This window comes from Rhinolophus sinicus, chromosome 5, assembly GCF_057876585.1.
Source record: "Rhinolophus sinicus isolate RSI-liver-muscle chromosome 5, RSI-T2T, whole genome shotgun sequence".
Classification (NCBI taxonomy): Eukaryota; Metazoa; Chordata; class Mammalia; order Chiroptera; family Rhinolophidae; genus Rhinolophus; species Rhinolophus sinicus.
The window spans coordinates 68,958,973-69,535,688 of NC_142505.1; the positions used below are offsets into that span (position 1 = coordinate 68,958,973).

Genomic DNA, 576,716 nt, shown 5'->3' on the forward strand with positions numbered 1-576,716 from the left:
GGCCAGAGAAACAGAAGGGCAATAGCCGTTTGTTTAATAACTTCTGCCAAGTGTTGTATACAGTGGTTATATATATATATATATATATATATATATATATATATATATACACACACACACACATATATAGTTACTGCTTTCATGAACTTTAAATTGGGAAGATGGGCGTTATAAAAGGGAACAAACAATTAGCAAGTAATTGTAATATGTGGAATGAATAAATAGAATGGAATAGTATGAAAAAGTGTCAGGTCCAGTTTGAAATTATGTGGTTGGAGCAGGCCTCACTGAGGAATGAATTGATGACAAGAAACACAGGATAGAAGAGTGAGACAGGCAGAGGTCTGGGTGTTCCGGACAGAGTGGATAGCATGGGGAACGCTCAGGCAGGAACTAGCTTGCGCTGGTTTAGAGCCTTTGCAGTGGTGTGGGTGGCACCCAGAGGGCCGGGCCCACAGGAGCAGGATGAGATGCTGTAGGAAGATGTCGTATCCAGCGCAACACGGGCAGTGAGGGTGCGAGAGGGGGCGGTTTGGGTTAAGTTTTTTGGAAAGAAACAAACAGAGACTTAATGCAGTTAAATCTCTCCGAAGGCCAGGGGTCTCTCAGTCTCAGAGGACTGGAGCCCAGAATATGGCCGACTGGGGTTTTTATTGAAGAGGTATACAAAAACAAGAGAAAGCAACATTGTTTCATACACGGTTTCTGAAACTCACACATCATAACAGAAAAATATTTATCTCAATCACCCTTTGTCAGTCAACAACTGAAGCACAAGGTCCCACAATGTCCTAATTAAGGTATGTACCTTCTCAGGGTCAGAAGGGTCAAGTCTCATTTTGTAAGTTCCGTTGAGCTAAATGGAGAGAACTGATCTTTGTTGTTTTTGTAACTTCTCTCACAAACAGGTGCCAGGGAAAAGGCAGAGCCGGCAGCAGCTTTTCCCAGGCAGGGGGAAGGGGAGGCAAGGCCTCTTCCCATATTTTTCTAAGGCAGCTCATTGGGGGTCCCCACTTGGTTCCACCTGGCTTAGGTTGTATCTCCCGTGAGATATCTTACCTGTCTTTGGCTGCAAACCATCTTTTGGGGACCAGACAGAGAGACATAAGGTGTAAACATAAGGATGGAACAAAGACCCAGAAAGGCACAGTCTTACAGACTCTTCTTTCCTTAAAGAAAGACATGGGGGGTGTCATGCAGGGAGGCCTGCGGGGTCTCTGGTCCCGCTCCCCATACAAGAACGCAGGATATGGTGAGGCCAAAAAGGAACACCCACGGAGCCATAGATGGGGGAGTCATACCACTATATTCTCTCTCTGGCGGCACTATACTCTCACTGGAGGCTGGATCCACACTGTCCGCAAACCGCCATCCACACTTGCCAGCCCAGCCACCATCTTCTTGCTAGCCCCCATTCTTTCTCTCTCTCCTCTCTGCTAGCGTAGCCACAGCAGTTATATTGTGGCCAATGGCTCACTGGTTACAGCTGACGGCCAACTAGCCACAGCTGATGGCCATCCCATCACAGTTGATGGCCATTTACTACCTGAGCCAGCACCTGTCTATGTGAGGCCGAGAGCCTGGAAACTACTTTCTGAGGCTCTGCCCCCACACTCCACCCCTACAGGCTCTCGCCTCACAATCTACGCGACAAGCGTCTTCCGCGAGGGGCCCTGTGCGAGGAGCCTGGGGGTGAATGCAATATCCTGGACACAACTAGGCTTTCTGGGCACAGCCAGGGTTTCTCAGGGCACCACCAGTACTTCTGGGCACGGCCAGACTTCCTGGACTTCTTAGGGTACCACCTGTCTTCCCGGACACAGCCAGGGTTTCTCAGGGCACCACCAGTACTTCTGGGCATGGCCAGACTTCCTGGACTTCTTAGGGTACCACCTGTCTTCCCGGACACAGCCAGGGTTTCTCAGGGCACCACCAGTACTTCTGGGCATGGCCAGACTTCCTGGACTTCTTAGGGTACCACCTGTCTTCCCGGACACAGCCAGGGTTTCTCAGGGCACCACCAGTACTTCTGGGCATGGCCAGACTTCCTGGACTTCTTAGGGTACCACCTGTCTTCCCGGACACAGCCAGGGTTTCTCAGGGCACCACCAGTACTTCTGGGCATGGCCAGACTTCCTGGACTTCTTAGGGTACCACCTGTCTTCCCGGACACAGCCAGGGTTTCTCAGGGCACCACCAATACTTCTGGGCACGGCCAGACTTCCTGGACTTCTTAGGGTACCACTAGTTTCCCCGGGCACAGCTAGGATTTCTCAGGGCACTGCCACTCTCTGTGGGCACAGCCACACTTCCTGGACTCAGCCAGGGCTTTCAGGGCACTGCCACTCTCTGTGGGCACAGCCACACTTCCTGGACACAGCCAGGGCTCTCAGGGCACTGCCACTCTCTGTGGGCACAGCCACACTTCCTGGACACAGCCAGGGCTCTCAGGGCACTGCCACTCTCTGTGGGCACAGCCACACTTCCTGGACTCAGCCAGGGCTCTCAGGGCACTGCCACTCTCTGTGGGCACAGCCACACTTCCTGGACACAGCCAGGGCTCTCAGGGCACTGCCACTCTCTGTGGGCACAGCCACACTTCCTGGACACAGCCAGGGCTCTCAGGGCACTGCCACTCTCTCTGGGAACAGCCCGACTTCCTGGGCACAGCCAGGGTATCTTCAGGGCTCAGCCAGACTTCCTGGACTCAGCCAGGGCTCTCAGGGCACTGCCACTCTCTCTGTGCCTCTCAGGGTACCCTGCTGGAACAACAGCGACTCACAATCAAGGTGCTTACATATTCTCAATGGTGGCCAGTCAAGAGACAAAAGCAAATATCCCCCAGTTCCACTAACACCAGTTCCCAAACAAACAGTCAAGCGGTCCATTAAATTAGGGATGGAAGGCAATTCCCCATAGTCCATAGTCATTCACCAGGGCTGTCCTGGGGGTGAGGGATGACCTTGACCTCACCCTCATCTCCCACGGAGGACTCAGCAAGCGTTACCTCCTGGGACTACAAGTCCTGCATCCGGGCTGCCTGAGCAGGAACTTCCCCGGCCCACAGGGCTGCAACGACCTTCGCTTTCTCAGGCCTGTGCTGGTTGGGGAACCGTCCACATCTTTCCACCTCTCCACGGGGCTCCATCTCTCCAGCAGCTGCATGGCTCTTCCTGTGCTGGTGGGAGAACCGTCGTCCACATCTTTCCACCTCTCCACGGGGCTCCATCTCTCCAGCAGCTGCATGGCTCTTCCTGTGCTGGTGGGAGAACCGTCCACGTCCTCCCACCCCTCCACGGGGGTCCAGCTCTCCGGCAGCTGCTCCTCCTGGTCTTCCTCAGACTGGGTGTTCATACACACAAACTGCTCCACCGTCTTTTGGAGAGCTTTGGCTGGCACCATACCCTGCTCACTGCGCCATTTGTCATGCAGGGAGGCCTGCGGGGTCTCTGGTCCCGCTCCCCATACAAGAACGCAGGATATGGTGAGGCCAAAAAGGAACACCCACGGAGCCATAGATGGGGGAGTCATACCACTATATTCTCTCTCTGGCGGCACTATACTCTCACTGGAGGCTGGATCCACACTGTCCGCAAACCGCCATCCACACTTGCCAGCCCAGCCACCATCTTCTTGCTAGCCCCCATTCTTTCTCTCTCTCCTCTCTGCTAGCGTAGCCACAGCAGTTATATTGTGGCCAATGGCTCACTGGTTACAGCTGACGGCCAACTAGCCACAGCTGATGGCCATCCCATCACAGTTGATGGCCATTTACTACCTGAGCCAGCACCTGTCTATGTGAGGCCGAGAGCCTGGAAACTACTTTCTGGGGCTCTGCCCCCACAGGGGGACAGTTGGCTAGGCTGTTGTGTGACTACATCTCCCCCTTTTTTGTTTTTGAAGTATGAGAGACAGAGACCATGCAGTTTCTTCATTTATAGCCCGTCGGAGGGCTATTTGTCCACAACTGAGGACTACACAACATGAACAAAGAATAATAAGCAGAATAGCAATAGTCCCAGCAAACCCTCCACGCAGAGTCTTTATCTATTTAACAGGGTTTAAATTGGAAAGTCCTTCTGCAGCCGCAGAAAGTTTCTCTTCTCCAGGGAAGAGACGAAGCTTGGTGCTGGACATCTGATCTACTTCTGGTTGTAATTGTATAATGTCCACAGTGAGGTTAGGCATATGTCCCAGGAGATGGGCTCGCACCTTAGACCAAGGGGTACGAGTTTGATTACAAGAAAATGGGGTTACACAGTAAGTGGATACATTCCAATCACATTTTAGGGTAATCATAGTGCAAAGATTTGTTACTTGATCACCAAGAAATACAACAGTGGTTTCTAGATCTGTTAATCTAACATTAATTTCTTGATCTATTTTGATTTGTTGATTCCAAGATTTACTAGCATTTTCATGCCATTTTTGTACAAATTCTGTAGTTTGAACAGTTTGATGTAAAGCAACACCAGAAACAGCAGCGACAGTGGTTATAGTAATTATACCCATAATAGCAGTAATCGGCAATCCTACAAATCTTTTAGTTCTATGTAATATCTTATGAAGCAATTGAAGAACAATATGAACAGTGGGAGAGCCCTCCCATACTCGAGGGGTTTGGACAGGAATCCATAGATGTCTTCTCTTCTGTGTGCTGTCGCTCATGGTATGGTTTGACACACTGACCAGGAATCTACAAAGGTTTTCCTTCAGGACCTGGAGAAATACAAGCAAAGCCTCTTTCCCATGTTAATAAAGTTTTTAGATGTCATTGATTAGTTTGAATGTCCTTCCACCAAATGGGCACATCCTCCAAAGCCTTAGAACTATGGAGATTGTTAAAATGTCTTTCTGCAGCTGTGTGCCCAAGGTGTGGCTCTGTATTACTGCTAGAGCCAGAAGAATTCAAAAAATTTAAAGTAAACATGGCTTTGGCCAATTGTACTTGTGGAGGATTGTCTCCCCCCTTTTGTTTTTGAAGTTGTTTTTTGAGAGTACAATTAGTATGTTCTACAATAGCTTGTCCTTGGGGATTATAAGGAATCCCCGTGGTATGATTAATTTTCCACTGTTCACAAAATTCTGTGAACTTACTAGTGTAAGTTGGGCCATTGTCTGTTTTAATGGCTTGAGGGAGGCCCATAATGGAGAAGCAGATAAGTAAATGTCTGCAAGAGTGGCTAGCTTTTTCTCCGCTTTGAGCGGTGGCTGAGATGAAACCAGAGACGGTATCGACAGTGACATGAACAAAAGATAAACGTCCAAAGGAAGGGACACGAGTTACATCCATTTGCCAAATAGCATTAGGAACTAGTCCTCGGGGATTAACCCCTTCAGGGCACTCTTGAGAAGCCTTAAGAATTTGGCAGGTTGGGCAAGTTTGAACTATGTGTCTGGCCTGTTTGTAAGTAATAGGAAAACGAGCCCGAAGGCCAGCAGCATTTGTATGGGTTAAAGAATGAAACTCAGTTGCCTCAGTAACTAGAACATTAGCAATTAAAGAATCAGCAACAGCATTGCCACGCGTCAGTGGTCCCGGTAGGGAGGTGTGGGTGCGTATATGAGTAATGAAAAATGGATGTTGTCGGTTTCTAACAACCTGTTGAAGCTGATTAAAAAGAAATTGGAGAGACGGGTTTGAGTTATTAGACAGTAACGCCGTCTCAATATTTTTTACTGTGTGAACTACATAAGCTGAATCAGAGACAATATCTAAAAGTTCAGTATAATCTTGTAAGGCAGTTAGCACAGCAACTAACTTTGCTTTCTGTGCAGAGGTACAGTTAGTTTGAATGACTTGTTGATTTATTTCACTTACAATTGCTGCCCTGCCGTTACTAGACCCATCAGTAAAAACTGTCACAGCTTTTGAAATTGGATCTGGACTTAATCTTTTAGGGAGAATCCAACTGGTCTTTAGAAGGAATTGAAACCATTTATTTTTTGGATAGTGATTATCAGTAATTCCAAAATATCCACAAATAGCTATTTGCCAGATTTCAGAATGGGTATTTAAGTGTGTAATTTGTTGTTTTTTAAACGGGACTACTATCTTGTTAGCTTCGATTCCGTTTAAATGAAGAACTCTGGTGCGAGCTCGTGAAACAAGCTCTGAAATTAACTCTAAATAAGTTGGGAGTGATTTGACAAAATTATTAGGCAGAAACAGCCACTCTACCAAGTCATTTTGTTGAACAATGACTGCTGTAGGCGAATGAGGAGTGGGAAAAATTAAAATCTGCAAAGGCTGTAACGGATCTATGCGCTGAATCTGGGCTTCCTGAATTTTCTTTTCTACTAATTCTAACTCCTGACAGGCTTGAGGAGTCAGGGTATGGGGATTGTCTAATTGAGAAGGACCCCGCAAGAGACCAAACAAATTACTGAGCATATAGGTTGGGATTCCCAGAGTGGGACGCAGCCAATTAACATCTCCAATTAACATCTAACAATTTTTGTAAATCATTTAATGTAGAGATTTGGCCTCTTCTGATTTGTACCTTTTGAGGCCTAATTGTCTGTCAACAACAGCTCCAAGATATTTTACAGGAGTCGTGGTTTGAATCTTATCAGGAGCAATACAGAGACCTGCCAATTCAAGTTGTTTCTGAAGCAACTTAAAACAATCTGCTAAAATCTCTGCAGTTCTTTTTAGTATGTCCTGGCTTGCCACAATTATGGCAGGTGCCAGAAAACTTTTCTCTGAATTGCCCCTGTAATGGCACTAGCTAACATAGCAGCTTTATGGTCTGTACTTGTTTTCTGCATTACCCATGTTAGTAATTAAGCAGGAAAGAAAAGAGAAGGACTTTCACTCCAATTCCACTCTGATGCTCGGCAGCCGTGCCTCTCTCGAGACCTTAGAACACGTCTTAGCTAAGGCGTGGTCGTATAACCCCCAACCCTGGTTGGCGAGATGCCAAATCGCCGTTATGCTGTATGATGCGTTTGGGAACCGCGGTTACGAGCCCAAGCAAACTCCGTAGTCCTAAAGGACCGTGGAGCTATAAGCATTCACTCACACAATCATACTCTTTCACACGAAAGTGTTCGTTGTTTCTTTTGAACTTCTTCGTTACCCTGGTTAAATGCTCCAAGTCCATAAACTACCTCCTTACCCCAGGCAGCTGCAGCGGATTCTCGGAGTCCCTTCACCGTGTCTGCAGATCCTTATGACTCATAGTCGTTCTTCCCTTCTCGGGCCCCATGTTGGGCGCCAGATGTCGTGTCCAGCGCAACACGGTAGTGAGGGTGTGAGAAGGGGCGGTTTGGGTTAAGTTTTTTAGAATGAAACAAACAGAGACTTAATGCAGTTAAATCTCTCCGAAGGCCAGGGGTCTCTCAGTCTCGGAGGACTGGAGCCCAGAATATGGCCGACTGGGGTTTTTATTGAAGAGGTATACAAAAACAAGAGAAAGCAACATTGTTTCATACACGGTCTCTGAAACTCACACATCATAACAGAAAAATATTTATCTCAATCACCCTTTGTCAGTCAACAGCTGAAGCACAAGGTCCCACAATGTCCTAATTAAGGTATGTACCTTCTCAGGGTCAGAAGGGCCAAGTCTCTTATTTTGTAAGTTCCATTGAGCTAAGTGGAGAGAACTGACCTTTACTGTTTTTGTAACTTCTCTCATAAACAGGTGCCAGGGAAAAGGCAGAGCCGGCAGCAGCTTTTCCCAGGCAGGGGGAAGGGGAGGAAAGGCTCCTTTTTGGATCTTCTAAGGCAGCCTGGCTTAGGTTGTATCTCCCGTGAGGTATCTTACCCGTCTTTGGCTGCAAACCATCTTTTGGGGACCAGACAGAGAGATATAAGGTGTAAACATAAGGATGGAACAAAGACCCAGAAAGGCACAGTCTCACAGACTCTTCTTTCCTTAAGGAAAGACATGGGGGGACAGTTGGCTAGGCTGTTGTGTGACTACAGAAGGCCTGATCCGCCTGCACAGTGAGCTTTGGTTTGGGTTTAAGCACAAAGGGAGCGATTACTAGGTGTCAGGTTTTGTATTTCAAGCTTCCAAGCTATAGTAGTTCTTATTAACATGTAACTTTTACCAGAGCATAAAAGATGGAAAAATTCCCCATTAGTTGTTTGTTTCCCAGTTAATTTTCCTTGCAATGAATAAGAAATTCCAAAGTTGGAAAAACTGTTTAACCACCGAAAATTCAATTGCTCATTTATTTCAGTAATATACCTCAACCAAAGTATAGTCTTTCTGACACAAATGTTACTTAATGTTTTATAAAGTATATTGCTTTCTGACACAAATGTTACTTAATGTTTTATAAAGTATATTGCTTTCTGACACAAACGTTACTTAATGTTTTATAATTTCTAGCCATATGGTAAGAAAAATAAAGCAGTTACAAATATTTAAGGTCAGGAATGTGCCAGATTCCCCCTGGTGAATTGCCCCATGCTCCTCACCACTCTTTCTGGTCCCCTCCCGTCTCCCACCCTGCCACCAGCCATCTGTCCACCCCCACAGATCCAGGCATGGCATTCACCTGCTTAAACCCTCCAGTGGCTCTTGGCCAAGGGTGGAAAGCAAGGCCTTCTCGACCATTCACAACTGGACTTGTGTAGACTTTCCAGCCTCATCTCCCCACCTTAACTGCAGACCCGGGTGTCAGGAACGGCCAGTAGCTCCTGACACCCCAAACTGGTTTGTCATTGTCTCTCTGTCTAGTTCCCCAACTAGGCTGTGAGGTCAATGTCAAGAATTTAGTTCATTGTCTAGCTGAAGTTGAGCACATAGTGGTGTCAACAAATGTCTGTTAAATTAATAAACAAGTGAAGCTCACTACTTCCAACAAATGTGTGCTGAAGTCTGTAGAGGATATGACACATCTCTTCAGAGGAAAATGCCTTCAACTGGCTCATGGGTTATAAAGGGCTCTTCTATTCCCAGGGCCAGTAACCCTGAATGGAAATCTTGGGGGGGGGGGGGGAGGTGGGAGCAGTTGTGGTTGCTTTATCCCCTTAGGGTTATTTACAGATAGATAACTTTTTAAAAATGATTTACATGTTGTTTTTCTCTTTGGTAGCACACAGTACAAACTCAAAAGCATGTGCTGTGAAAAGTAGCTGCCTCCTCCCATTCCTTCCTCGAAGGCAACAACAGTTACCAGACTCTGTGTCCTGCCAGAGAGTCTACACATATGCCACTGTCTGCCTTTCTAAAAACACAGATGGTAGAGTTCCAGATACATTGTTCTGCATTTTGCTACTTTTATTTAACCATGAATTTCAAAGATCTCTTCATTACAGTAATGTAGAACTGCCTCATTTTGTGTAATGGCTGCAAAGTATTCCATTGCATGGGTGCACCCTGATACAGTTAAATCAGTGGTCCCAAATTGTTGTGCAGTGAGGCTGCTTCATTATTGCAAAAATGCTGCAATTAATGTCCTTGGATATATGCTATTTCATACTTTGGCAAGTATGTCTGCAGGAAAAACTCCCTGAAGTGGGTTGTTGGGCTGAAAGGGTGTGTGCAATTTTTAATTTAGAAAAACAGTGTCATGTCGCCCTTTGTAGAGGTAGGTGGTACTAGTGTGTACCTGCCATGGGAGGTGGGGCCATGCCCCACACCTTGCCAGCACAGAATGGTCATTAGCTCTCTGATCTTTGCCAATCTGATGAAACTGTGTCTCAGAATGGGTTTCCTCCCACCTTATTGAGATATAATTGACACAACACTGTGTAACTTTAAGATACACAATGTGATGATTTGATACAGGTAGAGTGTGAAATGTTTATCACAATAAGGTTAGTTAACACATTCTTCACCTCACATAATCACTGTTTTGCTGCTGTTGTGATGAGAACAGTAAAACTACTCTCATAGAAACTTTCAAGTGTACGATAGATACAGTGTTAACTATAGTCACCACGCTGTACAGTAGCTCCCAGAATTTATTCATCTCATGCCGAGAGTGCAGTTATCTTGCTATGAATTAGTTTGGGCATCTTTTCATATTCTTACATGCCACTGTATCTCTATAGGGTTGTTGGTTTTTAGAAATCAATTTATAGGTTCTCTTCCCATAACAAGGCAGTTAGCCTTGGTAGCTTTTATAAATATATTTTATTAGTTGGTCCTTTGTTGTTTGGACTGTACATAATGGGATGTTTGTTACAAAAGCTTTTGATTGTTATACAAAACTTTATTAGTCTTTTCTTTCATGCTTCCGAGTTTTAAACCATAGGTAAAAAGTGCTTACCCATATCAAGATTACTTTTTAAATTGTTCACTCTTTTCCAGTTTGTTTGTTTGTTTTGTTTCTTAGTTTAAAAAGTTTAATCCCTTGGAATCATTGTGGTGGAAGATATGAGATTATAGGATCAATTTAATTTTTTTCCAGATGGCTGTCTAGATGTCACAATGTTACTGAATGCAGAGGGTTCATCTCTTGGTGAGTGTAAGCCAATGAATCTCAACCAAGGTAGAATATAAGCAAAGTTTATTGCTTGCAGCAAGTAAGGGGAACCCTGGGGATAATTCCCAAAAGCCATATCTCTCTGAATTCACAGGGGAAATTGCCTTTATTGGAACTAGTTATGCATAGTCATCAAAAAGGGACAGGTCATTATATGAAGAGGCTGGGTCATGCTAGCACAGGTGAAGAAGGGATCATGCTTTATCATACATCACATGAGTAGAAAATGGTGTATAAGCTCTCTCTGGAGAGGAGAAATCAGTATTATAACTGAGCAGGGTCAGTCTTTGTTTCTTTTAGGCATCCTTACCTGCTTTCAGCAGGAACAGGGTCTTGTGGCCAGCCTTTCAGGGAATGTCCTTGTTATGCAAGACAGCTCAGCAAGGATTGTTGGTTTCACAGCTCAGCAACCCTTTTCATCTTATTCTGTTAACGACACCATCAATTAACTATGCCATCTCCCCCCTCCTCCCTCTGCTGATTGAAGATGCCATCTTTGTCTTTTACCACATTTCACACACATTTTGATCTTTCTCCTGGACCACTAGCTCCCATTGGTCTGTCTGTGACATATAAACAGTACTTTACATTATTATAGCTTGATAATAATCTGACTTTTAAAACTATAGATTCACCCTAAAATATTGACAATAAAATTAATTTAGGTGTTTTTCTAAAATAATATCTTATCTCAAAATCTCCTTCAAGAATAATTAGATAGGGCCGGCCCGGTGGCTCAGGCGGTTAGAGCTCCCTGCTCCTAACGCCGAAGGCTGCCGGTTCGATTCCCATATGGGCCAGTGGGCTCTCAACCACAAGGTTGCCAGTTAAATTCCTCGAGTCCCGCAAGGGATGGTGGGCAGCGCCCCCTGCAACTAACAATGGCAACTGGACCTGGAGCTGAGCTGCGCGCTCCACAACTAAGACTAAAAGGACAACAACTTGACTTGGAAAAAAGTCCTGGAAGTACACACTGTTCCCCAATAAAGTCCTGTTCCCCTTCCCCAATAAAATCTTAAAAAAAAAAAAATAATTAGATACGTTTGATGCTGTGCTGCTCGTTGTCTTTGAATGACGACATCAGAGAATTCTTAAGCCCAGATAAGGTGTATGCTTCCAGGCAAGACTTGCATTTGCTTTTGTGCAGCACCCCATGGATTACCCTGGGAACACGTACATTTATGACTGGGACAGTTTGGAACACCCAGGCGATGTGAATCTGGCTACATGTACCCACGAGGGCTGGCATGTGGCTATAACGTTGTAGGACTTGATTCGGTTTTCTCTTGCTCTGAACTGCACAGGCATCCTCTGGGTGCTGGAGATGGGGGACAAGTTTATTTCTGATTTCTTCCTAGTCCTGAAGTGTGTAGCCCTTTGAGGTTCCAGCTCTAAAAAGGGAGAGTCTCCCATTAGATGCTCCCCAAGGAGCTGATCTTGACTTTTGAACTCTGTATACATTGCCCCAGCAGGATGTCAAAAAACAACTTTCAAATCTGCCTGCATCTTCAAATGCCATCAGGCAGAAAGCAGCTATGTCCGTCTCTTACCTCTGTAGGATTATATTTACACTGAGATTTCAACCTATGATATTTTCAGGCTTTCAATGAAAATTTTTAAAATATTTTTATTGTGTCTTTTAGTTGCTTTAACCAGGAGATTTTGGTTTCAGTAAACTTGCCCTCCCCTTCCTATAAATAAAACCCTCCGGTGTCAAACCCTTCCAGCCAGGTGCCCCCATTTCTCCACTGAAACTGCTGTTCATAAGGTTATTCAGTGCCCTACCTATTTGCTAAACAGGATGGTCGCTTCTCCATCCTCTTCTTACATTACTTACAAGGAACATTTAACACAGTCTCTGACTCTACTTGCCTGGCTTTCAGAACAACACCTTTTCTTGGATTTCCTCCTCCTTTACCAGGCGCCATTTCTTACTTTCTTCCTACCATCCTTGGTAATAATGTCTTCTGCTAGTTCTCTCTCATTTTCCAGAACACTTAGTGTTGCAGTAGCCTACCACTCTACCTTTTGACCTCTTCTCTTTTCTCTTTACAGTCACTCCCATAGCGATGTCATGCAAATGATTGACTTTGAAATACCATCTATGGACTGAGGACTCCCAACTTTACCTGCTTAGCATGGGCATTTACAGTGTAACCAAGACTCACAACCCTACTCAAAATTTCCATCTGGGCGTCGAATCAAGATTTCAGTCTTAACATGTCCAAATGGAGCACCTATTTTTCCTCCCCAAATCTGCCTGGGACTGAACAAAGAAAACAATAAGGGGGGTGTCCCTTTTGTCTGAGCTTTAGGAATCCCCTTTCCTGATCTTGATCCAGAACTAGGAGGTTTCTTGTGACGCTGTCTCTGATTGTACCCTGGTGCCCACGTCTGGGTCTCAGAACAGGGGAAATAAGGGCAGAAGAACTTGCTGCCAATTTTGTACTCCTTCAAATTTTAGTCTTTTCCCCAAATCTGCCTGCTATCATGTATTCTCCAGAGTCTTCAGATAGATATTTTATGCTTCCTGTTCAGGTTTAAAGCAACATTCAGTGGGAGAGACAGGATGGACTCTACTTACTCCATATTACCCAGCACCGGAACCCAGAATAAGATTTTTATTTTTACACAGCACTGCATTTTTCCTAAGTTAACGGCCTTAAAGGTTTTCTTACATTAACTCCCACCAGCCTTTAATTCTTTTCAGATGTTTCATCATATGAATCTACCATCTTTTCTACTGACTTCACTTTTATACTGTGTTTCTCCATTTGGAGACTTTGCTCCTCCTCCAGCTTGCACTGCTTGATCTCTAAAATTGCCTATGTCTTTCCAACTGGATCTTTTCTTCAATTTACTGGATTGAATCCATTGTTTATTGGATCCCATGTATTCTTTCTTGATTTAATCCATACTTTTGTGGAGCACATCCTTCTAAAGTTTACTCAGAAAGGAAGCATAAGAGATGAGAGTCATGTCTTTGCATGTCTGAATAGGTCTTCATTCTGCCTGTACATCTGACTGGTAGTTGACTGATTACAGAATTCTAAGGGTGTGGGAGGGGGCAAGTTAATCTTACTGTCAGCAGGTTTTCTTGTTTCTAGCCCCATGCCTCACCCTGCCCCCTGCCTATGACCTCAGACTTTCCCAGTCAATGTCACTAAGAAAAAACAAAAACTAACCTCTTTCCTCATGATTGGTGAGCAGGTATCTGTTGGCAGTTTTCGGTATCTGGGGTGGGTGTGAGGATTCATTGTTTATAGCTGGACTTCCAAAATAACTTCCTGTTTTCTCTTCTCCCTCTTTGCACACACTCCCTCCTCCTTATACCTACTACTGCCAAGTGCTCAGTTCTTTTGGAAGACTCTGGTTCAAAATAGTCTTCTCTGCTTTCTGTTTAACAAAGTACTACTGCTGTGTTCTTGCCAAAGTACTCTTGGCTACCCTGTCCCTTTTCGTATTCTCTTTGTTCATGTGAGTTTATATAATTTTAATGCTGGTACTATCATTGTAATGGGGTCTTATATCGGTAAAAAGAAAGCACAAGCATTTAATCGACCACTTAAAATAAAAGGTGTATTAATTTATTTAGGTGAAGGTGAAAGAAGAGTAGGACTTGGACATAGTCTTGTTTTATGCTATTTAGCATTGAAATTTGTTCTCATGTCCTTTTCTCTTCGTCGTGCAGCACGGCCTGCAGGGTCTCTGGTCCCGCTCCCCACACAAGAACGCAGGATATGGTGAAGCCAAAAAGGAACACCCACAGAGCCATAGATAGGGGAGTCATACCACTATGGTCTCACTGGAGGCTGGATTCACACGACGTGCGACCTGCTGTCCACTTTCCTGCCAACCGACTGACTCTCCTCAACTCCCCTCGACTCTCCTTGACTCCCCAACGTAGCCATGGCAGTTATATTAGTGGCCAATGTCTCAATGGTTACAGCTGACGGCCAACTAGCCACAGCTGATGACCATCTACTACCCGAGCCAGCACCCCTCCACATGAGGCCGAGAGCCTGGAAACTGCTCTCTGGGGCTCTGTCCCCACACTCTTTCTAGTCACTCTTGTTCTCTTCTTTTGTTCTCTTGTTCTTTTCATGACATTATGATAAAAGTTGAAATAGACATTAATAGTCAGGCACCAACATTGAAATTAACAGTCTAGTAAATAACAAGTATTCCATAGGAAACATTACATGGAAATTATTGTTTAGATAAAGGATATCCATAGTTGAAATAGAATTATAAGTAGAGTCAAGTTTTCATGTAAACTACAAGATCCAGTATACTTTTTCTGGAAAGTGTGCATATCCAGATGCATTACAGTGTGCATTACAAACTAAGGTTTGTAATTTGAGAGAAATATTCATAGTCTACTTTTTGAACATAATGTGGAGTTAAAGTTGGTTGATCAATTCTAAAAGGGCTAACCTTGATTAGTTCATTATATTGCCTCTGATGGTATTGTGTTATTATGAAGCTTTCATGTGAGAAGAATTCTGAGATGAATAAATAATGAAAGTTACTATGCCTTAGTGTCAGGAGAACTCCTCCTTCTTAATGTCACTGTTTACACAGTTCCATTATTAGTTTTGTGCTGGTCTCAGCCTATCAATAACCAATGTTGTGGCTGGAACAGCCTTTGTGGTTCTTACTATGATGCCCTTCAGCAATAACCATTAGGAAATGTTAGGAAAAACATAGGTTTATTACTCACAGGACCTGGTAATTACACAGCACACCTGGGCCCACACAGTAAGGTTGCAGATAGAGAGAGAGTGCATGAGCCTGGGGTTCTGCTTTTATTGGGGTCGAGGCTGGGCCTAGTGTGTCATGGGCTCACTCTTCATTGGTGAATTTAAAACATAAGAGTGGAAATTTAAAGCACAGGAAGAGAAAATAAAACAAATAGCCCAAATGGCCAGTGATTGAAATCAACCAAGACCTCTAAAACAAAGGAGCCTCAGCGTGGGGAGCTGCCTGGCTCTTTATCTAGTCCTGTGGCTACAATGTGCTTATTCAAGATAGTCCTCTGTGAAATGGATGCCTCCCAATCAAGGCCTAAGTCAGGCACTTGTCTTACAAAACAGAAAAAAATAAAAATAAAAAAACAGCTGTCAGGGCTCGCACTACAGTCCTGATGTTAAGTTTTACCCACTTTGCTTATTTGGAGATGAGAGTTGTTGAGAATTGAGGATTTATATCTAATATATTTCTAAGTATTTTTCTCCTGAGATTTGATTATGAATTTGCAGAGTCCTGGGGTTACAAAAAGATGAATGAGCCATGAACTACTAGAGCTCATGTGGTTAGATAGTAATAAGTAGCTATGGTACATGAAAGAACTACAACGGGTGCCACGAGGAGAAAGGAACAAATTGTTGGAATTCACAGAAATGACAGAGGTATTGCAAAGGCTTTGTGAAATGGCTACATACAGTGAGTGATCTTTAAAACTGGAATCAAGTGGTAAGGAATGTGGAAGAAGCAATGTGTGGGTATTTTTGGCAGAGTCATGGTGTTTTGTAGGGATGATGCACTCGGAAACAGGCTTGCCTGTTGTTTCTGCCACTTCATAGCTGTGTAACTTGGGACAAATCTTTTACTATCCAGTTTTTAGTTTCTTTATCGATATATATATATATATATTTAAAGAGTGGACTGGAGAATTTTAAAGATCCTATCCAATTATATTACTTCTGCCCTCCTTTGTTAATGAGTGTGTAGGCTGAGAACGAATCTTGAAGGGCTTTTGTTACCAGTGTTATGTGTTTGAACTTACTAAGTAGGTAGTGGGGTTGGACTGGGAAGATTAGATGAAGAGAATGTCATGATTACACATATTCATTACAAAAGTTGTTTGTTATCAGAATTACTATTGGAGCTGTTAAAAAATGCAGTTATTTATGACTTTGGCTCTACTCCTACAAATTCTGTGGTAAGAAAATACTATGGATACTTGAAGTTAGGGAGAGACTGCATCTTGAGCGTCCAGTTATGCAGCAGCTGTTACAATAATTCATCTGAGTAATGATACTATAGGGAAAGGAGATGTCAATGTTTATTCCTTGGGAAGTAAGTCGTGATCCTCATATTTCTCATCTTTTAGGTTTTCTTTTCTTTTTCTTTTTTTAAATTTTATTGGGGAATATTGGGGAACAGTGTGTTTTCCCAGGGCCCATCAGCTCCAAGTTGTTGTTCTTTCAATTTAGTTATGGAGGACACAACTCACTGGCCCATGTGGGAATCGAACCGGCAAACCTGTTGTTCAGAGTTCACGCTCTAACAAACTGAGCCATCCGGCCAACCTTAGGTTTTCTTTAATCATCATCTTTTCTTACCCATTTTAGTGTTTTTTATCCCTACCATCATAGCATGCTAGATATGTTCACATCATAGGTAATATTCACTGAGCACTTACTGTGTTTCCCCCAAAATAAGACCTAGCCAGACAATCAGTTCTAATGCATCTTTTGGAGCAAAAATTAATATAAGACCCGATATATATTATATTATATATTATATTATATTATATTATATTATATTATATTATATTATATTATATTATATTATATTAGATGGGGTCTTATAGTAAAATAAGACCAGGTCTCATATTAATTTTTGCTCCAAAAGGCACATTAGAGTTGATTGTCTGGCTAGATCTTATTTTTGGGGAAACACGGTACTATCTGTCAAGTACTGTGTGTGTACTTTACTAGCTTTATGCCACGAAATTTATACAAAACCCCAGTTTTGTGGGGTGGATGATTACCTATCAGCTAGATGCAGTTATCATACTCACTTTATGGGTGAGTATGGAAGTCTGTGACTTGCCCAAGCTCACAGTGTTAGAGTGTTAGGTATTAAACATGAAGTCTTTCTGATTCTAGAAACCAAACCCATAACCACTAAGCTGTAATGTTGTAGGTCTTGAAGAACTTGTTGCTCTGGCTGCCAAAGTCCTCACTCACTTCTTTTCTCTCTTCCTTTTTATCCCCTTCCCAAAATATGAGGCAACATCACAAGGTGTCTCTAATAATGCTCATACATAAGTGATTGAGAATAGCGTTATTCCAATTAATGTGTCCACCACACTATTCTGCATATAAAACACTCTGGAAAAAAACACACGTGCAAAAGATGTTTTGAAGATATTGTTGACCTTAAAAAAAAAAGCCAGTTATTTTACCAGCAAGGTGGATTTATTTAGAAATAGCAGAGGAATTGCCATTTGTAACAAGCAAATTGTGGTGAACCATAGGCAAGTCCAAAGAACAGAGGAGATGGATTTGCTTTTATAGAGTGAAGGGGGATGTTGGGAGAGGCCATTTTGAAGAGTTCAGTGCGGTAACAGCTTCTCGTTGGCTTGGCTGTTGCTGGGCAAGGAGAAGTTCTTCCTTCCTTCTGCTGGGGCATGTAAATTAAGCTTCCTCCTGTTTGGAGCCTGAGTGGTAATATGTGAAAGCTCCCCCTTCAGGGTTTCCCTGCTTCATTTTAAATGAGGTTTCCTTTATTTATTTTCACAATATTCTCAACACAGTAGCCAGAGTGTTCCTTTTAAACTTGTCAGACCATCTCACTCTTTTCTTAAAGCCCTCCATTGTAACCTTCCAATGTCTCCTTAACTCACTAGAGTAAAAGCAAGTCTATAATTATAATGACTTGTGGGGCTTCACATGATATGTCCTTATTACTTCATGGCATAGTTTTTCGTGTCTACCTGGCTAGGATATAGTACACAGTTATTCAATCAAACACTAATCAAATACCTGTAAAGGTATTTTGTAGATATTGTTAACACTCCAATCAGTAGACTTCAAATAAAGGAGAGAAGTACTCGTAATTATCCTCAATAATGTGTGTAGGCCACATCCAATTAGTTGAAGACCTTAGTAGCAAAAATCCAAGTTTCCCAGAAGAGAAGTAATTCTGCCTCAAGACTACCACACCAACCTTTGCTTGAGCTTCCAGCCTGCCACCTGTCCTACAGTTTTCAGACTTGCCAACCTCAACAATCATGGGAGCCAACTTCTTAATTCTCTTGAATAGATATACTTGAATATATATATATATATATATATATATATATATATATATATATTCTCTTGAATATATATACTGGGGGTGCCAAAAAATGTATACAAGTGGACATATTGGTCAACATTGCTCAAGCAGTAATTTGCCATAATCAGAAATGTCTGGACGCTGATGGTAACCACTTTGAGCACCTCTTATAATTGCAGAAGTCACACGTGACTTGTATTCATCTTTTGTCATCGGTATATATTGAGTATTACAATTTTATTACAGTGTTTTCCTTTCTTAAAATATGTATACATTTTTTTGGCACCCTCTGTGTGTGTGTGTGTGTGTGTGTGTGTGTGTGTGTGTGTATATATATAAAACCTATTGCCCTATTGGGTATAGTATAGATAGATACTGTATAAATTATTTATCTATCATTTTTTATCTATCTGTCTGCCTTTGTTTATATATATATATATATATATACATATAAATTGTTTATATATATATATATATATATATATACATATAAATTGTTTATATATATATATATACATATAAATTGTTTATATATATATAAATTGTTTATATATATAAATTGTTTATATATATAAATTGTTTATATATATATATATATATATATATATATATATATATATATATTCTCTCTCTCCTATCTTATATCTATATATACTCATATTGGGTATAGCCAATAGGAGTATATATATAGATACCTTTCTATGTATATAGCTATAGATCTATATCTCCATTTATCTATCCATATATCATGATTCTCCAGAGAAACCAATATGTCCTATTGGTTCAGCTTCTGTGGAGAATACTGACTGATACACCTTGCCTGCCTTTCTCACATTGCTTCCTTCCCTCACCCTGCTCCAACCACACCAGCCTCCTCAGTGGGTCCTCAAACATACCGGGCATGTCCCAGCCCTAGGGCCTCTCTACCGGCTGTTCCATCTGCTGGCTCTTCTCTCAGATAACCCCATGGCTCGCTGCCCACTTCCTTCAAATGCTGCCTTTTCAATGATGCCTATTGAATCACTATTTAAAATTGCAGCCCATCCCCTCTGGCCTTCCCCATTCTCCTTACCCTGCTCTACTCTTTTCTTTTTTCCATAGCACTTGCCATCTTCTGACATACTACATAATGTGTTTATTTGTCTTAAATATTTAGTGTTTGTATCCACCACTTGGATATGAGTCCCATGAAGGAAACAATCCTTGTCTATTTTGTAGACAGGTGTATCCCAGGTGCTTGGCACAGAGTAAACACCCAATGGCACTTGTTGGAACAACAATGAATGAGGAGTCTGTGGGGATTGATAAATAGGGGCCCATGGATCTGAGATGGGGTCCTGGGATTGTTCAGCTGAGGACTTTGCTTAGTGGGTGGGGTCTGCATGGCAATGACTGACAGGACTGGAGGGTCAATGGTAGGTAAATGGTGTCAGTGATTTGGCCATCTCTGCGGGGATCATTAAGGAGACTCTGCCTGTCCATAACTGTAGGAAAGGATAATTATCTTGCCCAAGGTCACCCATCTGGTAAGTGGCAGAGCTGGAAATGATCTCAAGAAGTCTTACCCTCAACGTTGTACAATTTCAAGATGTGAAAGCTGACTGAGAGAAATGTATCATGGCTAGAGCAAGACAAGGTTTGTGGATCTTGGAAAATTTCCCTGTCTGGCAAATCAGAATGGGAAAAACAACTCAGAACTTGATACTATGGGTCAGTTCAACATTCAAGTGCTCTGGTAGAATAACCTCATGATACTTAATCTGCCAGATTGTATCAGGCAACAGCATGTGGGGCCATGATACCCTAGACTATTGTACCCTTCCTGCTGTTTTCTGTTTCTGAGTCTGCAGGTAAATATGGGAATGAATCGCAGCCAGATGCGGGTGTTAGGAGAAGGCACTGTCCACAGCAACAAGTGGGGAGCTGGTGCCCTGCAGCGATGATTTTGATATTGGTGTGTAGGAGGAGAGGAGAAAGATACAGGAAGCAGAAAGACCAGTTAGTTAGAATCCTGCCATAGTGATACATGAATGAAGTGATGAGACTTCAAATGTCAAAATCCAGTTCCTCCACAAATTTGCTTCTCTATAGCCCTGTCTGCCTTTTCCGTCCAGTCCGCCCACTCAGTCTCTCCCCTTTCAGAGCCTTATCCCACCTTGGTTCCTACCTTTTGCTCCACAGGTTGAAAGGTCATCTCTGAAACGCCCAACCTATTTGTCATGGCTATCAGTACACCGCTCTGCTTGTCTACACACAAGCAAGTTTTCCTCTCAAAGCCCAAGTGATGGAAAATATTGACACTTGGAAATTTTTCATTTTTAGAAATAAAGATGTCACTATAACAGAGTATTCCTGATTGATAAGGTTTTACCCTATTAAATGACGGCAGAAAGATTCACTGGAAGTGTGTGTTTATTCCATTTTGGAAGGAGTCTTGCAAATTGATGTAAAAAAACAACAGAAAACCCAAGTCAAACTTTTTGGGAAAGTTACATTTATTTAACAAGGGTCACTGAATAAAATGAGAAGCAATGAGTGTAATGAATTTGGGGAAATTTTCCAAAGAACATAGAACGTAATAAATGTGACAAAGCTATAATAAATATGTCAAAAAAAATTCACACCAGTGAAAAAGCATAAGAATATAATTAATATAAAAAAGGCCTTTCTATACAAATCTTAACACATTGAACACAGGTGATAACCTTACAAATAGGTGAGTAAAAGCTCATGTCAAAATGTAATCTTACTATGCTCTAAAGACCTCATCCTGGAGAGCATCCTGTAATTGTAATGTGGAAAAGCCTCCAATCCAGAATCCCATTTCCACTGGAACATATAGTTCATACTGGGGAGAAGTCATTTGAGGGCAATGAATGTGAGCAAACCAACCATATAGCTCAGCTCTTATTCAACATTAAAGAAACCATGAGGGCAGAATGCCTTATAAATTCCACAGATGTGAAAAAGACTTTATTCAAGGGTTCAAATTGATTGATTGGACATCAGATAATGCAAAACTATGCCTGCAAATAGCAGGGGAAATCCTCAAGGAGTTGTGAACCCCACTGAGCATCACAGTAATGATCAAGGGGAGCGACCTTATGTACACATTGAACGTGGAAAATCTTCTAGAACTCAAACCTTTGACTACATTTGAGAATTCAGAAAGGAGACCACCCGAGTGAATTAAGTATGATAACACCTTTGGGAATAGAGCCCACTGCACACAGAATGGCTCATGCTGTGGCTCATGGACAAGTGGACCGATGCGAGAAGGCCGTAAAGAGAAGACAGAGTTCACCGTGCATCAGAGAACTCACACCAGAGACGCAGGTAGAAATGAGTGTGTGGAAGTCTTCAGCAGGAAGCCAGGACTCTAAGTCAGAAGTCTCACATCACAGGGAGAAATCCTCTAAATATGGAAATCATCCAAACTCTGAGTCATAAGAGTTCAGAATGGGGAAAACCACAAAAATGTAACAAATGTGGAAAAGTTTTTAACTAGAAGCCAAGATTCACTGCATATCAGAGAACTTGTCCTGGGAGAAAAACCAAAAAAATGGTACCGTGTTTCCCCAAAATAAGTCCTAACCAGAAAATAAGCCCTAGCATGATTTTTCAGGATGACATCCCCTGAACATAAGCCCTAATGCGTCTTTTGAAGCAAAAATAATATAAGACCCGGTCTTATTTTCAGGGAAACATGGTAAATGCAGGAAAACCTTCATTTGGAGATCAGAGCTCACTGAATCTACAAGTTAGTATAGGAGAAAAAGCACTGATAAGGAAAAGCCTCCAGCAAGAAAACACACTTCATTATACATCAGAAAACCCACACAGGAGAGAAGCCCTGTGAAATAATGAATTTGGGAAAGGATTCAGCCTTACATGAAACCTCATGACTAACACTGCAGAGAAACAAACCCTAGGAATGCAACATATGTGAGGAAGGAGACCCTGGACACCAAAAATGTTACTCTAAGGAGAAGACCTACTCATTTAAAGAATGTAGAAACACCTAGTCCCAAGGTCAAAACTTTTATGCGCCAGAGACTGTATAGGGAAGGGTCTCTATGTTGTATGTATGTAAAAAAAAAAAAAAAAAGAAAAGAAAAAGAAAGAGAGAGAGAGAAAGAAAGAAAGAGAAATGAACATCTACTCACTGCTAGGGCAGGCACCTTCCTCCCCATAACTCACACTCGCCTTCCAAAGAGGACTTCCCAGGGGGCACTGGGAGAGAAGTGTTTTTATATCCATCCTACGTGGAATTAACCTTCACCATGAACACCATTCTCTCTGTCACTGGTCCCAACCTGGAACTCCTGAACACAATCCCTCAACTGGCATCTCACGTCACTGAACTGCACAAGTGCATCTGATTTTCCTAAGGGTTCAGGGTCATTTAAGGGAGCACAGATGGGAAAGGAAAAAAGCTGTAGTCTGAGTGTGACATCCCCCAGATCCCAGGACAGATCCCAAGGGAAAGGCCCTTACACGAGTAACTTCATGGGGTGCACCCAGGACCACTGCTCACTCCCCTGCCCCTGCAGGCCCACCCTCTCTCACAGGGGTCGCACCCAAGGCCCCGTCCCTCTGTGCCAAGCCCATTCTGCTCAGTCCAGAATACAGACCTGTACATCTCCTATTGTGGAGACGGCTCCTCCCCCATACCAGCCCTCTAGTTCATTCTGGGATCTATACATTCTCACACACTCTCTTATCCCTAGGTTCTGGTGGTTGGTCAAGATGGAAATGTCACTCACCCTGGGCCAAGCCCAGGGACTCACTTCAACGTCTCAACTTCAGACCAGAAAGTGTGAGGGTAGTCCCTTTTTAAAAGTAGACACCTCTGGGTGGCCATTTCCCACCATGAGTAGAAAGTCTAGTCTGCAGTGAGGAAGTATGATGCTGACATGAACAGACCCCCCTCATGTGCCTGCCTGGACTCTTCACAGCTTCTACTGTGAAGCAAGGGAAAGAAAAGAAGAGAGGAGAGGGCACAACCATCCCATTCACACCCCCTCTCTATTTGGAGGCCTCTGTGTCCTCGCCCTTGGGTGAGGCTGTCATGGTGGAGGTCGCCTTGAGGCTCCGCTTCCGCTTCTGCACGTTCTGCTCCGGGTGGAACAGGATGACGTAGGCTTTGGGTACATAGAGCATGCCGAGGGACACCGACGCACTCAGGCTCAAGGACACGGTCAGTGTGGTGGTTTGGATGTAGATCTGAGCCATGGAGGAAGGAACCAGGTGGGACTCAGCCCTGTTCTCTCCCCTCCACCCCCACATAGCCTGGGAATGAGCCCTTAGGAAAAGACAACTGCATAAGCAAAGGCCTGTGGCATGAAGAAGTGGTAGTCACGGTGGCCCTGGTGTGGGCAGTAAGGAGGGTGAGTGGCATGGCACCAAGTGAACCAGTGACTGAGGGAAGAGGCTTCATTCACAAAGATTGACACTTGAGGAAATGGTCCATGTGACTAAAAGGGGCTAGAGCCTATTAATGAATGAATGAACATGTTTTCAAATGTACAAATGAATGAATGAACCGAGATTGAATAAAGGAGCAAGTAGGCAAATGAATGGATGGCAAGGATGAATATACAAATGTTCTACTATATACGTGAACAGGTGAGTGAATAATGATCAAACAAATGAACAAATCAATTAATGGATTGCCTGATATAAAGCATGTGAAGAAGTAAGTGAATAAAAAGTTAATCAATGGTAAGAAGCATGGATAAACAAATGAATGATAAACAAGGGAAGAGGGGAATGATTAAGTGCACAAGCAGAGGGACACTGGAAAGACAAATGAGTAAACAAGTATTTAAGTGCATGAATGGATCAACCAAGCAGCCATTCATACGTGTGGCTCAGCTCTTGGGACAACTGAGCCCTTCCCTTTTGTGGACAGGCAGTGGTGAAACCAACGGGAGACCCTACTTACCTTTTCAGCTGACTGGGCAGTGCCAAAGAAGATGGGCACAAAGGCCAGCCAGACGATGCAGGTGGTGTACATGGTGAAGCCGATGGGCTTGGCCTCGTTGAAGGTCTCGGGCACACCACGGGCCTTGATGGCGTACACCGTGCACGTGGCCATGAGCAGGAGGCTATAGCCCAGGCAGCCGATGAGGGACAGATCCGACATGTCACACTTGAGCACCCCTCTGGCCTGCTCTGGGTCCACCGTCCGCTGCTCCTCATAGTCAATCACACTGTGGGGGGGCTGGGCCCCCAGCCATGCCATCACTCCCACCACCTGCAGGAGCCAACACCACATCAGGGACACACTTAGCCTAGCTACCAAGTAAGGTCTCTGGCAGGTGAGGGTCCTCTTGAAGCTGCTTGGGTCTGAGAGAGCCACCGTGCAGAGGAGAGGGCCATCCAAGGGCAGACTTCCCAGGCAAAGGCCTGTGACATGGTCCAGTGGAGGTATGTGCTGGTTGGGTAAGGGGCCCCTGGATGTTCTCTTCCTGTATTCCAACCATTACTAATGCCATTTACTGAGTCCTGCAGGTGCAGTGACTACAGGCATTGTGACCCTGAATCCGTCTTCTCCATCCACAGAATGGGAACCCTCCTAATCTGCTGTGAGAACCCAGTGCCAGCTTGGAGGTGGGGCTGATGCCTGTATACTGGTTAAGGGCCAGGCCCAGCACAGATGTCTTCTCCTTACTGTCCCCTAGGCAGGCAGGCAGAATCCTCTCCATTCTGTAGATGTGAAGTGTTAGGCTGTCTCCATGAAGCAACATGGCAAACCTAGTGCCTGAGGACCCCCTTCCTTCTCCAGATCCAGAGAACTGCTGAAGGAGAGGTAATGGACTCACATGTGAGCGCACAGTGCAGCTCAGCGTGCAGGCCCCTGGGGGAGAGTAGTGAGAACATGAGCTGATGCAGGGTGGTCTGGGAGGTTATCTGAGTCGGACAGGTCCTAACAGGGAGGAGACGGAGTTTCAATTTTCTCACAGTCAGGAGACATGACCTTGAGCCAAGGGAAGCTGGAGAGAGGGAAATAAGACACCTGCATAAGACAGGTCTCTGGAAGGGCTGCCCCATACGTTCATGCAGGTCATTCCTTGCACAAGAGCACCTGATTGGGGGTGGGGGCACTAGGGGGGGCTGAAATCTAGCCACCGCTCTGGTGTTGTGCACTGGAGCAGGCTGTGTGATCCTCGAGGAAGGAACTTGTTTTAATAATTTGTGCACCTAGAAGGAGCACCTTTCTGTGCTTCTCCCAAAGGCAGGAGCTCTATGAACAAGGGACTGGTAAAATAACACCCACCCACTGTCCGGCACAGAGGCTTCTCTTAGAACAAGGCTCCAGGTAGTGGGGGAAAGTTTCCCATGAGAAACTAAAACTCAAGGCCTGAGATATGAAGGAGTAGCAACCAAAATATAAAATGTACCCCACTGATTTTGTAACCCATGTAACTGATAAAGAACTAGGACCCATGTAATGAACTCCTACAAAGTACTAACGGGACACGATCAAAGTTTAGGAACAGGCACATCACAAAGAGCACAGCTGGCAAAGGTCAGGTGGACTAGAAATTAAGTAAAGGCAAACTGAAACAACAGTGAGATACCATTTCACACCCACCGTTTTGGTAAATAACCTAGTACAGTTTAACGTGTGCCTGCCTCTTTGAAAGGGCCCAGGGTTTCCAGAAATGAGGGCATAATATGGGGAGTCCTTAGGTGAGCTGGGGTCACTGAATATAGCCTAAGCATATGTCCTGGGATGAGGTGCACCATGGGGGTTCCAGGCAGTGAGGCCGTGAGGTGCCATTTCTGGATGAGCTGGGCTGAGATTCTGTCCCTGACTGGAAGCTCACATTACACCTGCAGGAGGACAACAGCACTCCCAGCCATGGAGAACCCTGTGCACGGAGCCTGTGGGTGGGAACAGACATGGTGTACGCATCGCTGGGTGGGGAGAACGGCTCACCTGGAGTGGAGAGCATGCTGTGTCAAAATGAGCTGAGCCAGAGCCCTCCAACTGGCGCTGAGAACCTGGCTGGCTCTGCAGTGTCACACAATGTCACACACACCTTTCTCTTAGCATAGAAAACACCCAGACCATGGAGTCATTTCCAAAGCTGTGGTATTACTGTCTTAGAGAAAGACCCATAGCAAGTCTGCTTTTGCTGCATATACATCATGAAATCTGGCCATTCATGGAGCGCGGTGCTGCCCTCCAGGGACATCATTGGAGCCCGTGCCTCTAGTCAGGAGGCAGCAGTAACTCCCTTATGGAAACAGATTCTTTGCTCGAGGAAAATTAATCAGGTATTTCTTTGCTCTATTTTTATATGGGAGGCAAATTATGGCAGAGCAAATTCAGTTTATGATACTAATTTCGTTGTTTTACAGAAAAAAAGCTAGAAGCTAGTGCCCTGGCCTTACTGACCCACTTTCCTTCCAAGAGGATGCAGGGGAAAGGCTGCTCTTACCTAGTTCTCCTCACGGGAGAACAGCAGGGCCCTGTCTCTCGAGGCTTTCTATTTTTTAAACATGGAAACCAAAACTGAAGAATAACTCTCTGATTTTTTAAGTGGAGGTCGGTGCCCCGCCCATAACTGCAGGAGCCTGAGGACCCACCTGCACGGAGGTGAGGCTGAAGGTGATGACAAGCTGCGAGGTGGGGCTGATGAAGGGCGGGGGCGTGACGGAGCGCGTTCCCTGCTCGAAGATGCGGTAGATGCGGTTGGTCTTGGTGAACAGGGCGGAGTAGCTGAGAGTGGTGCCCAGGCCGAGGAAGAGCCTCCGGGCCGCGCAGACGGCCGCCCCAGGCTCGGCCACCATGAGGAAGGTGGTGGCATAGACCAGGAAGGTGCCGCTGAGCAGCACGTAGCTGAGCTCACGGCCCGAGGCCCTGACGATTGGCGTGTTGTTGTGCCGCACGAAGGTGACCACCACTACAGTGGTGGCCGTGATGCCCAGCACGGCCAGGAGGAGCGGCGGCGCGGCCCAGGGCGAGGCCCAGGTGAGGCGGACCACGGGTGTGGGGCGGCAGCCCGTGCGGTTGTGCGTGGGCCGCATGTCGCCCGGGCAGGCCTCGCACGTGAACTCATCTGCCTGGAAGCGGTACCCGTCGCAGGCCTCGCAGTGCCAGCAGCAGGGCACACCTTTCACCATCTTCTTTCGCTCACCCGGCCCACAGGGGAGGCTGCACTGAGATGGCGGCACCTCCCGGGGGTCCCCCGACCACTGCAGGGCGTCTACCTACGACACAGGACACAGGGCCTGTGATTGCTGCCCCAGGAGTGGGGGGGCCACCCCCCCCTCTCCAGGAACTCAGCCTGTGCCACTCACATCCAGCCTGAGGGTCTCCGCCCACTGGCCCACCGCCTGGTAGCCGCCGCTGCCCGCACTGCCGTTGGCCGCCTGGTACTGGAAGATGTCGTATCTCCCCGGCGCATCCCCGTTCTCGTTGAACATCACCGGGGTTCCCGCGCTGCCTGGAGGGAAAGCCTGGCATCCTCAGCTGGTTCTCCAGCCCATGGAAGCCAGCCTCCTGGAGAGCCCCGAGTATCAGCCAGGATAAAGGAAGAGCTCAACAAGCATGCAAAGATGCTCACTGGCATCAGGGAAAGGCCCATCAAGCCACTGTGAGGTACCACCTCATGCCCATTAGGACAGTGGTGGCCCAAGCAACAGAAAATAACAAGGATCAGCAAGGACTTGGAGAAATTGGCACTCTTGTGCACTGCTGGTGGGAATGTAAAAGGGTGCAGTCACTGTGGAAAACAGTAGGGCGGTTCCACAAAAAAATAAACACAGAATTACCACCTGATCCAGCAATTCCACTTCCAGGTATCTATCCAAAAGAATTGACGCAGGAACTCGAAGAGATACTGGCACACGTGTTCATAGCAGCATATTCACAATAGCCAAAAGGTGGAAGTAATTTAAATGTTTGTTGGGAGTTGGATGGATAAATGAAATGTGGCATATCCACACAATGGAACACTATTCATTCTTAAAAAGGAAATTCAGACACATGTACAATGTGGATGAACCTGGGAGATGAACCTTGTGCTAAGTGAAATAAGCCAGTCACTAAAAGGCAAATACTGCATGATTCCACCCATCCGAGGTATTTAGAGGAGTCAAGTTCATAGAAACAGAAAGTAGGGTGGTGGGTGCCAGGGGCTGGGTGGGGGGGAATGGGAAATTGTTGTTTAATGGGAAGAGAGTTTCAGTTTTGCAAGATGAAAAGAGTTCTGGAGATGGGTTGCACAACAATGTATACGACTAAACTACACTTCAAAGTAGTTAGGACGGTAAGTATATATTATGCTATGTGTATGTTACCACAATTACAAAATAAAAAAGAAAGCTTAAGTGTCCAGGTGAAAGGATGAGTTCAGACTTGCACAAAGGTCTGTGTGTTGGCATGAAATTTGTACCAATTTGAACAATCAACTTGACTTCTTTTAGAAGCTTGTTCTATGAGCTTGTAGAGCTGGTCTGGAGTGAAATTGAGTTGCACTGTTTAGCGGAGAGCTTGGAAAATAGAAAGCACTCCATATTTGGTGGAATATAGAGCTTTACTTTTGTAAAGGATAGCAATTGTACAAGTGCACCTCTCCCCACAAGCCAAGTCTGTCTGGGCCCTTTCAGAAGTGTAGCCAGGCCCCTGGGGGTCCAAGGGATGCATCGCACTCCTGCCTTGTGCTCAGGACCTTGCTGGGACAGCGTCTGGAGGCCCGAGACTCAGAGTGGGCAGCACGTGCACAGTCCCTCCTCACACATGCATGGTGTCCCATGTGTGCCCGAGAGACCAGATGCTTCCAAACTCTGTGCAGTGGAGGCGAGAGTTGTGTGTGACCTGCTGAGGGTTCCAGGCAGAAGGGGTAGCAGAGAAGTTCCCCAGCACCTGAATTGTGCAAGTTGGGGGAGGGAGTACTGAAGCCAAGGAAAAGAGGAGTGTTAAGAAGTGCCCAGAACTTGGCTCAAGTCCCCAGCTCTCAGGCCCAGGCGCTCCCTACACCATGCTGCCTCTCCCATCCCTTGATCCTGACTCATCCCAGGTCACACGGAGAAATCTATCCCAGTGGGCTTCCCTTTACTCTCGCAGGGACCCTGGCACCCACTCACCATTGAAGCGGACAGCTCGAATATACTGCAGCAGCATCTGCCCATCGGTGGGCTCCATTGCGGGGCACAGGCCTGTGTGCCCAGGACAGAGAGCCTGGTGCATGCTGTGCAGGGCGTGGGCAATGGCGTACACGGCGTCGATCACAAACTGCACCTTCCCTTCCTGCTCATACGCAGAGTCCCGGCCAATGCGTTCCTCACCTGCCCTAGGGATGCCCAGAGGAAGTGTGCCTGGCCCCCAAGTGCCTAGCTTGGCCTCCCACCATCTTCCTCGTCTCCCTCGCCACCTCACCACCCTGTGCAGCTCTCACCTGTGCATATGCGGGTGGAGTCATCTGACTGGGCACCTGAGCTGGTCAGTTTGCAGTTAAAATTATCTTCCCAGAACTCTGCGAACCAGATGTTCCGGCGGTTGTTCTCCAGGGAGCGGGTCATGAAGTACTGGTCAAATCCTGAGAGGGATGACGGAGAAGGGTGGCAACCATGAGCCAGCCATGGTTCTCCTGTGTGCCTTCACCACTTCCTCACTTTGCAGCTAGGAGTGGCCATGCAACCATCTGGGGACCCCAGGGTAGAACTTGCAAACTCAGAGCCTCACCACATGAAAGATTTTTATGCTGCCCCTTCTTTCCTGGTTAGGGTGCTGCTGTGCAGATGTAATGGGTGGAGCTTCAGCAGCCACTTTGTAAATATGATGCCACAAGCATGAAGACAGAGCAACCCCAGACGATGGTGAAACAGAAGCAAGGAGAGAGCTCAGGGCTTTGAGGACATAACTGACTCACTGCCCCGAGCCTAAAGTTCCTTACTTTCAAACCTCTTGTCTTGTGAAGAAATACCTCTATTGCTAAAACTACACTGTCTAGTTTGCCACCTGCAACTGAATGCATTCTAATGGAAAAGAGTGTGAGGGTAGGTGTACACCCCCAAGAGGTATCAGTGTGGGTGTCAGGGCTCAGCCTTATAAGGGTCCGTGCTTCATAAACAGCCTTGAAACCCTCATCAAAGTGTCTTCAGTTCAGACTTTGGGAAAGAAAAAGAGCAATACTGTTGTAAAGTGAACACCCCTACTGGATTCCTCCAGATGTTCACAGGTGGGGAGGGAAAGGCCTCATCACTTTGATCAGCAGGACAGTATGTCCCACATCCTTGTTTTTTCTCTCTCCCATCCACACCCTCCAATCACAGTGCTCTTGGCAGAACCAGAAATATAGGCACTGAATTAAAAACCAAAACAAAAAACACAAACTAAAAATTCTTCACGCTGTGGGGTGGGTGTGCTTTTCCTCATCTGCCAGCTCATTCAAACACTGTTTGGAGGGAGGGATGTATTGTCAGAATCTGAGTCATAGAGCCTGGGAATCCTAGAAGGGGCCTGGATCACAGTACAATTTTACAAATGGGGGAATGAGTGCCCTAAGAGGAGCTAATTGGGAAGGACAGCAGGGGTGGAGACAGCAGGGGTGGGGAAGGGCGTTTCTGAGCTCACCGTCGATGGAGGACCTTTTGGGCAGGATGGTGACAGCACCCACCACCACATCCTCCAGGTTCAGGATGGGTGAGGTCTTGGCTCCCCAGCTGTCTGAGCCGACCCACAGGAAGTGGCCAGTCAGGTTGGCCAGGCGTGTAGCCTCTAGGACCCTCCTGGTAGGAACAGGGCTGGTGGTGAGTAAGGGCCTGAGCTCTTCCTCCAGCTTAGCCCTACTCACTTCCCATTCCCCTCTCAACACCTATCCCATTCCACATCACTCCTCAGACCCTCACTTATCAGGAACATGGGGTATCAGGTATTTACACTTGTGCTGGGCCTCTTGGGTAGTCAGGGCCCCGGGCCTGCCCTCTGGCTCCACGCACTGCACCCACTTCACGCTGCCTGGAAGGGCTCCTGCTGGCTCTGCCCCTGGGGTCCTTCCTGATGCTCAGATTCTGCACTTCGATGTGCCCACAGGCCCCCCACTGCGAATTCTACCGATGGACACGTGTTCTTGTGTGCTTCCCTGGCTAGATTTGGAGCATCTCCACCCAGACTGGGCTTGGTTCATTTCTGGGAGCACCAGACAGTGAGGGCAGCAGCAGAAGTGTGCAGGGGGAGGGAGGGTGAGAAAGAGGCAAAGGGAGAAAGGAAGGATATGCATGTGCGGATGTGTGAGGAGGCAAGGCCTTCAAGGAGAGTATCTGAAGAACTCAGTGACCTCCGGCACCATCCGTCCCACCTGATGTCATCCTCGTTGGCAAAGATGATGATGCCACGGGCATTGGGCGTCTCCATGAGTCGCCTGATCACCTTGTTGAATTCTCCTGGCTTTGGTTCTCTGGGAATCTTGATGGACTGGGCAATACAGACTCCCCCTGGGTGTCCGGGTGCCAAAGTTAGCTTTCGTCCATCCCACCCAACCCCAGGGGCTGCTGCTGCACATGACTGTGTAGTATGATTGCTCTGCGGCCTGGCTAGGGGTCTGCAGGGGTGAGGCCAGCCTGGGCCCCATCAAGCCGTGAGGCAGGGGCTGAGTCCTCTGAAGGAAAGGGGTATCCGCCCACAGAGGACACCATCCACACTCCCGACCATGGACCCCGTGCTCCCAACTCATGGCTTCTGCCCCGTTTGATGGTCCCTGCCTCACCCTTCTGTAGGCTCCTTGGTGCCTCTGACCCTTCTGCCCCCCGCTCACCAGCCTCGCGGGAGATCTGTACAAAGGCCTCGACCCCGCTCTCGCCATAGTTGCCCTCGGAGGCCAGTGTGGACACATAGTTCCATCCCAGTGCCTGCACAATATCCACCATGGCCTGGGCCTGGTAGGAGTCGGGCGGCACCACTCGGGAGAAGAAGTCGTAGCGTGTGGAGTCGCTGAGCTCAGGAGCCGTGGAGGCGTAGCTGATCTGAGGGATCTGGAGGGGGGAGGATACCTGAGCTGTGGCTCAAGGGTCAGTAACCTCAGGAAGGGAGGGCAACGGGGACTCAGAACACAGGTGGGGGCACGGAAGCTTCAGGGTAGGGAGCTGAGAACCAGCTGGAGTGGCCAGTAGGTGTGGGAAAGACCTGCATCTTGTAAGTCGGTCTGATGGAATAGGGGAGGTCTGAGGGGAGAGGGCATGGCCACAACATACAGTTGTGCAGGTGTGTCTGAGCAAAGGCAAGGTGGGAGCTCAATTGCAGCCTGCAGCCCATCCAACTGCTAAGCACAGGCTGTCTGCCCTGGAAAGGGACATCCTTGTCAGCCCCACAGGTGACAAATTTTCCTAATTCACACCAAGAGGTGAACTGTGTGGACAAGGACAGGCCCAGGAGGGGTCAGAGCAGCCAGGTGAGCTGGGGAGGGGCGTGTATTCAGGGGCCTAGTGCAAGGGCCTGTCTGGTACTGGGTTTACCTGTGTGCATTAGAGTGACTGATGGCAGGAATGAAGAGGGGGAGCTAATGCAGGAGAGGCCTGCAGGGCAGCCATGTGCAAGGTGAGGGGAGAAGGCTGAGCCATCTGGAAGAGGGAGGCCAGCAGTGAGAGGGGCAAATCAGAACCATATTAAAGACAGTCACTATGGAAACAGCAAGTGGGAGCTGGTGGAGGTCATGGGGCGGTTCTGGAAGGAGGGAGTGGGCTGGGCTGGGGAGACAGGGTTGTTTGCAGTGGGACAGAAGCAAAGTGTGGAGTGCAAAGGTCTATGGAAAGGGGAGTGTACAGCAAAAGGGTCAGGGAAGGAAAGAGGGAGGAAGGATGGATGAGAGGGAGAAAAACAAGAAGAAAGACAAAGAAAGAGGGGAAGTCAGAGAAAAGGAGGCAGAGAAAGGCATGCTGGCTGCAGTATATTAGTAAGTGCCATAGACACTTTAGTTTCCTCTTCAGAAAAGCCTTCCCATACGTTGACCCTCCTGAGAGCACAGGATGTGGTTGAGAAGTGAACTCAGAAGCTCTCGTCTTTGCTTCTGGACCAAGAATTGCAAAGCAGCCCCGGACGGAGCAAAATCTGGCCCATGGTTGCTCTTTGTGCACTGTGTCTTCATTTAAAATTTTTTGAATTAGTAACCAGTGTCCAAAGTCTGGGGGTGCGGCACCACCTCAGTCTTGGACTGAGCTGGCAGCAGTGGGCCCTGGGCTCACAGGGTTGTGGGGACAGAGCCCCAGGAAGCAGTTTCCAGGCTCTCGGCCTCACATAGACAGGTGCTGGCTCAGGTAGTAAATGGCCATCAATGTGATTGGATGGCCATCAGCTGTGGCTAGTTGGCCGTCAGCTGTAACCAGTGAGCCATTGGCCACTAATATAACTGCCGTGTCTACGCTAGCAAAAAAAAAGAGAGAGAAAGAATGGGGGCTAGCAAGAAGGTGGCGGCTGGGCTGGCAAGCGTGGATGGCGGTTTGCAGACAGTGTGGATCCAGCCTCCAGTGAGAGTATAGTGCCGCCAGAGAGAATATAGTGGTATGACTCCCCTACCTATGGCTCCGTGGGTGTTCCTTTTTGGCCTCACCATATCCTGCGTTCTTATGGGGGGAGCGAGACCAGAGACCCCACCGGACTCCCCGCACGACAGGGTCCTGCTCACTCAGCTACAGTCCCCACCTGGACCCCAAAGTTCCCTGAATTTGAGATCTCTGCCTAGAGGGAGAGAGACAGAAACCAGAACTCCAGGCAGGAAAGAGGCTACAGCCCACAAATGTCAACAGACATGAGCTGGTGAGACAAAGATACCCCCCCCACACACACACACACACTGAGCAGTCACACAACCTCTTTCAGTGCCAACTAGAAGGTGCAGCTGTGTGCTCTGCACAAATGCTGCGGCCCAGCAGAAACGGGTGAGAGGAGTAAAGTGGATGCAGGTGATGGAAGGGGGCCCAGAGCAAACCCCACCTAGTGCCTCGGGGCAGGAGCAGAGGCCACTCCTGGGAGAATCAGTAAAACTCAGTAAAGAGAAGTCCTCTACCCTAGCCAGATGGAAGCAAAGACTTCTACTCTTCTCAGAAAGATGAAAGGACAGAGACACCCCATCACGAACCCCAATAAAACTGTCCCAGAAGACTGCTCCCCAGAATGTACAGAAAATTCCCCACATTCTAATGCCAAAGGCCCCCTAATCCATGATTCCTATGCCCCCCAAATTACTGCCCCCCCCAGATTGCAAGGAAGGTGCTGCTTCCCACAGAAGACAGACCCCCAGAGATGAGGGCATGGCAGGGACTGTCTAAGCATTCCCCACAGGGCAGGGTGCTGGAGATAAGCACTCTAGAAAGCAGACCCCACTGTTGCCCCTTAAGTGACCGTTAGAGACAGACATTTTGAAATTGAATTTAAACTATGATCAAAAAGGAGGAGCGAGGTCCAGGACTTTACAGGCCCAACCACCCCCCAGAGCAGCCAGGAGCTCGTCCCAATTGCCAGTCGCCCCACAGGAAGGAGGGCCCTGATTCCAGGGACAACTGGTTCCTCATCACTCAGAGCTCTCCAGAGCCCACGGTCAGGACCTCCTTGCACCGCTGCGCAGGGTGTGCCCAAAACGAAGACACCGGAACAAGAGGTCCAGTGGGGGCTAAAGTCCAGGTCGCCGTGCTCTAGCTGTATCCTGCGGGAAGGGGCCGCCTATCAGAGGATGGGGGTACGCTTCTTTAATTCACACAAAGGACTGTGTGTGCGGGCGGCAGCCATGGGAGGGCGCCAGAGCAGTCAAGGGAGGCCTGAGTGGTGGAGTGAACCTGATTCCGGCTCGTGTCTGGCCGGACCCACAGGGTTTCTCGGAAGCAGCTGTTTGTGAATTGGAGTGATTTCTCCAAGGCGACTAGACCTCCGCCACCCCAAGGGCGAGGACGGGAGAGAGGGGCTGGACACCGAACACGGCCCGCGGGCCTCACCGCAAACAGGCGCAGCACGTTGGCGACCATGATGGAGACGGAGCTGGCCGAGGCGCCCACCACAGCCACTACGCGCTCGGGGGGCGCGGCGCGCAGCGGGGTAACGCCGCCCGGGCAGCGCACGGCCGCCTCGTCGCGGTCGCCGCGGCCGCGGATCAGCGCTTGCACGAAGCTCAGCGCCTGCTCCAGCGCGTAAGTGTCGCGCGAACAGGTGTCGAGCAACCGCGCTCCCAGGCGCACTCCGGGGAGCAGCTCCGGGTCGGCGTTAACGCGGTCCAGCGCGTACAGCATGGCTTCCAGCCGATGCACGCCCTGCTCCTTCTTCAGCGGTCCGCACGCCCTGCCCGCCGCGCCCCGCGCGTGCACCGGGAACAGGCCGCCCAGCGTGAGGCCTCCCGCCAGGCGCACCGAGCCCGCCGCGCCCGCCGCGCCCGCCTGCGCCAGCAGCAGCATCAGCAGAGACGGCAGCAGCGCCAGCAGCGGCGGTTCCAGGGCGCTCCGGGACCGGGCCATTGACTCGCTCGCTGGCTGCGGGAGAAGAGCGGGCGGGGAGGAGAACAGAACCGGAGAACGCTCTGAGCGCCTGGCCGGGGAGTACTGGGGCAACGGGAGCCCCGGGGCCTGGGGAGGCGCGCAGTAAATGTGAGCTGAATCAATCAGAGAAGAGGTGTGATATGAACTCAGCTCCCTTCCCCTGCCTCCCCCTCGCTCTCAACACGCTCTGAACCTTATCACAAGGGTCTCCTGCCTGACCACTGTCTCCAACGCGCCAGTCCTGGGTAGCTCTTCCTGGGACCGACTCCCGGCGCACACCCAGGTCCCAGTCCGTAGCCACACTCACCTGCGCCAGCCGCTGGCTTTCGGGTCAGGACGCGGCTGTGACAGATGCAGAGGGCCCCGAGTAAGCGAGAGAGGATTTAAGGATTGTGGGGAAGGGATGAGAGGCTGCCCTGAGGGGGGTGTGCAAAACTGGTTCTGGCCACATATTTCCCTTCCTCTCCTATCCCTGGGTCTGTTTCCTCCCTGTGTTTGGATGTGTGTCTAACCTGCTTCTTTCTGGCTGTTTGTCTCCCCGGCTGTCTGTGACACACATACTCTGCCCTTCTCTCTCTCTTGGTTTCTTTGTCTGTTTCTCTCTCTAGCTCTATCTCTACCTTTCTTTCTCTCTCTCCCTTTCTGTCTCTCTTCTCTTTCTGTCTCTCTGTGTCAAGTTTTCTTTCTTTCTTTGCCTCTCAGTGTCAGCCTTTCTCTGTCTGTTTCTCCCTCTCTTTCCTGGCTACCAGTCTCTTAACTCCAGCTGTCTAATGTACTTCCCAACTTTCTCCTTGCAAAACCCTGCAGTAAACCTGTGAGTGGAGGGAAAAAGGAATACAGGCCGAGTGAGCTGAGTGGACCTAAACAGGAAGAGGGAGAACAGGCCTGAGCAGGAAGCAACCATAACAAGCAGACCTTTAACATTGGCAAGGACTCTGCTTAACACACACAACAACCCTGCAAAGGAGAGACTTTAACCATCAGCCCGATTTTGTTGATAGGGAAATAGAGACCTCAACGAGTTAAGGGACTTGCCCAAGGTCACACAATTGGCATGTGTCAGCATCAGGATCGCACCCAGGTTGGTGTAAAACCACCAGCCTGCATGGCCTCTGATGGAAGTGATATGGGAGCGCCCCCCCATAAAAGTTTTAAGTCCTCTCACTATAGGAATTTCAAGTCTCCTTTTCCCTAGTTTCTTAGCTCCCTAGCCCCATGTCTTAATCACTTTTCAAACTAGTTTCTTAACACGTTGTGTACAGATCACGAGAATCTTCGTTTTTTTCTGAGCCATGCGTTAAGGACGGATAACGAGACTTCTCGTTTTTACTGTTGACTCTTTTTACTTTGCACATTTTATTGAATTATATGTGTTTCGTTAATAACCAAGGAAGCTGCTTTCTGCAATATCACACCAGGAGGGATTACTAACATCATAGGTGAGTAAATCCTAAAAAATTCCATAGAAAAATAATAAATGACATAGAAGCATTTACGCTTTAAAGAGAAGAGTGCATTTTAAAGTAGTTTCTTTTAAAAACCTGCCGGAACAGAGGGGTATGAGGGATTTAAACCCCGCCGTAGGCAAAGTGTTAATCCTCAACTAAAAATCGCTCCTAGCCTAAATCACAGAATGTCTCTCATCCCTACTTCAAATAACCACTTAAAAGCCTGTGACTTAAGCTTGTTAACTATAATCATTGTAGCCCAATACCGCTCTAGGCCATTCCAGACCTAACCCTTGGGTGAAGTTAAGATAACTGGGCTTCGAGTCCTATTCCTGGAGCCAGCGCTTTTATTAACTAACATCTGTCTTTCCTCATCTAGGGGCCGTTGGGATACAAATTACATCCCAGCGAGGCTTCCGGTGCACCCTGACTAAGGAAGATATGAGACCCCCTCTTTTTTATTTAAGATCAGATAGGGTGAGAGTTTCGTGAATCCCCATTAGGTAGGGACAGCTGTACCCCCTTTTCAGCTTGAAGCAGATACAGAAGAAAGAGACCTCCCATCCCTCAACTCCCCACAGAGATATATGAGGATCATGTCTCTCAGGAGAAATGAGGCAGACAGTTAGAAACAGGTAATTCGGTCTCTGCATTCCTGCACGTCCACCTGCCGAATTCTTCCCTTATCTACCCTAAGCGTTAACCACTGTGAGGACCTAACTAAATTGGTCCGGTCCCTCACAGCTGCATGGTAGAGGCCACCACGACCTCCATCTCACCCTAGCCTCATGATACCATCATTATAATATCATACATATGCCTGGTAGTTCATTAATATCATTATAACAGACTGAACTCTGGGAAGGGACATGCACAGTCTAAGAGGATGAGGTGATAATCCCTTATCAATCGCAGGTGTCAATCAAGTGGTCCCACGCCTGGAGAAGAACAGCCCAACCTACAGAAAAGAAAAGAAAAACCCCAAGTCCTCACCAGCTGTTGCCTTTTGAGTAATTTCTGTTGCTCGGGCCCATTCCAAACTCTTTGGAGTGTACTTTTTCTTCTAATAATAGCCCTTGAGCTGCTTTTCTTTTTGCTTGGGCCCGCTCCTAATTCTTTGGAGCGTACTAGCTCTTCTAACAAACTTCTCCTTCATTGCTTTACCTCTGTGTCTTGTTCAATTCCTTGCTCAAGACGCCAAGAACCTGGACATCGTGCTGAGGAGGGCAACGTAGCAGCCAGGATTCCCAGTGCTCCTCCCCGAGGCCAGGGTTCAACCCCCAGTGTGGGAACCAAGCCTGGGCACCATGCCGAGAAGGGCCCCCTCTCTGGTAACAGAAGGGAGGGGAGTTTGCCCTGCAGCTCACAACCCCACCTTCTGCAGCTGATAAGGGAGCCCTAAGGAGTTGCTCTTATGGTCGTTTATAAAGGCTTCCTGGGCTCGGGGGTCTGAAGCAGTGACTTACACCATGTGAGGCTCTCTGTACCTGAATTTCCCCATCTCATCGTTGCGGGCCAAACGTGAGGGGATTTGTCCAAAATATACTTTTAGCATCACCCCTGTCTGAGGCCCTGGGTTTGGCTCTCTGAGGCTGAGAGAGCAAAGGGCATCCTGGAGACAGGTGGTGCGCTCTCAGCTCCAGGGATTAGCAGGCTTGTGCAGAGCCTGAGCTGGCTTGGGCTCCATTAGATAGGGTGGGTTAGAGCGGCTGCAGGGTGGATTAGAGCTGGCGGCAGGAGCAAGCAAAAGCCATGTGACCCTTCTCTCTTCCCCTACCACATCCAAGGGCCCCAATAGTCTCTGTTTCCAGAGCTGGCTAGACATCACTCCCTGGCAAAGGCCGGGAATCAGGAGGCCTGGGTCAAGCATGGTCTGTACCCATTTTACAAGTGGGGGAGGATGGAACATTTAGCTGGCACTTGACATTGCAAAGGTCTGTACAAACCTGGTGTTTGAGATTGATGGGCTGGTAGCTGGGCTCACACAGCCCCTTAACAGCCCTTCCTCGCCTGGGACTGGTCAGATAGGGCTACAGCTGACATCACAAAGCAAGTTCCCTACTCACAAGGTCAGAACATCCCTCTGGCTCCTAAGTGCAGGGTGGCCCATCAGTGAGCTGGGGCAGAAGCCCTCACAATGGTGCAAGAACGAGGTGAGAGGGTCTGAGTAGTGTGCTGGAGGTGGAAGGGATAGAAGTGGGTGGGTTCCAGGAATAGGAAGAACTGGCTATGAGGTGAGGGTGAAGAAGGCATCGTAAGTGGGGTACCTGGGAGGAGGAGGCAGCATCCCTGAGAAGGTGAGGACCAGGACCTGGGCAGAGCAGGACCGTGGAGAGCAGAAAACAAGATTTTGATTTTGGACACAGGAAAGCCAAGACTCTCATCTGAGATTTGGAGGAGTAGGTCAAGCCTATGGTTGGATTCATGAGTATGGAATTGAGGGAAGAAGCCAGGGCAGGAGACAAAGCTGAGGCAGGATCAGCGAGGGTGTGGTATTTAAAGTCTTGGGTCGAATGAGCTCACCTGGCAGAGGGTGTAAACAGAGGGTGCAGACCAGGCATCCCTACATCTCAACCAAGAAGTTGAGCAAAGAGAGGATGCTGGGAGGGAGAAGCCAAGGAAGTGGAGGAGGGTGGGAGAGTAGGTGGCAAGAGGCCAAGTAATAAGGATAGAGGAAGGAAAATCCATCACAGTTAATTCAGCCCCATGCTGTGGCAGTCATTGACTCACGCAGATGAGACAACTGAGGCAGAGGGGTATGGTGACTCGCCCAAGGCCACACGGCACAGGGGACATGGGGCTGCTCAGACAACCTGAGGTAAAAAAACTCAACAACCTTTATGTCTGAGTCCACGATTTCAGCTCCAGCTATTTCAGTTGACAAGAGTCAATGAAATTAAAAGCCCAGGGCTGCTCATTTCTATCCCTGAGCTAGGTGTCAAATACGTTTTCAGGCTGGGACCCAATTTAACGACCACGTGACTTTTATTACACAGTTCACTGAAAACCATATGTTCTTGGGTTCATTTAATGGTCAGCTTCAAAGCTTCTGATTCCTGGATTGGGTTGTTACACATATTCCATCTTCTCTTGTTTAAAGAGAGACTCTGGGACATGTTTTGTGAGAGAAATAATGCATATGGCATGGTTTTTGGCACCGCGATGTTCACAAGCATAGTGTTTGTATCTGAGAACGTCCCTCTGACTCCTCCCTGAATGCCCTGCATGGTCGATACACATGAGGCACGTGTGCCTTAAGAAGCCTGCCACCCCATTGCTGCCCTGCTGTGCCTGACCCTCACCAGCACCTCACCTAACCATCCCTATCTCCAACCCCACAGCCTCCAGGAATGCAAGACTCTGCTGATCCCAAGGCAACCAGGCAACACTCCACAGCAACAGGGTGTACCGTAGGGACTGGACTGTCACCAAGCCCCAGTGTCACCTCCCTCCAGGCTTCTTGTTGGCTCTTGGCCCCCACCAGTCACTGGAAGCTTGTGGTACCCAAGCATTGTGCTCTCTAGAGCTCAACCGCCACGTGACTGGCCTACGGAAAGACTTGCGTTTTGAGCCACAACCACTGGGGAATGCTGCCACCACCGGATAGCCAGGTGGTGGTTGCGGAAACAGCCCAACCAAGAATGAAGCAGCTCAGGGATGGAAGTGCAAGGATAAACAAGGCGCAGAGTCTGGGTGCAAAGACGCTTCCAGACCCCAGTCTTCAGTCCTCAGAACTGTACCCAGAGAACCAGCAACCTCTCCAGCCTGACTCCAGAGGGGAAGAAGGCCTGACAGGAACACAATTTCACCCTTACACCAACCATGGACCACACACAGCACCCCTACTGAGCACCCACCACGTATGCATTCTAGAGATGCTTGGAATCAGTGAAATAGTACAGACATTTTATAAGGTGTTTAGGATTGAGGCTGGAAAAGGGGCCACAGGTTAAACCTGACAAGATCAGGAGACTGAAAATAACCACATAAGATGGCATGAACATAAAAAAATCACAACTAAGGTGGGCCATGGTGGGAAGTCACATCTTTAGCCTGAAGCTTCCTTCATAAAGTCAATCTTTACCTTAAGTGAGCCTGTCTATTATCTTTTTGCACCTAAAATGATATCCTTGGAATGTAATCCCTTTTCCCAGATTGGAGCAGGAAAGTACAGAATCCCTCATTATTGTTCTTGTCCCTCGATGAACATCTCTATGTGAGCTATGAACTACCCTGTACCCACCTATGTAAAAGAAGTACCTGACTCTCCAATTTACTTTTATCCAATCCCAGAGATTACCCACCCCCCACTGCTTTGCTTTCTCCCACCCCTTTAATCTACCACCAATAGATTTCATGTAACCCTCCTCCTTTGATTCTATGTATAAAATAAACTGCAAACAGCCGTTTTGCGGAGCATTTTCTCAACCTGTTGAGATTTTGCTTCCCGGCAATTGTTGTCAGTTTTTTCCTTAGGCTTTTTTCATCGACATCCCTTTCAGGATAGAAACCAAGAGAGTGGGTGAAACAGTTTGCAGAGAGAAAGGTTTATTAAAGTGAAAGCTTGATGTACCAAGGGAGGACACTCTAAAATAGAATGGATGTGGTCCCCTGAGGTCTTTGGGGAAAGTGTTTCTATGGGCCCTTGTGGTTAGGGGCTGGGTTAGTTTCCCTGGAAGGGGGCGGGGAGTTCTGGGAATTAGGTTGTCACCCTCTTGTTGGTCTTATATGGTCACTCCAGATCTGTCATTGTGCTGGCCGGTGTGTTTAGTATGGCAATGAGGACAGGTCACTCAGAGGACAACTCCTCTAACCGGTGCTCAGGTTTGGGGACACCTTCCTAAATCTGATTACATATCTTTTGCAGTTACCTCTCCAACTGTTCTTGTTTCTTATTGGTGGGGAAGTATGATTCAAGGTTGTTTGCCCCAGGTAGGTTTTAGCTATGCGACTACCGACCATATTCTGGCTAAGTGACTATCGACCACAACTGCACCTTTATTTTACCTCAGTGTCCTGTAAACCAACATTAATTTTAGACTATAATAAAGAATAAGGAGTAGTTATTTGAGCAAAAGGAGCTGCAGCCTGGGAGACACAGGTTCCGGTAGCAACCTAAAGTGTGGTCCACTGAGACAAAGGGAGGCCACCTTTTATAGGGAAAGCTCCTGCCCAGGTTCCCAATTAGGTCTGTTTTATGTAAATGAGGCATCCAAATTATGCAGTTCTGATTGGACGGGGCTGATTGGAAAGAGGAAACCAGGTTTCACTGCAGTGGTTGACTCAGACAGTGTGAACTAGCCGGGCAGCAAGCATGAGGGAAGCCCAGAGTTCAGTCTGAGGTTCTTCCTGTGTACAGGGTACGTGAGAAGCCTGTCAGCAAACAGCCACTAGGCTTTCATTATTCATGAAATGTGGGCTCTCAGTTGACCATGGGGAGACCATCTCAGAAGATAAATTCCTTCTTGGGGTTCACATCAAATGAATCCTTCTTAGGTCCACAATCCAAGGATCAAGGAGTAAAGGGAGAAATTTAATATGGCAAACTCTATTGTTTTTAAATTTCAATCCAGTGTTTCTAATCCATGTGTAGACTCCTGTATATTTCTCTTCTGGGGTTTGCAGGAACTGTCCGAGTAATCATTAAATAATTACAATACACAATGAGACCTCATACTAACTGTGTGACATGTATCTCCTTAATTCTTGCAATACTCCCTGTGAAGTAGGTGTCATCATCCACATATTACAGATGAAAAACTGCAGCGCAGAGGAGCACAGAGAGGTAAGGAACTAATTTGCCCAGGGCGACACAAACATTACTTAACTGAGTTAGGATAGTGGCACCAAGCCCGCTTACTCCAGCACTGGGCTGATTCCCTGGGCTATGCAGATGACACCAGTGGGTGTAGCTCTTTGTAACTTTATACTTTTTACCTGTTGTTGTAGATATAACCTTGATAGAAAATGAAGAGATAGTTACAGAAATTGCAACTTGTTTATTCTGAACATACAGTGTTTGGGTCCTAAGGATACCACCTCTGAATTCCTTTGGAAGCAGGTGTCTCTCACCACATGTATTAGTCAGCTCAGGGTGCCATAACCACAGACTGGGGGCTGAAACAACAGACATTTATTGTCTCACAGTTCTGGAGCCTAGATGTCAGAAATCAAAGTGTCAACAGGGTTGGCTGCTTCTGGAGGTTGTGAGGGAAGAGTTGTTTGTTCCAGGCCTCTCTCCTTAGCAAATAAACGGCATCTTCTCTCTGTGTCTCCATATCATCTTCCCTCTGTGCATGTCTGAATCCAGATCTCCTCTCCTTATAGGGACATGTTGGGCGGGGCAGCCTGCGGGGTCTCTGCTCCCACTCCCCACACAAGAACGCAGGTTATGGTGAGGCCAAAAAGGAACACCCACGGAGCCATAGGTAGGGGAGTCATACCACTATATTCTCTCTGGCGGCACTATACTCTCACTGGAGGCTGGATCCACACTGTCCGCAAACCGCCATCCACGCTTGCCAGCCCAGCCGCCATCTTCTTGCTAGCCCCATTCTTTCTCTCTTTCCTCTCTCCTCTAGCATAGCCACAGCAGTTATATTAGCGGCTAATTGGCTAACTGGCTACAGCTGACAGCCAATCAGCCACAGCTGACGGCCATCTACTATCCGAGCCAGCACTCCTCCACGTGAGGCCGAGAGCCTGTAAACTACTTTCTGGGGCTCTGCCCCCACACTCCACCCCTACAGGTTCTCGCCTCACAATCTAGGTGACAAGCGTCTTCCGCGAGGGGACCTGTGCGAGGAGCCTGGGGGTGAATGCAATATCCTGGACATAGCCAGGCTCTCTGGGCACAGCCAGGGTTTCTCAGGGCACCACCAGTACTTCTGGGCACGGCCAGACTTCCTGGACTTCTTAGGGTACCACCTGTCTTCCCGGACACAGCCAGGGTTTCTCAGGGCACCACCAGTACTTCTGGGCACGGCCAGACTTCCTGGACTTCTTAGGGTACCACCTGTCTTCCCGGACACAGCCAGGGTTTCTCAGGGCACCACCAGTACTTCTGGGCACGGCCAGACTTCCTGGACTTCTTAGGGTACCACTAGTTTCCCCGGGCACAGCTAGGATTTCTCAGGGCACTGCCACTCTCTGTGGGCACAGCCACACTTCCTGGACACAGCCAGGGCTCTCAGGGCACTGCCACTCTCTGTGGGCACAGCCACACTTCCTGGACTCAGCCAGGGCTTCTCAGGGCACTGCCACTCTCTGTGGGCACAGCCACACTTCCTGGACTCAGCCAGGGCTTTCAGGGCACTGCCACTCTCTGTGGGCACAGCCACACTTCCTGGACACAGCCAGGGCTCTCAGGGCACTGCCACTCTCTGTGGGCACAGCCACACTTCCTGGACACAGCCAGGGCTCTCAGGGCACTGCCACTCTCTGTGGGCACAGCCACACTTCCTGGACTCAGCCAGGGCTTTCAGGGCACTGCCACTCTCTGTGGGCACAGCCACACTTCCTGGACACAGCCAGGGCTCTCAGGGCACTGCCACTCTGTCGTGCGGGGTGTCATGCAGAGTCTCTGGTCCCACTCCCCATACAAGAACGCAGGATATGGTGAGGTCAAAAAGGAACACCCACGGAGCCATAGGCAGGGGAGTCATACCACTACGGTCTCACTGGAGGCTGGGTTCACTGGACGTGCGACCTGCTGTCCCTTTTGTCTGCAACCCACCGGCGGCTCTCTTTCACTCTCCTCCACTCTCCTCCGCTCTCCTTCGTAGCCGCAGCAGTTATATTAGTGGCTAATGGCTCAATGGCTACAGCTGACGGCCAATCAGCCACAGCTGACGGCCATCTACTACCCGAAACAGCACCCCTCCACGTGAGGCCGAGAGCCTGTAAACTACTTTCTGGGGCTCTGCCCCCACACTCCACCCCTACAGGTTCTCGCCTCACAATCTACACAACAAGCGTCTTCCGCGAGGGTCCCTGTGTCATATTAGCCTACTGACACCTATGGACGAAAAGAAACGGTAGTCTTACGAACCAATAATGGCAAATCCCTCCCATCTGGGAGGATACATGCTAGCTTTTTGTCCTGGGAAAGGAGGGTTGCTGCCACTGGCACCTTTCCCGGTTTGTGGTACCAAACCTTTATGGCAGTGCTTGGGGTCCCTTGCATAGTTTCAACATGTAACAGAACAGGGGACCCCATAATAGGCCATAGTGAGAGCACATAGTTTCCTCGCAAAATCATCCCGGTATCGGGAACTCTGTATACTACAGTCACTTGAGGTGGCCACTCAGCCACCACCCCTGGCGTCACTTGCAAATCATGAGTCAAACCGGCCCCCCATGGGGCTATCAGACCCAACCACCGACAGTGGGGGCTTTTGACCTGCCAGGGCCAAGTCCATTGCTGCCGTTCCCCTGCTTTCAAGCATGTGGGTGCTGGCAGCAAAATGTTCCCATTTCTGCCGTAGCCTGGCTTTAACAGAGTGTCCCTGGTGGTAACTTGTAATTGAATGGGAGCGGCCGTTCGATGTAGCAGAGCTTCTACTGGCGCGAGCCCTCCCTTCCGTGGTCTCTCATTCAGGACTCTCAGGACGTCCCATAGACGCGAGGCCCAGTCACGCATCGTGGGAGGGTGTTTTGACACCCGGAGACCTTGCTTCAAAAGACCATTATAACGTTCAATCATGCCAGCTGCTTGTGGATTGTACGGGGTGTGAAACAACCATTGCACGTCCATCCTGGCAGCCCAGCGCTGCACTTCTTGCCCGGTAAAATGGGTACCCCTGTCACTTTCAATGACTTGGGGGCGCCCATAGAGGGCGCACAGCCGTGTAAGGGCAACCACTGTATGCCGCTGATCCGCAGCCGGACAGGGCCAAGCAAACATCAACCCCGTAGCAGTATCCACTGCTGTAAATGCATATATCGCATTGCGGGCCTTAGGCAGGGGTCCAATGTAATCCACTTGCCAGCGAGTGAGGGGCACCCTCCCTCGCGTAATCTGCTGTGTTTCCCAGGGGAGCCTCCGCCTTTGGGGGCTGTCCTGGGCACAGACGGCACAGTCATAGCAGGCATCTGCTATCTCCTGCCATTTCAAAGGCAGGCCCCAGCGTCTGCTCACCTGCCACATGGTTCGGCTTCCAGCGTGCTGTAATTTCCTATGCAGCCAATGGGCCACATCAGTGGCAGGAGCCCGCTCTAACCATCGTACCCGTGCTAGGGCGTCTGCTTCATCATTGCCTGGGGACACTAAGGGAGAGTGACCTGTGACATGCATTAGGGTCACCTCCTTTTTCTGCCCTAGGTCCCAGAGGTCCTGCCACATAGCTTGACCCCACAGTGGACGGTGTCCCACCAACCAGTTTTGGTGTTTCCATGTAGGCAGCCACAACGTTAGGCCCTAGAACACCGCCCAGCTGTCAGTGCAAATAACTAGGGGCCCAGGCTCGTGGCTGATCACCATCCACACAGCCCGTAATTCAGCCCACTGGCTACTCTGGCCCGTCCCAGTATCAAACCAAATGGTGTCTGTTTTGGGCTGCACACCAATAGCCATCCAAACAGCTGCAGCCCCTCGGCTAGAACCATCGGTAAACCAGGCATCCTCAGGTACTGGGGACTGTCCTTCCCTGTAGGGCGAGGGCTCCAAGTCCTCCCCTCTAGGCAGAGCACTTGGCTCAGCCTGCGCTACAAGCTCCACAGGCCCCAGGACCTGTTGTAGCTCTGTGCTCAAAGGGCTTGAACTAAGGCTGCTACGTTGCTCCAAGTAGGCACCCCACTTGGCGAGGGTGGTGGTCTGTGCCACCCCCGTTTTGGGTCCCTGGGTCCACGTACGGACCCACCCCTGGACAGGATACGTTGTTCTAACCAACACGCGTGCCGTTCCTGTGATGGTTTCTGTGGCCACTAGGGCTGCATACACAGCAGCCAGCTGTTTCTCTATTAGAGAGTAGCGGACCTCCGCTCCTTTCCATAATTGGGACCAAAATCCCACTGGCAACCGGAGACGCTCCTGCTGTTGCCAGAGGCCCCATCCATACCCCTCTTGGGTTACATGAACATCAAGTTCAAATGGGCGGCCGGGGTCCACTACTTGCAGAGCCTGTGCCTGCTGCACTGCCCGTTTTGTGGCAATGAAGGCTTGCTCTATAGCCTCTGTCCAATCCCATGAGGCCCCCTTTTTTATCATATTGTACAAGGGCCTTGCCATTTGTGCTAAATGGGGTACAAATGCCCGCCAATATCCTAGCAGACCCAAATACGTCTGCAGTTGGGAGACCTTGGTCGGCCGCGGAAAGGCTTGTATTTTGTCAATGATTGCCTCAGGTATAACCTTTGTCTTACCCGACCACACAACACCCAAAAACTTGACGGATAAGCCAGGGCCTTGGACCTTTTCCTCATTCACCGCCCAGCCGCGTGACTTCAGGTGGCGGAGAAGAGAGGGAGCTGCTTGCTCTAAATCAGAAAGAGAATCTGAGGTTAACAGAATGTCATCAACATAATGGAACAAGGCCACAGAGGATGGGTGATCCCACTGTGCCAAATCCTGGGCCACAACCCCGTGGCAGATAGTGGGGCTGTGCAAGTATCCTTGCGGAAGGACTTGAAAAGTCCACTGACGCCCATCCCACGTAAAAGCAAACTGCTCTTCACACTCGGGTGCAATGTCAATGGAGAAAAAAGCATTGGCCAAGTCCACTACATAGTGATATGTCCCCAGGCGGATAGTCAGACGATCCATTAAATCATGAATTGAAGGCACTGCAGCGTGCAAGGGTGGCGTCACCTTATTTAACTCCCTATAGTCCACAGTCATTCGCCAGGTCCCATCTGGCTTCTTGACAGGCCATACTGGGGAGTTAAAGGGACTGTGCATTGGCCTCACAATATGTGCCTTCTCCAATTCCAATATTGTACGACCAATCTCCTCCTGCCCTCCTGGCAGGCGGTACTGTCGCACTGTAACCACGCGCCAGGGCTGTGGCAATGCTTGAGGAGTGTGGTGAGCATGCCCACGTGTCACCGCTTTCACCACCCGGATCCGGAGACGGAACTCTCCTACCGACGTCTGTAAGCTGAGGCCATGTAGCACGTCCACCCCTAGAATATACTCCGGAATGGGGGAGACATAAACCTTGTAGGTACGAGGAGGGAGCCTTCCTATACCCAGTGGTAAGGAAACGGCTTTCACAGTCACAGTTTTCCCCCCGTAGCCATCAATACACACTGCTGGTCCGGGGAACAGTTCTGGGTTCCCATAAACGAGACTGCAGTCAGCACCAGTGTCAACTAGAGCCAAAACCCTCTGTACATTCGAAGGGGACCAATGTATGGACAGTTCCACGTGGGGCCTCCGGTCCCTGCTCGTCCCCTCTGACCGGGTACCTTGGCCCCACCCCTAATCAAGCTGCAAGGAGTCGGCCTCAAGCGGCTGCATGAAGTCCTGGAGGGACACCGGTCGCGCTTTGCCAGACTCCTCCCTTATGTTTCTCCGGAATTGTTGTTCCGGACGCAACTGTTTCCAAAGTTCAAGCAGGAGTGCGTTGGGTTGCTGGTCTATTTTTTCCTGATCAACCCCTGCTGCCACGAGATCACGCCACATCTGTGCGCGTGTTACTCTCTGAGGCCCGCGACCTCGCCCCTTTACCTTTGGTGTGGGCTTCCAGGTCTCAACTGTGCGGACCTCCTGTCTTAACTTCCTTCGCCTCCGGCTTTCAACATCCCCTAGGGTGGCCATGGCAGTTGTAACTTCATGGATCCGTCGCCCTACATACGGTGTAAGAATAGCAACCAAGGATCCAAAAGCACTCGCAGGTGCAGTGTCCAAAACCAGATCTCTCATGCTGGCAGTAAAAAGCTCGTCATCTGGGCCCTGCATGTTGAGGTTAAAAATAGCATGTCTCATACCCATTTCACGGATTATTTGCGTAAGTTCCGTATATGACTGCCATTGACTCACAGTGTCTGGCAGCTCGCCAGCCTGTTCCCATATGGTGCGTACCGCAGCCGTGAGCCACGCCATTAGAGAATGGTTGCCTTGGTTGTTGACCAATCTATGGCAGTTTTGTAACCTTTGTCGCAGGGACGGATGCACTGTCATGAAGGCTAGCTTTTCCATCTCGCCTGGGGAGCAGAGAATGTTGTCTGCTCCCTCATCCCATAAACGTAACAGCCAAGCCGAGACTGGCTCTCCAGGGCGCTGTCTGTACTGCCTCCCCAGCTCCTGCAACTCAGTGGGAGTGTATGGGGTGTAGGTAGTGAACTCAGTCACAGCTGGGTTGCCGGCAGCAACGCCCCCGGGGCCCAAAGGTTGCTCACGTTTTACCCTTTGCTTCAAGATTGGCCGGGCTTGGGGGTTGGGAGCTACATTGTCTCCACTTGCTTCCTCCGCCTCTGCCTCAGAGTCTCCACCTTGGGGCCCCTGTTCTAACAGGCAGACCCGGGCTTCCAGCGCGTCCAACCGGGACACCTGGTCAGGCACCTGGGCCACTTCATTAAGCACATTTTCCGTGTTGAGACTCAAAGCCGTGAGGAACATCCAGCCCACGCGGCCGGCTGTAGCCTTCTCCTCCTCCGGCAACTGATCAGCCAGAGCCTGTAGGGCCCTCTCCACGCTCGCCGGAGAGCCGTCCATGTCCTCCCAGCCCTCCTTGGGGGTCCAACTCCTGAGAACAGTGGCCACTGGACACCATACACTGTGTGGGGGCCACACATCCTCCTGCCCAGAGTCAGACGCCATTCCTACCTGGTCAGAATCTTGCTCACCATGCCAGGTGTCTGAGTGGGTGGAGGCCTCGGTGTAAGATGTCCACAACTCTAGGAGCCCACGGCAGCAGCAGATCAACAAAAGGAAGACGACACTTGCTCTGGCCAACAGGGCAGAATGCCATCTGGAGGTTTGAGTCTCCCAGGTAGACCGTGCCTCCCATTCCCGGTGTCGCTCTTCACGGGCCTCCCGAAGCTGAGCTTTTACATGCAAAAACTGCTTCACCATCCTTCGGTAGGCCTTGGCCAGCACCACACCCTACTCGCTGCGCCATTTGTCATGCGGGGTGTCATGCAGAGTCTCTGGTCCCGCTCCCCATACAAGAACGCAGGATATGGTGAGGCCAAAAAGGAACACCCACGGAGCCATAGGCAGGGGAGTCATACCACTACGGTCTCACTGGAGGCTGGGTTCACTGGACGTGCGACCTGCTGTCCCTTTTGTCTGCAACCCACCGGCGGCTCTCTTTCACTCTCCTCCACTCTCCTCCGCTCTCCTTCGTAGCCGCAGCAGTTATATTAGTGGCTAATGGCTCAATGGCTACAGCTGACGGCCAATCAGCCACAGCTGACGGCCATCTACTACCCGAAACAGCACCCCTCCCCGTGAGGCCGAGAGCCTGTAAACTACTTTCTGGGGCTCTGCCCCCACACACTCTCTCTGGGAACAGCCCGACTTCCTGGGCACAGCCAGGGTATCTTCAGGGCTCAGCCAGACTTCCTGGACTCAGCCAGGGCTCTCAGGGCACTGCCACTCTCTCTGGGAACAGCCCGACTTCCTGGGCACAGCCAGGGTATCTTCAGGGCTCAGCCAGACTTCCTGGACTCAGCCAGGGCTCTCAGGGCACTGCCACTCTCTCTGTGCCTCTCAGGGTACCCTGCTGGAACAACAGCGACTCACAATCAAGGTGCTTACATATTCTCAATGGCGGCCAGTCAAGAGACAAAAGCAAATATCCCCCAGTTCCACTAAAAACATTTCCCAAACAAACAGTCAAGCAGTCCATTAAATTAGGGATGGAAGGCAATTCCCCATAGTCCATAGTTATTCGCCATGGCTGTCCTGGGGGTGAGGGACGACCTTGACCTCACCCTCATCTCCCACGGAGGACTCAGCAAGCGTTACCTCCTGGGACTACAAGTCCTGCATCCGGGCTGCCTGAGCAGGAACTTCCCCGGCCCACAGGACTGCAACGACCTTCGCTTTCTCAGGCCTGTGCTGGTTGGGGAACCGTCCACATCTTTCCACCTCTCCACGGGGCTCCATCTCTTCAGCAGCTGCATGGCTTTTCCTGTGCTGGTGGGAGAACCGTCCACGTCCTCCCACCCCTCCACGGCGGTCCAGCTCTCCGGCAGCTGCTCCTCCTGGTCTTCCTGAGACTGAGTGTTCATACACACAAACTGTTCCACCGTCCTTCGGAGAGCTTTGGCCGGCACCATACCCTGCTCGCTGTGCCATTTGTCGGGCGGGGCGGCCTGCAGGGTCTCTGCTCCCGCTCCCCACACAAGAACGCAGGATATGGTGAGGCCAAAAAGGAACACCCACGGAGCCATAGGTAGGGGAGTCATACCACTATATTCTCTCTGGCGGCACTATACTCTCACTGGAGGCTGGATCCACACTGTCCGCAAACCGCCATCCACGCTTGCCAGCCCAGCCGCCATCTTCTTGCTAGCCCCATTCTTTCTCTCTTTCCTCTCTCCTCCGTAGCCACAGCAATTATATTAGCGGCTAATTGGCTAACTGGCTACAGCTAACGGCCAATCAGCCACAGCTGACGGCCATCTACTACCCGAGCCAGCACCCCTCCATGTGAGGCCGAGAGCCTGTAAACTACTTTCTGGGGCTCTGTCCCCACAGGACACCAGTCAGATTGGATTTGGGCCCACCCTAACGACCTAATTTTACCTTGATATCCTCTGTAAAGACCTTACCTCCAAATAAGATCACATTCTGAGGTACCATGGGTTAGGACTTCAACACACAAATCACCCTGTAACACCGCGTAAAGATTTTGCAAGTGAGCTTTTTATTAAGGCTGCCAGGCCTTTGCTTTGAGACAATAATAACTAACAGCAGGGGTTATGAGGAGAGTGGAGGTCAGAGCAGGCACTGAGTGAATTCAGTCTGCTCCAGTCCCCTGTGAGCCAACAGTTTGACACGGAGGACACTTGTACCACCGGAAAAACCTGACCAGGTAGGGCCTATTCCACTGATTGTCAAATGCAAAGCACTGCAGCTATTGAAATGTGAAGTTCAATTGAAAATAACTGTTGCAAAATCCTGATGGTTCACATTGGGTCAAATAAGCTTATAGGAGTGTGACACATGGACATCTTTGGAACCTGTATTAAAATATGTCTCTATTCCTAAATAGCACAGGGAGAAGTTTTGCCTCTTTGTGACATTATTTCTAAAGGAAAACCTTAAAGTAATTTGATCAAATCTGAATCTTGCCCTAAGTAAAATGCAGACGACTTGACAAATGAACCAAATGCATCATACTGAGGCTTAAAAATGGTCAGTTTTTACTATATCAGTCTGTATGATCTTTACTGATTTGAAGGTCAATATGAACATAAACATTTGGGCTCACAGTTTTTTGTTGTTTTTTAATTTTTTTTTTTTTTAATTGGGGAATATTGGGGAACGGTGTGTTTCTCCAGGGCCCACCAGCTCCAAGTCATTTTCCTTCAATCTAGTTGTGGAGGGTGCAGCTCAGCTCCACGTTCAGTTGCTGTTTTCAATCTTACGTAGTTGCAGGGGGCGCAGCCCACCATCCCATGCAGGAATTGAACCAGTAACCTTGTTATTGAGAGCTCATGCTCTAACCAATTGAGCCATCTGGCTGCCCCCAAGCCTCACAGTTTTGATAATGGAGGGATTTTGAAACAAATGTCTAAATGCACCAAAGATTCATTTGTAAAGGCTGTGTTTTAATCTGCCTTGCCTTGCCATAAGGCAATGAGGAATTTTAGGTGTCAAATATACTTGAAAAACTTTTCATTGTAAATTTTTATTTACTAATAATCAGAGAATTCTTAGTTGGGAGATACTGCTTAATTGTTTGTTTTTTTAATGGCAAAACCTTTGACCAGAATACACATTTTCTTCAAAATTAGAGAAATCAAAGTGGAGAAGACCATAGAATGAATTTTAGAGAAGTGCCAGATATAGTGTAGAACAGGGATCAGAAAACTTACATTTCATGGAATTGTCTCCATAACACACACAGTGTCAAGGTATGATCGTAGCAGAAAACATTTTCTTAAAAGACCGTGTGGTAGGCTGAATAATGCCCCCCCACATCTGTTCAAGTCCTAACCCCCAGGACCTGCGGGACTATCATATATGGCAAGTAGGACATTGCAGATGTGATTAAATGAAGGATTCTGAGATGGAGAGATGATCCTCGGTTATCTTGGTGGGTCCCCTGTAATCGTAAGGATCTTTATAAGACAGAAGGTGATATGAAGATGGAACCAGGAGAGCTTTGAAGATGCTAAGTGTTGGCTTTGAAAATGCAGAAAGGAGCCACCAGTCAAGGAATGCGGCTCTAAAACCTGAACCAGATGGGGAATGGATTCTCCCCTAGAGCCTCCAAAGGGAGCACAGTCCTGCTGGCACCTTGATTTCAACCCAGTGAAGCTGATTTCAGAACTTTGTAAGCGAATAAATTTGTGTTGTTTTAAATAACTAAGTTTGTGGCAATTTGTTACAGCAACAATAGAAAATTAATACAAGCCAGACAGTAAATATTTTAGGCTTTGCAGGCCATATTGTCTCTGTCGTAACTATTCAGCTCTGCTGATGTGGCATGAAAATACTCACAGACAACCATGGAGCCAGGCTCAGGGTCATAGCAGGAATAGAAACAAGCCACAGGTGGCTTGTGTGAGTGGGATTCCCATTCTCAGTGTTAACTTAGGTCAGGAACCCAAACTACTAGGCCCAAATTCGGGTCTGGAGGACCTGCTGGAGGCCACTGCAAAACTGAGGTGGAGAGAGGAACAGTGACACTGGGGTGGATAAAAGACAATCTTTTCAATAAAAGATGTGGGAAAATCAGTCATCCATATAAAAATGAACAGAATCTGAACCCCACCTCATTCCAAAAGTCAAAATCCAATCCAGATGCATTATTGACCTGAATGGGGAATGCAAAGCAATAAAGCAGGTTAAAGATTGTATATGTGAGTATATAATGATCTGAGGGAAAGGTATGTTCAAACAAACCCCAAAACACTAACAATAAAAGAAAAGAACTATAATTTGACAACTTGAAAATTAAAAATTCTATCACAAGACAACATAAGGATAAAGTGTTTATGATTATCAAAGCTAGATGATAGGTTAAGGGGTTCATTACGTTATTTACTCTAGAAAACTAAACAAGAGAGAAAGACAATAGATAATAAATGAAAAGACAAGATATTTGTGGGAGAAGATATTTGCGAGGTGTGACAAGTAAATTCATGAACTTGTTGCAACGATGTTTGCTAACTTTTTTGATATCAGAGGGATTATTCATTATGAATTTATACCAACTGGACAAACAGTTAATGAAGTTTACTATTTGGAAGTGCTGAAAAGGCTGCGTGAAAAATTTAGACGACCTGAACTTTTCGCCAACAATTCATGGCTCTTGCATCACGACAATGCACCAGCTCACACGACACTGTGAGGGAGTTTTTAGCCAGGAAACAAATAATTGTATTGGAACACCCTCCCTACTCTCCTGACCTGGTCCACAATAACTTCTTTCTTTACCCAAAGATAAAGGAAATATTGAAAGGAAGACATTTTGATGACATTCAGGACATCAAGGGTAATACGACAACAGCCCTGAAGGCTACTCCAGAAAGAGTTCCAAAATTGCTTTGAAGGCTGGACTAGGCACTGGTGTCAGTGCGCAGCTTCCCAAGGGGAGTACTTCGAAGGTGACTGTAGTGATACTCAACAATGAGGTATGTAGCACTTTTTCTAGGATGAGTTCATGAACTAATTGTCCGATCCCGTATAATTCATATACATAGAATCCACATCTTCTATGAATCAATAATTAAAAGAAAAATTACACATTAAAAATATGGATAAAAAATTTGATCAGTCATTTCACAAAAGAGGATATCAAAATATCAATAATCATATGAAAAGTTATACAACCTCTTTAAAAATTAGGGAAATGTAAATTAAAACCATAATAAGCAGGGAAGATCCACTAGTGACTGAAAATTTCATGTGTTACTGTAGATGGAGAATAATAGGTGTTTCTGCTGGAGCACAGTATATGTATCCTGGAAAATTTTGTGTTGAGTAAAAATGCTGACAAAAAATAACTGGATTTATGGGAAGAATAGTTTGAACAAACCTCTCAAACGATAGCAGGTTTGGAACCAGAACACTAACAAAAACTACATCCTAATGAAAAATAACAGCATAGTTAAAAAGACACAGTAAGTTATTAGATACACAAATATACACACACTAGACAGAAAGAAAGAGAGAGAGAACTTCACCTCTTAAGAAAAGTGCAAGTACCTTGAAGATGGTGTATGGTGAAGGGTTGATGCCACTGAGTGAAGAAGACCATACAGAAGTGTTTTTGAGTAAGAGAAGATAGCCACAATGAGCTAAGAGAGAGATTGTGAGAGTTGAAGGGTATCAGGAACAGTCCTATTTTCTCCAGTTGTACTGCTCTCAGCTGTGGGTTTATGTGCATTAAGAGTCTTTTATTTGGAGTGCAAAATGTTGCTGTGCTGGGAGAAAATCTTATACCAAAAAACCTCCCACATAAAACTGAATACAGAAGTACGTGTTGCAGCAGAATATATTTTTTCACAAAAAAATTCAGAATAGAAAAAAGAATTTAGCAATGCAAATACACAGCTAGGACAAGAAATAAAATTTATAGCCAAATGAAGAAGCATAGATCCAAATATCACAATAAAACATTTGCAAACTGAAATACATAAAAACATCATAATCAAGTCTGGTTTGTCCCAGAAATACACTTTAGCAGATTAATGATTTAGAAAATTTATTAATGTAATTCACTGCATTAAAAGATTTATGGACAAAACATGATTATCTAAATGGATGGAGAAAAAAACATTGGCTAATATCCAATATCCGTTCATGATTTTAGAAACATAGCAATCTAGGGATCTTCTTCAACTTGATAAAGTTATCTACCAAAAGCCTACAGAAAATATTACATTCAGTGATGAGTCATTTCAAGTATGTATTTCCTATAAAATCAGAGCAAGACAATAATTCCAATTATCATTCCCTCTAGGAGGCACTAGTCAGCACACAAAAAAATAAGCATGATAACGGAATTAAAAAATACACAACTCTCATCATTTACAGGTATTATTGCTTACTGTATTGTTCAGGGTTCTCCAGCGAGATGGAATATATATATATATATATATATATATATATATATATATATATATATATACACATATATACCAGGGTTGCCAAAAAAATGTATACACATTTTAAGAGATGTTAACACTTTGGTCAGTGTTGCTCAAGCAGTAGTTCGCCATAACCAGGAGTATCTGGACACTGATGGTAACCACTTTGAGCACCTCTTGCAAGTGCAGAAGTCAAATGTGACTTGTACGCATCTTTTGTTATCAGTATGTATTAGTATAGATTTTTCCTTTCTTAAAATGCATATACATTTTTTTTGGCACCCTCTGTGTGCACGTGTGTGAAATATAGAATTGGCTCATGTGGTTATGGAGGCTGAGAAGTCCCAAGATCTGAAATTGATAAGCTGGGGACAAAAGAGAGCTGATGGTGTGGTTCCAGTCTGAGTCCAAAGGCCTGAGAACAAGGAGAGCCCATGGTGCAAGTAGCAGAACTACAGCCAGAGGCTCAAGATCCAAAAAGAGCCAATGTTCCAATTCTAGGCAGTCAGGCAGAAGTTCCCTGTTACTCTTGGGAGGGTCAGCCTTTTTGTTCTCTTCAGGGCTTCAACTGACTGGATGAGGCCCACCTACATCATAGAGGACGATTTGCTTTACTCAATCTCACAATTCAAAGGTTAATCTCACCCAGAAGTGACCTCACAGACACACCCAGAATAATGTTTGGCCAAATATCTGGGCACCCCATAGCTAGCTGAGTAGACACAATAAATTAACTATCACGGGTTCACATCCTATCAACTTGGCACCCATATGCATCTCCTTAAACCATACTTAATCTCTAAATAAAGACAATAACAAGTCATATTTCCACCTAACATGACACAACTATCCTGCATAAAACTGAAAATGTGTTAACCTCTTCCCCACAGGAGAAGTTAAAGTCCCTAAGTGATGTTTAACTCTTCTTACTCTCCTTGATATTCCATAACTTAAATACAATTGACCCTAGAACAACACAGGTTTGAAATGCACGGGTCCACTTATAGGCAGGTGTTTTTCAATTGACCCGAGTTCAATTGACCTATGCAGTTGAAACCTGAATTATTCAAGGGTTAACTCCGTGGTTGCAGAGGGTAGAGGAAATCCGTATTTGCAGAGGGCTGACTGTAGTTATATACAGATATTTGATTGTGTGGGAGGTTGGTACAACTAACCCCCACATTGTTCAAGAGTCAACTGTACTATGATGTAGTTAACAACACTTAAATACGTCTTATGTTATAAGATAATAAAAGGAGGAAAAAACAAAGATATATAAATAAGCATAATCGTGACAAAACTGATCATTACAGTCCTCATTTCTGTAACTGGTCATAGCTGGTATTTATAAGTACCTTCTTCCACTATGCATTCTGTGTTCCCTTTGTCTTCAGCAAACACCTTAGCTGGTCACGATTCTTAACCTGGGGGTGACCCTAACCTTCATTTCTAAAGGCTCTGGGCCATGAGTTTGGTTGTTGTAGTTTTACACTGACTTTAATCACGGGGCATGGTAATACTAAACGGTATCTGAAGGGATTTGCTGTATTCCAGACACACTCTTCCTCCGCTCCATTGTGGAGTAACAGCCCAGTGTCCCCTTGGTAGTTAGGATCAATCACCCAGCCAGCACAGTGACTCCCTCTGTGGGGACAAAGCCCCAGAAAGTAGTTTACAGGCTCTCGGCCTCACGTGGAAGGGTGCTGGCTCGGGTGGTGGATGGCCGTGGGCTGTGGCTGATTGGCCGTGGGCTGTGGCCGGTTAGCCGATTGGCCGCTGGTATAACTGCTGCGGCTACGGAGGAGAGCCGAGGACTGCTGAGGATTGCCGAGGAGCCGAGCAGAGCCGAGGAGAGCGGAAGAGAGGAGAGGAACAGAGTCGAGGAGAGTGGAGGAGAGTCGTCGGTCGGTCATTGGCGGAAAGGCAGACGGCAGGTCGCGCGTCCAGTGGGCCCAGCCTCCAGTGAGACCGTGGTGGTATGACACCCCTACCTATGGCTCCGTGGGTGTTCCTTTTCGGCCTCACCATATCCTGCGTTCTTGTATGGGGAGTGGGAGCAGAGACCCTGCAGGCCGTCCTGCACGACAAATGGCGCAGCGAGCAGGGTCTCTCGCATGACACCCTCCTTTGCCTGTTGATTCAGATGCAGGAGGAATCCAAAATGGCCATATGGCATACTTAACACGTTGCGTAAAGGCAGGGTTTAAATCCCTCATACCCCTCTGTTCCCGCAGGTTTTTAAAAGAAACTACTTTAAAATGCACTCTTCTCTTTAAAGCATAAATGCTTCTATGTCATTTATTATTTTTCTATAAATAATAGATTCTACAAATAAATTATTCTATAAATAATTATTCTACAAATAATTTAATAAAATATGCAAAGTAAAAAGAGTCAACAGTAAAAACGAGAATTCTCATTATCCGTCCTTAACGCATGGCTCAGAAAAAACGAACATTCTCGTGATCCGTACGCAACGTGTTAACTTCAAGTTCAATACAATCATTGTTGTATCTCCTGGGGGAAATGTTCCTCCTCTGGAACTAAGACCTCTAAGCCAGCAGAACATTCAGTTATAGGAACAGTAAGCAAATAAATTGCCAGTGGGTCACTAGGGGAAATAGTGAATGGTGCCACCTTCATTTCCACCCCCTTGATTCTTAGACCCATGAATCCTGACTATGTGGGAAATAGCACTACACGTTGGACACTGATTTGGAGAATACAACCTGGTGGAGAAACTAGCCCCAGCCCTGCAAGGTATGGCCACCTAGTTGGCGATGTAACTGAGTCTTCAAAAGGTCACTTCACCATCCAGCAATCCAGCTGCTTCAGGATGGTGGGGAACATGGTAAGACCAGTGAATTACACGAGGATGGACCCATTGTCCCACTTCATTTGCTATAAAGTGAGTTCTTTCATCACAAGAAATGCTGTATAGAACACCATGGTGATGGATAAGGCATTGACCTGCCACCACATAGCTGGCTGATGACCATGGGAATGGTGCCACATGGAGGACTCAGTGTTGGTCTCTGTGGCTGGCAGATTGGGCACTCCAGGTTGGCCTGGAGAGTGCAAGTCCATGCTGGGGAACCCTTACCCCTGCCACCATGGCCATTTTGTTCATGAGCCCAGTTGGTGACAACAGGGGTGGTTGGGGAGAAGCTGAGTGGTGTCCACAAAATGGGCCATCCTCTGCACTTTATTAAAATTCTCCTCTGCTGAGGTCACCCTTTGGCAAACATTCACATGAGACATAAATATCTTTATGTTTTCTGCCCATCCCGAGGGGGTCTATACACATACCTGTGCTCCAGTTTTCCTTCCACGTCCCTGATCATCCAGCCACACCCTGAATCAGCATATAATCACACATCTGGCTGTTTCTCCTTCCAAGCAAAGTGAACAACCAGGAGCACTGCTTGAACTTCTGCCCAACTGGGGCCTTAACTCTTAGTTATTATGATTCAGGTTAGACTTTTGTTCACCTGACCTAGAACTTTTCTGCTTATACAGATCAAGTAAGAATTTAGTTGGTTTCCTATGTATTTCACTTCTAGGAATACTGTGATTAAATAGCCAAAGCCATAGCTCTGCATGAGTCAGACTAGTCTGATTGCTAATTGGACTCTGCTGTCCATTATATTAACCACGCCCACCTTGCCTTTGGTGGTTGGTGCCACCATTTGCCCCCTGCGAACCCAGGACACAATTACTCCCACTGTATTTAGGTTTCCCAGTTTAGTGACCACAGTTCCCAACGTAAGGTCTGGCCTACAGAGAAGAGCAGTCACAGAGTTCATCAAGGATGCTGGGGTTCCCCTCACAGATTTATTTCTCACAGTCTTGGTAAAAAAAAAAAGTGTCTTCTGACCCGCCCAGGGTGAATGAGTAGGTCTTAAATGACAAGTCCACTCTAACACTCTAATCTCCCTAAGCAGTTGAGTCTCTTCCTCTACATCAAACTAAGGCAGGTGGAGTATTTCCAGGTTGCTCACTGTGGACTGCCTTTTGATTCATGTTTTAGCCAAACAACCAAACAAACAATTAGAGCCCTTTCTAACTCTCTGAGCTGTAACATTAAATGCAGAATCTCTGCTTAGTGAATCCATATCACTAAATCAGCCTGACCCAACTTTGCATTCCTTCTGCCATTATCCCACCTCCTTACTATCCATCCCACACATGTTCCCCAGATCTCTGTGTAAATTAGGAAACACCAGTACTTCTTCTGGAATGTAGCCTCCTCATGGGTCACATTTTGTACCTTACCTTTAGGGGCCTGCTGGGATTTGAATCTAGTTATAGGTCTAGAGGCAGAGATGGGTGGTCTGTGGGTCCTGACGAGATTCAGTATTGTCTTGCACAGAAACTGCCCTATGGGAGGCCGGTATAGTTTCCTCAGGCAGTGCAGGGTTAATCCCCTCAGACTGGGGTGGAGAAGCTAGTACCAATGGCAAAGAAGACCCACCTGAATTTAGGGGCTTGATGTCCCCATTCCAGCTTTCAGGATCCCATTCCTTCCCGATCAATGGCCTCACTTTGACAGGAAACAAACTATGAAACCAGGGCTTCAACTTGCATTGTAATTCAGCCAGCTGCAGGATGAGGCTCTGGGTCTGACTTTTAGCTGTCTCAGCCCTGTAGCTGCAGGAGATCTGTGTCTCCTTCAGGACACACAGGGACACACAGAGTCTCTCTGATCATTTATGTGGCACTTGAGCTGGGGTGTCTAATCCCTGAGTTCATCCTTTGCTTTCACTGCTTTGTCTAGTGACATTTAGAGCCACCAGCCAATCTCACTATATTCATTAGTTTGCCAAAATTGTTCAAAAGTGTCATGCACAGTCACGCAGGTCCTTGCTGTTTATAATGGCTAAGGAAGAGGAGTAACCAACGTTGATATTTTGTGTGCTTCTGTTGCCAGGTCACCCCATGCATTATCAACACTCCCTCTGCTACTGAAAATAGAGTCATTTAGCATCTCTACATCTGTGTTTTATTTTCTGCCATCATGTGTATGTGTGGGAACCTGTACTTCCATGATGTGGGGAAGTGAGGTTGCCATGTCTCTTCAAAGCTATATGTAGGACTGTGAAAAATTGCTGGATAAAGTCTGCTGAAAATCTAATACAAGATTAGATTTTGCAGAAGTCTAATACAACCTTTATGTGTTAATTGTAAATCTAAATTCCCTCTTGCGGGGGTGACATATCATAGACCACTTTGCTTTTTCTTCAAGGAGCTGAGGTTGCACATGAACATCCCAACCCTTAAAGATCAAACAGTACAAGTAATTTTCACTTTAAAAACTCATGACGTAATTGCATGGCAAAATGCTATGGAACCAACAAAATCTTGCATTTTAAGATAAATATTCTTTTATTTCTGTTAAACTGAATATACAATTATGTACCCTAGGCAACCAACTTTTGTTTATAATTACCATTACATTAACAAAACATAGATGGTGAAAATACAACTTTGTGAAGATCTAATTACAATAATAAATCAAATAATTTGCATTAAAAAAGAATGTTGAATGTAATTTAAGATTACTCTGTGGCAGATTAGAAAGTCATACATCAAATTTCTATTTGTGTAGTGGTTTCTATTAAATATTTAACATACATATTTAAACATTTTAAAAAATTTACATCTCAAGTCAATTTGTATCTATGTCATCCCCTTGAATAAAAAAGAACCCTAGCTTGCCCTCATATCCTCCTTGCCACTGTTTCCCAATCATCTGCTTTAATCCTATTATTAAATTACCCTCACAGTATGCTTCAAGAATCATTTGAACTCAGATGTTTTACTGATTCATTTACTTACTACATTTTCCTATAATCTGTATAAGTTTTACTTTCTTTGATTTTTTTTTTTTTTTAAAGATTTTATTGGGGAAGGGGAACAGGACTTTATTGGGGGAACAGTGTGTACTTCCAGGACTTTTTTCCAAGTCAAGTTGTTGTCCTTTCAGTCTTAGTTGTGGAGGGCACAGCTCAGCTCCAGGTCCAGTTGCCATTGCTAGTTGCAGGGGGCGCAACCCACTATCCCTTGCGGGAGTCAAACCGGCAACCTTGTGGTTGAGAGGACGCGCTCCAACTGAGCCATCCAGGAGCTCAGCAGCAGCTCAGCTCAAGGTGCCGTGTTCAATCTTAGTTGCAGGGGGCGCTGCCCACCATCCCTTGCAGGACTCGAGGAATTGAACTGGCAAACCTTGTGGTTGAGAGCCCACTGGCCCATGTGGGAATCCAACCGGCAGCCTTCGGAGTTAGGAGCACGGAGCTCTAACCGCCTGAGCAACCGGGCCAGCCCCACTTTCTTTGATTTTTAAAAATGAATTACATTCATAACTAATTCTATCAGAGATATTCTAGCGATTATAATCTATGTATATACTCTCATCTTCCAAATGCCCTTGCTTCGCTCACAGTTGAATACTAGATTAAAGGGTTATAGCATTCCAAGTTCTAAATCATTTTACTTAGAAATCTGAAGATGTGCTCCACACTGTCTTCTAGGACGCCCCGCTGCTGATCAGTCTCATATCAACCTCACCCTCTTTGCTGTACCTGGGAGAGTGGACCTTCTTGGATACCCAACATTATTCCCTCTCCTCTTTTTATTTCGCAACAGAAACTTGATTTTGTGTCCACAGCAACATCCCACTCCACTTCTGGGGAGCACAGTGGAGACAAGGAAGAATCCTGTTTTTTTGATGACTTCACCGAACAACTCATTCCGCTGTAGCTGGAGTCCATCCCAAAGATTTTTTGTTACACTTTTAACTTTTAAACCAATTTGAGCAGTCCCATATCTATTACATGAAGCAAGTAATACATAGCTAATCTTTTATTTTATTTCTTTCTTATATCCTGATAGCTTTCAGGATTTTCTGTTTCTCCTTAGAGTTCTGAAATTTCATCCATGCTGTATTTTTTGTAGCCCCCTGTCCCAGTTATTATGCTCAACACCTTATATTCTATTTAATATGAAGACCCAGGGCTTCTATAGCTCGAATTGTTTTCTGCTATATCTTTATCCATTTCTCTATATAATTTATTTGTAATTATTGCCTCCTCTTCATTTTCTCTGTTTTCTTCTTCTGAACCTTTATATTAGATGCATTTTGGATCTCAGGGCACATTGCTGTATGCCTTTCAAAATTTTCTCTCAATTTCTGGTGTTCTGATGATAGTTTTCCAGATATTTTCAATTTATTCCTTTGAAAATTATATATGCATGTGTTATTGTTATTTTAAGGAATATTAAGAGAAAAAGGGAGGTAATCATGTGTATTCAGTCTGCCACCTGATTTTTACTTTACAAATATCAATGCTGTGTTGTTTTGCCAATAATGGTTCATAGTTTTTATATCTTTCTTTTATACTGTTATTTTTATTGTGCAAAATTCACATAACATAAAATTTACCATCTTAACCATTTTAAGTGTACAGTTTGGTAGCATTAAGTAGGTTCACATTGTACAACCATCACCACCATCCATCTCCAGAACTTTTTCATTATTTCAAACTGAAACTCTGTACCAACTAAACAATAAATCCTCATTTCCCTCTTTCCTGAGCACCTGGTAACCATTATTCTACTTTCTGCCTATAAATCTGACTATTCTAGATACCTCATATAAGTGGAATTATACAATATTTGTCTTTTTTGAGTCTGCCTTGTTTTACTTAGCATATCTTCAAGATTTATCCATATTGTAGCATGTATCAGCATTTCCTTCTTTATATGGCTGAATAATAACCCAGTGCATATACATACACCATGTTTTGTTTATCCACTCATCTCTTCATCGACATTTGGGCTGTTTCCACCTTTTGGCTGTTGTGACAAATGCCACTATGTACGTTGATGTACAAAAACCTGTTTAAGTCCCCACTTTCAATTCTTTTGGGAATATACCCAGAAGTGGAATTGCTGGATCATATAGTAATTCTATTTTTAATGTTTTTAGAAACTGCTATAGTATTTTCCACAGGAGCGACACCATTTTACATCTCCACCTGCAGTGAACAAGGATTCCAATTTCTGCACATCCTCACCAATACTTGTTTTCTGTATTGTATAGTTTTGTTTGCATAGCAGCCATACTAATAGGTGTGAACTGATATCCTATTGCATTTTTGATTTGCATTTCCCTAATGGTTATAACATTTATCTTTTTTCAATACGAAACAACTCATTGTGTCCAACTTATTTTTACTTCAAAATGATCTGTCTTAGGCAAGACAAAGAGGCCCAATACCGAAGTCACCTATAGGTGGGCGAATCGCGCGAGCGGGGGTAGGAGGAAAGGGAGAAGTGCGGAGACGGAGCCACGCGGGCACAGGACGCAGACCTAGCTCAGGGCTCCAAGCTCGCTGCTTCCCAGAACTACTGCAGCTGCGGGAGAGGGAAGAACTCAGACTGCTAGGGCTCCGCTTATGGCCCAAAGGGCTGAGGGGGCAGCATATAACACGGCTGAACCCAACGCTCACGGCAGAGACCTCGGAGAAAGACTGAGGGAAGAAGGCTGAAAATGGTGGTTTAAGCCCTCACTGCCGAGCAGAGAACGGAGCCTTAGGCACTGAGACTAGCCGCCCTCTCCCTGCCCTCCCAGTTCACAAGGCCCCCACCCGCCCGATACTAGAACCAGAACAGTAGCAGTGTCAGATCAAAAGAACAGAATATTTGCTGTTCTGAGAACTGTGGACCGCAGACACAAATTCGCAGCCCAACTAGTTCTGGCAAAGGGGAGGGAGCTGTGGAAGCAGGACCGGCTGTGGTGGTGGTCGCCGCCATTGCTCTGGGCCACCTGTCACAACTCACCCCGCCCCTGACCCCACCTATCTGGGCAGATCCCTGCAGGAGTAAACAGAGCTGCTGAAACATACAGGCTATGAATCTAGAGCTGGAAGAGCTTTGGAACTTCAAAAGCTCTCCACATACCCACCAGGACACTGCACCCTGTGACCTAGACGAACTATTAACAGAGGAGAAGCCCGTCTCCCCAGGGAATCCCCCCATTGTGTGAGAAGCTGCAATAGTGCAGAGAAAACATAGCACTACCGTGTGCGAGAGAAAAAAAAGGCTGCAGTCAGAGAGAAAATAAAGCATTCTACCAACAAGTACTGGAAAACAAAAGAAAGACCTCTTCATATCAACCTGTTGCAGAAGACACCCCTGTAGATGTCTAGGAAGAGAAATAGTAAACCAGTAATCGCCATGAATAACCAAGGCAACAAGATAGCTCAGAAAGAAAGTGAAAAATCTCCAGAAAAGGCACTTAAAGATACAGAAATATGTCACTTACATGACAGAGAATTCAAGATTGCAGTACTGAAAAAACTCAACGAGATGCAAGATGTCGTGTGCGGAGGCCTTCTCGCTGCGCCATCTTTCAGGCGGAGCGGCCTGCGGGGTCTCTGCTCCCGCTCCCCACACAAAAACGCAGGATATGGTGAGGCCGAAAAGGAACACCCACGGAGCCATAGGTAGGGGAGTCATACCACTATGGTCTCACTGGAGGCTGGGCCCACCGGACGCATGACCTGCCGTCCGCCTTTCTGCCAACCAACCGACCTGTGGGGAGCCATGGTTACAGGAAACTCGGAGCTTTGCAGAATGGCTCGGTTTATGCTACCTGTTTCCTCCCCCTGAGGCAATTGTCTCTGCCTGCACCTGAGGGGAGCTTGAGCTTGTAAGCTGCTGAGGAATTTGGTGGGAGCGGCCAGTTCCCAGACACAGAAGGCTGATGCCTATCAGGGCAATTGATAAGATAATTACTTGTGAGTTTCGGTGAATTTTGTATCCTCTATGTGAAAGCTAAAGAATTTACATTTGTTATGTTAATACATACTTGCACGTGCTCAAACTGCTTATATGGGAGCAGTAAAATAAACTTAGTGTCTTCAGGATCACTGAAGTTCCGCGATCGCCATCATATGTGAGAGTGTCTTTTATTCATTCCCACTCCCCCATTCGGGAACCCATCGACTCGTGGCGGCTGGCCCGTCACACTTGGCGCCCGAACAGGGACTCGAATACGGGGGTAACAGTGAGGAACACCGCGTGGAAAGGGCCCCGGCTCATTAGAGCTGAATCAGTGGATGCACGGTGAGTGAGACACGATCCCCTCGGTTGAATGAATGTGTGAATGATTGATAGTTCCACGACTTTTTGTCACGGAGCTTGATTGGGCCCCAATCCAGAAGGGCACCTGATTGTTTCTTTGTTTGAAAGAAGGACCGAGTTAGGGAAAAGAATGGGTCACGCTAGCAGCAAGGACCTGTATGTTAGAGGACTTAAGAAATTGCTTGCCGCCCATGGCAGTCGGGTGAGCAGAAAACAGTTAGATAAGTTTTTAGAATTTATAAAAGAAGTTTGTCCGTGGTTTCCTGAAGAAGGAACGGTCAGTCTGGGAACCTGGCAGAAAGTGGGAAAACAGTTAAAGGATTTTTACACTGACCACGGGCCTCAGCAGGTTCCGATTGAAACATTTGGATTGTGGACTTTGATCCGAGACTGTTTGAACCTTAAACATGAGGAATGCAAATTAGAGAAAGTGAAACAAGCCGGTGATGAGGAGGGAGAGAGCGCAAAGTTGTTAGAGGGAGTTCTTAAGGTTAATAAAGAGCCTGTTTATCAGGAAACTCCGGTCGAGCACCGGGAAGATTTAAAACCTCAGGATCAGGAAAAATTAGAAGATGAGGGAGCCAAATATGATAGGGACAAAAACCCTCCTTTAGTGGCTGTGGCTCGGGAGGACGAGCAACTTGCAGATACTGCACTTTCTCTTGCAGATCAAATAAAAAAGATTCAGGGACAGTTGATAGAACTTAAAGTTGCTGTAGACGGAGGAAATTGTCCTCGGGGTAAAGATCCCCCCATAGTTGATCCCTCTGCACCACCTCCTGAGGAGTCCTGTAGGTGGAGACCTCCGCCGCAGTCCCCGGTTTGGGACATGCCTGCAGAGCCTTCGCCAAGTTATGTTAAGCCAGGATCGGACTCTGTTGTACTATCCCCTCTTCAAATAGCTTGTGAAGAGGCTCACAAGCAAGGGGAATCTACAGAGCAGTTTGGCGTATATCCTATTTTTGAAAGATATGATCAGGCAGGACGTAGGGTTAGGGATTGGAGGCCTTTCCAGTGGAAGCAGATAAAAGAATTGAAAGAGGCTTGTGTGCAGTATGGACCTATTGCCCCTTTTACCATGGCAATTTTGGATATTCTGGCTACTGAAGCCACCCCTCCAAAGGATTGGAAGCTTATTGCTCATGCTTGCCTTTCCCCAAGGCATGGCAAACAGCCCCACTTTATGTCAAAAGTTTGTTAGTGAAGCAATTGATAACACCAGAAAACAGTTTCCTTCTGTGTATATCATTCATTATATGGATGACATCTTATTGGCTTGTAAGAAAGAAAAAATGTTGTTAGCTTGCTTTGCAGATATGAAAAAAAAACCTTCTAGCCTCAGGTCTTATTATTGCACCTGAGAAAGTACAGAAAAGTGAGCCTTATTCTTACTTGGGATTTCAGTTGTTTGCTCAGTATTTCACTCCACAAAAAATAGAGCTTAGAAAAGATCATCTTAAATCTCTTAATGATTTTCAAAAACTGTTGGGAGATATTAATTGGCTGCGCCCTTCTTTGGGACTAACTACTGGAGATCTTAAACCACTGTTTGAAATTTTAAAAGGAGATTCTGATCCGACCTCGCCCAGGTCTCTTACTGAGCCTGCACGGAAGGCTCTTTCTAAGATTGAGGAAGCCATTCAGCAACAGCATGTTTCTTTTTTAGATTATTCTAAACCTCTATATGTGTATGTTTTAGACACCAAGCATACACCCACAGCAGTGTTGTGGCAAGAAGGGCCACTTAGATGGATACACCTCCATGTGGCTGCACAAAAAAATCTTACACCTTATTATGAATTTGTGGCCAGTTTAATTCAGGAGAGCCGCTTGGAAGCTCGAAAATATTATGAAAAGGAGCCAGATTCTATTGTTATTCCTTTTACAAAAGCACAGATTCAAGGCCTGATGCAGTTTATTAGACATTGTCTTGCTGCATTTGCCATGATTGGAACTCCTAAAAAACTTAAAACAGATAATGGCTCAGGTTATACCAGCAAAAAATTTGCTCTATTTTGCCAGCAATTTTCGATCAATCATGTTACTGGCATTCCTTACAATCCCCAAGGACAAGGGATTGTTGAATGTACTCATGGTACATTAAAAGTTAATTTGCAAAAAATAAAAAAGGGGGAGTTATATCCCCTGACACCTCATAATTATTTGTCTCATTCTCTCTTTATTCAAAATTTTTTGACCTTGGATGCCCATGGCAAGAGTGCTGCAGAGCGCTTTTGGCATCCTTCTACTGCTCCTCAGGCTTTGGTCAAATGAAAAGACCCACTTACGGGCTCTTGGCAAGGCCCAGATCCAGTCCTCATATGGGGACGAGGACATGTATGTGTTTTTCCACAGGATGCAGAAGGCCCTCGGTGGCTGCCAGAAAGATTGGTGCGACATGTGGACCCTCAGCCCATTGATGATGCTACTGATGCTTTGCCAAGCGGAACCTGACCAGACGTATTGGGCCTATGTACCTGATCCACCAATCCTCCACCTCGCTGTGTGGGACGGTCCTGAGATTCCAGTCTATGTTAATGAGATTGCCCTCTGATGGACACATAAAACAACAACTAGAGAAGAATTTTACTTATAATGGTATAGGAACAGGTTTGCCTATTTGTATTGCAAATAATAGGTCAACATCTTGGTGCTTGCGTAGTTCTCCTGTCACTATGCACATTAATGACTCTTTAGTTGGAAGGACTGTTCGTCTTAACATACTAGGTGATTGGTCAGGAGGACGCAGAATAAATCTGCCCATCCCTCCATCACATCCATCTTGCAATAAAAGATTGAAATTAAATATTGAGACTGTCCCATGGAGAGACTGTCCTGGCAATGATCCTGTTCGTTATGACATTCCTGGAACAGGCAGATACATCATTAACTGGTCAAGAAGTAACCAGTCAGGATGGGCCCGAGAACTGATTTCTGGACTTTGGACTTCTGATACACAATATCAGCAAAATTCATTATGGAGACTTATGGGAGTAATAGGTGAAGTTGTTCAAATAGTTGAGTTCTGTAAATCAGGCACTCCCTGCAGTCATGTGAGTGTCTTGAAAGATGGGACGAGAGATTGGACTACTGTTGCTAAGACTGTTAATATATCTGCTTGTGTTCCTTCTCCTTTTGCACTGTTGTTTGAAAATGTTAATGTACACTTTATAGGAAATCAATGTAGTGTATCCTGTAGTAATTGTTCTTTAGCAAATTGTATTTCTTGGGTACCATTAGGAACTCATGTTATGATACTTAAACAACCATCTTTTGTTATGCTTCCTGTTAATATTTCTGGACCTTGGTATGCTGAAAGAAGTTTGCAGGTTTTTAAAGAAATTGAGTATGCTTTGAGTAGGCCAAAGCGGTTTATTGGGCTTCTGTGTCTGTTTGGTTCTGTGCCTATTCCCCATCCTCATTAGACATCCATCAGCTTGAGCTTAAGGCAAGTCTTAAGACTCTCACCCCTGTGCATTTATGAGGGACGGGTTAGTCAAGGACGGGCAAATACTTGGGAGCCGCTTCAACACCTAAGACAGGGCTTGTATGATAAAATATAAGTACCAATGACGGGTAAGTTGAGGCAGGCGTCCTGGGATGCCTAAGACAGGCGCCGTCACCTCACCATCCTGACTGGATGGATTTTGTTCATATAAAATAAAAAAGGGGGAGATGTGGGGAGCCATGGTTACAGGAAACTCGGAGCTTTGCAGAATGGCTCGGTTTATGCTACCTGTTTCCTCCCCCTGAGGCAATTGTCTCTGCCTGCACCTGAGGGGAGCTTGAGCTTGTAAGCTGCTGAGGAATTTGGTGGGAGCGGCCAGTTCCCAGACACAGAAGGCTGATGCCTATCAGGGCAATTGATAAGATAATTACTTGTGAGTTTCGGTGAATTTTGTATCCTCTATGTGAAAGCTAAAGAATTTACATTTGTTATGTTAATACATACTTGCACGTGCTCAAACTGCTTATATGGGAGCAGTAAAATAAACTTAGTGTCTTCAGGATCACTGAAGTTCCGCGATCGCCATCATATGTGAGAGTGTCTTTTATTCATTCCCACTCCCCCATTCGGGAACCCATCGACTCGTGGCGGCTGGCCCGTCACACCGACCGACGACTCTCCTCCAATCTCTCGACTCTGTTCCTCTCTCTCGGCTCTCCTCTTCCGCTCTCCTCGGCCCTCCTCGTCCGCTCTCCTCGGCCCTCCTCCGTAGCTGCAGCTATTATACCAGCGGCCAATCGGCTAACTGGCCACAGCCGACAGCCAATCAGTCACAGCCGATGGCCATCCACTACCCGAGCCAGCACCCTTCCACGTGAGGCCGAGAGCCTGTAAACTACTCTCTGGGGCTCTGTCCCCACACTCCACCCCTACAGGGTCTCGCCTCACAATCTACGCAACAAGCGTCTTCCACGAGGGTCCCTCTGCCATATTAGCCTACTGACACCTACGGACGAAAAGAAACGGTAGTCTTAGGAACCAACAATGGCAAATCCCTCCCATCTGGGAGGATACATGCTAGCTTTTTGTCCTGGGAAAGGAGGGTCGCTGCCACTGGCACCTTTCCCGGTTTGTGGTACCAGACCTTTATGGCAGTACTTGGGGTCCCTTGCATAGTTTCAACATGTAACAGAACAGGGGACCCCATAATAGGCCATAGTGAGAGCACATAGTTTCCTCGCAAAATCATCCCGGTATCGGGACCTCTGTATACTACAGTCACTTGCGGTGGCCACTCAGCCACCACCCCTGGCGTCACTTGCAAATCATGAGTCAAACCGGCCCCCCATGGGGCTATCAGACCCAACCACCGACAGTGGGGGCTTTTGACCTGCCAGGGCTAAGTCCATTGCTGCCGTTCCCCTGCTTTCAAGCATGTGGGTGCAATGTCAATGGAGAAAAAAGCATTGGCCAAGTCCACTACATAGTGATATGTCCCCAGGCGGACAGTCAGACGATCCATTAAATCATGAATTGAAGGCACTGCAGCGTGCAAGGGTGGTGTCACCTTATTTAACTCCCTATAGTCCACAGTCATTCGCCAGGTCCCATCTTGCTTCTTGACAGGCCATACTGGGGAGTTAAAGGGACTGTGCATTGACCTCACTATATGTGTCTTTTCCAATTCCAATATTATACGACCAATCTCCTCCTGTCCTCCTGGCAGGCGGTACTGTCGCACTGTAACCACGCACCAGGGCTGTGGCAACACTTGAGGAGGGTGGTGAGCATGCCCACGTGTCACTGCTTTCACCACCCGGATCCGGAGACGGAACTCTCCTACTGACGTCTGTAAGCTGAGGCCATGTAGCACGTCCACCCCTAGAATATATTCCGGAACGGGGGAGACATAAACCTTGTAGGTACGAGGAGGAAGCCTTCCTATACCCAGTGGTAAGGAAACGGCTTTCACAGTCACAGTTTTTCCCCAGTAGCCATCAATGCAGACTGCTGGTCCAGGGAACAGTTCTGGGTTCCCATAAACGAGACTGCAGTCGGCGCCAGTGTCAACTAGAGCCAAAACCCTCTGTACATTCGAAGGGGACCAATGTATGGACAGTTCCACGTGGGGCCTCCGGTCCCTGCTCATCCCCTCTGACTGGGTACCTTGGCCCCACCCCTAATCAAGCTGCAAGGGGTCAGCCTCAAGCGGCTGCATGAAGTCCTGGAGGGACACCGGTCGTGCTTTCCCAGACTCCTCCTTTATGCTTCTCCAGAATTGTTGTTCCGGACGCAACTGTTTCCAAAGTTCCAGCAGGAGTGCATTGGGTTGTCGGTATATTTTTTCCTGATCAACCCCTGCTGCCACGAGATCACGCCACATCTGTGCGCGTGTTACTCTCTGAGGCCCGCGACCTCGCCCCTTTACCTTTGGTTTGGGCTTCCAGGTCTCAACTGTGCGGACCTCCTGTCTTAACTTCCTTTGCCTCCGGCTTTCAACATCCCCTAGGGTGGCCATGGCAGTTGTAACTTCATGGATCCGTCGCCCTACATACGGTGTAAGAATAGCAACCAAGGATCCAAAAGCACTCGCAGGTGCAGTGTCCAAAACCAGATCTCTCATGCTGGCAGTAAAAAGCTCGTCATCTGGGCCCTGCATGTTGAGGTTAAAAATAGCATGTCTCATACCCATTTCACGGATTATTTGCGTAAGTTCTGTATATGACTGCCATTGACTCACAGTGTCTGGCAGCTCGTCAACCTGTTCCCATACTGTGCGTACCGCAGCAGTGAGCCACGCCATTAGAGAATGGTTGCCCTGGTTGTTGGCCAACCTATGGCAGTTTTGTAACCTTTGTCGCAGGGACGGATGCACTGTCACGAAGGCTAGCTTTTCCATCTCGCCTGGGGAGCAGAGAATGCTGTCTGCTCCCTCATCCCATAAACGTAATAGCCAAGCCTAGACTGGCTCTCCAGGGCGCTGTCTCTACTGCCTCCCCAGCTCCTGCAACTCAGTGGGAGTGTATGGGGTGTAGGTTGTGAACTCAGTCACAGCTGGGTTGCCAGCAGCAATGCCCCCAGGGTCCAAAGGTTGCTCACGCTTTACCCTTTGCTTAAAGATTGGCCGGGCTTGGGGGTTGGGAGCTACATTGTCTCCACTTGCTTCCTCCGCCTCTGCCTCAGAGTCTCCACCTTGGGGCCCCTGTTCTAACAGGCGGACCCGGGCTTCTAGCGCTTCCAACCGGGACACCTGGTTCGGCACCCGGGCCACTTCATTAAGCCCATTTTCCGTGTTGAGACTCAAGGCCGTGAGGAACATCCAGCCCATGCAGCCGGCTGTAGCCTTCTCCTCCTCTGGCAACTGCTCAGCCAGAGCCTGCAGGGCCCTCTCTACACTGGCTGGAGAGCCGTCCATGTCCTCCCACCTTTCCTTGGGGGTCCAACTCTTGAGAACAGTGGCCACTGGACACCATACACTGTGTGGGGGCTACACGTCCTCCTGCCCAGAGTCAGACGCCATTCCTACCTGGTCGGAATCTTGCTCACCGTGCCAGGTGTCTGAGTGGGTGGTGGCCTCCGTGTATAATATCCACAATCCTTGGAGCCAACAGCCGAAGCAGATCAAGAAAAGGAGGACAACGCCCTCCATGGCCAAGAAGAAGCTGTGCCATCTGGAGGCTCGAGTCTCCCAGGCAGACCGTGCCTCCCGCTCCCAGCGTAGCTCCTTGCAGGCCTCCCGAAGCTCGACTTTTGTATGCATAAACTGCTCAACCATCCTTCGGTAAGTTTCGGCCAGTACCGTACCCTGCTCGCTGCGCCATTTGTCGTGCGTGGAGGCCTTCTCGCCACACCATCTTTCAGGTGGGGCGGCCTGCGGGGTCTCTGCTCCCGCTCCCCACACAAGAACGCAGGATATGGTGAGGCCGAAAAGGAACACCCACGGAGCCATAGGTAGGGGAGTCATACCACTATGGTCTCACTGGAGGCTGGGCCCACCGGACGCGTGACCTGCCGTCCACCTTTCAGCCAACCGACAGACCGACGACTCTCCTCCACTCTCTCGACTCTGTTCCTCTCTCTCGGCTCTCCTCTTCCGCTCTCCTCGGCCCTCCTCTTCCGCTCTCCTCGGCCCTCCTCCGTAGCCGCAGCTGTTATACCGGCGGCCAATCGGCTAACTGGCCACAGCCGACAGCCAATCACTCACAGCCGATGGCCATCCACTACCCGAGCCAGCACCCTTCCACGTGAGGCCGAGAGCCTGTAAACTACTCTCTGGGGCTCTGTCCCCACACAAGATAACACAGAAAGGCAGTTAAATGAACTCATAAACACAATCAAAGAACAGCATGAGCATTTTACGAAAGAGATTGAAATTAAAAAAATAATAATCTGTTATGGTAACATTATGATTCCTGATTTCTTTTTCATATTATTTTCCTAGCACATTTAATTCCTTTATTTTCTACCATCAAGTGCCCTTTAATTTTAGGTTTGTCTTTGTAAATTGTAATGTTGAACATTTAAAAATATATTTATTCAAAACTTATGGAGCACATATTATTTGGTATGGACTGTGCCAGTCATGGAGGCTGCAGTTTTAAGAAGGGCATTATAGTCAATGCTGGAAGACAAGCTTGATGATTTAAATGAACCATTTTAGAAGAATAAGTGTCATAAAAAGGGAAATACTGGGTTTATGTTTTTGCTTTTACCGAATGAGTGAATGTCAGTTAACAATATATGTTTTGTAGGTTACAAAATTTAGACATATTTTAAATTCAAAAATTTGTAACATAGATTTTTTAAGATTTCTCTGACAAACGAAAAATAAACACCAGCGAAAGCCTAGTCTTCCACATATTTAAATACATTATCACTTTTCCCTCTTACTATCATTGTCATTATAATTACGAATAAAAAGCGTGAACAAGAGGATAAGTGGTTGGAGCTGCTGCTGAAAGATGAGGTTCAGCCTGATCCGGCTCCGAGCAAGACCGCGTTCTCCACCCTCCCTGCTATTGGCCCACCTCGGTCACCGTAGAGATAAGTGCCACGGCAACTCTGGGAAATATAGTTCGAAAGGAAAAGTGCTGTGGTTCAGCCGGCGGAGCATAGGCTCTCCGGTGCGCAGACGCACTTGCACCCGGCGGCCTGGCGGCGGCGGAGAAAAGTGCTCCTGCGATAGGTGTTCCGCTTGCTTACAGTGAGGTCCGCCGCTTGGCCTCCCCTTCGCGGCGGGGCCAGGTACAGATTGCGGGTGAGAGCGGGCCCGGGGTGTTGCTGCTGCGGCGGGGCCAGGACGGCGAGTCCCAGCTCGGCGCGTCCGAGCCGCGGGGGCCTCGGCAGGTGAACGCGGCCCGGGGAGGGGGCGTTGCCCTGAGGAGGCCGGAAGTCGACTTTCCTTACCCCCAGAGTTTAAACTTTTAGATTGATCCGTTTTTGCTAACCTTGCTTATTTGCCATCTTTTTCCTAGAGTGATGTAAATAATTTTTGTTGTTGTTGAGAGTAGTTTTGTCCTTTTGCTAAGTTAGTTCTCTTTTCTCAAATTTTTAAATTCATTTCTAGCCAGTGACGCTGTTCCTTCTGACTCTTGTATTTTTTAGGAGGTGGGGAAGGGAAGGTGGGTAGGTGATGGTTCCTTTTACATTTAAGGAGCGATGATAACTCTTCATAAAGGAAGCACAGCTTCCAAGAAGAAGGGAAGAGAGGGATTTTTGGTTAGCTGTTCCTTAAAAGGACACCAAGTTCTTCAAATGATATTTGAAAAATTATAATTGTCAACGAAGGAGACGTTCAAAGCCTTAATAAGAATTTATTTGAGTCCAGATTTTGAGGACACGCCCAAAGCAAGATCTCAATGGATTGAGAAAAGGCTCTGGAGAATGGCAGTTTTACAGTTCTTTTTATATTTTAGAATCAAAGAAGAAGGAAGGTTACATGAAAGCTGTTGATGGTAGATTAAGGAGGTGGGAGAAAGCAAAGCGGGGATGTCTTTAGGATTTGTTAAAAAAAATGGAGACAGCCTTCTTTTACATCCGTGGTTGCAGGACAGTTAACATTTAACAATTACAGCAAATAGAGATGGTATGTGGGCAGCAAGATAATGACGGAGTTTCAGTGTTGTACTCTGCTGCTAGTGGGGGTGTTTTTGAGTGGTCTGGAAGTGAGAATAACTCTTGACATTCCAAAGACACATTATCCTAGCTGCACAAGAACAACAGACAGGGCTTGCTTAAAGATTAACCTTTAATGAAGGAAGCTCTATAGGCCTGGGACCTGACTACCCACCATGCCCCGCCCAATTAGGAGTTAAATGTTCAGACCATCCCGTGTGGTTACTTTTGGTCACTGGGCTTGTCAGGCCTGTGTAGCCCCCTTTCCATTCTCTTAATTATTATTATTATTATTATTTTTTTTAAGCGGTGAAAGAGAAGTTTATTAGAAGAGATAGTACGCTCCAAAGAATTAGGAGCGGGCCCAAGCAAAAAGAAAAGCAGCTCAAGGGCCATTATTAGAAGAAAAAGTACAGTCCAAAGGGTCAGAAGTGAGCTGCGGCTCAAAGGCTCAAAGGCGGCATTATTCGGAGAAAAAGCACACTCCAAAGAGTTTGGAATGGGCCCGAACAACAGAAGTTACTCAAAAGGCCCCATTCTCTTAATTATTATAGCTCGAAATATTTAAGTGCAGATGTGTGGAATATTTGTCATCTCATTAACATCTCTAAGCTGGGTGTGACTGCCCTTTACTCTGTTAATGCACATCAGATCATTCTAACCCTTAGTTTGGTTCATCTTTATTCATGAACCACTGACTGAGAGGTAGCAGGCCCAGTGACTGGAAATGTGTTTGCTGCCCACTCCTGGTTTGGTGACCATGCCCAGGCCCCTTTAATTTGGGATTGCCTGAGCTGGGCTCTGGCTTCCCTCTGCTGGGAGCTCAGTGCATGGAGATTTGTAACCTGGTCTGGCGTAATGAGGGTGGGAATGTTGCCAGGATGGAGACCTCACAGTTTCTTTCTTCATTTCAGGTGCCTTCTCCAAGAAGGGCAGTGGGCAGAGAGAAATGGCCACAAAGTTGCTACCAGCCCAGGTTCAGGTGAGTGAAAGCTTCTTTCTTGAACAGAGGTTTATGAACATGCTTCATCCGTTGTTGAGCTTTTCTGGCATGGAAGCCCACAGAGGGGCCAGGTGACCTGGTGGGTGAGAGACTCTGGAAAGAAGGTGTCTCCCTCACCCTGGGCCAGTCTCATTGTGAATTCTGCACTTAACAGTTGTAAGTAGTTGTTGACTAGGAATTGAATGGGCCCCCAACCCATATCACTGCCATATCCAGAGTTTTGTGAGAGATCCAGATTTGGTTTTGCCCTAAGGAGGACAGATGTTAACCGGAAAAGGCAGTTTTTCTTGGTTTTTGTCTTCTTGAAGGAAAGAATTCAGTCAAGAGATGGAGTTAGGTGGGTAAAAGTGGCAAAAAGGTTTATTTGTGAGGCAAGTACGCTCTGAGATGTGGAGCAGGCTGACCCGAGGGTAGGTACCAGCCTTTCCTTACATTAGGTGACAGCTTTTATTCTTGTGGGTAGGATATTTCTCTTCTCTCTCCGGCATCTCCTCTTTTTCTAACCAACACGTCTCCTGTGTCTAGGGCACAAGCACGAACCTGCCAATTTCTAACTGATATGTCCCCTGTTTTTAGGGTGCTTGCGCGAGCCCACCAATTTCCCACCATCCATTTGAAACTCCACTAAAGGGGGCCAAACCACAATACAGATGTATTTGTGGGCATGGCCCCTCTGTGTGCATGCTCTGGGGTCTGGAGATGGGGCGTGTCTAACGGTAGGTTTGGGCCAGCTAGTTCCTCTTCCTGCTGTTCATCTCTACTTCCTGCCTAGTGTATCACGGAGTCATGGAAGAGTCATATCCTTCCTTCACAACACCTGGGATTCACAGAGCAAAGGCACAGTTTTCACCTTTCCAGTCACCTGCAGTAGTACCTGGTAGGGGGCTAGGTGATGCGGGAAGAAGACCTCTGAGTCTGCAGTACTGGGCGATCTTGGACTTAGAAGCAGTCCCAGGCTCATAGAGACGGTCAAAGGAAAAGAAGTCACAGCCCTGGCCTGGCACTTCCCGGGAAGTGAGCCTTCCCTGGGGAGATAAGCATCAAGTCTGCAGGGATTCCTTCCCTTCTTTGCCCTAACATGGCACTTGGGGAAATATAATTAAAAACACCATTTCTTCCTAGCCCAGAAAACCTCTCCAGGAAGGTAGAAGAGAAAGAAAACACTCTTACTATTGAGTAAGCATGAAGCCAGAATGTGATGTACATCACAGGCCATCCCCTAGCGAGACTGCAAAGATAGGAAGTTCATGCTTCTGTAGCTAAGTGGATTCAACCCAGTTTTGCAATTTGGAAATTTGTTAGGGGTCAAGTTATGCCTGTTTCCTCCCAGGAAACTGGGAGATGGGCACATTCAAAGATATGGCTACCAGGTCCCTGGGGAACCTTTCCTTAATTGTGAGGCTTGTTCAGTTATTAAAAAGATTTACATATATTTGGAAAGGACTGAAAAAGAAATTCAGGAAGGAAACAGGGAGGGAGAGCCGGAAGCGCCCCTCTCAGCCTCTTACTTTTTAGTTTGTGTTTGCCCTTACAGGTCAGGTTTTCCTGGTCTTGTGACTGCCTTTTGGGGGATGGTGAGGAGAAAGCAAGCTGTGACATGTTACATACCTATGGAAATATGTCTGAAGGAAATAATCTTAGCACACTATTCCAGTGATGAGCAGGGATCCTCAATCCAGCATTTTTAGTTACTAAAGTGGAAGTAACCTAAATGCCCACCAGTGGATTGGTTAAGTGAACTGATTGATCTGTACCATGGAGTGCTGGACAGCAAATAAAAACATCTCACTTGGGATACAGTTAATCTGTATAATATTTCATTTTTGTTTAAAGCCATATTGGCATGTAAAAAGTCTGAAAGGACATACTTGATGAACTTAACAAAACTTGTTTCTGGTGGTAAAAAGTTAGATTAACGTTTCTTTTTCATTTGCTTATTGATCTTTTTTAATTTGCTTTTTTTGAATAAAAAGAAAATGATTCTTAACAAGAAAAGAAAGAGCCACTAGTTTGAAAGAGGTTACTGGTCCACTGAAATGGGAGAGGGGTAGAAAAATAAGGCTTCTGGGTCAGAAGGGGGGTCCCAACTACAGCCTTCTCACCGGCTCTTGTTGAAGGTTGATGGAGCCCACCACCCTGGGCCATCTCCGGGCAAAGCCGTCCTGGAGGCATTCTCAGAGCCTTCCCTCACCCAGGACACAGAGATGGCCCAAGGTGGTGACAGTCCAGCCACACCTCTTGCTTCCTGAGTGAGTGTGTGGGAGCCTCCTCCTAAAACCTGATTCTCGTGTCTCACCTGTATGGTGAGAGTTTGGTCTAGATGATTGTCCATGTCCATGTCTGAGGTTCTGTGTTTCCATCATTGTGGTTGTGTTGAATGATTTCAAGTGCTTATCTTGTTTGGCTGCTGTGCTTCAGCTTTCTGCATGCGCAGTGCTTTACTCACAGTGGGTATGTGGTAAATATGTGCTCCGTAACTGACGGCTGTCAAGAAGTACTTGGCCTGAAATGCTCAGAACCCTGAATGGTAATAGTGTTGCTGCTCAGTCACCCCCTCATGGGTTTGCCGTTACAGGAGTCTGTGACGTTCGGGGATGTGGCCGTGCTCTTCAGCCAGGACGAGTGGCTGTGCCTGGACCCTGCGCAGAGAGCCTTGTACCGGGAGGTGATGCTGGAGAACTACAGCTCCCTGGTGTCTCTGGGTGAGGACCTTTCCTTGCGATGCAGAAGCTCCTGGGGCGAGCATCTTGGTGCTGTCTCCAAGGAGGACATTGGTCGGCTTGGCCAGGTTCAGCCTACCACCTACCACCTGGTAGGCGGGCTTGGAGATTGGCAGCTGCTCTTCTCCTCGGCTGCCGCAGAGATCTCAGCCTGACAGCTGATGATGGACGTCCTGTGTGTGTATTTCCTGTCTCCTGTTCCCCTGCATCTCACAAGAGGTTCCAGCTTAGAGGAGTGCACAGCCAGAGCCCTCACTTTTGCCCAAGACCATCTCCTGGCTAGCCTCTGGATGCCCAGATTTAAGCCTCTCTCAGAACAAACCTCTCCTTCCTTGGACTGTCCCTCTGGCCCAGAGACCCTGGGGCGGGATCTGCGTGCTCGGATGGCTGCTCATGTCTGTGCACGGACTCATTCTCTTTTTCTTGCTCACGAACAGGGATTCTGTTTTCCAAACCAAAGGTTATCTTCCAGTTACAGCGAGGGGAAGACCCCTGGATGGTGGAAAATGGAGCTTCTCGTGGCACATGTCTAGGTGAGTGACAGTCACTGGGGAATGGGCACAGCATGGCCTGACTGCCCGGGCGTCACTGATTAGCGGGGAGGCTGCTGTCGCCGGCACTGACCAGGGCCTTTCCTGGTGTGCTGGGCAGGGTGTATCCTCACCCTGCCTTTCTGAGTACTTGATACAGCAGGTTCGGAGGGAAAGTTGGATTCTCCCAGTATGGGTTGCAGTTTTGTAATATGTCCCTTATAATTTGAATGCAGAATATGTAATGCGATAGGTAGTGTGTAAGGGTTTGTGATTCATATATTCCCCTTTTTTCTTGCTTTTACTGGATTATTTTCTTAAATTATTTTTCTTTTGTAGTTTGCACATACCATTTAACACCAACTGCACCCCTCATTGTTCCATATTGGATTTTTGCTTGGACTTTTTTTGTCTGCAATTTACTACACATGGTCAAGCTAAAAAGAAAAAGCAGATACATATATTTATATACAACTTGTGGTGTATTTATATACTACACAGGAGAGAGAAAGCAGGGGTAGCAAAATGGTAATGGTTAGCTCATGTAGGAAGAAGGTTTGCAGATACTCATAATGCCATTTTTCTAAATCTTTTGTGTGAAAATTTTGAAGATAATGCTGGTTGCCAGGACACCGCTCTTAAGCTCTAAAACCCCTGTGGTTGCTGAATCATAAGCTCTTGTTCTCTGTTCTGCTTTGAATTTTGTCTTTGTTTCTGGCACCAGAGAATGGATCTCTCTTTTGAGTTTTGCTGCTTATCCAGCATTTATTCCTCTCAATGGCAGGTGACAGGCTTTCTGTGTCTGCTCAGTCTTGTATTTCCTTTCATGAACTCTGTCTTCAGATTTTCCCCTTCGGTTTGACTAGAATATTTTCTTCAGTAATGTTATCAGAAAGATTCATGTGTGCTGTATTTGTGCTTGACCAAAATTAGTTCTTTTAACTCTCCTGTGGGAATTATGTTTTGGATCTAGAATTCTGGCATCAGACTTTTTCCCTCAGAATTGTCCAAATTTTGCTCCACTGTCTTTGGGCTCTGAGTGTTGTTGATAAAAAGTCCTCTATTAGCATGATTCTGTTTCCTCTATTTCCCGTATAGAAAACTTTTTTTTTTTTTGTCTTGTCTTCTGTGTGGAATCTTACAGGATAGCCTCTTTATTTTTAATATTGTTGTTTGGTACTCACTGGGCCCTTTGCTTTAAAGAACCAAGTCTTTTTCATTCCAGGGATCTTTTTTCCTACTACATGCTTACATATGTTCTGCCACATTCTACCAATAATTCAACGAAGCTGACTGCAAGAATAATGATTTAATAAAATAGAAATTCATTCAGAACCCTAGAAAATAAATGTATCTGTTGTAACAACAATGTGTAGCCATGGGTGAGTTTCAGATTTGGCTCTGAGCTTTCTGGTTGGCAAAGAAATCGTTGGTATCAAATTGACTCTAATTCTTTTATAATCATTTAAAAATTAATTGTTTTGATTTGTATAAGGTATAGGTAGTATTGTTGGAAAAAAAAAAAGGAGCTATAAAAAGAGATTCACTTTAAATTTTACCAACTGTGATAAACTTTTGCTGATATTTCATTGTTTATCCTTTCAGACTGTGGATATTGTTTGAGTGTGTTTGTGCATGAGAGAGACAGACATGCACAAAAAAGGAGAGAAACAGAGAGATTGATTATACATATTGTTCTCGAGCCTGTTTTTAATTGTGAATATCTTTCAATTATTCAACCCTCATTACATAGAGGCCTACTTCTTTGAAAGAACTCTATTGTATTGGTAAGCCATATTTTATTAAACAGTCTTGGAAATTTTAGTTTCTAGGTATTCCTTGTTAATATTGCTGCTATGGCTAAAGAATACAAATGTATAACATAAAGATAAAACGAGAAAAGGTCCAGAGAGTAATTACACCACAAAGACAGGAGTGTTGTGATTAAAAAAGGCAAGGAATATGAATTGAAAATTCACACAGGACTCTTTGAAAAACTGTTCAACCTCATTATAATCAATGGAATTCAAAACTAAAAAATGAGATGCTGTTTTTTTCATTATTAAATTACCAGAAATTAAGAAATGCATGTCCAGTGTTTTGCTACTGCTCTGAGTGATAAGCAGGATCTTTAGTGGGATTTTGATTGTTACAGTCTTTCTAGGGGACTATCTGCCTTTATTAAAATCAGTTGTAGGTTTGGAAATTTATCTTAAGGCAAAGTTGCAAAGATGGTGTAAAAGACTGTTTGTTACAATATGAGGGGTTACTGGAGGGAAAGAAAGCTAAATGACTCTCAAAAGGATTTAGTAAATTATGATATGTTTGTACATTGGAATATTACAGTTACTAAAATGATAATGTCAACCTACATTTATTGACATGGAGAGAAGCCCATAATTTTTTTAAGTGAGGAGGGTGAAGGGAGAAGCTTAGTTCCCTGTTTTTATTTTTTAAGCAAGAGTGTTTTTTAATATACAGAAAAATTCTGGTGAGCTAAATTCGACCTATAACAGTGATTATACTTGTATGATGTGTTTACGGGTGAACTATATTTTCACTGTTACAGTGTTCTGAAATTTTATTACAATTGTATATTTCCGTTTTGGCTAAGAAAATAAAAGCCTTTTCATAAAATGCATTCATATCCTTTGAATCAGTGATTCATTTCTTGCACTGTATCCTAAGTGATCAGAAAAGTGGACAGAAAATTAGTCTCAAGAATGTACTCTTCTCCTAGTATTTCCCGTGTCATTACATGGCACCAGTCTCCATCAAGTTGTCCAAGCCAGAAGCTAGGTGTCATCCTGAGTCCTCTCTTTCACGTACTCTGTACACCCTGTTCATAGGTGAAGATTCTTGTCATCTCTACCTGTAAAATAATCCAACTGTACCGGCGTCCACTACCTTGCCTCTAAAAACCGCCATCACCTCCATTCAGGAAGATTTTGGCAGCCTCCAAAATCTTGGAGTATTTGGCTGCTCTGCATCTGCCCTTGTTCTCCAGCCCCCTCCAAATTACAGTCCATTTGTCCCAAAACCATAGCAGTCCTTTTTAAACAACCATCATGTCCCTCCTAACCCCCAGTGATCCTTCAAAGAAATTCTAAATGCCTTCCTGTATCTTAGAAGACCCCACATGATAGGCCCCTGCCACCTCTTCCTCTTGTAGCACTCTTCCCGTGTTCCCTCTTGCTTAAGCCATGCTGGACTTCTTGGTGTTCTTCAAACATGCAGAACTTACTCCTCCTCAGGGCTTCGGTGTTAGCTGGGTTTTTTTTTTTTTACCTGAATCATCTTTACACCTACATTTTTGCATGGCCAGCTTTGTTATTTAAATCTCGTGTTTAATTTTATTTTCTCATCATCCAGTTAAAAATATCAGCTTGCTTAATCTTACTGCTACCGTGTTTCCCCAAAAATAAGACCAGGTCTTATATTAATTGTTGCTCCAAAAGATGCATTAGGGCTTATGTTCAGGGGATGTCATCCTGAGAAATCATGCTAGGGCTTATTTTCCGGTTATTTTAGGTCTGATTTTTGGAGAAATGCAGTATCACCTTGTTTTGGTTTGTTTTTTTACAGTTCTCATCACTTCCTGGTACTTCTTTATTTGTTTACTTGGTCATTGTCAGTATCCTACTAGGTTGTAAACCTTGTGAAAATTGGACTCTTGTCCAGCATGTTCCCTGTAACCCTGAGTCTTGACCTTTGCATGGTGCATAGTGGGGGGGCACTCAGTAAATGTTTTTGGAGTGAGTGAGTCTATCCCAGCATTATTTGAATGAACTCCACAGACTGTTGATGCCCTGTGTTTCAGACAGCTTTTTAGGGGTAATAGCTCTTCCACTTTTTATTCATAGCTCCTCTTTAGTTACGTCTCGGGTTTACCTTCAGTGCATTGGTGGCTAACATGGAAGAGGGAGCTGAGGAACAACATAGCCCTCTGTGCTCAGAAATGCCATGCACCCTGCTGATCTGAGCGCCACTGCTCTGTCAAGCCTGGCTTCCCTCTGAGCTCCTCAGCCCACCTATGGATAGGCTGCTTCAGACCCTTCCCACCCAGGCATATCTTCATCCTGCTTTCTCTTGCCCTTTCCCATCCTTTCCTAAGAGTCCATGGGTATATTTGTTAGTAAGCCTTATGTATTTTAATGTTACTTTTATTTACTCCCAGTGCAAGGGCAGCTTACATGTTTTGTTTCTTTTAGGATGGGAGAGCTTCTTTGAAACCACAGTTTCCGAAGAAGAGTATCAGGAAATAATAAATAAACTCAGAGGTGATGGTACTTTTGACTTCAAGTTGGGGAAAACCTACATAAGTGGGGACAAGCTAGAGAAGCAACAGGACAGAAAGAACATACCTTTCAAGAAAGTTTCAGTTACCATAAAAAAAACCTACAAGAAGGAGAGGAACTTAGCAGGTGTGGAGAAAAATCTCAGTTTAAAATCATCACTTATTAGAAAACCCAGAATTGTTTCCAGAGGAAGGAAACCCCATTCCCAGCAGTATTCAATTCTATTTAAACAACTGGAAGTCAATACAGTGCGAAAATGTTACAAATGTAACATCTGTGGGAAAATCTTCCTCCACAGTTCTTCCTTGAGTAAACATCAGCGAATCCACACTGGAGAGAAGCTCTATAAATGTAAGGAATGTAGGAAAGCTTTCAGCCAAAGCTCATCCCTAACTCAGCACCTGAGAGTTCATACTGGAGAGAAACCTTATATATGTAGTGAATGTGGAAAAGCCTTCAGTTTCACGACATCTCTCATTGGACATCAGAGAATGCATACTGGAGAGAGACCCTATAAATGTAACGATTGTGGAAAAACATTTAAAGGTAGTTCATCCCTTAACAATCACCAGCGAATTCACACTGGAGAAAAGCCCTATAAGTGTAATGAATGTGGAAGAGCCTTTAGCCAGTGCTCATCTCTTATTCAGCATCATAGAATCCATACTGGAGAGAAACCGTATGAATGTAGTCAGTGTGGGAAAGCCTTTACTTCAATGTCACGGCTGAGTAGACACTATAGAATACATACTGGAGAGAAACCGTTTAATTGTAATGAGTGTGGGAAAGTATTCAGTTACCACTCAGCCCTTATTATACATCAGAGAATTCACACAGGTGAGAAACCTTATGCATGTAAAGAATGTGGGAAAGCCTTTAGCCAAAGCTCAGCTCTTATACAACATCAAAGAATTCATACTGGAGAAAAACCCTACAAATGTAATGAATGTGGGAAAGCTTTCTCCTGGATTTCACGGCTTAACATACACAACAGAATCCATACTGGAGAGAAACCGTATAATTGCAAAGAATGTGGAAAAGCCTTCAGTTCCCACTCAGCAGTTAATACTCATCGAAAAATTCACACAGGAGAGAAAGCTTATAAATGTAATGACTGTGAAAAGGCCTTCAACCAAAGCTCAGCTCTGATTCAGCACCAGAGGATTCATACTGGGGAGAAACCTTTTAACTGTAAAGTATGTGGGAAAGCCTTCAGACAGAGTTCGTCCCTTATGACACATATAAGAATTCATACAGGAGAAAAGCCTTATAAATGTAAAGAATGTGGGAAAGCTTTCAGTCAAAGCTCATCCCTTACTAATCATCAGAGGACTCATACTGGAGAAAAACTGTAAGTGAAAGGCATGAGGAAAATCTTCCAACCAAAGTCCGTGCTGAATATCAATTCATCCTGGGGAGAAAGTGATAAAAAGTGAGTGATTTGTGGGTTAAACTTCAGAATTTAGATCTCATCAAACATCAGAGACTTCATGGTGCAGGGTAACCTTAGGAATATTAGGAAAGCTATAAATCTTTCCCTATATGTTCTTAAGTTAAATAGAGAATTTGACTAAATTAGAGAATTTGTAAGATCAAAAAGTGTTTTTTTTTTTTTTTTTCTTACTGGTGATGTGATAACATCCACCAGCCTATATAAGCACCACTGGGAAGCATGTTGACATATGTTAAAGTGCAGCCATAAAATCTAGACTTCAGATTAATCTGGGAATCTATTTTTTGAAATTACATTTAAGTGTTATTTATGCAAGCCAGTTGTACTAAGAAGAATGTTTTGGAGAAGAAATGTAAGCAAGTGACCTGTAACTACCTCACTGTCACTAAAACTTGTTTTTTAATAGTTTAAATGCAAATTCTATACTTTGTGGTTGTTAAAACTTGGTGGTGGTTTAGCCTCTGCTTTCTAAGCCATTCACTTGAAAATCACTCAGTAAACTATGCAGGTATACAGTCCTGTGAGTTTTCTCCCTGACTACTTGTTTCAACCGCTGAGTCAGATCTAAAGTCACTGTAAGTCACAAAATGCATGGTATTTCACTTGTCTTTCTCATAAAGTGGTTACCTTTGCTGTATTAAGTTGTAAAAGATTACTCAGACAACTGCTGCCTTTACAAGTTAACTTATTGATAAAGGCTGTTAAAAATTATCTTACAATGTAGCCTTAGGCAGCACAGCTCTTAGCCTCCCAGGCTGTGCCTGTTTCCTGAACATGTGGGCAGCCATCCTCCCTGCGGTAATGTGAGCAAGGTGACTTTACCCTACATCTGCTCTCACCCCCTTCACATGGTACTCACTCTGCCCACATTCTGAAGGCAACTAAAACAACTAAAACAATTCAGGCTATAAGTTCAGATGCTTCTTCCTTCAAAAAATGGACTATTATTCAACAAGTTATTTAGTCTATTTTAGTATTTCTGAAATGTAAATAATTTGAGCAAGCGAAAACAGTTATCTTACAAGTCAAGACTAAAGTTAAAACTGTACAACATCATCTCATTTTGTGTAGTTTATAAACAGGATTGAAATTCCCATTAAAAAAAAAAAAAATTCAGAGAAGGCGCTGTTGGGGTGAAGGCTAAGCAAAGCAAGCATTGAGTTCAGCTTTTGCCTCCTGGGACTATTAAGTCTCATTGTTTCAAACTTGTGAAGAACACAGTCCATCTGCAATGCCCCCTTTCCCACAACCGTTCTTTTAAATTCTCTAATTCTGGGGGAAATCTCTAGGAAAATACAACTCTCCTGTCTTGGTCTGTTTGGGCTGCTATAACAAAATACCACAGACTGGGTGGCTTATAAACTGAAGTTTATTTCACACCGTTGAAGGTTGTGAAGTCCAAGATCAAGGCCCCAGCCTGGTTGTGTTCTGGTTTGGGCCCTCTACCAGGTTCATAGCCAGTGCCCTCTTGCTGTGTCCTCAAATGGTGAAAGGGGTTAGGGATGTCTCGTGGGCCTCTTTTAGGGACACTACTCACATTCATGAGGGCTCCACCCTCATGACAGTCACCTCCCAAAGGCTCCATCTCCTGATGCCATTGCCTTGGGGGTTAGGATTTCAGCATATAAATTACAAGGGGACACAAACATTCAGACCCTAGCTTTCCCCAAGTATAGATAGTCCTAAAATCACCAAAAAAAATAAAAATCACAAAATATTAGGCCCAGTTAATTTTAAGATGAAGTCTATCAAACTTGCAGTAACAAGTAAGTGAAGTCTTATGCAAAATCTTCAGAGGGAATGATGTATAAGCACAGTGATTCTAATATAACCCAGTACCAAAATCAGAAGGAAGCACAAGAAAATTGCAGGCCAGTATTCATAAACGGAAATGTAAAAATCCCAAATAAAGCATTAGCAAATGTAACCTAAAAGTACCTAAGCATAGTTTAATACATCATGATTAGGGTTTTTTTTTTTTAATGGGGATGCATGATTTACTTGACATTAGAAAATCTACAGATGCTGTGCACCACTTTAACAGATTAAAGGACAGAAATCCATATGCTCATGTCATTAAATGCAGAAAAAGCAACCAAAATAGTGCCCATTCATGTTAAAGCCTCTCTTCTTTTTAAAATTAGTTTCAGGTGTACAAAACAATGTAATAGTTAGATATTTACACAACTCACAAAGTGATAACCCCCCCCACCCCCAGTCTACCCCTGACATGGTACATAGCTGTTACATTTCCACTAACTCTATATTCCTTATGCTGTACTCCATATCCCGTGACTATACACACACACACACACACACACACACACACACAATAGTTGACATTCAATATTATTCAGTTTCAACTTTAGGTGTACAGTGCAGTGATCAGGCATCTACACCATCAATGAAGTGGTCTCCCTAGTAAGACAAGTGCCCATCTGACACCCTACAAAATCTTTACAACATTACTGATTATATTCCCCAAACTGTTTTTCATATCTCCGTGGCAATATTGTGACTACCAATTTGTAAGGACCTTCTCCTCCATCCCCACCCCCCTCCCAACTAGCAACCATCAGTTTTTCCTCTAGAGCCTCTTAACCAAGCACCAGTAGAAAGGACCTTCATTAACCTGGTAAAAGGGTATTTACCAAAAACCTGCTGGGGAAAAAAATGGTAAAATAAAAGGTTAGTATTCATGACAGAACAAGTATGAGGAAAGAATAAATTATTCAATAATAGCTCCAAAAAACAGAAATGGTTCATTCACAGAAAACAATTGGATGCCTATTCTCACCATAAGAATATATGAAAGGCAAATCTGACTTTTGGAAGAATATATAACTTTATGACCTCAACATAGGAAATGGCTTTTTAAAAAGGATACAGTTAAGCTATGTAAATCTTTAATATATTTGCTCACATTAAAGAACTTAGGAAAATATACCAAAAGGAAGTGAGAAGTCAAGACAAAAGGACATCTTTCCACAATATGCCCAACAAATTAATCATCTAAAACATTTAAGTAATTTGTACAAATATATTTTTTAAAGGCAACCTAGTAGAAAGAAGTGGTCTGAATACATGGCTACTTATTTCACAGGAGAAATACATATTTCCAAAAATAGGAAAAGATGCTTCATTAGTCATTATAAAATGCAAATTAGAACTAACAGGTATGATTTTACAAGTACAGATGATCAAAATTTAAGATGGATGACAATAGTTCTGCAGTAGTTGTGGAATAACTCGCATTCAGATGCTGCTCGTGGGGATAGAAATTGATACAGATCATTGACATCTTGTATGGCTGTGCTTGTGCATGTTGTAGAGAAGTGCCCCTTCTACGCATACGTGCTAGATAAATGTTTACATGTGAGCACCAAGAGACATGTATACAGATAGTCTTAGCAGCACTGTTCATGAAAGCAAATATTTGAAAGTACTCCATTAATAGGACAATGTTTTTTTGCAAAATTAAGTATATACTGTATATACAGAGGGTGTCAAAAATGTATACACATTTTTAAGAAAGGAAAAAACTTAAAATTATGCTGATGGTAAAACATTTTCTTTGCCTAATTTTATTCTCAAAGAGACTTATTAAAGAGAAAAATGTAGATTGTCATAGTAACTACAAGAGGTGCTCAAAGTGGGTACCATCAGCATTGTCATAGTTTCTTAATTAGGCCATTTTCAGAGCAACCTGTAAAAGGAAAATTTAACTTTTCTAATATAGTTGATGTGCCTGACATTGTGTTTACAATATTCAAAGAAATTAAGTGTCCATTTATATTTTCAGGTGGTTGGGGCTATTATCTCATTGGTATATTATCAAACATGTTTTCTCATGAAGAGACTCATTAACAAAATTGTCAACTCCTAGTGTACGCTTTCCCTTCCCATTCATCTCCCTAGATCACCAAAGAAGAGAATATGGAGGTGAGTTTTACACAGCAACAGGTAACTAGAAAACCTTCTCAATCACTTGTTTTTAATTTCACGCACACACACACAAACACACATAATTGATGAAGAGACTCATTTAAAGAAGACTCATTTAAATTCAACAGTGGCCTGCAGGATGCTGACCTTGGGATGGCCCTTGGCCACAATCGCAGAGGTCATTCCATCTTATGTTCACTTCATCCAGGGTTATGAGACATTAAGATCTCTGCACATGAAATTAAATTTTATTCTTCCTCAAATTGCCTAGTATAGAGTTGGGCCAAAAAAAATCGATTTAATTACTTTTACTGATATACACATTGGCCTTCACAAGGATCACTCAGGCTGGCCTGGGCAGACTCCTGACAGGGGAGCCTCCTTCAGGCACCAAGTAAGCTGAGGAACGCTCTGCTCCTCCCCAAGTCATATCCTCGCTCTCACCCAGAGGTAATCGCCATCCTGACTTTGTGTTTATGTGGTAACTAATCTCCAGATGGTTCCCCAATGAACCATGCCCTGTTAGTCACACCCCTGTATTTTCTTCCCTTGAATCTGGGCCAAATCTGTGAATCATTTTTGACCAATAAAACAGAATTAATGCTGTATGACTTCCAAAGCTGAGTTATAAGATTTGCAACTTGTATGTAGGTTTCTTAGAATGTTCGCTCGCGAGTCACTCCCTCTCAGAAATCAGATACCCTTCTGTAAGAATCCTAAGCCACATGGAGACGCCCAACTGAGCTCTCAACCAGCTGGCATGGACAGCCAGAGATCATGGACATCAAAGATAAAGATGAAATACTGAAAGGAAGACATTTTGATGACATTCAGGACATCAAGGGTAATACGATGGCAATGTACATTCTCTCTTTAATAAGTCTCTTTGAGAATAAAATTAGTCAAAGAAAATCTGTTGACGACTTAATGATCATTACAAAAAAATGTATACACATTTTAAGAAAGGAAAAAAACTATTAAAATTGTAATAGTCAATATATGTTGATAACGAGATTTTTTTCATAACGAGATGAATACAAGTCACGATTGACTTCTGTACCTACAAGAGTCCATTGTTTTGGAATGTTAACAGAATATTTTTCTCTTTGTAATCCTTAGTATCTTGACAGGAAATCCTCTGAGTGTACACATACACAGTTTTGCTAGTGTGGAGAAAGGGAATATTTCCCCCTTTCCTCCTCTGATTGTTTTGGCTGGTTGAATAATCAAATCGACATGAGACAGACTGACAAGAGAAAATCAAATTTAATTTTATGTGCATGGAACCCCACATACATGTGACAGTCAGACCTGGTATACATGAGAGATTCAGAGCAAAAAGGAGGTACGTGTGGCACTTTGCACTAAGGCTGAGGTCAGGCGCCTGGGGTTTCAGGGGGAGGAGGGTCATGGCAGGACAATAAACAAAGCAAGTTGTTCAGTAATTAGTAGTTTGCCCTGCCATATAAATATGTCAAAAAGGGTTATATCTGATAATCTTATAGGCAAGGCCCATAATTTAAATTCTGCTGTGTAGTTAAATGGGGGCAGAAGTTTCTCTTGTGCCCACAGGGTCCCACTTGCTTTTATCTCAAAATAATCCACATTCACAGATGTGGGGTGACTCGTGAACAACCACACTAGTTGAACTCTCCTCCACTAGTTATAATATCTATTGATGACACTTCCTTTAATCAATTATCATTATAATGGTTTCCAAATGGAGATTTTATAATTCTGTCATTTCCTTTACACTTATTAATTGGCTTTCTACTTCAAGGGAGAGTTTTGTCTTCTCCCTGTTTCTTTCTATGATTCTGGAAGCATGGTTTCTTATTTTCAGTGCACTGTGATCTAATATCATGATTTATTTTGATGCTGAAATTGCCCCAGACTTGGCCTCTGAGAACCCCTGCAAACTGGTTTGTGTCACAACAGGCTTGGAATTGTATCCAAGGTTTGTAATTCAAGTACAGCTACTTCTGCCTGTGTAGCAAAGTATCAGTTCTTGACTAGATGACTTGGAGGTTGTGAGGAAGAATTGTGGGGTCAGAAACATTTGGGGGGCTTTTTCTTTTCTCTTTTTCTCCTGCAGGATCTTGTATTTCCTCATCCTGCTGCTTTCCCCCTTGACACATGGTTTCCACCCCTCTATCTTTCTGTTAACAATCTTCTCCCCTGAAGCATTACCTTCCCACTGATGCCTTCTCTTATCTGTATGTACTTAAGAAAAAGTGGTAAAATATAATTTAAAATTTACCATTTTGACCATTTAAATGTACAATTTAGTGGCATTGAGTATATTCACAATGTTGTTTATCACCACAATCTATGTCTCAAACTGAAACTACTCATTACATACTAACTCCCCATTCCTGCTCCCCCCCTCCCCCCACAGCACCTGGGAACCTCTGTTCTACTTTCTGTCTCCATGAATTTGACTACTTTGGGTAGTTCTTACAAGTGGAATCATATAGTAATTGTCCTTTTGTGTATGGCTTATTTAGCATAATGTTCTCAAGTTTCATCCACTGTTGTAGCATGTATCAGGATTTCCTTCCTTTTTAATATTCCATTGTGTGTGTAGACCACATTTTTTAATCCATTCATCCACCAATGGACATATGGGATGCTTCCACCTTTAGCTATTGTAAATAATGCTGCTATGAACTGGCTACAAGTATTTGTTCGGCTCCCTGCTTTCAATTACTGTTCCTATAGTTTTGTCTTTTACAGAATGTCATATAAATGCAAGCACACAGTACGTAGTATGGTTTGTGCTTTTGAGTCTGGTTTTTTATCTTAGCATAGTGCATTTGGATTCACCCATGTTGTGTGTAAATATTTTGTACCTCTTTTTATTTCCGAATGGTGTTCCATTATATAAATATACCACAGTTTGTTTATCCATTCTCCATTTGATGAAAATTTGGGTTATTTCCAGGTTTGGGTGGTTATGAATAAAGCTGCTACAAACATTTGCATACATGTTTTTGTGTGAACCTTAGCTTTCATTTCTCTTGGGTAACTACCTAAGAGTGGGATTGCGTAGTCATATGAGAAGTGAATATTTGACTTTATAACACACTGCCAAACTTTTCCACAGCACCTGCACAACGGTTCTAGTTCCAATGTGGCGTCCTCCATACCCTTGCCAACACTTGTTATCTTCCATTTTTTTCATAATAGCCATCCTAACAGGTGTGAAGTGGTATCTCATTGAGGTTATGATTTTCATTTCCCAGTGACTAATGAATGACATTGAGCATTTTTTTATGTGCTTATTGGATATATATATAATCTCCCAGTGGTGCCAAAAAAGTATACACATGACTTGTATTCATTTGGTATTAGTATATATTGAGTATTACAATTTTAATAGTTTTTTTCCTTTCTTAAAATGTGTATACATTTTTTTGGCACCCTGTGTGTGTCTGTATGTGTGTGTATGTGTGCATATTTAACTATCCTGTACCCTCCAATGTAAAAGAAGTATATATCACTACATTTTGCTTTTTATCCAATTCTAAAGATTTCCTGCTTTGCTTTCCTCAACCTTAATCTACCAGCAATGGATTTTATGTAACCTTCCTTACATTTTCTCCTTTGATTCTAAATGTGTAAAATGAACTGCAAAATTGCCATTCTCTGGAGCATTTTCTCAATTTGTTGAGATTTTTCTTCCAGGTACGTCCTCAGTTTTTTGGCTCACATAAACTCATAAGTTTTTTCTATAGGTTAGGACATCCTTTCTTCAACAGAATAAATAATGGAATCTTGTACAGCTGTGAAAATGAATGAACTTTGCATGTGTCAAGCTGGATGAATCTAGGTTCATGTTGAGCACATTAATCACAGAACATACAGCAGATTCTGTTTGTATAGAGATAAAAAACCTTGCAAAGGTAAACACCTAGTGTTTAGGGACACATACATATAGAGTATACCCATCAAGCTAAGCAAGGGAACACTGACCTCAATTTAGAAAAATGAATGGGAGCATTGTGGACAAGGCTTCTATAATTCTGGGCAAGTTCTCTTTTGTAAGCAGCGTGTTGGGTATATGGGTATTCGTTTTATTTTTAAACTGTACCTATATGCATACATTATATTATTTGGCACACATTAAAATATTTAAAAATAATCACAAGCTGGTGGGAGCTAGTTTCGCACTGAGCCTCTTAAAGGTGTCTAAATTCAGGTTTTGTTTCTTTCAAATCATATGGCCTGTCCAACAAAACAAGTCTGCCAGCTGATTTGGGCAGCCAGCACTCGGAGACCAGCTGCCTTAATCCTCACATGCACCCTCCCTCGCAAGGCCGCCGCCGCTCGCACAGTAGGCGCTCTAGTTCGCGAAGCGAGAGTACTGACCTCCCGGAAGTTGCCAAGCCGCGGCGCCCTCTGGTAAGTGCAGTTAGGACAGGCCCTGGGCATGCCGGGAGTCGTAGTTCTCGTGGGGTTGCAGGGACCGCTGGCTGCGTTTGGGGGGCTAGTGGTGAGGGTGATGATCCTGGGTCCACTAGGGCGGCCTGTCTAGGGCTGAAAAGCTCCCTTGCCTCTTCGGAGCGGTGGGCGGTGCCAGCGCCCACCTCGGTGTAAGTGGGGAGTGTGTAGGGTGGGATGGGGCCGGGCGTGGGCACCCGGGAGGCGCTGCGCACCGCTGTGTCAGGAGGCCTGTCCGCCCGGCCTGAGCGGCCGTGCTTCGCGGGGGAGGGAGCTGGGCATGCCCGGGACTGCTGTGGGTGGAGGTCTTTTGTGGCTATTTTTTATGAGACTTACGTGAAAGAAATGGTAAAACACAATAGCTAATACCTAGGGAGAACTTACATGTGCCAGACACTAGTCTAGCACCCTTTGATGTATTAACTCATTTCATCCTCCAATAACACGTAGGCTGGCTTTACACTGTCCCCATTTTACAGATAAACTGAGGCACAGAGTGGCCAAGCAGTTTGCCACATTTAACTGGGGCCTTGGACTCAGACCTGTTCCCTTCCTGCATCTGATACATAACCATTCTTATTTCTTTAGGCAGGTCACCACGTTTCCTAGTTCTCAGTCTCACATCTGTAAAATGAGGTAGCAATACTGTGGGGGCAGAGCCCCAGAAAGAAGTTTCCAGGCTCTCAGCCTCACATAGACAGGTGCCTGGCTCAGGTAGTAAATGGCCATCAACTGTGATTGTATGGCTATCAGCTGTGGCTAGTTGGCCGTCAGCTGTAACCAGTGAGCCGTTGGCCACTAATATAACTGCTGTGGCTACGCTAGCAGAAAGAAGAGAAAATGGGGGCTGGCAAGAAGATGGTGGCTGGGCTGGCAAGCGCGGATTGCAGTTAGGATGGCTGGTTGCGGACAGTGTGGATCCAGCCTCCAGTGAGAGTATAGTGCCGCCAGAGAGAATATAGTGGTATGACTCCCCTACCTATGGCTCCGTGGGTGTTCCTTTTTGGCCTCACCATATCCTGCGTTCTTGTGTGGGGAGTGGGAGCAGAGACCCCGCAGGCTTCCCCGCACGACAAATGGCGCAGCGAGCAGGGTATGGTGCCGGCCAAGGCTCTCCCAAGAGTGGTGGAGCAGTTTGTGTGTATGAACATTCAGTCTCTGGAAGACCCAGAGGAGCAGCTGCTGGAGAGCTGGACCCCCGTGGAGGGGTGGGAGGATGTGGACGGTTCTCCCACCAGCACAGGAAAAGGCATGCAGCTGCTGGAGAGATGGAACCCCGTGGAGAGGTGGGAAGATGTGGATGGTTCCCCAACCAGCACAGGCCGGAGAAAGCAAAGGTTGTTGCGGCCCTGCGGGCCGGGAAGTTCCTGCTCAGGCAGCCCGGATGTGGGACTTGTCCCAGGAGGAAACACTTGCTGAGTCCTCCTTGGGAGATGAGGGTGAGGTCAAGGTCGTCCCTCACCCCCAGGACAGCCCTGGCGAATGACTATGGACTATGGGGAATTGCCTTCCATCCCTAATTTAATGGACCGCTTGACTGTTTGCTTGGGAACATACCACCATGTAGTGGAACTGGGGGATATTTGCTTTTGTGTCTTGACTGGCCACCATTGAGAATATGTAAGCACCTTGATTGTGAGTCGCTATTGTTCCAGCAGGGCACCCCGAGAGGCCCAGAGAGAGTGGCAGTGCCCTGAGAGACCCTGGCTGTGTCCAGAAAGTGTGGCTGTGCCCACAGAGAGTGGCAGTGCCCTGAGAGCCCTGGCTGAGTCCAGGAAGTCGGGCTGTGCCCTGAAGATGCCCTGGCTGTGCCCAGAAAATCGGGCTGTTCCCAGAGAGAGTGGCAGTGCCCTGAGAAACCCTAGCTGTGCCCGGGGAAACTAGTGGTACCCTAAGAAGTCCAGGAAGTCTGGCCGTGCCCAGAAGTACTGGTGGTGCCCTGAGAAACCCTGGCTGTGTCCGGGAAGACAGGTGGTACCCTAAGAAGCCCAGGAAGTCTGGCCGTGCCCAGAAGTACTGGTGGTGCCCAGAGAGCCTGGCTATGTCCAGGATATTGCATTCACCTCCAGGCTCCTCGCAAAGGTCCCCTCACGGAAGACGCTTGTCGCGTAGATTGTGAGGCGAGAGCCTGTAGGGGTGGAGTGTGGGGGCAGAGCCCCAGAAAGAAGTTTCCAGGCTCTCGGCCTCACATAGATAGGTGCCTGGCTCAGGTAGTAAATGGCCATCAACTGTGATTGTATGGCCATCAGCTGTGGCTAGTTGGCCGTCAGCTGTAACCAGTGAGCCATTGGCCACTAAAATAACTGCTGTAGCTACGCTAGCAGAAAGAAGAGAAAATGGGGGCTGGCAAGCGCGGATTGCAGTTAGGATGGCTGGTTGCGGACAGTGTGGATCCAGCCTCCAGTGAGAGTATAGTGCCGCCAGAGAGAATATAGTGGTATGACTCCCCTACCTATGGCTCTGTGGGTGTTCCTTTTTGGCCTCACCATATCCTGCATTCTTGTGTGGGGAGTGGGAGCAGAGACCCCGCAGGCTTCCCCGCACGACAAATACTTATTTTTAAGAGTCATTGTGAGGATTAAAAATGATCCATGAGAAGCACTCAAGAATCCTGGTGTGGAGAAGATGTGCATTGTGGAGTATCTGATTACTTATACAGCCCCTGCCTCATGCTGGCTGAGGTGCGCCAGCCTGCGCTTACAAGCCTAACGCCGCCTGCTGAGTTCTCATGCCAGGTGCTGGACCCCCAAAGCTCCTGCAAACTCAGGCAGCTGGGGCCAAAGCCCTTCTCTGACACTTGTCTGGCTGCCCCAGGCACCCCCTTACCTTGCTCTTCCAGTGGGGTTTGTGTATGAGAGGCTGAGGGCTATTTCAAGCTGTTGATGTTGTAAGAGGAGGCAGCTGTGGGTTTGTGTTTAGGAGGGGCAGCGGGGCGACAATCTTGCGTGCATCTTGTGTGAGACGGAGTGTTTTAACCGTACAACCTTGGGTGAGGTGTGCTAAGTCAGACGCAGACAGACAGGCAGACAGACACAGGGTAAGTTGGCAGGTATTTTACTCACAGTTCGTTGGGGAGAATACAGCACTCCAAGCATACCACTCAGGGCAACCACGTGGGTCTGTCATGAGGCAGAGAGAGAGGGCAAACGTGGGCAAGCACCTTTATTGTGGTTTCTTCGGGAAGAAAAGGGCCAGGCAGGGCAAGCAGGCTTAAGATTGACTGGCAGCCTGGGAAGTTCACGTTCTCTGGAACTGCTATAGTGTGTAGCTTAAAGCTATCTAAGGACTCGAGATATCTGTGGGTGAGTCACAATTTGCTAATAGCCCCTCGGTGGATGATAAAGCATCAATTTACAGAAATCAGAAGTGTGGATGATACAGAGAAGAGAAGGAGACTGACAAATTGTCTTAGGGCGTCACTGACTTGGTGAGCACACCTTTTTACTTGGTTTGCGTCATTTATGTGGAGTGGCCTTGTTGGGGCCTGATGGACATTATGGGTGGTTGTAACTTCCTCTGTGTAAGCCATCCTGTGACACCACAGCTCCTCAGGACGCCTTTTTCCTCTACAGATCCACCTTGACAACACTCTGCTCTCCCTTGGCAGGAAAACCAAGAAGGACAGAATGGCTGTGGATTTGCTGCCTGCTCAAGTGACAGTAAGTGAAGTTTGTCTTTTTCACGACTTGCCTTCCGGGTTCAGAGGTGGTGGACATGTTTCCGTTCTTTGTCCAGGTACTTTTCTTTCCAATTAAAACTATGGAGTATCCAGAGACTTGTAACTTCCCCAGCATCCTTGGACTTATTGAGGGGCTGCTGAGGAAGGTACCCCCTCTGTCCCGAGGTCACTTTTAATTCACCCCAGCTCACTTCTTGACCAACGATTGAGTCAGCGCTGAACATATGCTTCTGTCTACAATAAGTGCTTGGAGAGGAGTGTGGAGAATTAGCAGTCTTTGTCTTCACAGAGGATGTAGTCTCACTGGGGCAGAGACATGGAAGGGCCAGAGGCACATTCAACAAACATTTGTTGTACAGGACACTATGCAGGCTACTGAGGACACCAAGAGGAAAGATGTTATTAGGTTGGTGCAAAAGTGATTGTGGTTTTTGCAATTATTTTTAACCTTTAAAATCGCAATTAATTTTGTACCAACCTAATATTTCTGTTTTCGAGGACTGCATGGTAATGACCTTAGGAAATGACTAACTGTCCAAGAAGAGGATCCTAGGGCTGGTCTTGAAGGTCAGGAGTGACATTGGTGGACACCAGGAGGGGTTCAGCCTGGCTCGGACTCTGAGGCTGGCACTGGGGAGGGCAAGGCTGGGCATTTCCCAGAGATGTGATGCTGAACGTCCTCTTACCTCTCTGACTGATTATGCCTCTGTCTCCTTCTCTGGTGCTTTTTCCTCTGCTACTTCATACTACTCTCCTGGGCCCTGTTTTTCTTTCTCTTGCCCCTTTGAGATCTATTTTCATTACTTTAACCCTCACTTTTCTCAAGATCTTTCCCAAAAAAGTGGTGGTGGCCCATAGGTTAAAATGTGGACTCTGGGACTTTTTTCATGAGTTCACATCCAAGCTAGGGATGTGGCATTGGGCAAGTTATTTTATCTCTTTGTGCCTCAGTTCCTCACTTGTAAGTGGGGTTAATAATGTACGTACTTCACTGAATCCTTAAAAAGGGACTGTTAATATCTGCATGTTACAGATGAGGAGACTGAGGCACAGAGAAGCAAATAACTTGTTCAGGTTGCACAGCTGGCGTTTGAACCCAGACAAGGCAATCTGTAGTTAACATTAAGCATTTAAGTAAAGTGCTTAGAATAGTGCGTGATATGTAGTAGATCTTAATAAATGTCACTATTATAGTACGTCGTGCGGGAGACCCTGCTCGCTGCGCCATTTGTCGTGCGCGGAGGCCTTCTCGCCACGCCATCTTTCAGGCGGGGCGGCCTGCGGGGTCTCTGCTCCCGCTCCCCACACAAGAACACAGGATATGGTGAGGCTGAAAAGGAACACCCATGGAGCCATAGGTAGGGGAGCCATACCACTATGGTCTCACTGGAGGCTGGGCCCACCGGACGCGTGACCTGCCGTCTGCCTTTCTGCCGACCGACCGACGACTCTCCTCCACTCTCTCCTCTGTTCCTCTCTCTCGGCTCTCCTCTTCCACTCTCTTCGGCTCTGCTCGGCTCCTCCTTCGTGGCCGCAGCAGTTATACCAGCGGCCAATTGGCTAACCGGCCACAGCCGACGGCCAATCAGCCACAGCCGACGGCCATCCACCACCGAGCCAGTACCCCTTCACGTAAGGCCGAGAGCCTGTAAACTACTTTCTGGGGCTCTGTCCCCACATAGTATCAGCAGCAACATTATGTTAGGACCTGCCAAGTTGAGTATTTCTCTCCTCAGTAGGCTAGACTTGACTTGGACACTTTAATTACAAGAAGATGTGTGTATTCAGGAAACCAAATGCAGTACAAAGGAGTACCCGGCTTTCACCTGGGCCCTCTGCTCAGAAGTAGGAGTCATCACTGTCTGAGCTTCCCACACCCACAAGCTGCAGAGCCTGACTTGGCGTTAGCTAAGAGAAGCTGTAGATGAGTGTGTTTGCAGCTCAGAGCCAGTTTTTGTGGACTGCTAATTCAGTATCTATTTTGATTATTGAGTCTCTTGGGGACCTGAGGTCACCCAGGCGCGGGTCTTATTACCCCATTTGAGCAAGTTGAATGGTAATGTCTAATCTTAACTATTTTCCTCCTTCAGGGTACTGAGAGGCAATTTTCTTTCTGCTGTCTGTTAGAAAAATCAAACAGCAAACAATCATAATTTTTGGAAAAAGTAGGATCTTTGCAGATTTTACAAATATTCCTTATTCTATTTTGTTTCCATGGACGAATATATATAATTTATCTTGTGGGATAGACACATAGAACTTGGTGTTGATTGCCTAATAATCAATGTGTTTATCACGTCTTTTTTTTTTTTTTTGCAGTAGGTCAGTACTTGTTTTTAGTATTGTCACTATTTTTAAAAATAAATAGTTGTGTTTTTTTAGAACAGTTTTAGATATAGAGAAAAATTGCAAAGATAATATCATAGTTACCATATACCCCACATCCAGTTTCTCCTATTATTTACATCTTACATTAGTCTGGTATGTTTGTCATAATTAATGAACCAAATTGAGACATTATTATTAACTGAAGTCCATACTTTATTCGGTTTCCTTAGTTTTTATCCAAAGTCCTTTTCTGTGTTGGTTTCTCGTCCAGCATCCACATTACGTGTCGTCCTGTGTCTCCTTCGGCTGCCCTTGGCTGTGACGGTTTCTCAGACTTGCCTTGTTTTTGATGACCTTGACCATGTTGAGGTCTGCTGTTCAGTTGTTTTGTAGAGTGTCCCTCAGTTGGGACTAGTTTGATGTTTTTCTCATGATTAGACTGAGCATATGGGTTTAGGGGAGAAAGACCACAGAGGTGGGGTGCCGTTCTCATCACAGTGTATCCAGGACACGTACTGATGGCCCACATGAACGGTCACCTGGCTGAGATGGTGTTTGTCAGGCTTCTCTGCTCTGTCCACCCAGTATCTTTGGGAGAAGGTCCGTAGGCACAGGGAGTTAGGCTCCGTCCTGAGGGTGGAGTAGTACGGACTCACTTGGAATTACTCTGCATCGGTGATTTGTCTCTTCTTCATTTATTAATGTAGTCAGTCACTTACTTCTATCAGTATGGACTCGTGGATATTTATTTTATGCTCTGTGTTACAATACAATACACTTTGTTTATTTTGTTTCTCAAATTGTTCCAGCTTTGGCCAGTGGGAGCTCTCTCAGCTGGCTACTGTGTCCTTTGACACTCCCCCAATACCGTGGGGGTTGGTTTTTGGTTTGTTGTGCCTTTTGAGCACTTCCTTACTTTCTGGTGCCATAAGATGCTCCAGGCTGTTGTCCGTATTTCCTGTCCCAGTCCTGGAATCAGCCATCTCTCCAAGGAACCCTGGTTTGTATTTATTGGAGAATGATATTAGAAATCTGGGCATTGGGTATACTGGTTATTATTGAGGTTTTGTTGCTTCCTGGCCCTCTCAGCTGAAAGAACAAGGAAATATATGCGTGTATGCTGACCCCTGTGTATACACATATCTATAAATATTTCTATATGTAACCATCTGTATCTATTAGGTTGGTGCAAAAGTAATTGTGATTTTTGCAATTATTTTTAACCTTTTAACCTGTAATTACTTTTTTTAAAAAAATTTTTATTGGGGAACAGTGTATTTTCCCAGGACCCATCAGCTCCAAGTTAAGTCATTGTTTTTTGCAATCTAGTTGTGGAGGGCGCAGCTCACTGCACTGGCCCATATGGGAATCGAACCCATGACCTGGGTGTTATGAGCACTGCGCTCTAACCAACTGAGCCAACTGGCCGCCCTAAACCACAATTACTTTTGCACCAACCTATATATTAAGCTAAGAATGAGTTCATACTGATACCTCCAACTCTAATCCATTACCACAGGATCATTCTAGCCTCCTCCTCTTGCTTATCTGTAACCTCCCACTCCCACAGTGAGACACCTGGCCCCACCATCAGCTATCCACTGACTTTAACCATTCGATTCCTGTACACATGTACAGTAGTAACTGCATTGCTAACTCACGTCTGCACGGGGAGACTGCTTTGTCCTCCGGAATGCATGCTGATGTTGCAGTTGCTTGTCTTACAGACTGTACCGATTTCCAGGTTCTTACATCAGCACCTTTTCCACCACCTCTTTCATCAGGTGTGTCTTACATTTATATTGTATTTAGATTGTTTTATCACATTCTGCATTCTATTTGGGATCCTCAAACATCCTAAATGGTTTTTCTAAAAGCTTGCTTACATAAGTTTCACTCTTTATATTATAAATTTTCATGGGTCTTGAAAGATGCACAGTGTCATGTATCCACCATTGCATTGTCATACAGAATAATTTCGCCAACCTAAAAATTCCCTTTTGCTTCACCTATTCAAACATCTTCCCCTACCCCACTCCCAGCCCCTGACAACCACAGATCTTTCTACTGTCTCAACATATCAATTATGCTTCTATAATGGTTGCCCTGCAGTTTGCAATACCGTGTTTCCCTGAAAATAAGACCTACCTGGACAATCAACTCTAATGCGTCTTTTGGAGCAAAAATTAATATAAGACCCAATCTTATTTTACTATTAGACTGGGTCTTATATACTATAATATAAGACCGGGTCTTACTAATTTTGGGTCCAAAAGATGCATTAGAGCTGATTGTCTGGCTAGGTCTTATTTTCAAGGAAACACGGTATAAATGTACAACTAATCTAAGTCCACTTTTAAATAAAACTATAAATACTACTTCCTGGGTACTGCAGATACCTTAGAGAGAGTTCTCCCAGTTCCTCCCTGCCCTCCCTTATGACATTGCTGTCAGTCATTTCACTCATCACATGCTATAATCACCCAAGTCATTGGTATTATTAAGCAAACAGCTATCTTTTAGATCAATTAAGAGTAAGGAAAGTAATAGACTTTATTTTATCCTCATTTATTACTTCTCTTCTTTGTATAGATTCAAGTTTTTGACCTATATCATTTTCCTTCTCCCTAAAGAACTTCTTTCACCATTTCCTTGCAGGGTAGATCTGCTGGTAATAACTTTTTTGTTTGTCTGAGAAAATCTTTATTTCTCAACCCCTTTGAAGGATAATTTCACTGTATATGAAATTCTAGATTGGTGATTTTTTTCTGTAAACACTTTAAATATTTCACTCTACTCTTACTTATTGGCATGGTTTCTAATGAGAAAATCCACTGTAATTCTTATCGTCATTTCTTTGTAGGTAACGTTTTGTTCTCTGTCTTCATTTAAGATTCTCTCCTTGTCTTTGTTATTTTGAATATGATATGCCTAGGTATACATTTTTCAGTAGTTATCCTGCTTGCTATTCTCTGAGCTTCCTGGTTTATGATTTGGGGTCTGTCATTAATTCTGGAAAATTCTCAGCCACTATTATTTCAAATGTTCCTTTTGCTCCATTCGCTCTCTTCTTCTGATATTCCAATTATAGTACAATTTTAAATGATTAATTAGTGTATTTTTAACATGGAAGGATATGCATGAAACTTAGGAGTGTGAAACAATAATCATTTATTATTTCTCACAGTTTCGCTGTGTTAGGAATGCAGACAGGCAGCAGAAACAACTTATCTCCTCCATAGGAAGTCTGGAGTCTCAGATGAAAGACTGAAAAGTGAGGATCTAGAATCATCTGAAGTCTCATCCACTTACATGTCTGATAGTTGATGCCAGCTCTTGGCTGAGACCTTCGCTTGGGCTGTTGGAGGAAACATTGACCCATGATCTCTCTGTGTATCTTGGACTTACAACGTGGTGGCCAGGTTCCAAAGGTGAACATCAAGGGAGCGAGGTGGAAGGTGTATTGTTTTATGACTCTCCTCAGAAGTCACAAAGCATCACTTCCACTGAATTCCACTGATCATAGCACCTATAATACCCTGCCCAACTCAAGGGAAGGAAACATAGACCTCACTCCTTGGTGGGAGAATTGTCAATGTCACATTTAGAAGAGCGTGTAAGGTGGGGGATACACATCTTGAGAGAGTACAATCTGCCACATCTGTCAGAATTAAAAATGCATGCAGACTTTGATCCAATAGTTCCCATCTCCACCAGTTTAGCTTATAAATATAAGTGTATGTGTACCCAGAGATATCTGAGAATGGTCATCATATATGACAGCAAAATACAGATATCATCTAAATACCTGTCGGTAAGGGAAATGGTTAAATAAGTTATGACATCTCTACAGTGGCATATATCATGCGGTTATTAAAAAGATAAGGTTTGTATATACAGATGTGGCAAAATCTGTAAGACACAAGCAAAACAGGGTTCAGAATGTTTCCATTACAAAAAATACATGAATTTATATGTGTATTTTCACAAAATGTTTCTGGAAAGAAAGAAGAGACACTTGATACCAGAGATTTATGGGATAGGGCTGCTGATCTGGGATGGGAGTCAGTGCCTCACGTGTCCCACATGCTCTTTGCCCTCTTCATATTCTTTAGCATGTGCCTATTTTCCTTTTGTTTAAACAATGGTCAAAATAACACATGGATGTGCAATTGGGGATGAATTCTGGAGTATGGTCTTAAAACACGAACAAAACTCATCTGTAATAGGATTTAGTGTGATTTTTTTCCCCTTGTTTTCATTTTTTCCTGATTTTTCTGAAGTGATTTGTTAATTTGTATATTTTTAAAAAGCTAATGAGGGCCGGCCCGGTGGCTCAGGCGGTTAGAGCTCCGTGCTCCTAACTCCGAAGGCTGCCGGTTCGATTCCCACATGGGCCAGTGGGCTCTCAACCACAAGGTTGCCAGTTCAATTCCTCGAGTCCCGCAAGGGATGGTGGGCTCTGCCCCCTGCAACTAAGATTGAACACGGCACCTTGAGCTGAGCTGCCTCCCGGATGGCTCAGTTGTTGGTTGGAGCACGGGCTCTCAACCACAAGGTTGCCAGTTCAATTCCTCGAGTCCCGCAAGGGATGGTGGGCATTGCCCCCTGCAACTAAAATTGAACACGGCACCTTGAGCTGAGCTGCCGCTGAGCTCCCGGATGGCTCAGTTGGTTGGAGCCTGTCCTCTCAACCACAAGGTTGCCGGTTCGACCCCCGCAAGGGATGGTGGGCTGTGCCCCCTGCAACTAGCAACAGCAACTGGACCTGGAGCTGAGCTGCGCCCTCCACAACTAAGACTGAAAGAACAACAACTTGAAGCTGAACAGAACCCCGCACAACTAAGATTGAAAGGACAACAATTTGACCATTGTTCCCCAATAAAGTCCTGTTCCCCTTCCCCAATAAAATCTTTAAAAAAAAAAAAAAAAAAAGCTAATGAAATTTTAAAAGAAAAAGAATGTCATTTTGCTGGGAGTGTTTTAAGGTGCAGGGAGATGGGACTGAAAGAGAAGACAGAATATGGGATTGCCATGCGTGTCCTGCTTACAGCAGCAGGAAGCCTGTTTTAGTTTGTTCAAGGTGCTGTAACAAAACACCACATACTGGGAGCTTAAACAACAGACATTTGTTTTCTCACAGTTCTAGAGGCTGGAAGTTCAAGGTCAAGGTGTCAGCAGGGTTGGTTTCTTCTGAAGTGTCTCTCCTTGGCTTGTAGATGGCCACCTTCCCATTGTGTCCTCACATGGTCTTCCCTCTGCATGTGTGTGTCTGTGTCCTGATCTCCTCTTTTTATAAGGACACCAGTCATATTGGTTTAGGGCCCAATCTAAAGTCCTCATTTTAACCTAATTACCTTTTTAAAGACCTTATCTCCAAGTAATGGTTACATTCTCTAAGTACTAGGGATTAGGACTTCCACATATGAATTTGGTGCAGGGGACATAACTAAGCCCTTTCAGCTGGTTCCTACTGAAAGGTTGCTCTTCCTACCATCCCCTCCATTCTTTCAATACAGACATATTGGACACAGTTCCAAGGCTTCTCCCTATAAGGCTGTCTTTCCTGTGGTCTCTGGATTATAGAAGAGGGATGGTCCCTATGCCTGATTAGGGCTTGGCTGAGGCAGGATCTCTGAACCCATGGCTGGGCTCAGCTCCAAACACCCAGGTCACCTCTTTCAGTCCCAGCAGAACTAAGCAGCTCTTCTCAAGGAGGCCGTGGCCCACAGCTAGAAATTAAGCAAATATGGTGTGAGAAAACAGCATTTTTTTTTAATTTATTGGGGTGACAATTGTTAGTAAAATTACATAGATTTCAGGTGTACAATTCTGTATTGCATTATCTATAAATCCCATTGTGTGTTCACCACCCAGAGTAAATTCTCCTTCCATCACCATATATTTGATCCCCCTTACCCTCATCTCCCACCCCCCACCCCCATTACCCTCTGGGAACCACTAAACTATTGTCTGTGTCTATGAGTTTCTGTTTCTCATTTGTCTTGTTCTTTTGTTGTTTTTGGTTTATATACCACATATCAGTGAAATCACATGGTTCTCTGCTTTTTCTGTCTGACTTATTACGCTCAGCATTACACTCTCAAGATCCATCCATGTTGTCACAAATGTTCCTATATCATCTTTTCTTACCACCGAATAGTATTCCATTGTGTATATATACCACGACTTCTTTATCCATTCATCTATCAAAGGACATTTTGGCTGTTTCCATGTCTTGGCCACCGTAAACAAAGCTGCAATGAACATTGGAGCACACGTGTCTTTATCTATAAATGTTTTCAGATTTTTTTGGTAGATACCCAGGAGAGGGATTGCTGGGTCATATGGTCATTCTATTCGTAATTTTTTGAGGAACCTCCACACTGCCTTCCATAACGGCTGCACCAGTCTGCATTCCCACCAACAGTGTATGAGGGTTCCTTTTTCTCCACAGCCTCTCCAACACTTGTTACTATTTGTCTTGTTGATGATAGCCATTCTGACTGGGGTGAGGTGATATCTCATTGTGGTTTTGATTTGCATTTCTCTGATGATTAGTGATGTTGAGCATTTTTTCATGTCTATTTGCCATTTGTATGTCCTCTTTGGAGAAATGTCTCTTCAAGTCCTCTGCCCATTTTTCAATTGGGTTGTGTGTTTTTTTGTTGTTGAGTTGCATGAGTTCCTTGTATATTCTGGATATTAGCCTCTTATCGGAGGCACTGTTTGCAAAAATCTTCTCCCATTCAGTTGGTGGCCTCTTTATTTTGTCGATGGTTTCTTTTGCTGTGCAGAAGCTTTTAAGTTTCATATAGTCCCATTTGTTTATTTTAGCTTTTACTCCCATTGCCTTTGGAGTCAAATTCATAAAATGCTCTTTGAACCCAAGGTCCATAAGTTTAGTACCTATGTTTTCTTCTATGCAGTTTATTGTGTCAGGTCTTATGCTTAAGTCTTTGATCCATTTTGAATTAACTTTGGCACATGGTGACAGATAGCAGTCCAGTTTCATTCTTTTGCACGTGGCTATCCAATTCTCCCAGCACCATTTATTGAAGAGGCTGTCTTTCCTCCATTGTATGTTTTTAGCTTCTTTGTCAAAAATTATCTGTCCATATTTATGTGGTTTTATTTCTGGGTTCTCAGTTCTATTCCATTGGTCTATGTGTCTGTGTTTCTGCCAATACAATGCTGTTTTGATTATTGTAGCCCTGTAGTACAAGCCAAAGTCAGGAAGTGTGATATCTCCATTATTGTTCTTTTTTCTTAAGATTGCTTTGGCTATTCGGGGTCTTTGGTGGTTCCAAACAAATCTGATGATTTTTTGTTCTATTTCTTTAAAAAATGCCATTGGGATTTTGATGGGAATTGCATTGAATCTGTATATTGCTTTGAGTAATATGGCCATTTTAACTATGTTGATTCTTCCAATCCATGAGCACGGAATGTCTTTTCATTTCTTTGTGTCTTCTTCAATTTCTTTCAAAAATGTCTTATAGTTTTCAGCATATAGGTCTTTCACATCCTTGGTTAAGTTTATTCCTAGGTATTTTATTCTTTTTGCTGCAATTGCAAAAAGAATTGTTTTTTGTATTTCTTTTTCTGATATTTCATTGTTAGTATATAGGAAAGCAATGGACTTCTGTACAATGATTTTGTAGCCAGCCACTTTACTGTATTCGTTGATTGTTTCTAATAGCTTTTTGGTGGAGTCTTTAGGGTTTTCTATATATAGCATCATGTCATCTGCAAAGAGTGATAATTTAACTTCTTCATTCCCAATTTGAATGCCTTTTATTTCTTTCTCTTGCCTGATTGCTCTGGCGAGGACTTCCAACACTATGTTGAAAAGCAGAGGTGATAGGGGACAGCCCTGTCGTGTTCCTGAACGTAGAGCAAAGGGCTTCAGTTTTTGACCATTAATTATGAGATTAGCAGAGGGCTTGTCATATATGGCCCTTATTATGTTGAGGTATTTTCCTTCTATACCTATTTTATTAAGTGTTTTAATCATAAATGGATGTTGAATCTTGTCAAATGCTTTTTCTGCATCAATTGATATAATCATATGATTTTTGTCCTTTATTTTGTTTATGTGATGTATCACATTGATGGATTTGCGGATGTTGAACCATCCTTGTGCCCCAGGGATGAACCCCACTTGGTCGTGATGAATAATCTTTTTAATGCATTGTTGTATTCGATTTGCTAGAATTTTATTTAGGATTTTTGCATCTGTATTCATCAGAGATATTGGTCTGTAGTTTTCTTTTTTTGTGTTGTCCTTACCAGGTTTTGGTATCAGGGTAATGTTGGCCTCATAAAATGAGTTAGGGAGTACTGTCTCTTCTTCAATTTTTTGAAAGAGTTTGAGCAGGATTGGTATCAGCTCCTCTTTGAAGGTTTGGTAGAATTCACTAGTGAAGCCATGTGGTCCCGGACTTTTGCTTTTGGGAAGGTTTTGGATGACTGATTCAATTTCGTTACTGGTGATCGGTTTGTTTAGATTTTCCATTTCTTCATGGTTCAGCCTTGGAAGGCCATATGTTTCTAAGAACTTGTCCATTTCTTCTAGGTTATTGAATTTGGTGGCATGTAGTCCTTCATAGTATTCTTGGATGACCCTTTGTATTTCTGTGGTGTCTGTGATAACTTCCCCTTTTTCATTTCTGATTTTGTTAATTAGTGTCTTCTCTTTTTTTATCTTAGTGAGTCTAGCCAAGGGTTTGTCAATTTTGTTAATCTTTTCAAAGAACCAGCTCTTTGTCACATTAATTTTTTCTATTGTCTTTTTGTTTTCTATTTCATTTAGTTTTGCTCTAATTTTTGTTATTTCCTTTCTTCTGCTAACCTTGGGTTTTACTTGTTCTTTTTCTAGTTCTTTAAGGTGTAACATAAGGTTATTTGGGAGTTTTCTTGTTTCTTGAGCTAGGCCTGTAATGAGATAAATTTCCCTCTTAAAACTGCTTTCGCTGCATCCCAAAAATTCTGGTAGGATGTATTTTCATTTTCATTTGTTTTTGTCTCTTTTGATCGCTCCTCTAAATTCTACTTTCACCCAGTCGTTCTTTAAAAGTATGTTGTTTAATCTCCATGTGTTTGTGTTTTTTCCTGCTTCCTTTTTGCAGTTGATATCCAATTTCAAAGCCTTGTGATCAGAGAATATGCTTGGTATGATTTCAATCTTCTTAAATTTGCTGAGGCTGATTTTATGTCCCAAAATATGGTCTGTCCTTGAGAATGTTCCGTGTATACTAGAAAAGAATGTATAGTCTGATGTTTTAGGATGAAGTGCTCTGTAAATGTCAATTATGTCCATTTCATCTAATGTGTCATTTAGGGCTACTATTTCGTTATTTATTTTCTGTTTGGATGATCTATCCATAGCTGTCAATGATGTATTTAAGTCCCCTAGTATAATTGTGTTTTGATCAATTTCTCCCTTTAGTTCTGTTAGTAGTTGCTTGGTATATTTCGATGCTCCCTGATTGGGGGCATAAATATTGATGACTGTTATGTCTTCTTGTTGTATAGTCCCCTTCACCATTATGAAATGTCCATCTTTGTCTCTTGTTATCTTTTTCACCTTGAAGTCTGTTTCATCTGATATCATTTTGGGTACACCTGATTTTCCCTGGGTACCATTTGCTTGGAATGTCAATTTCCACCCTTTCACTTTGAGTCTATGCTTGTCCTTGTAGCTGAGATGTGTCTCTTGGAGACAGCATATGGTTGGGTTTAGTTTTTTGATCCAATCTGCTACTCTGTGCCTTTTTATTGGTGAGTTCAGTCCATTTACATTTAGGGTGATTATTGATATGTGAAGATTTCCTGTCATTCTATCTTTAGTTTTCTGGTAAGGCTGTGTCTCCATTGTTTCTTTGCCTTTTTGTTGTTGTCTATTATTCCTGTGTGGTGGTATTCTATGATGTTTCCCTCGTTTCTTCTTTTATTACATTATATATTTCAGTTCTGGATTTTTTTTTTTTTTTTTTGAGTGGTTACCCTTAAGTTTATGTAAAAGAAAGTTTGGTATTCAGAGTATTCCATTTTCTTCAGCACGCTTACTTTTTCCATTCCCGTATTCTGATTCAGGCCTTTACTCTTCCCCTTTTTATGTTTTGGTTGCCACAAATTGTCCCTGTTGATGGTGGTTGAATAGCCTCCTTTAGTATTTCTTGTAGTGCAGGTCTTGTATTAGAAAATTCCCTCAGCTTCTGTATGTCTGGAAAGGTCTTTATTCCTCCTTCATATCTAAAGGATATCTTTGCTGGATATACTATTCTTGGCTCATAATTTCTCTCTTTCAATAGTTGAATATTTGGTTCCACTCCCTCCTGGCTTGTAGAGTTTCTGCTGAAAAATCTGATGATAATCTAATGGGCTTTCCTTTGTAAGTTACCGTCTTCTTTTCCCTGGCTGCCTTGAGGATTCTTTCTTTGTCATTGATTTTTGACAGCTTCAATACAATGTGCCTTGGAGAGGGCCTGTTGGGATTGAGGAGAAAACAGCATTTTTTGACTGCCTAATGTCTAAACCACATTCTTTTGTTTGGGGACATTCCCCCTTTTTTGAGTCCTGGTAGGAAACAGAGCCTGCCTCACATTTGAGAAGCTAGCGTTATCAAATACTTGTCTTTTCAGCTTCCTATGTGTCAGGTACAGGTGTGCGACCGGAGCTTGGTCATTCAGTTGTACTTGCCCCAGACTTTGAATCAGGAGTTAGGGATGTGAAGGAACAATGTAGAGTGCCCTGTGATGGTTATGGAGGCAGCAGTAGCATCAAGTTTGTGGAGGAAGGAGGAAGAGTACACAGCAAAAGCATTGTGTAGTGGGCATGGACATGGTAGTAAGCATATACCATACACTTTTTCATGATAACAATAGTGTTCTCTCAAGTCTGGTTTTCTAGTGTGATCCTGGCTGTAGTCCAGAATTACCCTGGCCTCCCTGGTTTCTGCTCATTTTCCAAGCCTAGTTCTGTGACTCTTAGTGATCTTGCAGCTACCCTGTCCTTTTTATGTGTAAATAAGCCAAAATCCATTCTGTTGCTTGAAACCTAAGGAAGTTGACAGATACACTTCGTATAAAACCACCTGCTAAAACCCAGATTCTCACGTTGCATCTTTAAAATGCAGGTTAGACTACCAATGTTTCTAAATGGGGTCTATTTAGTATTTTGGATGGAACAATCTTGCATTGTACAAGACTGTATTGTGCATTGCTGGATGATTAGAAACCTTGATCCCTTCTTTTAAATGCCAGTGACACCTCCCTTAGTCATAGAAACGAAAACGCCCTCTCATGTTTCCAAACAGCCTGGGGAGGGAGGAGGATACCATACCCTCAGGAGGACAGCAAGTCCAGAGGATTGATGTCTTTCAGGTCCACAGTTCTAGGGTCCTGTCATGTTGTTATTTCTTAATATTTCATGAGCTTGCCTAGACTCACTGAGTGTTATGTTTTATATTTAAAAAGTAACACATTTATTGCTTTTGGCATTAGAAGAATAGCTCCTATGAGAGCAATTCATCTGTGGATAACAAGTAAACCTGGGCAAAATGTAACAGAAAGTTACCTGAAGGCATTGGACAGAAACCAAAAGCAGATATACTGGACAACTGTCTGCATTTGGAAAAAGGGACTATCACAGGGTAAGTTTTCTAGTTTTTATGGCTTTTTGCCTGCAGGCAGGCCACAGTCAGCATCAACAGAGTGGTTAAAACTGTAGTCTTACCAGCATGATGAGTCACAAGACAGAGTTAGGCACAACCTTAGCATCTGGAGAGTGGGGAAGCTTGGAAAGGAGAGCGCCAGAGAGGGAGCCCCAAATTCTGTGCATAGACTCCCCCCAAATCTCTTGTTGACCCCTGAACCACAGACGCACAGGATGGACTTAAATTGGCCCAATTAACTGAACAGAGATTTTTGCTGCTTTCTAAGACAAAAATGACAGAGTTTGAAATTTGAGCACAGCCAAATTAACTACCTGCTTAAAACAATCAGTACTCTTTAAAGAAACAACAAAATCCAGAGTCTAAATTGTGTATTATATAACATCTAGGAGAAGATAGACATATGAAGAAACAAGGAAATGTAACCAGTATTCAAGAAGAAGGCAATCAATCCCCAGATGACCCGGATGCTAGAATTAGCAGACATATTTTTAAAGCTACTTTAAAAGCTACTTTAAAGCTATTTTAACTTTGTGCAAGGACTTAAGGGAAATATGCTTGTAATGACTAAACCAATAGGAAATCCAAGCAGAGAAATAGAGACTGTGAAAAAATCATGCAAATTCTAGAACTGAAGAATATAATACCTGAAACTTTTTAAAAAAATCACTGAATAAGCTTAACTTTTGCAAATGAACATAAAGAAATGTCAGTAAAACTTGTAGGTAGGTCAATGGAAATTGTCCTATCTGAAGAACAGGGATTAAAGAAGAGCTTCAGTTATAAGTAAAATAATGTTAAAGGTCTAGTATACATGTAATTGGAGTTCAAGGAGAGGAGAGACAGAATGTGACAAAATATATTGAAGAAACAATGGCCAAAATTTTCTCAAATTTGGTTAAAAAAACAAATATTTATAGATTTACAGTACTCACTGAAACTCAAGCAGAATAAATACAAAGGAAACCACAGCTAGGCACATCATTGACCAGTGCTGTGCCATAGAAATATAGTATGAGCCATGAATGCAATTACATGTGTAATTTAAAACTTTCTAGTAGCCACATTAAAAAAGAACAGAAGCAGATAAATTAACTTTAATAATACATTTTTAAACCCAGTATATCCAAAATATTATTTCAACATGTAATTAATATAAAATTATTATTGAGATATCGTGTGTGTGTGTGTGTGTGTATATATATATATATATATATATATATATATATATTTTTTTTTTTTCCCTAGTAAATCCTGGTGTGTATTAGGTTGGTGCAAAAGTAATTGCGGTTTAAAAGGTTAAAAGTAATTGCAAAAACCACAATTACTTTTCACCAACCTAATATTTTATATACAAGAGCACATCATAATTCAGACTAGCCATATTTCAAGTACTCAGTAACCATTTGTGGCTAGTGCCTACCATATTGGCAGAAAAATCATAGACAAATCACTGAAAACTAAAGACTTGAAAGCAGACAGAAAAGAGAAAATCACATTACATACAGAGAATAACTATTTGATTGTCCGTTGGCTCCTCAACAGAAAAACAGTGGCCAGAAAACAATAGAATGACATATGCTGCAAGAAATAAAAAACTGTCAACCCAGAATTCTGTAGTCAAGGAAAATATTCTTCAAGCATGAAGGTGAGAAAAAGACATTTTCAGATAAAAGAAAATGAAGCCAATTCACTGTCAGTGTGCCTCTGCCACAAGATGTGCTAAAGGAAGTTCTTCCCGCTCACAGGAAATAATGCCGGATGGGACTCTAATCTTAGGAAGGAAATGAAGAACTATTGAAACGGTGGTTATCTGGATAAATACAAAATGCTTTTTCCTCTCAGTTTCTTAAAATGCATATGATTATTTAAAGTAAACATGTAATATTGCATTGTGGGGTTTGTAATGTAGGTAGATGTAATGTATATGATGGTTGTGGATATAGAATTCATTTATATCTGGACTGGAAAAGCTCTCTCTTTGTCTCTGGGGGTGCCTAAATGACTATTTTTGGACTTCTGGCCAAGGTAAGGGCAGTGGATGTACTACTTAAGATCTAAATACCACTGGCCACCCCCAGGGTCATCTTCTTCATTGATGGTTTGCAGCTGACCTACATGGTTTGACAAGCCTTGCTTGATACACAAAAGACCCCTGCTGAGAATTTCTCCTTTGAGCTCTTTCAAACCAAGATTCCTTACATAGATCCAGACACAGCAGAGTCTGTCTGCATGTGCAGTTAAAGGGATTGTGCACGAATGTCTCTGGGACGTCAGGTGCTTCCCTGCACTCTCTTTATCTTGCTGCACTGTAGTTTTCTGTCCATGCACATACTCGTTGCAGTCTGGTGAGTCCTGTTAACCATCTGAACTGGGAAAGTAGAACAGCTATAGCCTGAGGAGGGGTGGTGGTGGTCCCATATACTTGTCTAGGTTCTTGCATTCTATGTGAAATCATATATTAGCGCTAAATAAACTATAAAGAACTAAGAATGTACATTATAATTCTCAGAGAAACCACTAAAGATGCAGAGTATAGCTAAAAAGTCAGCATATAAATTAAAATGGAATTTAAAAAAATCAAAACACACACACGCACACACACATATACACAGTAAAAAATGTAAGCCTAATGGAAGGATATAAAATAGTAAGTGAGGCCGGCCCGGTGGCTCAGGCGGTTAGAGCTCCATGCTCCTAATGCCGAAGGCTGTGTGTTTGATTCCCACATGGGCCAGTGGACCCTCAACCACAAGGTTGCCGGTTCCACGCCTCGACTCCTGCAAGGGATGGTGGTCTCTGCCCCCTGCAACTAAGATTGAACACGGCACCTTGAGCTGAGCTGCCACTGAGCTCTCGGATGGCTCAGTTGGTTGGAGCGTGTCCTCTCAACCACAAGGTTGCCAGTTTTACTTCCGCAAGGGATGGTGGGCTGCGCCCCCTGCAACTAGCAATGGCAACTGGACCTGGAAGCTGAGCTGCTCCCTCTACAACTAAGATTGAAAGAACAACAACTTGACTTGGAAAAAGTCGTGGAAGTACACACTATTCCCCAATAAAGTCCTGTTCCCCTTCCCCAATAAAAAAATCTTTAAAAAAAAAAAGTAAGTGAAAGATAGCTTTTCTGTCCCTCTTCACAAGTATCAAAGAATCATATAGATTGTCTTCAGTTTTTTATCTTGTATTAGTGTCCTATGGCTGCTGTAACAAATTATCACAAACTCATAGCTTAAAACAACATAAATGTATTCTGTTACCCTTCTGGAGGTCAGAAGTCTGAAATCAGTTTCACTAGCTTAAGGTCAAGCTCACAGCAAGGCTGGTTCTGGATGCATGCTCTGAGGGGAAAATCTGTTTAATGGCCTTGTTTTCACCTTCTAGTGGCTGCCTGTGTTCTTTGGCTGAGGCCCTTTCAACAGTCTACAGAGAGCTTTTCAGTTTCTGCTTCTGTCATCACATTGCCCTCCCCTCTTCTAACTCCAACTCCTTTTGGGTGGGTCCTTCTTGTAAGGACCATTGTGATTACATGGGATCTACCTGGATAATAATCCAGGATAATCTCCCGATTTCAAAGTCCTTAATTTAAACAGAGCTTCTAAGGCCCTTTTGTCATATATGTAACATTCCCAGGTTCATTACTCAGCCTATCACAACCATGAACTTGTAAGTAATGTTTTGGTGAACATCCTTGAACAGATATCTCTACCCAGTTGTGTGATTATTTCTCGTAGTAGAATCCTAGAAATAGAATTGCAAGGTCAAAATGATGTACCTGTTACATTTTGATGATTCTCAACAAAATGTACCCCAGACACATTGTACTGTTTTTCACTCCCTTCAGCTTTTTCCTATAAGAGTTGCTATCTGCACAACCTCTGCTTTCTCACATTTTGGGGTTTAACTGGAGTTCTCTTGGAAGAACTTATTTTTTCAACAGTTCCCTCTTGCACCTGTAGTGTCTGGCACAGTCCTTTGTTTTCATTTTATTATTTTCTTAAAATTTTCATAGTCAATGGAAACCCATCGAACAACATGTCTCAGAGATCTTTTGCCCTGAATTCAGACCCGCGGTCCACCACTTTGTAACAGTACCTTGGGACAATTACTTAACCTTTCTGAATGATGTCTTCATCTGGAAAATGATTTAATCATAGTATCTTTCTCATAGGATTTCTATGAAACTTAGATACTGTATGCAAAGTTCCTGTCATAGTCCTTAACATGCAAGTATTCAATAAATATTAACTGGTATTCTTTTTATTATGTCTCAGAGTCCTTTGTTTCTGTCCTGCTGATGGTACTTTCCCCAGTTTTCCGGCATTGCTCTAGATGCATTCTGAAATTTTTCTTTATTTGAATTTGGATTTTTAGTGGGAGGGAGGAGTATGTTTTGTGTTTCGTTACTTTGACTTACCCTGGACTGAACTTCCCTTTTGCCAGGGACTTTGCCATTTCCCCAGCAGGTGGCGTGTGTCTTTGCTCCCACTCACTAAATATTTGTTTAATAAATGGTGGGTGGTTCAAAATATAACACAGTTGACTTGAAAACTTAGAGTCCTGAGACATTTTCAGAACTGGTTGCTACCCATCCCAGTGTCACCTTTTTACCAAGTCTTTCAGTGGAGAAGATGGCCCTGGATGAACAGGGATGGGTTTGCCATTACAGGAGTCTGTGACGTTTGGGGATGTGGCCGTGCTCTTCAGCCAGGACGAGTGGCTGTGCCTGGACCCTGCGCAGAGAGCCTTGTACCGGGAGGTGATGCTGGAGAACTACAGCTCCCTGGTGTCTCTGGGTGAGGAGGTTTGCCTCTAATGAAGAATCTGTGAAAACCTTAGACTTCCCTCTTTGGGTTTCAACATCTGCAGGTTTCCACCCCATTGAGCCCTTGGGAAAGGACTAATCTGTAGAGTTGACAGTGTACATTTTTATTGTAATGCCCTTCATGCTATTGTAATGCCCTCCCACCCCACCTCCCGATCAAAGTTTCCTCCCTCTCCAGTGAGTAGATCGCAGGTTAGATTCTGGGAAACATAGAGGACTCCCATCTGAGAGGTCGTGTTGCAGGGCCCTATGTTGTTCTGGAACCGAGATCCAGCTTCTGATGCATCCCCTGAGAGCCCAGACCCCAAAAGTGGCTGTGCTGCCTTCTCTGCCCCATGGCTTCTGGTGTGTGAGTTCAGGGATTACTCTTCAGGCCGTTTGTTCAAACTTCGTTTCCTTCCTCATGAGCAGGGATTCCATTTGCAATGCCAAAGGTGATCTGTCAGTTGCAAGAAGGAAAAGATCCCTGCATGGTGGAAAGAGAACGTCCTCAAGACACCTGTCTGGGTGAGTGAGTGACTGCGAAATGGCACAGGGTATCCTTAGCTGTGGGCAGGTCATAAGGGACCTGTGCCTTGGAAACACCTGGAAACACTGAGCCCCCCTGACGTGCTGAGGGCCGCCTGACTGAAGCCTTGGTTGTAAGGGTTTTCTCTGGACCAAAAGGTCCTGGTCGTGACATCCTTCTCACACACTCCCTGCATCCTCTGTCCCTTTCCTTTTCTTGTGGTCCCACTCACTTTACTATGCTCTTCATGGTGGTATTTTTATTTTATTTTTTTTGGCCTCTTGCTCTTTATGTGTGTTTTTTTTCTGTCTGCATTTACACAGGTTCATGTCTGACAGATTTTAAATGCTTCACACCTCTGCCATATTTTGAGTTCTTTATTTTTTTTCCATTTCTGTCACCAACCACATATGTCAAAATATGATCATTGGCTCTGATTTCTTAGCTCAGTGTTTCCCTTTTGTCTCCCTGGAGACTGGGGGATCATCGCTCAGTGTTACATTTAACCTGCTCATTAAAGTAACCACTGCAGCCTTTCTAGCTCAAGGGTCAGCAGACTTTTTCTGTAGAAGACCAGATAGCAGATATTTTGGCTTTGGGGCCCCATGGTCTCTGTTCCAACCATTTAAATTGAACTCTGCTATGGTGGAGTCAAAGCAGCCAGAGACACTACTAAGGGAACAGGTGTGCTGTGTGCTACTAGAACTTTCCAGCAACAGCTGGCAGCTGCATTTGGCCCAGAGAACTGCTGACTGCTCTTCTAGCCCAGTCTAATCTGGTTGGCCTTTATCATAAAACTGTGGGTTGTTAGAGTTGAAGGATCATTTAAAAGTGATCACATTTAGATACCACTTTTTATATCTGAAGAAACAGAGCATCTGAGATTTTAAAATACTTTGATCACAGAGCTAGAAAGCTGAAATGCAGTGAGATAAACCTATATCTCCAGTGTCATTTCTGTTCACCAAAAATAACACTGCTTCTATCTTTGTGGTTTGACCTTAAATCTGACTCTTGCCTTCATTGACATTTTTTTTTTTGCTCATTCCCTGCAAATACTTTTTATCTTAATTAAAATGCAAGTTTCTCCAAAAGGTTAGTACGCAGTGCAGTATAGTACTTAAGATTGTGGTTTTAATTTAGACATTCCTAATTTCAGTTTACCAATACCACTATTAACCACTAATACCACTACTAACAAGTCTTGAGAGCTGTGGGAACGTTACCTTCTCTCTCTGAGCCTTGGTTTTTTCAACATTACCTTCCTTGTCACCAGCAGAGTTATTTTTTTGAAACTCGTTGTTAATCGTAGATCTTAAAAGGCTTTACTCTTTTCCCATTATCCATGGAATAAAGTAAAATTCCTTATGTGACATTAAACCTACTTCACAGCCTGTCTCCACATTCCTATTTAGTCTCATCAGTGTCCTCTGCCACTTCAACTCCATGTTCTGGGCAAACCTGCATGCTCATTAGCATCTGTGTGTGATTCTTTCAGCTTGAATTTCCTCTTCCATCTTGTCCACTGGGAAACTACTTATCCTTCTAAACTGAAATCCATCAGTCTGTCTAAAATGCCACCCTTTATATATAGGTTTTCCTTGTCTTTCCTTCTTCCCAATCAGCATTAATTTTCAATAATTTGCATTGTTATAGCACTTTCTACGTACCTTGAACATATCCATTACAGTACGTATCATAATGAATTACAGTTATTGTGTTATTACTTATTTTCCTATTTGCATATATTTAAGGGAGAGACCAGGTCTTTGAATTCTGGATTCTGTGCCTCTGGCATCTAATGTATTGCATTTAGTTAATATTTTTTTTTAATTTAATTGAATTGCCTCTGTGATTAGCTCAGTGCCAGTGAGGCTCAAACTCAGGTGCTGAGTCCATCGTTGCAGCCATATCATCATTCAGATTCCATTCCGTCCTTCTTCCAATCCAAACTGCCTGCTAAAAGTGGCCATTATTTTCTTACCATTATCTGCCTAAAATCTTACACTGCATTCTGTTATCTCTATTATTATTCTAAATACCTCTGCCAGTGGTCCTCTGGGTTTGCCCTTACCCTGCTTAACAACATTTTAAACTAATTCCAAGCTGGATTTCCTTCTTAATCAATAAGTCTCCCCTAAATAGGTGTATCTCCTCAAAGATAACTTTGATTGGGCCTTCTTTGTGACTCACAGAATTCTCTTCTTCTATTGAAATTCATCCTGTCTTTATTGTCCAACTTCTTTCATAAAACCATTCTTTACTGATAGAATTGATATTGGTATCTTCATTCTCTGAACTTCACATGTGTGTTTATACAGTCGAGTCTTCTTACATCATGGGGAAATGAACTATTACGGTTTGGTGATTTATTTATTTCATATTCTCATTGCTGATTATTCAGTGTTCAATAAATGATTGATTGAGTCTCAGGAGTCCAGTATGAAAGGAGAGAATCTCCCTTCATAATAATTTTTCCAACTTACTCAGCTATTCATCATTATTTTTTTTACTTAAGACATTTTGATTGTATATTGGTCTTGTGCGCAATAGGAATTAACAAAAATTCATAAGATATATCCACTGTTCTCCTTGAAAAAATACTTGAATTATTTTTACAAACTTTATGTATGTAAGTTAAGTGATAGAATGTGTAAGTAAAATATGTTTTGAAATTCTAAGAAAGAATGAAAGTCTTCAATAATTGTTTCTGTAGAAAAATGGGATCAGAATAGTAGGGTGAGTTCATGGATGGTCAGGGAAGGCCACACTGGCACAGGATTAAAAGAGAGAAGGGACCCTGGTCAATCCTTGAAAATCCAAATGCTAGATTTCCTAAAGACATCATTGACTAAAACAAATCTGTATTTTTATACAGATTTATAGCCTGTATTTCATGTTCCTCTTATGATTTAATTTCAATAAATTGGATGCATTTTTAAGCATAAATAATTGAATTATATTTCATATAATTTGTATAGTTTATTTAAGTATGTACAATTACTTTATTACAGTATCTGCTTTTAATCTATTGTCAATCATAGATTGATTAAAGAAAGCCAGGTTTTAATGGAGAGCTCCTTAGAATCAACTGAAGCTGAATCTTTTCTCTTAGAGTCAGATCTGAGCTTACGGCTTGGGTGTATTTCAGAACTTCAGGACATATTGATTTCTCATCTCTTGCAGACTTTCATTAGTCTCAAAAGATTCCACGAAGAGAGTTCAGTCTTCTGGTTGCCGCTTATCAGGAGAAATGAGTATGTCTATTTCTCTTCATGATCAAATAGAAAGGGGAAAAGTGGTGGTAGGATAGCATGAAAAATTGTTAGTCCTCCAGTCATAAAAGATAGACATGTCCATGGCTGATTTACTTCATATTTGTTTCTTCTTTATAATTAGTATCTTGAACTTAGATCAGATATCATCAACACAGTCATACTTCAGGGCTGTTGTAAGTTTTAAAACTTGAACTTCCTCTTTTTAATAGACTACTCTTCCTTTTACAGACTACGGTATGAAATCATATTCATGTACAAAATCACAAAACTTAAGAAAAACATTGCAAATATTTTATATATTTGCATATAAAGTATATATAAACTTGAGTATAAAGTTTCAGTGAGAGCATGGAGAAAAAAATGTAATAAAAGGAATGTGTGAGTAGACAGAAGAAAGTAAACATAAGTTACTTGCCTCATTGCCTAGCATTCTCAGAGTAGGAAATAAAGATAAACTGGAGTAACCCATAGTATTCAATTTGAGCTTGTCAGCTGACATTTTTCTGTATCCTTGTACCTCCTGCTTAACCAGTTCTTCTGTGTTTATCTTTATTTCTCTCAAGTCACGGTCTCTTCATTTTCAGTGTTAATTTGGCTAATGGATCCTCTCATATCACTCCTTAACCTATTTACCTCTCTTTCCATTCCATCCTGTTTTTCTCCAGATTCAGGTCTATATTTGAGGTCAGATGGTATCAAACCTCTTTTATATGTATTATTGCCAATTTTAGTGACCCACTTGATGCATGTTTGCCTTTTCCAGCAGAGGAGGCCTTAATTCTTCTGATTCATTCCAGATTTCAAGACTTGGCCTGAAATAGAAGCATTGCCTCCCAGACAGGACATTTTTATAGAAGAAACATCTCAGGGAATAAGAAAGAAAAAATGCACCAAGTTTGGTCATTGGGGCATCAAGTTTGGAGAAGCTTTGGAATTTGAGAGGAGAACAGAACAAGAACAACAAAAGAAACCTTTTAGGCAAACAGTCGCCTCACATAGGAAAACCATCTGTGGTGATGGAAACCACGTAAGTCTTGAATTAGGGAAAGGCTTATTTATAAATACAATTCTTGTTACACAGAGTATTCCTATAGAAAGGATACCCAATATATTTTATACTTTTGGCAATGATTTTAAACAGGATTTTGATCTAGTGAAATGCTTCCAAATTTATCCAGGAGAAAAAGCTCATGTTTGTAATGAATGTGGGAAAAGCTTCAGTCAGAATCTTCATCTTATTGAACACCAGAGAGTCCATACTGGTGAAAAACCCTACAAATGTAATGAGTGTGGAAAATCCTTCACCCATAGATCATCTCTTCTTGCCCACCAGAGAATTCATACTGGAGAGAAACCTTACAAATGTAATGAATGTGAGAAAGCATTTAGCAGCAGTTCAACTCTTACGAAACATCTGAGAGTGCATACCGGAGAAAAACCCTATCAATGTAAGGAATGTGGTAAAGCCTTTAGCCAGTGTTCAACCCTCACTGTACATCAGAGAATTCATACTGGAGAGAAACTCTATAAATGTGGTGAGTGTGAGAAGGCCTTCAATTGTAGAGCAAAACTTCATAGACATCAAAGAATCCATACAGGTGAGAAACCCTATAAATGTAGTGACTGTGGGAAAGGTTACAGCCAGCTTACATCCCTGGCTGAACATCAGAGGCTTCATACTGGAGAACAACTGTGTAAATGCTTGGAATGTGGGAGAACTTTCACACGCATCTCAACTCTTATTGAACATCAGCGAATTCACACTGGACAGAAACCCTATCAATGTAATGAATGTGGGAAAACCTTCAACCAGTATTCGTCCTTTAATGAACATCGGAAAATTCATACTGGGGAAAAACTTTATACGTGTGGAGAATGTGGGAAAGCCTTTGGGTGCAAATCCAACCTTTATAGACATCAAAGAATTCATACTGGGGAGAAACCCTATCAGTGTAATCAGTGTGGAAAATCTTTCAGTCAATGTTCATTCCTAACTGAACACGAGAGAATCCATACTGGAGAGAAACTCTACAAGTGTATGGAATGTGGAAAGGCTTACAGTTACAGATCAAACCTTTGTAGACACAAAAAAGTTCACAATAGAGAAAAACTCTATAAATGGAAGGAATATGGGATCAGAGATTTCTTAGAGGAGATAAGCCCTGTGAGGTTTAATTTGTCTCTCAAATAATTCAAGATTTCTCTTTGGAGAATAATCCGGAGACTAATAAATAAGGCACAGACTCCATACAGCTTCTTTTTCACTTCTCCTGGACAAAATATGCTAGTTACCACTAAGTTGTAATAAGATTTGTCAATGAAAATATGAAGAGTGCTGACTTGTCAAATTTTATAAGAACCATTAAATTCTAAGGTTTATAAAAAAATTTAATTCATAGAAAAATGTAAAAGTCTAACTTTTTAAAAAAAACATGAAAATAATGGAATGTAATTTTCTTTCTTTCCTTAGACTTTATTCACTTTCTAGAGTAAGTTTCAATATGAATTTTTTGTTAAAAACAGTCATTGAGTTATTAATGTGGGACCTCATTTTCTAAAATGGCAGGGAGACATAGGACATGCTTTTTTTTTTTTTTTTTCCAAAAAGAAGCTAAAGATAAAAAGAATTCTTTGAATTCAAATTTTCACTTGGAAATAAGCTCACTTTTTATGAACTGTCTCACCAGCAAGCTATATATGTGTAAATATACATATATACACATGCCCATGTACATGTGTGCATATGTATATATACACACAGTTTTAGAATATAAATATATTTTTTCCAAAAGTCTTTGCTGATTAAAAAATGTGGTTTTATTAATTCAGAATTTGGTTTTGAAAATTAAAATTTTGCCTAAATGGAGTCTCTTCCATTTTCTGTTCTACATTATTTCTTAATTTTATATGATTCTACATTACTGAATAGAGTCTTATTACAGTACTGTAGAAGTTGGAATAAACTGGTGCAAGTGCGGAGACTGTCATGCAAATACTCTCATTAGTTGCAAAGGTATGTATTTGCAGTATTTCACTGTACATCTGGTAACTCGTTAGAGCCAGGAGAGCTTTTAATTGTTTATACCCTTTCATTTTACTAAGGAAAAAAGTAAGCTTATTGAGCAGAGTCAAGACTAGACTCTAGGTCTTCAGGTCTGGTTTTCTGTGACAACCTCAATTTCCAAGAGTACTTTTTGTTTTGTAAACTGCTGAGGCACAATTGCAGTAATTTACTCAGTTTTATTTTTATGTTTGACAGATTCCACCTCACTTTAATCTTAGTAATTGACTTACGATCATGTTCTTCTATTTTCTTCTAATTATACCTGCTTTTATAATAAATCCGCAAACCCAGCTGAGGTACAGATGGTGAAATTGTTTTGGGGGGTTTCACATACAAGATTGTCTTTTTGTTTTTGTGCACATGTTTCAGGAATTCTTTTGTGTAAAATGATATATGATCATTTTATTAAACATCCTAGTCATCAGTTTAAGTTAGTTATCCAAACATTTTCCATGTTTTTAAGAAAGTTTTCACTTTCCCCTGGGCCTACTTCCTCTAATTTTATATTTCATTTTTCACAATTGGTATCATTTAAAAACTTGTTTTACTAAAATTAGCTAGAACCTTCTATCTGAGAAAGATTTTAGAATTAAACTGAAGCATTTAGCATTGTATATCGCTTGACTTGTCTTAGCTCATTAGAAAATATCTTTATATATATTTAACTATATTCACAAGGAAAATGAGGCTTTTAAACAGACCTCAATATTTAACATTGTACAGAGTCCTTTGCAAGATGCTGTAGATAAAAACATGTTTGGTTACCTAATAGCAGTGACCACGCTTAGTACCCAGATTTTGGTTTCTAAATGCCATTCTCCACCTGGAGTAATGGCTGATTCCATATTTGGAGCAGGGAAAGTATAAGGAATGCCTGTAATGCCTTTTTATGAAACGAAAAAAGAACACTCAAAACTAACAGGATAATATCAGAAGAACACAGGAGCTAACTTGGTGAGCATCCCATAGATGAAATTTAGGGCAATTTCAACACCAAAAAGAATAATCACTGTAATTAGTTATAATACATATAAACAAGCCCATAATGAAAAAAAATAGAGATAGGAAAGCTCTTTATAAACTTATTTGAAGAATGCCATATTTTAACTATACATGTAGTGACAGATTTAGAAAAATCACCATTTGCCAGCTCTTATTGTAATTAAATCAGGCACATTCAACTATTAAAAAAAAATTAAGAAACATTATTTACATGGTGTCAAAAGATCACAGATGCCAATTGCAAAGGAAAGATGTGCCTTTATAACAGATAACTGCCTGGCAAACTGAGTTTCACAGCTGGTGGGACAACCTGACATTATGTGACTCCTGATGCACACATGATCTTCTGTGATGTATTCTTGCCAAAAGTGTTTAACGAAAATCTAATTAAATCTTTTATCTAAACTTGTTTTCAAGAAATACAAGGAATAAAGGAACAAGTTGAATCACACAGTAAGGAAATAGACTAGCCCAGAGTTTGAAACACTGTACAAGAACAACTGGTCTGGACTTTTCAAAAAGCCAATGTAATAAAACAAAAAGCAGACTCTTCTGGATTAAGACACTCAAGAGACATAACCAAATTCAAAGTTTGACCTTTAATTGGCTTCTGATTCTGAAAAATTAAAACAACTATAAAGGACATTTGGGGGGACACTTGAGGGAAATATGAGGATGGAATGGGTGTTATGGTATGGATAATATGGTATGTTCAATTTTCCTAGAAGTGATAGTTATTTAGGTATATAGTACAATGCCCTTATTCTTAGGAGATGCATGCAAAGTTTTCAGTTTTAGAAGTCATGATGTTTGCAGCATATTTTCATATAAATATGTAAAAAATTTGTCAACTGTCATTGAATCTTTTTTGAGGATGTAGAGATGTTCATTGATCATCCTTTACACTTTTTCTGTATGTTTAAAATTTTAATAAAATATTGAGGCAAAATATGGTTAGATAAAGTGGTGAATATGAGTCTTCCCATCAGAATTCTTCCTCTATACTCATAAGTTTCTTGTCTAAAAGTTTATCCTCTAGGGATGTTGGGTTGGTTCTGGTTCCACTTTAAATGGAATGAGCACACAACATCTTATCTCTCCCACTCAATATAATTAAAAACCCTGGAGAGGAAGCATAGAGCATCTGTTTGAGGACCCTGAAAAGTAATGGTAGCAGGCCGATTTGGGAAGAAAACCAGAATTTGAAATAAGACTAACCTGACACTCTTAGGCGTTCCTGTGGTGAGGACAGTGGTGGTTGAGCAGGCATCAAAACCTCTGAGAAGCGACCCTTATCTCTAGCCAGAGGAACTGTGGGACAAAACTTTGGGAACATCCCCATTTCTTTTATCACTATCTTCCTACTACTTGGACCTAGAGGTAGAAATATCCATGAAGTGTGTAAACAGAGAGAAGTTAAAGTCTTCTATTTTTAACCAGAAGACCAGGAAAAGGAAGTGGCTCTCGGAAGGTGGAATATGTCAGGGTGGTGACAGAGGAAAGAAAGCCATCTCATAGTTATGTATATAATCCTGACTCACCCCTGATGTGGACCCAGAGTCTCATAATATCCAAAATGGTCAGGTTATAGTGCAGAATTACACAAAGTATAAAAATCAGAAAAATGTCAACAATAAGGAAAAAGACAACAGACACTATTCCAAGATGACACATGTTGGAATTATGAGGGCGGTGTTACAACAGTGTTTCAAAAGTGTGATCATTCTTGAATGGAAACTTCAAAATTCTCAGCAGGAAAATAATAATACATAGAAAGGAACCAAATGGACATTTTGGAACTGAAAAATACAATAACAAAATTTACCAAAAAATCATTGGAAGGACTCAGTAGCAGAATAGAGATGGCAGAGGAAGAGTAAACTTGCAGATTAATACAAATCCAAATTGAATAACAAAGAGAAAAAATGCATAATCATGTCAATTCATTTAGAAAAACATTTGACAAAATTAAATATTCATCATAAAAACTCAGAAAACTAGAAATAAAAGAAATTAGCCTAATAAAGGGCATCTACCAAAAGCTCACAATGAACATAATGCTTGGTGATGATCAACTCAATGATGTTAAGATCAGGAACAGGTCATGATGTTCACTCTCAACACTCCAATTCAGCCTCGTGCTGGGAGTCCTTGCTAATGCAGTCAGGCAAGAAAAAGAAACAAAAGGCATTCAGTTTATAAAGGAAGAAATAAAATGTTTTGTATTTAAAAAAATGACATGATTGTTCTCTTGGAAAATCCCAAAGAATCAACAAAAAAAGCTCTTAGAATTAATGAGTTTTGTAAGGTCACAAGGCATTTGGTTAACATGCAAAAATTAACTTATGTACTAGCAATGAACAATTAGAAAATGAACTTGAACAAAATATTCTATTTGCAATAACTCCAAAAGGAAAAAAAAAAGAGGAAAGAAATATATAGATCTAAATCTAACAAACGTGTAAGATCTCTGTGCTGAAAATGGCAAATTGATCAATGACATCAAAGAAGACCTAAATAAATTGAGAAACATACCATGTTTATGGATTGGAAGATAATATATTTAAGATGTCAATTCTCATCCATGTAATCTACTGATTTAACAGAATTCCAATAAAAATTTCAGTAGGATTTTTTTGTAGATATAGATAAGCTGATTCTAAAATTTATATGGAAAGGCTAAGGAAGTAGAATGGCCAAAACAATTTTGAAAAAGTGCATAATAAAGTTGAAGAACTCAAACTACTCATCTTTAAGTCTTACTAAAAAGCTACAGTTAATAAAGACACTGATATTGGTGAAGGAATAGACATAGATTAATGGAACATAAAGAGTCTAGAAATAGCCTGGTGGTATTAAAATTATTTCCTAAAATTATTTGATAGGCTTCTCTCCAAGCAATGGAACTTAATATCCTGTAATGATGAGTGGGGGAAAGAAGGAGGAGGGACACACCTAGAATGGAGCTAATGAATTTATTTAGCAATATCTAATCAATTTATTTAGCAATATGCAATAGCCAAAAAAAAACCCAAAAACAGGCAATTAATACAATGTGCTAATGACAGAAAGTAAAGGTGGTTAAGACTAAACTATATACATTGATACCAATGTCATGTCAAAGGAGTACACATACATATAAGTTTAAGAGATCCCAACATATGTTTACTATTGATCAAAAATCAGTTGGCTAAATACATAACATCAGTAAGGAGTATCCAAAAGCAGTAATAAGCTCTATAGGATAGTAACTATTATAGTAGATGTCAAAAGCTCACCAAACTGGGGGAGAACAACACTGGAAAAGTCATAAATCAAAACCTTGCCAGGTCTGTAGCTGAGAGAAACTCAGGCATCTCCCACACCGCTGCGTGCTAGTTCCCAAGAATACTGTTGTTGGCGTTGTTGTTGTTAGAAGTCAAGGCATCTTCTGATGCTATAAGCCGCAAGCTGCATATAAGTTTTCAAGGTATTAACAATCTGAAAAATGTTGTCATTGCTTCTGATGTTGTAAGCTGCAAGCTGCATACAAGTTTTTCAGATGTTAAAAAGTTCTCAAGAAGGCTAACTGTGGGGAACAACACTGGAGAGGTCGGGAACTAACCAGACCTCACCAGGTCTGCGGCTGGAAGTCAGGACCTCCCCTGGTGTTGTAAGCTGTATATTGCTGGAAGTCTTCAAAATGATGAAAAATCTTCAATGTCAAATGACCAAATAATAAAATAATATACTAACTACTATTTTTTCAGATGTACCTTAGAGCCAAGTTTCTTGTTCCTGCCTCCCCCTCTGGGAATGGCCAGTTCCGGGAGGGTCCGGGTGTCAATGAAAAAAAAAGAAAAAGAAAATATGTTACTTATCTGGCTGAAGGGCTAGTTCATCTGGACAAGCAATATCTACTGTTCTTGCTTGGGACCATCAGCTCAAGGTCTTCCAAAGCCTGGCAACATGCCTGTCACATCGTCCTGATATAACAGCTACTTCTTCACTTCATCTGATGATGTGGGGGAAACAGACAGAACAAAGAGGGAATTCTGTCAACCCCTGATCAAGGATTTCTTTAACTTAAGCTGTCACCTCACAGCACAGACAGAACAGCAAACATCATCTCATGTCTCCCCTGCTCGGGAGAATGAGAACAAAGGGGGAATTTACTCAACCCCTGATCTCAGCACAAACAGAAAAGGCAAAAAGGCAACCTCATCTCATGTCTCCCCAGCTCAGGAGAATGAGGCACAGAGAGCAAACATCATCTTATATCTCCCCTGCTTGGGAGAATGAGACCAAAGAGGGATTTTACTCAACCCCTGATCACAGCACAGAAATTACCTCACATACAGGAACAGATAAAAGCTAATAGACAAAAGCTCACATAAACCAATGAAGGCAAATTTTCTTCAACATCTTCCCTACATACCCTATCCTTGAATGTGAACTGGATTTAGTGACTCACTTCTAATAAATAGAATATGGTAGAAGTAATGATATGTCACTTAAACCACTTGGTTGTAAAAAGACTGTGGCTTCTGTATCAGGCACATGCTCTCTCGGATCATTTGTCCTTTGAGAAGCCACTTGCCACATTGTAAGGACACTCAGAGAGTCTATAGAGAGTTCCATGTGGTTAGGAACTGAAGACCTTGGGCAACAGCCAGCAAAGAATTGTGGCCTTCCGGCAGTCATGTGAGTGAGTGTGGACGTGGATCCTCCCTCACTTTGGCCCTCAAATGAGACTGCAGCTACAGCCAACAGCTTGCCTGCAACCTCATGTGAGACATTAAGACAAAAACGCCCAGCTAAACCACTCCTGGATTTCTAACCTTCAAAAACTGGGGGTTAGTAAATGTTTTTTCTTTTGATCCACTAAGGTAATTTGTTGTGCAGTAAAAGATAAATAATGGCGATTTTGGTACTTGGAGGTGAAGTGTGACCATAATGGAAACTTAATATGTGGGTAGGGGTGGTTTTGGAACTGGGCAGTGGGTGTTGAGCTAAGTGGGTGTGTGCTAGTGAAAACCTAAGTGCTTGGAAGAAACTATTAATAGAAACCACGTGGTCTTTGACAAAGCTGCAGGTGAAGATTTGCGGAGAATGAGGTAAATGTTACTAGACACTGGAGGAAGAAGGATCCTTGTTAAATAGTGGTAGACTGTTCAGCAACAGTGTCACCTCCCATCGTGTGGAAAGTAAAACACATGCCTGATGTGATCTAACGAAGATTTCCAAGCAGAGTATTCAAGATGCCACCTGGCTTCTCACTGCTTATAGTAAAATGTGAGAGATATAAACTATAGGAAAGATTGTTAAATGAAAAGAAGCCAAGACTTAATGGTTTTGGAGATTCTCAGCCTCACCAAGACAGCAGGATATGCTAAAATTAAGAAATGGCTTCCAAGAAAGGATCGAATTTAGGGCACTGCCTGGAAAACATTTTTGTTGTTGTTACTCAAATTTTTGCATGTTTGGCCTTTGGGATTTCTTTCAGGCTAGCACCTTTTTGCATGCCTCCATTATTTTTTTCTTTTAGCTCTTCCTTATTTTCTGGCACTATCAGATGCCCCAGGCTCATGTTATGTTTTCCCTGCTCCTGAAAGTTATCCCAACCCCAAAGTTGTCCATTTCTCCAGGGATCCCTGGTTCCTTTTATTGGAGAATGGTATTTACAAAGCAAGATCTGAGTACAGAATGTAGAAATAAGTTCACAAAAATATGGCCAATTGATTTTTTACACAGATGCAAAAACAGCTCAATGGAGAAACAGTAATCTTTTTAAAAGTATTGGAACAATTGATCATATGCAAAAAACAATGAACTTAAACCACATCTTTTGCAAAAATAAACTAAAAATGCCCCATATCTATATATAAAATGTAAAATTATAAAGCTTTTAGAAGAAAACAGGAGAAAGTATGAACTTGGGTTCAGACCCCTTAGGTGACACCAAAAGCACAATCCATCAAAGAAAAAAAAATCAGTAAATTGGCTCTTGTCGAAAGTAAAGTATTTCCTCCTTGAAAAACACTGTTAAGAGAATGAAGAGACAAGCTACAGTCTGGGAGAAAATATTTTTACATCATATATCCAGCATAGAACTTGTATCCAGAATTATAAAGAACACTCAAAACTCAGTAAGAAAAATAACCCAATAAAGAAACGGGCCAAAGGTTTTCACAGACACTTCACTAAAGAAGATATTCAAATGGCAGATAAAGCACAGAAGAATATAATCAACATCATTAGTCTTTAAGGAAATACAGATTAAAACCATGAGATACCACTACAGACCTATTAGAATAGCTAAAATAGAATTTAAAAAAACTGACAGTGTGAAGTGCTGGTGGGGTTCAGAGCAATTGGAACTGTTATACATTGCCGGTGGAAATAAATAATGTTACGTATGCCATTTTGCCAGTTTCTTATAACGTTAAATAAAGAGTGTGACCCAGCAATCCCATTCCTATGTACTCATTCTAAGAAATGAGAACTTACCTTCATACAAAAACCTGTACAGGAATGATTATTCATAATCACCTAAAACTGGAAACAACCCCAATGTCCTTCATTGGATGAATGGATAAACAGGCTGTGGTCCATCCATGCAATAGAATACTACTCAGCAGTAAAAAGATATGTACAGTCTATGACAAGGATGAGTATCAAAGGCATGCTATGTGAAAGAAGCCTGTCACAAAACTTATATGCTATATGATTCCATTTATATGGCACTCTGGAAAAGGCCAAAACCGTCAGCATGGTGACTAGATATGTGGTTGCCAGGGACTAGGGGTGAGTAGAGGGTTTGACTACAGAAGAGGAGCACAAGAGAGTGTTCTGGGTGACAGAACTGTTCTGTATCCTGATTAGTGGTGGTTACACAAATCTACCCAAGTGTTAAAAGTCATCAAACTACATCAAGAAAAGTCAAGTTTATTGTATGTAAAACTTTAAATAATTAATAAAAATACTGTGTCTGTTCAAGACCTGTGTGTGTGTGTGTGTGTGTGTGTGTGTATGTGTGCACGATGTTGCATTATACTGTGTTTCAAGGTCAAAGAGATGAACCTTGTACCTAAGCTATTATGACAGAAGCAACCAAGAAAACAAACATAGGAGTCTGAGTTCATATCAAAATTCACAGCTAATGGAAAAGCAAAATATAATGGTATAGTGTTCACTTGTAAAGCTAGTGAACTTGCTTTCCCTTTCCGTGTCCCAGTTATCACTCTTCTCTCTTATAGGAGGATAAAGAGGGCTGTGGCAGAATAAGTGAGAAGAAACCTTTCCAGAATAAATGCAGAGTGAAAAAACTCTCTCAACCCTATAATTCATACCTAGGAAGTCCTAGTGTAAAAGATGAAAACATTTGTGTGATGTACACCAAAACGGGCTGCTGGTGGCTCTTTCTATTCTGTCTTGTTTGGAAACTAATTTGTATAGAGATTAGTTTGCTTCACACGTTTGCTTGTGACATTGTTTGTTATGATAACTTTTACTGCCCTCTGCTGCTCCACCCACTTCCCTCCGTTGTTTCTTTAACCACAGAAATCACATTTCCCACACCAGAATTAACAGATATTTTAAAGGGCTTTCTTAGTTAAATATGTTTAGCAAAATCCCTAGTGATGAAGGGGCTGAAACTGGAGACAAATTCTGAAAACCTACACTGAGATAAAAGTTGAACTACTTATAGAAGGCACTACATGAAAAAACCATGTCCATCTTGGAAGAGACTGCTCCCTCTAGAAAGGAAATGGGTTTCTTAGAGTCAGCCCAACATTGCTCCTATTGGACAAAGAGGCAATCTGCCCCCACCTACAACCAGTGGAGAAATGAAAGATGGCAAGCATAATGAAACTCAGGAAGAATTTGCTCTCAGAGGAAAAGAAAGGTAATATCACCTGGGCCTGGGATCCCAGCACAGCAAGAAGTATAGGCTGAAAGGCTATCCCAAGCAGGGCAGCTGTGCCTTGGTCCTCAAGCTGGCATCTGTGAGATATCCTCCTCTCACTCTGCAACTGAGGCTCCAAAACAGTAGTGATAATAGCTGTGCTATAATGAACTACATTTCTATCACACTAAGCATTCCTTAGTGTTGATGTAAACTGTTTCTGAAATTGTCAAGTCAATCAATAGTGACTTAAAACTTATGTATTAATTTGAGTACTATAGAATATAAGTGATCCCAAGATTCACTTTTGAAGACATGACGTAATGATCTAAAGTAGGAGTCAGCAAAATTTGCGGCTAGCTAATATTTTAGGCTTTGTGGACCAAGAGGCATAATCAAGGATATTATGCAGGTTCTTGTATAGCAAGAAAGAAAGCGAATTTCCACAATTTTTTAATGACAAAAGGGGAAAAAACATATGAAAAGATACTGAACCTCATTACCATCAGGGAAATGCAAATCAAAACCACAAGGACATACTACTTCACACTCACTAGTATGGCTGTAATAAAAAAGAGATAATAAGTTGATTAGGATGTAGAAAAATTGGAACACTCATACACTGCTAGCGGAAATATAAAATGGTGCAGCCTCTTTGGAATATAATCTGGCATTTCCTAAAACATTTAAGTGTAGAGTTACCATATGATCCAATAATTCCACTCCTAAGTATATACTCAAGAGAAATGAAAGTATACATCCATACAAAAACTTGTGCATGAATGTTCACAGCAGCGTTATCCATAATAGTCAAAAGTGGAAACAATGCACTATTCATGATTTGATGAATAGATAAGTAAAATGTGGTATATTCATACAATGAAATAGTATTTGGCAATAAAAAGAAATGAAACATTGATAAGTGATTCAATATGGACCAACTTTGAAAACATTGCGCTAAGTGAAGGAAGATAGTTGCAAAGGACCACATTTGTATGGTTCCATTTATATGAAACTATATGTTCAGAATAGACAAATCCATAGAAACAGAAAGTAAGATTATTGGTCACCAAGGGCTTCAAGGGTTGGGGAAAATGTGCAGTGACTACAAATGGATATGGAGTTTCTTTTTTGGGTGATGAAAATGTTCTAAAATTGATTGTGCTGATGGTTGCACAACTCTGTAAATATACTAAAAAACATTGGATTGTACACTTTAAATGGGTGGATTGCATGGTATGTGAATTCTATCTAAATAAAGTTGTGAAAATTATTATTGCAACTGTTTATCTGTTAATACTGATCAGTGATGAAATTTTATGTATTTCATCTTTGAAAATGTTCTTTACACAGATATATATTGCCAGTTCATGAGCATATGATTTTTTTTTTTAAAGATTTTATTGGGGAAGGGAGACAGGACTTTTTATTGGGGAACAGTGTGTACTTCCAGGAGTTTTTTTCCAAGTCGAGTTATTGTCCTTTCAATCTTAGTTGTGGAGGGTGTCGTTCAGCTTCAAGTTGTTGTCCTTTCAGTCTTAGTTGTGGAGGGCGCAGCTCAGCTCCAGGTCCAGTTGCCATTGCTAGTTGCAGGGGGCGCAGCCCACCATCCCTTGCGGGAGTCGAACCAGCAACCTTGTGGTTGAGAGGATGCGCTCCAACCAACTGAGCCATCTGGGAGGCAGCTCAGCTCAAGGTGCCATGTTCAATCTTAGTTGCAGGGGGCACTGCCCACCATCCCTTGCGGGACTCGAGGAGTTGAACTGGCAACCTTGTGGTTGAGAGCCCACTGGCCCATGTGGGAATCGAACTGGCAGCCTTCGGAGTTAGGAACACGGAGCTCCAACTGCCTGAGCCACCGGGCCGGCCCCCATGAGCATATGATTTTAACTGAGCATATTCATTGCTTGGAAATCATTTATAGAATTCCATTAGATTATTCTTTTGATATTTTCCTTTTAGCATATCATTACATTACAGATTAATGGTTTCTTTGGAATATAATCTGGCATTTCTTAAAAAGTTTAAATATAGAGTTACCATATGACTCAGCAATTCCACTTCTAAGGTTAGGTGGATGCTTCTCCATTGTATCATTAAATGGATTTTGAAATACAAACAGTCCCCCACTTATGATGGTTTGAGTTACAATTTTTCCACTTTATGATGGTGTGAGAGCAATATGCATTCAGTAGAAACAGTACTTGGAAGTATGAATTTTGATCTTTCCCAGGCTGGCAATATGCAATATAATACTCTCTCATGATCCTGGGCAGCAGCAACAAGCTGCAGCTCCCAGTCAGCCATGCAATCAACTGATCAGTGTAAACAACTGATACTGTACAGTGTACTGTGTTGCCAGTGTTTTTGTTTTGATATTGTGGTTTATGTTTTTGCATCTGATAATGTCTACAAAACACCCATCTGTGTCTCCTGCTTCTGGTGAGAAGAAGAGGAAGGTAATTACTCTTGAGATGAAATTCAAGATAATGGCCCAAGTGTAGGCTAGTGTATGTGTTCTGAGCACATTTAAGCTGGGCTAGGCTAAGCTATGACATTCAGTAGGGTAGTTGTATTAAATACATTTCAATGTTATTTTTATGTTTCCCATCTCTTTTTCTAAGTTCTCACTGAGATCATTGAGCACCTTATTACCAGCATTTTGAACTCTGCATATGATAGATTGCTTATCTCCATTTCACTTAGTTCTATTTCTGGAGCTTTGTTCTGTTCTTCCATTTGGGTCATGTCTCTTTGTCTCCCCATTTTGGCTACCTCCCAGTGTTTGTATGTATTAGGTAGGCCTGCTATGTCTTCTGGACTTAGTAGAGTGGCCTTATGTAATAGGTGCCCTGTGGGGCCCGGTGGCACAGTCTCCCTGGTATCCTGAGCCAGGTTCTCCAGGTGTGTCCCTTGTGTGGGTTGTGTGTGCCTTCCTGTTGTAGTTGAGCCTTGATTGCTGTTGGCACATCAGTGAGAGGGATTGACTTTCAGGCTGATTGGTTGTGAGGACTGGCTGTGACTGGATTGGAGGAGCTGTTGTGCAGGGGCTGACACTATGGAGCATGACTCCCTTTAGTAGGGCTCGGGTGCCTACCAAGTCTGTCCTTTGGATGTGTTGTTTGTGGAGGTTGTTAGGTGGTACTCTGTTATAGTCTGAAGTTGGCCATTGGGTGTGTTGGTTCTGGGGCCTCTTGGGAGCAGCTCTGGTGCAGGCCTACGTCAGCCACTGCTTTTTCCCTGCCCAGGACCACTTGGTATGGGCTACAAGTCATCGGCACATGGTTGTCACTTGTGCTGGGTTTGGAGGTGCCTGGGAGAGGCTAAGCTGTGAATTGAGGCTGGCTGCTGCTGGTGCCAAGCTTGGGGCTGCTTAGGAAGAGGTACGGGGCATGCTGAAGTCAGATGATGCTTGTTTCACATTTGTGAACCTTTGAGAGATTTTAGGAAAGTCTGTACCATGAGCCAAGACAGGCCATTTTGTATGGAAAAACCACTGGAAGCAGCTTGGGCGAGCCCACAAGTTGGGTGGAGCAGCATCTCAGGGAATCACCAGGACAAAATGAATGGTGTTAGGTTGATGGAGACTCAGATATGATGCCACCTGCCTATTCAGGCTAGGTGCAGGGAGGGCTCAAAAAAGGAACAATGGCTTCTGCCAGCACTTCTGTCTGGAAGAAAGCTGCCCCTCCAGCCCTCGACTTGAAGCTGGACAATTCAGTTCCTCCCCATATGTCTATGGCACCTTTTGAGCTGCTGCTCTGCCCCAGCACTGGTGCTCAGGGCAAATGAGTCTGTCAGTGAGTAAGTCTATGCATGGGCCATTTAAGAGGAGCACCTGAGTCTCCAGCAGCCCTTGTCTCATTCAGCTACAATCTCCACTGGTTTTCACAGCCAGAAGTTATGAGAATTTTTCAGCACTAGAACCCTGGGCTGGGGAGCCTGGTGTGGGACCCCTCACTACTCAGGGGGGCCCTCCACAGCTGAGAATTCCCTCCGGATTCTTAACCACCACGTGTGGGTGAGGGACCAGCCTATTCCACATCTCCAACCCTCCTACCAATCTCAAGGTGGCTTCTCTGTATATCCTTAGTTATAGGACTTCTGTTCACCTATACTTCAGGTGATTCTCAATAATGCATTGTCCTGTAGTTATAATTTTGATGTTATCATGCGAGGAGGTGAACACAGCATTTACCTACTCTGCCATCTTGACAGGAAGCAGCAAAGTAAAATCAATTCTTTTTTTTAAAAATTTATTGGCCTGACAATTGTTAACAAAATTACATTGTTTTCAGTTGTACAATTCTGTATTACATCATCTATAAATCCCATTGTGGGTTCACCACCCAGAGTCAGTTCTCCTTCCATCACCATATATTTGATCCCCCTTACCCTCATCTCCCACCCCCCACCGCCTTACCCTACAGAACCACTAAACTATTGTCTGTGTCTATGAGTTTTTGTTTCTCATTAGTTTGTCTTGTTCTTTTGTTGTTTTTGGTTTATATACCACATATCAGTGAAATCATATGGTTCTTTGCTTTTTCTGTCTGACTTATTTCGCTTAGCATTATACTCTCAAGATCCATCCATGTTCTCACAAATATTCCTATATCATCATTTCGTACCACCGAATAGTATTCCATTGTGTATATATACCACAACTTCTTAATCCATTCACCTATCGGAGGACATTTTGGTTGTTTCCATGTCTTGGCCACCATAAACAAAGCTGCAATAAACATTGGAGCACATGTGTCTTTATCTATAAATGTTTTCAGATTTTTTGGGTAGATACCCAGGAGAGGGATTGCTGGGTCATATGGTCATTCTATTCGTAATTTTTTGAGGAACCTCCACACTGCCTTCCATAATGGCTGCACCAGTCTGCATTCCCACCAACAGTGTATGAGGGTTCCTTTTTCTCCACAGCCTCTCCAACACTTGTTACTATTTGTATTGTTGATGATAGCCATTCTGACTGGGGTGAGGTGATATCTCATTGTGGTTTTGATTTGCATTTCTCTGATGATTAGTGATGTTGAGCATTTTTTCATATGTCTATTTGCCATTTGTATGTCCTCTTTGGAGAAATGTCTCTTCAGGTCCTCTGCCCATTTTTCAATTGGGTTGTTTGTTTTTTTGTTGTTGAGTTGCATGAGTTCCTTGTATATTCTGGATATTAGCCTCTTATCGGAGGCACTGTTTGCAAAAATCTTCTCCCATTCAGTTGGTGGCCTCTTTATTTTGTCGATGGTTTCTTTTGCTGTGCAGAAGCTTTTAAGTTTCATATAGTCCCATTTGTTTATTTTAGCTTTTACTCCCATTGCCTTTGGAGTCAAGTTCATAAAATGCTCTTTGAACCCAAGGTCCATAAGTTTAGTACCTATGTTTTCTTCTATGCAGTTTATTGTGTCAGGTCTTATGCTTAAGTCTTTGATCCATTTTGAATTAACTTTGGCACATGGTGACAGATAGCAGTCCAGTTTCATTCTTTTGCACGTGGCTATCCAATTCTCCCAGCACCATTTATTGAAGAGGCTGTCTTTCCTCCATTGTGCATTTTTACTTCTTTGTCAAAAATTATCTGTCCATATTTATGTGGTTTTATTTCTGGGTTCTCAATTCTATTCCATTGGTCTATGTGTCTGTTTTTCTGCCAATACCATGCTGTTTTGATTATTGTAGCCCTGTAGTACAAGCTAAAGTCAGGAAGTGTGATACCTCCAGTATTGTTCTTTTCTCTTAAGATTGCTTTGGCTATTCGGGGTCTTTGGTGGTTCCAAACAAATCTGATGATTTTTTGTTCTATTTCTTTAAAAAATGCCATTGGGATTTTGATGGGGATTGCATTAAATCTGTATATTGCTTTGGGTAATATGGCCATTTTAACTATGTTGATTCTTCCAATCCATGAGCACGGAATGTCTTTTCATTTCTTTGTGTCTTCTTCAATTTCTTTCAAAAATGTCTTATAGTTTTCAGCATATAGGTCTTTCACATCCTTGATTAAGTTTATTCCTAGGTATTTTATTCTTTTTGCTGCAATTGCAAAAGGAATTGTTTTTTGTATTTCTTTTTCTGAGATTTCATTGTTAGTATATAGGAATGCAATGGACTTTTGTACATTGATTTTGTAGCCAGCAACTTTACTGTATTCATTGATTGTTTCTAATAGATTTTTGGTGGAGTCTTTAGGGTTTTCTATATATAGCATCACGTCATCTGCAAAGAGTGATAATTTAACTTCTTCATTCCCAATTTGGATGCCTTTTATTTCTTTCTCTTGCCTGATTGCTCTAGCGAGGACTTCCAACACTATGTTGAAAAGCAGAGGTGATAGGGGACAGCCCTGTCGTGTTCCTGAACGTAGAGCAAAGGGCTTCAGTTTTTGACCATTAATTATGAGATTAGCAGACGGCTTGTCATATATGGCCTTTATTATGTTAAGGTATTTTCCTTCTATACCTATTTTATTAAGTGTTTTAATCATAAATGGATGTTGTATCTTGTCAAATACTTTTTCTGCATCAGTTGATATAATCATATGATTTTTGTCCTTTATTTTGTTTATGTGATGTATCACATTGATGGATTTGCGGATGTTGAACCATCCTTGTGCCCCGGGGATGAACCCCACTTGGTAGTGATGAATAATCTTTTTAATGCATTGTTGTATTCGATTTGCTAGAATTTTATTTAGGATTTTTGCATCTGTATTCATCAGAGATATTGGTCTGTAGTTTTCTTTTTTTGTGTTGTCCTTACCAGGTTTTGGTATCAGGGTAATGTTGGCTTCATAAAATGAGTTAGGGAGTACTGTCTCTTCTCAATTTTTTGGATTGAAGGATTGGTATTAGATCCTCTTTGAAGGTTTGGTAGAATTCACTAGTGAAGCCATGTGGTCCCGGACTTTTGCTTTTGGGAAGGTTTTGGATGACTGATTCAATTTCGTTACTGGTGATCGGTCTGTTTAGATTTTCCATTTCTTCATGGTTCAGCCTTGGAAGGCTATATGTTTCTAAGAACTTGTCCTTTTCTTCTAGGTTATTGAATTTGGTGGCATATAGTCCTTCATAGTATTCTTGGATGATCCTTTGTATTTCTGTGGTGTCTGTGATAACTTCCCCTTTTTCATTTCTGACTTTGTTAATTAGCATCTTCTCTCTTTTTATCTTAGTGAGTCTAGCCAAGGGTTTGTCAATTTTGTTAATTTTTTCAAAGACCCAGCTCTTTGTCACATTAATTTTTTATTGTCTTTTTGTTCTCTATTTCATTTAGTTCTGCTCTGATTTTTGTTATTTCCTTTCTTCTGCTGACCTTGGGTTTTACTTGTTCTTCTTTTTCTAGTTCTTTAAGGTGTAACATGAGGTTATTTATTTGGGATTTTTCTTGTTTCTTGAGATAGGCCTGTAATGAGATAAATTTCCCTCTTAAAACTGCTTTCACTACATCCAAAAAATTTTGGTAGGATGTCATTTTCATTGTCATTTGTTTCGATGTATCTTTTGATCTCTCCTCTAATTTCTTCTTTGACCCAGTCGTCCTTTAAAAGTATGTTGTTTAATCTCCATGTATTTGTGTTTTTTCCTGCTTTCTTTTTGCAGTTGATACCCAATTTCAAAGCCTTGTGATCAGAGAATATGCTTGGTATGATTTCAATCTTCTTAAATTTGCTGAGGCTGATTTTATGTCCCAATAAATGGTCTATCCTTGAGAATGTTCCATGTACACTAGAAAAGAATGTATAGTCTGATGTTTTAGGATGAAGTGCTCTATATATGCCAACTATGCCTATTTAATCTAATGTGTCATTTAGGGCTGCTAGTTCATTATTTACTTTCTATTTGGATGATCTACCCATTGTTGTCAATGATGTATTTAAGTCCCCTAGTATAATTGTGTATCGGTCAGTTTCTCCCTTTAGTTCTGTTAGTAGTTGCTTGGTATATTTCGGTGCTCCCTGATTGGGGGCATTAATATTGATGACTGTTACGTCTTCTTGTTGTATAGTCCCCTTTACCATTATGAAATGTCTATCTTTGTCTCTTGTTACCCTTTCCACCCTGAAGTCTGTTTCATCTGATATCATTGGTATGGCTACACCTGATTTTCTCTGGATGCCATTTGCTTGGAGTGTCAATTTCCACCCTTTCACTTTGAGTCTATGCTGTTCTTGTAGCTGAGATGTGTCTTTTGGAGACAGCATATGGTTGGGTTTAGTTTTTTGATCTAATCTGCTACTCTGTGCCTTTTTATTGGTGAGTTCAGTCCATTTATATTTAGGGTGATTATTGATATGTGAGGATTTTCTGTCATTCTATCTTTAGTTTTCTGGTAAGGCTGTGTCTCCATTGTTTCTTTGCCTTTTTGTTGTTGTCTATTATTCCTGTGTGGTGGTATTCTATGATGTTTCCCTCGTTTCTTCTTTTATTACAGTATATATTTCAGTTCTGGATTTTTTTTTTTTTTTGAGTGGTTACCCTTAAGTTTATGTAAAAGAAAGTTTGATATTTAGAGTATTCCATTTTCTTCAGGACGCTTACTTTCTCCATTCCCATATTCTAGTTCAGCCCTTTACTCTCCCCCTTTTTATGTTTTGGTTGCCACAAATTGTCCCTGTTGATGATGGTCAAATAGCCTCCTTTAGTATTTCTTGTAGTGCAGGTCGTGTATTAGAAAATTCCCTCCGCTTCTGTATGTCTGGAAAGGTCTTTATTCCTCCTTCATATTTAAAGGATATCTTTGCTGGATATATTATTCTTGGCTCATAATTTCTCTCTTTCAATAGTTGAATATTTGGTTCCACTCCCTCTGGCTTGTAGAGTTTCTGCTGAAAAATCTGATGATAACCTAATGGGCTTTCCTTTGTAAGTTACCGTCTTCTTTTTCCTGGCTGCCTTGAGGATTCTTTCTTTGTCATTGATTTTAGACAGCTTCAATACAATGTGCCTTGGAGAAGGCCTGTTGGGATTGAGGTAATTAGGTGTTCTATTTGCTTCTTGGATTCGAGGATCCAGTTCTGTCCACAAGTTTGGGAAGTTCTCATCGACAATTTGTTTGAATGTATTCTCTGTTCCCTTCTCTCTTTCTTCTCTTTCTGGTATGCCCATTATTCTTATATTGCTGTTTCTGATGGCGTCAGAAAGTTCTTGTAGAGTTCTTTAATTTCTTTTAAGTCTCAAGTCTCTTCCAGCTGTGTAATTTCCAGGTTTCTATCTTCGATGGCACCGATTCTTTCCTCCATCTGGTCAACTCTACTACTTAAGCTGGTTATTTCATTCTTAATTTCTTCTATTGAGTTCTTAATCTCCAGAAATTCTATTTGGTTCTATTTTAAAATTTCAATCTCTTTCGTAAGATGCTCATGTTCTTCTTTGATTGTGTTTCTGAGTTCATTAAACTGCCTTTCTGTGTTTTCTTGCATCTCGTTGAGTTTTTCCAGAACTGCAATCTTGAATTCTCTGTCATTTAAGTCACATATTTCTGTATCTTTAAGTTCTTTTTCTGGAGACTTTTCACTTTCTTTCTGAGCTGTCTTGTTGCCTTGGTTATTCATGGCAATTACTGATTTATTATTTCTCTTCCTAGACATCTACAGGAGTGGCTTCTGCAACAGGTTGACAGGAAGAGGTCTTTCTTTTGTTTTCCAGTACTTGTCGGTAGAATGTTTTATTTTCTCTCTGACTGCAGCCTTTTTTCTCTCTCTCACATGGTAGTGCTATGTTTTCTCTGCACTATTCCAGCTTCTCACACAATGGGGGGATTCCCTGGGAGATGGGCTTCTCCTCCGTTAATAGTTCGTCTAGGTCACAGGGTGCAGTGTCCCGGTGGGTATGCGGAGAGCTTTTGATGTTCCAAAGCTCTTCCAGCTCCAGATTCAGAGCCCGTATGTTTCAGCAGCTCTGTTTACTCCTGCAGGGATCCGCCCAGAATGGTGGGGCCAGGGGCGGGGTGAGTTGTGAGAGGTGGCCCAGAGCAATGGCGGCGACCACCACCACAGCCGGTCCTGCTTCCACAGCTCCCTCCCCTTTGCCGGGCAGGTGGGGGTGGGGCGAGCTCTGGGAGGGTAGGGAGGGCGCAGCTAGTCTCAGTGCCTAAGGCTTCCGTTCTCTGCTCGGCAGTGAGGGCTTAAACCACTGTTTTCAGCCTTTTCCCCTCAGTCTTTTCTCCGAGGTCTCTGCTGTGAGCGTTGGGTTCAGCCGTGCTATATGCTGCCCCCTCAGCCCTGTGGGCCATAAGCGGAGCCCTAGCAGTCCGAGGTCTTCCCTCTCCCGCAGCTGCGGTAGTTCCGGGAAGCAGCAAGCTCGGAGCCCTGAGCTAGGTCTGCGTCCTGTGCCCGCGTGGCTCCGTCTCCGCACTTCTGCCTTCCCTCCTCCCCCGCTCGCATGATTCATCCACCTTTCAGTGACTTCAGTAGTGGGCCTCTTCGTCTTGCCTGTCTGTTGTGCAGGGAGTCCTTTGTGGAGTTATTGTTGTTCGATTGGTTGTAAATTCCAGGGGAGCTTTACAGAGGCTCACCTCATGCCGCCATTTTGATGAGCTTCTCCGTAAAATCAATTTTTCACAAACTTTTCCAGAAAATAGAGGAGGAGGAAACACTTCCCAATTTAGTCTATGAGGCCATTAATCCCTGGTACCAAAGCCAAACAAAGACATGATGATAAAGCTATAGAATATAGATACAGAAGCCCTCAACAAACTATTAGAAAACCAAATCCAGGGATAGGAAAAATGAATTGTACACCATGACCAAGTGGGATGCAAGGTTAATGTAACATTAGGAAAACAATTATGTACTAGATAATAGAATAAAGGACAAAAGCTACATGATCATTTCAATAGGTACAGAAAAAAGTATTTTTCAAAATCCGATACATATTCATGATAAAAATTCACTAAAGGGCTGGCCCTGTCGCTCAGGCGGTTGGAGCGCCATGCTCCTAACACCAAGGTTGCCGGTTCAATTCCCACATGGGCCAGTGAGCTATGCCCTCTACAGCTAAGGTTGTGAACAATGGTTCTCCCTGGAGCTGGGCTGCCATGAACAGCCGGATGTTGGTGTGCCATGAGCAGCCGGTGGCCAGCATGAGTTGCCAGCAGCCAGTGTGAGTGGCCAGCAGCCATCATGAGCTGCTGTGTGCTGCCGTGGGCTACCGTGTGCTGCCATGAGTGGCCGGCGCCCGGCAAGAGCTACCGTGAGTGGCCGACCAATGACTGGCGACTGACTGCCTCAGTCAGGAGGAGCGCAAGTCTCATAATCCCAGCGTGGGCCAGGGAGCTGTGTCCTACACAACTAGACTGAGAAACAATGGCTTGAACCCGAGTGAGGCGGTGGGGGGGAAGAAAGGGAAAAAAATTCACTAAACTAGGACTATAAGGTGCCTTTCTTAATCTAATTAATGGCATCTACAAAAAGCCCACAGCTAACATCATACTTACTGGTGAAACCTGTATGCTTTTCCCATAAGATCGGGAACAAGGCAAGCATATCTATTTTGCATTGTATGAAGTTCTAGCCAGTTCAGTAATGAAAACAAAAGAAGGTATAGATTTAAAAAGAAGTAAAACTGTCTTTATTCACAGATGGCCTAATCCTGTTTGTAGAAAACAGTAAGGAATCTATACCAAAAATCCCCCTCAAAAACCAAAAAACTAAACTACTAGAACTAGTAAACACGTTCAGTAAATTTGAGGACTCAAGGTTAAAACACAAAAAAGCAGTTGTACTTCTATATACAGTAGTACCTTAGTTTTCGAACGTCTCCCTTGATGAACATTTCGGTTTACGAACACTGTAAACCCGGAAGTAAATGCTTCGGTTTTCGAACATGCCTTGGAAGTCGAACATGTCATGCAGCTTCTGCTGAGTGCAAGATCCTGAGGCCTAGTTGTCGGCTGTTTTCGAACTTTTCAGAACTCGAGCATCTTTTGGAACGGATTATGTTCGAAAACCGAGGTACCACTGTACAAGCAATGAATAATCTGAAAATTAAATTAAGAATACAATTCCATTTATAACAGCATCAAAAGAATAAAATGCTTAGAAATAAATTTAACAAAAATATTGAAGACTTGAAAATTACAAAACATTGCTGAGAGAAATTAAAGAAAATCTAAGTGGAGAAATCTTTCATGTTCATGGACTGGAAGACATAATACTGTCAAGATGTCAATTCTTCCCAAATTGATATACAGATTCCATGAATCCCCCCCAATTCCAGGAGGCCCATTTGCAAAAATTGATAAGCTGATTTTAAAATTGTAGGGAAATGCAGAGGACCCAGAAGAGCCAAAACAATTTTGAAAAAGAAGAACAAAGTTAAAGAATTTACCTTTCCTGGTTTCAAACTTACTAAAATCTATAGTAAACTATAGTAATAAAAAAATTCAGTATGTGCTCGCTTTGGCAGCACATATACTAAAAAAATTCAATATAAAATCTATAGTAATCAAAGTGTAGTGCTAGTGTAAGGAATGACATATAGATCAATGGTACAGAATTGGTGGAAAAACTGTTACATTTGTGATCTCTTGATTTTTGACAAATATGTCAAGGATATTTATAGGGAAAAGATAGTCTTTTTAACAAATAATGTTTTGTTTTCCCCAAGTGATGCAACAAATGACAGTTGGATATCCACATGTAAAAAAATGAATATATACCCTAATGTCACACCACACACACAAATTAAATCAAAGTGGATCATGGACCTAAATGTAAGAGCCAAACTGTTAAGCTGTTTTTTGGTGGGGGGGAAGGACATCTTCACGGCCTTTGGCAATTTAGTGGCAAAAGCATAGTCTATTCAACAAATGGTGCTGCATTTGGATATGCATATGCATAGGCAAAAAGATGAAATTAGATCCATATGTCACTTCATATACCAAAATTAACTAAAAATATATCATAGACATAATGTAAAACCTAAGAATATAAAACTTACCAAAACCAATAGAAGAAAATCTTTGTGACCTTAGGTTAGGCAAAGTTTTCTTAGAGACAACATGAAAATCACAATCCATAAGGGAACAAATTGATAAATTAAACTTTATTAAAATGAAAAAATGATGCTTCTCAAAAGATGTTGTTAAGAGAAAGAAAAGATAAGCCACCAACTGGTAGAAAATACTTGCAAAGCAAACATTGATAAGTGATTTGTAGTCATAATGCAGAAGTATACAGAACTCTCAAGACAAGGTAAGAAAACTCAATGAAAATTTGGCAAAAATTTAATATACACCTCTCTGATATATTTATATATGGTAAATAAGGACATAAAAAGATGCTCAACATCATTATTAAGTAGGGAAATGCAAATTAAAACTATAATGAGATACCACTGCACATCTGTTAGAATAGCTGAAATGAAAAAGACTGACCATATCACGTGTTGGTGACAATGTGGATGAACTGGAAGTCTCAGATACTGCTGGCGGGAGTGTGAAATGATACAACAAAACAATTTGACAGTTCTTTAAAAAGTTGAACATACACCTACCATATGATTCAGATATTCTACTCCTAGGAATTTGCTCAAGGAAAACATACACCATGCAAAGACCTAGACACAAATGTTCATAAATCTTTATTTGTAAGAGCCACCAGCTGGAAACAACCCAATGTCCATCAACTGATGGAGGGATAAACAAATTGCAGCATATTCATACAAAGGAATACGACTCAGTAATAAAAGAGAAAGCGTTATCAATAAATTCAATAACATGTATGAGTTTCATACAAATCTAGAAAATGAAAAGTAATCTATAGTGATACTCTTTGATATCACTATAGATTACTTTTCATTTTCTAGAGTTTCATACAAATGGAATTAACCAGTATCTACTCCATCTGACTGCTTTCAGTCAGCTTAATTATTTTTAGATTCATACATGTTATTAGGTTGGTGCAAAAGTAATTGTGGTTTAAAAGGTTAAAAATAATTGCAAAAACCGAAATTACTTTTGCACCAACCTAATATTATACCTCAAAACTATTTTTTAAATGGTTTTTGTCTGTTTGTTTGTTTTTCTGTTTTTAATTTTACTGGGTAACTGTTTTTTCCAGGACCCATCAGCTCCAAGTCAAGTCGTTGTCCTTTGATCTAGTTGTGGAGGGCGCAGCTCAGCTCCAAGTCCAGTCACAGTTTTCAATCTTAGTTGCAGGGGGCGCAGCCCACCATCCCATGAGGGAACCAGCAACCTTGTTGTTAAGAGCATGTGCTCTAACAAACTGAGCCATCCAGCCGCCCTACCGGCAGCTCAGCGGCATCTCAGCTCAAGTGGTTGTCTTCAATCTAGTTGTGGAGGGTGCAACTCACTGGCCCATGTGGGAATCGAACCAGCAACCTTGTTGTTAAGAGCATGTGTTCTAACCAACTGAGCTAACCGGCTGTCCCTCAAAATTATTTTAAAAATTGAGTGTGTATTTTGTATGTCTTAGCTTTTCCATTTCATTTTTCTATTAATGCCTTTATATTTTATTAGTCCACAAAGGAATGAAAATGTTAAAAGTTTATTTTTCAGCACAGGTAGTTTGAGAGCACTGTTCTAAGGATTTACATTGTTGGAAAGATGGTCACTTTAAGAGTCAAGACATTTTGATAAATTAAGAATGCATGTTGAAATTTCTTGACTATTCATTGAGATAAGAGAAAAGCAGTATGTAGCTTCCAAACTAACAGAGGGCTAACAGTGGAATGGCAGGGGGGAAGCATCCACTCCAAAAGAAGGCAAGAAGGATAAGAAAAAAACACAGAATAGTCAGGATAAATAGCACAGAAGAAAGTAGATATAAGAGAACTGGAATCAGTGATGGCAGTAAATGTAATGGACAAACTGGTCTAATCAAAATATTTAAAATGTAAGAGCATATTCAAAATTATATTTACAAAGTACAAATAGAACATGTAAGACAGAAAATTTGCAAGCAGAAGAATGAAAGACATATTATGCAACCACTAACCAAAAGAAAGCTGATATAGCTATACTAATGAGGAAATGTTTCAAGACAGAAATTATATCTGGCAATAAAATTGGTCAGTTCATAAAGATAAAAGGATAATGTTACCAAGAAAGGTATAATTAGGAATTTGTGTGCTCCCATTAATGTGGACTCAAAATAGTAAAATAGTGGGGGTTTTTCTTGTCTTTTATTTTTTTTAAGATTGGCAAAATATGATAAAACTGCAAGGAGAAATAGAAAACGCCACAATCAGTGGGAGGTATTAAAACTACTTTCTATCAAATTAATAGAGCAAGAAGACAACAAAATCAGGATATAAAAAGTTTGAATGACAAATTAACAAATTTGAAATAATGAACATATATAAGATACTACATCCAACAATTACCAATTCTTTTCAAGCAATGTGCAATACTTACAATAATTGACCACATCCTGTGCCACAAAGCCAGCTTCAACAAATTTCAACAGGTTGAAATATTTCAGAAAATGTTTTCTGACCATAACAAAAATAAGCTAGAAATCTGTAAAAATCCATAAATAAAAAATCCCATAAGTTTGGAAATTGAACAACATGCTTTAAAATAACATTCAAGTCAAAGAGGAAGTTGCAATGAAAGTAAGAAAATATTTGGAATGGAGAAATAATAAATGTATGAAATACCAAAATTTGGGGGGTATAGCTAAAGCAGTAGTTAGAGGGAAATTTGTAGCCATAAATGCATAAAATTAAAAAAGAAAGCTTGAAAATCAGTGATGTTGGTGTTCACTTAAAGAAACTAGAAGAACCTTAGTTGAACCAAAGCATTGGTAGCTTCCGTGCACAGTGGAGCAGTCACATACCGTTTTGTGTACCTTTTGTGTGCACTTGAGGTTCAACAGTACTCCTCGGGCAGTCGCCACAGGAAACAGTATGGAAGTCTCACTTTGACAGTTAGTTCTTCCTGGTGTCTGCCCATCCAGTCCCCACTTGGTCATGAATGTATGTGAAAGCTCCTACATAGGAGAGTTGAGGGTATAAGAAAAGACCCTCTAGGATATGCATGATTTGGGGTGTGCATACAAATGTTTAGATGTAAAATCATGGGAATATGGCTTATGAGTATTTAATATCACTAGAGTGAAGAAACAACTGTGTGGGACCATGGGGTACAGAGAAGTGGCCATGTGGCCTCTAAGAATAGGAGTGTATTGTGTTCCTCTGGGCTGGGGTATAAGCTGTTGGGTGTGACCATGCATGGCTGCCCTGTGCCTGGGAGTCAGGGACTTCCACAGTGCACAGAGGACAGTGTGGTAGTCAGAACCTCTGCAATTATATCATTCAGCTCCTCATAACCATTTATCCACATTCTTCAGAAGCACCGATCGGGCCTTCCTTACTGCTCCTTCTATAACCCAGGCCTGTTTTCTAAGCTAACCTCTTTGGGCTCTCTGGATATGAACAACTGCAAATATGTAGTCTCAGCCAGTTCTGCTAACCCAACTGTACTTCCTCCTCCATTCTGAATACACACTCACACATACCCATTCCAACTTCCTCTTCTCTCTTATAAAGGACTGACTGGATATAAAAATGGAGTCAAACCAAATTACAATGAAGAACAAGATGAGAAATCCAGTGCATTCTAAAGCTGCCTCCAGCCCCTGTACAAAGGAGTACGATTTTTGATTGTTCTCTTTCTCCAGGAGTGATACCCATCGTCGGCTTCCTCCTTGGCGAGGGTATCAGGAGAAGTCTCCTCCTCCACCCTTCAGTTCTCCCCTCCCCAACACCTGCTGATCAAATGGGGCCAGACTGAATGGACTTCTCTTTAAAAGTGAAATAGTGATTATAGGTAGGGTAACCAAATTCAGCAGATAAAAATACAGGATTCTCAGTTAAATTTGAATTTCAGAGAAACAATGAAAAACTTTTTAGGATAAAAATGGAACATATCTTTATTAAAAAATTATTTGTTGTTTCTCTGAAATTCAAATATAACTCAGCATCTAGTATTATTTCTGGAAGCCCTAACTCTAGCAGAGAAGGAGCTGTAATCTGGGAGAAGGGTGTCTGGAGAGTCTTCATCTCCTTTCTGAACTAAAGATTTCCTTGGGGCTGTGGACTAAGTTGTGTCTCCTAGAAAGCCAACTCCATGGGCAGCTAGGAGAGAGATGGGTCCGTCTGGAGGCCCCTTGTCCTTCACAGCGTCCTGGCTCAGTGTCCAGTGGAGCTCCCCCGCCCACTCCAGCCCCTGGCCTTGCGAGGACAGCATGTCCTTCCATCTGCTCAAGTTCAAGCTGGGGGTGGGGGTGGGGGGGACAAGTGCAGTCGAGGTAAGAAACAAACACAGGCACGATGTGCAAAAACACAGACATTTGACTTTAATAAGTTATAAAATCAAGGAACCCAATTTTACTATACAGGAAACAAATGCATTGATTGCTGTGATCAGTAAGATAAAATGTGCTATGAGTTCAGCACCATGACGGTTCCTGTGGTGGCTGCCTGTCATATAGGAGTACAGAGTCATAATGCTTCATCTGATAAAGATTTTGCTATCAAGCACCATTTATAGACTCCAAACAAAGAAACAAAAAAAATGTAAAATACAAGTGAAAGGCTTATATGTGGAATTCCATGGGTTTTCCAAAAGGAGTAAATCAGAGAGCCAGGTCCCTAAACCCCAGTCTCCCATGCACGTGAAGTGACTCTCGGGCCCCCGCTGGTTTTCCAGAACTGTGGACAGAGGACATCCGAGTCTCATGTGATGCTATGAACTTCAGGGAGAAGACCTGCTCGGCACCCCCAGGAGGCAGGAGCCTGGAGACGCAGACGGATGCTGCCTCTGGAAGCTCCGGACTGCTGCTAGCCTGCTTTCTAGTCGTCCCAAGCTCACTGGAGATTTGCAGCTTCCTGGAGCTGGGTCGACACTGTTCCTTGGACAGAGAGACCTCTGAGGACTGTCTAGTTCTGGAGAGCTCTATGGATATATGGTCCAGGGCACCGAGCATGGCATGTGGGGCCATGGCCATGCTGGGCTACAGCTCCCAGAAGACATCTTTCTCCTCCCTGGCAATGTCCCATGTGGGGCCTCACCCCAAAGACTTCCAGCCCCCACACATGCAGCCTGCTTTGCCAGGATCTGGGAATGGAGTGTTTCTGTCCCAACGCCCTCAGGCTGGGGAAACTGAGTAACACTCTGGCAAGAGTTAGTCACCTGAACTTCCTTTATGTTCTAGGACAGACCCAGCCAAGAGCTGCCCAGTCCTTCAGGCCATGACTAGCACCAGTTGTCAGGGATTCAACTGACGCGAGAAAGCGGAGGGACCCATTTCCTCATAGAGATAGGATTGCAGAAGGGCTTTATACCACATCTTATTAGAGAAGTAGTGGTACTGTGGGAGATGTTAAAAAATGTTTTCTCCAATTTGGTTCTTTAGAGCCAGCAAGCTCTTTAGACACTGGAGCATGTCTGAGTGTGTGTGGGATGTGGGGAGGGGGAAGAAGAGGGAGGCTGTCTGTGCCGGGGGACGGGGAGGCTAGGTATCACCAGGCTAGAAGGTTAAGCATCATCCCAGATATGGTTCTCACTGTGTCCTACACCCTTACTTTGCCCTTAGACCACACACAGAGACACACCCATACACACATGCGCAAATTCAGACAGACAGACTTAGCACCTCAAAACTCAATATAGAGTGGCTGTCACAGTGTTATCCTGAGCCTCAGTATTCTTGTCCATATAATGGGGACTTAAATAAGAAAGAGTTCTCTAAGATCTATGACTGGCAAGAATAAAAAGGCTCTAGAACGTTCCTGGATTTGAAAAGCCTAAGAATTATGTGTCAGGGTAGGCCCCGCCAAGGAGCTAATATGCCCCCAGGTCTTGTAATTTTGGGAAGTTTAAGCTGCATGTTACTATCCATGCAGGGAGAGGTAAAAATTAGCCATTGTTCTCTCACCCTCGCCCCCCGCCCCCATGCACACTCCCTTCCTATTTCTCTCATTCACATCTTGCTCACAAAGCACCATTCTGACAAAAAGAGAAGTCATTAAAGTTTGGAAAGAGCAAAAGACAGGCTGTCCCCACCCCTACCCTTGCCTCCTTCAGAGGACAAACCTTGCAGTTCACTGATGGGACTTCTAAGGGAGGGAAGTGGGGGCAGGACTGGGGGGCAAGGAAAGCCTACCCCCACAAGCGAAGCTGGTTTTCAGGAGCAGACCCACGTCCACAAGACCCCTTCATAGTTCTCTCGGGCACGCCATCTTGGTGACAGCACTCCCACCCCCTGGAAGGGTCAGGGCATTGGCACTTACTGGACTCCCAGCTGAGTGCATGCCTCTCATCCTTCGGATCCAATGCACTGGGGAGAAGAGAGCCTCTCTGGGCCTGGGGAGCCACAGGCTGGGGCCGGCAGAGACAAGCACGGCCAGGGTTAGAGGACAGGAGCGAGGCGTGGAGAGCCTGGAGTGTGCCCTGCTGGCTTCTCCTCCACAGGAAACGTGACCCACTATTTAGATCTATCCTCAAGCCCCAGGTCTAGGATTCTCAGTACTTTCCAGAAAGAAATGTACAGTTTCACAACTGAGACCCAGCTGAGATATTCAAGCATAGCTGGTGAACACCAGATGGGCTTTCCCTGACTTAATTCACAAGGGCTGCGTCAGGACAAGCCTGGAGACCAGAGACTGTATTCTGGCAGCTCTAGACCCTATCAGACTCCCAGACTTCCTTAAAATACTTTGCGCTGACCTTTAAGGACAGAATTTCCCCACAAAATCTAGACTTCTACTGAAAAAGCATGCTATCTAGCAGGACGGCCCAACTCTCACAGAAGCATCAACACTGCAACTGGCAATGAGCAGCATTCAGGCTGGTCCTGGTCCCCAGCTGGCCTCCTGCCTGGTCCTTGAAGTTACTGGAGTTCACAGCCTCCACCTCACTGGGCTCATCTTAGTGACTGGTCAGTTAGTAAACACACCACCGTTTCTCCTAAGAGACCCCATGGGGCCTGTGCCTCGGCCTGGCGACTGGAAGGAAATGTCCTCTGTCCCCAGAAGAGTTGTCACCACTGAAGAAAGTAAGATCCCCAGTCACTGCTCAGAAACTTGAGGCAAATGTTTTATCTCTCCAAGTCAGCCCTCCTGCCCTCTCTCACTGATGGAGGCTGTAGAACCTCCATAATCCTCTCCACCCCACACCCAACCCCAGGACAGGACTTAGAACATTCTGGGGCTGGGAAACCTATGTGCTCACCTGTTGCTGTATGCTCACAATCATATATATATACACACACACACACGTATTTTTTATGTCATTCTCCCTCTGTTTCCTCAAAACCTTTTGGAATCAAGAATTTTGACTTCATCTCCATGACACAGGATTTGCCGTCTCATGAAATATCTCTACAAGCAAGAAAAAAAATGCTAGCGATGCTACCTTTGCATTTTATTAGAACTATCCGAGCATCTCTTTCTTCCTCATCTCATCAATGAGCTCTTGGATTCTTTGGTTCCTGGTCTTCTCATAGGGGCTCGGCCGTCGAGGGATTAGGTTGGGTGGCTGGGCTGAGTCCTCCAGGCCATGGATTCTGTAGGGCACATCGACCGCGTTGGCTTCCGGGTGCTCCTTGGTGGCATTGGTGCTGGAGGCATTGAGAGGCACCTCCATGGGAGTGCCTGCCGGGGGCTGCACCTCCATGACCAGAGTGGGCACTGGGAGGGTAGGCATGAGCTCTTCAATGTCATTATGCTTCTGGGGTGGTGGCTCTGCCCTGTCATCCACGTCCGTGAGGTTGTCGTGCAGGTTACAGGACTTGCAGCACAGCTTGTTGTAGTCTGGGAGGGAGCAATAGCGTGACAAGACTTCCATCCTACAGAACATTGACTTGTCACCTTGGCAGCGGCCCTCTGAAAGAGAAAAGTGGGACACATAACCAAAGGACAAGATAAGAGGGACTTTGCTCGCCCACAGGGAGCGGCTTGCTGCAGGAGGCATTTGAAAGAGCCCAGAGACAGCACAGAGGCAAGCAAGCCCACGCAGAGAGTGTGTATGGTTTCTGGGTCAGAGGCACTTGGACCCCGTCCTGCAGTGCAGTCACACAGCTGGCAGCCAGCCATGCTCCCCTCCTCCAGGCAGGCCCTGCTGAGTCCAGATTTTTCAGGATCTCTCAATATTTGAGACAGAAATGAGGCCTGTCTGTTCTTAGGGAGTGGTTCCAAGCTCATATTAAAGAACAGGACTTGGTCAGATCTTTACATGTGACATCCCCATGGCAACCCCAATGAAAGTGTGTGGTAGAGTTTGACTACAGTGATCTATAATCAGTAACTGTAACAAAATTAAACCTAAAAGAGCCAATTCCTAAAACCCACAGAGCAAATCCCAGAGGCTTCGATGTGGCCTCCCCACACTTGTCCTCGTTTTTTCCCCATCATCACCCAAACTCTTCAGATGACCTGTTTCTGAAAAGTGCCTTAGGGGAAATTAAAGTTACCCAAACTTGTCTGGGCTCTCCTCCACTTGCTTCAACTTACCCAGGAGCGCCATGACTTGTACCCCATGGCCCTGCCTCACTGAGCTTCTGGTCATTTCCCAAGCAAACTGTTCCCTTCTGCCCAGCACATCCTCCGCTTTCCTTCCCACCCAAGAAACTGTCTGCCATGGTCCAGCTTGCATGGAGACCCCCCGATTCGCTCCTCCGAGTCCACTGTTGTCTCTCTCTTCCTGCCCGGCTGTCTTCTCCTGGGCGCAGCTCCAGCCTCTGCAGCTACATTACTTCAACCCAGCCAAGTCCTCTTGTTCTCACTCCTCCTTCGCTCTGTCTCCTTTCTCTTCCCTTCTGCCCCCACCCCACCTCCTTCCATAACGCGATACAAAAATGGAGATGATTTACACTAGGGTTTCCAGGCGGGAATTCCCGCCCATTCTCAGGAATTTTTTTCACTTTCCAGTTCCCAAATCCCGAGATATAAACTGCTTTCTGTTCTCCATGATGAATCATTTCCACAAAGTGATGACCGATACTACCAACCACCTGGGTTCAAGGAGCCAATTTTCCCGATTTCCCGACCAACTTTTCTTGGGATTCTGGAATGGAAAAGCAAAAGAAAATTCTCGAGAACGGGCGGGAATTCCCGCCCAGAAAGCCTAGCGATAAATAGGAAAAATGTCTAAGAGATACATTGTGGTTAGTACAATTATTTCCCATTGTGGGTATTACTGGGTTCAAGGAGCCAATTCTCCCAATTTCTTGACCAACTTTTCTTGGGATTCGGGAAAATAAAAAAAATTCACAAGAACGGGCAGGAATTCCCACCCAGAAACCCTAATTAACACGAATTCAACATGAAATAATGAGTTGTATGACAGAGATATTTGATCCATTATAAATTCCTGATCACTGGCCTCTGTGGGCCCAACTCTGCTTTTTTCTTGGCTCAGACACTCTCCATACTGCGGATCCCAAACCTGTCCCGCACCCTCCTGTTCCCTCTCTCCTCAGTGACCTCATCTCCTAGGGAAAGGAAGGAGAGGGGAGGAGGGAGCGAGGGAAGAGATCAGTCATTGGATGGGAACCGCACCTGCACACCCACATACAGCACTATCTACATCAACATCTGAAGCTCTGCCAGCTCATCAAAACGTCCTGCAATAACACACAGGCAGCTGCTTCCATCCAGGGCCCATGGTTCTGATGTCCGCTCGCTGGGTGGCCACTCCTCCAGCCTGTAATTCTCCCTATAGGCTGGTCACCACATAGATGGACATCAGTGAAAACTCCCGGAGGTTTAGATTCATGGATACAACTTCCTACTAGACACCCCCTAATCCCCACGGTCCGTAAGCTGCCGGAGATGCCACACGTCCAGCCCAAGTCCATGGCCTTTGATGGCAATGCCCGTCTCAGAGAACGGCCTTTCAGGTGCACATGCTAGAGCCTGGTGTCCCCTACCCAGCCATCGCCAAGTCCACCAGCATTTCCTCCTAGACCCTCTCAGATATGTCCATGCACTCCCACCTGCACAGGCTCCAGCTGCCTTGCATCTTGGCTGCATCATGGCAGGAGTCTCCTCTGCTTGCCTTCCTCCATTCTTTCTCCTTGTCTAGCTATCCTGCTTCAGCCAGAATGCTGTTTTTCACCTGGAGATGTGACCATGTCACTGTCCTGATTAAACCCCCCCACATTGCCTCATTGTTTTCAGAGCGAAGACCTGTCCCCAGCCTCCCCAGCCTCACTCAGGCCTCAGACCTACTGCTCTGCACTGTGCTCCCTCTGGACGCGGGGCCTTTGCACATGCGGTGCCTCCCCTCTTCCTTCAGCTGCTCTCCTGTTATTTTCTAGGCTCAGCTGAAACATGTCTTCCTCAGGCAAGTATTGCCTGACCTCCCTTAGGAAGTTAAATCCCACGAGATGTGGTCTCCTGGTGCCACATCTTCCCAGCACTTCATCCCAGCTGGCAAGTTTACGTTTGTCAGATAAGGTGACTAATGCCTGAGTTGTTCATTATTCTGAAAGCTCCAAAGGGCAGAGCCCCGAGCTGTATTTGGATGCCCCTCTATCTCCAGAGTCTAGATCAGTGAATGTGTAAATGTATCAATGTGAAAAACATAAACGTGAATAACTAAGGAAGTGCAAACAGGGAAATTAATGGATTTTAAAATAGCAATGTTACAGGCAAGAACACACAGGCACCTACCATCAGAGGTGGCCAAAATGGGGAGGAGGCGTCTGGCTGCCCGACCCACAATGCGAAGAGGTAAACACAGACCTGCTGTTCAGGCCTGGTCTTCCTAACCCTGAGACTGAGCCACAAGCTCACGATGCGGAAGGAGAAAGCCAGGTGGCGCCTGAGAGCCGAGGGTGAGTTCCAGAAATCAAACGGGAAGAGCCAGACATGTGGCTTTCAGGCTTTTAGAACTGGTAGATAAAATCTTACACAGATGCCCAAAATATGAGACAGATGAAATCAGAGCAGTCCTGTCTAAAGTTGGTGGGGGCCCGGGGTGGGAGAGGTCATGCTCAGAGAGCCCTGCCCCTGTCCCCCCTCCCGGGTAGCCACTGAGGTGAGCTGGGTGAAAACCGCTGGTCACGGACCTCACAGAGACACAATGGTAAGCCTGGGTGCAGTGTCTCCCCACAGGCTTTGGCCATTGGCTCGGGGGGAGCGGCAGAGGCACAGGACAGGATGGGACCTGGCCTGGCTGTGCTGCCAGGAGTGGAGCCGCTCATGCCACACAGCAACGTCCTCTCCTCTCACCAGACCCTTTTCCTTCACACGTTGTAAGACTGATATTAAGCATCTCCTTCACTCATCTCCTACTAGGCTGGGATCCTGAGAAGTGGGCATCATCTCCATCTGGGTAGGGGTCAGCCAATGATGCCCTCAGGCCAAGCCAGTCCCTCCACCTGGTTTAGTAAATAAGGTTTTACTGGAACAGGCACACACCATTCATTTATTATCTACAGCTGCTTTCCTGCTACAAAAGCAGAGTCGGGTAGTTGAGATAAAGACCACATGGCTCCCAGTGCCTAAAATATTTACTATCTGGCCCGTTAGAGAAAAAGTGTACCTTCTTATGGTTGGGTGCTTGGTGGTGTCCCCAGTGCCCAGGTCAGAACTTGACCCAGAAAGCACTCATACATGTTGCTGAGTAAATGGATGAAATGGGAGGAGAAGTCCATCTCCCTGCCAGACAGGCAGAGGACAGCCAGGAGCTGGGCTCCCCTTCTCCAGAGCACCTCCCTTCACCTGACTTACATATTGGACTTCTGGGTCTGATTTCCTGTGAACAGTGGGCAGCATTGCTTTAAATTTTTCAAAATTAAAGTCCATGAATGGATAATAGAGAAAGCTGCTGGCCAAGAGCTTGGCTATGCTAATATCAGCCCAGAAAAATTTCAAACTAATCCTTACCCACCACCCTTAAAAGGATGCCAATGGTTGTGTATTTTTAAGTGGTATCACTGAACAGAGGGCCATCTGCTGCAGTTATACCACCAGAGGTCCTGACGCACTGACTGACCAGCCCACGGTCTCTACCAAGATAATAACTCCCGTTCCGTAATACTTGACCTCCGGAAATTTCCAGCAGCAATTAACTGGCAAGACTTATTGCCTTCGTGTGACCAAGTTACTGACAGCAAACCCATTTTTCTTCATAAATTGAAGTCATCTGTGTGCCTTCCCCACAGTCTTGGCTGTATCTGAACTCCACGTACGTTATTATTGGCTTAGTAGTTTCTCCCTTTAAACTAACTCCTTTTTTTTTTAAAAACTTAAAATTTATTTTAGGAGAAAATTTTATGCTACTACCATTCATGGAAAACTAGTGTGGTAAATACGGTGACCTTAGACATGAATACAAAGAACAGTTATTTAAGGCCTCTTAGGTCAATTTGTAAGTCCAATTTTAATACCTCAAATTCGAGGGAGATACTCCTGCCTGCACAGATCTAAGCTGGAGAGAAATGAACAAGTGTGAGAGAGACACCAGAACTCGCGCCAAGTGAGACTCCCTCCTGAGGTGGTCATGAAGGAGAACAAGAATGAGGGAGGGTCTGCTTGGTGGCACGCAGGCCACGTTTATGTGCCACCTAAATCACCGCCACCATCACCCCCACACACTTTGGAAAGGGCTGGGGTGAAGAAAACCTCATTCTCTTTTCTCATCAGGTGTAATGCAGCATTTCACCTTTCAAACAGTCGTGTGATGAATTAAAGTGGGAGGCATCCCTTGTCTGCCCACGTCCTCCATCACCATGCCTGGCCCCAGGCACACACCACCCTGAGCGGCCTGCAGCTCTAGCGGGGATTTCTTCTGATCCCTCTGGGAGGGAGACTGAGTGGCTGCAGTTCTGTCAGACACAAGTTATCTTGGTCTCCTCGCCTCTATTGAGCTGGAATTCCTTTCAATGACCAGATCCTTGGACAGGCTGGACTCAGCCACAGTTACCATGACCCCCACCCCACAAACAAACACCTGAGGCTTGGCACTGTGTCCTGCAGCCCATATCTATGATGCAGAGTGGCCCCATGTCATCCTTTCTCATGATCTCCCTCCTTCCTGGCATGGGGCCCCTCACAGGAAAGGGAGGAGAGAGAAGCCCACTGTGGACACAACCCAGGCCTCAGGTGAGGAGGTCCCTGTGGGACCCTGACCTTCTGTCTGGTTCTTGTTAGCAAGGTGAGCAAACACACAGGCACCGTGGCTTCTGAGGGCAGGCATGGCTGAGCACACACACCTGCGAATGTCACAGGCTAGGTGCCTAGAGCCACCGCTGCCTTGCCCTTCTCCCAACCCAGACTTTCCTGGGCCAGATGGGCACCTCTCCTGCCCTGAACAGAGAGCGGAGAGCTGCCCCAGGAGCCAGGGCAGTGGCCTGCTGGTGGCTCAGGGCACAGTGACCTGGATCGCGCATTCCCACCCCATGGGGAGAAACCCACCTCGGGCTCCGGGCCCCACCCTGACTGTAAGAGCGCCAACCAGGAGGGGGGGACACAGACATTCCTGTAGCTGTTTGTTTAGCACAAACAATTCAGAACTCCAAATCCTAGTAGAGTGTCTTCAAAGGCTGCTGACACATTTTGAAAAATGCCTGGAGAGGGGTATGTGTCTCAGCGAGGGAGGGACCCTAAACATCTACGTGGGACAGGGGGAAGGGGGACAGTAAAGTCATTTGAATCAAAAACCAAGGAATCAAAGGGCACCCACAGCTCCACAGTGCCATCGGCCATGGAGGCGAAGAGAAGGAGCCAGCCAGCGGCGTGCCAAACCCAAGCACCCAGTTTCACTGAACTTTTATTGAGTTTATTTGTGGGCTGCATGACAGGAAGTCTTTCCAGCGTTAATAAGAATAAAAGGTCATTTTCACAGTCACTTTGGCACACACTAACGTCTCATAAAAAAACCAGAAAAGCAACGATGGAACCTAGATAATACGTCATAAATACATACAAAACACTAATAAAATATCCCTGATAAACCAAAGTGCATATAGACAGAGAGCACAATGCCGAGGAGCGTAGTGCACCTTCCCAGAGTCACTCGTGTCACTCACATGGCCTAGTCAAAGTTGGAAGTTAACAGTCGTGAGAATTAGGCCGCATTACACACCGAGTATTTACATAACAGTAATTAGTGCCGGGAGGGCTGGCATGGTTGGCGGGGATGCTATTCACAGGTGGGCAGGGCTGGGGCGGCAGCGGGAGAGATGGCGGGAGTGCTACACTGGTCACTTGAGGAGCCAGGCGTGTTGCCCTCTGGTGTAAGGCAGTGCCGTGGGAGCGCCCATGGGGGCTCCAGCAACAGTCAGCGCCCACTGGCCAGTGGGTCTCCTTCCCGCAAGGTGGCTTGAGTGCCTGGTTCCCCGCACAGACCAAGGGGCGCAGGGAGCCAGGCCACCTGATTGGGAAACCTCATCCTTGGCCAAAGGTGGATGCCTCGGACCATCTCCACCAGACCTGCCCTGACAGCCTCCTACCTGGGTCACATCCCCCTCTGAAGCCGGACTTAGCAGCCAATCCTGTTACCTTTCAACTTTAAGGCATTTTCTACATAGTTTTGTCTAAGCAAAAAAGCAATAAAAATTGAGGTAATTCTGTAGTTGTTCACACTGGCAGGTGGCCTCACCCGTATCAGTCTCTCCTCTCACTCTCCCCCCTGTGGAAGGGGTCATGTGCGCACGATGAGAAAAGGCCATTGGAGCTAATGGACAGAGAATGGGAGTGACGGTGTGTCCCAATGTCCCACTGAAGGGACACACGCCTGCCTCCTCTGTTTGACCTGAAATCTCCCCCACCCCACGAGGAGACAGGGCATGGGGGCAAGGGCTGTGTAAGTTGGACACAAAGGCCACAGGAAGCAGGCCACAGTCGCACGAGTCAGGAGGACACACTCAGCACAGGGTCAGCAGCAGCAGCAACAGCAGAGGCAGCCGGGAAGCCCTGATGCACCGCCGGCCCCTCGGGGCGGTGCCACCCATCACGGCGGCACAAAACCGCATGCCCCGAGACCCCCTGGCCTCGCCTCGATGGTGGGCGCGTTTGAAAGGGGCTGGGCAGGCTTCCCCTTGACTTCCAACCTGCAGCTCCAGCCTGGAGGGATGTGGCCGTGCGAGGCAGTCACCAAGTGGTCACGTTTGCACTTTGGCCTCTGGCCCCTCCAGCACCATGACAGATCTTTGACCCTTTACAAACCATCACCAACCAGGTGCCGGCCCCCCACAAGAGGCCAATGCCGGGGCCGTGCCTCTGCGAGGTTTGCCCTCCCGGCCAGGCAGCCAGGCGGCTCCGAAGGACATGGTCGAGCACAGAGGCCCCAGGAGAAAACAGATTCAATCAGAGCACTCAGAAGAGTCAAGGGAGTTTTCCATAGAAAGAGAGGAGGGGAGCCCATGGCAAGCTCCACAAGGCGCAGGGCATGCACTGGAGGGCAGAGGCAGAGTTATAAACAGGCCGGTTACTTGACGAGGTCTTCTGGACTGGCGAGTTGGGGTCTGGTCGGGACAGCCACTGAACCACGTAGCTCTTCTTGGAGGGGTCGGACAGGTTTCCTAGGGAGAAGAGAAAGGGGCTGCGGCTGCTGGGGCACCAGGTCAGCCCCACCTCCCCTCCACAGCCTCGGCGTCCTGGGGAGGGGCAATGGAGGGGCCCGACTCTTCAGTGTGGCATTCAAGGCTCTCCCTTGTGACAGATGGGGCCCAGCCTCCCTACCTTCATGCATCCTGGGTCTCAGCTATGGAGTAGCTACAGCACGGGGGCCCTGGCCTGTCTCCTGATCTGTGCACTGATCCTGGACTGAGCAGTGTACTAACTGCCTGCCGCAGGAATACGGGGACCAAGTGAATCCTGGATCTACACGCCCCCAGCTGTGGCAGGCACACCTGACCCCCCTGAGCTCCCTTCTCCGTAGATGGAACTTATAGTGTAGTCTATGTCCTGAGCTGTTCTGGGGACCAAAAGAGGTCACATGTTGTATTAGCTTCAGTAGCACATACACTAAAAGTGGAACGACACAGAGATTAGCATGGCCCTGTGCAAGAGGTCACATGTCTAGCACTTGCCAAGGTGTCTGTGTGTAGCCTGTGTTGTGGCTGGTTTCTGTGCACGGGCGCCTGTCTGGCTGAACCCAGCTGTGCCCTCACTGCAAGTCTGGTTCCATCTCCCAGACCAGCAGAGAGTCCCAGGAAGGCAGGGATAGGCTGAGTCTGCTCCATCCTTTCCCCGGGACTGGCCCGGAGATGAGCAGTTCCTTCCATTCCTTACTAAAGAAAGGGCCTAGCCCTGGCCTGGGAGGTTCAACTTCTACTTCAAGGTCAGGGGTGCTGAGTCTGGCCACTTGTGGGAAGAGCTGCACTTGCCTGGACCAGCCCACCTTGCCCTGGGGCTTGCATGCTGGGGCCCAGGGAACAGGGCCGCTGAGTACTTACGGGGACAGGGGCTGAGCCTGCAGGTCCTTGCAGTCTCAGGTCGCTCCTCCCGGCAGACCCCGAAACTGTCGTCCGCTGTGCGACAGAGCACGGTCCGCTCCTGGGTGCCATTGCCACAGGTTACCGAGCACTGCAGATGGAGAGTCACCAGTCAGGGCCTACCTCCCATGCTGGGCTGGGCGGGGAAGAGCCTCTGACGCATGTGACCCCATAACACATGGCAGAGAGTGAGGATCACAGGGGAGATTGCGCTAGAGGCCTGGCCGCAGCCGGCTGGCTGCCTCAGTCTCCTGGGGCTCTGCGAGGGGACACACGTGCTTATGTCTCAGTTATTGTGACTTAGAGAGACAGAATACACAGGGCCTGGCACTTCTGGGTGCTCTGGCTGCAGATGGCGCAAGGCCCAGGAGAAGCTGCTGTGCACTGGGGGACCCTGGGAAGGCTCTGGGTCCAGGAGGCTTTGGCAGAGGACCGTCCTCACTGATCCCCCGGCCCAGTGGGCTCTACACCAGCACCCTCACTGGCCCCTCCAGCCCCGGCCCCCTCGCCTTACCCATGGGGAAGGGCCCTCAGGGGCCATCACGTCCAGACTTCTGGCTTGGCTCACAGCTGGCCCAGCCCTGCCCAAGGATAATTCTCAACTTCTCACCCTGCACGTGGGGAGGCCGGCTCAGCAGACGTGGCTGCTCAAACCCCACACAATCCCAAGAAAGGCCTGTTTTTGGGACTGGCCCTTGAGCAGCTCCTGGGAACCAAGTTCTTGGAATGTTCTGTCTGGTAGAGTGTTTTTCATGCCTGAGGCCTTGAGTCACAAGTTACGCTGCACCAGTCAGTTTTCACCAACAATGAGATTTCTGCTGAGCTCCTTCTTTCCTGTTGGGGGTCTGGAGCTTCAGTAACTGAGGTCAACACACACGCAGGCACTCACACACTCAGGCACCATATGCCCGCGTGTGTGATGGCAGCCGCGACCGATCCCTAGTGAAAACCCAGACACCCAGGCTCTGGTGGGTTTCCTGGTTGGCAGTACTTCATGTGTGTTGTAGCATGTTATTGCTGGGAGAATTAAGCACATCCCTGGTGACTTCACTGGAGCGGACAACTGGAGGCGTGCGCCTGGTTTCCTCTGGATGTTGCCATGTAGGCTTTCCCTTCCCTGATTCCACTCTATGACCTTTCACTATAATAAACCGTAACCATGAGTGCAACAGCTTCCGAGTCCCGTGATCCTTTAGTGAATCGTGGAGCCCGGGGCTGGTCTTGGCTGCAAGCTGGATGTCAGTGCTCACGTCAGCTTGGCCCTGCCCCCACACGTTCCTCACGTCCCTGAGACTGTCCTCACTACTCTTTCCAGCCCAAGTCCAAGCCTCCCATGCTCGTCTCCCCTCCTGCAAGGCCTTCTTGCCCACACCTCCGCCCTCAGAGATGACAATCCAGGCCTTCCCTCATATCCTGGGGCCCAGGCTGCCCTCAGTCTCCTGGGATTGCAGGCCCTGTAGCACCTGGGAGCCCCAGCACTGAAGAGTAAAGACACACATTCCACTGGGTTTCTCAACAGAGCACTGACCACGTGGCACCACTGGTGCCCTGAGACCTACTAGATATGGCCCAGGGCAGGGTACTGAGTCCAGACAAAGGTGGGATACCCTGGCTACATCAATCCCACCTAAGCTCGGTTTGGGGACCGAGAACATGGGGCCAGGGGCGACTACTTACCTGGGACCAGGGTCCAGGCCGCCACCGACCAGGACAGAGCTCACGGTTGCAGGCTCTGCGGCCCTCGGGCCGGGCGTCGTTGCAGTGCTTAGAGTGCACGGAGCGGGTGGTGTTGTTGTGCAGAGGTTGGACACAGCGCACTGAGCGAGCCTGCGTGCCTGTGCGCCCACAGCTCTGGCTGCATGGCTCCCATTCGCCTGTGACCCACCTGTCAGGGCACAGTGGAACATGTCAGTCCCCTATGGTCTAGGTGCACAGAGAGAAGGCTGCCTATTCCCCCTGATGCCACCTTCCCTTTCCTCATGAAGGTGCCCTGTAGGCTTGTGGCACTCTGCCCAAGGTCCTGCAGATGATGGGCCACGCATGTCCACTAATGGGAGTCCCAGAAGGGCCACAGACAGCCCAGGCCTGAGGGACTTTGCTGGCCTCATTCCCTCCTTTGGCTCTGGCTCTGCCCTCTGACCTCAGCTTCTGCTGGCATCACCAACCTTTCTGGGCAGCAGTGAGAACTCTGTCAGCGCCCGCTCCCAAATGCCTCCATCTATTTATCAGCCATCTTCCCCATTCAGGGACTGGAAATGCAACCCTGCCAAACCCCGGGACTGGGGGTCAAGGATGCAGCTGCTGCAACGGGCTATTTGGGAAACATTTCCCACAGGTCCAGCCCTGCACCTTCTGAGCCTGTTTCTCCGTCTGAGAATTACCACGCGCCGTCTCTAAGGTGCACAGCATGGTTTCCGTTTTGCAGGTCTGAAGCAGGGGTGCAGCACACAGGCTGCTGCATCTTAGACTCCATGAAATGTGTGAGTCAGAAATAACTTGTCAAACATCTCATGGGATGTGAGGCCCGGAGCCACTTGGAGGCCTAGGGCCTGCACCTCCCTCCACTGGAGCCCCAGGGACTGCCCTCTTCTCCCTCTAGTGGGGCCCTGGGCAGCCCCAGGCACTCACACAGGCTGGGAGCACTCCTGTGGGTTGCAAGCCCGGCGGATGGCTTTGGGCTTCACGAGGGCGTCGCAGAAACCTCGGTGCACCATCTTGAGGTCCCTCCTCCGGCGGCAGCCATACTTGGTGAACTGGGACCCTGGAGATGAAAGCTTGAGGGGGCTCAATGGAGTGGTGAGGCCCCTCCAGGGGCCACGGAAGGGGCTTCACCTGCAGCTTCAGCCCTGTTCTCCCCGCCCTTCTGATGGGGTGGTGGGTGGGGCAGGGTGCCTAAGCCAGGCCTGGAGATGTCTAGCCTGGTGTACCCCCAGTACCCCAGGTCAAGTGAGGGTTAGAGGCCAGGGAGAGTGACCGCCTTCTCCCTGGCCCCTTGGCTAGCCTCCTGGGACACGAGGGTAGGTTTCATTTTCTCTCCCATTGCTTACCCATTTACTCAAATTAATATGTACTGAAGACCTGGTATGAGCCAGGAGTTGGCTTGACACAGGAATATGTCCTGCAAGGTTCCCCCCATACAATTCTAGTGCAGCAGTTCTCAACTGAGGATGATTTTGCCCCGAGACGTCTGGCAATGTCTGGGGCACTTAGTTTTCACAACTGGGGGAGGGAGGCGCTACTGGCATTAGCAGGCATTAGTGGGGAATGCTATTCAACATCCTACAATGCATGGGACGGGTACTGGTTTAGAGGGAATCCAATGGAGAGGCTCCCAGGGGACAAGAAAGCCTATGCAAAGGCCCTGAGGCAGGAGCATGACATGTCCAGGAGAATCACCTACCTAAGGCCAGTGTGGCCAGGGCCTGGTGAGCAGTGGGACAGGTCAGCAAGTTACCTGGACCTCGGAGGCCATGGGGAGAATTTTGGTTTTTATCTCAAGAACAGAGGGAGCTGCTGAAGGGACATGGTCTGATCTGCTCCTTTAATAGGTCATTCTGGGGGCGAGTGAACACACAAGCGCCGTGGGGCAGTGGGGGTGGTGCCAGGACTGGGAAGACGGGAGTAGCAGATGCGTCCAAGAGATATGAAGAGTGAAAATAAACAGGATGTGCAGGTGAGAGCCAGGGGGGTGAGAAGGCTCAAGCGGAGGTGGTATCCAGGCAAAGCACTGGAGGAGGAGTCTCCCATCTGCCTGCAGCAGGAAGGGGGTGCCCCAGCCCCTCAGGAACTCCTCTTTGTCCTCCAGGCGTGGGACCTCACATGGCATCTGAGGGAGGTCGGTCCTGGCCTGCAGGCAGAGCTACCTTCTCCTGCCTTTGTTTGCCCTGCCCCCCAGGAGCAGTGACCACGCTGGGTAAACCAGGACTTCCTGTCCGTCTGTAGTTCCCATCCAACCATGCACTCTGTGAGGTCTGGGGAAAGAGGGACCTCTCTGCACCCACCCCTGCCCCAGGACAGTCTGGAAGGCTTTTCTGAATGAATGACCACAGTCAGGGATCACCCCAGAGGGGGCCCCTCCAGCATAACCCTGTGCCCTGCCTCACAATGCCACTGGAACCCGTCCGAGCCACCCTCACAGCAGTCCCCCGCCAGCCACCTCCTGCCTCTCTCACTGATGTGGGTTCACGCTAGTGTCATCCAAGCCCCACAAGTGCCCTTCTTGCTGCCTCTAGCCTGCTGGCCTGAACACCAGCCCCCTGCTCACCTGTCCCTCCCAGGTAGGGCTAGGTCCGTATCACCCAGCAAAGTTCACTGCCTCGGCCACCCTGGCCCCAGGGCCAGTCTGCTCATGCCAGGCACATGCCTTGGGCCAGGCAGTCAGCAGGGCACTGTGAGCTCAGGGTGCCCCTTACCCCAAAGACCCTTCCCGCTCAGCCCTGGTTTTTGCTGGGGTTCCAAGTCCGAGAAGTTCCCTCACCTCCGCCGCAAGGCTTGGAACATGGAGACCACTTCTTCAGGGCCCACTCGTAGCCTGCGGAGTCATCTTCTAGGACCCGGTTGTCATCTACGTCCAGCGAGTCCTTATGGATCATGTACTTGTACGTCAGCGAGATCCGGGCTTGTCCCTGCGGGATGACCTGTGCCCCCACACAGCCGTCAGTGTGCCTACCCAGCTCTCCATCTCTTCAAAGTCAATGTGGAGAGGTCAGCCAAGGCACACTTACCGCCCAGTCTCGTTATTCGTGGTATGTTCTAGAAAGTGCCCAACACTGAACCCGTGAGAGCCTCTGGTCATGACATTTCTGTCAACCATCAATATGTATCCTTATTTTATGCGTCTTTCTGTTTAAAGGTACCTTATTAATATAAGTTAATTCCCTAACCATGAACTCACGGCCAGCACACTGTCACCCGGGCCTGAAGGAAGCTCAGCCAGCACGTACTGATTCCACAGGGACACCACCCAGCGCTGCCGCACTAGCTGGGGCCACTTTAAACAGCAAATTATCCCGTAAGAGCACAGAAATGTGAAAAACGTAGCGCATAATAACTGTGACAGGGACACTTGTTTACAGTGGGAGCTTAAAACGAGAAGCCTGTGGACTTCTCGTGTTCTACCTCAGATGGGACCAGCATGTCAGGCGACAAAGTTTTCACTGCTCAGCACTTGCCCACAAATGACCGTGAAAAGCACTTTGAGTACTGATTTGGGGATTACAAATACCTGTTAGCAAACAGGCAAATTGCCCATTACAGAAACTGCAGGTCCTGTGCCCGCCTGCATGTGCGCTGACACAGACAGTCCCCAACAGCCTGAGGGGCAGGCGGGAGCACAGCACATGCCCTAGGATGGGTGCGGGTCCCATGCCTATTGCCCCCAAGCGTGCTGCCCCTAGCAAAGGGGCTAAAGGCACCTGAGCCTTATCTGTAGGGTTTTCATTATTTTACAGATAAAATATACTACTTATGCAATTAATTTTTAAAAAGTCGTTAGAAAATCAAGCCCCCTCTGTACTCCTATAAGCAGGAGCAGCCTGTGACCCTGAACTCAGAAGACCTGGGGTCCAGTCCTGCTCAGGGACAAAGTCCAGTGTGACCTGGGTCTGGTGGTCTAACATCCGGAGCCCCGTCGGTCACTCCCAGAGGCAGGGTTTGGATTTGAAAGCAGATGTGAAGGAGCATGATGAAGGGGGGCTGTGAATGTCATTCAACAGGGAAACCAAAACCCTCACAGGGGAGGCTTTGCTTGAGGTCACCCAGGCCTCGACTGGCGGCTCCACCTCTGCTCTCACTCTGACACATAGATGGAGAGCCTTGGTCCAAAGGACAGGCCAGAGGGGCCGTTCCAACTGTGGCCTGAAGGATGCAGGGAGGCTGAGGGTGCTCAGGACCCTCTGTCCCTTCCTCAGTGACCACTTGTCCTCTGGCCTGGGCAGCCAGAAGGCGCCGGGCCTGGCCCTTGCCTCGACTTACCAGAACGGCGATGGTGCCATGGAGGGGGCCCATGGTCTGCAGCGTCTCCCGGCCATCCTCATCCTGGTACTCCCATTCCACACCCATGGCGATGAATGATTTGGCACTGGGATCCACGTCGTTCTCTTCATTTAAAATGAACTTGCCTGTCTCCAGGTTCTTGATGGCTGAGAACAGCAGAAGGTAGCGCCACCATGATCCCCACGGGCAGGATCCAGGCCCGCGGAGGGGGGCCAGCGGGGTACCCTCTCTGGTTGGTGTGTGTGGGCCACCCGGACCCTGCTGCTTGCAGACCTTCCTGCCTTCCAGTGGGTAGGGGAGCAAGCAGTGGGCCACCCGGACCCTGCTGCTTGCAGACCTTCCTGCCTTCCAGTGGGTAGGGGAGCAATCAAGGGGGCCTTGGGATGGAGAATCACTGTTCTGTGGGCTGAGGTGTGAGTGGCATGTCTTAGACACATAGCCTCCTACAGCTGTTGCCAGGACCCCCCTGATCCCGATGTGTGGCCTCTCCACAGGGAGGTGACCCCAAGAAAGGTCCACCATGTGGGCTGAGCCAGGGACAGGGAGGCAGGGCCCCCAGCCAGGCCTCTGGCCCCAGGGGCTCTGCCCATCCCCAGAAGGGTCAGACTGTGAATCTGCTGTGTTCCCTGGACTCTGAGACTCACCCAGGTGATGGCTGGTAGTGTCTGCTTCCTGGATGAGCAGGTGTCTGGCTCCTGCCGGGATCTTAAACATCTTGATGTAACCTTTGTTGGGATGTGGGGAGACACAGCCAATGAGAGGAGAGATGCCATTTGGGTAGGGACAAAGCACGGAGGCCGTGCCCCTGAAGGCAACTCCACAGGCCCGTGTTTCACGGCCCTGACCACCCACCCAGAGAGGCAGCAGCCTGAACTGACCAGTGCAGTGAAGTCCTGCCAACAGACAGCTGGGGGCAGGGGCAAAGGGGAAGGAAAAAGGGACCCACGGCTGCCCTGCAGCCCTAGAGGATAGAAGAGGGGTGCCTTCGGCAGGCCCCTGTCCTCAAATAGACATCTACCCACCCTCTGCACCTGTATCCTGTGCCCTGACCCTGTGAGCCAGGCCCCTACTCACCCTGTCCCCCACCTACTCTGGGGCCTGGCTCAAGCTGTTCTGACTTAGGTTCTCCCACCACCTCACCCTCCGAGACATCCCCAGAATAGTCATGAACCCAGGCAGATCCCCAATGTCGAGTTTGTCCCATGTACACCCGCCACGTGAGTTCAGGTCCCAGGGTCGGAGGGAGGGGCTCACTCACCCAGTTTCTTGGGTGAGCGCGTAAATGTGCCCTTGACCACTTTGCAGTGGGCATTGTCCCCTCCACACACGCCACACTTGTCCTCTTGCTTGCTGGAGCCGATCACCCCATCACAGCCCACCTTCTGCGTGGGGAGAGGGTGCAGTGTCACTTGAGATCCCCTCCCCACTCGGGCCCGACCTGTGTCCCAAGGGCACTGGCACCTGTTCCCAGGCATCCCTTCTTAGAAGTTCCCAATGCAGGAGAAGGAAACAGGGCTTTGGAGCACCCTATGTGCCCACTCAAGGACCAGCCATTCCCCTCACTCATTTACTCCTCTGGACAGTGTAACCTCAGAGGGTTCTGCACAGCCTAAACAGCACATCCCGAGACTGTCCTGGCTTGGCAAACAGGCCTCCAAATGAGCACTCCTGTCCCAAGAGCTGTAACTCAGATCTGGCCTCTGCCCCTTCTAACAGGGCCATGCCACACAGCCTCTGCAGCGGCCCCTCCGGACCCCCACCCACAGCGTAGGCCTGGATGCCCTAGCCTTCACTTTGCCCCAGGAACACAATGTCCTCTTCAGTCTGTCTTCAGGTGTCTGGACAGAAGATGACAAGAGTTGGTAGAAACTCTTTTGCCTTCATTCTCTCAACAAATCTTCTCAACACTGCCCACTCCAGTAGCGAAAATTATTCCACACCGAGCAGGGATATTCCTTTGCCCAGGGCCACCTAATAGAAGCAGTAATAAATTCAGGCTGCTTTACTCTCTACAGCCTGGCAGCATGCCATTCCCAGGATCACAGAAGCTCTACAGGAAGAAGCCTTTGCATGTCAATGGCCTGAGACCACTTTCATACCAATATACATACCCACTGCTCTCCTAGCTCAGCAGGGAAAATGACCTCTCCTCTAGCTAGTCTGCTCTCCCTGCCTGTCCTAGAATGTACCATAGCATCACATGTTTCCCTCTTTGCCGTGGCTGCCAGAAAGCTCAGAGCCAATTCTCACCTCAAGATCCTCTACCACCACCTCTGGAGAGACCCTCTTCCCCATCCTTTGCTCTCAGATTTCTAACTTTCATCTTACAAGGACCTTTCAGGGTAGGGGCTCTAAACCATGAAGAGGCTACAGAGCAGCGGTTCATGCATCATTTCTGAATGTGTGCATAGAAGTTAACAACTTTTGGTTTTATTAATCTACATGATCACAAGCCTTTTGAATCATTTTTGGAAGTGAGCAGGGTGAAAAACAATAAAATGAACATTTTTATTTTAATAATTTCTGAGGGAAAAAAATTAGCAAAGGAAGGGAACGTGATAAACTGGGGGGGAAATTGGTCTTTTAAAGCATTGAAGTCTGAGCTGAAAGCACAACCTGCCACTTCGGCCATACAGTCTTTCAGAAATTGAGTTTGTTTCCACGTTTGTAACATGGAGTCAGAGCAGCCCACACTGCCAGGGATATTGTCCAGGTAAGAGGATGTGGTCCTTGTAAATGACCACAGTGAAGGATGGAGGTGAAGCTGAGGAGGAGGACAAGGGGAGAAGAGGAGTAGCAGAGAACCCCCTTTCAGGCCAGGGCAGTTGTGATTTATAATAAATACATAAGAGGGCAGACAATTAAGTTCACGAACTCATCCTAGAAAAAGTGCTACATCCCTCATTGCTGAATATCACTATGGTCACCTTCGAAGTGCTCCCCTTGGGAAGCTATGCACTGACGCCAGGGCCTAGTCCACCCTTCAAAGCAATTTTGGAACTCTTTTTCTGGAATGGCCTTCAGGGCTGTCGTCGTATTACCCTTGATGTCCTGAATGTCATCCAAATATCTTCCTTTCAATATTTCCTTTATCTTTGGGTAAAGAAAGAAGTCACTGGGGGCCAGATCAGGTGAATCGGGAGGGTGTTCCAATTCAGTTATTTGTTTACTGGCTAAAAACTCCCTCACAGACAGTGCCTTGTGAGCTTTTCCGGTGTCCTGATGCAAGAGCCATGAATTGTTGGCGAAAAGTTCAGGTCATCTAGCCTTTTCATGCAGCCTTTTCAGCACTTGCAAATAGTAAACTTGGTTAACTGTTTGTCCAGTTGGTACAAATTCACAATGAATAATCCCTCTGATTAAAAAAAAAAATGTTAGCAACATCATTGCAACAAGTTCGCAAACTTATTTGTCAAAACTCATATGTATTTGGTCTTCATCCATTTCCAGTACAGCTCCTAAAACCCTTGGAATTTTCTGTGCTGAGAGTCATAAAGATGTCTTTTGTTATGTTAATGAGATGGCTTTAGGACACACCTAATGATGGGGGCTGGTTGCCAGGAGACCCAATCTCGTGATTAGGTGGTTGGAAGTTTCAGTCCCTGACTTCCAGGGAGGGGAGAGGGACTGAGGATTGAATTAATCACCAATGACCAATGATTTAATCAATCATACTGTAAAAAATAATAATAAATGGAGCCACTTTATTATTTTAAGAAAACAATTTCTATTCTATTTACTGTCTTACTGCAGGTTTGTCAAAGAAAGAATGAGTGACACAGCTATCCAACAGAATATCTGTCTTATCTATCTGCCTATCTATCATTTATCATATCTCTCTCTCTCTCTCTCTCTCTCTCTCTCTCTCTCTCTCTCTCTCTCTCTCTCTCTCTGTCTCAACTGATCTATTGCTCGATCAATAGCTAGATGGATTTACTATAAGCAATTGCCACATGTAATTATGGAGGCTGAGAAGCCAGGATCCATAAAAGTCAAGACCTGCAACCAGCAAGCCAGAGGCCAGGAGAGCAGACGTATATAGTCCCAGTCTGAGTCAGAGTCCGAAGGCAGAAGACCCATGTTCCAGCTCAAAGACAGTCAGGCAGGCAGAGCTAAATGGAGCCACTTTAAAATGGAGGCAGAGCTGCCATCCCTGCTTGGCTGTCTTATAGCTGGAATTATTGGAATGCTAAAATAGGGCAAAATAACCTTTGGGCTGGGTCTAAAGTAACACTGTGCTCCAAAGAACTGTTTGCAAAGATAACAAGAAAGCAGTTATTATGACAACTGGACTGATGACTCCTGGGCTGAAAATAAAAAATACTGTTGAGAATTAACATCACTATGTCATCTACACCAATAGAAATGCCTCCCCTCTATTGATATAATTGTTCCCTTTCCCTTTCTCATAAATACCCGTTGCCTTTGTCTCCTACTTGGAACATTACTTGGATTTCTGCCTGAATCAGTGATTCCAGAGTAGCTGTTCTTGATCTCAAAGAAATGCTTGGTGCCTCTCACGTTGAAATGCCTTTTTATTCTTAGGTTAACAATACTTAGGTAATGAAGCCTCCATAACAACCCAAAAGGGTGGGGTTTGGAGAGTTTCTGGGTTGGTGAACACATGGAGATGCAGGCAGAGTGGTGGGCTGAGAGAGGGCATGGAAGCCCCTCACCCCTTCCCACACCGCCCTGTGCATCTCTTCCATCTGGCTCTTCCTGAATTATATTCTTTTATAATAAACTGGTGCGCTAGCAAAACATGTTTCTCTGAGTTCTGTAAACCACTCTAGCAAATTAATCAGACCCAACGAGGAGGTCATGGAAATCTCCAATCTATAGGCAGTTTGTCAGACATACAGGTGACAACCTGGACTTGTGACTGGGGTCTTAAGAGTTGGGGGCCAGTCTTGCAGGACTGAGCCCTTAACCTGTGGGATCTGATGCTGTCTCTAGGTACATAGTGTCAGAACTGAGTTGAGTTGTAGGCCTGCTTGGTACGGGAAACCTACACACTGGAATTGGGTGCAGAATGTCACTAGTGCACTTCCCTGGGAGAAGTGTTGCTCCAGCCTCTCAACTGAGGGGTCTGAAAGCTCAGGTTTCCTACAGAATAAGCAGGAGGGCAAAGCCTCAGAGCTGTGGAGGCAGGTGGCTGCCAGCACAGATGTGCACAGGTGCCAGGGAAGGTGCTCTCCCCGACTCTGGAGCCCAACTTGACAGAAGTCGGCCCAGGGATCATGTGCGTTAGTAGAGAACCAGCTCTTAGGACATCTTCATCCACTCATGTGCTCATCTAAAAAAGCTTGCACTAACTGGAAATTCAGCTATGTAGCTGGAAGATAAGAAGGATGCCCGGATAAAGAGAAAATGAAACATATGTTTGAAAACAGTTGCTGTAACTGAGCTTTTGTTCTGTAAGTCACAGAAGGTTAACAAAAGGAAAATAGAGTAAATTAACCAGTTGACCTGTTAAACCTTGAGAAATTAAAATGGCCTGTCACCATTTCTCCTCCATTCCAAGACACATTCATTTTTTTTCATCTTTTGCTATTTCTGAAATCAGGACGTGTCTAATAATCACAGTCAAATAGACCCTGCCTACCACCCAGAGGAGTGTTTGACACAGGGATTTTTTGTCTGGGCAGTTGCTGGCCAGCTCATCTCAGGTGGTGCGACCGTCCAGGCCCAGGCAGGCACCATCCCTGGCTCAGGGAACATCTAATTTTGGCAAGCATCTACAGATAGTCAAGAGACACTGTCTAATATCCAGCGGCCTGTAAATGAACTAGGGGGAAATGATACTAAGACTTTAACCAAATCCAAGAGGCCAGTGAAGCACAGGGTCCTTCTACTGGCCTGAAATCTCACTTTAGATTGTAAAGGGGTTAATGGGCCAATGACAGGTCAGGCTGGGGATGGCCATGTATCCCTGAGTGGCTCTGCATGGCTGCTGTGGGCTGCCCCCAGCAACTACAGGAGGCTGACGGCTTGATTCCATTTCTGCTGAAGCCGAGATGGTAGTGATGGCAGTGCCTGTCTCATGGGGGGCGGGGGCATATAGCTAGTGAGGGGCTGCTTGCCTCCCTTCAGACCTATTTTGAAATCCTATTGGTGAGTTATTAAATCAGGAAATATGCCAGCTTATTTCAATTTCTCCTGTTTTCACAGCCATTTTTAGAGGACACATTTGGTAGCATGTTATTACTTTATCAAGGTAGTAGACCGTGCCTTTGATTAAAACAAAATGACCCTATGAGCCTCATTTAATTCTTGGTGCTCTTTTGATTCCCGGTGGTGTATGTACGTTATGTGTGCACACATCTTTCATTCTCCTGACATGCCTTTCGCTGTCACTTCACTTTAAACCTTCCTGAGTTGTTGTGCTTTCATAGTCTCTAACTGACAGCATCCACTTGGATCCTATTTTTTTTAATCCAGTATTAGATTCTTTTAAAATAAGAGTTTCATATTCACCTGCAGTGTTACTTCTCACATAGTTCATCTTACCACTACCCTTGTCTTTTGTGTGTTTTCAATCTTTCTGTCTACTCTGTTTTCTAACTTTTGCCATATGATCAGATATAAATGCAAATATATGTATTTTCTAATTATGCAAAAATCTATCATCTTGCTGTTACCATTCAAAATCACCATTAATTAACGGCACACTTAACCTGCTCAATCATCAATGTCAAGAGTGAAGCTCTGAGCCGCTCCCACCAAGATGGTGAATTAGGGCTCCAACTTCTCCACTATGTTTGCAACCATATTCATAGCTGCCATTTAAAGCTCCTTCTACTACTAAATGTTTCCCAAGTTTACTTTCTGTATTAGTGATGCTTTTTAAAATTTTATGTGTCTTCTGATGTCCCAAGAGATGGCCGAGGGCTAGGCTGCGACCATGCCTTTCAGGCACAAACCAGCCAATCCTGCTGCCTCCTGCTTTATCTCTCACATATCAGAACTATATTTCCTCTGCCAGAATCGTCCCAGGGCCAGGCAGCAGGCATCTAGAGAGCACCCCTATAGCTGAAGCCTGCTGGAATTAGACTGGCCAGTCCTAAACTGTTTTCCTTGCTCTGCCTTGTTGTTCTCATGGAAACCCCAATGAAAGCTCTGGCCTAGGCTTTCTCTGCTCCTTCCCGCCTCCAGGCCAAACCCAGTGCTTTCCCACATGGCCCTGCATAGTCTGGCATGCCCTTCTCTCGGGAAATGTAAGTAATAAAATCTTTCAATGGCATTGGCCTCTCTGTGGCATCACTCAGTCACTTCCATAATTCAAAGCCCTGTGGGTACAGAAGAAACACTGCTGTCTTTGTTTCTGGGGATTTGGTTTCACTGTCTGAGCAGACTGTGTGGCCCGGCCTCCCTGGGAGGCTCAAGCTGAACCAGTGTCCCCCCACCCCTGCCCCTGCATCTTGGAGGGGCCTCCTTTACCTTAGGCTGCGGTCCCACATGAGTGGACAAAAGCCCAGAGCTGTCTATAGCTTCCCTGCACCCCACCTCCTTGTTCTTGCAGCCTCACTCCCTCCTCCAGGGATGCCCGAGGCATTCTGCCAGGCTCTCTGCAGAGACTTCTAGAGGAGAGCCAGCCTCGGTGACACCTACAATGAGTCTTGCCTCCAAAAACTACAGAGGCTTCCAGTTGTTTCTAGGGAGTCTGGCAGGGGACAAGTCTGTGTTCACATTACTACTGTATCCTGAGGTTACCCCACAGTTGTTCTTGTGTCAGCCTAAGACTGAAACCAAGGACATAACGCCAGAAAACACAGCAGGCATTTCTACAAAGAGCTAAACCAACGAGACCCTTGGTGGCCTGATCAAGAGTAAGCTATCTAGTGCCCAACGGGGTGCAAGGATGTGGCAATGCCTCAAAGGGGTCGCCTGAGGACCATGTGCATCAGAATCGCCTGGGGAGCTTGCAAAACTCATGCTCCTGGGCCCCAGCCTGGTCCGAGGAGTCAGGATCTCCCAGGAGTAGCCCCAAGCTCCCTGGTGGCTCCGAGGTACACTCTAGGCTGCAAGCCCCTGGCACAGGGGAGGAGGGACCAGCCTTTACTGAGAGGCTGCCCTGTTCCAGGGGCTGTTTCTGACATTGCATGCGTAACCTGAATGAGTCCTGGTGACAACCCCAGGAAGCTGCGACCCTGAGACCACCCCCACCCTCATGCTGGCCTCATGGCACTCACCCTGCAGTCCCCGCGCACGCAGAGGCTGAAGGCATCCTTGTAGGAACAGCGCGTCCCGTCATGCACCATGCGCTGCATGGACACCACCTCCCCGGTTTCCTTGGACTGGCAATAGAGGTGGCACCTCTCCTTGGCTGGAAGTGAGGCAGCAGGGTGTTGGCGAAGTGTACTGGCTGCATCGCTCACCTCCCTTCCCAAGTCCACTCAAGAGAAAATCCCAGGAGGGTCTTCTGAGAATTCACCCCCCAACATGCACCTGCCCTGGGGCAGGAAAGGGAAAGGTGCCAGGAGACTGCAACCCCCTTCGTGTCTCTGTCTCAGGCCTTTGACTCTGGGGTACTGGACTTAGGAAGCACTTCTACCAGCTGCGCCAAGCTATTATTGGAGCAGCCTGGGTCTCCAGCCCCGAAGGCCCCACCAAGAGACCCCAAGATGCGGGGAAAGGTAACTAGCTGTTTGCCAGCTCTCCACCTAAAGACCCTCTTCAGTCAGCCTTCTCTGAAACCCCAAATAAAGCCAGACGCCCCTTGATTCATTCTCAGGTTCCTGGCACCTTCTCTTATCTGCATTTCTCTCAGAAGTCACTAAAACACTGAGTCATTATTTGATGGCTATCTACCCTGCCCCCCAGGTTGCAGCCTTCAACCGGGGGGGGACCCTGTCTGCTCTGGCACCCCTTCCTGAGGGGTGTAACACACCTGGATGATGGAGACTGAAGAGAGGCCCAGGCCGGGCCCTCCCTGCCTATGCCTGGGAGGAACAGAAACTGTATGTTTAAAATTCCATCACGGGGGGAAGGAGACCCAAATGGAATACAAACATTATCATGCCTGAAGCTACCATACTTTTCAGTTCCTAGAAGCCAATAAATGCCTTTTAATGCATAAAGCATTCCAAGTCATCTTTTCTGACACTTGAAACTGACTTTTGACTGAAAGAACAGAAGGCTAGAGGTAACCTGGTTCCTTGGCAGGGTCCGCCCAGCTCAATCTCCAGCCCCATTCCTGAGTGGGCCTCATAGCACAACTCCAGCCTCATCTACCAGGTAGCGACAGCAAGAGTAGGGCACTCGCTGCGCCTCCTCCCCCTCCCCCTCCCCCCTGCATCCTTGGCCAGGCCGGTTTCTGACTCCAATGGGACTGCTGTCCTGCCTGGAGCCCCCAGCTTCTGCCCGGGAGTGGCCCTGGCAGCCACACCGCCAGGGTGGTCTCTGCTGGCAGCCCTATGACCGGCTGGCAGCCTTGCTCATGCAGACTTAGCGGCACCAGACAAAGCAAGCCCCAGTCCGCCCTTCCGCCCTGTCCGCTGGGCTCACTGGACCCTCCACTCAGAGGCTCACCATCCCGGTGCTCATGGGGCAGCCAGTGGTGCTGGGCGTCGCCGTGCTCGAAGTACAGGTCCCACTGTCGGCACTGCTCCTCGCGGAAGTCGGCCAGGCTGTCAGGGCAGTTCTGGGAGTTGCAGAGCTGGAAATCATAGCCCAGGCCTGAGCAGGTGCGGCCCCCGTTGGCCGGGCTGCAGGACAGAGAAAATAACTTACAGGAAGAGGCCAGCACTCAGGGCGCTACTTGTGGGATTTGGGGGAGCCCTGAGTCTCACATGTCACGGGCAGCTCTGCTGAGTGAAGGGACTCAGCCCTTCCCGGTCGCAGCCACAGGACCCGGGCAGTCCCCCAGCCTCCTGGCCCCAGAACACTAAGCACAGAGGACTGGTAGCCCTCCCTCAGGGCCCCGAGGTGAGTTTCCTCTACATCCGGGTCTCGGCCTGTACCTGACCCACAGGGAACTCAAAAAGCAATTCTGAAATAGCGGAATCTGGCTGCACAGGATCTTCACCAGCGCAGGCACACAGTGGACGCTCTGTCCACCATCCTCCACCTCAGAGAATTTGGGCTGCGTTTCTGTAATTCCTTCACTTCGCTGAGAACAGCACTGGCCCATAAAGCACTAGCCCCACAGAAAAGGCACCAGCAGTGGGCTGGCAGGTGCATCTGAAGGGGGGCAGGGCAAATGGGGTGTGGCAGGCCAGCACCTGGGAGGGGCCTCAGTGTCGCCATCAGCCAAGAGTGGCAGAGCCGCGCTGTACGCGAGGTCCCCCCTGAGACTTGATCAAAAGCCATGCTCTGCCTGTGATGAAGGGTGGTAACTGCTGTTGCAGCATGGTAGAAAGGACCAGAAAGGAGCTGGCCTCCATGAGGCCCCTCAAGGGACTCAATGGAAATAATGATCGGAGAAATTTGTGGAGGATGAACCAAGGGGCCTCAGTGTTTGATGGGAAACTGAAAGAAAGGGCAATTCTGAGATTGATACCAGGGTCACTGATGGGACCATAGACCAATGACAACACCAACAAGGGTGTCAGCAGAAGGGGGTACAGATGTGCGGAGTCTGGGGCATTGGGGCAGTGACCAGCGGAGACAGCAGGAAGGGCTGGGCTTTCCCTGGAGCTCCTGGCCAGCTCAGGCAGGAAGCATACTGATTGGAACGGAAATCAATGTAACTAACTTCAAAACAGATGTGAGCTGGAGAATTTGGGGTAGGGGAGAGCAAGTGAAGAGCTGGAGACTAGCTTATTTGGAGCTTCTCAATCACAAGAGTGGGGGCAATGAGGAACACAGTGGGAATTCAATCCTGCAGGCAGGGTCCAGCTAGGGACTGCATAGGCATCTTCATGTTTGTCCCAGTGTCATGGGGAAGCTGCGGACTAGCACAGGGTGTAATGACTAAAATGAGATAGCATGAGGTCCAGCGGTCATCTCCTGGAGACTGAGGGGAAGGGGCAGCCCGTGGGGCCACTTGCATTGCTGACCAAAGCTGTGCGAGCCTGTGAGCTCAGACATGCTTGGGCCCTACAGCGGCGTGTCTCCCACTGATGTGGGTGAGGCTGGTGTAAATAAACAATTGTCACAGCTCCATGTTGCTGCATCCACACTGTCTGACAGTCACTGAGGCCGAGAACAGCACTGGGCAGGGGTTGGCTAGTCTCTGCAACTGACAGCTTTTGTGAACAGAAGGGCTCACAGGCTGTCCTAACAGCTTTGCTCCTGTCACTGCTGCCCCTGTCCTCTGCTGCCAGCACAGAGGCTGGGCCAGCTGCAGGGGTAAAATCCTTAGAGTGTGCAGGTGGAAGGGACAGAACGTGGACCTCCCCACTCCGGGACTGCATGAGCTGCCCCAGGGCCAGGCCAGGGGGATGAGTCCCCTGGAACCCAAGAGCCCAGCATCAGGAAGGGTGAGGGCTTGGACGCTTGCAGTGGGCGGGAAAGTCAGGCCAGACCTGCTCTCCCGACTATGGACCCTGGGCCTGAGTTACTCCATCAGCACAGGAACGGGCAGCTGAGACTAATCACACTTACTGAGCACTTACTGCATGCCCATGCACTGCGCCACAGGACGGGAACCCCACAGTCCTTGCCCAGCACCCTGTAGCCTCTGCAGTTCTAACTTCCTGTCTGGGCAATCTCATCCTGAGGCAAGCACAATAGCCCAGGGTTGTTTGAGGGGAGTCAGGTGCAGAGCACTTTGGGCCTGCTTCCTGCCCCTGCTCCTGGCTGGTGCAGTAGCCTGGAGCCTTGGGCAGGAGGCAGACAGAAGTGGGAGGACTGCAGGCGAGTTGAGGTGGCTGGTACCAGGCCTGTGTGCCCCACTGCTGGAGCCCAGGACACTAGTTCCTTCCCAGCCAACATGGACTTGACCCCTCTCCCTAGGCTGAACCCCTCTGGCTCTCTGGTGGCCAGCTCAAGGCCTAGCCAGAGAAGATGCAGCAGGCTAGCTGAGCAGAACATGGATTCCAGGCAGTCTGGACGGGTCCCAGAACCTGCAGGGCTTAAATTTGGGGGCCACAGGCTCCCCTGAGAAGTTGATGTGAAGCTAGAGACCTGCTCTCTCAGAAAAATGCACATGCACAGAAAGTCATGTACAATATCTGTTGGGACCCACAGAAGGGTGATGAGCCTGGGACTGAGGTTTAAGGTTTAGGTCCCCAGCCCTAATATCTAAGGCGTCCAGGTGGGTGGAGGAGGTGAGTGAAGACGGCTGGGTGGGGCTGCCCACGAACAGGGTAGCCTTAGCTGCCCACAAGCCTATATGTAGGTCTGGCATTGCTATGGTGCCCAATTTGGAAGCTGGAAATCTAGTTTGTTTGTTTTTATGTGAAATTCCAGATTTTAAATATTTTCAAGTAAAATAAAATCTTTAAAACACTGGACAGGCCAAAGAAAGAAAGACAAAAGCCACATGTCTCCTGGCAACTGAGGGGCCTCTAAGGGGCAGGTGGAAGTCCAGTGAGCTGGTATCTGTGGGAGCTTATTCCTGCATGCCAGGCTCCCTTCACGTTAGGGTACCTGCACCCACAATAACCCCAAGGACAGGCTGCTGGGCGGGGGGTGCTAACTGACTTGCCCTTAATCACATGGGGCTGCAGGGGCCCACGGCCCAGGCACTCTGGCTCCACACCTTCCCTCTTCGTGGGCACTGCACTGGGCAAGCCCCAGGCCGAGGGTTCAGGCAGGAGCAGTGGCCTGGGCGTGAATAAGGAAGTGGCTGTGGGCTGAGGAGGGGCATGAACCAGAGAGATTTTTATAAGGTGGGGTGGGTGGGGGGAAATGAGAGGGACAGGAAGGGGTAGGGACGACAGCACAGCAGGCCCCATGCATGGGAAACAGGAGGGGGAGCATGGTTAGAGGTAGGAGTCTGGTGGGCACGGGAGCAGCCTCTCCAGGCTGTCTCTCCCCTGGGCAGCTGGGCATAGGTGGCGTGTCACTGACCCTGCCCCTCTGCCTGATTGCAAACAGCTGCTTTCCTGCTCAGGTTCCTGGCATCCTGGGGCCCAAGACAGCCCTCCTCCTCCTTATTCCCAATTCCTGGTGTCTGTTCCATCTTCTATCCTCAATGATTCGACCAAAAAGGGCAGAGTAAGCCAGTGTCTAAAGGAGGGTGCAGGCCTAGTGGGGGAATGGCCAAGGCCAGCAGGTCAAGAGACCAAGTTTCCAGGTCTCCAGGGCCAGTGCTGCCCTGAGCAGGGTGTGTGACCTGGGCCATGAGCCTTCCCTCTCTGAGTCTCAGCTTTGTCCCAGGGAGGGTGAGGCGGGGACAAGGCTGCTGGCCCTTGTGACCTCTCCAGAACCATTGTAGAGCCACAGGGGCCTTGCAGGATAGCAAGGGGCCTCAGGGATGGCAGCTGCCACCCAGGAAGGCTGGGAAACATCAGGGCCAACTCACTGTGGGTTGTCACACTGGCGGGTCCTGAACTTGACCCCTGTGCCACAGGTGCGTGAGCAGGAGCCGAATGGACTCCAGGCACCCCAGTTGCCATCCCGTTTGAGGATGTCAGGTGTCAGCCAGATGCAGTGTCCTTTAAAGCAGTGCTGAAAGACAGAAGGTCACTTCCTTGACCAATCATTCACAAGTCCCCCACCCCTTTCATCCTGCAGTGCTCATGAGGACTGCCTGGCCCTGGAGACACAGGGAGAGGACGTCCTACTCACCCCTGGAAGCTCCACGCCCCTCGGGAGGCCTAGTGAGGTCTTGTTTCCCTCCCGCCCCCCCAGCTATTCCAACCACCACCCTGGCCTCCCACCGTCCTCCACACCTTGTCCAGCCTACTCTGTCCCTCAGCCAGAGCCTGCCCTCACCACGTCTCCAGGATGAAGCCACTGGTGTGCCCATACAGGAAACACTCAAAAAGATGCAAGCGGCACGTCAAGCCAGTGACCCCAGAGACAGCTAAGAGCTACTTGTTTAAGTAAAAAAGCCGATTTAAAGAAAATATGGAAATGAAGGTAAGGAGGTGGTAAAAAATCCATGAATATAGGGAGTAGAACATTGGAGAGCAGGGAACACAATTCTACAACTTGAATCTGATCACATGGCTCCCCTTCCTCCCACAGGGAGGAAGCTTACACAATTTAGTGGCCCATTTTAAGAAGACTACAAAATTAAAAATACTAAATTAGGTATAAAATGGAATCTTGATTTAGAATAAGAAAATGCATCACAAGAAAATAAAAAATTTGAAAACTGACCAATACCACAAACAATCAAAAGCAGAGAACAATGACTTTTCAAATGAATTGACTGACACAAGTTTTCCTTCAATTCTCACTGCATACTCTTTAATCTGCTCTTCATATGACAACAATTTTGTAGTGTTGTTTTCCATAGAGAGAACAGAAAGACAGCACAGTCATTCCTCAGCAAACTTTTCCTGTAAGGGCCAGCGAGTAACTACTACAGACTTTGCAAGCTACGTAGATCTCTGTTGATGCTACTCAACTCTGCCATTGGAGCATGAAAGTGGCTACAGACAACATATGAATTAATGTGGATGACTGTGTTCCAATAAAAATTTGTTTACAAAAACAGACAGTAAATGAAAACTTCTAGAATGGAGTTACAGGGAGCTTGGTGAACTTTTTCCTCAGTAAAACAACCATTTAATTGACGAAAACTACTTTTTAAAAACAACGATATAAAGTACCTGGAAATTGTCCTAAAGTCAATACAATAAATGGAGAAACAGTTGTTCAAGAAAGCCTGCTAAATCTTGGTAAGAACAGTGGAAGTCTATGGCATTTGAGCCACAACCCTCTCCATCCCTTCCTCAGCTCAGTGTGATGGAAGCTTTACTGCCTAGAAGACGGAGCTCCCTCTCTGCTCAGCAACTAGGCTAGGGTACAGTTTCACCCTGGGAAAGACAGGCCACTGGCATCTCTAATACATCCCAACTCTGTATTACAGACCATCTGTCCCAGGTAGGATGGGCCAAGAGGGTTGGGGCACCCTGGTCTACTCAGCCCCTACTCCCACGGTGGAGGTTGTATCCCAGGTATGGCAGGCCAAGAATACTGGACTCCAATTGCCCCTTCCCCCAGCTTTCTTGTACAGCAGATGTTCCATGCTGAAAGGGGCAAGCCAATAAAACTAGGGGTTACCATTCCTATCCAGTGACTGACTTGTAGACCAGGAGTGTCACTGGGAGAAGTGGGCCACCCTACCCCTAGCTCCAGTGTAGTGGTGTAGTGGTCTTCCCAGGGGGAAAAGCAAAACAAAGAGCTACATAATTCTCCCTAAGGGAACTGACTTTTTTTGGAACAGAGCATGAGAAAATTTATGCCTAAGGGCATTTTCAAAAACAATAGAAATTTTGGTAGTGAGCGATTAAGAGGAGGCCAGTAGCTCAATGATACTAGCAGCAGCAAATAAAATAGTAAACCAAACAGAACCGTAACAGAGAGAAGCAGGAAAAAGACAGCTAAGAGCCCTCCTGGGGTCTGAGCAAGCCTCAAAGACTGGCAACAACCTGCCTCTGTGAAGAGTCCAGAATTTAACTGGGTCATAGTGTAGACAAGTCATACCCCAGGGCATTATCAAAAACAATGCAGCAGTCAGAAAGTAGCTAGTGAAAGTTAACAGTTGGGTTGATACCAATAGAGGCAGAACAGCCAGAAGCTTAATGGAAAGATCAGAGAAAGAGACAAGAGAGAGCCTGGCTGTCCCATTTTGGGGGGTGGGGGGAGGGGCACTTGTGTGATCCGAGTGACTATCCACAAGCTCAAGGCTGTGACCTCTGAGGAGCAACATCAGCAGCTGCACACTGCAGGGCTAGTAAAATGTATTCAAATGGTCAAGCCAAGTCACTAAACAAATAAACAAGTAAACAACAGCATGACAAGGTCCAGGTCAATCAACATTCAGAGTTTCTTCGATGTATTACCTAAAATGTCCAGTTTCAACAAAAATATCTGAGACATGAAAAGAAACAGGAAAGGGTGACCCATACACAAGAAAATAAGCAGGTGATAGAATGTATCTTTGAGGAGGCCCAGATGTTGGAACTTAACAGACTTAACAGAGCAAAAAGAAAGATATTACCCATGAACTTGCATACAGATCAACAGAAATTATGCAATCTGAAGAGCAGAAAGAATAGGGAAAAATTACAGAGCCTCTGAGAAACATGGGAGACCATCAAGTCCACTAAGATGTGCATAGTAGAGGTGCCAGAAAGAGAGGACACAGAGAAAGGTACAGAAAATATTCAAAGAAGCAATGGCTGAAAACTTCCAAAACTTGATGAAAAACCTTAACCTACACATCCAAGAAATGTAAAAACCTCCAGGTAGGATAAATGCAAAGAGATGCACACCCAGACACATTATAGTCAAATTGTTGAAAGACAAAAAATGTTGAAAGCAGCAAAAGAAAAATGACTCATTGTGTACAAGGAATAACAGCTGACTTTTAATCAGAAATAATGAAGGTCAGGGGCTGTGGTGTCAACCAAGAACCATAGCCAACAAAACTATCTTTCAATAATGAAGGTGAAATAAAAATATTTCCAATAACAAAAACAGAGAATTCATTGCTGGTTGACTTGCCATATGTGTATAAGAAATACTGACAGAAGTTATTTAGGCTGAAAGCAAGTGACCCCAAAGAATAATTCAAATCCACATGAAAAAAACAGAGTGCTGAAAATGGACAAATTTCTAAAAAAACAGACTATCAAAATTGATTTAATAAGATATAGAAAATCCGAATGGACCTATAACAAGTAAAAAGATTGAATCAGTTATTTCAAAACTTTCCACAGACAATAGCTCAGATCCACAAGGCTTCGCTGGTAATTTTTACCAAACATTTAAAGAAAGTTAATGTCAGTCTTTCACAAACTTGTCCAAAAAATAGAAGATAAAAGAAAAATCCCCCAAATTCATTCTATGACGCTAGTATTACCTGAATACCAAAACCAGACCATGACATCACCAGAAAATAAAAGAAAAACCCTGTAAACCAATATCTCTTATGAAAATAGATGTAAAAATCCTCATCAAAGTTCTAGCAAACTAAATATATCAGCATATTAAAAGATTATACACCATGACTAAGTGGGATTTATCCCATGAATGCAAGGTTTAACCTCTGAAAATCAATCAGTGTAATAAACCATATCAATAAAATAAAGAACAAACAATATTATCAACTCAAGACTCAAAAAATCATTTGGCAAATCTAACATTCTTTCATGGAAAAAAAAAACAAAAACTCAAAGACTAGGAATGAAAGAGAATTACCTCAAGCTGATAAAGCACATCTATGAAACACCTACAGCTAACATCATGCTTAACGGGGAAAGAGTGAATGCTTTCCCCCATGATGAGGAAAAAAAATAAGGATATCTTGCTCATACCACGTCTAGTTAACATTGTACTAAAAGTTCCAGCCAGGATAGAAAAAGGAATAAAAGGCATCCACAATAGAAAGAAAGAAAGAAAGCTATCTCTATTTGCAGATGACATGATCTTCTATATATAAAATCCTAAAGAATCTACAAAAAAAAAACTATTAGAGCTAATGAATTCAGTGATGTTGCAGGTTACAAGGTCAATATACAAAAATCAATTGTATTTCTATAAACTAGTGATGAATAATCTAAAAATTAAATTAAAACAACTCTATTTACAATAACATCAAAAAAGAAGAAAGAAACCTTAGGAATAAGTTAAATAAAAGAAGTGTACAACTGAAAACTACAAAACATTATTGAAAGAAAATAATGATCTAAGTAAATGGAAAGACATCCTATGTTCATGGATCAGATTGCTGACATGGCAATACATCCCACATTGATCTATAGAATCAGTGCAATCCTATCAAAATTCCTGCTGGAATTTTGCAGAAATTGAAAAACTGCTCCTAAAATTCATACAGAAAGTTAAAGGACCAAGAACAGCCAAAACAATCTTGAAGAAGAAAAGTGGGAGTAATCAAGACAGTGTGGCCCTGGCATAAGGATAGACAAATATATCAATGGAATGGAACTGAATGCAGAAAGGAACCATTACATATGGTCAACTGATTTTTTGACAAGGGTGCCAAGACAATTCAATTGCAAAAGATGAGTCTCTTCAATAAATGGTGCTGAGATAAGTGGATATCCATAGGCAAAAGGATGAGATTGGACCCCTTCCTCACACCATACACAATAATCAACTTAAAATGGATCAAAGACCAAAACATGACAGCTAAACTCTTAAAACACAGGAATACATCTTCTTGACCTAATGGCAATGGTTTCTTATGTAGAACACCAAAAGCCTGAGCAACAGAAGAAAAAATATTGAAATTGGACTTTATCAAAATGAAAAAATTTTGTGCATCAAATAATACCATCACGAAAGTGAAAAGACTACCCACAGAATGGGAGAAAATATTTTCAAGCCATATATCTGATAATCCTGATAAGGGGCCTGTATACTTGTTCTTGTATGTAAAGGACTCTTACGTGTATATAAGTAACTCTTACTCAAGGATAAAAAGATAAATAACTCAAAAATAAGGTAATGAATAAACATTTACCCCCAAAAAGATACATACAAATTGCCATTAAGCACATGAAAAGATGCTTAACATCACAGGTCACTAGGGAAATGCAAATCAAAACCCAATGAGATAACACACTTCGAATCCACTGGGATGGTTATAATAAAAACATAGACAATAAAAAGTTTTTTGGGCAATGTGGATAAATTGGAATCCTCGTACATTGCTACTTGTAATGTAAAAGATGCAGCTGTTTTGGGAAAAAGTCTGGCAGTTTCTCAAAATGTTAAACATAGTTACCATAAGATCCAACAATTCCACTCCTAGATATGTAGCCAAGAAAAATGACACATCCACACAAAAACTTGTACATAAGTGTTCATAGCAGCATTTCTCATAATAGCTGAAAAGTGGAAACAACTCAAAAGTCCATCAGCCAATAAATGGATAAATAAAACACAGTATATACGATGGATTATTATTCAGCAATAAAAAGGAATAAAGTACTGACACAGGCTACAACATGGATGAACCTTGAAAACATTGTGCTAAATGAATTAAGCCAGTCACAAAAAGACTCATTGTATGATTCCATTTATATGAAATGTCCAGAAGAGGCAAATCCCTGGAGGTGGAAAGTAGATTAGTGATTGCCTAGGATTGGGGATAGGGGGCTGGATGAATTGGAGTGACTGCTAATGGGTACGGGGCTTCTTCCTGGAGTGACAAAAATGTTCTAAAATTTGATTGTTGTAATGGTTGTACAACTTTATGAAAATACAGAAAACCATTGAATTGTACATTTTAAATGAGTGAATTTAAATGTGAATAACATCTTAATAAAGCTGTTAGGGAAACAGGAAAACAGGAGCAGGTGGGAGCGGTCTGTGTGCTGCAGCTTGGCAGCCCTTGCTCCACCATGCTGGGGGAATTTTTTTTTATTATCGATAATTTAGAGAAGTTACTGGTGATGTCATGTGAGCATTTACAATGAATGATCAAACCTGGAAAAACTACCATCCATTTTGCTTACTGATGTAGATTTTAGGGCATCTCACGTTGTCTTGGTCAGAGCCTGATTTTAATGCTCTTTGACTCCTCAGTGTTCAGTAAGTGTTGTTGTCGACATTCTTATTGTAGGGCGATAATCTGAGCTTCATATCATCTTTGATGTTGTCAACATTTCAGTCAAATCCGAAAGAAATTGAAAGGCTTTTCCAATGTGTTCATTGGATTCACTCCCCTTCATTGATTTGTCAAGCGTTTCAAGAGCCTGTCTGTTACTTCTCTTTGATATTTATCTCTTCCTCTTAGTGAACAACTGCTTTTGGTTTGATCTGAAACTTTGGTTGTAATTACATTTTTGAAGTCAGAGTTATTTCTATTGATTTCTTTACTAATTTTTAAAAACTTTTATTTAGTTTCCACTAATTTTTATCTGAATTTTCTTTAATACGTAAATTCAAAAATGGTAAAAGAAGGTACCTTTATACATATGAGAGCTGATCATTAAGTTTTCGAACTTGTTGCAACGATGTTGCCAACATTTTTTGACATCAAAGGGATTATTTATTATGAATTTGTACCAACTGGACAGTTAACCAAGTTTACTATTTGGAAGTGCTGAAAAGGCTTCGTGAAAAAGTCAGATGACCTGAACTTCTCGCCAACAAGCCATGGCTCTTGCATCCCGACAATGCACCAGCTCACACGGCACTGTCTGTGAGGGAGTTTTTAGCCAGGAAACAAATAACTGTATTGGAACACCCTCCCTACTCACCTGATCTGGCCCCCAATGACTTCTATCTTCACCCAAAGATAAAGGAAATATTGAAAGGAAGACATTTTGATGACATTCAGGACATTAAGAGAAATACGATGACAGCTCTGATGGCCATTCCAGAAAAAGGGTGGACTAGGTGCTGGCATCGGTGCATAGCTTCCCAAGGGGAGTTCTTCGAAAGTGACCATAGTGATATTCAGCAATGAGCTATGTAGCACTTTTTCTAGGATGAGTTCGTGAACTTAATTGTCAGACTTCATATATCCAAATCAGAAGTGCGTAGTCTCTCCCTTATTTTATTGAAGCATTCCAAAATGACTCTCAAGATTGCAGTTAAACTGGTGGATTAAAGAAGCTTAATCAACATTTTGAATAAACTCTTTGTATTCCATTTGCATTCAGGTTTCCCTTATTTTTTGTAATACATATGTTTGAGGGTTCGGACAGCTTTCAGACAAGCTGACCATCTTGATACACTTAGCCTTTGTAAACAAATATCCAGGTTGGATCTGTGTTTAAAATATCCCACCTATAAGATAAACCTCCTCCCCAAAATATAACTATTGCAAATATAGAGGCATCCATGACCCTGGGTATAGCTGTGACACCTTTTCTCCACTGATTTCAGGAGAATGGGTTGCACACAGCACCCATTCTGCAGTGGTCATGGTGACTTGGCAGTGGCGGTAGGAGTTTTTCTGAAAGTTATTCTTACACCTGGACAAATATAGTAATTTAACTATACATGAGAGATACTGAGAACCACGTGAATAAGCCGATAAATATATCCCAAATCCAATTTCTCCTTAGTCAAAGCCACAAGGCACCTGTAGCCACTCTCATGCGAGCCAACACTAGAAGTGTATCAGGGGAAGGCAGAGTGAAAAGAAAAATGATCTTAATTGATTATGTTTAAAATATCTTACTTTTGTAAAATTTATGAAAACGCCTAGGCAAGTGAGGGGCCTCGAAGCTGTCACATCATAAGCTTCATGGTGAATCCTGCTCTGCTCCCCTCTTAGACCTGTGCCACCGCCTTGCTGCAAGATGAAGACGAGCCCCTTGGCCTGGCTCCGCCGCCCACGACACCAGGCACCGAACAGACTGTGATTTCTTCCTGCCCTCCCTCCCTCTGAGAGTGTCTCTGCTCAGGGGGCACCGGGTCTCCACGTCCTTCCCTCCCCACAGTACAGTGGACACGGTGAAGAGACGCCCCCACCCCCACCCCCACCTCGCAGGACCGAGGTTCTCACTCCCTTAGCTGCAAAGTGTGTTGGTTACTGGCGGCTGACACTTGAGTCACTCTCCCAGAAATGCTCTCAGCCAGAGAGCTGCCTAGCCCAGGGTCATGTCCCTTTCCTGGGGACAGCCATAGCCCATTACTGGTCAAGGTTGGGGACAACTCTGAAAGGCCAGCCCAGCCCAGAGCTCCTGGTACAGTCGGCTGAGTCCCATGTTGTGAGCACAGGGCTGTTTAATGCCTCATTCTCCCCAGGAAAGTGCCTGCAATGGGATCTCTGTCTCAGAGCCGGTTTCCAGGAGAGCTGTGTGCCCATCTCCATGCCTGAGGCACTTCCACGCACCCCTCCTGGCTCTCACCTCTCAGGCAGGCCCTTCCTGGCCTCCCTACCTTTGAGCTCATGTCTGCTTGGGAGCCCATCTCGCCTCTTCTTCCTGACATAGGCCTCTCACCCTTCCCTCCGCCGCAGTGCTCCCAGAACTGCCTTGCACCAGGCTGAGCCCACGGGGCCACTGCAGAGGCCGCCACTCTCTGGGTTCTCCTTCTTGGGCTCTGAGCAAGTGGTCAAGGGCTCCACCAGTCAGGCTTGGCACTGGGCACGTGGCCGGCAAATAGTCACAAAGTACCTGGGGTCAGGCAGGCCTGGACGCAGGCCACCAGTGATGCTGGGCATATCCTTCCTGGGCCACGAATATCTCATCTCTCACCCGAAGTGCCCCTCACTCAACCATGGAAGGGAAGGGAAGACCGCACAGAAACTCTGGCTGGTGTCGCTCAGGTGGTAGAGCAAGGTGGGGCTGGCAGGCAAGGAAGAGTGCCCAGGTAAGGGAATGCTGTGGACTGAATGTTTGTGGCATCCCCAAATTCGTATGTTGAAGACTAATCCCCAGTGTGATGGTATTAGAACGTGGGGCCTTTGGGAGGTGATTAGATCGTGAGGATGAAGCCTTCATGAATGGCATTAGTGCCTTTGTAAGAAGACATGAGAGAGATGATTTCCCTTTCCAAAATGTGAGGACACAGAGAGAAGATGCCAGTCTGCTGCCCTCACCAGAACCTGACCATGTCAGCACCCTGATGTTGGGTTTCCAGCCTCCAGAGCTGTGAGGAGAAAATGGGTGCTGTTTCAGCCCCTAGCCTGTGGCATTTTTGTTGTAGAGCCCAAGTTGACTAGGACAGGGAGTAAGCAAGTGCTCCTGGCACTTCTGAAGGCTGTGACTGGGGCCCAGGCCTCTATGTTGCTGGTTGCCATGGGAACCAAGGGCAAGGAGGATGGAGAAGGCCACACAGTGGTCCCCCTAGCCCCACTGGACAAATTGGTCCCCAGTCTAGAAATGGGGAGCTGGGCACCAGACAACTCAGGACACCCTATCTGGTCTGTGGAATACCACCCCCAGACTGGATCCAATGCACAGAGGCAATACAGGTGCATTGAGGAAAACACACATATAATGCAAAACAGAAAGAAAGGAAAATCACTCTAATTCCACCACACAGAAGCTGCCCCTCTAACATTTGGTTTCTTTCCTTCTGGATGACTCTGAGTGTTTAACAGAGTGCAATTACCTTGAATGAACAATTTCATACTTTGGTACCTCAGTGTTACTATAAAAGAAACATATTTAATGTTATTTAAATGCTACATAACATATGTTTAAATGCTTACAAATATGTCATCCAGTAGAGACTTAAACATTTAAAAGCACAAAGTCACGTGTCCTGGATGAATTTGGAGCCCATCACAGAACCATGGGACAAATTTGAGCAGGGCTGCCTCATGGCCTAAGTGCCCTGGAGAGCATTGATGCACCTAGGTAGGGCCGGGAACATGGTCTGGTGGGTCTGAAAGCCTGAGAAGCAGAAGCTTCTCTTTCAGGAAGTACCCATTTAGCATCTGAACTGCTGAGGTCCTGGTTTTCCGTCCTCCACCCACCAGCATGTCTCCAGTAGGTACCTTGTGCCAAGAGCCTGGGATGTGAAGATAAGCAAGTTGGGCACTTAGGTCACTTGCCTAAGGAGGAAAGGACAGCTCAAGGTCACAAGGTAAGGAAGGAGGCACCCAGGACTTGAACTCCTCTACCGAGACCCTGGGCTGTCCCTGTCACTATGCCTGCCTGCCAAATCTCAGTTGTGCAGGAAACATGAGCACAACACAAAGGCATCAAGGGGTCTTTGCATCAGGCATGCATCTCTGAAACAGTCCTTCTGGAAAGTTCATAAAAACTTAGGGTGGCTGTTGCTTCCCCAAGATGCTGCCTGTGAATGCAAGAACACAGGGAGGACTGTTTCCACCAAGACACACTGAGGCAGGAGCCATCCTAGATCCAGCTGGGCTGGCACCCTGCCTGCTGCCCTGACACTGGCTCAGGCAGGGAGGGCACAGCCACCTGGAAGGACCCCCTGTGCTTGGCCTGGCCCTGCCGCCGGAGTATCCACGCACAGGCTGTGTGGCCACAGCGCATGCCCGCCTGAGAGCAGAGCTGAGCCCCTCTCCCGCACCCGGGACAGAGCAGGACACCAAGCAGGCACAGGAAGTGCTACCTTAGTCCAACCAGTCCTCCCCTCTCTCCCACTGTCACCAGCCACCTGGAGCCATGTCTCTCATTGTCTGGATTCTGACGCTGTGACATCTGGGGCCTCGCTGACTCTGGAGGGACTGCCCCTGCCAGGGTCAGCCAATTCCTGGAGATAATAAACAACTAACCTGAGAGCGTGCCTTTCACGCAAACCACCCAATCCAGAGCCCCACCCCAACCACCTCCTTTACAGACTCTCACACTCCGGGCCTCTGCCCCTAATCACCCAGACACAGGTGCTGAGGACTAGGGCAGCCCCTATGCCCCAGAGCCCACTGAAATCATTCTCACCGGCCAGTCCTAAGCCGGCTTACCTGGCCTCACCTGCTTCTTCCTGTGGAAGCCACGGTCCCCTCTCCCTCTGCCTCCTGATTCACCCTCATGCTTCCTGGTAGTCCCCTCCCCCATCCCATGGTGTGTTAGAGGGTGAGGGTAGGACTCTCCTTTTGGGATCTGTGAGGAACAAATTCTCTTTTCAATGGCAGTAGTCTCGTGATCTGTTGGCGTCACTCTACCTGAAGCTTTTTACCAATTTTCAAACACCATGCTCATCTCATCCACCCTTCCTAGCCATCCTGGCCTTGCTCCCACCCAGCGCAGTCCCCCCACGTGGAGTGCTGCTCCCACTTCTCTCCACCCGTCAGCGTCAGCTGGGATCACTGGCCGGAGTCTCCCTGAGACACTCAAGAGGCCTTTCTGCATCCCTGTCCTCACCTCCATGTCACCATGGTCACTTCACATCCACAGGCAACCCCCACAGACAGCAGGTCCGATGGAGGTGGAGTGGGCCTGACACATGGAATGAGTGAGTGAATGAATAAATGGACAGATGGATATGGAACTGACGGACCTGGAGCTTCCCCAACCTAACCCTCAGGTCCATTGCCCACTTCTTTGTCCAAGGACAACAGGTCATCTCTCCGCTCTCAGCCACACCCACCCACCCCAAACTCAATTCCACGAGAAAGCTGCACACGCACTGGCCCTGGTTTCTAAGCATGCTGATTTCACTCACCGCCTCATCCAGCTGAGGCACAGGGTTCTGAACCCCAAAGGTGCTGCCGACACCCCTGCCTCCCAGGCCCCACAGTGAGTGAGCCATGAAGTGACAGGGCTCATGTGTATGTCCTGCTCCTTCTCACTGGGTCATCTCTATGGATAGAAAATAGATACAGGGTGTTCTGTGCCTTGGAAACGCTGGGCACACAGAACTGCATGAACAGGCGTATGATGTGAGCGCAGGGGAGAGGGGAGAATGTATTCGGAATGGCCCGCTGGGGAGTGTGGACAATGACAATCCCAGGCTGTGACCCTGCTGGGGGACCCAGGGACAAAGAGGGACTGAGGGGGACAGCTGAGTTCAGCACAGCCCCACATGATCTGTTATTTCTCCAGCTGGGCCAGACTTGACCCCTACTCCCTCCCCACTCTCCTCTCTCCTTGCCCCTGTGGCTTTTCTTGCAGGAATGACTACCTTCCAAATACAAAATTACACTGCAAGAGTAACTAAGGTATTGAAACTTATAGATGCACACAGGTGGAATTTCTGATAGGCCCCCCCAGGAAGTACACTCCCTCCTCCTCTCTCCCTTTTCCTCTCCCCCACACCCCCCACACACCGAGAATCCCTGGCTTAGCACAGTTTCTAACCTGTGCTCTTGTGAACCAGGGCAGGCTGAACCGAGCCCCAGCGCTGCCCCCTTAATCAACACAGCTCTGGTTTTTAATACGAAACTGGCAATTGTATTTACTGGGCTAAATTAACAAAGGCTCCTGCCACCAAAAAGAGTGAAGGGCCATGGCTGGGTCAGTGGTTTCTGTGAGGAAGGGGCACTTGGGCCACATCTGTCCTCCTTCCTCACCAGACACCCCCCCCACCCACAAGAGAAGGGGTCCAGTTAGCTAGGGGTGCAGGCATTCGACCCATATTCTCCCCGTGGCCAGGATCCTATGGGTGAAGGCCAGCCACACACCCCAGGTGAGCAAGCACACCTGTGCAGGGCCTGCACCCACCCCCATCTGCCTTCTCTCTGCTCAGGGTGGACTGGGAGGGGTGCCTAGGGTAGGAAGCCATGCTGAGTAGTCTCATCCTGCAGGTCAGACTGTACTAAGCCCCCCTTTGGGGTTATGGCAAACGTTTCGAGGTCCTGTACCCTTCATCAAGCTCCTGTGGGAGGAAGGCTTCATGGTCAGTTCTGCCACTACCAGGTACCTGGTGTTTTACTACCAACGTCCCACTTCCAACTTCTAACAGTTCATCAAGTCTGGGGCCACAGCCAATTCATCTAGGCACCTCTTAAAAATATAAATCCCAGGACTTCAAACAACACATGCTGGTGAATGTTCATGGCAGCACATTCACAAAAACCAAAAGGCGGAGACGGTCCAAATGCCCATCGACGGACGAAGGGATCAACACAACGTGATCCACCCAGACAGTGCGATGTTACTGAGCCACAAAGACGAACGAAGCCCTGACACAGGCCACAACACGGACGAGCCTTGAAAACATGCTGAGTGAATGTAGCCAGACACAAAAAGCCACATATTATGTGATTCCAGTTACATGAAATTCCAGAATAGGTGAACCCATAGAGACTGAAAGCTTATTAGTGGTTGCCAGGGGCTGGACAGAGGAAGGGAGTGGGGAGTCACTGCTTAACAGAGTCTCTTTTTGGGTGATGAAAAAGTTCTGGAACTATACTGTGGTGATGAATGCACATCATGAATGTACTAAACTCCACTGAATTGTACACTTTAAAGTGGTCAAAATGGTGAATTTTATGTTATGTGGATTTTACCATAGTGAAAAAAATAAAAAACAAAAACAATTCCTGATCCTTATCCCAAACCAAAATCTTCAAGGGTTGGCCTGGGAATCTGTAGCTTTAAGAAGCTCTGCCAGGGATAAAATAAAATTAAGCAGAATTTGAGACCTACCCAGAGGAACCTCAGGCTGAGCTGATTTGGGGACTTTCTAGGCCTGGTGCTGAGTACCTGTGCTGGAGTCCAAGCCCCTCCTGGACACAGCCCGCAAGGGGGAAGGTGGGGGTCTGGTCTGCACAGCTTCCTTGGGCTGGGTCCCTGGTGGGCTGGGACCCAGGCTGAGGCTCATCTGTATAAACCAGCCCCCAGCAAGTGATTGGCCCAGGAGTGGGTGTGAGACTTCATCTGAGCCAATGAGAATCAGGCATAGAGTTAGGTGTGGACGTACTGGGAGAGAACAACCTTTCTGCAGATTTGCTGGAGAGTGGGAAGTGGGCCTGGGCCCGTGGCATATGCTGGTGGGCAGCCACAAAGTGACCTTCAGGGACAAGTCATCCTGCCAGGGGGCAAACATTGAGGTATGGGGATGAAGAGACTAAGCCTGATGCTGGGGACCCAGTCGCAGTGAGACCCCAATGCTGGTCTCAAGGTGAGGTGACCCATACGGTGCAGGAGTGACAGAAGGCCCCTGGAACCCCAAAGCTGCTCCTCAGAGGAAGGGGTTCTAAAGCACAGTGAGGATCTCTGAGACATCAGGTTTGCTCCAACAGAATAAACAGTGTGTGGGAGGCACAAGGGCAGAAGCTGTCACATGTGGGGGTTATTAGAAAGAAGGCAGGGGAAGGCTGCAGGAGAGGGGGGAGGGAGGCTGAGAAGGCCCCCAGCCCCACCCACAAGCACTCAAGGGACTGACCCTGGAGATCTGAGCGTGTCAGGGACTGGTCCTCTGCCCTCACTCACCTTGCCAGAAGCACACATGGTCCCGTCCAAGGGGGGGCCCTTCTTGGTCTTGCAAAAGTAGGGGTTGTCAGGGTGGCTGCACCACAGCTGCTTGCAGGGGTCGAAGGTCCGGAACTGGAAAAGAGCACCAACAGCTGGCCGGGGTGCCTCCCACGGTGGGGACCTCCTTGGGTGCCACCTGACCCCCAGAGTCCTCTTGGACAGCTGTGGAGCCAGGCATGGCTTGGCTGCCTGTGACAGGCCTATGTGGCTAGCAGGTGCCACAAGCTCCACATGATGCTGGGGCCATAAGAACCTCGAATGTATAGCTGCTACTTTGAGTCCCTGTGGGCTACTGGGCCTCCCCAGCCTCCTGCCCTGGGCAGCTGCACCTCGCTTGGATCCTGAACAGACAACTGGGAGCCAGTCTACCTGGCATGAGGGCTGGGTGGGCATCCCTCTGGCCCAGGTAGGAGTGGCTGGTGGTCAGGAGGGGCTGTCACTACAGGGCCCTAAGGGCATCTGCTGCTCCCTTACTGTAGACTCCACCTCTTGACTCTCTCCTGAAGCCATCCCCTCTGTTCCAACAGTCCCTGCCCTTGCTCCAGCCTAAGGGCCTCTGGAGCTTAGTCACCTCTTTCCTGAGCTTTCTGCTTTCTATTCTGATAGCTCTTCCTCCAGGATGTCCCTGAGAAATACAGCTGAAACTCAGACCTGGCCATGCCACTACCCTTCTTCAAACCATTCCAGAGCTCCCCATTGCCCACCACATTCCTTAAGCTGTCATGCAAGAGGTTAGACAGCCTGCATCAGTACTCGAATCCACCACTTGCTTACTGTGTGGCCTTAGGCAGTTTACCTAACCTCTCTGGGCCTCAATTTCCTCATCTGTAAAATGGGAATATTCTGCTTACTTCCTACAGGCAGATGAGATGGTCATTGAATCAGACACTAACAATCATGAAAGCTCTTGCCACACTGCCTCACACTGGGTGGGCCTGGATCAGCAGATACACTCAATTTTGATAACCAGTGTTCCTGCTGACAGCTCTGGCACTCTACCCTAGGGAACAGCTGGTAGCTCATCTGCTATGTCCCTCCTTCGCACCTGTGATTCATGCCTTCTGAAATGCCTTCTCCTCTGCCCCTGCCTTTACACCTCACTTCCGCCTAGAGAAGCCCTCCTGAAGTCTGCAGGCCATGCAGGGGCCTCACCAGGCCCCCATCACCCCTTGCTGGTCCCCGGGTCACAGCCCTTCCTACCCAGGACCAAGTCTAGACTGTCTGGGTAGGCACTGGCTGTGACTGGGTGAGAAGCAGTGGGTGCGGAGGGCGATGCTGCACCCTGGGGGGCTGTCCCACATGTCCCCGGCGTGCCAGCTCCCACACTCACCGCAGTGCACATCATGTAGCCCAGCCCGAAGTCAAAGCGGCACTGCTCGTTCATGGAGTAGTGCAGCCCGGGCAGCTGGGGCAGCGCTGGCCAGTCATGGGCGAAGGGGTCATCACGTAGGCAGTCGTAGGAGCTGTGAGGACACACGTGGGCACTGCAAGCTGCCTTCAGCGGGACTGGCCATCCAGTCCATGAGGCAGCCTAGGCCCCTTGTGGAGCCATGGTGCTGGGCCTGTCTGCCACTCAGCTCTCAGTTGTGCTGCCTCAGTTTCCCTGCTGCATACCTGGTCCTTGGTGAAAGCTTGCCCAATCCCAGGTGTCCATTACAGGTGTCCCCAATAGTGGGATCCCCCACACCACCCTGCACTGCTCTCCTCCTTCCCCCTCTCCTGTGCCTTGGTCTGGAGGACCCCAGGTCAGGGGGCTCAGGCTGGGCCAGCCCATGGGAACATGCAGGCTGAGCCCAGAGCTGCAAGTAGCCCTGGGGGGACACTGGGTGCTACTCACTGCAGGTAGCGGCTCAGCTCCTGCTGGCTGCAGCGGGACCAGTGGAAGCGGTGGAAGGCTGCCTGCACCAGGGGTGCCATGATGCTGCCCAGCCTCACCTCGTCACCGCAGCGGTTGCCCTGCCCATCGTGCTCCATGCCCAGCCTGTGAAGAGGAGGAGGGGTGGGGGAGGGGGGCAAGGCAGCCTCATTGGCCCACAGCCGGCCTACTGTCAGCTCTCCCCACCCGAAAGCCAGGACAGCCCCGTAAGCTGCCCCTGCCAGGCCGCTGGACCTCTGCTGTACTAACCTGCCTGCACCAGGCAGCACCGATCCCCCACCAGCCAGAGCCTTAGAGCCAGGGGCTGCCTGGGGAGATGGCATAGCAGCAGCCCCTCAGTGTCCTGTCCCCGCGCAAGAGCAGGCGCTGTGGCATGAGCACACAATGGAAGCGCAGGCATCCACAACCCAGCTCTCCGAGCGCCCACCCCACATTCTCCCTGCACAGACCCAGGGCCCTGTGAGGGTTCTCATCAGTGGCTAAAGAGCCCCAAGATTCAGGTGGTGCCTGGGGCACGCCTACTCCACCTCCGCTCTCTGCTCCTGGGCAAGCCTCCCTCAGAGCTGTTATTCATCTGTGAAATGGGATAGGGACCCCTGGGGGGTCTACAATGGCATAATCCATGGAAGGCCTCCAGCACCCACTTGGCCCATTCTTTGATATGTTTCCTTAACAGAAAGTGGACCTTGGGCAGTGCTGGGAAGACAGGACATCATATCCCAGTGCTTTTCATATGGGATGTGTCCCTCTTAGAGCCCTTAAACCCCAGACAACAAGGATGGTGAGGCCACTTACACGTGGCCGGTCTCGTGGGCCACCACAAACGCTGAGGAGAAGCCGTCCTCGTGGTTCAGGGTGCAACTGCGGATGGGGTGGCACATCCCAGTGACAGGAGCATAGCCTGGGAGGAGACAAAGGGTGGCTCCAGCTCCCAGGTCCAGAACTCTGAGTGCAACGGGGTACTGGCCCCAATGTCCCCCACCATCCCCAAAACAAACAAGCAGTGAACTGCCCCTGGCTGGCACAGCTCAGGAGGCTCACACCCTGGGCAGCAGGCCTCAGTCCTGCCCACCAGTGTCCACCCTGCCGCTCAGGTCTCACCTGGGAGGACTCTGTCACTCCAGCAGCCTCCCACTTGCTGTTCTCTTTCCAGCCACTTCCCACCTTCCCACTTGGCTGAGTGACCTTCTGGCCTATAGACAGTATGTTGCTCTCACACTTCCTCCCACTGCTGCAGGCACCTGGCCCCTGGTCTGCCTGGCATCACACGCCGAGCCTACCTCAGGAAGGCCTTCCCTAGATGCCCCGTGGCATCACTGTAAGACCCCAGGAAAACCCACTTCCAGAAGGCACAAGGGGCTGCAGTGAGGGTGGGCCCCAAAGCTGCTCAGGGGCAGAGTGGGCAAGGAGAGCCAGAATGCCACACTGTCCTGTTGTCCACACAGAGGGGGAGGACAAGCCAAGTGGACTGAGGGCACCCAGCTATGGATGGCGAGGCCCCTGGAGCCCTTAGCCAAGCCAGCCAACCCTGGGCTCCGGCTGAGAAGATTCTGAGCCACATGGTGCCTAAGGTTTCCCCTCCTCCAGGGGTATGTGGGGAAGGTGCTCCCAGAGGAGGGGTGAGGTGGGGAGGGGTGCTGGCCGCAGGCACATCTCCCTAACATGGATGCAGAGAGACCCTCCAACTACCCCCATGCCCAATCAAGTGGCTTTGAAGGATACACTGAATTCCCAGGTAACAGGCGCCCCTGCCAGCCTGCACCTGGTCACTGGGTTTCTTCAGATGTCCCAGGGAAGCCTAGAGAACCAACCGCATGCCCACTGACAGGGAGGGGGAGGGCTGGGCAGCCTAAAACTGAGCAAAACTAGAGAATGGGGCCGTCATTTGGCCCTGGACAAGATAAAGAGGTGCATACAGAGCTGCGTGTGCCACAGGAGGCCTCTGCTATGACAGTTGGAGGTCCAAGAGGCCCGCAAAGTGAGGAGCCCCAACTCTCAGAACCCTGACCTCGCCTCACTCCCCTCAGACCCCATGGGCAGATCCCAAGGCAATTTGTTCAAAGAAAAAAGTAGAGAAGAAGGGAAGAATGTGGTGGGTGTGTGCTGGTTTTAGACTTGCCTGTAATCTAACTGTTGTAATCTAATCAATAGTAATCTAACCACTGTCTTTTCCCCCTTTGAATAAACTGGACAATCTGTATCTTCAAGTACTTTTTGTTCTGTGGATGTTGAGATGATCCTTCCTGAATCAATGTGCCAGAGCAAAACTTTGAGCTCTTCCCTTTGTCCTTTGTATGCAAAGCGTGCAGAATGTATCCAGGCAAGTATTTCTCACTCACCCTGCTTAGCACCACCCGGGCCTTTACAATTTGAAGGTTTAAAAGAGTATCTTTGTATTTTTCTCTATACCCTTCCCTCTTATTTTATTTTGCTGTTGTTCTTTTCCTCTTTCTGAAAATCTTATTAGATACATATTGTACCTCCTGAATTGTCTATATCGCCTAACTTTTCTCTCATATTTTAATCTTTTCGGATGCCCTTGACCCTTTACTTCAGCTTTTGAATTTTCTTTTTTATCCTCCATATTTTTAATTTGTCTGTAATATTTTTAAAAAGTCTTTGTTGTTCTCTAATTTTTCCCAGCAATCTGTTTTGGGTTGATGGATGTATTTTCCCAAAAATTCTGGGAATGTTACTTTTTAAAAGATTATTTTCCATTTTCTAAATTATCTGTTTCCTCTGGAGTCAGTTTTCTGATTTTTCTTTTCCAACTTGGTCTATATTTGTGATAATTTTTTTTTTCTAATGTCTGGTAATCTCTTCACATTTTAAGTGAAGGCTGCGGTCACTTAATATAAGAGTTGTCAGTTTCCTCTCGTATGGAACAGTTGTGCAGTTGTGCTCACATTAGAGCTTTCACGGGGACCACACAGCCAACAGTGCTCTACTCGTCATCAGCTGGCCACACCACTGTAGGGCTTGAAGTGACGCTAACAGCCCATCACCATGAAGAAGCACCAACATCAACTAGGACCCTTGCTCTGTGACCAGTGGGACAAGAGTCATATTCTCTGTTCCCACACGTGTCCTGTTGGAGTGCCGATCAGTGTGGCAAAGGGAATGACTCTGGTGCCAGAGATGGTTTATGAACGTAAACTAATCTTCTTCACTAATCTTAACCTGACCAGCATCACTTGAGAAGTCTCCCTAGTTATGCAAATATGGGCAAGTGGTCAGCAGAGAGAATCGGTTAAGGGAGCAGAGCAGTGCATTTTCCAAAGCAGTTGCACCAATTTCTATTCCTACCAGGGAAGTACGAGAATTGCCTATCTTCATCCTCAACAAGATGCAGGATGTTGTCTTGTTTATTTTAGCCATTCTATTAGGTGTGTCTCGGTTTCTGATTGTGGTTTTGATTGCATTTCCCTAATGCCTACTGAGCTTGAGCACCTTTTCAGATATTTACAGATCATCCATGTTTTGTTACGAGCCTGGTAAAGTCTCTTGCCCATGGTTCCACTAGGTTGTTTGATTACTATTATCATTATTATTATCAATTTGTCAGAGTTCATGTATTTCAGATATAAGTTCTTTATTAGATACGGTATATGTATTATGAATATTTTTCCCTAATGGATTAATGATGCCTTTAATGAAGAATAGTTTTTAATGCTAATGTGGGACTATTTATCTTTTCCATTGTGATTAGTGCTTTTTATCTTTGTTTTAAGAAATCTTCTCTTGCTCATAAAATAGGGAGATAGCCTATATTATTTTCTATAAGTATTATTTCACCTTTCATATGTAGATCTAAAATCCACTAAGTTAAGATCTAAAACATCCACAAATATGATGTTTGTAAACAAAGTAGGAGTGTCAGGCTTCATTTTTCCCAGTTTGGATACTCATTTGATCCAACACCATTTGTTAAAAGACCATTGTTGCCCTCTACAGTGCCACCTTTGCAATAAATCAAGAGTTCATGCATAAGTTCAGTTCTGGGCTCTATTCTGTTCCAATGACCCATTAAAATTTAAGGATTAAAATTTAATCCTTGCATCAACCTTATACTTTTTCACTATTGTGTCCTTATAAACATTGAATACTTCGATCATCTTCTTCAATTGTTCTTGGCTATTCTCTCTGCCCATCACATTTCTATATAAACATTAGAATCAACTTGTCAATACCCTCAAAACATTCTGCCAGAGCTGCACTTGAACTGGAGTTTGGAGAAAACTGGTATCTGTACCGTAGTGAGTCTCCTCATCCATAAACATAGCATACCCCGTCAGTGACCATCTTTTATGATTTCTGTAAACATGGCTTACAGTTTTCTGGTCTAGGTCTTGAACATATTTTGTTAGACTTATTCCTAGGTATTTGCTGCTTTTTATTCTATTGTAAGTGGTACTAATTTTTAATTTGCTTGTTAGAATGCAAAAATTTAATTTTATATATTGATGTGCTATCCAGAAAAATTACTTAATAATTCTAATGATTTATTTATAGATTCTTTTGGATTTCCTATCTACACAAGTCTATCATCTTCAAATGACAGTTTGATGTTTTCTTTTCTGATTCTTATATTTTTATTTTTTTTCCTTGTCTTATTTCACTGGCTGGGACCTCCACTACACTGTTGACGAGAAGTAGTGATAACAGGCATTCTGGACCTATTCTCAGCCTAGAGGAAACACTTTCAACATTTCACCATTACATATGATGTTGGTTATAGCTTTTTTTGGGGGAATATCCATTAGCACATTAAGAAATTTCTTCTAGTCCTGATCATAAATACATTTTTGTAAGATACTTTTTCGGGATCAGTTGAGAAGATCCTATAAATTTTTCTTGTTTATTCTGTTAATGTGGTGAATTACAATGATTGATTTTCAAATGTTAACCCAACCTTGTATTTCCAGAATAAATTAAAATTTATTGTGATATAGCACTTTTTTGTTGATATAGCACTGGATTTGATCTGCTAATATTTCGTTTGAGATTTTGTGTCTGTATTCATGAGAGAGATTCGCCTATAATTTTGTTTTTAAAATGTCTTAGATTTTGGTTTCAATATTAGCAGGTCTCATAAAATTAGTTGGAAAATTTTTTCTTCTTTTCTCTGCAGGAATTTGTATATGATCGGTATTATTCTTCCTCAAAAATTAGGAAAAATTCTTGGGCAAAGCTGTCAAGTTCAGGAGTTTACTTTGAAGAAAGGCTTTTAATTAAATTAATTAAATTCAATGTCTTTAATTGATATGAGATTTTCTATTTTTTCTCAGATTTTGTTTCGTCAAGGAATTTGCACATTTCATCTACGCTGACAAATGTATTGACACAAAACTGTTCAAAATACCTTCTCATTATCTTATCTTTTTAAAGTAAAATTTGTAATGATGTCCCTTTTACATTCGTGATTTTAGTTAATTTGTATTTTCTTTCTTTTTTTTTAAAAATTAGTATTGCTAGGCGTTTTTAAGTTTTAATCCATGTTTTTAAAAGAAGCTAATTTTGGTTTATTTATTTTCTCTACTGCACTCTTGTTTTTCATTTAACTCTTACCTTCATAATTTCTTTCCTTCTGTTTTTGTTGAGTTTAGTTTTCTGTTCTTTTTCAAATTTCTTGATATAGATGTTTCTATGATTGATTTTTTAGCCTTTTTTTCTAAAGGATCTTAAGACTATAAACACCGGTCTAGTCATTGTGCTAGCTACATCCACAAGTTTTGATATGTCATATTGTCATTATCATTCAGCTTAAAAATATATTCTAATTTCTACTGTTATTTCTTCTTTGAACCATAGATTATTTATGAGTATATTGTTTAATTTCCAGGTATTCATAATTATTCAAGTTATCTTTCTTTTCCAGTATGGTCAGGGAACATAGTCTGTGTGATTTTGATCTTTCATATTTTATTGACATTTCCCTATGGCCCAGCCTAGTCTGTTTGGGTCTATTTTCATGTGTACTTGTAAAGATTGTGTATTCTCAAGTTGTTTGGTGTATTGTCCTATATATATCAATTAGGTCCTGTTGTTTAATTCAAATCCTTATCCTTACTGATTTTATTATCTGTTGTTCTTTCCATTACTAAGAAAAATACATTAAAATCTTCAACTATGATTTTAGACTTGTCAGTTTCTTCTTCTAGATCTGTCAGTTTTACTTAGTTTGAATTTTTAAGTAAAATCTTTAAACTTTTAATGATTGAAAACTTACTCAAATTCATTTTTTAAAACCTGGGGGCAGCAAACAGCTCTGAAATCCAGCCTCAGGTCCTATTTGGTCTCTGGACTGCCAGCCCCAGACTGCCCATTTCACCACCTGTTCTTCTGATCTCCACTGTTTCCCTGGCGGATGTGGTTTCTTGAGGGAAATGGAAGAGGCCCTGGTGGTTTTGGGGAGCCCAGGGTCACTGGTGCTGACCCCTGCCCTTACCTGGCCAAGGTGGCCACAGCCCCCCTGTCCTGACATTCTTCCTTGGCCTGGGCCAAGGCTTCCAGGACCTGTATAGAGCTGGTGGCTCATGCCCAGCCCCCTCCTCTCCGAGCCCCCACAGGAGTGAGGCTTACCTTGCATGCCTGAGGGCCCAAAGTCCTGCCGTGTGAGGAAGATGGCATGATCGTGGTATTCATCATGGCTTGTGTCCGGCTTCTGTTGGAGGTAGGCCCAGCGACAGACATTCTCCAGGCTCTGAGAGGGGTTCCCAATCTCAATAAGGCTCATGGACTGCAGGAGCAGAAGAGACGGAAGAGGGGTTAGTGTCTAGTGACCAGCTGGGGGTTGAGCAGGCTGCAGTGTTGACAGACCCCATCCTCTGGGAGCTAGTCCAGGTGGCATGAAGGCCCCTGACCAGTCCCTCTCAGGACCTGCCTCTCACTTGGTTCCATTCTTAGCTCCCTGGTCACACACACCTGGGTGAGTTTCTGCGTAAAGTCACTGCCCAGTTTTCAAGTGAGATGTGGAAGCAAAGCTCTGAGGTCATCTAAGGCCTCAAATAGTCCATTCAGCCCACGCCATTTCCAGGGCTCCCTGCTATCTTTCAGGCACCTGTTCTGTAAAGACCCTGGACAGGAGGCAAAGGACATGTGGGCCTCACCCGAAGAGCTCGCAGTTCGGGCAGGGTCCAGGGCAGGGGAGAAAGAAACCCCAACATGGTGTGCAAGCCCAGAGAAGCAGAGAGAACACTATGTTTTCACCGTTTGAAGACATTTACAGAAAACAGCACAACAGAGGGAAAAAACTCCAGCAAAGGAGTCGCATGAACAACAGGACATAGAGCTGATTCCCTCAGGAGCCCTGGGGAGGAGCAGGCATGCACTGTTCTGTATGGTGACACATACCCGACGGCCACGGCTGTGCCATTGGCATTCAGGAGGGAAACTGAGGCTGTGGAAAGTCAAGTAACTTCCCCGAGATCACACAGCTAGAAAGCAGAGTTGAGATCTGAACCCAGGAAGTGTGAAACCAAAGTCTATATTCAATCTCCTGCCCTAAACTGCCTCCCCAAATAAAACATGCACCAAAAGCACCTCAAAAGGAAAGCTCCTTCAAGTGGCACATGCCCCTTTCTCTCTCAAGCCTCGCACGAGGCGTCTGGTTTCTGCTTTCACCATATACGCTCATCACCAAAGAAGTTCTCTCCAAGGAAAGGATCCTGGGCCTGATCTTTCCCCTTAAAGGCACATCTGCCCGTAAAGTAGAGATTTGCACCCCTCGGTAGATGGACGAAGGTGTTCTGTTTCTTTTCTCTCGTAAACATATCCATCAAGCATAGCCACACATCTCTCCTCGTGTGGATAAGCAGCAAGAGTAGATTTAAGGTATTGTTAGTAAGCCAGCGTGTTCCACAAAGCGGAAGAACAATTTGAGGCCAGGGAGGACTGGCCATTGCCAGGAGTCTCATGCATTACCCAAGTCAATGACCGCATGGTGGCAGACCAGTTCCCAAGTCCCAAGCACAGAGCCAACTGCTCCTGGGAGATGAGATTAACTATTATAAAAAGATACAGTGAGTCCTAATGAAATAAGTCATAGTCCAGAGTAAGAGGTCTGGTGACCAGGACCTGTTGGACATTGGCACAGAGGTGGACAACCCAGAGGTAGCTGGAGGGGCAGAGAGGGGCACTTCCTGCCTCCCTGGTGACTGAAGGGGTCATGTGACCAGCTCTGGCCTATAAGCTATGAACCAAAGTGATGTGTGTCTCTTCCTGGTCAGAGCATTTAGTTGCCCCCATGAGACCCTCTAGAAATTTCTCCCTCTGGCATGTAAACCAGCAACGTTGAGGTGGTGGCTGCTCTGTCACCCAGGCCTTGCGTGACAATGAGACTAGAGTCCTCTGTCAGCTCACACTGAACATAGAGCTTGCACAGGAAGTGAATCTTCATTGTGAGCTGCTGAGATTGGGAGCTTGTTTGTTTCTGCAGCATAACTTCACCCACCCTTGCTGATACGGGAGGGGCTGAGGAAGGGAACGGCATCTGTATCACATCCAAACCAGACCCCTGCAGGTCAGCCCCTGTCCCGGCCAGGTGGTAGTTACCTCCAAAAAACATTGAGAGGTCACAGCACTAACGGAGGGATCAAGCGAAAGGATCTGTTTTCTAGGGAGTGGACTTTAGGTGGAATGAGAAGGAAGAGACTCTTATGGGTGGATTAGATTTAGTGCTTGAGTTTGGGGCCTTGTGGTTGCACCCCATCAAACTTAAGATTGCCAGCCCAAGTCCAAATCAGAGGCTCATCACAAAGGCTGCTAATGACCCCTTCATTTGGCTGGCCACAGATCCCCCTGAGGGGCCACTCCGCCTGTTCCACAGGCCTGTTGTACAGCTCAACAGACTTACTAGATCCCTTCCAGAAAAGGGAGCCATGTCCCCCAGCCTAAATGTCAGAATATGCTACATGGTGGCCCCGCCTGCCCTAAGTTCCACGTGTTTGGACAGTTGTAGTCTGGTCACCTCCAGTGCCCTGGTGGGCTACAGTGACTTCTACCTTTGCTCTTTTGACAGCAGTAGCCCAGTCCCCCTTTGTTAAACATCTCCTCTGTTAATCTGGGTCTGACTATAGGCTCAGGGGTGAGAGGGCTCAGGCCTGGCCATCCCAGCTCTGCATCTTCCTGGCACCGTGATGGTTCAGGGAACACCAACCAGAGTGGGCCAAGGAGTTGGAAAGGTGTGAGACAGTGAGCCTGGAGCTGCTGCCCCCTCCTACCATGGGAACAGCCCCAACAGAGGAGAAGCCGGCACAGAACAGAGCAGAGCCCCGAGCTGGAGAGACAGTGACTCTCATGTCCTCACACACCCAGGCCTGAGGCCAGCCTACCAACAGATCTGTCTATTATCCACTGCTACATAACAAGTTGTTCCAAAACTTTACAGTCTAAAAACACCCTAAATGTTTATTATCTTGTGGTTTCTGTGGGCCAAGAATCTGAAAGCCACTGAGATTGGTACCTCTGGCTCTAGGCCTGTCATGAGATTGCAGGCCAGCTGAAGACAGAGGCTGTGGCCTCATCTGCAGGCCCCTAGGGAGGACCAGTGCCCACACACTCAGGTGGCTGCTAGCAGGATTCAGTTCTTCCTGGGCTGCGGGACTGAGGGTTCCCTGTCACACCGCTTGGGCCTTTCCACACAGCAGCTCGCTTCCCCAGGACAAGTGATCTGGGAGACAGAAGAGAGCACACATCCAAGATAGAAGCTACAGTTTGTTTGTAACTGAATCTGGGTCTGTCCCACAATTAAGGGGAGCGAACATGAACACCAGGAGGCAGGGTCACCCGGGACCACCTTAGGAGGCTGAGATGCATCTCATTTATGTGCGTCAGGAAATTCTTCCTTGTGTAAGTTGATTTGAGTTGTGTTATTGTCACTTGCAGCTGAGAGAGTCCTGAACTTCCTGCATTTACTCCTTTGAGGAAGGATCATGGGAAGCCCAGTCAAGGGCACTGGCTGGCAGACAAAAGCTGGTGGCAGGCCTCCAGGGTCCAGCTGGTATATCCCACACCAGTGGGAGAAGAGCTGTGGCCATGTCTTTGAAGAGAAGTCAAGAGTCAAACCAGAAAGACACACCCGTGTTAGGGGCATGGGTGAGGGACGGAGCCAAAGGCGGGAGCCAAGCTGAAACGGGGAGAAGGAGCAGGCTGGAGACAGAGAGAGGCCTGAGCACTCAATGGGTGGGCTTGTGAAAAGTGCTGGGAGGATGTCGCAAACCCAAATGCCTACCGGGCCAAGGCAGGTGGTGTAAATCCGTGAGGCAGGTTGATTGTAAGAAAAATAAGTCTTTCTTTGATTTTGCCTATTTAGAAGGAGTGAGGATCCAGAGCAGTGTGTTCTATTATGATCAGGAAAGTGGGGGCAATCAGGAGTGGCGAGGACCGAAGCAAACCAAAGAGCCCATGCACAGCTGAAGGGACAATGAGAGCGCCCTCTACTGCTGGCACGCAAGAACAGAGGCTGGAGTTGCTAGACTGGATTTCTTAGGCCAATTTTAAAAGCTAGATTTTACAAAGAAGCCTATTTCATAGTAAATGTTGGCTCAAATTAAAGTAAGTTATATGCACAAAACAAAATACATCCCCCAGACTACCAAACTGAGAGCCTTGGAATAAAGGTCTTCGGGAGGACAGCCTCTTCTTGCATACTTCCAGACTAGACCAACACTGGCCAGCACCTCCTCCCTTCCAGACGCTGGGATCCCCAGGTTCAGTCCAGGTTCCCAGCCCCTCTGTGGGGACAGAGCCCCAGAAAGTAGTTTACAGGCTCTCGGCCTCACGTGGAGGAGTGCTGGCTCGGGTAGTAGATGGCCGTCAGCTGTGGCTGATTGGCCGTCAGCTGTAGCCAGTTAGCCAATTAGCCGCTAATATAACTGCTGCGGCTACGGAGGAGAGCCGAGGAGAGTGGAGGAGAGTGAAAGAGAGTTGTCGGTGGGTTGCAGACAAAACGGACAGCAGGTCGCACGTCCAGTGAACCCAGCCTCCAGTGAGACCATAGTGGTATGACTCCCCTACCTATGGCTCCGTGGGTGTTCCTTTTTGGCCTCACCATATCCTACGTTATGTGGGGAGCGGGACCAGAGACCCTGCAGGCCTCCCCGCACGACAAATGGTGCAGCGAGCAGGGTCTCCCGCACGACACCCTCTCAGCAGCCAAAGTGATCTCGCTGCTGAGGCAGGATAATTTATTGCAATATTGATTTGCGTTTTGTTCTGGCCTTGTCTTTCCTTCACCCATTCCAAGAAGGCAGCCTGCCACTTACATTTTCCAGCCCCACAGAGGTTTGTACTGCAGAGTCCAGGGCAGAAGCTGTTTGGGACTCCCTTCTAGTTTTTGGGTTCTGAGGAGACTCCCCAAGGGGAGGGGTAGAGAGAAGGGTGTAGGAGGGGCTGCATTGGGCATGGTGGCCCTGGGGAGGCAGATTTCAGAAATTAATAGCCATGCACTGGGTCCTAGAAGCCTGCGCCCTGTACGGATAGACAGGGAACACTCCAAGAGATTGAGGAGGAGGAAGATGTCAGCATTGGGCATCCAAGATGTGGGAGTTGCTTGTACTTCTTATGTACAACTTCCTGACATTTCTTGCCCGTCTCAGATGAGCACAAGCAAACCTGGACCTCATCCGTGCTAGGTCTGGAGCATTCAGGAGGGTATGGGGGACCTGGGGTCAGTCAGCAACCTGACATCGACCTTGTGCCTCATGGCAGGTGTAGGGCCCATGTGCATTTCAGAAAGAGGCTTCTGGGTCGGTGAGAAGGGGGACAGTGGCCACTGAGATGGATGGGGGTGTGCCTAGTGCAATGTCAGCAGACTCAGGACCCTGGGTAGAAGATGAGAAAAAGAGGTGTTAAGACTGGCAGGTGGGGTTGAAGGGAGGTTTCTAGTGATGGGGCCTGTGCAGGAGGCATGAGGAGATGACTGAAAACTCCAAGGAAACGTGTGGTGTCTGCAGCACCCAGGGACAGTTGAGGGACAGTCGTTTCGAGCCCAGCTTGCTTGCTGAGGAAGAGCTCAGCAGTTTTGTTTTGGGGTGCTCTCCCACTTCTCAGGGTACAGCCCATGGATGGTCAATACAGGTGCTCTGCCCAAGGCTGGCCTGGGACCCAAGTTAAGCCAGTGAAACAGAGGTTCAAAAGGACAGAAAACTGGCTAAAGCAGGTTTGCCTAGCCTGGCCGCAGCCCCCTTCCCCTCAAACACCCATAACCCCCTGCTTCCTGCACCCCAGGCTCAACCCTTTTTTGACCTACTCGTCCTACTTCCTGAAAGCCACCCCCAGCCTTCCTGCATGCCTCGAAGGCTCCTCACAGACAGAGATGTCCAGGCAGAGACATTGGGGTGGCAATGCAGGCCCAGGGCCCAGGAAGGAGGTCTAAGCCACATGGGTCACTCTGTCTCTATCGCGACCTGCCACTGGACCTGCCCACAGCCGACCTCCTCCCTCTCCTTCTTCAGATGGGCCCCCTCTCAGAGGCACCCCAGGCCCTGCCATTCCATGCCCTTGCGATGTAGCACAGAATGTGAGCTGTGGCTCTCCTCCCAGCCATGAGAGGAGATTCAGCTATTTCTCCTTCAGAAGTGACAGAGAGAGGCTGAGAGAGCGGCGTGAGAGAGAATCTAAGAGAGATTCTCACGCCCAGCAACCTGTGGCATCTGCGGTCCTCCCAGCCTGAGGGCTGGTCTCCTGGCTGCCTGCTCATCCCTACATGGCCTTCACTAGGAAAGCTTCTTTGTAAGACTCTTTGCCTGTTTCCACCTATCCTGGGGTGGGGATCACGCATGAACCCAGAAATGGGGTGGCCGCAGAACCACCCCACCTCGGATCTCACAGGCCACTGGCCCTCCCCCAGAGGGAGCTGGGCCCAGCTGTCCAGAAGGAACTGCAGTGAATGGGCATGTCCGCACCCTGGGCTGGGTGGCAGCTGTGCGGTCGAGTCTGAGCTAATCACTGGGCTCCGGGTTTACATATATCGTCTAATTTAAACTGTACAACTGCCCTAAGATATAGATGCTGTCATTATCCCGTTTTCTGGATGAGGAACAGAGTCTCAGACAACTGAAATAACTTGCCCCAAGTTCCACCTCTAGAAAAAGATGGAGGTGACCCACCTCCCCTACGTGGAGTGAAGGGCAAGGCTGAGCGGCCCTGAGACGGCCGCTAGGTGGCGCTGCTTCCCAAGAACGGCGGTGCCGGGGCGGCCTCTCTGAGCCCCGCGGACACTGGGTTGGGGGCGCTTTGGAGGCCAGAGACAGCCTCCGGGTCCTACCCTGAATAAGTCAATTAAGACCTGCCCCATAAGTTCTGTTGCCATCACCTTTCTCTGACATTTCCAGTGTTTACTCTCAAATGAGCTGAATTATTTATGCTCTTCCCTCCTTCTGCCCTGGAGACAGGAGGAAAATGGACCTGCAGCCTGGAGGCTGGTCTCTCCCAACTGCGCCTGGCCATGGCTCCGCCCACGGAGCCCCATGGACCTCTAACCGGCCCAGCAGCTCGCCAGGGCACCGTCTGATAACAGGTGGGGCTCACCTGGGCAGCAGGAGAGCTGTGGGATCAGAAACTTGCTCATCCATCATCCGCTCCATGTTTTTGGACAAGTTAACTCACTGTCCCCAGCTCCCCATCTGCAAAATGGGCACAATTACAGTGCAGAGCCAGGAGCAAGGGGCTTCTGACTATACCAGTCAACGCCTACCTACAAATGTTCCTTGTCATGTTGCTGTCGGCCGGTGCACCCAAAGGGGCTGACCGAAGCTCTGGGGGTCCATGTCCCAGAGGGTTTGTCTTCTCAAAACCACGGAAGCCTTCTCAACTGTGCTGGCCCCTGAGTGGTCCTGCCTCCAACCACCCTCCCAAACATGCAGGAAACAGGATAGCATGCGTGTAGAGTCCAGGCCTGCAAAAAGGCAGGGCACACTTCTCCATCCCCACACTGCTGACGTTTGGGGACATGTACTTCTCTGTTGTGGTGACTGTCCTGTGCACTGTAGGGTGTTCAGCAGCATCCCAGCCTCTACCTGCTAGATGTCACTAACATCCCCCTGGGGGGTAGCAAAATTGCCCTCTGTGGGGACCACTGGCATGGGGGGCCATTTGAGGGGAGCAAGGGGCCTGGGGCTCACACTCCCAGACTTTGGGGTAACAGTGTCAGCCTCTTGTTCCCAGAGCAAAGTGGCTCATGATTGGGTCACTTTGGCAGGCTGCTGGCCTCGGAGCCTGCATCCTCACTGTCAGGTGGGGGTGATGATGTGACTGCCCCATAGAGCTACTGTGATGGGGAAGTGAGTGACGTCATCTATGGGGTGACAGACACGGCCTGACCCCAAGGGGGCACTGCTGACAGATAACTCACATGAACACCCTCGTTACAGCTGTCATTACTAGTATGTGCGAGTCTTACTGGGAACACTAAGGCTCAGTGATGGTAACTAACTCACTGAAGGATTAGCACGGCCAGCATTCACACAGTGTCCCCCGGTGGGGGCAGCGTGGGCTCCCTACAGGCTGAAGGTCTACTCCCTGAAGCTCTAGCCTGTGATGAGCTCCAGTCCCTTTATGACAGGACTCTTGGAACCCCAACACAAGTGAGGCCAGACGGCAAGCTCCTAATTCTCTGCCTGGACTCCATGCCATTAGGGCAGGTCCTAGACATCCTGAGGCTGGGAGCACGTCCCCAGAGAAAGCCAAGTGACCAGCACAGGTGCTGCAGCACGGCCCTAAGTAGGCTCGGCCACAGCAGGTCTCCAGGGCAGGGTCCAGGCCAGCACTTCCTTGTCCTTCTGGGGAGCCCGCAGGTCTGGCTTAACAGGAGCCAGGATGACCAGGGGCTGCTTACCATGCCTGATCCCATCAGGTTGGGGGTTGGGACCCACACTCTGGGGAGACCAGGGGGCTGTCTCTGAAGTGCACAGGGGTTTCCCCTGTGCTGCCCCTCACGCAGGTAGAGAAACTGAGATCCAGAGCTGGCAGGTGATGTCCCAGGATGCAGAGTAAAAGGATGGTAGCATTGAGCTCTTGGACACTGAGCCATGGTTCTTGGTGTGCTGAGTCCTCACTCCCAGCACTCTCTTCTCTTCTTCTCTTGCCTTCCACTAAGAGACTCAGAATTTCTCAGACCTTTCCCCTCCATCGCTGAAAAAACCCTGCGAGTGTGCCACAATTCGCCTTGACCTGGTCTTTCATGACAAGGTACTTGTTGTTCTTCTCAGATTGTCCCCAAGTCTCTGGTTTCCATTTGCTCTGATTTTCATCATCCTAGGAAATATTTAGAGTGAGAACAGTTCAGTAGCTTTGGTGCTTTCTCAAAAAATCAATTGAAAAGCCAGTTGCTATGCAACCCTCAAGTGCTGCGATGTTTCGCTCCCTGGCGGATGGCATATTGTATAAAATAAGATAATCCCTTTTCTTCTGTTTCTTTCTTTCTTTCTTTTTTTTTAAGAGATGGAGAAAAATTTGTTTTAGGAAAAACTTGAGATAACTCGGAGGCATCTCATAAGCTGGAAGACAAACAACATGTCACTCACACAAGTGCTACCAATTTTATTCCCATTGGAGCCTGGTGGGGTGGGGAGGGGTTGGGGGGGCGGGGCCCTGGGCTGGGACAGGCATGGGGGAGCTGGTTTATTTCTGTCATGATTTGGAATGAATAACAGGATCTGAACACCTGGGCCACCTTCTGCCCCAAGTCTGGGTGTCGGCCTCACAGTCCCCCAGAATCCCCTGGAATCTTGGGAGGATGCAATGAAGGCCCCTCCCCTCACAAGGGTCCTGGCTGCAGTCACCTCGGTTTTGCCAAGCTTAAATCCTTCTAGGGATGGGGGCTTCACTTCTTGACAGGAAACATGTACTTCCTTGAAGAGCAGCTCATGAGAAATCATCCTTACCATGAGCCAGACTATCCCCAGACTGCCAGCGCTGTGCCTCTGGCCCCTCAGATCCCAGCTGGGCAGTCACCTGCCTGGCCACTCCATCCAGAGCACCCCGCCCCCACTCTGTGACTTCACAGAGAGCTTATGCTCCAGTCCTGGAGAGCAGGCAGGTCCCAGGATCGATCTGGACACGTCCTCCTGCTTCCCATGACCTCGTATGTCCCTCAGAGGCCTGAAAATAGGGCCTCGCCCGGGTGCTGTGCAGAGTGGAGTCTGTGGCTGGTGGACACAAATTGGTACCATCCACAAGCAGGTAAGTACAGAAATGAGAAATATTTATAGCAATTGGATGGAGTGATTTTAAGCCTATGGAATTTAATAATAAAAAGTTGAGGCTAGTATTTTTGCATATCTTGATTTTTGTCATATTTCCCTTTCCTAATAATTCCTTTTGAGTGTATTTTGCAGAAGCATTTGTCAGTGAGGGATCTTTGGCATTGAGGCGCTCCATGTGTCCGGCCTGGGCCTCGGCTCTCACAGCTGCTCTCCGTGGGTTGTCACTTTCCTGTGTTGTCTGATGGCTCCGTGTCAGTGGGGTGGCCTCTCCTTTCCCACAGACATTGCTTTGGAGCCCTGCTGCCCACAACGTGTCCTTTAAGTCAACGCCAGGCACTTGACACTGTTCTGAGACACTGGCCAATGAGGTGGGGCCTCCTCTTGGACCCTCCTCACCCAGCCACCTCCTAACTCTACTGTCCCCTGCCTGCACTTCTGCAGCCTGCCTTCCTTAAGGAAATCAAGGGGGCTGTCTCTGGAGTGCACAGGGGTTTCCCTGGACTTCACTTGCCCTTCACAATCCAACAACCGTGCAAAAGAGGACAGAGCATCAGTCTGGCCTGTAATGTTCTGGAATCCCCTGGGACAAAGAAGCCCCGATGGGTGCCAGCCTCTTCCAGGGACCCACCACAGTGTCAAGAGGTCTGACGTGGGCCCCGGGATTCCAGGGACAGGCGGGTCAGGAGAAGGTAGGCAGAGTATGGGGTGAGCTTTGCTACAGAAGATGGGTCAGCCCAGCTGTGCCCCCAGGGCCAGCAGAGGGGCGGGCAACATGTTGACCCTCCCCAGCAGGCTGAAGAGACTAGCGATGGCATGGGCTGGCAATCCCCCACATCTTGGTATGTCTTCTATTCTGATTCCTGCGATGCCCTCAGCAGAGGTCTGAGGCCAGTCTGCTGAGCCCCTGGGTAGGGTGCAATGAGCACTGTCTGGATTTAGTTTTGGGAGCATGTATCCAGCCTGGCTCTTCCTTCTACACTCCTTACCATCTTAGATTCCCAAACCCCTTCCCAGTGGGAAGGCAGGGAGGCAAGGGGGGTGGGGCAGAGTCCCCTTGTACTCTTAGTTCTCACTGTACTGGTCCTAGTCCACCTGAAGCTGCCCCATTGCCCATGTGGGCTCCAGTCATCCGCCTTGCTGGCTGTCGGCTCCAAGCAGCCCCATGGCCTGTGCACAACCCTACACTGTTCCAAGGGAGAGCAGGCTGCAACCTGACAAAAGGGTCCATGCCCACTCCCTTTACTCCCCAATCTACCTACGGGTAACTTGGTGGGGTACCAACATGGCCCAGGGAAAGCAGAACTCTTCCCCATGAGGCAGGCACATGAGGGGCAGAGGTCAGACCAGCCATGGCCATGAGGGAGGTGTTTGCACACCTGGGAGGTACAGCCTCACACTGGCCAATTGGCTCACCCAGAGGTTCCTCAGGGATGTAGGTGGCAGAGTCCCGAGGCCAGCCACAGGAAAGGTAAGACAGTGCCCGCAGGGCAGAAGAATACAGACTCTTCCCCAGCTGCCCCAACCCACCACTGAGGTGAGTTGCCAAGAGAAAGCATGAATTCCTTTTACGTCCTCCTTCAAATCAGGAATAGAATGCTGGACATGATGGAGCCCTGTGGCATGCCATTGGAGACCCTTCTTCAAATGCTATCGTTCAGTTAACAGGATTACGTGGACTCTACCATTTTTAAATGATTTTTAAAATGTAAACTATTCTTTCATAATTAAAATGCACTGTTTTGGTTATAAAAGAAACATGCTTATCATGATAAATTAAGAAAAGCCAGTAAAGTACAAAGAAGAAAATAAAAACCCATGGCCTAGTGCCTACTGTTCACATTTGATATATTCCTTCCAGTTCCTTCCATAAATATACCTGTATGCAAAACCACAGTGCAAATTTCTATCCTTTAAAATAAACAAACAAAGCATAGCTGTAACTATTTCTCAATGCCCTTCAACATACTTTGAACTGGGACTTATTGGCTGCCTAATACTCTACCACACAGATGTACTATTATTATTCAACTAGACCCTGCTATTGGACAATTTAGGTTGTTTCCAGTTGTTTACACTTAGAAATGAGGCCATGACTGCTGACTTGCTGCTAAAATGTCATCTGCAGCGCTGATAGCTACTTTGGGATAGAGTCATAGAAATGAATGATGGGAAAACATGAAGGACGGGCAGTGACAGATATTCTACAGATATGTGCACATTTATAATCACTTCAGAGAGTACGGCTTCATTCACCCAAACCAGCAGCAAATCCCCCTTTTTAACACAGTTGATGCTTTAAAAATGGTCAATTGTCTTATTTCTTTGATTATCAGTAAAGTTAAATATTTTTCCCTTTTTTGACCATTTGTATTTTTTCTCCTGTTATCTGTTTATTTACATTGCCAATTCTGTTTTTCCTATTATTTATAAAAGTTCTTCATCTATTAGGATATCTTTGCCACATTGCAAATGTTTTTCCTGCTTATGCTTTGCCTTTTAATTGTGTTTTTGGACAGAAATTGATATTTTAAGAATTCAGATATATCTCTCTTTTATAATTCCTTCTACTTAGGAAGCCCTTGACAACCAATACTTTCTTCTTGATTTCTTTGATTTAAACAGTTGAATGTTTTATTGGCCTATATTTATATGATATATCTAATTTACTATATATGAATTTTATATTTATTATACGTTTATTTATAACACTTAACTGTTCTACTTATATTTATTGCATGTTAAGTTATTTATATGAGGAGTGTTTTCAGAGCTTTATATTTTATGCTATTGATCTGTTAATGCTCATGTAAATCCAGTATTATTTTAATTATTTTCACTTTACAAGATATTTGAAGTAAATCCCTTTTAATTTTCTTGGCCTTCAAGGCTTTCCCAGCCATTCTTTTTCTTTTTTTTTAATTAAAGTTTATTGGGGTGACAATTGCTAGTAAAGTTACATAGGTTTCAGGTGTACAATTCTGTATTACATCATCTATAAATCCCACTGTGTGTTCACCGCCCAGAGTCAGTTCTTTTTCAATCACCATATATTTGATTCCCTTTACCCTCATCTATCATCTATCACCCCCCTCCAGTGGTTACCACTCTCTGGTAACCACTAAACTATTGTCTGTGTCTATGAGTTTTTGTTTCCCATTTGTTTGTCTTGTTCTTTTGTTGTTTTTGGTTTATATACCACATATCAGTGAAATCATATGGTGCTCTGCTTTTTCAGTCTGACTTATTTTGCTTAGCATTATAATCTCAAGATCTACCCATGTTGTCACAAATGCTCCTATTTCATCTTTTCTTACCGCCGAATAGTATTCCATTGTGTATATATACCACAACTTCTATATCTATTCATCTATCGAAGGACATTTTGGTTGTTTCCATGTCTTGGCCACTGTAAATAAAGCTGCAATGAACATTGCAGCACACGTGTCTTTATGGATAAAGATTATTTGGGTAGATACCTAGGAGAGGGATTGCTGGATCATATGGTAATTCTATTTGTAATTTTTTGAGGAACCTCCACACTGCCTTCCATAGTGGCTGCACCAGTCTGCATTCCCATCAACAGTGTATGAGGGTTCCTTTTTCTCCACAGCCTCTCCAACACTTGTTACTATTTGTCTTATTGATGATAGCCATTCTAACTAGGGTGAGGTGATATCTCATTGTGGTTTTTATTTGCATTTCTCTGATGATTAGTGATGTTGAGCATTTTTTCATATGTCTATTTACCCTTTGTATGTCCTCCTTGGAGAAATGTCTCTTCAGGTCCTCTGCCCATTTTTCAATTGGGTTGTTTGTTTTTTTGTTGTTGAGTTGCATGAGTTCCTTGTATATTTTAGATATTAGCCCTTTATTGGAGGCACTGTTTGCAAAAATCTCCCATTCACTTGGTTGCCTCTTTATTTTGTCGATGGTTTCTTTTGCTGTGCAGAAGTTTTTAAGTTTGATATAGTCCCACTCATTTATTTTAGCTTTTACTTCCCTTGCCTTTGGAGTCAAATTCATAAAATGCTCTTCGAACCCAAGGTCCATGAGTTTAGTACCTATGTTTTCTTCTATGCAGTTTATTGTTTCAGGTTCCCAGCCATTCTTGACTGTTTCTAGATGAAGCTTGGAATCATTTCATCAAATTTCCAATGATTAATCTGGGAAAAATCCACATCTCTATTATATCCAGCCTTACAGTGAGGAACAGCATATGTCTCTTCATATACTTTTATTTTTCCCTATCATTAACAATGTGCAATTTTCTTCTTGTGTCTGTCCTGTTAAGATAATTCCAGGTAGTCTATATTTTTTATTATGGTTGTGAAGGGAATTTTTCTCTCCCTATGATCCCTATTACCAGGGAATTGTGGGTACACACAGAAATTATTGATTTTTGTATAATTATCTTACACTTGGCCTTGCCACTCTGAAAGTTTTACAACTGATTCCTTTGGGTTTTCCAGGCACATAATTATCAGAAAACAATTATAATTTTATCTGCAAGCTTCCAACATTGGTTTCATGTCATTTGACATTGTCTAGAATTTCCAGAACCTCAGTAAGAAAATTATGTGTCTCTTTCTTGTTGCCAATTTTACTGTGACTGCCTCAAGGGCTGCATTTTCCAAAGCAAGTTCTGTAGGGAGTTGATTATATAAGGAAAAGGTTCTGTAGAGGAATGGGTTTGAGAAAATGAGCACACAGTTCCATCTCTTGGAAACTTACCGGGCCCTTTTCCATATCAGGCCTTTTTCTTCTGAGAAATTTTGCTGTCAGGAAATACCTGTTTTACTTTGTTTTGCAAGCATTTTTCAGACTTACTTTACCATGGAACCCCTCTATTTTCCTGTGCAAATATCTATGAACATTCTAAGAATTAGCTATGCATAACACTTTTAGAGACATTCGCTTCTTTTTCCACCTTTAAAATAATTTTGGTTGTCATGTTACCATCTGTTACTAGTTTTCAGATTTTTTAAAAACCAAAAGATCCCCTGTAAGCTCCTATGGAGCTGTTCATGCCCCGTGCCTTCGGCATCGAGGGCTCCTTCTCACACCCCCTGACTTGGCATGCTTCCCTATGCACCCCACCCACGGCTTTGTAAACGAGGTTCATCTCTTCTCTCCAGGCTACAGAGCCCCATGCCAGCCTCTCCATGGCCATCCCCACTGAGATGGCACCAGGAACTTCAAACTCAATGCATCTCAACCGAACTCAGCCCCCACACCCTGCTTCGCTTGTGTTCTCCATCTCATGGTCAGCATTACTATCTCTCCAGCTGCCCAAGGCACTGACTCAATGCCTCTCCCACCTTCATCCATTTAGTGCCCATACTCTCCTGATTTGGCCCCTAAAGTTCTCTTTCGTCTGCCCTCTCTCCATCCCCGTGGCCATGGTCCCAGCACAGCCTGCCATTGTCCTCCCTTCAATGGCGCCCACAGCCTCCTAAGCATCACTAAAACCTACCAGCTGTGCACACAGCAGCCCAGGGATCTTCTTGGAAATGAAAATTGGGGTACACATATCTTTTTGAATTAGTGTTTACGTTTTCTTCAGATAAGTGCCCAGAAGTGGGATTGCTGGGTCATATGGTAATTCTATTCTTAATTTTTTGAGGAATCTCCACACTGTTTTCCATAGTGGCTGCACCAATTTGCAATCCCACTAACCGTGCACGAGGCTCCCTTTTCTCCACAGCCTCACCATATTATGCTAAGTGAAATAAGTCAGACAGAGAAAGACAAATGCTGTATGGTTTCACTTATATGTGAAACCTAAAACAAAACAAAAACAGACTCATAGAAACAGAGACCAAAGGGAAGGTTACCAGAAGGGAGGCGGTGGGGGGATGGGTGAAAAGGGGAAGGCGGATATAGTCAATGATAGTGTGACAAGTTTCCACAGTGACAGATGATTATGAGACAGTGCGGTGATCACATTGTAAGGTATAAAATTGTTGAATCACTATATTTACCTGAAACTAATATAACTAATATAGAATTATATACCCACTATACTTAAATTAAAAATAAATAAATACAAATAACATTTAAAAACAATGCAAATCGGATCATGTCATGCTCCTGCTTGAAACTGCCCATGAAAGCAAACCAAACCCTTGGTGGGACATATAGGGCCCTAGAGATCTGCTCCTCTGGCATCTTCAGCATCAGCTTCTGCTGTCCCCATCTTTGCATTCCTCTCTCCAGTCAGACTCCGATGCTGTCTGTCCCTCCAACACAGCCTGCACTCTCTGGCCTCCCAGCCTTTGCATCTGAAACATCCCTGTGCTGGAACGTACCTCTTCCACTCCCTTCCTGTGGCTGATGTCACTTCCCCCGTCACTAGCCCTGACCTCGTAAGGACGGACTGCCTACACCACCTTTCCCCACCGAGTGAGCCCCTGACCCTTCTATTATAATTATTTCCTTGTCCATATGTCCGCTCTAGAAACAGGGACCATGTCAGTGGCCCAGCATAGCACCTGGCACACAGGAATCCTTCAAAGAATATTTATTAGATGACACTTTGTCATTAGGCAAAGAGATGTGATTAATTATTTGAACAGACTTCCTGAGAGTAAACTATCACTATTCCCTGAGGATAAATCCCATTCATCATAGTGGGAATTTCTCCTTATGTGTTATTGAATTAAACTCTTAATGCCTCAAGATTTTTACATCTATTTTTAGAAGAGACACAGGTATGTATCTTATCTTGGACACGCTACCTTTGGCAGCTTTGAGTATAGGAATTGACTATAAAAATAAATTGGGTAGATTTAAAAAAAATATATATATATATATATATATACATATATATATATATATGTATGTATGTATTTGTATATATTCTGAAAGTTTATGTGACATTGTATTATCCTTGCTTAACAATTCCTTGCAAATGAATGAGAATGCACTGGCAAAAACATTATCTGACTCTACTTAGAGGTAATTTTAAGATAACTTTGAAAACAATGAAGAACTTTAGTTTCCTCCATGATTATGGGACATTTCTTACATTTTTTTTGGAGTCAGCTTTGAAGTATTCCCCAGGAAGCCCTTGGCTTTCCAGCACCTCCAGGTCCCTGACCCAGAGGTCCTCATTTTTGCCTCAGGTTTGACTCTCTTCTGCAAATGTTGGACTGTAATCACACAGTCCTGCCTGCCTCAGTTAAGGAAAAAGAACAAGAAGAAGGAATGGCTTTGGGTGGGATGAGTGAGCACAGAGCAGGCCAAGGAACAGTTACAATGAGGAGGCTTTGTTCTGTTGACTGACCAACACTGCAAAGGAGGCAGATGCTTTTTAGGCCAAATAAGCCAAAGTTTTGCCAGCACTACTAAGCAATTAACCATGCACAGTTTCTGGATTTTTCTTTATGGGAGCAACCTGGGGGAAACGCAACCTGCCACCTGGTGCCCAGGCCAATGGGTGGTTCTTCTCCCCTCTCTACCTCCAAGACCAGAAGTTTCCTATTTTCTATCTCCAGTGGTAGAAAGAGATGTGGGAGGGGAATATAACTGGGCCTAACCCTCATTGCAAAGGCCTGAGAATTCCTCAGACACAGGAGGGCTTGGTGGAGGGGCCCCAGGCTGGGATTGGAAGGGCTGGGAAGGATCTGGGGTGGGGGAGAGGGAGCACGTTGACAGATACTCTACTGGGGACAGAGGAGAGTCCCATGGGACATTCCAAAGACCCCTGCCTGTGAATGGAGGCTGGAATTGGACCTGCCCCATCCTTCCCTTCCCTGAGTCTGTGTCTGGAGTGCACCACCACGAACCTGGGTAAGGACTGGGGAGCCTTTCGAAGCTCCCGTAGCTGGTCCACGTGTAGAGAAAGGTGTGCACATCCCCTCCTCCACTGATCACCACTGGGCATTTGAGTGACTGCACGGGGAGAAGGCCCAAGTGGAGATGTCCCAGCAGCGGCCCAGGCCATGTTGCCCTGAGTGCTTTCTCTTTCACTGGGAGAAGCACCCTGGTGTTACATTAGAATATACCCATTTAGTTTGCACTTCCTCTTTTTTTCTAGATTAACTAGGCCAGAGGTTCACCTTTTCCAAGACGCTCTTCTTGGTTGATTCTCTTGTTGATTTCTATTTTCTAATTTATTTATTTTTATTATTATTTATTTATTTATTTTCATTTTTTTTGTTTGTTTCAGGTGTACAAAGCAACATAAGAGTTAGACATTTAAACCCCTCATAAAGTGATAACTCACCCTCCAAGCTACTGCCCTTCTGACATCTTATCTGCTGTTACAATACCATCGATTATCTTCCCTATCTTGTATTCTACATCCTGTGATATATATATATATATATATATATATATATATATATATATATATATATATATATATAGTTGTAGTTGACATTCTATATTATTCTGCTTCAGCTTCAGGTGTATAGCACGTTGGTCAGACGTCTACACCTGGTGTGATCCCCCTGATAAGTGCAGTGCCCATCTGGCACTTTACATGATCTTTTCAACATTGTTGATTATATTCTCCACACTGTATTAACTACCAATTTGTATTTCTAATGCCTTCAGGTTTTTCACCCTGTCCCCAACCCCATTCCCATCTACCACCCTGATAGATCTAGTATCTATCTGGCACCAACCTAGTTATTACAACACTATTGACTATATTCCTTATGCCATACCCTACATCCCCATGACTACTGTATAACAACCAAGTTGTTCTTCTTAATACCGTCCCCTTTCACCCATCATTAACCCCCCTCCCATCTTAAAGAAGTCCCTCTAAGATTCCTTGTAATACTGGTTTGGTGGTGATGAACTCCTTCAGCTTTTTCTTGCCTGGGAAACTCCTTATCTGTCCTTCAATTCTAAATGACAACCTTGCTGGGTAGAGCAATCTTGGTTGTATGTCATTGCTTTTCACCACTTGGAATATTTCCTGCCACTCCCTTCTTGCCTGCAAAGTTTCTGTTGAGAAATCAGCTGACAGTCTTATGGGGGCTCCCTTGTAGGTAACTAACTGCTTTTCTCTTGCTGCTTTTAAGCTTCTCTCTTTGTCTTTAACCTTTAGCATTTTAATTATGATGTGTCTTGATGCTGGCCCCTTTGGATTTATCTTGTTTGGGACCCTCTGTGCTTCCTGGGTTTGTATGTCCATTTCCTTCCCCAGGTTAGGGAAGTTTTCTGTCATTATTTCTTCAAATAGGTTTTCAATTCTTTGCTCTCTCTCCTCCTTCTAGTACCCCTATAATACAAATGTTGATATGCTTGATATTGTCTCAGAGGCCCCTTAAAGTCTCCTCAATTTTTTGGATTCTTTTTTCTTTTTGCTGTTCTGATTGGATGTTTCCTGCTACCTTATCTTCTACATCACTGGTTGGATCCTCTGCTTCATCTAATCTACTATTGATTGCCTGTAATATATTTTTTGTTTCCATTGTTGTATCCTTTATTTCTGACTCATTCTTTTTTATGGTTTCCATCTCCATTTTTATGCTTCCTATCTCTCTGTTGAAATTCTCCCTGAGATCATTGAGCATTCTTATAATCAGTGTTTGGAACTCTGCATCTGGTAGATTGCTTGTCTCCATTTCACTTAGTACTTTTTCTGGAGCTTTGTTCTGTTCTTTTATTTGACACATGCTTTTTGTCTCCTCCTTTTAGCTGCCTCCCTGTGTTTGTTTCTATGTATTACATCTTAGTAGAGTGGCCTTACGTAGTAGGTATGCTGTGGGGTTCAGTGGTGCAGTCTTTCTGGTCATCTGAGCCTTGCACTCCAGGTGTGTCCCTTGTGTGGGTTGTGTGTGCCCTCCTCTTGTAGTTGAACCTTGGTTGATAATTGCACATCAGAGTGAGGGACTGACACTTGGACTCACTGGTTGTGAGGACTGGCCTTGACTTCAGTGGAAGAGTTGTTGTGCAGGGGCTGATCCTACAGAGCAGAATCTGCCTCAGCAGGGCTCTGGTGCCTGCCCAATCCGCCCCTTGGGTGTGTCCTACTTGGAGAGGGCTGGGTGTAGCTCCCCCACATTTTGAAGCTGGCCACTGGAGGTGCCAGCCCCAGGAGCACCTTGGAGGGCATCCGCTGTAGGTCAAGTTCAGCCACAGCCCATGCCCCACCCAGGGCCACCCAGCTAGAACCAGAAAGAAATCCACAGATGGCTGCTGCCCAGGCTGTGCTACAAAGCGCCTTGAGAGGCCAAGTCTCAAACCAAAGTCGGCTGCCACTAGTGCTGGCTTAGGGCTGCTCAGCCAGAGGTAGAGGACATGCACAAGCCAGATGCTGCTTGTCTGGGTTCCGCAAACCTTTGAGAGACCCTCGGAAAGTCTGCAGCTTCAGCCAAGGCAGGCAGTCTCCACAAAAAACTACTGAAAGCAGCCTGGGTTTGCCAGAAAGTTGGGCAGGTCCAGGTCTCAAATCTCCAGGGTGAGGTGAACGAATGTCAGAGACTCAGAAATGGCTGCTGCCTGTGTTCGCACGCTGAGAAGGGGGAAGGGCTCAACAAAGAAACAATGGCCTCTGCCAGCTCCCCTGTCCAGGAGAAAGCCGCCTCTCCAGCCCCCATCCCAAGCCAGACAACTCAATTCCCCACCATTTGTCCCTGCTGCCTTTCCAGCTGCTGCCCGAGTGCTGGAGCTCAGAGACAGTGATTCCATTGGTGGGTTAGTCTGTGCGCAGTCCCTTTAAGAGGAGCGTCTGTGAGTGCAGCCACGCTCAGTCTCACTCAGTCACAATCTCCGCTGTTTTTCATAACCAAAAATTATGGGGATTTCTCTCCCTGGCACTGGAAACCTGGGTTGGGGTGGGGCTGGGACCTCTTGCTCCTTTAGGGGGTGGGGGGAGGCCGCTACAGCCAAAATAACCCTCCCAATTTTTAATGGTCACACGCAGGTGTGGGACCAGCCCGTGCCGCGTCTCTGCCCTTCCTACCAGTCTGGAGGTGGCTTCCCCTGCACGTCCTTAGTTGAAAGGCTCCAGTTCAGCTTGGTTTTAGGTGATTCTCAGTAATGGTTGTTTTGTAGATTAGTTGTAATTTTGATGTGGTTGTGAGAGAAGGTAAACACAGAGTTTACCTACTGTGCCATCTTGGTTGTCCTATTTTCTAATTTATTGACTTCTGCTTTTTCTGAACAATTTCCTCAGTTTTGCTTTGGTTTTGGTTTGGGTTGTTGTTGACAGGTGTTCTGACTTACTGAGTTGAATGAAGGGTTACTTTGTTTCCCTTCTCGCCTGTTCATCTTGGAAAGCACTTGCAGACCTGCCTCAGATCTGTAGTGGGCTGGTGTTTCCATTAGTTTTCCCAACAGTCTGAAATTGCAGCTCTAACATTCTTCTTCCTAAGAGCTGTTTCTGTTTTGATTTTCAAAAGAGTTGGATTTCCAGTTTATACATCCCTTTCTCCCTCACTGGTTTTGGGGCACTGAGTCAGGGAATATAGCCTGGACAGTTTTGCTGTATAAAATTCACTGAAATTTTCTTTATGACTTAAATTACTTTTCATAATTTTCAGGTGTTCTGTGATCCCTCAAAAAGAAAGTACATCCTTTTTGTAGGGCAAGGAAATAATGATATAATGACTAATTTAACTTTATTCAATTACATCATTTGAAACTTTATGACTTTTAAAATATAATCTGTCAAAGTTCTTGAATAAAGGTATTAAAGACTACTGCAGTTAGATTTTTGCCAATATCTCCTTGTTCTGATGGTTTGCTTTGGTAGATTTTGTGATCTCTGTGGGTCTATAACTGGTGCCCTCGCTGTGGCTGCTTCTGTCACTTTAGAGTGATATGTTTCCCAGGGTAAGAATAGGTTTAAGGTCCACAGTTCCTGGAAATCATTGTGTCACACGAGTCTTTCACTGTCATTTTTATACTGTGGGTTTTGTAGATTGTGTGCAGTGGAAGTTTTTTTTAAGACTGAGACGCTCTGTCTTTCAGTTGAGGGGTAACCCTTCAGTAATGCCGGTGCCTGATGTGCTTGTTCTTACTGTGATTTGATATTCGACGCACCGTGTGAGATCAGAGCATGAACTCGAGAATTCAGTTGCCAGGGTTGGAAGCCTGAGTTGCGAGAAGCCAAATGTCTCTGGCCACTCACTTGGCATGGCACTGAACCATGTTAAGCTTCAGTGTCCTTATCTGTGAAAGGGGATGGTCACAGCTCCACTTCCCCATCCGTCCTTGCACTGAGTGAGTGAACATGTGTAAAGTGCTTCTGAACTGCCAGGCACTGGCTCTCACTCTGTCAAGCTGGCTCCTTCCTTGCTCACATCTCTCCTTGCATGGCACCCCATTAATCTGTCTCAGGTCCTCCTGATGCACAGAAGATGCATAGACCCATGCATGGTGCTGGGAAAGGTGGTTCCAAGTTTCACAGTGAGAGGAGGTAGGAAAGGCAAGACAGCCCAGCGGGGGCAGAGGCTACGCAGTATGAGAAGAGGAGGACACAGACTGAAGGTGTGGGCAAGAGTCCAAGTGAGGGGGGGATTAACATGTGTTTCTCATGCTCTGACATCTGGCACCGTGCTGACCCTGGAGGGACTGCCCTCCCAGGGCTGGCCACTTCCTACAGATAGTGAACAAGTCAGTACAGAGCGTGCTTGCCAACCAATGCAGAGTCCAGCCCCAAGCACCTCATTTATCGGACTCTTACACTCTGGGCCACCATCCTCTGTCCTGACTAACCCAGGGCTGGGTCTCAGAGGCCTAAGACAGCCCTTTGCCACACACCTGCTGAAATTATTCAAACTGGCCAATCCTCCTCCTGTTGTCTGTCCTTTGCCCATTCCTTCCTGCGGAAACCACTATAAAGGTGCTCGGTCTTCCCTCCGTCTGCCTACTAACCAAACCTGGTGCTTCCCCAATGGCCCTGCATGGCAGGATCTGTGAGGAATAACCATCTTTTCCATGTCAGTCACCTCCTGATGTGTCAGCCTCACCACACCTGAATAATAACAAAACCTACATGTAAAACAAGGGGCAAGGGTGAAAGGGGAGCTGGAAAGCTGAGTTGACTGACAAGTTTCTTGTGTCTGACAGGAAGCACAAGGCAGGCGGCTGGGAGAGACAGGTGGTTTGGGCGATGCAAACACTTTCAAAGGAGGCCTGTGCCTGGCGGGAGCAGCCCACCGTGAGGGGCACTCGCTCACCTTGCCATAGCTCAGCAGGACGATCCGCACCAGGACCACGTTGATGTGGGCCCCCAAGGACTCGTCATGATAGATTTCGTTGACCTGAAAGACAACCAGGGAGGCGTCGTCAGCAGGGAGCTCAGGCTCAAGGACCAGACCTGGCTTTGCAAATGACACCACCACCCAAACAGCCCCAGGCCAGAATCCTGGGCCCCCCACACCCCTCCCTGTTTCCACAGTGTACATCCAGGCATCACCACCAACCTTGAATCCAGCCTCTCCTTTCCCTCTGTGCTGCCCACCCCCCTTGTAAAGTAATCCAGTCACCACCACCCCTGGATTACTGCCACCCCCTTCCTCAGCGCCCCTCTCTTGCCAGCACAGGCATTTCTACCTGGTGCCTGAACTTGGGCAGGAAATGACCCCTCTGTTTGCTCTAGCCTCTAACTGTATGTGGCCTTTCCTTCAAAGGTGACAGTCGGTGACAAACCCTATGGAGAGTGCTGGCAGTGTCACTAGCAGAAATCACTCCACAGCTGCTTCTGCTGGTTGTGAATGTCTTCCACACTCATCACTACTTGGAAAGGGGGTCGGTGTAGACCCACCCCCACACCTGAGTTTTAATGCATTAATGAAAAACAGATACTACTGTGTCACAGAGGAGCTCCCTGTGCTGCTTTGATAACTGCAGTTCATATAACTGGCTTCCTTTGTATTTTATCATTCATTTATTCTCATGTATTTTATCTTTGCATTTAAAAACATTATTCTGAGCAGGTGCCCATGGGCTTCACCCAATGCCAAAGGGGTCCTTGGCACAAGAAAGGTGAGGAGAGCCTACTCCCCACAGCACACCCAGAATGACCTTCCGGGAATGCTGGTCAGGTTTTCCCCCGGTTCGGGCTGACAGACAGAGCCTTCCTTCCCACTGACCCCACCCCCCACACTCTCAGGATCTGACCTGGACCTGCTCCTTCGCTGCCACCTCTTTCAATGACCCAACCCTCTCCTCCTGGAGGCCCAGCCTCTCGGCCACTTCCTCCTGGAAGGATCTCCCCAGGTTTGCTCTGCTCCTCAGCAGCACTGGTGTCTTTTGCTTGTTGAGTTCTTTGCCCCCATGATTGTGAGCTGCACAGTTCCCTGTATATTCCCTGCATGTTCCCAGCACCCAGGACACAGGAGCACAGGCAAGTGCTCAGGACAAACTCTGAAAGAATCAGTCTACTCGTGCCATCACTGACAGCAGGATCATGAACTGGCTGTGCACCCCTCCTTGTGCGTAGACAGAGCCCAGAGGCTGCTGAACGGCCCTTCGGGAGGGCAGAGCCCACTCTGCTATCTCAGGCCAGCACCGTACTCCCTCTGAACCCCAACTTTTACAGTCTGCATCTGAGCACGGTTATTGCAACCTATGAATACCAGGAAGACCCTTCCAGATATCTGAGCATTAACAAGGAAAATCAACAGTGATGGATGGACAAGCAGGCACACAGGGCACGTGAGACAAGGAGCCTGGCGGCCACTGCGACTGTTGCCATGTATTGAGATGGCACCAGTGAGAAGGCAGAGACGACATGCATGGCGGGCCCCATCTGACTGCACAGCCCCTGCCAGGGGCCTTCTGTCCAGCAAATGTACCCTCTGATTTTGCCTGGGCTCCCCACCCACCCTGGCTCTTGCAGGGAAGGGGCCGCTGACAGACCTACAGGAGCAGGCACATCACTGTGACTCGGTGCACGAGACCGGAGAGGGTGCGTTGGCAACCGGCCACCTGCAGCTGACAAGCTGAAGCCCCAAGAGGCCACACTGTGTCATCCCCTCTGCAAAACAAGGGTGGTAGTCCCTACCTCACAGAGCTTTTGAGGGCTAAACTTCCATATGTGTGAGAAGGAATTATGGTGAAAATGGCAAAATGCTGTATTTGTCACTGTCAGTAGAGTATATTGCCCCAACACCCCCGCCCGAGGTCTTGGGGATAGGGTGCACTCCCCCAAAGCACAAATGTCTTTGACCAGCTTTGAGGGTCAAACTATTTTAGTCTACAGCAAGATAAAAACCCTAAAAACCAGTTTATCTTAATCGAGAAAAGGGTTTCCTTCTTCAGAGTAATTGCTTTATCAGCAGCAAAACTGGCCAATTTGGCTCCCAGAGTTTGAAAGTTATGGTGCAGAAATGAAGGCCGTGGTGACATGGGGAGGTCCTGCTGTAGTTGGAAGGAGCAGGAGAGGGATGGCCAGGCTTTACTTTACTTCTTCCACCCCTGACCCCTGGCCATGCCTGGAGGGTAAAAACAGCCCTGATATTTGAGAAAAAGATAAGAGAGGAGAGGGCTTAAACCCCTGCCCCTGTCAGCTGTCTGACATCTGGGGGATATATTCACATCTTGAGGGGCTTCAGAGAGCAGAAATGGAGGCACAGGAACCTTCAGCAGCAAGAAGCCTACAAGTGCAACCCACCTCCTGGCTACGTGTGAAAACGCAGGCAGAGCAGGCAGGATGGCTGGGGGTTGGCTTTACCTGGGTCTGGGGGTACCGCTGGACCTCAGAGAGAGCCCAGGGGTGCTGGCCTGCAGGAGGGGAGGCAGGATCTCCTACATAGCCTGTAGCTGAGAGAACAAACCCCAAGGGACCTGAATGCTGGAGGGCCACTGCCAGGGCATAGCATGCTGGGACAGATGTATGCAACACAGGGAGGCCACACCAGGCATGTACCCCTATCTCAAGGGAGGAAGGACAAGTGTTTGAAAGCCCTGCTGTGGACTAACCTGTCCCCTCAAAATTCATGTGTTGAAGCCCCAACCCCCAATTTGAGAAGGTGGGGGGGGGGGCTTTGGAAGGTGATAAGGGTTGGCTGAGGCCCTGAGGGTGGGAATTCCGTGATGGGATCAGTGTCCTTATAGGGAGACACACCAGGAAGCACCCTCTCTCCATTCTCTCTCCTTCTGCCATGTGAAGGCGAGAAAGTGGCTGTCTGCAAGTCAGGATGAAAGCCCGCACTAGGAACCGAAGAAGCTGGCACCTTGATCTTGGACCTCCAGCCTCCAAACTGCAAGATATGTATGTGAGTTTTTTAAGCCCCTCAGTCTGTGGTATTTTGTTATAGTGGCCCGAGCTAGTGATGGCAGGCCTGGAGTCAGAGCTTAACCTCTTCCCCTAAAGGCTTTCACATGGGAAGAGCCTGAGCCCCTTCTCACGGTCCAGGCTTTACTTTTCCTTCTGTCCCGTGATGAGGGCAGCATCAGTTATGAGAACTAAAGGAGTTGTGTTTTTCCCCACCTTTGAGCTTTGGTGTGTAAATGTCCCACCCACCACGCACATAACCCCCCCAGCCCAGCGACAAGCCCCCTTAGGTTCCCAATGGGACTTCTCGAACCGAGCCACCACTGGCCTCTCTCTCAGAGCCCACCCACTGGAGTCTGGAATCGCATTGCCTGGCCTCTTCTTCTCCATGAACCCTGGCAGGCAGAGAGCTGTTGGCCCCACTGTGTGCCTGGCATGGTGTTACCACTCAAGATTTAGCAGTGAATCTGCACAGAGCTGGCCCTCTCTCTGGGGAAATGGAAAGGGAATCTCGGCAGTAACAAAACCAGCTCCACAATTGTGATGACACTGGTGAGGGCTGCAAGGAAAAGGTGGAGAACTAGAGGGAGTATTAATGGAGAATCTGCCCTTTTGGGTGGGGATTGGTGGGCCCTCTAAAGACATGGCACTTCATCTCATAGCTGAGAGATGCAGATAAGTTATGGTGTTCCTGCCAGAGGGTGCAAATGTCCTGGGGTCAGAAACAGTGAGGTGTGTTCCTAGCAGAGAGGGTAGGATAGGGGGAGAGTCCCAGGAAAGAAGGTAGGAGAGGGCCCCTGAGGTCAGTTAGGAGAAGGTTTCCAACTGTATTCAAAGAGCAATGGACAATATGATGCCAAATGGGGGCGTAATGATGCTGCATTTTACGAAGATTACTCTGGTTCCTCTATGGAAAGTAGATTGACGTGTCACTGCAGCGGTTGAAATGTGGTAGTTTGGGGCTCAAATTCAGGGAAAAGTGGAAAGAAGAGACAGACATGAGGAGTGACCTGGATTGGAATCGGGGACACCTCCCACACAGCCCTGGAACAACTGGGGCCTACGCAGCCCTGTCCCCTTGCTGGCAAAGGAAGCCAGTCGACCTTTGTTCTGCAGAGTGGGGGAGGGACAAAGGTCCTAGGGTCATCTCTCAGAGCCTCCCCAGAAATCGAGGGGCTCAGGGTTCCCTCAATACTCTGACAGCACCACTCTGAAGCCCGTGCTCTGACTACACTTCTCAGAGCTGTCCTGGGTGGACCTTGAGGAGACCTGACCCTGGTGCACATAGCAAGGCTCTGAGCCCGTGCTCACAATCCCTCTGGAAGATGGGAAACCCGCCTTGTTATTTGGAAAAGACTCAAGGCTAAGTGCCCAGAATTATCTCATGTTATGCTCCCAACAGTCCTTTGAGGCCAGGAGGGGTGGTCAGCCCCACCTTAGCAGCTGGGGAGCTGAGGCTGGTCCCCACAGGGAGGAAGGAGATGCCCAGATACTCCTGTTCTCCCTGCCCTGCCACTGGGGCTGAGGGTGGCCACTCTCATTTCGGGCAGGGAGTCTTGTGTCCTTGGACACTGGGTAGGTCTGACCCTGACTCCTGATTTGGGGCAGGCAGTAACCAGAACCCCAGGAACGCCCTGCTCAGCTTGAAGTTCCTCAAGGCAGAGGCCCACATCCTGCTGGTGGTGCAGACAAGGGCTCCAGAGCCAGGGGTGTCAGGCCGCTGAGCCAGGGTCCAGGCTGGGGGGGCTCCGCCTTCAGGGCTGCCCATCAGCTGCCAGCTTCCAACGGCTGGGCTGGATGCCCTGACCCTACCTTGGAGGTCAACTGGGCTTCCTGGGCTGCTGAGGAGTTAGACAGGGCACATCCGGAGTGCCCAGCAGATAGTCAGCGAGCAGGCCAGGCCACACTGGTCAGGCCGGCAGCCGAGCCTTCTCTCAGATGCTCTCAGCCCTGCCTACCCTGGTAGTCTTGGCCTGTGGTGCCCTTTTCTGGGTTTTCTGCCCTAGGAAGCCTCCACCCCTTCCACAAGGGGACACAGGTCCACACAGGTTACTGCTCTGTGACATTTGCACCTCTGGCGGCTGCTGGGCCTTCAGGGTGGCCCCAACATCCCACTCAGGAGCCTTCCCTCTGGCCCCCCTGAGGCCACTCCCAGCAGCCCCGTCCCAGAGGGCAGGACACCCATGGTGACCACTTGCCTGGGCCAAGTTCTTGCTCATTGGTGTGGTGTGGCAGAGACCCCAAACTGGCAAACGGGTTCCCTTCTGGTGCTGGCTCCCAGTCCCCACAGTGGCCTGAGGAGTGGCCCTGCCCTGCCCCCTGGGGCCATGCCAGCTTTCCAGGGGTCTGTGGAATGGCCCCCGGCCCCTGGCCAGCTGCTTCTTGCTCCTCATGGGATGCAGCTGCGAAGCCAGAAGGCTGTGGTGCCCCCCCCAACCTCAGGTGTGGGAACCACGGGGAAGAATGAGTGAAATTCCCAGTAAAACACTCACATCCTTTATAGGGACACAGCTATAACATTTTTGCTGAGCAGGGAGCTGATAGACGAGGCAAAAAGAGCAAAGACAAAAGGCGGCCTCCAAGCATCTCCCTTACATCTCCCCTCCTCTCCAACCCCCCCCCCCCACCTCATCTCCCCAGCAGGCATGTAGGTGTCAAGGCTCCCGAGCACCTTCTCGCCTCATGTCCTGCCCACAACCCCCTACGCACACCATACTTCACGAGTCAGTCACCACTCAGAGCAAATCTGACCTCCTTCCTCTGCCTGAAACCCTCACTGGATCCCCAGTGCCTTCAGAAACAGGCCCTCGAGGCCACTTGGAAGCTGGGCTGGCTGGCTTCTCTGTGATTCGTTTCAGCTGCTTTCCTCCAAGAGCCCTCAGTCCCGACAGCTCCCCCTTCTCGAAGCCTGGCTGCCTCTCCTGCTGCTTGTGCAATGGCTCATGCCTGGGATTCCCTCTTCTCTTCTCCAGCCCCTGAATTCTTACAATATCTGAAGAGCAATTGAAGAAACAAAGTCATAGTAATAAATGTGTTTCAAAGGAAGGGAGCAGTTACTCTCCTGCTTAGCCTCTATCCCTACCTAAGGCCCTCCCACTGCAACTGGAATAAAATCTAAACCCTGCTGCCTCTTCTCGGGTTGGCCTGGCCCTAGGGCTCCTTGCACAGGGAGGCCATTCCTACCTCAGGGCCTTTGCTCTTGCTGTGCCCTCTGGCTTTTCACGTTCTTGCCCCAGCACAACTGTCCCCTGCTCAAAGCAAGCCCCTAAAGCCCCTGCCAAAGCAGTTGCTCCCAGACTGGATTACCCACTTGATATAGGTGACACCTCTCTTCCTTGCTCACTACTGTATCCCCAGCAGTGTTGCGCACATAGTGGGTGGTCAGTAAAGAGTTTTGAATGAATGAATGAGTGGATATCTTTGGAGAGTGTGGACCAATAGGAAATGGACAGAGTGTGACTACAGCGGGGTCCATGAAGCCCTATAATGACCTAGGCCCCGCGACTTAGTGCCCAGGCACCCTCACCCCGCCCTGTGCTCCCTGAGGCCTCTGTGCTGGGAGAAGCCGCTCTCCTTGGTCCATATCGCAGTGGGTAGAGAAGCTGGGACAATGTCCTTGAGCCCTGTCTGAGAAATTGATCCCAGAATCTTTAAACCTTGGGGGAAAATGTTCAAAGCGGCAGGGAGAGAGGCCAAGGGCTCTCTTGTTTGGGGAAATACATTGTAATGTGCCTTTTGCTTATGCAAAGATGCAGCCAATTTCTATTCTGGAATAGACAATGAGGCAAGACTGGCTCTGCATGATAATGTAAGAGTTTGCCTTCTTCTGGGGCAGCTGTGAGCTCAGCTCCCTGACCACAGAGCCCTGGGGCCCAGCCTGGAGTCTCCTCCAGGAGCAGCGTTTGGGGGAGAGGGGTCTCTCATAGGCAGACCTCAGGCATCCTCCCCTCCCCCACCAGTCTCAGAGCCTGTGGGGCACGACCCCCCACCCCTGAGGTGTGATCTCTGTCACCTAACTGCACCCCCACGATGTCGCTGAAAATAATGATTTTTAATTCCTCCTGTAATTCCTATTCTTCTGCTGCCCGATCACCATTTGGACCCAAGGAAAGAAAGAGGGGCAATGCCACCATGAGGAGGCAGGCCATGGCACATAGGATGTCCTCAGGGACAGGACTGGGGGAGGAAAAAGTGTCTTGTTGATCCAGGAGGTCAGGGGAGGTGGCTGAGCAGAGGCAGGAAGACAGACACAGTGTTATGGCCCCATCCTGCTGCTGCTCCCCACACACCTGCAGGTCCCCAGGGTCAAACAGGTCCCCATGGCCATAGGCAGAGTCCACTTGCGATGCGGCGCTCAGCGAGGTGAGACATGGGAGGGCTCGAGTCAGGGAGCAAGCCCAGGAACAGCCTGGCTCCCCAGCCCGGAGCGGAGTGTAGGAATCAGAATCTCCAAGCTGTGCTGGTTGGGGATAGGGGTAGCTGGCTTGGGACTGGGAGAGGCTGCAGAGTGGACATGTCGCCATGGCACTGGGCTTGAACTGGCCAGGACCCAGTGCACCTGAGCAGCCCAGTTAAACAGCCCAAGGACAGACCTGGCCCCCTAGCAAAAATGGCGAAGACTCAGGCCAGCCTTCCCACTGCCACTAGGGCCCCAGGGGATCCCAAGTGATGCGGAAGAAAGGAGAAACCCTGCCCGGCAGGTGTCCACCCAGAAGAGACTGAGGAAACCATGACACTTCAGACTGTCACCTGTGGGCCCTCCAGGCCTTCAGGGCTCCCAGCAGAATCCAGAAGCTTCTCTGCAGCCCTGCTTGTAGCTCCACAGCTCAGTGCCCGACTCTGCTGTGAGCACACCCCTCCCCAAGGAGGAAGCATGTGTCAGACACTGTGGGAAATGGTTTTGTCCTTCTGTGTGGCTCCCTCATCAGCCACCTGGGTCCAGGCTCAGAACAGGCACCCAGAAGTGGGGCGCAAGGGGACAAAGTGCAGGTGAGAAGGTGGCTAAACGCACTGCTGCACAGGGGACCCAGACCAAAGGGGAAGGGGCTGAGCCTCTGGAGGCACAAGGTCCCCTGCAGATCTTTTCTGTGTCTGAAGGGCCACAGGGGGCCCACAGGTCCATCTCAGTGCCAGGCTCCCGTGGGGCAGGGGCACGAGGACACCGCCCCCCTCCAGGCCATTGCCTCTGCTGCGCCATCATGGTCTCAAATCCCCTTACTTGTTAGATTGTTAGCTGCTCCTTCCTTCCACTGGACCTGTGCTCCCGAGAACCGGGACCCTTCTGCATCCTCAGTGCCTAGCGCCCGGCTGGCTCCCAAGCTTCAGGATCAAGTCCAAGCTCCCCACCCTGTCTGGCCAGCTCAGTCCCTCTGACCCCCAAGCCTCCCGATTCCGCATCTCCCATTCCAGGGACAGCCGAGGGCGTGGCACCCTCTGCATAGAACGGCACCAACTGCACGTAGTCCAAACCAGCTGAGGGTCACCTCTACTCTGACCTTCTCCCCAGCCAGGCAGAGGGCACTGGCTGTGTCGTGGGGTAAGGCCCTTGTCCTCCTTGCTTCCCTGAGGCAGGCGAGCGTCCCAATGAGAGCCAAGCTTCTTGGGGACAAGAGCTAGGATGGTTTGGCAGATGTCACGGACAAAAGAAGGACTGTAGCATCTCATTGGTCAGCTGTGACCTTCCAAGATCTGTGCCAGGTACCTCCTCATGTCATTACCTTTCACCTCCCATACCCTGCAAGGGAGCATTATTGTACCTGTTCCGCCAATGGGGAAACTGAGGCTCAGAGTAACTGAGAAAGTTGCTCACATGAGCATGAGGGGGAACCGGGGCAAGGCTTGGAGAGCCATTTGGAAAATCTGCTGAAATTACAGCGTGCACCCTGTGACCTGGCGATTCAAACGTCCAGCATCTGTGATGGAGAAAAGCTTTGAGCATAAGGAAGAAGGGACAAGGACACTTAGGCTACTGGGACTTCTTTTCCATGGACTATTTTAGTAGAGTTTATTTTTTCATGGGAGTCTGTGGGACCATAGTCACTTTATGGGAACTCATTTACTCACTTATTCATTCATTCATTCAAAAGACATTTACTCAACACCTACTACATGCCGGGCCATTGGCCAATCAGGTAAGTGGACCCTCAGAATCCCACATTAAACTTGTAGTGCCTTGTGTGAACCCCTAACCCTTCTGAGACACGCTGTCAAGGGCCCCCCGGCAGGGGAGCAGGACCCCAGCATCACTGGACTGCCCTTAGCACAGGAAGACAGAGACGTGACCACCCACATCAGTCCAGACTGGAGCCCAGCAGCACCACATTCTCTGCTTTCCCGGCTCAGCTGTCAGCTCCTTGCTGGAGTCTGCATGAGACAAGCAACACAGCTGCCCCACGCTGTCACTGAGGAGTGCTGATGCCTGGCCCTCGTGGTCCTCAGGGACTCTAACTCCTGCTTTGACAACCATCAGCTCCCCCAGGGAGGCCAAAGACAAGCTGCTCAGAGGTTTCCTTGTCAGCTGTCGGGAGGTGTCCCCCAGGGGGCAGGGAGGTGGGGAGGGGGGGAGAGGCAGAGGTGAAGATAGCCACGGTATCCCTGTCAGACGTCCTCGGTCTGCTTCGTCATCAATGGCAGTGTGTGTGTGGGGGGGCTATTCTTGACCCCACCCCCACTGGAATGGGCTCCGTGCAGGCAGGACCCCAGGCTCACTCACCACCACACTGTAGCACCTACACGTCTGGCACATAGTAGGCGCTCTATACAAATGTGCTGAATGAATGAGGGACAGGGTGAGTGAGAGAAACTTAGAGAAAACAGGAAGGTGCACTGGACAGAGAAGCCAAGGGGAAAAACCAGGAGAGTCACAGAAGTAGATGGAAAGGAGAGTCAGGAATGGGCACATATGTCAAATGCCGCTGGGAGTCAGAGGGGCCAAGGTGAGAACATGCTTTGGGGCAGGCGTCCTCAGGGGTTCAGGAGTGCTTGCTCCTCATGTCAGAACAGCGGGAGAGGATGTCACCTGGGCCAGGTCCCCAAGGAGGACTTGTCTTCCCACAGGCACAGGAATCCCGTCTTGCAGGCCCGAGTCGTGCCACCTACCTCTCTGAGCCTCGGTGACCTTACCTCAGAAGGTAAACCTTGCAGGGCTGTGGTCACATAGCAGCCTAGCCGTCTGTCCCCTCCAATCTTTCCTTAGGGAAAGAAGACTCTGCGGGACTGTCCCTCTTTGGGGTTGAGTTCATTTATCCTAAGTCTCCCTATTTGGTCCCTGTAAGCAAGGTCTGCAGTCAAAGACGAGTAAGTTTCCTCATGGGAGGAACGACTTAAGCCAGACAGGACCCCATTGGGACCCCCATGAGTTAACATAATAAAAGTCAGGAGGTAGCCATTCCCCTCCTCCTCACCATTATGGGAAGCTGCTAATGCATGCCCCAGTTGTTGTCCTGCACTCTGCTATGCAAAGGACCTATTAGAGCGATAAGATCTCGCTCTTCCTGCTTAGCTCATGGGATGGTTTTACCTTGTGAGACTTGCTCCCCCAGGGGGTTGAACACACCCACCTTAGTCGCCTGGGGACAATGAGCATCGGTTGCTTTGTGACAGATATCTGGGAATTGGAAGAATTTTTATGGTGTGGTTGTGAAAATTTCGCAGACCCTGCCTCTAATCATATGATGCTTATTGTAAGAAATCAATAAATACCCACGAAGACCTCTGGGGCTCCAGTCCCTTGAGGCTGCGAGTCCCTTGGTCCTCTGTGATTTAACTGTATTTGAGTCTCTGTCTCTTTAAGATAGTTTAACCCTCGCCGCCTCCCTCGCCTTCCCACGGCTTGTGTTGTGCAGGTCGCAACACAGGGCCACTGGGGAATGTAGACACATCACAATAGTGCTTCTATGCACAGGCCCAGCACATGTGAAAAAACCCAGCAGCCTCAGGCCCGGGGCAAAGGCATTACCGGTAATGGAAGGCATGGGCTCCAAATGCCTGAAGATAGATGTTTCTCTTTTAAGACCCCAAACCAACTTCATCACTGCCCTGTAATAGTATGATGGTGGATCCCTTAGCCTGGCACAGAAGGCTTTGCCAACCTCAGGTCCTGCCTCTCCCCCAGCACCTGACACTTCAGTGGGGCCCAACCGTGCACTGTGATGTCGCAATGCTGCTGGGCCTTTGCACATGCTATTCTCCCGCCCGCAGCAGCACCGGCACACCCCGTGCTCCTCCCCGGCTAACCCCTACCTCTACACTAGGGGCAGCTCAAGTGGCCCTCTTCTGAGGCACGCTTCCCTGTCAACACGCAGTGCTCCCTGTTGCTGTGGTCAGTACGCATGTTAACCAGGGTGCAATTCTTCACTCCTTGTCATGCCTCCCACACTTCCCATGTTCTGAGCTCTCTCTGAGTGCAGGGACACGACTGCTCACTTCTGCACACAGAGCCCAGAATGGGGCCAATTTAGACCCAGGGTTCAGAGAGCACCCACTGAAAAACATGTGACCAGAGATGGCTCACATTCGCGGGATGCTCTCCAGGCACCCAGCACTCTGGTAAGTACTCCTCTGGTGTTGAACTCGAGTCATGCTCACAACATCCCTGGGAGGTGGCATAACTGCCCCATCACAGGACACAGTAGGGCAGGCCAAAAGGAACAGTCAACCCACTGGCTGGCCAGACTTGCCTGCAATCGTGTTCTGACTCACTTGTGCAGTGTGAGGTCTTAATTTCAATGCTGCTGACATTGAAAAATAATTAGATTTCCTATAAAAGCTGAATTTCCAGCTTCTCATGGAAAAAAAATGCTGGCAACACTGGGTCCTACATGACCACAAGTGAGTGGGGCCCAGAAGGGGACCTCCAGGGGTGTGGAGTCTCCTGTTGCCCCAATCCCCACCACTCCCTACTGCCCACAGCCACCCTTGTTCCTGACCATGCCTCCTGCCTGGCTCCCATCAGCATCTGAGACTGCTGCCCGCTTGTAAGCGGTATATCCGCTTCACACACACCACTGGCCCTGACAGCCCTACCTCCTGGTGGCATGTGGGGCCATACTCTCAGGCCAGTGGGACAAGCATGAGGAGCAGAAACAGTGCCAAGAAAGCCCTGCTGTGACCCAGGGCACCAGCAGACCCCGAGGGCCTGGGGAGCTTCTGCTCCCCATCCTCCTCCGGTGCTATGGCCCAAACCCAAATCTGTCCCCCTTGCCAGGGAGCTCCACTGGGATTGCCTTCAATTTAAGGGAACCAAAGTTTAGCATCTAGTTTCAGAGACATTTCTCTCTTTTCCTAAGAACCAGAGGACTTTGGGTTGCACCGCCCCCCGGCTGGTTTGCAGCTGAAAGGCCAGTTTGCGAGATTCCCCCCAGGACCAGCAGAAAACATCCCTGCCCCTTCCCCTCACCCCCCACCCCATCACCACACAACCGACATTCCTGGAAGCTGGTAAGGAGTGGAGCCCGTATGCCTCTGATTGTTTGCAAACCCTGGCAAGGCTTTGGTAAGCCCAGGCCAATTTCTGGATTAAATTAGAAAAGAAAAGAAGAAAAAATCTGAATCCTGGCACAGACAGAAACCATTCATTCAACAAAAATTGTTTAAGAACATACTGTACACAGGATTGTTTCCATGCTAAGAGGGATCAGAGGGTATGGCCTCTGAAAGTTCAGAAGCGCTTTGGGTCCCATGTTCTCCGTGGGCCTGAGGAGCACACATACCCTCAAGAGAAGAGGTGCCTGGGGGCTCAGGAATCCTCCCAGGACGTGAGCAGTTAACACAGTGGGGAGAGACAGCTCTGCCTGCCCAGAAGTCAGCTCCTCCTGTTCTGCTGTTTTCACGTGGTTATTAAGACCAGCTCATGTGATTCCTTTCAAAAGAATCCTCGAAGTGGCCTCACAGGTCCATTGAGCTGGCTAGGCTGGGCCCAGGGTGGGGGTGGGCCGGGGTCTGAGCAGGGAGGGCGTGGAGATCAGCTCAAGTGTGGGGTCCTTACGATGACCTTGAGAAAAGGGCTGCTCTGGCTGCAGGGAGGCCTGAGAGGGTGAGGCAGAACTTATCTCCTGAGGCCACCTCCTGCCCGAGACTGTGCCAGCCTCTATGGACATTCAGAGTGTTTGGGAGGTTTGAAGACGAGGAAGCCAAGTTCGAGGCAAGGCAGACCTTGGCCAGGTATGCTAGTGAAAGCCCGGGTGAGGACGCAGCTGCTTCTCCCTTCATTCTAGGCCTAGTGCTCCCTTAACATGGACCCCCGAGGGCCCTGGCACAACGGGACACACGTGCAAAGTCTAGAGGGCTGGGGCCACAGCACAAGGTGCACACTAAGAGTAACAGGTTTCTTCAGAGCCTGAGAGCAAATATTTAGCACTAGACAGTGACCACTTTCAGCTCTGCAGGCCACACAGTCCCTGTCCCAGGGATTCCACTCTGCCATTGTCACACAAAAGTGGCAGAGACAGTTAATAAATGAATGGGTGTGGCTGCGTAAACTTATTTTGTAAAAATGTTTATTTACAAAAACAGATGAGGGGGCCGAATTTAGCAGTCATTTTGACAACCCTGTTTTAGAATCTCCAGCTTATCTTGAAAACTTTATGTGAATTTTGTTTTAACTCCATAATATGTCTAAGTTTAACATAAAATCGATGTTTTAAAATGCTTGCTGTCCAAAAAAAGTGGCATTTCAGGGAAGACACCTCACATTGTCCTGTGGCCTCAGTGGCCTCAGCAAACCTTCTGAGGTTCCAGAAACAAAGAGCAATCATGAGCTGCCTTTGGGGGCGGGCTGCACCCACAATGGTCTGCCTCAGGTTTACAAGGAGTGCACTTGGAGGCAGCTCGTCCAGGCAGCTCTGGGTCTCAGTGGACACTGAGCTCCCAAGCAACACAGCAAGGCCTTTGGTTTCTCAGGGAAAAACAGGATTGAAGTTAGTGCTTCAGTTATATGTTATAAAGCCAGATAGGAAGCACTGATCTTGGACCCAAATTTTATATTCCTTAGTCTTGGCACAAATAGATTTTATTTTTAAAAATGCATATGTAAACATGTTACTTTGATAATGGCTCCAATCTTCCCCTAGGCACTCCCCCCTGGCCTCCCATTTGCCTGGCTGGCAAGGTAACTGAAGGTGCCACGAGCACGGGGGTTGCATCCTAGCACAGCTCCTTGGGGCCAGGCTCCCGCTGCCACAGCGCCGAGTTTGCAAGCAGAGACACGCTCAGAGCCTGGCAGAGTGGGTCTGAGAGCGTGGAATTCCCTAAGCACTAGGTTCAGTAGCAGCAGGTGTGTTCAGGGGTGTGTCCTGCATCCCAGCCTGAGATGACCAGACACAGCAAGAGGCACATTTCCAAAGAGAAAAGGTCAAGCAGGACAGTGGCTCCCAGCACACTGGGAAGCCAGGCAGAGGGGAGTTCCTAGTCCTCAGGGCTGGGCCTGCTGGGGGCAGTGGATGAACTGGGAGGAGGAGCAGGATGATGGCAGGGGGCTGGCTGTGCAGACCCCACATGGGGCTCAGCACTGGTGGAGGATGGGCCTGGAGGAGCCAGCAGGGCTGGATGGGCCACACACCGCTGCCTCAGATTGGTGGGTGAGGCTCCCTGGCGGCCTTCCTTGGGGGTCCCAGCCTCTAAGGGCCCCTGGGCCAATGGGACCAGGCCTTAGCCTGGGTTTGCCAGCAACCTTGAGGCTACAGTGTTTAAGAGCTAAAAATCAGTACAAGGGCCCCAGAAGAAGAGGCTGTGGCCCCCAGCCTGGCCCCAGCTCATTCTCAGACACAGCTTTCTTCATCTGGGCAGGAGCCGCGATAGGGCAGCTTTGAGCAGAACCTCTGGAGAGCAGGGTGGGGAAGAGCCATGGAGAAGGGGCCCTGAGGCGGGCAGTGCAGGGAAGGGGGGCGGGACTGACATTCCTGGGTTTGCAGGCAAGCCGCCAGCCTGTGCTCAGAAGGGCCCCCACACTTGGGGCCTGGACGCAGATGCAGGAAGGGTCAGGGTGGGTGCATGTGCCCCGTGGTACCTGGAGTGGTGCGACGGCCACAGCCATGCCACCCACGGCCAGTGGCCCCACACTGGTCTTAGCAGAGGTGAGCCTGTCATACACCCCGACCTAGGTGCCAAGGTGTAAAGATCCTTGGCCATCTGCCCTGTGCTGGGGCAGTGGGCCTTGTAGGAAGGGGAGATGCCAAGCTCAACGTCTCCAGGCCCCCTGGGCAGAGCACAGCGCCATGTGTTCCCCAGTGGTGGCTGTCAGCAGGGCTGGGGCAGCTGTCAGGTCCCCGTGGGCACACCCTGCATTGCTGGCCAGAGCCACGGCCCCGGTGAGGATGTGTGCCCTATGCAGGACCCCCTCCACTGGCTCTGACCTGGGCTCCTCTTCTCTCCCTTCCAACCTTCCCAAGTTGGGCTTGTGCTTTGTCTGAACTTCCGGCCAGCTTGAGGCACCCTCGGGCATGAGCCACGAAATACAAATCTGTTTAATTTTGGTGATAGTGCATACAAGTTAAACACTCTAATTGGAGTGCTTAAAACAGGCTTTGTACAATATAAAGATAAATGGCAAAATTCATGCTAATAATTTAAAAGTCTAATTTTTCTATATAGCGACAATAGAACATTTAAAAACCTTGACAAGCTGAGACAGAGTGTGGGAGAAAGGAAAAGGTTTGATATGTACCTTCTATGGCACTTTTTCCTGCTCTTTGACTAAGAGAACCACATTTTCATCTTGCTCCAGCCCCAGGAGTTTTATACCAGGAGACATTCTGGGTGCGGGGCTGCTGGGGCTGAATGCGATGTGGCAAGGATGTCAGTGGGCTAGGTTTGGGACATGCTGCTGCTGACAACAGGCCTAGAGTCACTGCCGAGGGGACCACAGCAAAGCCCCACATGACAAACTTGTGGGGAAGCATGAAGCGTCAAACACGGCACCCGAGGGCACACCGAGGAGCAGACGTCTGAGGACACGACTGCACAGAATAATGTGAGCTGCCGAAAACCAGCCCCAAACAAAACAAAAGGCAAACTGCAAAAGTGGGAAGAATATTTCCCACCCATATGATGGACAAAAAGTCAACCTATTTTAATATAAACGTTCTTCAAAGTGACAAGAAAGAAACTCAAATCCCAGAAGAATAAAGGACATGAATATCCCAATCATAAAACTGAGATGATCACCTCATTACTATCAAATAAATTCAACTTGCAACAAAAACTATATCCCAGTTGTAGCCACCCATGTACCACAGCTGAGAAGGGTTCAGTGGAATGAGGAGGTGGGGCCAGGCATTTGCTTGGTGGGGCGTGCGATGGTGAGACCATAACAGAGAACATTCTGCCACAAAAAGCTGTAAAATGCATACTGTTGACCAAGTGTTGAACTTTTAGGAACTCAGCTTAAGGAAACGATAAAGGATGAGTGACAGATTCAGCTGTAAAGATGTTCATTACAGTCAGTGGCTGTTCTCACCTTCAATGGGGAAATAAACGTTGTTAGGTGCTTTGAAGTCTGACAATTAAGTTCGCGAACTCATCCTAGAAGAAGTGCTACACACTTCATTGCTGAATATCACTACGGTCACTTTCAAAGTACTCCCCTTGGAAAGCTATGCACCGACGCCAGCACCTAGTCTACCCTTCAAAGCAGTTTTGGAACTCTTCTTCTGGAATGGCCATCAGAGCTGTCATCGTATTACCCTTGATGTCCTGAATGTCATCAAAATGTCTTCCTTTCAATATTTCCTTTATCCTTGGGTAAAGAAAGAAGTCATTGGGGGCCAGATTAGGTAAGTAGGGAGGGTTTTCCAATACAGTTATTTGTTTCCTGGCTAAAAATTCCCTCACAGACAGTGCCGGGTGAGCTGGTGCATTGTCGTGATGCAAGAGCCATGAATTGTTGGCGAAAAGTTCAGGTCATTTTCTTCTAACTTTTTCATGCAGCCTTTTCAGCACTTCCAAATAATAAACTTGGTTAACTGTTTGTCCAGTTGGTATAAATTCATAATGAATAATCTCTCTGATATGAAAAAAGGTTAGCAATATCATTTTGACTCTTGATTTGGACTGACGCAACTTTTTTGGTCATGGAGAATTGGATGACTTCCATTGTGCATTTTGACACTGTGTTTCAGGGTCGTATTGGTGCACCCGTGTTTCATGACCAGTGATAACACAGCCCAAAACATCGTCTTGCCTCTCCAAAAGGTCTTGCTTGGCAAACTTCGACTCTCCTTTGCTTTTGTTCGTCGGTGAGCTCCTTTGGGACCATTTTTTCACACACCTTTCTCATGCCAAGATTTTCAGTTAAGATTTTCCTAACTGTTTCTCTATCAATGTTTACTTGGTCTGCTGTGCTTCCCACAGACAGCCAATGATTTTGAGGCACAATTTGGATGAATTTTTGCAATGTTTTCATCAGTTCTGCTTGTTACCGGCCTCCCTGACCTCTCTTCATCAGTGACGCATTCTCTCCCCTCAGAAAAACATTTAATCCATTTGTACACTGCCATTTTCTTCATGGCATTATCCCCATAAACTTGGACTAACATGTCCCTGATTTCACTTCCACTCTTGCCAAATTTAACAAGAAATTTAATGTTTGTTTGTTGCTCTAATTCAAGCTCAGATATTCTCGAGACAGCACACAAAAACACGCAACAACAGTAATGAATGCCATTCAGCAAGACACTGCCGCACGTTGACACGAACACAGCTGAGAGACACTGATATACCAAGGTTATGAAACCTTACTGAGCTGCTTGTACAGTGCTGCCAAGGTAAGCACAGGGTGGCAAGTTCATGAACTTAATTGTCAGAACTCCTATGTAAATAATCAGTTATATAAACAGGTACATGATGCAATGATATGCCATCATAAAAGCGAGGCAGTGGGCAGTAACTGGAAGGAGAAAACATTCACAAGCCTATATTCTAATTTCCCATTGCAAATAATGTATCATCTGTGTTAAATCTAGTATATGTTCATAAACAAAGAACGTTACTCTTCTAGATTTAAGGTGACAAAGAAGGGAACTGGACCTGGCAGGAGGTGCTTGAATGGTTTGGGGGTGTCTCTGAACACTGAGACCCTTTGTGTGCCCAGGGAAGTGGAGTGCTCAGCAAACATTTAACCCTCTTACCCTCCAGAGAGCCTAAGACAGAGAAACGAATGGATTGATCCATTTCCTGTGAACACAGGAAAGAAGCTGTCTTGCCCGTTAACGCAGGAAGGAGGCAGCCCCTCTAGCTATTTCCCACTGCTCTTAGAGTCACATCCAAGTCCCTGTCCACTTGCCTCCACCTTCCCCTCCCACATGGGCCCCTTGCTCCCCACATGGGCCCCTTGCTCCCCACACCAGCCCTTTTACCCTTCTTCAAATGTGCCGACCTCACTCTGCCCCAGGGCCTTGGCACTGCCTGTTTCCTCAGCCTGGAACACTCTATCCCTTCTCTTCCCACAGTTACCCATTATCATTCGAATCTCGGCTCCAACGTTACTTCCTGCACCCACTTCCCTTACCTCCTGTATAAAGTGACCCACCTTCCCCACCCTTTCCCCTTTTCCAGCTCACTAGTTATTTTATTTCCTTCATTTCATTTATCATTATCTGAAATTATCTCATTTGTTTTTCCCTTGAGTATTGTCTGTGCCCCCCACCTGGACGCAAGCCCATAACCAGAGGCACAGAGTCACCTTGTTCAGAGCTGTACCCCTTGCCTGACGTGGGTGGGCAGGAGCCAGTGTATTAGGCAAACTAGGATGGGCCATGCTGCAGTAACAAAGGCTCCGCCACATAGCAGTAGCTTCACACAATAAAAGCTGGTATGTGCTTCCTCACGCACCACAGCCTAACGCAGACTGGGTGGCCCTGTCTATTTTTGTAGCTGTGCCAACTAAGATACATGACTTTCAAGGTCACTGTGGCAGGGAAAGGGAGAGAAGGAGGGGATACACTGGTTTTTAACTGCATCAGCCAAGAAGTGACACATGTCACTTCCTTCCACACAGACTGTTACATAAAACTAGCACACAGCCCCAAATTAGGAGCAAAGGAGGCTGGGCCCTGGAGAGGAGGGGGATCACACAAATATTTGATGAACCCGAAATGTCTGTGTCATATCAGGACCCACATCGCAGACCATGCTCTGCCACAGAGAGACCCCAAAGAGAGTCCTGCAGGAAGAACCACCCAGAGCGATGAGAGAAACTGAAGCAGCTCAGAGCTGCCAGGGTCCAGCCACGCCTGTGTCCAGTCCACAGTGACCTCTGCTTGTCCCTGCTCCCTGCATTCTCTGGTCCCCTACCATAGGGAGCCCACCAGAGCCTCCTACTCCTGGGGACTCACAGCTTTTCTCTTGAGCCCACCCAGGCTGGCCCCCAAGTCTCGGCCACTGGCTCTCAAGCACTTCTGCCCTCGCCTGGGCTGTCTCCACAGCTGACCAAATGCCTCACTTGGAACGCAGTCCAGGCCGGCTGCTGTAACATCTGTCCTGTACACTGCTGCTCTAGCTGTAGGACTGGGAAGCCCCGTAACCAGCTGTGCACTCACAGGGAGAGGTAGACGTGCCCTGGCCAGGCTGCCAGGGCCACTCGGGGTGAGCTAGCACCTTCAGTGTCTCAAGACCCCCATCCCAGGGCTGCCTATGCCTGTGTTTAGCACCACATGCCTGGTCAAGTTCAGAGGAAGGGCACAGCAGGCAGTCCCGTTGTGTACGAACCGTCCAGGACATCAGCCACAATTCAAATCCAAATGCCAATTCATTACAAATATGAAATCATCCATTAGATGGGCAACTATCAAAGATAACAAGTGTTGTCATCAATAAATCAACAAACAACAAGTGCTGGCGAGGATGTGGAGAAAAGGGAACCCTCATGCACTGTTGGTGGGATTGCAGATTGGTGCAGCCACTATGGAAAACAGTATGGAGGTTCCTCAAAAATCTGAAAATGGAACTACCTTATGATCCAGCAATTCCACTCCTAGGTATCTATCTGGAGAAATCCAAAACTCTAATTCAAAAAAATTTATACACCCCTATGTTTATTGCAGCACTATACACAATAGCCAAGACATGGAAACAACTGAAATGCCCCTCGGTAGATGACTGGATTAAGAAACTGTGGTACATTTATACAATGGAGTATTACGCAGCCATAACGATGAAAGAAATCTTACCATTTGCAACAACATGGATGGACCTAGAGAACATTAGGTTAAGTGAAATAAGTCAGACAGAGAAAGACAAATACCATATGATCTCACTTATATGTGGAATCTAAAGAAAAGAATAAATGAATGAACTAACCAGAAACAGTTTCAGAGACATAGAGGAAAAACTGAGGGTTGCTAGATGGGGGGTGGGAATAAGGGGGAAAGGAGGGGATTAGAAAGCACAGTCAGTAACTACAAGATTGCCACGGGGATACAAAAGTCAATTTGGGGAATGTAATCAATAATGTTGTAAAGACTTTGTAGGGTATCCGATGGACACTTGTCTCATTAGGGAGACCACCTCAGGGATGATGTAGATGCCTGATCACTGCACTGTACACCTGAAGCTGAAGCTGAACAATAATGAATGTCAACTACAAGTTTATATATATATACATATATATACATATGTGTATATATATGTGTGTGTGTGTGTGTGTGTGTGTGTGTGTGTGTGTGTGTGTGTGTGTATACTTACAAGAAGCAGAGCACAGCATTAGGAATAGAGACAGTGGAAATGTAATAGCTGAGTGCGATGTCAGAGGGATAGTGGATGAGGGGTTGACACTGTGAGGGATATAAATGATAAATGTCTAACTATTACATTGTTTTGTGCACCTGAAACTAATAAAAAAATGAGAAAAAAATAAGATGACAAGTGTTGGAGAAACAAGAATGTGGAGAAGTTGGAACCCTTGTGCCCTATTGGTAGGAACGTAAAATGGTGCAGCCTCTATAGAAAACAGTATGGAGATTTCTCAAAAAATTAGAAACAGAGCTACCACATGATCAGCAACTCCACTTCTAGGTATAGACACAAAAGAACTGAAAGCAGGGACTGGAACAGACACTGTGCACCCAGGTTCATAGCAGCATATTCACAACAGCCAAAAGGTGGACACCACCCAGTGTCCATCGATGGATGAATGGATACACAAAGTGTGGTCCATTCATGCAGTGGAATATCATTCAGCCTTAAAAGGAAGGAGATTCAGACACACGTACAACACAGATGAGTCTTGAGGACATTATGCTAAGTGAAATAAGCCAGTCACAAAAGGACAGATAATGTATGACTCCTCTTATATGAGGTTCTTGGAGCTGTCAATCACAGAGACAGAAAGTAGAATGGAGGTTCCCAGGGGATGGGGGAGGGGAATGGGGAGTTAGTGTTTAATGAGGACAGTTTCAGTTTTGCAAGATGAAAAGAATTCTGGAGATGGATGGTGGTGATGGTTGCACACCAATATACATGTACTTAATACCACTAACCTGTACATTTAAAAATGGAGAAGATAGTAAATTTTATGTTATATGTATTTTACCACAGATAAAATTTTAAAATTAAAATTAAAAAATTCTGTTGGAAAAAAATAAATTAAAAATTTAGTTCTTCCATCACACCAGCCACATTTTAAGTGCTCAAGGGCCAGGGAGGCTGGCGGCTGTTGAATGCACGGGGCAGCCTTAGAGCATCTCCTGCAAGGCAGACAGCGCCGCGAGACAGTGTTGCTCAGGAAGCTCCCCCTTTCTCACAAATTCACACTTCCTCCATCTGCCTCCTCCCCAGGACCTCCAAAGGGCTCCACATGTCTTAACTCAGCCCCCAGCACTCTCTCCCTGGCGTGTGCTGCCCTGAATGGAAGACACAGAGCCTTAGAGGGTATTAGTTGTCAGGGCAATGCACGCTCCAAGGCCCACCCCACATCCTTCCACGACATTGCACTCAAGGTGGGAGGCAGAGCTCAGAGCAGGGGCATAGACTCCCCACTGTGTCGCCCTGAGCCCAGGACTGTCCCCAGGCCCTTGCCCCTATAGGACCAAGCACTGTGCCTGGGACAAACACACATCCAACGAACACTTGCTGGATGCCACAGGGAAGAAGGCAAGGCCCAACTCCTCTTCCTGAGCACCTCAATTTATCTCCTAAAATCCTTTCTTGTTATAAATTGTTCCAATTTAAGAATATTTATATTTCTCATGCTTTTCAAGAAACTAATCCAGCCATCCCATTATCCAAAATTGAGGTACAGTTGGATCATGAGGGTGTAAATGAATAAACTGAAGTTAATCGGCAAGACCAAGAGAAAGTTCTAGACTTCCTCCTACTCATGGGAACGAGGTGTGTGACAGAGGGACCCTGCACACCAGGGAAGAGGCAGATTTGCTCCACCAGCCTCAGGAAGAATTCACCAGGATACTCCAACTTCAGAGTCCTTGGGGGTACTTCTCAAGGATGATTCCAGATGTGCTGTCACTGAATTGGACGTTGCCACCATCACGATAGCAAAACCACATTTTATTTAGAAACTGAAAGACATGTTGACCTCCATTATCTCATTTAATCCTCATGACAACCCCTGAGATGTAAATTATCGACCCGTTTTAAAGATGAGAAAACGAAGGCTCATGAAACTGGGACACACAGTCCTGCTGCTTTCCAAGTCCCCATCTCTGGGGTCCCCTGCCCACCTCCAGCTCTGGTTCTTTTCACAAATCTGTCCTCCCTAACCAACTCTCCCAGATGGGCTCAGCTGAGCTTAATGCTGCCCCCAAAGCCTGCACTTTGGAGGTTAGATGCTTCGCATCCCCACGGTGACCCCACACCACACATGGCAGAGGAGGGACTGCGCTCTCTACCAGCCACTCGGTCAGCATCCTTGTGCCTCCTGCAGGCGTGCCAGCCTGGAATGTGAGGGCAACCCCTTCATCTCTCTACATTGGGTAGACAAGGAGCAGGCACCCCATTGTGCCCCAGAATCCTTAAGTGGCACACAGACATCCCATTAATAGCCCAAGCTCAACGGGTCCCCTCTTTAATCTCCAATTCCTCTGACTACCTCAGGGGGAAGCCTCAGGTGGATCTCTGTCTGTCCCTCTCTAACACACACTGATTTCCCTTTTCAACAGAGTGGTTATGGTTCAGAGTCTGCAGAAGGCAGGACTATCTAGCTGGGGTTGAATACCATCACTTTACGATTTACTTTTAGGTTATCTTTACGTCAAGTGAGGTTTCCTTTGTAAATAATTTTAAGTCTTAAAAAAGTTGGTTGATTTATGAGAAAATGTAGTCCAGGTACCCTGTGGGTGTGGCAAAAATCAAGACAACTGGTGCACAGATGACTGGAGTTTGTGAAAAATTTGTCTCAGTGTGGAAACAGCCTTGCCAAGGCAGAATTCCCCCTGCCCCCAACCATTTGGAGATGCGAAAATGAGGTTCAGAGTGGTCTATGGGAAGGTCACCTTTGTCACCTGTGGACCTGGACACCTTCCCTGTGACCACATCACTCACCCCAGGTCCACCAGGAAACCGCAGACAACACAGGTGCCTGGCCCACCTGCACCCCTCCCCCGCCGCCCCACTTACAATGTTCATGAGTGTGAGCAGGTACTTCTGCACGTGCTCCTTGCCGTGGAACTGGACCACAGAGTCGTCCACACCCAGCAGGACCTCAATGTTGTAGTCGTCGTCAGCTGCGTGCCTGCGTGCCCTGGGCCTCGAGCTGTTGACGCGTTCCTCCAGGGTGCCCAGGCTGTGGCGGAGGCTGTCCAGGCTGCCCAGGGAGGCCCCTGGAAAGACAGAGGACACAGCGTGCTGCAGCAGCCAGGCTCGCCAGGGATATGGCAGGGCTGGACAAAACCCCACAGCGGTGCCACTCCGCACCTGCCCTGCCCCAGCCTGGCCATCCTGCTGAAAACTCACAGCACTCTCAAAACAAGGACATCCTTGTTTCATTTTACAGAAAAACAAACTGAGTTTCAGAGAGGGCACTATTGACGTGCCGAGTTGGCTCAGACCCATCAGCACACAAGCCAACACCTGACCCCTGCGGAACCCAGTCTGGTACCCAGTGACGAACAGAGAGGCTGGAAGCTGGGCTGCCCAGCCAGGTGGGTGTGGGCAGAGCCAGCTCTTTTCACACATTCACACACTTGAACACTAGAAAAGGGCTGCCCAGGTGCCAAGGGGCTGGTCTCCCAAGTGTGGCCACCCCTGTTATAACTGGGGAAATTGAGGCCCAGCCCAGGTTGTGCGTGTCCCACGGCATCTCCTTGGGCAGCTCCCTTTCGGAATTTCCTTCTTCCCTGGAAGCAAGATCCCTCGTCTCTGGGCCAGGCCCACCCACTCCCACTTCACAGTCAAGACCTCCCGGGGTTGCCCTTCCAGGTGAACTGTGCTTGCCCCTGGTCCTGAGATGAGGAGATGGGCGGTTGCCTGACTGAATTATGCAGGGACCAGGGCAAGCCCTTCTCATGACAGCTCCTTCACAGTCTGCCTGGGCAGGGGCTCACCTCCAGACCCATAGGCTCAGCACCTAGCCTGGTGGGGGAGTGGGGACCTCAGGCTTGGTTGACTCCAAGCCCAGGGCCCCAGGATGTTGTCTCACCATCTGAAAAGCTGTAGCTACTGCCTTGGTTCCCTTTTCCTTTCCAACTGGGCCTGGGTCCTGCCCTGGATGGGTCCCTGACCTCAGGGTCCTGCTTTTCGTTGGCAGTCCCTCTGTGTGAGGGGAGGGGTTATCAGAGACTCCTGCCCTCGGAAGGACCTTAGACCTCAGATCATTGTCACATCACCAACCCAAGGGGCAGTGTCCAGGCCCTGTGCCCCTGCAGCTGAAGGTGGGGCTGACAAGCCAGCTCAGCTGTCAGTAACCCCGCAGACCACCTCCCTAAGAGTCTTCCAAAGCAATTCTCACTTGGCTGCAAAGACTCTTGTCTGCTGCCTCCTCCAGACAGGGACAGGAACTCCCTGTACATTGCAGTGTCACACGGCAGGTCCTGGAGGCAGAACAGGGCTACTGAAAGCAGCATGGCCGCCCGCGGACAGGCAGGGCCCACAGCTGCAGAGTCTGGCCCCATCACTAGGCCCTGCGCAGATGTCTCTTCACCCAGTGCTGACAATGGGCCTCACTGGTGTGCATCACTGTCCCCATTTTATTCAGGAGGACTGATGGACCCCCCCAACATGCTTCTCAGCCAGGAGCACAAATTTGCACTGGGCCACAGCACAGAGAGCAAGAAGGAAAAGTTGGGTGCAGGAGGTACAGGAGAAGCAGAGGGGGGTCTTCACAGAGAAGAGGAGTGAGTCGGGCCAGGGCTCAGCAGCTGCTAGCATTCAGTATCTCCTGGGGTCCTTGTGCCCCACCCCACCCTGCAGGCCCCTGTGCACCCCTGACACACAAGCCCATGGCAGACGCTGCCCAGGGCTGCCCCGGGAGGCAGGTGTGCGGCCAATTCCCCCAACTGGGATGCCTGGAGATGATTCAGGGCCATCCTTGCCAGCCCCAGAAGAGAGACCAGCTACTTAAGCCTGACAGGGAGTTTGAGGAATTGCTACTCTATTTTTACACATTTATTTCTTTGCATTTTCAACAAGCAGGGACAGCTCACCTTCAGAACCACCTTGGGAAGCAGAAAAATGGTTATTTCCATAAGAAACTCTTCCCTGGGGAAGAGGCTGGAGGTTACCCTCTGCCAGGGATCACTAACGGGTGGTTCCTGGGCAAAATCAGCCCACAGAGGCACTTATTAGGGAAAGCGCTTGTTAGGGCCATGTGGTATTTAAAAAATAACTTCATTGATAGTATTTTAAAATTGGGAGATTTCTCATTAAACAAAACCTAGACTAGCCAGCTTCTCTGAGGAATTAGGAGATAGAGTCACAATGTAGGCAGGTGGGGGTGGGTGACACTGGGCTGTGGAGTGATGGTCACACCTGCTGACAGGACACAGAGGACCATATCCCCAGGCTACTTGGCTTGTTGCTCTCCTGCTCTCCTGGCCCCTGAAGGCATCAGAGTGCCCCCTGACCCTTTGGGGGGAGTCACCGGTCAATGACCCTTCCTGACATTCCCTGTGGCAGGGCAAGGGGGCTCTCATTGGGCCAGAGCTGGCTGGGCTGTATCTTGAAAGCATGGTTTTTAATTAAATTGCATGTTACAGGTCCATTAGAAACAATGTTTTCTAAAGATGCATTAAAAATGTCAATTTCACTTCAAGTATAATTATTGTTATAATTATTCTAATCATGATTATTTGGGGGGTGCCTTGGACATTACGTTCTAGAATACCCCAGCCCCTGTAGAGTTGCCCCAAAGCTGAGGTTAAAGTCAGATGAAGAAAGGAAGACAGGCTCCTGGCAGGTGACAGCCCACCCTGCCATCCAGCCCCTGGAAGCCCCAGCTCTGCTCAGGCAAGACACAAGGAACAGCCCCAAGGTCAGTGGGTCTGTTAGGCCTGGGGCCACAGTGAGTGCTGATGGGACCCAGCCGCCAAGCTGATGCTCCACCTTGTCCACCTTGGATGTCCCTCAGGGCTTGGCCCTGAAGCCTAGACCATGCAGACCCCAACCACACCTTGGTCCTAGCAGGCCTATCCTTCAAACCAAGTCCTGCTGCAAGGAACTTGGGCCAGTGGCAGGCTCCTGCCCGGTCCTGGGTCAGCAGCCAAGTGATCCCCTGATGCCAACGCCGGCCGTCAGGGCCGTCCACCTGCACTGGGTCACCTACCTGGGCTAACGGCTTCTGCTCCCCTCAGTCCCTCGGAGCCCAGGGAAGGCTCTTTGCCACTCTCCCCCCTCCCCGGGAGCTCTAAGCACGGTGGCATGGCGTTCACCCAGCCCTTTGCTCCAGCCTTCGTTATTGGCCCAGGCCCAGATAACGAGCTATCAGGGCTGCCCATCTCTGTCACCCTCTGTGCATAGCCTCCACCATGAGCAGAAGTCACTCCCCAGGCGGCTGGTCCCTAGAAATGGGGAGCGCGGACCCTGTGGCCAAGTATCCTCCATTCAAGTTCCTGGTATTCCCTGTTTTGGGGGACCTTTCTGGAAGGCAGCTAGGGCTCTTTTTGCTCATGTCTCAGGCAAAGCATGACACAGCAGGAAGCTTCCAAGATTTGTCCCCAGTTTTAGTCTCTGGAAATCAGACAGGATCCTTCGAGTTGATCAGCACCAGGAAGAGAACAGGCTGCACCCAGCGGCCTGAGCGGGCGCAGTGGCCAAGCGCATCCTTAGCCAGTGGGGTCCAGACCTGCACCCCCACCCCCGCATCTGTGGTGGGCAGGGCGTGGGCACAGCCCTGCACAGTGACAAAGCTCTGCCACCCCCAGGAGCCACCCGATCCCACAGTGAGGAAGAGGCTCCTCGTTGTCCTCATTACTGTCCCATTTTAGCATCAAGTAACAGCAGCAGAAAGATGAAGTGAGTAGGACAACCCACACCACAGAGGAGGCAGGACCAGGCCCAGGCCCTGGGATCCAGCATTGCTGACATGGCCAGGCGGGCCCTGTACACCAGCACCAAGGGACGTGCAGGAAACTTGCATTGGTAAGAACAAGCACGTTTAGGCTGGAAAAGAGAAACCCTGAGGGTCTGCGTCTGCCAATGCCTCAGGAGCATGGTGTGTGGCAGGTTCAAGGGCGCCTGGTGTGGCAGGTTCAAGGGCGCCTGGTGTTTGGCCTCCCTGTGCACAGCGCACGCCTAGGCCTTTGCTGCACTGCCCTCTTCACCTGGGGTGCCCCTTCTGCTGCTGTTCTGGCCCAAATGTAACAGCCCCCCAGGCCGAGCAGGAGGTCCCCAAAAGGCCCAGAGGGAAGGGGGCCCACAGCCCTTGGTGTGGAGCCCCACTGCCTCCTGCACTGGACTCAGGGACAAATTTGGTCCCCATGTGCTTCCCCCACAGAGCCAGTGGCAAACTTTTGGGGAAGGGGTGCAAGGGGCCTTGATCAGTGGCGAGCAGACTGTTGTCTCCAGTCCATGGAACCATCTCCCCTCATTTCTCACTGGACCTGCTCCCTCTCATCCTTCAGGTGTCAGCTAAAAAGTCACCTCCTCAGGGATCTTGCCTATTTCATCCTAAATTAAAATCAGCTCTCCCTCCCCAGTGTCTCCCTGACAGCGCCCGTTTTCTTCCTTCATGCGACACATCACAGTTTGCATTTCTCATCTCATTTGTGACTTCGCTTGAGCATTAACTGTCTTTCCCTCTGTTGGATGGTGACCCCTGGGCTTACAGGGCCATAGGGTCTTGTATGCCTCAGTTTCCCCAGTGCCACACAGGTAATTGCAGGGCTGTGAAGGGTAGGAACCAGGCAGGGACACAATGGGAGGAAGTGCAGTGCCCAGCAGGGGGGAGTCAGGGGTTCTGCTGGCAGCTAGGCTGGAAGCAGAGGCGGGGGCAGCAGGGCCCAGAGGCAGTCTGGGTGGGGGCAGCAGGAGCTAAAGTGAGGTGCCTGGCAGAGGAGCAGGAGCTGGCACAAATCCAGCTGTAAATTACCTGCACAGGCGTAACTGAAACAAAGTGAGCCAGGAGGCGTTCACACAAACAGGGTGATGAGAGAGGTACCATGTAATTGCCAACAGAAAGAAACCAGACGTGATAATATTTATGAGACAAAATATAATCCAAGGCATTAAAGGAACAAATTGATAAACAATTCATTGAGAAGATGTAAAAGATATGAAATTTTATGCACCTAACAGAGCTTCAACCTGATACAAGGAGAAAGAGACAAAGCCAGAGTCCTATGTACATTTTAAAACATTGATTTTGGAAAACAACATATGAATTAGACAAAACATTAGGCGGGGCTGCAGAGGATTTGAATTACTCAAACGACTTCATGTGTAAGCCTAACAACCAGAAAAGGTGCTCTGTCCAAGGACACATGGAACAAGTTCCAAACTTGACATTAGGACAAAGAGAAAACTCTAAAGCCATGTCCTCAGTCACTACCACAGAGACAAAATCAGAGAAAACAAGCAGAAGGAAGGCCCTCGAGCCCTCAACAGCAGAAATTAAAAACACAGTTCTAATAAGCCTAGGCTAAAAAGAGAATATACATTCTAATTGTTGGCTGAAGTAGAAAACCTGAATAAACCTTAGAAGAAATTGGAAAAGTAGTCAAAGAAAAGCCTAGGAGTTTTTACAGAAGTTTTACCAAACCTACAAGGAGTAGCTATTTCTCATCTTACACACGTCATGTAGCCTGGGTACAATATCTTTCTTGTACATAGTGATAACCAGCTAGGAAACAGAATGGGAAAAGGAACTTATCAACTATAGCAATAAACCCCACAAAATACCTAGGAATAAACAAAAATAATGAATGTATAAAGACCACACAAAGAGTAGTAATAGAGTATAGGCTAAAACTCTCCAAAAATGCAAATGGAGACACACTCTCCTGGATTGAAAATTAATTCTCCTCCAAATTAGTTTATAAATTTAACACAATCTCCATCAAAGAATTGTTGAAACCTCACAAAATAATTCCAAAATTCAACTGGAAGATTACATATAAGACAATAGCCAGAAGTCTATTGAAAAAGAATAATAATGAGGGAGCTACGTACCTTTCAAACCAACAGAACATATTACAAAACAGTATTAGTTAGAACATAGTGGCACTAATGCCATGAAAGACAGAGCAATGGAACTGAATACAAAGGCCATGGACAAAGTCAAAGTGTGTGAGGGGTTTGGGTAAAAACGGTGGATTGAACACATACATACAATTTTACTCCTTCCAGGAATCTCATTACAACTTTAGTAAACGGATTTTTTATTTATTTATTTTTTAATCACAAGCCTACAAGGACAGGAAGAGCAGGAGAGGAAAAATAACAGAACTGTTGGAGGCTGGAAAGCAGATGGCTACATGCAGACAGACTTGGTATGTCTGAGAAAGCTGAATCCCAAGCTGCCCATGACAAGAGCCCAGACTCTCCAAGGCTGCATCGCAGAACCCTCCAAATACCCAACTACCTCTGCAGGTGGTACTGAAGGGGCAGGTGGACATAAGTAGACGAGTTGATGGCTGACACCAAATCATCCCACACACACACACCCTGTGCCCCATTAACTAACACTGGCATTGTTCTGGAAACTCATTCTCTCTCTAAAGGTGGAAACAAAAGTCTCTGGGCTGCAAGCACCAGGTATAGTTGAGAGCAGAGGGACAATGCCACAAACAAAAGGACTGAAGGAATGCTGAGACACCAGCCTGCTTCCACCATTCACCCCCAGAATGCTGGTGGTCAGGCCTTTACCCCCCAGGCAAGGAGACTGGGGGGCATCTTGTCCAGAGACTCTGACCAACCAAAAACCGAGAGGTAGCATCAGTGTCCCTGGTTCCCCCCACTTACATGCACCAAGCGCCCAATCATTTCCTCTGTTGCCCAACCTTACACATGAGCAACCCATCCCCCAAGGCTTACCAGCTCTCAGAGTGAGCCCCAGGTGTGGCAGATGAAGAGCAAGATAAAGCAAAATAACCAAAAAGAGAAAAATGGAGGAAACAGAGAGTGCACAGGAAGGCGGGGAAACCTATCATTAGGATGAAAACTCAAAGGCTTCTTTGAAATTAAAAAAGTTTCAGCAGAAATAAACTCAGTGTAAGGACTGGGAATGCATAGCTGAGAAATCTCCCAGAAAGTAAAATAATAAGACAAAGACTTGAACAATCCAGAAAAAATATAAGAAAATTAGAGGACCAGACCCAAGGTATATCATCCATTTAACAGAAGCTCCATAAAGGCACAGAGAAAAGAGAGAAGAAAAAAGTAATGAAATAATTTTTTAAAAATTTCCTGCAACTGAAAGGACCCAGCTAGTACCCAGCACACGAGATGAAAATAGACCCACACCGTGGCACATCACCATAACATTTCAGAACACAGAGAAGATTCTACAGACTTTCATAGAGAATAAGAGGGGGTTGAGGGAGGCAGTCACTGAAGGGGTCACAAAGGATTGGAATAAGAACGCTTTAGACTTACCCAAAGCAACATTAGAAGCAGGAAAACAACAAAGCCTTCAAAATTCTGAAGGAAAATTATTTCTCAACTGAAATTCTATACTCAGACAAAAATCTCAATTAAGTATGAAAATAGAATAAAGACATTTTCAGACATGTAAGTTCTCAGGAGTTTTACCTGTCCAGAATTCTTTTTGAAGAAGCTACTGAAGGATGTGCTCCTTCAAAACAAAAGAAGCAACCAAGAAAGGCAAAGAACAGACAGGAAGCAGGAAACCCAACATGAGAGATTACATGGGATCCCTTGGCAGATGGTGAAAGTGATCCCGGATGACAGCCCTGTACCAGAATGGACGGCAACAGAGCCATGCCATACTGCAGCAGTGTCACCCCAGAGACAGATTGTGACCACAAAGACCCCACTTTCATTGGGCCATGTTTCTAACCCAAGGACCGAACGCCCAGAACTTTGCTCAGATTCTCATTAGTACTTGGCTTGTAACCACATGCTGACGAAGGTCTCTCCCCTCATGCTCTGCTGAGGACATACATGCATGTCACTCACAAAAGCTCTCAGTTTTCCCTGAGAGCTGGAGGTGAGCTCACAACTTCCCTAGAAGAGATCTTGTCACCTCCCAGAGAAGCAGAAGTCAGACCCCCAACCCTGAGACTGTCCCGCTTACCTCTTCCTGGGGCCTCCGCCCAGGGGGGCAGTGCTGCCCTGTCTTTGCCTGGCTGGAGTGCCCTTGCACTCCATTTTAATACTAATCACCTTTGATATTAATTTATATGTAAATTTTAAATAGCTGATAAAATAATAAAACTGGTAAATGACAAGGTAGCAATTCAAAACTGGATGATTTGGTAAATAGCGGCAGTGGAGCAGGTGTGGACATCCTGACCATCTGGCACTACTTAGTTCTGTGCAAGAGCACCTGATGGCCCATAAGTTCACACTTGGATCTGTCTTCTAAAGACACAGGATAGCTACAGGATATCCTAGCCCCATCTTCGGACCGACCCTTGCACCGTGGGCCATTTTTCACTCCCCTGGGCTGGGTGTGCAGTCTGACATGCTCACACAGGAGCATGTCCGACTGAGAGTTGGTCATGGTAGCGTGGCGTGGGTAGGTTGGGGGTAGTTGGAGGCAACCTGGGCATCAGCAGCAGGCAAGAGGACAGGCTAGATTTGGGGGGGCGGTTGCCACATAGTGCTACGAAGAAGTCAGAAGTATGACGTCCATGTAGACGTATAGGTCTTAGAAACAGTGCAAAGTACAAAAAGTTAGAAAAAGAATGAGATATACAGTGTCACACAATTTATGTCAATTACAAACACACACTCAGAAAAACAACACACACTCAAGAAACAACACTGATTTTACAAAAATATACACTAACAAAAGGATGCCCTTTGATGACCTCAGAATGGTTGCTCCTTGCAGGGGAAATGGGAGGAGAGAGGGGGTGGTGGAAATTAAGTGGTTTTTCTTTGTAATGGTATGGGGACAACTGGTTCGATGGAGAAGAAAACGATCAAATGCTGCCCTCATGCCATAAGCAAAAATAAATTCCAGGTGCATTGGTAGCCTGGGATGATGGAAATGGAGTCATAGACGTGCCAGAAGAAAATTCAGCTAAATGCTTTTTGATGATCTCGGTGATGGGCAGGCCTTGGACTCCAAGGCCAGCGCACCTCTGGGCCCCCACGACTTCCGACTGCCCCTTGCCCATGTGCCGTTCCCCATGCCCCTGGCCTCTGCGGCTGCCCCAACCATCAGGCATGTGGATGGCAATACATGGCTGCCTGTCCCCACACCCAGTCCCAGAAGCTTAAATCCCTACAAGCACACTGCAGAACACTGTGCAGAAGGCAAGAGTGAGGCTTTGCGAACTAGATCAAGGCCATGATGTTAGTTAGCGGAAGACCAGACCAGAGCACCTGCCCACGCAGCTCTCCTACATCTCCTGCAGGCTTCTGCAGGGCGCAAGGCAGGCCCAGGGGACCAGGGTCCTGGGTGCCAGCAGCCTCGAGGAGCACGCTACCCCTAACCCCAGGCCAAGGGAGGTCATCTGGAGGAGTCAGCTCTCTATTTGTCAATGACCACGAGACAATCCCTCTGAGACTGCAAATTCCCCTAGAGATGATCATGAAGATAAAACATGTTTGTGTCACAGCACAATCAGGCCACGGCAGATGCCCTGTTTGGAAATGGGCGGGCTTTCAGAGGCTCTGGGAAGCAGCAGACAGGTTCAGCCCCGAGGGAGCTGTCAGCACAGAGCCCCTCTGGTGAGCTTTATTAAAAGAAGCTCAGTAGGATTATTTTATCCCAGCCCTTTATAACTTTATTAAGACTCAATTAATTTTGCACTGCAGATCATCCAGTGTGGAGGTGAGCAGAGTGTGGAGGGGCACCAGGGCCGGCCCTGGGTTGTCCCTCCAGGCCACATCTATAACAGCTGCACCGAATCTCACAGACAAGAGCTGGGAAGCTGTAATGATCTCGAGCCCCAGGCCTGTTTATTTTCCCAGCACTTCAGGGAGGGGACTGGGCTCTAGAGAAGGGAAAGCAACCAGCTCCAGTGTGTGCCCTCCCCGAGCCAAAGGACCGATGCCCCTTCATGGTGGACATGGAGCACCCTGGCCTGCCCAGCACCCACCTGCCCTGTGGGAGGTGAATACAGCCACCTGGAGCAGTGCCACGTGCTGACCTGCCCGTCCTCTGGGTGCTGCGCCTTGATTTTCCTTTGGTGAACCCCCTCCCCACTCCTAGTCCACATGGCTCAGGGAAAGCAGACCCCACTGAACCCCCACCCTGGTCCAGGATTGCCACCTGGCCCACCCTATACCCCAATGCCAAACATTTGTTGGAGTATCCTGGAAGACACACTCCCTTTTCTCTGCTGGGGTTGCTAAGCTGGGAAATGTGAGGCAGGGGCTGCTGGGCGCCGCCTCTACCTGTGAGAAGCAGAGCTGAGAGGAGAAGACAACAGGTAACACTGTCTGGGTCCAAAGTTCAGCTGTGGCTGAAGCTCATACACCCTGGACTTTCCAGCCCTTGTAGTCAATTCATTTGGATTTCTGTCCCTTGTAATCACAAAGGTCCTAATATGAATACACACACACACTCACATGCACAGGCACACACTCACACACACACACTCACACATGCAGCCACACTCACATGAACATACACTCATGCTCACATACACCACGCACACATACACTCATGTGCACAGGCACACACACGTGCACAGGCACACACTCACACGCACATACACTCACACGCACATACACTCACACGCACAGGCACACACACGCACATACACTCACGCACACATACACTCACGCACACACACTCACACGCACATACACTCACACGCACACACACTCACACATGCAGGCACACTCACATGCACATACACTCACGCTCACATACACCACGCGCACATACACTCACGTGCACAGGCACACACACGTGCACAGGCACACACTCACACGCACATACACTCACACGCACAGGCACACACTCACACGCACATACACTCACACGCACATACACTCACACACACACACGTGCACAGGCATACACTCATACGCACATACACTCACGCACACACTCACATGTACACACACTCAAGCACATACACTCGCGCATACACTCACACGCATACACACGCACAGGCACACACTCACATGCATATACACTCATGCACACACACTCGCATGCACACACATTCACACGCACAGGCACATACTCACACATATACACTCACGCACAGGCACACACTCACACGCACACACACTCACACACACAGGCACACACTCACGCATATACACTCACACGCACAGGCACACACTCACACGCACACACACACATTCACGTGCACACACACTCACATACACAGGCACACACTCACACGCGCACATACACTCACATGCACAGGCACACACTCACACGCACATACACTCACACGCACATACACTCACACACACACACTCACACGCACAGGCACACATTCACACGCACACACACTCACACGCACAGGCACACACTCACACGCGCACATACACTCACACGCACAGGCACACACTCACACGCACACACTCACACTCATACTCACATGCACACACTCACACGCACACACACTCGCACGCACGGGCATAAGCCATACGCCACCACTTGTTTGGTAGCCAGAGCATCCTGAGACTATTTTCATCAGTTGGTGCCACTCTGTTCTGCTCTGTGCTTCTACCTCCTATCTTTGGAGGGACCGCAGTGTGGACAGAGCAGAGAAAAGGTCCTCTGTGGTTTAAGGTATGTGGCTGAGGTATTTAAGGCTCTGGTTGCGCCCCCCCGCCCCCGACACATGTCCTTAGGAAGTGAGGGGACCTACCTGATGCCACTGTGGCCCAGCAGAAAGAAGTGTTGAGACCACCGAGGTTGGGCCCAAGACAGCCAGGCCATGCTGAAAGAGCAGGAGCTCTCAGAGCCCCTCCCAGGCTCCATGCAGCAGGGCTCAGAGCCCACCATCCACAGCCCTCACACAGAGGCTCCCACGTGCCCTACCCCACTGCTCTGCTCTCCTACAGCAGCCAAACGGCCTAGGCTCTCCCCCACCCTCAAGCCACCCTCCTGCTGGCTTCTGAAGCCCACCTACCCCGAGGGACGCACATGCCTTCCTTCAGGAGCCCCAGGCTCTGGGGAGGGCAGAGCAGAGTACCCAGTGAGTCCTTCCTGGCCAAGCCAATGTGGACGGGTCACTGGGACCAGACTCAGCCTCCAAGCCACCAAAGTCCCTCTCTGTGGCTGGTCAGCAGAGGGAAGGGGTGCTGGCCCCAAGTTACCTTCTCAGGGCCATTCCCCAGTATGCAGTGGCCAGATGGCTGGATACAGTGCTGAGACTGGCAGATCGTTTAATGAAAATATTTACTGTGAACTTCAGAATAAAACATAGACACCCAATGGTCCCAACAGAAGGGAGGATTCCCTAAGGTTTGGTTTTGAAGGTGGGGGAGTGGGGAGCTAGCAAGTGGGTGCCGGTGGCTGACACCCACGCATAGCTTGTACAAGCATGTCAGGCTGGGATCCCAGTCAGCAGCCCTGGACACGCGCTGGAGTCCCACTTGGACATCCAGCAGCGTCCTGGGCAGTGATCCCCGGAAGGCCCTCAGGTACCCCACAGTCAGAATAAAGGACTGAATGTTTCCTCTGCCCAAACCAATGCCAACAGCTGCATTGCCCACCTCAGCACCTGGCCCACAGCAGGAGCAGGGCCTGCTTTGCACCACCCACAAAGGAAGCTCTCCCCTCACCATAAGGTTCTCTGAAGCTGCTCCCCCCAACCCCCTGCTCCCTCTATGTTGCGCTAGCTCAAGCTCCATCCAGAACCATCTCCTCCAAATCCAAGTTCCAAGGTATTTCTCTGCAACTACCAGCCTCAGTTTCCCCTATTGAGCCTTTCATCTTTTTGGATGTTGGGGGTTGTGTCATGCTCAGTGGGCGAGGACACTGCTGGCTGTGGGTTCTGTGCTTTGGGAGGGACCTGGTGCCAACCAATGCAGGAGGTGTGGGGTGCTGCCTGGCCTTGCTCGAGGCCCTGCATATGGGGAGGCCTATGTGGGGACGCACGCATGCTCAGCAGCTGCATATGACCCCGCCCTCAGTTCAGGTGTGGACTGTCCCGTCCCCAGCACCTCCTGAACCCTTCCCAACCCTACCCAGAGCCTGGACGCACAGAGGAGCTAGGGCCAGAGCATTTGGCTCCTCCCGGCTGACGCTGGACTCATGGTGACACTGCGAGATGGGCCACACTGTACCACCAAGCTGCCTTTCCAGGAGGGAGAATTCTTGATGACCTCATCAGCAGCAAGATGAACATGACACTGGCAACATTGGGCGTGGAGCTTCACAGACCCCTCCCTTCTGTATTCTTAGCAGCCCCAGGGGGCAGGAATGGGCTCATTGTTATGCAGATGGTGGGACAAGCCCAGGAGGGTCACCTCTACCCATGGCCTCAGAGCAGCCAGGGGCAGCAGTAAGGGGTCTGCTTCCAGAACCTGGCTGCCCACTGTACCTGAGCCTCCAAAGGGGCCACTGGGAGCCAGCTGCCCTGACAAGGACAGGGAGAGCGAGCGGGAGCATGTTTCTGTGGCCACATTAAGTAGCGTCCGCTGCTCAGCACCGCAGAGGGCCTGGCCAGCCTGCTTGGCTGGTGTTCCGCTATGAACTGGAGCTTGTGGGTGCTCTGAATGGAGTGTGTGCTGCCCCATAGCAGGGGGACACAAGGGTCCGTTTTCAGGGCCACCGTGCGCGCTGGTGCCCTGGACAGCGCCTGGGGTTGGGGTGCCCTTCATGTGGCCTCTGCTAAGAAGTGCACACTCTGGACACATGCATGTGTCCCTTTCACTTTAAACCTTGCGGGAAGATGGGACAGGAAGATCCCAAAGGTCCCACACTGGGCAAATCTGAGGGCAGGGATCTCTGACAGGGGAGACGGCCCATTGCCTGCTGCTCCTCGTGTCCATCCCTGGCCAGGCTGGATCAAGGAGTGGAAGTGAGTGACCAGGACTACCCCTGGCCCTCCCTCCAATGCCTGGGGCTGGGGCCTTTTGACTGATGGTTGGGGACACCCATGCCCCACTGCCTCTGGGGTGGGGGGAACACCTGGAGGGGTGGGCACCTTGGGTCAACCCAGAGAAGAGCTCTACACGGGGTGACTCTTATCCCCTTCCCGTGTCCTCTTCCCACATCCTACCAGGCCCGGGAACCTGGCGAGTGTCAGGGACATGTCGGCTGTCCCTCTTCCTTTCTGTCTTTCTCTGTCAGGCACAGGAGCCTGATGGTGATCGTTTCCTCTCAGACCCACCTCTCCCAGGGGTAAATCCCAAGGTGCAGATGAGGGGGACAGTACTAAGAGGCTACTAAGAGGCCACAGCCACCTCACAAATAGGAGGATGGGGTTTCCCTTATTTGTCTTCCTGTGTGAGCTCAGTGGATTTAAAAACCTGAGGGCTAGAGGGGCAGGAATTAGCCCTGGTGGACTCCACACATCCCTCTCCCATGATGTTTCCTACCTTAGAAAGACCACAGCCTGCAGTCACTGAGGAGGAGGGCAGGGGACCCCCTACTCCCAGGAGACCTATAGCTGCCATGCTTCCAAGGGTGGCCACCAAGGCCCACACACTATCCGTGGGGACACACAGTACCAAGCCTCCCGTCAGACCACGGTGTGGATAGGGTTTAATTTAATCGGCCCCATTTTGAGAAGGGAGGAAATGAGAAATCAGAGCAAATGCTGAACTCTAATAAATGTAATCCATGAGGCCGCTTCACATGGGCTTTTCCTAATAAGCTGGCGGGATGCGCGGGGGATGGGATGGGGGGAGATGCACTCCAAGCCCGGATCCTGTGGCCACTAAGGGCCACCCTTCTTGCAGAGAGGATGGTGCAAAGCCAGCTCACCAGGTCCCTGGCTGCCCTGGACACTGAAAGGGCTCCAGAGGAGGCTGGGCGGCTGGGTGAACAGAGACTTCAAACGTCATCATGCTCTACTTTAAAAGGTTCAGGGTCTCCTTTCCTGATTTAGCACCAGGTGTACCCTCGTCAGGCTCCTGGACCACGGTGCTTCTGCCTAGCCCGGCAAGGGTGCTGGGGCCACCATCACAACTGCGTGTTGTGGACGACACAAGGCACCCGGCCACCCCAGGACTTACTCAGAGATGCCTCAGGGGCTTCTGGGGTCTGCTGCTCCCAGCTCCTGCAGTGCCGAGCGGGGCAAGAATGCCCCTCGTCTATTGCCCACCTTGCCTACTGGTTCTTTCCATCCCTGAAGCTCCCTGAGGCAAGAACACCCTCCATGGGGCACCCGACCCGGCTACTGCTGTCTGCCTGGCAAGTCCTGCTCCTCCAGATCCAGTCAGAATTTCCTCCTGTTTGGGACAGTTCCTGACCACCTGCCTCCCCCCCCCCCCCAGGTCCTCCACCAGGCCAAGTTAGTTGGTCCTTCCCCGGCCCCCAAAACCTATGTTTTCATTCGTTCATTTGTCCAGTTTTCTAGTACCTACGGTTTGCCAGGCCTCATGCAGCATAACCTCCATTACAGCACTCTAGGGCCACATCACCAACACAGACTTACTGCCCAGCTCTCATTTGTTCCCCAACACACACACACACTCACACACACACACACACACACTGTCATTCACATGTTGCTCACACGCAGTTACACATTCACACACTCACATGTGCATGCACAAGCACACATGCTTATACACTCACACACTCACACACACACATGCTCACTCACACACACTCTCTATGGTGAATTCCTAGAAGACTAAGGTCCTCTTTGAGCCTGTCCAGGTGCCCAGACACCCACATGACACTTGGCAAAAATCAGTCAATAAACAGGCCACACCACCTTTGTCATGCATGGTAAACATCTGTTATCTCTGTTCCTATGAGCACACTGTGGCTGGGAGGGCAGGAACAGGCTGCAGGCATGGAGGCAGCCACAGGCACCGTCTCTTAGGTGGCAGTACGTGAAGGGTTGGAGGACGGGGGTGGCCACGAGGGCAGGGAGGTAGGTGCTGCTGCTACTGACCGTCCCTCTGCTGACCTTCCCTCTCATCCTGGGAGAGCTGTTGCCATGGCTCCCAGAACACCCTGACAATCTACAGACACCACCTGCTAACACGCCACCGGCCCAAGCCATGGGTCATGCCAAAGCGACACTCACTGGGGCCTCCCTGGTCCTTGGGGCCCCCATTGCTTCCCCCACATGGATTCGGTGCCTACAGGGCCGATAGGCAGGTGGGCGGGGTGTGTTTCACGATGTCCCCCCTCCTCTTTTTGACCCAGACACACCTTGTTAACTATTGAACAGAGAGAAATGGTCTGCATTTTCAAGAAGAAATATGGTCTCTCATTTTCCCTTGAAACATGGGGCCCTCTTGGATTATATTTTGTTTTTTTCAGTCTTAACTGAAAAATAGTTTGCTCCCATAAAAAAAGAAAAAGAAAAAGAAAAGAAAAGCCATGTGGGCTGGGGAGGAGGGGCCAAATGGGCCCGGGGAGGGCTGGCGAGCCCAAGGTGGCTGCCATGACATGGAGGGTCCAGGTCCAAGTGGCAAGCCTTATCTTTGTAAAGAAGCCCAAAGTCTGGATTTGCATGTGGTCTCTGATCTTTAGATATCAGAAAACAATTCTAAAGTAAAGTAAGCCCCGTGTTTCCCAGTGAAACCAGGCAAAGCAGAGCTCCCATGCACTGCCTGCCCGTTGCCCAGACCCCCTCCTCCTACCTACCTGGGGGGTCTGTGGGATGGTCAGGTTCTCACAGACCAGAGCGAGTTGCCTGGCAGCCTACAGCCCTCAGGGCTTAACCTTCCCTGGCCACAGCTCACACCCCCTGTTGACCGTGTCCCTTTCTCCTTGAAGCCAGCTCCAGGTGGGTGTGATTTTCTGTGAGATCCCCACACGGGAACCCAGTGAATGCCCACTGGTTATCCACACAGCCACACACATTGCTTGTGCCCAGGCTCCTCCTCTGTCTCGGGGGTCTTGGCTCAGCCCCACATGCAGCCAACAGCTCACCCAACATCACGTGCACTTCACACAGAGGATAGACGCCCTCAGTATGTAAAGCACCCTCCAAACCAACAAGAAACAACCAGCAATCTGAAAGGAAAATGGGCAACTGGTATGAGTGGACAGTTTTCAGAAAAGGAAAATCAAGCTACTTCTATATATATATGAAAAGATGCTCAATTTCCCCCTTAATAAAAGAAATGCCTGTGTCAGATTATTGAAATGAAAACATGTTGGTGAGGGGCACGTGTTATCCCAGTGCGGTGAATGAGGAGGCTGAGCGCAAGGAGCGGGGCAGATGGAGAGGACAGTGAGGCCAGGGAGGAGGTCCTGCTGAATTAAGGAGCCAGGTCTAGTCCCGAGGACATGTCAAGAGGCGTGGCCCAGCTTGTTCTCCCAGCAGCCCCAGCTCCTTGATGAGGTGGAGTAGGGTGGGGCGTGGGCAGGACGCAGCAAGTGGACAAACACACAGAGGGCTGAAGAGCAGCGTCACTGCTGTGACGTGGCACAGGGAGTGGGGGGCTGAGCTGGGCAACCCACTACCCAGGAAGTCCCTTGTTGTGTGTGTGTGGGAAGGGGGGAGTTGGGAAGGGTCACGTGGAAGAGGGGAGGCCAGTGGGGCATATTGGGGCAAATTGGACCTGAAGCTCCCATGGGGACCCCAAAGACAGAAGTCCACTAGACATTTAGGTCATAGGGGTCTGGGGCACAGAGAGAGGGCTGAGCTACAGCGTGGTCTGGAGTCCCGGGTGTATGAGGGTAATGTAAGTCATAGGGTTTGTCTTTGCTAATCAAGGACAAGGATGTCACAGTGACTGCAAACAGGTGGACAGTTAGGAGGGTTGTTACTAACTCCTGACCACCAACCAGCTGTATTGTCCTCTACAGCTGTGGGGTCCAGATGGGGACCACCTTGCCATAGCCCAAGGCCTCCAGCAGGACGGGCTGTGGGTCCGTCCACCTGCCACAGCCTGGGGCCAGCTGGGTGAGGGGTGGGAGCTCCTGCTGTAGGACGCACCTGGCTCTCAGGCTTGTGCAACCGCTGCCTTATGTCCATCTGTCTGATGCCTCTTGGAGCAGCAAATGTGCCTGCAGCAGGAGTGCCACCAGACCTGTGTGGGTCTGCTGGCTCTGCCCTGGGCACAAACAGGATCCCAACCCACCACAGCCAGCTGCCATCCACTATCCTGCGGGTCCATTGCCAACATGTCCAGGAGCACCCTGGGTGGTGCCCTCACACCTGTCACCTGGTTCAGCATCTACAACTATCCAACCAGGAACCCTTGCCCCTTCCTCGGTGAGGCGCTGAGACTCAGTCTAGACAGACATCGCAGAAGAGAGTGCCAACCCCAGATAAGCTCAGCCAGTACATGGGACTCTGTGTTCCCTGCCCTGGGTTCTGATCCAGCAAGGCCACCTCCCTGCTGTGAGACATGGCCAAGTCACTCTCCTACTCTGAGCCTTGGTTTCCCCATCTGAAAAATATGCCTAAAGATCTGGCGACAGCCCACACGGTAGCAGAGTGAGTGTTCAAGCACATAAAACATCTGAAGCTCAGGGAGAGTGGGGACCTCAATGCCCCATCAGAGAACCAAGGGAAAAGAGGTGATAGCCAGAGTCAGAGCCTAATGGCTTGAATTGATCAAAATACGGGACTAGCTAGACCCCTGTTTCTTTCCCCTCCGGTCTGTGGCATCCAGCTTTTCTCGGGCCTCCAGCTGCTGCAGCAAAAGCTGAGGGGTCCTGCCTCCCACTTGGGATTTGGGAACATCTGCCAAGGCCCAGCCCTCCAGGAATCCCGCATCCCAGGCAGCTCCTGAAATCACATCCAAGAAAAATCACTTCTGCTTCCACTGACACCCCAGGCAGGGATTGGCTGCTTTCTAATGTAATTTTCTGACCTTTTCTCTGGATAGTCTTATCCCACACCTTCTTGAGTCTTGGCACACAACACCAAGCACCATAATTACTTAACTATAAACCTCTCATGGAAATTTGCTTTTGACTTTTTAGAAAGTACTGTAATCAAATCCCCGAGAGTCCTGATTGATGGGCTGGTCTGTCAGAGAAAATGCAAATCATGGGATTGGGTGGTTTAGCAAGGGAGGTCCCCATGTGCAGACAGGGCTGGGCAGGTGGGCAGGTGGAATGACTGTCTGGACCACTAGGCATCACGGGTGCTCACCTGACCCTGGGCACTTACAGAGTGTTGACCCCACAATGTCTCCCTGGGCTTAGCTGTGACAAGTGTGTGCAGGTCTTCATGTGGTCACTCACGCACGCACTCCGGGGCCTGCCCCTAAGGAGGCCAGAGGGACACCCAGTCCCCAAAATACACTGATGACATTATACCTGGGGAGGTATGCAGGCAGGCGCACAGAGAAGGTGAGGCTTGGAGGGCGGAGACTGAAGAGCTCTGACCTGGGGTCCCATCTCTGCAGCCCCCACCTAGGAGCCCGTCGACTTGGCTGGCACGGCTGCTCTGCACTGTCTACGTCTTCTACAAGACTTCCTTTACTTCACATTCATGCTTAAGGTGTAGCATGATTCATGCACCCTCATGTTTTCATGCAGTGGGGCTCCCAAAAAACGAAAGGAAGCCAGGCCCCTCTTGCACATTTGAGGTCGTGGTCACGTACTGTGTGCATGCACCTACATGCACACACACGCCCATGCACTCACACCCCCACGTGCACACCCAAATGCACACACACGCACACATGCACACATACACACACAGAGATCCCTGGGCGCTGAGCAGGTACTGAGGACCAGGCACCAAGATTTGGGGGACTATCCAGCACCTACTGTCTCCTTTCCTGGAGCAGTACCCCAATTTTGTTCCCAGGAATCACTGGTGCCCCAGGTGCTCACCTGACCCTAGGCACTCACAGGGTGTCGACCCCAAAATGTTTCCCTGGGCTCAGCTGAGACAAGTGTGTGCAGGTCTTGAGGTGGTCATTCACACTACCCTACTCTAGCCAATCAGCCCCTCCCGCACCAAATAAGGGTCTTGAACAAGGCAGGTCAGGAAAGGAAAAAGCTCTGGGGTCACCAACATCTGCTCACAGCTGTGGAGCTCCGCCTGCTGCCGGGACCCCCAGCGACCTGGCTTCCAGGCCCGTCCCCAGCCTGGCCTCTGCCTCCCCACCAACTCTGTGTCCTACTGTCCTCCCAGTGATTCTGTACTACTGGTTTAGGGCATCCAGACTCCACCCAAGCTATTACCACCAGAGAACCTCCCTGCCACAGGGCATCCCCAGCAGGTGCCCAACAACATCACCGTCCCTCAGCCCAGGCACCATAGAGCTTAACCCCTACTCTGCAGGGAATTCTAGATGTGCTGAGTCACATCACCAGGTGGGAAATCCCCAGGTGGGATCTGACAGCTCTTCCAGATAAGCTCAGAGAGCAGGGAAGCTGGTTCCCCCCAGAAAGCAGCCCAGCAGACTCACAACAGAGGGCTGGGTATCCTCAGGGCTTCATGCTCGCCCTCCTCTTAGCCCCTCCACACCTGCCCTTCACCTCCACGACCATGAGCGCTCGTAGGTGCTGCCCATCTGCAGCCTGCACTGCACTCCTGGGTTCCAGACCTACCATCCAGCTGCCAGCTGCCTGAAACTGTCCCTGGGGTGTCCATCGGCACCTCCATGCCAACAAGCCCCAGACCAACTTGTCACCTTTCCCTACCCCAATCCCAGCAGGCATCGCTGACCCACTCATCGCCCTCCCACATGCAAGGAGTCGTCCACTCCTGGCACATTTCACTCCGTTCCTTGAAATCTGTTCCCTCTCCTCTGTTCACAGTGACATTACAACTCATCACTTCCATCTGGCCGGCAGCAGCCTCCTCACAGATCAGGCCCTCAGTGGGTCCCTTGGGTTAACCCAGACCACCCAGGGTGTTAACCTCATGAGCCAGGGCCTCTGGATGTCAGAGCCCCCTGCCCATCACCCCACACTCTCATTTCCTACCTGGGAGACCTGCTGATGTCCCTGAAATGCACGTATAGTCGTGGACTAGAAAACACTGCTTGCTCTGTCCCAGAATCCCAGCCCGGCCTGTTCTGGAAGACTCCTATTCAGTCTTCAAAACCCAGCTCCATGCCCCAGCTTCTCACCCCTGCAAACAGAGCAAGTCTTTCTTTTCTAGACCCTCATAGCACCCTGTATTTTCTTCCATTAAAACATGGATTACACGGAATTGTGACTACATGAACTCCCAAAGAAAAAGCATGCCCTGGACTCCAGACCCAGGAGCCCCTCTCTGATTCATCCCTTGGCCACCAGGCCTGGCTGAGAGGAGGGTCTCAGCGAAGGTTTATCATGATGGTATGAAGGAAAAACCAAACAGTGAGCCAACCCTATGATGGAGGACACCACAAAACACTCAGACGACGTCCTTCACACCTATGGAACCAAGGGCCCATCTATCTATGTGAGTCCAAGTTCTGCCAACTGTGACAGGCTCAGGTTGAGTGGAGATCAGATGTATCCCAAAGAGAATCAGCTGGAGGGTCTTAGGAAACTCACCTGGCCCCTCTCAGGTTCTAGCGGTTGGTGCTGCAGAAGAGATCTAGACAACGGGGAGAGGGCCTTGTTACCATCCTGGCCCCAGGCATCTGTATGGGGCCAGTGACAGGGCTCCTGGGCCAGGCCCTGACTTAGGAGAGGAAGGGAAGTAGAGAGGAGGCTGGGAAGGAAAGAGCCTCTTTCCAGACAAAAGACAGTATCCAGTGCTGACACTCACCAATTTAGTCCTCTCTATTGTGGGTCCCCGACATGAGACCAATGCAGAGCAGCTAGTAGGTCCCAAGGGTCCCCTCTGACCAGGATTGCTCCAACAGCTCTCCCCACCCTCCAGGGCACGGGTCACACCCTCAACTGGCTCAGCCCCTTCTCAGACCTCTTTCAGTCTCAGCCCTGCCTCCTGTCACACTGTGTTCACTGGTCTTAGTCCTGGTCCCAGCTGACCTCTTATTTCTGCTGCACTGAGCAGTGCCTCCCGCCCTGAAACAATGCACAGCTGCACAGCCCCTGCCATGCATGCCCTAGCTTCCTGACATTGCCACACCCTGTGAGACCTGTCAGGTGACGGGTCGTGCCCAGCTCTCTGCTCACTGTTAGTAAGGCTCCGGTAGGGGGAAGGGCTACCCCAGGGAAGAGGACAGGCATCTCCTCTCTGTGTGGGTTCAGGGTCAGTCCTCCCTCCATGCCCTGGACTCCAGACCCAGGAGCCCCTCTCTGGGCACAGGAAGGGCAAACATTATCTCCAGGTACTCAGGGAAGATGGACATCAATCCTAGTGGCTCTGGCCAGCCTCACAAGGACAAAAAAGGGGGTATAACCACCGAAACCATCAGGAAATCCAACCTGTAGGTCCTGGCTGATGTCCTAAGACCCCAACAATGGAGATAAAGCATGAGGTCGTCAGCAGGGACCATGGACGGGCCATCAAGACCTCTGACACAGAGCTTTGCAGAAAGGCGTTCTGCCTTTGAGATCCCTTCAGTGACTCTGCGGAAAGTCTTCCTGCATCTGTGCCCAGTCACATCAGTGAAGTGCTGCTTATCAAGGGTAGGGCAGTGTGGGAGCTGCTGTCCGAGGTCTTGTGCTTGACAACTGCAAGCCACCATGTTGGAGCATCTAGACGCAGTTCCTGCTGATGGAACTGAAGAAGATAGAGCCTGATAAGGAGCTTCTGGCTTCCTCTCTCTGTCCTGTGTGACTGGCTTGATCTGCAAAATGCCAAGGAAAGGAGGTGTCTCGGAGCAGGTGTGTCCCCTCGTTTTGCCTGGATCCCGGAACTCACTGAGATACATAGTTCAGTGCAGCTCATCCTGCAAAGTATTGACAGAGGTGGCCGCTGTCATGAGTGCCAATGTTAAGGGGTGGCTATTTAACCAGAACTTAGAGCTGCCCCCCCATAGAAAGCCTTGAGCACCCTAAAACAAACACAGTAGGCCGTGTTATTAGACAGAACTTGGTGAAGCTGTGGGCCGTGGAAACAGCCAAGTTGCTCAGTGGTTAGGAAGAAATGGAAGCAGTTCCATCCTCTCTAGGGCAAGAGTGCCTCCCAAGCCTGAAGGAAGCCATGGCAGGGCTGTAGCGGTGCCAGTTCCCTGGAACACACAGTAGGTGGACCGCTGACACTTCTGCACGGAGCTGAATCCTGCCTTTCACCTGTTGCTATGATGGATTTGCGCTCCCCACCCCACCCCACCCCCGCCCAGCGACTGGCTGACGGCCTCTCACACATCCAGACTGCTCCAGACACACCAGCCAGCCAATGCACCTCCCTGCCTATGGAGCTGCCATTCTAGCAGAGGGCCAGACAATAGCTCGGTCACTTCTGAGCATGTGGAAGATGATGAATGCTGTAGAGAGAAAGCAAGTGAGTGGGGGTTGGAAGGCCCAAGGCTATGATGAGCTGGGGGGTGGCAGGTTGCAAAATATTCAAGTGGTCAGAGTAGATCTCACTGAAAGGGGACATGTGAGCAAAGACTTGGATGAAGGAGGGAGGGAGTCATGGCAGCATCCAAGGGATGAGCATCAGGCAGAGGGAGGGAGGCCAGGATACCAGAGTGCACGGCTGGGAAGCAACAGGCAATAGGCACAGAGAAGCAAAGGGCCACTCAGTTCTTGCTGACTGTAAGGAGGCTGTAAGGAGGCTGTAAGGAGGCTGTAAGGAGACTGTAAGGAGGCTGTAAGGAGGCTGTAAGGAGGCTGTAAGGAGACTGTAAGGAGCTGTAAGGAGACTGTAAGGAGCCTGTAAGGAGCCTGTAAGGAGGCTGTAAGGAGGCTGTAAGGAGGCTGTAAGGAGACTGTAAGGAGGCTGTAAGGAGACTGTAAGGAGCCTGTAAGGAGACTGTAAGGAGCCTGTAAGGAGCCTGTAAGGAGGCTGTAAGGAGGCTGTAAGGAGGCTGTAAGGAGGCTGTAAGGAGACTGTAAGGAGGCTGTAAGGAGATTGTAAGGAGGCTGCCTCCTAAGCTGGATGCAGTGCATGCCACTGTGGATGGTGGGCAGAGGACAGACGTGACCTTATTCAAGGCATCAAAGAACCATACAGTGCAGGCTTCTGTTTATACAAATTGCCTGGAATAGGCAAATCCATAGAGATGAGAAGGAAATTAACTGTTGCCTATGGGTGGGGGGAGGGAGGGCTGGAGGGTGACACCTAAGGACTGTGGAATCTCCTGCAGGGTGGTAATGAAAATGTTCTCAACTGATTGTGGTAATGGTTGCACAGCTCTGTGAATATATCAAAAGCCACTGTATTGCACACTTTATTTATTTATTTATTTATTTATTTATTTATTTATTTATTTATTTATTATTGTTTATTTTGATATAGACTTTCTTTTAAAGACTTAAATTTTTTAGAGCAGTTTTAGGTTCACTGCAAAATTGAGTGGAAGGTATAGAGATTTCCCATGTACCCTGCCCCACACATGCACAGCCTCCCCCATTACCAACACCCCCCACCGGAGTGGTACAATTGTTACAATCAGTGAACCTACACTTATAGTCACCCAAAGTCCATAGTTTACCTGAGGGTTCACTCTTGCTGTGGGTTTGACAAATGTACAATGACATGTATCTACCACTATTGTATCATGCAGAGTATTTTCATTGCCCTAAAAATCTTTTGTGCTCTACCTAGTAATCCCTCCCTGCTCCGCCAAACCCTGGCAACCACTGATATTTTTACTGTCTTCATAGTTTTGCCTTTTATAGAATGTTGTGTAGTTGGAATCATTACAGTATTTAGCCTTTTAAGATTGGCTTCTCATGCATTTAAGCTTCCTCTATGTCTTTCCATGGCTTGATAGCTCATTAACATTTTTTTTATTAGTTTCAGGTATACAAAACAATGTAATAGTTAAACATTTATCATTTATATCCCTCACACAGTGATAACCCCCCTCCCCCATCTACTACCCTTCTGACATCACACACAGCCATTACATTTCCACTGTCTCTATTCCTAATGATGTACTCCACTTCTTGTGTGTGTATACATATATATATATATATATATATATATATATATATATATATATATATATATATATATAGAGAGAGAGAGAGAGAGAGAGAGAGAGAGAGAGAGAGAGAGAGAATTGTAGTTGACATTCATTATTGTTCAGCTTCAGCTTCAGGTGTACAGTGCAGTGATCAGGCATCTACAACATCCCTGAGGTGGTCTCCCTAATGAGACCAGTGTCCATCGGATACCCTACAAAGTCTTTACATTATTGATTACATTCCCCAAATTGACTTTTGTATCCCCGTGGCAATCTTGTGGTTACTGACTGTGCTTTCTAATCCCCTCACCTTCCCCCTTATCCCCAACCCCCTCCCATCTAGCAACCCTCAGTTTTTCCTCTATGTCTCTGAGACTGTTTCTGATTAGTTCATTCATTTATTCTTTTCTTTAGATTCCACATATATGTGAGATCATATGGTATTTGTCTTTCTCTGTCTGACTTATTTCACTTAACATAATGTTCTCTACGTCCATTCATGTTGTTGCAAATGGTAAAATTTCATTCTTCTTTATGGCTGCATAATATTCCATTGTATAAATGTACCACAGTTTCTTAATCCAGTCGTCTACCGATGAGCATTTTGATTGTTTCCATGTCTTGGCTATTGTATATAGTGCTGCAATAAACATATGAGTGCATAAATTTTTTCAAATTCGAGTTTTGGATTTCTCCGGATAGATACCTAGGAGTGGAATTGCTGAGTCATAAGGTAGTTCCATTTTCAGATTTTTGAGATACTTCCATACTGTTTTCCATAGTGGCTGCACTAATCTGCAATCCCACCGACAGTGCACAAGCGTTCCCTTTTCTCCACATCCACGCCAGCACTTGTTGTTTGTTCATTTGTTGAAGATAGCCATTTTGACTGGGGTGAGGTGGTATCTCATTGTGGTTTTTATTTGCATTTCTCTAATGATTAGTGAGGTTGAGCATATTTTCATATGTCTGTTTGCCATCTGTATGTCCTCTTTAGAAAAATGTCTCTTCATGTCCTCTGCCCTTTTTTAAATGGGGTTGTTTGTTTTTTTGGAGTTGAGTTGACTGACGTTTTTATAAAATTTGAATATTAACCCCTTATTGGATATATCATTGGCAAATATCTTCTCCCATTCAGTAGGGCCCTTTTTGTTTTATTCATGGTTTCCTTTGCTGTGAAAAAAATTTTTTAGTTTGATGTAATCCCACATGTTTATTTTTTCTCTTACTTCCCTCATGCGAGGGGATATATCAATAAAAATCTTACTCCGGGTAATGTCTGTGAAGTTTCTTCTTATATTTTCCTCTAGGAATTTTATGGTTTCAGATCTCACATTTAAGTCTTTAATCTATTTTGAATTTATTCTTGTATATGGTGTAAGGAGGTAGTCCAGCTTCATTTTTTTTGCATGTATCTGTCCAGGTTTGCCAACACCATTTATTGAATTGACTGTCTTTACCTCACCTTAAATTCTTGCTTCCATTGTCATAGATTAAATGGCCATATAGGCATGGATTTATTTCTGGACTCTCTATTCTGCTCCATTGATCTATGTGTCTGTTTTTATTCCAGTACCAGGCTGTTTTTATTACTGTAGCCTTTAGCATAATTTGATGTCAGGTATCATGATATCTCCCACTCTGTTCTTATTTCTCAAGATTGCCATGGCTATCCGGGGTCTTTTATGGTTCCGTATAAATTTTAGGATTATATGTTCTATTTCTGTGAAAAATGCCCTTGGTGGTTTGATAGGAATTGCGTTAAATCTATATATTGCCATAGGCAGTATGGACATTTTAACGATATTAATTCTTCCTATCCATGAGCATGGTATGGGTTTCCATCTATTTGTATCTTTTTTAAATTTCTCTCTTCAGTGTCTTATAATTTTCTGAGTACAGATCTTTTACTTCTTTGGTTAAATTTATTCCCAGGTATTTTACAGTCTTTGAAGCAATTGTAAATGGGATCGTGTTCTTAATTTCTCCTTCTGATCTTTTATTATTAGTATATACAAATGCAACTGATTTCTGAATATTAATTTTGTATCCTGCTACTTTACTAAATTCATTTATCAGTTCTAATAGTTTTTTGTTGTTGTCTTTAGGGTTCTGTCTATATAGTATCATGTCATCTGCATATAATGACAATTTTACTTCCTCCTTACTGATTTGGATGCCTTTTATTTCTTTTTCTTGTCTCATTGCTGTGGCTAGAACTTCTAGCACTATGTTGAATAGAAGTGGAGAAAGTGGGCAACCTTGCTTTGTTCCTGATCTTAAGGGGAATGGGTTTAGTTTTCCCCATTGAGTATGATGTTAGCTGTGGGTTTATCATATATGGCCTTTATTATGTTGAGATGTGGTCCCTCTATTCCCACTCTTTTAAGAGTTTTTATCATAAATGGCTGCTGGATTTTGTCAAATGTTTTTTCTGCATCTATTGATATGATCATATGATTTTTATTTTTCATTTTATTAATGTGGTGTATCACATTAATTGATTTGCAGATGTTGAACCACCCTTGAATACCAGGAATGAATCCCACTTGATCACGGTGTATGCTCTTTTTAGTATATTGCTGAATTCTGTTAGCTAATATTTTTTGAGGATTTTTACATCTATGTTCATTAGAGATATCAGCCTGTAGTTTTCTTTTTTTGTAATGTCTTTGTCTGATTTTGGGATCAGGGTGATGGTGGCCTCATAAAAAGTGGTTGGGAGCCTTTCCTCCTTCTGGCTTTTTTGGAATAATTTGAGGAGAATAGGTGATAATTCTTTTTTGAATGCTTTGTAAAATTCACCTGTAAAGCCATCTGGTCCAGGGCTTTTGGTTGTTGGGAGATTGTTGATTACTGATTCAATTTCACTGCTGGTAATCAGTCTATTCAGGTTTCCCGTTTCTTCTTGAGTTAGCCTTAGAAGAATGTATGCTTCTAGAAAATTGTCCATTTCTTCCAGATTGTCTAATTTGTTGGCATATAGTTGTTCATAGTAATTTCTTAAATTTTTTTGTATTTCTGTGGTGTCTGTTGTCATTTCTTCTCTTTCATTTCTGATTTTATTAATTTGGGTCCTCTCTTTGTTTTGATGAGTCTGGCTAAAGGTTTACCGATTTTGTTTATCTTCTATAAAAACCAGCTCTTGGATTCAGTGATCTTTTGTATTGTTTTTCTGGTTTCTAGTTCATTTATTTCCACTCTGATCTTTATTATCGCCTTCCTTGTACTCCCTTTGGGCTTATGTTGCTGTTCTTTTTCCAGATCCCTTTAGTGTGAAGATAAACTGTTGATTAGTGATTTTTTTTGTTTCTTTAGGTAGGCCTGCATTGCTATGAATTTCCCTCTTAGGACTGCTTTTGCTGCATCCCATAGATGTTGGGTTGTCGTGTTTTCATTTTTGTTTGTCTCAAGATATCTTTTGATTTCTTCCTTGATCTCATGGTTGACCCATTCATTATTTAGTAACATGTTATTCAGCCTCCATGTATTTGTGTGTCTTCCAGTTTTTTTTCCTGTGTTTGATTTCTAATTGCATAGCACTGTGGTCAGAGAAGACAACTGGTATGATTTCAATTTTCTTAAATTTATCAAGACTTGTTTTGTGGCCTAACATATGGTCTACCTTGGAAAATGTTCCATGTGCACTTTAGAAGAATGTGTATTCTGCAACTTTGGGGTGAAATGCTCTGAAAATATTGATTAAATCCAACTGGTCCAACGTGTCATTAAGGCCGTTGTTTCCATATTGATTTTCTGTCTGGAAGACCTGTCCCTTGTTGTCAGAGGTGTATTGAAGTCCCTTACTATGATAGTGTTACTGTTAATCTCTGTCTTTATGTCAGTCAATATCTGTTTTATATATTTAGGTGCTCCTATGTTGGGTACATAGATATACTAGGGTTATGTCCTCTTGTCGGATCGATCCCTTTATTATTATATAGTGCCCATCTTTGTCTTTAACATGTTCTTCATTTTAAAGTCTATTTTGTCAAATATAAGTATTGCAACTCCAGCTTTTTTCTCATTTCCATTTGCATGAAATATCTTACTCCAACCCTTCACTTTCAGCCTGTGTGTGTCCTTTGATCTGAGGTGAGTCTCTTGTACACAGCATATGCAAGGGTCTTGCTTTCTTATCCACTCAGCCACCCTATGTCTTTTGATTGGAACATTTAATCCATTTACATTTAAAGTGATTATTGATAGGTACATAGATATTGCCATTTTATTATTTGTAGTTAGGTTATTTTCATCTTTCTTCTGTTTACAGAAGCCCTTTTAATATTTCCTGCAATACTGGCTTGGTGGTAATAAATTCCTTTAGCTTATTCTTTTCTGGGAAGCTCTTTATCTCTCCTTCAATTTTAAATGAGAACCTTGCTGGATAAAGCCATCTAGGTTGTAGGTCTTTGTTTTTCATCACTTTGAGTACCTCCTGCCACTCCCTCCTGGCCTCCAAAGTTTCTGTAGAAAAGTCATTTGATAGTCTTATAGAAGTTCCCCTTGTATGTAGTACGCTGTCTTTCTCTTGCTGCTTTTAGGATTCTCTCTTTGTCTTTAACCTTTACCATTTTGACTATAATGTGTCTTGGTGTGGACCTGTTTGGGTTTATCCTGGTTGGAACTCTCTGCACTTCCTGGGCTTATATGTTGATTTCCTTCACCATGTTAGGGAAGTTTTTGGTCATTATTACTTCAAATATGTTCTCAATCCCTTGCTCCCTCTCTTCACCTTCTGGTACTCCTATGAAGTGCATGTTGTTGCACTTGATGTTATCCCATAGGTCTCTTAAACCATCTTCATTGTTTTTTATTCTTTTCCCTTTTTGTTCTTCCATTTGGATGATCTCTGCTAACTTGTCTTCTAAGTCACTGATTCGATCCTTTGCCTCATCTAACCTGCTGGTAATTCCTTCAAGTGTGTTCTTTATTTCAGTTATTGTATTCTTTAGTTCTAATTGGTTGTCAGTTATGATTTCTCTATCCTTCTTTATGTCATCACTAAGCTCCTTAAATATTCTTAGCATCAGTGTTCTGAACTCTGCCTCTGATAGATTGGTTACCTCTACTTCATTTGGTTCCAATTCTGGAGATTTCTCCTATTCTTTTATTTGAGACATGATTCTTTGCTTCCCCATTCTGGCTGACTCTCTGTGTTTGCTTTGATATATTAAATAGATCCCCTAGGATTCTTGGTTTTTGCTGGGTTATCTTATGAAGTATGTGTCCTTTATATTTGACTTGCACCACTTCCCTATTCTCCTGTGCGTGTGCTCCAAAGGTGACCCTTGTGTTGTGTATATTGTCCTGTTAAAGTTGAGCTTTAATTGCTTTTTTTGTCAGTAGGTAGAATTGACTCTTAGGTTGACTAGTTGTGAGACTTGACTCTGCCCACAGTGGATGATCTGCTGCATGAGAGTTGACCGCTCAAATGAGGCTTGGCCCCTATGGGCTCTTGTGCCTGTAGAGAATTCCTTCTGGGTGTGTCACTTGTAGGTCAAATCCGGTAATACTCTGGTTTGGTCTGGAGTTGGCCTCTGGGTGTGTTGAATCTTGTGCCTCTTGGGCTGGGCCCTTCAAGTAATCCTTGTATGAGTCTCTTAGCTGTTCTGTGTGATGAGAGAGTCCTTTGATGGGTTATAGATGTTCAATTTGTGGTAAGTTCCAGAGGAGAACTCAAGAAGTCCACCTCACTGCCACCATTCCTATGACGTCACTCCATATTGTACAGTTTAAATGGGTGACTTGTATTGTATGTGAATTACACCTCAATAAAGCTGTTAGAAAAAAAAAAGAATCACTGCTTTACTGAGGATAGATTGAGGAAAGACTTGTTAGGAGACTACTGCAGCCACCCAGAAGAGGAAGGTGGCTTGGCCCAAGGTGGGACCAGAGGTGGTGGTGAAAGGTGGTCAGGTTTTGGTGGATTTTTAAAACGAAGCCAACAAATTTCTGGATCGACTGCAGGTGGGGTGTGAGAGGGAGAGGAGCCAGTGGTAACTGAAGGCCCTCTGTGCACATGGTGAGAGGTTGAACCAGCCATAGAGTGGCTGGAGCAGGGCACTGGCAAGACCCCAGTACAGTTTAGGGCATGTTAAGTTAGATATTTCCATCAGCCCACCAAGAGTCAAGGAGGCAGAAGGGTCTAGGCTGGAGATACAAGTCTGGGAGCTATCCGGATTTAGATGATAGTTAAAGCAACAATATGGATGAGGTCACCAAGGGAGAGGTGTTGAGGGAGACGAGAAGAGCTCCGAGGACTGAGCCCTGGGAGGCGCCACCACTTGAGGTGGGGGCCGGAGGATCAGCAAAGACTAGTGAGGTGATCGGAGCCCAAGAAAGTAAGGTGTCCTGTAAGCCATGCCAAGGGTAGGCTGGACCTGCCCTCTCACATGCTACCAAGGAGAACAGAGGAAATGGAAGTCATCGGTGACCTTGAGGAGGACAGCTCAGGCAGAGTGGTGGGGTTAATAGAGAATAAAGAATGAAAGGATAGAAACTGGAGATGGTGACTCCTCTTGAGGAAGTGTTGCTGTAAAGGGGGCCAAAAGAGGGACAGGAGCCTATAGGGGAGGGCGGGTGTGAGGATGGGGAGGAGATGTTGTAGGTCTGTACAGAGAGAAGATAGGGAAAATCGCGTTGGAAGGGGGCGTGAACGGACCGGGGAGTGCTGTATGGTTGCTGGCAGCCTAAAGATCCACTGGAAACTTGTGACAGTCACTGTAGGTGAGAGAATCTCTGAGGCAAGGCCACCATGAGGCCAGCATCTTCCTACAGCTCTGTTCGGGGCCTTCCCAGGGTCCAAAGTAGGTAGAGAATATCATTCTACCAGGACTCTGGAATTGTTGCAGAGTAACTCAAGCCAGTGTTACAAAGCAAGAGTGACCATAATGAGCAAACATGTATTTTAAGATAAGGAGACTGGGAGCGGGGGGAGGGGAGGTGGAATGTAGAGGATACAGCAGGTGAGGGACAGTGATAGGAGTGGCACCGATGGAGGTCTGTGCTGGGCTGCAGGTTGGGCAGAGTCCGGCTGCTCACAGAAGGGTCCAGGACAATAGCAGGTAGTGCTCAGAGAGCACGATGTTGAAACAGATTCCTCAGAGACCAAGGCCACTGGCAAAATAAGGGCTAGGTCATGAGCATGATGTCATCAAAGAAAAACCCAGTTTGTGAGTCCTGTTGGAGACCTGTGCCATCATTAAACTGGTGAGAAGTTTTGCAGAATTGATCCCATCAAATAGGTTCCCAGATGCGTGTCAAGGCGTGGGCTTTGCTGTGCAGGAGAGGGCCTGGCTGCCCACCACCCTGCAGGTTCCTGCCCCGGGATGGGGTCTTAGATTCTGTGAAAGAGGAGGGAATCGACTCTCAAGAGAATTTGAAGGGAGGCCTTAGCTTGAGTCTTGATTTCACTGACAGATAGGTTTAACCTCATGGGTGAGGTAAACCCAGGCCCTTTGCTGAAGCTGCTGGAGAACAATGGTGTCCTTTGGTCAAGAAGAAACTGCTGTGTAGGATGAAGAGAGGAGCGAATTTCCAGAGCTGAAGGCCAGGCCACTGCAGGCTGGACTGAGCAACATAATCATGTCACTGTGTCACTGTGTCAACCAAGACCACGTATAAACATCTGAAAACCCTGCAGAATAGTGTAGACACTTCCGTCGCCTCAGGCAGCTTTCCTACGCAACCGTGGACCGTCAGCTGGTGCTCGCTGCCCCAGAGAACGTGGGGCGAGGCACACACTGCCAGGGATGACCTCATGCTGTGGAAAAGGAGGCCACAGCAGAGCAGTCCAGGGAAGCTCCCTCTTCCAGCAAAGCCAGGAGAGAAGGGGTCACTGCTTTGCGCTTCCGTGAGTCAGAGTTTTTAGCCTCATTGCCATCAAAACAGAGTCAGAATCAACTTGATGTCCAAAATGACGTGAAAATTGCCATGTCAAAAGCCGTTGAACGACCGCAACCTTCATACAGAACTTTACTTTTGGGCAGGACTCAAATTTGCTCTTTCTTTTCCTTGTGCAATTTGAATTTATTTCAGAGTTTCAGGAAGTGACCATTCACTTTTGCATGAAAAGTGCAGTTAAAAGAGATATAGTTTACAGGAAGTTTGTTTTTAAGTTCTGAGTATGTGAATGAGATTTACAGTGTGTGCAAAGTAATTGTAGGCAAAAGTTGTGTGTGTACCTGTCTGTATGAATTTTTTAAAGGGGGTAAATAGAAGTCATTTGTTAATTTTTCAAACCAGCACCTCTCTTTCTGTTGGGGAGGAGAACACTGCCTCACCCCCAAGTGGCCCTGGTGGTGTGTGACTCGTACCCACCCTGCTCCCAGCTGGCTACAGGGAAGGCACATAACCCACACCTGGTACCCCACAGGCCCCTCGCCACAGTGACTGGTCTGGGGGAGACACGTGACTGCAGTGAAGCTAGTAGTGGCCCTTCATGAGATCTGAACACTGGGAGAAAGCAACATTCCCTTCCTGGGTCAGAGAGCTCACAGCATGAGCCTGGGGCTGTTCATGTAAAGAGTCAATCTGAGGTGGCTATCTGGACAGAGGATAGTTGAGTCAGAGAGATTTTAGAGACAGAGCCTGGGCAAATGTGCCTGTTGTCACACTCACATGTACCAACACATTTCTTTTTTGGCTTGATTAGATTTGTGTCTCCATCACTTACAATTTGAAGGACACTGATAGATATAGGATTCTCTACTTCCTCACTGTTATAGCCCTTTAAAAAAGTTTAAAATGACCTGTCCCAAGAGTTCCACTTCTGGAATGGTGGCATAAGGAACCCCATGGACCCATTCCCAGCAAAAACAAAAACAAAAACAAAATACCATAACTGGTGAAAATAATTAAAAGAAAATTAACAGCAATAATTCAAAGTCTCTGGGAACTGTTCTAAGGGCATACAGCAAATGAAGAAACATCAATTCTCCAAAAAAATCTACTAAATATTCTTGTGTGTTTTTTCTTAATTTGTAAGAACAGCAAGAGTCTGTGACACTTAAATCATAACCTGCTCCCTCCTTTCCCACCCCCATCCTGACCAATTGAGTCTAAGAGAGGCCCTACCTGGGTGAATGTGACCAAGAAGATGGGGCTCTCTCTCTCCTCAGAATCCAATCAAGGGATACACGATCTCATGGGATAGGCTTGCTACCAGCATTTCTCATCCCCTCCAACTCCATGTTGCAGAGGCAAAATTCCTGGTGAGTGTGGCTGAGAAGTCAGTGGCTCCTTTCCTCCACCAAGCCCCCATTTATAGGGCAGAGGCTCTACCCCAGGTGCAGCAAGGTGAGCATACTGGGTTCCCTATCACTCTCACCCCAGCTTGTTTGTAGGGAAAAGGTTCAATGTTGGGAATGGCAAGCCAAAAAGATCAGAGATTTCCTTCCCTGCCAAGTACCTGGAAATGTAGCCCAGAGATTTTTCCTAGGGGGAGAGGAAGTCCTTAAGAACAGAGAATTATGAAAATTTCCCCAAAGGACTGATTTTGTTTGCATCAGTATGTGGACAAGTTCAAGCCTGCGCCTGCTCTCAAAAACAGTAAAGGTTTTGATGGTAAGCATTTACCAGGAGGCTGGTAATTCTCTGAGAGCAACAAGCTAAACTTAAGCCAGCTAGTTTACTAGAGACAGCCAGGAAAATAGACAGTTAAGAAGATCCCTCTTATGGATAGAACAATATATTACCTAAAATGTCCAGTTTTCAAAAACTTGAGAGAGAGAGAGAGAGAGAGAGAGAGAGAGAGAGAGAGAGAGAGAGAGAGAGAGAGAGGAAGAAGAAGAAGGAGGAGGAGGAGGAGGAGGAGGAAGAAGAAGAAGAAGGAGGAGGAGGAGGAGGAGGAGGAGAAGGAGGAGGAGGAGGAGGAGGAAGAAACTGTGACCCACATACAGGAACAAAAACAGGCACCAGAAATTGCCTGTGAGAGGCCTCAGATGTCCAATATAACAAAGATTTCAAAGCAGCCCTTTAAATGTGTTCAAAGAACTAAAAGAAATCATACTTAAAAGAAATATGATGACAATGTTTCATCAAATAAAGAATGTCAGTAAAGAGATAGAAATTATTTTTAAAAATAGGAGTTCTGGAGTTGAAAAGTACCATAACTAAAAGGCACAACAGTAGATTTGAACTGGCAGAAGAAAGAATCTTGAAAAAATACCATTATACATTATATGATTTGAAGGACAGAGAGAAAAAGTATGAAGAAAAATGAACATTCTAAAAGAAAAGAAGACATCATTAAAAGCACGAATATATGCATAATGGAAGTACCAGAAGGAGAAGATAAAGGAGTGGAATAGAAGAATTAGTGGCTGAAAACTTCCTGACTTTGATGAAAAATATTAGTCTATGTATCCAAGAAATCCAACACACTCCAAGGAGGGTAAATGCAAAAATATCCACACCCAGAGAACATCATAGTAAAAATGCAGAAAGACAAAGAAGAAAATTTGAAAGCAGTAAGAAAAATGACTTGTCACATAAAAGGGAGCTCCAATAGGATGAGCAGTTGACTTCTCATCGAAGTAACGAAAGCTAGATGGCAGTGGAATGACATAACCAAGTGCTGGGGGAAAAAGACATTTGTCAATCAAGAATCTTATATCCAGCAAAACTGTCTTTCAAAAACGAAGGTGAAATATAGGCAGTCCCAAATAAATAAGAACTGAATTTGTAGTGAGTATCTTACAAGATATTTTAAAGGAAGTATTTCAGGCCAAAAGTAAGCGACTACAGGTGTTAATTCAAATTCTCACACACTAAAAAACAAAAAGCACCAGTAGAGGTAATTATACAATTATAAGAGGCAGTATAAATGCATATTTCTTTTCCTTTCTTCCCTTAAAAAACAATGTTATAAAATGATATTATATACATATATACATTATAATTTTATATATATATATATATATATATATATATATATATATATATATATATATATATATATATATAATTATATACATTGTATTGTTGGGTCTGTGTCATATAAAAATGTAATGTATGTGACAATAACAGCACAAAGCAGATGAACAGAAGCAAAGCTATGTTTGAGTAAAGAAATGATTCCAGATGGTAACTTGCGTCCACAGAAACAAAATGAAGAGAACCAGAAATGGTAAATAAGATGGGTTAATATAACAAACTATAAATATATACTTGTTCTTTCTTTTCTCAGCTTTTTCAAGCATAAAATTATATAAAGTAATAATTATCACAATGTGTTGTTGGGTTTGTAAAATATGCACAGGTGTGGTAGGCAGAATTGTGGTCCTTGTAAGATGTTTATGTCCTAATTCCCAGAACCTACGAATATGTAAGGTTATATGGTAAAGGAAAATTAAGGTTGCAAATCAGATGACTTTAAGATGGCAAAATCACCCTAGATTAGCCAGGTAAGCCCAATGTAATCACAAGGTCCATAAAGGTAGAAGAGAGAGAACTGCAGAGAGATGATAGATGGAAGTTCTTGGCCCAATGTTACTGGCTTTGAGGTTGGAGGAAGGAGGCCATGAGTGAAGGAATGCAGGTGACCTCCAAAAACTGGAAAGTGAAAGCAAACAGATTCCCCTCTAGAGTCTCCAGAAGGAACAATACCATGCTAATACCTTGATTTTAGCCCAGTAAGACCGATTTCAGACGTGTTATCTCCAGAACTGTAAAATAATAAAACTGTATTATCTAAGCCACTAAATTTGTGGTAATTTGTTGCAGCTGCAATAGAAAAAAATATATATAAGATGTATAGCAATAACAGCTCAAACAGGGAGAGGAAAAATAGAAATAACATTCTCTATAGCTCACTGAAATTAAGTTAATATAAATTTGAAGTAGACTCTGATAAATTAAAATGTACATATAAGGGATAGGACATCGCCAAAATAGCAGAGTAGAGCACTCCAAAACTTTGTCCCTCCACAAATGCAACAAATAAGCCGATAATATCTGTCAAAACCAACTTTTTTTGGAACTCCAGAATTTAATTTAAAAATGTACAACCAAGAGAACACTTAATGAAGAAAGAAGATGCTGAATTTCAGTAAGAGAGTGCTGTGGCATTTTTAACTTACAATTTACCACCCCCACTCCCTAGCTCAGTGGTGGCCATAAAGAAGGCATTCCATATACTTAATTCAGGAGCTGGCACCTGTGGGAACAATATGAACCATTTTTTCAAAGAATTATGTTTTGTGTTTTGATATGACTAGTGGCTCCTTGAGGATTAACTCAAGGGCTTGACTTTGTTTCTCCTGCTTTGGAGCTTCCCAGGGCTGAAGTGGTTTCCTGGGCAGTGTTTGTTGAAAACATTTAAAGGCAAATGTATTAGCCACAGCCACCTGGGGCCTGGGCAATGCAAACAATAGACAAATCAAAAAGCCTGGGAAGGAAGTGGCTTGGGAAGGAGATACTTGGAGAAATAAGGTTTTTGGAAAGCTACCAGATATATCAGGGTCCCTTAGAGTCCACACACATACCCAACGCTGGACACATACTCAGAAAAGATGTGAGGAGACCCAAAGGTTTCACCTCTGATTGACCTTTATGTTCCATGTAAGTAGGAAGTGAAGGCTAAAACAGAGTTGTAAATAGCCTGGTGAAGCATTGAAGAAGTGCCACAACACAGAGCCAATCTGCAAAGACTGGGAGAGCATTTTTTTCCTTATGCCCCAGGCATTTAATCTGTGTTGAATCATTAGCTGACCACTAACCTAACAGAACAGAGAGTTCAATGGCCAGACACAGCAAAGAATACAGACTTCACCAAAATAGTTTAGAAAAATCACTAAACACACAACAACAACCCAGAACGAGCAGTAATAACAAACCCCAAGGAGGGGGAGAAATCTTATTTCCAGAGTTGCCACATTATAATATTTAAGATGTCCAGTTTCCAGCAAAAATTATGAGGCATGCAAAAAACAATTATGAGGCATGCAAAGAAACAAGAAAGTATGGCCCATGCTCAGGAAAAAGAAAAAGAAATTAAGAGAAATTTTTCCTGAGGAAGTCCAGATATTAAACTTGCCAAAGTTTAAAGACAAAGACTTTAAATCAACTGTCTTAAATGTGTTCAGATAGCTAAAGGAAAGCATGGACAAAGACCTAAACAAAACAGGAGAAAAGGTCTCACAAAATGGAGAATGTCAATAAAGAGAAAGACATTGTAAAACAAAACAAAACATCAAAAGAAATTTTGAAGCTGAAACGTATAATAATTGAAGTTAAAAATTAACTAGATGAGTTCAACAGCAGATGTGAATAAAGCAGCACACTTAAAGATAGGTCAATTATCCAGTATGAGGAGCAGAAGGAAAAAAAATGAAGAAAAATTTAAAGAGTCTGGGAGATGTGTGGGAAACCATCAACTGTACCAACATACATAATGGGAATCCCATAAAGAGAGGAGAGAGCAAAAGGGCAGAAAGAATACAGATGCTCCTCAGCTTACAATGAGGTTACATCACAATAAGCCCCTTGTAAGTTGAGAATAAATAAAAAATGCATTTAATACACCTAACCTAACAAACATCATAAGGTAGGCTTAACTTAACCCACCTTAAATATGCCCAGAACACTTACATTTGCCTACAGCTGGGCAAAATCATCTCACACAAAGCCTACTTGATAATAAAATGTTGGCTATCTAATGTAGTTTATTGAACACAGTATACAAAATACTTTGGCAACAAGGTACACCGTAGAATTTCAGTTGTTTACTCTTGTGATCACATTGCTGACTGGGAGCTGCAGCTCACTGCTACTGCCCAGCATCAAGACAGAGTACCATACTGCATATTGCTAAGTCTGGGAAATGACCAAAATTCAAAATTCAAAGTACGGTTTCTACTGAATGAATATCACTTTCACACCATCATAAAAGTAAAACAAACAAACAAAACAACCAAAAAATACCCATAAGTGAAACCATTGCAAGTTGGGGACCATCTGTATTTAAAGGAAATAATGGCCCAAAACATCTGAAATTTGATAAAACATGAATCTACACATCCAAGAATCTCCAAGTTGGATAAACATGAAGAGATACATACTGAGATACATTATAATGAAATTGTCAAAACAAAGACAAAGAGAGAATCTCGAAAGCAGCAAGACAGAAGCAACTCCACACTTACAAGCGATCTTCAATGAGATCAACAGATGATTCCTCATCAGAAATCGTGGAGGTTTTTAGGCAGTGGGATGACATATTTAAAACGATGAAAGAAAAATATTGTCAAGCAAGAATTATTTAACCAGCAAAACTACCCTTCAACTATGAAGGAAAAATTAAGACATTCTCAGATTAAAAACAAAAAACCGGGGAATTTTGCTGCTACTTGATCTGCCATCCAAGAAACACTAAAGGAAGTCTCTCAGGTAGAAATAAAAGGACACTAAACAGGAACTCAAATCCATATGAAGAAATAAAGAATGCTAATAAAGTTAACTACTTATTTTTGATTTGTAACTCTTCTTTATTTTCTAAATGATATAATAAACAAATGCATAAAACAATAATTATTAATCTACATTAATGGGCATGTAGTGTATAAAGATGTTATTTGTAACATAACATCATAATAGGTGGGGCATATTTAACTGTCTAGGAGCATAGTTTTTGTATACTATTAAAACTAAGTTGATATTCAGTCAAACTAGATTGTTACACATTGAAGATAATAATTATAATTCCCTGGATAACCATTAAGAAAATGACTTTAAAATATATAGATAAAGAAATAAGAAAATAATCAAAACAATACACTAGGAAAAAATCAAACACAAAAGAAGGCAGTACTAGAGGAATTGAGAAAAAAAGATATGAAATATATAAAACAAATAGCAAGTGGCAGAAGTAAGTCCTTCATTATGAATAATTGCTTTAAATATAAATGGACTAAAGTCTTCAACTAAAAGGCAGAATGATTTAAAAAAAAAATATGATTCATCTATATGCTGTCTATAGGAGACCTAATTTAGATCCATAAACACAACTAGGTTGAAAGTGAAAGGATGTAAAAACAAATTCTATGCAAAGAGTAAGCAAAAGAGATCAAGAATGGTTATACTAATATAAGACAAAATACAGTTCAAGTCAAAAAAATATATAACAAAGAAGAACATTATATATTAAGAGTGAGCCATCAAGAAGGTATAACAATTATAAACATATACACATCTGGCAAGAGTGTCCCAAAATATATAAAGCAAAAACAGAATTGCAGGAAGAAATAGACAGTTCAACAATAATAGTTGGAGACTTCAATATTCCACTTTCAATAATGGATAGAACTACCAGCCAGAAGATCAATAAGAAAATAGAGAACTGGAACACTACAAATCAAGTAGACCTAACAGACATATATACAACACCGCATCCCAAAACAGCAGAACATACATTCTTCTCATGCAATGGAACATTCTCCAGGGTAGACCATATGTTGGGCCACAAAACAAGTATCAATAGAGTTTGAAAGACTGAAATCAAAAGAAGCATCTTCTCCAGCTACAATGGAATAAAACTAGAAATCAATAACAGAAGAAAAACTGGAAATTTCACAAATTTGTGGAAACTAAACAACACACTCTTAAATAACCAATGGATCAAAGAAGAAATTACAAGGGAAATTAGAAAATGTCTGGAAAGAAATGAAAACTAAAACACAGTATACCCAAAACTTATGGGATGCAGCAAAAGCAGGGATCAAAGGAAAATTTATAGCTGTAAACCCTTACATTAAAAAGGAAGAAACTCTCTAAAAAGAAGAAGAAAGCTCTCAAATCAATAACCTAACTTACACCTTAAGGAACTAGAAGAAGAGTAACAAATGCCAGCAGAAGAAAAGAAATAATACAAATTACAGCAGAGACAAACAAGATAGAGAAAAGAAAAACAATATGGAGAATCTGGGTGGTGAACACACAATGAGATTTATAGATGATGTAATACAGAATTGTACACCTGAAATCTATGTAATTTTACTAACAATCGTCACCCAATAAATTAAAAAATAATTTTAAAAAAATTTAAAAAAATAAAAAGATCAACAAAATTGACAAACATTCAGCTAGACTGACCAAGATTAAAAGAGAGAAGGCTCAAATTACTAAAATCGGAAACAAAAGTGGGGACATTAATACTGAGCTTATAGAAATAAAATAAGGATTTTAAAAGAATACTATGAACAATTGTACGCATTAGATAATCTAGATGAAATGAAAAACCTCCTGAAAACAGACAAAATTCCAAAATTGAGTCAAGGATTAATAGAAAATTTGAACAGACCTATATAACAAGTAGAGACCAAATCATTAATGAAACTTTCCCAAAAAAGAAAAACCAAGGACCAAATGGCTTCACTCATAAATTCTACCAATCACTTTAAAAAAGAATTAAAACCAATCCTTCTCAAACTCTTCCAAAAAGTTGAAGAGTTGAAGAGGAGGGAACATTTCTTAACTCATTCTATGAGTATTACCCTGATACCAATGCTAGACAAAGACATCATAAGAAAACTATAGACCAATATTCCTTATGTGTGTAGATGCAAAAGTTCTCAACAATATACCAGCAAACTGAATTCAGCAGTATATTCAAAGGATTATACATGACCAAGTGAGATTTATTCTAGATGGTTGAACCAATGAAAATCAATCACTATAACACACCACATTAACAGAATGGAGGAAAATAAACCACATGATCATCTCAACTGATACAGAAAAAGCATTTGGCAAAATCCAACACCCTTCATGATAAAAACACTCAATAGTCTAGGAATAGAAAGGAACTTCCTCAACCTGATAAAAGGCTTTTATGAAAAACCCACAGCTAACATCATACTCAACAGTAAAGACTGAAAGCTTTTCCTCTATGATCACGAACAAGACAAGGATAGCCATTCTCATCATTGCCTTTCAACATATCGTATTTTGCTGTGTATAATGAGCACCCTCGTTTTTGGACCAAACTTTCAGGGGAAAAAATCTTTTGTTTTATTTTTTCAATTCAAATTTGTATTTGTTTACATTTAGGTACTTGTTTTTTCTATTATAAAGGAATTTTAGAATTTATTTTTTAATATATTATGGTACAAGAAATTTTATGTAACAAATAATTACGAAACACAAGAACAGATACAAGGTACAAGAAATTTTATGTACTGGTAAAATTTACAATATTTACATATCATAGAAGGCCAAAAACTCTTCATTGCAAGTTTGTTGTAAGTTCAACAAAACTAATTATCATAACCCAGAGTATTATTTTGCATATGGACATTGTTATTGATTTCTAGAATTACATTTTTAACTCATAAGCATAAATAAAAGAATTAAAAACATTTATATAGATACAAAATTAGTACTACCCATGTATAATGCACATCCTTATTTTTCCCTCACAAATTCGGGAAAAATGTGCACATTATACATGACAAACTACAGTAATACTGGAATTTCTAGCCTGAGTAATTAAGCAAGAAAAAGAAATAAAAGGCATCTAAACTGGCAAAGAAGCAGTAAAACTTCCTGAGGAGAAATGAGGAATGAGTGCTAATGGTACGAGGTTTCATTTTGGGCTGATGAAAATGTTCACAAGTTGACTGTGATGATGGTTGTACAACTCTGTGACTATACAATAGAACCAGATAATTGTGCACTTAGAATGAGTACATTAGAGCATATGAACTATATCTTAATAAACTATTACAAAGAAAAAAGAACAACCTGCCCCTTGACCACTGACTTCTCAGAGCCATTCCCAGTCAGGCCCAGGCCCCAGGTTTTGGTGGTGACATTTGGTGGTGACCCTACATTTTAAGCACCAGCTAACAGGGCCTCTTGGTCCTGCTTTGTGGCTTTCCAGTGTTACATAATGCAAGGCCCTGGGAGGCCACTGGGTTAGACATGTCGTCACCAAGAAGGGGAGTGAGTCCCCGGCGAGAGACAAGTGCATACTTCCTCACCACACTAACTCCCTTACATAAGACAGCCACTGCCTGTACTCCAACAGCCACAACAGTCAGCCCATGGGCACCTTGCCTTCTGTCCTCACAGGTGGCTTCTGCCAGGGGGCCCTAGCTGACTGTTTCCCCAGGGAGTAGAGAAAAGACCTTACAGCTTGTCCTTTTGTTCATCCCTCACAGGGGCTTGGGAAGCACCTGAAGCTGGTGTAACAAAAGAGTCCACATCCTGCATCAGACAGGGACGTTTGGGTCCCAGCTCCTCCAGTTTCTAATCGTGCCATCTCTGGGCCTTCCATTTTTGATCCACAAATGGGCTCTTCCCATCTCCTCAGGCCCTTGTTAGAATATGTATATGTGAAAATAACATCTGCATGACACTGGAAATAAAACTGTGAGAAGGCTCAGGCATCCAGGGAGGGTTTGAGCTGGCTACCCCAGAAAAGCTGCAGGAATTGTATTTCTGCCAATGAGGGATCCACTCAAGCACAGACCCAATGTGTAAATTATTCTCCAGCCAAAAGAAGTGGAGCTCAAGTCCCCTGCCACTGCCTTTGCAATTTCTGGATAAAACCAAAAGGCAGGGGCCTGAGGACATGGAGTCCTCAGATGAGAGATAGAAGCCAGTAGGACACCACACACAGCAAGAGGCCAGTCTCTGTTCATGAGGAATGAGTAGCAGGACTCCTCGGGTGTCTGCACAGGTACTTGAGGTTCTCAGACCTGTGAGTCTGAGAACTCACAGCAAGCTGAACACACGACATTCACAGACCTAGGGCTGTTCTGTGAATGGTAACCAACCCGTTGGGGGGTGGGGCGGTGGGGGGAGAAGCAGACACACCATGCTCACTCAGGACACTGTGGACAACAGTCTGGCACTTCCTCAAAAGGTTAAACATAGTTATCATATGACCCAGCAGTTGTCCTAGCTGTATATGCCAGAGTAATGAAAATATACTCGTATGAACACACAAAAGCATGGACAGGAATTCTCCTTGAGAAGACAGCTCTGGGGGAGGTGCCATGCACAGAGGTGGCTCCCAGGTCCAAGGAGCAGGGCCTGGGTTGAGGCGCTGGTCCACCCAGAGGCAGGGTGGCCTTCTCATCCCATCACCCCAGTTATATTGGAGGTGAACCCCCACCAGTGCTGTGTAAGAGAAGGCAGGGCTTGCAAGAGAAGGCGGAGCTCCTTTAAGAGGTGCACAGGCAGGATTCTGCCTACAAGTCTCATCGGACTCACGTCACATTTTTTAATGAAGAAATTTCTTGTGGAATTACAAATTTCTGACTTCTCTTGAAAACCTGAAACATAAGGCAACACTGACCCTGTGTCCTCATAACAGCAACAGTCGTCAAAACTGAGAGGTTTTTTTATTTCATTCTGGTCTTATTTTGTATTATCTTTTATGATGTATGTCCTTTGGGCAATTTTGCTTTTTTATATCTTAAACAGGAAATTGATTTCTTTACTTTGCTGTCTTTTTCTTTTCTAATATAAATTTCCACCCAAGTGTTATTTAGTGCTTCTATTACCGTTCAGTTTTAAGTATTTTTAAAGTTTCACTATTATTTCCTTTTGGACCCATGAATTACTTAAAAGTTTGGCTTGTTTTTTTTTTTAATTTCCACATAATGGAGATTTTTATTTTAGGTATTATTAATTTCTAACTTAAAGGCATGAGAGTGCAAGAACAGGATTTGCATCATAACTGTTCTTTTAATTTTTGCGAGACTTGCATTAAATTGATCAATTTTTTCCATGAGAGTTGCATATGTGCTTGAGAAGAATGAGGGACCTCTACTTGTCAGACACAAAATTTATTTATGTCCATTAAATCAAGCTCGTTATTTGTGTTTTCAGAAATTCCCTTTCTTGGTTTTGTTTGTTTGTTTGTTTTTGTCTACTTAATCCAACACCAACTGGGAAAAAAATGGCTGAAAATAATGATAGATTTGTCCATTTCGAACAAAGTTTACATCAAATACATTCAGGCTGCTTTATTGAGTGGATGACACTTTAGAAATTCTCTGTCATCTGGGGAATGACCTGTTCTCATTAGATGGTGACCCATCTTTCCCTGACAACGCCTTGAGTCTATTGAGTCTGAGACTGACATAAGAACAGTGGCTCGCATTTGGCTGCCTGATATTTCTGTGGCCATACTTTCTTTTTAACCTTCTCTTGCCTTTACATTTTGGTTGTATATCTGGTGATAACACATAGCTAGATTTTAGATTTGGGTTTGATTTGGTTACTCTACTATGACACTGAACTGGTGAGTTTTTACCCCATTTGCAACTATTCTGATTATTGATAAATTTTGACTTATCTCTCCCATCTTACTCTATTATTTCAATTTTTGTTTGCCGGTTCTCTTTCTAACTTTTCTTATAAACAATGGTCTCCCCTGTCCTGTAATGCATCTCCCCCATGGCTCTCCCGGCCGGCTGGGCCCATCTGCTACCGTGGACACGTGCACACACACATATGCACATACACACACACACACACACACACACACACGCATGAGTACACCAGTTCCAGACCTAAACATCAGCACCAGATCAGTCTCTGCAGGGGGTTCTCATGGTTTTGTTTCTTCCTCTTTGGGGAGGGAGTGGTGGAGGTTTGTGTTGCTCTTTTCAGATTCCACATTCTCTAGCTTAGAGCCTCTCCAGACTTGACCAGCACCCTGGCTAGCGTGCCATCTGGGCAGAACCTCAAGTGACACTTCATTGTCAACCCTGAGACCATTTCAGGAGCATGGAAGAGGCGACCCCTTCAGTGGAGGCATGTGCTAGATTTTTTTTTAACCACAGTCCCCACTGTCTTACACCCCTGGGCCTCACAAATCCAAGCTGCTGCCTATTTAAGCATATAAGATGGAGCTGCTGTCAGGAACCCCAAGCCCAGAAGACGTGACCCCAAGCCCATCTCCCTAGCCGGTGATGGGAGCAGGTGTGTGAGATGCAACGACATGCTTAACCCAGCCACACAGGGCCTTCCTTCTGCCACTGAGCGCCACTTTGCAGATTTGTAGTAGTGATAGTATTCCATGTGCATGTCCCTGGGCACCCGCTGCTCCCATGCAGAGCGGCGCTAGGACTGCACACCTCCGTGGTGGCCCTCTGAGCATTGGCCTAGAAAGTGCATGTAACAAGGTCTTAAACTGAAGTTTTTCTGAAGAAACGAATAGAAGCCCTTTTATCCCTGTCTCTGGAGGGGGTTTGGAACCAAGAGAGAAGTGGCCATGGTCACAGACAAGTCAGAAGAAGGAGCCAGAGGCTGGCCCACTGCCCCTGCCAGGTATCTGAAGAGTGGTCAGTGGCACAGGCACGTGGCTCCGGAAGACACATCACGGCCAGTTGCTCCGCAGACCAGGGTACAGGGAGTGGCCTCAGAGACCGTGAGGGGCAAGGTGGAGCCGGCGTGGGCACAGGGAACCACATGGTGAACCATGAGCCTGCACGCTAGCAAGACAGGTTACTTTAAAGCCAGACCCATAAGGCCACATCGTGTGTGATTCCATTTCTATGAAGCGTCCAGAACAGGAAGATCCACAGAGACAGGAAGTAGATTAGTGGTTGCCAGGGGCTGGGGAGGCAGGATGGGGAATGACTGCTGGTGGGTACAAGGTTTCTGTTTGGGAGGATGAAAGTGTTCTGATGGTTGCACAACACTGCGAGTATTATTCTAGAACAACTGGATTACATATTTTTAAATAGTTAAAATGGTAAATTTTGTGTTATATGAATCATATGTTTAAAAAAAAAAAAGGCCAGGGCAGCAATTCAAATGTTTATAGGAGCCAGGGAGAGACAGAAATGAGCGACGCCAGCCGGGGGTTTGCAAATTAAGACTCCTCTCTAAGCCACCAGGTCACACACACATGGCCCCTCTCACAAGCCCTCTCTGCCTGGCTGTTCTACATCAGCTTGTGGTAGGGCCAAGAATGCAGAGAAACATATTTCAGCTAAAAGAAGACAACAGAGTACAATGATGAAGGGTTCCAGGTAGGGGGTCAGTGGAGACGGTGCGACTGGGGAAAGAGCACAGGGCCCCTGCCCAGGGCCCCTCAGTGCATACCCACTGGGGACCCGAGGGAGAGCAGTGCAGGCTTGTGCTGCGAGAGGTCCTGATTTCTCACCAAATTATAAATCCTCTTTAAATATTAGTTCCATTTGTTCTATTTGTTTTGCGACACTGTGAGAAAAACAGCGTATCATGGTGTCCAACCAAGCCTCTGGCTGGCAATTCTGATCTGCTCAGCTCATGAAGGTCCTGGATGCACAGTAGGTGCTGATGAGAAGTTCTGTACCGTCTCCCAGGGCCACCCAGTACCACCTTTTCCAGGACACCTGTCCTGGTACACCAGACCAAGTCGATGACCCCCAGGGCTCGCCCAGGCCCTCACTGTCCCAGCTATGTCAGTACCCATCGCCCTATGCTGTGCCTGCTTCCCTCGCCTGACCTGGCAAGGCAGGAGGGCAAGCTGGCCTGGTCCAAGACTGCCCCACCCTGAGCCCACCTGAGATCGACATGGGCCAGCAGCCTAGAAAATATCTACTGAAGAAATGTGGTGTGGGCAGCAACCCGTGGGCAGGCGCCTGGCTGCTTGGTGACCGTGGCCGCAGGTGGGGCTCTCCAAACTTCTGCCAGGACACCACTGCATCACTTAGCTTCAGGTCCACGCTGGGCTCCTCACAAGTTTGATGGGGTCTAACCCTCCCCACAACCCTACTGGCTGAAAATCCCTTCTCTCCATTTTTTGGATGAGGAAACAGAGGCAGAGAGTGAAGGGAGAAGCCCAGACTTCAGAGTCTGTGCTGGAGCCAGCGTGTCCTGCCCTGGTCCCTGGAGCCCCAGCACAGCCACTCAGCCTCGGTGCTAGGCAGCCGCTCTGACGAGCTTCCTGGAGCTCACCCTGACCAGGGCAAGGTCAGCTGCTCACGCCTCGGGCCTCTCTAGGGTATCAGCAGCACTTGTCATTGTTCGTCCTCGTCTGCATCTGTCCCCAGCCAGGACGTCTCAGGGGTAGAGATCGGGTTGTGCACTCAATGCCTAGCACAGGCCCTGCAAACACTGGGTGGATGGATGGGTGAGCGAGTGAGTGAGTGAGTGAACAAATGAATGACTTAATGATGGACTCTGACACTGGAAATTAAATACTTTATGTCCATGGCAACTAAGCCAGGCAACAAAATCAGGGACAAGGGTGGTGGCAGTGCCATTTCTAGGCATTTTAAGGGTACAATTGGTCAGGCTTGTCCATAGATGAGCCCTAAAGAGTGAGGAAGGAGCTGAATATAAGAGTCCAGGTTTCTGGGCTGGACGCCTTCCTTCATGGACCAGCAATGCCAAGGCCAGTCACTGAAGCAGAACAGAAGCCCGCCATAAGGGAAGAGGAGATTCAAACTTGAATTTAGCTGGCATGCAACCAGTGTGTACCAGGCCTGCAGAGCGACAAGGAAGGCAGACCATCACCAGCGCCTGAGGAGGGAGCAGGGAACTGCTCGAAGGCTCAGAATCAGGGCTTGGATGAAGCCCGAGGGTGTCTGACCCAGGACCAGAGCACCCCGGCCACCTGTGAAAGCTTCTAGGGGGACGTCAGGACATGGGCCTAAAGCTGGGGACAGGGGACAGGGGAGAGGGCAGGGGTGGCCAATGTGGCCTCTGTACCTGAAAATGGACTGGACTTAGATCATTCTTTTCCCACATTTTCCCTTTGTCCCACCAGCGGAGAGGTCAGGCCCTGCCTACGATCCCACGTCTGGGCCCCACACTGTGTCCCTTCTCCTGAGAGCCAGTTGGTGTCTGGCTCAGAGGTGCGCAGCAAAGCCTGGGGGCAGGGCAGGTTCCCAAGACTTTGGGATGGGGGCCCATCCCACCCCCTATTGAGAGGCAGCAGGTGGGAAAAACCGTGTGCCCCCAGAATTGGCCCTCGGCTACTGCTGGAGCCAGGCATGACACAAACGCTGATGACATAAGAGGGCAGGCTCTGTCTCTCCTGTTGTCAGCATCCATGGGGAGCAGGTCGCTCTGCAGGAGCAGGTGTGGGGCCAGGATGCCAGGGCCCGGGAGCAGAGTGCAGCCACCGGCCCCACCGAGACCTCTATACAGATGTGGCAGGTCTGGGAACTGGTTCCTATCCCACCAGACGATCTGGTGTGGCAGGGGGCTGCCCACACCCCACACCTAGGCTTTGGCAAGTTGCCCACCAATTTCCCTTCGCTGTCCCCCAGCCTGTCCCACAGATTGGCCTGTGCCTACCAGGTGAGTGCTCTCTGAGGCTGTCTTTCCCCCAGAAGATGGGAGCACTGCAGCCCCATGGTCCCTGCAAGTGGGAGTGCAGGTGCCTTTCATCCAGGTTGTCTGGTCTTGTGACCTCTCGCTTGGACCACAGGTGCCCAAAGAGAGAAGGGTCCCACTGATAAGGACTGCAGCATCACAGCTGCCCATGGAGGTCTCTGAGCTGAGCCCACCGCCGAGGCCCAGGGGGCAGGACTTATCCAAGGCGTGTCCAGGCCTTCACCCAGCCCAGGGAAACCCCTTGGGTCCCACAGCTCATTCCATGAAGACGTCAGTGTGTCTGCTCTGCACACACAGTGCACACGGACATGCGTGTGCATGGCTGTGCATATGTGCATGTGCACATGTGTGAGAGCGACAGAGAGAAGTGGAGGGGGACAAGAGTACGTGTTGGTAACCACCTACCGGAATTCATCTTTGTCCCGGAGCCTCACTCCATGGCCGCTGGGCAGTGGGGCCAGAGTGAGTGGGTAGTCAGATGAGAAGCAGTGGGGAGAGGGGTTTCAGTGCCCCACCTGGAAGAGGCACCCCACTCTGATCACTGTCTGCAGGGCAGGCCACAACCACCAGGCTTTCTCATCTTCCCAAGAAAACTGAAAAATTGAAATTTTAATGTGTGAAACCTCCCAACTTTTACGTGTATACTCACAGTTTTTGAAGACACTGTGCAAGTCAAATAAAGTATGTGTGGCACTGGTTCTGGGGATACAGCCTGGGAGCTGTGGGTTGAGGCCTGGCTTTGGTCCAACACCCTTGCCTTTACAAATAGGGAATCTGAGGCTGGGCCAGAGCCTGGACCAGCAAGCCAGGGCCATGCACAGCCCCCCGGTTCCCTTACCCCCTCCTGGGCCACCACAGCCCTTGGGCAGCACCCACACATTCCAAGCACCAAGGACACCAAGAGAGGGGGACACGATCCCTGGCCCCTGGAGTGTCCATCACCAAGGGCCCAAACTGAGTTTTCTGAAGTGGTCCAAGGTGGATCCTGCAGGGCTGGCCTCTTCTCGGCATATGAAGACCCTGTGCCCCTCCCAGTTGAAGGGCGCAGGACAAGACATGCCCCATTTTGTCCTTCTGATGATAAAGGCCAAGAATATAAGTAGCTCCTGGGACATCGCCCAGGACAAGGAGCTCAGCCATCTGACCAGATCCTTTTGCACCTACACTTAACTATTTGTTCCCTACGCTGCCTGAGAACAATAGAGCCTCAGGGTCCTGGGGCTCAGTGCTGGACACCACAGCCACAGGGTCTGTCCATGCCAGCCCAGTCCAGCCTGGCCAGTGGGGTGGGGCCACCCAGTGCTCGGTGGGCAGGGGGGCTGTTTCCAGGGGCCTGGGGGCTGATCCCAACCAAACAGCCACCCCGCCCGGGTTCTGTCTGGGGTCTGGACGCAGCTTCCCACCGCACCCCTTCCCGCTAATGCTGTGCAGATGGGCTGCCCCGCTGGCTTCCAAGAACAACACGCCAACCGCAGATTTCATCTCACAGAAACGGAATCGCTGGGAAACTCTCTTGTTCCCGAAATGAAAATAAAAATTCCTCCGAAGTGCATTTCCACTCTGGGGCAGTGCCAGCCACATCAAGAGCCTTGTCTGGCCGCCGCGGGAATGCTGTGGGCTTGGGTTCCCAGGCACTGAAGCCACCTGTGACCCTCTTGTCCCCACTGTCACCAGGGGTCTGCTTGGCCCATACATGGTTTTTGAAAATTTTGATTTAGCTGCCAACATTTGAAAATGAAAAGTTTTATATAAAATCTCAATTTCCGGCTTCTCTTGAGAAATGGGAAGCCCTCTTGCCAAGGAACCCAGGTTGGCCTGCACCGCACAACACTGGCATCAGAGACCCTGCAGAGATGGCCCCTCACTGCCCTCCATGGACTCCTGACCCCCAGGCTCTGGACAAAGTCACAGGAACACAAGCTCCCATCCTTGGGGGCTCTAACCTGTCCTGGGTATTGGGCACAGGTCCCCCTACCCTATGCACATGCTCCAGCCTGCAGCCACACACGACTGTGGCTCTGTGTTGGGTGGGTGGGATCAAGCAGGCCACTATTCCGCTTGTCCCCACCCTAAGCTCCCTGGAGCCCTGGACCTAAACGGCCCCGAGTCCCACTCCCCATAGCCCATGGGGGGCTCGAGCCTGTGGGAGTGGGATCTAGGAAAGCCCTTGGTCCTTCACCCTGTTGGACGTCGCCTGGCCAGACTAGCCTGGTGCCCCAACTCTTCGTTCTGCTAAGGTGATTCCATCACCTGCTAAGCCCACTTGTCCCCACAAGCCTGGCCAGCCTGACCCCAGCCTATGAACTGTCAAACCACTGAGGATAAAGAGGATGATATCAGCCCCTGTGACACACCCCAGAGGCCACCAGGCCACCCTGCTTCTCCACTTACAGCAGGGCACTGGCCCCACTCCTAGACTGAGCCCACAACACCCACCACCATCTGCCCCTTGGGCGCCTCCTGCTCCAGACCCCCAAAACAGGCCAAGTCCACTCCCCTCAGGACCCTCACCCCCGCTTCCCCACATCTCCTCTCAGGACCCTCACCCCTGCTGCCTCACCTTCCTCTTCTCCTGTGAAATGAACTGCAATCCATACTTCAGAGCTCAAGTTCAACCTCCAGTTACTATGGTTGCTTACTGGCGTTTTCCACCATTTCTAACTGTGCAGGCATTTGTGGGCCGACCAGTCACCATGACCTACATGCGGTCAGGGGTGGGGGGTTGTGTCTGTCAGGTTCCTGGGGTTCCAGAGCCTGGCTCCGTGCCAGGCTGTGTGTGGGAAATCAGTGACCATCTGGTGAATAAACTGAACAAGAGTAAGTGAACAAAGGGTATAGTTTCCACGGACACTTTATATTCAAATTCAAAGATCATGCTCGGTGAATGGGAACCAGAGTGAGCTGGGAGCAGCTAGGCTGGATTCCCCGGTCCCAAAGACCACTGCCCCAGCCTGTCTCCCCAGTTCAGCAGTAAAAGCCCCAGGGGGTTCATGGCCCCAGTAACATCCCACCTGCACAAACGCAGGAACTGCAGCCAGCCGTGTAAAAGTTGTTGCAACAATAAAAGTGAGCTTCAGTGGCAAGCTCTCCAACGCTTACCAGGGACACTGCTTCTCCAGGAATGAGGTCCACGTGGCCCTGCTCACCGGGTAAGCGGCATTCACTCTCCCTTGTCATGGATATTTCAGTACCAACTGTGGCGGACACTCTACCTGATGCTGGGGATTACACAGCAAAAGATTTTCTCCATAGCTGAGTGACCTGAGACACTTCCTCACACCCTCTCTGGGCCTCAGTCTTTGCATCGAGTAAGCAGAACCTTGGTGCTTGGAAGGCCCCATGTGTGCCCAAGACAGGCAGCCTTCAGGTAGGGTCAGAGATGGCCAGCCTCGTTAGCCCAGGCTCGGGGGTGGAAGGGGAGCACGTAGCCCTGGGTCCTGACTTGCTCGTCCCTCCCCCAACAGGGGTGCTGGCTTCAGCTGTGGCTGTACAACTTACTAGCTGTGACCTGTCAACACTTGTTTCCTCATTGGTGAAACAGGCACAGTGACAGCACCAGCCAAGCCCACGGGGTCCTCATAAGAACCTATGGATGGTGTGCCTGGGGAACGCCCACAGGGGTGCGCTCCGCTCCCCTTAATTCTCATTACTGCTCCTTTGCTCCTTTGTGGGCGGACGAAGAACATGCGGAGGCAGAGCGCCATCCTCACGCAGGCCCTTGATAAACACGCTGTCCTCAAGCCCCCAATGCAGCTCCAGGGGCACGAGAAGAATCCCCCATAGACTGGGCTACAGAAAGAGTGGCTTTTGTGCAACAAAAATGAACAAAACTGAAAAGAAACGGGGAATGACAGCCTGGGGAAATGCTGGTATCAAACGTGACAGAAAGTCAATGCCGAACGCAGATGAAGGGCTTACCCTGCTACACGGAACCGCAGGGGACGAGCAACCACTGGACATGAATGGAGAGAGGGCACATGCAAAGTGATCAGATCACTCATTCTCACCAGCGACCAAACACGCACAAATTAAAGCAAAACGCAGCACTGCTTCTTTATTGCTACATCAGCCAAATATAAGCCAGAGGGGCCCTTGCTGGTGAGGGTTTGCAGGTTCCCGGAGCTCCGCGGGGAGCCGGTCAGGCTCTGCCCCAGAGCTGAACTGGTCCTGCGCTGGGGTGCCACCACTCTTTCCTTCTCTTAGCAAGTGCTTCCTGACAGCTATGTGGAGCCAGGGCTCGAGGGCATCCGGCCTGCTCAGGCCACAGCCTGCAGGGTCAGCACCAGAAGAAGAACCCGAGGGCCCCTGCCAGGAGGTCCCCAAACCCAAATTCCAAGAGACGTTGCACTAGGGGCAAGGACATTACTGCAGCCCCAGGCAGCAGCTCGGGGGGGGCAGCCCACAGCCCGCACGCTCTCACAAGCTCCCACCCATCCTAGCAGGTCCGGGCTGCTCCCTAAAGGGCAAAGAAGGGAAGGAGGACCTGGCCTGATAGAAAGGTGAGGACACACACGTCTGTAGGGGACCTCACTGTCCCCGTCAATCATATCCCACAGGGAAGGGCCTCTGCCTCCCAGATTGAGAGGAGCTAATAGCGCACCCCAGAGCCTGCCCACCTGTGCGGTCACATCTGGGGTCATTGTACCCCCACCCCAAAAGCCTGGAAGCCAAAGGGGCTTGGCCATGGCCGTCATTGTCTCTCCTGGGAAAGCTCATCCTCTGAGCCAGGGCAGCCAAGAGCAGGGGAAGGGGTACACCTCTGAAAGCAGAAGAAGGGCCCTGATTCTGGCTGCTGCACTTGGCCCAGCCACCTGGCCTGCAACAACACCCCCACCTGTCTTCATCACAGCCACCCCCCATCTTCCCAGCTGCTCAGGCCTTTCAAAACCCAGGAGCTGTCCTTGATTCCTTCCCGCACGCCTATGTCCTATGAGCTCTACCTCCAAACACATCCTGAACTATCCACCTGCCATCTGTCATCAGCCACTAGAACCACCCAGGGCCTTCACAGCCTCCCTGCTCCCACCTGCTCCACTGAGAGCCCCCCCACCCCCGAGGCTTCCCCCTGCTGGGAGAGCCAGTCCCTGTCTCCCACCACGATTCCACGTGAATTAGACCCTCCCTACGTCTCCAGCCCAGCGCCTGTCCTGTCTGTCTGGAGCAGACTTCCCAGGACTGGGCCTTCCCACCAGCTAGGCTCATGTCACCTCCAACCTGGAGTAGCTCCCTCCCTTAGCTGTCCTGTCACTCTACCATTTCCCCAGACTTTGCTTTGCTCATGGATTTACTCCTCTCTGCAGCATCTATTCATGTGTCCCCACCAATGGCCAGGGAGCTCCGGAAGACAGGGACTCCATCTGGCTCATTCCCAGCTGTGTCCCCATCCGGTCCAGCCCCAGATCTGGGGAGGCGGGGGAGAGACGTAGAAAGGATGTGCTGCATGAATGTGTGAGTGATTAAATAAGAGATGAAAGCTGCCTTCTCTGAGCCTGTGTCCCATCTCAACAGAATAGTTGTTCTTATTACTCCCCTGTGACTGGGGAGCGTCACAGGCACCTGGTCTGTTCCAGCCAAGATCAGCACCATCCCACTCCAGGTCCCAGGCTCCCTGGGTCCCGTGCGCTGCCCCTGCAAGCTCTCCCCTGAGCCCTGACCTGGTCCCAAGTGCGCCATCACCCTGCCTGGACATCCCTTAGGAGGCATTGTAGTGGACTCCACTGCCAGGTTCTGCCATCAACTCCAGGCATGTTCTCTGAGGCTTTGCCTTGGGCCACCCCAGGCCAATGCAGCCACGTTGAGAGCTCTGGGGGACGCTCCCCAAGTCAAGAATCCAGCCCATGTTCCAGCCCCTGCATGCATGCTCGTGTGTATGTAAGAGAAAGGTGATACTGAGGAAGAGAAAAGTAAAGCCTGAGAGTGGGAGGGAGAGTGAGCAGATACCAGCATTTCCACCTAATTGTGTGACCTTTTCCCAGTCTAAGTTCTTTCAGGGCCAAGTGCACAGTGCTGCTTGGTATTCATTTCAAAGAGAAATGGGTCAAGGAAGATTGGAAATTTTTATAGAAAACACTTCAGGCTTGGAGCTGGCTGGGGTGTCTGCCAGCCTGCTGAAAATTCTGAGGGGAAACGGGGCCTGTGGTCACAAGCTTCCGCCTGATACAAATTCGTAGAGTTCGAACCTCGGGCCCAAACCCAGTTTCTGCTTCTGAAGAAGGGCCTCTGTCCCCTTCAGGCATCCCTTGAGCTGTCTCTGCAGCCCAATCGCCCTGAGGCTGGTACCCAGCTCCTCTCACCTGCATCGGGACACTGTGCAGCCCCAGGCGGTCTCTGTGCAGGGACAGGGACGGGCTGTGGGACGCCTGTCCATCTGACTCATCATGTCGACGAGCATGCAGGAAGCCCACATCTTTTTCACACTTGTTCCTTGGGGGGGGGCCTGGGTTGTGGAGGGGGGCTTATGGGGTCCCCAGGGATATTCAGGCCCAGCTGCTCTTGCCCCTGGCAGGCCGGCTGGCACATCTGAAGCACAAATGCCAGACGTGTTGAGTTGCCCCTGGACACAGCGCATCTTTCCCAGCAGACAGAAACATCCCAGTCTGCTGTGCTGGGGATCCCCAAAGAGCAGGCACTAGGAGCCCGTGGCAAACGCGACTACTGGGCACTCCGGAGCACAGCATGGCTTCCATCCCAGGCCACGTGTTACCTGGAGCCAGGCATGGGTTGGCATGGGTTGCACGTGCCAACAGAAAGCCCTTTGGGTGACATTCACAACACAAATCCAAGGGAAGGAGGAAAAGAGCTTCAGTTAATTGTGTCTGTGGAAGAGCGAGCCACGGAGGAGGAGCGGCCAGGGTGGGAGGACTCAGGACCCCCAGTACAAGGATGCACGGCAGCAAGAAAGGAGCCAGCACCAAGCCCAGGATGAGAGAATGAGCTCGTCTAATTCTTACAGCCCCCGTGACACTACACCTACTTTACAGAGGAGAAAAGTGAGATACAACAGGGTTGGGTCAGCTGCCAGGCAGGCACACCAGCCTCCTCCACCAAACTGCCCCCCACCCCATGCTGGGAGAGACTGCTGACTGCTGAGGCAGCTCCTTTGAGAGCCACTGGCCAGTTCACAGAACTGTCTCTTGCATGTGAGTTGCGGCCACAGCCAGGCCAGGGCCAGCGCCCCCCCCCCCCCCCAGGGTCACATTCGACATCTGTCCACAGTGCTCCAGCAAAGATCCAGTCCGTCTTACGCTATGTTCACCTGGCCTGCTCCACCCTAAACCAGATCCCACACAAACACAGGAGAGAGAAAGGGGAGGGCAGGCCTGAGCATAGGGACAGCTCGGTTTATGTCTGAGGAGGGCATTGAACACATAGACTGTTAGCACGGTTCAGGTGAAGTGCCCGGCAGAGTGCCAGTCCGGGGCTGCGTCAAGGAGGACATGTCCATGGCATCGCCTCTGCCACCCAAGCCGTAGACCCCAGGCAGAAAGCCCCCAGTTCGGCCAACAGCTCTGCAGCACTCTCCCAAGTCTGGGCCCAGACAACTCCAGGTCTGAGAGAATGTGCAGGGACCCCTCCTGGCTGGCATCTGCAACCACCTCTAGGGGGCCGGTCACAGAGCCGGAGTGCTGAGCCCCTGCCCAGGGTGCACACAGCTCTGACACACACATCCCAAAGCCTGCCAGCTGCCTCGGGTTTCACAATCAGGGCTTCTCCATGGCATTCCTCTGGTCCCTGAGCTGCAGGCACAGCCCCCAGATGGAATGAGGGTGAGGAACTGAGAGGGCCCAGGGAATCGAGTCCAGAGGTACCCAGGCTTTCAGCTGCAACTCTGAGCTGGCAGCTGCCAGCAGGGATGGGCTGCACTGGGCAGGGGGCCAAGTCTGAGTGGGCCAGACCAGGCGCTGGGGCATCAGTGAGCAGATCAGGAATGCCTGGGTTGGGGACACAGAGAGAGGTCCCTATACTCAGACACCGGCCAGGCCTGGGGCTCCAAGTGCAAAGGCAGCCAAAGGCCTTGCTCTCCTTTACCAGGGCCTCAGACTTCAACACTTAGATGAGGTACTGGTGAAGGGGGCTGCATCATGGCCCCCAGCATGTCCACGGCCCAATCCCCAGAATCTGTGTCACCTGATATGGCAAAAGTGACTTTGCAGATACTATTAAGTTAAGGATCTTGAGATGGGATATAATGCTGTTATCCCAGGGGGCAAACATAACCCCAAGGGCCCTTTTAAGTGGGAGATAGAAGGAGGCTTGATTACAGAGGAGGAGGGGCCACTGTGACGATGGAGCAGACATCAGAGTAATGTGGTCATGAGCCAACGGACGCCGGCAGCCACCAGGAGCAGAGAGAGGTGAGGAAGGGCTTCTTCCCTTGAGCCTCCGGAGGGAACTAGCACTGCTGACATCTTAAGTTTAGCCCCCTAAGATCCATTTGGATTTCCCCTGTCCAGAACTGTAAAAGAATAAACCTGAGTTGTTTTAAGCCACTGAGTTTGTGGCAAGTTGTTACAGGGGCCATAGGAAACAGAATGACATCAGCCGCTTCAGAGTCAAGAGACTCCCTGATCTGGCTTCCAGCATATCCATGCCTGCTCTCCACCCCCCACCCCATGAACGACCCTGCACCCTCACCAGGGCTCACCCTCTGCTGGACCCTCGCCCTTACACCTCACAGCACTGCATCACTGAGGCCTAGCTATCTGTCTGCCCCTGGGTGGAGCCTTGCCCCCTTCCCATCAGTGGTCTATCCTCACAGGATGCCACTCTCTCCCCAACCCATTGCTTTGGCCTCCCTGCCTCCAGCCTGGACCAGAGTGGCTGGCTAAAATGCAGAACTGGCTGTCAGGCCCCTTTCCTCCGGGGGCTGCCCACTGCCTGCAGGGTGCCGTCCTGGCTCTGTAACATTCCATGCTGCAGCCCCTGAAAGCTCCCAGCATCTGCTCTGGCTCCTAGCCCTGCTTATTTCTGAGGCAGCCCTTCAGCAGCCTGGAAAATGTGCAGCGGGTCAGCAGGGGGTCAAAGGACTTGGGCCGTTGAGTCAAGACTTTGCAGTGCCCAGGGCCCGATCTGCTCTCTCACAGCATTTCTTTGGCAGCAGTGGGGCACAGCACTCCCCAGGGCAGTGTGCCCCCTCTGCCCGCCAGGGAGGACGCCGCAGCCTGACAGCAGCGGGCAGAGGCTTGGCACCGGCTGCTTACCTGGAGGAGGCGGCCAAGGTCACGAGCACTGAGCTGTCTGACTGTTCTTCCTGCAGCCAGGCCCGATGCAAGGCGGGGCTGAAGGGCATGCTGGCCCAGGGGCAGACCCACGGGATGGGAACCACCAGCCTAGCAGGAGCTCACAGCCCCTCCTCTGTCCCAAGGCCCAGAAGAGCAGCCCCAGAGGGCGCAAAAGACACTTCACCTCTGTGTCTCATAAGCACAGGTGGCCAAGGGGGGCCATGTTTTATTTGGCTTACATGGTGCCTTTCAGAAATTTGAAGCAGCATTTTAAAATCAGCAGAGTTCACATAAAACATCTGATGTCTGCATTCTCTTGACAGTAAGAGGATAGCTGCCCAGGCCCACACTCCCACCAGGTCATGGTCAGAAGCCAAGGAGGGGTCTCCACTCTGTCCTGCGCTCACGTTGAGGCCAGGCTGGATGCCATGTGCTGCTGCATTCACACTGCTGTTTTCCTTTGAGCAAAGGCATATTCTCTGTGTCCAAGTTTTTATCAAAAGCAGGGAAATGAAAGCCAGGCCAAGGGTGGGCGTAATTATTTTTCTTACCCCTGCTGCCATCCTCATTGGCATTGCCTGCTGGGCCTGGCAGGCCTGTGCGTTTGCAGCCCTTCTCTTGGGATGGTAGGACTTTCTGCAAAGGGCACCATGTGCCTGAGAGACCATATGCCTAGCACAGGACCCAGGGACCTTTCCCACCCTGTGGGGACACGTCCCAGAATCCCAAGTTCAGCCCCCCTCAGACAGCCAGGCCCTGGGCGCCAATAGCAAGGCCAGCTTCTCTATGCTCATAGTCTTGGGGCCAGCCCAGCCCCAGCACAGCCCAGCCCCAGCTCAGCCCAGCCCCAGCACAGCCCAGCCCCAGCTCAGCCCAGCCCCAGCTCATCCCAGTCCCAGCTCAGCCCAGCCTCTCCAGGCCCCACAGCCCGGCTGATACGGGACGAGAGTCCAGCAGAGGCAGAAGGTCAAGGGGCTGCCTGGGCTGTACCTGAGCACTATCCCAAGAAGGAACGAGGGAGACCTACAGCATGACTCCTCCACAGATGTGCAGCCCCTTCACTGCACCGCCAGCCTGTAGGCACTTCCTGGATAAGCTGAATGGTGGCCCCAAAAGATACAAGGTCCGAATCCCTGGGACCTGTGAATGTTACCTTATATGACAAAAAAGGCCTTTGCAGATGTGATGAGATCACGGATCCTGAGATGGAGCGATCACCCTAGATGGTCTGGGTGGGTCCTACATGCACTCACATGCATCCTTATGAGAATGATGTGGCCACAAGCCAAGGGATGCCAGCAGCCACCAGCAGCTGGGAATGGCGAGAAATGGATTCCCCCTCGGGGTTCTGGAAGGAGCATGGTCCTATCAACACCTTGATTCAGCCCATTAATACTCATTTCGGATTCTGCCCTCTAGAAGTATGAGAGAATAAACTGCTATTGTTTTAAGCCACTGTAGTGGCTTAAACAGGGTAGTGGTACAATGTCACAGTGGCCTGAGACTAGGAGGGATTGATGGGCCAGGATCACCAAGCTGTGGCTCCTCTTCACACAGCCACCAGCCCTGGCTTCCCCTCAACAACCCCAGACGACAGGGTAGACAGATGGCAGCCAGGACAGGGCTCAGGCAGGAGACTAGGACTCGGAGTGGGGCCCTGTGCGTGTATGTGTGCACATGCAAGTATACATGTACACACACATGCACACAAGTGCACACCTACAAGGCCAGTGAGGAGATAAACGCCCTTCCCCTTCCCTCAGCCTCTTGCCCACCTTGAGGGTAACACTGGCAGAACTAAGCTGCTAAATGCACACACCAGACACTGGCCTGAATCCATGAAGACACGTTAAAGCCTTCACTTTCCATCTGTTTCCGCGGGCAATCTGAAACCCTGCAACTGACCTCAGATGACGGAGACTATTAGTGGTGACGACTCTCTGAGGCTTGGTGAGCCCGAGACACTCCAGGAAGCCTGCTGGCTACTCAGGAGACACAGGACAATGTGTCTCAGCATCACAGAGGACCCAAGTGGGACACCCTCCCAGCCAGACCAAGAGGCCCAGGACAGGTGCTCCCCTTCTCCAGAGGACCCATCATACCCACTGCCCATCAATAAATAGTTGGGGGGTTCAAACCCACTTCCAGAAGTTGCCTGGGGATGGGGGTGGAGTCTCCTGCTGCTTCAGCCTGGGCTACATCAATATGTAACAGTCCCCATCAGAATTCACCAGGAGAAAGTAACCCCTACCGCTCGTGCACACACTGAGATGCTGGGCTGTGTCCTCTTGCAGGAAAGCACAAGGAACAAACGTGCCCAGCCAAGGACACTGCTTTTCCATATCTCCCAACTGCACTGTGGTCCCTAACTGGGCCCAGGCCGATGAAGGGCTGGACCGTCTGAGGTCACCTCGGGCCCTCAGCCCAGCCACAGTATAACATGCGTCTGGACCCCCTCCAGCCAGTGAGTGGGCCTCAGCCCAGGCCAAGTAGGAACAATCAGGCACGTCCAGGGAGAAATGTGCTTTCCATGGACCAAGTCACCCACACAGGGTCATGCTGACACTGAGCAGGGACATCAAGGAAGGGGGACTTGGCCTCAGACCCCAGGCCTGTGGCCTGGAGCCTATACACCCACCGTCCCGGGCTGAGGCCCAGAGCTCAGCCTGGACAGGCTCTCCCTGCCCCCTTCCAGGGCCGCCTCAGCCCCCAAATGGTGCACTTGGCCTAAGCCAATGGTTTTTAGGCTTATTCTGAGTTTGAAATTACTTTCTTAAGTTCTGAGTTCTAAGCTGTCGCCAAATTAGGTGGGAAGAGGGCAGGGTGGGGGAGGATTTAGTAGAAGATGCCAAAGACCAACAGAGGCCCAGCAAATAAGGCCAGGCCAGCCAGAACATGGTGGAGGCTGTCATGTTCAGGAAGGCAGCCACCACGTGGAACTGAGGTCAGAAACTCGCCCCAGGCACCTGGCAGCCCCAGGGACCACCTTGAGTCTTCCAATTGGAGCGAGCCCAGAAGCACCAGGCCCAAAGCACAAAGTGGCAAGCCGTCAACTCTTGAGACACAGGCATTTCAAACCCCACTGGACAGATGAGAAAGCAGAGTCCAGAGGTCCAAACTTGCCCAAGGGCAACCGGTCATCAAGGAGCAAGGCCAGGACACTGGTCCCTGGTCTGGGGCATTTCCCCGGTGAATTTTTACTCCCAGCCACACCGTATGGGAGTGAAATTCACTCTCCAATCTTCCCCCTGGAGAGAGGTCCAAGGGTGGGAAAGAGGCAGGAGGGGCTGATTCTAGGGAAAGCCAGGCAGTTCAGGCCCCACTGTCAGCAGCCCAGGCAGACAGCAATTCATCACCTGGGCTGAAGGGGCCGCCGGAAGTATTGATCAGCTCCAGAGAGCTCTGGGCTTCCTGATGGAACAATTCCTTTGCAAAGATATCTGACACCACTCCTTGAAATTAGAATGGTGTCCTGCCAGGCTGCACCCAATTTATCTGTCAAGCTAGGAAGTCAGAGACCTAAGATAAATGAGCCAGGGCTGCTTGGAGTGATGGGATAGTTTCTGCAAATCCCAGCAGGGCCTCCAGGGCTCACTGTACACATGCAGATGAGTCTGGTCCAGGACCCAGTCCTCCTATCATCTGCCATTAGCCAGGAGTCTAGGACCAGAGGCTGACAGCTGAGCCCGCCCCACAAGAACCAGGCCCAGGCAAGGTGGCCTCATCCTGACCCTGGGACCCTGGGGCCTGTGAGGCCTGCGAGGCACAGTCAGACCCTGACCTGGCCTCACTGTAACCGCTGATAGGGATCCCAAGAACCCTGGAAGGGTTTGGGCTGGCCAGTGAGCCCAGCCTTCTGGAGGGCTCTGAGAGGCTGTAGCCAGGGGCTGTCTGCATGCCTGCCTAGCAGCTCCGTCCATACTCCAGAGCCCAGAGTGCACTTTAATTCTTAGTTGAAAAAGACAAAACCACACAACCTGCCCACCTGCAGTAGCCTTACCTGTGTCCAGGCCCTGTGGCACCCCCAGAGGAGGTAGCCTGGGGGTGGGCGGCCGACGATACAGCACGTGCACACGGCCCTGCTCAGCCTCCCTCGCCGCCAGCCCCTTTTCCAGAGGCTCGATGAAGAACTCTTCGTCCTGCATTCGGATTAGGCCAGCCTGCCGGGCAAAGATGAGATGGTTCAGATTCCCAGAGTACAACAGACCCAGGTTGGGGAGCAGCGAAGAGGGCCCGAGGGCAGAACCTCCCACCTGGCAGAGCTAAGTGCTAGGCTTGAACCCCAGGCCAGGGAGGGCATGGGACAGGCGGCCCTAGGAGCTCCATCTGCCGAGAGCCTCACTGCTCCCACTGTGTGTCCCTTTATGCACATCGTCACCAGCCCAAACTACAGTAACTGAACCACCGCCTCCCCCAAGACCAGCATGCCCCTCCTGCTGCGAAGCCCTTACTGGACCCCCATCTCCATCACATTCAGGCTGCTCTGCAGTCTGGCATTAAAGGCTGTCCGCCTGCCACCGCCCTGCCTCACCCTGCCTGCCCTAGTTCACACGCCTCAAGCCAGTCGCTGGGACAGCCCTCTCCTTCCTACACGCCACGCTGTGCACTGCCGGGTCTCCCTGCCCATGAACTAACCTGGCCCTCAGCTTGGGAGGCCCTGCTCCTGCCCCCGCTTTGACCATCTGGTAAACTCTGATTCTCCCTTCAATGCCTGGCCCAGACTCCCCCCAACTGACACCCCCACCCCAAGGCCCTGCCTTTTCCCTTGGCCATCCTTGGTCACTGCCCCATCCAGCTCCCACATTTTTTATTTTTTGGTCCACTATCCATAAACAAGTGATCTGGCACTGGGCTTCCCATGGTGTTACCCTGAAGATATATTTCCTTTAGATCACACACTTATGACCCACTGAAGGGTGTGTTTTGTTTTTGTTTTGTTTTTTTAAAAAAAAAAACACCACTTTATTGAACTATTACTGACATGTAAAAAATTGCACATATCTAATGTGTACAACTCAGTGATTTGGGAATAAGTTTCAATTTGTGAAATCATGACCACTGTCAAGGCCATAAACATATCCATCACCTTTCAAAGTTTCCTCCTACCCCATCATTATTATCATTTTTTTGGCAAGAACACTTAACATGAAATGGACCCTCTTAGCAAATTTTAAGTATACAATAGAGTATTGTTAGTTATAGACACTATGCTGTGTAATAGATCTCCTGAACTTATTTATCTTGTATAACTGAAATTTTGCATACTTTGACCATCGCTTCCCATTTCACCCTCCCCCAGCCGCTGGCAATCACCACTCTGCTCTCTGCTTCTTTGAGTTTGACTATTTTAGATTCTATATGTAAGTGAGATCATACAGTATTTGATTTTCTGTGTCTAGCGTAATTCACATAGTGTAGTGTCCTCCACGTTCATCCATGCTGTCACAAACCATAGGATTTCCTTCTTTACAAAGTCTGAATAATATTCTACTGTACATATGTACCATATTTCTTTATTAATTTGTTGTCCTTAGATGGACATTCAGGTTGCTTCCATGTCCATTGTGAAAAATGCTACAATGAATTCGGGAGGGCGGGTATGTCTTTGATATCCTGATTTCATTTTATTTAGATATGTACCCAGAAGTGGGATTGCTGGGCCATAAGGTAGTTCTATTTATAATTTTTTGAGGAACCTCCATATTGTTTTCCATAGTGACTTAACCAATTTACATTTCCACCAACATTGCATGAGGGTTCCCTTTTCTCAACATCCTCACCAGCACTTGTTACCTCTTTTCTTTTTTTTCTTTTTATTATTAGTTTCAGGTGTACAAAACAATGTAATAGTTAGACATTTACACCACTCACAAAGTGATAACCCCCCCCCAATCTATTACCACTCTGACATTGTATATAACTGTTACAATTCCATTGACTCTATTCCCTATGCTGTACTCCAGTCACCTCTTGTCTTTTTGATGACAGCCATTCTGACAGGTGTGAGGTGATGATAGCTCATGGTTTTGATTTGCATTTCCCTGATGATTAGTGATATTAAGCACCCTTTCAGGCACTTGGTCATTTGTATCTCTTCTTTGGAAAAAAATGTCTATTTCAGGTCCTTTGCCCATTTTTTAATCAGTTTATTTGGGGTACTTTGCTAGTGAGTTAAATAAGTTCCTTGTATGTTTTGAATATTAACTCTTTATCCAATATATGTCTTGAAACATTTTCCCCCATTCTATAGGTTGCCTTTTCATTTTGTTGATTATTTCTTTTGCTGTGCAGAAGCTTTTTAATTTAATATAGTCCCACTTGTTGATTTTTGCTTTTGTTGCCTGTATTATTGGTGTCACGTCCAAAAAATCATCACCAAGACACATGTCCAGGAGTTTTTTCCTTATATTTTCTTCCAGGAGTTTTATGGTTTCAGGTCTTAACGTTTAAGTCCTTAATCCACTTCAAGTTAACTTTTGTTAGTGGTATGAGATAGAGATCTAATTTCATTCTTTTGCTTGTGAATATCCAGTTTTCCCAACACCAATTATTGAAGAGACCATACTTTCCCCACTGAATATTCTTGGTTCCCTTGTCAAATATACGTTGACCATATATATACATGCATGGGTTCACTGCTGGGCTCTCAATTCTGTTTCACTGGCTGTCTGCACCATACTGTTTTGGTTCCTGTAGCTTGTAATATAGTTTGAAATTGGGAAGTGTGATGCCTCCAGCTTTGTTCTTTCTGAAGATTGGTTAGGCTATTCAGGGTCTTCTGTGGTTTCATATGAATTTTCGGATCATGTCATCAGGAAAGAGAGACCATTTTACTTCTTCCTTTCCAACTCTGATGCCTTTTATTTCTTTTTCTTGCCTGACTTCTCTGGCTAAGATTTCCAGGACTATGTTAAACAGGATTGGTGAGAATGCGCACACTTGTCTTGTTCCTGATCTTAGGAGGAAAGCTTTTAACCTTCCACCATTGAGTCTGGTATTAGCTGTGGGCTTGTCATGTATGGCCTTTATTATGGTGAGGTATGTTCCTTCTATACCCACTTTGTTGAGAGTTATTACCATGAAAGGAGGTTGAATTTCATCAAATGCTTTTTCAGCCTCTATTGAGATTATTGTATGATTTTTATCTTTCATTCTATTAATGTGATGTATCACATTTATTGATTTTCATATGTTGCCCCATCCTTGCATCCCAGGGGTAAATCCCACTTGATCATGGTGTGTGATCCTTTTAATTCTGTTAAATCCTGTTGAAATCTTTAAATCCTGTTGACTTCGGTTTGATAATTTTTGTTGAGAATTTTTGCATCTATGTTTATCAAGGATATTGGCCTGTAGTTTTCATTTCTGATAGCATCCTTACTTGGCTTTAGTATCAGGGGAATGCTGGCCTCATAGAATGAGTTTGGAAGTCTTCCCTTCTCTTCAATTTTTTGGAAGACTTTTTTTTTTTATTCAGTTTTAATGCATTTTCTTGTTATTATAAAAATAATACAAGATTACTTTGAGAAAATAGAAAAATATAATAAAATTTTGAAGGACAAATCATTAATAATCCGTAATCTGTCATGTAGCAATAAATTCTGTCAATATTTAAGCAAACTTTATGCTGTTTATTCTGAGGTAATTATACATACACAGGAAATTGCAAAGATATGGTACATATACCTTTCACCTGGATTCCCCCAATGGTTACATCTTAAATAATTATAGAACAGTATCAAAACCAGGAAATTAACATGGGTATAATGTGTACATATAGTTCTGTGCCATTTTATCACAAGTGTGGAATGTCTAACCACCACAGCAATACAGATACAGAACTATACCATCATCACAAAATTCTCATTCTACCCCTTTATAATCACACTAATTCCTGTTTCTCCAAGATCCCACAATGTTTGGCAAACAGTGATATATTCTCCATTCCTGTAAATTTTTTTCATTTCGAGAGTGCGAGAGTGGAAGACTTTGAGAAGGACTGGCGTTAATTCTTCTTTAAATGTTTGGTAGACTTCACCTGTGAAGCCATCTGGGCCTGCGCTTTGTTTTGTTGGAAGACTGATTACTGATTCAATCTCCTTACTCTTTATTGGTCTGTTCAAATTTTCTATTTTTTCAAGATTCAGTCTTGGTAGGTTGTATGATTCTAGGAATTTATCCATTTCTTCTGGGTTGTACAATTTGTTGGTGTATAATTGCTTATAGTAGTCTCTTATGATCCCTTGTATTTCTGTGGTATCAGTTGTAATATCTCCTCTTTCACTTATAATTTTATTTATTTGAGTGCTCTCTTTTATTTTCTTGCTAAGTCTAGCAAGAGGTTTGTCAATTTTGTTTACCTTTTCAAAAAAACAGCTCTTAATTTCTTCTGATCTTCTGTTTTCTGGTCTCTACTTCATTTATTTCTGCTCTGATCTTTGTCATCTACTTCCATCTTCTAACTTTGGGCATATTCCGTTTGTCTTTTCTAGCTCCTTGAGGTGTAAAGTTAGATTGTTTATTTGAGATCTCTTCTTTTTATTGTAGACATTTATCACTATGAACTTCCCTGTTAGAACTGGTTTTGCTGTATCACATAAGTTTTGGTATGCTGTGTTTCCATTTTAGTTTGTTTTAAGATATTTTTTATTTCCCTTTTGATTTCTTCTTTGACCCATTGGTTGTTCAGGAGTGTGTTGCTTAATTTCTACATATTTGTGAATTTTCCAGTTTTCCTCCTGCTATTGATTTCTCATTTCATACCAATGTATCAGAAAAGACAACTGGTACAATTTTACTCGTTTACATTTGCTAATACTTGTTTTTTGACCTAACATATTATTGATCCTGGAGATTGTTTCATGTACACTTGAGAAGAATGTGTATTCTGTTTCTATTGAATGGGATGTTCTGTATATGTCTGTTAGGTCCATTTAGTCTAAAGCACAGTTCAAATCCAATGTTTTCTTGTTGATTTTCTGTATGGATGATCTATCCACTGTTGAAAGTCCCCTACTATTATTGTACTGTGGCCTTTTCTCCCTTCAGATCTGTTATATTTGATTAATATACTTAGGTGCTGTGATGTTGGGTGCATAGATATTTACAATTGTTATATTGTCTTGATGAATTAACCACTTTATCATTATATAATGACCTTTTTTGTCTCTTGGTACAGCTTTTGACTTAAAGTTAATTTTGTCTGATATAATATGGCTACCCCTATTCTCTTTTGGTTTCCATTTGTGTGGAATACCTTTTCCATCCCTTCACTTTGAGCCCATGTGTATCCTTAAAGCTGAATAGAGTCTCTTACAGGCAACATATAATTGGATCTTGTGTTTTTATTCATTCAGCCATGCTATGTTTTTGATTGGAGAATTTAACCCATTTACACTTAAAGTGGTTGAATAGGTAAGGACTTATTAATTCCATTGTGTTCATTGTTTTCTGACTGTTTGGTGGTTCCTTTGTTCCTTTATTTTTCTCTTGATGTCTTCCTTATGAGTTGATGATTTTCTGTAATGGCATACTATAATTCCTTTCTGTTTGTCTTGTGTGTATCTAGTACAGGTTTTTGGTTTGTGGTGCCCTAAGGCTGACTTGAAATATCTTAAAGATATAACAGTCTATTTTAAATTGATAACAACTTAACTTTGATCATATATAAAAACTCTACCCTTTTATTCTCCCCACACATTTTAAGTTTTTGATGTCACAATCACATCTCTTTATATCATGTATCCATTACCATATTATTATAGCTATAACTATTTTTAATACTTCTGCCTTTACTCTTTATACTAGAGCTAATATTACAATATTAGAGTAGTCCGAATTTGACTGTATACTTACTTTTACCCGTTGTTTTGAATATTTCATATTTTCATGTTACTGATTAGCCTCCTTTTGTTTCAGCTTGAAGAACTAATTTCATCATTTCTTGTAAGGCAGGTCTAACTCTCAGCCTTGTTTGGAAAGTCCTTAATCTATTCTCATTTCTGAAGAACTGCTAGGCCAGGTAAAGAAAGTATTCTTGGCTGACACTTTTTTCCTTTCAGCACTTTGAATATATAATTCCTCTCTCTCCTGGCCTACAAGGTTTCTCCTGAGAAAAACACAGATATTCTTATAGGGGTTCCCTTGTAGAAGACAATGTTTTTCTCTTGCTGCTTTTAAAATTATCTCTTTGTTGTTGTTGTTTTATTTTAGCCAGTTTTATTACAATGCACCTTGGAGAAGATCATTTTGAATTAAAATTTTGGAGTGACCTTTTAGCTTTATAAACCTGGATGTTCAAATCTCTTCCCTATGTTTGTGAAATTCTCAATCATTATCTCTTTAAATATGCTCTCTGTCCCTTTATCCCTCTCTTCTCCTTCTGGGATTCCAATAATGCATAGTGTCTCTTAATGATGTCCTATAAGTCCCACGAGCTTTCTTCACTCCTTTTCATTCTTTTCTTTTTGTTCCTCTAACTGTGTAATTTCAAATAATCTGTCTTTGAGTTCATTTATTTTTTTCTTCTGTTTGGTCCAGTTTGATGTTGAATATCTTTATTGAATTCTTCAGTTCAATCATTGTATTCTTCAACTGGTTTTCTATCTGGTTCTTTGTTATGTTTTCTGTCTTTGTTGAACTTCTCATTTTGTTATTGTATTGTTTTACAGGTTTTCTGAACTTGTTTATCTGTGTTCTCTTGTAACTCTCTGAGTATCTTTGGAACAATTATTTTGAATTTTTTGTCAGGCAATTCATATATTTCCATTTCTTTGGAGTTGTTACTGGAAATTTCCTCTGTTCCTTTGGTGGTGTCATGTTTCCCTGATTCTTCATGGTCCCTGCAACCTCACATAGGTGTCTGCACATTTCCAGACTTCATGGACTGACCTCAATAAGGAAAGACATTGACCAGCAGGTGGAAGCACACTGGAGTATGCTGTGACCCTGGGTCTAGTGGTGCCGGGTACATATGTGGCAGCTCTGGGTCTGGGTTGAGGGAAAGCATGACGGCTCATTGTGTCAGGCTGCTAGGGTCCATGACATTAATAAATGTGTAGTCCTTAGAGAGTGGTTGCAAGGGCTGTTGGGGCCCTTAGTGGTGCCTCCAGGTCCAGCAACTAGGGACCAGGGCAAGCAGTAGTGGTGGCCAGACATGGTGGTGTGCACACACTCAGCTGCAGAGGCCAACTGCAGGGGCCAATTGCAGATACACATGTAGTGATGATGGACAGGGTCAGCAGTAAGAACTGGGGCCAATGGTGGGCACAGAGGCATTCACAGGGGCCTTGGCTGTCAGTGTGCACTGCTATGACTACAGGGTCTCACCACAGGCATCCACACAGCAGTGGAGGCTGGTGACAGGAGTCAGCTTGGTGGCACATATGCACAACAGGAGGGGCTAGCTCTGGGCACATGCACAGTGGTGGGGATCAGCCACAGGGGTCTAAGCTGGCATTTTGTATTCACGCAGCCACAGACGACAGCAGCAGGGACAGGGGATAGAGCGGGAGAGATTCAGGCATCTGGTGTCTGAGAAGGTGAAAACCTGTGGGGAGAAAACCTCAGCAATGAAATCTGTAGCAGCGGTGGTGGCCATTGGTTTCTTTAGCAGTGAAAGCTGCTGGGGTCCCCTGCAGAGCAGACCATGAGGAAGCATGGTCACGCCCTCTGTGTATCTGATACTAGTGACCCCTGCTCTTGTTCCTTATCTCCAGCCATCTCTATATGTCTCAGCTTTGTTTGTCTATGGTGGAGTGAAACTGGGAAAGGTCCTTTGTGTGGTGCCCCAAAGGGCTGGGAAAGCTTGTCACTCACCCTGCTCTCTCTTTCCCAGCGAGGGGAACTCTTTCTGAATGAGGAGCTCCCTCTTGGTGCTGAGCAGTGTCAGCCTGGGGATGGGATGACGCAGGCAAAGTGAAACCGTTCTTCCTTGCCTTTTGGTAAAGTTATTCTCAGGTGTTTTTGTTCCACTGCAACGCTGAAGTTTCTTAAGTGGCCGCCTGAGCTCTCCACAGCCATTTTTGCTCATGGATAGCTGCCTAATTGTCGATCCTTGTTGAGGGACAAGGTCTTCTACTCTGCATCAGGAGATTTTAGATAAATGACCAGATTTCCAGACTCTCTTGAAACATCAGAAAATCTGGCATTTCCTGTTGCCCATTCTACATGCCAGATTTCCCTCTAGGGTTCTGCCCTCGAGCTTCCAAAGGCAGTACAGCCCTGCCAACATCTTCACTTTGGCCTCCAGGCCTGTGAGAACAAGTTTCTGTTGTTTTCAGTAATTTGTTACTGCAGGAAACTAATACAGGGTCTTGGTGGGTGTGGGGTGAAGAAGGCAGCCATTTCCTGAGGGATGAGGAGTAGGAGTGGCAGACCTCCCAAGGACATGGGTTTGCAGCATCTTGAACGTCTGGGGAAGGGGAAAGGGCAAGCACCAGAGCTATGGGGGTGAGGTCACCACCGAGCTGTGGGAGCAGAGAGGAGAGGAGAGGCCCATGGGAACCCTGCAGGCTCCCACACTCTGACTCACCCCTGCATCCCAGGGCTCCACCAGGCCTTGGAGGAAGTGAGCAAATGCTTGCGGAATGAATGAATGAATGACCCCGAAACAGCAGGACCTCTGAGACAGACACAGAGGGGGAGAGTGAGGACACTGTGGGCCATCCCTTTCCACCAGCACATGGGTGAGAGTGTTTACAACAGCAACAGTTACTTCCTCTATGCTGCCATTGACGTTCCGTGTTTGTGGTTTGGGGGCAGGCTGGTGTCTCTAACCCATCTTATTAATAGAACCCATTCAAGGACATGTGGGAATTAACCGCAGGACAGCAGTGGGTGAGTAGTCCCTAAGTCTGCTCTGCTGGGTTCCCAGCACCACTTCTGTCTGGACGGGTGACTTCGGCCAGGTGCCAAGTCTCCCTGGGCCTCTGTTACTCGTCTACCCAGGTGGAAGGAACAGCTGTGGCTTGGGCCCCTGGCTCTATTGTAGCAGGACATTGGGGTATCAGGGCCCAGTGGGGCAACCCCCTTTCTGGAGGGACTCTTGCACACCAGACTGGGAGCCGTCTATGCCGGGGCCCTGGGGTCATTCTGAAAGGACCCAGAGTGACAATGACCAGAATCTGACTTGATGAGAAACAGCCCTCTCTGGCCTGAGAGACTCTAAGAGACAGTTTTGGATCTCCCTACACACGCGAATCAGCTCTCCTCCTTCTCGGCCAGCTTCCTGGTGAAGCTTGCTGAGTGACCCGAGGGCACTGAATCTACTTGATACTGCCCTTGGCTTTTCTGTGGTTAGGAAGCCAGGGCCCAAGTTGGCCATGCTGCCTGGCAGGGACCCTCCCAGGTCCCAACTAAAGGGCACAGGAGCACACTGAGATAAATCAGAAGTATGGCACCAGTTTACTCAGGTTTGCTCATACAACCAGAGACCTAACTGACAGTGCTCTCACATGAAGAAGCTAGACATAGTCTTCAGAGCACCAACCCAACTCCGAAAGACGCTGTGGAACACACATACGGTGCTGCATTGATGGGCATGGTGGCACCTGCCCCAAGGCCGGAGGCTGACCACCTGAGACCAATGGATGATTATTCCCAGACCAGCATTTGGTCACCCTGAGACCAGAGACACAGACTGACCAGAGACTGTCAAGGCGAACTCTGACGGCCCCAAGACCAATACACAAGCACATGAGTGCAGTGACTGATCACCACCCCGGACCAGAATAGTACTTGGTGAAGGGCTCTCCACAAAGAAAGCCTGATTCTCAAGTATTTTAGTATGCACCCCAGGAAAGATCTGTCTAAAAATCTGCAAAAGAAAATTGACAAGAAAACAAGGTACAGAACGTGGGCTGCATTTTGCTAAGATTTTACCAGGACTTTGATTTTTCTACTGTCAGTGGCATGTGTATCTGTTTTTACATGTAATTAATAAGAATCAGCTTTTTCTCCCCACTCTATAAATATTAAAGAAATCCCTGAATCATACTGGTCTGAAGGGACACGATCGCGAGTGAACAGCCTGGTGTCCCACAGAGAGGGATCTTGTGACTGTACTCAACCACAGCAGAAGAGAGGTTTGTGGAAAGGGCTCTGTCCCCAACCCCCAGGTGCCAGCACAGAGACCATCGGATCAAGTCACCAGTTCTCATATGTTGGGGAGTTCTGAGATGCCTGTCTACCTCTTTCTTTGTCTGGGCCCTGTCCCTTTGCTCTTTGGTTTATGATGAAACAGTCACTAGAAGTGGAAACGAAAAGTTAAAAATTTCTACAACATCCAAAGGCTTAACCGCTCTCTTCTGTTGCTTGAATTTTAAAGTTGGAGTCTCACAGGAAAGCAAGAGTCCTCCTGTTCCCATCTGTAGGTGCCCAGTTTGCCGTGTGCACCGGTTCCTTCCATGGAAGCCACAGGCTCCAGCACGAAAGGTCCCTCGGTATGTAATGGGCACCAGGTCTGTCACTCAGCCTTGTCATTTTTGCAACCTCTGGCATGAGGTGTCTGTCCAGGTAGCAGTGGTGACAATCAAAAATAAAAAGAAAATAGGAAGATAATGAAGAAACACAAGGATCCAGACTTTGACAGAGGACACGGCAGCGTGCATCCGCTCTGCTCGCTGTCGTCCAAACTCAGCCTTGCTCTGAAACACGCACGTGCTATGTGCCCCAGGAATCCCCAAGCACACTGGCATCTGGTGGGATTCCAGTTCCCAGAGCTATTTTAGGTCTGAGAGAAACATACGCTTTCATCCCTTCGACCTTTTGGTATGGACCCATGAGATTTTGTTGGGCCATAGAGCAAGGGGCAGCAGCCAGCCCTGCAGAGGAATATGCCACGTGACCAGGCTGGTCTAATGGTGGTCTCGTGGGTACACTGACACAGTGGGGTCTGCCACTTCCAGGGCATCTCCCAATAGATGGAATATTAGATCCATCTAATATTGGACCTAATGCTCTTTCCCCTGTTAGCTCCCTGAGGAAGACCAGAGCAACCCTGCAAGCTTTACAGAGAGGGGGCTGGACTCAACTGCTGAAGTCACAAGCATGAGAACTACTGTCTCATTGGATTGAATAGGGGCATGTGTCCTCTCCTTGTGTCTCCATCAGCTTCTGCTCCACACCTTCCAGAACACCCCCTTCTGGAGAGGTCTGTCTGTGGATGCTCTTGTGCAGAGCCCCTGCCTGCCCTTCTCTCTGCCTCATTTGGTTGGACACGTGTGGTCCTTGTCACATGCCATCCACACCGCCCTTCCCCTTGGGGAGCCGCCTGTCCCCCTGGTGTGTAGGTCTCGTCCTCCCAGGTCGGAGGGGAGGCTGTGGCCGAGCCAAAGGACCACAGACAGGTGTCCCTGAGTGCCGCAGAGCCCCGATGAGTTCACCTCGCAGGCCCTGCTGCCCCTTCTTGGCCTGGTCTCAGGCCATCTAGATCCTTTGCTCCAGAAAGTCCTTCTTTTGCCCTAAGCTTTCCAGAGCTGGTTTCTGAGGCTCAAAACCATGATGTCCCAACTGACACATGCCCCCAGCGCTGAGCCCCATGCCCAGCCAGGTGCTAAAGAAAGCTGGATCCCACTTTGGTGATCAGGGTGGAGGGAGAGACCACAGCAGGGGTGAGTCCGATGGCTTTTGAGCTTTTGAGCCAGGCCTGGCTTCAAAGCCTGGCCTTGGGCCACTACTGTTGTCTCTGAAGCCCCCAGTTCCCTCACCTGCAAAGTGAGGGGTCAGGTGACCTGTGAATTAGGTACCAGCTATCCTTCTATAATTCCAGTAGGAGCGAAGAGCGCTCTAGTATAAAGAACTCAAACGAACTGCAAGCAGGAAGTCCACTCCTCCCTGGACCATCATCTCTGCCTGGAAAACAAAGGCCAAGGCCTCCTTCGGGCCACAGTAGCTCACTCTCTGGGCCCAGTTCCCTTTGCACCTCAATCTACAGCCTCTGGCCTCCATTCCCAAGAGACTTGGTGGCACCTGAGGGAGCCCTGGGCTTGAGTCCCCACCGTTAGCCAGGTGTTATACAGGGCCTTCAAGTATGGTACAAATTCAAACTCCCCTAAAATTCTATATGGCAGAATGCTCCACTTCCAGAGGACTCTGAGGCTCAAACAAGGTAAGCTGCTAGCTCAGATTTCCCAGCTGGACAGGTAGGCTGGGGAACACAGCCCAGCCCAGGAGAGCCAGCGAGAAGCACCAAACTTCAGCACTCTCCACCGCTGTCACAATTTTTGCCTTACCTGATTTTGGTAAATTCTAGCTGGATACTCTTGTCTGCTAAGACTCTGAGCCTGAATCCTAATCTCCCTTATAAAACTCACAAACTTGTAAAAGGTCTGTTGGTATCAAAATGAGACTCTCTTTGATTCAGTCAAAAAGTTTAAAATAGAATTGAAAAGGGAATCGTTTTCTCACTAAGAGATTCATGCTTTTATATATATAACAGCTTTACTGAGCTATAATTCACATATGATAAAATACACCCACTTACAATGTACAATTCACTCATCACCACAACCAACTTTAGAACATTTTCATCACTCCAAAATGTGAGCCCATACACATTAGCAGTCGCGCCTCATTTTCCCCCAACCACCCCACATACATGTCAGCCCCTGCAAAACACTAATCTCCTTTTTGTCTCCATGGATTTGCTTATTCTGGACATTTAGAAATAGAATCATATAGTGTGTGATCTTTTATGATTGACTTTCTGCACTTAGTATAATGTTTTCAAGATGTCTATATTGTAGAATATACCAGTGCTCAAATTCCTTTTTTATTGTCACATAATATTTCATTGTCGGGATACACCACATTTTATTTTTCCATTCACTAGTTGATGGACATTTGGGTTGTTTCCATTTTTTGGCTCTTATGAATAATGCTGCTTAGAACATTCACATACAAGTTTTAGTGTGAACATGTTTTCATTTCTGTTGGGTGGATACCTAGGAGTGAAATTGCTGGTAACTCTATGCCAGACTGTTTTCCACAGCAGCTGCACCATTTTACACTCCCACCAGCAGTGTATGAGGGTTCCAGTTTCTCCACCTCCTTGCTAACACTTGTTATTCTCTGTCCTTTATCTTTTAGCCATCCTCACATGTGTGGAGTGGTATCCCATTGTGGTGTTGATTCTAATTTCCCCGATGACTAAGGATGTTGGGCATCTTTTTATGTGCTTATTGGCCATATGTTTCTCTTCTTTGGAAAAATGATTATCAGACCAATTGCTTATTTTTAAATTGGATTATTTTCAATTTTCTGAGTTGTAAGAGTTCTTTATATATTCTAGATACAAGTCCCTATTAGATATATAAATTGTAAACATTTTCTCTCATTGTGTAGGTTGTCTTTTCACTTTCCTGATGTAGTTCTTTGATGTTATAAAGAACTTTCATGAAGTCCAACTTGTCTATTCTTTCTTTTGCCATTTGTGCTTTTGGTGTCATATCTAAGTCTTTGCTTAACCTAAGATAATGAATATTCACTCCTATATTTTAAAGAATGTTATAGTTTTAACTCTTATATTTAGATCTATGGTCCATTTTGAGTTAATTTTTTATACAGTGTGAGGTAATGGTCCAACTTCATTCTTTTGCGTGTGGATATCCAGTTGTCCCAGCACCATTTATTGAAAAGATTGTTCTTTCCTCCATTGAATTGTCTTCACACTCTTGTCAAAAACCAATATGAGGATTTATTTCCAGATCCTCAGTTCTAGTTCGCTGATCTATGTCTGCACTTCTGCCAGTCCCACACAGTCTTGATTACTGCAGTTTTGTAATAAGTTTTGAGATCAGAAAGTGTGAGTCCTCTAACTTTGTTCTTTTTTCAACATTGCTTTGGCTATTCTGGGTCTCTTGTATTTCCATATGAATTTTAGGATCAGTTTGTCACTTTCAGACAAGAAGCCAGCTGAGGTTTTGATAGGATTCAATGTTTTTTAATGTCATGTTTGGTGCCACATTAATTCACCTCTTACGCCAACCCTGAGGGAACACTGGCCTAGAGAGAACACCACATTAGAAACCAAGAGATTGGGATGGGAGCCCTAACTCTGCAAACTAACCAGGGGTGCGACTTTGAATAAGTTGGAGCCTTGGGGAGCAGGTGCATGGAGGTACTGTGTCCCACTTCTGCTGTTAGAGGATACTCTCAACAGCACCACCTCAGCCCTGCTTTACATCTCTCTTTATCATTCCTCAACTGCCATTTATGCAGCCCAGATCTGAGTCCCCACAAATGGGGAAATCACAGGTTGAGACTACAGAATTGACCTCTGCATCCGTTCCACTGTGATAGTTATGATTACAAACCAGAAGAAAGGCTATGCAATGTAAAAACAATTTGTAATTCAACTTTAATAAAATTGTGGCAAAAATTGTCCAACAAGTCAATAAAAATGAAAGAAAGGATAGAGGAGGGACGAAAGAAGTAGTTTAATTATATTAATTTCTTAATCTTCCATAGAAGGATCAACAGTTACTGAAAAGCTGCTAAAGTTGATAGATGTAAATTTAAGCATACTATTTGAAGTTATAAAAGCTGCAACTAGTAAAAGCAACTGAAGATGTACAAGGACAGATTATATAGTAAATATGGAAAACTAGAAAAATAACAAAAAAAGCATAAAACAAATGTAAATGACTGAAATAACAACAAATATGTCTATTATAACAAAAACTGTAAATGATCAGATTGCTTTCAAAAACTCTCCGTGACTTGCAAAAATAAATAAATAAATAACAAAATTTACAAATTCATGCAAGGCCAGAGAGTTTTACAGGCTAGACTTTTCATCACTTAAGGAACCAACATGGCCATGACATTACTGAACATTACTGACCAAGGAAGGCCGGCCAGCTCCAGTAGGATGCCCTTATGCAGAGTGATGGATACGTCTGTACCCGATGTCAGCAGAGCCTAACCATTCAGGGCATAGCCCCCAAGTCACTGCTTGCATTCAGATGCTGACGGCAGCGCTGGCCTATAGAGTCTCTGAGCTAAGGCATTGCCAGCGAAAAACAAGGATAATACAGAGCATGCACAGTTGGTTCACGTGAAGCTTAAATAAGATGGAGCGCTTAGCGCCGGTTCCTGATAAGCCTCCCTGTTCGCACCATGATTGTATTAGTAACATGAAATGAGGGCTGTCTAGAAACACGTAACAAAAAGTTAACGGAATTAAGGTTCGGGGTGAGTTTTGCTTTGTTATTAGTGTTTTCTGTATTTTTTGAGATTTTTACAAAGGGCATGTATCAAAACAGACAATTTGGAGAAAAGACCAGGGAAGGGGGTGGGGGCAGGGAGAGAAAGATAAGGAAGAAAAATGAAATAAACAAGATGCCTCAGGGGTCAGGTAGGGTCCTGCCAGTCACTCTTCCCATTAAGTCAGGCAGCGCCAGGATGGCTCTGGCAGGAGCTGGCCTGTCCAACCTGAGAGGGTCCAGACTGCCCCACACTCGGTCCCTGAGCACACCAGCACTGGAGAAGACCTCCAGGAGATGAAGCTGGCCTCCCAGCCTGGCCAGGACAGGGGTCAGCAGGCCAGGCCCAGACTCCGGGACTAGGACGGGTCTGCTCATCTATCATCAGAACTGACCCTGGTCTCTGCCAGATGCTCCTGCTGACATTTTCCAGGTCTCGCTCAGTGCAAAGACTGCGTCGGGGAATGTCTCCAGTCACAAATTAGCATTCACATAAGTAATAGGGCCCTCTCCACTGGAGAAGAGAAATGACTCTTGCTGCAGGAATATTCGCCAAAGCATCACAAAGTGGGAGGTTCTTTCTGAGCTCCCGTCTCACCAGCTGGGCCCCAGCAAACTGTGGCCTTGACACGTGAAGTGGAGGAGAGCTCACAGAGTCAAGTCCAAGTCCCTCATTCCAGGTCCTGTCGACAGTGCCTTTCCTGGGTTGGCAGCAGCCCAGGGGCAGCCCAGCCTGTATGACACACACACCAGCTGGAACCCAATAACTGTGAGCCCTGTCCCACAGGCCTCTCTGCCCCACGGAGGCCATGTGCAATGCACCCATCTTCCCATCCTCCGATGTGGCTGGCCCAGCCCGTCTGAGTCCCCCCACCCCAGCCAATCCAGACAGAATCTTCATAGTTTGGTCAGGCAGCTGGGGTGGCAGGGGCACTTGTCCAATAGTGCCAATGTGTACTTTTCCCCTAGATGTGTGTTATTTGGGGTGCTGAGGACTATTATGAGGGGGCTAATATCCCCACTAGCAATGTCACTGGTGGCAGGGAACTTGCGTCAGGATGTCACCAGACACCTGCTCCCACAGAGGCCCAGGCCCCACAGATATTGCCACCCAGCCACCCCAGCTCCTAGGAGACTCACCTTGCTGAGCAAAGCCCCTGATATCCCGCTGCAGGGCCCACAGGCCTGGTGATCCCAGGGCCGTCCCTTGGCATTCGCACAGCCTAGCCCCATATCTGCCAGCCCCAGTGCTCTGAGAGAAAGCCACCCACACAGTCACCCACAAGAGGGTGCTGGCCTGTCTTAGTCAGCTCAGGAGGCCATAACGAAGTGCCACAGACCGGGACTTCAACACCTGGGGACTTCTTCACAGTCCTGAGGGCTGGAAGTCCAAGACCAAGGTGTCAGCAGGGTTGGCTTCTTCTGAGGCCCCTCTCCTTAGCTTGTGGATTGCTCTCCTCCTGTGTCCCCACATGGCCGCCCTCTGTACGTGTCTGTGTCTTAGCCTCTTCTTACAAGGACACCAGTCACATTGGATTAGGGTCCCATCCATATGACCTCATTTTAAATTAATCTCTGGAAAGACCTTTTCTCCAAAGAAAGTCACGTTCTGAGATACTGGGGGTCAGGACATGGACATGAATGGGGGATGGGGACACAGTTCAGCCTAGAACAGCCTCCATGTTCCCACACCACCTGGATTTAGAGCTGGCTGTTGGCGGATTGCCAGGTGTTCCCTGGGCCCAGAATAACAGAGCTGGTGGAGCTGCTGCTCAGGGAGCACCTCTGGACAGCAGGAAGGAGGGGTGCCAACTAAGCAGGTCACCCCCTAAACCACACACTAGTGGGCTGGAATTCAAGCAGGATAAAGGCTGTGACTCCAGTGACATTGTAGCACGAGAGCTGGCACATGAGACTCCCCATGCTCCTTCCTGCTACAGTGGGCATCCCCACTCCCATGACAGCAAAGAGCGCAGGCTGGGGGGACAGGAACCCTGCATAGCCAGCCAACAAGCAGTAGATGTGAGGACCCATTTTCCAATCCACCATCCTCTCTGAGGACCAACTGCAGAGACCCACAGGGGGCAGCTCCAAGCTGGTGTTCATCCTCCATTCCTGGGGAGAGACTGACTGTACCCCAAAGGTCAGCTAGGGCTCCCACCAACTGGCTCCCCACATGCCCACAGCACCCCAGAATTTTCTGGTGACCCCAAGGCTGAGCCTCTACAGCTGCTAGAAGACGGGATGCAATTCTACATGAGCAGCACGTCTTACACAGGACGCCATGCCCTTTCCAGAAAGGAAGCCTCAGTCTGGGTGCCCAGGAGACCGTGTCCTTGCCCCTATGTGGGATGTTCCTCCAGGAGGGTCCACAAGGCCAGAGGGGAGGCACGGGCTCACCCAGGGTCCAGCGGTCTGGCTTGTGGGCAGCGTTGCTACCCAGGGAGTCGTGCAGCAGCTCGACCCAGAACACCCTTAATCCAGGTCGGGGTGGGGAGGGTGGCGGGGGGGGGCAGTGAAGGCCACAGCAGGAAGTGGGGATGCCAGGCCATGCTTCCAGCAGTGAGGAGAAGAGTGCTGCCCAGGGGATTTGCCCCTCAGAGGCAGGGCAGACACAAAAACCCTGACGGAGAAAGTGCAGGCCTCCACACAGCCCACCCACTTTCCTGCATAACACTAGCTTAGCCTTCCTCTCCCTAAGCCTCAGTTTCCCCAGAGGTAGAATGAAATGTTGAGAGGGGAAGACTGCAGTGGGGTGGGGGATGGAGGAGTGTCCTCTGTGCCCACATGTGCTGGGCCCAGCCCTGGAAGTTCCCAGGCAAAGGCGCCTGGTTTTCACCTCTCACCATGGGCTTCACCCGGGTCCCTGGGCCACCATCCCTCTCTGGGCATCTCAAGTCTAAAGCGCCCCGTCTGACTTTGGTTTCCTTCAAATCTGACTTCTTTTCCTGCTCGGATCTCTGAGGCCCTCGTGGTATCCGGGGCAGTCTGACCGCCGACTGTCCTCGACCCAGCGGGCAGCCCTGCCAGGGCCCGAGGCTCTCTGATACACATTCTTGTCCAGATTTCCCCAGACGAAAATCAGGCCACACCATCTGACGAAGGATCTTGTCTGGTTTATTTGGGGGATGAGACAGGGCTGAAAGGGCCAAGTTCTCTGGGCTTTGGCCAGGCTGCTCGGCAGACCTTCAGACACTAGCGCTGCTGTGTCTTCACATGCCGAGCGTTAACCAGGGTGAGGGGCTGGGCCCCATTACCAATGGTGGCCTTGGTGGTTATGAAGTCCAGAGTCAGAGGGCAGACCACATGGCCCTGAGCCACTGTGTGGGCCCCTGGAGCCTAGACAGGGAGCCAGAGCAGCAAGGCCAGCAATGACCGAAGGCATGGTGTCCAGAATAAATGCAGGTGCAACAGCTCCACCATCACTGGATGCTGCCAGACGTTCAGGTACCCCTGGGATCCTGCTCCCTACAGGGAACCGGGCTACCAGGTGTCACCCTGGCTGACAGTGTCAGAGTCCCAGGGTAAGGTGACATCAGGCAAATGTCCAGTACCCCTCTGTACTCCAAATCACACCACGGCATGGCCTCCATGCTTGGCCACACAGCATGCCCACCAACAGTGCCAGCCTGGGCTCACTGGGCCTCCACTGGAAGCCAGGCAGGTGCAGACCCTGCCTCCCCGGGCCATTACCAAGAGAAAGCTGCAGCCATGGCCAGCTCTCACCAGATGGACTGTCCCCCTCCTTCAGGATTTCACTGGCAGCTCGTCTCTCCACAGAGGAGGCCTGCCTCACCCCGCCACGTGACATGGAGCACCTGCTGTGGAAAACAGTATGGCGGCCCCTCAAAAAGTTAAACATAGGATTCCCATATGACCCAGTAATTCCACTTCTGGGTATATACCCAAAAGAATTGAAAGCAGGGTCTCAGAGACATTTGTACAACCATGTTCACAGTAGCATTATTCACAAAATCTAAAACATGGAAGTAACCCAAGTGTCCATCAGTGGATGACCGGATATGCAAAACATGGTATAGAATATTATTCAGCCTTAAAAAGAAAAAATATTCTGCAATATGTCACAACATGGATTAACCTTGAGAACATTAGGCTAAGTGAAATAAGCCAGTGACAGAAGGACAAACGCTGTGTGATTCCACTTAATATGAAGTACCTAGAGCAGTCAAGTTCATAGAGACAGAAAGTAAAACGGAGGTTCCCAGGGGCTGGGGGAGGGGAATGGGGGTTAATCTTTAATGGGGACAAAGTGTCAGTTTTGCAAAGTAAAAAGAATTCTGGGGATGGATGGAGGTGACGGCTGCACAACAGTGTGAATGTACTTAATACCACTGAACTGTGTGCTTCAAAATGGTTCAGATGGATGGTAAATTTTATGTAAAGTATTATTTCACCACAATGAAAAAAAAATTTCTTTTTAATCACATCCAAGCATGACAAAAGCACAGAGGATTCAAATTGAAGATGTTCTCATTTTTGCCAATCTGGGATAATTTGAACAAAATAATAAATAATTATTGAAATGAATTATAATCATTAGTCTGCACTGGTATAAGTGCATAATAGAATAATAAATAAATGGGGCAAAAGGAGCAACTCTTCCTCACAGTGGATGGAATTCAATTAATAAATGTAGAAGAAATGATGGAGAGAAAATATCGCCAAGATAAACAGCACAGTCAGAATTGTAGCAGATAAGAATCATCCCCAGAATGTAAAATCAGTGCGTGAAAGTATGATGAGAAACAGAATGTTTGCATAATCTCAAAGTGTCTCCCCACAAGATACTTACTAAGGAGAAAGGGAAAAACAGGTCTACATGGGAGAGCCCCTGCAGATGAGGGGGTGGTTCTCACCACGAGGAGGGTTATCACCATCAAGAGCAAGACAATTCTACCTCACAGACCCCAAGCGGCATGCTGTGGAGGGCACACCGCTTCTGAGCTTCTCCTGTCTAAAATGCATAGACTCCACCTCTCCTGAGCAGACATCAGACAGACCCATGTGCAGGCCATTCTACAAAGTAACTGACCAGTGCTCTTCCAAAGTGCCAGGTCAGGAAAGACAGATGGAGGAGCTATGTCTGACTGGAGAACACTAAAGAGATCCAACAACTAAATGCCACGTGGGAGCCTGCAGGGATCCTGAACCAGAATAAGGACTGGAGTCGGAAAAGGGGCAAAATTCACATGCAGTCTGGAGTCTAAACAATAGTGTAACAGCCTATAAGGTGACTCCACAGGTCACAGGATGCACCACTACAGGAAGTTGTTGACGGGCACAGTAGAAATCAATATGTTGGTTTTGCAACTTTGTTCTAGGTCTAGTTATTTTAAGATAAAAACGCATAAAATTAAAATTGCACCCCAGGCTGCTCTTGCCGCCCTCTGACCAGTTTATTCTTTACCGTTCGCTGGTGACCCACTGGGCACGTGTTGGCTGCCTCCCCCTGCCATGACACCCTGGGTACGCTGGGTTTCCCAGGGGCAGGCCCTGCATGAGCACGCACTCCAGGGGAAAGCAGCAAGTGCAAAGGTCCTGAGGGGCAAGTGAGTCCCGCATGTTCCAGGAACACCAAGGGGAACAGTACAGCCAAGACAGAGCTCTGGGCAGAAGCCCATGCCTGACAGGTGCCCATGTTACCCTCAGGCACCCTCCAACCCTCTGCCCTGCACTGCGGCCCACCCGATGGCCCATGGCTCCAGGACTCATGCCTGTGAGGTTATCCCACAGTCCTGGACAAGCAAGCCACTCCTGCTCAATGGAGGGGTATTTCCTCTGTGGACTGCGTGGGACTGAGCCACCAGAGCTATGGTGACACCTTGGTTTTGGTGACTCTCTCACATCACAAACAGAATGAGCTCGGGGCACTTGGCTCCGATGGCCACAGCCCAGGCTTGAGCTTGAGTTGAACATGTGGGCTCATGCGTGGCTCTCGTCCATCCATGCGCTCACTTCAGTGCCACCCTGCCTCCTGCGTTCGGGGCGGGAGCAGACAGCAGCACAAGTGCTTTGCCTCGTGTGCCCAGGGCAGTGGCCCCACACCTTCAAGGTTCCAGGGCTCTCAGGGCTGATGCTGTGTCCCCCCTCGCCTCCGAGGGATGCTGGATGTCACTCTCCTCCGGGCTGGTCTGCCAAGGGATGGCACAAATGGGGCTGCTCTTCACACTGCCTGCTGGTGGCAGTGTGCAGAAGGCAGGGCTGTGCTCAGTATGGGAGCCGCAAAGGACCAAAGGAAGACAGGGCTGGCAGATGTGTGGTTCCTCATGCAAAAAAGCTCCAAACCATGTTTAATATAACTGGAAATGAAGTATGGTTCACATTTTCCTGCACACTGCAGGTCAGATCTGCATTTTGTGGTCATTGGCGTGAAGCTCGGTCACAGCCTTCGAGAGAGCTACCGGAGCCAGCATCCCAGGCAGAGAAAAGCAGCGACCAGCACCGAACTCAGAGCGTTAGGGAATGCAGACAAGTGCATTGCTATTCTTTCCCCACTGTGGGAGATGAAATATGAAGTGAACCAGGAACAGCACATAGACAATAAAGAACACGGAAATGGATCTCGTCCCTGAACAGGAAGACGCGGCCCGCACACTCAGAAGGATCTTTGCATGCACTGCTCCCACGGATGGTGAGCAAACAAGTTAGCATCCTTCCCCATTCCTCTAAGCCTGCGTCATGATACCCCACGTGGACTCATGGATCTTGTAATACGTGGCTACTAATCAGACTGTTTATACAGACAGGGACATCCCTGCCTCTGTGAACAGTCTAGAAGGATTGTTAAGAAGGAGCCTGTGTGGGAAAGGATGGGGGTCAGCCTCCCATTGTGATGCTCTCTTCCTGGAATATACATAACAAAGCTTGGCCAGTCTGAGCCCCCTATCCCAACCCTGAGCAGTGACCCCAGCCCACGCAGCTTCCTGAGGCTCTGGCCCTGGGCCTCCAAGGTGCCCCATTTCCAAATCTCTACCTCTGCCCCTGTCTTCCTAGTGTTTGTCAGGAGCTGCCCCTGTGGGTCTCCTGGGCTGTCCTTCCTGCAGTCCCAGGCACCGTGACCTCCCCGGTAAGAAGCCTTCTGGGTTATACACTGGGATGAAGTGCCAACCCACAGCCTCCCTCCTTGTTTACAGGGGCTGGGTGCAGGAGGCAGTCTGGCCCCAAGTCCCTCTGCTCTCCCAAAATCAAAGGCACAGCGTCATGTTGCTCAGCCCAGTAGACTCACATTTCCCCTCAAAGTGCTAATCTTCCCAAAGCGGGCTGGGATGCTATGCACTCCTCTAAGTATATCAGAGTGACGAGCAGACTCTTACTCTTGCAGGCTTTTTACAGGTCACAAATTAGATTTGAAGCAAAAACTGACATCTCAGTACAAAGAATGTTTTCCCCTTTAACTACAGTGACTCAGGATGCTACTGCCTTCTCTTCACCGTGAACCAGAACGTGCCAATGGCCGGCAGACAGCAGCCCAGGGGACATGTGTGGCATCAGTGTGCCATGGCCATGCAGCAGAAGGCAGCGATGGCCAGATAGGACCCCGACCTGGACACACACTGGGATTTGCCTTCCATGGTTGTTCACTGTTTTGCTTTGTTGTTTGCTTTTCCAGGTGTTGGTGTATCCTGAATGCTCAGCTTAATGCCTGGGACCCGGGCATGTGGTGTTGGTGAAAGGTGTGTAGCCTGCAGCCAGAATCACAGCATCCAGCCACTTAGGTTTAACTAATGTTCTTTCCTTAGCAACACGAGCCCACGATCAGCGACAACATGAGCCTGGCTAGAAGCACCGTCTAAGTACTGAGCACTGTCCCAGCAGGCCCACCAGGCGTGGCCTAAGCATGGCCTTGAGCAGGCAGCCTGTGGAGCTCGGGAATGGTGACCCTGAGGACCCCCCCCCCCCCCCCCGCCACCAGCAGAACCACAGGCTCTGGGAAGTGGCAGGCTATCCCAGCCTGGCCTGGTCCACACCCACAGCATCACTGCAGGGCCCAGAAAACCCACAGGGTGGCCTCAGGACACCATCGCAGCTCCAAGGCAGGCTGCCTGCTGGCCATGTGGGAAGGGGCCAGCTTCTAGAGTCTGCCAGAAATGTTGAGATTATGCCTGAAATCCTTCATTTCCCCCATCAGGTCGAGTAGATGTGGGCTTTGTGGACACCCAATACGATAACTTTTCCACACTGAATGTGGACACCCACCAAGGCAGTCCAAAGAAGGAAGAAAAGGGCCACGTGCAAATATCGGGGGCTGAGACCCTCTCTGTCTACCCATCACTACCCACTCCTTCCACCCGTCACTGCAGCCCCCGGGTGAGTGGGGTGGGGACTTTGGAAGGCTCCTGCTGCATGGTCCACTGGTTTCTACTCCACACCCAGGCCCCTAGCACCCTTCTGGAGGTGACTGGTTGGTTTGTTGCCCTCATAATGTGACAGGACGCAGCACATAGCCTGGCATGTACAAGGAATGAATAAATATTTGGAGCTTGGAATGAAAGCTGGCTTTGAAGAGACACAGAGAAGAATGTGGCCTCTGCTTCTCTCCCTTCCGGTTAACACTCGGTGCTGGTTGCTGTCCATCCCACCCTCAATCCCCTTCATCTCTGCCCTGCCCTGCACTGGAGGCTGATCAGGCTGGCTGCCTCTCTCTGCTCTCTCAGCAAAGGGAGGCGCCGACAGGAAGCCAGAGGCTGGACAGGCTTTTCTCTCCCTGCTCGGCCCTGCAGGTACCACCCACCCCTGTGGGTTCTCTTGTCCTGCTGACAGCTCAGTAATGTATGCCTCCATGCCACTCCCTTCCCATGGAGCACCCAAGTGGATCCCAGGGGCCTCCAGGACGCTGACTGATGGGAGCTGCCCACCAAGCAGCGCCCACTCTCACGGTCCAGGTGATGGTCCCATCAGTTAGGTTCAGGACAGGACTTCTGCACTCCCACCTGATTCTCGCTCTGTAGCACACAGGGTCAGCCTGCTCCCTGCAACTATGACTCAAGCAAATGAAATCCAAGACCTGCGTAGAACATTCTGAGCCAGGAACACAGCTCCTCTTCCTGCTGCTGTGGGACGTCCCAGACAGGAAAGGCAGCGCAGGATGGCTGGACGCTCTGGGAGGAATCTAAGAACGGCCCACTGAGGCTGCTCTCCGCACACAGACCCCAAACTTCCCTTCCAACTGAAACAACTAGTGGGTCTATTCTGGGAACGAGGCGGCATGCAGACCTCAGACCTTGGAAAGGGGCTGCCCATGAAGATGGAGGACCCTCCAACCCAGGACACCCCATCTGGGAGCAAAGGCCTCTGGGCCACAGTTTTGGGACCATGCATGCAGTCCACAGGCCTGTCAAGGCACCTCCTGCTGAGGGTACCACATCTGGCAGAAAGGGTTTTCGTCCCTACTATGCGAGTTGATACCTCTGAGAGGGATGGGGCCATTAGAGCGTTTTCAGGGGGAGGGTGTGATCTGGTGGCTGCTGTGGAAAGCCCAGCTTCCAGGCCCCCTCTCAGGAAACATAAGGATACTTGCTGAGGACCAGGAAGAGCAAGGAGGGTGGAGATCAAGACCAAGGTCACGCTCTCCAGAAGACAGCCCTGTACGGGAGTGCCCTTTACCAAGACGGTGAAAGCTCCAGAGTTGAAAGCAGGACTGAGGTGCTGTTTTGTTTTGATTTGGGAGGCTGGATGGGAAGAGCCAAGACTTCCATTTTGGAGCTTCTGGCCTTGCATCAGCCGGGAGTGGGCGGAGCAGGTGGTGGAGAGACAACCCGGTCACAGGGAAAGGTTGCTGAGCCCTCCAGGGCTGGGGGACAATCGTTAAGGCCCCCTGACCCCTGCCACGTCCAGGTGGGTAGGGACGAAAGCCAGGAAAGCAGTGACGTGAAGGCGGAGTGTGGGAGGCCTGAGACGTGGGACAGATGAATGACCATACCCCAAGAGTCAGGGGACCTCGCCAGGACATTCAATGAGAAGAGGGGGCAGTGGAGGGAGTGGAGGATGTAGGCAACACTTCAGAGAAAGCTGGTAACGAGCTCCAGGAACAGGCAGGCCCTGAAGGACAGACTAGGGCCTGACATACAGTGAGGAGGGGAATGGCCTTTGAAGGCACCTACAGGAGCAGCATCTGGGCAGGTGGGCCTGGGCAGGGAGAGGGGACGCTGACAGCTGGAGGAGTTTAAAGGCAGATCCTTCAGCTAGTTTGGGGACTTTCTCCTGCTCAGAGGCAAGAAAATGAGGGGAAGGGATGGGGTTTGGTGAAGCGATTCATCAAAGAAGACAGGCTGGGGAGGCGAGAACGTGAAGATGGGCTGTGGCGTCCTCTTGCATGAGGAAGGACTAACAGGCAGGGCAGGCTGGGTCCTCAGGGGGCAGCCTGCCCCCCAAAGGGCAGGACCGGGGGAGAGAGAGAGAACCGGCTTCAAAGTGAGGAGGGTCAGGGTGAGACCAGCCCCTCCGGGTGTCCCTGAGGGTGGGCAGCAGGGAGTGGGGGGCCAAGTCACACATAGAAATGCAGGCCAAGAAATGATGACAACATCATGACCACTAATAACTACTGTGTTTCCCCGAAAATAAGACCTAGCCGGACAATCAGCTCTAATGCGTCTTTTGGAGCAAAAATTAATATAAGACCCGGTATTATATTATATTGTTGTTATGTTATGTTATGTTATGTTATGTTATGTTATGTTATGTTATGTTATGTTATGTTATGTTACGTTACGTTACGTTACGTTACGTTACATTACGTTCTATTAAAGACTCAGTCTTATAGTAAAATAAGACCGGGTCTTATATTAATTTTTGCTCCAAAAGACGCATTAGAGCTGATTATCTGGCTAGGTCTTATTTTCGGGGAAATACTGTAGCAACGGAGTTAACTGGGTGGTTAAAGACCCATCAGTTCAAGTTTTTTCTGTTTTACTGCGATACGAGTATAACCAACATGCAGCACTGAGTAAGTCTAAGGTGCACAGCATAACGACTCTGACAGACACGTATCTTGCAAAACGATTACCACATGTTAACACCCATCACCTCATAGACACACAAAAAAGCTTTTTCCTTGTAATGAGATTCAATTTCAGTTAAAAAAATACAATAAAATGGCATGCTGTTTTAAAGATAAACAAAATGCAAAAGATAGGCAGAGAAAATGCACTCACAGAAAGCAGGGAGTCTTTAATATCATAAAAAGGAAATTCAGATCAAGAAGCGTGAAACAACTGTAAGAGACCCATTTTATTGACAATTTGTGGTAGAAATATGTAGTCACAGAGTTTGCAAACCGAGTGACGCAGCATCTGCCACTGTTACAGAAGTAAGAGGAGAGAGTGACCGAAAGCAGTGTTGGAGGGAGCCTCCAAGGGCCTCAGCTGATGACAGGTCTCCTGATCGAAGCACGAGGGCATAGGTTGTTTTCATAGCGAAACAAATGGGGCTGAATTATGGGTGGAAGTGACAACTTACAACTGAAAGCACATGGGGACATTTATAGAAATTGATCCTGGCCTCTCCTGCTAGCCCAGACTGAATGCCCTGATCTTTCTTCCTGGCTCCTCAAGCCCCTCACCCTTGGCCTCCTTCCCCCTTCCCAGCAAAACCACAACCTAGATACCTGCCAGAGCTGCCTCTTAAGAGATGGGGGGGGGGGGTTCCCTGCCTGGCCCCTCCCCTATACACACTCTCTGGCCAGAAGCCCCCAGCAGAGCATGCCATGTCTGTCTCTTGACTGTTCCCTCTTCACACTCCTGCCTCCACATTTGGAGTCTAGACCGTCTCCTAGCCGCCTTCCCTGCCCCAAAGCCCCCTGCTTCACTTAGGAGTCAGTATCAAGGGGACATCGTGCCCAGCTCTCCACCCCCAAGTGATGAAGCTACTGGTGGCATTACTCCCTCACCCCCTTTTCTGCAATCTCCGCTCCACCCCACTGCTCCACCACCCCAAACTGCTCAAGAATCTCCCTGTGTCCCTTGTCCCTTCGACTGGTTGCATCTTCAGCCACCTCTTCTCCAGGGTTCCTTTCACTCAGCCCAACATCACGCCTGGGTCTCTCTCCAATTCTAAGCAAGAAGACCCTGCTTCTCCCTCCTGTTACCACCAAAATCTCTGCTCCACATTCACCCCACCTTTCCCTGCACTGGCCCTCCATCTACATCTCCTGTCCCTGGCGCCGAGCATCCATGGCCCCAACCCCATCTCCTTGGGCCACCAAGGACTTTCACACCATCCTCTTTCAGCTTCTCGCTGGCCCCTTCTGGTTTCCATGGCACCAGAGGCTTATAATTCATTGGCCCTATTAACACAGAACACTCATTCCCTTCGAAAGTCCCCCTAACATTTACAAAGCCGAGCAAACACCTGGAGACAAAAGCAATTTCAGAAATTCCCCAACGCTCAGAACACCCAGGTCATTCACTGTGCCCACAACTCAATGTCTGGCCTGGACTGTGCATCCCTGCCAAGTCTCCATGGAGACAGCTCTTCTCCTTCCTCCGGAGTCTGGCAGTTGTGGAAGGTGCCCGGAGCTCCATAGAGCCAGGGGTACTGGCTGGGAGATGATGGCTGCCCAGAAGACACACCTGACAGGAGGGGGCAGACAGGCCCTCTGGAACAAAGATAGAACTCAGAGATGCCTGGCAATGTTTGAGGGGGGTAGGAGTGCAGGAAGGGGAAGCAGGTCTTGCAGGAAACTGAGTCGGGGCTGGTTGGAGGTGGGGTCACTGAATGGGTAAAGGAAAGTTCATTTAACCCCACAGGAGTTCAGGTCTGAAAACATTTCAGTTGGACTAGGATTCAACACCAAAGGAGCAAACTAACAACCAACCACTCAGAAGCATTTCAAACTTTCTCCTAAATAACTCCAGTTATTGGAATCAAAAATACAAATACTTTTTTTAAATGACAATGAGAATTCAATACATCAAGACTTCCGGATGAGACCAAAGCTGCCACCAGGAGCAAATTCTCAGCCTTAAATGCTCCATAATTATAGAACAGAATGAAATTAAATTAAGTGAGCACTCAAGAAAGTAGCAGACACACCAAAAATGAACTTAAATAATGAAAATATCATGTATGATATGATCCTATATATGAATACATACATATGTAAAAAGATGGAATATGGTCCCCAAAGTATCAGGGGTGGCTGATTTATTTCTATGGTTGCTATAACCAATCACTGCAAGCACACTTTATTTTACAGTTCTAGAGGTCAAAAGTCCAATATGGGTCTCACTGGCTGACATCCAGGTGTTAGCAGGACTGAGTTCCTTCCAGACACTTTAGGAAAGTACCTGTTTCCTTGCCTTTTCCAGCTTTCAGAGGCCACCGCATCCCTTGGCTTGTGGTCCCTTCCTCCAGCTTCAAAGCCATGCTCTTCCAGTCTCTCTCTGATCGCTGGTGCCTCCCTCCTCCATGTTGTAAGGCACCGTGTGATTACACTGAGGCACTGGGTAATCCAGGATAATCACCATGTCATCAACTCATCCGACTAGCACCTCACTTCTGCAACCTGAGCCCCACCCCTTGCCACGGAACAGCACACATCCACAGGCCCCAGGGATTTGGACGTGCACCAGGGAGGTCATGATTTTGCCTCTCACAATGGCCGTGTCAGAATGGTAGGATTTCATGTTTTGCATTTTCTTCCTTATACTTTTCTACACTACTGGATATTTTTGAGCATATATTTTATATGCTCAAAAATAATTTTTAATTGTGAACATAACAGAAAGCCATAAGAGGAAATAGAAAAAGAAGGAGGAGGAGGAGAAAAGAAATAATAGGATCCTCTTACAGGTCCCACCGATATTGTGACACCATTTTTTGCCAATCTTTTGTCCTCGTCCTCTGACTGTGGCCCACAGGACAGGACAGGGCCCCTTCCTTCCCGTGTCCCCAGCCCTGAGCAAGGCCTTTAGCACCGCAGGCTTAAAGCAATGTTTCTCCAACGTCCTCGGGCTGAGCGAATGATGTGCACACTCAAAACGCACTTTAAAGTCGAGATCCAAGTAAACACGGCGATATGACTGAAAAGCCCTCAAACATGGAACTCAACTCAGAAACGGTCTGGGAAAAGCCAGACAGCAGACAGATAACAGCCTTATTGCTTGGGCTCTGCAGAAAAGCCTTCCTCTGCACAGAGCCAAGAGAGATGCTAAAAGCCAGGGAGGCCCCGCAGAGCACAGGCCCTGCACTTGGGCCCCTCCAGCCCTCTGGCCAAGACCTCCCACCTCAGCGAACAACCAACTCCTCACCCTATCCAAAAAAGGACAAGCTGGTCCCACTGCAAGAATGCCCCACTGTGACCTGGGCCAAGGCTCTGGGGGCCTCACCTGTCCCTGCTTCCTAGGGAGAAACCCCAGAAAGCAGAGGACACTGCTAAAGGCCCAGCCTGGCTCCACCATCCCTGGGTTCCCTGGACTAAAGGAGAGAGAGAACCGGGCCCAGCTGAGACTTTCATGAGGCTTCTAGATCAGACCCCTGCCCCTTCACTTCTAGGCTAGAAGACTCCATTTGGCCTCAGGTTTTTTTCACCTGTAAAATGGTGCCTACTTTACAGAGTTGTAAAGGGATAAAAATAAGATGATGAAGGCAGAGGTAGTGAGCTCATTATCATTATTCCCATTTTACTGATTGAGAAGCTGAGGCTCAGAGAAGTTACACGACTTTCTCAGGGTCAGACACCTAATGACAGGCCAACCCAGGTCTACAGACCCCAGAGCTGAGCTCTTCCCCAATCCACGTGGCTCACAGACACCACCTGGACTCATGTGCACAGACCTCCCTCCCCAGGGCAGCACTTGGGTATCTAAGGGGGAGAAGTGGATTTGAAGTGACTCCTTCACCAGTGCATTGGGTTTGGGTGTGTGAAATTCTGGATTTGATGCAGAACTTGGAGCCAACCCACTCCCTGGGAAAGGAATTTACATTAAGGCACAACCCCGCCCCATTTGTCCTGCAGCCTGCAGCAGTGTCCTCTCACCCAGCAGAGGCTTTAAGAGGAGGAGGGGCAGCCTGACAGCTGTGAGCAGTGGGGTGCTGGGGAGAGAAGGGAGGGCAGCCCCCCCACAGCCCCGGAGAAGTCAGGCCTAGCTGTGGGGACCCTTCCAGGGTAGTTTGGCTCTGGGCTCAGGACTTCCTACGAGGAACCTGGGAAACCAGGCTCAGCTGAGCATGGCCTTCAGCCAAGCTCCAGGCTTTCAGGAAGGGACATGAAGAGGCAAAGAGGGAGCTGGAAGCCATGCTGCACTGCTGGAGGCAGAGTCCTCGGCAGGGGCTGTGCTGCTGGGTGTCGTACTGCTGTAAATAAGTGGGGTGGTCATGTCAGGGCACCCGAAGCTGAAGTCACCAAGATTCTCCACAGAGCTAGAGCTGCCTCCTACTGGGGTGCTCTAGACCAGGAAGTAGACCTGAGGGACTGGGGTCCAAGGGGTCCAGCTCCCCAAACCCACCTTGCCAGCAATAGCACATACATGTGCCCAAACACATGCATGCACATGGCTAACATCTGTGGTCTGCGGCTGGATGCAGACCATGGGACCAGAGGCACAAATGGGCACGAAATAAGGAAATATAATAGAGTGACAGTCCCATGAAGGCAACAGTGCAAGGCAGTGATGTGGGAATAGGAGGAGGGAGGGCTTCCCAGAGGAGGTGATATTGGAGCTAAGGCCTGAATGACAAGAAGCAGACAGCTATTCAGACGTCCAGGCAGAGGGAATAGCAAATGCAAAGGCCCTGAGGCCAGAATGAATATGATAGGTTTGAGGAAAGGAAAGAAGGCCAATGAGGTTAGAAGAGCAAGGGGTGGGCCAGTGGAGGGACATGAGGTTAGAGGGGTTGCTGGGACAGATTGCATAGAGTTATCAGCTGTAGTTAGGAGTTCATTTTCTCTTCTCTGTGTGGGAAGTCCCTGGAGGGTGTTAGGCAGTGGCTGATGAGATCCGATTCCCACCTCATTTGCTCTGGGCAGGTTGCAAGCATCACAGGGCAGCAAATGTGAAAGCAGGGGGTCAGTGAGGAGGAGGCACAAGGCCTCCCATCCTTCTCTCAAATGCTCTTGTTCAGGTGGCACCTAGCTATGCCTGTGTTTCTGCAGATAAAACTCCCTCCCCAGATTATAAACTGCCCGACACCTAAAACGTCGTATGCATAGTATGGAGCAACAATTTGAGGACTCTGAAAAGTAAACAATGACATGTAGCTTGGGGAAGAATAGCAGAATTTGAAGTACTACCAAAGCAGTAGTGAGCTCACTGTTTTTTCTCTTCCAGTATCCCTTATCCCAGATACAAGGCAGTTCAAACCCCACAAGTAAGCATTGGGGTGCAGACAAAACAGAGAGAAACCCTCTAGTTGTGGCTCAAGGAGGGGGAAAGGATGTCCTAACACCCAGAGAGTAGGGGGAATTCCCCATTTTTCTTTTTAATTTTCTGTTTCTTTTTTCCATCCCCTCACATTCCAGTCCGTGGCAGCACACAGGCACCTAAAACTCTGAGGGAAAGGAGCCTTATGCTCTGATTGGAAGAGCTGTGGTCCCAAGAGGATGGAGCAAGCCACTGTTGCTTTCTTCTCTGTGTGTCCTCTCATGCAGTTGCAGGAAGTGTGCAACAGAGCAAGGTAAACAGAGCCCCAACTTTCTAGCCAGAGAGACTTAGGAAGACTCAGGAAACTGGAAAATACTTGAGAGATGTGGACACAGTGAAGCTTGGGAAACCAGTAGCATACAATTGTTTATAATTTCCTGGTCTCACCCCTGAAATGTGCATGCATGGGTCTGATCATAAACAACACACCATATGCTTTGGGAATGGAATTATGACATAGACCAGTACCTAGGTCCCAGACTGGCCACTGGGGGTGCACACATAGGACTGGTCCCAACAGCACTGTAAAGGCTTTGAAAATGGACCTGACATGGAAACCATTCTGGAGAAGGCAGGCTGGAACTTGCAACCTGAAGTTAACTGGGGCAATTATCTGACAAAACAAAAATATCAACCTTGTCCATAGGTTTAAATAAGACCACAGCATTTAAACAAGACCTAAAGTCTCACAGCATAGTATCAAAATGTCCAGGATAGAGTCCCAAATCACTTGGCATATGAAAAAAAAAAAAAAAAAACAGGAAAATCTCAACTCCTCTGGGAAAAGACAATCAACAAATATGAACACTGAGAAAACACATATGTTGGAATTATCTGACAAGGATATTAAAACAACTGTGATAAAAATGTTCCATAAAGTAAGGGCAAAAACTCGTGCAACTAATGGAAAGATAGTGTCAACAATAAATAGAAAATATAAAAAGGAACCAAATGGAAACTTTAAAACTGGAAAATGTAATAACCAAAATTTAAAAACTCATTGAATAGGCTCAGTATCAGAATGGAGATGACAGAGGAATGAGTCATCAAAGGTGAAAATAGATTCATAGAAATTATCCAATGTGAACAGCAAACAGAAAAAAAATTACAATAAAAAGAGCCTTAGGGACCTGTGGGAAAATACCAAAAGATGTAACATTGATGTCATCACTGTTCCAGAAGGAGAGGAAAAAGAAAAATACAGTGATGAAAAAAATAACTGAAGAAATAATGGCTGAAACCTTCCCAAATTTGGTGAAAGATACAAAACTACAGATTCAAAAGCATAGGAAATCTCAGACAGAATAAATCCAAAGAAATCTACTCCCATACATGTTATAATCAAACTGTTGAAAACTATAAACAAAAGGAAAGTCTTTAAAGTAGCCAGAGAAAAACAGTGCATGACTTCTGGGGGGGAAATGATTCGAATTAATAGATTTCTCCTCAAAACCATGCAGTCGAAAAGAAGTGGAAAAACATTTTTAATATGCTCAAAGAAAAGAACAGCCAACCCAGAATTTTATCTCCAGAAAAATATACTACAAGAATTATGGAGAGAGGTAAACACTGTGCTCACCTCCTCCCATGACCACATCAAAATTACAACTAAATTGTAGAACAATCACCCTGGAGAACCATCTGAAGTCTAGCTAAACAGAAGTCCTATAACTAAAAATATAAAGAGGAAACCACCTCGAGACTGGTAGGAGGGGCAGAGACCCTCAGTGGGCTAATCCCACACTAACATGTGGCAGTTAAGAATTGGGAGGGATATCTCCACTGCAGAGGTCCCACCCTGAGGAGTGAAGGAACCCAGCCCCTCACCAGGCTCCCCAGCCCAGAGCACCAGTGCCAGAAAGAGAAGTTCCCTAACTTCTGGCTGTGAAAACCAGAGGAGATTCCAACCAGGTGAGACAGAGGGCTGCTGGAAACCCAGGCATCCTCTTAAAGGGCCTGCTCACAGAATCACATGCTCACAAACACTCACCCTAAGCTCCAGCAAAGGGACAGCAGCTCAAAAGGTGCCAGGGACATACAGGGAGCAACTGAATTGTGTGGCTTCAAGGCGAGGGCTGGACGGGACTATAGTGTGGGCAGCCACCATTGCTCCTGTGTTGAAGCCTCCTCCCTGATAGCCTGCAGGTGCAGACAGGCACCAAATCTAGATCTGCACTAATCTGGTGAACACCACTCACCCTACCCTGATACCTCTTTAAGACCTTGCTTCATCCAACTCATGCACTGCCCGAGTCTCTTTCAGTGGCTGTTCCTCAAGGACAGCTATCCTCAGCCCATGCTGCAGACTTTCCAAAAAACTCTCAAAGGTCCGCAGGCCACAGGCAGGCAGTGGCTGGCCTCAGCATGCCTTGTGCCTCTTGCTAAGTGGCCCCCAGCCTGGCACTGGTGGCAGCCAGCCTAAATTTGCAGCATGGCCTCTCCCAGGCATCTCTGGTCACAGCACAGGCAGATACCAACCATGAATCATTTTGTAGCTCCTAACAGGTGGTCCTGGGCCAGGCACTGACCACAGCTTGCTACAGAGCCCCGCCCAAGAGGACTGAGTACCAACCCACCCAGTGGCTGATTTCAGACCCTACCAGAGCAACACCAGATTAGCTCCACAAACACACATCAGGGTGGTCTTGGCAGGCACCAGAGCCCCACTGAAGTGAGTCCCACTCTGTGGGGTCAGCCCTGCACAGTAGCTTATCCACTGTCACAGCCAGTCCTCAAAGCCAGTCAACATGAGAGTCAAACCCACCAACAAATGTGCCAACAGCAATCAAGGCTCAACTAGAAAAGCCAGACACATACAATTCACACAAGAGAAACCCTTGGAGTACCTGGCTCAAGTGACCAAGAATACTGTGCCACTGGGCCCCACAAGACACCTACTACATAAGACCACTCGGCCAAGACTGGGAGACATAGCAGCCCTACCTAATACATAGAAGCAAACATGGACAGGCAGTAAAAATGAGGAGAAAAAGAAATATGCCCCAAATGAAAAAACAGAACAAAACTCCAGAAAAAGAAATAAACAGAAGGGAGGAAAGCAATCTAACAGATACAGTGTTCAAAACTGGTTATAAGGATGCTCAATGAACTTAGGGGAAGAATAGATGAATAGCAGAAAACACCCAATCAGAACAGGGGGAAAAAAATTAAAAAATTAGGATAGTTTAAAGGACCTCTGGGACAACAGGTAGTGCACCAATATTTGGATCATCATAGATGTACAAGGAGAAGAGAAAGAAAAAGGAATTTAAAACTTATTTGAAGAAATAATGACTGAAAACTTCCCTAATGACTGAAAACTTCCTTGGTGAAGGAAATAGACATACAAATCCAGGAAGGGCAGAAAGCACCAAACAAGATAAACCCAAAGAGGCATGAAATATTCAAAATGATGAAAAACAAGGACCCACAACCAAGATTATTCTACCCAGAAAAGCTATCATTTCAAATTAAAGGCAAGATAAAGAGCTTCCCAGACAAAAAGAAGCTAAAGGAGTTCATCACCATAAAACCCATATTACAAGAAATGTTAAAGGGATTTCTTTAAGAAGAAGAGGAAGGAAAAAAATGACCAAAACTATGAATAATAAAATACCAATAACTACATACTTTCAATAATCACTTTAAATGTAAATTGATTAAATGCTCCAATCAAAAGACATGGGTGGCTGAATGGATAAGAAAACAAGGCCTCTACATATACTGTCTACAAGAGACCCACTTCAGATCAAAAGACACACACACACACACACACACTGAAAGTAAAGGGATAGAAAAATATATTTCATGCAAATGGAAATTAAAAATAAAGCTGGAGTAGCAATACTTATACCAGACAAAATAGACTTTAAAACAGAAGTACAGCATAGAGAATATAGTTCGACCAATTGTGGATCACTTTGTAGCTCCTACCAAGTACTTCCCAGCCAATCACAGGCAGTAGCTGACCTGGGCCTGCACTGGATCCCCTTCTAAGAGGCCCCAGAGCCAACATACTTGGAGGTTGGCTTCAGACCACAGCAGAGCACTGCCCAATTAGCCCCACAAGCAGCACACACAAAGGACAGTCTCAATAGGTGTCAAACTCACTGGGGTGAATCCCAGTCAGTGGGGTAAGCCCCCCACACAGAGACCATAAGCTGTGGACATGGCCAAACCCAATAGACAGTCAGCCTGAGGGTCAATACCACCCACTGACATGCTAATAGCACTCAAGGCTCAACTATAACAGCAGGTCACAAACAACCCACACAAGGGACACTCCTGGAGCACACAGCTCAGATGACCAGAGAGACTGTGCCAGGGCTCCATAGGGTACCTACTACATAAGGCCACCTTGCAAGACTGGAAGACTTAGCAGTCCTAATGCATAGAAACAAATACAGAGATGTTGCGTCTGTGCAACGAGGGTTGTGGGGAGTGAGGAGGGTGGTGCAGGGTTAAGAAAAGACAGTAGCCATGAATAGAGTGCAAGTGGCGCCAAGGGGCTGCAGCCTCAAGGACTGGGCCCTGAATCGGGCCTACACATAGTTTTTATTAGTTAGGTGGGGAAGTAAAGGAGATAAATCTTGTCAATCTCAAGATCTGTGAATCGTATACATTATAATAGGAAATTGATTCAAGCCAATCACCCTTGCCTGCAGGCAGCTGAACTGTAAGTAAGTCTCAGGAAGTATGTACTTCCCCAAGGGGCAAAACCTTTATGCATATGAATAGATGGAGAGCACACTATTGAATCTCTTCCCTTGCAGGTTGTGGGAAGGAATACAGCCACAGAGGAAGAGGCTCTCCTTAGCCGGGGGAATGTGGGGGGCTGTGCCCACCTCTATGAACCCCGTGGGTTCTCCTGTTGGTCCCCACTCAACTGCACCTGGCTTGAGTTGTCCCCACCATGGGGAATCTTACTCGTCATTGGCTGACCAGCCATCTTTCTGGGGCCAAACAAGGAGACATAAGGTGCAAGCACAAAGGTGAAGCAATGTCCCTGAAAGGATCCATCTCACAGACTCTCCTTTCTTTAGGGATAGGTACGAGGAGACAGATGGGTAGGCTGCTGCATGGCAACACAGAGAGGCAGCCAAAATGAGGAAACAAAGAAATACGTCCCAAATGACAGAACAGAAGAAAACTCCAGAAAAAGAACTAAACAAAATGGAGGCAAGCAAACTACCAAATACAAAGTTCAAAACACTGGTTATAAGGATGCTCAAGGAACTTAGTGAGAACTTCAAAAAAGAAATAGCAAACATAAAGAAAGACATAGAAACCATAAAAAAGAACTAGTCAGAAATGAAGAATACAATACCTGAAATGAAGAATGTACTAGAAGGAATCACCAGCAGACTAGATGAAGCAGAGGATTGAATCAGCGATTTGGAAGACAAGGTACTAAAAAAAATATCCATTCAGAGCAACAAAAAGAAAAAAGAATCCAAAAAACTGGGGATAGTTTAAGAGACCTCTGGGACAACATCAAGCATAATAGCAGTCACATCATAGGAGTACCAGAAAGAGAAGAGAGGAAGCAAGGGATTGAGAACCTATGAGGTATGACAATTACGTTCACGAACTCATCCTAAAAAAAGTGCTACACACCTCATTGCTATTATCACTACGAAGTACACCCCTTAAGAAGTTATGCACCAATGCCAGTGCCTAGTCCACCCTTTAAAGCAATTTTGGAACTCTTTTTCTGGAATGGCCATCAGAGCTGTCATCGTATTACCCTTGATGTCCTGAACGTCATCAAAATGCCTTCCTTTCAATATTTCCTTTATCTTCAGATACAGAAAGAAGTCATTGGAGGCCAAATCAGGTGAGTAGGGAGGGTGTTCCAATACAGTTATTTGTTTCCTGGCTAAAAACTCCCTCACAGACATTGCTGTGTGAGCTGGTACATTGTCATGATGCAAGAGCCATGAATTGTTGGCAAAAAGTTCAGGTCATTTTCATCTAACTTTTACATGCAGCCATTTCAGCACTTCCAAATAGTAAACTTGGTTCACTGTTTGTCCAGTTAGTACAAATTCATAATGAACAATCCCTCTGATATCAAAAAAGGTTAGCAACATTGTTTTGACTCTTGATTTGGACTGATGGAAATTTTTTGGTCGAGGCGAATTGGCTGATTTCCATTGGGCACTTTGACACTTTGTTTCAGGGTCATATTGGTACACTCATGTTTCATCACCAGTGATAACATGGCCCAAAACATCATCTTACCTCTCCAAAAGGTTTTGGCAAACTTCAACTCTCCTTTGCTTTTGTTCATCAGTGAGCTCCTTCGGAACCATTTTTACATATACCTTTCTCATGCCAAGATTTTCAGTTAAGATTTTCCTAACTGTTTCTCTATCAATGTTTACTTGGTCTGCTATGTTTCTCACAGCCAACCAACAATTTTGCACAATTTGACAAATTTTTGCAATGTTTTCATCAGCTCTGCACGTTACTGGCCACCTTGATCTCTCTTCATCAGTGACGCATTCTCCCCCCTCAGGAAAACATTTAATCCATTTGTACACTGCCATTTTCTTCATGTCATTGTCCCTGATTTCATTTCCACTCTTGCCAAGTTTAACAAGAAATTTAATGTTTGTTTGTTGCTCTAATTCAAGCTCAGACATTCTTGTTATGGCACATAAAAACATGCAACAACAATAATAAATGCCACTCAGCAAGACACTGCCACACGTTGATCCAACACAGCTGTGAGACATTGGTATACCAAGGTTATGAAACCTTACCGAGCTGTTTGTGCAGTGCCGCCAATGTAAGCACACTGTGGCAAGTACGTATTTGAAGAAATAATGACTGAAAACTTCCCTAATCTGGTGAAGGAAATAGACAAGTCCAGGAAGCACAGAGAATCCGAAATAAGATGAACCCAAACAGGCCGATACCAAGATACATTATAATTAAAATGGCAAAGGTTAAAGACAAAGAGAGAATTCTAAAAGCAGCAAGAGAACTGCAACTATTAACTTATAAGGGAGACCCCATAAGATTTTCAGCTGATTTCTCAACAGAAACTTTGCAGGCCAGAAGGGATTGGCACAAAATATTCAACGTGATGAAAAGCAAGGACCTACAACCAAAACTACTCTACTCAGCAAGGCTACCATTTAAAATCAAAGGACAGATAAAAAGCTTCCCAGACAAAAAAAAAAAAAAAAAAGCTAAAGGAGTTCATCACCACCAAAGCAATATTACAAGGAATATTAGAGGGACTTACATACGATAGAAAAAAAAAAAAAAAAGATCAAAAATATGAATAATAAACACACAATAGGATTTATAGATGATGTAATATAGAATTGTATACCTGAAATCTATGTAACTTTACCAACAATTGTCACCCCAATAAACTTTAGTAAAAAAAAAAAAAATATATATATATATATATATATATATATATATATATATATGAATAATAAAATGGCAATAGCTACATATCTATCAACAATTACTTTCTATGTAAATGGATTAAGTGCTCCAACCAAAAGACATAGAAGGGCTGAATGGATAAGAAAATGAAACCCTTACATATACTGCCTACAAGAGACTCACTTCAGATTGAAAGACACAGAGATCGAAAGTAAAGGGATGGAAAAAGTGATTTTATGAAAATGGAAACAAACAAAAAAGCTGGGGTAACAATACTTATACCAGACAAAATAGACTTTAAAACAAAGGCTATAACAAGAGACAAAGAAGGACCCAGTAATCTCACTTCCTGGTATTTATCCAAAGAAACCCAAAACGCTATTTCGAGAGCACATGTGCATCCATATGTTCATTGCAACATTGTTTACAACGGCCAAGATGTGGAGGCAGCATGGGTGTCTGTTGATAGAAGAATGGATAAAGAGGAGATGGTACATATATACAATGGAATATTGCTGGGCCAGAGAAGGGAATGGGTTCTTACCATCTGTGGCAGCACGGATGGACCTAGAGGGTGTTGTGCTGAATGGAATATGTTAAACAGTGAAAGACAGATGCAATGTGGTTTTGCTTATATGTGGAAACTAAAGAACAAAATAAGCACACAAAACAGAAACAAACTCATAGATACAGAGAACATTTTGATGGTTGCCAGATGGGAGGGGATTAAGAGGATGGGTGAAAAAAGGGAAAGGATTAAAAATTACAAATTGGTTGTTACAAGTAGTCACAGGGATGTAGGCTATAGCACAATATAGTCAATAATATTGTAATAAGTACATATGGTGTCAGATGGGTACTAGATTTATCGGGATTTTAGATGGGAGGGGAGCTGGGGGATAGGGTGAAAACGGTAAAGGGATTAAGAAGTACAAAATGGTGGTTACAAAATAACCATGCAGATGTAAAGTAAAGCATAGGGAATATAGTCAATAATATGGTAATAACTAAGTATAGTGCCAGGTGGGAACTAGACTAGTCAGGGGGATCACTTCTTAAATTATATAAATGTCTAACCATATGCTGTACACCTGAAATTAATATAAAATAATATTGAATGTCTACTGTAACTGAAAAATTTAAAAGGGGGGTGGGGAGGTGAAGGGCAATAAGAGGTCTATATTTCCTGGTACAAAACAATTAAGTCTTGGGATGTAATGTACAGCATAGGGAATATAGTCAATAATATTGTGACAGCAGGTACAGTGCCAGACAGTTGCTGCTTATCATGGTGATCACTTCTTTAGGTATATAAATGTTGAATAACTATTGTGTTCACCTAAAACTAATATAATATAGTATACTAATTATATATATATATTTTTTTAATAAAAATCTTTAAAAAAAAAGAAAATTGGTAAATAAAAGGAAGAAAGAGAAGGGAACACTACAAACAACTCTATGCATATAAATTCAACTTTGATGAAATCCATGATTTTCTCAAAAACCACAAACTAACAAAACTCACCCCAAGATGAAGTAGATAGACTGAAAAGTCCTATAACTATCAAAGACATTTAATTCACAGTTAAAACACTTCCAAAAAAGAAATCTCTGGGCCCAGACAGTTTTACTGGCAAATTCTACCAAATATTTAAGGAAGAAATGACACCCATTCTACCCAATCTCTTTTAGAAAAGATAAGAGGAGGGAACACTTCTCAAACTCATTTTACGAGCCAACATTACCCTGGTACTAAAACCAGACTAAGATAGTTCTAGAGAAAAACTATAGACCAATACAATATAGATGCAAAAATCTTCAATAAAATATTGGCAAATCTATTCCAGCCATGCACAAAAAGTATAATACACCCCAAACAAGTGGAGTTCATCCCGGAATGCAGGCTGGCACAATATTCAAAAGCCAACCATAATAACCTATCATAATAACAGACTAAATAAGAAAAAACACATGATTATATCAAATGATGCAGGAAAAGCACTCAATAAAATTCAACATGTATTCATGAGTAAAAATAAAAAACACTCAACTATTATAGAAAGGAATTTTCTTACCCTGATAAAGAGCATCTCCTAAAAACCCAAAGCTAATATGATACTCGACTATAAAAGATTGAATATTTCCCTCCTAAGGCAGAGAACATTCTCACTGCTCGTATTCTACATTGAACTGGAAGTCCTAGACAGTGCAATGAGACAAGAAAAATAAATGAAAGACATACGGATTGGAAAGGAAGAAATACAATGTCCCTATTAACAGGTAACATGATTGTCTATGTGAAAACTCCCAAGGAATCTATTAAAGGACTCTAGAAATAACCAATGAGTTTAGTAAAGTCACAGGATACAAGGTCATAACAGAATAAGTCAATTATATTTCTATATTTTGGCAATGAACTCCTAGAAACCAAAAAAAAAAATTTTTTTTAAGTATGCCATTTGCAACACTTAAACAAGAACAAAATACTTAGATATAAATCTAAAAAACATATGCAGGATTTGTATCCTGAAAACTAAAAAATGCTGATAAAAAGAAATTTGTAAAGGCCTAAATAAATGGAGAGATACAAGGTCTGACAATTAAGTTTGCAAACTTGTTGCAACGATGTTGTTAACCTTTTTTTTATATCAGAGGGATTATTCATTATGAATTTGTACCAACTAGACAAACAGTTAACCAAGTTTACTATTTGGAAGTGCTGAAAAGGTTGCGTGAAAAAGATGGACGACTTGAACTTTTCACCAACAATCCATGGCTCTTGCATCACAATACACCAGCTCACAGGGCACTATCTGTGAGGGAGTTTTTAGACAGTAAACAAATAGCTGTATAGAAACACCCTCCCTACTCACCTAACCTGGCCCCCAGTGACTTCTTTCTGCACCGGAAGATAAGGAAATATTGAAAGGAAGACATTTTGATGACATTCAGGACATCAAGGGTAATGCGACAACAGCTCTGATGGCCATTACAGAAGAAGAGTTCCAAAATTGCTTTGAAGGGTGGACTAGGTGCTAGCATTGGTGCATAGCTTCCCAACGGGAGTACTTTGAAGGTGACCATAGTGATATTCAGCAATGAGGTATGTAGTATTTTTTATAGGATGAATTTGCGAACTTAATTGTCTGACCTCATATATTATGTGCATGGACTTTAAAGCTAAACGTAGTAAAGATGTCAATTCTCCAAAAATTGGTGCATAGCTTTAAGGCTATCCCAATCAAAATATGAGCAGGATTTTTTATATAGATAAGGTTATTCTAAAATTTATATGGAAAGACAAAGGAACGAGAATTAGCTATGACAATTTTGTAAAAGAAGAATAAAGTGGGAGCAATCATTCTGCCCGATATCAAAACCTAATATAAGCTACAGTAATCAAGACAGCGAGGTATTGGCAAAATGAGAGCCACAGATCAACATAACTAAGGTTGACGGGGGCTCTGCAGATAGCAAATATGCCCAGGGTCCAGGTTTGTATCCCCAGAGAACTCCAACCATGCACCTCAGCCTGGAGCATGACCCCCAAGACGGTGTGGCCAATAGTGAGAGGCATGGCACCAGGCAGGTGGTGCTGACTCTGATTTGGGACAAGTCAGCGCAGATGTCCCTGGAATGCTACCACACTCGCTGGCTTTCTCAGGAGCTGTCCTAAATGAGGCCAAGGAGGATAAAGTTTGTATCCACAAATGCCCATGAGTGGACCTGGCCTGTGAGCTACCCTAAGGAGGGCAGGAGGTTGAGAACCACTGTGTGGCAGGGCCAAGTCTCCTTCAGCTCACACCCAGGGCCTATGTTCCCAGCCTCTGCTTCTTGAGCCCCATCCCACTCTGAACCCCTCCACACATGGGGTCCAGAAAGTTAAAATTCTGGCTGTCCCTGCACAGATTTTGGAATACCTTGAACCTCTTCCCCACTTGGCAAACATCTATTCAACCTTCAGGGCCCAACTCCAATGTCCCCTTCTCCTTCTACATACGTAATCTTGGGCCTAGTTGGAAGGCAGCAGGGAAGGGAGGGCCAGAGAGGGCAGTAATAAGAAAATTCAGTCAGCAAATAACACACTGTGGGAGAAGCATGAGACAGCCCTGTCATGCCCCCTCTGCCCATGCATAGGGAAGCCAGCCCTGTGGGAACCAGCCCACCACACCAAATCTCTGATCATTAAAAAGCCCACGTGCCCTGTTTCAGCAGTTTTGCTCATGGTATCTACCCTCCAGACACCACCACCTCCTAAGAGCACTGGGAGGTGGGTTCACTGAGCTTTGCAAAGAGCTGGATATGACCCAAGTCCCCACGATAGCAGCCCATTAAATATTCTGTGAGGCGTCCACATGATACAATGCTGGGCGGGGGTTATGAAATGAGCTCAATATCAACATGTCTGGGTCCCCAGGATATATTTTTGAATGAAAAATGCAAATTATAGGATGGCAATTATACAATGTGTTTTAAATATTTATATATGTACTATTTTTTAAAGGAAGAAGAGAAATAAATAAACAATTCTATATATTTTCTGAGAGTACATTTAGGTACATGCAAACGCATAGAAGAAGGTCTAGAAGGATATTTTTCCAAAGCCCCCATCCCCTCAGAGGGGTGAGGGCAAAGCGAGGCTGGGCAGGGCTTTCCTCTGGCCTGTATGGCTGCAGGTTTTTCAAGTATACATTCAAATGACCTGGATGGTTAAAATATAATGAAAGCAGATGAATTCACTGAAGTTAGAATGTTTTCAAAAGAGAAGACCCTGCCGTGAAATCTCCAAGGCTGACCCTGGTGGCCAGAGGCCTGAGTAATGCTGGCGTGACACTCAGGACCGCAGTCCCCGCCCTCAGCTGGGAGCAAGGCGGGCTCAGTGCAGATGCCCCGCCCCAGACCACCGCGCACGCGCGGAGCTGTCTGCGAGTGAGTACGCCAGGAGGCTTCGAACACACACATGCATACACACATGCATACACACACAATCACACTCACATGCACATACATATACACACTCACAAACACACACATCATCATAATCACACTCACTCACAAGTATACACACAATCACACATACAAACACACACACATAAACCTTACTCAAATACATACACTCACATGGACACACACACAAAATACACCCATACCATTCACACACACACCTTCACGGTGCACACTCACAGGCCACTCACATAGACATACACCACAAATATATTCACACGCACGCAGACACGTGAGCACACTCACAAACATACTATACACACGCACACGCACATTCACACCCACTACTCGAACACACATTCACACAGACACACAAGCACACATTTGCGAATGCCACTCAAACACATGCTGCACGCTCTCCCAGGGCACATCACACGTGCACAGCCCTCACAGACCCTCAGGCCAGGGCAGCCTGTGGGCAGGAAGAGGTCCCAGAAAGCACCCCAAAGTCTGTGTTCTTGTGGAAGGGCCCAAGGAGGAGTGTCTGGCCCCAGTGGTTTGCAGGGAGGGCAGGGAGACCTGCTCCATCCATCAGCCTCGCTGGACCTCTAGTCTAGTGCCAGGCCTCACCGGCAGACAGCCAGGCAGTAAGCTGACCTCCGTGCTGACACCCCAAAAGGAAGCAAACCGCGAGATCAGCTCCCACAGTGTCAAATGTTCCACAGGCACTGGGACAGAAGTCTAAGATAGGGGCTCTCAAGAAAGGCCTCTCTGAGGACACAGCATTTAGCCCAGGACGAGGCCCCACAGGAGCAGGGACCCAAGGGGCTGGGGGAGTATGCCTGGGCTAGAGGCTCGGAGGGAGATGTGTCAGCCAGCTGCTGGGTGGGGGATGGGCCAAGGGGTCCACCCGGAAGCCAGTCCTGCCTTTGTCATAGCCCCAGAAGCTTCAACCCTGGGCCTGAGTCTGTAGAGATGAGCCCAGCACCTAGTAGAGGGTGAATACGCACCAGGGACATGCAAGATGAGCCCCTGCCCGGCCAGCCTGAGTCCAGCAGACCCATGCCCACACCACCTCCCTTCCCCCAGGCCCTGTCCCTGACGTGCACTTCCCTCCACCGCCAGCAGATGCTGTGAGGGCCTCGCTACCCTCCACAGAGCCCGTCAGCTGACCCGGGAGGGCATTGCTCCTCATGTGAGGATAAGTCCACGGCACAGCACAAGCTCTGCCCACAAGGGTTCAACAGCATAAGCAGCCGTTCCTGGGAGCCCACCACTCTACAAGGGTTTCCTGGGCCAGGCTTCACCGGTTGCTGACAGTGCCAGGGAGAACTGAGAACCAGGGCAAACTGAGCTCGCGTGACCTCCATTCTCCACACAGTGGCCCAACGTAATCTCTGAAACATGAATCAGACCTGTCACCCACCTGCTCCAAGCCCTCCAGCAGTTTCCCACCACATGACTGCCTGTCACCTGACTTCTCTTTCACTCAAAGTTCCTGCCACAGAGATTTTCTTTCTATCCTTGGCACACTTCAACTTAGTTCCTGCCCCAGGGCCTTTGCACCTGCTGTACCTTCCACCTGGAAGTCCAGGTCTCAACTCAAGTGTCTCCTCCTTGGAAGGATCTTGGCTGAAAGTGCCCTTTCCCCGACATGCCCTACTCTGCCATCCTGCTCTATTTTTTCCATTAAACTATTTACCAATAACTGACGCGTAGGTTCTTTACTGGGTCACTATTTGCCCTCCAACCAGATCTCAGGACAGTGGAGTTTTCCTTGCTGGACCCCCAGACCCCAGAACAGTGCCTGGCACCTCACAGGCACTCAATAAATATGGGTAAGTCACTTCGCTTTCGGAACCTCTGACTGCAGGATGGCATGTGGCTTCCTTCTCAAGGTTACTGTCTCACACAAAGGCCAAGTTCACTGCCTTCTGTTGTAAGCAGGGTACATACAAGAGGAAGTGTAAAAGAAGTGTTTATATGGAGAATTCTGGCACTCTGATTTCTCTCTGGTTTATAAAGTACTTGGGTTGCTAGCTTGGAGATAGGGAGTTGTCTGACACGAGTGTTTTAGCAGCAGGAGAATTTGAAGAGATGTCAGGAGGTTCCGGGGCCATCTGACAAATGACCGCCTCAGGGATCCGCAGAACTCAGTGGCCCAGGAGAGAGCACTTGAAATGCCAGCTGGAAGAGGAGCTGTGTAACCCCAAGGAAGTCGGGAACAGGTGGCCGCCACTGCTCCGGAAGCAAGGGTGCAGGTGGGTAAGGGGCTGCAGGGAACTCCTGTGAAGTGATAACCACCCCTGCAACCCCCCTGTAACATATCATTTCATTTTCTTTTCCTAGACAAATACTTTGGGAGGAATTCTTTTTAAGTGTATTCATGGAATAAATACTCCCAAAATGACATCCATGCGCACAGATGAGAGTGGGTGGGGTACAGGTCATGCCCCAAGCCCTTCCAGAGAAGTGCCTCCTCCTCAGGATGGTGGCCCAACGGGCACATCCAGTTTCCTCTCCAGCTTCTTAAGCAGTCCAGACCACGTGTGTCACCTGGAAGCTTGTTTGTAATGTGGAATCAAGACCTGAGACGCAGAACCTACATTTTTTGCAAGTTCCCAGGTGATCTGATGTTTATTGAAGTCTGGAACGTAGTTACTTCTTTGTGTGTGTGTGTGTGTGTGTGTGTGTGTGTGTGTGTGTGTGTGTGATGAGAGCACCTGAAATTTACTCTCTTAACCAATTTCCAGTACTCAATAGAGTATGATTACTATAATGTGCACATATTCACCCCACATAACTGAAACTTTGTACCTCTGACCAACATCTCCCCATCCCCCCCCCATCCCTAGTCACCACTATTCTCCTCTCTGCTTCTATGTATTCAACTTTTTTACTTCTGTATATCATGGAGCTCGTGCAGTATTGTCTCTGTGTGTCTGGCCCATTTCACGGAGCATCACATCCTCCAGGTTCATCCCTGTTGTCACAAATGGCAGGATCTCTTTCTTTTTTTTTGTATACACATACCACAATTCTTTATCCACCTATCCATCCACAGACACTGTAGGAACCATTTGTATATCAAACCATCATGTTGTATACCTTAAATATATACAATTTTTACTTTACAAACTAAAATATAATCTAAAATAAGTCTGGGAGGTGCTGCTCTAGACCCTCCAGGGCCCCTTGAACGCCATCAGAAGGCCCCTGGAGGAGCCGGGGTGGCTGCCCCAGCCCCACCCCCCACCCCCAGCTGTGTGGCCTGGGTAGTGACATTCTTCCTGCTGCTGAGCCTCACTACCTCCAGCTGTAAAATGGGAGAAATAGCTCAGCCTGGCAAAAGCATAGGAGGACCAAAGAGGAAGCTGGAAAGCCCTTGGCGAGTGGGGGCTCCAGGGCCTTGGTCAGCTCCCCGGTGACAGTGAGAGGGCCACCACATCACACCACGGTCACACTGTGGGATCAGGGAGACCCTGTCCAGACCGGCTGCTCGCCCCACCACAGAGCATCCAGGGCACAGCCTCTCACCTACAGGCTGGTTCCTCCCAGCCTTGGCCCCTCTCTATCACCTCAGGGTGGGCCCAGGACCCCCTGAGGCAGGACCAGGACTTGACATCTACCTTCTCAACCACAACAGAAAACCATTTTCCCAAATCAGATTATATGCATATGAGAGAAAGATGCGTATGTGCGGCAGATTTTTGCCCAGATGCCATCTTCCCAGCCCCTGCAAGCAGGGAAGCTGACCTCTGGCCACACACTCCTCTGGAGGGACCTGGTTCTGTGCTGTCCTGAGCCCTGGAAGCCCAACCCCTCCTGGGTGCCCCCTCACTGCTGGGAGTGGGGAGCTCGGCTCAGAGGCACAGGGATTGGCCACGGTGTGTGAGCAGCACCCAGAGAATCAGAGTAACAGAAACCTGATAGCAATGGCCCAACCATCACTGAGAATGTGAATAGTGGACACCTTGCCATGTGGAAGGAAAGGTAGAGGTGACAGAAGCGGGAAGGCGAGCGGAGGGACACTGGAGCCCCGTCACCCTAAGGGAGATCTCCAGACCCACTGCCCTGGGCTGATGGAAGAAACAGCAAAGGGGCTAACATGATATTTAAAGGTCCACAGGGTGCAGTGGGCTAAAAAGTAGACTCCAAAGATATGTCCTGGTCCTAATCCCAGAACCTGTGAATGCCACCTCCTGTGGCAAAAAAGGATCTTGTCAGCGTGATTAAGTTAAGGCTCCTGAGATGGGCGATAACCCTGAATCATCAGGGTGGGCCCTCAACGCAATCACATGTCCAGTTTCTCATAAGAGGTAAGCAGAGAGAGACTAGACACAGAAAGAAGGCCATGTGAAGACGAAGAGAGCAGACAGACTGAAGATGCCAGCCTGTGAGATGGGAGAGATGTGGCCACAAGCCCAGGTCGCCAGAAGCCACCAGAAGAGGTAAGGAAGTGATTCTCCCCAGAGCCTCTGGAGCGAGCCTGGCCCTGTGACACCTTGATTTCCGCCTCCAGAACTGGGAGAGAATACATTTCTGTTGTTTAAGCCAGTAAATTTATAGTAATTTTTCACATCAGCCAAAGGAAACTGATAAAGCAGGAACCATGATATGCACTGAAGTGGTGACAGAAGTATTCCAGGAGAATGGGTGAGGGGAGGGCAGCAGGGCAGCAGTCAGCTAAATCCTCACCTTCCATGGCAGGAAGTCAAAAGATAATGTCAAAATCTGACACATCAAGAAACAACACTAGGACAATATTTGAAGACAGAAGGGTAATTGCCAGAAACCAATGGCCTAAACCCTGCAAGGGCCCCCCACCCAGGAAAGGTCTATATGGAAGGCACAGGCGCACACACCCAAACACACTCACACACAAGCTCTCACACTCACACATACACTCATCCCTAAACACTCCTGTGTATCTGAATACACACACTCATACCTACATACACTCAGACACATGCATGTGAGCACACACCCTTACACTCATGCACTCAAAATACATCCTCACACTTGCATGTATCCTCACATCCTCACATCCATTCACACACACACACACACACTCATGCACACATACACACTCACAAAGAACCAGAGTGGGGGTTCTGGCCAAATTTAGGGTGTCAACTCTGGGACCAGGGATTCCTGACCAGTACCTGATGGGGGCTCCCCACAACCACACACATGCTGCCCCCCAGTGGCCCAGACCCCAAGCCTTGTGGTCCTGCATCCACTCAGATCTTCTGATGGGCAGGGCTGTGCCAAGCCAGGGACAGGGAGGGCACTTCCTGGGCTCCCGGCCCCTTCCTGTCCCATCCCCACCAGGTCGGCCCCTGTTCTGGTCTTGCTCTCCTCTCGGAAAGCACCTCTCGCAAGCCATCTGGGGCTTGGCTGGGCCTCCGCCTCCTGGCTGCCACGTCTCACTCAGAGCTGGGCGGGCGCCAACTCTGAGCTAAGTGAGCGCAGGAGGAGGGTGGAAGGGAGGCACAGGGAGCTGAGCAGGGACAGCACTCCTCCCCGCCTGCACTGTGGGGAACAGAACTGGTTTCCCCTTTCCTTTTGAAGCAAGAGTAGTACATCCACCAAGCTTTACTCAGAGCCGCCTCCCTGCCCACCACTCCTGCCTGCTCGCCCCTCTGCAGCCCCCAGGTGGTGTCCCTCCTCTCATCGGCGTGTACACTGCCACGTCCCTACTGGATTATATCCCCATTTTACAAATGAGGGAGACAAGGCCTACAGAGCCATCGCACCTGCCAGATCACAGAACCCATTGGTGGGCCCCTGGTCAGCATCTAACCCTCTGGCTCTGGGGGCCAGCCCCTTTCTGACAGGCCCTCATGGCCTCCATGCACTCAGGTGGTATCCTGCCTCAGCCTCCATGCCAGCAAACTCTATACCCATGGGCAGGGGACCCCACTCCTCCCTGTGCCAAGGCCAAGTGCCGCAGGGACACAGGGACGTCCCCTCAGCATGGCCCTGAGAGCCTCAAGCCCAGCCTCTCCAGACATGAACTGCCCTCTTCTCCCCACCCTGCTCCTCCCTCTCTGGGAACTTAATCACAGTCAGCCATGCACCTCCTCCCAGTCATGCAGGCCAGGAGCCTGGAGGTCATCCTGGCTTCCTCCTCCCTCCCACCCACATCCCCAAGCCTCAGCCCTTCCACTTTCCTATTATCTCTTATCACCCCCACCCCGATTCTGCCTATCCCTCCCCTCTCCCTGCCTCAGCACAGGCCTCACATTTATCTCTTCTATTCTTCCTGGGGCCCCTGACTCAGCCCCGTCCCCCCTAGCACAGTGTCTACCCCACCCCTGAGAGCTCTGCCTAAGACACGCACCCCAAGGCGACCAGGGACAAGACTAAATGCTCTGCCTTCCGGAATGCACTGAGACCAGATCACTGTGCGGGGGTCGTGTCAAGGTCCTGGGAACAGCCAACTGCATTCCTGTCGGTGAAGTAGGGGTGTCCCCAACGCACATTCATTTCCCATCATCATTAACCCAGGGAGCTAGGATCTTGGGTCAGGAAATGGGAGCTGGGGTCAGTAGGCGCACACGGGATGGGAGGAAAGCCAGCTCTAGGACTTTCATCCCCACCCCCCTGGTCTTGCTCACTAGGAGGGGCATGAGCCATCTCCCCCCCCCCCCCAAATAACTGGCCACAGCCACCTACATACCCTGGGGAATAAGAGGTTACAGCTGAGCAGCACTTGAGCTATAAAAAAAAGACCACACCCAGAACAGTCTGTCACAGAGGGGGAGAACTGAAATAACAGAATATGTACTCTCAGAGAGGTAAAGAAAGCACTGGGGACACAGAGCAGGAATGAGCAGCTGCAAGAACTGGTCAGGACAAACGTTTGTAATTGGAAAAAGGACCCAGCGCTGAACTGAAGAGCAGAGCAGATGAGCCAAGCAAGCAACTCAGAAACTGAGAGATATGTTCGGAACTCTCACTCTGGAATCTTAGGGATCCAGAGAGAAGGCATGCGAGAAAAGTTAAGCGATATGGATAAACACCAGAAGTAGAAAAGGGGGTGGAGAAGACAAGAAATATTTGAAGAAATAATGGCCAAGAATTTCCCAAAATTAGATAAAAGATTCCAATTTAAATGGATTCATACAGAGCTAATCAAGACATATTTAAAAAAAAAAAAAAAAAAAAATCCCACCCCTAGACATATTATAATGAAATGTAAGAACTTCAAAGACAAAGAGAAAGTTCTGACAGGTCCCAGAGAGAGAGGTCACCACAGAGGAAAGCTCAGAGGGCCACCTAACTCTGGGATCAGGAAATGGCAGCAGGGCAGCAGATGAGACAAGAGCAGCAGGAAGTCGTATTTGCAGAATTCCAGACAAGGATCTCACCTGCAGGGAAGAGACGGCCCATCCTCTGAGGCCAGAGTGACAGCAGCTGACAGCAGAGGACACTGAGTCCCCACAGGAGGGTGGGCAGCGGCTGAGGCGACATCAGAGCAGAAGAAACCCAGCGACCCAGTGGGGCAGCATCTTCTGGTGGGCATGGCAGCCTCCTGCCTAAGACCTTTGGGGCTCCCGACCCACAAGCACCCTCCCTGACTGGAATGGCATTTCAGACACTCTGATGTGTCCCTGCAGGACGCAGTGTGCTCCCAGACAGTGGGGCTGGGCTCAGGCTTCGCGGTGTGTCCACACAGCCTGGGCAGAGGAAGGATGGAGAAACACCACTGAATGAAGGAGTGGGACAAAGGAAGGAAATAGAAAGAAAAAGAAAAAGGGAGGGAAGGAAGGCAAAAGGAAAGATGGAAGGAAGAAACCAAGAAAGGAAGGAAAAGAAATTTCAGCTAATTCTAAGCACCACACAAGTGCAGGCACACTGGGACACAGGCATAGCCCCAGCCCTGTGGCTGCGGGGGCCCCACTGCCTCAACCCTCATGCCAGCTCTGCTGGGGGTACTGGTGGCCCTGGAGACAGTCCACAGCAGGCACGGGGCCAGCCTCTCGGGGTTGCCCTTTGCCCAGCAGCTTGGTGTCTTCCTCTGAGGGGCCTACTAGAAAGTCCTCACATCCGTGCTTGGGCTCCGGCTGGAGTCATCCTTTTCCCTAAAGACTGGCTCAGCTGGCAGAGGAGCAGCTGGTACTATTAGGTTGGTGCAGAAGTAATTGCAGTTTAAAAGGTTAAAAATAATTGCAAAAACTGCAATTACTTTTGCACCAACCTAATACATTGCGCGGCTGGCCTGACCCCAATTTTTGTCACCAACACAAGAGCATAAAGACCCCAGAAGCCCACAGCACAACCTCACACAAGGGATAGAGACACAAACAGGTGGGTGTCCAGGAAGGCAATGACTGGTCAGCAGTGACCCCCGTACACGGGACACGGAGGAGCTGAGCATGCGTTACCCCCATTGTTCTCACGTCACTCTGCTGCTCTCACCCAACTGTCCATGGGAAAACTCCTTCAGCGCAACAGAGGGAAGGGGACAGGATCTCACACCTCTGAGCTGAAAGCTCTGTGGCCCTTGGGGACCACTGGACAAGCTGGCTGGACACCCATGCTGGGCACTCGCCAGGCATGTAGTTGACACTGGACACCATATGGACCCCAAGAATCACAGGGACAGTTCACTTACTTTCTTGTATTAATTACACCAGTACTATATAAATATATTCTCAAGAAATTGAAACAGGACACCATGCCTGGCCCGATCCGCACACTGTGCCACATAAACCCTGCGCTAGGATGGTGTGTGCACAGCAGGGCCTTGCGTGGCTCGTGGCCATGAGCTCGTCCCTTCCACACCTACCTGTCCCCTCGTCCACCGACATGCCCACGGCTCCACCTCGTTCCTCAAAACTACTGTCCACCCCCGGGTGTGTAGTGCATTTACCTTTGTCCCCTGGACAGACGCAGGGCTGGAGCAGCGCAGTTCAAACTTCCATCAGCGCCCACCTGGGGGCGCTCCTCCCCCCACCCATCACAGACCAGTCACTTCACTGCTGCCCACCTACGGGTGACCAGCAGCAGCGCAGTGTGTGGGTGACTGGTGTTGCCCTAATAGTGTGCACAGGGCAACGTCTATTGGAGAGCCACGTCAGTAGCCATCCAGGTGAGGACCCGCTGTGCGGCGGGCACCTATCAGGCACCTTGGCAGGTAAGGAGAGTGGTGCAGGCATGCAGGGTAGAGACAGGGCGGGGCCACAGTGAGTGGGGGAAGCAGGTGTGGGCTGGGCCGGGGGAAGGTTCTGGACTCCAGACTGAGACCCTCTGCGGTCCCTGGGGGCCTCGCCCAGGGCTGGCACAGAGCTGGGATGTGAGGAACGAGTAGCAGCAAGTCCAAGGCCTTGGCCTCAGCAGGATGCCCGCCTGCAAGCCCTCCCCAGGTCAGGGCTGGCCAAGCCTGGGCCACATGGCTGTCCTGGCCACTAGCAAAACAGGCCCTACCCAGAGCAGGCAGGGGCAGGCCCGCCCTTCTCCCCTCCCCGCCCAGCGCCCAGCACAACGCAGAGATCCCGATGGAGATCTTGGGCCAAGAAAAGGCCATTCATCTAGAGCTTAACTAGCCTCTTCCAATTAGTGAAGAATAAAATGGCAGCATTTACTCTGAAGAACTGCAGTGTAAGATTATTAATTAAATGCACTGCTGCTGAGTGGAGCACAGGGGCAGCCGAGCCCTCATTAAAATGGCATGAGAAAGCCAGAGTGGGAGGAGCGGCCGGGTGGGAGCCAGATACGAGATGGAGGGACAAGGAGACAAGCAGATGGGTGAGACCAGGGCGCAGACAGGAAGATCACAGTGGCCCTGCCAGGGCCTCGAGCCCCCCTGCAAACGGTTTTTGGAGATCATGCCTGCTACAGCTGCTTCAAGCCCCTTTGTCAACAAGGTTGGGAAGTGGGAATAAACCAGACGCCTACAGTGAGTGTTCCAGCAGACACTGGGCCTCCTCTTTTTGAAATCTTGATAACAAAAGACAGGGGCACAGCCCAGCAGCTGACATTAGTCCCCGTGAGGCAGAGGACAGCTCCTGCCCTGGATCCAGGTGGTGGTACCACCAAGACCCCCGTGGCTCAGGGTGGGGATGAGCCACCCCAGGCACTTCTGGGAGGGACCATTGATGTTACTCCCTTGGACACTGAGATGGTGAGGCTTCGCCTCTCATGGGGGGAGGCCTGAAGGGCCATCTAAGAAGGGCAGACCCCAACTCAAAGCAGCAGGTCACAGACAGAGCCAGCCACTGGGCAGGAGACCCCTCTTCAACCCACCACTGGAGGAAAGGGATATCACTTGCCATATTGACTTTGCTGTTCCTCTGCATGGTATTTCTCTTCTGTTTTCCTCCAGCCGTGAGTAAGGTCTTGTGAAAGATTACAGTTATGGATATGGGTGCCTGGCACCTATGCCCTTGACACGCAACATGTGCCCATGTTCACCACATACATGCACGTACCCCTGAGTGCACTCCCACATGTGTCATACATGTATGCACATGTACTATGTGTGAATTTATACACATGCATTGTGTGCACGCACATGCATTACACACATGTAAATAAACACATCACTCGTGCATATGCATCGCACACATGCACTTTTACTCATGCACAAATTACACATATGTGCACACATCCATCACAATACACATGCATTATATGTACATGTGCCAGTACACACGTGTGCCGTTCACACACACATTTCACACGCACACACACTCACACATCTGAGAGCTGCTCTTTGCCTCATCTGCTTACTTATTTTCACGGTTCTTACATCTGTCTGAATGATGTTTATTTCCGTCTCCCCCATCCCATCCTGCCCACATTCATCCAGTAGAACAGACTGCGCCACACCCTCTGCCTAGCAGGGTTGTGACCTTCTCTTCACCCAAAGGCTACACGCATTTGTAGGCCACACAAAGCACGTCTGCAGGCTGCATTTAGCCCCTATGCACCTCTGAGTCGTCATCACGCCTGGCTCTCTGCTGGCCAGCACCTTCCTACCCAGTGCACCGCACCTCTGGCGAGCCCAGGCAAGTCCTGGTCCTGGCTCCTAAGGTTGGAGGACAGCTCTGCTTGACCCTGGTGCTTGCTTTTCTGCACTCAGGCTACTCCAGCTGCCTGGCCTATTCCCATGGCAGCCAGTGGTTGGTCAACCTCCCAAGGCTGATGCTGTCCTTCCAGAGTCGGCCAACTCCCAAGAGAGCTCCAGAGCCTGCTCAGCCCCCTCAGGGTCTCTGCCCTGCCCAGTGAGCTGAGGGAGGTCACAGAGGGAGCTCCCTTCTGCCCCATATCTGCCTCTAGATCCTTCTCTTTCCTTCTGTCCTGAGCACAGCAGCTCCCTCCTCCAGCCACCCAGAGCTCCCAATCCTGGCCGGCCTCTTCCTTGGAGACCTGGAGTCCACTGCCCTCCTTCTGATAACACAGTCCCTGTGTTCCTCAGCCACCCCTCCGCCCCCAGGTCACATGGGGCAAAGGGGGCATATGACCCAGGCCAAGCCAACCTGACCGCAATGAACACAGTTGGGGGGTGAAGACTTGCCACAAGTTAGTTCATCAAATTAAATCCAGAAACTATGGCTGGAACCATTAGAAAAGAAACACTGTTTTCCCTGAGCCGGAGGGGATGTGAGGTGGCAGCTGCCTGCTGCCATTTTTCTTTCTCATGGGAAGAGCATGAATGAAATCAACACAGAGGAGAGGAGAGCCAAGAGTTGGAGAAAGTAAAAGAAAGACTGAAATATTATTTGGGTACCTGGATACAACCATACCTGAAGCTAAATAGTCCAGGATTTTTTTTTCAGGTATATTAACCAATGAATTATTTTTGGTGTAAGCCAGGTTCATTTGGGTTTCTGACACAGAATAACTCCTGACTAATACACCTGCCCTTCTCCTTCCCTCTCCCCTAGATCGTTGTATTCAATCAGTGAGCAAACTCGAACCACCTACAATCCTCTGTGCAAAGAGGCAGAGTTCACACACACACACACACAAATACCGCATGCATATGTGTATATTCAAATCTTCCCAAGGTGAAAAATTCTCTTCAACTGGACATCTCCCCCATCACAAGATTTGTCCCTATAACGTGCCTTCTTTCCTCTACTTCCTTGCCTCTCGCTGGCCCCTCACCTCATTCATCCAGCTTCCACCAACTCCCCACAGCCCTGGCTCTGTCAGTGGCCAAGCCACCTGTCAGATGTTGGACCCACACACACTGTCGCTGCTTCTTCCATGAGTCTCCTGAGTCCTCACCCACTGCCTCCTCCACTTGTTCCTGATGTGGTGGGGACCCAGGAGTGCTGTCCTCCTCCTTCCACCTCTGTATTCTTTTGGTGCCACACTCTCCAGGCAGTGGCACCCACAGCCCTCGGCACAGGATGCTCCCCACTTGAGCTACACCCAGACCCTGCCCCTGCACACAGAACCTGCCTCGGGACACCTCCAGGAGACTGCCTAGTGACACACCCTGCCCCAAGCTGCTCCTCCCCCCTGGCCAGCACCCACCCCTCCTGCCCTCCCACCTGCCAACTCAGAGGCCATCACACCCTTGCCCCTGGGCCCATGGACCCCTAGTGCCCAGACAGCCTGGTCTCTCCTGAATAGCCTCTGCTGCCGAATAGTTCCCAAATAGATTCTGCTGCCTCTGGTCAAAAACATTAAAGTAGACCATTAAGTGACCCAGAAATATGTCTGTTACATATACAGTAAAAAAGGCAGGTCAAAGAGAATGTATGGCGCGGCCCTTGTTTGTAAGTATGTTTGTACACAGACGCATAAATGTGAAAGACGCACAAGAGACTGCTGACGGGACTACCGGGGATTGTAGTTCCCTTCTTTTGGTTTATTTATGTGCTCTGTTTTATTCAGTACATAGCACTTTTGGATTTAAGACAGCCAGAACAAAACATCGTCAACCATTGTAAACTGTCCCGTGACTTCTGGTGCCGGGCAGCCCAGGATCTGATGGGACCCAGCACGGGTGGGGAAAGTGCCTGCAGCTGTGCCCTGGCCATTTCTACCTCAGGTTGTCCCCACTCACAACCTCATGGCTGGGGCCCTGGAGGCTCCAAGAAGTGAAGGGACCTGCCCAAGGTCACACAGGAGGAGCGTGGAGTTCAGTTCTTGCCCCACCAGCCAGGTCCCCACTACAGGCTGAGATCCAGTCCCTCGACTCAGGGCAACGCTGGAGCAGTCCCGGGAGCTCCCGCACCCTAAAATGAGCTACGTTGTCACATAAGACACCCAGGAGACAGAAGGAGGCTGGGAGCCAACTCCAGAGGGCTTGGCAGGGCCACCGCCAGCCATGAAGTCAGGGCAGCCTCTGGCTGCCTCTGAAATACAAGAAGCAGGACAGGAGGCCCCTCTGGGAGGGCACCAGACAAGGACCTTGGCGGCTCCATGGGCAGGAGGGGCCCAGGCCAGACAGGGCAATAACCCAAGTGGAGCAGATGAGAGAGCCGGAGAGGCTGCAGCTGCTTCGAGAGGGGCCTGGGAAGGAGCACCAGGGGGACAGTTGGTCTCTCGCACACAGATTGGAGCCCAGCAGTCAAATGCAAGTGTCCCCAAGGAAGGGGACCCAGCAAGGCGTCACCCAGTTGTGGGTGCTTTTCCTCCCAAGTGCCTACATGGGCCCCTAGATAGAGACAGGCAGCAGACAGGACCCAAGCTTCCTTGGGCTGAGACCCAATGGAGCCAGGACCATGGCCTCCACGCAGCCGAGGAGCCCTCACCAGCCCCACAGCTGGCAGGGGCTGCACAGGAAGTAACAGGGGCCTGGAGTCCTCCAGAGGCAAGCACCGACCCAGCTGGTAGCAGGGAGCCCATCTGTGTCTGAGGTAAAATCCATGGCGGCCCCTGCTGACAGGCCTTTGGCTGCCTTCCCTCCTAAGTAGCTGTGAAGGGAAATGGCCTGGCAGGAGGGAAGACCCTGTGAGGACGGGGTCCCCAGCAGTGCAGGAGGACCTGGGCCCCCCACCCTCCAGCTGCAGGACTCCCAAGCTAGGGATGCAGAGAATGCTGGGAGAGGAAGGGGAGCAGGACATCGCCCCTCATGGTGGGCAGCATGGCACAGCAGAGAGCAGAGCAGGCAAGCCACTACCTCTCTCTGGACACCTTATCCCGCCACAGCCGCAGCACTCAGCAGGCTCTTGGGGCACCCACAGCAAGGAACTGCCACTGCCCTCAAGGCACTCGCTGGAGGGCTCTTAACCAGGGCTCCGTGAACTGGGAGAGGAGAGCATGTCACTGTCACTAAGTGCAGCTATCTGGCACTTCTTTCTGCGCTGGACGGAGGCCTCAAGCCCAGCAGATTAGCAGCACCTGTGCCCATCATGACAGGACAGGATTTGCGTCTCTCATGACCACTAGTGCAGATAAGACCCAATGGTGCTTACACTCAGCACAACTCAAATGACAGAGGTTGTGGCACGTGCTGCTAGGTCCTGTTATTTCATGCATGCAATAATTGAAAAGCACATGAAAACTGGTACACAAATGTTCATTGTGGCTTTATTTGTAAGAGCCAAAAGGCGGAAACAACCTAAATGTCCAACAAGTGATGAATGGATTTAAAAATTTTTGGTATATCCATACAATGGAATATTATTTGCCCATTAAAAGGAATGAAGTTCTGACATAGACTACAACATAGAAGAACCTCGAAGCATTATACTAACTGAAAGAAGTCAAATACAAAAGGGCAAATATTGTGTGATTCCATTTAAATGAAATGTCCAGAATAGGCCAGAATAGAGACAGAAGGTGGATTAGTGGTTGCCAAGGGCTGGGGGGATGGGCAACAGTGGTGATAGCCAAAGGATCTGGGGTTTCTTTTTGGGGCAATGAACATATTCTAAAACTGATTAAGTGGTTGTTGCACAACTCTGTAAGCATACTAAAGCCACTGAGTTTTACATTTTAAATAGGTAAAATGTATGGTATGCAAATTATATCTCAATAAAGCTGTTACCGCAAAAAAGGCATGATGATGAAAAATATTACAAACCACATGTACTGCTGGATTATAAATTTTTTTCAGTGTTGATAGCTTCATTTCAATAGAATTGGTGTCCTTTGCATTTTATATTATGCATTAAAAACACTATTCTGATAAGGGGTCCATGGCCTCAGCAGGCTGCTGAGAGGGTTCACTGCACAAAAAGGGCGAGGAGGAGGCAGACCAGTGAGTGCGTGCTGCGATGCAGCGGTGACCTTGTGTTCCTGACAAGGAAGATGAGGAGGGCTTCCTGGAAGGCGGATGGTGACGAGGAGGTAGCCAGGCACATAGGGTTCCCAGCACTTCACACAAAGTTCCGGAGGTCCTCAGGGATCCCCCCCCCACTCTGTCTGCACTGCTAATGCAAGCTACCTCACCAGATTATACCCTTGACTCGTCTTAGGCGCCCAGGTGCTTTTTAGGTTCAACTGCAGCCAAGACAATCGGTCCCCTCCTAGTCCTGCGATAGGGCTGTTCTCAACATGGGCAGAGCTTACATTGGATGGCAACACATGGTCTTTCAGAGGTCCTGTCCCAGGACCACAGGCTAGAAGGGGGGCCGAATAAGGTGGGTAGAAGAAGCCCAAAATGCTGACTGGTTAGGAGGGACCTTGAATGCTAGTCTCAGGGTCTGAGCTTTCCCCAGTGGGTAAAGGAGAGCCATTGGAAACACTGGGGGTGGAGGGTAGAGAGGGTGTAGGGGGAGGGGAGGAGCACGGCAGGGTGAACCAGAAAGGGAGAAAGGGGAGGCAGCAGCTGGGAGGAGACAGAGCAGGCAGGGGCGTCCACTGCTCCCCCCAACAATAGCAGCCTGGCTTTCCCCTGGACCCCCAGTCATCCCCCTCAGGGTCCCAGCACATTAGATGGGGTCCCAGCATTTCAGATGACACATTCTACCCCCTGGAGCTAGTGGTCCTGTGACCAGGCCCAGACCATTGAAGCCCTGCTCCCTGCCCCGGCCACAGTGATTCGCTCAAAGCTTGACACATGACCCAGCCTGAGCCAATGAGAAACAGCCTCAGAACTCCTGCTGAAACCCCAAGAAAAAATGGAGGTCTTCCTGCTGGGCTAGGAGCTCCTGCCAGCTGAGCCTGCAGCCTCCCTCCCTGGTAGGCCTGGCCAGGTGAAGGGAGGCATGGGCATCCCTTTGTGGCCCAAGCCGGTTCGCACTGGGTTTCCTGTCAGTTGCAGTGGCAGGAGTCTGGATATGGGGACAGAATTCCAGGAAGGACAGGGTGTTGGTAAAAGGACAGGAGCAAGGCCCCAGCAGCCTCTTGGTCACACCCTCCATTCACAGCCAAAGACGAAATTAGGGGACAGACTCCCCATCCCAAGATGAGGGGAGGAAGGGCCACATGCTCCCCTTCCCTGCAGCAGCTCCGGACAGCGATCCACCTCAAAAGCTTCTGAGTCCACTGACCATCCACGCCTGCCAACAAGGCTCTCTTCTCTCCTTCCAGGCTGCAAATCTTTTCCACATCCTGGCTAATTGTGTTTAGGTGGGAAGAATTTGATGGAAGAAATGGAGCATGTGTGTGCATAAGAGAGAGGGAGGCAGGAAGGGAAGGACGGAGGGAGAAAACCCCCAACCCTGGAAGCTGCCCCAGGAATGTTGTCTTGGCAGGAAGGGACAGAGGACCCTCGGCCTCAGCCCCCGTGTCCTGACAGGCTCTCCATGATGTCAGCGGCTCTTGGCTTCATCCAGTCAACATCTGTTCTCCTTATTCTGACCCAGGAATTCCATTTCAGAACAGTCACGGCCTCATCTGGCAACATGTCCTCAGCTGGTTATGGCCTAGCCGGGGCCTGCCTGCCCCCAACCCTGACTCCTCACTGCCCACACCCAGCCACAGCCCGGTCCATGGAGAAAAGAAAAGTGATTCATAGCTGTCCTGCACTTCATATGTCTCCAAGACTTTCACACTTTGTTTCCATCTAGCAGGGCCATGAGGGAACAATTACCTCGTAGTAACAAGAGCTATTCTCCATGAAGTGCCAGCCATGGGCCTGCATTTAATCCTCATCAAAGCCCACCAGAGTAGTCACTGCCATCAGCCTTCACCTTTCACAGATAATAGGCGGCTCAGTGAGTGAGCGAAAGAGCCAAATTCAAACACACTCCATGGAGCGGGACCATATGTGACATCAGCGTGCAGGGCCTCACATGGAGACAACAATCCATAAACCAAAATCATAGGTAGAAAGAAGGGGCAGAAGAAATAACTGGCTCCAGAGCCCCTGCAGCATCCACCTGAACATAAGAGGAAGTCTCAGGTGGGGACACAGGGACTATGCAGGAGATGAAAGCCAGTGAGGTGGGCCAGGTGACCACGGGGAGCAGCGAGGACAAAAGACCATGGCGCTGGGAGCTGAGCGAGACCTCTGGAGTGCTCTGTCTGTGCTTGGGGGGTTCAAGTCTCACAGTGCTCCCAGGTTCTCAAGAGAAACTGGAAATCTGGGGCTTTGTGAGAAATGTGTCAAACACTGGGAAGGCCAAACAAAATTTGTATGGGTGGAAGTGGCACCCAGCCCACCAGCCTGCACACTCTGCCCTGCACCATGAGAACACAAATCCAGAAATGATTTCATTGATAAAGGGCCAGGTAGGGACTCAAACGGAGCTTTAAAGCCAAAATTCACTCAAGAGTTCCATGTTATACAAGTGGATCTACCTGCCAGCCTTCTCCTAAAAGTGTCTCACTGACCCACGTCCCAGCTACGACTCGGGACAGTTTTTGGAAGACAGCCACTTACCTGCCTGCCCACCAGTGACCCAGCACATGCCCCAGTGCACTGCTCGCCCACTGTAGGGGACACCTGACAGGCCACAGGGCTGGGAGAGGCTCCCTGATCCAACAGGCCTGCCGGTCACTGCAAGTCATCCCCACTGCACACGCACGCCCTGTGTTAGCTCTGCCTGATGCAACAGAGCAGGGAGAAAAGATGTTGCACTGGGGTGAGTGAAGATGGGGGGCCCACTTAGGGCAACTGGTCTACTGTGGGTCTCCCACCAGTAGCGCTCACAGAAAGGGAAGCAGGATCTGGTTCTCGTTCTGCGGTGGGCCAGATGCTCGGAAGACACGGTGTGGCTCCCACACACAAATACTAAAATTCAACTTTACACTCTCACCAATGTAGTAAGACATAAAATGAATAAATATTGAAAAGAAGACACACAAATATTATGAAATGCAGAAGATAATTGCATACTCCGAAAATCCACCCCTGCCAAAGAAAAGTCCACAATAAATGGGAAATAATAATAAGGAAGTTCATGAAAATGCCTAGATGTAAAAGAAATGTAGAAACTTGAGTATCTGGGAATGCAAACATGGGAAACATCCAAGCAACAGATTTATTTTAGAAGATTTCTTCAGGTCATCCATGGTTTGCATTCAGGCCACAGTGATAATGGAAGACTGATTTTGCTGATGTGAAAGGGAAGATGGGAGTCACTGGGACCAAATGAGAAGAGGCAGGTGGGGCCTGGGTTTGCCAGATCAACGGGGTTGTCAGTGCTTAGCTGCAATTGTGCGAATGCATATGTACGAGGTGTGATCAAACAATAGTCTATGTTTAAATTTTAAAAATTTATTACAGTAAAAGACACATTGCCATTAATTCCCCTCAAAATACTCCCCCTCGCTTCGAACACACCTATCCCATTGTTCTTGCCACTTTTTGAAGCAGTTCTGGAAGTCCTCTTTTGTGAGTGTCTTTAGTTGCGCTGTCGTGGCTGCCTCGATGTCCTGAATTGATTAAAAGCGTTTACGTTTCATGGTCATTTTGACTTTGGGGAAGAGCCAGAAGTTGTACAGTGACAGATCCGGTGAATAAGGTGGATGAGGACACACCGTAATGTTTTTTATTTGACAGAAATTGCCATATCAGAAGCAATTTGTGACATTGTGATCACAAAAAACAGTGAATGCTGTTGCCGAGTGCCATCCAACGGAAAAGCAGGGATTTTCAATACAGGAAGCAGCGTGTCAAACCTTAGTAACAATATGTGACAAGTTTCAACTTGTTTGGTGCAGTCAGTCAGGTATGTGCTACGGTTGACAGAAGGTGTGTTTCACAGTGTGCCGTAAATCATCCTCCCCCATGATAACTCTCCATGTCACACATCGCTTCTGGTACGGCAATTTCTGTCAAATAAAAACATTACAGTGTGTCCTCAGCCACCTTATTCACTGGATCTGACACCATGTGATGTCTGGCTCTTCTCCAAAGTCAAAATGATTCAGGACATGGAGGCAGCCACAACAGCGCAACTAAACACACTCACAAAAGAGGACTTCCAGAACTGCTTCAGAAAGCGGCAATAACGATGGGATAAGTGTGTTCAAAGCAAGGGGGAGTATTTTGAGGGGAATCAATGGCAATGTGTCTTTTATTGTAATTTTTTTTTTTTTTATTTAAAGATTCACCGTCTTGTTTGATCACACCTTGTAACTTGTACTAACATGCTGTTTTTCGCTGTCTGCTCTTTGGAAGTGAAAGCATCTAAACTCTGAGAATATCATTAATCTGGGAAGAAGTAAGTTGCAGGTATCCTGAGTAAACAGTCACCTGCTGTATCTAGAGTAAGTGTTCCTAGATGTCTATAATAACCTGCTGTAAAATATAATGGGAAAGGTCCTATTCACAAAGGCAATAAAATTCTGAAACTATTAATAATAAACTTACTGGGATATATTTTAAAAGATTTAAATCGATGTTCTTATTTCCTTGAGAAGATAAAACATCTGGAAGATGCTCTCCTCTCGTACAGCAAAGGTTTGCTGAGGCTGCTGCGTACTGGACACAGCTGGTCATGCAACACCATCCAAAACAAGGTCCTCATGGTATTGTTTAAGATCCTAAGAAAACAAACCCAAATCCATTTGGAAAATGTACAAAACATTTTTTTTAAGTCATAATGTGATACTTGCCCTCTCGGGTATTAGAACGTATCATTAAGCAACAAAAATTAAAGGGCCTACTGCTGGTGTAAAAAGCACAACAGAGAAGCCAGAAATAAACCACATCACCCCCCATGAACTCACAGATGAGAGGACACACATCCCAAAGTCACAAGGAAAGGGTGACTTAGTAACTGCATGGTGTTGACACAACAGAGTGGCAATTTAGAGAAAATAAATTGAACACACTTCATACAGTAAACACACTTCACTTAAAGGAGTCAAATATTGAAAAATCTAATCCGAAAAAAATTCAAAACATATAACGGAGTACTTCTTTGAAAGGCTGATTATTTTCCAGAGCCTGAGTAAACGGAACCAACAGGAGAGGCCTGGCAGCAAGGTAAACTGCAAAGGAACTTGGAATATAAATCTGCCCAAGCTAACGAAGGGTTAATGTCTAGGCCCAGGGAGAAGGAGTCAGCTGGGGGAGTGGGGGAACCACCAGCTATCACAGAAACGCAATAGGATCGAGTTTCACCAGCAAGAGGATTGCACCCACCCCATATCATTAGCCCAAAGTAAATGCCCAGGACTGAGGGCTCCAGGCCTGCCCAGCTGCAGTGGCCTGCACGCTGGGAGCAGGGTCTACAGGAACCAGGGGGACATCTGCAGGCCAGTAGGAGAGGGTTGTGAGGGCCCTGTGCCCCAGCAGCCAATCAGGACAGGCCAATGCCAAGACAGAGCCCGTCTACTGTCTATCCTCCCCACCACGCCCAGTCCCAGAGTATCCACCTAGGCCACCAGCCTCCCTGTGACTGCCCCTGCTTTCCTTCTTGTGCTCCAAGCCCTGAAGACCCAGGAGGTCCTCAAAGAAAAATGCTGCAACATGACTTTGACAATTGAGCAAATGCCTGGCATACCCTTCCCACCCTCGGGTGTCTACCGTTCTCCACCAGCTTTGGTCACCCTCTGCCTTCCACCCCATCCACTCCCAAACACTGAACAGAGGCTGGCGTAATCCACCCCCTTGCCACCTACTGTGCAGGATGCCACCTGCACAACCTTCCATGGCAGCCTTGGGATACAGCACAGCCTGGCCCAACCAGCCTCCCCAGTAAGGACAGCCAGAGAGGTCCAGGGCACCCTAACAGAAAAGATGGCACCCAAAGGGCAGGTTGCCCTATCAGAGGTGGGGGTTACCCAGGCAGTGGCATATGCCTTGACCTTGTTTTCTGAGAAGTACACCAGGAACTCAACCATCAAGGAGAGGAAGAGACACCTCCCCGCTGAGGACATCACCTCTGAGGACCTCCAAGTTTGGTCTGGAGCTGCAGGGAAGGAGCCCAGGCTCTGGGCTCTGTGTGACCTGCAGTAGGTTACTCCCCCTCTCTGAGCCCTGATTTCTTTCTAGTACAGTGGGATGGTGTCATCTGTTCCCAGAGTGGGCCTATTGGCAGTGCAGGCCAACAGGAGTGTCACAGGAGGTAATGTGTAAATAGGAAGGGATCACCCAAGAGTCCTGGTTGACAGAGGGTGTCCTTCACATGGGGAAAGACGGGAGGACAGAGAGAGGGGGGCAATGGGGGAAGAGCGGGGAAGGGAGGAACAGAGGGGACCAGAAAGAGAAGAGGGGAAGGGAAAAGGAAGTGAGAGGAAGAGAAGGAAAGGGAAGGGGGCTCTGAGACAGCATCCAGTACTACCCCACGCCCTCCTGCCCCTTCCTGGACAGTTATCTCTGGAGCTGCATGTGGGGGCTGCTCGGGAAGCACAGGACTTCCCTGTCAGCTGAGCTGAGCTTTGGCAGGGACCTCTCCTCACTCTGTGTGTCTGTGTGTGCAGGTCTCAGACAAGCCACTCTGGGCTTTGACAGACCCCCGCACCCAGGAGCACAGGCTGCGGCTCGGCACTGGTGCGCCCAGAATGCTGGCTAGTGGTCATCCATAAGTCCAGAGGGCGGAGGGGGGGGATGGGGCCTGAGATCTGGCTGGGAGCACCAAGAGCACCCAGAAAGGAACTGCCCCTGCCCCCACCCTGCCCAACAGGGTCTGTAGAGTCAGTACACAATGCCCACCGAGTTCCGGGCACCCAGTGCATGAACAGCCAGCCTCAGGGATGGCCATGCAAGGGGGTCGCCCTTCCTCTGCCAGGCTCTGAATTTCCAGATGAGGGACCTGAGGGCAGAGAGGGTCGTCAGCAGCTTCCCTGGTTCCAGGCCGCCTTGAGGCCTGGCCAACCCTCTGGGCCGGCATCTAATTCCACCCTCACCCTCCCGTGACATTCTTTTGGACTGAGGCCAGAGAGTCGTTCCCCTCCACTCCCTCAAGCACACACCCTCTGTGGCTGGTGGCATTCCAACTAGGAAAACTGAGGGTCACAGGCTGGCAAGAGGGAAGCCACGCCCTGAACCTGGTTCTGTGTGACCTCACACCTCATGACCTTTCTCAAGGTCAGTGGATGCCCATCTGTTGTGTGTAAGATTCTCCTACATGGCACTTGAAAAACACAGACCCCCAGGTCCCACCCAGGTCTGAAAACCAGAATCTGTCAGGGTGGAGCTTAGGCACAGGCGTTGTTCAAAGCTGCCCCGATGCCATGCCTGTCCATGAGCAGACAGATGGTCTGAATGATGGGCCACAGATTTCCTCTAAGGCGGCAATGGTCTTTGTTTGGGAAAAGACCTTCTAGAAGCTTGTGGAAGTAAAGGTAACAGTAGGACAAAAGGGGCCTGTGTGGGCAGGTCCCGGGCCTCAGTGAGGGGCACAGTCTCTGAGAGACTCAGGAGGGGGACTCAGGAGGTTTGCCCCAGGGGAGAGACACCACTGAGAGGAGAAGGACCTGGCACATGGAGGTGGCAATTCCCCCACGATCAGTCCCTGTCCCATGGAAGCCCTGCTCGGCTGGCAGCTGGCGGGGCAGCCTCCTCCACCTTCCTAAGCAAAGCTCCCACCCCCACAAGTGTTCCCTGTGAGTGTATCTCACAGCCGTCAGTGGGGGGCCAGCAAGTGGGCAACTAAGGGGCTTTGAGGCCCAGGTCAGCAGGAGACACAGCTCCTGGGAATGCAATGGTATTGGCTTTGGGGGCCGGGAGGTGGTGTGGGGTGTTAGACACATTTCATCTAGATTTTACCTCCTCTGCTGAGAAAAATGGGATCTTAGAAACTAGAATTCAGAGGATATTGCCTTCCCACGAAGTCCATCTTAGTCCATGATCAAGCGTTATACACATATTAAGCAGAGAAGTGCCGGGGGCAGTCCCATCAGAGCCAGGCGCAGGCCAGGAGGAGCGAGGCCACTTAACATTACTCTGAAGGCTCCGGACGGTGAAGATTGGAAATGAGGCTCCAAAATGATTGTCATCTCAGGCAGTACAACTGTATACCTAGAAACCCCGAGGGGACCCACAAGATTATATTGGAATTAATGAGTTCAATCAAGCAGCTTGATAAAAGATAATTATATAAAAATCAGTAGCCTTCCTGTGTACCAGCAATAGGTGGAAATGATTCAATTCACAATGTCAAAAAAAAAAAAATCCTTGAAATGACCCTGATTAAAAACAGTGGATGACCTGTATAAAAAAAAATGTATAATATTTCACTGAATAATGTCAAAACAATTAAATCAATTGATAAACGTACTATGTTCCTTTTAAATACTGTAAGTTATGTCAATTCATCCTTTAATTGGTTTCTAAGTTTAATTTAGTGTCAATCAAATTCACAACGGATGTTTTTAACCTGACAAAACAACACTGAAATTCACCTGAAAGAATAAACAGATGTGACCAGCCAACAAAAGAATAACAGTAAAAGGGGCAGTATCCAGCCAGATGTTTCCAAGCAGCATTGCCCCACAGAAATGAGTGTGAACATCATGTGCTGCCACATTAAAAAAAAAAAAAAAAAACCAGGTGAAATTAATTTCTGCAATGTATCTTATTTAACCCAACATATCCAAAATATTATGATTTCAGACTGTAGTCAACATTTTAAAATTATCAATGAGATATTTTGGGGATTTTTGTTTGTTTGTTTTTTGCACTAACTCTGAAATTTACACTCAGAGCACTTCCCAGTTCAGACCAGCCACATTCAGGTACTCAATAGCCTCACGTGGCTCATAGCTACTACCATAGTGGACAGCACAGCTATAAAGTAGCTAATACTTTAGATATTAGAGTTTTAAAGCTCTAATGATGAATACAGTTTAGTACAGGCAGAAGGAGAGACTGACAGAAAAATACCATTTATCTATGATATCTCCTGAGGTTTCATTTGCAACTGACTGAAGCTAGTTTGTGGCATAATACATTTTGTATATACAGTTGACCCTTGAACAACATGGATTTGAACTGTATGGGTCCACTTATACATGGATTTTATTTGAATTGACTCTTTTTTTTTTTTAATTAAAGTTTATTGGGGTGACAATTGTTAGTAAAGTTATATAGGTTTCAGGTGTACAATTCTGTATTACATCATCTATAAATCCCATTGTGTGTTCACCACCCAGAGTCAGTTCTCCTTCAATCACCATATATTTGATCCCCTTTACCCTCATCTCCCACCCCCCTCCCACCTTACCCTCTGGTAACCACTAAACTATTGTCTGTGTCTATGAGTTTTTGTTTCTCATTTGTTTGTCGTTCTTTTGTTGGTTTTGGTTTATATACCACATATCAATGAAATCATATGTTTCTCTTCTTTTTCTGTCTGACTTATTTCACTTAGCATTATATTCTCAAGATCCATCCATGTTGTCAGAAATGGTCCTATTTCATCTTTTCTTACCACCGAATAGTATTGCATTGTGTATATATACCACAACTTCTTTATCCATTCATCTGTTGAAGGACATTTTGGTTGTTTCCATGTCTTGGCCACCATAAACAAAGCTGCAATGAACTTTGGACCACACTTGTCTTTATGGATAAATGTTTTCAGATTTTTTGGGTAGATATCCAGGAGAGGGATTGCTGGGTCATACGGTAATTCTATTTGTAGTTTTTTGAGGAACCTCCACACTGCCTTCCAGAGCGGCTGCACCAGTCTGCATTCCCACCAACAGTGTATGAGGGTTCCTTTTTCTCCACAGCCTCTCCAACACTTGCTACTATTTGTATTGTTGATGATAGCCATTCTAACTGGGGTGAGGTGATATCTCACTGTGCTTTTTATTTGCATTTCTCTGATGATTAGTGATGTTGAGCATTTTTTCATGTCTATTTGTCATTTGTATGTCCTCTTTGGAGAAATGTCTCTTCATGTCCTCTGCCCATTTTTCAATTGGGTTGTTTGGTTTTTTGTCGTTGAGTTGCATGAGTTCTTAAATTGACTCTTGTAGTTCAATTGACCACAGTCCTGTTAATCGGCGCAGTTCAAACCTGCATTGTTCAAGGTCAACTGGTGGTTGGGAGTCTGCATATGCAGAGGGCCCACTTAAGTTACATGCAGCTTTTCAACTGCATGGGTTGTGGGCGCCCCTAATCCCCAAGTGGTTCAAAAGTCAACTGTATATCCCTATTGTTCACAGCTCTTGAGCCACTTTTTATCATACCTTCAGAAGCTCTGTTCCAATCAGACTGGCCACTACTGAGCCTCAGATAAACCTTGTATGAAACAAAAATACACCTTATCTTCCATGTGGTTCCAATCCTGCTTTCAAAGGAAAAATACTCTGGTTCAGAGATGAATCCTTGAATGTCCTGCTTCCACAGCAGGCAAGGGCTCATCTCTCTGGTGTGAAGGGCGGGTTCTATGGCTGCCTGGTTCCCCTGCCTGGGAGTTTCATGTCAGCTCTCAGATAGGGTCCCGAAATCATTTGTAACATTATAATAATAATAACAGAACTGCATGTCTAGGACTCTAAGACACACAGGTGTCACATTTACCTCATTAACTCAGGATGAAATCGGTGGGTATGATCTCTGCTGGCAGCCAGCAGCAGTAGCAGGGTGGCTGGCATTGCCTGGCACACACTAGCTCAGCTGTGGTATTTCATACTGCCATACTTTGCTTGAGTTATGTGTGGAGTGGGCATTTCTTGTGTTGAGACCCTTGCCACTCAAATGTCTTTGAAAAGTCACACTGTGGATGTCAAAAAGTATGTACAGAAAGGCATGGAGACAGTGGCATGTGTGGCTTTGGCACGAGTGAGGAATGTCCTTTGAGGAATGACCGTGACCCCCTGCTTCACCAAAAAGAGGAAGACACCCAGAAGTGGATGAAGCCAGTCACACACTAAAAAAAACAAAGTAAGCGAAGTGGGAGGAATGGCTCCCTGCTCCCAGCACCTAGGGGCAAGGTGGCTGGTCCCCACGCTGCTAAGGCGCCATGGAACAATTTAATAAGAAGTGTCCCCTCTTTCTTGGTGTGCCCTATAATTGATGGCACCTTAGATCCAAAGAAATACAGAAACCACCAACATTTCCCAAACCCCAACCTGGGCTAAGGGCTTGTTATACACCCCTCCTTCCAACACTCAGTGAGGTGGATGTGGCTGAATCCCCCCTTCCCAGTCAGTTCAGCCAGAGATGAGGCGCTTGTCCAGCTTCGTGGCTGCGCAGGGCAGAGCTGACAGTGTGACCCTGCAGCCTCCAGCCCACACCAAGTCTCCTGCTGGCCCTGCCATTCTGAGCACTCAACTGTGCATGGCCTAGGCAGGGCAGCGCTGAGCCTGCCTGGTCTCTCAGCACCGCCCGGGCCCAGATTCTGGATCCACAGGCCCTGGAGTAGACATGCAGTGTAATTGGAATTCATGCATAAGCCCAAGGAGCGGGTTCCAGGCTCGGGAATAACTTCTCCATATTAATGGCAGCACTGCAGACCCGGTGGGCAGCTGACATTTAGTATAAAGCATGTGCAGCAGCAGGAGAGGCTCCTACTTGGGCCCTCCCATTCCAGAGTGCCTACCATAGGCGGTCTAAGGTGGTACCAAGATTCAGAGGGCTGGGGTCTTCCTCTCCCCTCAGTACATCCACCCCACCTCAGTCCTCTCCCCTGCAGGAAACCCTGCCAAAAACACACACATATACACATACTCACACCAGAATGCACACATGTACACCCACATAGTGCGCGCGCACACACACACACATACTTGCTCACTCAAATGCACACTCACATGCACATACTCACGTCCCACATACAGGTATGCATGTACAAACACATGTGTATACACTCACCTACATGCACACATCTTCACACACACACACTCCCATGTATAGGTGCACAAACATGCACACATGTTCACATACACCCCTGCAGCCTGATATGTTCTGGCAGCGGCACAGAAACCCCCTCACCCCTGTTGCCTGAGCAGGGGAGGGCCGTGGGGATAACAAAGGACGTATCTGCCTGCTAGTACAGACCCAGGGTCCAGGAGGGCCCCCACACACACACACCTGCCCCTATAGATCTCAGAGACCAGAGTAGGAGGCCCGGGCCACAGCTCAGGTCACTATGCACCAAAGCCAGCCTCAATGCCGAGCGTCCCCGTAGCTCAGGGCAGACAAGCCCCTTAATGACTCCTCTGCTCATGCTGGCTGTGGCACTTGTGGTCCTCACAAAAGGCCTGGGTGAGAATCCGGCCTTCCCCACCTTCCAGCTGACTGGGCGAGGGTCGTCATTTGCTAAGTGCTAGGGACACTGGGGCACCAGCAGCCAAGGTTGGCCACTGGGCAGGAGGAACCTGAAACCTGCCAATATCTGAATGAGCAGCATCATTACACTCAGCAACAGTGATGGGAGCACACAGCCCCACAGTGGAATCGGGGCATGGGGTGGCAAGGTGCCAGGGGACGGCCCCAGAAGAGCTGCCCTCCCTGGGCTCAGGCTCAGAGAACAGTGACTAACAACGCTGGCCTTCATGAGGGGCCAAGTCGGACTCCACTATGTCCACTCCAGAGGATTCCAAGGATAGAGGTGACCACACACAGCAAAAGCCCTACAGATCCAAATATCTCGGAGGGACCTAGGTTTCCTCATCCGTAAAATGGGAACAACAGGGATTGGCTTACAGAACAACTGCAGGCACAGGGCACATGTGGCAAGCAGAGGTAGAAGGTGCAGACAATGACCTCTGAGCACCTCCTCTGGCGGAACAGTGCTGGATGCTGGGAGTCCTCAGGCGCCTCTAGGCAGGGCAGATCAGCAGAGTGATCAGGAGCCCTACCCCACCTCACCTGGTGGGATGGAGCATGTGACTCAAGTCACAACCAATCAGCACATAGCATCCATGGGCCACAGTGATTGGCTATGGAAAGGTCCTGTGACCTATGCCTGTCCAATCAGAATGAAGCTCACAACCTCCAAAAAATAGATTGCTTTCCATTGCCAGGAGGCTGTCCCTGAGGGTGGTGAGTGATGTGCAGGCCACCTCAGCCACTGGCCCCCCAGAGAATAGAGTCAGGCAGGGAAGAAGGTGGGCCAGCGAAGTTCACCACCCCATCCTTTAATTACCCACCCAATCCCAGGAGTCCTCAGATGCCATTTTTTATTGTGGTAAAACACATATAAAATTTACTATCTTCACTATTTTTAAGTGTACAGTTCAGTGGTATTAAATATATTCATAATATTGTGCAACCTTCACCACCATACATCTTCAGAACTCTTTTCTTCTTGTGAAACTGAAACTCTGTGCCAATTAAACACTAACTCCCTAGTGTCCAGCCTCCAGCTCTTAGCCCTAGCACCCACTACTCTACTGCCTGTCTCTATGATTCTGACTCCTCTAAGTGCCTTCAGATGCCTTATTTGTTGAAGAGGTGGGTCTGGGTTTCAGACCACGAATGTGCTTACACCATTCTGAATAGCCACCACAACACAACTGGCGGGGACCGCAGGCTGCTGCTCTGCCACCTGGAGCACAAACCTCTGACAAGTCAGCCTCCATCATGGCAGCCACTGGTCAGTGCACATCCTTCCCCTGCCCCCGCATGGAAGAGCCCCTGGAAAAGTCCCTTCCCTCCCACCAAATCACCCCCAGTGAGAAGTGGTGGCGAGGTCAGCGAGGAGGTTGTGGGTGCCCCAGAAGAGTGCGGGCATGGCCGTGATAAAGTAAGTATGGGCTCTCAGCAAGTTCCTGTCCACACCAAGAATGAATGTGCCTGTTAAGAAGGACTCCTGTTGGTGAACTAGGCTCAAATTAACACAGAATCTAGCAGTCATTGCCAAACATGGGCTTCTCGTGCTCTGCCTGCTTTAGGGAAAAGCTGCACTGAACACTCTGCCTCCTGGCCTGTGTTCCTGCCATCTGAGTCCACCCTTATAAAGGAGTTTCTAGGCTCACAAACCAATCAATGGGCTGAAGACCTGCCCCAGCAAACCAAGGCTGGGAAGCTATAGCCTCATTTGCATTTTTACCAACCAATCAGAGCAGCTAAATTCCAACCAATCAGGACAGTGCTACTTGAGCCAATCAAACTGTGAGGATTTGGACCAATCGGCACAGAAATGGACCAATCAGGGACTGAGGGTGGGCATTCCCCGCTATATAAGTTAGCTTCACTTCTGTCCCAACAGAAGGCATTTTCAGTTTCCACTGAAGACTGTTTACCTGTAACACTGGAGCCTCAGATGCTTCTCTCCTGCCACTTCAACTGAGCTGTTCTACAGCTGAGCTAGTTCACAATTGAGCTGTTTCAGCCAAGCCATTCCATAACTGAGATGTTTTCATTAAATAAATTCTCCTCCCACCCCCACGTCGCACCCCAAATCGGGGACTCCTGTTGGTGTTGAATTGGTAACAACAAGCTGAGGTTGATATTCCGCAGTAAATTCCCTGCTTACAGGGAGCCCCGGACCATCTAACCATCCTGCTGTCAGCACAGCTCCAGTACTGCCACATCGGCCTCTGGAGGCCCCTTCAGGGGACCTCAGTGCCCACACGGGGTCTTCACACTGGACTTATTTGCCAGCATGATGTCAACAGACACAGAAATGCAGCACTCTGAAGAAACATCGGAGGATCAGAGCAAGGAGCCCACATTCCCCAGGGACAACAATCTATCAAGGAAGGCAGGGCATGAGCTCACCAGGGTGCCTCCCTCTCCTTCTGCCAACCCTGGCCCCTCACTTGTGTCTGGTCCCCATCTGGCCCCTAAGACACTTGTATTGCCCTGAAGAGTTCCAGAAATGGTTGGCTCCAACTCCCACTCTCCACCTGGGCACACTGAGGCTGATGGCAGGAGGCCTTGCCCAGGGTCACATGATGAGTTGCCAGAGCTGAGCCCAATGTCTCCTCACGCCCATCCAATCCTTCCCCATACAGGCCGAGGGGTGCTTCCCTCCCTTACTTAGTTTGATTTAAACCAGGGATTTTGGGTTTCAGATACTCCAAAGGGATGGGGAAAACATGGAAACCATGCAAAAACACGTGTATACAAGTGCTTCCCTGTGGGAAAGGAGACAGAGCTTTCAGCCATTCTCCAAGGGGACGTGCTCCACTGAGTGTAGACATTCTGAAGTTGGCAGCAGAGCAGACAAGGAGAGGCAGGCCAGCCCTGAGCATTGAGGGCACAGATTCCCCCACCCTTCCCTGCACTGACTTCTGCCCCACCTCCTTCCCAGGCACTCACATTGCATGGCTCCCAGCTGAGCTCTGCCCAATCAGAGCTGGGTCCTACAGACTTAGCCAGGCACAAGTTTCCCATGGCACAAGTTACCAAGAAGCACAGAGTGCAACATGGCATGTGAATATCTGGGGCAGCTTCCTAGATGAAGTGCCATTTAGCTGAGGCCTACTGAGTAAGCCAGGTAAAGGTGGAGAGAAAAGAGTGGACATGGTGAGGGCACAGCCTGTGCACAGGCCCTGAGCTGGGAGTATCCAGTGTTGGATGAACTAAAAGCTCAATGTGACAGGAGTGCAAGCATGAGGAGAACACAGTGACAAATGAGGCTGGAGACCACTGGGCCAGGTCATGGGGGACCTTGAATGCCACGCCAGTGGGTTTGGAGTTTTTTTGCCATGTTTGCATTTATTTTTTTAAAGGGCAATAAGAACCACTGAAAGGTCTTAAGCAAAGGAGTAACGTGATTTAATGTGTGGTTTATAAAAATCTGTCTGCTGTGTGGTGAAATGAGTTGCTGGTGAGAGACCGATTAGGAGCAGCTGAGGAGCACAGGAGCAAAAGACAGGGACTGGGATCAGTTGTGCTAGAGAGATGGGAACTGGAGTGAAGGCCAGAGAGGTCTAGGATTCTGGGATTCCGGTCCAAGAAAGGGGTGAGGTCTGGGGAGAGTGGAGAGACCCACATTCCATTTCAGAAGCATGGGGTCACCCAGGGAAGGAGCCAGGGAAGGAAGAGATCTGGGCCAGACATGGGGGCCTGGAGTCTAGATGGAGTGTGACGGCAGCCATTTTAATCTGCCTTGCATACCTGTCCTTTCTCTTGCTTTCATGATAAAAACGCAATCCGTTGCAGAGTTTGGGGATCTGACCCTCACCCTCAACCCCAAAGGTGGGCAAGAGACTCAGACCAGGCCCACGTCACAGGATGGGTTTAAAGATGGGCCTGTACCCTAAGCAGAGCCCATCAGAGCCCTCCCCATGACTCAACCAGGAACCATCCAGAAAGAAGAGCTCTCTATTTCTGAGAGATTGCTACCATGGAAAACAAACTAAGCCAGAGCTGCTGGTACCTCCAACATGGGGAGGGCCATCCTGAGACAAACACAGAGAGTAATAAGCCTGAAAGGCAGAGAGAGCATGTTTTGAAACCAGTCCTGAGCCCCTGGCTCCAGCCATCACTGAAGGACTCCTTAGGACTTCGTGATGTCCCTTCTTTGTTTCATCCATGTAAGCTGGTTTTCTGTCTCTTAAACTGAATGAGTCTTAAACAACGTGTACTAAGCCATGGAGGAGACTGAGACCTCCCTGGACAGCTGTGTAGGTTGTCAAGAGCAGGCGCCAAGCAGGTGCCTCTGCTCCTCAGACTGGGGAGTCCCGACACCTAGGGAACCCGGAAGTCCCCACAGCCCCTCTTCAGCATGCCTGAGACCCTCTCACTGCCCTCTAGGCAATGCTGAGGCAGAGTGTGAGAAGGAAGATCCTACAAAGGGCAGCTGCAAGCCCCAGACACCCATCACCCCAGCCCCACAGCCGGAGCCTGCCGCACCTGCCCGCCCCACTCTAGTACCTGAGCCATGCCACCAGGAATCCAGCATGTGGCCTCAAAGGCAAGGTCTTGTTAGGAAAAATGAAACTCATCTCCATCCCTTAGTCCAGTGAACGACCTCTCTCTGTGGCCCTCAGTGACACTTAATCCCCAGCAAGACTGGACAGAGCAGGTGCCTGGCCAGGATGGCAGCCCAGAAGGGAGCCCCAGCCCACAAGGCAGCAGCCCTTGGGCCTCTCTGAACCTTGGTCATATAATAGGGGCTCTGCTCACAGAGTTATGGGGATGTTCACTGCCCTCCTCAGGCTCCAGGATGGGAAAAGGATTCAGACACCAGACCTTTCCCACCACCTAACCCTTGGAGGTTTCCACTGCTTCCCCTGTTCGGCCAGACACCAGGCTGGAGAGGTGCACTGAGGGGGGACAGAGGTGGGGCAGGATGCTTCCATCCTACTGGTGTCCCCACTGCCATCACCCAACGATGAGGACTCAGGCTGCCTGCAGGGAGCTGCATTCCAGAGCCGGTCAGCGGCTTGTCGGGGGTCACTTGGCCACCAGCTCCCACTCACTCATACTGACAATGGTCAATGTCCTTGACTGAAAAGGCCTCCAGGAGTCAAATAGGAAAGGTTGGAATGTTTTAAAGAAATGTACCCCTTCATTTTTATACTTTTTGTTGGCATGCAAAAAGAGGCAATAAAATGTAATAAGCATGGTTTTGAAGTCAAACAGACACATGTTCCAATACTGGCCGTTAAGCGTGAAGCAAGCTGTCTTGGCTTTGGAGCCTCAGCTTCTTTGTCTGTAGAATGGGCATAATATCAGACACCCACCACAGGGCAGTATGAGGCTTACACAAGGTGATGCAGTTAGGGTGCTCAGCAGGGAGTGTGGCACATGGTGGGGGCACAGTGACCCTGTGACGTGCTATTAGTACTTTTTATGCCAACAGGCTTCTCACTGGGTTTTTAATGAGTATAAAAGAATGATATGAGATTAGCCCACCTATCCTATGACCTGAGAGGTACTAGAAAAATCTTCCATAGCAATGTGATGTGTAAGAACCCTTCACTAAGCATTATTTTCAGATGCATCATGAAAAGGCAAGCTTTAACCTTTCTCTGTGAATATTACGAACAACTTCTGTCAAGTGGCTCTGTGAAAAAAACTGGGAACTCTCTCTGGAAATAAAGGGCACGGCATGTCTTATGAAGCATGTCTTCTGGCATTTCTTGAGTCTGTACCTCTACCTGACTCCAGTAGAATTTGTACTTTGGCTGGCCCTGGGTCGCAATATTATATCATTTGGGGGAGCAGCACCTCGTACACTCTCCATCTATGGGGTTCTGCAAAGCCCAGGTCCCAATTCTCCTGGGAACATCTGACCCCAGCCTGGCCAGAGTGATAGCCAGGACTCAGCTGGAATGTCAGCCTGGCACTGCTGGGACCCCTTGACTCGCCACAGGACTCTACCTGAGAACAAAGCCAAAAACACAGGAAAGCAGAGGTAAGAGACAGCAAGGGTCCTAATGACGTGGCGGGGGCATCTCGATCCAGCCGTGCCTGAAGCCTTGCTGTTATGTGAACTAATGATGTCCCATGTCTAATGGACATTATTTAAACTAATTTGACTTGCTTTTTCTGTCTCTTGTAACTGACGGGATCCTGACCAATATAGTGACTTAAGAACCCCTTCATACTAAACAGATTAGGAGACTGCTATCTATGATAAACAAAGCTATTAACACCTTACTTGAAAGTGCAGAAACAAACTCCCAAGGCCAGGCAAGTAGATGAGCAAATGTATGTCCCAGGCCAGGGGCAGGACGATAGGCCTGAAAGGTTCTATGGCCCTTGGGGGAGAGGCATGTCTCGCCTAAGTATCTAACTTAAGCTAAGACCACCGCTGCCTGCTGCGCCCTTCTCCATGCATCTTCCACAAATCTTCCAGGAAAGCTAGTTCTACATGTTCTGAGAGAGGGATTTCCCTGCTCCCATCTGTGTAGGAAGTGCTGGACTCACAGAGTCTCACGCTTTCTTGACTACAGAATTTCTCAGAATGCCCCATGGGCCCCTCGAATCTACCAGTGGTCCACTGAATCCTATGTGCTCAGAGCCACTTGAGGTGCAATCCGCAGAATTCTCTTGCAGAAATGGGGCTATAGAACCTTGCTTCTCAGAGCGCAGTCTAAGGCCCAGGAGCATCAGCCTGGGAGGTGTTAGAAGTGCAGAAGATCGGGCCCCACCCCAGAGATGCTGGATCAGAATCTGCATTTAACAAGCTCCCTGAGGGTCTGCATACACAGCTGCTCAGTCAGTCACTACCTATGAGGGGAGAGCAGCAGCTGCTCTCCGTGTGGCAGGGTGGTCCAGGGCCTGGGCTGCTGGGAGGATGCAGTGTACATATCTGTGGAAGGCCTACTGAGGGGGACTGCCTGGGAAGTATGGCTCCCGTTATCACATCTCAGGGTCCTCCACCCACCAGACTTGGGAGCACCGTGGCAGAAAGGGCTGCACAGAACCAGGCCAGAATGATGTCATCACAGGCTGTGTGGCCTTGGGCAAGTCACTTAAGTACCCAGAGCCTCAGCTGCCCATCTGTAAACCAGACACAGGGACGCCACCCCTGAAGAGTCGATGTGAGGACCAGAGGCATGCTGCGTGAAGCTCTTAGCACATGGGCCTTTCGCTGATGCACCAAGGGAATTTAAGAGTTAAGAAAGTAATTGGTATAAAATCAGAACAGACGCACACAGCAGGGAGGGAAAGAGGGAGGAAGGGAGGGAGAAGAATAACTAATGATGCCGCCCCACTGTCTCCAGACCATTTTTCACTGACAGCATTCAAGGCCATTCATGGAGGCCCCAGCCCCTCTTCCAACTCCAGTCTTCTTACCAGCCCTGCCAGTGTGTAACATCTCACCATGGTGTCCTATCCAGGCTGATGCCCACCTGGTGCCTCAGCACACACACTGCCCTCTGCCAGGATTGCCAACCTGCACAGGTGCCCGCTGGCAGTGGCTATGTAGCCCCCGGGAGCATGCTGTCCAGACCCTAGCCAGAATGCCCCTCAGCCCATCATCTACTCTGAGCATGTGAGCCCTGGGAGTAGGGTGGGGTGGGGGGGCAGCAGGCCAGCCACATCTCTGACCTGCACAGTGGACAAACGCACTAGAGATGCTGGTTGATCAAATGAATCAGTAAATGAAAAGATGAATGACTGATCCGATGACAAAGTCTCCCTGAAATTCTCTCCATCAGGAGTTAACTAGTACACAGGAGCTGGCCCACCAACAGACTGTGCTCATGTCACCTCTTCCCACAGCCCAGCCCACTCCACTCCACTCCCAGCACCCATTTCCTTTACTTTAGGAAATTCACCTCCAGAATAAAAGGAGACACAACCATGAGGCCTGGGACACCCTCAGAGACAACGGTGCATGAAGGGCTGCACCACATAAACCCAGCTCCTCCAAAGACACCGACAGTTGTTTGCAAGATGCCCAGGTTCTAACTAAATTCAGCCAAAGGCAATGATTTTCTGAAGCAACAAGTGACACTTCCTGTGTCTCCATAAAAAGAACACAGCGGTTGTGAGACTCTGGAGTAATTGCTGGCTCTGCAGCCGGCAGGAGGAGCCTGAGGACAGGGGCTGGGGCAGCAGGGCTGGGAGAGCGCCACCCCCTCGGAGCAGGAGTCCTCTGAGCAGCAATTAGAGCGGAACCCACGGTGGGTGGCTTAGATGTCGGGCCAGCACAGCCAGCCTGACCACCGCACACCCGATCCAAAATAGAAAACTGCAGTGGCTTCTGCCGCGTGCCAGGCCCGGGGCGGCCGGACAGAGCACCGCCAATGTCAGCCTCTTCCCTGAGCACCGATCCAGGCTTCCTCCAAGGCCCCTAATGCCACGCCACGGTCCCTCTGGGCCCCAGAAGTAGAATGTTCACACTGGGTGGCCGAGGCAGTCCCAGGAGGAGACCGCCCACCCAGCCTCTCTTCTGTCCTTCTGGTGCTGCCCATTGGCACCTGAACTTACATTTCCAAACGCTCCCTTTAGCTCAAAATAGAGAGAGAAAACCAACTTTTCAAATAACCAGCTGAAGTTCAACAGGAAACCACAACATAAAAATCAGTGGCTCCGGGTTAGCCAGGAGGCAGAGAAATAACCTGGGCATTTCATCGCCATGGCCTGCCCCTTGGGCTGGCATCATTCACACACACAGAGAAACAGTAAGACCGACTGCCAGCACACGTGCCCCCTACACACATATCACACATACTAAAATGTTCAGGGTCACACACTCAACAGACACTGACGCAAATGAGCAGAAACCTACAGATACACACGTGCACAAGGCTCACAATGTCACATTCACGCGTTCACAGGTGCACAGGTACCCAGACACGAGTACACAGCGACATTCCAAAATACACGTGCACACACTCACGGAGATATACACACACCTGGATGCAAGACCTGTGCCTGCAGGCCTAAAGGAGACACACACCGGAGCTGGTACTTGATCAGCACTTCAGAGACCCTGGCCCTCCCCCTGCATAAATTACTCCCTCTCCAACCAATCAAAATAACTTGCCTTCCAGCCAACCCCTTCAGTCGATACCCCGTGGTCTTTTAGCCGAGAAAGTCGTCAGTGCCTTGCCCTCCCAGGGGACTCCCAGGTAACAGGTTTCAGAAGCCCAGGCAAGGGCCATGGACAGAAAGAAGCGGGAGAGGTTCTTACCAGCCCGTCGCAGTTGCTGAGCGCCACGGAGGAGTCTTCAGTCAGGCCCGCCACGTCTCCGACGTAGAGGCAGGTGCCAAGTAGGGGTTCCACGCGGGTGGCGCCGGACTCGTCCTGCCACTCTACTGTGGCCCCTGGCGCCACGAGGCGGGCATTGGGCCGCAGCCGCAGGTGCAGGTCTCGGCCGAAGACCGTGACATTGTAGAAGAGTCTGCCGCCAGGGTCCTCCTCGCTGCCCCCAGTGAAGCCTGGGGTCTGAACTGGGGCGGCCCTGCGGGCCCGAACCCCCGCCTGGGCTGTAGCCGCCGACACCACGTGGGACACCAAGCGGCCCTGGGCGTCAGTGCGCACCGGCACCGCCAGGATGCGCTCCGCTCCGTGCCCCAGGGGCTCGCCTGCAACGGGAAGGGGCGTTAGAGCCGCTGAGACCTCGGAGCCCACAGCCCATCGCCGATGAGTCCCGCATCCCTCAGCCCCAGCCCCACTGCAAAGGGAAGGGCATTCCGCCAGACAATCCCCAGAAACTAGCCTGCACCTCCCCGGCCTTCTCCCTACCGGGAAGGGGCGTTAACACAGCCGCCACTCCGGAGCCCCGCCGCCCCGGCCGGTCCCGCTCTGGGACCCTGCAAGCCGAGTGCTCTGCCCTTTGCCCCGTTCCGAGTTGGGGCTCCGCGGGCTCCTCACAGTTCCCCCCAGGGGACGGCCGCGTCAGAACGTCCCCCGCCGGGTGAACCTACCGTCCTTGGCAGGACGTGGGGCCGCTCTGAAGCCATTCGCGGTTGGCCCCCTACCCGTGCGCCTCTACCCTTCAGTGGCCCCTGGGACGGCGAGAACTGGGCTCCCCCAGGCATGGGCGGCCTGTCCTCCGTGTCCAGCTCCCGCTGAGCCCGCCGCCGGTCCCCAGTCCCTGGAGGGGTGGAGCAGGGTCCCTCAGATCTTCGGGGATCCCCTCCGGGTCGCCCCAACCAATCCTCAGGGCCCCAGGCGGTGCGCTCGGCACCCGGCTCCTCCCGGGCGTCCCCGGACGCCAGCCCCGGCGCCGCCTCGCCCTGGTTCCCCCGGACCCGCTAGGGCTGGCGAGGCGCGCTCCGCCACAGGGCTTTCCCGGCCCTCAGCCTTCACGCTAGGCGTCCCGGGAGCCGCGAGAGCTCCGAGGCTCCCCCCGGTCCAAGGTGCCCGGGTGCGCCGCAGGGCGCCCCCTGCGCGACCGACCCGGCCCCGAAGTTGGCCAACTTGGCCCCGGGCGGGGCGCGCGGAGTTTACCCAAGTCAGGCTGGACGCCGCCTGGGGAGGGGCGGTGGGGAGCGCGGGGCGGGGCCCAGACGGCGGGGGTCGCGGACGTGGGGTCTGGCCGCACCTACCTGGGGGGGCGGCGGCGAGGCGGGCGTCAGCTGGCGGAGGCGGCAGCAGGAGCGGCGGCAGCACCAGCAGCAGCAGCGCGGGGCAGAGCAGGCGGCGATCGGCGCCAGCCGGCGGATCCATGGCAGCCGGACCGCAGCCGGGGCCCCGCACTCGCAGCCGGCGCGAAAGTTCCCCGCGCGCCGCCCAGCCCACATCTGGGGGCAGCTGGAGCCGCCCGCAGCTGCAGCACCGCAGGGCGCGGGGCGGAGGAGACGAGGCGCGGAGGGGAGGCGGGGAGCGCCGAGGGGAGGCGGGGAGAGGGAAGGAGCGAGCGAGCGAGGGAGGCGGGCGGGAGGGAGAGGCGAGCGCGGGAGGGCGGGGACGGCGGGCGCTTCAGCCTGCAGTGACCCGGCGCTTCTCTGAGCGGGCGCCGCCGCTGTTCCAGGCTCGCAGCGAAGCAGAGACACCCCGAGGTTGAGGCAGAGAAGCGCCGCGGGCCGGGCCGGGGGAGCCCGAGTATCCCCGCCCAGAGAGTCCTCCTGGGGCGCCCAGGTCCCACCAGTCAGCCTTGTGGCGCAAGGGGCCTCCTCACGTTCTCTCTAAGCCCTGGGGCGGGGCAGGGCTCAGGGTTCCGCGGGAGAGGCTGAGATGGAGACCCCAGAGGCCAGAAACGCTTTTATAGATGGTGCTGGCACTGCAGGGGCTACTCCAAAGATCAACTTTTACCCTTCCAGAGAGAGCGGGAAGGTTCCATCAGTCCCCAACTTCTCTCTGCCTGAAGTCTGTCCCCCTCAGTTGCAGCCTGGGAGCACAGCCTCCTCCACCCACACTGCTGCAACCTGCCTAGAGCATAGGCAGGTTGCAGCCCTCATCTGGCCTGGATCCCACGTGGGCATCTAGCCTCCTGGACTTTGCTCTCCCCCAGGCCCTGAAATAGCCTTTCTTCTCCCCATCTTTTCCAATTCAGCACCCAGACATAGCTCTCAGTCCTGGAGCAGGTGTGATGTCAGAGCTCATCCCCAGCTGGAATCCCTCTTCTCCATCAAGGTCCTGAGCCTGGAGTCACTGTCCTGCCAGGCCTGCTGCCCCCAACACAGTGACCTTCCTCCCCAGGTCCTGCCTGGGAACCCCCTCCCTGGCATGTGTCTGCTGCAACATCTCTGCTAGTGTCCCAGATTCTGCCCCACTTCCCCGGAGGGTAGACACCTGTCCCTTTGGATCTTCTCATTCATGTTGCCCCAGGCCTGTGTGCCCAGGGCTTTGGGGTGGCTTTGGTCAGGCAGGGCCTGATGACTCAGGCCCCTTGCTACCCACCAGGAGGGCCAGGTCTCATGGGGAAACATGTGACTAGCACAATCCACTCTAATTGTGATTTTGTCTCCTTGGTTCTGTCATTTTCGGGACCCGAGTGTGAGGGCACTGCAGATTGATGGCCATTTTCACCTAGAAGCTTCCGTCCATGTCACCTGAGGGTGCTGAGACAGGATCCAGTACCCAGGAATGGTGAACATTTGTTGTGAACATTAAAAACGGTGAAATTTCACATAAGAATTTAGATTTCTGACTTTTCTTGAGAAATTGGAATGTGTGCTACATTTCTGCTATTAACCCTTAAATGGGGCACATGCCCTGTAGCTTGCTATAGGTCCCCTCTCCCACCCACAACAGACTTCTATTCTGTGACCTCTGATGACACAGCTGATTCCAGAGAAAGATGGATGGTGATCAGTGTATGGGAAGAGAGATGACTCCAGAGCCAGCCATACTGGCGGACTTCCCATAAGAAGCAGCATGGGTTGAATCCTGAAGGCTGAGGGGGTCAGGCAGACCAGAGTTGGGTCCAGCAAGTTGCTGTCTTGGAACTAATGACATGCTTCCACTCATTCCTCTTGTGGGTGCCGTGCTTTTATCCTCCCAAAAGATGATTGACAACCCAAGTAGCAGCCTCACTGACTCGGAGTGTCACGTTCTACTACCTCACTCACTTCCCTACCAGGCTTATGGTCATTACCTCAGTCCTCCCATCACCATCATTATGTCTTTATATACACTACTACATCCTGTACTTAAGTTTTCAAAGGATACTTTAAATCACTACCATAAATCAGAAGCCAACATCTCCATAAATCAAAGGTAACCTCCAAAAATAAATAAAATGGAGACAAAACATTTTTATCAAATTGTAGATATTATTGCCTGCAGAAGGCACTGAGGCTGACGCTGATTAGCAAGTGTTGGAGCAGTGGTGAGATGCCTCACAGAAGCAGGGTCCTTCCCTTCCAGGCAACAAGAAGGATGAAAGGAGAACTGAGAAGGAATGACTCTTGCTCTGCGAGTCATGACATTTTCTGAGGGGTCCACATAACTAAATCACCTCGCACACTTTGGAATACCAGCTGTCGGATATTTCTGGAAAAAGGGTTTGTCTCCCTGACACTCCTGAGTCACATCTGGCAACTCTTCCTCCTCACATTACCCCCAAACTCCTAGGGCTCCACCCAGGTAGAGATCCCCACCCCCACCACCATGAATGGGAGGCAGACCACCGCCCTTGACCAGCCCACCCTGTAGTCCCCACAAGGACACCCCCAAGGCCGAGTAGATGAGACAGGCTCACATGCATCAAAATTTATGGTCTAATCCTCCACATAGGAGGCCCTTGTGGATGTCTTCCAGCTTCCTGGTCCCCTGTCTTCAGCTCAAGAAAAAAAAGAGACACCTCCTACTTCTTCAAACCTCCATGCTCAGATGTCTCCTCTTCCTCTTCTAGAAAATGCTGCCCCACCCCCCGCCTCTGCCTTTGACATTGCTGCCTACGGCTCCCTCTGACCCCCCTGCCTCCAGATGAAATGTGGGCACAGAAATTCCCAGTGGTTCTTTGCTCAAGTCTTGACCCATTCATTCTTGACCCAAAAGATACAAACCATGGAAAACAGGGCCAACTCCACTCCAATGGTTGTTTAGTGTGTGTCATGTGTGTCTGCTTTTAGTTGAACCTGAATGTTTTGGGTCTGACTGTCACTCTCCTGGCTGATACAGCCTCCATCACTCCCTATTGCCCTACACGTGCCTATTGCTCAGGATCGTTACCAGCTGGTCCCTGAAGGACTGGAGCTGCAGCCTGGATCGAGAACAGCCACTGTTGTGGGGGAGGGATGAGGACAACTCAGGATGAGCTTGGGCTCTCCAACCCCCTTAAAAGCTCCCCAAGGATGTGACGTACCAAAAGAGATGGGGACCTTTACTGGTCATCTTGGGTGGCACAAATCACTGTGCATGCCTCAGAGCAGTGATGTTAAGAAGGAAAATGTCTTCTGTCCCCGCCCCAGATGTTGGCGGGAGCAGTGCCCAACCTTATTCTGAAGAGAAGGGCAGGGCTGTCTGCTCCACCTCTGGCTTACACGGCATATGTGCCAACACAGACTTAATCAGAGCCATTCCTGTCCCCTGGTGGCCACACAAAACCCCGAAGTTCTTCTGCCCTTTGACGAGGTCAGCATCCTTGGCAGGCTCTGCCTGTGCTGCGGGCTACAAGCAGACGGAGGTAGTGAGGTTTCACCGTCCTCCCTCCAGATAAGCAAGCTCTCAGAAGTTGGGGACGCTGGGGAGGGACCTAAACTGTTCCAGCCCCCTAGGGACCTGGATGCAGAGCATAACAAGCCTTAAGGTCTTAGTGACCTTGTCAAAGGGCCTCTGAAGACAGCAGTTCTGTCCCCTCCACTGCTGGCAAACAGCAGGCACAGTGGCCCCATCAGATGTGCTGACAGAGTCCTGGCCCAGAGCGGCCTTGGTAAGCAATATGCCAGGGGAACGCTGATTGAACAGAACATGGCAGCAGGTAGCCTTTAGGAGTGTGGTTCTTGCCGTTTCTTGAGCGTCCCTCCATACATACACACACCCCTGACAGGGAGCTGTGTCAGGAAAAACAGGAAAAATGTGGGTGGTGTCCAGGCAGCAGTTTTTTTTCATTGCTACGTTCCACACAGAGCTGCCCACCACCATTGGGATCAATTCTGCCTGGAAGTGTAAGACAAAATATTTGAAGTTTGGAGGCTTCAACACTCCTACATGGAGACACAACACTCCTACCTGGAGACACTCCTACATGGAGACACAAGCTAGAGGCTCAGACTTAGTATAAATGGTAGTGACCTGGGGAAGGATGAAGATCAGTGCCCACTGGGACTGTCCTTTTGTATGTGTGCTCAACCTAGCAGAGAGGCAGCTGGGTCCATGAATTTTCAAAGGGGTGTCTGGATGTGGCAGGGAGTGACATTCTGGGCCCACTTGTATCCGGGTATAGACCCCTGGATCCATTTGTGGCTGGCCTCCCCCATCTGAGAAAGGTCTCTGAGTCCCTTAAGACTCCCCTGGCTGCAAGTAACACGGCCAGTTTAAACCATAAGGAAATGCATGATCTCTCATACAGGGCTGCATGTATGACAGCTCCAGAGCTCAATCTGGCACTTGGGACTGTGCCTGACCAGGTGGAAGGATGGCCAAACCACACACAGGTGTCCTGCCTTCTCCCAGAAGGGCCAGCTGACTCCCCTCTGGTCTGTGGGCCAAGGCGGGGTCACACACCCATTGCTGAACCAGCTGCCAACAAGGGGCAGGGAGTGTTACCGGAACAAGCCTGGATCAACCATCTGGGGCAGAATGCATGTTAGGGGTCAGCCCCAGGGCCCCCCCAGCACCTCACTTGCCTTTATTTCCAAATGAGAGCAGGACCCAGTCCCAGGTTACCCCTGCCTGGTTCCTCACATGATTTTATGTTTACCTTCCATTCCCAGACAACATCTATAGAGCATGGAGAAGTAATTTCTTTACATATAAACCCTGCATGTAACATGTGAAGGGCACAGTTGTATTACATTGTGGGGTTGTATGTTCCAATCCTTTGTAAGCCTGGCTGGGTATTTCCTCACTTCCACTGCAGGGCATGTGAACCGGTGGCCCTGGGCAATGCCTTGCTAGACCCCAGCATCCCTGACATCTGGGGTTTTACTCTCTGAGGGTCACCAGCCCTTCATGTCAAGTTCTTTCCATCCAGTCCAGCCGGCCCTGCCTGGTTCACAGCATCTAGAATGTGGGCCTTACAATGGCTGGAGCTTCCGGCTGGGGCTGGCGTTGACACTGACCATGGCTGAGGTGCGGTGGGAGGAAACTCTGGGTGCAGAGTTGAAGGGCTTTGGCCAGCACTGTAGCCACTGGGGGCGCCCTGGGAACCCTACTGCTCCTCCACAGGATGCCAAGAGGGCTCTGCCCAATCCCAGGCCTTATCACCAGTATAGTTTCCCCGAAAATACGACCTAGCCAGACAATCAGCTCTAATGCATCTTTTGGAACAAAAATTAATATAAGACCCGGTCTTATGTAATATAATATAATATATATTATATATTATATAATATATAATATATAACATAACATAATATAATACCGCCCCTTATATTAAGTTTTGCTCCAAAAGATGCATTAGAGCTGATGGTCCGGCTAGGTCTTATTTTGGGGGAAACATGGTAGGAGGGGCCTTCTTGACTGGCTCCCTCCCAGCAGCTGCAGAGGGTCCCTCCTCCTGTGCAGAAACCCTCAGATCCCACACAAGAGTCCCAGGGCATTTAAGGTGGAGTTCATGGAGGAACCGGCCACCTCCGCTCTCTACAAAATCATGTCCCCTTTTTCTCATTGTTCCAGAAAAAAAAAAAAAAAAGAAAAGAAAAAAAAAGGAGAAAAAAGAAAGATATACCTGTATCTGTTTTTTTTTTTCTTTAAAGATTTTACTGGGGAAGGGAAACGACTTTATTGGGGAACAGTGTGTACTTCCAGGCCTTTTTTCCAAGTCAAGTTGTTGTCCTTTCAATCTCAGTTGTGGCGGGTGCTGTTCAGCGTCAAGTTGTTGTTCTTTCAGTCTTAGTTGTGGAGGGCACAGCTCAGCTCCAGGTCCAGTTGCCGTTGCTAGGTGCAGGGGGCACCATCCCTTATGGGAGTAAAACCGGCAACTTTGTGGTTGAGAGGATGTGCTCCAACCAACTGAGCCATCCAGGAGCTCAGCGGCAGCTCAGCGGCAGCTCAGCGGCAGCTCAGCGGCAGCTCAGCGGCAGCTCAGCGGCAGCTCAGCGGCAGCTCAGCGGCAGCTCAGCGGCAGCTCAGCGGCAGCTCAGCGGCAGCTCAGCGGCAGCTCAGCGGCAGCTCAGCGGCAGCTCAGCGGCAGCTCAGCTCAAGGTGCGGTGTTCAACCTTAGTTCAACCTTAGTTGCAGGGGGCGGAGCCCACCATCCCTTGCGGAGTTGAACTGGACTCGAGGAGTTGAACTGGCAACCTTGTGGTTGAGAGCCCACTGGCCCATGTGGGAATCGAACTGGCAGCCTTCAGAGTCAGGAGCATGGAGCTCTAACCGCCTGAGCCACCGGGCCGGCCCCCATACCTGTATCTTTTGTACAATGTTTTAAGGTTTGGTTTTAGTGAAATAAATTGTCGCCGTACCAGTGGCTCTTGCAGGCTATCTACAGATCTGGCTCCAGACAGCCCCTCAGGAGAAGACTTTTCTCTTCACACTGTCCCCAAGGCCTCTGGCCACTCCTCAGAGCCATCCTGATGGATGCCATCCTGTCCATACATATGTGGGCCCCTCAGCTATGTCCCCGGCCCCTCTCCTCCTGGACAACCACACCTTTTCCCACAGGTTCAAGAGTCTGTGCACCCACGACCCCAGCCATGTCCACTCCACTCTACAAATGCAGTAACCCTCAGGTGTCCCCATCAAGGTATCTCAGAGCCCCAGCTACTCCCAGGCCCCATCTCCACCACACCCCCAGCCCACTCTAATCCTCCTGGTCTCCCACCAGGGGCCCTGGGGCCTCTCCCTTCCTTACCCCCCACATCAAAGGGGTCACCAGTTCTATCCTCCTTCTCATTAGCTCTGGGATCTGTCCCCTCTCCCCTGCCACTCTCTTTAGTCCAGGCCTTGTCACCTCCTTGCTGGGCTTGGTGGTAGCACCCACGTAACCACCCCAGTTGAGCACTGAAGGCCTGAAATTAAGCCCATTGACTCATTGTCTAAAGTGATGGGGCATCTCCAGCACCCCACACAGTGATTCGCACACAGTGGTCAGCCTGTCCATGCCCTGTCCACAGTGTCCTCATCTGTGGGGCTGTGATCACAGGCCTGACCCCCTTCCCCACCCTGGGCAGCAGGTGCAGGGGAGGTCAAGTCCTCAGAGTGACCCTGAGTGGGCTCAGGGTCTGCTTGGACTGTCCACCACTTTCCAGTCATGTGACCTTGGGAAACTAACTTAACCTCCCTGTGCCTCAGTTTCTTAAACTATATAATGGGCATAAAAATATCACCTACTTCACAGGGTACTTTTGAGAGTTAAATGACTTAACACATATGAAGGCTCAGAAGTGGACACCTTAGCTAGTACTGCTCTCCATCACCACATGTATCCAGCAATTCCATATACAATATTGGGCTGGAGACACAAAACTGTGTTCACTGGAAAATTTCCAGAGTATGTTGACCACATACTTTTTTTCATATTGTCACAGAATTTAGAACCAAACCCAACTGCAATGCAGAGCCTGGGGAGTGCCAATACCAGGGTGGATTTTGGCCTGATAAACAAATTTGCCTAAGGCTTGCAGGAAATACTGTGATTAACAAAACACAGCCTGGCACATAGTAGATGCTCAGTAAATATTTGCCAAATGAGACAACAAAATAACTACCAAAGATAGATGCTATAAAGAAAATAGGAATATTTGTGGTCTTGCTCCCTATCATCAGTTTGGGTCAAATAAATTCCTATAAAAATCAAAAATGAAAAGAAAAGAAAAAGAGAAGTGTGATATAGAATGCATGGGACCAGGAGGGGAGGTGGGGGAAGGTTTAAGCCAAAAGCTGATGGGAAAGGAGTTCCCAGGAATGGGCAGTCTAAGTGGTGAGTATCTCAAGCAGAAAGACCAGCAGTGTGCAAACACCCTGAGGCAGGAAGTGCTTTCTCTGCTGCAGGGAAGAAAGAGTGGCACAGCCAGAGGGTAGTGAGAGAAGGAAGAGATAAAGTGAGAGGTAACCAGGGGTCATAGGTGAGGCAGGGCCTTGCTGGCTTGTCCAGGAGTTTGCATTTTGTTCCAAGTGGAGGATTTAAGCAAGACCATGAAGAAAGGTGGTGTTCATTTCAGAATGCTCTGGGAACTGGGAGCCGTCACTGGGACTTCCTGGGACTTCCTAGGTCAGGGGTTTCCTGGCATCTTCTCAGGAGAAGGATCACACATATCCATGCCCCGGGACCATCCGCATCTGCACAGGTGACCAGCCAGGCTGGGCCCCTGGAGTGGAAAGATGAAGACACTGGGCTCATATGACAGCTCTTAGGTAAACTCTCCCCCTTAACCTTATGACATCCGATATAAGGTGGAAGTACAACATTCCCACTTGCAGATGAGAAGGGGGCTGGAGCCATATGGGCCCCCACCAGCTCCCTGTAGAACCTGAGGGCTCACTGCCCACAAGGTGCTTCTCTGGGACTCTGGCATTCTGGGGTTCGGACCCGAGCATCCTTCTTGTAAATCCCTGCTCTTTGCCTAAAGTCGTGGAGTCATTGCTTATAAACTCAAATATAACCAACACATGAGGGGCTGCCGACTGGTAGCCCACAGGGTTTTGTTTTTTAACTCAAATTATTTGCTAAGACTTTTAAAAATCAAAAGATTTTCCATGAAAAATGCATCTCTGGCTTCTCTTGGGAGAAAAAAGTAAAAGAGCACATCTGGCCATGCTGGGCCCACTGGGCCATGGGGCTGCCACCAACTGGAGCACAGGGGCAGCACACCCTGTAGATGCTGTCCCAACCCTCATTGTCCCCATCCAACTGGATTCACCCCACACTGCAGGGCCCACCTCTGCCTTCTTCAGAGACACAGGCTGGGACTTGGGCTTCTGCCCTCAGGCAGCCCACGCATGGCCCTTGAGGGACCCAGGTGGGGAGTGGGGGCAGCTCTCTCTGTTTACCTTTGCATCCCACACCCAACCGCAGGCTTCTCTGCTATCTCACACAGGACCTGCACCACGGACTCAGGTTGCTGGAACTTTCCAAAATGCTCCTTTTTATGGCCCCCACATGGCACCAGTGGAACCCTGCTGCCCGTCTAGCGACCATCCCAGGGCTGAGCACACAGGGCCCTCCAAACATGGGTCTGAAGGCACAGCCCATGGCAGTGTGGGCAGAGGGGACATGGGGGTGCCGGGAGGGGGTCACAGGAGAATTGCCATGTCAGATTCTGGGGGTTGCCAACAAGATCGCATAAATGGAAAGCAGCAAGGCAATTCAGGGCACCTGACAGAAAACTGTCCTGGAAGATGGATGCACAGTGTTCATTTGTACATGTGTGCTCACACACATACCAGGTCACACGTGTGGTTATACATGTGTACAAATAGGCATTCAGACACAGCTGACCCCAACCCATGAACACCCACAGACCCAGACACACCAACACACGCTCCAGAGTCCATGCAACACCCTGGCCTCCCTAATTGCATTTCTGAAAATGAGAAAGAGGAAATCAAACGACTCTTGGGCCACTGCTGTTCCCCACGGCAATTTCCCATCTCCCATTTCCCAGCGGCCGAGACAACGAGCAGCCTGAGTTCTCAGCTGAGTCCCAGACTCCTTAGCAACCCTCAGCAGGGTCCAAGCTGAGCCTGGCCCAGTCTGGCCAGCCTGCAGGCTCTGCTGTGTCCTCAACTGCCCTGGCCGTGAGGGCTATGGACAGGAGCTGCCATGTCACCCAGGAGTCGCCGTGATGGTGGGAGCTACTGGCCTGCTTGCTGGGGCAGTGGAGATACCCCAGCAGGCTTTCTGCTCTCAGTGCCCTCCAGAGCACAGGACCCCAGCTTTTCACCGTCATTATTGAGCCCAGGGGCCCCGCCCCATGCCTCCAAGCATCCTGGAACCCTGTATCAAGGGCTGGGCAGCAGCTTCACAAAGGATCCCTTCCCCAGGGGTCTGCGCTATGGCGTCCATCCTCCCCTTGACACACTCTGCACACCCTCTGATGTGGAGCCCCTCCTCCAGCACATGTCAGACCCCCTATTCCACACGGCACTTCAGAGCCCAGATGAAGGTCTCCGTTGCCTATAATGTGGTCTTCAATATTTGAGCAGGCAAATCGCCTTATCAGCCACCCTGTTAGACCTGAGGTCAACGGAGACCCTCAGATCTTTTTTATAACAACATAGTAAAGCCTTCCTCCATCCCTGGATGTTGGCATGGAGATTTTGAGTGCACTTGCAGGCTTCTCTGGTTTCCTTTTACTGGTTCTAATCTGTAAGACGATGAGGTAGACAGCTGAGGGAGAGCAGGGTCAAGGCATGACCCAGCTCTGGTCTGAGGGTCCAGGCTCTACTCTCCTGAACTCTCCCGTGGCACAAGAGAGACGTGAGAATCACAGAGCCAGGGTGGTCCTGGACAGACAAAGACCCTGAGCTCTGAGAGAAGCAGGCACTGAAAGACAACATGGCTCAAGGTCCATCAGAGGTTCTCCATCTGCCAGCACTTCCCAACACATGGCAGCTGGGAAATGGATGGCTCCAAAGGCCAAGTTCCACTCCCTAGAAACTGGGTCTTGACCTCTGAGACCTGCTGAACCCCTGGCCTTGACCTCGCCAGACCCCGACTGCTGCTTTTGACCCTTCAGCAGCAGCCTTCCCCCACTGGCTGCAGTCTCTGTGTCGTCACTGCAGCCCAGCCTTGCCCTTCCCCGTCTAGGGGAGGCTGAGGCCCCTGAGGGACAAGGCTTCTGCAAGAGGCGTGCCCTGCCCAGCAAGCTGGAGTCCTGCAGGGAAAAAGCCCTCTAGCCTCACTTATCATAAACTGGGTCTGTTGTGCAACTTTGCAGCCCAGGATGTGCATGTGCCCAGCTTCTCCGCTGTTGCATAATTTTCCAGCTGTTTTCAGGACTGTTTCATTTTTCGTCTGGCATATTTCAGAAGCCATCTATAAAACTTAGACATATGTAAATATAAAGTTGAGCATATGTGTGCAATGAATGACAAGTGAGAAGTGAAAGAAGAGGGAGGGGTGAGACCAGGACTTCGCAAAAAGGCAGATCAAACAAACGTAAACATTTTGAATGCCACCTTCTAGAAATCTGGGAGAGAAAATGAACTTGGACCCAATTGAAACATTATGTTAAAATGAGATGTTTGTCCAGTAAAATCTATTTCAACTTGGTGGTGTTTGATGTCCCTCTTCTCAAATAGTGCTATTTTACCTTTTTAAGAATAATCCCTACAACTTCACCATTTTTTGTAAAAGAAACTGTAGGCATTTTCTTGCCAAATATTTAAACAGCATAACGCAAGATGCCCCTGTAAGGGGCGGAGAGGCATCAAGAAAACAAACCCCCAACACTGCCTCTTGGCCTGTGCAGCTCCATCCCCACTTCCCCCACCTCGCCATTGGAATCCTGGGCTGCTGCTGGACCTGCCTGAGTTCCGTGTCACACAGGAGGACCCATCCTCGTGGAGCCAGGATGTGTCCAGGATGGATGGCATCTGTGAGTGGAAGCAGCTGAGCAGAGGGACTCAAGCCACAGGTGGGAGGCTTGCAGGCAGAATCCTGCCCATAGCCGTGTTTGGTGAGGACAGCACAGTGATTTTCTTTAAAAAACTGAATAAGACACACACACGAGATCCGGCGATTAAGTTTGTGAACTTGTTGCAACGATGCTGATAACCTTTTTTGGTACCAGAGGGATTATTCATTATGAATTTGTACCAACTTGACAAACAATTAACCAGGTTTACTATTTGGAAGTGCTGAAAAGGCTGCATGAAAACAGCCTTAGACAACCTGAACTTTTCGCCAACTCATGGCTCTTGCATCACGACAATGCACCAGCTCACACGGCACTGTCTGTGAGGGAGCTTTTAGCCAGGAAACAAATAACTGTATTGGAACATCCTCCCTACTCACCTGATCTGGCCCCCAGTGACTTCTTTCTTTACCTGAAAAAAGAGGAAATATTAGAAGGAAAACATTTTAATGACATTCAGGACATCAAGGGTAATACGACGACAGCTCTGATGGCCATTCCAGAGAAAGAGTTCCAAAACGGCTTTGAAGGGTGGACTAGGCGCTGGCACCAGTGCATAGCTTCCCAAGGGGAGGACTTCGAAGGTGACCATAGTGATATTCAGCAATGAGGTATGTAGCACTTGTTCTAGGATGAATGCACGAACTTAATTGCCCAAACTCATACTATATATATATATTTAGTACATTATTATATATATGTACTAAATACCAGGGGTGCCAAAAAATGTATGCACATGACTTGTATTCATCTTTTGTTATCGGTATATATTGAAAATACAATTTTAATACAGTTTTTTCCTTTCTTAAAATGTGTATACATTTTTTTGGCATCCTGTGTGGCTGGATGGCTCAGTTGGTTGGAGCGCGATCTCTGAACAACAGGGTTGCTGGTTCAATTCCCATACAGGCCAGTGAGCTGTGCCCCCTACAACTAGATTGAAGACAAAAAGCTGCCGCTGAGCTTCCGTAGGGGCAGTGGGATGGCTCAGTTGGTTAGAGCATGAGCTCTCAACAGCAAGGTTGCTGGTTCAACTCCCTCATGGGATGGTGGGCTGCGCGCCCTGCAACTAAAGATTGGGAACTGTGACTGGACTTGGAGCTGAGCTGCATCCTCCACGGTTAGACTGAAGGACAACGACTTGGAGCTGACGGGCCCTGGAGGAACACACTGTTCCCCAATAAAATCTTTTAAATAAAAAATGTATACAAGTGGACACTTTGGTCAACATTGCTCAAGCAGTAGTTTGCCATAATCAGAAGTGTCTGGATGCTGATGGTAACCACTTTGAACACCTCTTAATTGCAGAAGTGTGTATACATTTTTTGGGCACTCTCTGTATATATATATATATATATGTATATATGTATATATATGTGTATGTATATATATGTGTGTGTATATATATATATATATATATGTGTGTGTGTATATATATATATGTATATATGTATATATATATATATACATATATATATATAACTGTATATGCACATACGTATAAATTAGGAGATTTCAGATTAGAAATCTAGATTCTGGTCTTCTTTAGATAAAATAAAATACCCTGGCAACACTGGGTTCACGTTCCAGCATGACAGCTGGAGCAGAGCTTAGAAGAGGCTGCCCCCGCTGTTTCTGCCTCTTCCTCACCTGTATCAGTTAACTCTTCCTCAAGAACCATGCTAGAAACTAGTGGAGTAAGACAAGAGTTAACCCTAGGCTCATAGCTCGGCAGGTTGGCCAATGCAGCCCTCCTGACAGGGCAGCTCTGCTCCACATTGTCTCACATTGCCCCCAGGTGCAAGGACGGCAGGTCCCAGGGAAGCTCATCTCATTGTGGAAGTCAGAAGCTTGTAGAAGGGTAAGCATGAGAGCACAATGCCTCTGAGACCTGAGCTCCAAACCAACACACCATCCCTTCCAGCCACATTCCCTTGGTCAGGGGAGAAGCATGGCCCAGGCCACATGCATGGAGCAGGTGTACTTACTGCCCATCATGGAGAGAGAAGCTGCAGTCACACAGCAAAGGGTATGGATACAAGGAAACATACTGGATTGAATAGTGTTTCCCCAAAAATGCAGGTTGCCCAGAACCTCAGGAAGGAACCTTATTTGAAAATGGGGTCTTTGCAGGTGTAATTAGTTAAGATGAGGTCATACCGAATTAGACTGGGCCTCTAATCCAATGTGACTGCTGTCCTTATAAGAAGAGAAGTAAAGACACAGAGACAGAGACACGTAGGGAGAACAACAAGTGACAATGGAAGCAGAGATTGGAGGGATGTGTCTACACATCAAGAAATGCCAAATGTGGCCAGCAACCACCAGAAGCCAGGAGAGAGGCATGGACCAGATCCTCCCTCAGAGGGAGAGCTAACCTTGCTAACAACATTTACTTTGTATCTGTGGCCTCCAGAACATAGACAACACATTTCTGTTGTTTTAAGCCATCCAAGTTTGTGGTATCTGATACGACAGCCCTCGGAAACTCACAGGATGGGGAAGGAATTGGGCACAGCAATACACTCTACCACAGACTGCCCCTCCTGGGCACAATTATTCAAGAGCCTCCCACTTGCAAAATGCACTCCCTCCTGTCTGACACCCCATCAGGGCATCAAGCTACAAGTCCAGAATCTCGTGTCCTAATTCAGATCTGGATACAGCTTCTCTTGCTCCGGAGACCTATGGAACAAAAGAGAAGCTATCTGCACCTGGTCCCCCTCCACTCCTCACACTCATCCCTAACGTGTAGAGTTGGAACAGGGTCACCCAGTAAACACTCCCATTCAAACAGGAGAACAGGAGGTCACATAGTCACTGGCCCGTAGCAATTCTAAAGTCCCACTGGAGAAACACTACCAGGAACTAGTACCTTGGGGTAGGGTCTGTGACCAGGCTCTAGTACACTCCCTGGAGCTGGTCCTAATTCCTTTGTTGTTGGTGGCTCTTGGTTTTACTCTCTAGGAGACTCTTCCTTTTCCATTATTCTGCTTGGTCATTTCTCAGAAGGACACTAGAAAATAAGCCCTTTGTAGCAGCTGAAGATTTTCACAGCATGCATCTTGCCCATAAAAAATAAGTGGCCAGAGCTCTTTTTTCATCTAGAGGAGTTTCAGTCTCTTTTAGTCCAGATAGCGAGCTTTTGCTGATACGCTCTCTCAAAAATTGTGTGTTACCTATGTATTTGATTTCATGTGCCAAAGGCCATATTATAATACAATTCATTTCAAGACATGTCTCTCTGTGCACTTAATTACGGGTACTGTGGGAGGTTCAGGCTATTGCAGAACCACACCGCTAATCTTTCTAGTAATTACTAGGCGCATTTAATTCTTCCAGAGGCCTTCATAGGAGTGCGAGACCTATGCCTTTAATTTGCTCTCTGTCCCAAGCTATATCTTAGCAGCCATGCCCTTGATTTGACTTTTCTCCCAGGCTGTCTTAATTTGAGAATCTTTTATTGAATGGAGAAGCTGCAGATTAGAAATTGTTTTATTTTTCAACCCAGCAAGTCCCGGATTTTCTGGACTCTCTTCCTTCCCTCTTAATGCTTTCTGAGTTCTGGCCATGTTGTTCCTGAGCTGTCTTCTCTTTGGAGCTCTATATCAAATGCAGGCATCAGGAGCGCACTTGTGCCTGCAGCGTTCTAGCTGGACAATCCCAGCCCAAGATTATGAGTGCGTTAGATACAATTTCCAACCTCCAAATTATTGCATGTGACAGTTTTAGCAAATGTTCCACCACCACTCCATAACACAGGCTGTCATTTTTCCAGCCTCCAATAACAGTTTCGGTTCCAAAGTCAATATCACATGTTGCAGGTTTCTATTCCAGGTACCAATTTCTGTAGCGGTTACCCACTGCCATACTAAACTGCATACTAAACCACCCTAGCACCTGTGCTCAGGCGCACAGCCCTGCTCCCTGCTCATACATCCTGGGGCTGAGGCTGAGGGGCCACATGCAACTCCCAGGGGAAGCTCATGTCATGGAAGACAGAAACTTTCACAAGGTGAGCGTGAAAGCACAATATCACTGGGCTCCAACAATAGGCCTGGGCTCCAAACCAGCTTGCTGTCACTTCCACCCATGTTCCATTGGCCAGGTGAGCCACGTGAATGGGGCAGGACATCCACTCCATTCTAGAGGGAGAAGCTGCAAAGTCACACAGCACAAGGTCTGGACATAGGGAGGGGGACAAACTGGGAACAGTGATGCGATCCAACACATCTTAGATTCAATTTTCCCGATTTCACACTTTTCACACAGGAAAGTACTAGTTGTAACAAGTGAAATGATTTCAAATTATGTGAAGAAAAAGCAAGTATCTCTTCACTGCGAACCTCCCACTTGCCTCTCCTTGCAGAATGAGAGAAGGGAGCTAATGATGTTCAGGGAAGCAGCTGTGGGGTGGGGGCTGCCAGCTCTCTGCAGCTGTCTGTCCACTCTGGGTGTCATAAATGACCCCCAGCCCCATCCTCAACACAAAGTCCCTAGCTTGCTCATGACAGTTCAGATGGGTTCTCCTTCCGTAATAGTATCCCGTGGCTATGATAACAAATCACCACCAAATGGGGGGACTTAACACAGCAGAAATGTATTCTCTCCCAGTTCTGGAGGCTGACATCAAGATGCCAGAAGGGCCATCCTCCTTCTGGAGTGCCCAAGGAAGAATCTGTTCCTCTCCAATCCCAGCTTTTGGTGGCTGCCAGCTTTCCTTGGCTTGTGGCCACATCACTCCAGTCTGCCTCCATGGTCCCATTGCCCCCTTCTCTTTGGTGTGTGTTTGTGTCTAATCTCCCTCTGCCTCCCTCCTATAAGGATGCCTGTGATTGCATTTAAGGCCAACCCAGATAAACCAGGAAAATCACCTCATCTCAAAGTCTTCAATTTAATCACATCTGCAAAGACCCTTTTGCCAAATAAGGTCGTTTTTACATCTCCCTTGCAAGCAACCATCCCTGGCAAAGATGTGGGAGTTGGCCAAGGCCACACCCAGCACAGGGAGATGAAAGTCAGCAGTGGGGTCTTGCCTGCCGAGAGTAGACGGAGCATCCAGACACATGGCTTGGACACAGGCCAGGGGCATGAGCACGCATTTTGTGTCCAAGAAATTACTTCAGATGTCAGCTCTATTGCCTCCTCAGGGACCAGGAGGATCACCCCAACACACAAACATCTCATCTCTGTTCTCTGAACCCACAATTAAGCCAGGCACCACTTTTCCCTAATGAAAATGTCTTTTATTGGTGGAGCTGACCCTATAAAGGAAAGGCTTGCTTTAATAAAACCAGTCCTTTAAAATGAAACATTTTATCAAAAGCTATAACACAATCCCTGTGAAATTAAAGTAGGAAGCCGGACATCCTAAATGCCCCAGACGCTGGTTTTGATTTTTTTAATTGTCAGTTAAATTAAAGTTGGGCCATGGAGACTCAATGCTTGGCTTGCCTTTCTGGAGGGAATGCTCTGATATGTCCCCCAACCCCACCCCAGGAGTCTTCCTCTTGCAAAGCTCTTGCCTGCAGGCTTGTTTCAGCTCTGGGCCTGGAAGTCAGTAAGACACTTGGGGGACCAGACCTGTTCACTAGATAAGTGGGGTGCCTACTCCATATCATACCCTATCTCAGGACAGGAGAGTGTCCTTGCCCAGCCATGCAAAAGGTCAGAGCGTGACAAGAACTGTGGGTCAATCATGGTTATATGGCAAATGACAGAAACTGACTTGGGCTGAATTGGGCAAAAAGAGAATTTGTTTCACAAAATTAAAAATTAATCTTGGACATCTGAAATGATGTCTCCAGAACCGATTCTTTCCCTCCGACTTTCTTCCCCTCTTCCTTTGGGTTACTCCCTTCCCAGACAAGGAGTCTCCTCGTGGTGCCAAGAGGGGTGCTGCAGCTCCAGTTTCAGTCTTACAACCTCAGGCGCTGAGGGGAAACAGACTGCTTTCCCCAAGAGGTCAGATTGAGTCCCAGATATCTGATGGGCCCAAGTGAGATTCCTAAACCTATCCCATACTCAAGATGATGACATTCACTGAGGGGCCAAGCCTCTGCCTTGTGATCCACCCCTAAAGCCGAAGCTTAGTCAGCTTCACCCCAAATACATGACCCACAGGGAAGGGGTATGAGTGGCCATAAAACAGTAATTGTCCCATACACACCCTAACACTTCTGACTCAGAGTATGCCCACCAAATCACAAAACAAGTTAATTCTCATAGCCTGGCTTGTCCAGTTATTGGCTGCATTAGCTCAGGCTGCCATAACAAAATATCAGAGACTGGGAAGCTTAAACAACAGGAATTTATTTTCTCACAGTTCTAGAGGCTGGAAGTTCAAGATCAAGGTGCCAGCATCGTTGGGTTCTGATGAGGCCACTCTTCCTGGCTTACAGACAGCCTCCTTCTCTGTGCCGTCTCGTAGCCTCATCTCTGTGTGCACAGAGCGAGCCAGCTCTGATGTCTCCTCCTCTTCTTATAAGGCCACAGTTCTATTCAGGTCAGGGCCTACCCTTACGACTTCATTTAACCTCAATTATCTGCTTAAAGGCCCTGTTGCTAAATACAGTCACTTTGGGGGTTAGGACTCCAACACATGAATTTGGGGTTGGGGACACAATTCATCCATGGCCAAACTAACCAGTTAATCATATATCTCCACTGAGTCCTGTACAAGCCTGGTATGAAAGCCCATGAAATACCAATTTAACAAGCAAGTGAGGAGCTGTCCCAGATCAAACAAGAGCTGAAGGTCAAGGTTACCACCTTGACTTTGCCTACCTCACAACTCCTATGCCCTTCCTCCCACATACCACCACTACCAGCTCCAAGACCACCGTCGTCCTGGAGTAATGAGGAGCTCTGGGTGATTTGACCTAGGTCAGCTGTTGCTTGGTCAACCCTTGGACCCCAGCCTCAGTGGCTGCACTCACCTCCTTTTAGAGTCTTGTCTCAGAACCTCAACCTAGGGTTGTCATCGCCCCCCTCAAAGCCATCTACCTCTCTTTCCTGTCTCCATACCTCACCCTCACCACCAGTGACCCCTGGTTCAGGTACAGCCCACACTCATGGACATATGAGCGTTTTTAGGACTTTATTTGTCATAGAATCGTGTCACACATGTCCACACTAACAGTTCTCACTTGCTAACACATCATGGCTGCTCCTCAGAACAGCAGCTAGAAGTACCTCTCACCTTCTCGTCAGAGCTGCTTACAAGTCCGTCCACAGCAGCAATTTTATAACAGCTCCGTGTTTACTGACATCTTTAGGTCGTTTGCATGGGCACGTGTGTTACTGCCAGCAGCCCTGTAACACATCTCCTTACTTCCTTGTATTGGTATTCTTATCTCTATAGGATAAAATCCCCAGGGTGGAATTGCTAGGTTAGAGTTAATGTATATTTTAAGTTTAACAGACATTACCAGACTGTTTTCCAAAAGGACGGAGCAATTCTGCTTCCATCAGCCATGTGCACGCATGTCGCTTCACCCTCATCCAGGCAACTCTGGGTGTCACTGCTGTTTTGGATATTTGCTAATCTGAAATGTGATCCTGGCACTTGGTTGTTTAATTCACACCTGATGGCGGGGAGAGGCTGGGTGGTCCCCTGGGGCCCTGCCTGGAGAGTGAAGGGTCAGAAAAGGCTTTCCTGAGGCCATGGGCTCTGGGCATGCACTAACCCAATGAGGCTGGAGGGTAGGGAGGAGTTGAGGCCCAGAAGACTCAGAAAGGGGGCTCAGGCTGGTGCAAAGAGAACAGTGTGGACAGAGTGGCTGGAGGGCTGGAGGGGGAAGCAGGGCGATGCCCAGTGCTATGACATATGAGCCTGGGTTTATATGAGGACCAGGGACTCCATTCCAACCCAGCTCTGTCCTCAACTAACCATCACCTTATGCAAGCCCATTCCCCACCTCAGTTTTCCTAACAGTAAATTCAGGGAGGTGGCCCAGTTGATCTCCTAAGTCCATTTAGCTCTAAAGTAGTCTGAGTGGTCCAGTTAAAATCTGAACAAGCAGGCTCATCATATAAACATTAATTAGAAAACGTTTGTAAAGGTGGTGGGGCCCCCAAAAGGAATCTGTAGCCGAGCAGAGTGTCAAAGGGAATTCTCAAGAACCAGCTGGGTGACCCTCAGTCTCTTCCAGGGTGTGGGTGTGAGGGAGTGGTGAAAGCATGGCCTCAGAATGAGGCTGAGTTGGGACTCTGGTGGGATGCTTTTACATGGGGTCCTACCCTAGGGAGGGCCTACCAGTCCGACGGAGTCAGAAGCAGCCAGCCAGAGACCCTCTATCTGCAGCAAGGAGCACGGGGGCCCAGGGTCTTGGGGGACAGGCTCCAAAGAGTCTGTGAACTGCAGAGCCATCTGTCATCAGTGGTCTTCACCTGTGAACTAGCTAGTCCTGCCCACCCTTCCCTGGGCACCACAGCCCACTTCTTCCTCCCAGCCAACCCCTGCTATGCTAGTGAGAGGGGAGGAGTGAGCCACAGAGAGAGGAAGACATCCAGCCTCTTCCCCAGGCAGACACGTCCCCCAAGCCCCACCCTGGGGCAGGGAAGAAGGCACCTTATTATTGAACAAAACTGAAATGGTGACTAATATGCTGGTCAGACACCTAAAGGTATTGAAAAGACACAGCATGTGAGATCTAAAGTGACCATGAAACTACTACCTAAGGGCCAGCCTAGGTGAGGACAGGGCTGCTGGGCTAGACCTGGAAGGATGTCTCTCCCCAAGAGGAAAGAACCTGCAAATCCTTCAAACCCCATGCTGCATCCTGCCAGACTCAGCAACTGGGCATTTCTCTGATGAGGTGCTCCGAACGGCCCCAGTGGCTAATTCGGGCTCTGATGGAGATATCCCTGTCCTCCACTTAGATCATTCCTGAAAATGTTAATGTATCCTCCTGGGCCATCAGCCTGGGGCTCTCAGGGCCCCACTCCACACTCAGGAGATGTAGAGCCAGGCCCCTAGCAGAGATACTACCGTGGTCCAGGAGTCTGGCATGTGCAGAGGACAGCACCAGTGACATCACTGCAGTGTTGGGGGGACTGGAACCTACCAGAAGGTCCCAGCTGAGCCTCCTGCCACCTCCAGGGCATGCCTCACCTGCACTTCAGGGCTGGCTTTCTCTTTCGCTTCCCAGTTCTCTCCTGTCTGGCCCAGGGTCCCAGCCCACTCCCCCTTTGCCTCTCAGATGGGGAAGTTCAAGTGGGGCAGGCAGAGAGGCTCTACCTGTCTTACCCTCGAACCCTTCTGAGCCTCACTCTTCCCATCTGATAAATGGGCCTTGTGCTAATCCAAACTGACCGGCAGGGATGATAGGGAAGCAGTCTGTCTAGTGCAGAGCACTCTCAGCAGGGTAGCCCCACCCCAACCACCCAACCAGCTGCCCTGCAGGCTGGCCAGGGGCCAGTATGGGGCGGGGGACATAGGGGAAGAGAGAATGAGCCAAGATGGAGTGTCCAGTCCAGCGGCAGCAGCACCTCAGGCTCAGGACTCTGGGCAGGGGGAGCAGAGCAGAGCCTATATAAGTCCCCATGAGCAGGGAGAGTCTGCAGCGGCCGTCCCCAGGCACTCTCTCTAGGGAAATGGGAGCCCGGACTTATCGTAACCTTACATACACACATGTGCACAAATGCTCATGCACATACACACGCACACACTCACACTCATAGTGCCGTGGCACACACACACCGGGTGAACACTGTAAAACTACTGGGAAGCAGTCCACAACCCTCCTCTAGATGCTTTTCTGCACATCACCACCCCTTGCCAGAATTGGCCTTTCCTGCCAGCAGCCCTCCAAACCCCTGCCGTCCTGCAGGAAAGGGTCTGCTTCTCCAAATTCCAAGCAAGTTATGGCTCTCTTCTGGTAAAGAAAGCACACCTTGTCACCCATTCTCAGAGGCTAGCCAGATGCTGGTTTGTGAATGGACACCTGAGTGGATGGCCCATGTGCCCTGTTGATACTGGAGCCAGTGACCTTTGTGCACTACCTCCCTGCTCTAGTCTGCGCCCGCTCACCAGGCACGGCCTCACGTCTCCGCTGGCTGGAGTCAGGAGCTCCTCCCTGTAGTTCTGCTAGGACGAGCCCTGGACCTGGCCCATGACCCAAGACCAGGTGAAGGGGACTGTGCAGGGAGGACACCACCCACGCTCCGCCTGCTAACGCTCATCCTAGTCGCCACCCTCCACTTCCCAACATCCGCTCCGGCATAGACATAGATGAGGGGAACGCATCCCCTCCAGCCCTTCTCTATGGCAGGTTGGACTGGAACATCAGAAGGCTTTAAGACTGATGCTGGGGCCCACGCTGTCCGAGTCTGATCACGTGATAGGATGGCTGTCCTGCCTCCCACTAGGCAGGACTCCCATTGCCCCACGGTGCTGCCTCTCCCGGAAGCTGCCCTCACCCTGTCTCATCCACTGAGGTTGCCTCACGTGGCCTCTCGGACCACTCCCCTCATTGGTCCCACTGCCTGGTCACACTCTGGACACTGGCAGGCTGCTGCCCCCACCCTCTCACCTCCTGCTCCTGGTACACACTAGCAGCCTGGGAACCTCCCCCTGTTTCTGCCCATCCCTGACTCCCTTTTCCTGAACTTCCAGACCTGTAGGCCACGCCCACCTCCCTCTGTGCCTCACACTGGGCAGACAGGCCACCAGCCAGCACGCATCGCTCCTCAGGTGGGAACAGCACTGGCCGTCCTCTCCCAAGCTGCTGGGGGATATAAAGCAGGGCAATCTGGCCTATTAAATCTACTTGGAGAGATGTGGAGTCTTAAGTTCTTCCTGGGGGCAAGGAGTACCTGATGCTGCCCACTGCAGCCTCCTCAGGAGAGGGAGCAGGTGGAGGGCCAGTCCCCAATGAGGTCAAGTTGGAGGTTCCCTATTTCACCGGCTCAGGGTCCAGGTCTAATATGTGGTGGTCATCAAGGAAAGCAGTTAGTAGGCCCTGCCCTGGGTGGCTCATCACCCAGGGTGACGATTATTAACGTAGTCCTAGCTAGAAGGGAGAAGAGGTGGAGGCTGGAATGTGGAACCTCCCTTCCCCGGGCCCCAGCTGCGGACTTTAGTGGGGCACAGGCCTGACTGAGCAGTTTCTTCCTCCCAGCTCCCAGCACTAGCCTTTCTGACCTCTTCTATTAGTATGCTGGAAGACATGATTGGCTGCCCCCACCCTTGGGCCCTCCCAGAATCCTATGTGAAAAAACAGGGGAAGGGCTTGGAGCCCCCTCTCAGTGCCTCCTTGCAGTGACCTGCCCCAGGAGATGTCACGGCCCTTCCTCCCGCAAGCTGCTGGGCCCAGAGAGCCCGACAGCCCACTGCTCTGAGTCTTAGGATGTCGTTAAATACATGAATCTAAAAGAAAAATCTATTATAATTAACAATCTCATGTGCCACGAGCCTGCAGTCCTTCATATCTACCTCGGGGAGACAAAGTTGGTCTGTGTGCCTAGGGGTGCATGTAAAAGACTGTCCCCTTCAGTGCTGCGTGTAATGGCAAAATGTCAGGAACCATGGAGATGTGCAGTCCTCAGCAGACCAGCTGAATAAGATGCTCCCAGACAGAGAGAGCTCTGCGGACACCAGTACAGACATCCACCCCTGCTGTCCTGTGAGGGGGAAGTAAACATGCGATGCCATTAACAGACAGAAGCCACTCCTCCTCCCCCTCCTCCCCTCCTCCCCTTTCTCCCTCCTCCCCCTCTGCCCCCTCTTCCTCCCTCCCCTCCCTCCTCCTCTTCCTCCTCCCTCTCCCCCCCTCCCCCTCCTCCCCTCCTCCCTTTCGCCCTCCTCCCCCTCTTCCCCTCCCCCTCCTCCCCCTCCTCCCACTCCTCCCCCTCCTCCACTTCCTTCTCTCTCCTCCGTGGCCCAGCTCCATGACCACAGCCCTGGGAGCCCACCACTCCCTCAACACAGAGGCCCTTGGCTCCCCAGCTGGGTGTTATTCACTCTTGCTGAAGAATGCCATTTGTAGGGTCATCTACTCCTGAGGGTTCCATCCATCCACAAATTGCCCAATGCCTGCTGTGCACCCATGGGCTGAGTGCTGGGCAGGAAGGTAACAATAGGTAACACTTGTATTAGGTCACCAGGGCTGCCATAACAAAGTACCAGTCTCGGGCTTAAACAACAGAAATCTCTTTCTTCACAGTTCTGGAGGCTGGAAGACCAAGATCAAGGTGTCAGCAAAGTTGATTCCTTCTGAGGCCGCTCTCCTTGGCTTACAGATGACTGTCTTCTTGCTATGTTCTTATATGGTGCTTTCTCTGTGAGTGTCTGTGTCCTTATCTCCTCTTCTGATAAGCACACCAGTCATCCTGGTTTAGGGTCCATCCTAATGACCTCATTTTAACTTCACTATCTCTTTAAAGGCGGTATCTCCAAATACAGTCATATTCTGAAGTACTGAGGGGTTAGGACTCCAACATATGAAGTTGGGAGATGGGAACACAATTCAGCCCATAACACTGTCACACACTTACTACCTACATATGAGACACTATTCTAAGTGCCACATCTCATCTCATTTAATTCTCTCAACAACCCTCTGAGATGTACAGTTTTTATCATCCTCATGTTACAGATTAGAAAATTAAGGCTCAGAGAGGTTAGGGCAATTGTCCAAGGCCACCGAGCCATAGTGCCATCAGCCTCCCATCACTGCAGCTGCTTCTCCTGTGCCTTCTCAGCCCTTGCACTCTGGGTATGGCTGTCTGTCCCCCTGCTAGAAGGAGGGTTCCATGAGAGTAGAGTGGATTGCTCCCTCCCTGATGCCTGGCACAGAGAAGGTGCTGGATGAGAAAGTGATGAACAGAAGGGTGAGGGGGGGACATTTCTGGCTGATGTGATCCCCATCCTTCAAGACCGGCAGCCCCCCCCCCCCCCAAGGCATTTCTCTTTCAAAGCTCGGCTTGGAGCTGAGCCCCCTGGCAGCCAGCCCCAGCTACCCCGGCCCAATGCCTGCCCAGGCACATAAGCCTGCAGAGTTCTTTGGTAAAAATCAATGCCATGGCCTGTGAGCAGCTGGGCCTTGCTTTCCAGGGCTTCACCGTATCACAGCAACAACACATGCATCCCCTCACGTGCAAGCTCCTGAGAAGATGCTGCTGTCAGACACCAGAGCCCAGCCAGCCCTGGTTCCAGCCACTGAGCCTGCCACTTGCACCCGGGGCTCCGGTGGGCTCACCGCCTGGACTGGAGACCCATGCCTAGCACATAAGGCTGAGAAACATGTCCAGGTCACAGACCCCCTATAGGCGGGGCCCTCCCTGCTGGCAGTTAATCCTCTTAGATCAGGGCAAATGGCAGGGAAGCCTGTCTGAAATGTGAGCTGCTAAGATGTGATATGTCTGTAAACAGACCCATGTGTAGGATGCTTTATGGAGACGCAGCTACTTGAATTAGGAAGGTTTGATCCTCCTGCGCAGAGATCAGCTACCCACTGGGGATGCTGGGCAGCCCCTGACTGACTGGCGCTGCCGCGGTGCATCAGCTTGTGTGGTCAGGTACCCAATTCCAGAGCACAGGGAGGCCTTCCCTGGGCGCTCGGCCAGGTGGGGCTGCCAGCCACTGGCCCCTGGGGGAGGCAGCAGGTGGCCAGAGCCCACCCAGAGCTCATCCGGCCCTTGCCATCCTGCCCATCCCGAGTCACTTATTTTTAATTACCCTGTTTTACTATTTCTTCTGTCTTGTTTATTCCACTAGCTCATGCTATTTACTTTTAACTTTTAAAAATCTTTGTAGTTCTTTCCCTTTTACTATGGAAATTATCAGCTCATTTCATCAGCTCATCTGTTTTCTTTTCTTTATAATTTATTGTTTGATTTCCAAGAATCTTCTTACTAGATTTGGCCTTGTCCAGAGGCAGCAGCATTTGGGGAGGGAAGAATCCCGGCTTATGAGTTCGGCAGACCCTGACTTAGATGTGATTCTGGCTAGGCTGGTGGCCAGGGCTCTCAAAGTCACTTTAGGTTTCTGAGGCTCCGTTTTTTCATATGAAAAGAGGGAACAGTCATACCTATGGGAAGATTCATATCTGTGTAAGGCTGTTATGAGAATGACAAATAACTAATTTAAAGCTCCTGGGTCAGGGGTTTGCCCACCCAGGTACTTGATCACTATCAGTGTGTGTTAATCCTGGTACCAGGAATCGGATTCCACTGTGTCCTCCACAATTATGGGATCTGGGCAGCTCTGAGGACTGTCCCAGACACAAGCAGAGGAACCTGAATGCAAGGGTGGGAGACAGTGGACGTGCAGTCCTGATCTGCCCAGCCCATCCCTTACCTTCTGGGAAACTGCCCAGCTCTGGTTGGGAGGGGAGCTGCCAGTCAAATACAGTGCCCCACCCCCTGCTGCAGGATTGAACATGCGGCCCAAGCTGGACCAATCAGCATCCTTCCCCAGTGCTTTTTAACTGGACCTAAGGTCAAAGGCCGTTTCTCCCTTGTGGAGAGGTGATCAAACGAGACTGCGGGTGTCAAGAGCCTAAAGGTGAAGAAACTAAACTGAGGGAGACCCCAAAGGCAGAGAGGGAAGGGTCCCGGCATGCCAATCCTAGGCCCAGGTTCCCTTAGGCACAGCAAGTTTGGTTTTGAGAACCTTCCAACTGGTTTGATCTGCCTTCTAATACTTGCAGCCAAGAATCCTAACTCAAAAACCTATGTCTCTGCCAGGTCCCCAAAGATGGATTCCCATAACCTGAGCTCCCTGCCCACTTGAGACAGACTCTGGGGGTTTTCCCAGGGAGCACAATGATGAGCCCACCCACCAGGTGCAGCTGGTTTCTTTCTCCAGGAGAACATTAGGTCCCCTATGAACTAGCACATGAGCTGAAACCCATGGGTGGTTTCCACATCCCTCACCAGGCAAACTCCTTTGGGTACACAAGGGGTCACCTGCAGGTGGTCCCCAGGAGGAGGGGCTGCAGGCCTGGGCAGGTAGGGTGTCGGGGTGGCCCATGAGTACACTGCATGGTCTGAGTCTCAGCCCCCACAGGGTGAGCAGGGTGTGCTATGAGAGCCTGGAACAGGGCAGGGCTGTGGACAGGGTTTCCGAGGGCCACGCCCGAGCAGACCGTCGGCCTCATGACACGGATCAAGAGCCCTCCTTCACAGCAAGCCCCAACCAGCAATGGGTCCAGCTTCCCATCAGAGGGGCCAAAGGTAAAGAGTTAGGACATAGAGGGAGAAGTCCACTCAGATGGCTGTGGTCAGCATGGGGCAAGGAGGTGGGAGTCAATGCAGGCCACTTGGGGAACTCTTTGCCCCGCTCAGAAGTGTCATCAACCCATGGAATTCACCAGTCACGGTCCAGCCAGGCAGTCTCATCAGCAGAGCAGAGGGCAGAGGATGGAGGGGTCTTCTTTTCAAATCTCCTCAGGACAGTCATTGCAAGCGAGGCAGACTGCCAGGATAACAGTGGCTGGGACGCTTCTTCAGGGCAGGCTCTCTTCTGACCGGCACCTGTTCCTCTTTGATCTAAATCAAGGGTAGATGGACAGGGCCCTCAGCTGTGGGGAGAGGGAGGCACCCTAGGAAATGGAGTGTGGCAGAGCCAGGCAGCAGCTCCCAGGACCCTATCCTAGCTCAGGGTGCCTGAGCCTGGCCTTCCTCATGCCACCTCGAGAGCCCTATAGGCGAAGCCCGTGGCCAGCTGCCCAGAGGACAGCCGAGGATCACAGCCAGCCCCCACTGCATGTTCTGAGCCCAGCCCAAGGCCTGAGCACTGTTCTGCCCCCTACCCCACAGGCCACCAGGTAGCCACCCCAGCTGGGATTAGTCGGGGAGTCAGTCTGTGTGCATTCTCCAGGATGCAGCCATCTCTTCACGGGGCTTTTCCTCCACACATGGCATCCTCATGAGCCAGACCCTTCCCAGCTGTGACACCATATGGCAGCGAGAAGGCCTGAAGTCATCCTCTCTCTCACACCAGCAAAGCTTATTGGCCCCACCTTGAAAATAGATCCAGAATCTGATCACATCTTCCATGTGCACTGCTCCACCTGGTGCACACCACTGCCATCGCTCGCTGGGTTCAAGCAATACCTCCCGCTCCCACCCCACTGCCTCCATGCAGCCCAGCGGCGTGCTAGGACGTGTAGGCCTGACCTCATCACTCCTCTGCTCAGCACCCTCCACCTCCCTCTGAGTGAAAGCCAAAGTCCTCCCAACAGTGTCCAACCCTACCTTACCTCTTAGGCTCCTGGCCTTCCCCTGCCTCACCTGCTGCCTCTCTGGTTTTTCTGCTCTTCTTTGAACAGGCCTTGGCTATCCCACTTCCTCTGCCTGAAACCTCCTCCCACCAGATATGACCATTTTCTCCTTTTCTCCAGGTATTACTTCAACTGTGACCTTCTCAGTGAGTCCTTGCCTGGCCACCCCACACATAATTGCCACTCTACCCCACCGTAAGTGCAACGTCCCCACTGCCTTCATCTTAACGCATGCACCACCTGACATTCACCATATCTGTTTATCTGTTATCTGTCTGCATCACCAGGATGTACCCTCTGTGGGCAGAGACTTTGCATTTTTCACTGCTGTGTGCTCAGTGTCTGAGACCTAGAAGTGTCACAACATTCATTTGTTGAGTAAACGAGTGAATGGTACATTGAGGAGGGAGCCTCCTGATGAGGCTGAGTACACAGCAAGTGTGGGGAATGGAGCCAGGAGGCGAGGATGGAGTCACAGGATCCCAGCACAGTAGACCATGGTGAGGAGTTTGAGGTTTGTTCTGAAGATTCTGCGAAGACTTTGGAGGGTCTTCAGCGGGACAATGAGCTATCCTGATTCACGTTTTTAAAATGTCATTTCAGCTCCCACATGGATAGCACAGTACACAGTGCCCAGGGCTGAAGTGATAAATCAGTGGAGAGGCCACGGAGAAGGGCCAGGTAAACCAGGTAAGCCTACCCCAGCCTGGGAGGGGGGAGGGGCAACTGGGTGGGCTGGGGCAAAAACCTGGGGAGGGAGGGCAACGGCCCACACCCCACAGGCATGCTCCCAGGAGCGTGGCTGACCCAGCTCGGTATTTTATCCCAGCATCTTCAGAACCTACAGGTGCTGAGGGAAGCTTCTGGCTGCTCTGAAAGATGATTGGAACCCTGGGAGGGCTTCACTGCGCAGGGAGCTTCTATAGCTGTGAAAGGCGCGCGTCTACACAGTATCTGCGGTTTTCCTCCATAGTGTGGCCCTCTACACTGTGGGGGTAAGGAGGTACCGCAGCCGTGTTCCTGGGGCTCCCAGGCAAGGTCCGCGAGTACAGAAGTCCAGGCCCCTCCTCCGAGACTATAAGCTCCTCCCACCATGCTGTGAGCTTCCGGAGGAGAAGAAGCCCAGCTGGGGAGGGTCGGGAAGGTGGCGAGGGGACCCAGTTGGGGCCATGGGAGAAGGGGAAAAACCTCAGTCCAGGGACTGGGCTGGCAGCCAAGCGAACAAGAGGGTGTGGGCAGTCCTCACAGAGGGGCGACCCCCTCCGCCTGCGCTGCACGAGGGTGGCTACCAGCCAGAAGAATCACGTCCACACTGTCAGGTCCCACCCAAAAGCTCGGCAGAAGTGTAGGTGACAGCGGACCTGTGTCCCACTCTCCAGCAAGGCGATGGGAACTCTGCACTCACCACCATGAGGGGTGGCTGGCGTCCTGTGGGTACAGGGATGGAGGCGCTGCTCACTTACAAAGCAAACCCCAGCGCCAGTCCAGAGCTAGCTGTCAGGCAAGCAGGGGCCTCCTCTCAAAGCTGCAGAGGTGCTTCTAGAAGCAGGCTCACTGAAAGGAGAAAGATTCCCATGATTATGCTCATTTAACCCAGCACATCCCCTTCCTCTCGGGACCAACTATAACGACAAAGGACCAGGCAGTTTTGAAAGCCACTCAGAAAAGCTGTCTGCATACCACTGTCCCAGAAACAGGAAAACATCTCCCTGCTATTTACATGAGTGAGAGAGCCCTTCTTCACAGAGCAGGAGACGTGACTGGAGGAGTCTGGTGTTCATAAAACAGTCTGTGACTGCAGAAGAGAACAGACACACACTCAGTCCCTGCAGATCCTTGTCTGGTGGGGTACCTGTGCCAAGGCAGGCAGGTGTCAAAGCACGTGACCTGGTAAGGGAGGGGAGCTGGGTCGTGATGCTTTGGACATGGAGCTGCATGGGGCTGCAGGTGAATGGGGTGGGGGGGAGGATTCAGTCAGTCTAAGGGGAGAATTTTGCAAGGAATTCAGGTGAGGGATTGAATGTCCTGAATTTGACCACAGTTCTCCATTGTTCCAGGAACACACTAGACCCAACATGATTGTTGGGGGGAAAATTCTCATCCACTTAGCAGTGTGCAGAGGAGACTGACAACAAGACACAGGACGCAGGACCCAGAACATAGGAGGTGAGATGGCACAGGATGCCTCCCGATCAGGAACAAGGGACACACATGGCTTCAAGCATGATCGTATATGAAATGTCAGGGACTAGATAGTGAATGTACCCACAGAGCTCAGCGTCAAGTCCAGCTGGGCAAAGGCTCTGCCTCCAAACCGAGTTCTGGCAAATGCGGGTGGAAATAGCAGGGAGCTGCCAGTGGGGGAACCTGCTGTACACTCCCAGGTACCCCCACAGTTCTCCTCTCTGGCACCTTTAGCACCCACCTGCCTCTTATCCATCCACCCAGAACCACCCAGGTGCTCTCTCCAAAACCTGGAACAGATCCCTTCATTTACTTCCTGAAAACCTGCCCCCGCTCCCCATGTCCTCCAAGGTAAAGGGCAAGTGCCTTAGCCTGACCTTCAAGGCCTGCCGTCCAGCTCGGACACCCTTCCTAGGTGCACCACCAACCCCAGCTCCACCACCAACCCCAGCTCCACCTGCCCCATTCTCCAAGCTTAGAAGATGCATGCCCTCGTCTGAAGACCTCCATGTCCCGGACCATGCTGATGGGTTTCGTGTACCCACTAGGCAGCAGTAGGGTGGCCAAGAGCTTGGGCTTTAGGGTCTTCAGACATGAGTCCATATCCATGAACTCCTGGGGCAACCTCAGGCAAAGCAGTGACTACTTGCCTTTAGAATGGGCAGGTGAGGTGACGCTGTATCAAATCACATTCCTGCAGGATGGCTGGGGTTCCCGCAGCCTCCTCTGCCCTTCACATGGCTGGTTGCCTTCCCCCAGTTTCCCTCAACCAGGAGAAAGCAGGAAGTAGGACCTGAGATAGCCAGCACATTGCATGTCTCTGACACCAGGGATTGGCCCAATGACCTCAGTGGGTCGAATCAGAGTTCCTGGGTTGGAAAGACCCCCTATCCCATGGGTGCCTCAGGAAGGGTTAGTGCTCTTCTCCAAGAGGACGCACTGGAAGAGTGGGTAATCAGGAGCTGCCGCAGCTGTTTACATCCATGGTGAGAGCCAGGCTAAGAATGAATCCGGCATTCGGAGGTACGTAGCAGAGTCAAAAGAATCCCAGAGGATGGGAGCCAGTTCTTAGTGACATCATGGAATGGCTGGATCAAGCCTCACCTGCCACCTCTTATCTCTGAACTTGCCAGTACCAGGAGACAGTAAATTCCCTTTAGAGTTTAAGTGGGGTTTTTGTCATTTACAACGCAGATTCCTAGTGTGCCCTGCAGTCCTTCCCTGGGCATGAGCCTGGAACGCATGCTGTCCTGGGGTCATCAGGCAGATGCCTTCTTTGCCACCCCGCCCCACCCTGTCTGCTTCTTTGAAGGCTCAGGACAGAGGCCACATCAGAGGCACATTTGCATATTCAGAACCTTCCCAGGGTGTGCCCAACACATACTAGTGCTCAAACGTTACTCCCAGATGGAATCGACGTGGAATCCAAAAGTACGTGGGCACCCCACAATTCAGCCTGCATGCCAGTTTCACCTGAACCCCCTCACCGACTAAGAAAATATAAAGGTGCTGAGAGAGGATTTTGAAAAAGAGAGAGTTGGAGGTACGATTATTTGCAAAGAGCCATTGCCATGCTATGAATGCTCCCCCTTCTGAGGGGGATGGGTGTGGGATGCCACATCCTCCACCTCTTGTCTAGTGAGTGTGCTTCCGTGGGGACTCTTGGAGGCCTTGGGCATGGAGGACTGAGGTCTGACCCTCCGTGGGAGCCAGTGCCAGCCGAATCACGGCCATGGAAGCCATGGGGCTGGGGGAGGGGCGTGTTACACTGGGAACAGTCAACCTCCTCCAGTCCCTCAGGGCTGAGGATGCAGGATGGTCCCGAGGACCAGATGTGGTGAGCCTGAAACCCGCATCCTGAGAGGACAAGGACTCATGGGAAGTCTGCATGTGGTGAACCTACAGAGAACCAGATGCTGAGGATACCGGGAGGGGCTGGCAGAGGAAATGGCACTCGGCTTACCTGCTGAACAGCCGTGGCCGCTCCTGACATCCATCCTGATGTGGCCCCTCCTGGACAGGAGCACTAACCCTTCCTGAGGCACCCGTGGGATAGAGACTTTCCAACCCAGGAACCCCAATCACAGAGGTGGAAAGTCCAGCAGGGAACCTTCCAGTAACCATCAAACGGCCCACATGAGAGAGACAGCCCAACACCCACTACGCCTGACTGTTCCTCTCCCCACACTCTCACCACCATGGAGTTTTATGTCATGCACTTATTTTTTTAACTTAACAACTGTGTGAAGTGATAACGCATTATTGGTTGGCATTTCTTTAATGGCTTCCAAAGTGAAACACTTCTCAAGACATTGGTTTGCTGATTTGGTTTCCTTCTAAATAAACTCATTTTTCACTTGCTTTGGATGCTTTGTCCTGGAAGATGAGAGTTGTAACAGCCCTTATATTTATATTAATTTTCCCCATCATCTTTATGAAACCTGTCATTTACCCTCTGTTGCCGTTTTGTTCTTGGTTGTGTCCCATTTCGCTTTATGAAGCCACCTGTTTTGCTGTCATACCGCTGGATCAAGGCACAGGCTCTGAGGCAGATGGCCTGAATTCCAAGCCATTTGACTCCTTACTCCACGATTTCGGACAAGGTCCATCCTTACCTCCCCAGTCAAGTGCATCAGCTGTAAAATGGACATACTTGCAGGTGGACACAAGCGATAAAGACAATCACCGATGTAAAGTTCACTGTGTGATGCCAGCTGCTAGCACAGTCATCTTTTAAAAGATCTATGTTCTCATGTTATTACCACTGTCACTTATCATTTTCTTTATTCCAGAGTTGAGATAACATGCAAATACTTTTCCATTTTTTTAATTACCTTTTAAATCATGAGGAACTCATCATGATGTCTAAGATATGATTGGATTAAGATTTCCTTTTCCCTAGATTAAAATCCAATTTTCCCATCTACATTTATTTAGTGGTTCCTCCACATAGGAACAAAAGACTTGAGAATTTATTTTAAACCCTGGAACTTGCTTGACTATTCACTTCTCTGTTTATTTGGAACTCGGCTGCAGAGATTTGTGCTAAAACCATACTTCCTCAGATCACAGACACATGCAACCCCTGACTTATTTTTTGCCAGTTAATTTTTCCTCCTTTCCATCTCCCCACTCCTTTTGCCTCCCTCTTATGGGCACAATATCTCACACAGCCGATCTGACCTCAAAGATGCGTGCTTCCCTATGAAACGTGCAGGCTGGTCTGTGAGTGTGTTGTTACCTCATATGAACGGTGTTGGCTACAGACTCCATTCAGTTCCTGCTTTCCTCTCTCGACACTGTTTTGGAGCTCAGTCCATGGAACTGTATGAACCACTCATTCAGTGCTTCTTCCTGCTGCATCATGTACACTGCACGTTGCAGCTGCCGTGTTGAACCTGTAACATTCCCGTGGCAGTGAACCCAGAGCCTGTCCCCTGCACTCTGCCATCAGAATGATGCCATAATAAGCATAGCTGTGCACATCCCCTCAGGCACCCAGTGAAAGCCTCTCTAGCACTCCTGGGTCAAAGTGTACATGCACTAAATCCTGTGCAATTGCCCCCAGAATGATTGTGCTTATCCGTACTCCAACCATCAGTGCCTGAGAGTTCTAGCACATATCCCCACAGACATTGGGTACCATCCACCTTTTCAGTATCACCATTCTGCTGGATGCACAGAGGCATCTCACTGTTGCTTTAATTTGTGTTTCTTTGACTTTCTTCAGACACTTGCTAGCCGTGTGGGCATCATCCCCGTCTGAGAACTGCCTCTGCCTCTGCTTCCCCGTTTTTCTACGGGGCTACATGTCTTTCTCTAAATGACTGGCTGGGACTTTCTTATATTTGAAACAGTAATCCTTTAGCAGTTGTAGGCATCACAGCTGTCTCCTCCTTGTCTGCCCTCTGTTAACTTGGGCTGTGGAGCTCTTCACTGAACAGATATCCTTAATGTTGACTTAGACAAATCTATCAATTTTTCACTTCCGGTTTGCATTGTGGGGAGTTTTATTTAAGAAGTTTCTCCCAGCTCTAGGTCACAAAGATATTGTCCTGCATGTTTTTCTGCCAGTTTTAGAGCTTTCGCTCCCATCTATCGGCCTTTAGTCCATCCAGAGGCCACGTAACACATGGGAGTGAAGCAGAAGTCCGTTTTTCCCCGCCTCATCCACTGAACAGCCATCCTCTCCCCTTTCTGTGTGATGTAAACTGTGTCATACACCACATCCTGTGGACACCGGATCTGTTTCTAGCTCTCATTTCATTCTATTGACAGACATGTCAGTCTGCCTCACGACCAGGACCACAGGCCCTAATATGCCACGACATCTGGTCCAGGACAATTTTGAAAGATTGACTGAACCCCTTTTTACATCTTGATTCTTCTCTATAAATTTTGCAGTGATCTTGTTGATTACCAATAATTCCCGCTGAAATCTTGATCCAGGTTGCATTTAATGCCTGCATGAATCTGGGAGCTTCAGGAGCCTTGTAGCATTAAGACATCCATCCATATACACAGTAATCTCTCCATTTATTAATTTCTCTTTTTATGTCTTTTACTAGAAGTTTCCATTTTTCTGCAGAAGGGCCCTGTGCATTCTTTATTAGGTTGAGTTCACATGCTTTTCTGCTGTTGCAAATGGTGACTTTTTTTCAATTCCTCGGTCATTTTTCATTAAGAATTTGTTCCTATAAAGCTTTTATGGTATTTTTTGAAAGTTGACATTTTTATAGTACATTTGCTGCATATATGGTTCTTATTTCATTCAATAAAGATAATTTATTTGGTTTATCAGTGCCTCATCATTTAATGAAACAAAGGAAGGTTTGGATATTAGCCAGCTGTTTTGGATTGTTTGAAGAGAATCCTGTAAATTTGTAGTCCAGGAGTAATTTTGCTGAATACTCTTACAAAACCATGTATGAACCAAGGAGTCATCTGTCTGTATTTTCTACTCCAAAATTTAATCAATTAAAAAAGCTCTTAAAAAAAAGGAAAAGTTCAAAAAAAAAACTCCACTTTTTAAAAAAGCTATTTACAGGGTTTGCCTTTGGTTTATTAGAAAGGACACAGCTCAGCAACAGCTGAATGGCAAAGATGTGTGGGGCAAGGTGTGGGGAAGGGCGTGGAGGCGCTTCCTGCGCAGGCGCCACCTTCCCGGCACTTCAGCAGAGCCTTGTGGCGTATTTTTCAGATGGTTTTGCTGCTGTAGAGGGAGGCTGCTGGTGTCTGATCATGAATACAGAAACCCTGCTTCAGCTCCTTGTTAGTCCTGTTCCTTTGTCTGTTGATTCATGTGAGTTTAATATACAGAGGGTGCCAAAAAAAATGTATACACATTTTAAGGAAGGAAAAAACTGTATTAAAATTGTAATACTCAATATATACCAATAGCAAAAGATGAATACAAGTCATGTGTACACATTTTTTGAGGCACCCCCAGCATGTGTGATGTTGCCATCTGCATATACTGAAAGTTTAATCTTTTTCTTTGCAATCCTGACAGGCCCGATGCCATTTCCATTTCTCAGAGCATTACCTGAGACCCCAGCGTGATGGTAACAGCGGGGAAGGCGTGGGCCTTATCACCCAGTCCTGCTCACAGGGCAAAGGTATCTAAAACGTCTTCACCTCGTATCCTGTTTGTTGTAGGCTTTGGAATATAATAGTTATAAAGTTAAGGAAGTTTCTGTCAATTCCTAGTTTTTTGATATTTTTTAAAAATCATATGTAGGCAACAGACTGGATGTTAAGTAAAAGGGAGTGGTGAGGTCTGCAGCCCCTGGAGGGCACAGTGCTTAGTTGGGTGATCTGTTTCCAGATGGAGCCAGTCAAACAAAGCCACACTTGGGTTTGTCCATGGATGGCCAGGGTACATCATGGCCAGTTTTCCCGGGGGTACCGGTTATCTTGTCTGGATCTAGTAAGATAATTGAAATCAGCATTCTTAAAATATAACCTTTAAAAACCAAGTGTACACATTTTTATCATAAACACCTAGAAAAATCTAAGGGAATCGAAAAGACACTGTAAGGTAACCAATCAGGTAAGGAGGATGAGGAACCAGCCTGGGCCGCTGGCTCCTCCAGCCCCACTGGGGACCCCTTTCAGGAGTGGAGACGCCTCTGAATGTGAACAACTAAAAGGAGACTGCAGGAAACAGAGGGTATCTCTGACTGCAGGCAAAGGGGACATGGCTGCCAGGGCGGAGGAGGACTGTCTGCTGTGGTCAAGGAACGGGATGGGGGTTCAGTGTGATCTCTTCTGGCCTCGTGGCTCAGATGAGCCAATGCCTGTCCCCCGTCTCTCCCTGTGCAGAGCCAGAACTGCAGCATCAGTGTGGGATGGAGGAGGGAAGAGTCAGTTCGGGGCTGAGGGGTAGCCCTGGATCTCCCTTCACTCCCCTCCACAGCCCCTGCACTCACCGAGCACAAGACAACACCAACCAAAAGACGAAAGCTCTCATAAGAGTGTGGTCCCTAGGCTGAGGGATACAGGAAGTCCCTGAGGGGCCGGGCCAGTTGGTCAGGAGGCAACTCAGGACAGCCATCAGCCCAGATCATGGAGCTCATGCTGAGCTTGTTGTCTAGGAATGGCCAACCTGAAACTAAGCCTGTTCACACTGTGTGCATCATGATAAGATAACTGGTGCCCCAGGGAAAACTGGCCATGATGTACCCTGGCTGTCCACAGGCAAACCCAAGCGTGGCTTTGCTTGATTGGCTCCATCTGGAAACAGATCGTCCAACCAAGGAATGTGCCCTCCAGGGGCCACAGACCCCACTGCTCCCTTTTGCTCAACATCTGGTCTGATTCGTCTGTTACATATCTGGCCCCTCTGGGCATTCAAGTATGCAAACCCAACTTGAACCCAGTTTAAAGCTCTTCCAGCCTTTATGGATCCAATGACCGTTGGTCTGATTTCATGTCCAGGGTCCCCTGGGGGATAAGTCTCATGATCTCCATTTAGCAAAAGGCTGTTCCTTCTCCTTCAGAACCCCAGACCAGATGGGGTAGGAGCTGGACCAGATGATAATCCTGATGTGTGTGAAGCAGGGTCCCTCTCCTCTTTGAGCTTTTCTTTCGGTAACTTGCTACTGAAGGGTCTCCTGCCAGAGCCCTCTGGAAAGTGAACAGCTTCATGCTGGGCATAAGCAACAACACCAGAGCCTCACAGGGAGCCTGCTCATCCAACTGCCTGGCGGTGCCTTGTGGCTCACCCAACCCAGTGAGGCCTCAGAAGATGCGCTCGCTCAGATCAAACAGGCTTCAAGATTTATTCATAGGCAAGACAGATGACACCAGGGTGTTCCCTCTCGCTGGATCTCATCTGTTCCCAAAGCCCCTACATTTCAGGGAAAAGGGGTCACCAACTGAAATTGACAAAAACAAGTGATGTTGGACATGTGTGAGAAAAAAAATCACACTGTCCACTCAGTATATCTTTCCGTTTTTGTAAAACATGTGGGCAGAGAGACTTGGATTCATAGAAATGAGAAAAACAACAGCATAAGTGTGAAGACAAATGACAACCATCAGTCTGGACAAATACTGTCATTTGTCAACCCCATGTTGACAGATATGATTTCAAGAGCTTTGGAGAGATTTGTTTTTAAATGAAATCATCTGATTTTTTAAATGTTGGTTCCTTTGGGAAAAAAATGCACAAATGGTTCCCCACAATCATGTTGGGGTGTCTGCCTATAGCCATGATGTAGTAACTGGCATCACACTGGTCCTTCTGCCTTAAACAGACATAATGGGACAAAATACATCAGGCAAATATTGTCAGGCATTGGACAACAGCCAGCTAAGGATTGCAACCCCTGAGAGAAGGATGCACATCAGGTGAACCCCATGTGCCCTCTGACCCTTGACCTAGCACGATATCCTGACTACAACAAAAAAGATGGAGCCCCAGCATACCCAGCACAGAGAGCACACATGCTAATTTGAGAAGACAGAGATTAGAATTTGGGGCCGTTGAAGCACCCAAAACGTAAAGAGTTAGGTAGCATAGAGCAGGGAACTGTGTAGAGGAGTATTGCAGATTACTGGCTGAGAGCTAGGCTGCACAGGTACAGAGAAAGACTGAAAGGCTCAGCAGAAAGCAGCTGACACAGCTGAAAGCAGAATTGAGAGATTAAAGGTCACACAGTGCTAGGAGTGGTTGGAGTTCTGGCCCAGTCAGAGGAAAGAGACCTCATTAAGATATTCATGTGACATACAATATATCTCACATCTCATCTCTGAATAAGGACCATGTCCTAGAGAAGTGGTTCTCAATTGGAGGGGAGGAATGATTTTGCCCCTCCCCCAAAGAACATTTGGCAACATCTGGAGACCTCCTTTATTGTCATGATAGGAAGTACTACTGCCATCTAGTGGCTAGAAACCAGGAATGCTGTTAAACATCCTACAGTACACAAGATAATTCCCCACAACAGATAATTTTCCAGCCCAAAATGTCAATAGTGTCAAGATTGAGAAATCCCTCCCTAGAGTAAATGCCACTCTAGACCCCTGCAGAAGCTGGTAGCCAACTTCCCAGATGCTTTCCAGTGATCCTTACCTCCTATTATTCATACCCTTGTATAGTCCCCCCAAGGAGAAGCCCAAGTGAAGAGAGATAGAGCCCTCTGTCATAGCCAGCAATGCCCAGAGGCCTGCCAAGGAGCACATGAGTGAACTTGAAAGCATATCTTGCAGCCACAGTGGCGCCTTAGATGGCTACAGCCCCAAATGACAGCGTGACTGTAGCATCATGAGAGACCTTGAGCCAAAAACACCAAGCCAAGTCACTCCCAGATTTCTAATCCTCAGAAATGGTCTGATAAAAAATGTTGTTGTTTTAAAGTGCTAAGTTTTAAGGTAATTTATTAGACGGCAATAGATAACAACAGCAACCCTGCCCTTGCAAAGCCTAAAACCAAGCCTTGACTGGATCAGAGAGTTGCCAGTAAATTAACAGTCTGCCAGAAAAAAAAGCTCCTTAAAGGAAGAAAAAATAAGCCAGATTTCTTAAAATGTATAATTTACAATATCCAAGTTACAGTAAAAAATTACTCGTTATGCAAAGAAGGAAGAAAATGATTCATAACCAAGAAAAAAAAAGCAGTTGATAAAAACAAACCCTGAGATGACCCAGATGTTAGAATCAGCATACAAGGACTTTAAAAGAGCTATTAAAAATATGTTTAAGAATTTAAAGAAAAATATGGTCCTAATGTATGAACAGAGGAGAAATTTCAGCAGAAAAATAGAAATTATTTAAAAAAAATGGAAATTCTATAACTGAAAAGAAAATACCAGTAATCAAAAATTTACTAGATTGGCTTACAAGCAAATTTAAGGTAATAAGAGAAAGGCAATGAACTAGAAACAGATTCATAAAATTTTTCACTCTAAAGAAAAAAGACAAAAACATTAATTTTTAAAACATGAACAGTGTCAGTACCTGTGGGACAACGTTAAGTAGTCTAACATAAGTTTCATTCAAGTCTCTGAGTGAATCAGACAGAGAATGGGAAAGAAACAATTTTTGGAAAGAATAGTGGTTGAAATTTTCCCAAATGTAGTGAAAAACATCAACTGCCGATCCAAGAAACTAAATGAAACCCAAGAAGGATAAATACAATGAACCACAAATACAAATAAGCACATTATAATCAGACGCTGAAAGCCAAAGGTGAAGAGAAATCTTGGAAAGCAACCAGATCAAAATGACAAGATAAATACAGGGAAACAATGACAGAGGTGACAGTTTTCTTCTCACTAGAAACAATGGAAACCAGAAGATCACAGAATAGCACTGTAATGAGGAGAGAAAAAAAATGTAATCTAAGAATTTTATATCCAACAAAAGTATTATTTAAAAGGAAGGTGAAATAAAGACATTTCAGACTAACAAAACGTGAAAGAATTGGTTGCCAGCAGACCTGCACTATAAAAATACTAGAGTAAAGATAAATGACACCAGATAGAAACAGAGATCTACAGGAAGAAATGGCAAGCACTGAAAATGATAAACACGCAAATTTAAAACACTAGCTTTTCCATTAATTTCCTCAAAAGACGTGTCCATTTTAAGCAAAAGTAATATAATTATAAGTTGAGGTTTATAATATACATATAATTACAATTCTGGCAGGCAATAGCACAAAGAAGGGAAGAAAATGAAGTTATACTGTTATTAGTTTCTTATATTTGTGAAGTGGGAATACTAATGTGTGAAGTGAAACAATATTAATTATAAGTAGAACGAGATACAATAAGAACACATATTGTAATCCCCAAAACAACTAATATAAAATAAAAATAAAAAAGAGGATAGCTTACATGCCAATAGAGAAGATAAAAAAAGAATACAACAAAATATTCAATTAATACAAAAGAGAAACAGGAACACAAAGCAGATGGGACAAATACAAAACAATAACTAGATATTAGACTTAAAACCCTGTATACCAATAATTAAGTGTGAATGAGCTAAATACTCTAATTAAAAGCAAATGATTGTCAGAATCGATTTTTTAAAAGTAAATCACTGTCAGAATAGGGTTTTTAAAAATAACAATGCCTGGGCCGGCCCAGTGGCTCAGGCTGTTGGAGCTCTGTGCTCCTAACGCCGAAGGCTGCCGGTTTGATTCCCACATGGGCCAGTGCTAGATGGCTCAGTTGGTTGGAGCACGTCTCTCAACCACAAGGTTGCCGCTTTGACTCCTCGACTCCCGCAAGGGATGGTGGGCTGTGCACACCAAGACAGCCAGAACAGCGCAACTAAAGACACTCGCGAAAGAGGACTTCCAGAACTGCTTCAGAAAGTGGCAAGAATGATGGGATAGGCGTGTTTAAAGCGAGGGGGAGTATTTTGAGGGGGATTAGTGGCAATGTGTCTTTTACTATAATAAAAATTTTTTATTTAAACATTGACCATATTGTTTGATCACACCTCACGTAAAGACACCGGTTGGAAATAAAAGGATGGAGAAAGAGGAAAATGATAAAGAGTAAGAAAGCTGCCATAGTTATATTAAAATAAGACACAGTATATTTCAAACGAGTATTTCCACAGATAACAGGGTATATTTCGTAATGACAAGAGGGTTAACTCAATAGGAACTCATAAAAATCTTAATTTTGTTTGCACCTAATAACTGAGCTTCACTTAACATGATGTTCTCTAGGTCCATCCATAGTGTTGCAAATGGTAAGATTTCATTCTTCTTTATGGCTGCGTAATACTCCATTGTATAAATGTACCACAGTTTCTTAATCCAGTCATCTACTCTTGGGCATTTTCGTTGCTTCCATGTCTTGGCTATTGTGTGTAGTGCTGCAATAAGCATAGGGGTGCACAAATTTTTTTGAATTAGAGTTTTGGATTTCTCCGAATAGATAACTAGGAGTGGAATTGCTGGGTCACAAGGTAGTTCCATTTTCAGATTTTTGAGTGAAATAAGTCAGACAGAGAAAGACAAATACCATATGATCTCCCTTACATGTGGAATCTAAAGAAAAGAGTAAATGAATGAACTAATCAGAAATAGTCTCAGAGACATAGAGGAAAAACTGAGGGTTGCTAGATGGGAGGGGGGTGGGGATAAGGGGGAAGGTGAGGGGATTAGGAAGCACAGTCAGTAACCACATGATTGCCACAGGGATATGAAAGTCAATTTGGGGAATGTAATCAATAATGTTGTAAAGATTTTGTAGGGTGTCCGATGGACACTGGTCTCATTAGGGAGACCACCTCAGGGATGATGTAGATGCCTGATCACTGCACTGTACACCTGAAACTGAAGCTGAACAATAATGAACATCAACTACAATTTTGTATATGTGTATAGTTACAAGAAGCGGAGTACAGCGTTAGGAATAGAGACAGTGGAAATGTAATGGCTGTATGCGATTTCAGAGGGGTAGTGGATGTGGGGAGGGGAGTTGTCACTGTGGGAGGGATATAAATGATAAGTGTCTAACTATTACACTGTTTTGTGCACCTAAAACTAATAAAAAAATGTTTAAAAAATACTCTCATGGTAAAAAAATAAAAAAATAACTGAGCTTCAAAATTCACAAAGCAAAAACTGACTATAGGAAAGAGAGAAATAGACAATTTCCTAATCATAACTGTAGATTTTAACACCTCCATCTCATTAATTTACGGAACAAGAAGACAAAAAATCAGTAAGAATATATAAGATCTGAACAACACTATCAAAAATCTTGATCATTGACATTTTCAGAATTTCTCACAGAACAACTGTGAAACACACATTTTGTTCCAAGTGCACATGAATGTTCATCAAAACAGACTTATTATATGCTGGGGCCATAAAATAAGTCTCAATAAATTGCAAAAGATTAAAATCTTACAGAGAATGTTTCGAGCACAATGGAACTAGGTTAAAAATCAACAATAATAAAATATCTAGAAAATCCCCCCAGAAAATATTTGGAAAATAAACAACATACTTTAAATAATTCATATGACAAAGAAGAAATCAGTAGGGAAATTAGAAAATATTTTAACTAAATGATAATGAAAACAAAAAATAACAAATTTTATGGAATACAGTTAAAGCAGTGACTCTAAGGAAATTTATAACTGTATATGTCTGTAATAGAAAAAAGAAAAGATTAAAAATCAGTAGTTCAAATTTACACCTTACCAATCTAAAAAGGAAAAATATATTAATTCCATAGTAAGTAAAGGAAAGAAATAATAAAGAACCAAAATCAAGAAAATACAAAAGAAGCAAATAAACAGAGAAAATTAACAAAGCCAAAGATAGCGCTTTGAGAAGATTAACAAATTTCTAAAAACCCAGCAAGACTGATCAGAAAAAGAGAGCAAATTAACAAAAATTTGAAATAGAAGGGAAAATATCACTACAGAGCCTACAGATATTAAAAGAATAAAGACATATTATTAATAACTTTATGACAATAAACTCAACAGTTAGGTGAAATGGAAAAATTCCTTGAAACATACAATTTACCAAAAATGACACAAGAAAACCAAATGTGAAAAGCTCCACTTTTCAGTATCCTATTGCCTCATAACCAATCCCAGAAGTTACTAACTCATAACAAAAATAATAATCACTTGTTGGTGCTAAGTTAATTGGCCTGGAGCTACCTTAATTCCTCTTTGCTGTAATTGTCAAGGTTCTCGGGATTAAGATGTGGACATCTTTGTGGAACAACTTAAGAAGTATTTTCAACAAATCGTGCTAGATCCACTAGACAAATGAGTGAGGGAAAAAATGAATCTGAACTCTTACTTCATGCAAAACACAAAAATTAATGAAATGGATAATAGATATAAATGTTAAAACTATGAGAAAATATATAAATGGCCAATAAGCACATGAAAAGACGCTTAACATTTTTAGTCATTAGGAAAATGCAAATCAAACCACCATGATCCAACCTTACAGCCACTAAGATAGCTATAAAAGAAAAAGAAAAAGAAAGGAAGGAAGTTAGGGTGGGAGGGAGGAAGGGAGAAAACAGCAAATGTTGGCAAAGATGTGAAAAACTTGGGACCCTGTGCGTTGCTGGTGGGAATGTAACATGATTCAGCTGCTGTGGAAAAGTGTGGTGGTTCCCCAGTTACACACAGAACTGCCATATGACTCAGCCATTCCATTCTTAGGTGTATACCAAAGAAAACTGAAAACATGTCCACATAAATGCTTGTACATCAATTTTCATAGAAGCACTATTCATAATACAAAACAATGGAAACAACCCAAATGTCCAGCAACTGGTGAATGGATAAACAATACATAGCATATCTACGCAAGGAGATATTTTTTAGCCGGAAAAAAGGATGAAGTATTTTTACAGGCTACAACATGGATGAACTTTGAAAACATGATGCTATGTGAAAGAAACCAGACACTAAAAAGCCACATACTATGCGATTCCATTTATGTGAAATGTCCAGAATAGGCAAATCCATAGAAAAATAAAGTGGATTAGTAGTTGCCAAGGGAGGAGGAGAGAGAGAAATTGGACTGGCTCATAATGAGTACAGGGTTTCTCTTTGGGGACGATAGAAGCATCCCAGAATTTAATAATGATATAGTTGTACAACACTGACTTGTACACATTAAAATAGTGAGTTTTATGTTATGTGAATTATATCTCAACAAAAAAATAAATGGGAAAAAATCGTATGCTCATTGATTGTATCAGTATTTGGCAGTACCTATCTATGTGAAAAGACATTTTTTTCAAAAATGAAATACATAAAACACCATTACAGACCCTCATTTGCAACAGATTTTGATAAGAAACATAATTTTGAACACTGATTAACTACGAATCTTTTCCCCAAAAAAACAAAATTCCATTTTTCTTATTAGTAGACCTGTATTGCAAATAATTTACTGAATTATGATTAATTTTGAATTCTACCAATTAAAAGAAATGAAACTACAAAACTTCTAGAAGAAAACATTGGTGGAAATCTTCATGACCTTAGGATAATTAAAGATTTCTTAGACAGAATACAATAAGCACTAAAGATAAAAAATATTTAATTGATTTATAAAAATTAGAAACATAGCCTTTCCAAAAGATACCATTAATAAAATGAAAGGAAAGCCATAGATGAGAAAATATTTACAATACTTATACCCGACAAATGTCTTATATCCAGAATATATACAGAACTCTTACAACTCAATGATAAGGAGACAAACAACCCAATTACAATGGTCAAAAGATCTGAATGGGCATTCCATGAAAGAAGAGACACGGATCACCAATAAGCACGTGAAATGACTACGCAACATTCTCATCAGTGAAGTGCAAACTCAAATAACAGTGAAACATTACCACACACCCACTAGAATGCCTAAAACTAAAAAGAGTGAGAATTCCAAATATCAGAGGGGATGTAAAGCAATCGGGGCTGTCATGCGTTTCTGGTGAGAACGGAAAATAGTACCACCACGTCAAGAAACAGTTGGACAGTTTCTCAGGAAACTGAATCCACACCTTCCCTATAATCCAGCATTCTACCGCTGGGTATTTAACTGAGAAGAATGAAAGCATATGTCCATAAAAAGACATACACAAGAATTTTTATACCAGCTTTATTCATAATAGCTAAAAAGTAGAACAATCCAAATGTCCAGTTTACCGTCAAGTAACTAGATCAACTGTGGTGCAGTCATACAATGGACTAGTCCTCGGCGATAGAATGAAACACACTACCAATTTCCATGCTGCAACACAGACGGTAGGCGCTGTGCTGAGTGAGAGTCAGGTACAAAAGAGCACTCCATGAGCCATGTGCATGAAGCCTGGGACAGCGAAACTAAGCTGTGGTGGACGTCAAAACAGTGCCAGCCCCTGGAGGGAGAGGCTTTGCCGGGTTTGACTGGGAAGTGGCACCAGGGAACCTCCTGGAAGGATGGAAATGTGCTCTGTCTTGATTGAGATTGGAGATAGACGGATGGATGGTTGGATAGATAGATGATAGATAGATAGATAGATAGATAGATAGATAGATAGATAGATAGATAGATAGATAGAGTAAAATACAACATGGAGACCAAACTTGAAAATTCCCTGAGCAAACAAAATTATTTAAGCCATATACGAGAACAATTTAGCTTATTCTGCAAAATAAGCAAAACTTAACTTGGACCATTTCTTGTAAATGCCTGTGGAAATCATAAACAAAACTTACACTGTCCCCCACTGGCATGAAGGAACCACATTTAACCATCCCCTATCCCTAGGGAAACCCTAGTGCTATAGCCAATCACTGTAAAGAATAAGCAGCCTCTGCATTGTCACTATATAAGCTGTCCTATGACAATATGCCTCTGAGCTCATTCCACTCTTGCTCTGAGGGCTCCCAGTTTGCATACTGTTCTTATATGCACAATAAACTCTTACTAAGTACTATTTTACTGGTGGTTCTGACTTTGCAATTTTAAACTGTACACAATCTTTGTACACTTAAAATTATACCTAAATACATTTGCATTTTTTAAATGCCGTATAGGCCAAATAAAGTATGTTTGTTAACTGGATGAGACTCATGTGTTACCAGTTTGTAAATTGAGCTAGAGAATCAAATAGGGTGAGGATCAGCCTTCCCCAACCCTTCTGACCCCATTCATGAGGGCCAATTGCATTATGTGTTCTTAGGAACAGACTTATTTTAAGGCTCTTTCTTGGATACAGAGGAAGGGAGGAAGGGAGGGAGGGAGGGAGGGAGGGAGGGAAGGAGAAAGGAAGGAGGGGGGGAAGGAAACAGTGACACCAATTGTCATCTCTCCCAACTATATTTGGTCCAAATTAGCCCTTCCCCAGGGCCCAGCATCCTCCCTGGAGACCAGCACTGCCTGCAGTTGATGTAACGATAGTAACCCACTTTGCCCAAGTCTTGATGCCATAGGCACCAAGGCTTGTGAGCCAGCATCACCTGAACAAGCAAGGCATGCTCCACCTCATGCCTCAATAATGACAGGGATGTGCCAATGCTCACCCCACCTGCCACCTCTTCCAATCTACCACACACAGGAAGACCACGCTCCCAGTCGCCCTTGAAGATGGGTTGGGACCATGTGACTAAATTCTGGCCAATAAGATGTGGGTGGGAGAAATGCACATCACCTTTTTAACTGTTCATAAAAAAATTAAATCAAAATGTGTATTTCCCTTCTCTCTCTTCCTCCCCACAGCTACTTTGGAGGCCATGTGATCGAGCTGATGGAGCCTCGGGATGGAAGGTACCCAGATTCCACAGCTACCACTTGGCAAAAGCTGCTGAAAAGAACCACTCAAATACTTCTGGCTTTGAGTGAGCAAAAAAATAAATGTTCATTGTGCTTAAACTCTGAGCATTTGGAGTTGTTATAGCAGCTTTCAATCCTCACCCTCACCAGTTCCTGATATGGGCATGTTACACAGACTTCTGAGGTATATCAACTTATATTGTTGTAAAACACATCAAAGAAAAAGGAAAAGTTTATTGGTTCTTGTTATGTATACTTTACTACAATAAAAAATCTCAACAATAATAAAAAGCAAACAACCCAATTACCAAATGGGCAAAAGACGTGAGCAGATATTTCGCCTAAGACAGAGATGGCAAATAAGACCATGACAAATGTTCAGCTCCATTAGCCATTAGGAAAATCCAATTAAAATCAGAATGAACTATCACTACATGCCTATTAAAACAACTATAATGAAAAACAGTGGTAACACCAAATGCTAGCAAGAATGTAGAGAAATCGGACCTCTCACCCATTGCTGGGGAGAATGTAAAATGGTACAGCCACTCTGGAAAATTGTTGGTCAGTTTCTCACAAAATTAGGCATGCACTGAGCTAGCACACAACCCAGCCCTCGCATTCTTGGACATTTATCCCAGGGAAATGAGAAATGATGCTCTCACAAAAACCTGTACATAAAATATTCACAGAACCTTTATTCGTATCCGTTGAACAAACCCTAGTATATCTACACAGTGGAACAGTCTTCAGCACTGAAAAGGAAGAAATTGTTGATCCACACAACAACCTGATGGGCCCCAAGGGAATTGTGCCATGTTGGAAAAAAGTCAATCTCAGAGAGTACATATGATATGCTTCCATTTATGTAACATTCTCAAAATGCCAGAACTGCAGAGCTGGAGGACAGATCAGTAGTTGCTAGGGGACAGAGATGAGGGGAAGGGGCGGGGGCGTGAGAATACAAAGAGGTGACACATGGGAGTTCATTTATAACAATGGACTGTTTTTAAGCTTTGCTGTGCTGGAACACACATAGTAAACACTACTCGGTATTTGCTATTATTTTTTCTTTGATAAGTTATTTTTTTTCTCTTTCATGCACACATCTTCTAAATATGCATCAAATGGTGTAACTAAAGGACAAGAATATTATTATCTGAAAAACAACATCAAAATTGAGTATTTCATTCTTAGGTGAACTTGGTGATTATTTGAATCCAGGACTGTGCCACAGGAACCAGTCTCAATTTGCATAAACTCTGTTGCTTGGGGTCTTTCCTTGGTAATGTTAATAGGAGCAGATACCTCCCAGTGACTTATTTCCAAGAACATGGCACCTGGTGGCTCACAGTGCTGTGTCTTGATTGTGCTAGTGGTTACTGAATCTATACACGGGATAAAGTTGCATAGACACACACACACACACACACACACACACACAGATGATTATAAGTTAAAAAACGGTGAGAACTGAAAAGGTCTGCAGTCCAGTTAACTGTATATACCAATGTCAGTTTCCTGGCTTTGTTATTGCATTGCAGTTATATAAGATGTCACCATTGGGAGAAGCTGGGCAAGCCTACAAGTCACTCTTGGACATTTAGGTACATATTTTGCAAGTTCTTGTGATTATTTAAAAATTAAAAGCTAAAAAAAAAGTAGAGGACAATACACCTGCAGAGATCATCTCAACCATGAACCACATACTTGGTGGACCTGTGGGTGACGCACCACGTGTTCTCATGTGATGCCCACCTGCTCTGACAAACCAGTAACTCTTACCTGGTTTAATAACAAGAAGTTCTTGTTTTTCTTCCCAGTGTTAATCTAAAAATAAAAAGTCTTTCAAAGTGAGAGGCAAGAAGCATTTATTTGAGATCAAAGAATAGCTACTCCCAAATAGTGTTCTGACCAGAATATAAAGGTAACGGCCAGAGGTATTTATGAGAAGGGAAAGGGGAACAGTTCTATCAATAGCAGGCAGCACATGGCCTTCAGACCACTTGACCCATGAACCCCGGACCTTCTTGACCTGGGCCAAGGCCATGGACCGTTGTCCTGGAGGGAGCGGGCCACCAGCATTTGGAAAGTTGCTGCCTGTCTTCCAGAAAGGGTATCCTCCCCCTGCATGCCTGGTTACCCTGTGGGTCCCCAGAGTCCCCACCTGCAGTGAGCTTTTGATGGGGGATCAGATGTTCTGGAGGGCTTTGAGTGTCCCTTCTCAAAGATAACGGGATTGGATCTACCAGTGCCCCTAGCCCCTTGACTGCTCTAGGAGAGTCACCAGTGTGACTGACCCCAGCTCCCAGCTCACGGTCGGCATGGCCAGCAGCCCCAGTTATGAGATGAGTCTTATGATTGGGACATTTCTGGGAAGTTCTAGGCAAGAAGCCCTGTCCACCCACTGGGTGATAAGCCAGGAGAAGGAGGCAGAGCTCCAGAGGTCTTGAGGGGGGAGCACGTCCCTGCAGGAGAAGTTGCAGAGAGGGGTTGGGGGACTGACCCCTGCTGACAGTGTGGGAGCCACCAGCCCAGCTGTACCAGGCTCTCTTACTGACTCATTCCCTCCCTTAAACCCACTAGGGATGGGTCTCTGAGAATAAATTGACACAGCCTCCTGTTCAGGGCCTCTCTCCCTGCTGTGAGAGCCCCAGGAGGTGGCCAGAGCCCCAATCTGGCCAGCCAGGCTCTGTCTGGACTCCTGGTGGCCACAGCCCATGTCCCCAGCCAAGTCCTGCAGCCCCAATACCTGAGCACCCCTCCTTGCTCTGAGGACCTGGCAGCCCCCAGTCTGGCCCCCATCCCTCTCACCTCATCACTCCTTCCCCAAACAAAAGTTGGAGAGACCCCAGGACAGTGACACCTCCGCTGTGGGAGAATTTTGTCCCCAAGACTTTGGTGAATTTAGATTCACCAAAGACAAGACGCAGTTTGCTAGCCCCCTTCCCATGAAATGCCTTGGCCTGCAGCCTCAGAAATTAGGCAGCAAACTCCCCGAGAAGCATTTGAAGGTACCCCGTCTGCTAATTCTCAGGTCCGAGTGGTTCTCACAGCTCATTGGAACTGCCAGGACAGACCTGATCTTCTTAATGAGCATGAGGCCCTCAACCCAGGAAGCGCATGACCCTGATGTATTTGCTCTGCCATAAACACAGCCGCTGTGGGTTCAGAGCCGGGAACTGGCATTTATGGTGGATCTCAATTGAACAAGGCTTAGCAGGCACTCTTCCACCCTGTGGGAGTGGGGGGTGAGCAGTCAGGACACCACACCTCTGGCTTCTCCCACACAGCAGCATCCTCTCTGCCCTACTTCCTCAACCCCACCTGTTACCCTGGGCCCAGCCTGGCTCCCAGGGTGGCCAGCACCCATCCCAGGGTTATGTGGGCCGAAGTCCCAGCCACACCTCCCTCCTCAAGCTTCAGGGCCTTCCTTGAAGAATGGGGTTGGGGGCAAGGTTTTCTCCAGGAGGGCCCCAGGAGACACTGCTCCTGCCCCCCACTGGGCAGTGACATCCCCACAGATACCCACTTCCAGAACAACATGCTAGGCTTGCTGGCTGAGGCACCAGAACTTTCCAAGAGCCACGTCATGACATGGGCCCTGCTGCTGGACCCGGGAAAACTAGATGGCCTTGTCACCCCATGCCCTCGAGTGTTGGCAAAGCAGGTTGCTACCAGGCGTGGCTCCTCCACCCTGGGGTCAGGTCTGGAAGCAGCCACCAGGAGGCCACAGGGGAAGCTGCCCAGCTTCAGGCTTCTCACTGGGACCCTCTGCACCGCCTCAGCCTGTGCTGGGAAAGCTGGGCTCTCAGACTCCTCTGTGGGGTGAGCCCTGGGCCCAGGGTGGGCACTGCAAGGCTGCACCCTGCTGGGGGCCACACTGCTGAGCTGGTGCCATGCCTGCTTGCGGCCCCACCCCAGCCGCCAACACCTTGCCCTTCTCCTGCCAGCCTGCAGTTCAGTATCCACTGCTTGCCCTGCTCTCAGGCCTGCTCTGAGCCCTGCTCTGGAAAGCAGGCCATATGCCCTGTGAGACCCAGAGCCTGCGTCAGGAGTCTGTGTATGCCTGTCACAGAGCAAACAGCCTCTGCCCCTCCAGCCTCTTGCCAGCCTTTGATTCATGCAACTTAGAACATAAAACATATTTTCATGCCATTTGTCGTGTGGGGCGGCCTGCGGAGTCTCGACTCCCGCTCCCCACATAAGAACGCAGGACATGGTGAGGCCCAAAAGGAACACCCACGGAGCCATAGCTAGGGGAGTCATACCACTACATTCTCACTGGCGGCTGGGTTGGAGGAATAGGAAGCAGGAGCCACACTGTTCGCAACCCTCACTGCACCGCTTGCAGTCTCAGCCACCATCTTCTTGCTAGCCCCCATTTTTTCTCCTAGCGTAGCCACAGCAGTTATATTAGTGGCCAATGGCTCACTGGTTATAGCTGATGGCCAACTAGCCACAGCTGATGGCCATCCAATCACAGTTGATGGCCATTTACTACCTGAGCCAGCACCTTTGTATGTGAGTCCGAGAGCCTGGAAACTGCTCTCTGGGGCTCTGACCCCACATTCCACCCCTACAGGGTCTCGCCTCACAATCTACGTGACAAGCGTCTTCCGCGAAGGGTCCTGTGTGAGGAGCCTGGAGGTGAATGCAATATCCTGGGCACAGCCAGGGTTTCTCAGGCACCACCAGTACTTCTGGGCACAGCCAGACTTCCTGGGCTTCTTAGGGTACCACCAGTCTTCCCGGACACAGTCAGGGTTTCTCAGGGCACCGCCACTCTCTCTGGGCCTCTCAGGGTACCGTGCTGGAATAACAGTGACTCACAGTCAAGGTGCTTACATATTCTCGATGGCGGCCAGTCAAGACACAAAAGCAAACATCCTCCAGTTCCACTACATGGTGGTACGTTCCCAAACAGTCAAGCGGTCCATTAAATTAGGGATGGAAGGCAATTCCCCATAGTCCATAGTCATTCGCCAGGGCTGTCCTGGGAGTGAGGGACAAACTTGACCTCACCCTCAGCTCCCACAGAGGGCTCAGCAAGCATTTCCTCTTGGGACTACAAGTCCCGCATCGGGCTGCTGCAGCAAGCACTTCCCTGCCCACAGGGCCACAAGGACCTTCCCTTTCTCTGGCTTATGCTGGTTGGGGAAACGTCCACGTCTTTCCACCCCTCCATAGGGATCCAGCTCTCTGGCAGCTGCTCCTCCTGGTCTTCCTGAGACTGAGTGTTCATAGGCACAAACTGCTCCACCGTCCTTCGGAGAACTTTGGCCGGCACCATATCCTACCAACTACGCCATGTGTCGTGTGGGGCGGCCTGCGGAGTCTCTACTCCCGCTCCCCACATAAGAATGCAGGATGTGGCTAGGCCCTAAAGGAACACCCACGGAGCCATAGGTAGGGAAGTCATACTACTATATTCTCGCTGGCGGCTGGGTTGGAGACACAGGAAACAGGAGCCACACAATTCGCAAGCCTCATTGTGCCGCTTGCAGGCCCAGCCACCATCTTCTTGCTAGCCCCCCATTTTTCTCCTAGTGTAGCCACAGCAGTTATATTAGTGGCCAATGGCTCACTGGTTACAGCTGACGGTCAACTAGCCACAGCTGATGGCCATGCAATCACAGTTGATGGCCATTTACTTCCTGAGCCAGCACCTTTCTATGTGAGGCCGAGAGCCTGGAAACTGCTTACTGGGGCTCTGTCCCCACACCGTTTTGCCACATTTATTAAGCAGAAATGTGTTTAGTTGACTGGCTCAAACCTGCCTTCCTGTCCGCCAGGCAGGAGCTCAGTCTCCGCTCACCTGTTCCTCTGAATGGTCTCAGTCTTTCCTGGTTCGGTCCGGGTCAGAACTCTAAACTGCTCAGACAATCAAAGTCACCCCACCACTCACTTCTAAGTTACTGCTTCCCGAGGAGCATTTCTTTTCAGTCTCGTTTCAGAGCCCTTCCCCCACAATCTTGTTTCCATAATCCTGAGGCTCAGGCAATTAAAATAAAATATCCTTATAGTCTCTAAATGTTTACTAGACCAGCTGGTAATGAGCTAGGCAGGAGTTTCTGTATTACATAAAGGAAAAGAACAAAGAATGAGGAATATGGAAGACATTCAAATGTCTTAATTAGTGCTTGCATCTGTAAAACAGTTTCTCCGTCACTAACAGCCGCCTTCAGAGGCCTATCTTGGGAAGGCCATGGTCCCCAAAGCCCCAGCATGGGCGACAGCAGCATCCACAATGCCTAACACTGGTTCCCAGCCCAGCCTCGGGTCTACCCGTGGGAATCCCAGCACCTGAGACAGCAGGGGTCATCAGGTACCCCCAGCTGGGCCTGGGCTCTGCATGAACTCTGGGGAAGGGAGATGATAGGGCTTGTGGGTGGATGTGGTCAGGGATGAGACAGAGCCCTGGGCTCCACGCGGCCCCTCAGTGAGTAAGCCATGACTGCAGCCCTCGCCACACCAGTGAGACGCTGAGCCTGTCTCTGCAAACCTCTCCAGCTCTGACCTCTTCCTCACCCTCCCTGAGGCCCATCTTGACACCCTCTCAGTCTCCTCTGAAATCTGAGAATCAGAGAGCTCACAGGATGGACGTGCCTTGGACCCTGCCTGTCACTTCAGAGCCACACTCTGGACCCCACCAAGCTCGCCGCTGCCCCAAAGCTCTGGCAGCAGGGGCAGCAGGGCAGGGTTTGTGGGTGGGAGAGGGAGGTACTGAGCAGGTCTCAGAGTCAAGCTGAGCATGGGCCTCCATCTTGAGGCCACCTGTGCGTATCTTCATAGTGACGTAATCCCAGAAAGCTTCATAATAAGCCCAGCCTGGTGTTCCCAGTCCCGCCTGGCACCAGGCCCTGAGCTAAGCACTCTACCACATTCACCCTCTTTACAGATGACAACATCAAGACATGGAGAGAAGAGCAGCTGTCACAACGAGCCAGCAGGTGGAAGAGCCAGGATTTGAACCCTCATCTCCCTGAGTCCAGAGAGTTCTGTGCCCTCCACACACCCATGCTGCCTCCTTCAGCCAGCAACCGTCCTCTGCCTCCCAAATACGGCCCAGGCACCCTGAAACCACCCCTTACTAGCAGAGCTCCCACCTTCCCTAACTGAGGGTGAGCAGCCCCATTGCAGGAAGTGGGCTTTGCACCCTTGGGAGTTCAGCACGCAGCACCGGCCTGATTCAGAGCAAGGCTCAGAAAGGGTAGGCTGAACTCAACTGCATGAGGTTGGAAACCATCTTCAATTGAAAGGCAATGAACAATTCGCTCAAAGCCAGAGAATGAGGGAAGAGAAGCAAAATTGACATGAGTAGCCCTGGGCTTCTAGCATGTCCAATTTAACAGTTCAAGAAGTATCTACTGTTGACACATAATCATTTCCTATAAGGTACCTTGGCCTAATGTTGGACGAAGTCCTCTGAACTGGGCTAAGCCAGTTTCCTGCCTTCATGGGTCTTATGTCTTAAGCCTTTGAAAGAAAACATCAAAAATAGCAGACCTTTGGGGCATGACTCTCTCACTAGCCAAATTTCTGGAAGACCTGAGACTTTAAATACCCAAACTCCAATTCAATTCAACAAACTTGTTGAATTTCTACAAGAAGAATTAGACAGTGGCCTGCCCCAGAAGAGCCCATGGGAGACAGGGTGTAGAGTCAGACCATGGCAGAGTTGTGCTCAAAGCCCCACGAGAAACAGACGGGCTGCTGCAGTGGGTCCCAGCAGGGAGCATGAGGAGAAGGCATTTGACTTGATCTTAAAGAAGGTCAACAAGGCAGGATATTCCACATGGAGGGAAGAGCATGAGCAAGAGCCAAATGACATGAAACTGCTGGTATGTTGAGACCAAAGGGAAGAAATGAGTGCATCTGGGAACTAGAGCGAAAGAGACAGGAGAGGCAGAGGAGGAGCTGGGACGAGGCTTCAGACTGGCCACCTACCCGCTTATGAGTGAGGACATTTCGGATCCTTCCAGCTGTACAGAATACTTGGCTCCCACTCCAACCAGCCCCACATTACAAGGCCTTTGTATTTCTCTCTGCTTTTATTGCCTTTTTTCCTTTTATTTTCTCTCTTACGTATCAAACTGACACTTTTCCTCCTTTGTTGCAATTCTTAATGTATTTATTCATTGAATCATTTACTCCACAGATATTTACAGATGAGCTACTATGTGCAAGATCCTGGAGAAAGCACAGAGGGATCAAGGGACCCAGTGCCGGCCCCTCAATCCAACACTGAAGGGGTGGCAGAGGACAGGGGGATGGGGGACCCAGGTTTTCAAGGTCAACTCACTGTTGTAGAAGTGGGGACATGGGGAGACTGTCCCAGGCAGACACACTCACACACACAAATGTGCTGTTTCTCTGCTATACCCCTTAGACAGCATTTGTGCAAACTTGCTAGAAGTAGATTTCATTAAAAGTGGCCTAGTCAGCACTGCTCAAACCTGAGGTGGTCATGCAGGGTTCCAGATGTTGCAGCCCCCCAGATTCCCCCATCCCCTCAGGCGCCTTCATTTACCACCCTCCATTTGCTCTGTCTGACTAGACCCTGTTTCCCGCTGGGAGCCTGACTACTCCAAACTCTGTAGAGGCCTAAGGTTTCAGTGGGTTTGGGGTGTGCCAGCAGGCAGAGGCAGCCACAAAGGTGTGGTGTGGTCCTTTCCAGATTCTCCCTGGGCTCCAGGAGGCAGAGCTCCAGCCAACCAAGCCAGGTGGATGTCCTCTTTCCACTGTCCCCCAAATGCCTGGTCCCTGCTGTGGCTGAGCACAGGCCTGCTTTCTCCAAGAAGCCCAAGGACTGGGACCTCTAAGGTGGCACTGAGACCAAGCGGGAGGCCAGATGCTTGTGGTTGCCCCCAAAGCCCCACTGAGCTGGACCAGGCAGGAGTGAGGGCTCCCGCCCCTCTTCCCCTCCCACATGCAGGATAGAAGCCTGGCCTGAGACTTCTCTGGATAGCGTGGACTGGACTGCACCCCTGTCTCCTCCCTCCCGGGTTGGGGTGCTGCCCCCTGCTCAGGCTGATGGGAGCAAAGATGGAGGCAAAGGGGGACAGAGCAGGCAGGTCTTGCAACCTCAGACCAGGACCTGGCTGAAGTTCCCTGGGTTCAGGTTCCCTGGCCAAGGTGACAGTCCAGGTCAGGTTGACACTAGAGGCTGGGCATTCTCCCTGGTTGGCCCATGGTGGAGGTGGGGACCACAGCTGGCCCTGGCAGGAGCCTCAGGACCAGGGAGCCAGACCCTGAGGTCACCACCGGGGTCAGGGTCAGCTGCTGAAGATATGACAGCTCTGTACCCCCCGGCAGCCCAAGCAAGTCAAAATTTCCGGGGGCCTGCTCAGCAGCTCAAAGCCAGGAGAGGCAGGCCCCAGTTCTGCAAGAAGGAATGAAGTTGTTTCAATTGCAATGGAAAAAAACAACACCCAAAGGAACAGGACACTCTGCCAGGTCTGCAATAACCGTCCTGTCCTTTGGGTTGGCCGGCTCCCAGCAATTAGAGGCTCTGGGCACAGCGGGCTCCATCCCAGCTTCATCACCACTCCCAAGATGCTGGCAGCCTGACAGCCTTCCCACCGGGCCCTCTCCTGAAGCCTGGGACAGACAAACCATCAGTGAGGAAACCAGCAGGAGCCCCACACCCAGTCTCACCACCCTCTCTTGGCTTTAGTGACCTTCCCAAGTGACCTTCCCTCTGAGCCTCAGTTCCCTCATCTGTAAAACGGGGACATGTATGGGCTGATGAGGGTACCAAATGTGATGGCACAAATGGAAGCAGCCAACAGGTGTTATTCCACTTGCTGGTATTATCAGACGCTGTGACAACTCTCAAAGCTCTTGCTTGGCACAGCTCTGAGGCCTTGACCCACCTAATGACCTTGAACCCTTGGACCCCTGAGGAACAGGCAGAAGGGTGGCTCTGGGAAAGCAGGCAAGCCAAGTCCAACTCAATGGAGGTGTCCTCAACTCCAGGGAGCAGAGTCACAGAATGTGGCCACCTCCTGGATGCTGAATTCCAGCCCGAGCCCTGGCCCTAAAGTGATGGATGACAGCCCTGAGACCCAAATTCCCAAACAGCATTTGTGCTGGGGCCTATGTCCCTTTTACGGAGTCAGGGAGAATAAATAATTCCAACTTGGAACCTGAGTCGGGAGAAGCAGCAGTCACACAGGATGAAGGGAGCTAGCCACTGGCTGTTTGTGACCCAGAGAGGCTCCAAACAGAGGGGCCCTCAGCACTGCCACTGCCCGGCCTGAGTCCACACAGCTTTGGTGTCCCATGTCTGCCTGGCCTGGTCAGCCATGGATTACACACATACACACACACACACACGTACACTTGGCTCCAATGTCAAGCCCTCCACCTTGGCTCTCCCAATGCTCTCCTTCCCTGACCTCACCTCACAAGCCCCTTTCCCCATGGTTTCCCTCCAAGTGGCAGCAGTCCTGAGGTCCACAACCACTTGCTGTTTGGACGGTGTTTGGGGTTTCAGAGGGAGGGTGTTGAGTTCTAGTTCCCCAGCCGGGGCCTTAATTCTGTCAGGGTGCGCAGGCTGTGCTTCCTTTCATTGCGTTCTCCATCCCTTTGCATCCCACTCCACCAGTACCCCCCACCTTCACGTGTAGTGACCTTGTGACATGGGGTGCTCACTGCTGGTTGGGGCTCTTTTTGACACTCCACTGTGGAACAACCTCCCTGCGAGTGAAGGCAAAACCACAGAGCCTCATTTCCCTGAGTTTGCCACTTCTCATTGCACCAGAACACAGGGTGATCCCTAGCACTCCACCACCGCCCCCCCACCACCCCAGAGGCTGCCCAAGCAAGTCAGGACAAGTGGCACCAGGGGCAGCATTCCAGGGACACTCGCCATGCTCCATCTGACTGACAGTGCCCCCTTGTTTTCTGGAGAGCTGTGCCCATCCCCATCCCATCCCCTAGCAGAGCCACCAGGTTTCCTGTCCCATACCAGACACTCCATGGCTTTCCGATGTTGGTCACTGGCTGGGCCAGACACGTCTGCTTTCCTGTTGGACAGTAATGCCATGAGGGCAGGGCCCTGTCCATTTGTTGGTCTGCCACAGCAGTATCCCCAGCAGGACAACAGGCCGACCCTCCTCACACACCCTTCACTGAGCAGCTTTCACCCAGCAAGAGCTGTAGTGCGCCCTCCTGAGGCCCTGATCCCCTGGCACGCTGCCGGGCTCACGGTCTCTCTGGCCCCAGGACCAAGGGTGGAACACAGAGTCAGGTCAGCAAATAAGTTCTATGAGGGGCTCTGGCACTGCTGGTCTTCTTAGTGGGCCTTACAACACAATTTCAAAATACAAATCCAAATAAATAAAGATGCCCAGCCCACTCCCACCCAGCCCCCATTGCCTCTGCCCTGGGGACACAAATGGAGTGGGGTGGGGAGGGCCCTCCACAGATAGGGGCCAGCAGAGCACAGCCTGCCTCGGCCTGTGTGCTCGGCTGGGGAGAAGCCCTATGGCCTGCTCCCTCCAGCTCATTCTTGGGCCACTCTCCGAGAATGAGGCATCCCATTGTCTGCCATGGTCCCTGTCCTCTGAAGGTCTGTGAAAGGGCGGAAGAGAAAACATGAATTGTGAAAAGTAGGTGCACTGTGACCCAGCACTGCCCCCACTCCCCTCCTCTCCTGCCTCCCCCGCCCCCCAGGAACCAGCAAGCCCCCACAGATGCCTTCCTATATGTCTCCTGACAATCACTGAACCACGACCCAAGGATGGGCAGGGGGGAGGCCACTCTTGAGCTGGTACATGGGGACACACACTCAGACTAGCCCCCACCCACCCAGCAGGTATTGGCACCCCTCCTGACCACAGAAGTTTGATCACAGCCTGGGAGGCACAGAGGTGGAAATTTCACAGTTGAGCTGGGTCAGGTATGACAGGTGGGTCAGTTGTGACAGCTAGGTGAGGTGAGACAGGTAGGTGAGGTGAGATGAGACAGGTGGGTCAGGTGAGACAGGTGGGAGAGGACAGAGAGGATAAGAGGAAGCAGAAGGAAGAGCACAGGCCAAAGTCAGGAAATGAGAGTGAGTGAGGAGGACCCTGAGGAGATGAGCTAGACCTGAGATTCCAGGGGACACCACAGGATGGAGACAGGCAGATCACCATGAGTGGCCAAACAGGGTGCCCCTCTCACAGCCCACAGTGTGGAGACACCCAGAGAGACAGGCTCAGGTGTTTGGCCTCCACCTCTCTAACAATGAGGCACCTTTGTGCTAAACAGGTTGAGCTTTAGAAGCACCAGCCCAGTAGCATGACCTCCATGTTGGCAGGGTCTCTTCTAATCCTCACACCAACCCATGAGGATGACATGTCATTATCCCAATTTACAGATGAGGAAACTGAGGCACAGTGGCCAAGCACATTGTCCAATGACCCCTGGTTACCGAGTAATGAGCTGGGATTCACCGGCTCCCCCAGGCACTCTGAACCCAGAGCCCAATCTGAGACCACCAAGGATAGTGGGCCAAGGAGAGGGATCACTCCATGAGGGGCTGGAGGATTATTTATAATCGCCCCAAACAGGAAACAGTCCAAATTGAGGGTCCCTCAAGGGGGAAGGCAGAGAGCAAGGAGAAAGCGTGACATCGGAAGCTGGGAGGACTCCAGGATCTCACAGGGAACACGGTGGCTCTGCTGTGGAGAGGAGTCAGCAGCAGAAGCCACCCTGAGAAGCTGTCTCTGAAAACAAGTCCCAGCTCCTCCTACTGGGGCTGACACTCCTGGACTGGGCTGGCCCTGAGGCCATAGGTCCCCATGCTATGTCCCTGAGGAGTTTCTGGTCAGAGCTTTGTTCCCCATTTCGAATTGGACACCACAGGCCAACCTGCAGGTGCCAGCAGCCACACATCCTTCTAAAAAGGGCCAGAAGGTGGGAGAAGAGTAGCTGGAGACTGAGAGAACCAGGATCTCAAGAGAAAGAAGAGGGACAAGGAGTCCAATTTACTCCCAGGAGCTCCTTGTCACATGTCCTGTAGGAGCAGTCCACTCCAGTGTTTAAAGACCTCCATGAAAATGCAAATTAAGACTGCAAGGAAATACCACCTCACACCCAGTATATTGGCTAAAATTTAAAAGCCCGACAACACCAAGTGTTGACGAGGATGCAGAGAGGCAGAAAGTCTCATGCATTGCTCGTGGTGCTATAAATGATGCAAGTACTCTGGAAAACTGTTTGGCATTTGTTATATAACATACACCTACCCTGTGAGGTGACAATTCTACTCTTAGGTAGTTACCCAAGAAAAATAAAAACATGTCCACACACACAAAAAAAGACTTGTGTAAGCATGCTTAATGCAGCTTTATTCATAATAGTCCCAAATCAGAAACCGTTCGTGACCACCAGGCTGTGAGCTGGAAGGCAAGACACTCCCTCTACCCTCAGCCTCACCCCAGGGTCTCCATCCTTTCGGCCTGCTGTCAGCCTCAGGCAGGACATGATTCCGTTTCAAATGTGCACAGGGTTCAAGTGCATCTTTCCCAGGAAGCGGCTGGGCACTGGCCATCAGGGAGGCCACACTGGGAGGAGACAGCCTACTAGGCAGGGACTCGGCCACACACTACACCCACGGCCAATGGCCCACAGTGACTTCAGAGCTGATGGGGCCGAGTGACCTGTGACAGATGCATCACAGTTTGATCCATATCAATTAAGCCGTGGTTACTAACTTCGTCACGTCAGAGCAAGAAGTGCAAAACTCAGTGATATGAATTATTCATGCCCCAACAGAGAGGATGGGGATTAGTTCCTGGAGTAAATAAGGCAGGACCCGTGGCTCCAGCTACAGAGCGCCTGCCTCAGACTGCATGCAGCTCGTGTCTCTGAACAAAATTCCTTGTGGAGGACAAATGTGGTGGTGCCGAGACAGCTCCTATGGCCTGTCATTGCACTCACCCCATGACTTCTCTAAGCCTCACACTGAGTGAAGTGCCCCCCAACAGCTGCCCGGCAGCTCTGGCATTCCCCCCAGTATCCTCGTAAGTGGAGCCAGACCCAAAGATACTGACTAGAGGTAAGAGTCAGAGAGGAATCCAGAATTTCTAGCTCTGCTACCTCAGCCCCACCATGGGGGAGAGGGCTGGAGGTTCAGCAACCCAGCCAGTGGTCATTCAGGCCTCACAGGAAGCCAAGTCTGGGCTCAACACCCAAAGGCTGACTGGGGTGCATAGGTGTTGGCTGCCTCCTCAGCATATCTCCTACCCTTCCTAACAGGACCCCAAATTTCCAGCTTCAGTTTGGGCCCTTATTGGTGCAGGTCCATCAAGGGGTCTCAAGCCCTGACACAAAGCCTGATCCAAGGGTAGGGGGTTCACCAGGCCAGTGAGACAGAATGAGATGGGTGCTGGGTGCTCCGGGAAAGATGCTTCCCTAGTCTACAGGAGTGTCTGGGAAGAAAGTCATCTTTCAGTGAGAAAGAGCCTATCCCTAGTTGCTACTGGCAGCCACTGTGCCACCAAGCGGGAACCTGAGGATGATGCCATATGATGGGAGGTGAAAAGTTGAGGGATTCATGGCCCGAATGATACCACTGAGTGCTTGATCAAGCCTCTCCTGAAGTCCATACTATCCCTGAAGATTCTGATGGTGTAGCTGGATTTGGGGGCTCAAAACAACATTTCCAGTCCCTAATCACTCTCTATTCCTTTCCTCCAGTCTACTCCAGGTGGTTTTGCTTTCAGCCTCCTCATGTCGACAGTGTGGTTGCCAGTAGTTCCAGGCCTTTATCTTTGCAGATTCAAGTTAAAAAAAAAAAAAATCTCTTCCCAGCACTTCCCATATGAGCCTCAGGATTCAACTCAATTGAACCAACTTGGAGGACGGGCTTACTGTGAACCTATAGCTGTGAGCAGACATGGTGTCACACTGCAGCTGTGGAGAAGTGATGGCGCTCTACTGAGGCCTTATGGTCCAAGGCGGGAGGTGTGAGGCAGGTTCCCAAAGGCGCCTGAGCACTGTCCCTAGAACAAGCACTGGCAAAGTCTATAGACCTGACCACAATGCCCTCTACCTGCGCGGCAGGGCTGCCCCACCCAGCTCTACCACCTTGTACCATTCCTCACTGACCCACCCAGCCACTGCCACCCCCAAGGAGGGGTCAGCATCCAGACGGGCGGCCCGTCCACATGGCCAGTGGCCTTCCCTCCACAACACTTCAGCCAGCCTCTCCCGCGGCCAATCTTCTCAACACCCAGGACAGTGCCACCTCTGGGAAACGATCCTGAACTTTGCACCCCAGCTGCCCAGGGCTCTCCAGGACCCCATGCGCTCCACACACCCGAGACAGCCCCCCGACCTGTCATTTTAGTCACTTGTCTTGTCAACACCCCAGGCTCTCATCCTTCCCTGCTCAGCCTGGAACTCTCAGCTACTCTCCTGCCAGCCTTCTGCCAAATATGCCTAGTGAAACCTCTGTCCCAGCTCAGAGAAAGTGTGCCTTTTGTCAAATACCTAGGGGGCTAAGGCAGCTGGACAGTCACCCACAGATACCCATAGTTCTCAGTGGCCCTCAGCAGCACTCAAGCCCTGCTCCTGCCCCCTCCCATACTCCACTCTCAGCCAGAGTGGAGTCTCCCTCTACCCAGCCCTCCTCAGAGCCTCTCTGGGGTTTGTAGGGGAAGCTTCTGGACCCCATGGCACACTCCTCTCAGGAGCCAGGGCCGTGCTTGCCCGAGTAAGGGTTAATAAGACTGGCTGTCACTGAGATGTTTGCCCACTTCCAGACTCCAGATGAAGATAGAAATGGTATTTAGGATTTCTACCCAACGTTTCTGGAAAGGATTTAAGGTGCTTACAAGGATATACATATATAACAAGAGTGCATAAATTAAATGAGGGAACCAAAATAGAAAGAAAAACAAGGGTAGGGACATAATATGGAGCAAGGAAGAAGGTTAACCTGAAAACAAAGGCCAGAATGAGCTCTAAGCTTGCTACGGGAGGGCAAGCCACAAACGTGGCCCAAAGCTGCTGGGAGCTCATGGGAAAAGCAAACCTGTCTGCCGAAAGCTTTGGAGTTGGTAACAGTAAAAGGCACATACAGTTACCCAGGAGACATGCCAGAGTATATATCCCAGGACCATCTCCTGAGGGACCACAGGGCAAGGATAATGGAGGGCAGGGATTGCTAGGCGTACCTCCTGGGCTTGGAAGCCGGGGGTGGTGGGCAATTGGCAGGAACAGTGATGGTTCTAACCCCACTGCTGCCCACACTTGGATGGAGAGGAGAACCTACAGCTGCCGCACCTTGGGAATAGCACCCCCTCTAGGGAGAGCCCTCTAGTGGCTATGTCCCAGGGGCCACTCCTGAGGGAGGGAACCACCAGCCAGCCCCCTCAGGGCATCCCTGGGCCCAGCAAGTCCTGCTTTGGACCCCCAACTCTTCACTCCCCTGTACCTTTAGTCTAAAAGCATTTACTAAGTATCTACTGTGTGTAGCATGGGAATATAAAGATTATAGAGGAAAAGAGAAAAGTTTCAACTAAAGCTGCCTGCAGCTATTTCAGCCTTTCAGGAGGTGCCACAGAGTCAAGGGGCTGCCCAGTTCTTGTGACTCAAATCTCAGGAGTGTCCCTGAGGTGGTGGCATGTGTAAGGGCAGCATGGTAAAGAGGTTCAAGGTTGCAGAGGTCAGCAGCACAGGACACCGTGGACTAACAGATGCAGACCGCTGGGAGCCCAGAAACAGATGGGGGAGGCCAAGACCCTGGGATCTGCAGTAGCTGGGTGGGAGGGAGGCAGAAGCCAGGCCTACTTGGGCCTTAATACAAAGTGACTTCATCAACACCCCAGACCCTCGAGGCCCTGGGCAGTCCTGCTAGATGAACAACTCTGCTTTTATGCCATCTGCTATTTTTCTTTCTAAAAGTGCTATGTCCTCAATACAAAAAAAAAAAAAAAAAAAAAACTTTAAAAAATGCAATGGAAAAACACAAAAATTAGCCATAATTCCACCATTTTTTGTGGAATAAATTTATGCATTTATTAGGGCTGCTCTAATTCCTGCTAGTCTATTTTAATTAATACATATATGTTTTGCAAAATCCTGCATGGCAAAGCAACTATGACCAAAATTAAAAATTTTAAATAACAAACTGAGGAAAATATTTGCAACTCAAATCAGGGACAAAGAGCTAATCTCTTAATACACAAAAAGATCCTAGAAATAATTAGGAAGGAGGAAAAATTAAAGTATATGACTGTAATAATATATAAGTTGGGGATGGGAGTAAATTACATTTAATTGTTCCATGGTCTTGGTGTCATCTGGGAAGAAGATGAGTGAATTTATGAACCACAGGCTTTGATAAGTTAAGAACATACAGTGATTTCAAGGGTGGCCACTAAAAGAATAGGACTATCACAGAATTCAGGAGAATGGCTGCGCACAGGGGAGGAGGGAGTCAAGACAGGAGAGGACGCACACAGTCGGGGGGTGAAGGGCCCTGGGTGCTGGTCTGTTTTAATTTCTGATCTGCTTGTTGCTTATCTGTGAGTTTAACTCATAATTATTTATTTCACGTACAAATATGTTTTATGTACTTCTTGGCATATGTGCTATATTTCATGATTTTAACAAAGAATATTAAAAGCTGCTCAACCCCATTTATAATAAGTGAAAAAATTTTATTCTTCAAAGATCACACAGTCTGAGGACTCACTGCGTTGTCAAGGGGGTGGAGAAATGAGCAGGAGTGTGGTTGGTGGGGTGTAAATTGGTACATCCTCCATGGAAGATATTTTGGTGATCTTGCCCCAAATTTCTGGGCTCTCAACCTACTGATATACATGTGCAAACTTATTTGTGCAAAAGCTTCTTCATTGCAATAGCAAAAGGTGGAAAACAACCTAAACATCCATTGTTAAATAAATAATGGGACTTCCATGTAGTGGAATATTACACGGCCACAAAAAGGACACTCTCCATGGACTGGGATGCAATTATCATCGAGTCACATCATGAAGTGAAAAGCAAGAGGCAGAGCAGCATGTGCCATGTGCTACCAGTCGTGTGAAAATAGCTGGGGAGACAGTATATCATGATGTTGTCTAAATACTTATCACATTTCTAAAACAAAACACACAAGGCTATACAAGATACTAAGAACACTGGTGGCTCTGATGGTTTGGGAGACATGGCTAGAAATCACATTTTTCACTGCACACCCTTTTGGGCTTTTTGAACTTAAAAAAATATTCAAAAATATAAGCAAATTTATGGTGGGATCAGGGAATACGCTAACTTTGCCTGAGTCCAGCCACCCCTCTTCCCACGAGATTTTCAAGGAAGCTGTAGGAAACGGAGGGGACAGTGGCAAATGGCAAATGAAGTGCCTGTTTTATTATTAGTTAGGTGTGTGCCCAGCTCCCCCAGGCAGGATGCCAGCTTTCCAGGGCACTGATGAGGTGAGGTGGGACAATCAAAAATACAGGCCCTGCTCAGTGGGCACCTGTGGACACTTGAGGAAAAAAAAGGAAGGTTCACCCACCCAGGACCTGGAAGAGGAGGCCACCTTCCCGCAGTGCCCGCATCCTGTGGCTGGGGATGAGAAAGACATACCACGCAAAAAATACCCACGTTCATTTCTACAAAACTCACCTCATTTTGTTCACACTGCTTTATGGCCTGATTTTTCCACTTAACAGTTTATCGGGAACATTTTAGGTCAATAACTGCTCTATTACTGCAAGATTTTTAACGACCAAAGTTTACTCAACCGAATTGCTGTTAAACACTGAGATATTTTCATAGTCATCAACAGTGCTTTGATGAAAATCAGTACAGCTAAATTTTGGTGCCCGACCTTGATTATATCCTTAATAAAATGCCCTGGAAGTAGCCCTTCAGGTTAAAGCATATCATTGACCCCAGGCTCCTGGTAGCTAATTGGGCTCAAAAAGGAAAAAAAAAAAAAAAAACAGCCTAGCAGCAGTTGCTAAACAGGGCGTCTTATGCAAACCTGCACTGCACTGCCTGCCTGCACTGTGTTCCTGCTGGCTGAACCAGCCCTTATAAAGAAGTTCCTGGAATCGTATTTCAACCAGTAGGCCTGAGACCTTCCCCATCCAACTGGAGCTGTGCAGCTTGCTCCTTATTAGCATCTCCACCAACCAATCGGAGCATTTCCATTCTGACCAATGAAAACAGTGCTTTCTGGTGGAATCAAACTGTGAGGTTTGGAATCCTATTTGCATGAGAGCAGACCAATCAGGGACCAGAGGCAGAGACTTCTCTCTATATATGTCAGCTCCAGGCTGGCTGGGAGAGTGTACTTTCTCTTTCCATAAAAGAAAGCACCTTACTGGCCAAACCTGTGACACAAAAGCTGAAGGGAACCATCTCAGCAGACATCAGATGAGCAGGGCAGAGCTGTATTGGCAGACCAGACCAGACAGAAGCAGAGCAGAGTGAACCAGAACAGAACACAGTGAGCTATCTAGCCAAGGAGGGGCTTAGCTGCAACACCTGGGCCAGGGCCGCTTTACCCCCAAGCCGCTTCATAGCCATGCTATTCTACAGTCCTGCTGCTGTTCTACAGTTGTGCTAGTACACAATTGAGTGGTTAGTACTGAATAAAGTCCTTCTTCGCTGCACCCCAAAGTGGTGATTACTGTTGGTGTTGAGTTGGTGCCAATGACCATTGGTTGACAATATACACATTGTCTAGCTTTCTATGCATGTCACCACATTGACCCAGTTTATGCTTGTGAGAGGGTCAATCTCCCAACTGCCTTACAAGCCTGGATTCCAGTATGGTTTTATCTTTGTCTCCTTAATATTTGGAGTGGGGTAACAGCATCTCATTATTGGTTTAATTTGCATCCTTTGATTACTAATTGGGTCAAGTCTTTTTTATGTGTTTCTTGCCCATATTCACTTCTAACACAAATCCCGTGTGTGTATCTGAACACAACCAGCACCTTCCTCTCTCCCTCTGCTCAGGCCTGAAGCTCCTGTCTTGTACACCCACCACTGTCAAAGTCTTCACACCCTTCAAGGTCAAGTGCCCAGCCCTGGCCCTCTAGCCTGCAGTTGGTCCAGGCTTCCCACACTCTTGGCTCAGGCACTTGCTACTTGGTGCTGCTCACAGTCACGTCTGAATGCCTGTAACCTGCCATCTGCACCAGCTTTTCACCTTAGCCTTCAGGCCAAGGCTTAGCCACTGTCCCCACCTAAGGATCCCCCATCAACAACATTTGCTGGGCACCTATTGCCCAGTTAGAGCTCCTAGGCCAGTTCGGACTCTGTCCCTGCTCGCAAGCCCCTCGGGAGCTTGTGCACCAGGGACAGCCCCTCCTGTCAGCCAGGTGCTCTGACCTGGGGCCCAGGCTTGTACCCTCACTGCTGTCACCTCTTGTGGGGAGATTGAGCCTCAGAAACAGAGCAGCATCTTCCCTCTGCGTCACAAAAAAAGGTGAAAGCCCCAGCTGAGAGTGTTCATTGTAGGAAGCTGAGCTGAGTGGGGAGGAGGAGGGTGAAGGCCCTGGAGAGGACAGATGAGGAGGAAGGGGGATGAGGGGGTTTTTAAGTGAACAGTCATGTTGGGGGTTTAAGACTGAATTCCAATATTGTTTGAGCAAGTTCAGTAACTGTCCAGCACCGTCCATCTTCAGCCATGCTCTCTGGTCACTGTGTTTTGGCAACTCTCGCCCACAGGAAGGATGGGAGCATGATCCCCAGGGAGGGGGTGGAGACTCTGCAGCACCACGCGCTGGGGTGGGTGGGAGTCATTGCTCACTGGAGATGCACCACCGTGAGTAAGGGGCCTGCACACAGAGGAGGCCCCAAGGGAGGAGGCACAAGGGGCTGAGGGGCTGCCCTGGGCCCTTCCCAGTTGTGCTGGTGCCCTCTGCAAGTGCCCTCCCCAGTCAGTGATGCTTTAGAGTTCCTGCCCTGCTGGCCCAGCCCAGCCTCACCTGACACCCAAGAGACACTCCTGGTGTCATCAAGAAGGAGCTATGCGGTTGAGTGACCTTGGCTCCCAGCACTGGAGGAGATGACAAATTTCTTTCTGCTGAAAACATAATCCATCCTTTCACGTCTCTCTGGGGACCAGCCTGGCACACGCACAGGGAGGGAAGCCTTGCTGGCTCACTTAAGCTGTCTACAGGGCTGGCTTGGTGCCCGTTCTTCCTTAAACCCTTCAGAGACTAAGAGAGCATTTCAGTGCCGAGGGGCAGGTTCAGAGATGTGCCTGAAAAACATTCTATCTATCAACTGCTGCTGGCCTGATTTCTGGGCTTTAATTTCTTCATTTAGGCAAGAGTAAGCTTCTCCCACATTCCAGGCACTGGGCGTCCAGTGTGTCCAGCCTGGGTCTGTTCTCCAGAGCCATGGTTGTACTGCACATTTAGGGGACCCCCAGGTCCCCAACCCAGACCTGTGGGCCAGGAGGGTCCTCCAGAGAATGTAACACGGACCCTGAGACGTGAAAGCTGAGGGGCTGCCAGTCAGGTGAGGGGAGCGGAGGAAGTCTTTGTGAGGATGGCCTGGGTGCTGGTGGGGTAAACTGAGGCCAGGCCACACACCACAAAAGGCCAAGGATGTCAAGCCATGGAGTTGGAATCTCATCCTGGAGCCCTGGGGAGGCCTTGAGCTGGCATCAGGGCAATGATACCAACAGATTTGCATTCTAGAGAGCGTGTTGACAGCCTCCGAACAGCAGACCAGAAAGGTTCCAGAAAGCAGGAAGGAGCATAACGACAACTCAGAAAGGAGGAGGAGGAGGCAGTGGGTGGAGCATGTGCCCTGTAGATAAAGGGAATTGAAGAGGACTGAGCTCGGAGTGAGCAGTGGACAGCAGGGCGGGGAGACGACGGCTGCCACTAGGAGAGATGAAGGCCACTGAGCAGCACTCGGTGGGGGTGGCCACATGGCGTGGGAAGGAAGGCAGTGGGCTCCGCAGGGGCACACTGAGGTTAGGTACGTGTGAAGCACGGAGACGTCCGAGTCAAGATGGCGGGGTTCGTTCGAGGAGAGGATGCATCTCAGGCCTGCTGGGTGCCGGCACCTAGCTACACCCCAGACTAAGCCCTGGGTGCCCCGGGGAAACCTCCACAGTCAGGGACACAGACAGCTGTCTAAAGATCATGTGGCTAGAGAACAGCGACCTCTCAGAAGGGTTTTCAGGCAGAGACTTTCTGGAGGAGGGGGAGAGGAAGGAGGTCCTGGGACAGCAGCCGCTGTGGGTGGGGGAAGGGTGCCACAGTCACATGCAGCACCCAGAGAGCCAGAGTGAGTGAGAGCAGGCAAGGGGGAAAGGGGGCTGGAGATGGTGTGGCCAGCCTACCTCTTACTCGTGAGTCCAAAAACATTATTTCCTCCTTATCCAGTTCTGAACACACAGTAGCTGAAAAATAATGGAAACTTGCCAACTAAAGCCCCCTCTGCCACTGGGTGTTCACCTGCAGGAGGGGAGGGAGGAGGCCCAGGAAAATGAGGAAAGTGGAAATTACATGCTTAATCAACCTGCAGCTTGCAAACGCAAGTTTTAAAAGTACTCGAAACACTGAAAAGAAGCAATGAGAGGAAATCACCCTATATTAAAACGTCATAAAATCTTAATAGCAAACCAGTGTGGCACTACATGACTGTGTAGACCCAATTGTGACAGACCAAGAGCAGACACAGACCCAAACACATACAGGGGTGAGTCAATGATAAAGGCAGTGTCTCATTTAGTAAAGATGAACTAACTCTTTAATAAATGATGTAGGGATAAATTGGCAGCCTTTGGGAAAAAGAGCAGCTCATACTTCCCATCAGGATAATATCTAAACAGATCAAAAATTTTAATGTATAAATGAAACCATAGAAGTATGGGAAGAAGCATTTTACGAGCTGGAATCGAAGGTGCTTTTTCTTTTTTTTTTTAACTATAACTCAAAACTTAACAATCATAAAATATTTTTTTAATTTATTTTTTATTAGTTTCAGGTATACAAAACAATGTACTAGTCATGGAGGTATCTCAAACAACCATAAAATATTGATGGACTACACAAAGATCAAAGACTTCTGCAGAGCAAAAACGATTGGACAGCAAAGTCAAGAGACTTTGCAACTTAGATCAAGGTCAGAACTAAGGTCAGATAAAGAGCTTCTAGAAATTAATGAGAAAAAGATTAAAAAAAAATTAATAGGAAAAAAATGATGAAAGACATAAACATGAACTACAAAGGGCCTTCAGACATATGCAAATATACCCAACTCATTCATCACAAGAGAAGTGCAACTTAGCCCTGCAGGGGCACTCTCTATCAGGTTGGCAGAAATATGGCATTCTTTGCTAGTGAAACTATGGGAAAGAGGTACCAGCCCATGGAAGCCAATTCAGCACTATCAAAATAGTGAATGTTTTTACCCTTTGACCTAGCAATACACCTCTGGAAATTTATCTTTTAGCTATGCCGGCATGTGTAAGAGCAACAGATGGAAATTTAAGTAAAGCCACTTGTTTAAGAAAAAAAAAAAAAGTGTATTGCACAGCAACACCTGGCAGGGCCTGCGAACACCTAGAGCTTTTCCTAAGTGCCTGTCCAGATTCACTGTCTGCTTTAACCCTCCTCAGCCCCTAGAGGCTGTGTGTGACTGGTTCGACGGCTCTGCTGCCCTCCGACTTCAGATCTGGTTCAGCCATCGGCAGGAGGTGGGAGGAGAGAGAGGCAGCAATTTACTCCCTCCTGCAAGGTCACCTAAGGCCAGGGGCACCCTTGCCCGAAGGTCACGGTTCCTGCCAGGCGTCCTGGTTGGCCCATCTTTCCCCCTCCCCCCGTGCCCCCCAGGCCTTGGGCCATCAGGATGAGGGCACCCCTCATGCCCACACCTCTGTAAAGAATCTCTGTTAGTAAATGCTCCTCAAATTGCCCAATCCCAATGAGCCATCTGTTTCCTGCCAGGCCCCTCACTGAGGCAGCAACTATTTATAAAAAACAACAAGGATGCACTCTAGGTAGCCCTCTGGAAGGATTTCCAGGGCTCGTGATTAATTAAGTGAGAGCATATAGTAGTTACCTGTTCCAGGAGGATGCAGAGGGAGAGTGTACACGGAAGCTGCACCTGCATGTCGATGAACAAAGAAACCCTGCAGGGGCCCGCAGGAGACAGAGAAGGGAGTGAACTGCAAGGGAAAAGGCAGGACTTCACTGTCTGCCCTTTTATTTGCAAGCCCGACTCCACCCCACCCCCCCAAGCTTGACAGAGCTCTGACCTGACACAGGCACCCAGGCACACCCACGCCGGGCCGTGTGCCCTCAGGAGCTCAGAATGGTAAGAAAGACCTCCACTTGCAAGTCTCCAATCAGGAGCGGAGCAGGGAAACATAAGGGGATGTGCCTGAGTCCCGCTCTGCAGACTTAGGTATTCCTGTAAACCCTAATCCACGGAATCTCCATGGTAATTAGCTTCGAGGAAAAATATCACTTCTAGTCTCTGAGCGTCTCTAGGGACCCTGAGAGCGGAGAAGCTCCAGAACATCGCACGTGTCACCTCAGGGCCCCTCACAGGGGCCTCTGCAGGCTCCACACAGGCACACATTTCCTGGTCTCCTCCCTCCAGCTCATCCCAGGAGGCAGACCCCTCGCTGTGAAGGTTCCTGAACACCCTCCTATTTCTCAGCAGGTCCCTGGTACAGTCGCTGTGAGCTAAGGGCCTGGGTGGCCTTCAAATTCCTCCGTGCTTTCCCAAGGCACGACAGGCAGAGCACCAGCCTCCCTGATCTGGGTGTCTCATGTGTACAACGGAGGGCATTCTAGCCCCCACTAGCTAGGGCTGCAGGAGGGATGACTGAGATGCTATAGGTGAGGCCCCTTGCACACATAGTAAACGTTCCTTATGGAGAGGGTGCGATGCCAGGAGTGACAGAGGGAAAGAGACAGCCTGAGTGGGACCTGGATTGTCCTCGTAAGGAGCTCACCCCAGCACCCTTGCCTTCCCTGCCCCTCCCAAGACTTGCTGATAGGCTGGCTGGGTTCTTTTGGCCCCAGACCAGGGCTGGGCACTTTACAGTCTTTAGCTTAGTGAAATATAGCACCAGCTCCCAGGTAAATGTTACTGTCCCCATTCCACAGATGGAAAAGTGGAGGCTCAGAAAGCCCAGGCCTGAATCCCTGGCTGTAGCAGGCAGTCAGTACACAAACTCAGACTCATGTGTGTGACGCTCCCCCATCAGGGCCTGCAGCTTCCCTGGGCCGTGTAGAGCCTTCCTGGGGTCTGTCCCCACTCAGGGCCAGGAACGAGCTCTCAGACCCTGCCTGTCCTTGCCACCTGGCTCACCAGGACCCTGCCCCTCACCCCGGCTCCCAGCTCTGCTGTTGTCCCCCTCTTACCACCCCAAGGGACAGCCGCTCTCGTTTCCAGCCTTGTCTCAGGTCCAGAGAGGCTCCTGCTCTGACTGCCCAAGCTGCAAAGTCCCGGGGCTGTGTTGCCACTGGCCAGTGCTCTGGCCTCAGGTCCCTCCATGACAGCACACCTGGGCAGAAGGGAGCGTGCCCGGGTGCAGTCACTTCTGGCTGGTGGGAGAGAGGGCAGCCAGGCAGGACCCAGCAAAATTGCTGCTCAGGCTAATGAGATGGGGCCCCAGCCCAATGTCCCACACAAAACAGAGTCGTGAATTGGGTCCCAGGAAGCCGTGGAGCTGGTCAGGGACCACCAGGGATGGAAGGTGCCCCAGTGGCTCTCTCTCATCAGAGCGGGGCCCAACCAGTGACCACATCGAGGTCCCATCAAGCTGGCTGGGGCACAAGGCAAACCACCAGGCTGTCAGGACACAATTGACTGAGTTCTGTGGACAGAGCCCACAGGCAGGGCAGGGGCTGCTGCCAGTTTGGGGTGCCCAGGATGCTGGCATCATGGACAGATGACGGCTGAAGCCTCCTGCCCAAGCTGGCTGGGTCCCAGGCCCTGGGGATGCCTGGGGGTCTGGAAAAGAGAGAGTGCCTGCACGCTTGTACTGAAGGACTGACAGAACAGAGAGGAACACAGCTGCCCCAGGCTACAACTTCCATCCTTCCTGGCAGAGGCAGTGCTAAAGAGGGGGCCAGATGAGGCTCTCAGAGAAAAATCACTTTCGGACAAAGGGAGCCAGAGATTCACCTTCCGTCGATCCCCAGACCTCCAGGCCTTCAGGAGAAGGGAAATAATGGGTCCATTTGTTGTTTTCTGCTTGATTCCTATTTGGTGGCTGACTGGATTCAGGATTATTTCCACTTTTTTTGTGTGAGTTTCTGACAGTAATTTAAGTCTGCATTGAAGTAAGAATAGCAGGGATGGTCACAGCACCCAACCTGTCACAGGCACGTGCCAACACTAGCTATCCCCACTGGGACCCCTACCACCACCACCCTCCACACTGGGACAACTACTGCCCTCTGCCCCCTCCCACCTTCCACACTGGGAGCACTTCCCATTAACCCCTCCACACTGGGAGCATCTCCCAGCATCTTGTCCAGACTGGGAGCACCGCTCACCACCCCAGTGTCTTCCACTCTGGCTGGCAGGGGCATTCATGGACACAGCCCCCCTGAATGGTCTGCTCTAATCTTCACCTTCAGCGTTTGAATAGTAAGCATTTGCTATGGACTCTTAAAGGTTGGTGCCATGTATGTGTAAAAGTGAAGGAAGACTGAGGCTTGAGAAAGTCCCTTTGAAGCATCATGTGCAGCTCAGTTTCTCCTTGTAGCCCCAGCGGCCTTTTAGAAGTGGGCAGGCCGATGTGTCATTCCAACCACTCCCCCTGGGCTCTAATCCAGGCATGAACTTGAGGAGACGTGCATCAAATTTTCTGGGCGTGAACTGAGCAGCTCCAGGCCAGGGGCCAGGCTGGCAGCTCAGAGACAGGCTTGCCAAGGGCAGGATGGAGAGTTTAGACAGAAGGCCAAGGATCAGACACCATGACTGACAGGGGCAAGGAAGCTTGGAGAAGGCCAGACCTGCAGCCCATGGAGCCAACGTGGCGACGTGGCCAACAGGGCCCCTGAGCAGCACAGCGGGGCGGGAGCTCCCTGCCCCGTGGGTGGGCAGACCTCCTGACACTGCTCCGAGGACCTGACTCCCCGATCGGGGCTGCAGTCGGAAGGTGCCGAGCCTTCTGAAGCATGTGGACCAACGGAGAGCCGGTGCTGACCTCTGGCCAAGGCAGCCAGGGCAGGCCCCAAGCTCAGTTCAGGATGGCAAGGTGACAGGTACAAGCCTGGACAGGCTACACGGTGCCCTCCACCTGCTGCTTCTGAGTGGAAAGGGGGAGGTCGCAGTCTGCTTAGTTATTGGATCTTCTCAAGCCATTTGAAACACTACAGATAAAGCTATAGGTGCCCTTGAGCAGCCCAAGTCCAGCGTCCCCTCTGCAGAGGCGAGTGCCCTGTGGGCACAGCATGGGTCTGTGTGTGTACCTGGACATTTGCCTACATGTTTCCACGCATGTGGACAACAGGGCAGCCAAGAGCCATGTGCATGACTCACATGTCAAACAACTCTGGTGCGCCAGGCCCGGCTGTGGTGCTGGGCCCGGGTCCCTGTGCACAGTGAGAAGCAGCAGCTGCATCGGAACAGGAGCTGCTCCAACTGTCATAACAGCCCCCCTGCCCTCCAAGCACGCCTGTGTCAGCTCTCCAGCTGCCACAACAGAGCACCACCTACTGAGGGCTTCCACAGCAGAAGTCCATTTCCTCACAGTCCTGGAGGCTGGAAGTCTGAGATCAAGATGTCAGCAGGGCTGGTTTCTCCTGAAACCCCTCTCTCTCCTCAGCTTGTGGACAGGCACCTTCTCGCTGTGTCCTCACATGGTCACCCCCTGGGCGTGTTTGTGTCCTGATCTCCCCTTGTTAGAAGGACACCAATCAATTGGATTAGGACCCACTCATATGACCTCATTTTTACTTAATACAGTCACAGTCAGAGGTACTGGGGTTAAGACTTCAACATGTGAATTTAGGGGTATCCCAATCCAGCTCAGAACAGTGCATGTGCTCACCTGTGCCCTGCATCAATTAGAAATCGATTTGGCTATGAGTGACAACTGAAAACAAGCAAGACAACAGTGTAGGCCTCTCTCACACTGCAGCACAGCGCGGGGCAGGCTGGGGCTCCCAGCATCTCTCTTCCCGAAGTCCCCAGGGACCTGCAGGTGGTTCCCGTACACCTGGCCAATGTTACTAGGTCTCCTGATGGATGTTGCAGTTCCAGCAACCATAGCTGCATTCCCAGCATTAGAAAATTGGAAAGGACTTTATCCAAAAATGGTATCTCACTGTTGTTTCAATTTGCATTTTCCCAATAACTAATGAAATTGGCCATTATTTCATTTTTATTGTCTATTTTTGTCTATTTATAGTTTCCCATCTTAGAATTTCTTGAATATTCTCTTCTAAGCATTGCCAGTTTATCTTCTGAGTTGGTTTGTCTTTTTATAATCGATCTGTAGAACTGCTTACATATGCTTGTATTAATCTTTTGCCTTTTTTGTATGTTGCAAATTTTTTTTCTTTGTCATGTTTCTCATTTGTTTATGGCATCTTTTGTCATAAAGAAGATTTTCAGTTTCATATTATGATACAAACTGTTATCAGTCCTTTCTCTGGTTTCTATGCGGTTTTTTGTTTATTTTGTTTTTTTCACTGGTTGCCAAATGATCTTTCATTGAAATATTTTCCTTTGTAGTTCTTAACTAGCTGGGCATCTCACTGCACAACTGTTGATGTCATGAGGGTGGCAGCCATCAACATTGCAGCCCACAGACGCGGCAGTGCCCAAGATCTCTTTAATGGTTCCAGAGAGTTCTCCAGCTAAAGAGCAGTGCTGCATCTGTTGGGCAATGTTGACAATCTCATCTAAAGTGATATTTTCACTGTGTTTAATGGTTTTTTCCTTCTTCCTGTCTCTTGGCAGTTCTTTGAGGGCTTTGATGATCAGGGCGGAGGCAGAAGTTACCACCTCAATCTGGGCCTGTCTGTTCTGCATGGTCAGTTTCACTGTCATCCTCAGAACCTTCCAATCACCGGTTGCTTTAACAATGTCATCACCAGCCTTTTTTGGAGACAGACGCAGGGGGCCGATCTTGGGGGCCAGGGCAGACGGGGCACCGACTTCCCCACCGATGCACCTCAGGTTTACAACTTTGATCTCATTAGGGTCGAACTTCAGGGGCCTGGTGGAGGCGGCTGGTGTCAGATGGACCCGGATTCCAGATGATGGAAGAAAGTTGTACCTTGGCCTCCTCTGGGCTGAAAGCTGAAAGCTGTATGGTTTATTTTTAATTTGTATGTTCTTTAAAGCACTGTGTGCTCCAAGGTTATAGCCATATTCTCCCATATTTCTTTAATACTTTAATTCTTTTGTGTCTTATATTTAGGCTTTTGATTGATCTGAAATTTATTTTTTGAAAGCCATGAAATAGGGATTTAACTTTTTTCTCTCTCTCTCCTGAGATAGTCTTGGCCTGTTTGCCTCCAGCTCTGTCCCAGCCTTTCCCCAGCTTGGTCTTGCCCCCATTGGAGCTGACCCTACAGGCTGTATTTCCCCCTGCCACCATGTCACCTGGCTCCAGATGGGCTCAGTCCACAGAAGGCACCTGAAGAAGATTGGCGGGCAGGAGGAAAGTGCTCCCTCCATTCTGCCCAGGTGATTTCTCCAGAAAGAACTGCACCTGCTCCCTCGGTCAGCCTGCTGTGCTCCCAGCCTCTGCCAGCTGACCCCAGCATGCTTTGTGCTCCAACCTAGAGTGGGCCTGGCTGCCTCTCTGGCCACTGCTGGCTTCTCAGCTCTTCTTTCACCTGCGTAACCAGTTTCCAGCATTGAGTTCCTTCTATTTCAGTACTCTTCTCCTTTCCTGAGTATGCCCTCCCTGATGGACACAAAGAGCCATTGAACCCTGCCTTATATTAAAACAGAAAAGAAAAAGAAGCTTTTCCTGCTTCCTGAACTGCCACCTCCATCTTGCACTAAATTCCCGTGAGTGCATGGGTCATTCTGGCCTTTCGTAGCCCCACGCTGCTCTGTTTCCTGTGCCAACACCACACTATTTCCACATTCTAGAGATCTGAGCATTCTAGAGACACCTGACACAGCCCCACTGTTATTCTTTAGAGACATTTCACTCGTCTTGCCCATGTTGTCTCCCATATGAATTTTTGAGATCAGTTTGATGAGTTTTGCAAAAAAATCCTCCCTACTAAGATTTTGATTGAGATTTTCGTTCAACTTATATTAATTTGGTGAAGAATGAAGACTTCAGGATATTGGATATTTCCATCATTGAAGGTGATATTTCTCACCGTTGATTGAGATTTTCTGCTATGTTCCTCAGTAAGGTTTAATGATTTCCAACGTTTAAAGCCTTCCCTTTCTTGTTAGAGTCATTTCCAGGCTTTTCCTAGAGCCTGTGGTTCTTGTCATCGACATCTTGTTTCTATTATGCTTTTAATTAGTTATTGCTGCAGTTAGAGAGCTATTGACTCTCATGTTGATCTTCTATTTTGTCATCTTGCTGAGCTCTCTAATTAACTCTGGTGATTTCACAGGTGATTGAATCTCTTGAATTTCTAGGTAGAGAATCATATCTATCCATAAATAATAACAGTTTTTTACCTCTTCCTTTGCAATTTTAGCTTTTTTATTGCCACATCTCCACATTTTAGCTACAAGCGGTGACAGAGAACTTATCTCAATCCTGACTCTTAATAGGAATCTGTCTAATATTTCACCATTAAATGTGATATTTGTTTTAGATCCCTGGAAGACATCCTTTATCAAGTTAAGGAAGTTTTCTTTTATTCCTAAGAGTCTAGGTTGTTGTTTGTTTGTTTGTTTGTTTGTTTGTTTTTAATCAGGAAAAGAGGAGGCTCTGCTTCCAATAATCGTAGGTATATAATTTGGACCAACCGTCCCACTGAGAAAAAGAACAAAAACTGGACCAAAACTTTAAAACCTGTTCAAATGCATCAGAAAGCTAACAAGATAATGAAGAATTCTTGTGCCAGGATCTGAGAGAAAATGGAGGCCCAGGAGGTGAATGCAGCCCTTAGAATTACGTGGTAGCCAGAATTCTTAGACAGCTCCAAGATCCCTGCCTCCTTCTCCAGGTTATTCAATCAAACATTCACCTGGGCACTTCTGTGAAAAGATTTTGCAAATGTAACTAAGGTCTCAAATCAATTGACACTAAGGTAGGGAGATGATCCTTGGTGGGCCTGACCTAATCAGGTAAGTCCTTAAAAGGGACAGGGTTCTTCTTGGCCAAGGAGACTCAATGTGTGAGAGAGAGTCAACATGCGGGAGGCTCTCTCTACTGGCTTGGAAGATGGAGGGGACCTCATGGGAAGAAATTCAGGAAGCCTCTAGGAGCTGAGGGTGGCCACTGGCTGACAGCCTGCAAAGAAACAGAAACCTCAGTTCTACAAATGCAAGGAACTGAATTCTGACAATGACCAGAATGACACTAAAATCTGGCACTGAGCTCCAGGAGAGATGTAGTCTAGACGTCACCCTGCTTGCAACCTGGTGAGACCCTGAGCAGAGAACCCAGTCTCAGAGTTCTGACCTACATGCCTGTGAGCTAATGAACAGGTGTGGTTGTTAGCCACTAAATTTGTGGTGATTTGTTATACAGCGTAGAAAACAAATACATCTGCTGCTTCCCGAGGAGGCAGCTAAGAGCCTGAGTGACATTGACAGGTTCACAAGGTACAAGGACAGGAAATTGAGGCCAGGACCTGCTGTTTGAGAACTGAAAAATACACATTGAAATAATTCATGGATCAAAGAAAAACATCACAGTGTTAAGTTAGAAAATATGTTGAACTTAGTGATAATGAAAATACCACATATCAAAATTTGTGAGATCGCAAGACCCTGTGGCATAAACTTAGCTGTTGTAGCCATCCTTGGGAGGGGTGAAGAGTTCTCAGAGGAAGGGGACTGGCCACCACCCTCCAATTTGTCTCCGTTCCTCTCAAAGCATGGAGCCCAGAACTGCTGCCCAAACACTGATGTTCCAGTGGAGTGTACAGGGGAGAATTATCCCCTCCACTGTACTGGCTCTCTGCCTCTTATAATGTGACCTTGCCACACTCTTGGCTCACTCTGAGCATGGTCACTGTATTTGTTTCCTATTGCCACGATAACAAATTACCACAAATTTAGTGGCTTAAAACAACACAAATTTATCCTCTCATAGTTATAGAAATTATTCTCCCTGGGCTAACAGCTACGTGTTGGTAGAATGGCTCCTTCTGGATGCTGTAAGGAGATAATCTGTTTCCTTTTGTGGGGCAGCTTCTAGTGGTCACCTTGGTTTCCTCCATCTTCAAAACACATCACTATCACACCTCCTCCTCTAGTCAAATCTCCCTCTGCCCCCACATTACCTCCCCCACCTCATGCCAAGGTTTCCTCATCAGTCACCTATCACTGCCCATTTCTGTGCAGTCTGAGACAAGCCCCTATCCTGCAAAGACTGACAGTCTGCCCCATGCCTGTGGCCTGAGGCCACCTAGGCCTGTGCTGACTTCCCACCAAACTGGATCTCCCCATGACCTGATATAGCATCTCATCCCCAGGTCCCCCCTCCACTCAGGACAGCTCTGTGCCTACCCCCATCATCCAATGATCCTTACCAGCAGCCAGGTAAACCTCCGGATACATCCCAGGCCAAGCTCCACCAGCCACCATATTCCTTGTCAGCCCCCAGGAGCTGGGCTTGGTGTGAGCACCCTTGGAGTCACCCTGGGTTGGAGAAAGGCAAGCAGGGTAGACAGCATGGAGCGTTAGCCACCCCAGCGAGGAGAGGCCACCATGGTCCCCAGACCATTTCCCTGGGTCTCCTGAAATGAAGAGCTTTCTTCCACTGGCTATCCCCAGTGCCAAAGCTCTGGCACAACCCCTTGCCCTTAGGATCTCTGGGCTTGTGTGGGGTCCCCCAAGCCTCTAGACTCTACCCTAGACCCTAGGCCCAACCCACCCACAGTCCTGGGCCCAAATGGGCAGTCAGAGTATCTAGGGAGCTCATCAGACCCAGGAAGTTTTGGTGAGCTGGTAACATGGTGAACTTGACTGAGCTCAGCACGCACCACCTCTAAATGAGCCCAGCAAGGGTGGTTGCTCCTGTGGGAAAGGGCAGCAGGGGTTTTGCTGGAGAACCTCAATGTAGCTGTAAGAAACAAAGAGACAAAAAAGACCAGTGTCCGTGATGCAAGCCTCGTTCTGTCGTCAGGCACAGGGATAGCAGTGTATGCGGGGTCCTCAGCAGGGAGGACCGGGCAGGAGGAAGGACAGTGCGCCCAGCCCTGCCCAGTCAGTGCTCACCAGCAGGGTGCCTCCCAGAGGGAGGGTCAGATCAGCCCTGTCCTGCATCTCCCCCAGGGAGACCACACTCAGTGTGACCTTGGCACTCCCCAGGGTCTCCCCAGCTCTGAGTAAGCTCTATTCTGTCTGTCTGTCCATCCTGGGGGTCTCCTGGGCAGAGACCGGACCCAATTCATGTCTGGTTCCCAGTGCCTATCATGTGGTAAATGCTCAGTAATGCTTATGGGGATAGATGGGTGAATGGGAGGATGGATGGGTGGATGGATGGATGGAGAGATGGATGATGGATGGATAGGAGAAGGGAGGGCAGAGGGAGGGAGTGGATGAAATCATGTAGCCCAGCCCACTCCAATTCCAGGTGACGACACTGAAATCATCTCTCCCTCCGGGCTCCACCTTCAGGTAGCAACGAAGAGAGCAGATTTTGAAATCAGACACACCACGGTTCTGACTATGCTGCTGTGTGACTCTGGAAGAGTCACCTACCCTCTCTGTGCTTCAGTTTCCTCTCTGTAAAATAGGAGTGTTAGCAGTACCCACCTCACAGGTTGTCAAGTCAGTGGGTTAATCCATAGAGAGCCTTCACCACAGTTCCCAGCAAATGGTAATCACTGAGGAGCCCCTCACTTTGCTCCTCTCACTGTCCCGTTCTCTCCCTGGGACTCTCTGCTCCCTCTGTAGGCAACAGAGAAACATTAAATCCAGCTCTGATCTTTGATCTCTTGCCCAGCAATGTGACCCCAGGAGAATGAGAAGCCCGGCTGCAGGCTGCTGGGGGCCCAACAGGCCACGCCTCACCTGGCCTGAGGGGTTGGTTCTTTCAGGTCTTGTAGGCCAGCTGACCTCACCCCTATGGCCCAGGGCTGAGGTCAGCTCTTACAGGAGAGGTGCCAGCCCTCAGCCAGGCCCTATGCCCCTCCGAAGAAAGGACTTGGCTGAAGCCCCAGCAAATTACGCAGAGTGTGCTTGCCTGGGGGCTGGGGGCCGATGGGCTAGGGCCCCAGACAACTACCTTTCCCCCCACCACTGAGCTGTGACTGGGAGGTGATATGGGAGGTGTCAGGCTATCAGGACATGTGTGGGCTAGGCCTGTCTTACCCACGGGAGAGAAGCACATGAAAGACTGCTGTGGTGGGGGGCAGAGCAGGCGGCAGTATTCCATTCCTTCAAGCAGCTCCACACAGTGGGGAGCAGGAAGGAAACATGGCTGACCCACAGACCAGGCTGCAGGGCCTCAAATACCAAGCTTACAAGCTTGGACCTTTGCCCAAGAGAAACAGGTAGGTATTCTGGAAGGGTCTGAAACAGGAGAGCGCCGTGGCTGGAGGAGTGTATCCCACAAGCTCTAAAGCAGTGCAGGGTACAGCCTGGATGGCAGACAATGGGGGCAGTGTCCCAAGGCACAGAAGGATGGCCAGGCGCGGAGCACAGGAGCTCTGCAGGGAGATGCGACACGGATGAATGGCAAGGCAGCTTGCGACGCAGGAGGGTGGAGATTCCGGGAGGCCTAGGCTGCCCAGGCAGGGTTCCCAGCTCCTGAGTGCTCAGGGAAGGCTTTGCTTTAAAGGAAAGATGGTTCCAGCAGACAAGACAGAGTCCTGGGCCAGCACGTGGCAGAGCCACCCACCCAAGTGCCTTCCTGCTGCTCTACATTATTAAATTATTCCCAGTGAAATTAGGGGAAAGGCATGAATAATTCAAAGCAAGGGATAAAGTCAAATCTAATCAACTCTGTCTGCCGGCTTAAACTCTGGCATGACAACCGGCGCATACGATTGGAGCCTGCGGGGAGCTGAAATGAGAATCCAGGTCTGCACCCAGACATTTCAGAGGATGCTCCGCTGCAAAGTCCCTAATTGTGGCCTCCACCTCCCAGCCTCTCTCCTCAGTTCTCGAAGTCCTTCAGAGGACAGCTTTGCAGCTGAGGCTACACCTCGTCACTCTTTAGCCATGTGACCTCCAGAAGGCACACAGCCAGGCCAGGCCTCAATTTTCTTGTCTGTCAAATGGGACGAGAAATGCCATCTGCTTTATGAAGCTGTTTGGAGCATTTAATGAAATAACATCGCGGCAGCGTCTAGCACCTACAGTGACGGGGCCCACATTGTCCCCTCCTTACAGAAACGCTCATCTTCCTTGTCAGCTCAACATTCCACATAAAGCTGAGTGAACGTGTTCACATACATCTCAATTTATATAACAGCAGAAATGCATCTTTCTCATAAAAGAGCTACACATTCATTTAAAAGTTCAAGAGAATGTAGTTCCTTTTCCACAAATGTCTGCACAGTTCCATGGGTTTTGAAATTGTAAATGACAGACATAAGGTGCCACTCAAACACACATCATGAATGCAGACAAGGACTGACCTCATCAGAGTAAGGTCATTGGTGGAGTCACGTCAGTAGGGTGAACTCAGTGGTGGTGGCTGATGGCTCTCACCTGCTCAGGCAGCATCTCCAGCCCCTGCAAACTCCCCCGGGGCAGGGGTTCTCATGAATAAGCCAGCTGTCCAAAGCACTCCAACTACCCAGGACAGCTCCACCAGACCTGCAGTCTGTCCACTGGGCCGTTGCTATAGGCCACGTGTGGTGGCTGCTGGTTGAATGTGAAAGCCCCACCTGCATAGCCCATCTTCTGTGGTGGGGTGCTTGCACTGTGCCTGTGAGCTCCCAGGCCCCAGCCCCATGCCCCAGGCATGGTCCCAGGCTCCGTGCTTGCAGCCCTTCAGAGGGGTCGCCCAGCACCAGTGCCAGCCTCAGGGTCACAGCCCGATCTACAACAAGGCTGGACCCCAGAGATAAGCCTGAGGAAGGACCACTCAGGTAACCTGTCTGATCCCTGGGCCAAGCTGAGTGCCTCCTACAAATTACTCTGCCTCTCGGCCTCTGTGTCCTCAGCTCTAAGAATGAGGGTGATGACCCCACTCCAGTACTGGCTTCCAATGACTATTCTGGGCTGAGTTATGTCATTCCCCCACCACCCCATTCATGGGTTGAAGCCCAACCCCTGTTACTTCAGAATGTGACTGTATTTGGAGATAAGGCCTTTAAGGAGATAATTAAAGTAAAATGAGGTCAAATGGGTGGACTCTAATCCAGTAGGACTGGTTTCCTTACCGGAAGAGAAGATTAGAACAGAAACACACACACACACACACACACACACACACAGGGAAGACCTATGAGGACACAGCAAGAAGGCGGCCATCCACAAGCCAAGGAAAGGGGTCTCAGTGGACGACAACCGTGCCTACAGCTTGATCTTGGACTTCCAGTCTCCAGAACTGTAAGAAAATAAATGTCTGTTGCTTAAGCCCTCAGCCCAAGCAGACTAATACAGGCCTAGCAGTCATAGAACTTAGTCTTGGGGTGTCCAGCACCAATCACACAAAAAAGGCTGTGAGGAAGACATACCTGGGCCTGTGACATCTGCTGCCCTGGGCACCACCTATGGTCTGGGCATTGGGCAGGAAGGGGGCTGCCTGGCATTTTAGGTTTTCTTGATTGTTCTGAGATGTGGGTAACCCAGGAAGATGGTGAGGCTTTTAGACAATCCAATTCAGGGCCAAGATGCCCAGAGATGCCAAAGGGAGCTTGCAGGGGATGAGAAAAAGCCCCCATAGCCCAGGAACCAAGCAGAACTGTGTCAAATGGTGAGAACTGGACAGAGAGGAAAGGACAAGGGGTCTAGAAGGGAGCCATCTGGAGAAAAAGGCTTGAAGATTGGGATATACGGGCAGACCTGAAGCGCACCTGGTCAGGTGTGGGCTCACAGCTCAATAGTGGGTCCCAGCTGGAATGTCGACCCAGGCCAGGAAGGCCAGCAGGGAGGAGGCAGGCTGGCCTGGGGCTGTGGGCAGCTGAAGGGCACCAGGCCCTCCAGCGGGCAGTTCCCCACCCCCACTACCACCACCCTGCCCATAAGCACAGGGCTGGTGTCTTCAAACAGACTCAGAGCATCCAGGTTTTGATGTGAAGTTAGCAATTTATCACCGTAGGCAATGGTCCAGGGAACCGTTGTCCCAACCAAGTGTGGTGTATGCACTTCTTCCCACCACACTGCCACTCCCCACCCCCTACCCCCAGGCCCAGGTAGTCTCGGGCCTCAGGATGGGTTTGTGAGGGGTCACTCTTTGTCTCCTCTCCTTGAGCTGCAAGGTGGCTCCCAAGCTTCACCTTGCAGGTGTCTTGTCTTTTTCAGCTCCCTGATGCACCCTGCCAAGGGCTCAGCTCAGCAAAGGGCAGCCGTTCTTCTTTCTGACATTTTCCAGGTAAGTGGATGCTTTTATTCTGGAATTTAGGAGCGACCTTTATCTGCTGTCTGGAAGGATGCATCTGTCACCAATGTGAAGGCTCTACTCCCTGGACCTGTACACATTGTACCTGTCCTCACAAACACCCAGTGCCTGAGGCAGGCTGTCCATGGCAACGGTACACAGGCAGACGGGGCCGGGGGCCATTCCCTCAGTGCCTCAGGGCCAGCACAGAAAAGGGAGGAGCCGAGAGCGGACAAGGGGAGTGAAGACCACCTGGGACCCACTGGGACTCCTCAGATCAAAATCAGGGTGATGGCAGGAAGGAATAAGTTGGGGAAGGAGGATTTGCTGGTGGGCAAGCAGCCAGCAGCCTGCCACAACAGCATGCTGGCAAAGATGGAGCGGGCAAGAGAGTAAGGGAAGATGGTGGGGTGCTTGGCACTTACTGTACCCTGTAGGCAGCTCGTGGGCTGTTATAAACGAGGCTGGCCCTAGTGTGTGCAGCCCTGGGAAAGGACCTTTTGTGGGGCCTCTGTCTACATGACTATTTGGACACCCAAAGTCAGCATATCAGAACCATTCTAATAGCCCAACCTCACATGATCCCACATAAGGAAGACCACTCTGGCCAGAGGGAACAATCTGCTCGCTGGGCCACCTTTCTGGAACCAGGGCTCAGTCACAGGGCCTGTAGATAACAGCCATCGGCCTGAGTCCTAGAGCTCCTGAGGCCTGTGGTAAACGCCACACAGTGGGTTCAGGGCCAGACAGTGCCTGAGGGAGAGACATAGTGCCCAAGGCCCACATGGGTCCTGTTTAGGCCTGGAGAGTCCCAACCATCCTGACTGCAGAGACCCCAGGTATGGGACCAGGGCGTCCCATGAATTAGACTGAACCCAGTAGAGAGTATGGGGGAGGGACCAGGGCAGGGCTGGCCTCAAATGGAAGGGAAATTGGAGGAAGGCAGCCCCCCAAGCCAGGACTAGCCACTCAGGGCAAAACCTGAGGCAGCATGACACCAACACATCCCAGACGCTGGGTCCTCCGAGAGCAAATGCAGCAACCTCCTGTCTCCCCGGCCCAGGACACTCCCATCTGCCCACAGTAGGGCCCCCTCCAGGCCAGGACTGAGCCAGGCCCCCTTTACCAGCCCCTAGACCCAGCAGACACCTTCTCCCTGAGACTCTGCCCAGAAATACAGGAGGCTTTCTCTGCAGACCTGCAGACCAGACAGCATTCATCTCTCAGTGTCAATAAACCCCGCGTCTCCAGGGCAATGACTTTTACTCAGTAAATACTACACAGCCAGGGACAATGGGGTGAGCCCCAGCCTAACAGAACTGCCACCTATGGGTCTGTCTCCCTCCCGAGGCCATGTCACAGCAGGGATGAGTGAATGGAGGGTCTGACAGGACCCCCGCTGGGACAGGATGAGCAAGCCATGGCTTCTGTTCAGCTGCTGAGGTGGCCCAGTGCAGGGAACAGAGCCAGGCCTCTGAGGTGTGACCAAGGTAGGGAGGCTGGTGCAAAACTCCATGCTAGCATGTATTATAGCATGAGCTACTCATAGGTCTGCTTGTTAGCAGTTGGGAGGGAGCAGGGAGTCCTGGAGGTGGCGGAGATTCAAGGGCAGATCCAAGGGCAGATCCCAGGTAGTGGTCCTGCTGGTAGGACCCCTGCCCACGGGTGACCATGGAGTTCACATGTGCTGTCCTCTCCCAGCTTCCCTTCCTTTGAGGTGGCCATTCCACCATTCCACAGAAATTCTGCTCAGGCCTTTGAGTTTGGCAGGGACAGCCCACCACTCTGGCCCCAAGAGTGCACTGTGTCTCAAATGTGGCCCTTTTGTGTACCCCACTCCCCACAGTGGACCCTGCCCCTCCTGTGAGTGGGAGGGACCCAAGCTCAGCGACCCAGCCTGCTGAGAAGCAGACAAGTGTTTCCTCATGGTCGGCCGACTCTGGGGTTGGGGCAGTTCTGGGCCTGCTGGCAGGGAACAGGGTGAGAGTCATGGGGTCTTCCTCTCTGGGATGCAGATCGTTCACTTCAGAAACATCCAAAGTCAAGCCTAGCTGCAGAGTGCTGATTCATTCTCCATTATCAGGTCCATACGAGTAGTTAATATTGCTCCTAGTCACGTGACTGACATTTTTTCCTGGTGAATAAGTATCCACATTGCTCTTTGGCTAAGGGAGCTGACACACCTGCCCCTACTGTGTTAGGCTACACGACTTCCCTCACTAAACTGTCAATAAAGTGGCCAGGGCAGAGCCAGTTCCCCCATTCCTGGGTTTCTAATGATCCCACCACCTTTGTCTCCACATGACCTCAACTAGACTTGGCTCCTCTCAGGTGCCAACATCCAAATATCTGCTGGGTGGATAAGTGGTTGGGGGTGGATGGAGTAAACAGAAGAATGGATGGATGTATGGGTGAATGGACAGGTGACTGCATGAATAGTGGCATGATCGGTATGATGGATGGGTGGGTGGGTGTGTGGATAGATGAGTGGGTGGATGGATGGGTGGGTGGGTGGATGGATGGGTGGGTGGGTGGATGGATGGGTGGATGGATGGGTGGGTGGGTGGATGGGTGGATGGGTGGGTGGGTGGGTGGATAGATGGGTGGGTGGATGGATGGATAAACAAATGGATGTCTTTTAGGAGAGAGTAAATTTTTTGAAGATAGGTCTGTGCATTTCACTTCTTTGTTTTCACCCCCAGTGAATTCCACAAAACAGGCTTTACAATGTATTTCTTAACTGTAACAGACTCTATTCAAGCAGTATTCACAGAGTTACCGCCCTTAGATCCTACCTGTGCCATGTAACATTCATATGAAAATCTGGTAAAATCAGTCAGAGTGATTTTGTGATAGCCATTCCAAAAAAATTACACTTAGAAGCTATTTTCTGAAGGCTGCTATGAGAGTATTATACCCTTTAAAATATACTTTGGACATGTAACTGATTAAAAGTATATACATATATGTAATCTTTGAACCATATGGGAGACATTTTAAGCAGGAGAGAAATAGTTGTATTTTCCTATTTAACATGAGCCTATCTCCCCCTTGGCTCCTGTGCTAAATAGAAACATCATTTATGAAAGAAATTTTCATAAATACTTCTATTCACTTTTTCCAAAAAAAGAAAAAACATTTTTTTCTCTAACCAACCAGTTAAATCCACATAGCATAAGGTCATCAGGGTCTCAACAGCAATTCAGAAATCATAGATTCTTTGAACAAACATAACCCCCAAGGAGAGCACTCAGGGGCATGCCTATCAATACCCCTCATCTTACACTCAAGAAAATGGAGGCCAGGAGAAGGGAACTGAGCAGCCAGAATCACAAAGGGTCTTGGTGGCAGATATAGAGAACACAGCCTCCAGTGCTGAAATCTTCCATTCAATCAGCAAGCCTAACACTGTGTGCTAAGTAATGGCGGCTAGGGAACGGTACCCACCTTAGAATCTACCCTGTGCCTTCTTCTCAGGCCTCCTTCTAGCCATGACCCTCTTCATGGGATGAGGTACCCACAGGGTCAAGAAGAGGTGCCCACCTGGAACCCACTCCCTCACCCTCTAGACCATGATCTACGTCCTCCAGACCCCGCATTCCCTGCCCAAACATCCCAAGCTCATGTGCAAGACCCAGTGCAGGCCCCCAGCATGTATCTATCCTAGAGGGTGGAACATGCAGACCACTAGGCCCAAGGGATGGCCAAAAACATCTGTTTTCAGGGGTGCCTGGAGTCTGGATGAGATGAGAAAGGGTGATGGCGGGAGACAGGTGCCCTCTCCACCACATCCCAGCATAGAACTCTAGGAGTCCAAGGATTTTAAATTTGAATCTGGATTTCCAAGACATTTTGAAGATATATTTTTCAAGGCTGAAGCCACGACATATTTTTATTAATGAACTTGCTAGCTTGATTTATAACTGTTAAATATTCAGACCAGCAGTTCTTAAACTTTTGGCCTCAATACCCCTTCACACTGTTAAAAATTATTAAGAACCCTAAAGAGTTTTTGTTTGTGTGAGTTATATCCATCAATGTTTACCAGATTAAAATTTTAAACAGAGGCATTTTTAAAACACTCATTCATTAACTCATTTTTAAAATAATAATAAGCCTATTGCATGCTTATATAAGTAATACATTTTTATAAAAACTAACTATACTTTCCAAGGCAAACACCCACCAAAAAAAATGTAGTGCGAAGCATGCCACTGTTCAGCAGTTTTGCAAATCTCTTTAACGTCTGGATGAAGAGAAGACAACTGGATTCTCATTTCTGTTCTTGCCTTCAGTCTGCTGTGATGTGTTTGGTTGAAGCATATTAAGAAACTCTGGACTCCAGCACAGATGCACTAAAAAAGGGAGGAGTATTTTAATAGCCTTTTCAATTAATTATGGATATTCTTACCTGATATTACATCAGAACTCTAAGACTAGCAGTTTCATTGGCGGGGGAGGGATAATGATTAGTAAAGTTATGTAGGTTTCAGGTGTACAATTCTGTACTACGTCATCTCCATATCACACTGTGTGTTCACCACCCAGAGTCAGTTCTCCTTCCATCACCATATATTTGATCCCATTTACCCTCAAGTAGCAGTTTCTTAAAGATTAGTTGCCAGGATCAGAACCAGGGGGAGTGAGCCCTCGGGGTGGAAACTCAAGGAGGCACTCATATTCAGGGGTATGCACACGTTTGCACTTTGTTCCCTTCACCTAATACCAGCCAAGCTGCTTGCAGTGTGAACTTTGAAACAATAAACTTTTTGTACTCTATTGAATAAAAATTCATTCACCTGTGCTGTACATTGAATGTCTTTCGCCCGTGCATGATTTTTGTAATTGTCTGGACTGGGGTTTTATTTTTACCCTCCTAACAAGCTAATAAATTAACTTGTTACTATTTCATGGATGCTGGCAAAAGACACGAGATTCATGAGTCAGAGACAAAGGCCTTTATTTCTCACAGCATGTTTCCACAGCAAGCGCCGTGAGCATCACTTTGTTTGTTGTATCGCTTTACTTTGCCCCCCAATTGCCACAGAAGTGATGCAAGGGGGCCCAAATAGATGCTACACTCACAAGGGTCTTTTTTGCAGCTGAAGAGCACTGAGCTCAGAGATCTGACTGTTTTATATCAGTGAGTAAAGCTGCTTTGTCGTAGAGGGAGACAATGTCTCATCCCTCAAGGCCACTCACTACAAACACTTCTGAGAAATAGCTTGGATAAAAATAGTGTCAGAGTTTTGCATTCTTGGCACACCCAACAAGACATGCAGGAGTAGGACAGAGCCACGGCGAAGGACTGCCCTGACAGAAATATGGTGCATGGTCACTTGAAAAATAATTGAATCACTAAGTCATCCAGATCGTCCAAATGTTGACACATTTCTTTAAATGGTATCAAAAAAAATCACGTTCATTAATGTCATCAGGAAAGTCTTTAAATATTGAGAAACTATTAAACTCACAGTGGAAGGTACTCGTTTTCCAAGATTCTAATTTTCACTTGAAAGTTCACATTTCTTTATTGGCCACAAATACTGTCAGTCATTCAGAATGTCTTCCAGACACCCAAGTCTGATTGACCAGAGTTTGTGGGTCCGTCAATTTTTCTAGTCCAGGGCGATATGATCACAGCCCTACCACTCACCCCCTCACTTCTCCAGACGCTCCAGCTTTCTTGCTGCACTTTAAGAGGGTACATTTCTGCTTCAGGGCCTTTGCACATGATTTTCCCTTATGCCAGGATTGCTTTTCTCCTAAGGGCTTCCTCCCCTAATGCATTCAAGTATTTATTTTAAAAAGCACCTTCTCAGAGAGCCTTACCTTGACTACCTGGCCCATAGTAACCACCCCCCACATTCACTGTATGCACTAAGCCTCCTTTATTTTCTCCTTAGTGTGTATCATTTCTGGAAATTATATGATTTACTTTCCTGTTTACTTACTATCTGTGCTTCCCTCATCAGCATCATGACTAGAAGGCAGCCCTTAGTGGGAAGTCTCCAGCACCTAGGACAGCGCATAGGCTCACGAACTATTTACTAAATGGATGGAGAACACCTGCCACCAGCACTAGACTCAAGGAGACAGAAATACAAGACAGTTGCAACTTGTGAAATACTTGCAATTTACTTCATAGTTGCAAAAGAGTCTAATGACAATTAACACTGAAACTCTATGAGAAGTAGGTACAAAGAGGGAGAAATCAGTTGAATAGACAAATAATCAAAAACTCAAACACCCATCAAAAAAGAAATGGGTAAATAGATTGGGATGTATGCATATAATGGAATACTATGAAGGGGGGTAGAAAGAGAGAGAGAGAGAGAGAGAGAGAGAGAGAGAGAGAGAGAGAGAGAGAGAGAAATATCCTCAATAATATGGATGAATCTCACTATGATGAGTGAAAGACGCCAGACACCCGGGAAAGTACTGAAGGATTCCATTTATGCAAAGGACAAGCACAGGCAAAACTCTGTTATGATAGAAATCACAACAGTGGTTACCCCTTGGGATAGAGGAGTGTATAGAGTAGCAAGCGACATGAGGGGGCCATCTAGAAATGGAATTTTATTTTAACCAGATCTGGTAAGTTGATAGACACAGAGACAACTGCTTTTGAAAGAAAAGTTTACTAGTTACAATTCCCAAGAGAAGGGAGCATGCCAGGCCACATGGGGAAGCACGAGGGTCAGTCAGGAGGCAGAAGGAGCCAAGGGAAAGCATGGTCAGAACAATACTGTGGTTTCTGAGGGAAGAAATGAGAGTGGCAGGGAGGCAACTCTAAGCAAGTTAGAACTGGACAGTATAAATAACTTCAGCAGGCTCTGGACAATGGCAGAGGTCTCTAGTTGTCTGGTACCTGGCCCTGGGTGACTCGGGGCAGGGGGATAGTGGCCTGGTGTGAGAGTTAGACAAAGGAGGACATTGGGAGCATGGCTGTGAATTGGTTGGTTTGCACATAAAAAGTGCCCAGGCTGGCAAGTTGGTCACTGTCCCTAGAAATTAGCTACCCTGGGAGGGGTACTCTCCCCCTATCCAGCAAAGCATCAGAAGATGTCAAAGCATCATAAAATACAGAAAATAAAAAACATGATTAATACAGGAACCTTTGGGAATGCTGATAAGCTTCTCTATAGATGTGTAAAAGATTTGCTTAATATCAGTGGACTTTCTACACTTCGTTATATCTCAATTTTTCAAAACATACAAACACAGAATTCGATTGGAAGAAACGTAAAGACTAAGTTACCCACTAACTCTCTGCAGTCGCCACGCAGGCCCCTCATGCTCTTTCCAGTATCAGAATCTTCCTCCTCAGCCCAGACTTCAGTCCCAGGGAGCCAGGCTCCGTTCCACTCCCCACCTCAGGGCAACTTGGCACATTCCTGCCACCTTCAGCATCACTCTCCCTCCAGCTGCCAGCTTAGAACTTAGCAGATTCTCCCTTTGACCTACTGTTTCTTCTGAGGCTTCCTGTAGCAAAGCAAAAAGGAGGGAAAATGCACTCCAGGACGCTGCGCCCTCCCAGGCCACTGTCCCCACCACCACCACCTTTTCCTCCACCCTCCTGGATGCCTGGGGGCTCCGTCACCTTTTCTTGGAAGCTACTCATTGAGTAGCATGGGTTTTTATCCCATTACTGGAAATGAGGTTTCTTGAGGCTAGAACTGCTCGCTAAGCACACAGGCACTACTGTTGGGTAAGCGTGGGAGCACTGGAGGCAGGCCAGCCACAATTAAGCCCAGCCTGAAGGCAGCCTGGGGCACAGGAAGGTGGCTTGGTGCTCGGCACACAGGCAGGAACACCTGGGGGACACCGACCGCCCAGAGGCTGGACTGGCAAGACCCTCTCAGGTCAGACACAGATGCTCTTCGTCTTGGGCGATCACGTCATCACAGGTCACAGGGGAGACGATGTCCTATTGAGCCCTTGCCTCTTCTTCCGAGGCCGGCACAGAGCCTGCTTGATACAGAAGAGCAGGCAGTAATCTTTGTTGATGGGTGAGGGGTTAGTGTGGGGGTCACCAAAGTCACAACTGAGAGGTCAGGGCACACTCTCTGGGGTGCCTCCCATGATATAGCCCACCTGAGCACTGCCAAGAGCTGAGAATCCAAAGGTCACCTTCTGTGACACCATATTTCAAAATTTGAGTCCTTCCATCCTGGGACAAGCTCACCCAAGTGGCCACAGGGCTGCTCTCAGCTTGATTTGCAATGTTACTGTGAAATGCCTTGTTCAGAGGTGGCCAAACCCTGGCCTGGCCAAGAACAGTCCGAGAGAGGTAGGCCCAGCCCAGATGGCCCACACAGGTGGGTGGCAGCCCGGGGAGCCGGCTCTGGCCCACTGTGGAGAGCCCTGGTGCAGGGGCTATGGCAGGAGCCTGCTCGGCCAGTCCCTCCTAGATCCTGGAAGGGAACAGCCTAATTATAACAGCTCCTGGCCTGCAAGGCTCTCAGCCAGAGGAAGCCCGAGAGGAGGCCCGTCCTGCCATATGGGTCTGCTCATTAGGCTGAGAGCGTGGTGTTTCTTATGCAAATGAGGGCAAATAAATCCATCAGAGAAATGTGAACAACAAACAGGAGCATGGACATGGACTTCAGGGTACTGGCTGGCAGGATGGAGAGAAGAGGGAGAGGGGCTGGAAAGACCCTGGCAGTGCCCCGGCCACTCCCAGCCCAAGCATTCTGGATTTGCTTGCCCAGGAGGGAAACTAAGGCCTCTGTGGCCACGTCAAAGGCCAGACACAAGGGACCAGTAGCTGGACAGGTTCACAACTGTCCTGTCCAGCTCAAGCGACCCCAGCATATTGCTGAGCACTGGCCAGATTTAGCTGCAGCCACAGGACCAAGGAACAGGCCACCAGGGCTAAGTCCATGCGACCAGTCTGTGGGAGGTAGGGCCTGTCCAGATATCCCAGACATGGCTCTTGCCCCAGGAAAGGCGTTCCTGCCCCATCTGACAACCAGTTCAGACCTATGGAGTGTCTTCAGACCCTCCCCTGCCCTACTCCCAGTGTCTTGCCCATCACTCAGTCCTGCCAGCTCTGCTCTCAGTTATCCTCAGCAAACCCCCCTACTCTCATGTCCACCTCATGCCTGCCCCAAGCAGTGGGCATGTGCTTTTGTGGACCTCACGCCCCACTACCACTGCCCAAAATTTACCTTCTGAATGAGGTCTCACCTGACTACTCTTTTTAATACCAAACCTGCCTCCTCCTCCCCCTTGCCCTGCCTTTCTTTGTCCTTCCTATTCTAGCACCTTAGATAACTTACTCATTAATCATGTTCAGCATTTACCTTACTTGTCCACTAAAATGTGAGCTCCATGAGGGCAGTGTGCTTGTCTGTGCCGAGCCCTGATGTATCCTGACTGCTTGAACTGCATTTGGACATCGCAGGTGCTCAGCACGTATTACTGGAACGCATAAACAATGCAATGCCCCATGACCACCCTGTTTTGAACACCAGATGAGCACAACTCTGGGTTTAACTAACTTCCCAAGTTTGACATAAGATGGAGATTAATAGGGTAGGTATTTTCCAAGTGTCTTCTAGTTGAAAGTGGTAAACTTAAGATGACTTAACCAAATAAATATTTATTGGCTCATGTAACTTAAACATCTAAGAGTAACTAGCTGCAGGCATGGCTGGATCCAGATAAGCAAATCCTGTCATCACGACTTGGCCTCACTGTTGGCAAAGCCCCAGACAGGCTGTTCTTCAAGTGTGACCCCAATAGTTCAGACCAACTCCCTCCCCATCCCAAGTCCACAAGGCAGAGACTTTCTCTTAAAAAGAGTTCCAAAATTAGCTTGCTGGGCTGGCTTGAATCAGGTGCAAACCCCGCCTCCCCACCCCTTGCCCCAAACCAATTGCCATTTCCAGGAATGGAACACAGTGACCGGCCAGACCTGGAGTGCTGGGGTTGGCCTGAACTGTATGGACTCAGGTACAGGAGGAGTGAGGTCTGCTACCAATGTAAAGGTCCTGGGTGCAGGGCAGACATGAACAGCTGTCCACCCAGGACCAGCTCCCAGGCAGCCTTGTGGATCCCAGCACTGACAGTGGTAGCCCTGAGGAGTGACCTGCCTCTCCCAGAAAACTTAAGCTCTCCTCTTGCCAACCCAGGCTTCAATCAGATGAGAAGTAGCATGAGAAGGTCAACGTGTCAAATTACCCCTTTAGCCAGAGTCTAGCCTCATTGGCAATGCAGCTTCCTACACATTCTCCAGACCCCATTCTCCACCAGCTCCCAAAACCAGAAGCCATCAAGTCAGGACTAAGAATGGTAGCCACCATGATCACCATCATGTAACATTGTTCTAGAACTAACTATAAGACCATGCAATAAGACATGAAAACAAAATATGAAGTTTACATATTCAAAAAGAGTAGGCAGTAGTATCATTATTTGTAGATGGTATGATTATTAACCTGGAAAACTCAAGAGAACTGACTAAAAGGCATTAAAAATAATAAGGTAATTTGGTGAGTTATAAAATTTATATCCAAAACAAAACTGATTTATTATCATTTGTTATAGGAAATAAAAACAATACCAGCTAGATTATGTAACAAAAGAAACTCTTTCATCCACAAAAGGACAAAACAAAATTTTTAACTAGGAATACACTCTATGAAAAAAATTATTAAATGACATTTTAAAAATACTTGAATAAATAGACATATTTTGTTCTTTAATACAATACTGGTACAAATTTTAAAGATGTTCTACTGGGTTTGACAGCATCCCCCCAAAACTCATGTCCTTCCCGAGACCTCAGAATGTGACTTCATTTGGAAATAAGGTCTTTGCAGATGTAATTAGTTAAAATGGGGTCCTACTGAAGTAGCATGGGTCTTTAATCTAGAACGACTGGTGACCTTATAAGAAGAGGAAAACAGACAAGAGAGACACGGGAAAAACAGAGCCAGAGATAGGAGTGATGCATCTACAAGTCAAAGAACACCAAGGATTGCTGGCCACACCAGTAGCCATGAAAGAGGCATGAACCAGATCCTCCCCGTGCAACTTCAGAGAGAGCATGGCCTTGCCAACACCTTGATCTTTGACTTCTGGCCTCCAGAACTGTGAGAAAATAAATTTCTGTTCTTCTAAGCCGCAGTTTGTGGGCATTTGTTATTGAAATCTTAGGAAACTAACACTGATGTCAATTCTCCCCCACATTAATTGTACTCATAAGCCTAATTCAATCCTAATCAAAGTCCTAGCAGGATTCGGTTAGGTTTGAGGTTTTGCTTGATTTGGTTTGGCTTTTTGCAGGGGAGAAGAGTGGGTTAGGATAGTGTTTTGTTCTAGTTTTTTTCTTCTCATTGTTTTTGGAAGGGGAAAAGATTTAAAAGCCCATCTATCAGAATGAAAATAAAGTTATATCCAGGAAATTTCTGAAAAGTAACAGCAGGACCAGCACTCTCTCCCTGACATGATGAACTGTATGACAGCGTTGCCAAGAGGAAAGGGTCAGGGGAGGCCAAGGGCATACAGAACTAGCGTAAGCACAAGGGGGATTCAGTGCATGATAGAGGAGAACCATCAAATCAGTGGGCCAACATAGATCATTCAATGAATGTCCTGAGATGACTAGAAAGTTGATCAGCTAAGAATAATACTAACAAAAATTAATGTCGGGTCATAGCTGTACTCTTTTTACTGAAATAAAATCCTAGTGGATCAAATATTTAAAGCCTAATGATTCAGAAATGTCCAATGTAAGATGGTGGGACATATTCACATCATATCTCCTACTACCAAAATAGCTGGAAAATGGCAGGAGGAAACAGCACTTCCCCCCTAGTGTGGGGGGAAAGAATAATGCTCTTGGTGGACCATATACCTTGAGGATTTCTGGAAAACAGAAAGCAAATGAGATCCAACTTATAAGAGAAACCTTAGCAGATGAAGTTTCATGTTGGGGTGAGGATTTATTTTTCCCACCAAATCTCTTGGTGCTTCCCCAACACCCAAACATACCTGAGACCCGCGGGGCCTGTGCCCACGCAGTTACACTTAGAAAGATTATCAGAGACAAAACCCAACATTCTAATATGGAAAACTATTATTAATCAGGTAAAATTTTCTGTTCATCTTATAAACCATCCTCCATTTGCAAATATTTTAGAAAACTGAAGCAAACGGGAAATCCTGAAATCCAACAGTGTTTATTCAAGAAAACCAATGTATAGAATATTTCCAACCTGTACAGGCCGTTATGTAAAGCAAGGTGAAACTCACTGGTTTATGCCACACCCAGTACCACTTGCCATGGTTTGTTCACAGCTCTGTCCAAAAGAGGGGAAAAACCATCGGGATGCAGCCACTGCACGGACATCCCAAGAAAAAGGGACACGGAGGACACTGGATTCAGGCAAAGCCCACAGTCCCTTCTCCTGCTCTCCTCTTACACAAATACCTTTCAGACAGTCCTTGGGCTTTTTGTACATGGTCCTCCGAAGACCTGCTCCCGCTAGGACTGCTTCTGCTGAAACACAGTCATTGAGTCCTGCTGCTGTTCCGGAGCCACGTGTGTCCTCTGAGATGGTTCTAGAGGCTGTGATGGATTTTCACTTCCTCAGCCCCTCTCAGGCAGCCTGCAAGAACAGACCGGCCCCGTGCAGGGAGCAGAACACACTGGTCTTCGCTGCACAGCTGGAGACATGCTGCGCACGTTCTTGAGAAATGGAAGACGATGCAGAGGCCAGGCCCTCTGTCCCAGTTCTCCGCAGTGTGGAGGCCATGCCTGCGGGCGGTCAGTTAAGGAATAAACACAGCCATCACCACGCCACCGGACATGGCCCGCACCAAGCAAACCCACAGACATCTGCACCCCTTGTTATCAAATTTAAAGCAACACTGAAGTTCCATTTTACACCCACTAAATTAACAAAGAATAGAAAAGTTCAATGACAGTGCTGGATGCTAGCAAGAGCGCAGTGAACTTGGTTCGCAGACGCATGCCTGGAGCTACAAGAGCAGAACCCTTCCCCCAGGAGGACTAGAGACCAGTAAGTTCCCCTCAGCTACCCAAGTCACCTGTGTCACCTGCAACCTGACTAAAATGAGGACTGAACACAGAGATGCTTAGAGCATCTTTGCAAAAGTAGAGATAACCTCAGTGCTATTTACCTGAAGCTGATGTAGAATAATATTAGATGTCAACTACTATCCGCGCGAGCACACACATGCGGTGCCGAAAAATATATACACATTTTAAGAAAGGAAAAAACTGTATTAAAATTGTAATACTCAATATGTACAGATAACAAAAGATGAATACAAGGCATGTGTATACATTTTTTGATATATATGTGTATATATATATATATATATATCATCACGGGATCATCAGGGAATATAGTCAATGGTACTGTGATAGCTGTGTACAATGTCAGAAGGGTAGTAGATGGGATGTTATCACTTTGTGAGGGGTGTAAATGTCTAATCATTATGTTCTTATGTACACCTGAAAATAAATAAATAAATAAATATAGAGACAGCCTCAGCTTACTACACAAGATTTACTTTAAAAAAGATTTACAGGGGGTGGCTGGATGGCTCAGTTGGTTAGAGCACAAGCTCTGAACAACAAAGTTGCTGGTTTGATCCCCACGTGGGCCAGTGAGCTGCGCCCTCCACAACTGGATTGAAACAACTACTTGACTTGGAGCTGATGGGTCCTGGAAAAACACACTTAAAATAAATAAAAGTTGGGGTTTTTTTTTAATTTACATCAGCACCACAGAACAGACGTGGCCTTAAAATGATATAGACCGAGTTCTCCGTCGGATCTTATCAGAAACGGGAAGCTTATAACCCATCAAAGGACTCTCTGCTCATCATGCAGAACAGCGAAGAGACCCGCGCAGGGATTTCTTGCAGGTGGGGAAAAATTGGGCGAGCAGGGGAAGAAGGAAGGGAGCGGAGCGGAGACGCGCCGCACCTGCGGCGGCGGTGGGGACGCGGGTTGGGATCGCGGTCCACACCTGTGGCGGTAGAAATTCGGCCCCCACCCTCGGGTTGTGGAAATCTGCTCCGCACCTGTGCCTGTGAAATTCCAGCCCACACCCATGGCTACAGATACGCAGGATATCCCAGGACGGAGGAGAGCCCGGAAGCCACGAGGTGGGCGTTTTGCCCTGCGTCCCACAGTGGACCTCTCCCGCTGCAGGCGCAGCATATCCAGCATTAACTTCAGCTAATAACCTCAGTTGGTCCTTGGGCCGGACAAGGAACACAGACTCCGTGCCTGGGCACCTTCCCCCGCTCTTCTGACCCTGCCCCCGCCTTTCTAGAGACTTGATCTAGCCCCTGCACTAAGGAGCAGCGGCAGATTACAGAGGCGCCTTGGAGCCCCGGCTCCGGGAAGACAGGCGGGCCCAGGGAGGAGGCTAGGAGCTGGGAATCTTCCGCCCCCAGCCACCACCTTTTCTGGCCTGCGGGAAGAGTGTTAAGACAGCGGGGCTGGGAAAGAGAAGACCCCTCCTTCCATCCCCAGCCCCCACCCTTTCTAGCCAGCCTAGAGCGGGGTAAACACATCCCCAGCTGCAGAGACGCAGGGGTTCCCAGGACAAAAGAGAGAACACAAAAGCCAAGTGCCGGACTCTACTTTGCGTCCCAGAGCAGACCTCTCCCTCCCGCAGAGGGAGGATATCTAGCATTTGAGACTATTAAACTCCATACCTGGGCCCCTCCCCCCCTTTCTTCCAATCCTACCCCCACCCTTCCAGAGACTTAAACTGGCTCCTGATCTGAAGAGCAGTGTCAGATTACAGAGGAGCCTTGGGGTTTGGGCTAAGGGAAGACTGGCCGCTGGCTTTGGTCCAGGGAAGAGGCTGAGAAGAGTGTGGTTTGCCCTGGACTAGGAGACAGAAGACTCATCCACCCCCAGATACCACCGTTTCTGGCCTGTGGGTGGGGTGTGACACAGCTGGGCTGGGAAAGAGAAGACCCCTCTTTCCATCCCCAGCCCCCACCCTTTCTGGCCTGCCTAGGGCGTGGCAATTACATCGGCGGAGGCACTCCCAGGGATCAGCAGTAAGTGGTATATACAGCACTCAGCTTTCAGCAGCTGAGGAATTCCCTGCCGGCCACACACACACACAGGGAAGAGGTGCCCTAGGACTCAGGAGAGCTGGACACAGGGCTGGTGGTGCTATTCTCGGTGTGCATATGTGCCGGCAAGGGCAGAAACTGCACTGACTTTGTAAAACCTACTGTCCAGACCCCTCAGCCCCACGCATCTAAAGCTGCAGCCTCAGAGTCACTCTGGGCATCAGGTGACCGGCTCTACCTGCACAATACGCAGGGGATTACTTGGTGGGCTTAAGCCACAACTGGCGCTGTCTTTTTTTTTTTTTCTTTTTCTTTCTTTTCTTTCTGTTTTGATTTGTCTTTATATTTTTGACATCTTTGCCTGTGTCGAGTGGGGATTCTGTGCTACAGCAGAGAACAACTTGGAGATTACTTGGTGGGCTTAAGCCACAACTGGCGCTGTGTTTTTTGTTTGTTTGTTTGTTTGTTTTTTGTTTGTTTGTTTGTTTGTTTTTGTTCGGTGTTGATTTGTCTTTATATTTTTGACATCTTTGCCTATGTCGAGTGGGGGTTGTCGATTTTTTACATGTGAATGTATTTGACTTTTTCCTTGTTGTTATTGTTGTGCTTGGTGATTTGCTTTGTTCTGTAATTGCCCTACCAGTGCCCAGCTTAAGAGGCACAAGATTCAACATACCCAGCGGCCAACTCCAGACCAAGCCAGAGTACTACCGGGTTTGACCTACAAGTGACACACTCAGAGGGGATTCTTTACAGGCACATAGAGGCCAAAGGGCAAACCACATCTAAGCGGTCAATCCTCACGCAGCAGAATACCCTGCGTGGGCAAAGCCAAGTCTTACAACTAGTCAGCCTAGGAGTTAACTCCACCTACTCACAAGCGAAAAGCAATTAAGGATCTTCTTTAACAGGACAATATACACAACACAAGAGTCACTTTTAGAGCACACGCAGGGGAGAAGAACGAAGTAGTGCAAGTCAAATATAAAGGACATTTATTATATACTAATCCAGCAAGAACTAAGAACTCCAGGGCACCTATCTAATACATCGAAGCAAACACAGAGAGTCAGCCAGAATGAGGAAACAAAGAAACATATCCCAAATAAAAGAACAGAAGAAACCTTCAGAAACGGAACTAAATGAAGCAGAGGTAACCAAACTGTCAGAGACAGAGTTCAGAATACTGATGATAAGAATGTTTAAGGAACTTAGAGAGGACATCAAGAAGGATGTAGAAATCATAACGAACAACCAGTTAGAACTAAAGAACACAGTTACCGAAATAAAGAACTCACTTGAAGGAATTAACAGCAGGTTAGATGAAGCAGAGGATCGAATCAGCGACTTAGAAGACAAGTTAGCAGAGATCACCCAAACAGAACAACAGAAAGAAAAAAGAATAAAAAACAATGAAGATGGTTTAAGAGACCTATGGGATAACATCAAGCGCAACAACATGCGCATCATAGGAATACCAGAAGGTGAAGAGAAGAAACAAGGGATTGAGAACATATTTGAAGTAATAATGTCTGAAAATTTCCCTAACCTGATGAAGGAAACCAACATACAAGTCCAGGAAGTGCAGAGAGTTCCAACCAGGATAAACCCAAACAGGTCCACTCCAAGACACATTATAGCTAAAATGGCAAAGATTAAAGACAAAGAGAGAATCCTAAAAGCAGCAAGAGAAAGACAGAGGGTTACATACAAGGGAACTCCCATAAGACTATCAAATGAGTTTTCTGCAGAAACATTGAAGGCCAGGAGGGAGTGGCAGGAGATACTCAAAGTGATGGAAAACAAAGGCCTACAACCTAGGTTGCTTTATCCAGCAAGGCTATCACTTAAAATTGATGGGGAGATAAAGAGCTTCCCAGAAAAGAATAAGCTAAAGGAATTCATTACCACCAAGCCAGCATTGCAAGAAATACTAAAAGGACTTCTGTAAATAGAAGAAAGACGAAAACAATTTATCCACAAATTTAAAAATGGCAATAACTATGTACTTATCAATAATCACTTTAAATGTAAATGGTTTAAATGCTCCAATCAAGAGACATAGGGTGGCTGAATGGATAAGAAAGCAAGACCCTTGTATATGCTGTATACAAGAGACTCACCTCAGATCAAAAGACACACACAGGCTAAAAGTGAAGGGTTGGAGTAAGATATTCCATGCAAATGGAAATGAGAAAAAAGCTGGAGTTGCAATACTTATCTCTGACAAAATAGACTTTAAAATGAAGAAAATATTAAAAGACAAAGATGGACACTATATAATAATAAAGGGATCAATTCGACAAGAGGATATAACTCTAGTAAACATCTATGCACCCAACATAGGAGCACCTAAATATATAAAACAGATATTGACTGACATAAAGATGGAGATCAACAGTAACACTATCATAGTAGGGGACTTCAACACACCTCTGACAACAAGGGACAGGTCTTCCAGACAGAAAATCAATACGGAAACAACAGCCTTAAATGACACATTGGACCACTTGGATTTAACCGATATTTTCAGAGCATTCCACCCCAATGCTGCAGAATACACGTTCTTCTCAAGCGCACATGGAACATTCTCCAAGATAGACCATATGTTAGGCCACAAAGCAAGTCTGGATAAATTTAAGAAAATTGAAATCATACCAATTGTCTTCTCTGACCACAGTGCTATGAAATTAGAAATGAACTACAGGAAAAAGACTGGAAGACACACAAATTCATGGAGGCTGAATAATATGTTACTAAACAATGAATGGGTCAAACAGGAGATCAAGGAAGAAATCAAAAGATATCTCGAGACAAACGAAAATGAAAATACAACGACCCAAAATCTATGGGATGCAGCGAAAGCAGTCCTAAGAGGGAAGTTCATAGCACTGCAGGCCTACTTAAAGAAATAAGAAACATCACTAATCAACAGTTTATCTTCACACTTAAGGGATCTGGAAAAAGAACAACAAAATAAGCCCAAAGGGAGTACAAGGAAGGAGATAATAAAGATCAGAGCGGAAATAAATGAAATAGAAACCAGAAAAACAATACAAAAGATCAATGAATCCAAGAGTTGGTTCTTAGAGAAGATAAACAAAATTGACAAACCTTTAGCCAGACTCATTAAAAAAAAGAGAGAGAGGACCCAAATTAATAAAATCAGTAATGAAAGAGGAGAAGTGACAACAGACACCGCAGAGATACAAAAAATCCTAAGAAATTACTATGAGCAACTGTATGCCAACAAATTTGACAACCTGGAAGAAATGGACAATTTCCTAGATGCATACAACCTCCCAAGGCTAACTCAAGAGGAGACAGAAAACCTGAATAGACTGATTACCACCAAGGAAATTGAATCAGTAATCAACAATCTCCCAACAAACAAAAGCCCTGGACCAGATGGCTTTACAGGTGAATTTTACAGAGCGTTCCAAAAAGAATTGTCACCTATTCTCCTCAAACTCTTCCAAAAAATCCAGAGAGAGGGAAGACTCCCAAACACTTTTTACGAAGCCACTATCACCCTGATCCCAAAATCAGACAAAGACACCACAAAAAAAGAAAACTACAGGCCGATATCGCTAATGAACATAGATGCAAAAATCCTCAACAAAATACTAGCAAACAGAATTCAGCAATATATTAAAAAGATTATACACCATGATCAAGTGGGATTCATCCCTGGCATGCAAGGGTGGTTCAACATCCGCAAATCAATTAATGTGATACACCACATTAACAAAATGAAAAATAAAAATCATATGATCATATCAATTGACGCAGAAAAAGCATTTGATAAAATTCAGCAGCCATTCATGATAAAAACCCTTAAGAAAGTGGGAATAGAGGGATCATATCTCAACATAATAAAGGCCATATATGATAGACCCACAGCTAACATCATACTCAATGGGGAAAAACTAAAACCATTCCCCTTAAAATCAGGAACAAGGCAAGGCTGCCCACTTTCTCCACTTCTATTCAACATAGTGCTGGAAGTTCTAGCCACAGCAATCAGACAAGAAAAAGAAATAAAAGGCATCCAAATCGGTAAGGAGGAAGTAAAACTGTCATTATATGCAGATGATATGATACTATATTTAGAGAACCCTAAAGACTCCACCAAGAAACTATTAGAGCTGATAGATGAATTTAGTAAAGTAGCAGGATACAAAATTAATATTCAGAAATCAGTTGCATTTGTATATACCAATAATAAAACATCAGAAGGAGAAATTAAAAAAGCAATTCCGTTTACAATTGCTCCAAAGACTATAAAATACCTGGGAATAAATTTAACCAAAGAAGTGAAAGATCTGTACTCAGAAAATTATAAGACACTGAAGAAAGAAATGAAAGAAGATACAAATAGATGGAAACACATACCATGTTCATGGATAGGAAGAATTAATATAGTTAAAATGTCCATACTGCCTAAGGCAATATATATATTCAACGCAATTCCTATCAAACTACCAACGACATTTTTCACAGAAATAGAACATATAATCCTAAAATTTATATGGGATAACAAAAGACCCCGGATATCTTCAACAATCTTGAGAAATAAGAACAAAGTGGGAGGTATAACAATACCTGACTTCAAATTATACTACAAGGCTACAGTAATCAAAACAGCATGGTACTGGCATAAAAACAGACCCATAGATCAATGGAACAGAATAGAGAGTCCAGAAATAAATCCATGCCTATATGGCCACTTAATCTATGACAATGGAAGCAAGAATGTACGGTGGGGTAAAGACAGTCTATTCAATAAATGGTGCTGGGAAACTTGGACAGACACATGCAAAAAGATGAAGCTGGATCACCTCCTTACACCACATACAAAAATAAATTCAAAATGGCTTAAAGATTTAAATGTAAGATCTGAAACCATAAAATTCCTAGAAGAAAATATAGGAAGAAACTTCACAGACATTACCCGGAGTAAGATTTTTACTGATATATCCCCTCGCGCGAGGGAAGTAAGAGGAAAAATAAACATGTGGGATTACATCAAACTAAAAAGCTTTTTCACAGCAAAGGAAACCATCAATAAAACAAAAAGGGATCCTACTGATTGGGAAAATATATTTGCCAATGATATATCTGATAAGGGGTTAATATCACAAATTTATAAAAAACTCACTCAACTCAACTCCAAAAAAACAAACAACCCAATTAAAAAATGGGCAGAGGACATGAAGAGACATTTTTCTAAAAAGGACACACAGATGGCAAACAGACATATGAAGAAATGTTCAACCTCACTAACCATTAGAGAAATGCAAATAAAAACCACAATGAGATACCACCTCACCCCAGTCAGGATGGCTATCATCAATAAATCAACAAACAACAAGTGCTGGCGTGGATGCGGAGAAAAGGGAACGCTGGTGCACTGTTGGTGGGAATGCAGATTGGTGCAGCCACTATGGAAAACAGTTTGGAGATATCTCAAAAATCTGAAAATGGAACTACCTTATGATCCAGCAATCCCACTCCTAGGTATCTATCCGGAGAAATCCAAAACTCCAATTCAAAAATCTTTATGCACTCCTATGTTTATTGCAGCACTATATACAATAGCCAAGACCTGGAAACAACCGAAATGCCCATCAGTAGATGACTGGATTAAGAAACTGTGGTACATTTATACAATGGAGTATTACGCAGCCATAAAGAAGAAAGAAATCTTACCATTTGCAACAACATGGATGGACCTAGAGAACATTATGTTAAGTGAAATAAGTCAGAAAGAGAAAGACAAATACCACATGATCTCACTTATATGCGGAATCTAAAGAAAAGAATAAGTGAATGAACTAATCAGAAACAGTTTTGGAAACATGGAGGAAAAACAGAGGGTTGCTAGAGGGGCGGGGGGGTGGGGATAAGGGGAAGGTGAGAGGTTTTGGGAACGTACAGAGGGATAGTGGATGGGGGGAAGGGGGTTCACACAGTGTGAGGGATATAAATGATAAATGTCTAAGTTTTGCTTTGTCTTGTGCACCTGAAACTAATTAAAAAAAAAAAAAAAAAAAAAAAAAAAAAAAAGAAAATGATATAGACCAAGTAGCACATATATTGAGTCATTATGTTGCACACCTAAAATTAATACAGCTATATGTCAACTATATCTCAATGCAAAAATAATGTTTAAAACCCTTTTTAATTATCAGAAGAAATACACATAAAAGAGAAAATAAATAAAACAGATCATATAGAGTTTTTTTTTTAACTAAAAGTTAAATTACATGACAGAACTAAGACAAAACGTACCTGTCTTGTGAGCTGGTACATGGATTAACACACAATTAAAAATGTTCCAAAAAACAACATCCACATACAAGAGATATAACTAAAACAGAAAAACTCAGAAAGATGAAACATAAAAGCCTGAACAAGTTATATCATGGAAATGCAGCAAAAAGAACACAGTATTGGATTCAAGGTAAAAATATTAGTTAATACAAAGAATGACCCTTTGTTATGGTCAAAGGTGCAATTCTCAACATAGATATTGAAATCTATACAACAAATAACGTAACATCAATTTTCATAAGCAAAAATTGCCAAAGAGATAAAGAATAATAGACACATTAATGTTAAAACCTTATGTTTGTGCTCACTCCGGCAGCACATATACTAAAATTGGAATGATACAGAGATTAGCATGGCCCCTGCGCAAAGATGACACACAAATTTGTGAAGCGTTCCATATTTTTGTGATTGTTCTGAAGACAGAGTGACTCTAACCACTGTGAGAAGCCCAAATAAAATCAATCCCCCACCCAAAAAAAAAACAATAAAAAACCTTATGTTCGCATCTCTTTTCCATGACAATGCAAGGAAACAAAAATAAAGATAAATAAATAAAATAAATATAAAAACTTAAAGGATCTTCCCACTAAAAGAAAAAAACTCCTCAAGATATACACACACACACACACACACACACACACTAGTAATATGAGAACACATGTGACAGACACAGAAAAGAAGACCTCAGAATGAGACCTATCTCATCCTTCCAAATAGTATATAAGAAGTAGCCTCAGGTGTGGGCAAGCATGTGCTCTCTGGGGGCGGCAGGTTGGCTCAGTTGGTTAGAGCGCAGTGCTCATAACACCCAGGTCACCGGTTCGATTCCCACATGGGCCATTGAGCTGCGCCCACCACAACTACATTGAACACGACTCCACAACTAAGTTGAAAACCAACGACTTGATTGGAGCTGAGCTGTGCCCTCCACAGCTATATTGAAAAAAACGACGACTTGACTAGGAGCTGATGGGTCCTGGAAAAACACACTGTTCCTCAATATTCCCCAATAAAAATTTAAGTAAAACAAAGGAAGAATGTACCCTCTGGCTAGTCTTTATTCAGCCTTTGCTCTAGGCCAGGCCCAGTGCTAAGTGACTTGCCTCTTAGCACTTAATATTCACGATGGCTCTCAGGTCCTTGTGTTTTGCTAATGAGGATCCTCAAGCAGCAGGAAATTCAGTAACTTGACCTTGACTCCGACACCTGAGGTGGCAGGACTCTAAGGATGCATTGCATTTGTTGGTTTGTTTTCAAATCCATTTTTGAGTTTTTCCATTGTCTTTTCCAACTGAAATAAAGTCAATGAGAAATCTGTCAGAGGATTAGTGCCTGACTTTCCCTCTAGGAAACCAACCCCATCCCTCCCACCACCCCTGAGCCCACCACTCCGTCCCTGTCCTGTCCAGGACGCTGCCTCTGCCCATCGCTATGGTGGATGTCCATCCTGTCTCTGCATCCCCTGCACCCGGCACAAGGCCAGGCCACACTGGGTGGAGTCATTATTAGGTAATTAGCAAGAGTAAGTGTGGGGGACAGAGGACATTCTCATTGCAGGACCTCCCTCCTTCCCCAGGGCCCCCGAGGGGGTCTCTTGATGGTCCTTTTCCCCACTCCCAACATTGATCAGGCCTTCCACCTGGCTCTCAAATCCAATTCCTCTTTCCCACCGGTGCCTGACACCCACTGCCCTGTCCAGCCCTGGCTTCAGCTACACACACTCCATTCTGGAACCATCTGTCTTCCTGCCACTCTCCTTTTCATGTTTTTCACTGGCTCATCTTGGCCTTCAAAGAAAATCCAGGCACCACAGCTTGTGTTCTCCAGCCCAGGCCCACTGCTCACACTACCCGTTGCCACCATCACACCAAAAGTTCCAGGTCCCCTTACAGTGCTGTTCCCCAGCCCAGGATGCCCTTCCCACTGCCTAGTGAATTATTTTTCTTTAACAACAGCTTTATTCAGGTATAGTTCACAAATCATAAAATTCACCCTTTTAAGGTGTATAATTCAATGGTTTTTAGTATATTCAGAGTTGTGCAACCATTACCACCATCAGTTTTAGAACATTTTACTTACCCTCCCCCAAAAAAACCATACCCATTAGCTTTCACCCCCTTTTCCCATCCCCGACCCTAGGCAACCATAATCTACTTTCTGTTGCTATAAACTTGCTTCTTCTAATCATTTCATATCAATGGAATCATATAACTGTTTGTTTGTTTTTTACTGATTTCGTTCACTTAGCACGATGTTTTTAATGCTTATCCATGGCGTCCCATGTATCAGTACTTCATGTTTTTAATCACAAGGCTTTGAAATTGGATATCAACTGTAAAAAGAAAGTGGGAAAAAACACAAATACATGGAGACTAAACAACATACTTTTAAAGAAGGACTGGGTCAAAGAAGAAATTAGAGGAGAGATCAAAAGATACATAGAAACAAATGACAATGAAAATACATCCTACCAACATTTTTGGGATGCAGCGAAAGCAGTTTTAAGAGGGAAATTTATCTCATTACAGGCCTATCTCAAGAAACAAGAAAACTCCCAAATAAATAACCTCATGTTACACCTTAAAGAACTAGAAAAAGAAGAACAAGTAAAACCCAAGGTCAGCAGAAGAAAGGAAATAACAAAAATTAGAGCAGAAATAAATGAAATAGAGAACAAAAAGACAATAGAAAAAAATAATGTGACAAAGAGCTGGTTCTTTGAGAAGATTAACAAAATTGACAAACCCTTGGCTAAACTTACTAAGATAAAAAGAGAGAAGACACTGATTAACAAAATCAGAAACGTAAAAGGGGAAGTTATCACGGACACCACAGAAATACAAAGGATCATCCAAGAATACTATGAAGGACTATATGCCACCAAATTCAACAACCTAGAAGAAATGGATAAGTTCTTAGAAACATATAGCCTTCCAAGGCTGAACCATGAAGAAATGACAGATAATATTCTATTGTATGAATGTACCACTTTTGTTCTGTTCACCAGTGGATGGATTTGGAGTTGTTTCCACTTTTGAGCTACTGTGAACAATGCTGCTATGAACATTTGTGTACCAGTTTTTGTGTGAACATATGTTTTTATTTTTGTTGGGTGTATATCCCTAGGAGTTGAATTGCTGGGCCATGTGGTAATGTCTTCCCAAATGGCTGCGCTATTTTACATTCCCTCCAGAATGTATGAGGATTCCGATTTCTCCACATCGTTGTTATCTGACATTTTGATTCTAGCCATGCTACTGAGTATGAAGTGGTTCTCATCGTGGTTTAGATTCACATTTCCATGATAGCTAATGATGTTGAGCATCTTTTTATGTGCTTATCAGTCATTTGTATACCTTCTCTTAAAAAATGTATATTCCAGTCATTTGCCCATTTTTTCATTGAGTTGTTTTTTCTTAATGAATTGTAAGATTTCTTTATATATTCTAGATACAAGTCCCATATGAGATATGCAAATATCTTTACTTTTTTCATGGTGTCCTTCAAAACACGAAAGTTCCTAATTTTGACAAAGTCCAATTTATCTATTTGTTCCTTTTGCTGCCTGTGCTTTTAGTGCCTGTTTATGTGCTATAGGTCTAGTCAGATTTTCTTTTTCTTCTTGAGTCAGTTTCAGCAGTTTGTCTCCTAGGAATCTGTTCATTTTATTTATTTAATTTGTTGCCAAATAGTTGTTCATAGTATTTCTTTATAACCTTTTTATGCCTGTAATATTGATAGTATTATTCCCTCTTTTGCCTTATTTATCTTCTAAAATCCAGCTATTACTGAATGAGTTCACTGCTTTCCCAACACACACACACACACACACACACACACACACACACCTTCCTCCAATGCTCTTCTGTGATCATTGCCTACCTCAGTCATGCTATAACTGGCGCCTTGTCACTCCATGTCACATATCAGGAGGCTGTGAGCCCTTCAAAGGTCAAGACCTTCGCACTCATCTCTGAGTGCCCAGCCTCCAGGGCAGGCAGGCTGGACTGTCACTGAACTGGATGAGCCTGCTGGCATCAACAAAAGTAGTGTTCTTGGCTTTCTCTGGCAGAGTCTAAGAGACAGAGAGTGGGAGTAGAGAAAGCAGGAATGAGGGAAAGTGAGGTGAAAACTGGTAAGGGGGCACTTTTCCAAATGTGAGTAGCCCCCTGAGCCCTCCTATAGGATGACAAATTCTTTCTAGACCATGTGAATTAACTACTAAGGAAGGCTCTGGGGGCAACATTACACTATTAATGTGCTTTATGTAGCTCTCTTTCTTTCTCCTGAGGTATTTGTTGTGGGGGACTTAACAGATAAGGTTTGAAAATTAAAACCAGTTCCCACTCACGCAGTCCTGAGGGATTCTGGACACTATCGGCAGCCATCTGAGTCTGTAATAAACACCCCAGGCTGAACAAAGCCTGGCAGGGCTGTTTCATCAGGGCTGGGGAGATTTTATGGGATCCCTTTGCTAATTAAAATTCACTCTTCCAGACAGCTGTGATCTTTGGTGTCTTATGCACCTGAAAAATATATCTTGACATTTAAGCCACACTCGCTGAGATGGTGCTAGTAGCAGTAATAAACCACAAATTCCAATCAGAATGAAAATGCTAAATTCTATGATGGGGCTTGATTTGAAGGGCAAGGACACCCAAACTCCTAAGGTTTGTCATTAATCCAGCAACACCCAGAGGAACCACCCCTCTCCCTGTCGCGATGACAGGGCCATCAACCCAAGTCCACTGCCCACTCCTGAAATTTGAGGCTGTGATAAAAATACACCACCTTTTGGCTCTGGACAATTGCGGATGCTGTTGTGGGCCAGTCAGTGTCTGCACAACAGACAGTTCACCAATGCACCGGGCCACACCAGGTCAGAAGGCTGGGTAAGCAGAGCTCCAGCTCTGCTCCAGGCTCAGCCCCAAGCCCACAGCGGCAGCAGCCACTACCTCTGCCCAGGGTACCCCGGGCCGCGAACACGGTCCAAGAGCCTGGGAGTAGAGGGGAGGTTCCTGGCTTGCTGTCGGATCTCTGCTCCCAGGCATTTCTATCCAGGGACCCTGGCCTTTCAGCCACCCACACAACAGGAAGTTCCCAAGGCCCCCTCCCAGGTCCTCAGGAGAGAGCACCCACGGCAGGGCAGGCATGCTCTGGAAGTGCAGCAGGGCTCTTCTGTCTGCGAAGGCCCAGGCCCTGCACTTCTGACCAAGGTGGCTTTGAAGGGTGTCTGAAGTATAGTATAGGCCCCCAATATATTTCCCCTTCATGCCTTTACAGGCACAGCTGCTAAATGCCTCTCCCCATGTGCCCCAGACCAGGACCACCCCCTTCATGGTGCCTCCCCTCCCCTGCACCCCATCAACCACAGGAAATCAAACATATGCTCTCTGTGGCCCCCTGATGCAGACATGTGCATGGTGTGCCCCCCGGTCTGCCAGGTAAAGAACGCAGTGTTGGCTCATGAGGTGGGACTGACATCAGCAGTAAACGGAGCTTTGCCCTGAACGTGAGGAGGACCCACCACGGCCTCTTGGTCGTATTGGGCCCAGAGGACCTGAGGAGCTCAGGTGGTCTTCCCAGGTGGAAAGGCTGTTCAAAAACTGCTATCTTTGTTCTTTTCGCTTCCTCTAGCAGATCACCAAAGAAGACAGTTTTTGCAGGGGACACAGTCAGGGCAGGCCCAGGAACAGGGCAGGAAGCAACACCAACAGAGAAGGATGCTGGACCAGAGACCCTGAGACACCCCAACACTGGTCCAATCACACTGCTTCCTACTCCATGCTCTGGGTCCCTTGTCACCTGCCACCAAGGGTTTTCATTTTGTTAATAATACAAAATGTATTACCTATTCACAAAATAAAATTCATCTTAAAAATATGTGCAGAAGCGTGAGGCAGGAGCATCCCAAGCTGGCCACCAAGACTGGTTACCACCCTGGGAAGCAGCAGGCATGTCCGGAGAGGCTGTGGGCAGGTGTGGTCAGAGACTCCCAGGCTGAGTCAATGCAGCCGCTGCAATTAGCAGAAAGCAGGATGAAATGGCTAACTTTTAGAGTGGTCGCCGCTGGGGAGCTTCCTACACCCTCTACTTACTATTCTCTTTAACTCAAGACATTCTGACTCGTGGTGAAAGCTGATGCAGGGAACTGCCACAGCAGAAGACTGTGCAGTCTGCCAGGAGTGCCAGCTCAGCCCCTTTCCTCTCCTCCGTTGCCATGTTTGGGTTGGACCCGAGGCTGTAGGGACTGTTACGTTTAGAAGTCCCTGGCAAAACATTTGCTGGCTTTATTGTTAGGCATCCCTTATTTTTTCGTTGCTTTGGTAAATGGATTTTTTTTTTCTTTTTTTTTTTTTTTTTTTGGAGCATAGAAAGGCAATTGATTTTTATTTATTGATTGTATATCCCCAAGTTGCTAGACTACATTACTAATTCCAGTCATCTGTCTGTAAACTTGGGGGTGGGGTTCTATTTATACAACTGTATCATCAGACAAGATTACTACTTGATTTCCTTTTTTCTATCCTTATTATGTCATTTTTTTTTTCTTCTTTCTCTGTGCTGTGTGAGACCTCCAGGACAATAATGGATGGAAACAGCACTGGGTATCTGATCTGTTTCTGACTGACTAAGGACTGTTTCTATCATTTCACCCTCACGGGCAACATTTGTTATAGATTGTTAATATATATCCTCTTCTATTCCTAATTTGCCAAGAGTTTGGTTTCTCTTTAAATCATGTGTGGCTTTTGAATTTTATCAAATTATTTTTCTGCACTTATTGAGAGTATCATCTGCCGCTTTCTCCCCCTGCCTGTTAATAATGTGTTGAATTCACAAACAGACTTCCTAATGTTAAATCAACATTGAGTTTCTGGAACATTGCAACCTTGACATCAACTGTCTATATTTTTTATATATATTGTAGTTTGCTAATATTTTACTTAGAAGGTTTGCCTCCATGTCCAGTAGTAGATTGGCCTATAATCTACTTTTCTCCTTATTTTCTTGCCTAGTTTTAGTATCTGGGTTATTTTAGTAGTATAAAATGAGTTGGGAAGTATTTCCTCTTTTTCCAGATTTTATATAAGACTGAAATGGTCATCTCCTTTAAAGTTTTTTAACCTTACCTCAGTCTGTTGTTTCCTTTATGAAATATTGTTTACTACTAATGAGTTTGTTTCTTTAAATATCGGACAATTCACTCAGGTATTTTATTTCTCCTGGAGTCAATTTTGTTGAATTGTATTTTCTAGATGTTTCTACATAGTTTTGGATTTAAGGGTATCAAGTCATCCATATTATTTTTCTGTTATCTTAACTGTAACTTGATTATATCTTCTTTTCATTCCTTACATTTTTGTGTGTATATGTGCACCTTTTTTTACAGCTTTAATTAGGTATATTTCATATACCATAAAATTCACCATTTCAAGTGTACAGTTCAGTGGTTTTTAGCACGTTCACAGAGTTGTGCAACCATCACCACCGTCTAATGTTAGATCATTTTCGACATCCTTAGAAGAAACCCCGTCTAAGTCACTCCCCACCTCTGCTACCCCCTTACCACCTGAATTGGCTTTTAATATGTTATATGTTTGCATTGATTCAAAAATCAAAATTGCATTAAAAGGTACTAATATAAAATAGGTATAAAAATATACACAGAGAATTCTAACTCCCACCCCTCCCTATAGGTAGCAATTTTCATTAGTTTTTCTGTGTATTTTTTTTCTGTATATCTTTATGCAAACACAAGGAAATGAAAATATAGTTATTTCTGTTTTCCACCCTTTCCTTACAGAAAGATATAATTTACACATTGTTCTGAACCTTCCTGTTTTACTCACTATATCCGACAGCACATCTTCATTCTTTCTTGCAGTGGTGGCTCATGTTTATTTAAACAGTTCCCTCTTGACAGACCCTTGGCCACTCTCCAGGCTTTTGCCATTACAATGCCATAGTGTATAGCCGTGTCCACAGGTCACATTAGACCTGTGCATATCCATCTGTGAAATAGATTCCCAGAGGTGGGATTGCTGGGTCCAGGGATAAATGCACTTCAATTTTTTATAAGCAGTTAATGCCAAGCTGCTCTCCCTACAGGTTGTACAATTTTGCATTCTTCACAACCAAACCTATTTCCTTACAGCCACCCCAAATATGTCCTTCCAGATTTTGAATTGTTACCAATCTGATTTGTAAGAAACGTTGTCTACGGGTAGTTTAATTTGCATGTTTCCTGAGAGTGCGATTGAGCATCTCTTTATGTTTAAGGACCGTTTGTATTTTTTTCTCTATAAACTATTTCTCTCCTTTGCTGATTTTTTTATTGGCTTCTTGGTCTTTTTCATACAAAAGAAAAAGCTCTATTTAAATTATTGCTGTGTGTGATATTGTAGTTTATAATAAGAAATATATCTTTGGTCTTCCTCCAATGTTCCTGGCAAGGAGCTCCTAAAACCCTTAGAATTTCCTAAGTGATGAGAGCTACAAAGGTGTCTTTTGTTATGTTAATGAGGTGACTTTTGGACGCACCTGAGGATGGGGCCTGGTTGCCAGGAGAACCAACTTGTGTGTGTGTGTGTGTGTGTGTGTGTGTGTGTGTTTCAGTGTGTGTGAAAATAATTGTGTGTGTGAGAACATTCAGTCCCACCCCTGACCTCCAGGGAGGGGAGAGGAGCCCGAGGGTGGGTCAATTGCCAATGGTTAATGATTCATCAATCGTGCCTGTGTAAGGAAGCCTCCATAACACCCAAAAGGAGACGGTTTGGAGACCTTCTGGGTTGGTGAATACGTGGAGATTTGGGGGGAGTGGCACGCTCAGAGAGAGCTTGGAAGCTCTATGCCCTTTCTTCATGCATTTCTTCATTCAGTAAGTAACATGTTTCTCTGAGTTCTGTGAGCCACTCTAGCAAATTAATCAAACCAGAGGAGGAGGTTGTGGGAACTTCCAATCTCCAGCTGGTGGGTCAGAAGCACATACGACAATCTGGACTTGTGACTTGCGTCTGAAGTGGGTTGAGGGCGGGGGCGGGCTGGTCTTGTGGGACTGAGCCCTTTACCTGGGGAATCTGATGCTCTCTCCAGGTAGATAGTGTCAGAATTGAGTTGAACTGTATGACACCCAGCTGGTGTCAGAATTGCTTACTTGGTGGTGTAGATAAAACCCCCTCATTGGAATTAGTGATGAGAACCCTTACTACCGTATGTAACAAACCGTTCCAAAACGTAGTGGCTTAAAAGAACAATGATTTTTGATTCCTCAGGATTCTGTGGGTTGAATGGGCTCAGCTGGGTGGTTCTTCTCCAGCTGCCACCAGCTGTGCTTACTCACTCGGCTGCATTTGACTGGCATCTGGGCTGAGCTAGACAGTACCAGAAGACTTCATTCACTTGCCCAGCGCCTTAGTGCACCCTATGCCAGCTCTTCAAGTGGCAAGCTTGGGCTTCTTCGCAATACATATGTATGGGGTTCTTGGGAAAGTCAGCCTTCTTGCACAGTGGCTGCTTTTCAAGAGGGAGGAAACGGAAGCTGCCAGTTCTCTTAAGGCCTGGATTCAGAAGTTCTAGGGCATCATTTCTGCATTAATCATAGAAAGTCACAGGCCAGCCCAGGTTCAAGGGATGGGAAATAGACTCTACTCTGGATCAGAGAAGTGGTGTGTGGTACAGGGAAGGGAAGAGCTGGCGGCAGCCATCTTTCAAGACCATCTGCCATTTACATCTACATTAGATAGATGATTCCTTTGTGAAATTAGAAGTATTTTTGCCAGTATGTCATTTGCCCTTTGACTTTGCTTATGTTTGTGTGCGTGTGTTGGGGGGGGGGGGGCTATTTTAGCTTTTCATTTTGAAACAACCATAGAATTACAGGAAGTTGCAAGGACAGTACAGAGAGGCTGTCTTGTACCCATCACCCAGTTTCTCCCAATGATAACATCTTACATAACAATAGTGCAATATCAAAACCAGGAAACTTGGCGTTGGTACAAGGTGTGTCATTTTATCACATGTAGAGAGTCATGTAACCACAACCATGATCAAGACACAGAACTCATCCATCACCAGAAAGGTTTTTCTCCAGAGCTTCTCCTTTAGTCATATGCACCACCCTCTCTCTGCCATACCTAACCCCTGGCAACCACTAATCTGTTTCCTGTTTCTGCAGGGGTTGAATGTGGCCTCCAAAAAAGATATGTCCAAGTTCTAACCCCCAGAATCTTTGAATATGACCTAATTTGAGAAAGGGGTCTTTGCAACTGTAATTAAAGTCCCAGCTGTCTGGTATTTGTCAGCCTCCTGGAGCACTGTCTGGTCTCTCTCTGCTTTCTGTCCCTGTGTTCACCACTGCTTCCTGGAGGCAGATACCACTATTGCTGCCCCTTAGGTATCCTTGTAAGAGAAACATACAAAGACACAGAGGACAAGGCAATGGAAAGACAGAGGGAGGGATTGGAGTGAGGTGTCGAAAAGCCGAAGAGTGCCAAGGATACCTGGCAGCCACCAGAAGCTGAGAGAGAGGCATTTGCCCTCAGAGCCTGCAGAAGCCAACCCTGCTAACACCTTCATTTCAGATCTGGCCTCCAGAACAGTGAGGCACGGCTTTCTATTGTTTTAAGTTGTCACATTTGTGGTCATTTGTTCTGGCAGCCGTAGGAAACCAATATAATCTCTGTAATTCTGACATCTTGAGAATGGCTTTTTTCACTGGGCATAATTCCCTGGAGAGCCTCCAAGTTGTTCTGTGTAAAACAGTCCATTGCCTAGTACGGAATACCACGGTTTATGTAACCATTCATTTCCTGGGGGACATCTTGGTCATTTCCAATATTTGGCTGTTGGGAATAAAGCTGGTCTGAGCAACTTTGTGTAGGCTTGTCTGTGGACATCGGTTTTCATTTCTCTGGGATCCATGCCCAGGAGTGCAATTGCTAGGTCATGTGGTAAATATATGTTCAGTGTTATAGGAAACCACCCAATTGTTTTCCAGAGTGGCTGTGCCATTTCACACCCACCCTGGCAATGTGTGTGATCCAGTTTCTCTGCGTCCTCACCAGCATTTGGCATCGTCACTGTTTTTATTTTAGCTGCTGTAATGGATGCTCAGTTGCATCTCACCGTGTTCTTCATTTGCATGCATTTCCTTGTTGTCTAGCGATGGTGCACTCCTTTCCATGGACCGATTTGCCATTAGTCTATCTTCTTTGGTGAAATGTCTCATCGGATCTTTTGCCAATTTTCCAATTGAAGTTTTCACTGTTGAATTTCAGGCTACTTTACAAAGTCTAGATATCAATGCTTTGTCAAATATATATGGTTTACAAATATTTTCTTCCAGTCCATAGTTTGTTCTTTCATCTTCTTAACAGGGCTTTTCACAGAGCAAAGTTTTTAATTTTGATGAAGTCCAATGTATAGGTTTTTTTCTGGATTGTGCTTTTAGTGTCATGTCTGAGAAATCTTTACCAAGATCTAGGTCCGGAAGATTTTCTCATGTTATCTTCTCAAACTTTTATACTTTTACATTTTACACTTAAATCTATAATCCATTTTGAGTTAATTTTTGTGTAAAGTGTAAAGTTTAGGTCAAAGTACATTTTTTTACCTATGGCTGTCCAATCGTTCCAGCACCATTTGTTGAAAATACTATCTTTCCTCCACCTAATTATTTTGGCACCATTGTCAGAAATCAGTTAGGCATACTTGTTTGGGGCTATTTATGGATTCTCTATTCTGTTCCATTTATCCCTCCACAAATAATCAATACCACACTGTCTTGATTAGCATAGCTATCACAAGTCTTGGAATCAGGCGCAGTGATTCCTCCTACTTTATTCTTCTCTCTCCAAGTTGTTTTAACTATCCTAGTTCCTTTTCCTTGCCATGTAAATTTAAGAATAATGTTGTCTGTATCCACAAAGAAATCTTGCTGTGATTTTGATAGCAATTGTGTTAAACCTATATATCAATTGGGGAGAATTGACATCTCTATACTATCTTGAATCTTCTAGTTCAAGAACCAGTGTGTCTCTCCATTTATTTAGATCCTCTTTGAGGTCTTTCAGCAGCATTTTGTAGTTTTCAACATATAAATACTGCATGTTTTGTTTGATTTACACCTAAGTATTTCTTTTCTTAAGCAATTGTAAATGATACTGAATTTTAATTTTGACATCCAACTGTTCACTGATAGTATATAGAAATGTATTTGATTTTGTATTCTCTAACCTTGCTGAACCCACCTATTAACTATAGGAATTTTTTGTAGATTTCTAGGGATTTCCTATGTAGACCCTACAGGGATTTCCTATGTAGACCCTACAGGGTCTTCCTTTTCTTGACTTAATACACTAACTAGAATGTCCAGTACAATGTTGAATAGCAATAGTGAAAGCAGACACCCTTGCCTCTTTACTGATCTTAGGAAAAAACATCCAATCTTCCCCCTAAATATGATATTAGCTATAGATTTTTTCAGTAGATGTTCTTTATCAAGTTGAGGAAGTTCTCCTCTATTCCTAGTTACCTGAAACTTTTTAACATGAGTAAATGTTGAAACTTGTTAAATAACTTTTTCTACATCAATTGATAGGATCATGTGATTTTTCTTCTCTAGTTTAATAATATGGCAGATTATATTGGTTGGGGTTTTTTTCTTTTTTTTATTATTTCATATTACTTTTATTCCTGTTTCTTAAAAAAGAAAATTAAAAGCATTTCTAAAAACCTGTGTTTAATAAATAATTGATGTTCTTCATATTACCACTAATATTTAAAACTACAGGTCCAGATTAATCATGTTTAAAAAAAATTTTTTTTACTATTTTTCAATTACAGTTCACATTCAATATTATGTTAGTTTTAGGTGTATACCATAGTAGTTAGATATTTATATAACTTACAAAGTGATCCCCCCATAAGTCTTGCAGCCACCTGACATCATATACATATAATTATTATAGTATTATTGACTATATTCCTTATGCTGTACCTTACATGTGACTATTTTGTAACTACCAATTTGTATTTCTTAATTCCTTCACTTTATTCACCCAGCCCACCAATCCCGCTCCCATCCAGTAAGCATCAGTTTGTTCTCTGTATCTATGAGTCTGTTTCTATTTTGTTTATTCATTTATTTTATTTTTTAGATTCCACATATAAGTTAAATCACGGTATGTGTCTTTCTCTGTCTGACTTATTTCACTTAGCATAATACCCTCTACATCCATCCACGTTGTCTCCAACAGAGAGATTTCATTCTTTTTCATGGCCAAGTAATATTCCATTGTATATATGCCCACTTCTTTATCCATTTGTCTTTTGATTGGAGCATTTAATCCATTTACATTTAAAGTAATTATGGATAGGCATGTAGTTATTGCCATTTTAATTGTTTTCTGATTGTGTAATTCTTCTGTTTTTTTCTTATTCTCTTGCTTTCTTTTTTATGTTTCTGTAGTGTTGTGTTTGGATTCCTTTCTCTTTATTTCTTGTATATCTCTTGTCGATTTTTGGTTTGTGGTTACTATTAAACTTTATATTTTTCCATAAAACTACCCAACACCACAGTTGCTGCTATTTGATGTATAGATATTTATAATTATTATATCTTTGTTGTGAATTGTAGCCTTCTGCACCATAAAGTGCTCTCTTTGGCTCATTTAATACTTTTTATCTAAATTCTATCTTTTCTAATATCAAGAGTTCAACCTCTAATTTTGGGGGGAATTGGAAGGATTATCTGGTATGCCTTTGCCTATTCTTTTATTTTTAACTCTTCTGAATCTTTGTATTAGGCTTGTCTCTAGTATATGACATAAAGTTTGATTTTACTTTATGATATAATCCAAAAACCTCTTCCTTCTAAAGATGAGTTAAACATTTATATTTATTAATATGCAATATTTTTTCTTAGTTCTACCATATAATGTTGTACTTACTTTTTAATATACTGGGGATGCCAAAAATATGTATTCAAGTGGACACTTTGGTCAGTCTTGCTCAAGCAGTAGTTTTTTGTAATCAGAAGTGTCTGGGCACTGATGGTAACCACTTTGAGCCCTCTTATAATTGCAGAAGTCAAACGTGAGTTGTATTCATCTTTTGTTATTGGAATATATTACATATTACAATTTTAATATATTTTTCCTTTGTTAAAATGTGTATACATTTTTTTGTTCCCTCTGTATGTTTAATCATTTTAGTATGTAATCTGTCTTCTTTGCTTATTTTGTTATTGTTCTAATACTGGCAAGGCTTGTATTTTTATTGCAGTGATTACTAAAATTTTTATATGCATAAGATTATATGTTAAATCTTTATATAACAACTCTCGCCCTCTCTTTTTTTAGATGGTGTTCATTGTTTCCCTACTATGAACAGCAATAAATAAATAAATAAATAAATAAATAAATAAATAACTTCTGGCTTCCTCCTTACCACCCCCCCTCTCCTCTACATCTCAATTTTAGGCATTAGTGTTTTCTTTCTTTACCTCTGTTTTCTTTATCTTTGTTTACCTTTGACCTCTTAAATATGCTTAAAATTCCAACACCTGATTTGTTAGTTTTAAAGTTATCCTTTAACTCTATTTCATATAAGGCAATCAGCAAACTTATTCAATTTTCTACTCTTTTTCCCTCTTTTTCTCTCATTTTTGTAAGTTGACTATATCTACATTGCCAGGACATACAACATTTACATTCTACTCTGTTGTCCCTTGTGCCCAACTTTTAGTATTAGCTCTATAATTGCACACATCCACTGCTCCATCAGACATTTTGCTAAAATTTTCTGTCATCCCTTGCTTAATTGAATCTTGTCCAGGAGATTCCTCAGCAAATGTTCATGGGAACCATGTGGTTGATGTTCTTAAATATTTAAAAATTGTCTGTAGCCTTCACACAGTTTAGCTTGGTGGGATATGCCTTGGCTCACATTTTTCTTTTATTGGCTATCTTTGGCTGTTACTCCACTGTTTCTTGACTCTGCGTGTTGATGTGGAGCAGTGTTCTGCAAACCTGATCTGATTTTTCTTTCCCTCAAGGAATACTTTAGCCTGACTGTAGAAAAGTCTTTATCTTTAAAGCCCAATCATTTTCTAGGACATATATCAGTGTTGACATTCTGTGTCAATTTCCTCTGGAATACAGTGTGCTCGTTCAACATATAGATTAAAATTCTTTGTTTCAGAAAACCTTTCTTAAATTATATTTTATATGTTCGTTTTGGTTCACTCTTTTGTTTTCTTCTTTGTAGACTCCAATTATACATATATTGGGTCTTTCTTACCTGTTTTCTCTATCTTTTTCTCGCTTAAAGGATCACTTTTTTAATTTAATTTTTTTATTTTGGTTAAAATATATTTAACAGGGGTCCAGCCCAGTGGCTTAGGTGGTTAGAGCTCCATGCTCCTAATTCCCACATGGGCCAGTGGGTTCTCAACCACAAGGTTGCCGGTTCAACTCCTCAAGTCCCCCAAGGGATGGTGGGCAGCGCCCCCTGCAACCAAGATTGAACACGGCACCTTGAGCTGAGCTGCCTCCTGGATGGCTCAGTTGGTTGGAGAGAGGGCTCTCAACCCCAAGGTTGCCAGTTCAATTCCTCAAGTATCACAAGGGATGGTGGGCAGCTCCCCCTGCAACTAAGATTGAACACTGCACCTTGAACTGAGCTGCCGCTGAGCTCCCAGATGGCTCAGTTGGTTGGAATGCGTCCTCTCAACCACAAAGTTGCCGGTTTGACTCCCACAAGGGATGATGGGCTGCGCCCCCTGCAACTAGCACCCGGCAACTGGATCTGGAGCTGAGCTGCACCCTCCACAACTAAGACTGAAAGGACAACAACTTGAAGCTGAACGGCACCCTCCACAACTAAGATTGACACACTATTCCCCAATAAAGTCCTGTTCCCCTTCCCCAATAAAAATCTTTAAATATATATATGTATATATATATATATATATATTTAAATATATATGTATAATATGTATATATATACATATATATATTTAACATAAAAGTTACCATCTTAACCATTTTAAGTGTACAGTTCAGTGGCATTAAGCACATTCATCTTGTTGTGCAACCATCACCACTATCCATCTCCAGAACATTTTCATCATCCCCAATCTGAAACTCTACCCATTAAATACCAACTCCCCACTCCCTTTTGCTCCGAGCCCCTTGTAACGACCCTTCTACTGTCTGTCTCTAGGAAATTGACTATTCTAGGTACCTCATATGAGTGGAATCGTGCAGTATTTATCCTTCCTTTTGTGTCTGGTTTATTTTACTTAGCATGTCTTCAAGGTTCATTCATGCTGTTACATTATCAGAATTTCCTTGCTTTGTATGGATATACCCATACTTTGTGCATCCATTCATCCATTGATGAACACTTGGGTTGTTTCCACCTTTGAGCTATTGTGAATAATGCTGCTATGAACATTGGTGTACAAATATCTGTTCAAGTTCCTGCTTTCAGTTCTTTTGTATATATACCCAGAAGTACAATTGCTGGATCAAATGGTAATGCCATGTTTAAATTTTGGGGGAACTGCCCTAATGTTTTCCACAGTGGCTGCACTATTTTATATTCCCACCAGCAATGAACAAGGGTTCCATTTTCTCCACATCCACACCAACATTTGTTGTTACCTGGTTTTTTGATAATAGGAATCCTAATGAGTGTGAAGTGATATCTCATTGTGAGTTTTATTTGCATTTTCCTAATGATTGGTGATATTGACTATCTTTCATATGCTTACTGGCCATTTATATATCTTCTTTGAAGAACTGTCTATTCAAATCCTTTGCCTATTTTTGAATTAGGTTGTTTTTTTTTGTTTGTTTGTCTGTTTTTTGTCATTTTAGGAGTTCTCCATATATTCTGGATATCAATTCCTTATCACATAGGTGATTTTAAAATATTTTCTCCCATTCCTTATATTACCTTTTTACTTTGCTGAAAATATCTTTTGATGCACAAAGTTTTTAATTATTTTTCATCTTGATAACCTCTTTAATATACTGCAAGTTTGAATATTTTATCCCAGTAAAGAAATCAAAATTTGCTTCTAATTTTTTTTCAGAATCATTGATTCCTTTTAGAGAAATAAGATCCAGAATTCCAAGTGGTTAGCCAAAACTCCCAAACAAATGATTTTTCTTTAAAATTTAGATGTAATTGACATATAGCATTATTTTAGTTTCAGGTGTACAACATAATGATCCTGTATTTGTATGTATTGCAAAATGATCACCACAGTAGTCTAGTTAACATCCAGCCCATGCACACTTACAAATATTTATCTTGCAATGAAAACTTTTAAGATCTACTCTCTTAGCAACTTTCAAATATACAATACAGTATTATTTACTTTAGTCACCATGCTTTACGTTCCATCCCCAGAAGTTTTTAATTTTGATCAAATCTAATTTGTTTATTTTTTCTTTCATTGACTGTTACTCTGGTATCATACCCAAGAAATAATTGCCAAATCCAATGTTATAAAGCTTTCCTTCTATGTTTTCATCTAAGCATTTCATAGTTTTAGCTCTTACATTTAGGTCTTTGATCCATTGTGACTTAATTTTTGTATATGATGTTACATAAGGGTCCAACATCATTCTTTTGCATGTGGATATTCAGTTTTCTCAGCACCATTTCCCAACATCATTAAAAAGACTGTTGTTTTCCCATAGAATGGTCTTGGCAACATTGTCAAAAATAATTTTTTAAAGAGTCAAATCATGAATTCATAAAAATATAAAATAAATACATTAAGTATTTTGTTTAACTCATTGATTAATGATTAAATCTATAAGACGTTTCAACCAGTTTAAAGGAGAATTCAAAGAACAAAGACATACAGAGAGCATGAAAGGAATTTACAAATAGATATAAAATTGACTTTTTTGGTGGGGGATATATTAGTTTCGTACTGCTGCTATAACAACCACAAATTTAGTGTCCTAAAACAACAAACTTATTATCTTACATGTCTAGAGGTCAGAAGTCTCAAATGGGTGGTTAGGCCTGCATTCCTTCTGGAGGCTCTAGGGGAGAATCTGTTTCCTTGCCTTTCCCAGCTTCTGGAGGCATACCTCATGCCTTGGCTCTTGACTGTGCATCATTCCAACCTTTGCTTCCATTGTCACATCTCCTCTAACTCTAACCCTCCTGCCTCCCTTCTATAGAAACCTTTGTGATTACATTGGGCCCTCTTGGATAATTCAGGATAATTTCATCTCAAGATCCTTAATCACATCTTCAAAGTCCTTTTGCCAAGCAAAGTAACACATTCATAGGCAGCAGCAATTAGGCTGTGGGCATCTTTAGGTGGACATCATTCTGCCTAACACAATGGGGAATCAATCATTCCATCCATCAGAAAGAATCAATTTGCATATCTACAGATAAAAGTCATTTGCATTGTTATTGATTACAATTTACAAAATTATAAAATAGCACAAAGACAATGAAAGAAGCAGACCCAAAAGGAGTAATCCAGAAGTTGGTTCTCCTTTTCTATTACTCTCCAGAGCATAGTTTCCCACTGAAGACAACCAATAATCCTTTTGTTCCATTTCAAAGTCCTCCACAATTTTTCCTCATATTTTTAATCTGTTTTATCCTCTTATTTCTATGTCATGTTCTTTTCACATTTCTAACCTCTCTGCCTTGTTGTGCTTCCTACTCTAGTCTCTCTTTTTTTTAATATTTTTTTCATTTTCCATTACAGTTGACATACAATATTATATTAGTTTTCAGGTGTACAACATTGTGATTACACATTTATATAATTTACAAAGTGATCACCCCAATAAATCTAGTGCCCATCTGACATCATTCATAGTTATTACAATATTATTCCCTATGCTATACTTTATATATCCATGACTGTTTTGTAACTACCAATTTGTATTTCTTAATCCCTTCCCCCTTTTCACCCATCCCCCCAACCTCCCTCCCACGTGGCAACCACCAAAATGTTCTCTGTATCTATGAGTTTGTTTCTGTTTTGTTTGTTTATTGTGCTCTTTAGATTCCACATATATGTGAAATCATATGGCATTTGTCTTTCTGTCTGACTTACTCCACTCAGCACAATACCCTCTAGAGGTGGTACATATATACAAGGTCAGATAATTAAGTTCACAAACTCATCCTAGAAAAAGTGCTACATACCTCATTGCTGAATATCACTATGGTCACCTTCGAAGTACTCCCCTTGGGAAGCTATGCACCAACACTAGTGCCTAGTCCACCCTTCAAAGCAGTTTTGGAACTCTTTTTCCGGAATGGCCATCAGAGCTGTTGTCATGTTACCCTTGATGTCCTGTCATCAAAATGTCTTCCTTTCAATATTTCCCTTATCTTTGGGTGAAGATAGAAGTCATTGGGGGCCAGATCAGGTGAGTAGGGAGGGTGTTCCAATACAGCTATTTGTTTCCTGGCTAAAAGCTCCCTATCAGACAGTGCCGTGTGAGCTGGTGCATTGTCGTGATGCAAGAGCCATGAATTGTTGGCAAAAACTTCAGGTCGTCTAACTTTTTCACGCAGCCTTTACAGAACTTCCAAGTAGTAAATTTGGTTAACTGTTTGTCCAGTTGGTACAAATTCATAATGAATAATTCCTCTGATGTCAAAAAAGGTTAGTAACATCGTTGCAACAAGTTTGCAAACTTAATTGTCAGATCTCCTACAATGGAATATTACTCAGCCATAAAAAAAGAATGACATCTTATCACCTATCTATTTTCTCTTGAGCTCCATTTAATTTATTGTTCATCTCTGAAATGATTTTGTCTTTTTTTCTTTTTCTTTTCTAATTTCCACCAGTCCCTAAAGTCCACTCACTATCTGCTCATCTGGCTATCATGAGGTCTTATATTTCTGCTTTCTGGCCTTTCTTCATAGCTGCAACTACTTCACTGAGGTTTGTTTATTATTATTATTATATTATTAATAATAATAATAATATATGTCAGAAGATTCAGGTACAATTTCCCCCCACTTTTGCCAACATTTTTCTGATGTATTTTCTTCATCTGCAGAAAAATGTTGTTCCTTTTCAGGATTGTTTTTATGGAATTCTGAATGAATTTGCAGTTATACCTATATGTTACTGACATTTGAGTAAGTTCTATTTTCTTGGACCAGCTACTATAGGAGAATCCTGGTTTTGGATGTGTCGAAGACATGCCTCCAGGGCTCCCGCCTCTGCAACTGTGAAGGACAGTTTCTTTCACTTATGCCTCTTCAGAACCAGGCCACCAGTCCTGATAAGGTTCCTCCCAAACTCACAAATATGTGGAAATTGAACAACACATTCTTAGGTGACCAATGAGTCAAAGAAAGAATCAAAATGGAAATCAGAAAATACTTTGAGATGAATGAAAATGAAGTCACAACATACCAAAGCGTATGGTGTGCAGCTGACGCAGCGCTTAGAGAGAAATGCAGAGCTGTTCGTGCCTGTGTTAAGAAAGAAGAAAGAGCTCAAATAATAAGCTAATGTTCTACCTTAAGAAGCTTGAAAAATAAGACCCCAGTAAACCCAGCATGGGTTCCTTGGCAAGCCCTGAGCCCCTCCAGTTCCCTCACCAGCAGCTGCTGCCCCCAGGGATGGTGTGCCGTCTTCTAGGGATCCACTCTCTTCCTGAAGGAGTTCTTCCTATGTTGGACACTTCTGGGCCCACTCCAGGCCTATCCACACCTTCTCTTGACCTGCTCCAGCTGATTTTCTGTCTTGCTCATAGCAGCTACTCCTCAGGGTGGGACTCTCTCCTTCTAGGACCTGACCATTAGACTCTTCCCCTCTCCCCCTGCTTCTCTGCCAGTCCTGCTGCCCCTCGGTGACCTCTTGTGCAGCTTCAGCTGGTTTTAAGGGCTTCTGGCCACAGTTAAATGTAATTTGGGGCTTGGAAATTTCCTCTGTCTCCTAGATTCACTGAAGGTGCAGTTTTGTTTTGTTATTTGTGGAGGGAGGGGAGTTCAGGCTTCTCATTGCTCTGTATGAATTTTAGGATCAGAATTTGGAACTAAGCTAATGCCAAGCTCCTGCTTGAACCACTCTAGGTGCTCCATGGAGTTTTATTACCAAGTAACTCAGTCTTGACCACAGCTCATGTGAGAGGGTGCAGGGGGCTGTCTCAGCTATACATTAGTTGGTATTGGGGCACCCTAGATTGCACTAATGTGGCTTTCCCACCAAGGAACAGAGGCTGCTTCCCCTGAGTGCTCAGCACCACGTTTTTACTGCGGTTATGAAGCCGGGGCAGTTCTGCTGTTCAGTTCTGATGCTCACCACTAAGAGGTAGCCTCAGACCCCACACGTTAGAGCACAGACCCCAACAAGCCTTCCCTCACTTGAGACACCAGCCGCAAGTTCAGAGTCCTCAGGCCACCTGCACTTCTGACCAGTTGGCTACATATTTGCGGGTTCCCATGAACCCCTCAGTTTCAGTAATTCACTAGAATAACTCACAGAACTCAGGAAAGTACTAGACTTACACTCTTATTATGAAGGATAAAAATCAGTACTAGCCAAATAAAGAGACATATAAAGCAAGTTCTGGGAAAGACCCAAATGCAGTTTCCATGTCCTGTCCACTGGAAAAAGGACACATCGCCCTCCAGGCACATTGAGGTGTTCAGCAACCAGGAAGTTTGCCTGAGCCTCAGTTTCTCGAGTTTTTATTGGGGTTTCATTACATAGGCATTATTGATTAAATCATCAGCCACATGATTAAACTCAATCCCCAACCCCTTTTCCATCCCCAGAGGTCAGAAATTAGGCTGAAATCATGTAACTCAAAGCCCCAACCTTCTAATCACATGGTGGGTCTTCCTGGCATGACCAGCCCATCCTGAGTCATCTTGTCAGCATAAACATGTATGGTCAAAGGGCCACCAAGAACAACAAAGACACTCCTGTCACCAAGGAAAATTTCAAGGGCTTAAAATCTTTGTCCCAGGAACCCAAGACAAAAACCAGACAAATTATTTATTATAGAACATGAGAACGTTTGGATAAGTGTGCCCAAGACAATGGGAGGCTGGAACGTATCATCAGAGCAGCTGAGGGGGACCAAAAAAGAAGATCTGGAGAGGGAGGACAGTAGACAGGCAAGCTGTGTCCATAAGGAGCTACGTTAAGAGCTGTCACAGGACTTGTTCCTCTGCCTCATGAGACAAACCAGAACCAGGCAATTCCAGGCCCAGGAGATGGGCTGTTCATTAGGGAAAATGTTTTTCCCAGTTGAAGCCCTCTGAGAAAGTGATAGACCAGCATGTAGGCCAGCGGCCAGCATCCCTGCCAGTGCCCCGGGCTCCCGTGTCATGCGGTCTCCGAAAGACCCTGTTCCAGGGAAGGGAACAGGTGACCTCGAAGGGCCATGGCAACTCACAGGGCCCAGCACATTGCTCACACCTCAATGCACACTCAATAAACACTTTGTCAGTCTATGCTGACTGCCCCTCTGGGCTTGGGAGTAATAGGGGATGGAGGAAAAAGTGGGGGCCTACCATCGCGTGCACCAGCGTGCAGCACTAAATCAAATAGCAGACATTGTCAGCAAAAGCCTCTCTGAGAAGAGTTCACTGGCCTTTTTGCCATGGCTGAGTCCACTCCTCTCTTCTTCTGCCCCAGGGCCATCCTCTTATCCTTGAATTCTTGTGCACAGCCCCAGGTGAGGCTCCAGGACAGTCTGGGCTCAACCAGAAACTCACTAAGGTGAGACCCAAGCAAAGCACCAAGGACCCTCAGCCTCCGGAAGCTCTGGCCCCTCCTTCCTTAACATGCCTTGGCGTTGCTCTCAGCAGGGACCCCCTCCAAGGGTGGGCCGGGGTCAAGTGTTACCTCCACCTTAGGAGCCAGGCCAGGGACCAAAAGCACCACCTGCTGGCAGCCTTGCTGTCTGTCCCTCCACCGCTCACCCAGCCTCACTTCCTGGGCGCTCCCTCTGGATTCCTTGTGCACAAGCTTGCTGGGATTCTGCAGGGCACGGCTCTGTGATGCCCCATTTCCTGGTTCCCCACATGTTCTGGTTCCCCCGCTGTGTGTGCTGTCCCCAGTCTGCCCTTCTCTTCCTGTATCTGTGACTTTCATACTCTTCTTGGGTGCTCCCACCCAGTCTCATGGCTTCACAATGTACCCAAATGCAAAAGACCCCAGTGCCTATTTCCTGTCCAAGTCACTCCCCTCTCTGTGGATGGAGACACAGAAACTCTTAAGTGAGGTTTCCTGAGGAAGAAGAAATCCCGCTTGAGGATTGCAGTGTCAGCTCATCTTTGAAGGTCCCTGTCTGCCCCCTTCACAGCCTGCCTATCAGATTTCAGACTTGCCTGGGCAGCCCTACACTCCTGCAGGCCTTGCAATTAATCATTCTCTGTCTGTCTGTCTGTCTGTCTGTCTCTCTCCCCATCTCTCTCTCTCTGCTAATTCTGTTTCTCTGGCACAGCCCTAACTGATACACTACCTAATAACACTAATTAAACTCAAACTCTTCATTTTCCCTCGGCACCTTCCCAGGTCCTCATCCCAAATTTCAGGGTCTCCCCAAATTTGGCCACTGCCCAAGCCAGAAGCTCAGGGGTCGGACCTGACCCCTTTCTCCCACTCTTCCTATACCCAGGCCACTAGCCTGTCTTAAAGTTTCTCAAACCTGTGCCCAGCCCTCCACCGCTGCCCCTACCAGCCGTCTCACGGGACTCTGACCCCATGACAGCCTCGTCCTCCCCATTCCACCTCCCCTGTGCACAGCCTGGAGTCCAACCCCTAAGCCAGTGGCTCTGCCTGTCTCTCACAACATTCCTTACTCCAGACTCAGGCCCCTCGGTACTGTGCCTGGAATGGGCCTCCCTTTCTCGCCTCTGCACGTTTTCAACTTTCCCTCCTCCCCAACCACTTCACCTGTATAAACCCACTTCGTCAGGCTATCACCTGGCTGGCTGCTCGCCTCACTGAATGCCTAGCAATCTCGGCCCCTGGGGGCGAAGATTGGGTCTGTCTTCACTCAGTTCATATTTCAGAGAGAAAAATCGTAAGTGCTCAAAAAATATTTGCCCAAGGAGTCATCAAATGAACTCACTCTCTCTTCCCTTCTGTCCTTCTCCTTTTACTGGTCATAACACAGAACCAAAGAAATGCGTTTAATTAGTTTAGGGGGTTACTAAAGGGAATTTCATTGTCTCTGCTCATGACTTAGCTGCAGATGATTAGGACAAAGAATAGTTTGCCCCTAAGAAAACTAAATAAATCTGGTTTGATTCATATAAGGGTTTAAATTGAGTTTATTTTTGTGTCCCAATGGCGCTTGATACTAAAATACGTTCCACTCTGTTTGGTGGTTCTTCAGTGTGTCCAAGAAGAATGGTGATCCGGGGCCACTTCTTCAGGGTCTTAAGCGGTTGAGAAGAGCTTGGTTCTGCTCTGTCTCGGCAGACCCTGCCCTTCATGCCTTTATGACTGTATGGATGGAATCCACTCAGAGCACCTGCATTTCCCGAGACAGTCTGTCCTCGACCACGAGACTTTGTCTCCATCCCTGTCATGGAGTTCTTCTGAGCATTAACTCCTCAGATAAAACCCTGGTCGACCAGAATCACCCAAGGACAGAGTCCCAAACCTAGTGTCCTCACTGGGCAGAGCCCATGGGGTCCCATGCCTATGGAGCTGGCCAGTCCCAACACCAAGGGGCTGCAGACACAGCAGCCACAGCTTGCTGACATGGAAACCGGAAGAACTTGTGGAAAAAGCACAGGTGACCTTGGATGTGACTTTGACATCCTTCTCCATTTCAGACACTTCATTTGCGTCCCATGACTCTGAACTCCTAGTAACCCAGTGTTAATGTGTTCTCACTGGAAAACTATGGACAGTGATGACACTGGCATTTCTGCACTGCAGTAAGGAACTCCAACACATACAGTCTTCTGGAGTTCATTAAATGAAGAGATCAGATGAAAAAAGATGGCTAGAACATGAATTCTAACAGCCGGGTGCCAATGACATTTGTGAGGAGAATCCTTTGGCCTTTTTTAGGGTGGCAGGCATCTCTTTCCACTATGGAAGGCGTCCCTGCAGCCCTTTGCAGGAAGTTCAGCCATGGGCACAGACCGCACCTCCAAATCTAGCCTGGCTTCAAAGAGACCAGCCATCTCCCGGTACTTTTCCACCCTCCCATTCTGCATTCCTGACATTCAATTACTTAGAGATAAAGTCTGTACTTTTTCTAAGCACAGAACTTTAAGGTTCTCTCACACAGAGATCAGACTTATAAAGGGAGTAACAAAAGGCATTCGAAAGCGCCAGGAACTAAGAGGAGCAAAGGGGCAGCTGCCAAGAGCAGAGCAGGTGAGCCCTCGCTGCTCTAGTGAGCCACCTGGCCGCCTTCCCAGCCGGCCCCCATGGCCACTGCCATGGAAACCACACATAGCATTGTGGCTCCTGCATCCTCAAGGAGTCAGGCGACAGTGTTGGCAAGGCCATTCGGTGGGTAGAGAACAGCTAAGCGAAAGCTCTGGAAGCTGGCCTTCTTGGGGCTCCTACCCGCTTCACAGTGTCTGGGACAAGGGATTGATTGCCCTGTAAGGACAACCTCTTTCTTCCTCAAACATGCGAAATCATACTGTAAGATTAGAGGATAAGAAACCTTGGTCAAAGGAACCAGCTGCTCAGTGAGCTTGAAGTGACTCAGAGTCTCAGTTACTGTGCATTGAATGACAATGATGAAGACAGTCCCTAAGGAGTCAAGTGGGAAAGCGGCCCTTTGTCCCGTGCCCCTTCCAGTCAGAAAGTATAAGAGAAATGACCCATCCTGGCTGTGGAATTCTCCCCCAGAACCTCTCCACCTGATGCAACAGACAACTGCTAAATAGCAAAGTTACACATCTTATTATGAGAGCAAGCCACAGCAGGTACGGGTACGAATTAAATAGTATAGTCTCTTCCTCACTCGACACAAGCCACTGGAATTAAAGTCTGTCTTGATGGCCCTACCCATCTCTTCCCTCCCCATTGCCTGCAGGAAAACTCGAAAACCCTTGATGACTGGAGGCCCAAATTCTTCACAACCTGTCTGTGATCTTTTCTCCCACTGCTCAGCAGCTTGAGCCTGGACCCCAACCACCCTCCATGCCACGTGGTCCGTTCAGCATTCTGGGTTCCCTTCACCGATTCTTCATCTGATGTACCCCAAACAAGTGTTACACATTGTCTACTTGGGAGCGCTGCACTTGGGCTAATACCTGAGAACAAACACAACATTACGAGGAAGAAATGCAAGTAGTATTTGGTACTAGGAGACAATGAAGGATTAAAAACATTCTCACCCAGGAGAGAGGTGCTCTCAGATGTTGTTGGCAGAGGAAAGATGGTTCAAACCCTAGAAAGGAGAACTGGACAAACCTGCCAATGTTATAGACACACATCCCCTTGCTGCAGTAGTGCCACTTCTGGAAATCCATTCTGCAAATACCTCTATGCACACAAATATCAGATGTACAAGAGTAGTCATTGGGGTGGTCCTTGTAATAACAGAAGAGTGGAGCCAATACAAGTGGTCCTGAGTCGGGGCTGGGAGATGTACTATGACACACCCACCCAGGGGACTACGAAGAGCTGCGAACAGCAACGTGGGGGGACGTCTGTGGCCTGATATGAAAAACTCTCCAGGAGGTACTGGTAAGTATAGAGCATGCCACCCTTTCCAGGAAGGGAAAATGAAAATATATGTTCTTGTATAATTGCATAAGGAAGCACTAGAAGTAGAGAAAGGGAGCTCATAAAAACGGTTTCTTAGAGGGAGTAGGAGTAGATGGGGATAACTTTTCATATCATTTGAATTTTGAACCCTGCAATGTATCTCCCACTTGAAAATTAAACATAATTTTTAAAAGGATTATACCTACACAGACATAAAACATTTTTAAATTCAGTAACCACAAGAACGTGTAAAGTTGGGCCCCACTTTGATACATGGAATCTATGCATTTTTCCTTTTCTCCCCTGTAGAAAGTTTCCTTGAGGAAAAGCATTTTGTCTAATTGATCTTTGTGTCTCTAGGACTGAGACCATAGTCGGAATTCAAAAAATATTTATTGATTAGATGGCTATTGTTTTGTGGAAACTGACAGCCACTGATCAAATGCCAAATAAGGTGCCAATGCACATGGTCAGGACTGTTCACTTTTTTTAACGAGAATCTCCATAGTGATGAGAGACGTGAGAGAAACGGTTCTGCGGTTGCTAACAGCAGCAGCTTGAGGCCCACAGGCCCTCCGAGGCAAAGCCTGGACCACATCTGAATGAGGAGCTCATTGTTAGCTTGAACTTTATGCCTTGGGAAGATTTTATTGTAAAGTTTTATTCGTTTTAACAGCAAATGATGAAAACATTTAAATCTGCATTATCCCTTAAAATGTATAGCTAAAATATAGGAGATTTGGTATTCTTGCCATTTTTCCTTTGCTGATTAAAAAAAAACAGGAAATGAAATCTGGTTTATATATAATTTGTCACACATGTAATACATCCAACTTTGTAAGCACTCCAAGTCTTCATTAACTCTGCTAAAACATATTTACATTAAGAAATCTCTCAGCCCTAATGTCGTTAGTTTGAAACTTCCAAACTTAGTTGCTTTGCTAAAAATGTAGATCAGAGCCAGATGGAGGACGAAGCACCCCCATGTGACCTCCCTCCTAACCAAAATCCTGTAAATGACAGAAAAGATTTGTTTAATTAGAAGGAGCAAAAAAGGGAATGAAAAGGAAAAGCAAAAGAAATCCATAATGGTTTGGAAAAATAAGAAAGATCACTATCATTGGACCATAGTATTTGTCCCCAAGCTAAATCTGAGCATGTCAGTATATGGTTCAGAGAGGCAAGGCCATGCTCCAGTGTCCCAGGAAGTACAGGGAACCCCTACGTCTCTGAAGAATAGAGCTCACCCCTCCCCGAGGCAGGTATGATAAATAGAATAAGTGAGCTAACAGGAATTCTTAGACATAAAGATGGACAGAAGACCAAGAACCTCAAACATTTGAGAAAAACCAACACCATGATAAAAGGACAAACATGACATAGAACTACAACAAAAGCAAACCAGTAGATAAAATAAAGAAGACAGTGTAATAACTATAATTTCTATCTTCAGAGAGATAATAAAGGATATTTCATCCATTAAAACATTAATTGCAAACAATTAAAATCTGAAGATTAACTTCAAAATCTCAGTAGGTGGAGTGAATACCAAAATAATCACAGCTAAGGGGCAATCAGTGACGTGGAAGCTCAAACCAAGGAATTCTCCTAAAGCTTAGCATGAAAGGTCAAAGAAATTAAAAATGTGGGTTAAAAGTCATGAGATGTGGAGGAGAGACCCAGAAATTCCAATATCTGTACAGCAGTTCCAAAAAGAGAGAATAGGTAAAATAGGAGTGAAGAAGTACTAAGATAAGTAATGTGATGGTGGGTGGGGATTCCACAGCTGTAGAAAGGCATCAGCCTTCAGACGGATAGAGTTCATTGACTACAAAGCAAAGTGAATGAAAAGTAAAATAGAATTTAAAAATCTAGACACATTGTGGTAAAAGTTTTTAATACCAAGGATGAAAGGAAAATTCCACTAACTCCCAAAGATAGAAAATAGGTTATTACAATAGAATGAAAACCAGCTTGACATCAGACATCTCCATCATCAACTCTGAATTCTAGAAGATATTAGAGCAATTTCTCTAATGTTCTAAAGAAAAAAATCATCTTTAACCTAGAATCAAATACCCAACCAAACTAGCATTCAAGTGGGAATGCAAAATAAAGACATTTTCAAGCATGAACAGCAGACTCATACCACCTAAAAACCCCCACACACACCCCACAAAGAATCCAAGAAGTTAGAAGATACAGAAGACAATAGAGAGGGAAATAGAGTAAAAACTTAAAATTGATGTATTTGTGTTTAAAAAAAAGTTAAATTTCAATCTGGAATGAAAAGCTCAATGAAGTAGGGAACTGGTTACAAGGTTAATGGGAGCATCTGGGAGGAAAAGCAGCAAAGTCATGCTCCAAGTACACATGCCAAGTCCGACTCCAAGAGCAGCTACACTTCTGGAAACAACTTACCTTGGGATTTTTAACAAACCGTACCAATTCACTCAATAACTGGACTAGTGAATCAGGTTTGCTTTTTAAGTTAATGAGAGTGTTTATAGATTTTGAGTCTTTGAACTCATTCAAAAGACAGGGATCAGGTGGGGATCACATCTAAAAGAGTTTGAATGATCACTTATCGTGTTCAGTAAATCAGATCAGGTCAGGTAGAGGGAGAGCTGCCTGGGATGAGAGAGATCATACAGGATCAGGGACTGTACAGAAAAGGCAGTATTCTGACAGGTTCTCTTAAAGGGAGTGCTGAGTTGTTGACATGAAACACAAGATAACATATGTATTTACGTATCTATGTATGCATATATATGTAAGTATATATATAAATATATATAATATGTATTACATTATGTATATTATTATTATCAAACTAAACAGAAATTTCTCCTCTATCCTTCCAAATCCAATAAAAAAGCTTCTTGTAACTTACAACAGCAGGAAGCGAGAGTGGTAGATTGAATTATTGGCCCCAATTCTTCATCCTTCCCTGCACCCATACCCTTACCACAGCCTCACTGTGCACATTCCCACCCCTTGACTTTAGGCTCAGCCAATGGGATGTTCGCAGATATGACCCAAGAAAAAACCTGAAATATATTTGTGTGGTCAGGTGTGCCCTCTGTCAGGCCCTGCTGTCGCTCACAAGTGAACATGTCCCTGCCTGTCCCAGGAAAGGGTATGAGAGACCCAGAAAGCATGAAGTGGCGCCACATCAGCCACCTGCAAACCATGACTGGGAAATAAATGCTCATTACTGTATGGCATTGACATTTGGGCATGATTTGTTATGTAGTGTAACAGTGGCAATCACTGACACTGGGCAGGTGGCAGGTGTCAATGCAACAGATATGAGGAGTAATTACCAAGTCACTGCCTACTAACACGGCTTCTCTCACTGTAGAGAGAACATTCCACTCTGGTAAAATGTCACTGCTTTCCAGGAAAGGTGTGGTGACATGGGCACTCTCGTATGCTGCCAGTGGGAGGATAAATGGGTACCTTTTAGAGAGCAGTTTGGGGATAGCTATCAAGATTCTTTAAAATGCTTGCATCTACTGACACAGTAATTTCACTTCTGAATATTGATCCAAAAGGAGTAATCCTAAATAGGAAAAAAAGCTTTATGCACAATGATAATGTGGTTTATAATAGAAAGAAGCATTTATTGCACACTTATTCCTCCAAAGTTTTCACATACATTTCCTATTCAATACTTGCAACACCTTGTGAAGTTTGCAGAGGCTCAGAGAGAATGAGTCACCTTTCCTTTCAAACCCTGGCCTCTGGCTCCCGGGCCCATGGTCCTCACCTCCATGCTGTACTGCCTAAAATGGCCAAAAGAAGTTACATGAGTCATTCACATTCTGGAATGTAATACAGCCATTTAAAAATCAAAGTACACCATCATTTTTTAAATACTTCGAAAATAGATTATAAGGCTATATAGAAAAAATAGAACACAAATATACTGCCTAAAACCCTTAGACTAAGGCAGAGTTTAAATGCATTAGTAAATAAACATAAAATAAATAAGTATAAAATTGAATACACGCAAATGAAAACAACAAGGCATTACTACATACTCACTAAATGCTCACGTTAAAAGACTGACAAGACCGTGTGTTTGCTCAAATGTAGAGTGACTGAGACTCTCATACATTGTTGGTGGGAGTATAAATTGATATAGCATTATGGAAAACTGTTTGGCAGTTTCTTACAATGTTAAACATTCTCCTACCTTAGGACCCAGCAATTCCACCCTTAGGTACTGACCCAAGAGAAATGAAAACATGTGTCCACACAAATCCTTATACAAGAAAGTTAATTGCAACTTTATTCATAGAAAAATTAGAAACAATTCTAATTCTCATCAACAAGAAAATAGGTAAACTGTGGCGCATTCATACTATGGAATACTACTTAAAAAAAGGATTGGTTTACTGATGTATGCAAAAACAAGGAAGGACCTCAAAAAACAGTGTTTCAAGCTAAAGGAACCATAGTGGTTGCTTGGGGAGTGGGGGTGGGGTTGGGGTGGGGAAGGTGGATAGATTAGAAAGGAGGAGGCGGGAATTTTCTAGGGAGATGGTGATGTCCCATATCTTGATTGGGGTGTTGGCTATGCAGACATATAAATATTTGTCAAAAATCATTGACCTATATAGACATAAGATCTGTGAATTTGACTGAACTATACCTCAATTTTAAAATGTGCATGGATACAGTGTCCGGCTGAAGCTGAGGGGCAGATAGGCCCATCTGTGGAGTTGGACAGCCCCCAAGACTCAGCAGACTCCGGACAGACCAAGCTCTGTGCGCTTATGGCATGTCTGGAACACTTTTCATGGAGCTCAGGGTCTGGCCATGTCTCTAGATTTTTCAGGGCCCCACTGCACCATGGGAAAGAATTTCAACTGAGCTTGCAGTCACATTTAAACCTGCCTGCTGGGTGGTAGGAAGGAGGCCGAGGGAGGCAGGTGAGCAGAGGGACAACACGGCGTATGCTGGAGAGCTGAAGCAGCAGGACGCTGACCCTGAAGCCAACGAGGCAGACCTGCCTGGAGCCCTGGGTCCTGGGGAAGCAGGGTAGAGCCCTTTTTCAGTGCGCGCTCTACTCAAGGACCACCCCTCCCACCTTGGCTCACCAAAGGTCTTCTGTTTTAACTCAGCAGTTCAGGGGAGCTGTTCCCTCTGAGAGGTGAATGTGGATGAGGCAGGGGTTTCTCAGCTCTCTCATAGGAGAGAGATGCTTGGGGAGTCCTGGGTCACCGAGACACAGCTGGCCCCACCACATGTGCTAAAGAAGTGGACACCATGGGGCCCCACACAGAGCCTGAAAACAATGGCAGCAGGACCAAGGAGAGTGGAGCAAGCAGAGGTCAGTAAGGGGAGCAGAAGGTGCAGAGTGCCTGGAGGCCAGGGCTACCTCACAGGGGACAGGAGGGCTAAGGGCTGCAGTGTGGCAGGAAAAGGCACCTGGAAATGCACCTTAGCCAGACTCCATGAGGCGACAACCTAGAGGTGAGGGGTTATGCAAGTAAGGCCCCTTGAAGGCTCTAGAAATATGGAGGGAGACGGCCACCGCAGGAGCCTGGGCTACAGCATGAGCAGGTGAAGGCACCAAGCCCCAGAGTGGCCAAGGTCACATGTCAACATCAAGGGCATTTGGATGGCAGGCTGGTGTAACCTAGGACTCTGAGCTCATATTCAGAACACATTCACCGTGGAGAAATATGTGCAGAAACACAGCTGAGAGAAGACATGGCAAAATGTTGATAGCACCTGTTTCTCATCTCTTGGCAATAAGATTACAAGTGATTTTCCCCTTGTCTATACATGTTAGTTCTTCATAAATTTATAATAAAAGGTAAACCTTGACATGTGTCTATGGACATGTGATTACATAGAGAATAGTGATTGTCAAATATTTGGGCCTTGGGATACCTTTATTCTCTTAAAAAATTATTACAGCCCCTAAGGAACTTTTGTCCCTGTGAGTTCTATCAATTTTAGATATGAATACTGAGATTTCAAAATATTTGTTTATTTAAAATAGCAACAATAAACCCGTCGCACATTAACATAAATAACATTTTAATGAAAAATAACAATATATTTTAAAAACTTAGGGAGAAGGGTGGCATTGTTTGACATTTGCAAATCTCTTTAATGTCTGGCTTAGTAGAAGATAGCTAGATTCTCAGATCTGCTTCAGCCTTCAGTCTGTTGCAATGTCACACTCGTGTAGTCTCTGGAAAATTCCACTGTATGCTCATGGGAGAAAGTGAAAAAAGACAAATGACATCTTAGTATTATGAAAATAGTTTTGGCCACACTTTGAGAACAACTAATATGGAGTATAATCACAACTGCATAAAAATAGACATGTGAAACTTCTGAATAAAAGTGTCATGATGCCACCAAGTGGTATCTCTAATTGTTGCAATTGCTGATTACCAAACGTGTGTGTGTGTGTGTGTGTGTGTGTGTGTGTGTGTGTGTGTAAAAGAGAGAGAGAGAGAGAGAGAGAGAGAAACATGGGATGGGGAAGGGTTTACATGGGTCATGTGTGTGATGAGTGTTGTGTGTACATGTGGTACGTGTGTGTGGGTGGTGTGTGCGTGTGTTGCATGTATGTGGTAGTGTGGTAGTGCTTACAAATGGTGCGTGTTGTGAGTGTGTTACATGTATGTGGTGTGTGTGTGTATGTTGTGTGTCTGGGTGTGTGCATGCACATGTGATTGTGTGTGCTGTGCACCTGGGACAATGGAATTCCTAGTCCTCACCTCCTGTGTACGCGCCTGGCCTGTGTGAGGTGCTCTCCTGTGAAGAACACACCTGTTGAATTCTCCAGCCAAGAAGCAGGCAGGTGCTTGTCCTCATTGCTCGTTGCTCTCCACCAGCTTGGGGAACCAGGCATTGCCCCCACGGACAACAGAGACCGCAGAGGTAGAGCATCTCGCTCAAGGTTCACGGCCAGTAAGTGCTGGGTCCAGGATTCAGACTTGAATCTTCTCATCACAAGGAATTTAATCATGTTACACGAATGATTACCTCTAAGTTATAAAATATCATCCATATGGTATCATCAAAAAATGTAAAAAGGCAAATAAATTCCTGAATAAAAAGAATATGACAGCACCTCCTGGTCCTCCCCCAGCCCCGCGACCCTTCCCACTGGTGTGTGTGCCCGTTTCAGACCATGTGCACAATTGGAAAGACGTTAACTAGCACCTGCTGGGCACCAATTATATGTGCAAGATACATTCACGTTCAAGTATAAACATAACAAGTACAAATCTCAGTCTCAAAAGTCACATGTACAAAACGTAACTCAGTTTCTCATAACTCAATTTCCATTTCTGATTTCAGTTTCTGTAAATGTAACCTAGTTCCTTGCAGGAAAACAGCCCCATCTGTGGTCATGTGCACACTTCAGGCCCTGTCGTCCCCTCTCCTCCAGGGGAGCCCAGTCTCAGGAGCATTGATGACCGGTGCCCCTTCCCCAGCACCCTCCCACACAGCGTGATGGGCTGGTGTCTGTACCCACCAGTGTCCACTGAAGGCCGCCTGCAGCCATGGCCGCCTGCAGGGAGGCAAAGCCCTCTGCATGCTTTGTCACCATGGGGAGCACCCCTGAAGTTCCCCAGTTTCCTCTCAGGAGGCTCAGTGCACAGAGCTGCTCTCTCCAGCCCCGCCCCTGGAGAACTGGGACCCTGCCACCAGCAGGCTATCTGGGCCCACCGCCCTTCTCACACACACAGAGCCCCACACAAAGCCCATCCTAGGGGCTCCCCCAGCCAGTGGACTCATCTCCCAGCTCCTGCATCGCCTGCAGGCCCCACTTAGTTCTTCGTGCAGAAGAATGTTTAGGCAGAGTCCTTCAGGATTCGTCTCTTGACAGCCAAAGCAAATCACAATATCTTGATTCTCAAACTAGCATTTCCTCTGCTGTGAGCTCTTAAAATCTATTTAGAAACTCAGCTGGCTTTTGTGTTCTCTCTGGGTGAGATCTCAGCGTCCTCCCTTCACTGGGCCCAGAATGAGCCCTGAGAAAGAGACCACCACGAAAGTAGGAACGTGGCTGGGCACTAATTCAACCACAACGTATATATGGAAATCCCAAGGGATGGTAGCCAGGTCCTGTTGGCCAGCTCGCCAGTCCCTGTCCCCCAACCCTGAGACGAGAAAGGACTGGCTTCTGTGCCTTCGTGCCCCAGTGCAGCCGGCACAGGTCTAGAGGGCCAGGGTCTCTGACATGAGGAGAAAAGCAAAGGCCACGGGCGATATAAGCAGCCATCCTTCTGCGAAGCTCGTGAGGATGCACATTCCTGGGCCCCACACCCAGGGATTTGCTGCAGGGGCTCCAGGGCGGGACCTGAGATGCTGCTTTCCCAGGAAGCTCCCCAGTATGCCAATGCCCCCGGGGCCGGGGCCAGGACCACACTGAGCAGCACTGCTGTGAGCACCCAGCAGCTGAGGGAGGGGCGTGGAGGACAGAAGAGCAGGTGGCTCCTGGAGAGGCAGACTTCAGAGCAGAAAAGATGTAGCTGAGAAAAATGACCATAATGAGAACCATTAAGGAGACAGATATACTGATACAGATTATAAATACAGATATAGATTAGATATAGATACAAATACAGATGATATAGATAGAGATATAGAGCTACAGATACAGATACAGATATATACAGATAAGATAGATATAGATGTAGATGTAGATATAGATAGATATAAAGGTAGATACAGATCTGTAATAGATATCTTTGTTTTTTATTGTTATTTTTGGAATATCTTGTTGTCTCTCCTTAAGAGTTGTCACTAGAGTTACTTTATTTGGAAATTTTTTATTACAATTTTAACTTATTTGTATTTATATATTTTTATATATTTGTCTAATTTATATTATAATTATATTACATGTTTATTTATTTTATACACTTTCTCTACCCCTTCGCTGAGATGGGCTGTCAGGCTGCCATCCAGTCAGTTCCGGCTCATCTATTCAAGGCGCTGCTTCAACGACACTTCTCTGTCCTACATCATCACCTTTCCCTCTACTAGAGCGTCTTCATCAGCATCTAAAAATGCTGTTACCTCTCCCAGATGAAAAGAAAAAGAAAACCTTTGTCTCGAACCTACTTCTCCCGCCAGCATCTGCCCCATGTCTAGTCTATAATCCCTCCCTGTCCATCATCACCCTTTAACTCATTGCAACCAGGCTTCTGCACACAGTTCTGATAAATTACTCTTCCCAAGGATATAGGTCATTTCCACGGAGAACACATGGCCAGTCCTCAGTCATCGTCTTACTGCACCATCTAAGTCATTCCCTCCTCCTCATAACATTTTCTTCCTTGGGTTCCTGGATGCCGTTTCCTGGTGCTCCTTGCTGACTCCCGCTCTTCTCCATGGCCTCCTTTCTCCTCTGTCTACCCTGGCTTCTGTCGGGCGGGAGACCCTGCTCGCTGCGCCATTTGTCGTGCGCGGAGTCCTTCTTGCCGCGCCATCTTTCAGGCGGGGCGGCCTGCGGGGTCTCTGCTCCCGCTCCCCACACAAGAACGCAGGATATGGTGAGGCCGAAAAGGAACACCCACGGAGCCATAGGTAGGGGAGCCATACCACCACGGTCTCACTGGAGGCTGGGCCCACCGGACGCCGACCTGCCGTCCGCTTTTCCGCCTTTCCGCCAACCGACCGACCGACCGACGACTCTTCTCCACTCTCTCCTCTGTTCCTCTCTCTCTCTCGGCTCTCCTCTTCCGCTCTGTTCGGCTCTGCTCGGCTCCTCCTTCGTAGCCGCAACATTTATACCAGCGGCCAATCGGCTAACCGGCCACAGCCGACGGCCAATCAGCCACCCGAGCCAGCACCCTTCCACGTGAGGCCGAGAGCCTGTAAACTACTTTCTGGGGCTCTGTCCCCACAGCTTCCTTGCTGACTTTGCTCATCTGTATCTCCTCCCACCCCTTCCCAGCAAGTAGAAGATCATATGTGACTGGCTCTGGCCAACGGACTGAGAGCAGAAAAGACAGGTCACTTCCCAGCAAAGCCTGGCATGTGACTCCCCAGCTGTCTCTTCTCCTGCAGATATTGAAGAAATCCTCATGTTGACATGAAGGATGAAAAGAACCAGAGCAACCTGATCGCTGAGTCACTAAGAAAGACAGATATTTTGGAAATGAGCCCAGACTTACATCAGGCTTCACATGACTGAGCAATAAACTTCTGTGTGTCTGTATCCAGCCACTAGGATTTGGGAGCTATTTGTTACTGAGACAAAAGCCTAGCCTAGCCTAGCCTGACCAATACAGTTACTCGTTCAGTCTTCAAATACTATCTGTATGCCAATAACTCCAAATTTATAGTTCCAGCCAAATTTGTCTCCCAGACTCCAGACTCAAATATCCAACTACCTACTCAACATTTCCACTTGGGATGTTAGATATTTCAAACTTAACGTGTCCAAAACTGAAATCTTTATGCAAGATTCACACTATTTTGATTACTATAGCTTTGTAATAAGTTTTGAAATAAAAAATTGTGAGTTCTCCAGGTTTGTTCTTCTTTTTCAGGCTTGTTTTGGCTATTTGGGGTCCTTTGATATCTGTGAATTTTAGGATGACTTTGGAATTTTGATAGGGATTGCATTAAATAAATCTGGAGATCACTTTAAGCGGTATTGACATCTTAATAATATTAAATCTTCCAACTCATGAACATGAGATGTCTTTCCATTTATTTATGTCTTCTTTAATTTCTTTCAGAAATGCTCCATAGCTCTCATTGTACAGTCTTTCACCTTCATGGTTAATTCCTAAGTGTTTCATTCTTTTTGATGCTGTTGGAAGTGGATGGAAGTGTGTTTTTTTTTCATTTCCTTTTTCAACTGTTCATTGTTAGTGTATAGAAACACAACTAATTTTGTATCTTGCTATTTTAATGAATTTGTTTATTAGCACTACCAGTTTTTTGGTGGAATCTTTAGGGTTTTATACATATAAGATCATAACATCTGGAAACAGAGAGAATTTTACTTTTTTTCTTTCCAATTAGGATGACTTTTATTTCCGTTTTTGCCTAATCACTCTGGCTAGGACTCCCAGTAGTATGCTGAATAGAAGAGGTAAAAGTGGGCAACCCTGTCTTATTCCTGATCTTAGAGGAAAAACTTTCAGTCTTTCACTGCTGAGCATGATGTTTGCTGTGGGTTATTTATATATGGATTTTATTATGTGGAAGTAGTTTTATTCTATTCCTAGTTTGTTGTTTTTATAATGAAAGGGCATTGAATTTTTTTAAAATTTTTATTGGGGAAAATTGGGAAACAGTGTGTTTTTCCAGGGCCCATCAGCTACAAGGTAAGTCGTTGTTTTGAATCGAGTTGTGGAGGGTGCAGCTCACTGGTCCATGTGGCAATCGAAGCGGTGACCTTGGTGTTATGAGCACTGCGCTCTAACCAACTGAGCCAACCAGCCTCCCAGGGCATTGAATTTTGTCAAATGCTTTTTCTGCATCAATTGAGATAACCATGTGATTGTTTTCCCTTCATTCTGTTAAGATGGTGTATGACGAGTTCTGACAATTAAGTTCACGAACTTGCCACCATGTGCGTACGTTGGCAGCACTGTACAAACAGCTTGGTAAGGTTTCATAACCTTGGTATATCAGTGTCTCTCCGCTGTGTTCGTGTCGACACGTGGCGGTGTCTTGCTGAATGGCATTCATTATTGTTGTGTGTTTTTGTGTGCCATCACAAGAATGTCTGAGCTTGAATCAGAGCAACAAACATTACATTTCTTGTTAGATTTGGCAAGAGTGGAAGTGAAATCAGGGACATATTAGTCCAAGTTTATGGGGATAATGCCATGAAGAAAACGACAGTGTACAAATGGGTTAACTGTTTTTCTGAGTGCAGAGAACACATCACTGATGAAGAGAGGTCAGGGCGGCCAATAACAAGCAGAACTGACTAAAATGTTGCAAAAATTCGTGGAATTGGGCATCAAAATCTTCAGCTGACTGTGAGAAGCATAGCAGACCAAGTAAACATCGATAGACAAACAGGAAAATCTTAACTGAAAATCTTGGCATGAGAAAGGTATGTGCAAAAATGGTCCCAAAGGAGCTCTTGCATCAGGACAATGCACCAGCTCACAGGGCACTGTCTGTGAGGGAGTTTTTAGCCAGGAAACAAATACAGTAGTACCTCGGTTTTCTAACATCTCTATTGATGAACATTTCGGTTTATGAACATCCTAAACCCGGAAGTAAATGCTTTGGTTTTCGAACACACCTCGGAAGTTGAACATGTCACGTAGCTTCTGCTGAGTGCAAGATCCTGAGGCCTAGCTGTCGGTTGTTGAGTCCTAAGCACTCATGCAACACGGAGGTTATATTTGGGCTTATTTGGTGACTGTGCAATCGATCTGTGCTCATCTCATCTCAGGAGCACTCTTGCAACCAATTTATTTTGTGACTGTGTGCAGTCAATCTGTGTTCATGTCATCTCAGGTGCCCTCTGCCAATCACCCCTTGCTGTGAGAAATGGATAAAAGCTGCAAAGCCAAGAGAATCATTAAACGAACAACAATAGAGGTGCAGATGGAAATTATTTCCAAACATGAAAGTGATGTCTGTGTATGTGATCTGGCAACACAGTTTGGTATTGCCAAATCTACAATTTGTACCATCTTAAAAAATAAAGAAGCCATTAAAGGAGCCAATGTTGCAAGAGATGTTAAAACACAAGACAAAGAACACAGAGAATTGCAGAAGTGGAAAAATTGCTTTTCATATGGATAAATGAAAAACAGTTGGCTGGTGACAGCATTACTGAGAGATAATTTGTGAAAAAGCTTCACATTTGCATGCTGACCTCATCAAAACCACCCCTGGAACAAGTGCTGAGAGTGATATTTTCAAGGTAAGTAAAGGGTCGTTTGAAAAGTTTCAGAGGAGAAGTGGCAAACACAATGTGGTGAGACATGGTGAAGCTGCCAGTGCCAACAAAGAAGATGCCGACCAATTTGTTTTGGAATTTAAAGATTATGTAGAGGCAGAGGGTTTCCTTCCCCAACAAGTTTTCAACTGTGATGAGACAGGCCTCTTGGAAGAAAATGCCAAAGAGAACCTACATAACAAAGGGGGAGAAATCATTGCCAGGACACAAGCCCATGAAAGACAGGCTAACCCTTCTATTTTGTGGGAATGTAAGTGGGGATTTTAAGTTGAAGCCTTTGCAAGTCTACCATTCTGAGAACCCCATGGTATTTAAGAAAAACAATGTCATAAATAAAAAGCAAATTGCATGTGATGTGGAGGGCAAACAGCAAAGCTTGGGTAACCAAGCAATTTTTTATTGGATGGGTTCATGAACTGTTCGGGCCAAGTGTGAAAAAAATACCTCCAAGACAAAAATCTTCCAATGAAGTGCCTGCTTGTTATGGATAATGCTCCAGCTCACCCCCCAGGCTTGGAGGATGAGTTGATGGAAGAGTTCATCAATGTAAAGTTTTATCAATGTAAAAAGTTTTATCAATGTAGGGCCGGCCCGGTGGCTCAGGCGGTTGGAGCTCCGTGCTTCTAATTCCGAGGGCTGCCGGTTAGATTCCCACATGGGCCAGTGGGCTCTCAACCACAAGGTTGCCAGTTCAATCCCTCAAGTCCCGCAAGGGATGGTGGGCAGCGCCCCCTGCAACTGGGATTGAACACAGCACCTTGAGCTGAGCTGCCTCCCAGATGGCTCAGTTGTTGGTTGGAGCGCGGGCTCTCCACCACAGGGTTGCCGGTTCAATTCCTCGACTCCCGCAAGGGATGGTGGGCAGCGCCCCCTGCAACTAAAAAATTGAATATGGCACCTTGAGCTGAGCTGCCGCTGAGCTCCCGGATGGCTCAGTTGGTTGGAGCACGTCCTCTCAACCACAAGGTTGCTGGTTCAACTCCCGCAAGGGATGGTGGGCTGTGCCCCCTGCAACTAGTAACGGCAAGTGGACCTGGAGCTGAGCTGCGCCCTCCACAACTAAGACTGAAAGAACAACAACTTGAAGCTGAACAGAACCCTCCACAACTAAGATTGAAAGGACAACAACTTGACTTGGAGAAAGGTCCTGGAAGTGCACACTGTTCCCCAATAAAGTCCTGTTCCCCTTCCCCAATAAAATCTTTAAAAAAAAAAAAAAAAAAAAAAGTTTTATCAATGTAAAGTTTTTGCCCCCCAGCGCGACTCCTCTCATCCAGCCCATGGGCCAGCAGGCCATATCTAATTTTAAGAAGCTTTACACCAAAGCACTGTTCCAAAGGTATTTGAGGTGACCTTGGACACAGAGCTAACCCTTAGAGAGTTCTGGAAGAATCATTTCCATATCCTACATTGCTTACTCTCATAGACAAAGCATGGAAGGATGTGTCTCTCAGAACAATGAAATCAGGATGGAAGAAATTGTGGCCAGACGCTGTCCCTGAACGTGTATTTGAGGATGTTGAAGAGGATGCTCCTGGTGTTGACGATGTTGTGTCTCTGGGAAAGTCCATGTGCTTGGAAGTGAGCAGTGATGATGTGGAGGAGTCAGTGAGGACCACCAGACTGAACTCACCACAGAAGAACTTCAGAACATTCTGACGGAGCAGCAACAGGCGCAACTGAGGAACTGTCTTCGGAGGAGGAGGGGAGAGAAAGTATTTCTACTGCACTGATCAAAGAAATGTGTGCAAAATGGGTTAAAGTGTAAATTTTTGTTGAAAAATATCACCCTGATAAAGCTGCTGTAAGTCATGCCACTAACACTTTCAATGATGATACTATGTCTCACTTTAGGCAAATTTTAAAACATCGGAAAAAGCAAATGTCAATTGAAAATTTTTTAATGAGGAAAAGATCTAGTGAGTCTAAACCAGGTGTCGGTGGTGTAAAAAAATCAAGGGAAGAATTGGCAGGAAAGGAGTTACCTACAGTGATTATGGAAGAGGACCACAGAACACCTGGGGAACAGTCACCCATTGTGATTCTAGAAGAGGACCACAGAACACCTAGAGAACAGTCACCTATTGTGATTATTAAAGGGGATCCCCCCCCATCCAAACCATGACTATCATCATTGTAGGTAAGAAACAATTATTTTCATTTTTATCATCTACAGTACTGTTTTTACATTGTGTTTATTTATTATTGCTTTTACAATACAGTATATTGTGTTTATTGCTTTCATTGTGTACCATTTTATGGATCTATGGTATCATTAGGTAGTAAAATTCATGTTAAATTGCTGTTTTAGGGGTTGATTTTAAAGGTCTGGAATGGATTAATCCATTTTGCATTACTTTCTATGGGAAACCGTGCCTCGGTTTTCGAACGTTTCAGAACTCGAATGGTCTTCCGGAACAGATTATGTTTGAAAACCGAGGTACCACTGTAACTGTATTGGAACACTCTCCCTACTCACCTGATCTGGCCCCCAATGACTTCTGTCTTTACCCAAAGATAAAGGAAATATTGAAAAGAAGACATTTTGATGACATTCAGGACATAAAGGGTAATACGACAACAACTCTGGTGGCCATTCCAAAATTATTTGAAGGGTGGACTAGGCGCTGGCGTGAATACATAGCTTCTCAAGGGGAGTACTTCAAAGGTGACTGTAGTGCTATTCAGCAATGAGGTATGTAGTAGTTTTTCTAGGATGAGTTCATGAACTTAATTGTTATACCTCATACATTAATCACTTTTGTATGTTTTTTGTTTTGTTTTGTTTTGTTTAAGCATTCAAGATTTGGCCATTTTATTATTTTTTTTTGGGGGGGGGGAAGGGGAACAGGACTTTATTGGGGAACAGTGTGTACTTCCAGGACTTTTTTCCAAGTCAAGTTGTTGTCCTTTCAATCTTAGTTGTGGAGGGTGCAGCTCAGCTCCAGGTCCAGTTGCTGTTTCTAGTTGCAGGGGACGCAGCCCACCATCCCTTGTGGGAGTCGAACCGGCAACCTTGTGGTTGAGAGGACGCGCTCCATCCGGGAGCTCAGCGGGAGCTCAGCGGGAAGGTGCCATGTTCAATTTTAGTTGCAGGGGGCGCTGCCCACCATCCCTTGTGGGACTTGAGGAATTGAACTGGCAACCTTGTGGTTGAGAGCCCACTGGCCCATGTGGGAATCGAACCAGCAGCCTTCGGAGTTAGGAGCATGGAGCTCTAACCGCCTGAGCCACCTGGCCGGCCCCACTTTTGTATGTTAAACTATCTTTGTATTCTATTGATATATCCCACTTGGTCACAGTGTAGAATCCTTTTACTATGCTGCTGAATGTGGTTTGCTAATATTTTGTTGAGGATTTTTGCATTGATGTTCATAAGGATATTGGTTTGTAGTTTTCTTTGTTTGTAGTGTCTTTGGCTTTGGTCAGGGTCATGGTGGCCTCATAGAGTGAGTTAGGAACTATGCTCTCCTCTTTGATTTTTGGAAAAAGTTTGCAAAGGATTGGTGTTAGTTCTTTAAATTTTGGTAGAATTCCAATGAAGCCATCAGGTTTAGGGCTTTACTTTGTTAAGAGATTTTTGAATATTGACTCAATCTATGTACTAGTGAAAGGTCTATTCAGATTTTCTATTTCTTCATGGTTTAGTCTTGGTAAATTTTGTGTGTCTAGGAATTTTCCCATTTCATCTAGGTTATTTAATTTTTTTGACATTCAATTGCTCGTAGAACTCTCTTATAATACCTTTTATTTCTTTAGAATTGGTAATAATGTCTCCACTATCATTCCTCATTTCAGTAATTTGTTGCATGACTTAATTTTTGTAGTTTTATAATAAATCTTCATATCACTCCAGTTTACTCATCTTCATCATGATTGTCCTGGCTGTTCTCAGGCCTTTGCATTTCTGTATAAATTTTAGAATCAATATGACAATCTATACCAACAACCTGCTGGGATTTTGATCAGAATTGCACTAAATAAATAAATCAATTTGAAGACATTTGACATCTCTATAAGACTTCCATCTGCTCCCTTCACTTTGGCTGCTAAAAATAATTTATCTGCTTTCTGTAGTTTTTGCCTTTTTTATACTTTCATGTAAAAGGAATCATACAGTATGTAGTCTTCTGTGTCTAGCTTATTTTAGCTGGCATAATGCTTCTCAGATTCATCTATGATGTTGCATGTGGGTCATTCCTATTAATGCTGAGTAATATTTCATTGTACAGACATACCACACTATATTTGTTTATTTACCAGTTAATGAGCCCTTGGGTTTTCTCACAGATTTTGTTATTATGAATCAAGTTTCTCTGGAAGCTTGGTTCATAATAACAATATTAAATAATATATAATTAAATATATAAAAATTACATATTATATTATATAAAATTAAGGTACATAAAATATATAATTAAATATATAAGTACATATAATATAAAAATGCATAATATAAAATATACATACAACATATAATATATACATACACTATATAATATATAATAATCCTTTCAGAGACACTTTATTCATAATAACAATACATGTACAAGTGATTGTGTGAACATGTTTTCATTTCTCATGAATAAGCCCCTAGGCCTGGGATCTGAATCATATGTAGGTGTTTCTTTATATGAAATTGCCAAACTGTCTCCAAATGGCTGTGCCATTTTACATTCCCACCAGGAATATATGAGGGTTCCAGTTGCTTCAATCCTCTCCAACACTTTGCAGTAGCATTATTTTTAATTACAGCCATTCTAGGGGGTATTCACTGTGGTATTTATTTGCATAATGCAAATGATATAACAACGCTAGTTTTCCTTTTAATTTTATTTTTTCATTAAAACTTTAAAAAAATTTTATTGTGAAATAGTTTTAGATTTACAGAAGAGTTGGAAAGATAATACAAAGTGTTCCTGTATGCCCTTCTCACAATTTGCTTTAATGCTAACACCTTACATAACGATGGTACATTGTCAAAACTAAGAAATTGACATTGATCCAATACTATTAATTAAAATGCAGACTTAATTTATATTCCACCAGTTTGCCAACTAATGTTCTTTTTCTGCTCCAGGACCCAACCCAGAATACCACATAACAATCAGTCATTATGTCTCCTTAGTTTCTTCTAATCTGTGATGGTTTTTTGATCTTTTCATGTTTTTATGACCTTGGCATTTTTGAAGCACACTAGTCAGGTATATTTGTAGAATGTCCATCAGTTGGGTTCGTGTGATGTTTTCTCATCATTAGAGTGGGTATGTGGATTACTGGAAGAATACTACAAAATCATGAAGTGTAATAAAGTGCCCATCTCATCACATGGTATCAGAGGGTACATATCAACATGACTTATTAATGGGGATATTTCCCTTGACCCCTTGGTTTCAGTTGTGTCTGCCAGATTTCTTCACTGTACAGTTACTCTTTTTCCTTTCCATACTCTTTTAATTAGGAATGAGTTGCTAAGTCCAGTCCATACTCCAGGGGAGGAGAATTAAGCTCCACTTCCTAAAGTGATGTGTATCAAAAAATATGTGGACATATATTAAAACCACTACAATAATTAATAAATATTATGATTGAGATATTTGAGGGTAGGAAAATATCTTGTTTCTCAAAGTTTTGCCAATCATTTTAGCATTCATTTGTGGGTCTTGCCTATGACAATTATTAATATGGTGTTCTAGTGGTGATTTTTTTTGTTTTGTTTTGTTTTTATCAGGGAATATTGGGGTACAGTATGTTTTTCCAGGGCCTATCAGCTCCAAGTCGAGTCGTTTTCAGTCTAATTGCGGAGGCTGCAGCTCACTGGCCCATGTAGGAATCGAACCGGCAACCTTGATGTTATGAGCACTACGCTCTAACCAACTGAGCCAACCAGCTGCCCCTAGTGGTGAATTTTTATTTCCCTCATTCCTTCTATATTTATTGTTTGGAATTCTATTGGAAAAATTTGTCCTTTCTCTCCTCTTATTTATTTATTCAAACATTCCTATCAATACGAACTCATAGATAGTTATATTTATTCTTTAAGTTACAACCCAACACCATTGTTATTTAGTTGTTCAAATTGTTCCACCTTTGGCCCTTTGGTTGGTTCCTGTGTCTTATCCCTAAAAAAAAAAAATCTTTCTTATCTTCTGGCACTATAAGATGCTCCTTGCACATCTTATGTTTTCCCTGCCTCAACTTTAGAATCAGTCATTTCTCCAGATTTTCTTTTGATTAGTGTTTACATAATGTATCTTATTTCATTCTTTTACTTCTAAGCCATTTTTTCTTTGTATTTAAAGTGCACGTAGAGTTGGTTCTTTTTTAATTACTATTTGTTTTCTGCTCTTTATTCCTCTTTGTAAATCATTGAATCAACAAGAAAAATTTCCCCAAAAAGGCCCACAGGGACATATTAATAAATGCTTGGGGTCAAGTGGTCCCAGTAAATGGGAATCAAACACACAAGTTTCCCCATCCCAGAGTCCCAATGCACAGCAGCTTTATATGGTTCAGACATCCAGGAGGTAAGAAACTATAGCACCTGCTATGTCCCCAGTCTGTACTTCAGTGGCCATGACCTAGGTTTGATTCTGGGCCCTGGCTGAACCCTCCCACAGGGTTTATTTTGGAGATGAGAGGCCCTGAGATCCTGAGGCTCCCTCCCCTGAGATCCCTCTTATGTGGGGCCCTTTCCTCTGCGGATCCCCCCACAGACACAGGTACACACACACACACACACACACACACACACACACACACACACTGCCCAGCTGGGGGTCAGAAGGGGAGTGCACACTGAGGAGATGACAACAGGGAGAGAAAAAAGAAGTTGGAGGCAGCTCTGCCATGGGGCAGGGGCATCCAGTCTCTGGGCACCATGCCCAGGGCCCATAGATGGGGAGGGGAGACACACCAGGCTAATGGGAAGGGCAACCCCGAAGTGCCCAGGGGTCTGCCTGAGATAGGGTCATCTCTGGGCACCTGGAGAGAACAAGGTCTGGGTCCTGTGTCCTCCACTCTGGGAACCTGTCACTAGGAGGAGATGCCCCCAGTGTGGAAAGCCTCAGCTTACTCCTCTGTGATGTGGGGCACATAGGCAGGGTGACACCAAGAGTCCCATGACCTGCAGGAGAGTCTGTCGCCCCTGGTTCTCTGTCACGACCCAGAAGCCCCCAGTCCCTGGAAAGAGCTTTCCACTCCTTGAAGTTCTTCTGAGCACAGGGCAGCCTAGGGGCTTGGGGACACGGGACCTGCATCATGCAGAATGTGGCAGAGCAAAGGACCACTCGCCCAGGCACCAGGGACATGTTTGTTGGGGACTCAGGCTCCTCATTTAGAAGTGGGGGAAATCATTGCAGTGGATGGCGTGAGAGGCCCTGTGAGTGAACTGGACACATCAGAACAATGGAGGGAAAGAGGGGAGCCAGAGAAGCTTCTGGGGTCCCTCACATCCCCCTGGAGCCTGCAAACCCAGCCCCTTTGCCTCCTGGCCCTGGTGGAATAACTGCCTTGAGGACCGCAAACAAAGGAGTGTGTCTTTTCTGGTTTTCCGCCTGGAGCTGCAGTGCTGGGGCTGACCACCAGGGGACACTGTGCTCAATGGTGCAAGGAGGAGGGAAGGGAACCAAGGGTCATTCCCAACAACCTCTGCCTCTGAACACCATGCACCTTTTTTTCTTTGTAAGATTTTTATTAAAATATAACTAACATACAATATTATATTAGTTTCAGGTGTATACCATAGTTATTCAACATTTATATACCTAAAGAAGTGATCACCATGGTAAGTCCAGCAACCATCTGACACTATACCATGCTATCACAATATTATTGACTATATTCCCTATGCTGTACATTACATCCCCATGACTTATTTGTTTTATGGCTGCCTGGAAATTTGAACGTCTTATACCCCTTCACTTTTTTTCCCACCTTTTTAATTTTCCAATTACAGTTGACATTCAATATTGTTTTATATTAATTTCAAGTACACAGCATAGTGGTCAGGCATTTATATGAGTATAATTTAAGAAGTGATCCCCCTGACTATTCTAGTACCCACCTGGCACTATACATAATTATTACCATATTACTGACTATATTCCCTGTGCTTTACTTTACATCCCCATGACTGTTTTGTAACTACCAAGTTGTACTTCTTAATCCCTTCACCTATTTCACCCTGCCCCCTAACCCCCCTCCCTTCTATCACCCTGATAAATCTAATACCCATCTGACACCATACATACTTATTACAATATTGTTGACTATATTTCTTATACTGTACCCTACATCCCCATGATACTGTGTAACAACCAATCTGTACTTCTTAATCCCTTCTCCGTTTTCACCCACCCCCAACCGCATTCCATCTAGCAACCATCAAAATGTTCTATCTATCTATGAATTTGTTTCTGTTTTGTTTGTTTTGTTCTTTAGGTTCCACATATAAGTGAAATAACATTGCATTGTCTTTCTGTCTCACATACTCCACTCAGCACAATACCCTCCAGGTCCATCCATGCTGCTGCAGATGGCAAGAACCCATTCCCTTCCATGGCCAAGCAATATTCCATTGTATATACACCACCTACTCTTTATCCATTCATCCATAGACAAATACCCAGGCTGCCTCCACATCTTGGCCATTGTAAACAATGCTGCAATGAACATATGGGTGTACCTGTCCCTTGAAGTAGCATTTGGGTTTCTTCAGATAAATACCCAGAAGTAGAAGTAATGGGTCCTTCTTTGTCTCTTGTTATAGCCTTTGTTTTAAAGTCATTGTCGTGCAGGGTGTCATGCGGTGTCTCTGGTCCCGCTCCCCACATAAGAACGCAAGATATGGTGAGGCCGAAAAGGAACACCCACGGAGCCATGTATGCGGGGTTCATACCACTATAGTCTCACTGGCGGCTGGGCTGGAGACACAGGAAGCAGGATCCACACGATCCGCAACCCACCATCTGCTTCTCTGCCAACCAATCTCACTTGCTAACTGCAATCCGCCCTTGCTAGCTCAGCCATGGCAGTTATATCAGTGGCTAATGGCTAACTGGTTACAACTGATGTCATCTACTACCTGAGCCAACACCTTTCCATGTGAGTCCGAGAGCCTGGAAACTGCTCTCTGGGACTCTGTCCCCACAGTCATTTTGTCTGGTATAAGTACTGCTGCCCCAGCTTTTTTTTTTTCCTCCATTTTCATGAAATACCTTTTTCCCATCCCTTTACTTTCAGTCTGTGTGTGGCTTTTGATCTGAAGTGAGTCTCTTGTAAACAGCATGTGTAAGGGTCTTGTTTTCTTATCCATTCAGCCCTTCTATCTGTTGATTGAAGCATTTAATCAATTTACATTAAAGTAATTGTTGATAGATATGTAGTTACTGCCATTTTGTTATTCATATTTTTCATCTTTTTTTTTTTTTTTTCATCTTAAAATAGTCCCTCTAAGATTCCTCGTAATACTGGTTTGGTGGTGACAAACCCCTTTAGCTTTTCCTTGTCTCAGAAACTCTTTATCTGGCCTTCGATTCTAACTGAGAGCTTTGCTGGGTAGAGTAGTCTTGATTGCAGGTCCTTGCTTTCATTGAGTATTTTGTGCCAATCCCTCTGGCCTGCAAAGTTTCTGTTGAGAAATCAGCTGATAGTCGTATGGGAGTCGTAGGTAACTAACTGCTTTTCTCTTACTGCTTTTAAGATTTGTCTTTACACCTGAAACTAATTTTCTTAAAAATCAAACAACAAAAAAGATTTGTCTTTAACCTTTGGCATTTGTGGGGAAGAGCCAGGAGTGCAGTTTCCAGGCTCTCAGCCTCATGAGGAAAGGTGCTGGCTCGGGTAGTAAATGGCCATCAACTGTAATCGGATGGCCATCAGCTGTGGCTAGCTGGCCGTCAGCTGTAACCAACCAGTGAGCCATTGGCCACTAATATAACTGCTGTGGCTATGCTAGCAGCGGATAGTGACTGGCAGGAGCAGATTGCAGTTAGCAGGGTGGATTGCAGAGTGTGGATTACGATTGCAGAAAGGCAGATTGCAGTTGGCAAGTGAGGTTGGTTTGCAGAGAAGCGGACGGCGGGTTGTGGATCATGTGGCTCCTGCTTCTTGTGTCTCCAACCCAGCCGCCAGCGAGAATATAGTGGTATGACTCCCCTTTCTATGGCTCCGTGGGTGTTCCTTTTTGGCCTCACCATATCCTGCATTTTATGTGGGGAGTGGGACCAGAGACCCCATGTGACTCTGCATGACAGCATTTTAATTATGTGTCTTGGTGTGGGCCTCTTTGGGTTCATCTTGTTTGAGACTCTCTGCACTTCCTGGGCTTATATGTCTATTTCTTTCACCAGGTTAGGAAAGTTTTCTATTATTATTTCTTCAAAAAAGGTTTTCAATTCCTTGCTCTCTCTCTTCTCCTTCTGGTACCCCTATGATGCAAACGTTGGTATGCTTTATGTTGTCCCAGAGGCCTCTTAAACTATCCTTCTTTTCTTTTCTTTTTTTAATTCTTTTTTCTGTTTGCTCTGTTTGTGTGTTTTCTGCTGCCTTATCTTCTAAATCACTGATTGGATCCTCTGTTCATCTAATCTACTGTGGATTTCCTCTAATGTATTCTTCATTTCAGTTATTGTTGTTTTTATTTCTAACTGGTTCTTTTTTATGTTTTCTATCTGCATTTTGATGTTTCCTATTTCTTTGTTGAAGTTCTTACCGAGATCATTGCACTTCTTTATAACCAGTGTTTTGAACTCTGCATCAGGTAGATTGTTTGTCTCCATTTTGTTTAGTTCATTTTCTGGAACTTTGTTCTGTTCTTTTATTTGGGATGTGTTTGTCTCCCCATTTGGCTGCCTCTCTGTCTTTCTTTCTGTGTATTAGGTAGGGCTGCTCTGTCTTCCGGTCTTAGTAGAGTGGTCTTATGTAGTAGATGTGCTGTCGGGCCCAGTGGTGCAGTCTTCCTGGTCACCTGAGCCAGGCAGTCCATGTGTGGGTTGTGTGTGCCCTCTTGTTGTAGTTGAGCCTTGGTGATGTTTGCACATCAATGAGAGGGATTGACCTTTGGGCAGATTGGTTGTGAGGACTGGCCTTGACTACAGTGGAGGAGCTGCTGCGCAAGGGCTGACCCCACAGAGCAATGTTCACTTTAGCAGGGCCCTGGTGCCTGCCCAGTCTGCCTTTGGATGTGCTGTCCCCAAAGGCGGCCAGGTGATGCTCCAGCTGGGTCTGAAGTTGGCCACTGGGCATGCCAGCTCCGGGGCCTCCTAAAAGGGGACCCACTGCAGACCAAGTTCAGCTACAGCCTGTGCCCTGCCCTGGGCCACCTGGCATGAGCCACAAAGCAATCTGCAGATGGCCACTGCTGAAGCCAGGCTTGGATGTGCTTTGAGAGGCCAAGCCACGAACTGAGACCGGCTGTCACTAGTGCTGGACTTAGGGCTGCTCAGCCAGAGGTACAGGACATGCCAAAGCCAGATGCTGTTTGTTTGGGTTTTGTGAATCTTCAAGAGATTTTAGGAAAATCCACAGCATGAGCCAAGACAGGACATTTACACGGAAAATACACTGGAAGCAGCTTGGGTGTGCCCAAAGATGGGTGGAGCAGAGTCTCTGGGAATCACCCAAGGTGGGGCAAATGAACAGTGTTATCGAGGCTAACACTGAAACAATGGCTTCTGCTAGCTCCTTCATCAGGGAGAAAACTGTCCCTCCAGCCCTCGCTCTTGAGCCAGACAACTCAGTTCCTCCCCATATGTCCCTGGTGCCTTTCAAGCTGCTGCTCCAGCGCTGGAGTTCAGAGAGAGTGAGTCCATCAACAAGTCTGTGTCCATCAACAAGTCCATGCGTGGACTCTTTATGAGGAATGCCTGGGACTTCAGCCACCCTCATCTCACTCAGCCATAATCACTGCTGGTTTTCACAGCCAGAGTTATGGGAGCTTCTTTCCCCAGCACCAGATCCCTGAGCTAGGGAACCTGGTGTGGGGCTGGGGCCTCTCGTTCCTCAGGAGGGGATCTCCACAGCCAACTTATCCCTCCTGATTTTTAATGGTCATATGTGTGTGTGGGACCAGCCTGTCCACATCTTCGCCCCTCTTCCCAGTCTCAAGTGGCTTCTTCTGTATGTCCTTAGTTGTAGGGCTTCGTTTCAGCCAGACTTCAGGTGATTCTCAAGAGACAGTTGTTCTGTAATCTAGTTGTAATTTTGATGTGGTTGTGAAGGGAAACAAGCATTGCGTTTACCTACTCCGCCATCTTGACTGGATCTCTGCACCTTTTTACTAGCATCCATCTCCACAATGTGTGCTGCTCAGAGACAGAAAAAAGCTCTGAGACCCTCTCATTAATCCTTCAGCTACTTTGCCCTACACTCTCCCTGAGCAGGGCTGTGTTAGGCTCCAGGGGGTAGCAAGGGGCAGGGGTGGTCCAGACACTGCAGGTGTTTATAATTATGATGACAGCCTGTGAAGTAGATGCTAGAATGACCCATACTGTGCACATGGGGACACTCAGGGGAGGCCCTGAGAGCACGTGCTTCTCAGGGTCACATCACTGGTGAGGAGGAGGAGCCAGCTCTGAACCCAGCTCTGGGTCCTCAAAGCCGGGGCCCCGGCTGCACCCAGGCCTCCCTGGGGCTGTGGGGGGCTGTGGGGGAGGCTGTGTTGGTGTAAGTGTATGGACACGGTGTGGGGGGAGGGTGAGCCTCTCCAGCCCCGAGAGGCCTTGGGGAGCTCCTATCTGAGGAGGAAGCCCAGTTAGGGGACCCAGGCAGTGACATCACTTCCTGATCATAGAGCCAAATAGAACCTGGAACCCCGGTAACAAGGCAGCCACATCCTGGAGAGTCCCGTACCCAGCTCACTTGGCTGGAGACGCTGCAAATAGTAACAGGTTTCCTTGTTGCTCCCCCACATCCAGAGGCAGTGGCCTCAGGAAAGCCCAAAGTTCGAACCCTTTCCCATGTTTTAGACACTGGGTGAGATCTCACCCCAGATGCCTCTGGCCATTTTCCCGGAATAAACCAAAGGTAACACAGGGAGGCCCAAGGCGGTCCAGTCCGGACCAGGTCACCACTCTGGTCCCGTGTGTGTGTGTGTGTGTGTGTGTGTGTGTGTGTGTGTGTGTGTGTAAGAGGGTTCACATGGAAAGGGCATGCCCTGAGCAGGAGCAGGCTGAGGAGGGCTCAGAAGCCTGGGCGCTGGTCGTGTGCAAACCCCAGGTCAACCCTGGCTGGGTGTATGTGGGGGCAGAGCAGCTCTGCCCAAAGTTCATCCCAAGCCCTCAGTGGAATGTGATGTGCCTGGGATGGAGGTCTGTGCGGATACAAGCCTGTGCCTGATCTGGGAACACAAGGTCAGGAGGGCAGAAGCAGCAGCAACAACGACCAGGCAGGGCTCTGATGCCTGCACACAGGCCACCGGCCACTGTCACTGCAGAGCTCCAGGCAGGACATCAGTGATGAGCTAGTCAACAGGGACACCCACTCCATGTCCCCGAGCAAGGGGCAGGTGCACCATGCCATCAAAAAGGGTCAGCACAGGCCCTCGGTTAGTGTTCATGGTTATGTCTTCAAAACCAGAGCCCAGGGAAGGCCCCCAACCCAGACCCCGCCCAGGCCACTCCCCAGGGTTGCCCCCAGGGTCTGCTTGCAGGTTTTCACTTCAGGCGCAGACCTAGAGCTCAGAGTTCAACTTCCATTGACTCTACCTGGAACCCAGGGAGGCAGAGCCTGATGGTGAGCAGGGCCTGTGGGAGCTGCCCGTGAGCGCTCAGGGAGGGCTCTGTGCCAGACACACAGGGCGGAGCTCCACAGGCTGGGCCAGGAGCCAAGACGGGACTCAGCCCACTGTCTCTGCAAGACTGGGGCCTGCACCCAGGGAAGGTGTCCTGGGGTGGGTCCGGGCTGTGACTTCTCTGAAAGGCTCTGTAATGGGTCCTGGGTTTGCAGTGTACCCAGGACTGCAATCATCAGTGGGTGATTCTTCTCCTCTCGCAGCTGCAGCACCAGTTCAGGAATCTCAGCACGTCCCAGGTGCAGCTCCTGTCCCTCCTGAGGAGCCCAGTGCAAGGCCAGGAGCCATGGCAGCGACAAAGGCACCTCCAGGTACTGAGGACAGTCTGAAGGCACTATCACCATTAGATGCAGCTGCAACTCTGGGGTTGGACAGGCATATGGAGCAAATCCTGGAATGGACCTGGGTCTGGTACAAGAGTCCCCAACACGAGGAAGGCACATCACCAGCACCAGCACTGCTGCCGGCAGAGGGCCTGGAGTTGTCACTGCACCCAGTACCTTGCAAGCTGAACCATCACCTGATTCTGCACCTGCACGGCTCATGCAAGGGACCTAGAGCTAGTACAAGAAGGAGCAACGATGCAGGGAGAACTGTCACCTGATTCTGCACCTGCACTGGCTTATGTAAGGGACAGAGCCAGGAGTGCAGTTTCCAGGCTCTCACCCTCACATGGAATGGTGCTCACTCGGGTAGTAAATGGCATCAACTGTGATTGGATGGCCATCAGCTGTGGCTAGTTGGCCGTCAGTTGTAACCAGTGAGGCACTGGCCACTAATATAACTGCCATGGCTACGCTAGCAGCAAATGGGGACTAGCAAGAAGATGGTGTCTGAGCGAGCAGAAGCGGATTGCAGTTAGCATTGCGGGTACAGTTAGCATGGCACCCGCAAGTGAGCATGGCACAGCTAGCAAGTGAGGTTGGTTGGCAGAGAAGTGGATGGCAGGTTGCGGATCGTGTGGCTCCGGCTTCCTGTGTCTCCAACCCAGTCACCAGTGAGACTACAGTGGTCTAACTCCCCTATCTATGGCTCCGTGGGTGTTCCTTTTTGGCCTCACCATGTCCTGCATTCTTATGTGGGGAGCGGGAGCTGAGACCCCGCATGACACCCTGCATGACACTCATGCAGGGACCTAGAACAGGCACAAGACGCAGCACCTTTTCAGGGCAAGCTGTCACCTGCACAAACGTGAACTCCTGCAGGAGACCTAGAGCTGGCAAAGCAGCAGCAACAATGCAGGGAGAACACGTGATTGTGCACTTGCACAGGTTCCTGAAGGAAACCTGGAGCTGCCGTGCGCCCAGCACCCCTGTAAGGTTGGCTGGCTCTGGACCATCCTTCACACTGTTTTCTGTATCTCACCTTCAACCCTATCGCCCACCAGAACTTTCAGCCATTCCCTTTTATTGTTTGCATTTATGGTTTCTTTAATTCTATTTTTCCTCTTTATATCTATATGATATCTTACATATGTTTCAAACTCAAGATAATTAAATGGAAGAAACATCATTATACACTGTGCATTCATGAGCAGTTAGTACATCCGCAGCACCATGCATCCATCGTCACTGTCTCGCTGTGAAATACTTCATCACAAATCCTTCACCCCCATTTCTCCTTCCCCCAGCCCCTGGCAACCCCAGTCTCTTTTCTGTTTCTGTTTCTTTACCTATTCTGGATCTTTCCTCTAAATGGAATCATAGAATACGGTCCCTTTTGTGTCTGCCCATGTATTTTTTTGAAGAGACTCATTAATTTTTGTTTCTGTTTTAATTGAAAATAATATTTTTGTTTTTAAAATTGAAACCCCAGGTGGATGAAAGATTAGATGAATAAAATGAAGCCCTTTTACTAAATATGCGCGTAATCTCGGGGGAGACACCACTGTTCTACATGTGACACCAGCATTAGAAGACAGACAGGAAGCGGCTGGCTCTTCCTGTGGCCAAAACAAAATCAAGAAAAATGCAGAAACCTGGAAAAACAACGACAAACTGCAAAGCATTTTTTACAATTCAAAGCCAGAAAAAGGTTTAACATCCCTATGGTACAAAAACACCCTCAAAAATCAATGTTTTTAGAATGACTAAGAGCAAACACATGCAATTCCAACAAGAGGCAACACCTATGGCCAGTACATGTCGGAGACGCCTGCCGTCCCTGATGGGGACACACAAATGTAAACTGTAGAGAGAGCATTGTCACCATCAGACTGGCAGGGTCCTGTTCTGGGGGCGACCAGCCCTGGGGACAAGGTGAGGAAGCAGAGGCCCCAGCAGATCCCTGGAGGGAAGTGGGAAAGGCCCCTCTGGGAGGACAGGGCACAGGACCCGTCCCAGGTCCACAGGGGCTCCCCTCCCCCAGCAGTGCTCACTCTAGGAGGTGACCCATAGAAAGGCTTGCACAATGTTTCAAAGATGTATTTATAAAAAGACATTCCTCACAGCACTGGTTCAAACAGCAGGAAACTGGGAAGAATACTAAGGTCCACGAAGAGGGGCTGGGTTGCACCCATCCTGGTCCACAGGGACAAGTGACGCTGAGCAGCCAGCCGCTAACGTCAGTGCAGGCTGTCCAGGCGCAGACAGGGTCCTCAGGGTCCTCTGAAGTGAGTCACGCTGGACCCACCATGTGCAGCCAGGATCCCGTGTCTGACACCACATGGATGTGATGGCAACTGACAGACACACATGTATCAACATGAATTCTGCGTGTGAGAGAGAGAATGAGAGCCTTAGGGATACTCACCAAACCACTATGACGGTCAGCTCTGGGGGTGGGACTTGCAAATCTCTTGTTTATGTGATGTTGAAATTTTTTCTAATGTACATTACTTTATAATTCTAAAAAGATTTAAATCATATGTTAAAGTTATCCATTTATCACTCATCTGCAGAGTAAAGTACATTATTTACTTTTAAAGGTACTTATTACAAGTACAATCACGATTTATTAGGGTAAAATAGTGAATTCTAAAGAAATTAAGAATTAAATAAACCACAGAGTCCTTCCACTCAGAAGGAGTGCCCCTGCCCCACCCATTCATAACTCACATGATCAGCCTGGCCCTGCCACCCAGGACAGAGGACAGGGATGGTCTGGACACTGTTGCCTGCTCCCTCTCCCTCTGAGCGCAGAACCCTTCTGTCAGCCAGGAAAGCACATCTAGGGTAACTATCATGGGGACCACCCTGAACAGGCTACATCCAGGTGAAGGTCTCAGCTGCAACGGCAGGATCCACTTGAGCTTATGTGAGCAGAAGCCTTTGTGAAACACTGAGGGGCTCAGAGAAGCTGCTAGGAGGTCAGTGCATGAGGCTGGGGGCTTTGGAGATGGAACAAAGTGCCAAACCACATCTAAGCTTCCAGTGGGATTGACCCCTGCCCCGTGCCAGCTGCCAGCCCACACAGCTGGCACATTCAGCATATAAGTGAGATCACATAGTATTTGTCTTTCTCAGTCTGACTTATTTCATTTAGCATAATAGCCTCTAAGTCCATTCATGCTGTTGCAAATAGCAAGATTTCATTTTTTATGGCTGAGTAATATTCCACTGTATGTATGTACCACATCTTCTTTGTCCAATCATCTATTGATGGGCAGTTGGGTTGCTTCCATATCTTGGCTATTGTGAATAGCACTGCAGTGAACATAGGGGTGCATATATCTTTTCAAATTATTGTTTTAAATTTCACTGGATAAATACCCAGAAGTGGATTTGCTGGGTCATATGGTAATTCTATTTTTAATTTTTTCAGGAACCGCCATACTGTTTTCCATAGTGGATGCATCAATTTGCAACCCCACCAACAATGCACGAGGCTCCCTTTTCTGCACATCTTCACCAACATTTGTTTGTTGATTTATTGATGATAGCCATTCTGACTGGGGTGTGAGGTGGTATCTCATCATGGTTTTTATTTGCATTTCCCTGATTAGTGATGTTGAGCATCTTTTCATATGTCCATTGGCCATCTGTATGTCCCCTTTCGAGAAATGTCTATTCAGGTCCTTTGCACATTTTTTAATCAGATTGTTAGGTGTTTTAGTGTTAAGTTGTATGAGTTTCTCACATATTTTGGATATTAACCCCTTACTAGATGTATCATTGGTAAATATCTTCTCCCATTCAGTAGGTTGCCTTTTCATTTTGTTGATGGTTTTCTTTGCTGTGCAAAAAAATTTTAATTTGATATAGTTCCATCTGTTTGTCTTTTGTTTCCATTGCCCAGGGAGACTAATCCAAAAAAACACATTGCTAAGATCAACGTCAGAAAGTCTATTGCCTATATTTTCTCCTAGGAGTTTTATAATTTCAAGTCTTACATTGAAGTCTTTAATTTAGTTTCTTTTTTTTTTTTCTTTTTTTTTTGCATGTGTCTGTCCAGTTTTCCCAACACAACTGGTTGAAGAGACTGTCATTTCTCCATTGTATATTCTTGGCTCCTTTGTCATAGATTAATTGACCATACAGGCATGGGTTTATTTCTGGGCTCTCTATTCTGTTCCATTGATCTATATGTCTGGGTTTTTTTGTTTGTTTGTTGTTGTTTTGTTTTGTTTTGTTTTTTTAATTAAATTTATTGGGATGACAATTGTTAATAAAATTACATAGATTTCAGGTGTACAATTCTGTATGTTGTTGTTTTTTTAAAGATTTTATTGGGGAAGGGGAACAGAACTTTATTGGAGAACAGTATGTACTTCCAGGCCTTTTTTCCAAGTCAAGTTGTTGTCCTTTCAATCTTAGTTGTGGAGGGTGCCGTTCAGCTTCAAGTTGTTGTCCTTTCAGTCTTAGTTGTGGAGGGCGCAGCTCAGCTCCAGGTCCAGTTGCCGTTTCTAGTTGCAGGGGGCGCAGCCCACCATCTCTTGTGGGAGTCGAACCGGCAACCTTGTGGTAGAGAGGACTCGCTCCAACCAACTGAGCCATCCAGGAGCTCAGCAGCAGCTCAGCTCAAGGTGCCGTGTTCAATCTTAGTTGCAGGGGGCACTGCCCACCATCCCTTGCAGGACTCGAGGAATTGAACTGGCAATGTTGCGGTTGAGAGCCCGTGCTCCAACCAACTGAGCCATTTGGGAGGCAGCTTAGCTCAAGGTGCCATGTTCAATCTTAGTTGCAGGGGGCGGAGTCCACCATCCCTTGCGGGACTCGAGGAGTTGAACCAGCAACCTTGTGGTTGAGAGCCCACTGGCCCATGTGGGAATTGAACCGGCAGCCTTCGGAGTTAGGAGCATGGAGCTCTAACCGCCTGAGCCACCCGGCTGGCCCTATATGTCTGTTTTTATACCAGTATCATGCTGTTTTGATTACTATAGCCTTGTAGTATAGTTTGATATCAGGTAGCATGATACCTCCAACTTTGTTCTTCTTTCTCAAGATTGCTTCAGCTATTTGGGGTCTTTTATGGTTCCATGAAAATTTTAGGTGTTTGGCAAAGATTGTGCTGAATCTGTAGATTGCTTTGGGTAGTATGGACATTTTAAGGATGTTAATTCTTCCTATCCACAAGCATGGTCTATGCTTCCATTTATTTGTAACTTCTTTGGTTTCTTTATTCAATGCCTTGTAATTTTCAGAGTACATTTATTCAATATCTTTATTCAATGTCTTTATTCAATGTCTTGTAATCCTCAGTTAAATTTATTCCTAAATATTTTTATGCAATTGTAAATTAGATTGTTTTCTTAATTTCGCTTTCTGATAGTTTGTGATTGGTGTATAAAAATGCAACTAGGGCTGGCCTGGTGGCTCAGGTGGTTAGAGCTCCATGCTCCTAACTCCAAAGGCTGCCGGTTCGATTCCCACATGGGCCAGTGGACTCTCAACCACAAGGTTGCTGGTTCAACTCCTCGAGTCCCGCAAGGGATGGTGGGCTTCGCCTCCTGCAACTAAGATTGAACACAGCACCTTGAGCTGAGCTGCCTCCCGGATGGTTCAGTTGGTTGGAGCGTGGGTTCTCCAACCACAAGGTTGCCAGGGATGGTGGGCTGTGCCCCCCGCAACTAGCAACGGCAACTGGACCTGGAGCTGAGCTGTGCCCTCCACAACTAAGATTGAAAGGACAACAACTTGACTTGGAAAAAAAAAGTCTTGGAAGTACACACAGTTCCCCAATAAAGTCCTGTTCCCCTTCCCCAATAAAAATTTAAAAAAAAAAAGAAATCTTTAAAAAAATTTAAAAAATGCAACTAATTTCTGAATGCTAATTTTGTATTCTGCCACTTTACTGAATTCATTTATTAGTTGAAACAGCTTTTTGGTGGACTCTTTAGGGTTCTCTATATACAGTATCATGTCGTCTGCAAATAATGATAGTTTTCCTTCTTTCCAATTGGGATGCTTTTATTTCCTTTTCTTATTTGATTGCTGTGGCTAGGGCTTCCAATACTCCTTGAAAGCTTCATTCATGTCTTCAACAGTGGCCACTCCCTCACATTATTGGCCATGGGTTGCTCCTTCTCCCACTCAGCCTCCTGCTCTGGGGGCAGAAGGTCGTCCTGTTCCAAGCTGGTCCAGGGCCATCAGTCTTTAGCTCCTTTTCCTCCTCCAGGTTGTCAGTCACAGACTACTTCTCTTCCTCCTCCTCCTCCTCCCACTTGATCTCGCTGGCACCCAAGGTGGCGCCCTACCATCCGAGTCCACTGTAGGAGTCAGGTGGCCAAGAGAGGTCAGGAAGGGCCTCATGGTTGTGCAGGAGGCTGCAGCTGTTTGAGAGGCTATCTTCTGAGTGGCTGCCTCCAACCAGTGGAAAGACCAGGGCTGCAAAGCTGGAAGCCTGTGTTGGTGGGGGGAGGTGGCGGGCAGCAGCTCCTGCACATGGCCCACAGTTCCCAGGGCCAAGCCTGCAGAGTACTCTAGGTGGTCCTCTGTCTGGGTGGGTTGAGTCTCAGGGGTAAGGTGTGTGCACCTCAGGGAGCTGAAAGAAGATACGTGGAGCCAAAGGCAAAGTAGACATACTTTATTCAGGCTTATGGGGCACAATCAGCCTCATCGCTGGATACAGTCAGCCGTCCACCACGTGAAACAGCCAGACACCTTTATACTATACAGAGACAAAGGTGGCGTACAACCAGGGTGCTTACATAAGAGTATATCTTTAAGATGGATGGCGCCTGCACTGTGTTCCGTTGTGTGGGACTGGCAGGTCGCCGGGTCAGGGCCAGCAGCTGGTTGGGGAGGGAGCCTGACCACGGCTATTTTCCCTACATCCTCTATCATGTTCAGGCTGTGGAAACCCCATCAGAGCTGGGTCATAAGGCACCGGGGCTCCTGCTCAGGGCCACTGTGACGTCCCAGCCAGGACCTGTGAAGAACTCACGGCTATAACGGGGCTGGATGAGAAGTTACTGCTTAAGTGATCTAGGAAGTAGATCGAGGCCCGCATCTTTCCGAGGGTGTCTCCACAACTGCCAACAGTGGTCCCTCAGAAGCTCAGGAGGCTGTCAGCCCACTGACAGGGGCGTGTGGCTGGAAATAGTAAGGCAACAACCATAGGTGGCTGTGGGGGCTGAAGAGGTGGCCACGGCTGGGAGCCCACCACTCACCTCCGCACTATGCAGCTGGTAGCCGATGCACAAGGGCCGGCGCAGGGCGCCAAGCCTGCTGCCACTGCTGCTGCCCACAGAGTTGCGCGCCTGATGGGAGGGGCAAGGGAAAAAGCTCCAGCCCAGCATGGGTCCGAAGCCCGCCTAACCTGGGGGCTCCAGAGCTCAGCTGAGGAGTGCAGGCTGCCATTGGCCATGTAGCAAGGGGCCGTGTAGTCGCTGCTGGGGGGTCTTGGTGGACGGGTAGGGAGCAGTGTCCCTGCTATAGTCATCGCCTGAGCTGAGTAGGTCCAGCAAGGACAGGCGACCCGGCTGTACCTTCCGGACCTTCTTGGGCTGTGTGACCAATGCTGCTGTCCTCAGCTCTCCGCCAAGCACGGTGGGGATACGAGTCATACTGGGACTAGCCCTTGACACCCGACGGGGAGAGCAGCCCTGGGCTGCTGAGGGCCAGTCCGCTGGGCAGGAAGCCAGCCTGAGTCAAGCCACCAACACTTGCATCTCTGCCAAAGGTTGTGAAAGCACTCTGCTCCCTGCGCTTACCTCCGAGCCCGCGTCCCAGGAAGTAGATGAAGAGAAGCTACTGTGGGACTCACTGTAGGTCCAGCTGGAGTCAAAGGAGGAGCTGTTCTGGTCACCAGTGCCCGGAGGAGCAGTAGCTGGGTCGGTCCTCCAGACCTGAGCCTCCAAACTGGGCGTGAGCCAGGGAGGTGGGGCCGCCCTTTTCATTGGCCACAGGCGGCAGGAAAATCACACTGAAGTCCAGGAGGTCACTGAGCTCCCTGGCTGTGTCCACAAGCTCCATGCTCTGCCGCTGGTTCATTCTCCAGCTGCAACCTTGGGCTCAGGAGCCAGGGTGGGTACCTCAGGCCTCGAGACAGCCCTGCTCAGCCTGCCCACCCGTAGCACATTTTGTCCACGCATAAACACCGTGACCCCACAAACCTCTTTCCACTGGCCCCAGGGTCAGGTGTAAGCTGGTTGGGCACATGATCGCCCCCTTTCCCCCCCTTTCCCCACCACATACCTGCCAGGCAGGGCCCAAGCACAACTCCCTCCTCCAGCCAAGGCTGCAGGCGCCTAATAGGTGGGCTGAGTCAGGCCTCTGGGGGGTGGGGGGGGTGGGGGGGCATTGCTGCCTTATCTTCCTCCACCTTACGTCTTGATTGGAGCATTGAGTCCATTTGCATCTAAAGCAATTATGAATAGGTATGTAGTTACTGCCATTTTCTTAATTGTTCTCTGTTTCTGTAGTTCTTCTCTGTTCCTTTCTTATTCTCTTGTTCTCTTGTATGTTGGTTACTTTCTATAATGTTGTGTTTGGATTCCTTTCCCTTTATTTCTTGTATATCTCTTGTAGATTTTTGGTTTGTGGGTACTATGTGCTTCATATACACCAACCTATGTTTATGTCTATCTTCTGTTGATGGTTGCTTAAGTTCCAACACATTCTAAAATCACTACCATTTTTACTCACCCTCTCCAAATTTATGTTTTTGTCATTATTTTTACTTCTTTTGTGTGTGTTTGTGTGTATCCCTTAATTTTCTGTAGTAATTATACATTATCTTCCTACTTTTGCCTTTTAACCTTAGTACTAGCTTTAATGTTGGTTGATCCAGTGCTTTTATTATGTGTTTGTCTTTGTCAGTGCAAATTTTTTTTCTTTGCTAAATTTCCTTATTCATATTTTTATCTTTTTTTTTTTTCTGGAAGTCCCTTTAACATTTCTTGTAATACTGGTTTAGTAGTAATTAACTCCCTTAGATTTATCTTGTCTGGAAAAGTCTTTATCGCTCCTTTCATTCTAAATGACAGCCTTGCTGGGAAGAGTAGTCTTGGTTGTAGGTCCTTGCCTTTTATCACTGCATATTCCGTGCCACTCCTTTCTGGTCTGCAACGTTTCTGTTGAGAAATCAGTTGACACTTTTATGGGGGCTCCCTCGTACACAACTGCTTTTCTCTTGTTGCTTTAAGATTCTCTCTTTGTCTTTAACCTTTGGCATTTTAATTATGATGTGTCTTGGTGTGGGCCTCTTTGGGGTCATCCTTTTTGGGATTCTTTGCACTTCCTGGGCTTGTATGTCCATTTCCTTCACCAGGTTAGGGAAGTTTTCAGTCATTTCTTCAAATAGGTTTTCAATCCCTTGCTCTCTCTCTTCTCCTCCCAGTACCCCTATGATGCAAATGTTGGCACTCTTGATGGTGTCCAAGAGGCCCCTTAAAATATCTTAATTTTTTAAAATTCTTCTTTTGCTGTTCCAGTTGGGTGTTTTCTGCTATCTTGTGCTCTAGATCGCTGACTCGATCCTCTGCTTCATCTAATCTGCTATGGATTCCATCTAATGCATTCTTCATTTCAGTTATTGTAGTCTTCACTTCTGACTGTTTCATTTTTATGGTTTCTATCTCTTTGTGTATGTTCTCACTGAGTTCATCTATTCTTTCCCTAAGTTCATGGAGCATCCTTGTAACCAGTGTTTTGAACTCTGTATCTGGGCAGATTGCTTGTCTCCATTTCATTTAGTTCTTTTTCTGGAATGTTGCCCTGTTCTTTCATTTGGGACATGTTTCTTTGTCTCCCCATTTTGGCTGCCTCCTTGTGTTTGTTTCTATGTATTAGGTAGGTCTGCTACATCTCTCAGGATTGGTCGAGTGGCCTTATGTACCAGATGGGACGCTCTGGTCTTAAGTGAAAATGATGAAACATAGATGATCATGCTAATGGTGATTAAATAAAAATTCTAAGCTGGCATCATGTGCCAGGCATCATGCCAGGTGTTTGGCATAACTTTTCCTGTATGAGAAAGTTCCTGTTGTCATAGTCTCTTTCAGACAAGGATACTGAGCCCCAGAGGGGCTGGGGGGTGCGACAGGGCGGGAAGAATAGGTACAGCAGACGAGACATCTGCGTGCAGCCAAGGAAACCACTCAACTGCGACCCACGCCAGCATTCTTGAGACAAATAGCAGACAGAATATCTCAGCAGATAAACAGAAGCTTTAAAATATATATAAACCAAATGAAAATATTAGAACTGAAAAATATAATCACTAAAATGAAAATTTACTGGATGAGCTCAAGAGCAGACTGTAGAAGAAAGTAGAAAGAGTCTGTGAACTTAAAAGATAGACCAATAGCTATTATCCAATCTGAAAAACAGACACCTAAAAAGATTGATACAAATGAACAGGGCTTCAGGGACCTGTGAAATAATTCCCAAAGATCTAACCTCCACGTCATTGGAAATACAGGATAGACAAAAGGGTGCACTGCTAAAAGTGTATTTAAAGAAATAATGGTTGAAAACTTCCAAAAGTTGGTGTAAGACATTAATCTACTGATTCAAGAACCTCAGTGAACCCAAGCAGGATAAACCCAAAGAAATTCACGCTCAAAATCGTCATACTCAAACTACTGAAAATGAAAGACAAAACATTTTAAAGCAGCCACAAAAAAAGACACATTACATAAGTGGAAACAATTATCCAAATGACTGGAATTGCTCATAGCAAGTTTATTTGCAGAAACTTGAAACAACCCAAGTGTCCATCTATGTGGTGAATAGATAAACAAATTTTGGTATATCCAGACATTGGAAATGGTTCAGCAATAATAAGGAAGGAACTACTGATACATGCAACAACACAGACAGATCTCAAAGTAATTATGCCAACTGAAGGAAACCAGGCATAAAAGAGTACATAGTTTAAGATTTCATTTATATAAAACTCTAGAAAATACAAATTATCTGTAGTGAAGAAAGCAGACCAGGTATTGCCTGGGGATGGACGAGGTGTGGAGGAACGGGGGAGGGTTACAATGAGCTCAGGGAAAGTCTGGGTGATACTGGATATGTGCACTATCTTGATCATGGCGATAGTTTCACAAGTATTTGCATGTGTAAAGACATATTGTACAATTTAAATATAGGCAGCTTGTTATATGTCAATTATACCTCAATAAAGTTGTTTCTAAAAAAAGTAACCACTGATACAGGTCACACATGTATGAATCTCCAAAATATCATGCTGAGTGAAAGAAGCCAGACATAAAGGCGTTCATGCTGTATGAGTCCATTTACATAAAATTCTAGAACAGGAAACACTAATCTATTCTAAGAAGGAGGAGGAGGAGAAAAAGGAGGAGAAGAAAGGAAGGGGGAAGGGAAAATGGTCGCCTGCCCCTGGAGGGTGAGGACAGGGATTGACCAGGAAGGGGCATGAAGAGGGAGACAACATTCTTTACAGGGGTTTGGGTTACGTGAGTATATTCACTTGCCAAAATTTAGAGAATGGAAACTCTAGGTTGACGCAATTCACTGCACACTAAAGTGTTTATAGATTAAGTGTCCTGATGTCAACAACTTAGTTTAAAATACGCTTTTTTAGAAAGGATGACTTGATGGAGGGAAGCGTGGATAAATGGGTTGATGTGACAAAGCAATACAACAACATGCGAGTTCTAGAATCTAGGTGGTTATCAGGGGGTTCATTCTATAATTCTTTCTTCTGTATGTTTGAAATTTTTCATGATAAAATGAGGAAACAAAAAAAAAATGATTTGTGCATCTCAGTCCACAATGCAAAGCAAACCGTCTACATGGACACCCAGAAAGTTTTTAGCATTAATTACTGCTGGGAAGGGAAGAATTTGGAGGACAAAAGGTGGAATTTTTGCTTTTCCATGTTTTCTTTTCTTACAACGAGAGTATATCCATGTAACCACATGTAATTCTTTTCAGAGTAAATTCCTGTGTACCTCCCACAAACTCACGACGCAGATATCATTCTTGCCCAAAAGTGCACATCCAGGGCCAGCGGGATGCAGCAGTCTGACCAAGGTTACTCACAAACCCTGAGAGATCAGGAACCATGACCAGGCCCCGTGCTCCTGCAGGTAAAGAGGCCTTGATGGAAAGGCCTTGGGGGCTCATCTCATGTCCCCCAGTTCAGCTCCTTCAGGTATGGAGTTACCATTTAACCCCAGCATTCCTTCACTGCTATTCATGTGGCAGGAGACACTCAGCAAGGCTCCCCTGAGCTCTGGGTCCACACATCCCACCCCCTCCTGGACCACTCCACCAGAATGTCCACACATCCACTCACCCAGGTCAGAAAGCTCAGCGTGGCCTTCATTTCTCCCTGCCCTCACCTCCATGTGTCACCAACAAATCCTCTGACTCTCCTCCAACATCTCTGGCATCAGACCCCTCTTTGTAATACCTAACACCTGTCCCGTTTCTGCCTCAAAGCCGGCTTCTCACCTAGAGGACCAGGAATGGTTCCCAAGTGGCCCACCTCTCTTTGATCTCATATGCCCTTGAACCATGCCACCTGCCACCAGACTTTAATTTCTAGAGCACACTTCTGAATGTGTCAGTTCCCTACTTACAAGCATCATTGTCCCTGTTACTTACAGGATAAAGTCCAGACTCCTTAGAGCCCCATTGGGCACGCTCCAAGGTCTGCACTCAGACCACTGAGCAGACTCACCATGACCCACTCCGCCACTCAAGCCCACCACCCCTTCCACACAAGGTGCAGATCTCCAGGCTGTTTCAGGCCTCTGCGCTTTGCTCTGGCAGCTTCCCCAACCCCAGCTTCCCGCACAGGTGAGCAACTGCTCACCTTTCAAGGCTCAGGCCATGGGAACTTCCCTATGGACGCTTTTCAGCACCTCCCACCACCACCCCAGAGGACTGGCCACTTGCTCCTCTGTGTATGAGGAGGGACTGTGCTCTGCTGCCCCTCCAGCCCAGCCCGTCATGGCACTCCTTACTGTGTCTGCCTCACCAAGGTGGAAGCCATCAGGTCTGCTTCTTCTCCTAGGCACATAGTGGGGTTGCACTTCTCACCCTCTTGCCCCTTGAAGTTAGGCATGGCCATGTGTCAGCCCCGGCCAATGAAATGTGAGCACAAAGGCAAGGTCACTTCTCTGAGGAAGCCTTTAAGAGCAGGTGGCTTTTCTCTCTGTTCCTTCCCCCTGCTGAGGTGATGAAGGAAGTTCCAGAGGATGAGGGATCGACCAGCCATGTCTCTAAGTGGGAAGAATGGGGAGCAACTCTGCCAATCAAGGTGGCTGTTTGGTGTGAGCATGACACTTTTGTTTTTGAAAGTCACTAACATACGGGGGTAGTTTGTTCTGAGCACTGGAGATCTAGCAATGAATAAGAGAGACAAGCTTCGCTCTGAGCTCCATTCAGTGAGGGGAGGCAGACAATACCAAATACTACTCCAGCAGGAAGACACAAGTACCATGTCACTTCACCAGTGACAAAGCGGGACTGGAGTCTGGGACAACTGTGTGTCTTAGAGTGGTTAAGGAAGGTGTCTCTGGGAAGTTGAATTGAGCTTGGATATGAAGGATGATAAAAAGTCGATCAGGTTAAGACTGGGAGAAAATCATTCCAAGCGGGAGGTGGGGGCAGCATATGCAAAGAATAAGCTTAGGGTGTTTAAGAAACAGAAAGAAATCATGTGGGGCTTAACAAATCCACATATAATGACATGAAATGGGGTCAGAAAGATTAGCAGGAGCAGACCCCATAGGCCTCATAGTCTACGATGGCTACATGGATGGGAGAATGAATACAGATGGACTGAGGGATGGTTGGGAGGATGGGAGGATGAAAAAATGGATGGATAGAAGAATGGATATGAATGGATGGAAGGATGGAAGAATGGATAGGAAGATGAGAGGATGAAAGGATGGATGGAAAGAAAGATGGAAGGATGGATGGATGGATGGATGGATGGATGGATGGATGGATGGATGGATGGATATGGGTGAACTGAAGGATGGGTAAAGATAAGTAGATGGATAGGATGGATGGAAGGATAAAGTTGAATGGATGGATAAATTTATTGAAACTGTCAAATCCTGATGGTTAGAAACCCAAATCCATTTTAGACCACTAGATGGAGCCAAACATTGACAGTATTTGTTACTGTAGTTGGGTCTGTCCTTTTGGCATATGTTTAAAAGCATATGTGACATTCCTCAGTGGGAAATAGACAAACCTTCCACTCTCCTTAGATCAGAGCAGGGCTTCTCACTAGCACAGCTCCCTAGCTATTAGTTGTGCAGAGATACTGACGCCCTAGTTTCAGGGGTGATCAAGTAAAGTCTGGGGACACCCCAAATATTACCTCTGCAGCAAGCAGCCTCCGCCCATTTCGAATGCCTGTTATACAACAAACACGATCGTGTTCCGGGTCGGTCATGATGTGAAAAAGATTAGGAAGCACAGTTTTAGAGAATGAGAATATCTGGTTCTGATAAAGAAGTAAAAAGACCAAAAGTTTGAGAATACTGGTTCAGGAAATGACCTGGAGGAGCCACCTTCCCTAGAAAGTAAATATCCATCCTGAACTCTCCATTTTGCATATGGAATTTGCATATGGAATTAAATTATATCATTCATTGCTTCAAACCACACTTAATGAGCACCAAATCTGTGTCTGCTCTCACATTCAGAATTGTTGGGGGATTATTGTCAGGCGGTTCCTTTTCATAAAAAGCTCTCACTATCGCGAGGAGACAGACAGGCAAACCAAGGAATATCATACAACAGGATGCACAGCATGGCCAATTAGCACATAAAATGAAGTTCAGCCTCAATGGGTAAAACATTTAGGAATACTTAAAAGTACAAAATTTACTGTGACTTAAACAAACAGTTATTTATCTGGATTATTCCTTCATGCTGATCACATTATGATGACAAAGTGGCTGCCCTAGCTCCAGACATCATGTCTATACATTCTCTACATTCAAGGTAGGAAGGGAAAAGGACATGAATCATCAGCTGTACTTTTTCATTTATCAGGATAATCAAGACTTCCCAGAAGCCCCAACACATTCTAGTTACAGCTCATTGGTCACAACTAGGCCACACGGCACCCCTGGCTGCTAGGGAGGTTGTAAACATGAGTAGCTCACCTAGGCCCATCCCTACTAACCAAATCAGGATTAAATTCGCGAAAAAGAAGAGGGAATTGATATTGGGAGTACAATTACCAGTGTCTCCCATATACTAATAATCAAAGAAAAGCAAATTAAAATGAGACATGTTCTTGCTTATTAAATTGAGCCAGATTTTAAAAGTTTGGTAACAGCTGCTGTTGGGAAGATAGAGCAAAGTGAACATTTCATAGCTTTTTGAAATGCACAACCCTCATTTGGCAACATACTGCAAGTCAAGATTTTTTTCAATGTTAATATTTTGACCCAACAGTCCTACTCCTAGAAAGTTATTCTAAGCGATAGGTGCACAAAGATATATTGTTGTTTAGATATTGAAAATTAGGAAATTATCCACATATCCAACAATCACTTTTTAAATTAGGAATTTATACAAATGCAAGATTAGATTAAAAGTATCATTTTTTTATGATTTTCTATAGTGTTGTGCTTTGACTCCTTTCTCTTTGTGAATCTAATACGTTTTTGTTTTGCAGTTGCCATGAGATTTACATAAAATATCTTATACCGTGTTTCCCCAAAAATAAGATCAGGTCTTATATTAATTTTTGCTCCAAAAGACTCATTAGGGCTTATGTTCAGGGGATGTCATCCTGAAAAATCATGCTAGGGCTTATTTTCTGGTTAGGTCTTATTTTCGGGGAAACACGGTAGTTACAACAGTCTATTTTTAAGTGATAACTTTGATCACATACAAAAACTACACTTTTTGTCCCCACACCATATTATATTTCTGATGTCACAATTTATATCTTTTTATACTGTGTGTCCGTTGACAAATTATTGTATCTATAGCTAGTTTTAATCCTTTTGCCCGTGAACTTTTATACTAGAGTTATAAGTGATTTACACACCACCATGCAAAGAGTAGAGGATTCTGAACTTGACTATACAGTTACCTTTAACAGTGAGTTATACTTTCATTTGTTCTCATGTTACTAATTAATCTACTTTCACTGCAACATGAAGAACCTTCTTTAGCATTTCTTGTAAGGCAGGTCTAGATCAAAGGTATCTTATTAAAAGTATGTGTTTCAATGTTAAACATACTGAAGTTGATAACTTTACCATGGTTATGTAAGAAAATATCCTAATTCTCAAGAAATCTATCCTGAATGATTTAAGGCTAAAAAGGTCATAGTTTACCCTTCGAAGGCCCAGGGGAAAAGTACATATGTAAACACAGGTAAAGAGAGAGCATATGCAAACGACAAAGCCCACAGAGTGAAATGTTAACTACGGGGGAATCTGGGTAAAGGGTATACAGTTTGCTCTGTGCTATCTTTATGCTTGCATCTTTTCTGTAAGATTAATCTTATTTCTAAATGAAAAGTTGTTTAAAGTATTCGATTTCCTTTGAAATACATCAAAAAATAAGACGGATTAATGGATGGAAAAAGGGATGAATACATGGAGAGATACGGTAAATGCTACACTCTATGCTTGGAATTTTTCATAATAAAATGTGGGGCAGGGAGAAACACTAGGCAAGTTTACATGACCTGTTATAAAAAAATGTCACAAAATCAGAAAATCCACTGTTTAAAAGCCATTGGCAGGGTCTTCAAAGCTCACCTTCCTGGCCCTGCTATCTCGGTATTTTCTCCAAAAGTGTGTGTTGGGCTGCACTCAAGATTCTCTCTGCCACTCATGGCCACTGTGAGGTGCCAAGCAGAAAAGGATGATCACTCAGGGACATAAGGAGGGACACATTATGTAAATTTTATGCACATTATCAGGTTAACATTTTTGCAAGTAAGCTACATATTTCTGAGTTAATTTTTATTTTCATAAAATAACTTGTCAGATTTCCTTTTCTTTTTTTAAAGGAAATGTTTCCTAAACACAATAAACAAACTAGAATTAGACACATTTAGATTTAAGTGAGGAAGGTTTGGAGAGGACAGACCTAAAACCTACTTTGAAAAATACTCTCTGACAGTGTGTTTTATTTTAAATCCCTCATGAAACTGAGTTTTATTCTTAGAGAAAGTTTCATCTAAACTTTGCATTTTCCTTTGCTTCATTTGGCTTCCTAAATAATTTTGAGTTCTCAATGGACTCTGGGTGGTGAACACACAATGTGATTTATAGATGATGTATTACAGAATTGTACACCTGAAACCTATGTAACTGTACTAATAATTGTCGCCACAATAAACTTTAATAAAAAAAATAGTCTTTGAGTTCTCAAGAAGTTAATACTTTCCTAATGTCCTAATGTTTAACTTTCTCTAAGTTGCATCTACTTTAAAAATAAAACCCTTTTTTGTAATGACTAATTGATTTCTCAAAACAAAGTGCCCAGATGAGGACTCACCCAATTTCAGCTCGCACAGGGATGCGGCACCTTGGGGTGGTATCACTCCAGGGCGCTGTCAGGGCTCAGTTTTTAACCTAAGTTGACATGGACTCTGCTCTTTTGTACTGGTTTAATTTCCTGTGGTGTCCTACATCATCCCTTCTTTGACTACATCATCCCCTTAACGTATTATCCTATCCCTTCTGGTGAGGAGCTTATTATCAAAGATATAGAAAACACACTCGAATCTTCTCCTAGAAGTTGCACAACAGTTGCCAGTTTTACCTTCTTGGTCATTAGATGTCCAATCCATCTTCCAGTTGTTTGGTCCAGGTATAGAATATCTCTTAGTAAAATATTCTGTTGCTTCTGTAAATACAGATAGAAGAGATAACCTGATTTGTGTGGTACAATTTGTTAATAAAGAAACACTGTATAGAATAAGAAGGGGGAGGAGGAGGAGAAGGATAAGAAACAATATTTGGTTTCTGCTCCTGGTTCCTGGCAGAGCACCTAAAACCCATGTACTTTTCCTGAGTAATAGGGGAGATAGTTGTATCTTTCGTTATTTCTAATAAGTGCCATTCAACCATACCTGAGTTTATGCTAATGAGGTGACTCTGGGAGGATGAGGGTTGGTTGTCAAAAGAATCAACCATGTAATTAGAGGGTTGGAACATTCATCCCCACCACTGGACCTCCAGGCACATGAGAGGGGCTAGAGATTGAGTTCAACCACCCATGGCCAATGATCTCATTAATCCTGCCCAAGTAATGGAACTTCCATAAAAAGTCTCAACAATGAGGTTCAGAGATCTTCCAGGTTGCTGAACACATCAAGGCGCTGGGAGGATGGCGTGCCCAGAGGGGCATGGCCACTCCACATCTGTCTCACACAGCTTGTCTCACACCTCTTCCATTTAGCTGTTCCTGAGTTGTATCCTTTGTAATCAATGGTTAAAGTGCTTTCCTCAATACCGTGAGTCACCCTAGTAAATTGCCAAATCCAAGGAAGGGGTCATGCGAATCCCCAGTTGATAGCCACTCAGTCAAAAGTACCAGAGGCCCACACTAGTGATTGGCCTCTGCAGTCCTGTGGGGTCTGCACCCACTCTGTGCAATTAGCGTCAGAAGTATGGTGAGTAAGGAGAGTTTTCCTTTTAGGTGATTACACTTTCACCTGCTAGACATTGATGGAGCCATCTCAGCAACAGCACCTGCATCTCAATCAGTTACAGCCACCACAACAAGCTACAAGTTTTAAACTGAAAATATTCACCTGTGGGTATTTTACCCTAGTCCCTGCAGTTACAAGGCCATTTAGAGAAGCAAGTCTTCATAAAATTAAAATATTCACTAATGAGTATGTTAGTAGTACCCCTTATAAAATCTGTTACCGCTTATAAAATTAGCCCCTCCTCAAAGCTCACTTCCTGCTGAAGCCCAAAGCACCGTCCCCAGTACTGCACCGATGGCCAGCCAGTCTCTCACCAGCTGGCAGATGTCTACAAGGCCAATCAACTGTACAGTGAAACTGTGCATCTTGCACAGGATGCAAGATTTCACGAGTAAACAAAAGTGACGCTCAGGTCCCACTCAATTCCCACTGTGGGGACAGAGCCCCAGAGAGTAGTTTACAGGCTCTCGGCCTCACGTGGAAGGGTACTGGCTCAGGTGGTGGATGGTCGTCGGCTGTGGCTGACTGGCCATCGACTGTGACCGGTTAGCCGATTGGCCGCTGGTATAACTGCTGCGGCTACGGAGGAGAGCCGAGGACTGCCGAGGATTGCCGAAGAGCCGAGCAGAGCCGAGGAGAGTGGAAGAGGAGAGCCGAAGAGAGCAGAAGAGAGGAGAGGAAGAGAGTCGAGAGAGTGGAGGAGAGTCGTCGGTCGGTTGGCGGAAAGGCGGACGGCAGGTCGCGCAACCGGTGAACCCAGCCTCCAGTGAGACCATAGTGGTGTGACTCCCCTACCTATGGCTCCGTGGGTGTTCCTTTTTGGCCTCACCATATCCTGCGTTCTTATGTGGGGAGCGGGACCAGAGACCCCGCAGGCCACTGCGCACGACAAATGGCGCAGCGAGCAGTGTCTCCTGCACGACACCCACACAAAGCCATTACACGTAGGGTTTGCAGAAAAGGAAGTCAATGCTGATGAACTTCAAAACAGAATGGTTGAAAAAAAATAATGAATTTACAACTTATATTAAAAGTAAAGAGTGAGCTCAGATGGGCTCACAGTATAGAGTAATAATACCATAAAATGGCTTGTGTTTTCCAATAAGCAATCCCATGAAAGCATCCAGAAGAATGAATAGCATTGTGAACAGGATAATTACTTTACTGCTTTTGGCCAATTCGCTTGAGTACTAGCTATATGCAAACAGATACAACTAAAATGGAAATGGAACCACAGGGAAAAAAAAGATATGATAGGTCTATAAAAGATTGAAGAGAACTTGAGAAATAAGATGAAGCCTAAGTTTTGGACCCTCTTTCTGAGTCCACCATAAATCAGATGAAATGAATGATGTTATGTCTTGATGTCATGCAGAGTGTCATGCGGGGTCTCTGTTCCTGCTCCCCACATAAGAACGCAGGACATGGCCAGGCCAAAAAGGAACACCCACGGAGCCATAGGTAGGGGAGTCATACCACTATGGTCTCACTGGAGGCTGGGTTCACACGACGTGTGACCTGCTGTCCGCTTTCCTGCCACCCGACCGACTCTCCTCGACTCTCCTCGACTCTCCTCCTCTCTCCTCGACTCCCCACCGTAGCCGCGGCAGTTATATTAGTGGCCAATGGCTCAATGGTTACAGCTGACGGCCAACTAGCCACAGCTGACAGCCATCTACTACCCGAGCCAGCACCTTTCCACATGAGGCCGAGAGCCTAGAAACTGCTCTCTGGGGCTCTGTCCCCATACTTGATATCAGGTAATTTTTCAGAAAAATTGTACAAAAGAATCAGCATTTGTTCATTTTTGTATTCATTCTAAAAACCAGCACATGGTTGCAAACATAGTCTAAATTTTATTAAATATAAGATAAAATATACTTATTTTCTTAATTTACGTTTTCATTTTAAAAAAAAAATGTCAAGCCTTTTGTGGGGATTTTTCACTTCATGGAACGTTGGCTGCTGTTGCAAACAGATTCTTTTTTACATATCTTTTTACTTTTTCTTATGAAAATACAGACATTCAGAAAAGTAGAGGGAATATGTAATAACTTTCTTGCACTTTTTACCTAGATTTCAAAGCTGTCAAGCTCTTGCCACATTTGCATCATCTATTTTCTTTTGCTGAAGTATTTTAAAATAAATTATAGACATCATAACATATCACTACTTGATACTCTAATGCAGCTCTAAAAATAAAGGCCTTTTCCTACACACCCACAATCCACTACCATACTTAAAAAATTAATTCTGTAATATCTAATATCCACATTCAAGTTCCCCCAACTGACAAAAACCAATCTTTCCCAGCAGGTAATTTTGGTCTCTTCAGGTTGCCTCTTCAGCCAAGTCCAGGGGATGCTGCCTCTTCTGGAAGAGTCTTGCTGTTTCGTACAGGTGCTGTTTCACATCTTCCTTTCTCTCCCCGTATTTCCTATAATCTCCAAGTTAATTAATGTGTTGTGTAATACAATAGCCATTGGCCACAGAAAGCTATTGTAATTTAGATTAATTTAATCAAACATTCCGTTTCTCAGTGTCATGAGCCATACTGCAAATGGTCAGGGGCCACTGTGGCTGATGGCCCTTGTGGAAGACGGCGCAGACCTAGGTTATTTCCATCACCTCAGAGCATCTGTGAGTGCTCATAGCCGACAGTGCTCCATACCTCATCGCTTAGAAAACTCGTTAGACTGTAATTGGCCATTCCTGGCACCGGAGTCCAAGTAGTAAGGATATGTCCAGGTAGTAAGGATCTCCTAGATTATAAAA

General features: G+C 47.0%; 4 protein-coding genes, 2 long non-coding RNA genes, 2 other non-coding genes and 2 pseudogenes across 18 annotated transcripts; 5 read left to right on the top strand and 5 right to left on the bottom strand.

Moving 5' to 3' along the window:
- Positions 1 to 21,035: 21,035 nt before the first annotated feature.
- Positions 21,036 to 35,970, bottom strand: GRM6 (glutamate metabotropic receptor 6). The gene is made up of 10 exons (XM_019719757.3): positions 35,458 to 35,970; positions 32,292 to 32,508; positions 31,836 to 31,971; positions 31,112 to 31,266; positions 29,934 to 30,074; positions 29,623 to 29,823; positions 27,835 to 27,980; positions 27,121 to 27,744; positions 24,467 to 24,778; positions 21,036 to 23,745 (listed from the first exon to the last, which is right to left on the bottom strand). Exons 1-10 carry the CDS (start codon positions 35,968 to 35,970, stop codon positions 23,548 to 23,550), a joined length of 2,643 nt encoding a protein of 880 aa, XP_019575316.2. The 3' UTR covers positions 21,036 to 23,547.
- A 30,282-nt stretch (positions 35,971 to 66,252) lies between these two features.
- On the top strand, positions 66,253 to 70,830 carry LOC141570680 (uncharacterized). Its single transcript, XR_016021429.1, has 2 exons — positions 66,253 to 68,669; positions 68,712 to 70,830. It is a non-coding gene; the product is annotated as an uncharacterized LOC141570680 (long non-coding RNA).
- Positions 70,831 to 75,330: 4,500 nt separating this feature from the next.
- On the top strand, positions 75,331 to 93,292 carry ZNF879 (zinc finger protein 879). 2 transcript variants are annotated; one of them, XM_019719767.3, is made up of 5 exons: positions 75,331 to 75,502; positions 77,274 to 77,341; positions 79,938 to 80,064; positions 80,520 to 80,615; positions 81,838 to 82,359. In XM_019719767.3, the coding sequence occupies exons 2-5, from the start codon at positions 77,309 to 77,311 to the stop codon at positions 81,903 to 81,905; spliced, it is 324 nt and encodes a 107-aa protein (XP_019575326.1). In that variant the 5' UTR covers positions 75,331 to 75,502; positions 77,274 to 77,308; the 3' UTR covers positions 81,906 to 82,359. The 2 variants fall into 2 exon arrangements, with proteins under 2 accessions (XP_019575326.1, XP_019575319.1); XM_019719760.3 differs by lacking the exon at positions 81,838 to 82,359 and adding an exon at positions 84,824 to 93,292 and having other exon boundaries at positions 75,336 to 75,502.
- Positions 93,293 to 94,265: 973 nt separating this feature from the next.
- Positions 94,266 to 125,302, top strand: ZNF354C (zinc finger protein 354C). Of its 6 annotated transcripts, XM_074312154.2 has the most exons (6): positions 94,519 to 94,712; positions 98,359 to 98,410; positions 117,102 to 117,228; positions 117,669 to 117,764; positions 120,952 to 121,022; positions 121,841 to 125,302. In XM_074312154.2, the coding sequence occupies exons 1-6, from the start codon at positions 94,608 to 94,610 to the stop codon at positions 123,232 to 123,234; spliced, it is 1,845 nt and encodes a 614-aa protein (XP_074168255.2). In that variant the 5' UTR covers positions 94,519 to 94,607; the 3' UTR covers positions 123,235 to 125,302. The 6 variants fall into 6 exon arrangements, with proteins under 6 accessions (XP_074168250.2, XP_074168255.2, XP_074168252.2 ...); XM_074312149.2 differs by lacking the exon at positions 120,952 to 121,022 and having other exon boundaries at positions 94,266 to 94,712; XM_019719761.3 differs by lacking the exons at positions 94,519 to 94,712; positions 120,952 to 121,022 and adding an exon at positions 94,747 to 94,903 and having other exon boundaries at positions 98,324 to 98,410.
- TRNAM-CAU (transfer RNA methionine (anticodon CAU)) lies at positions 102,113 to 102,186 on the bottom strand. The gene has a single exon. It is a non-coding gene; the product is annotated as a tRNA-Met (tRNA).
- Positions 125,303 to 128,742: 3,440 nt separating the features above from the next.
- Positions 128,743 to 395,973, bottom strand: ADAMTS2 (ADAM metallopeptidase with thrombospondin type 1 motif 2). 5 transcript variants are annotated; one of them, XR_016021425.1, is made up of 25 exons: positions 395,689 to 395,973; positions 394,328 to 394,722; positions 313,638 to 313,797; positions 251,124 to 251,326; positions 227,518 to 227,601; positions 204,753 to 204,909; positions 198,966 to 199,071; positions 198,132 to 198,275; positions 197,625 to 197,778; positions 196,253 to 196,366; positions 181,825 to 181,970; positions 177,945 to 178,120; positions 176,606 to 176,739; positions 169,672 to 169,795; positions 169,058 to 169,138; positions 168,393 to 168,559; positions 166,897 to 167,056; positions 165,048 to 165,180; positions 164,097 to 164,304; positions 162,381 to 162,510; positions 161,415 to 161,504; positions 153,389 to 153,858; positions 148,385 to 148,489; positions 144,749 to 144,985; positions 128,743 to 128,898 (listed from the first exon to the last, which is right to left on the bottom strand). XR_016021425.1 is itself a non-coding variant. In XM_088798870.1 (23 exons), exons 1-22 carry the CDS (start codon positions 395,807 to 395,809, stop codon positions 153,407 to 153,409), a joined length of 3,639 nt encoding a protein of 1,212 aa, XP_088654996.1. In that variant the 5' UTR covers positions 395,810 to 395,973; the 3' UTR covers positions 148,209 to 148,489; positions 153,389 to 153,406. The 5 variants fall into 5 exon arrangements, 3 of the variants coding, with proteins under 3 accessions (XP_088654996.1, XP_074168247.2, XP_074168248.2); XR_016021424.1 differs by lacking the exon at positions 128,743 to 128,898 and adding an exon at positions 128,966 to 129,103; XM_088798870.1 differs by lacking the exons at positions 128,743 to 128,898; positions 144,749 to 144,985 and having other exon boundaries at positions 148,209 to 148,489.
- A 34,845-nt stretch (positions 395,974 to 430,818) lies between these two features.
- LOC141567118 (uncharacterized) lies at positions 430,819 to 442,635 on the top strand. Its single transcript, XR_012489513.2, has 3 exons — positions 430,819 to 430,952; positions 431,194 to 431,299; positions 442,403 to 442,635. It is a non-coding gene; the product is annotated as an uncharacterized LOC141567118 (long non-coding RNA).
- A 28,401-nt stretch (positions 442,636 to 471,036) lies between these two features.
- On the bottom strand, positions 471,037 to 471,796 carry LOC109435680 (large ribosomal subunit protein uL11 pseudogene; annotated as a pseudogene).
- Positions 471,797 to 501,782: 29,986 nt separating this feature from the next.
- Positions 501,783 to 501,886, top strand: LOC141567400 (U6 spliceosomal RNA). Its single transcript, XR_012489984.1, has one exon. It is a non-coding gene; the product is annotated as a U6 spliceosomal RNA (small nuclear RNA).
- Positions 501,887 to 562,077: 60,191 nt separating this feature from the next.
- On the bottom strand, positions 562,078 to 563,326 carry LOC109437611 (transcription factor E2-alpha pseudogene; annotated as a pseudogene).
- Between the last annotated feature and the right edge of the window lie 13,390 nt (positions 563,327 to 576,716).

Bases quoted from the DNA above. Each gene is read 5' to 3' on its own strand.
- ADAMTS2 (XM_088798870.1), bottom strand. From the start codon at position 395,809: ATGGATCCGCCGGCTGGCGCCGATCGCCGCCTGCTCTGCCCCGCGCTG. The intron at 204,910-227,517 runs GTGAGCGAGTGC...CTGCTCCTGCAG, and splicing joins TCCTGCTGAGCTATGGCAAG to TCCATGAGCCTTATTGAGAT. The intron at 153,859-161,414 runs GTAACCGGCCTG...TTTCTCTTTCAG, and splicing joins AGTCCAGAAGACCTCGTCAA to AGGGCCGCTGCCAAGGTGAC.
- ZNF879 (XM_019719760.3), top strand. From the start codon at position 77,309: ATGGCCACAAAGTTGCTACCAGCCCAGGTTCAG. The intron at 77,342-79,937 runs GTGAGTGAAAGC...TTGCCGTTACAG, and splicing joins TGCTACCAGCCCAGGTTCAG to GAGTCTGTGACGTTCGGGGA. The intron at 80,065-80,519 runs GTGAGGACCTTT...GCTCACGAACAG, and splicing joins CAGCTCCCTGGTGTCTCTGG to GGATTCTGTTTTCCAAACCA.
- GRM6 (XM_019719757.3), bottom strand. From the start codon at position 35,970: ATGGCCCGGTCCCGGAGCGCCCTGGAACCGCCGCTGCTGGCGCTGCTG. The intron at 29,824-29,933 runs GTGAGAGCTGCA...TCCCTAGGGCAG, and splicing joins CTCCACCCGCATATGCACAG to GTGAGGAACGCATTGGCCGG. The intron at 27,745-27,834 runs GTGAGTGGCACA...CCTGTGTCGTAG, and splicing joins CGGAGACCCTCAGGCTGGAT to GTAGACGCCCTGCAGTGGTC.
- ZNF354C (XM_074312149.2), top strand. From the start codon at position 94,531: ATGGCCTGTCCAACAAAACAAGTCTGCCAGCTGATTTGGGCAGCCAGC. The intron at 94,713-98,358 runs GTAAGTGCAGTT...CTCCCTTGGCAG, and splicing joins CCAAGCCGCGGCGCCCTCTG to GAAAACCAAGAAGGACAGAA. The intron at 117,765-121,840 runs GTGAGTGAGTGA...GATTCATTCCAG, and splicing joins TCCTCAAGACACCTGTCTGG to ATTTCAAGACTTGGCCTGAA.